This window comes from Lonchura striata, chromosome 8 (genome assembly GCF_046129695.1).
Source record: "Lonchura striata isolate bLonStr1 chromosome 8, bLonStr1.mat, whole genome shotgun sequence".
In the NCBI taxonomy this organism is placed as follows: Eukaryota; Metazoa; Chordata; class Aves; order Passeriformes; family Estrildidae; genus Lonchura; species Lonchura striata.
Window position 1 is genome coordinate 20,607,286 of NC_134610.1, and position 576,716 is coordinate 21,184,001.

General features: G+C 38.7%; 6 protein-coding genes and 8 long non-coding RNA genes across 31 annotated transcripts; 9 read left to right on the forward strand and 5 right to left on the reverse strand.

Moving 5' to 3' along the window:
- Positions 1-492: 492 nt before the first annotated feature.
- Positions 493-17,740, reverse strand: LOC110482906 (uncharacterized). Its single transcript, XR_002467478.2, has 3 exons — positions 17,631-17,740; positions 17,065-17,136; positions 493-536 (listed from the first exon to the last, which is right to left on the reverse strand). It is a non-coding gene; the product is annotated as an uncharacterized LOC110482906 (long non-coding RNA).
- Positions 1,091-41,609, forward strand: ITGA6 (integrin subunit alpha 6). Of its 4 annotated transcripts, none has more exons than XM_077785049.1 (26): positions 1,091-1,346; positions 18,675-18,802; positions 19,331-19,410; positions 21,141-21,396; positions 22,854-22,985; positions 24,220-24,336; positions 25,328-25,538; positions 25,959-26,152; positions 26,285-26,373; positions 27,178-27,305; positions 28,238-28,333; positions 28,793-28,854; positions 30,099-30,256; positions 31,155-31,304; positions 32,021-32,136; positions 33,017-33,206; positions 33,293-33,376; positions 33,579-33,658; positions 33,814-33,891; positions 33,993-34,095; positions 35,062-35,235; positions 36,219-36,317; positions 36,695-36,805; positions 36,887-36,985; positions 37,308-37,433; positions 40,587-41,609. In XM_077785049.1, exons 1-26 carry the CDS (start codon positions 1,186-1,188, stop codon positions 40,743-40,745), a joined length of 3,381 nt encoding a protein of 1,126 aa, XP_077641175.1. In that variant the 5' UTR covers positions 1,091-1,185; the 3' UTR covers positions 40,746-41,609. The 4 variants fall into 4 exon arrangements, with proteins under 4 accessions (XP_077641175.1, XP_021408158.1, XP_021408155.1 ...); XM_021552483.3 differs by lacking the exon at positions 24,220-24,336 and adding an exon at positions 38,872-39,001 and having other exon boundaries at positions 40,587-40,695; XM_021552480.3 differs by lacking the exon at positions 24,220-24,336.
- LOC110482905 (uncharacterized) lies at positions 31,030-49,360 on the reverse strand. 2 transcript variants are annotated; one of them, XR_004148552.2, is made up of 4 exons: positions 49,223-49,360; positions 41,730-41,909; positions 40,556-40,638; positions 31,030-31,284 (listed from the first exon to the last, which is right to left on the reverse strand). It is a non-coding gene; the product is annotated as an uncharacterized LOC110482905 (long non-coding RNA). The 2 variants fall into 2 exon arrangements; XR_002467477.2 differs by lacking the exon at positions 31,030-31,284 and having other exon boundaries at positions 39,235-40,638.
- A 73-nt stretch (positions 49,361-49,433) lies between these two features.
- PDK1 (pyruvate dehydrogenase kinase 1) lies at positions 49,434-62,387 on the forward strand. The gene is made up of 11 exons (XM_021552470.2): positions 49,434-49,638; positions 52,768-52,909; positions 54,353-54,424; positions 54,952-55,136; positions 55,423-55,512; positions 55,803-55,880; positions 56,480-56,556; positions 57,235-57,333; positions 58,255-58,365; positions 59,548-59,661; positions 59,789-62,387. Exons 1-11 carry the CDS (start codon positions 49,521-49,523, stop codon positions 59,927-59,929), a joined length of 1,227 nt encoding a protein of 408 aa, XP_021408145.2. The 5' UTR covers positions 49,434-49,520; the 3' UTR covers positions 59,930-62,387.
- A 648-nt stretch (positions 62,388-63,035) lies between these two features.
- LOC110482898 (neurabin-1) lies at positions 63,036-100,003 on the reverse strand. Of its 7 annotated transcripts, none has more exons than XM_021552467.3 (19): positions 99,985-100,003; positions 97,143-99,002; positions 88,767-88,899; positions 88,255-88,375; positions 87,660-87,764; positions 87,362-87,482; positions 86,795-86,941; positions 85,013-85,066; positions 83,003-83,232; positions 81,246-81,342; positions 80,979-81,165; positions 80,016-80,167; positions 78,881-79,214; positions 76,948-77,032; positions 76,294-76,365; positions 75,626-75,821; positions 71,166-71,282; positions 65,672-65,860; positions 63,036-64,433 (listed from the first exon to the last, which is right to left on the reverse strand). In XM_021552467.3, the coding sequence occupies exons 2-19, from the start codon at positions 98,751-98,753 to the stop codon at positions 64,266-64,268; spliced, it is 4,119 nt and encodes a 1,372-aa protein (XP_021408142.2). In that variant the 5' UTR covers positions 98,754-99,002; positions 99,985-100,003; the 3' UTR covers positions 63,036-64,265. The 7 variants fall into 7 exon arrangements, with proteins under 7 accessions (XP_021408142.2, XP_021408141.2, XP_021408140.2 ...); XM_021552466.3 differs by lacking the exon at positions 99,985-100,003 and adding an exon at positions 99,769-99,878; XM_021552465.3 differs by lacking the exon at positions 99,985-100,003 and adding an exon at positions 99,747-99,878.
- Positions 100,004-167,378: 67,375 nt separating this feature from the next.
- On the forward strand, positions 167,379-311,548 carry RAPGEF4 (Rap guanine nucleotide exchange factor 4). Of its 4 annotated transcripts, XM_021552514.3 has the most exons (31): positions 167,379-167,529; positions 178,845-178,987; positions 180,081-180,169; positions 189,396-189,542; positions 234,384-234,456; positions 235,489-235,553; positions 257,683-257,736; positions 258,027-258,133; positions 259,770-259,891; positions 261,309-261,492; positions 266,318-266,402; positions 270,226-270,286; positions 271,024-271,100; positions 272,216-272,362; positions 272,851-272,966; positions 276,033-276,121; positions 277,162-277,240; positions 281,603-281,753; positions 282,957-283,045; positions 283,472-283,502; positions 283,737-283,815; positions 284,997-285,143; positions 286,303-286,400; positions 290,376-290,501; positions 290,957-291,135; positions 296,826-296,916; positions 299,142-299,192; positions 299,789-299,876; positions 300,207-300,271; positions 308,722-308,776; positions 310,284-311,548. In XM_021552514.3, exons 1-31 carry the CDS (start codon positions 167,465-167,467, stop codon positions 310,409-310,411), a joined length of 3,081 nt encoding a protein of 1,026 aa, XP_021408189.1. In that variant the 5' UTR covers positions 167,379-167,464; the 3' UTR covers positions 310,412-311,548. The 4 variants fall into 4 exon arrangements, with proteins under 4 accessions (XP_021408189.1, XP_021408190.1, XP_077641179.1 ...); XM_021552515.3 differs by lacking the exon at positions 257,683-257,736 and having other exon boundaries at positions 167,380-167,529; XM_077785053.1 differs by lacking the exons at positions 234,384-234,456; positions 235,489-235,553; positions 257,683-257,736 and having other exon boundaries at positions 167,381-167,529.
- Positions 189,549-196,382, forward strand: LOC144246700 (uncharacterized). Its single transcript, XR_013340375.1, has 2 exons — positions 189,549-192,040; positions 194,343-196,382. It is a non-coding gene; the product is annotated as an uncharacterized LOC144246700 (long non-coding RNA).
- Positions 209,236-219,035, forward strand: LOC116183858 (uncharacterized). Its single transcript, XR_004148551.2, has 2 exons — positions 209,236-216,976; positions 218,636-219,035. It is a non-coding gene; the product is annotated as an uncharacterized LOC116183858 (long non-coding RNA).
- A 10,930-nt stretch (positions 311,549-322,478) lies between the features above and the next one.
- Positions 322,479-412,718, forward strand: MAP3K20 (mitogen-activated protein kinase kinase kinase 20). Of its 2 annotated transcripts, XM_031505411.2 has the most exons (19): positions 330,403-330,591; positions 352,557-352,644; positions 356,818-356,919; positions 357,682-357,747; positions 358,696-358,724; positions 358,842-358,979; positions 364,835-364,921; positions 368,402-368,476; positions 373,759-373,865; positions 379,896-380,031; positions 390,675-390,719; positions 391,618-391,648; positions 391,769-391,908; positions 393,079-393,141; positions 394,147-394,239; positions 404,760-404,876; positions 406,412-406,486; positions 407,521-407,671; positions 411,939-412,718. In XM_031505411.2, exons 1-19 carry the CDS (start codon positions 330,433-330,435, stop codon positions 412,604-412,606), a joined length of 2,370 nt encoding a protein of 789 aa, XP_031361271.1. In that variant the 5' UTR covers positions 330,403-330,432; the 3' UTR covers positions 412,607-412,718. The 2 variants fall into 2 exon arrangements, with proteins under 2 accessions (XP_021408164.1, XP_031361271.1); XM_021552489.3 differs by lacking the exons at positions 390,675-390,719; positions 391,618-391,648; positions 391,769-391,908; ... (4 more) ...; positions 407,521-407,671; positions 411,939-412,718 and adding exons at positions 322,479-322,618; positions 384,211-389,207 and having other exon boundaries at positions 330,402-330,591.
- A 10,541-nt stretch (positions 412,719-423,259) lies between these two features.
- On the forward strand, positions 423,260-432,283 carry CDCA7 (cell division cycle associated 7). 2 transcript variants are annotated; one of them, XM_021552378.3, is made up of 10 exons: positions 423,260-423,295; positions 424,706-424,831; positions 425,208-425,318; positions 426,712-426,963; positions 427,345-427,422; positions 428,101-428,292; positions 428,741-428,881; positions 429,314-429,463; positions 430,047-430,183; positions 430,488-432,283. In XM_021552378.3, exons 1-10 carry the CDS (start codon positions 423,275-423,277, stop codon positions 430,516-430,518), a joined length of 1,239 nt encoding a protein of 412 aa, XP_021408053.1. In that variant the 5' UTR covers positions 423,260-423,274; the 3' UTR covers positions 430,519-432,283. The 2 variants fall into 2 exon arrangements, with proteins under 2 accessions (XP_021408053.1, XP_077640950.1); XM_077784824.1 differs by having other exon boundaries at positions 428,104-428,292.
- A 9,651-nt stretch (positions 432,284-441,934) lies between these two features.
- LOC110482888 (uncharacterized) lies at positions 441,935-445,775 on the forward strand. The gene is made up of 3 exons (XR_002467476.2): positions 441,935-441,947; positions 442,319-442,414; positions 445,674-445,775. It is a non-coding gene; the product is annotated as an uncharacterized LOC110482888 (long non-coding RNA).
- Positions 445,776-453,639: 7,864 nt separating this feature from the next.
- LOC110482887 (uncharacterized) lies at positions 453,640-474,119 on the forward strand. Of its 3 annotated transcripts, XR_002467473.3 has the most exons (7): positions 453,640-453,877; positions 456,304-456,368; positions 459,418-459,541; positions 464,184-464,265; positions 464,376-464,497; positions 470,613-470,705; positions 471,281-474,119. It is a non-coding gene; the product is annotated as an uncharacterized LOC110482887 (long non-coding RNA). The 3 variants fall into 3 exon arrangements; XR_002467474.3 differs by lacking the exon at positions 464,184-464,265 and having other exon boundaries at positions 453,653-453,877; XR_002467475.3 differs by lacking the exons at positions 464,184-464,265; positions 464,376-464,497 and having other exon boundaries at positions 453,658-453,877.
- A 56,863-nt stretch (positions 474,120-530,982) lies between these two features.
- Positions 530,983-534,788, reverse strand: LOC110482877 (uncharacterized). The gene is made up of 3 exons (XR_002467472.1): positions 534,778-534,788; positions 532,198-532,290; positions 530,983-531,021 (listed from the first exon to the last, which is right to left on the reverse strand). It is a non-coding gene; the product is annotated as an uncharacterized LOC110482877 (long non-coding RNA).
- A 1,820-nt stretch (positions 534,789-536,608) lies between these two features.
- Positions 536,609-563,279, reverse strand: LOC144246650 (uncharacterized). The gene is made up of 3 exons (XR_013340316.1): positions 563,199-563,279; positions 562,368-562,492; positions 536,609-536,638 (listed from the first exon to the last, which is right to left on the reverse strand). It is a non-coding gene; the product is annotated as an uncharacterized LOC144246650 (long non-coding RNA).
- Between the last annotated feature and the right edge of the window lie 13,437 nt (positions 563,280-576,716).

Here is a 576,716-nt window from a genome sequence, read left to right on the forward strand (position 1 = left end):
AGACTTGTCTATACATGGAGGTATCCTAGAATAATTACTCTGGAAAAAGTACTTTGGATTAACTCTGTGGGAGTATTGTTTCAGAAGGAGTTATTTGGAGTATCAACAGATTTGAGTGCTCTGTCTCTATTGCCCTTTTCTCAGTTTCTCTGGAATCTTAGCTTCTTCTCTCTTTGTACTCTAGATACCAGTAGAAAAGAACAATTGAGTATTGTCATGCTGCTAAGAATTTGTGAGGTTTTAAAAACTTGCATCTGCTTTCCTAAACCAGAGCACTAAACCAAGATTCTGTTCAAAAACTAAAACCTCTCTGTTTCTCTGGAGTGGGTTAAGTTGATAAGGTATGCTGGCAAATAAGCTTTTGGAGTTATGGGTGAAAGCATGAGAAAATGACCTGGGATCCAAACCAACATACTGTTTTTGAACAATTAAAAGGTAGGAATAAAAAATTTTCAGATATGTTCAGAGACAGGAAATGCTGGAGGAGGAGATTCAGGTAGTCTTCAGTTTCTGTTTTCATGTGGTCTGTGAATAGTCTGGTAAAAGAGAGATTTTATTTTTTTCCCAGTCCTTTTTTTTTTTAGTTCTTCTCTTGCACGTATGAAGGAATTTGGGGAATACAGACTCAATACTGGGATCATACTGTCCATAGTTCTGTACCAACCTTAGCACATTTGGGCAATGTTATGCCCATGGTCGGTACCCGGACCGACCTGACGGCGCTGAGCAGCAGCCAGACCGGTATCAGCCCCCCAGGGGGGCATGGTTTGATGGCTCAAACACATCTCCCCCCGCCGTGGGAGCTCTCTGCCCTTTTCCCCAACGGTGCACGGGGGCTACGGCCCGCTCCTCACCTGCGGCCGTGACTCGCCCCTCGGTAAGGCTTTATTTCGTGTCGCGAAGCGCAAAGCCATCCGAGCCCGCGGCCGCGGCAGACGGTGAGCCCCCTGGGGGCCCCGGGAGGTGATGGGCGAGTCACGGGCGGGGCGACGCCCTCGGCTGCCCCTCCCAGGGGAAGGGGCCCGGCCCCGGGGACATTTTGTGCTGTGCCGGGGGCCGGGCAGCCGCGGAGGGCGGGGCGGGGCGGGGCGGGCCCCGCGCGGAGCCGGCGGGGCACAACGGGCGCGCTCGGCGCGGGGAGCGGCGACGGCGCTGGCGGCAGGTTCCCGTGCCGGGCAAGAGCAGATGGCGGCCCTGCTTCTCCTCTACCTGCCCCTCCTGCCGGGGCTGGCCGGCGCCTTCAACCTGGACACGGACAACGTGATCAGCTGGAGCGGGGAGACGGGCAGCCTCTTCGGCTTCTCCCTGGCCATGCACCGGCAGCTGCAGCCGCAGGAGAAACGGCTGTAAGTGCACCTCGCCCCGCCCGGCCCCGTCCCGGGCCGCCTGCGGGGACCCTCCTACCTTCCACCGCCGGGAAACTTCCCCTGGCGGCGGGCCGGGGTCGCCAGCCCCCGCGAGGTGTCCGGCCGGCGGCGGGAGCGGGGCCGGGCCGCCGGCGGCCCTCCGAGGGATGGGCAGCACCTGCCGCGGGGCGCTGCGGAGCCGGGGCAGCGCCGAGCGGCGGGGACGTGCGGCGGGGCGAGGGGCCGGCCCCGCGCCCGGGGACCTGCGCGGAGCCGAGGCTGGAAAGGGGAAGCGAGCGGCAGCCGCCGCTGGGAGCCCTTCCCGCCGCGGCGCTCTCCTGCGCGGGCCGCGCCGGTCTGCGCCGCCGGAGCCTCCCCAGCGCTCGGGTCTGTGCTCCGCGGCATACCCGGCCTCAGGTAACTCCGGGTCTGCTGTTCGACACAGACCCTGCCCGGGAATGCAGATGAGAGGTGATACAAAGAAGTTAGGAAAAATAAGTCGGGGCTAGTGATGTATGCATGAAACTTCTTTTGGGAAATTACGAAGGCAAAATAAGGCTCCTGTGTACATCGTCAGCATCCTTGCTGCTTTGTGTCCATAGCGGAGCAGTGGTGGACCCCACCCTATCCAGTAGTGCTGGATAGCGTGTGAGTGTAAAGTATTATTGTTAAATAAATGCCTCCTCCTCAAATATTTAGTTTTAATTCAAGGCCAGATACATTCATTATCCATATAGAGTTTACGAAATGAGGAAGCTGGAAAGATATAATATTCTTCATAAAGTTAGGTGGTAAATTGAAAAATCCTGTGGGCTCATTTTGCTCACACTTGCGCTCCTGTGTGATTTCATAAAAATTACAGTGTGTAGAGGAGTATAAGTCACATACACGCATGTTTCATCTTCCACCTAGCAGATAAAATGACCCATAGTATCCTGAGGAATGAAATGCAAATCTATGAGCTCCTTTCCAGAGGCCTTTATCTTAATTCTTGACAGGATTACGCTTGCATAAGTCTACTTTTAGAGTAGACTCTTTTAGTACGACCAAGAAAGCAATGCCTGAAGCTTGTTAGTCTCCTGTTGTATTGTCGGTCCTGGCAGAATGAGTGTGTAGGAATATGCAGACAGCCAATTACTGAGAAGAAAAAAGCAGCAGAAACACAAGGACAGTCACAGTATTCAAGCTGGTATGTACTATTTGGCTGAAATGCTTCAGAGATTATTGGCATGAAAGTTCTGTATTGTATGTCTAGTAAGTGCTTCCTCAGGCAGTCAAAGAGCAGAGCCAGATGCTATCTGCCTTGACATGGCTTTCTGAATCCAGGCTTTCATGAGAAGCAAGGATCTCTATTAGAGACAAAACCAGGCTAGACAAACTGCGTTTTATGGTGACATGTGCTTCTGAGTATGAGGTGTCTTGGCCATTTTTCAAATCCATGAGTTTTAGCATAAATAATTGGAAAGCTACCCTGGGTAGCTGCTGGGTAGTATGCTTGGAATGAAACCTTTTATGTCAAACAGGCATGTTGTAGTCACTTTGAACATAATTTTTGTGTCTGTAAGAGTTGTAGTATGTGGCTTTATGAGAACAAGACATTAAATATGCTGAACTGTAGCTGTCTTAGGGACTGAGCTGTGTTTAGCTCACTTTGAGTTCTGCCTTCTGAAGAAGGAGGTTTGGTGGGGAGTGTTAAAGAGAAGCCTTCCATGTTAGGCTGCATTTTTATATCAGATAAAAATGAACTAGGATGAGCTAATACCAAAGGATTTGTGTGGTCTTTTCCATGGATTGATGGATTCTTCATAGCTGGAACAAATGGTATCTGCTGTCTGGATACTTGGGGAAGGTAGAAAGTTATGGGAACAGGAGGTCACACTGAGGTCTACTGCTGAGAAACAGTTATTTCTAATGCCTTCATGCTGCCTGTTACTTAACAGCAGGACTCAGGGGTGCAATACCTCTGCATTCCCAGGTGCGTTTGGGTCTGTCTTACCTATGCTGCAAAAGTGAATTTATATACAGCTATCTCTTAGTCAGATAGAAGTATCTGTTTTACCCTTTCTTCTTGAATAGATGCTAATTTCAAAATACAGTTACATTTAGAGTGTGAATACTGTTAAGTAGTTGCCAAAAATACAAAAACTCCCAATTCATACTGAAGCATAATTAAGAGTGATACTTGGAATCTCATCTGGCAGGGACCCTTATTTCAAAGAAACCTGTCAGTTTGAGCACCTTTCTGTCCCTCAAGTTTTACAAAATTAGGTTGTCATTAAGCATGTGCAGGATTAGTCCATCTTTGGAAAAACAAGAAAATGAGAGAAAGTAAAATACACTGATTGTATTCAGGGGCTAATGGCTTGGTAAAACAAATTAAATTATGTGTAATTTTCCTCTTACCTCACTTACGCATTTGTTAAGTGAAATGGTTCCCTCTTCCTCACACAGGAGTGTTCAGTGTGATTTAATCATTGCAATAATCCTCTGTAAAGATGCGGGTGGAGAATGTCTGGGAGGTGTGACAAAGGTACAGCTGAAATAGCCTTTGATTAAACATGGTATTTGCTTTTGACCATCTTTTTTGCTTAGTCACAGAATGTTATGGATTTCATATTAGCTTTGAATGGCAAATTAGTTTATTAGTGTTAGCTACAAATGCCATGTTTTCTAATTGCTTAACTTTCACCATTATGAAGAGATGACTGTTCAATTGCTTTGACATTAGTTGTAAACGGTGCTGAGTATAAAGCTATGGACTAATAACAAGATTTTGATTTTAAGTATCTTCAAATTAGAAGAGTTAGAAAGTTTGTCAGGTGGAGAGGAGAAAATCTTTTATGGTAACTGAAAGTGGATTGCTAATGGTATGTGGGTGTGAAAGACAGCTGAATGCAAACTTTATGTGCGTTGCGGAACATTAATGTTGGGGGTACCAAGGCAATCTCCCTGGATTTTTGTGTTTGGTTCTGGCTCATTGTCAAGCACAGTGAATGAAGCAGCAGAAAAGGCTGATGGAGCTCTAAAGGATCTGGGTTTGTTGCCCTGCGTAAGTTTGTTCTGTTTTTAATCTATAAATATGATGAAAGGTAGTTCTGGTTCTGCAGGGGAATGGTGGCACAACAGCAGCACATTTCATCTGCAGACTGGAAGAAGGTTTGTAGCTTAGAGGGGTCTGTGACTGGGGGCAGAGCTATAGGAGAAACATGTAAAATGTATGTGGTTCTGTGATGAAAATGTGAGTGCATCCAGCATCTCTAGATGGGGACTACACTGATCATGCATTTATTTGCTACTCTATGTTATATTACTGTTAGAATAAAAATACAATTACTAGCTACTCACTATATATATAATTTTATAGAATATATAGAGATACGGTCTGTATGTATGCATATTCTATATGTCGAGCAAATCCATTCCAGTTTGGCTGTAATTCACAATGATTTAAGCATCTTGAATTAAAACACAAGCATCAAGAATATCTAAATTTGTATATTATTTTCATTGAGTCCTAGAATCACTTGGGTTGGAAAAGATCCTTAAGGTCAGTCCAAGTGTAAATCTTAACACCTGCTAGCCAGTTTTTTTTTTTTTGTTTAGAATGATAGAATCACAAATTGTCCTGACTTGCAAGGGACCCACAAAGATCTACTAGCAAGTAATTTTGATATTATTTTCAGTAGAAGTAGGGAGCTGAATTCAGGTAAGTTTCTTGTTATTGTGTGAGGCAAAAAGGGTACTGTAGTTACTAACATTTGGGATTCTTCCATCAGCTGAAAAGCTGTAGTGAAAGCTGTGGATAGGCACTTTATGTCAAGACTGCACTGTCCATTACCAGCCATAAAATCCTAAAAATTGCAGTGTCTTACTGAAAATTTTACTTGGTACTGGTTTTGCTGATGCTGCACGTCTCTACTGTGAGCTTTTATATCAATACATAACAAAGTTGCCTTAGGTCAGCAGATCTGCTGGCATTGCTGTACTGCTGCAGTGCAGCCCCAGTGGCATTTAGCCAGTACTTTTGGGTTCTCTGGGGGCTTGGGCTCAGAGATGCTTTGCTTCAGCAACAAAGAGCTGGATTATGCTGGTCTGCAGTGGAAGATGGCAATTTCTACTTGCAGAGGTGGTGTAGTGTAATTCAGACTTTGGGTGAACTGAATTAATGCATGTTTACACCTTCAGGTTTAAAAGCTGTAATAGTGATGGTCCTTAGTTAGTGCTTCTGTCAATTAAAACATTGACAAATATTTTTTCTTAGGCTGTGATTTTACTGTGTCACTGATCCTTGTATTTTCTTCTCTTGAGTGTCTTTGCGATTTTGTCTATGCAAACTATTCTTAGATAACCTGCTTAGTATACTTACTTGCTTTCTTAGTGATAGGAGGCAGTTTGTAGAGGAGTTTGTGTTTAAGATAAATGGCCTGTGGCAAAGGTCAGGATCAAATGAAGTTGGAAAGGAGGAGTAGTTGAAGAGTTTTCTTGTAGTGGTAAGGGACAGATATTCAAGGAAGATCCATTGTGCTAATACCATGGGTGAAAAAAGTGAGGTGAATTTATGTTGTATAAGGGATCTGTAGTTGTTACAGGAGGAGCAAACTGCAGAAGTCTAGCTTTTTTCCCAGTACTGATTTTGAGTTATGTTCTTGGTTATCGGTGGCAGAAGCCAGACAGGTAGGTTGGCTTCTCATAAATGCTTTCATAAGGCCTAACAAGCAAAGAAGAGTGATTACTGATCTAATTTACTGCTGTATGATTTCTCCACCAAATAAATGAAATTAGCATATTGGGTTGCCTGGCATCTTACAGCAGTAAATTGTTCATCAGTCAGCATGGGCCATTCTTTTTTCCTCTGTTAAATTCCACCTGCATGTGCCAGAGCAATTCTTAAGTTTTGTAAGGAATGCATTCTGGTAAATTCTCATTGGAGATAGCACATTCATTTTAAAAGAACTTCATTTAAAATCAGCTATTGTTTAAATGTTTCAGAACTAGCCTGGGTCTAGATGAGTCATTCTGGCCATAACTGTAAAAATGCCATGTTCTGAGGACATAATCTGTGGAAAGGACAAGACTGAGGTAAGGCTATTGGGCAAATGCCATTTTAAGAGCAAGTAAGTAAAAATCCATATTATTGTATGAGCAGATGGTGGTCTGTACTGTGAAACATTAGCTGGAAAATGAGCACCTTATCATGGTATTTAGCAAGGGTAGGTAACAGCACATGAATATTTGAGAAACTATGCAGAATAGTCTGGAAAACATGGAATAATTGCTTTATTAGCACTAAATAGTTTTGATTGCAATATACATAAGCAAGTTACTGCTTTGGAAGTAATGGGAGAAGAATGTAGCTTAGAAAACAGACATAGACGTGGAAAAAAGGTTTAACTTCAATTTTTAAAGGAATCATTCTGTATGTTAAAAATAAATGAATTATACCATAGGTTAATAAAGCTCCTTTTGCAGCTGTAGTATCAAACATACTGTATTCTTCTTAAAATGTACTTCCCTTGGATTTAATGTATTTTGAGTATCACATTTTCTAAGATTATTTTGAGAATTCCACAGCAGTTTCTTTAGAAAAGTGCAGTTGTTTTGGTTTAGCTTAAAGAACAGGCTGTGTGTATTCTGCTGTGAAGTACCTGAGACAGATTTTTGTACCAAAATACCAGTGAAAGGCAAAAGGTACCGCTTCTTGCATTGTGATTTTTGGAACATTTACTAGTATGCATTGATCATTTTTAGATCTGCTGGAGCAGTGGCTGTTTTTCTTTTTTTCTCTTACAGAACTGCATCTAAAAAAATGTAATTTCCTAATGTAGATTTCCTTCAAGTAGTTGAACTAATGTGTGTGAGGATGATTAGACTGTGTTAGGAAGGGAGAAGGTCTGCTGAATCAAGGGAAAAAGGAGGGATTTATGGGATGGGCCCTGTCAAGATGCCATCTGCAGCATAAAAATGTACTCTAGTCCCTCCAGGGTAACATGGAGAGATCATGCACTGGATTTCACTGCCAGCTAGTGAGTTTCTAGGCTACTCTTAAGCTGTATTCCTTGCATTTGTTTTCTATTTTCAAGATGTTTGGAGATCATCTAAGAAATAGAGAACAGCAGATTGGAATTATGAGTATTGTTGAGTTTGGTGATAGCTAGTGTCGATAGGAACGGCAGAGTTTTCTTAGACTGAATGTTGCTTCCTTTTTAGTGAAGATGACAGTTTTTTGGAAATGGAGCTGTATGTTTAGTCTCTGCATGTTGCATCTGTCATTGTCACCTTCCTCAAAAGTAGGTCTATAAAATATATCTTTAAAAAAAAAGAATTGCAAATATGCTGGAGACAACTTCACTCCTGTATTGCCCGGGGTTGTTTGCTCAGCAGCACATGCATGGGTCAAAGGTCTGAAGGAAATGCATGTTTATCCTGGAAGTGGTCAAAAGTGGCAACCAGCTGTTGTAGATAGCAAGGACACCATCATGTAAGGCTGAATTTTTTGTGTCCTTTACTTAATGCTCTTTTCACAGTACTCTGCTAAGGGAATTATAAAGATTTGTTAGCCTTGCACTTTGTCGTCAGTGCAGCTGAAGCTGCATAATGGTTTAGCCTGCTGGCTCTTAGATGTTAGTGATGTCTAGCAGAGTGTATGAAAAGCTGTTTTAATTATCCATGTTTGCGTAGTGTGAAAAACCTTCAAGTGAAAACCATGTTTTCTTGGCCAAAGATGCAAAAATAAATTTAGCATATTTTTTTTCTTACACAGCCAACTCTTGTAACTGCTACTACAAATATGGTGTCATTTTGCAAGTCCCTGTAATCTTTTTATCCACTCACTTTATTTTTCTGCTAGATAAATGTGTGATAATTATGTGGTGTGGTCCCTGAATATTGCTGAAGATGTAAGTTTATTCTCTTGCCAGCCAAGCTGTGTTCCTGCGTATAGTGGAAGAAAACTGTTGTCAGATGAGATGTAGTCCTAGAAATAGCTACAATACTGTTTGCACAACTTGCAGCTTACAGGAACATAGGGTGTTAAAAATACATGAAAAAAACGAATTCTAGATTCTGCTCAAGTGAGAATGTAGAGAGTGGCAAAAAAAAATGTATGTATGAGGGGATGTGTGTAAAATTAGGTATGTGTGCATGTGGAGGAGTAGCAATACATAGAGTTAGAGGATGCAGTGCGTTTCTTGGCATAGTCTCAAACATAAGTTTTTTTGCAAAAAATCTTGTTCTTAAGTTTTTAAAGCTGGTTGAAGTTCTCAGTTTGAACATTTCTATTCACAGTAGAATATAATGGTTTCTTCTTCCACAGATGTGTATAAAGAGCAGTTTCTTGTTAATGTATCATTTAGTTCTGTTGATCTGTTTGATCAGTGTTTGAATATTTGCATGGACTATAAAAAAGGGCTCTTTGAGCATCCCAGCTGCACAGGCATTTCTAGGACCTGTTTCTCCTAGGAAAATACCTTATTGGAGTGATGTTCTTTCAAGTGACTTGAGTGCCTGTGTTTTCAGCTAATTTCAAGGCGTGGGGCCACAGTGCGTCATGTACCCAGATACATCTGCTTTTGTCATTAATTTCATGTCTTGAAGAAAAGTCTTACACAAACTGTGGATCCGATTATAAGCATTTAGCCCAGGGCTATGATGGCTTTAAGACTGAAGGAATACTTAGAACTGTGCTTTAAGCATGCACGTGCCTTTGGGCTGTTGAAGGCTGTTCATGTACTTATTCTCTGAAGCTCTTATTAGGGATTATGTATCAGGAAGGTCCACGCTTTTTCTGCACGTGCAGAGTTCTTTCTAGCCCATTCCCACAGGGTACTCTGCTGCAGTCCACAGGCTTAGTTTGACAGCTGGGCAGGGCACAGTTCAGCTCAGAGGTTCCAGTGTTGGTCTGGTGTGGGTGAGCTTCCTTCCCCCTGGGGTACTGCTTGGTTTATTTTAACTAAATGTGATGAACTTCTGTTCAGGCCTTGAATCAGGCAGAATTTATGTGGTTGTGTATCTAGTGTAGGAGGTTTCTACCTGTCTTGGTATTCCCCCTGCAATTCAGAGGGCGATGGTGGTAAGTCTGGAAAAGAAGGAGTAGGGGGAGGGTCTCAATATTGGATGTATGAGTGAAGGAGCAGTGGCTTGGGTTAGCATGGGGAGCAGTTGCTCTTCAAATTCTGCAGAACTGTATTAGTTGCTGTAGTGTGTTATATTGCCCATTGATTCTACAGTAAAATGTCCATCCCTCTTCCTGTACTTCTTTCATGCCTTTAAATAGTTTAATTATGGTGATAAATGAAACTGATGTACTTCATTCTGAGCAGGAAATAGAGGAATGACATTTCAACCCAAATATTTGTTTTGTTCTGAGTTAGATCTGCTATAATTTTTTAAATGGTTTTCAGCACATTGAATGAACAGTATATGCCTGTTAAGGTTGTTACCTCTCAAACAAGTACTGCCTTCAAGTACTGACTGGGTGCACTGCTGTCAGATTTCTTCCCCCACCCTCCAAAAAAAGTAAGTAAGCAACTGTTTCAGTGTTTTTATTGCTTTCTTGTTCGTTTCCTAATGTACCTAATATAGTGGTACTACTTTAATTTTTCATGAACTTTTTATAGAGATGCCACGTGTCATGGGGATACAAGGGCAAGTCCTGCAAATGTGAAGAGCTTTAAGTGAATTCTGGGGTTTCCTATGGCATGAATGGCTAGCAGCCCAAGTGCGGGAGACAGGAATTCCTAATTTGTTATGCACTTGTTTACTGAAGCCTGTCGAGTGAGCCATGTCCACAAGACACTGATGACAGCACAGGCTTGGTACAGCAGCTGCTGCTGCAGGGCCCGTTCTGCTGCAGAGCCGGGGCGGCACTGGGCAAGGCCATGGCCACAGAGGGCCCTGCCATAGGGGCTCTTGGCAGCAGAGCAGGACTGCAGCAGTGGGACAGCAGGGATGGGCACTTTACTCTCTCTGTGCTTGTAGGTACGTGGGGACTGCTGGGTCACCCTGGCTGCTTTGCTGCAGCTGGCCTTGCTTGCTTGTGCTGCAGTTGGCACCTGCAGTTCAGTGCATCTGCAGTGGAGAGTAGCTGGGTTGTGCCCAGCTGGCTGTGGTGGGACTACTGTAGTTCAGTCCTTCCAGAGCAGACAAAGTGACTGTGGGCAGGGGCTGAGCCAGAAACAGCTCCCAGGTTAGTTCTTGGATATGTTGCTCTTGTCACTTTTGAGTTAAACTTCATGTTGTTTTAAGAGGATTTCATGCAATACCAGGCACTGCCATGTTAGAAAACCTGCGTGAAAATCCCTTTAACATTACTTCTCCTGTAGGTTTATCATAAATTAATTATAAAGCTGTCTGATATGTATTTTACAGTACCAGTTTGTAGTCAGGTCTGTTCCTGGCACGAGTGTTCTTCCTTTTAGATCTGAAAAATGTATAGATTGTAAGCGAGAAATTAAACCTGTAAGTAGTATACAGGTTGCATTTGCTATTTGACAGTATGAAAACTATGAGGTATCTGCTGATTAAAGCCAGAGAGTGGTGTCTGAAATGGAAAGCTGGACTTTGAAACACAAACTTGGAGCAGACTGTACCATTTCTTCTAAGAAAAATGCTTTGTACCAATGGAAATGAGATCTGTGAAACCCGTTTCAAATCCAGACAGGCTGGGCTCTGGACTGTGATGGGAAAGTGTTTATTTTTCCATGTGACTTTCAGAAAGTCAATAATAAGTGGCCTTTCCAGAACAGCAGGTATCTTTGTAGTAGCTTGCCCTAATCCTTGTGCAGCTTTTGGCTTCTTTTTCTAGCTTCCATCCTAATCTGTTTCCTAAAAAAGGCTGAAGAAATAAAATGAAAATTGCAATCTTTCAAGTGCCGAGCCTCCAGGCAAAAGAGATTAATGATGTGCTTGGCCACAGCTTTGCACTGTTAGTTCCAAAATGTAGCTGTGGAGTAGCAGATCAGGAGAATGTTCAGTCACTTAAAATAGCTGTTAATGACATACTGACCATGATGGGTGTCTCTGTGGAAAGCATCACAGACAAGCTCCCTGCTGACGCAGTTACTGATTGTATTTTGCTGGGGAAGGTTTTTTGGAGGCACGCATGGTTCAGCTCCAGTTCCCATTAGCAGCCCAAGTGTGTGAAGGGATAATTTCTCTGTGCTAATTAGTCCGTGTTGCTCTTGTCCTGTGACTTGTTTCTGTTGTGGAATGGCAAATCCAAGCATGAAGCAGGAGTGGTGCCACCAGTATTCACACACACAGTGTCTGTCCCACTGACCAACTTCAGTTATGTTGAAATATTATGATGGTTAAATGCATCCATCTTCTGTGTTTGTTAGTTTAAATAACAGACACCAAATCAGTGCGGAGGAGTGAAAATACAGCTCAGGTCGAGGGCTGTAGATGGCCCACATTGTGATCTGGAGTCTGCCTGGAGAGACGTTTGAAAGATGACTTGTGACTGGTGATTTTGTAGTAAAATTTAAACTGTTAGAGCTGGTGGCTCTGTTTTCTTAATTTTGCTTAATCTAATTAAACTATTTTCCAAGAGGGCTCTGGAACTGGGAGAGAGAAAGGATGTAGGAGTCTTAACTGTCCAGTCAAGGGTGAGCCATTTCATGGCATTTGGCTTTGTCACTTGCCGAATTTACCCCCCTTGTGGAGTCTTTCTGAAAGCATAATGAAGTGCTAAGTCTGCAGTGGCAGCATTGTTGCCTGAGAACAGCATTATTCAGTTTGAAACTTGTGCTCAATGGAGCCTGCAAAACTGGAAATTAGTTAGACCAGTGACTACTTTATTTCACCTATGCGTGGAAGTGGTTAATGGTTTCTTACCCAGGAAACACTTTTGTGTTTTCTGCTCCAGTCTATTAAGGCTCAGAGCAGGCACTAGAGATGTGTTTGCTTTCACTTTTAAAGAAAGACTGGCAAAAGTTGCGGTGCCTTGTTTGGGTAGAAGGATACCATGGAAAAGGAAAGAATTTAAGGAATTAAGAAAACTTTGGGAGATAGCAGAGTATCTGAGTTTGGTGCAAACTGTGGTATTTTTTGAATTTGTTGAAATCAAAATGTAATTTACTCACTGGAAGCCTCTTACTTTGATGAACAGGATAGTTGCTCTAAAAAACACTGAAGATCTTCTCCCTCCTTTTGCTTGATTTCTTTTGAGAGTTTTTTCCATATAGAACTGTAATGAACTGGTGATAATTTTTCTCCTCTGAAGCATGTTGCGAAAATCATCTGTTACCCTTGGACAGTTCCAGGCTGTAAGTGAAGAAAAGAATTTCGCTGTGGAGAGAGGGAATACTTCCAGGAGCTTGGAGGATTTCTGGATTTCTTTTGATATGGTTTTTGTATCTTAACTTTGACTTTCCTTTTGGAAGCAATCAAGATTGTTTCATGAGCAGTATTGGAGGGCCTTCAGATAGTTGTGAGTAGAGACCACTCCTAGTTCTCACTGTTGTTTTCATTAGCTGAGTAGGAGCCACAACTACCTACTAAACATTTCAAGAATTGCCAATTAAAGGAGGGAGGGTTTTAAAATCTGCACTCTACTGCTTAATATTCTGTAGTATGTGTTGAAATGGAAAGCTCGTGTATCTTACTTTGGATTTTAATTACTCTTTTGGGCCATATCTGATAAAATAAAGTTACACCCTTTCTTCTCGGTGTTCACCAAACTGCTCTTGCTGAATACTGGTTGTTACAAGCATAAAGTAGTGAAGAAAATGCAAAGCTCAGTATGCCGTGGCGCCTGTAGGGGCAAGTGTGGAAATCGGCTGGAGTCTTGTGGTTTGTGTTGCTGTGGCATTGGGGGTGGGAATGGCAGGTGAGGCGTAGGCCACCTGCTCTTGTTCTTCTGCCTGATAACCAGAAATGTTTTGTGCTAACCAAGCACACTTCCTATCAAGATGTATTCTGCAAATATGCCCACAAAGAATGGAAGATTTGACTGCAGTCCCACCCACAGCACTTAGCACAGTGACAGTGAATAAGATATAAAAGTACCCCACTTCTGCATCCAGCAGGGGATGAGAATTTGAGTGAAATTTCAGAGACAGACAGGTTTGTCCTTCTGCGCCAGTAGGGACAGTCTTTGTTAAGCCTTGAGTCTTCAGTTGTGCCAAGTGTTGACCTGGAACATAAAGCTTGTGATTGCAATGGCACTGTTGGTGCTGTATGTAGCTACTCTGCATTCTCACCCTCAGTCCAGAGGAATGTTTTACTTTGCATTTAGTAAATCATGCTATTCCAGAATCTGACTGGCTCTTCTAAATGCAGCTAGACCTACAGTTCATAGGCTGTTTGTGCATGTGGAGTCAGACCTGTAGTTACATTTTGCAATGCTGGTCAACAGCAGTTGACAAACCACCACAGCCTGGTGCCTACCTGAATGTGGGCAGTGAGTTCTCACCTTCTTCTGCTTCTTGGAGATATGTGTGTTTATGAAGCATGTTTTCTACACACACTTATCCAAAAGTCTGCTCCAGATGTAGATAAGGTCGGTAAGATGTCTTGATACCTTCTCTGAGACTTGATAGTGCTTGTCATAAATGGTGAAATGGAGCTTTTCTTGCCTCAGCTGTTGTGTTCGGGTGTCACACCACAGTGAGGCAGGGCGGGTGTAGCTGTGCCATAGGGGGTTCCTGGGAGGGATGTGGTGCTCTGCTGGTCCCTGCCCTGAGAGCACGGGCTGGCTCTCGCTGTTGTGCTCCAGCTGCACCTCGCACACAGGGACAGCGGGGTCACTGCTGTCTGTGCGGGCAGGCAGCACCCCCTGAGCCTGTGTCTCAGGAAGGTCGGTTAAAACAACATTTCACACCAATCCTGGAGCTCTAATCTTAGGGGATTATTTTACATTTGGCTATGAATCTGGGACTGTCAGGGAGTAAATCTGTTCCTGTAAGTCATCAGATGCTCGTAATTGACAGTGGGACTTCAGTTATTATCACATCTCTTCAAGAAGTAATTAAGAGAAATCAATAATTAAAATAATTCTAATCAATAGAGCAACCAGACTGATTAATTTGGTTAAAAATCAGAATTTCACTTGGAAATTGGAAACCACATGTTCTAATTGTACCTAGAGCTAAAAAATATAGTTTTATGCCAAGGTATGAGAGAATTCAGATGTTTTTTCCCCAACACTGTCACTTGATAGATGCTTATTTTAAATTAAATTACATGAATGATTTATTATGTTAAATTTCTGTAGTTTAACACCTGTGCAGTGTGATTGGCTCAGGGAAAACCCAGTTAGGTTATAGTATGTATTGAAGCAAGATGTGTGGGGAAGATCAGGATTCAAATTAACAGAATAATCTGTTTCTGTAATTTACATGAGGAATAACAATTGTCTGCTTTTCTCTGATGTTGGACTAATGGTAAACATTAGATACTAATTCATCATAAGGCAAATAAATAATAAAGCTAAGTCTCTGATAGGAGCTGATGCACAGAGATGTTTATGATCAGTATACAGTATGGCTCAGCTTCTGTTTTCTGCAGAGTAACAAGGCAAACCTACCATGGGGATAGGAAAATCAGTAAAATTGTGTGTTGGAGTGTCTTGGGTTTTCATCTCCCACTTTGCATTCCTGACGTTGGGGTGTTGTTATCTGAATATGCATTTTGGAACATGATTTTGGACATTCAAACCTAATTGAAAGTAATTACAGTAGACCATGTCCACAGACCTTCAGGGAGAAGTCCCAGTGAATAAAATTAATAACACTGTGGGTGTGGGTGAAGAGAAATTAAGAATTTATTTTTGTCACTCTTCATTTACAGAGGAGTTCCTAGGTTTTAAGTGTCTGTGTTTTATCTACAATATAAGGAAATGGTGATGGCTGGAAGAGCATTCTCTCACTCTGCCCCTACCTCTGACCTGCAGAAATAGGTTTTGCTTGCCAATGAGAAAGCTACAATGGAACATGCCTAGCTGCAGAAAATGCTAACCTCGTTTTGGCACAATGAGCTCAAACTTGATTAAATTTCTTTTATTAAATCACAGCTGAGTAAGTAGCCACAGAGTAATGACTGGAATATGTCCTCTATCTGGAAGGACTCTGTTGAGCATGTAGCACAGCTCAGTATATGAGCTGATTCATTTGTATTACTGCAGTCATGCTGAAATTCACACTGATGCATGGTTCATGTCATACTTTGTAGTTCTGTACACACTTTTTATTTTTAAATTAAGTAATATGGCTTTTATAATAGAACTTTGATTTTTCAAATGTACCTTTTAAATGGTAGGCAAGCTGAACAGCAGGTCTGCTGATCAGAAGTGACAGTGTGTTTGCAAGGAATTTCTTGTTTTGCTTGATATATTCAGTCAAAGATTTAGATGCATGTGACTTTCCTACATAGATTCCTTTTCATGTTGATAATCTTCATAACTATTATAATCATCACCTTCAGTAACCTCTTGCAGAACCCAGAGGTGTAGGTTTAGTCGTGTCTGCTCTATTCTTTAGGCTAAAAAAGTAGTGAATAAGTATAAAGGAGTTGTGCCACTTTTTAATGGATCTTTGGTTGCTACTTGAAAATGCATTTCAGGATTTACTGTAGTGTTGTACTTGAACTGATCTAATCCTTTGTGAGCACTTACTCATGGTCTGTGCTTCTCTTGGTCTCTGGTGTTGGACTTACAGTGAAGTACCTAAGAAAATTCAAGTTTTTGTATTTGAAGAGCTTTGAAGATTAGTGACAGGATTCCTGATAACAGTTCTTTGAAATCTGGAAGGTTTTAAATAAGTCTGTTTTGAAATTCTTTGTTTACCCTGGAAAATAACGTAGGCAATATTTTGGGCGAGGGGGAGGGGTATGGGCATTGGGAAGAATCGAAGGTTGCCTGTTTCCTGTGAGATCACATTGGATAGAAGCCTTCCATTTTTTAGGAAGGCTGAGCAATTTTATTTTTCATCTGTTGGCCTCAGCGGTGTCTGAGATGCTGTGGAATGTTTGCAGCGTTTTATGGCAGGTGGCACATCTTCTCTGTATTCTCTTGGCTATGCTGTTTATTCCCCCAGTGCTTCAGGATGTCCTTTCCTGCCATCAGCATCATGGTGTGCTGTAAAACCTCATTCAGCTAGAGAGAGGGACATAGTCTCACTATCCTATAGAAGGAACAGAGTTCATTTTTTGACCCAGCACTTCCACTGTCAGTACTATGAAGGTGGAAGAATTTAAACAAATTAGGTATTTAAATTTGAAAAGCTTTTAGTTTTGTTCACAATGTTGAAACAGAAAGTTTTTAATTTCTGTAAGTGAAGTTCAGTACATAATTTCTACCCCCACGAAGATTTGAGTGAGAAAGTAGAAGTAATAAAAATTTCTTTATGTTAGGAAATAAGAACCTCTGCTTTATTAAAGTTATGGTTGTTAATGTTAAAAAAAGTCATCTCTTTCCCTGGGCAATAACAGAACTGAGGATTCCTATTCTGCCATAAGGAATATCTCAGAAACAGATGCTTTGCAGAAGAATTACTCTTCAGAGATTACAGGTAAATGTACCATTGCCAAAATTAGAAAATTCAGTTACTGATGGTCTTTCTAAAATCATAGTAGTTTACAACTCTTGTGATGACTGCTATGTTTCTGAAAAAATGTTTGAAAAAGATGACAGATGTACATACATAGAAAAGCAGAAAACCTTCTAAACCAAACCTCACCCACATGGTATGTCCTGCACATGGTCCAAAGGCAAATACTTTACCTGAAGGTTTCAGCATTCAGGGGACTTGCCTTCATGAAGTGGATAAATTATGGATTGTGGGAGAATTTAGTCCTGTAGAAGTAGTGAAAATTTGGTTGTTTCACAATACAGATAAAATTTTGTGTTTTAAAAAAGCATGTTTTCTGATAACACATTGATTTAATTTTGTTTCATTTATTACTTTAGGGACACTGAATAAACATTTTCTTAATAAGAAAAGTTATACATTCTCTTAACTGATTCAATCTTTACTGTTAGACATGAAGAAAAGTGAGTCTTGGTTTTAGTAAAAATAGCATTCTGAGGGACAGCAGTGTGCTTTGACCCACTGTCACAACAAAGCAAAACTAGTGTTGGATATTAAGGAAGGTTTGAGTCCTCTTTGAGCCTTATGGATCCAGCTGTAGTCCCAGTTTTGGGATCTTGCTGTCCTCGGTGCCGTAATATCAGGGATATATTTTTGTGTTTTATGCCCCTAGGGTCAGGAAGCACAGTCTGGTTCAGCATTCACCCACCCACCCACCCATCCATCCATCCATCCATCACACCTGCTGTGTTGCACTTACCCACACGCTGTTCTCTAGTTCTCAGTGTTCCAGCTGAGCGTGATGTTTCTGCCACAAACTACTGCACACTGGTTGTTACTAATTTCAGTCAGCTGCCTGAGAGGCGGCTGTGCTTCTGTGTGTGAGACACTACAAAGAGACGGACAGCGTAAGATTTTTTTTTTTTTCACCTTATTTTGCAAGTAAATATGTGGTTTTGAGATAATACTCATGATGTGCAGTCTATACAGAAGGAAGTTTGCTTTACTCAGTGCTTAAAATAAGAACCTTTGTATTTGGCTACCAGAACAGTGTTTAAGGAGAGCTTGTTAGGATAGCTGTTTGATAGGATAAATATATCCTTTGTGGGAATGGCCTGTTCTTGATGACTGGTTTGTTGGAGAAAACCATTTTCAGCTTAAAAATGAAGTACCTGCCAAAGGAGTGGAGAGGGGGAGTTCATGTTTGCTCAGAGCTTGGAGCAGTTCAGTGAACACTTCCTTGGTCCTGGATCTTCGAGCAAGATCTAGGACCTTGCTTTGGTCAGAGATACTAAAGTGCCTTTAAATTCAGGCAAACAGTGGCATAGGACTGATGTAAAACTAGAAGACAGCCTGAGAACAATTGTATTTACTGTTGTGGGGGTTTCTGGTCATCTTAGTGACTTTTTCCACCTTTATCAATGATTTCTAGTTAGGCAAAAAATACCCTACTTGATGCCCTGATAAAAGGATGATTTTCCCAATACTGCCAGACATCTACTTTTTATCAACCACTTTCAGTGAATATTACAACAACAATAACAGGAATAACAATGCAGGTACTGGCTTGCAGGTCTAATAATTGTAAATCTGCATTACTGCTATGCAGCTTCTCTCATTCCCCTCCCCCCCATTTCTCTTTTAAATAAAAGAGCAGTGCTGTGGTGTAGCTTTTCATCCATCTTCAAATGTTGGCATATTAAAGCTCTATCAACATGGTGAAAATACTTCCTGATTCTGTTGCCTTTCTCTTTTCTAATATTCCTTCTCCATATTCCTTTAAATTATTTTGCTTTTCCTGCAGATTGCTGGTTGGAGCTCCTCGGGAAAAGGCCTTTCCAGCCCAACAAGCCAATAGAACAGGAGGGCTGTACAGCTGTGACATTGCATCTCCAAATACAAATTGCCTGCGTGTCAAATTTGATGAGGAGAGTAAGTTCTCCAGTGCTTTTGTTTTGAATTGAGACTGTTGCCTGATTCTTCTTGTTTGATGTCCTTTCCTGAGGCAGTGTGGCAGACAGTTTCTTCTAGGGGTTTATATATAACTACTTTTTGCATCATACTAAGTTGTAGCTTAATTTCTACGTTGCTACAAGATGATTAAATCTTGGTAGATTCTTACTGTTTTGTAAATTGATGTAACATGAAGTAATAGGCAGAAATTTAATAAAATGGATGCTGTTAGTGATAAAATGTACAGACACTGCCACCTGCAGACTGTCTGGTGTTCTGTATGAAGAGTCTTCCCTGACATGGGCTTCAAGAGAAAACAAACAAACAAAAAAAAAAATGACAAAGGAAAAAAAAACCTAAACAAAAACCCAAACAAAACACAAAAAAACCCCCACACCCAAAAAACCAACCAACCAACCAAAAAACCCACAAAACCCACAAAAATCCCAGAAAAAAGAAAATGTAGTAAACTGCTAATATTTGAAGCTGTTTTATGATACTTTGCAGCTGACCCAAAGATGGAGAGTAAAGAAGACCAATGGATGGGTGTAACTGTCCAGAGTCAGGGGCCAGGAGGAAATGTAGTGGTAAGTGCTGAAGGACTAACTTACAAAAACGTCTGAGGTCTACAGTACATGTTCTGAATGGTGTGTGTTTCTGTGCAGCTTGCCAAAAGGTAACTTGCCTAAGTTTACTCCTTTGATTTCTTGTAGGTAAGGCCTTAAATGTCTCCTTAGCAAAATAAGGCATTTGAGGTTGTAAGAGCTTTAAATTATTTTTCTATGAGTTAGCCTCTCTTTATAACCTTTTTAACAATCTGGATGTTTGTTGGATGGACACTTTTTTTGGTCATATACACATTTTTTATTTTAAATACCACTAGCTGCAGAATTAGGGAAGAACAGTGTATAAGGCTGTAAACGTAGCAGGTATCACCAGCCTGTTTTCCAAGATGATAAGCCTCACTTTAGCTTTTATCAGGGACTTCCACTGACTACGTCCTGTGAATTAATGTGATTAGTGCACTACAGTAAGACTACTTGTTATTCTTAATTTTATACGATACATTAATACTCTTTATTTTATATTAAACAGAAAAAGTTTTTGGGAGTTATGAGAGAAAGAGTTTAAAAAGTAACAGTCTCAGTTAAATAAAAACCTCTCATGGTGCTGCAGGATACCAGATACATCATAAAACAGGTGTGCAGTGAAACTTCCTCATCTAATTGGAGCTTAATGTCACTGCTTCCAAACCTGGGGGAAGATGATTTCAGGATGTGAATCTGGTTATTTAAGCATTTAGAGGCAGTAATAACTAGCTTTGGTCTACCTCAGAACCCAGAGTGGGAAGGAGCACATGGAAACAGTCCTGTTCACTGAATAATCAGTCATCAACTAATGCTATCTTGTCTTTTTGTGGTAAGTGGGGAATGTACTTAATAGATGAAGTGTGAGTAGCCTGGAGGTCACTGCATCAGGACAGTACTGCAGTGCTCTAATGTGGAGCAGATGGGTGTTTGCATAACATTTAGGCCTTGATAGGAGCCATAGAAAAGGTTTGTCAGCTGAGACAAACTTTGCTTGTGCTTTTCATGCAACCTGCTACATTTGAGTCTTCCAGAAACACTGCTGGCAAAGGCATTTGATAGTTGACATTTTTTTTACAATGGTTTGGTGGTTACACTGCTTAGCCAGTGGCTGTTCATCCCTTTGTGTTAAATATTTGATGAGAATTCTTTTCACAGGGGATAATCTAAAAGGATAAGGAACAGGATGTGTTTAGTGCTTCAGCTCTGCCCCAGTAACATTTACCCTGTAAGTGGAACATCCAAAAGAGGAAGTAGGAGCAACTTCTCCCCTCCACTGGAAAAGCTTTCAGCCTCTGCTTAGTGGCACTTTTCTGTAAGGGGTGGGTTCTGAATAGTCTTGGGTAGATGGTAGTTGAACCATCTTCTTGTGTTCTGCGTGGGTGTGTCAGTCCTTTGAGAGCTGTTGGGAAACAGCCACTTCTTTCTTTGAGAGAGAGAGGGTGGTTTTCTCCTTATTTCTTGAAAGAGATGGATTTAGTATCAGGAAAGGCCTTAGGGATTTAACCCTGTGGCCTTCCTTGACCATGACACGCTGCTCTGACTTACATCTGTAGGTGCCCAGTCTTTCCCCTGGGTTGCCTGTAGGAAACGTTGGATTCTGCACTTAGGCGTGTCTGCAGTGGCTTACAGCATTGGTAGCAGGAGGGGCTGCTAGATGAGCCCTGCCTTCTGTGGTGACCTGCGTACGACACACACAAACATCACACATTATTTCTTCTATCTTGCAGACGTGTGCACATCGCTATGAGAAAAGGCAGTATGTAAACACAGTGCAGGAGACCCGGGATATCATTGGAAGGTGCTATGTGCTGAGCCAGGACCTCACTATTAAGGATGATATGGATAATGGAGTATGGAGTTTCTGTGATGGTCGTTTAAGAGGCCATGAGAAGTTTGGTTCCTGTCAGCAAGGTGTTGCTGCTACTTTTACTAGAGACTATCATTATATTGTGTTTGGTGCCCCAGGCACTTACAACTGGAAAGGTATGACTTGGCTTCCTTCCTGCCTACCCTTCCCATTTCCTCTGAGATTGCTCTCAAAGGTTGCATCCAGGGTGTAATTTTTTTTTTTTAAGGGGAGAGGAGATAATAGGGATGTAATGATTTTACTCAGTTTTTACAAAATGCTATGCTCCTGTATCAACATTTACTGAAGTTTCTTTACATATCTTTGTATGTATTTATGAATAGATAATGGAACTTTGCACATACGTACAGCAAATTTTCCCCTTATTAGTTTAATCTTACGGTGGGACTGAGGGCTTACTTGGACACTTCCATACAGGAACAAACTGCTAAATTTGTATGAGTTACTTGACCAGCCCTTTTTTTGCATTTGAGCAAATGTTAGATAGCTGCTGAACTCTTTGTTTATTCTGCAGTATTCTCCCCTATATTCTTTGTGAAGTTTGTGGAATCCAGTAGTTTCCAAAATAAATACTGAAGGGTAGTAGGAAGATAACAGCAATACTACACATATTCATATCTAAATCCATACATGTCCATGTAAAATTTCATGGATAATCTAAGAGCCAAGCACTCTATGTCATTTAGGAGATTCTCTGAAACATAAGGGGAAAAAAACCTAAATGTTTTTTGTTAGTTTATATTCAGAAGCATCTAAATGGCTAGTTCAGTCTCTAGAAGTGATTTTTCCCATCACACTTCATTACATCAACAGCTGTAAATATTTTCCTCTTGAGAACATCTGATCCTCTAAGCATTGCATTTTTCCACCTCGTACACCTGTGCCTGGTGTATGAACCGTGCAAAATCAGTGTGTTAAGCTCTGGCACAAGGTGTACTTTAGTGAAAACTTAATCTTCCAACATATCTGTCAAGAAAATCTGACTGACCTGAAACAGCATATTGACTGCAGACACCATTTTACTTTAATTGCAGAGAAGTGCTAGTACAGTCCTAAGAGTACTCTTCTGTGTAATGGAAAAACATGTTTGTGCTTGCCAAAACCTTAATTATACCATTTGATAAAAGGGAAGCACACCTTTTTTTGAACAATAGTTTTTTTTCTTCTTAAATACTGTTTCTAAGTCTAATGCTGGTGTTTGTCATAATGAAATGTAGGTTTTTTTTTTTTTTAATTCCTGTGTACTTACCTCCTTTTTAAGAGAAGCTTTATAAGGCTAAGAAATACAGGATGAGGGTGGTTTATGACCAAACCAGTTCAATAGCTTTTTTTTTTTGAGAATTTCCTTAGTATTCCATGTTTTCCAGATCATTGTATGGCTTCTTTGTAGAGCAGCATGAACTTCTGGCACACAGAACAGAGGCAAAATGCTAACCCAGTGCACTATTCTGTATTTGTCCCATTTTAACAGAAGTCACTATGTCATTCATCATAATTAATATAAGTTGGGGACATTTATTTGTTATTTTTCTCACCATTCATTTGCTTTTATTTTATCATTTCACTTTTTCAGGGGTGGTTCGTGCAGAGCAAAAGAATCAGACATTTTATGATCTGGGTATCTTTGATGATGGGCCTTACGAAGTTGGTGATGAGAGCCGCCAGGATAAGAATCTAGTTCCTGTTCCAGCTAACAGTTACTTAGGTAGGATTAAGTACATGTGGTAAATCTCTTTAGGTCTCTTAAACGTTTGTGATCCCAGCCTGGTGTGATAATCTGAAATGGGAGCAGATGTTCCATTGTGGGCCTTGTAACATGTTAACTGTTTGGGATAATTGACAGCCTCCCTCCACATTTATGGGCCAGTTTTTAAGTGTAAGGTGATCCTGCTGAGGTACCTAGAAGAGCTGCTGTTGTAATGTGAGGTTCAAGAGCTGTGCTAAGGGCCTAGGGACTCTCCAGCAACCATTATAATCACTGTGATGGGTCAGTGCAATGAATGGGTCAGTAGTCCTTAGTTGCTCAGTCTCTGCTATGTAGTATCAGAAAGTTTATCAAAATTTCTGGATGTAACTGTTAAGGCTATGGATTTTCTCTCCTGATAGGTAAGTGCAATTCTTCTATTCTTCATGTTTTTAAAACTCCAGTGGCTTTTAACAGACCTTCTAAATGCCATAATATAAGTACTGTTTATATTTTACTTGTGTGTGTGTTGTAGGAGGTGAATCTCTTGCTCTTTGTGCAGTCAGGAAAGCAGGACTATGTCCTTAGGCCAGTGACCTTTCTGTAAACCAGGGAGATACACTGAAAAGGCTGTGCTGCATTTCTGGAAAGGCATTAAGTGTAAAGAATCCTTCTGTTCCAGTGCAGATTTCTGTGGTGTGTTGATCCACTGCTTTTGGCATGTGCAACAAATAGAGTTTTGGTAACCTGAGACTGGAATTTCTGTGTTAGTGATGGAAAGCTGAATAGATGGGAAGGACATTGCTAATGTAAAAAGTAAAAAAAAAAACAAGTCAAGAAGAGAGCAAACTTAGAGCTACATGTGTGTTAGAAGAAAGAGAACATAAACTTCAGTTTAATATCAGCAGTAATTACTGGGTGTAAAGGTAACTAGAAAAATCATCCTAAGAGCTTAGGTTAGACAAGCTGGTAGCATCTTCTGGTGGAATAAGAATTGCTAAGGTGAGGAGTGCTGTGGAGCCAATGCCTTTTGCTGTGAACAGTCATATGATCTTTTTCCAGTTGCTTAAGCAATGCATTTATCTCCTAAATGTAAATGCTGCATTAATTTGTAATAATCAGAACCACTTCCAGGCAAGCCAGCTCATCCCAGGCATTACTGTTCAGTCTGTTTAGACCATAAGCAAATGTGGTTATAGGCGCTTTGCTTAACTACTGTTTTTTTTTCTCTTCAATCTTTCACTCATATTTATAGGTCTTCTATTTTTGACAGCTGTATCTGATACTCATCCAGATCAGTTTGTGTACAAAACATTGCCTCCCAGCATACAGGTGGACAAGTCAGTGGATGTAATGATGAATAGCTACTTAGGTTTGTGACCACTTGAGGTGGCAGCATCTGGTCAGACATAATCTCCAGACCTTTGTCATGATCCTCTCCCCTCTATCCCTTCTCATATCAAATATAGTATAAGGAAAGCATGGAAAAAAAACAGGATTCAGATAAAGGGGAGACGGCAAAGTAACAAGACTTCAGAGAAATGCTGATTTGTCATGCATTTCTCCAAACCTTCTCATCCTTCCCCCAGCTGGGACTCCCTCAGTTTTTTCTGGAACTGTCTCATTGTGAATTGCTGTAATTGAGAATTTGCATAGTAGTGGTGAAGTGTTTCAGAGGGAGACTCCCATCTGGCTTGTATCGTGCAAAGTGGGCATTTTTGTACTTTGGCCTTTACTGGCTATACTAGTATATGCAGTATAGTCTTTAACTTTTTTTGTATTTTAAAATGTATTGTAAGACTAAATTAATTTGAACATATCATTTTTAGGGCTGCATTAACTTAAAATTCCCCATTTCACCATTACTATGTAAGCTGATTCTCAAATACTGCATACATCATTCATATGAGAATGCTTGTGCAGAACAATTTGCATGTTTGTGATAGAATGATACTTAAGAGGTTTTCTGATAATTTTGCCAGAGGTGAAGTACTCAAGCTATATTCAAGTGGTAAAGCTGTAATTGTGCCTAAGCTGTATGTATCCTGTGTGTGGTGTCCATGAAAAGCAGATTCAAGTGAGCAATGAAGTACTGTGTTTTGTGGGAAAATACTAACTGTAATGTAGGGAGGAGTGTTTGTGGGAATGTAAAAAAGTGTTGACTTGCAAATATGTGTCCACCAGTGCAAACAGAAATGGAGAATTCCCAGACATAGCACACTGTGTTTTAGATAAAACTTGTATTCCACATACCACTTTAATATAGCTGGGGAAATGTTTATTATTTCATATTAATTTAGTTAATATGAAATTATTTATAGTTAATTTAGTTAATTTATGCTGTATTTTTTTCTTTGTTCAAGGTTTCTCTTTGGACTCTGGTAAAGGAATTGTCTCCCAAGATGAGATGACTTTTGTGTCTGGTGCCCCAAGAGCAAACCACAGCGGAGCAGTTGTTTTACTAAAAAAAGAAAAAAATCAGAGAGCACTTTCCCTGGAGCACATGTTTGAAGGAGAAGGGCTGGCCTCCTCTTTCGGCTATGATGTTGCTGTTGTGGACCTCAACAGTGATGGGTATGGCTGTGGTTACCTCCTGCTGCCTGTATAATAAAGGATAGCGATCTTGTTTATTTCTGCTTTTGTTTTTCACATTAGAAATATAAGGAATGACAAAGCCCACCTTCCATGTTTTCCTGGAGGAAATGGTGAGCGTCTTGAAAATCAATCAGGATAGAGTCTACCATTCTAATAAAGAGTTTTATTTAAACAATTATTGTAAACAGAGAAACAAAAAACAAGTCTCATACCCAGGAAGAACATAGAAGGTCCTTGTATGTTATCAAGGGAATAAACCAACTTGCAGTGTCAGTGCAACCAGTTTAATGCACATTTTTGTTCAGCAGCTGGGCAGCTGATCTTGAGCTTACAGTCTGAGCAGTTATTTTTAGAGTTCTTCTCCAGAAGCATTGCCTTTTTTTTTCCTTTCATTCTAAGCTGGCAGGACATCGTTGTTGGGGCTCCGCAGTACTTTGACAGAAGTGGGGATATCGGGGGTGCCGTGTACATCTACATGAACCGCCAAGGCAAGTGGGCAGGGGTGAGGCCTCTGCGCTTAAATGGAACCACTGACTCCATGTTTGGACTTGCAGTAGAAAACGTTGGGGACATTAACCAGGACGGATATCCAGGTAAATGGAAAACAGTGACCATAAAAATGTGAGATTGTTTGGCCAATGCCAAACATGCAGCATCTTACCCTTTGATTGCATGCTGCAGAAAGAGCAAGAATGATTTTAGATGTTGTAACTTATTTTCACCAGATATTGCAGTAGGGGCTCCATATGATGGTTTTGGCAAAGTATACATTTATCATGGATCCAAGAATGGAATAAATACAAAACCAGCACAGGTAATGAAATAACCTTTATTATATAATTATTCTTGAACAAAATTAAAGGAATGATAGGGCTACTATCCATCTTCCTTTCCATTGCTATTATTGGGGTGTTGGGTAAGCAGGAGTGCAGGGCCCTTTGAAGATTGCACTGCTGACAGGAAAGATTAAGAGATTAAGAATTCTTGATATTAATATATATTTTTATTTCTGGGACCATCCATTGGCACCAGTAGTATATGAAGAAGGAAAAAGATGTATAGAGAAATTCTTTTTTTTTTTTTTTATCTGTTGATTTGAAAACAATTAATTTATTTGTTTCCTCTTTCATTACTATTGTTTCACTTCCTAAAAATGTTTGGTTGGTTTTTTATTCATTTGTTTTTTGTTTGTTTGGTTTTTTGTTGTGTTTTTTGTTTTGCTTTGAGGTCACTGTGTCCAATTTGCAGAGTGGGAATGGAACTTCATTATACTCTCTAGAATACTGCTTGAATACTTTATAGAATATGTCTTCCGTTTCAAGTGTTAATAGCCCATAAATACTGTAAATAAAGATGATGAACTAGGCTCTTGGCAGATCAGTAATTTCTGGTACTCACTGCTATTGCCAAGTAGCTTCTTGAAAGAAGAGCAAATCATCCTGGCACTTCATTATCCTTTAGCTGAACTGAACACAGAGGTCCTATTTCAGAGGTCCTTCTTCATTGCATCTCTTTCCCTCTTTTGTCTCTGCCTGTAAGACAGTTATGTTTACTTGTTACGTACTTTACCTTTATCACTTTTAAATGTCTGAATTCCCTCAATCTATTTGCTTTTTAGATTCTTGATGGTGAAAAAACAAACACCAATTTCTTTGGTTACTCTATTGCTGGAAATATGGACCTGGATAAAAATTCCTACCCTGATGTTGCTGTTGGTTCCCTGTCAGATTCTGTAAATGTGTACAGGTATTATATATGGAACCTTAATTAATTACACCAGGGCTTTGGGATAAACAGCTTTACTTTTCAGGCAGAACAGCCCTTCCTACAATTTATGCTCCCATCTCTAAGCTGTATAGAATCTGTGCACATAACTGTAATGTTTTTAAATACACTGGAACGGCGCCCAAGAACAGCAACTCACATGGCTTGTGGAAGAGAACAGAGTAGGTGGTAGAGAAGTTGGTCAGATTATTTAGCATTCTGCTTACTCAAAAGGAGCTTAAACTTTTGCTGATAAAGGCAGGACAAAATCTTCTACCAGGATGAGAACAAAAACCTCTTATTGTGACAAACAGTGAAAGGAGTGGCCCAGTTACATGGAGCAGGTGGCTTACCAGCTGTTTTAAACAACCTTTGGGTGCTTTAATGAGAACAGGATCACCTCATTCATTTGTTCATGTGAAATGTCTTCTCCCATCCAGAAAGAGAAAAGACAGGTTGTCAGGCAGAAGTATGGTTACAGGCTACATGCAGAAGAAGCAGGAAATAACATTTCCCACAGCCACCAGGCTCCATATTAAAGCTCTTATGAACATGAATCTGAACGAACTGTAATACCTATAGTTGTTCCCAGGGGCTGAATTACTACCGGTGGTAGAAACCACCACTGACTTTTCTGGTTTTTTAACTGTATAGAATGACAACAGCAACATCACATTACTGTAGCCCTCAGGATCTGTAATTGTCCTCAGTGACCTTTGCTTAGCTTTGAATAGTTTTCAGGTTTTTTTCTAACCAGTGTCAAAGCCAAACTCTCTGTTTTTTGGAGTGTCTTTGTTGCAAATCAGTGCTGGTGTGGAGGGAATCTGATATTCTCATTAATAATTTCATTAATATTAACAGAAATGGCTTATTTTTTTACATCTTTTTATTCCCTGTTTTTCCCCCAAATGAAGATCTCGGCCTGTGATAAGCATTAGAAGAAACATTACAGTACAGCCTGATAGAATTGATCTAAAGAAAAGAAACCCTGAGGACCATGGTGAAATCAGGTAAATGAAAAAAGAAATTAGAAATTATCAGCCTTGGTGTATTGAGCTTTCTACTGTCAAAATTCATTCAGTAATCATGTTTAAGTGAAGGGATATGAGAGCCATGCAGGTTAAGCAAATGTATCTGCATACGTTCATTTTGACTTCCTGAATTTCTTCAGGCTACTGTGCTAAAGACAAGGTATGGAATATGTTCTTCTCATAACGTTCATTTTTAAAAATGAATGTCACCTTGCCTCGTCAGACTTTTAACACAAGTGTCTTGGCTTGAACAGCTTTGTTTTGAGTAAAGACATAAGAGCAAATGCTTAATTGCTTATTAGCCATTTTTTCTTGCTTTATAATTCAGTCTAGTAAGCAGTAAATACCACAGTCATAATACTGATAAGTTAAAACTTTTCATTCTGTTGGAACATACCTTAATAAAAATTAATACTAATTTCATGTCACTTTTTACAGGATGGATGTGAAAGCATGTTTTAAATATACTGCAAACCCCAGAAATTTAAATCCAAGAATAAGTAAGTTCTGGAGATAAGTATTTTTGATCTGTTTGTCACATGGTTTTTTTTTTTTTTTTCTTTAGAGTTCATCACGGAAACATATTACTCAAATTATAGTGACTCATCTCAGACAGTGACTGACAAATTTAAAATGTGACTCAGTGCTAAGCTCAGCTGTTGCACAGTCTGTATTTAGAGTCATGCTGGTGTGTTAAGCTGTTCTGTGGATGACAGACTAAAGCTTTCTAAGTAATAAACTGCCAGTGAACAAATGGCTTCTACATAGATCCAAACCATTTTCCCTCTCTAGGTTAGTGCTGCTTTAGAGAATTCTAAACTTTTTTTAAGGGCCATTTTAATACATCCTTAGTGAGCATTATTTCTATTTGGAGGTTTACCGTATTAACCTATCCTGTATTCATGAAAATGGTTTTGTGGAAATCATTGACTGAAATAAAAAAAATCTACATTAATAGAAGACTGTGCCATAAAGATGTAAGGCACTTGTTGCTACCTCTTGGAGAACTGTGTAGGATTTTGAGAGGAAATTAGAAGAACTTTAAGCCTAGTGACCTTTTTTCTCATGTATTGTCTTGAGTTTCTCAGTTACTTTTAAAATCCAAAGGCTGTGCCCGAATGAGTGCTGGTCCTTTAGCAGGTGAAGTGCTTGCAGCTCTCAGTGCCTTGGCACACTCGGTGCTGTTTCCATCTGTGCAGCACTGAATTAGCTCAGTGAAGCAATCATTACACGATGCACCAAGTTCAGATCTAGGAAAGCATGCCTCAGCACACAGCTGGACAGCTCTAGTCACACTTCTGTGTTGAAATTACCAGTGTATCTTGAGCTCAGAATCCTGCTGGCTCTCAGGTGCTGTTGGGGACCCTGCAGGAGTCCCCTGCAGCACAGTTGGGGTATTCACAGTGGGTAGCTCAGCCCTCTGCTGGCTCCGTACGGCAATCAGCTCCCCCAGCCAGCCCCACATGCCCAAGGGAACAGTTTATGAGGGGAATAACAGGATTTGGTCTAGAAATTTTCTTTAGATTTACATACAGGGTACCTGGCCCTCAACTTGTGGCAGGACAAAACTGACATGGAGAAAGTTGTTTTTTTAAATGACCGAATGCAGTTTGTGAAGCTCAGCACTGTCTGGAACAGTCTTCTAGAATAATGCTTAAGATCATATCTTGTGATATTAAATTTCTTTTTAAAATGGCAAGGATTCTTTTTTTTTTATAGTGACCTACTTTATTATTTCACGTAGAGATCAATTACACGTTTGAGGTGGAAAACGAGAGGCGGCAGCTGGGCCTGCCCTCCAGGGTGCGCTTCAGTGATCACCCGTCTGATCAGTTCACTGCAAGTACAACCCTCAGGGGACAGAACTCATGGGAGTGTGTGACTACAAAGCTTATACTGCAGGTAAGGGAGAGTATTTTATTTCCGTTTAATTTAGATCCACTTAAAACAAAAGAATGCTCTTTTTTGGCAGCCTCATGGAAGGAACCTTTGTATATAATTTTGTATATAATTTCAAAGTCATATGCAATATAAAACTTCAAAAATAGAAACCCACCATATTTTACTATTCTCTGCATACATGCTGCTTCCTCCTGTTGCCTTTCTTTCAAGGTATGGATAAAAACTAGCCACTGCAGCACACTCTGGTGGTCAATGGAGCTGAACTAATTTCGAACCACAGAGAGCAACTAAGTACCAAAAACAGAGAGTTGCTTCCAACAGAAATTATTGTTAGAGAATTTTATAGTGTTACTGTTCAGGAAGAGAATTTTAACCCATGGGTTTTGGCGTGGATGAATGGACAAGGCAAGAAAGGTTGATATGTGCTCTCTTGACTTGGCTGCTGTAGTGGCACCTAGAAGTGGTATTGCTCCAGAGGCTAAACACATTCCCTCTTCATGGCTCAGCAGGAATGAGTCAGCCTCCAAGGCTGATTTTGACCACAGCAGATTAAGAACTTAAATTTATGAATAGAATAGAATAATAGAATGATTTGGGTTGACACCTTTTACTAGACTATGTTACTCAAACCTGTCCCAGTGTGTTATTTTACTACAGCTGTGTGAATTTCACCTGCCTGAATTACTGTCTGTGATTCTTAGCAATTCTTAATGGCGAGAGAAATTGTCAGATTGGGAAACCAGAGGAAAAAAAAGGACAATAGCGCTGGGCTCTTTGTGTTCCTGCATGTTTAGAAAATTCTGAATTTATATACAGTATCAAAAGCTCATCTTCATGTTGTTTTTTTCTTCTCTGCATATACTGTATACTAATGATGCAATTTAAAATATTTTAACAGGAAAAAATTAAAGATAAGCTACGTCCCATTCCAATATCAGTCAGTGTTAAAATTGCTGGCCTGGAATCACCATCCAAGAGAAAAGAGAGCGCACTTCCAGATCTTATACCAATTCTAAATTCAAATGAATCTGAAACAGAGACCACAAAAGTAAGTCTTTGATACCATATATCCACAAAAATCTGTACTTCTACAAATAATTTAAAGACTGTAGAAAACTAAATTATGTCCAAAGGAAATAACTGGGGTGGCACTGGACATGTAACTATTGGATTATTATTTTATCTTTTCTTCTGAACTTGTTACAACATTTAGGAACTATGTACTGTGTTCTCCTGCAACAAAAGTGATGATATAGCTCCTTGGTTTCTTCCCTCTCCCCAACAAGTTAAGGAGGAAGTGTACTTTTGATTAAAAATAGAAATTCATTGGATCCTACTGGGAACATTTGTCCAACATAACCAGATAATGTACACTCTTAATTTGTCGACTGTTAGGATGCTGGAATGGCATTTGAGCAGTGACTGCAGCAGTGACATAGAAGGAAGGGAGTATCTCCATTAAAGATTGTCATTTCCTCAATGCTTATTGAAGAATCACACTTTAAGATGTATTTTCTCATAAGAAGTGGACCTCTCATTTAGAATTATCCAATTCTGTTTTTTAGTTCTAAACTACCAGCATCAAGGGCTGTATCTCACAAAGCAAAACTCAACAGGCAAGAATTAAGTCAGGTTAAAATCTGAGCTCTGTCCAGGAAAGTGCCTTGTGAGTTCCATGTAGATGCTTTACTCAGTGTGCTTCAGAAATCTGATTTTAAGCTACTGTTGTGTGTCAGGCGGCAAAATTGGTTTGGTTTTATTTAGGTGGAGTTCTTAAAAGAAGGATGTGGAGAAGACAATGAATGTCACAGCAATCTCAAGCTTCAGTACCGTTTTTGTACAAGAGAGGGAAATGAAGACAGGTTTACTTATTTACCACTGTAAGTCTCGATTAATATACTTCTAAAGTTCAAATTATTAACAAGTCCTTAAAAGAACTTTTAGGAGAGGATTTTGGGAAAGAGCAGTTTTTTTCTGTGTATGGCAGACACAGACCTTGGTAATAGTATTGATTTGTCAGGGTGAGGAATGGGGGCAGAGGGGTCAGAGCTTGAGAAGAAAAGTGGTTCAGAATTGAATGGATACTAAGTGGCTGCAATAGTGTAGGGGTGGGTAATTTCACACCTGGAGAAATTATATTCTAAACCACCCTTGCAGTAATTTATTGTATGACATTGTTAATTATTTTGCAGATGAAACTTGACTGTATGACAACTTGATAGAGTATGGTCTCATAGCCCAAGAGAAGTCATTACAGAGAAGTGCAGTGATGATTTAATTTTAACACATGCCCCAGCACTCTGCTGCAGCCCTCCTTCCTGGAGGGCCAGTGAAATTGGAGTGGGGGGTAAAACAGACACACAAACAAATGTTTATTTACTCCCAGCATTCAGACATTTTTAGCAGTGAGTGCCACACTTGGAAACCAAACCCACGTATACCTTACAAGATTAAAGCAGGTCAGTAGATGCATTTGGAGAAAATTCATCACTACATGAGTCAGATGGAAGTGCTGGTTCAGAAGTACTTTAAACTCCTGATTACTTGAGGGATTTATCATCCTCTTCTGTCCTCTTCACTACTGTCAGATGAAATACTGGTGTGGGGGGAAAAAACCTATGACTATGCATGTTCACAGTTTTACTATAATTCTCTCCGAATAAGAGGAAATTGTATGTGGATAAACAATCATAAGAAGCAAACTTGCATACACATTTGTTTTCCTAATGCACAGAAACCCTGTACATTCTGTTTCTGTAGTGAAAATGGCATGCCAGTGCTTGTTCTGAAAGACCAGAAAGATATTGCCGTGGAAATAACAGTGACAAACAATCCATCTGATATAAAAAATCCACAAAAAGATGGTGAAGATGCATATGAAGCTAAACTAATTGCAACTTTTCCAGACAGTCTGACATACTCTGCATTCAGAGAGATGAGGGGTTATCCTGTAAGTATTTTTAATAGAAAAAAATACTGAAAAATTTAAAATATTTCCAGCATATTTTTACTTGTAAATGTGTTCTGTTTAATCAGGAAAAACAGCTAACATGTGGTGCTAACCAAAATGGTTCTCAAGCAGAGTGTGAACTTGGAAATCCTTTCAAAAGAAATTCTAATGTAAGTTGCACTTACATTACTCTAGTTGTAAAATCTCATTCTGACTAACTGCAGTCATCCAAAGTTCCTACATGTCGCAACTGGAAGTTTGATTTGGATCTGTCTTTTTAACTCTAGAACTTAATACTGAAATTTTCTATAAAATTTCATATATCAATATATCTTATAAAGAGCTCATGTATTTATCTTCTTTCTTGTTTAGGTAACCTTTTATCTGATCTTAAGTACCACTAAGGTTAATGTTGATACAACAGACTTAGACATTAACCTGAAGCTGGAAACGTAAGTTTTCTTCATGTGCATGCACCTACACTTTGCTTTGATATACAGTTGTAAACATTTTGAATGGATTTGTTTGATTCACAGAAGTAATTTAACAGTAGAGAGAAACCCACTAAATTTGTAAAATAAACACCATTGTTTTCTTTTCATTGTAGAACAAGCACTCAAGTTAATTTGACTCCAATTACAGCCAGTGCTAAAGTGGTTCTTGAATTGCTTTTATCCCTCACTGGGTAGGTGTTGATAGCATGAACGATTGGGGGGATCTGGGGACAGTTGTGCTTCCGACTCTTCAAAATATGATTATTCTCCTTTCCCGCTCCCACCTGAACAGAGTTGCTAAGCCTTCTCAAGTATATTTTGGAGGCAACATCATTGGTGAAAGTGCAGTGAAGTCTGAAGATGATATTGGAAACCTCATAGAGTATGAATTCAGAGTGAGTAATTCAGGTTAATGCCAACAGCTGCTTTTAATCAAATGCACAGCTTCTTGCTTTATGCATATGAATACTTAGAAAAGTTGCTATAATGAAATTTGCTTTCTTTGTCCCAAAATCCTGACTTCCTGTTAAGAACATGCAGTCTGACCGTGGGTAAAGCTTCTTCAGCCCTTGATATTTTATGATTGTATTCTAAGGAAGTGGCCTGAGGCTGCCTGCGCAATTGTTTTTTTTGGAGCAGGTCATGCACATTCAGTTTTAGGGCATAAAAGTCCCTGCAGAGAGGGAACAAAGTTGAAGCAGAACCTGCCTGGAGCCTGTCCAGGCGTTGGCTGGTGCACACAGGCAGCAAAAACAGGCTGAGCACAGAGCCAGTGCAGGGAGGTGCTGTGAGAGCCCCTCTGAATGTGTGAGCTTATTCCACTGTCTTGGTCTTCTGCATAATACAGCAAGGAGGAGACTAAGAGAAATTAAAGTTCACCTCTGTCAATCCTTCTTTCTTTACCTGGTCCATATATTATAGCAGCAGCAGTTAAAATATCTGATTTAAAATGTGCTAGCATGATCAGTAACACTAATAAATAAAAAAAGAGGTTGGGAAAAAACTTTAAAACTTACAAGAGCAAGAGCTTGTTCTTTGTGTCAGAGTTCCTCAGAAACCTTGCCGTTTGCCTCAGTTATGCAACTGACTTGTTAACTCTAAATTTGAATTGTCGTTTCACATGAAGATTAATTTCTAAAAATCAACAACTAAAAGTTCATGTTAGGGAATTCTAATCCTTCTATGTATTTACTTGCTCTCCCAGTATGCTAGTTTTAGTATATGCTTTGTACTATTTTGACTGATCTGATCTAAATTTCCTGTTAGCTGCATGCTTAACGCTTGTCCAAGTCAATAATGTTTTCAGGAAGAAAATCCCTCTGAAAAGTATTTCACAGTTAAAATAAACATTCTTTAAACAGGTAACTAACTTGGGCAGACCACTGAAAACATTTGGCACTGCTTCCTTGGACATCCAGTGGCCCAAAGAAATTAGTAATGGCAAATGGCTGCTTTATTTGATGAAAATAGACTCCAAAGGCTTGGAAAAGGTCTACTGTCAACCTGAGAGTGAAATCAACAGTTTGCATGTTGCGGTATGTTACAGTCTTCTGCTGGTGAATTGGTACAACATGAAAGCACCCCACAGCAAATGAGAGTAAGGCGTGAGAGCTTGCCTCTAGGAGTTACTGTTTATCTTGAGCAGCTCACAAGCACAATCTGTGACCTGTGTATCAGTGAATAAGCCTATCAGGAGACCTCCTAACAGCCAATGAGGCTGATATGCTAAAGGGTAGATGCTATGTCACAATGACTGTTTTTGCAATGGGCACTGCTGTCATAGGCTCTTACACAGGATGAAACTGCTGACTGTTCTAACAAATTTTATCAGTATTATTGAAAACTGCTCAGTAATAAAAACATCTGAGTTCTTACTCAAAAAAACAAGAAATAACTAAATATTTTCCCAGCCTAGGGGCATTCCATGTTCTTTTTTGAAGACAAGGGGTTTGAACTTTAAATTTATTTATTTACAACAAATATAATAAAAAGCAATTTTCATAGCCCTGGATTGTTCCTATCTAGCAAAATCTTCTTCCTAAAACTTAAGCGTCATTTTTTAATTCTTCATATAACCTTGAGATTATACGGGAGGAGTTTTTATTTTCCAGCATTAAAACTGCATGCACATAAACCTGTTTTCTGTTTTTGTCAGATCATTGTATTAGTTAATATAACTTGCAGTGAGTGTAATTAATATACAGTTTAAAAAACCTGCACATTCTTACTATTTTAGCAGAGTATTGTTAATACCCTTTATCAAGAAATAAAAATGGAAATAGCATTGAAAGCTTTATAAAGCTAAAAACTCCCCTTGCCCTATTAGTCTGTTGGCCTTTCTTTCAGTAATCTGAAGTTTTATTCTTACCAGTAAATGTAGATAAGTAGACTGACAGAATGCTGTCAGTCATATTCTGATTTTGGAAGAAAACACTAAGCTCTAGTTTCTCTGCTTGATTGAATTAATAGATTCTTACGATAAACTGCTTTCTAGTTTTTTACTTTTTTTCCCTTGTAGGAATCCCATAACTCAAGAAGGAAGCGTGAAGTTGCAGAGAAACAAATTACAGACAGCCAGGCATTTTCTTTATTCTCAGAAAGAAAATATAAAACCTTGGTAAGGATATTGCAACAGCTGTATTTTTGTCAGATACCTCCCTCAGCACTCGAAAGAGGGCTCTTCTGACTTTGGCAGAGTGAAAGAAATTCTCTTTCCCTTTTTATCTTGCATCCAAATATTGATGCTTTTAAAATTTGAGCATTTAGATTATCTGCTCTGAGGAAGAACTAGGAAAGAATTATCTGCATAGTTACTTACCTTAAAATAATCAAGTAATAACATCTTCATTGTATTTTCCCTTTGCTGTTAGTACAGACAGATGATGGTCTTGCATATAGGTATGATGCATATAATCCAATATTTAATCTTGGGATGAGGTTTAAACAATCTGTGAAGATGTGATCTTATTTACATGTAGAAACCTGTAATTGCAGAGCTGTAATGTGAATGCACGCTGTGTGGATATAAAGTGTCCCCTGAAGGGTTTCGACAGCAAAGCATCTATTGTGCTGCGTTCCAGGCTGTGGAACAGCACCTTCTTAGAGGTAAGTCCTCTTACCTGCCCTTCTTAAAAGCTCAGTTCTTCCCTGTTCTGTGTCTAATATTCATGTTTTATTTTGGAACAGGAATACTCCAAAATGAATTACCTTGACATTCTTGTTAGGGCTTCTATCAGTGTTCCTGCTGCAGCTAAGAATGTTAAACTCACAAATGAAGTTGCTCAGGTAGGTTCGTAATATGCTAACCACATATTATGGTTATGGTTGTTCTACCTGATCTCCAAAGACCAGGAATGAAACAGATTTAAAACAAAACTAGCTAAAAGTTTAACTTTTTAACTGAGTTTTGAATTATTGATAATTTTTACCTTTTAATGGAGTTTAAAAAATTCATTACCATATCCAAATGATACCAGTGGGACCTTCAAAAGCATTTGGTAGAAGACATCTTGTTAGAGGAGAGGTAAGACTATATAAATTGCAGCTTTCTAATTTAACATGTACCTTCTAAAATACTCCTTCCACCTGCACGTTTTCTGTCCCGTAGGTGCGTGTTACTGTATTTCCTGCAAAACCAGTAGCCCTTTATACGGGAGTTCCGTGGTGGATCATTGCAGTGGCTATCCTTGCTGGAATACTCATGCTTGCACTGTTGGTATTCTTACTATGGAAGGTGAGCTTTTATTATTCTGGTTATTTTTTATTTTCTGTTCTGTAAATGACAAGATAGCAAACTAATGAAGTATTTGGAACTCAAAATAGGGCAAAATTGCACAAATCATACATTATCAGTTTCTCAGTTTTGCAACACTTGGAATGAAAATGGTTGTACGGGCAGATTTGTCACATAATATTTCTATTTTCACATCCTCAAAAAGAAGTATTTTGAGCTCCAGATGAAACTTGAGACAAATGTTCAGAGGCCATAGTTTGATACAGATGGATAGTACCATTGGGAGCCTCTACAGTTAGGGGTAAAACTTTATGTGAGCCATTTACAAATTCTTTAGTAGGGCACTGTTCTCATAACATCAGAAAGACCATTAAATTGATAGTAGATGAAAATAACCAAAAGCACAGTATTACTACATAGCCAAGTGTGCTGGTGAATTTCTTACTATTGTTTTTTTAAACCTTGACTAAATAAAGAGGTAGAACAAATGGTTAACTATTTGCAAAAGAAAAAAATCAAGTATCTTTTTTCTAATGACAGTTGTAAAAGTGCCAATTATTTGTGGTCCCAAGTATAACAGAGCAATCCTTTTATTCTTAGTTTTTATAGGTGTAGGCAGTTAATATTTGCTGTTATGGGATAGCAGAAGGTCATTAAGGAAGAGGAGGTGAAGAATATCCTGACACTTTTTTTTTTTCAGTGAAATTGCAGCAGTTAGCTTTGAGGAGTTACTTGCTGCAAGTTACTTCCCTTTGGACAGTTCTGATTTCCTTATTTTCTAAAAAATGCCCAGCTGCTCCTTTAAATACTCCTGATGAATGAATACTGGGTGGGCTTTTAGGTACTAACTACTAGTGGTTTACTGTGCATGAAAATAACGAACATTTTTGACAAGTACACACAGTGAAAAATGCTGTTTTTGATGACACAGACTGTGCTGTTCTATGAAGGACAAACACCGTACTGGAAAGACAGATACTGGTTTAAGACAAAAACTTGTATTGAATGGGTCAGACTGGTTTTGTTCTACACCCTGCAGTTTTGTCTGTCCTGTGCACTAGTCCACAAACAGGTTTCTGTATGGGTGGGCTTCTTTCTGCTCTTCACAGCCACCTTGACTTGCTCTGTACATACTTTATTGTAGCTTTTCTTAAAAAAACCCAGATTCTCTACAAATTTGTCAAAATGCCTCTGAAATTATATTCTCAGGTTACTCTGTTAATAACTCGGGTTATTTTATTCTGTTATTGTATAGACCAAGCTAGCCCAAGAAGTTCACATCTAGAAACAGCCGAGTTCTTGTGATGACTTTTTTCTTCTTGTTTCTTTGGCGTGTGAAGGGATAATGGGAAGACAGGTGACAGACTTAAGTCAGTTTTAATAGGTTTGACTTCTTCCAGTCCACAAAAAAATGACTAAATACCTTGCTTCCTTGTAGTGTGGTTTCTTCAAGAGAAATAAGAAAGATCATTACGATGCCACATATCACAAGGCTGAGATCCATGCTCAGCCATCTGATAAAGAGAGACTTACTTCTGATGCATAGTACTGATCTACTTCTGTAATTGGTAACTGATGATATTTTTTAATTGCTAGCTGTGGCACATGCTATGGTTGCAGTGGCTAACTGTGAAGCTTTTTCTGCATAAGTTCTATTAACTTTTGGATTTCAAGCTATCATACTTGCTTGCTCCTTTTGTTGATAGATTTCCAGCTTCTGGTGCATGTGAACACACAGAGGTTTATGCTGGTCTAAAATGCTTCTTATTTATTTTTTAAAAAACATGGTGAGCTGTTGCAGTAGGCTTCAGTATTTTTTTTTAATTTATGCTTTAACATTACAAATAAGTCTTTAAGCTTGCAAGATCGGAATCAACACTGTACAGTTAAGATGCAAAGATAAAACTACAGCAACAAAACATAAATTTGCTTTACTAACCTTTAGTGCATGCTGTACATGTTGCTTACATTGGAGAAGGGTTTTCATAACAAGTATTTATTGCAGGTCTCACATCTGTTTTAATTGAGTTCTAAGATGTACTTCTCTAGGAACACACTTTGCTGAAGTTACAAGATGCATGATGATTTATGCTTCCAGCAACCTTTATTCCACTTAAGATATTACATGCATGTACATTGTATCCATAAGTGTACTTGGGATGAGGGAGTGGGGAGGAATTCTTCATGAATTATTTCAAAACAGTGTTTAATGAAACTAGGAGATGGCCAATGAATTGGTCTTCACTCACTGTAATTTTTAAAAATTCTATCTTAAGTTCTAATATTAAAAACCCCCCAAACCATGGACCAAACAGAACCAAAAAATCCAGCACCCTAAATACTATGAAAAAAGCTTGCTCGCTTTAACATGTTCTTACCCCCAGCAGTATCTAATGACAGCTGGATAGCACAAGGTCTCTGAACCTGAATATTGATCCATAAGGATGGTCAATGATCCGTAAGGATGTAAAGCTGAGTGTGTACAAGTCATTATCTTTGTATATTGTGGCCATAGCTCCCTTTTGTTTTGGAAATCAGTTTTAGTCCATGCCTTGATATTCAAAATCAGTTTTTACAGTGGCTTTGAATAAAAAAACTGCAAAGCACAAATAAGCTGTTACAGGTTTCATCCAGGGCAACTTCCCATGGCAAGCAAGACTCATGTTTCTAAGACAGTGTATGTGTAGTTAGTTCAGGTGACTGAAGTGGAAATGGTGCTTTGAAAACCAAGGCCCTTGGGGTAACTTTTTTTTGAATGCTCTGGAAATCTTTCTGTAGGTTCTTAAGGGTAAATCATGTCATCATACAGGAAGACACTGAAGTTCATACCTACCTTTGATTCAGGAGAAGCACTTTCCTGTGCGTAGCAATAAATGTCCTCATTAGATGAATGAACAATATTGGAGGGAATCTTTTTAAGGTACTTCATTACCATGGATAGTCGGAGCATGCTCTTTAACTGCTGCTGAACAGCTAATTCAGGCCTCTTGGCTCACATTTTTACAGCTAAATATGCTACATTTTTGGCCTACGTATGTCTGTTTTCAGTTTTCCTACCCGTATATTTGTGTGAAGAAAGAATTTACTGCCTCTACAGTTGTAGTACTTTGGTAGCAACTTACACCTGAACTGTTCTTTTCTGTCTCTGCACAGTGCGGGTTCTTCCGGCGTTCCAGGTACGAAGACAGTGTTCCCCGCTATCACGCTGTAAGAATTCGAAAAGAGGAGCGACAGATCAAAGATGGGAAAAGCCAAGACCTTGAGACAAAACAGTGGTTCACCAAATGGAATGAAAATGAAAGTTATTCTTAGGCAAAAATGTTGTTTATCCACAAAGTTCAGATAGAGTTAGGTAAGGTTTTCATTCATGGAATCCTGATGAACTTAGACCTGTGAACACTATGGACATTCACTATTTGATTGTAGATATTACTACTTATATTGAGGCTTTTATTTGCACAGTTAAAGTGGCTTCAACAGACTTCATTTGCCTTATTTAATTTCCCCACTGCCTCTTCATCCCCTTTAAATCTAACCCACACTACAGATAATATGTTGATGTGGGTCTTTTCTGCAAAATTAGCAAAACCACTACAGCAGACCTTTTGATCCTCCTGTGATCCTGACTTTCTTCCTTGTTATTTAAGGCACGCTTGATTAAGGTCAAGATGAGTTCTCCACTGTTCCCTCAATGCACAGTGCATTATAAACACACAGTGGCCTTAGCATACTTTGTTCAAGTATAACTGAAGACCTGCAAGTCTGCTTTAGTCATAACCTTTGCCTGCTGCAGTAGTTAGGGCTTAACAAAAAGCATCATTTAAATTACATGTGCAATGGGTCATGTTGCTTGATTTTGGGTTCTTTTTTTTTAAGATCAGATTGTGTGATTCTTGCTCACAACAAATATACACAGGTTTTTTTTTTTAAGAGAGGCTTGAATATTAGATGTACTTTGTGTATATATATATATTAGTAATTTTTATATTTATTTTTATTATAAATCATTGTCTTTGACTAACTGGTAGGCTGAAGACTACTGAATTTTTAAATCCACTGTTCTGGTTTTTTTGTGTTTCTGTTTGAACTTCAAATAATGAGACCTGAGGCTTTCACTGCATTTTAATAAATCACTGAAGGTGCCAATGCTTTCTAAAATGTAAATATTTATGCAAATGATGTCTATGGGTGCTTTCTTTTCCTGATACTTGTAGCATGATTTGTATATTACTGTGGACTGTTTAACAATTTGGACACCAAAGTGAAGTAGTGTTTTAGATATCATTTTATACTCACGGCAAGAAAGTGAAAAGTCCTTTGGAAACCTCATTCCAGCTTCATCAGGACTTCCTGGTTGGCAAAAGGCCTTGACTACTGTAGCTGTTGTATAGCACTTGGAGGCTATAGATGCCTTATTTACCTTAACTGTCAGGATGTGAGCTGATCACGTTGAGACTACTGAATCATCTTCAATACCTGAATATTGATAGAAGTAGAACCATGATATTAGCAGTCTGGTTATGGTAACTAACTGAGAGAATGGTTTAAAGAGTTTACTTTTTTACCCATATTCTAAAACCTTGGTACTATTTAAGAACAAAGATTTAGCTCACAGTTATGTATTCCATGTGAAACAAAATTCTGCTCAGAAAGTATGCATGTTTAATTGCTTCTGCTATGAACTATGCAAAAACCTCTTGGTATTTTTTCCCCTCATAGGGTAAAATCCTGCTAGGAGGGCAGTTGTCAAATATCTTATTTTTACTGCTAATTTTGAATGTACCTTCTTGGAAGGTGTGGTCACCTAAAAAGTTACCTTTTAGTGTTAACTAAGATGAGTTTATTAAACTAGATAATCTCAGTATGTTATGACCCTGACTTTATGAATGCTTACATATTAATTCAGACGTTACCCAAGTTTTTAGCTGTTAGAATCCTAGTTTATTTGCTTAAAGGCTCAGCAGTATCAAAAGCCAGGCTTGTCAGGGGCTAAGAAGCTTGAGAAATACCCCTGAGTATAAAATCAGGTTTTGGCCCTCATCTAAGAACATGAATGTCTTAGCAGTGTTAAAGTTCTTGAAAAATAAGTCATTGATATATATTTTTATCTCAAACTTTTGTTATACCAGCTAAGAATGCTACATCATTCCATGATTAGAAATTACCTGTGGATATTTGTATAGAAGTGTGAAATAAATTTTTTTAAATTAAAGATGGTCTTGGTAATAGTGATTTTATCATACTTAACTGAGGTGGCCACAGTTCCCTAGAAAAACAGGCTCGAAGTGGCAGGCTTTGACAAGTTCTCCCTCAGCATTGGTGTAGCTCTTGCTGCCCTGCTCCATGCAGAGGGCAGATAAGGAGCAGCAGGAGATAAGGCACAATCTCAGGCTTGCAGGCTCTCTGCTGCTTGCTGCCCGTGCCAGCACTGGTAGGAGTCAGAGCACCACGTGCCAGCTCCCACTGGGACACGGCCCCCCCTCTCCTCGCTCCATGCTTGGCACTCGTGCTGCCCTGGAGCCCTTTCATGGAAACAACCTCCTAAAAAGCTTCCTAAATAGTGCCAGATGAGTATTTGAGTAAGTAGTGGAGATGGATACATGCCCCAAAATCGGTCAAGAACTTTGCATACCTATTTGTATTTAGCAGTGGAGATTTGATATAACACAACTGCAGGGTAGTTTCAAGTCCACCAAAAAAGCCCTGTGGAAAAGCCAAAATTATGCAGGGAAAAAATCCCACGAAACCCAACAGACAAAATGTGGTTCCACCTCTTTAAGATGTCAGCCCTCACTGGATGCTGAAAGGCCTTTTGATGCAAACAAAGCCCAAAGAAAAAGGTCAGCTGGATATATGCTAGGCCACTCTTTGTAGTTGAGGCCAAGAAGCTTCCAGAACTAGACCCAGAAAATGCCACTAGACTCTTGAGAGCATCTCAAAGATAAGAACTCAACCTGCTCTTATTAAGAAATTACTCTCCTTTACATGATGGCCACAAAGATTTGTCTACAAGAAGACAAAATATCAACTGGCAGAACAGTTAAATAGCTGATTATATGAAGCTTTTGAACAAATCTAATGTATTTGGCTTTATGTGTGTGCTCATATACACCATACACATAGTAGTACTAGATGTAGTCTATACAATATACACAGTGGTACAGCACTCTAATAGTGTATGTGTATAAAATGCACATGTACATGTATGCACATGTGTGATATATAAAACTTGCTGTTCACTATATATAGTGTGTGTTTTATATCTGTACAAAAATATACACTCTTTATTGTCCAAGGTACAGAAACAGAATGTTGGTAAACTGCAATACTTTCCCATACATTTAACTGCTGCAGCACAGAAGACACCTTATGAGAGAATATACCTTTCAATTTAAGGGACCACCACAGCTCAATTCCAGTAGCCACCTATACATAAAAGTTATATGTAGAAAAAGGCAACAGGGTGCTCAGTTGGACACAAATCAAAAATCAGCACAAGAGGTAAAAGGAAACTTCTGAAAGGGGCACTGAACCACCAGCACCCTTGTTGCAATGCTGATCATCATGGCTGCAGTGTGTCCAAACTCCACAGAGAGCTGCTCATGTTCAACAGCTGCAGTAACTTCTGCCAGCACAGAGAAAGTGTGGTGTCAGCAGCTGGTTTGCAGAGGCCAGGAGACCAAGCTGTGAGACCAAAACAACCAGGCAGTGCTCTGAGCAAGCAGCAGCCTGTGGATGTGCTTGGACGTGCTTCAGCTGCCTCACCAGACAGCACGGCTGTGCGGCACAAGACGAGTGTGAGTTGCTTCCCTACAGGGATTGTGTAACCAGTTGCTTTAGTTTTTTATCCCAGTCCTCAGGTACCTTTCAATGTCTATCTTTCCAGGCCTCAGAGTCATTATTCATACTACAAACCTTTTACAGGCTTATAAACCTTGCTGAGTCCTAACCTTGTGAACTTTGTAAAAACACTGCAAAACTCCTATCCCAAAAGATGGCTGCTGCAACAGGCCTTAAACCCCAGCCAAAGTGTGACATGGTAACTATGAAGGGGTTGGGGACCTACAGTTTGCATTTTTCATACTGCAAGAAAGACCCCTTTCTTCCTTTTCTAGCACTACAAAATGTTTGTTTGCAAGCAGCACCTTTTCAGGGCCGTACCTGCTTCAAATATCCCAGAAAACACAGAGAAGAGATTTTTGCAAGAGGACGTGTCCTTGCTGCTGCAGACCAAGATAAATCCCCCTCATCACTGATACACAATGGTAACTATGCATTCTATCCCTCAATCCCAGTGTTTTAGGGGAATAGGGAAGGAAGGGACAGAGGAGTTAAATACTTTTGCTAGGAACCTAGGAAATAATGCAACTGATAAGTGGATTAAAAGAAATGTTTGCAGGATACTGATTGGTTTCTTGAAGTGGAGGGGTCCAACAGAGTACCCCAGTACAGAGCCAAGAAGTGCATTACTGCCAGCCTGCTTACAAGGTACTGACCAATTCCAGCTTAGCAAGGAGGAACAACATGAAAACAGCCATTGTGGACCTGACACATATCCACCTGGATCAGCAGTCCCCCTCTAACAGCTGCTAAGAGTTGTCCACAAAATACTTTGCTGTACCTGCTAATGCTTCATTTCAGTAACTGTATAGCATATTTTTCCTGCTTCTAAAAGCCATCCATAGAATCCTAAGAGTATCTCACACTGGAAGAACCCCATAAGGATCAAAGCTCCTTACAAAAAAGAGATCAAAGTCACACAAACCAATGTAACCCTAAGGATTTGTCTGACAGAAACCTAAGAATGAAGGCAAACCTAAGAACAAACAATTTTAAGTACACAAACTGGCTAGATGGGCCAGGTGACTGTGCAGCCATTGCAGCCAAGTGTATAAACCACTGAAAGAAAACAGGGAAGGGGAAAGGGAAGGGGAAAGGGAAGGGGAAAGGGAAGGGGAAAGGGAAGGGGAAAGGGAAGGGGAAAGGTATTCTAAGGATACTCATACCTGGCAACTTAAGCTTTTTTCTTAATCTGAGGACCTTAAAGAAAAGGAAAAAACCACTAGTACATGCTGCACCCAAGAATTGATGATTTCCAGTAACAACAAACAAACTTTTTCTATGTAACACACTGCAATATTAGAACTTAAAAAATAAATTAAATTGAAATTCAACTATTTCCAGTTATTTTGAGGTCTGAATTGTTCTGTCTCATTTAAATTATTGATCTGGATGTATCAGAATTTCAACAACACCAAGAAGCATGAATAAGAGTAGTAAAAATGCAAAATAATGAACACATTTCTCCCTTATGGTTTACTCAAGAAATTGCAGAAATCACTACATTAGAGCTCTGGCCAGTGTCACACTGGATCACATCAGAGCAAGACCCTAGAAAATTGTCAATGAGAGAAACAGGTTTTAGGAGAGAAAGAGCATTCAAAATTTTCTCCAATATTCTAACAGAACATGTTTACATGGATCAGGATCTGATCAATTGTTTAAACAAGATAAGTAAAACACCACTAGGTAAACAGAGAGGTTCTTCTCAGAACACAGAATTTAAAGAATTCTCCACCATTCTTTTATCCACAGTTACTTCTGTGACTGCTCATCCTGCACAACTTTTTCCGAGAAAAGTGCTCTCTGTTTACATGACTATGTATGGTCTCTAGCTTACAATGAACAATGATTTATTTAACCTCTGGCAGCCTCTGCCACATCTTGTGGCTGGGGACTGCTGTCCAAAGATAACTTTAGGCAGAAGGCCAGTTTTTAAGGCATGTCTGTAAAGCTGAAACACAAAATAACAACACAGTAATATATGCATCTAGAAGATGAAGCCAATCCAGAGCCACCATAAGAAATTGCAACAGTTTACAAAGACCCCATGCACTGCTTGTAGCCACTGCTTTAAACTAGTGCTGGCTCACAGCAGAGAGGCCGTCATAACATGTTTTTGAGCACAGCGATTTTCAAGTACAAGTTCCAAACTATTACAAACTTGAGCAGCATGAGGTACTCCTTGGTGTTCCTGGAGTGGCCTACAAGCAGCAATAAGCAAAACCTGCCAACAAGGTGCATTTGTAAAAGTCTTGAAGAGACAGACAAGGTGTCTGTTTGCCCAATTAGCCACCACTCCCTGGCCAGAGCAGAACAAGCCATTCAGTTTGCAACATAAAGATTAAGGTATATTGGATTGCAAACCAGATGAAAAAAGCAGTCTGATCCTGCTTCTTTCTCACATACTATTGGTGCAGTTCAGGAAACTGCACCAGGACGCTGACTGAATCAAATGCTTTCTGTATTTCAATGCAACATTAACAAGAAATAGGGAGGAATCTAACAAAGCACTGAATGGATTAATGTGACTGCTGTACCAGAACTGCTCTAGTGGATGCCATAGGATATCCAACCTCATTATCAGGTCATACACAAGTCAAAGGTACAAGGTTTGTTTACAGGAAACCAATCAATATTGAAAAGCTGATTTAATAAATTTATGGGGTGAATAGTAATATCCACAATAGAAAAATCAAATGAATGCAGGGCATAATCCACTGTGGATATTGTTGTTTTCTCTTTTCAGGAATGGCACTGGGAATGATACCAGCACATCTCCACTGGAGATGAGGTTAGCCATCATAAGATTGCTTATCCTTCTCGCAGGAGCAACCATAACCAGCATGAACTGGCTGAAATCTGATTCACACATCAACAAGTTCCCACAGGCTGGAGACCTTCACTTCTTTATTTTAATCAATACGGTAACTATAGTACATTCCACACTATATATGTTTCTTCACTGTGGGTAAAATTTGCTGCTAACAGTAATTATAAGGGAAGGTCATGCGGGCACCTTGCTCACTGAAATGCAAAAGGTAAATTGGGATAATGCTTCTTACTGAACAGTATTTCAGTATGGTGTAGTGTGGAGAATAATTGATGCTGTTGAAGAGGCATTCCTGATACATATTATTAACATTTAACAAAACCGTAATAATTAGCTAACCAAAAGTTTCCCTCCAAATACAACTGGAACATAGCGTTAACCTGTTTAAAGGCAGAGAAGCAAGAGGTGACCACCCTGTCACTCTGTGGAGCACCTGAACTGACTTCAGACATGGGGGAATTGAGATGGTTCATTCCCTCCCACACCTCCTCAGGCCTGCTCTATGATTTCAGGTATTGCCTCCCCCAGAGGCCCTTTGAATTCTCCCACACCCCAGCAGGCTGTGATCAGCACCTCTCCAGGTCGGACACCACCTGGAGCCCATGAACTTTCATGCCTGCCATAGAGGAAAGACCATTCCCCTACAGGCCTCGAGGAGCCACTCTTGACTGCTGAGAAATGTAAATGGATTTGATGTATTCTACTGAACTCCAGAGGAACTTTCCATAGTAACTTTGTACACAGGTATAGATGTACACACCTCTGTCCCTGTGTGTGAATAATGGCCTAGGTAGTAATTAACAGAGTGAACCTTGCCTTCAAACTCTGCTAGGGCACGGGGTTAAACTATTATAAAATACTAAATTATTAATATTAAATTATGAAATTATTAATCAAATTATTAACGGTATGCTTACCAAAACAAAGGTAGAATGATTGAAAAATTCATATTATTTGAAAGTAGCTGTGCTTGCTTGGCAGAAGTAGCTAGAATTGTTATAGCAAGATGAGTTATATGGCTATATTGCAGAAGTCAAAGATGTATCACAGTGAAACCTGGAACTAACATTATTAATAGTTAGAGTAGACACAAGTGTAATTTAAATATTACTCAAAAGTTAATAGCTGAGCAACCACATTATAACATGGACTCCAGAACTGACTGAAACTATCACAGAAACAGACCTAAGAGGATGTGAAGATGACCACGTGGCAAAAACTTGGTGACAAAAGAGCAAAACAATGAAGGTCAAGAAGGGCCCAGACTCTAATATGGCTATTCATCCACACTATTGTGTGCAGAGTTTAGATTATAATAATTACCCAGGAATTTCTTTGTCTGGGGTTCCCTCTTTTGAGGCACCTAGCTCAAGCTACCAGGTATCAAAATTTACCTGTAGCAATAGACCTATCTGATGGAGATGAGAGCCTAGTGTCAAAGATAGTTATATACTGCAGTAAGTTTATCAGAAATGCTTATAATCACTATTAATGGCCTTTTTTAGTTAGTATTCTAGATATATCTACCACAGCACGACAATAAACTATTCAATACCCAGTCTGGTACCTCACATACTGAATTTTAACAGGCAGTAAAGTGATTCACTATGACACACAGTCCAAATGTTTTTCTACCAATACACACGCATATTGTGCCTATTGCTGACCGATCAGGAATGCATCTGTAAAGGCAGAAGCCCTATCCTTCCTCTGTGTTTTTTGTTTGATTGATTGTCTTTTTTCTAGCGACTGAAGGAAACCCGAGCCCCCCCGCGGCTGGGCAGACACAGGTGCGGCGGTGAGAAGCCACGCGGCTGTTCAAGCGCGGCCGATGCCCTCGGGAGGGGCTCTGCCCTCCCGCCGGCCCTATGGACAACGCCGGCGCTTCTGAGTTTCTACAGTTCCCGTTCCGCCTCCATCGCAGGGCGAGGGGGAGCCCCGGGTGCTCCGAGCCCGCACGGCCAGCCCCCGGGCAGCGCAATGCCGGGCGAGAGCCGCTGGCGCACGGACATCTCTCGGGTCCCGCCCCGCAGCCCTCACGGCTCCCCGCCGGGCCGGGCGCACCGCGGCCCTTGGCCGGGCTGGCGGCGGCACCGGCACCCGTACCGCCGCGTACCTGCGCCTAGCCGGGCTCCTCCACGAAGCGAGCGGCGCCTTCTCCCTTCGAGCCCCAAGGCGCGGGGGACAGCCGAGCGCCGGCCGCGGGCCCCGCCGGGCGGCTCCGAGCTCCCCCTCGCCGCCCTCTCGCCCGCCCCGCGCCGCTGCGGGGCCGGGCCGGGCGGAGACGCCCGCCCCCCTCGGGCACCGCCCCCGGCGGCGCGGCGGAGGCGGCCGCGGCCTGGGCAGGGGCCGGGGCAGCGGCGCGGCGGGAAATGGCGGCCGGGCCGGGCTGAGCGAGGGGCCGGAGCTGCGCCATGAGGCTGCTGCGCGCCCTTCTGCGCGGCGCTGCCGCGGGCAACATCCCGCAGCAGGTGGACTTCTACTCGCGCTTCTCCCCCTCGCCGCTCTCCATGAAGCAATTTCTGGACTTCGGTGAGTCCCCGGCGAGCCGCCCTCGACCGCTGCCCCTCCTCCCACAGGTGCCTGTGAGGAGCGGGACGGCCGCGACCCCTCACCCCGTCAGCCGCTTATCTGTTAATGCTGTGCTTTCTGGCAGAAAGGGGCTCTGCTTCCTTCTGGGACAAGGGAGCCCGGTTGCCTCATTCCCGGAGACCGCAACTATGGCAAGGTTGAAATTTAGCTGAAAACTCCGGTTTTTGGCACCACCAGGCTAGTCGGGTGTTTTCCTGCAGAGTCCGCAGTGTTGGGGAGAGGATGGGAACAGCTGTGACAACTGGTATTGTTAGAGCAGTGACTCAGACAGGTGAGACTGGTTAAGCCTTTTGCGAAGCAGCGTGCAGCCTTTTAAAGGCACCTTCCAAACACACGAAGCGTTTAGCCTCGGCTGGCACCGAGGGGCCGGAACAGTCATCACTGCTCAGTTACTTGGCCTGTGCCCTACAGAAACATCCTATCCAAATGCTGCTGTTTAGGTGTGTGAGAGAAGGAGCAGCATGTAGCACCGGGAGCCGTCCTGGAGGGTTTGGAATCTAGTCTTCAAAATGAGTAAATCAGTAACAGGATACTCAATCTTACACCCGGTGCCAAAACCACTCCGAATGCTTCCAGACTTGACTGTCAGCTTGGAAACAAAAGGGATCACAGGAATTGTTCTATTCTGCTTCAAAGCAAAGACCACATAGAGAAAGGTTGTGTAACTCACACTGAGGCACCTTTTCAAAGCCTGAGGTTGGAGCCATTCTATAGTACATTCTCTTTCTGTACCCAAGGCACTTTGGCATACATACATGTGTACGTGTTATATAGTTAACTAGTTAATAGCTTAGTGGCTTTTTATAGTTTTGCAAATAAAACCTAAGTGAGAATTAATCCTAGAACCCCAAACTTTATATAAGCAGGGAGATTTACAAAGATTTTCTCACAATTATCTGCTATCACTTCATCCATCTATTCAATGTTTCCCTTGTGGCAATGAAACGTATCTGACATTTAAAACTCCATATTCCTACAGGAACTCCACCATATGTTCTGTTGCTACTGTAATTTTAAACGAAGCTTGCAATTCAGAGTTTGTTTTGACCTGTATTATTTTACCACTACTGATAAAATGCTTACCATAAAATCAATGCTTATTTTCAAGGTATGCTTGTGTCAAAAGATAGACTACTTTTTTGCTCTTAGTACCTGAACATAAGGTAAAAATCTTGAAAACTTCTACAGTATTTTTTCCTCTCTTTTCCTTAAGGATATAATCTTTACAGAGAGAAAAAACTAATAACACAAATAAAAAAGACTGCAAGACAGAGACAATATTTCTCTATAAGAGATTGTGTAGCCATTATAATCTGATAGTGTTTTCATTAAGGATTTTTTTTTTTTTTTTGCTCCTTTTGCAAGAGTGAGAACAGTCAAAGAGGAAATAATAAAATCTGGTAAAGCTAACTTTAAAAAATGAAATATTCTGTAAGAAAATTTAGGTCTGGTCTTGGGTTATAAGACCACAGTATTTTCTGTAGGAGTTTTACCCATTCTTTGCCAAGATACAGACTGTTTCTGCACATGGGAAGAGTCATTTGCCTGTTTAATTTGCCTGCTCTATACTGCCTTCCATATTTCACCAAGATTACAAAGATAAGGCCTTCAGATACAAAAACTATTTTGTAAAATGAAATTTCTTAAGTATATGAGGCATTTAAAGATTATATTTACACTTTCATACCTCAAATCTGATTTGTTCTTGTAATTTTACCCAAAAAAAGGGAAAGACTAGTAACAGTCATGCCTGTGCAGTCTGACTAGGGAAAAGAATGAAAGGTTTCTAGGCAGAGGTCATATATAGACAGTGCATAATGCTGGTAAATGCCATTGTGGAGGAATTTCTTGTAAATTATTCACTTTTTTAGTAACTGACATTCTTTTATCAATGTAGTTTATTATGTGTCTGAGTCTGCATGCTTTAAAGTAAACTTCTCTATTTCAATGTGGTGAAGATTTTTCATGTTTAAGGCAGTCCAGACTTCCTTTTTTCTTTCCTCATCCCTTCCTTTAATCTTTTTTTCCAACTTCCCCTTGCCAAATGGAAGGAGTGAACTGAGCAGTAACACAGGAGTTAATTTGTAGGAGATACGTTTTGTGAAACATGAGACCTGAAGTATACACTTCACTGCAGCAGATGGGCAGGTTAGAAGTTCAGATGATGTTTATGTGACAGTCTTTAAGTCTAGAAAGAAGTCTGGCTGAGAATGAAGTACAGCATTTCTTAGTCTCTTCCCCACTCTGCACCCTCTTTTCTCACCTAGGAAAACAAGCTTTGTGGGAGTAAAAGCAGGTCTTGATTTTAATAAAGACATTTAAACATTTAATTGCCACCCCCACAGATGACACTTGTTCTTCCAAAAGGACCGGTCAGTTATGAAAAGAGGCAGTATTTCCACTTCTAGCTTTTAAAAATGTAAAAATTTAACTCTATTAGTATCCTAATGGCTAAGCAGAGTAGCTGTCCTGCTTTCATTTCTTTCTCACTATTCATGTGAATTCATTCACCTGACTTCTGTTCTTTTAAGACTGAATTTAAACTACAACAGATGCAGTTGAAAATGAGATCTCTATTTCTGAATTCATTTTCTCAAAGTATTTGAGAATGAGTTATGATAATTAACTAAGATCAGTGATGAAAAGCAGGGTGTATGGGACTACAATACATTCTCAAGCATCCTTCTCATAAATAGTTTCCTGTGCTGGTTTCACTTCTCTGATGTGCTCAGAATGACAGTGTTTGATCAGTGTTGGTTAGAGTTTGCTGCAAATAAAATGAACAATATACATGGATAGAAGCCATATTTAAATCTGAACAGTAAAGGTCTGTAACCGTTGCATTAGTTTCTGTTTATATATTGAAGATTCTCGTTACTGCAAGAGGAAGGTTTCAGTATGCAATAAATTTTGAAACACAAGTGGGCTGCTGCCATGAAAGAAACACCGGCTTACCAGCCTGGGAGAGTCCGCTTGGAATTCAAGGTATAGGCCTCTAATGCAAGCAACTAAGTTTGTGTAGTTCTCTACCATAGTATTGACTTCATTCTGATGTCATATTGGTCTTAGGATCTGAAAATGCTTGTGAGAAGACTTCATTTATGTTTCTGCGACAAGAGTTGCCTGTGAGATTGGCAAACATAATGAAGGAAATAAGCTTGCTTCCAGACAACCTTCTAAGAACACCTTCAGTTCAGCTGGTGCAGAGCTGGTAAGAACAGTGACATTCCATCCCTTGAAGGGTGACCTGCACATACACAGGTTGGAGGAAATCACTCTTCTACTGAAAGGACATTTTTAAGCTTGTTACATGAACATCACTTATTAATACCAGTGTGATCAGAAACTGAATTTACAGATATGGGGAAAAAAGCATCTAGGAGCAATTAGAGAACCCACAAAGAAATTTAAAAAATCATTAAGTATTGCACACACTCAATGTATGAGGAATCAAACTTTTTTTTTAAAACAAAAATCCACCAAAAGAGTGTTTAATAAGGAATTTACCTAACAGTGAAGAAGCTAGTTGAAGAAAATAACAGAAGCAAACTAAGGCACAAAATATTTGCAAAAGATAGGAGAAACCATTTACAAGACAAGTTATTGCAGACTGAGAGTAAAGGTACAGAAAATATGAAGAAAAAGCAATAGAAAGTTCCCAAAGCCAAAACATAAAACAACAGAGAGAACATGAAGGTATTAAAGTAAAAAAGACATTATTTGAAAAGTAAAGTTTGCTTCCAAGTAAGAAACATAGATATAAACTTTTTTAAGATGAAAGCAAAACAAAGAGATTATTTGGTAACTGCTAAAGGCACAAGGATTTCTGTAAAGGCTTTTAAAGTTAAGATATCTGCCAAAATCTGCCAGTAAGTGGGATTGACTAGATGACTGAATATGAAAAGAGCTATCAATGAGGATACCTTAATGAATTCTTACTGAAACACAAATGCTTACATTCTCATGATACTAGATGACACTGATCAAATAGGAAATTAATTCCATTTGGGCAAATGCAAAGTAGAGCACAGGGAAGAACCTCCTCTCCTGTGTGCTTGCTTTCTTACAATGGAAAAAGAAATGTTGATGCTATTGGGAATATTTTTCTGCATATGTCAGTTGATGGCAAGAAGGAAAATAGTATTAGGAACTAAATAACCAATGGGTAGGAATATAATTGTACCACTGTGTTAGCCCATTATTCTCCTGAATTACATGCAGCTCCATCCTGAACAGAAAAGACCAAGAGGGATAATCAGGGGGTTGGAACAATTCTACGTGAGGAGAAACCAAATGGAATTCTTCAGCTTGGAAAATATGTATCTAAGGAAAGGGATGGCAGAAATACTTAAATCACAAATGGAAAGATTTTTCTACTAACAGGAACACACAGGGGCTGCAAATAAGTGATCACCTACTCGGTTTAAAACACAAAGATGATATTTTATGCATTCTAATTAAATTGTGGAATTCATTGCTCTGGAAATTTTGGAAGAAAACTTTATAAATAGATTCAAAGGAATCTAACAAAATTCACAGAGAGACAGGTAGAATGATTTGGAAACACACAACATTGGAAGACCACAAAATGCTAACCAGAGAGATCTGGGGAGGCATATTAGATTGATCTTTATCCTGTTTATTTCATTGAAAGGTATGTCCAAAGTCTTCAGGAGATTCTTGACTTTAAGGACAAAAGCTCAGAAGATTCAGGGGCTATTCACAGGTAAGGCTTTGCTGTCATGTATATCTTGTTAATATTGTATTGAAGAACTGGCAAAAAAAAAAAACCAATATCTGAAAAAACATTTCCTATCTCAGATCTTAACAGAAGAATTGCAGCAATGTCATCCTGTCCCTAAAACAGGAGGTTACATTAAAATAGGAAGTTAAGCACTTAAGCATAATGTCATTCTGTAGAATGCTTTGGTCAGTGCTGGCTGACCAGAAGTGCCATTTGACAGGTACAGGTTGTTCTGCATGAAAACAGTTGGCACAGTTTTCTCTTTCTCTTGGCAGGTATCAAGATTATTTAATAAATAAATAGTAATTTTATAAACAGTCAAAATAGTGGACTACTGATTGTTTCAATGCTAGTCACCTGAAATGCACTGTAAAGACTAACCTGCCTTCTTACTGCAGCAGGCAGCCATGCTATTTTTGTATGTAAGTCTTCATTTTTGTAGACAGGCACTGTTTGCTGGAGGATTAAATTCCCTTGAAAGTGAAATAATAACAATGTATCCATTTTAGTTTTACAGATACTGTGATAAAAATCCGGAATCGCCACAATGATGTAATTCCCACCATGGCTCAAGGAGTAATCGAATACAAGGAAAGCTTTGGCATTGATCCAGTGACCTCACAGAACGTGCAGTATTTTTTAGACCGCTTCTACATGAGTCGCATTTCAATCAGAATGCTCCTTAATCAACACTGTACGTGTTGAAAGGAGGGAAATGATATCTGTACCATGTCAGTTGTATTTTTCTTTAAGTGCTTAATATGTCCTAAGGTGACACTTAGGAGAATACTATTTGTCTTGCCATTTATAACTCATTCTTAATACAATTCATAAAATATTTATTAATTGTAGGCTTTTCAGTATGGTGAGGACTGAAATGATGTATTTCCTATAAATTTTTTATTTAGCAAAATGGAAGACACAAAGTAAAATTTTTATAAAGTTACGCTGGATATTAAATGATGTTTTCTTTTTGGCAGCTTTACTGTTTGGTGGGAAAATTAATCCAGCTCATCCAAAACATATTGGAAGCATCGATCCTAACTGCAATGTTGTTGAAGTTATTAGAGGTAAACTCAGATGATAAGAATCTTGAAAACTTGCATGAGAGTATATACTAAGAGCAAATACACGTCCTGATAGGCATATATTGTTTTGTTCTTGACTACCAGAAGTGTAAGTTTTATTGACGTGAAATACATTTTTGTTTCTTTTTCCTATAAACATAGTTTTTCTGAAATGTACAAATCTCCCTGACAATGCGCAGTAGTTTCAAAATTTTTTTTTGCCAGATTCTGAAGGAGGAAAAGCAAAAAAAAGTGGGGGGGAGAAATGTAACTTCGTGTGTTTTTTATTATAGATGGCTATGAAAACGCCAAGAGACTTTGTGATTTATATTACATGAGCTCTCCAGAACTTATCCTTGAAGAGTTGAATTGTAAGTGAATATGGACAAGGCATGCTCTTGAACATCATGAAGGCTTCTTCTAAAGGAGCTGGTAGTGAAATGTTCTGCTTTTCACATAGTTCATGTGTTCTCTGTATCTACTGGGTTTTTTAAATCTGGTACAATGCTTTCCTCATTCCTACCTTTAACCAGAAAACTGACATGAGTAGAAGTATTTGATTCTACAGCTGTTGATATTATAAATTTTAGCAGGCTCCTTCCCTCACTAAGATTTCATGTTTCTTCACCTGACATTCTGCATCTCACCCTCTCTGCATTTTTTGCGACAATGTTAAAGATTTATGCAAGACTTTCTATTTCATCTTTGTGATATCTATGAGGTTATTTGAAAGCATGATATGCCCTAGACAGTGATCCCATACTGGGTTTTAAGATTAATTTCTAAAGCAGCAAGCAACATTTGAAAATCTTGATTATGACTTTTGATTAACATACAATTTTTCAAAAGATTTCTGTTCAAATTTTCCTTCTTTAAACTTAACAATAGAAATTCACATTTTTAATTACTGTGGGAATGAATAAAATACATCTTATTTGCTATTTAGTTATTCAGACTCTCTTCTCCCCAGCTAAATCACCAGGACAGCCTATGCAAGTGGTGTACGTGCCATCACATCTCTATCACATGGTTTTTGAACTTTTCAAGGTCTGTGCACTTAACCATTAATTACTCAATTCTTTCATACATCTTTGTTTTATGAGATTGTATTACTTTGACTTTTCAAACTGATTCTAGATCACAGCGTGTTTTTGCAAGTACAAACTTCTTGCCATTTGACTGCAGCAACACAGCTATCCTGTACTATTAGAGAAACAATAAATGCATAGAAAATGAACAGCTTTGGAAGATGTATCTCTTTAACCTAGCCACTGCATACCTTCTGAACATCTTAAACCTTAAAATGTATGATGAAAGTAATTAATAAAGCAAGTGAGAATAAGATATCCCATAAATTGTGTATTTTTAAATCTGGTAAAATACGTTAACACATCCTACAGAGCTTTTCTCCAGCAGTTTAGTCATAGACTTTTCTTGGACTTCGTGTCAGATTGTGTGTACTATGTGCATTATGAAGAATTCTGGAACACAAATGCTGTACATTAAACAATTTACATTTCCTTTAAAAAATTAAATATTTAAAGTCTCAGTATTCTAATAAACTAAATGTACTGATACTGAATAAACTAGGAATATTAAAAAAAAACATTCTGAACCAATATATATTTGTTCTGATTCTAAATATATTATAAAAATAACTACCAAATTATATTTTAAGTTAATATACAAAGTGAATAGGATTTAAGTTGTACTTGAAAATTACAGAATGCAATGAGAGCCACCATGGAACATCATGCTGATCAATGCCTTTATCCTGCAATTCATGTACACATCACCTTGGGAAATGAGGATTTAACTGTGAAGGTACTAATTTTTTTTTCTATTCTGAAAGTTATTTTCATTAGGCTTTTCTTTTCCTGTCATGAGCAGCATATTAGCAACTTGAGCTGGTGATCTGGTTCCATCAATAGATTGTACGTGATGACGTATGTAAGTAAAAAGCCCTTATGGGATTTCACATACTGCCTCATGAAGAGGCTGCAGTCACATTAAGGGCTCTGCAATAGCATCCTATACTTGCTTGTGTCTTGCCTAGCTTAGAAGCAACCATGACTAAAAATGAAGTAGCATCTTTATACAATTGTAACATCCACATCTTCTAAGTGACAATGACAGAGCTATACAGGTGTGAAACAACTGAAGGGAAATACATATTGTGTATTCCACACAAAACAAAGCTCCTGAAGTACAGTTTCCAGTTTCCTTTTTCTGTACAACATTCATGTTTGATTTCAACACAGCTGCAAGCACTGGATTTTTCATAGGTCTAACTAAACTGTAGTAAAACAACTCCTTTGACTTACTCCTTCAAGTAATAGGTTTTAGTAAATTATATTTAAATGACAGTATTCTTGAGAAATAAAGATAAAATACACAGAGAACCTAGAATTTGCTAAAAGGTATAGATAGTGACTTCAGACAAAAGTGTGTTATGAACAAGATAAAAGCAATGCAGAATTCAAGCAGAATTTCCTTTTCTCCAAGAGATTATAAATGCTTCTTATGGCAGTATTTTATTTAATGGTTTGGATAAAGGATGAAAGGGAAGGATTCATCTCTCTTTGGTCATTGCTGAAAGTGAGAATTAAAGAAAATCTGTAACTTAGCAGGGACAACTTCAAATAATACTTTACCATATCTTTCTCTGGCTTATTATTTGAGAGAAGATATATTTTATAAAAATGTATTCAGGGATATAAAGCTAAATGCTCCTTCTTGTTCCAGATGAGTGACCGTGGTGGGGGTGTTCCTATGAGGAAAATTGACAGACTGTTCAACTATATGTATTCAACAGCACCACGTCCTCGTGTTGAGACATCACGAGCTACACCTTTGGTATGCAAGACTTTTATACCATGGCATTGTGGATAGGTCTAATTGTCACAAAAAACATTTTGCTAAAGCTATGAAACACTGAGCTTATAGATATTACATTGGGTAATATTTGAATTTTACTTAATTCACACTTAAAGTATTTTTCAAAAAATACATGAAAAATGGCACAAAATACCAAAAATTATTTAAATTTGTTCGAGATTCTCTTTTTATCTACTAAATCTAATGATCAGCCACCTCAAGCAGAATACTTAGCTATGCTGCATATACTGCAGTGAGAGCAGGATTCAGAATTATTTTTGTAGCCACTGAATGAAAGGAGGAATAATTATAGCAGTGACTTTAGATCAAAGCCATAGTTCATTTGTATTATGTAGTCAATTGTACCAACCCCCAGCAAGGATGAAGGTACATAGATGTGACAGGGCATATGAAGAATCCACTTTGGTCTCATGTGAATGTAATAAATGCACAAGAAATAAACCCTAAGTGCTCAGAAATTAGAATCTCTGAACAGCTTTCCTGTATTTATTCTCTCACATTGCATCATTAAAAATACATGTAGTTCTGTATGTAGATAACTCTGCAACTTACTAAACATGAAATCTTTACAGAGGACTGCTGTGTACACTCGCTGAGAGATTACCTCTAAAATTTAAACAAAAATTAGTATTTAAACAAAGTATGTAGTAATTAAACAAAAAATCACGCTTAACACTTCAGGGCTCTGTCCTGCTACTAGAGCCAGGGCTTAGTAGAATTTCAGTATAAGCTGCAAAGTCATAGGTGTTGCGTATTGAACCTTTTTTGTATGTACTGATGATGACATGTATTTGACTTAAGAACTCTTGTGTACTTAAGAGTAGTAGCTCCATGAAGCATCATGCAAACACACAGCAGAGTTTTCTCTAATCTCTTCAAAAAGCTACCATAATCCAAGAAGTGTTATCTACCACCCCTGCCTAACAAAGGAATCAAAACAGTTTTCTCATAATCACAATCATTCATGCATTTTTCTGGTTTTGGGGTATGTAATAGCTTGGTGGAGGGCATAACAGTTACACCTGAGCTCCTGTTATTGTCAAACATCATGCTTAGTTTGTCTATTTTACCTATTAAGTTTAAACAGAAAATGCCACTGATAAATGCAATTAATGGAAGTATACTTTTTCTCCTGATCAGGCTGGATTTGGTTATGGCTTACCCATATCACGTCTGTATGCACAGTACTTCCAAGGAGACCTGAAACTGTATTCCTTAGAAGGCTATGGTACAGATGCAGTTATTTACATCAAGGTATGATGTAACACTCTGATTTTACATTTATCAGCAACTCTAATCTGAACTGCTAATGCAACTCCTTGTTCTGTTATGGTAACTTCAGTTAAAAAGAATCATCAGCTAGAGCCTTTTCTCCTTACAGGCCTTATCAACAGAATCAATTGAAAGACTCCCTGTATACAACAAAGCAGCCTGGAAACATTATAAAGCAAACCATGAAGCTGATGACTGGTGTGTGCCAAGCAGTGAGCCAAAGGACATGACCACTTTTCGGAGTATGTAGCTTTTTCCTCAGCAGCTCCTAAGAAGTAGGTTTGTCTGTAAAGGGAATTAGAAGATCTAATTTATGATGTTGAGCCACTTCTGATATGTGAAAGTAATTTTAAATGGTGTAATAGAAATTTGAGTGTAATGAGGCTTTTCTGAAATTAAAAAACCAACAGCCACCAAAACCCCCAAACATGCACTTATAAAAAAAAGGTCATATTTAATTTGTTCCACTTTCTATTTATGACTGCTTTCAGAGCTAAGTCAAAGGAACATATTTTGGTTTTTATAGGGATCAATTCAACAGCTAATCTGGTATTAATTAATCTGGTATTAATTTGTATTATTAAAAATAATTATATTAGAATAATTATTTAAAAAGTCATTGGAACATTCATTATACAATTCTACAGATTAATGAAAAATTTGTGTAAGAAATATTGAGCTCACTGCTATACCTTTGCAAGTGTATGGCACAGTTCTTTTATCTTAAGCATGCTGAAGCTTAATTTTGTAAAGTTAGATATGTTGCCTACATACACTGCCTACATCAGCTGTAGAAATCACAACTCTGTAAGGATAAAAATTTTTAAAAAGTGTTTTTTAACTGCTACTACTGATATGATGTATCTCAGGTACGTGGCATCAGTTCTATTTCTTTGGTTGTAATGTGAATATATAATAGATGTGAAAAATTTACCTTGCCCTGATCATTGTGAATTAAAAAACAGCATTGGCTTGTATACAGTAGAGAAATATTAGTCTTGCATTTGCCTGTATTTCTATAGGTTATATCAAAATGCAATATCAACATTCTAGCCTTTGTAAGATCTCAGACTTACAATAAATATAAATGGGAACTATTTTAATAAACAGATTCTTAAAATTTGTCTGTCATAGGGCATCTCTATTACTTTGACAGTATAAACTGCCTTCTCAGGAGTAAGTAAGAGTAAGTGGAATTAGCAGTTTTGAAAATACCTTTGCATTTGTGAGATGCTTCTAGCCTCGTTTTTGTAGTAACTGGAAGTCACACTATAACATAAACATGATAACCAGAATATGTAAAGACAAATCAGAACATACAGGGGAAGATAGAGAGGGGAATGAATCTTGCATTTCAGGTACAGAGTCCTAATAAAGAATTCAACTGTATGAGTTTTGTTCAAATCATACACATCTGTGTTGCACCTCGATCCCCGTCATTCCTGAGCATTTTTGGAGTGATGCAGTTAAAGCCATTGAGAACCAATCCTTTTCATAGTTAATTAAACTTCATGTAATTCTGTGGGTTTTGTTCTGCAGCAGAAATGCATAATCCATCTCAGAAACAAGAAGCCTAACTTTTGCTAGTTTATTATCTCTTTGCAGAGCAAAAGGTGAGATACCACAAGTGAAGGGGATAGTTGGATGTTGGAAATTGAAGTCATGCTACTCTAGTTGTAGCTGAGCCAGATTCAAGATTTATCACTTGCTACCTCGCTAGCCAAGTTCTGCAAAACAACAAAATGGTTTTATTACCCTGGTTAAGCTAATGTAGATAACTTTAACAGAAATGCATTACAGACTGGGCTTATACAGTTAAACTGACAGTCTGAGGGAGGATTATTGTATCTTAATTGCCACCAGATCAGTAAGGTTACCTATTCCACTCAAGCTTGTGGGCACCTTCAGGCCCCTAATTCTTCCTTACAAAGATGCGAGTTGATAACTGGCACACCTTTCAATCTACATGGCTACAAGTGAGGAGAACTGACAGCTGTTCTCTTCTTTGGCCCTGCAAGAGGATGTGAGGAATGCCATGTAGTGTAAAATGGGGCCTGTGCACATGTTGGAAGGGACACTTGCAGCTATTGCTTTTGCTAAACTAAAGCTGAAATTACAGCAAGGGCTTTTAAAAACTCAGGTCTGAAGCTGAGTATTCCAGCCTTTAAATATTTTAACTAACTCAATTGATTTTAGTAACACTGGACAAGTACAAGCAGTATTTCTGAAGAAAAGCTAACAGTTTGTTTTCTACAAAGTCTATTAAGTATTTTAGATATTACTGTAATAAAGGCTCTTTCATGTTCTCAGCTAACTATCAACTGAATTCTGATTACCAGAGCAACTTGCTGTATACTTATATTTGTAGTTATCTCTTTGACTGTCGCCCCAAATGATTGTGGTGAAAACACAAATGCACAGTGTTTTGATTTACAATATTTAATCATAATTAAAAATTTGATATTTGATAACTTTTGCTTTATAGAAGTGCAGAAGACAACTTCTGTGTTTAGTATTTTCATTACTACACTGAAGTCATTGTGAGCACACTGGTTAAGCTGAAGTGAATCACTACAAAATCAAAATGCTGAGATTAATAGTTTTGTATGCAAATTAGGTCAGTCTTGCACTGTAAAATTAATCTTGGTTTGTGTTAATTTTTGAAAGAATTGCTGCATTTATTCATTAAAACTATTGTAAAAATGAAACTTTGTTGGGTGACTGTGTAGCTTTGGTACTGAGCTGGCTCCGTGCATCCAGCTCAGTTCAACATCCACCAGGTGTTAAACGCTGTATGCTGCGATAATCGGTGTTCTCATGCTCAGTGCCAGGGGAGTTTATCATCCCTGCTATGGCCCCTCCTTACCTGTTACAGCTCTGCACACAGGGAAACCTCTGAAACCATCATTTCCACTAGCCTCTTTCAGAAGAAAACTATTCCCAGGGTGCAACAGTACACTTAAAGAAAAAAGGTAAAATGGGGTTTTAGCAATATTCTCTGTTCTAGCTGTGAAAATACTCAACTTTCTTGACTGAATTAATTACATGGGAGAACCTGAGCATTTCATGATTCCGTACTTCTAATTCCTTTCTCTTTCATCAGTAGGGCAGCATTCCGCTTTGGTTCAAGGTCTGTAAGTTTGGCATACAACTCAAAGCTACTGTAAACAAAATAAATTAGTTAAATCTTGACCAAAGAATGCATAAAAATGAAATATAATATCTTTTAAAAAGTATTTATTACCAAGATTTTCAAACTTTATTTTGGAAATGCCTAGTGTGCAGAAGCATTTCCACACAGTCATTTTACTGAAATTCTTAAGACATAAAAAAAAAAAAAAGTGAAACACCAACAGTGAAGTTCATTCATTTAATTAAAATGAAAAACAGTCCATAGATTTAAAGGAGAACTTGGTTCACATAAATGAACTATGTAAGTTTTGTTCTAGTCCATTCTATGGTGGAACTGGTATTTAATCTAATCTATGTTTCTGGAATAATCTAAATTAAGGAAGTGCTCTTGTAGTATCTCTAGAAAATAGTATGTAAATGTACAAAACACCAAGTCATGTTCTAAGCTATTTCAAGAATCAAATCCTCCTTTAAAGAGAAATAATCTGTAGTCTACAATTTAACATTTAAATACAAGGCAGAAACCCAGGGCGTCAGTGATGATTTTTCCTACAATTCTTCCCTCAGTATTTTAAGTCTGAAAAACAGTATTGTTTAGCAAATATATAAATTTGGTCCGCAGAAAATCTTGTTGCATGTAGAAAAGAGAAATACACATATTGCAAGTTGATCTTATTCATAGCATAAATCTATAAAACTATGTATTATTTAGGAAAAATAGTTTAAAAAGGATCTTATTTATACGCTTAAACCTTGTCCCAACACCATACGGGGAGTGTACAGAAAACTTAGCATTATGCTTAGGATATGTAGTTTGTGAAAAATGACTTAGTATTTCTTGTTATTTTCTCAGTAAATTGCAACACATAGAATTCAAAAACAATGTGCTACTAAAGTGAACTCTGAATGAAATTCCAGAAGTAAAAGAATTAAAATAATCCTAAATTCGAATACATGCTTTCTTTTTAAATTAATTTGACATTACCATTTCTTAAACTTAATTTTTACTATACATCTGTAGTGGCAACAGATAAACAGACTGTCACAGACTGAATTTGTTGGCAGGATTTTTCTATTGTCCCTCTATCACCTTCTGCTCTATCAAATGCTAGTTGACTAGTACTGGAATGATTTTTAAGACATTATTCTACTTTCCACAAACATCAATTTTGATGGAAAGGGCATATGACACCTTAGAAGCAGAAATGTTACTTAAGGCAGAAAGTTAAATTATTGTCCATTAGTACAGGCAGAGTCAACTAGAAATAAAAATAATGAAAATATTATTTCATTTTATTGGGCTGTAATGGGGAGGGACCAGAATTAAAAAGTAAAAAACCACCTACCACGTTGAACTGTTGCACTTTCCCTCTTCCCTCAATTGTACAATTATATACAAATCTGCTGAACTTCCTCAAGATTAGGTAAGTCTGCACTAAAATAGAATGGTAATTTTAGCAGCTTGATTCAAGAGTGGCCACAACTCTGCTAGTCTTGCGAACTTCTTTCTCCTTCTTTTGAACCTTTTCCTTCTGCTTTTCCAGTTTTTCCTGTGTTTTTCTAATATCCTTAATTTTTTTCTTTATTGTTGATCGGTCATTTTGACTGGAAACTCCTAAAGCCTTTGGAGGAGGAAAACAAAACAAAACCTCATCAGTAATTTTTTTCAACAGCACTGTTAACAGTGCTTGTGCATTAACAACAAAACAGTGTCACTCACTTTTTGACAAGATAATCTGTTTATTTGAAAGGTAAAAACTTAAGGCTGCAAAAACACTGCAAATAATCATCTAGGTAACAAGGTAGGTAAGAAAACCAAGGCCACCTCTTCAGTTTTGAAATAACGATTTCATGTTGCATTTTACAAACATATAAACCCATGAGAATTCTCAGAAAATAACATCATTGGTATTAGTCTCCAGATCTTTTTCTAGGTATTTTTATACACGAGGAATTTTTACTGAGTGAGAACTCTGAAGGATTTTGAAGTGCTCTGGAGCGGACGGTACACTTCCACTTGCGGACGGCAGGTGGCAGCACGGGACTCCGAGTGTGTGACCCGGGCACGCGGAGCTCTGGGCATCAGCGTCCCGGCTCCGCAGCTGGACACAGCAATCACAGGCCAGTCACTGCGATTCCCTCTGTGCCCACCAAGTTTTGTAAAATACAGGACATTTAGTGTTGCCTGTCTATTAAAATTAAGGCATATTTTTGAGACTGAAGTCAGAACAACTTCTTCCCCCCTAGGCTCCTCAAATTCTGCTACCGATCATTAATAATAATTTGCCTTATGCCAGAGTAGACCAATAAACCTCTTCTAGCTGCACATCTTGAGTGTCCCTAATGCAGTCTCGTAATCTAACAAGAAAGAAAAACTGCAGGAATTTACCAGAACTATAAGGGATACATATATACTGCAGCTTCCAGGTGTAAAATGGCAAGAAAAGGTTCAAAAGATTCAGAATATGTATTTTCAGCAGGCATAAAAAACTTGAAACATTTAAAATGTCACCAGATAGGGTTTTAGCCTTTCCATTTGAAGAGAAAATGTTGAAGAAACAGATTTCTAAAACTGGATCCTGCAATTCTATTCGAGCTGGCCAGAACTTGTTTTGATATGACTTTATGTTGAGATTGGTGACAGATGTATCAAGACTCTTTGGACAATTCAGTTTCCTTTTATTTCCTCAACATACAAACAGCAACTCAAAAGCAACTCAAAATAAAATAACACGAGCAAATAACTCTTATTCCTTAAAAAGCTACAGAACCAGCAAATTGGACTTTGTAGATTAAAAATATGTCTAAATAAGCAGTGAAACCTATACAGTTAAAAATCCATCCTGGGATGTGCACATACCTTCAACTTCTCACTGTCAAGCTGCATCAACTGCTGTCCATCTACATTCATAGCTGTGAACTCCGTAATATACTGCTCCATGTTCATTCCCATTAGCCAGTGGCATACTTGCTGGGTGGTCCATTCAGAAATAGGTCTACTGTGCCACTGATTTTGCTTTCCTGTTGTTGTAAATTCATCATCCAATGCCTAACCAATTGAGAAAAGTCACCATAAGCAATATTTTACTCAACTGTATGTTGAATTCCAGTTGTCAGTTTAGTTTGGTTAACAAAGTGCATTTTCACACATGCTCTACTCCAAAAGTAAAGTTCTTGAGATCGCTTTGCCTAATTTACTATAAACAAGACACTTCAACATTCATCACAAACTAAGTCAGAAACAGAGAACATAAATGGTAAATTGGACCTTTCCAAACAATGTACACACTGCCTCAATTAAGCTAGCTGGGTCTTAATGTTAAATGCTACCTTACACAGCATGAAGAATTATTAAGAACTCCATTATTATTGTTAAGTGATGGAAATCCAGAATAAAAGCAATTCTAGTAGTCAGTAAATCTGGTGAGTATTCTAGGTACAGGTTTATTACATTTTGTACATTTGTCAAGAGAAGACTGTTCTTTGAACTAATGCTATTATGTTGACATTTTATAAAGTCTGCCCAAATAGAAGATGACCATTTCAGAAACAGAGCAGCTTGTAGACTTCCACTGAAAATACACTTTGCCAGCTCACAGAGCTTTGAGGCACTCTGCTTCAATTTCATTTTGCTTCAGAGGGGAAAAGGTACTGCTGTTTGTCCTGAAGCACTATTACTTCATCACAGAAGAAAAACTACACAACAAAGCTCAGTATCTGTAGAGAAGAAATTCCAGTGTAGTATTTGAATCACTAACATCAGTTAACTGAAGTCTTATTAACTATCCACGATCATCTCTCACCAGCTCATGACTGAGTACAGGCTGCATTAGACTGCTCATCCAAGGTATTTGCAAACAGAAGAAAATATGCTCCCCTTTTCCAGCAAGTCATTCCCTTTTACAGGCATTTGTAAACAGAAAACACAGGAAAAAAAAGTTTTCTAGTTACAGATTTGAGAGATGACCCTGTTAAGTCGCAGGTGAACAACTACAGCTGCCAGCCAAAGGGATCTCACAAAATCCAGCTTATCTGATTGAATATTTATGAGAGTTGATTGATATAACAAAATGATTGTGGTGATTACAAGTCAAAGACAGTGAGACGTAGGCCTGTCATGTGATCTGATCATGCAACACAATGGATCTAAGCAAGCAATATGGGAGACATGTATGAGGGGACACACAAAATTTTCAAATTTCCAGTGTATTGAAGGACTACATGTAATTTGAAATGGTTTTGCTTTCCCTGGTCTGTGAAACAAGGGACAGTGACTATGTTAAGAGGCAATAAAAACAGAAATGAGTTTGTAGAGCCGGACAGCTTGTGCTGAGGTCTGAAAATCCACACTACAAGCATTTCAAAGGATTTTCATTTCCAAACAGCACTAGTCTGATCACAAAGACTCAATGGCTACTAGCAGCTAGAACGTAGCAGGACCACTGTTGGAGCACATCTGATTTGATTTCTGAGATAAACTGAAGTAAGGCAAGTGGGAACAATCAGAATATTTATTTCAAAAATGAACTCCTTATCCAAATCAAAATGCTTATGTAGATAGAACAAGTGCATCTGCCTTGCTGATGTGTGAAAGGAGAATAGCAATTTGCATAAAATAACAGCAAAGGGCTCTAGAAGAGGATTTGCTTGAAGTGCTGTATACAGCACCTCTATCAAGACAACTGGAGCACTGAGTCTTCTATCCAAGCCATCAAGCTTGAGATGCTTCATACAGAGAAGATTAGTTGCATAAATTACCAGGGGAATTTAAAAATGCATGTCCATTTAAAATAATTTTACATAACAGTACTCCCCAACCTGATAGTGCAATAATAAAAATATATTGGCAACTTTGTCTCATACTAACAAGTGTTCATGAATAGTACATAAAAAAGGGAAAACACTTTGCATTTTAAGTTGGACTTGTATCTCAGGTGTGGTCTGTCAGCCATAAGAAATACTAAAATATATTGCTGCCAAATATGTATTTTTTAATATATCTACGTATTTTTATCATTTTAAGTTGGGGTGTGTATCTGTATATCTCCTTTACATGAAAAAATGTGTAAAGTGTTTAATTCCAGTTGGAACTCACTCTAGATTTGCTGAATCTGTGCAAGCCATGGCAGAACTTCCCTTCTGTAATTTCAGAATGTAACTATATATTCTTGTCAAAAAAAGAATGAGACTCAGATTTTTTCATTTTGTCAGAGAATTGCTGTCCCCTGACAGAATCTTGAGGGCCCTCTAAACCAGTTTGTCCAAGCAGCACAGATTAGATATTTTAACATACTGCACTATGGAGGAGTCTCCAGGCTTAGCTATGAATTACAGCTTCAGCATCATTAATTGCTAACAAACTCCTTCTACTTCATATTGGTAAAACAGAACCCTAAAACCAGAAGTTGTAGCAACACCTGGAACCTGTGTTAAAACACAGACATCATCTCCTCACAGATATTTAATACTATAAAATTTGAATTTTTCACTACTACACTAGGGAAAGCACCTGTGACTATTTTTCAGAGTACAGGAAAGTGAAAACTGTAGAAGGGTAAGATGCAGAACACAAATTTTTGAGTAAGGATTATTGATCATTAAATAATACCTCTGCATCATTTTTGTTCTCAAATGTCCATTCAGAGGCAGAAGGAACATGCCAAGCTGTGTTTGTACACCTAAGTTAAGAGTCCCCAGAACAGTCAACACACACACAAGAAAGAGATCAGCTGCAAATTTAGAAAACAGAACTAAAACTACTTCTAGGTATGGAAGCATGAGAAAGTCATGTGCTCCTGCATAAAAATGCATGTGACTCAGAAATCCATAGAGATAAAAATACAAAGCCCAAGAAAACACCACTGCCATCATACCATTTAACATATTAAGAACATTAAAAGGATTACCCAGCTAGCTTGCTAACCATCTGTGAGTGAAGTGCCTCTACTGTAATTAGCTGGCTACTAACAACTGAACTCTCACCAGACAGCCATGTGCCCAAACTGCCTGTGAGCACCTGTCCAGCAGAGAGGCAGACTCCTCAGTGTCTACGAGCTAGGTCTCCAAGAGGTGTTTCTATCCAGTTTCCCAACAACTCCAGGATTTATAAGGCAGTGTGCAATAGCCCACTTCTCTGAGAGCTGGAGTTACACGGGCCAGGCTGGATCGATGGGCCAGACCAGGGGCATGAGGTTCAACATGACCAACTGCTGGGTCCTACAAACTGGCCACAACAGCCCCATGCAGTGCTACAGGCTGGGGACAGAGTGCTGGAAAGTGGCCAGTGGGAAAGGGCTTGGGGGTGATGGTAGACAGCAGCTGAACAAGAACCAGTGTGTGCCCAGGTGGCCAGGAAAGCCAGGGGCATCCCGGCCTGTATCAGAACAGTGTGACCAGCAGGACCAGGACAGTGATTGTCATGTACTCAGCACTGGTGAGGCCATACTTCAAGTGCTGTGTCCAGTTCTGGGCCCCTCCATTCAGAAAGGACACTGAGGTGCTGGAACAGGTCCAGAGAGGGGCAGTGAAGCTGGTGAAGGTTATGGAGCTCAAATCTCATGAGAGCAGCTGAGGGAGCTGGGGGTGTTTAGCCTGGAGATACTCAAGGGGACCTTATCACTCTCTACAACTCACTGGAAGGAGGGTGTAGCCATGTGGAGGGGGCAGCCTCTTCTCCCAGGTAACCAGTGACAAGAGGACACAGTCTTCACCAAGCCAGGTAAGATTCAGGTTGAAAATCAGGAAGACTATCTTCACAGAAAGGCTGATAAAACATTGGAATGGACTGCCCAGGGAGGTGGTGGAGTCCCTGGAGATGTTTAAGGAAAGACTGAACATGGCATTCAGTGCCATGGTCTAGTTGACAAGATGGTGTTCAAGTTCAGTCATAGGCTGGTCTTGATAATCTCAGAGTTTTCCAAACCCATCGATTCTGTGATTTGAAATACTCTACATTTCTGTAAGATTGATTACTTTTCCCTGACCTAGACTACAAACTTTGGAAAACTCCTAAGAATAGAACTACTTATTTTTCTTCCCATATACTGCTTTCCAGATGAGGAAACAGTTCAGAGTTTGTTCCTTGTTTTCCTCAGAGTAGACCCTTGATACACAATGTAATTACTGAAAAGATACAAACAGCTTTCACTGGTCATGCAAAACCAGGACAATAAGCAACATATGAACTAGACAGAACACTGGAGCTCATCCATAACAAAAAGAGGCTTAAATCATCACTTTACAAATGGACAATTAGTAACAAACTGATTTCATTTTAGCTTTAAAATCTGAAGTTTACTGAAAGTTTGTAATACTGATCAAAGAACAATATTCAAGAAGACATCTTCAATAAAGCCTTACAATTTATACTCCTTGAAAGTTTTAGAAATGCATATTCCATTAATGAAGCATTCCATTCAAAAAACTGCAGGGAGTATTTGGAAATATAGATAATTAACTGGAGTTCCTCTGGTTTTCATTAGATCCAAGACTATTATCTCCAAAAACACCTGCAAAACCTTAATCCACTACTACAACCTGTAAACTAGTTATATTATTTTTGACACCTCAGATGCTTATGTCAGTGAATTTATAAATTTGTTTGTAAGACTGCGCTGACTCTTTACATATTAGTAGGCTATTACAAGATTTTCACCAATGGCTGACTTAAGACAGCTAATAAAAATCCCATCACATTCATGAACCACCAGTCTGGCAAGCTCTCTAATTAATTTTACATAAGATAACGATGTTCTGTTTTTAATGAGTTTTCCTAAACTAAAGAATTTATTAAGATGTCTATCAGTAAAACACCAAATGAGACAATATCTCAGAATGCTACCAAAGAGTAGACTTTGGGCTTCAGCTGTAGCCAAAGGAGTTAGCTCTCCAGGGGAATGAACACACTTTCAGGTGTCTAATTTCTACCTATATATCAGAACCACCATGTTCTGACTGCTTTCATTTTTTCTTTTGTTTTATTGATATGAAATTTTTTTATAAAACAAAACTGCACAAGATGTGAAGTCAAGGTCAAAAATGTTGCAGTTTTCATTCACCCAGGAAGCTGCTTTAAATTAGTGGAACAGAACAGCGTTATATTTAAAACTAAAAACTTTGATTTGATCAGTCAGTTCATTCAGATTTTTTATGATGTAACTAGGATCAGAGCACACAGGCTGATGTGTCATCCACTAGTGCATGTCCTTAGTTCATTTAGATTCTTTACAGTGCTCTTCAACATTCAAATATGGAACAGACATCTAGTTTCACATTACACACATCTGTTTCTATTAAACATGCTGTAGTGTGAACAACAACATCAACAACACACATATACACACTTTGAAACTCACCTCATTTGAAGAGAAGGTTAAAGTGTGTGAACGACCTGACAGATTTGGTTCTGTCACTAACCCTGAAAGTTCACAACTTGGCTTGCTATGGTATGTATCATCTATGACAATTCTACTCTGCAAACAAGTGGAAATAATGTTTTATTAACTCACTTCTTGGAAAAGCAGGTCATTAGGTGACATTCTAGTAATTCTGATTTTTGGTTTAAAAAAATAGTATGACTCAGTTACCTTTAGAACACATATGAAATGTACTAACTATATCAAGCATCTGACTTGTTTTTGATAAACTTCTGAATTCAGAAACGCAGTAACAGATTTAAAGCAATATCCCCAATAAGAGCAACTGGTGCAGAGAATTGGTCATAACCAGAAATGGTGTTAGAATACACAAGTGCATCAGTCACTTTTTTAGCAGGCATACCACACTGTGGGAGAAGCAGTTTAAAATGCATTTATTTGACTTATTCATTAATTCATTAAAGTGAAACCTCCACAAACACTATGAATGTGTTTCAGAAGGTAGCACTCTGTTGATTCCCTTGATTTCCAACTCATACTGTGACCTTGAAAATGTTTTTCGGTAGTGAGTGAAAAATAATTTTGCCAAAACCATGCCTCGAAATTTTGCCTTTCTAAAAGTTTATGTCTCAGCACTACTCTTTGCTGCCTACAAACAGTACATAATTATTTACCAGTAATTTCTCTAATGTTCTCTAAGTCTCTACTCTAATTGCACTTTGTAAGGATGCCATACCACATCCCTATGTGTGTAAATAACCTGAAATCTTAAATTAAGTTGATCTCAAGGATATTTTTCTCCAGTTAGTTATGCTTGTATAAGAAAACTACATTTTTGCAGTTACTTTCATTTAGCACTTCTGTATGTGTGTTCTGATTTCAGTTTCACCTGAACTCTCAGTTTTCTGGAATATTCTATTTTTGTTTTTTAAGTGCACTCCCTTATATTCTAAATTATTGATACATATTTTCAGCCTTAAAAACACCTCACCAAAGCTCAAGAAAAAAGTCATCACCACCACAGCACAACAAACATAAAACCTCAAACCACAACTTGACTTTTCTGGCTACCTCTGTGTAGCACTTTTCTTGAATGAGAAATGGTGTTCTATTTATCATGTAGATTATTTTATCAATTACATTAAATGTTAGGGTCTTCTTCAGTCTTTCAGATGTAATAATTATTACCAGAAACAGCTGAATATTTTTTCCATCAACCTATTCTCAAATTACCTTCAACCCAAGGTGAAAATCTAAGAGCTTTTCTTTTAGCCACCCTCAGTTCACTCTTTCTACCCTTACAGAGAAAATCAGGAATAACTCAGACAAACAAAACGAGAAGATACAGTAATAAAAACACAGCCAAAAGTAATGCATCTGAGCACCAGTTGTAATGCTTCCTCCTCCCCCTCCTCCTAATCAGTTATAGAAATAATTTCCTTTTAAGCACTTAGAGCCAGTTGCAAAGATTTTTGATCTTGAATAGCATAGAATTTGGACAGAAGAGGTTTCACAGGTACTAGGATATAGTTTATACCACACTGTTCTTCCTTACACTGAAAATGAGACTGCATACATACTTACAGAAGCTAAGTAGTATTCTGGAAAAACAATGAGTATAAACACCCTGTATGTGTGTCTATTGTATCAGAAAATGGGACAGATTTACATTAAGGGACTAATTTAAGAACTGTCTGAAAGCACATAGGATTTTAGTTCCTGTGTTTCTTGTTTTCACAAGGATCAAGAAGTTGACTAACTACTTTGTCAAACAGTAGGTTTAAAACTAACTTCAGAACAATTTTAAGAAAATAAAAACATTTCAAGTGTAGTAACTTTCAGAGGCAAATTTTGCAAAACCAGAAACCAGGGAAAAACAAACCTAATTCTATTCCTTATATCATCAGTGCTAAAACACAACTACAAAAATTATACATGATGCATAGGACTCAGTTCCACAGAGATTTTTACATGACAAAGTTCCTATTTTAGGCTTTCTACTTTTACCTCTTGTTTGAGGAATGCTGTCACACGATCAATGGGATACTACAAACATAAAAAGAATACATTCTATTGCTATATATCTATTGCTTTATTTATAAATTTATATATATATTTATATATTTATAAATTTTGAGTTGATATCAACAAAAAGGAGAATTCTTCCCTTGAATTCTGGGAAGATGACTTTGTCCCTTGCTTTTATATTGTTTTAGTAACAAGACTCACTTCTGAGTGGTCAAGCATATTTCTTTGTCAGTTTTAATGTATTTTCACAGCAAAAAAAGCCAAAGCCTTGTTACTGTACAAATGTAATTATCAACCCTAAATTAAGATCTATAACAATTAATCATTCATTTGAAGCAGCAACCACTTCAGGTTACCATGTTTACAAAAGACTGCAAACATTGCAAAGTGAAAACAGTCTGACTTTGGAGAGGAAAAGTATGATTTTATGATTAATGAATATCTAAGAATCTGTTCTTCAATGGGATCAACTTTCTACCATTTCACAAAGCAGGAAAATAGCTGGAGACTTGCATAATCTTCCAGCTGCTGGTTTGCAACTGGAACTACGAAAGAGAGCACAAAACAACAATTACATACTGGAGCATGAGAAAGAAACAAAAAACCCCAAACCAGTAGGCAAGAAACCAGCTGGAAGGTTGAAGCAGTAATCATCTTGGGAAGTATAGTCCAGTAAGAAGAAAAGACTATTACTTCAGAACAATGTGGAAAGGAAGAGAGCATTCCAATCTGGTAACATCTGTACCTTTTTGATTGCCAAAAGTAGGTGTATATGGTAGGTATATGAAAACTTCAAGAGCTGCTTAAGCACATTATGGGTGCTTAGAGTAGAAATGCAGCAGTGGGACTTTTACTATGCTTACAAAACTTATTTAAATCAGATAGGAGCAATGAAAAGGGGACCAATGGGTTCCTCTGAATCCATGATTTTGAAAGACAAACCCACTGGTTGCTTATCTATAGAGTAAACACCTCTTCATAGCTTTGCTACAGCCTATTAGAAGACCAACTACAGCCTATCAAGAGACCAGCCTATTTAACCATGCATTCCTATTTAATCAAAAATTGTATCCAAGTATATGCATATATCTTCCAAATTCTTGGGTTATTTACAAAAATATCTTTTGGCCACTGCAGGCTCCAAGAAAAGCAACCAGTGCAGGAGCTGTAAATACACAAGACTGATGCACACTGGGCAGCATTTTGTGAGGTACTATTCTACTTCGGAGATTAAAAAATTCCTACTCTTATTAAGTTCCTGCATTATAATAAGGATTGTATGGTTCTAAAACCGCTTTCCATACTTTTTAAAAACTATGTATGCAGACAATTTACTACTATCACAGGGACTGTAGGTTTACACTAGTGAAACAAAATATTTTAAAAAGGTACTATAACAGCGTTTTAGTGCAATTGCCATCTGGAAACACGGAAAGCAAACTTGCAATCCGCAATCTCTGCAAAATATCAGTGACTTCATGAATTACAACCTGGCAAGTTTCTCTTCCATATATACAACTCATTCCTTTCTAACGCACAGAAGAAAAGCAAAACATGAAGGTGTATTTTAGCCACCTAAAGTGAAGAAAAAGTGTGAAACACAAGAATAAATCCCCTTACTCAAATGATTGCAATTCCCAATTTGACAAAATCCAAAGGAAATGAAAATATAGTCAGTAAAATTGCTGGGAACAGTGTTAAATTGAAAAAGGTTTTACCAAATATTCAGACAACACACACATTACACCTTTTAGTTTCTAAAGCTGTTTCTTTCAAATAGTTTAAAATCTTAAGAGGGTAACTATGGTTATAGATTGAACTGTGTAGCCTCACTCTTAATATCTGATGAAAAGGCTCTAAATTATTAGATTATTAGCTACTCAGAAACCTGGAAGAAAGTGTTCTATAGATGTGCTTCCTAGCTTTTAAGACTACATTTGTTAATGAAAACTAGGATACTATCTTCCTGCACCTGTCTGGTACTCCAACCCCACATTCCAGTACAGTAAGAGCTGGCTGGCCAACTGTTTGGACAGCTGACCTCTATTTATGCACAATTCCTCCGTGAACTAGTCTGGAAAACAGATTAGACTTTTAACACTATGCTTTCCTGAAACTAGCATTACTTTTAGCATTACCAACTAGTGAAAAAGCATGCCCTATGATTCTTCCTTAAATGCTACTTCAGCTTGAATAGCCTCTACTGATGCTTCAGCTGAAGAAGGGAACAGGAGCACTCACACAATTCCTGCTTGTAAGAGCTGTAGTATCTCAAACTTCTCCAGCAATGTTTGTAAGAGGTGATGTGGTCAAGGACTAAGTCATTAGGCTTCCACACACTAATCACTGATATTTTTACTTTATCAAGATGCAACACTTAAATATTCAAAGCATAAATTAGTAATCTTTACCTTGCTTCTGTTCTTGTCTTGACCATGCTCACAACCATCCTGCCCACTCTGAGTAACCTGCAGACTGCTACTTGAAACCTGAGGCTCTTTGTGGCTGTCTCCAAACCAAGAGAAAGGCATGCAAGTAGGAACAGGGGAATCTGAATCTGATGCAGATAGATTGTTGCCAGAGTCATCCAAAAGTTCTCGGGAGCCTCTGAGATAAGCAGATGAGATTCTGTTTAAAGAATGGCAAAAAACTGCATACCATTCCTCATATACACAACCACCGCGTAAAAACAAGAACTAATTCAAAACACACCACTTACTTTTACCAGTTTCACAGCACAACTGCTACTTGAAATGAAAACTGATACTTGTCTTTAAATATTCATGCAAAATAATGAGTTATATAATGTCGCATATTTTTGCAGTATTTCACACAATAATTTCAAAAAATTGCTAACTTAATTTACTCAACATTCATCTTCCTAAGCAAAATACAGTTTTAATGTTGTCTCCTATACCCTCTTCTGGGAGATTAGAAGCTCATCTCTGTATCATTAAATCTTCACAGAATTTTGCAACTGAATGTAACAGGATCAAACATTAATGACAATTTTAAAGAAATCCTTAAGTTACAAATTTTAGGAATGCAGCATGTATGTATAAACTAACAAAAGAACTACCTGCTATCCAGAGAACCTCTTAGATTTTCTTTTTCTTGCTTCTTACCCTTGCCCCCAGATTTCCGCAATCCACTGAAGTGAAAAAAACACAAATTGAATAAAGCACTTACATTTACATTTCTTTAAATCGGCAAGTTAGTTTTCACATTGACATCAACAGTTACATAAAGCCACATTTATACTGATACACAAAGCATAGTTTTGCAGATTATGCACGCAATTAAAGAAGTTCTGGCACTCATATTCTATTTAAGAAGCATGGCACTACCTTTTAAGAGCCACAGATAACCAAAATAAATACAGAAAATGTCTAAAGAAGCTTAGCATATAGTGGATACAACCAGGAGGAAAACCACAGTTTTATTGCTACATTAATGCTCCTAAGCAAAGCACAGCAACTTGAACAAAGTCACTAACTACATTAGCAGTGTGTGAAATCAGCTGATTTTTATCTTATACACTATGTTGCATTTATTGCACTACCAGCCTAAGTCTTTAATGTTAGCTGGCTTCAACAAGCTTTACCCCATCTTCAAAGGTGTTATGAAGTAGCATTACTGGACTCCTCTACACTGTTTTATTTAGAGAACATAATATTCTCAAAAATAACACAGAACAACACTTATTTCCAAAGGAACACATGTAAAATCTTACCCAAAATCTGGAAATCTCCTTTTGGACTTCCCTGATGGAATTCCTTCATTTGTTTCTGCTGTCTTGTCTTCATTTTTCCTTTCTTCTGTTTTTCATAGAGAGGTGAAAAATAAAAATGTTGTTGTAAAAATACCTGCAATTTTCAGCTACTAATGATGATGCTTGTGAGTCAGATACTAAGACCTGGGTGACAGTGTTAGAACTCCCATTCTCACACGCAGATAATAACTGAAAATACTACAGCCATATCAGCCAGCCTAAGTTATTTTCTGTGGCATCCTCCCCTCATTCTGTCTGTACCAGGCCATTGAAAAATGGCAACATAACAGTTGCTGACAACTACTCAAAAATATTCCTTTTGATAAAGAGTACTTCTATACTGTCTACAAAAAGGTAAAAATTACCACAGTATTTTGCTCTAATGAATGACAAAGAAAAGTTAGTTTATGGCAGGTTTAGAAAAAATAACTCTTTCTTTTGCAAAATGTCAACTTCAAAACATACAACCACCATATATAACCATATATATGTATGAGATATAGCATTTAGTATTTCTCTATTACTATCGAAGTATTAGAGATGCTCCTCTAATATTATTTTTGGCTCAGTAGCTAATCCAGGCCAGTGGCTGCAAACATGGGCTACGAGCTGCCAGCTCCACAAGGTGTGCCTAACCAACATGATGGTCAGCACCTGGAGAGCAGACAGCTCCTGACAAGCTGAATGGCTTACTGAAAATGGCATACAAACTGTGACTATTCTGAAGAAACAACTGGGACTTTGAAGCTCCTCCAAGATTCTTATTTTCAAAACTGGAATACAACCTCTTAGGATGCAATTTTTTGCCAAAATCCTGTTTAGTACACAAAACTGAGATCAACTACCCATCACTCCATCAGCAAATAACCATTATATATTTCAGGAAGGATTAACTCAAAGCTTACATACCCGACAGTCAGGATAGTCAAGAGCTTACCCCCTTTTTTTTGCATATGTAATCAGTAGTTTCCGATGAACATTAGAACTTTAGCTCATTAGTTAAGCACTCTTTCTAAATATATAACATCCAATAAATTATAACTACAGTTAAACTGGTAATTTTTCCTATCAACTTGAATACAAAACTAGAAGAATTACTTTTAATACTGACATTTGTTTCCACCTCTGTTTCCAGACGTAGTATTATAAGGAAGGAGGTAATTTCTTAAACACAGCACAGTAGGTTAAAATACAGACTGATACATGAATGGATGAAATATACAGAAAAAAATTTACAATGCTTCTGTCATCACAAAAAAAAAACTATAGAAAAGAAAGCAAAATCACAGATATATTAGGTATGTGTCTTAATAAGTGGGGCTTTTTTTAAGACTATTTTTGTTTGAGACTTTATAGAAACACAGAAAATAAGGACAGTATAAAACAAATCCTGTTTCAGGGTATTAAAACAATGGTTTTGCCTGAGCTGTAGGGCAAAGACAGCAAGTCATCTGTCTTTATACATTTGTACTAGCTGATTACAGAAAATACCAAACATTTAAAAGATTATATTAGATCCCTTTTTCAATTATTCATAAGAAAAATGCCAACTATTCCTTTCAAATAATGACTAGTAGTGACTAGGCTGATTACAATATCTTTAACCATCTTCTAGTGACAAATATCCTAAGAGGGCAGGATGAGTAATGCAGTAATTTCCACAATACTCAGAATCTGTATCTTGTTTAAACACTCGCATAATGTCTGGAAGCACAAAGCCAACAATGAATTTTTCTAGGAATCAGGAAATCCATCAGACTTACTCTTGAATACAATCACACTTATGAGGCTTAATGTTTTGCAATAATGTATTAGAACCTTTCCTGATTACATCAAAAAGATGTACAACTTCAACCCCAAAGAATTAAAATAATAATAAACCCTTCAGCCTTACCCTTGGCTTCTTTCCCTTTCCCTTTTGCTTCTCTTTGCTTAACATTCTTGAGATACCCTTGAGGGGAATTTGGAGTCATCCCTTCAGGAGGAGGTGAATGAGTGGTGGTTGTGCTATTTTCGTTGTTTGGTTTGTGTACTGGAGAAGAGTGTGTGGAAGCAGAAGGACTTGACTCTAGAGGACTTTCTGTGCTTTCTCTTTTCTCAGGCTTTTCACTCTTTCGATCTGTGTCATCCAGGCATGGGAGAGGTAATTTTTCACTTGTTTCTAAGGTCTTAGTTAGGTACATAGTGGAAGATTCTCTGTTGAGAACACTGTCTTCTGAATCCTCATCCTTAAATAAATTTAAAAGTTATTTTATGATAAACATGACATATACTCATTTATTATCTGTTCTTTTACCAGGGTGGAAGGATGTGCTAAGCAAATTTCCTTAGTTCAGGAAAATTTCTGAACTTACATACTTGTGGATACCATCTGAACCACATGAATCTGATTTAAAGGCTGTTAGCCACCTCTATACACATCTTTCTGCACATCCCAAGTAATATTTTCCTAGCCAAATCAGAAATATTCTGGTACACTTTAGCCATTCCAATTCAATGTGGCGAGTTTGCAGTCTCACTGAATTAGTTCAGTGTCCTCCTTCCATGACAGGCTCTCTCATATATTGACTATACCTCAATTCTTCACTTGTTTTCCAAGAGAACATTCTACTGGTACACTTCTTGTGAATTCAATTGATGACTTATGGAATAATGAAGCATTTCAGAACTCTTTAGTTTGAAGAAATTTGGTAACTAACTTGTTCCAGATGAAGCCATAACAAGATAAATCAGTATATTTCACAACATATCACTGCATCAAAATCTTTCAGCAAGCAGAAGTAGCACAGAACAAGCTCACATAGTTATTTGCTAACTTTAAATTAACTGTGCCACAAAAACACACTGGAGTTCACATGTATGTTATGAACCCTAAAAGGTTTTTTATTTGATGCAGCATAAAACGACGTTGCTTTGGCACAGCCTGAATGAAGCATGGAGAACACTTACAATTGCAAATAAAGACAAAACCCAACATATGCTCAGTATCCAGAGTGCATGATTATCAATGTCAGTACCAGTGTCAGTACCTGTAGATTTGCAATCTGTTGTCCACACCCAAGAGATTCTTTCAGCTTTGATCGAGACGGTGGCTGGCGTTTTACTTTCAAAGCAAGCTGAGCTTTTGCTTTGTGGGCACTGGTGTCTAATCTGGGAGTATCCCCAACAAAAGCATCAAAATCTGCAACAAACACATTAAAAAAGTAAACAAAAAACCCAGCAAAAACTGGTACACAAGTTTACCAACCCACTGTCTAGAAAAATATTCAGAATATAAGTCAGAATTATTCTACCTGTTAACCATTACAGTATGAAAATACTTTTTATATTATACTGCACTATTTTATATATTGCATTAGCAATTTCTATTTAATTTGAAATATACTTCTACTCAACTCCTTCAATTAAAAAATAATAAAATCCAACAGAATATAATTGTCTTATGGATTGAGAACTGAATTCTGTTCTAAAATTGATGAAAATTTGTGCCCCAGATGTGCTTTCCTAACATCATTCTGTAGGATAGAAAGCCTTTACAAAATAAGAATTTACCAAGTATTTTAAAAATGTCATTCTCATTTGAACCTCCATCTGATATTTTGTAACATTCTGTACATAAAATTATGAGACAAAAAAATCATAGCAAGTTTACAGCAAATTACAGCTTGAAACATATGGGATTTCAACTGACATATCTCAGTGTTTTAGTCCCACTATTAATTTCATTAACAGAGAATCTGAAGAACAGTTAAAATAGTTGTGGGAAAGAGGAGATGGATGGAGAGACAACACTTAAGAAATAAATTACAACTATACTGAAAATGCTGGGGGAACCTAAACTCAAGTATCCACATGGACTCAGCTAAAACATTCACTTAGTCAGTATGGAACAGCAAACACTTCACTTCTCTTAACAACAAAAAAACCCACTATATATACAACTCCTCCTAACTTTCCTTAAGTGCAAATAAAAAATACTACAATCTACTTACCAGAAATCAGCACGTCTAGAGAATTTATTCTTTCTTCTATTGACCTGGTTTCTTTTTCATTGTCTTCTTTTATCTTTGACTCATTAGATTGGCCTGGACTTTGACAGTCACCATCCAATAAACTGGCACCTTCAAACACATAAGGCATTTTCTCATATGCTTTTAATTTATTTTCAAGCTCTGAAATCTGCAATAATTAAAATTCAGAAATGAGATACAAATCTCCAAAAATGCAGACGTTTATTTCAAAATATAATAATGCTTTACTTTTTCCTGATAAATTTTCAGTTGTTCTGCATATTTCTGGTCTCTCTCTTCAAGTAGCTTTGAATGATCTTCTTCTTTCTTCATAAATTCTATTTCTCTGGTGAAAGAAACATATACATGTCTATGAAGTAGTAATATACAGAAATATAGAAAAATATGTTAAACAGAAATATGCACAATTGCATTTACTAAAAAGCATTCCATTAGTGAATGGTGACAAAAATCAATCTGCAAGGTGTAACTGATCCATTAATCTTATAGTGTCATAAAATGACATATTTATTGGTATGCTTCTACTGTCTTCAAAAGAAAATACAGATGACTTATTTACTCTGCGCAGAAAAGGATGCATGGCAATACTTTTTCTGCAAAGTTACAACTATCTCTCATTTTAAAAGTGGCGAGTTGCATATGCATAAGTCTGAAATACATGCACGACTCCAATCATTACATCTTACTTTCTTCCACAGAGATACATGCACACACAGAGTATGTTTTCCTTCCAAAAGCTATGGCAAAATTCTGTTGCAAAATAAACTGCATTTCAAGTTTCTACTTGGTTCATCCTACAGCAATTGCAATGGCTGGGTTTTTACAAAAAAGAAACAATGACTACAAGAAGGAAACAAAAATTAAAGCTGTTTTTGCCTGTGTCATATCAAATGATGTACAAAACCAGAAAATAAGCATAAAACATCTACAACAGATGCAGAAGCTTCAGGGACAATCAAACAAGGAATGGAAATTTGCTAAACAGCGAGGGAATGGGAAGTAGCATGTTAGCAGTCATCTTCACGTACTTGTGAACTTCCGTGCGGATAAGCTTGGGAGGAGAGGGGAAAGGAGACCTTTAAAAAGCTGATCAAACAGCACAAAAACGTACTGTGAGAAGTAACACTTCTGGATGTGGACTACAGAGCAAAAGATCATAATAAATTGCCTTTAAAAGTAAGTAGCAAGTAGAGAAATTTGGAACAAGAATATTATATGCTTACAGCAACTACCAAAAGCAACAGTTGTGCTCTGTATTATCAGGACACATCTACAAATATTTTGCAATTACCTCTTCTTTTGCTAAGAGGGAAGATCATAGAAACAATTAGACACTACCACAAAACAACAATGCTGGAGTCCCTCACATTTGTACCTAATAAATTTTATTATTTCTACGAAAAATCCCAAAACCTGTAACAGATTGAAGATACTGTTTTCATACTGCCATTTTAGTGGGCTAGCTACATATCCACAAACTTTAAATTTCTCTCAAAATTCTTTTTACTCCTCCTACAAGATATAACTAACTCAGACTAAATCACATGGATCTGGCTATTATGAAATATCTTTTGATGCCTACTCTATCTGGAGCACTGAAGTCAGCCAAGCTGAGGGTTTTTCAAAAACAGCAAAAGGTATTGCCTAACACCTAGTATCAAATTTCAAGTAGTCCTTCCAAAATGTATAGATGCATTACAGCTTTTAAACTAAGTTGGTTTTTTTACGTTTTCATTGAAGTATTAAAGAATTTTTCATTAGCTATAAATCAAAAGTAGCAGCAAGATTTTCAGCTAACCTTTCCAGAAGGTGGTGATGTAAGGTATGGAATAATTCAGCATTTAGAGCTCACTTCTTCCCTGCCCTCTAACAAATGAAAAGAAATTCATTCAATACCTATTTCCCTAGGTATTGCTAACAGCTTTCCCCAGGTTGCACGAAACATACAAGCAATAAATAGAGACCTGATATTTTGATGTACTTACTTTAGTTGGTAGTCTTTAAGCAATTTCTTGGCCTTGTTGTATTTCTTTTCAAGGGCATCACATTGTTCTTGAGTCTCTTTAAGACGCTCATTTACCGTTTTGCATAAATTTTGTGCCTCTAACCAGTAGGTCTCCAACTTCTTAATTTTCTCTTTGCTTTCATCCAAGTTTTGCTGTAGTTGGGCTCGATTAAATTTCCATTCACTTTTTTCTGCTTCAGCAACTTTTAACTGAAAAGATTAATATTAAACAAATTAATCTAATCTAAAAGATGAAATAAAAACCAGTGGCTGGTACTTGTTTAAGTAGAGAAGAACTAATAATAATTAAATACTTATCAGTAATACAAAAACAGGACACAACTTTTAAAGTAATCACACCAACTCTTCCAACCCTTGCTAATCTAACCAAGTTTAGAACTGAAACCCAAGAGTCTTTTACTGCTTTCTCATTGGTACTGCATCTTTCTAGACAGATCAAATGACCAAGATTTGTATTATTAGCTTGAATTATTTAAGATCTCACCAGATCTTAATATCTCTGGAGAGGCCTACTTTGAGTACCTTCAAAGGCAACTGCAGATAAAGAATCTTAACCTGTATAAGACAAGCTCCCTGTCCTACTACTTTGTTACCAACAGCTTTTTAAATAAAGATAGCATGACCAGTTGATCTTCCCTGGTAACTTTATATGAAAAAGAAAAGAAAAGGGTTTCCTTTTCTTGAGCTAATGTACAAAACCACCAAATACTCTCTCAGTAAAGGAAAGGGATGCTACTACCCCTTCAGCTTGATAGCAGCCACATTACACATGAGAATGTTAACATGTGAAGCTCTCCAGCCTTGGAGGAGTGAACAGGCAAGATACAGCTTAGTTTGTCCATGCCTCCTTCTTTGGGGACACCACTTCCACTGAGGAAATAAATCACTGCTTTTGAAGCCAGTTAAGATCACCTGCCAATGGAACAAGGATGTTGAAAGGACCGAGAATTTCTTGAATTTAAAAACGGGGTTGTAAGTTGTACCAACACCAACATTTTTAACAGCTTTTGTGCAATCCAGCTGGGCCACATAACTAAGAGTACTAGAAAGAGGAGGAGCACTGTCAGAAATCAAAAAGGGAACTGTCATAAGTAGTTTTGTCTGTGTTGCCTCAACAATTGCAGAGTGCACAAAATGCCCCAACAGATACTGCTACTGAGAATTATTGCAAACTGCAGCACTATGCCCTCTTCACTTGCTACCTGTTCCCAGCAATGTGCTGCAACTTGTCCTAGGATATGCATTTCTGAGCAAGGCAACACAGAAGGTCAATGGAATAAAAGAAGCTGCTCGCTCACACTTATTTTCAGAAAAAAGCCCATGTATAAATCAGCATCAGTGGAAAAAGCAGCAAAAAAGAACAAGAAACCCTTTCTCAGAATAAGCAGAGGCATTGAATCAATCTTCAGCAAAAAACAAAACTACTGAAAAACCTCTCTTCCCAGACCAGGTCAGAAATTTGAGGAGGGAAAGAGTGTAACAGAAATAACTTTCTGGTAACAGAAAGACAGCCACAAACCATTGTCTGGCCAAATCTATTCTCCACTGGTAATATTCTCATATTTGTTTATGAGCTGTTTCATACAGCTCTCCACAATATTCAACTATTCTCAGCAGAAATACAGAAGCATTCATTTTAAAGTTTAGACTTGGGGTTTTTTTTAGTTGTTTTATGTGACTTTTGGGACTTTGTTTGGTTGATTTCTTTTTTTTAATTTTATTTTTAATTTGAGCACAGATCTTCAACGCATTCAGAAATGGCTGTCTAGCATAGAGTAGAGAGCACCTGAGGCATAAACTGATTGCTGCCTTCTGCATTCAGCCTATTCCTGGTAAAATCAGTAGCCATAAAAAACAAACAAACAAACAAAAAAACCCCACAAAACCACAACCCCCAAAAAAAAACCCCAAAACAAACCACCCAACACCAAAACCACCCCAATAATAATAATCATATTTGAAACCTTACTTTCTCCTTCAGTTGATTCACTTCAGCTGTTGTTACTGCATGCTTTAATTGTAGCTGGAACAGATGAGAAAAACTTTATGAGGACACACAAAATTACATTTGACAATGCAATTTCTCCATGATTCCTTTTCTACCCAAACCATTGTTAGTGTGCTATAAAGTCAACATAATTATTGGTCAATTACAGGAGAAGTAATCCTGAGCTTTTATTTGAAAAAAAATTTAAATTACTCAAACCTCAAGCAAATTCCACAGCACATAACCACCCTAAAAACCTCCCATTGTTGTCTATACATTAAGATGAAAAGATTATGATAAAGTTTCAATGTGCCAGGGTAATGAAAAGGCAGAAATGCACTTATGATGACAAGTGGGACACAGAATAAAGGAAAGACTTAACAGTACTAAATATTTTTACAATCAGCACTTAAAAATAAATGTGCTGGCTTTGTTTAAAAATTAAGCCATGTATTAAGCCACAAATCTTCACAGGATTATTAGAAATCAAAAAGACTACACTTAAGCCAAATGTAAAGATTTTTTAAAACAAGTATTAATCGTTCCTTGTATCTCCCTTTCCATCTGTAACCCTGAGGAGATTTTCTTTTTTTTTTTGTCAAGGCACATTGCACTAATCCCAAATTAAAACTGGTGAATCCATGACATTCTTCATTTAGATTTTGTTAGTAACAGCAGAGTAATGATTCTGCATGAGATTATAATTGTATCCCAAGTAAATACAGCGCTTAAGAAGCTTCAGCTTGCTCCAATGTTTCCAAACCTAGAAAAATTGTGAATGTTTTCTAGAGATCAGCAGCCTGCAATTTCTACTTCCTCAATGACACTGGCAACAATATCAAGAGAACAAACTTCCGAGACCTGCAAAACACCAATCCTTCACAAAAATAAGCCGATGTAGCAGCAAATAGCATCTGACAAAACAGTTTCTTTGCAGTATATTTTTCTCCTCCCAGAGTGAAATTGACAGGCATTTAAACCTACCAGAGAAGCCTGGACTCCCCTAAATGCCAAAGTCTGTACCATTTAAGTCCCTGACTAAATCCCACAGCCCTGAATAAAGCAAATATGCTCCTTTATAAAAACCTTGGGAAAAGAGAACCCTACTATTTCCAAGTATGTTAAGTTGTGATTCAGAGCCTGGAATGCTCTATTGTGTTTACAAATCCATTCCTTCCAAAAAACACACCATAAAAATACTCTCCAAGCCAAAAATATGCCTATCTACAGAATCAAGTGCTTTTATGTACACAGATTTCTCAGAAGATTGCAGGGACTAAACCAAGAAATTAGATATATATTTCTTGTCTTCCTGAAAAATATTTCACAACAACACCAGAGTCCATTCAAAACAGGCACATTTGCACAACTCCCATGCTCTCTGCAGCTAAAGCCATTCTACTGGGCAGCAAACACAAGCCAATGGGCCACAGGAGAACTAAGAGAAGCATCATATCTAACACAATACTCAGACAACAAGGACAGAGTTCTGGCTGGGTTCTACTGCCTGTTTCCAAGGGCTTTGAAAATTTAATTTAAATCAAAAGATTGTTTAACGAAAATATGCATAGGGAAACTGGATATAAAAAAATTACAGAAGACCTACATTCCAATGGACATTTACCAGAATATTTATTGGTGACACTGGGAAAAAACAAACCCAAAGTAACGAGAGGAAACATGAAGGAGATTATATCCAAATCCTACAAGGTTCAGATGTTTCCCAGTGTATCGCAAAGAATATTTAAGAAACTGCTACAACACCTCTTTAAATTTAAGAAGAGACTGTGCTGAATCCATATCCAGTAGTAAACCAATATCTTCATTTTCAGGAAGATCAAAAACTTCTACAGATTTTCCATGTAAATGTGACTCATATGTATCCTCCTCATCATCATCATAGTCATCATCCTGACAAAATGAGAAAATCATGACATTTTGTAACACACACACAAACACACATTTTTGCATTAAGGTAGTAGCAATAACTAAAGCATAAAATCAAAGAATCCAACCAGCTGCATAATTTTTCTTGACTAGTTGCTATTCTTTTTTAATTTCTTATACCTACAGTAAGTGTTAAAGATGACTTGCAAACACTTTCAGCAAAAAGAGAGCTAAGAAAGACATGCATGAAACTATCACATCCAGCTGACAGTTAAAGAGTATTTTGAATTAGTGATAAAGCAATAATCATGTGCCTTGACAACAGCAGGGTATGAAGTGCTTATTTTCCTGCTCTTAACAAGTTGCCTGTGTTATACTTTTTTTGCTTCAGTTTGATTATATCCCACCATTTAACCCATTAGCAAAGCACGAACAATGTTTTACCTGCTCTGTATCATCATGAACATAGTGCTGCTCGTACAGACATCTCTCTTGCTCTAAGGTCTCACTAATGAGACGGGCTACTTCGCTCTCAGCCCCCGGCTTCTCTCTCCCAATCAGGAACCTACAGGAAAAAAACCAAATTATCCTGCAGCAAAAAACCTTAAGACATGCGTAAGAAATGAGTTTGCTACAATGCTGGCTTCCACAACATCTTTGTGAAATTTTCACACTGTGGTTTTGTATTCTCCAGGAATGAAAAATGAAAAAGAAACTATTATTTCAGAGAAAACATACGTACCTCACAGTGCCTTTGGTGTTCTTCAGTACAGTGGCTGCAAAGAACTGAGTAACTCCCACTAGACTTATGCCATCAACCTCAACAATCTGATCGTTTACTTGAATTCTGCAAAATAAATAAATGCTCAGCAATCAGTTAAGCAATAGTATTTTGGCTTGAAACATTTTTGACATGACAAGTATCACTTAAAACTCACTATCATTTACAATAATAAATTCTGACTCATTGCTTAAAAATAGTCTCCTCATCCTCTGTTACTATGCAAATCATCAATTCAAATTTACACAGTATTTGACTTAATGTTTTTACGTTATTTACACAGTGACTGGTGTTCTGGAGTGTCAACAAGATTTTGTGGTACTTCTACACATAAGCTCATTTTGGACATTTCTCATATATGCAGCAGATCTACAGTTACTTAGCAAAAATGTCCTATAATAAAAAACTCATTTTTTAAAATTTAACATAAAGCAGGAATGTAGTAATCACTCAGCACTTTTGTACTTTTATTCACAGTATTCAGCAGATCTAATGAAATCAACAAGGTTCAGTTAGAAATTTGTAAAAAGCATAATCAATTCAACAAAAAACTCACCGTCCATCCCTCTGAGCGGCTCCCCCATCTGTTATTGTTTTTACAAAAATACCTAGTTTTTCCAGTCCCTGATCAGCACCAACTCCCATTCCAATGATACTGATGCCCAGACCCCTGTCACCTAAGGGATTCAAAAATCTAAAATTAGCTGCATGACACATGATGTAACAGTTAGCAGTACTGAGTTGTTTCAAAGCATTCCAAGTCTTTCTACACAAAAGATAACAGAAATTCAAATTTTAAAAAGAGAAAAAAACAGAACATATTTTATATGTAGATACTACTTAAAGCCTTTTTGCCCTGTAGCCTTCCTAACTTCAATTCAGAATGACAATCTGCACTTAGTAGAGATCTGCCCAGTTAACACTCACTAAATTCAACAGAATTAGCCACGAATCTAACCCTAGACATACATTCAAAAATTCAAGACCTAAATTCGGGGAATATACAGTTATGGTTTTATCTTTTGTTCCCATAGTATCTCTTGTAAACATTCAAGATTTGTTTTGTACCTTTTTCAATTTCCACAGGAAACACTTCCATTTTTTCCACCCTTTTCTCGAGTTCATACTCAGCTGAGGCTGCCACAGGGTCAACTTCTTCATTACGTCTATCATAGTCTTCATTTGAGTAAGTACTGAAAACCTAAAAAATGTAACAGAAAACTTTTTAAAATGTCTTCTCACCTCCTTTCAAACATCATATAATTGAAAGACAATCTGTAAGGAAATTATTATGGTATTTTCAGAGATCTCATTTTCTAAACAACCATCAATTTAATAAATACTGCTGCTGTCACACAGTTTCCAGCTTGCACAGAAGGAACATTTTAAGTTTCAAACAATTACTTTAACAGATTTTATCTTGCAAATGCACTAACTAGTTAAAAGAAATCAGTCAGCTCCATTTTGATATCGTGTGACTTTTTTTATTAGGACTACATTCCATCAAATCCTTCCTCTCTTCTTCCCTCCCCCCACACCATCTGCCAATTGCAGTGTTTCAAACAGATGTAGTTTTCTGATTCTTCAAGGGAATCACGCAGTTTCCCAGGAAAAGGAAATGCCTTGCTACATACATTACTATTTTTAGTATTCACTCCAGCTGAGTTTCTGAATTGTTAAAAATAAAATATAAACAAACAACAAAAATTAAGACAGAGATCTAGAAACTAAGAATAAACTATATGTAACAGGGTTAATCTTACATACCAGCATGTTCATTAATTGTATTTAAATTAAGAAGTTCAGAAAAAACCAGGGAAAATATCGCTCCATTTGTCTTAAAAAAATAAGGTTTATCTGATAAATGTTTTGCAGGCACTGAGTGTTTTATCCAACAAAAAAACACCCATTGCAGCTGCAGCAGCCATCTCCCTAATCAAGAACATGCAACACTGACATGAAGTTCATTCACACTGTCTTACTATATTTTTGCAACTGTTGTATTTTCTGCTGAGACTACTTAAACAGGTAACTGCAATCATGGAAACACCACAGCATTAACTGTAATTAACATTTTCCTTGTGAATTTACATTCACTAGTATATAGCTTTAGCTCTGCAGAGCAGTAGATTCAGACACCGAAAAATGGTCATTGAAACAGAATATTGAAAGACAACCAATATAATTCAGTATTTCCCATGAGGAGCCTACTGCATCACCTTCAGACTACAACTAGAGATCAGTTTCACAAACTCTTCCCAAGCCCTCCAAAACACCTACTCCAGAAATGCAGCACGGCCATATAGTCAGCCCAGTAAGCAAGCAAGATTAGATCCTTTGCTGAAAGGGAAGAAGAAATCCACTCTCAGAAATCTTATGTCTTCCACAATGAAAGAACCCTCCTTAGCAGCTGTTATTCCTACATCTTACATAAAGTTTAAAGTGACTGTCATACAGATAACCAGTAGGCAACAACAGGACACAGAAGGACAACAAGGGTCACACTTACAGTATGTCTTCCATGAAATTTATAGAAAAAAATCTACAAAACAGACAAAGAAAACCATTTAAATGGTCTTATTCTACCACTATCAGAAAAAAGGTGGCCAAGTTCTTTAAATTAATCACCCTCCTCAGCCCCCAAATCACTAAATTGGATATGCAGCAGAAGCATTCAATGAAGCATTATTCACCCTTTGGAACAAGACCGGCCTAGTTTGTGTATTTTTCATCCCAACAGAAAAAGCAGCATCTCCAAAAACATAGTCAAATGATAAGATTAATTTTAAACTAATAATAAAAAGGAAGTTCATGTGTGAACAAATGATAACTTGTTAGTGAGAATATTTGAGCTCTTGAGGACAAATCAAATACTAAAGCATGAAAAAAAAGTATAAATGCATATCCATACAATCTAGTATTAACAATATGTTAATACAATATTTAACAAAATGTTAAAAAGATACCTTAACTACCAAATGGTTGAATGAGCAAAATGTGGAGAATGGCAGTAGTTCATTTTGGAGATGGTGACAACTGTATTTTCTTAGTTCTTTACTACTCAGTGGTCTAACAGAGCAGAAGATTCTGCAAATAGTTACTTTCCACTGAAGAATGACATTACCACAGGGATGACCAGTTCCAATTTAAAGTGCTAGAATATTGGGGAAGCAAAGTTGCACTGTAACAATGGCATTGTGTACGCTGCAAGGCCTGAGCCAGCATTAACATATCTATGGAACGTCTAAAAAATATTTATTATTTTTCCAGCTTAAAAGTAACAGAACTGTATTTGAGAGTCTCATGGAATTTGCTCATTTTTATACAAAATTGATCACAGAAATTGTTCATCTACCAGGTGTAGATAACAGAATTTAAAACTAGTGGTGGCTTAAGTTCCAGTGATGTTTATAATTGCTATTAATAAAACAATGGCATAAACATATCTATGCAAAGAATCCTAATATTTATGCATACTAGCTTTCTAAGAAAAGCCTCTTTGAAACTAATTCTGCATAATTCACTAAGAGAAAGAATTCATACTTTTGTCTTGAAGTGACAGTTGACAACTGTATGAGAACATCTGGGTAATGTTCTAAAAACCATAACCTCACAATTAAAAGATAGTCCCATTTCAAAATAGTAAGAACAACACACCCCTCTCCAAACTTCAGAAAAATAATTATTAGGAAAAACATAAATTTACAAAGAAAGAAGGAAAGTAAAACTTATAACCAGAAGCCAAGCACTGCAAAAACAGAAAGAAAAGCAAAAGCACACTACAAAAACTATGACTGAAGAGTCAAGGGTAGAATACAGAATTTTTTATTGTGTACATGTGGAATCATAGTGTTTATCTTTTATGAGAGAGAAAAAAACGTTGATATTAATACAGAAAACACAGAAGTGGTCAGCAAGCTGTTCTTGCCAAGTAGCAAAAGTAACATTTAAACGTGGATAATAAATAATGTAAGTTCACAGTTTAGAAGACTGATGAGAAAGCTAAACATGTTCATCCCTGCACTATGTCTGGCAGGGTTTAGTCACTGAATCAAATGTATTACAGACAAAAGAATTCTAATCTTACTATTCAGAAACCACTGCTAGCTAGAGATTTTAAAATTATTAGTACCACAACTGGTATTTTTAAAAGATATGCTTTAGCAAACACAAGTTATTGGTTCAACACAGGGGAAACAGACAAATTTTATCGTGGAAACCATGTGAATTTCACAACCCGTTTAGCATAGCTTGTTATATATCCAGGAGATTACCCAATCTACTATTGTAAAATTTACATATCAAACATTTACTAAAAATCAAACCAGAAGATGTATGATTAAAGAAAAAAAGCCAGACAGCTTGAGTTGAAAGAGTTTTTTTCCAGACAGCTGAACAATCATCATAGCATCAAAAAACAAGGACCACAAAGGCACCAGAAAGATTTGTCACAGGAACTTTTTAACACAGGTAAACCTATAAGCAGAATTAACTGCATTTAGGCTTAATGAACTTTTAACTTAAGAGAAAATTTACTTATATGAAAACTAAACTTTCAATAAATGCTTAAGGATTATATTTTCTCAAAAAAACCCCAAAACAACAAAAAATTTCAAATGTGTGTGAAAATATATGCATTCTTCCTCCAGTTATTATCCATGTTTTTAAATCTTTCATACTGGTTAAGTAAGTTGCAGGAATGCCATACTCTCAGATACACACAGAACAAAACAGAATTATTTTTTGTGAAAAGTCACTGAAAAGCACCGTGGAGAGACAAAGATGAAAATATGAAGTTATTTTGACATTACGTTACAAATGTCATAATGTTCATAAACAGAGCTTCGAAACAATTAAAATCTATGACTTTAAACAAGCAAACTGTCATTGGAAAAGATCCCAAAATAAAATGGGAAAACACATTATTTCTGCCAAGAAAAAAAAAATTAATTTCCACATATAAGTCAATTCTATTTAAATCTACTCTTAAATCAAATCTCTATTTTTCTTCATCAACCCTCACCCACATCACATACTTGCTTCTTAATGTCACAGAAGTACTTTACTGATGTGCTTGAGCAATGGCTGAAAATTGACCAGCCATCAATTCTCTAATTATTGAAGAAACTCCAGGGTTTGGGTATCTTCAACCAGCCAGTGTATTTTGTGCCCCTTTTTGTGTATGGCATCGTAAGTACACAAGTGAACGGTTCAAAAATCAGAGGCTGCATGAAGCTGAAGCACTACACTACAACAGTGTGTTAAAAGTGTGTTAAAACACTGGAGTCCACACACTGAACTAGAAAATTTGTGCATCTCCTAAAAGCATTTGCAGGTATGCTGTCAAAATCTAATTCAAGGGTTATCTTCATTTAGCTCTTCAATAACTTCCACACCAAGCAGTTTTGTACTAAAAACGTTGAAGAATAGGAAAGGCTGAACACCACCATTTGTGCCCAGCTATACATAAAACAACTTTACTGTGATGTGCAAGACAAATGGCAAAACTCGAAGGATTCCCATATTCTCTCAGAAGCAGCTTAAACTAGACTGCTTAGGACAACACACAAACTATGAAACTGCTTTCAGTTTCCTTATGAGACAAATTTATGCTCAGCTGTGACAAATATAAAAGTAATGCCTTTATGAAGGTTTGGGGTTTGCCTTGTTTACTTTTTTAAACTGTTTTCTTGACTAAACCAGCTCAAAATACATTACTATTCACAAAATGCTGGGAACAGACACTCCCATGCAACATAAACTAGATAACACTGATAAGTAAACTGAAGCAAATAGCAGCAGCAGCTGCATTATCTTTTCAGCTTACCTGAGCTACAGAATTATTAAGGATCATAAATCATTGCAGAAATTAGTCACTGTGCTATTAAAGGCTTGGAGGACAAAGTTTGACACAGTCAGAGGTGAAAACATCTCAAGAAATCAATTTGAAAACAAGCATTTGTTTTCCAAACAAAGTTTCAAAATTACGAACGTCAAACAGCACTCAGTCATTACATTTATTTAATTAAGCCTTTCAAGGTAATCTCATAACAGACAGCTAGTTAATGCCTTCATTACAAAGGCAAAATGAAATAGAAAGGGATGGCAGAAGAATTACCTGATGTTATTTGCATTGTGTGTAATGCTGATTGTTTACACAGTTTACTCAGAAAACTTTAAGACAAAGGCAAATTCAGTTCCATTGCAAATACCTTGGACTGCTGAGTGTGCTTTCCATTCCTTACTGGATTCATAGGTGGCAATAAGAGACTAAAAGTTGCTCATGTACCATAACACAAACCCAGGCTCTGAAGTTCTGCTTAATAACTGTACTCTGTCATTCTCTAAACTACTCCAGGAAAACAAGAACCGAGATAAAATGTTCCCCAGGGTCTGGAAAGATCAAAGAGCAGCAGGACTTAAGAGAGTCTGGTCACCACAGCAAGTAAAAAATCCCATATGTCGTTTATCAGTAGCTTCTATGGAATTTAAACATTTCTTTTAAAGTCTGTGCTTGCTTTCACAGGCACAGGGCAACACAAAAACAGAGTATTTGTGCAATTATGTTCCATCTTTCCTGAAATTACCAGATCAAATTATGTTCTCAAGCCCTGCTACAGATGTCAACAATTATGGACCTCCATCACAGGTCAGATGCAGTGCTAACAGTTTTAGCTACCTTATACACCCCGTGGGAGCTCCCCAGTCTCCTTTTACTCAAAGACCCTGCCAATATTACAACTGACTAGAAGCTTTGAAACAGAAATATTAATCCAGTTCTCTTTGTTGCATTAGATTAAATGCTATTTTTAAGGTGCCTTAAGTTCTATCCATTACTGACACACATATCCAACCCCCCTTTTGCATATTTCAAATACAACGGTCAAAGCTCCATCACTGCAGAATGCTGAAGATCTGAGAATGTCTTTTTTCTGAACATTTTGAGTTCTTCAACTCTACCAGATACATGCTAAACAGCAACTGCAAAAGACACAGATGGTTTCTTTGTCATCACTAGAGATGCAGAATGAAGGCAGCAAGAATGCAAGGGCAGCCTGGCCTCTCTCAGGAGCATCTGTGAGGAGAAGAATCACAGACCTTCTCTAGTGGCTATGAATGTCTGAAAAATGGCACTCCCATTTTAGTAAAACTTATTAATCTAAATAAAGCTGAAAAAAAGAAGCTACTAGGATACATTTCTCACTATAGCACTGCTCCAAGCTGTGGGTAGGGACTAGGAATAATCTTTTAGCTACCACTGAGATTTTTTTCTCTTCCAATTTAAGATGAACCAGAATCTATGAAGAAAAATGGAGAGATTTCCTTCTGTGACATAAAACTGGGATTTTCTAAAAGGTTATTGAGATATCTAAAATACACAACTAAAGAAAGTTCTGGGTAGGCATAAAAAAGCTGAAATTCTTTATTTTACAGAGTACAAACCCCCAAAACCATATAACCAGGACTTATTCCCACTAAGTAGCATAGAAAACATGAAGCAAAAAGGCAGACATGGGAACAGAAATCATTGCTAAGGGAAAAGGAACAAAGAGGGAAAACCTATTGAAAATGGCATGCAGAAAGTGGTCTCTATACCCAATGTAAGAAAGATGCAGTCAAGTTTCACTGAAAGGGGATAAAGGAAGGCAAGTATGACTAGCTTCAATTTAAGGGCCTTAAAACGTATCTCAATAGCCCTATTGCTATTAAGTACAGTTTGTTCTACCAATCCAAGTGGGGAATTATGGCAAGAACTATGTTATTTTTCATAGGAAACCACTAACAGTTGTTTCTAATGAAACAGTTGTTTCATTCATCTCTCAGATAGTGTAAATGATAATCTGAGACAGATTGCTTCCTGTGGCTTTCAGGGAAGCAGCTAAAATTGAACAGTGCTTGTTACCAAAACCTGAGTTTCTGTCTACATGAGAGCTTCCATCATAGTTGGTACTGAGATTTCTACTAGGGTTCAACTATGTCTGGCATAGACACAGCAAAGAAGGCAAAAGTCTGTTAATGGCCACTGCTTCAGTAGGGTATCAGCAATGATCAGTAAAACCCTGCCTACAGCAGGAAGTCACTTAACACATTTATAGTAGACTCTACATGGCACTTTGTTCAGATACTGACTGCACAAATGCATGTAGAAATGGACTGATGCCCCTCTGGCTCTCTCCCAGCCCTAACCAGACTCATTATGCAGTTTTCAATAGCAGCACTCTCCCCTTCAGTGCTCCAGGTCACCACTAAAGCAACATCAACTAGAAGAAAGCCATATAAAGTCAGCTTGTCTATGGAGAGACTATAAAAAACCCACATGCAACAAAACTCACATTTTGCCAAATTTTTTTGCCACAATCAAAACATCTTCTGGGGTACAGTGCTGGTCTGTGCTAGCAAACTGGGAAATAACAGCTCTCTGCTGTGGGAAGTTCAAGAGTCAACAGAATTTTTCCATCCCTGTGATCAGTAAAATGAGTCCTGACTCTCTACAAACAAAGTGTAAAAGCTGTTTATTAAAAATTATTTCTTTCAGTCATGTGAGAGTAGAAGAGAAGCATGCTGAGGAAAGTCTGTACCATCTCCCATTCCATCCTTGTCCATATCTCCCAATTTTCCTTCCAAAGTTTAACAAAGACTAGAATAATTCAAGTCTGCAAGAGACTATGGGTAAACAGTTTGAATTGTGGAGCAACTTATTTTGTGGGTATTTTTGGTGGGGAAAGATCAGACACATAAATCTTTTTAATTTGTTAAAGTTAGAAGTTACACTCCTCCTCATTAGCCAGTCTGTCCTCTAACTTTCACTTCTGCAACTTTGTAACTCCAAAATAATCATGTTAACACTCCTAAGGCTTGTTCAGCTATCAATATTAGAACCAAATGACATATATATGGGTATTATTGGAGAGAATTCTAGAATCTTAAAACACAAGAACCAGTCATTTGGTATTTTCTTATAGTTAATTCCGTAAACAAGCCTGAAGTTGAAAGTTTCAAAGTATGAAAGTTTTCTATGGGGGCTTGTTGATTTATCCGGATTTTTTAAAAAACTTTTGTGCCAAAAGGAAAACTGAAAATAATCATTCCTAATGCAATGCCTCAGTTAAAAAAAAAAAATTAAAAGTATTAAAGGTCAATGTGTTTTTATCTGCTCCGAAAATATATCTGCTGCTGAAAAAGTATAGTAAGTAAAATTTCATGTGCTTCACTACATTATCTTATGAAGCAGCTACAATTAAGAAATCACTTGTGGCTAATAATTAATTTTCTGAAGTGGCAACTTCTCTCATACTTAGTGTTGAATAAAAGTCATAAACACACACTTATTAAATGCTTTTTAGAACTTAGAAAAACAAAAAAACCCTCAAAATTTATTTCCTGAGTATTTTTGAATGCAAAACAATTAAAAAAAAAAAAAAAAGAAAACTCAAATGTACTTACTTTGATAGGAGCTGTTGAGAACTTGACTTTTCGGTCTGGCGCTGGATCTTCCTCTTCAGAAAGTCCAGGAAACTCCTCGTATTCGCTGTCATACATATAATCCTCCTCTCCCTCCAAAATTTCTTTGCCTTCAGGCTCTTGGTTTTCTGCCTCTGGGTCCCTGTCATCATCAAAAGCTGCATTCTCTATTCCAAAATCACTTAAGTCCTCACTTTGCTTTTCTAACGCTTGCTCCTCTTCTTCAGTATCCTCTTCCTGCTCTAGAACATCCTGCACCTGTGTAACTCCACTATCTCTTACAGACATCCCATCTCTTTCTTCTTCCCAACTGGTCTTGCTGCCATCCATAAACTCTTCTACCACTTCCAAACCATAGTCGCTTCTCTTCCCTTCCTGTACATCACATATGAGCTCCTGATTCTCTTGATAAACGTGATCTTTCTCCAAGCCTTTTTTTTCATGCCCTGAGGTTTCATCTTGTGCAACCAGCTCTGTGCAAGTCACCTCTGTGGGAGAAAACGAGGAGCAAACACTATCTGGTATCTGCTGAGCCTCCTGAGCAGGCACACTGTCCATATTCCATTGGCTTCTCTCAAGTACCAGTTGCTCTCTTTTGTCTTTTCCAAGTGCCTTGCTTGGCTCATCTCTGCAGATCTCAGGCACTTTGGGGAATGCACCTTTCTCCAGACACCTTTCAGCAATAGCAGATGAATTCAAAGTGTGCTGGCCTCTCAAAGGGTCCTGATTTGGAGAACTATAATTTTTGGAAGTTTCTTTGGATTCTTCAGTATCACTGTCACCCAGAAAGCTTTCCAGTCTCCTAGAAATGGGCCCTGCATTCAGGAAGGAACATTTGGAACCACTATTAGCATGTTGCTGCTTCAACTCCTCATTACTTTGATTTTCAACTTTCCCTGGTGCTCCTGGAGGACTTGCTTCTGTATTAAAACTGAAGTGGTCCACCACATTGCTGCAATCAGAAGCTGAACCATGTCTCCTCTTATCTTCACTTCTTTCACATTTGCTAGGGGAATATCTGTCCACCGAGCTCCGCTGTTTTATATTTCTCTCGAAGAGCTTCCTGGTCTCTGAAAATTTTTCTGCCAGGGCTACTTTGTCCAAGTCTGCCTCATCGCTGCTACGGATGACTTTATCAGCAGCGGAAGACACAGACAATGAATCCACAGGACTGCCACTGGAGCTGGTAGTTGTATTAAGAAGATTATTTTTTTGGAGAATGAGAAAAGATGGACTACCCGGAGACGATCCATACTCAGCTGCTGTGGCCCGGCTGATCAGTTTAGTCTCAGCAGGTGGACTGCTTTCACAAGAGGTTGCGGAAGAAGAGCTTCCCATTTGCAGAAACATATTTTTGATCTTGTGTACTCTGTTGCCATAAGTAGCAGCTCTGCCTCGACTGTGTGGGTCACTTCCCCCTCCATTGGAAGAGGTGCTCAGCTTCTGATGCAAGCCTGTTTTGTTGGAAGCGTTATCAGGATTGTTTACACCATCAAAAGAACATTTGATAGCATGGAAATCAGATTTGTAAGCATTTCGGTGTGGAGAAGCACTTCTTAAAGTCCTTTCTCCCTTGCCTTCGGTTTTCATCATTGTTGAAGAGAAAGCTCCCTCCACTCCTTACGAAGAATGGGAAGAACGATTCCCTAGCACAAAGCTTCCAGCCACTAGGCAGTGTAGATCCCACAGAAGATCCCAAAAGCAGCCTTTCACTTAGTCAGCCTCCCTGCTCGTACTGAAATGGAACGCAGGGGACTCTACGTGGAGAGAAAGAAATCAAAGCTCGTGAATGGCCACATCGGGAGTTATCCCCAGCGCGGATCTCGGTATCCGGAAAGCCATCTGCAGAGACACAGAGAGTTTCCATTAACGCGGGGCCTCGCCGGCGTGTGACACGAATCCGAAACTCGGGGTGGGAATCGCAGCCCAAGATCTCTCTGCGGGATAAAGCCCATTGTGTCGGCCGGGACGCGCGGACCCAGCTGCTCCTTGAGCACCGACCTGACGGCTCTGGCGGGGGATGCGGCGGCGGGCGGCCGGCCCGCCACCTCCGGCTGCCGCCCCTCCGCCAAGGGCCGTCCCGGGCCGGGCCGGGCCAGGCCAGGCCGGGTCGGGCGGGGGGGAGGGCAGCGCCAGCCCTTCCTGCCGCCCGGGGGAGGCCGGGCCCGGCCGGACCGCGCGCCCGCAGCGCGGCGGGGCAGGACGGAGCGGCCCTGGCTCCCCGCGCCGCCCGGAACGGGGGAAGCCGCAAGGTTCGGCCCCAAGTTGGGGCTTCCCCGCGGGGGCGCTTCTGCGCCGCGGGGCCTGCGGGGCGCGCAGCGGAGCCGCCCCGGTACCTCGCCCCAAACTTTCCGAGCCAGCCTACCTGGGGGCGGGGGTCCTGCTGCCTCCTTCCCCTCAGCGTTCCCAGCCGCCCAGCGGCCGCACACACCACGCCATCATTATCCGCCGCCACAGCCGCCCGCCTTTCCCCTCTCTCTCTCCCTCCCTCCCACCCCCCCGCCCTGCCGCCGCCGCCGCCGCCCCGCGCTCCTCACTCCACCTTCTCCCGCCCCCGCGGCGCGCTCGGAACCGCCGCCTGCCCACCCGCGCCGCTCCCCGGCCTCACGCTGCTCCGCGCCCTCCGCGCTGTGTCTCGGGCCCGCCCGCGCGCGCTCCCTGCCTCGCTCGCACACAAAGAGAGGGAGCGGCGGGCGCGCCCCTGCTCCTCTCTCAGCGCCACGGAAGAGACGGGCTGGGGGCGGCGGGCGCGACCGGCCCGAGGGAAGCGCCTCCTGCGCCGGGATATACCACGCCATAGTGGGATACGGGTTTCGGGTGATACCATGTCGGCGAGGCGAGCCGGCGCGGGGCAACGTCGGTGGGCGCGGAGCGCTCGCCGGGGCCTCCGCCGGGGGAGCTGCACACGGCGTAGCGAGGGACGCTGGAGAAACGCGAGCTGCTGTGGTGCTGCGCGCTACTTTCAAAGCCCGGGCGGCCAGCGCGGCGCGGGGAGCGCCAGCCCCGGTTCACCGCAAAGCAGCGCGGTTCCCGGGAGGGAAAAGTGGCGACAGCTGCCGCGACCGAGGCTCGGACAGATGAAGTAACAACAGTATCAAACATTCCTTTTTTCCCCCACTTCCTTTCAAAAATCAAGTTTGGTTTTAGCCTCTCCCGAGCAGGTAGGTGTCAGAGCACAGGAGGATCCACAGCCGAGGCGGCGCGGGGAGCCGCGGTGCCGTGCGCGGTCCTGGACACCGTGACATGTCCGCGCAGAAACGGGGCTGAGCCCGCTGGAATCCTCGCACGCTCCCCGGGCGGGAAGTCACTGCCGCTCCCCAGGACTGGGAAAATCCTGCTCGTCAGCGGTAGCCCTTGGCAGTAATAACAGCAGTTTAGAAAGCAGTATTCCATACATTCAGTTGTCTCGTTTGTTAGTCCAAATAAAAGCGCTGGCTTTAACCTACTGATCAGTCAAAGACAGAATTTGGGCGACTGTTTAATTTCGATTGCAGTTCCTTTCATATGCATAAAGCTCCCACAAAATTATTAGAAGAGCACAGAAGAGTACTGGTAGTTACCAATTACCTGGCAACTCTTGTTGGCACCTGGCAGCAAATTGTGTAACAGTTATTTAGAAGTCTAAATACTTAGCTCCTTGGGAAAAAAAAAAAAGCTTCACTGGTTTATTACTCAAGTCTATGATGAAATTTATGCATTCTCCCAGACATTCCAATTGACTCTGGCTTAACGTGGAGTCACAAGCTCATCTATGTTACGATATTTCACAGCTTGATCTAAAATCTGTGAATCAGTTTCAAATTAGCCTTAATCATGATTTTACAATAAAATAAAATCTTATTATTGATATAACAGTCTTTCTACAACACAGGCAACATTGTTCAGACGTTTTGTGTTTTCAAACATTGCAGAGGCAATGGAATTTCACCAAGGTCTGCCATTAGAGTCTTACATACACTTGGTAATATAATTCAAACATTTTGAATAAAATTTTAATACAGATAGTTTCACCGCAAGAGCAACAAATGTTTCATATTTTGAATATGTAGGCCTTATCAAGAACATGTAGAGGTGATCTCCCGCACACTATGGAGGTGGTCCTTCATATTGCATTTGTAGTTTGGGTTGAAATTGCAGGGCTTAGCCACCATCTTCCAATAAATAGTCTCCAAGAAGCTACTAAACAAATGTTTTTTTAACAAACCAAAGGTATGTACCAGGTTGCTCAGCAGTTTTAAGCACTGTGGGCAGAGAACATGCTGCATTCTGAGCAGGAAACCTGGCAGTATACAGGAGACTGTTCAAAGAAAAAACTGCAAGAGTTCAGGAACAACATAAAAACAAAGCCCAAAGCAGCTCTAAACCATACTCAGGAAAGCCTGTGGCCTTTGTACTGGGTGCTGGCTTAAAGAGGTTGGAGCAGGAAGATACTCTTGTGTTTTGAATTCTCCCATAAATCAGAAAGCAGGAATTGTAATTAGAGACCCTGAAAACAGATTTAATTGCATCAAAGAACTCCTATTTCTTTACAATTTCCATCCTAAATAGGAAAGCATACAGGTTATTTTGCCTAGCTCTTCTGCTTAAGGACAATATTTACCTAAGTCAGTTTTCTGGGTTTTCAAGATGAGTGCAATGTGAATGTGAAAGAAATAATAGATTTGTTTACTGAAATAATTATTAAATGATGGGAAGGATTCAAGATGAAGACCTTTGGATTTTAAGCAATAAGTCTGGGGAGGTGACGTAGTATATGATTTCATCACAGTGAATAACTGCAGTGAATAACTGCACAGTGAGTAAAACCTGGGAAGAGTATCTTACACATTCAGTCTGTGGTGCTTTCCTTGAAAGATGATGAAACAATGGTGAGTAAGCAAATGGTTTGCACTGAGCTGGATTAAATTTAATAAATCAGATTTTCTTTGCTGCTTGTTCACACTCTCATAGATCCTCTCTGCAGAAAGGTGAATTTAATAATTAGTTCTATTACATCCTCCTACAGCCCACCCAAGATGCTGTTCCCCAGAAATGCTCTGAATTAATACCATGACCACATCTTCTGGCCACAGAACCACGAATGTTGAATGAAGGTTGGTGGAACATGAGTGAAACCTGCATTGAGCGCAGCCGGCCTGCCAGCACATGTTACTAATGGTCTTTGCAAAATGAGTAAAACTCCCTATGTTACAGCTCCAAGAAATGTTGAAGATAAACATAGAAGAATTTCTTAAGTCTCAAGAATCTCCTGAGCCTCAAAATAAAATATTGGCAGTTGAATTTCAAAGTTGCGTTTAAAAAAAGAAAGACAGTTATTTATTGCCAGGAAGACTGAATAGAAGGAGAGTTTCCTCCCCTTTCAAGTCCCATTTCTGAAGTGTCCAAACCATCAGACTCACTTGCTACATTGTCAAATTCGTGAGTGAAATAGAACAAGGGAGGAAAGAAATGAGCGCTGTAGAATTGTCTGAAATGGTGGTTCAAGACCATGCTGGGTTTTTCAAAAAACAGATGTCAGCTTGACAAGGAGGCAAGAGTCTCGATAACAGCACCCTACTGAAAACTGTTGGAAAACAAAACTCTGTGAGTGCACTTTTCAGCTTCATAACCGCAGTACTGTTGGCATAGCTTTTACAAAATTTACAGGACTTTAAGACATAAAGTTTGTGGTTATTGTTGATTTAACTGATTTCCAGTGCAAGAAACATACTATTGTACAGTCTCTGTTTGCATCTGAGTGTTTCCTACTCTGCAAGGACTTGTGAAAATGGGCCAACTGGTTCAACCAGATTTGACACAGGCTGAGAGTTTTCAACAATAGTTATGTTCCTACCAGTTTCTTAAACATAGGGAGCCGGGGGAGAGAGGAGAAAGAAAGACCTTGCAAGATCAATCAAAGGAAAGGCTACAGCAAGAGATCACCCCTTATAAGCCTCCAGATAATCCTGTATAAGCCACACAAGACTGAAACCTGATGAATATATTAGTCGCAAGAAAAGCCTGATTTTGAAGTTGCAACTTTCTTAAAGCCAAAGTCAGAGACAAACATTGGGAGGTTCACTGGATACTTTAATTACTAGAGTTCACAGCACAATTTTTAGTCTGAGACTCTAGTTTCTGTCTGACCAAGCAGTTCTATACAAAACCCTGAGTGTTTGTTATACCTCTCTATGTATGCATAACATACCTAAAGTATTTTTCAGATAAGAGATGACATTACTTTGAAACTGAGCCCAAATAAGAATGAGAGAGTATTCTTAATATTCAGATTCCCTAGTATTTCTTAAATCATAGCTATATCTGCGCAAAGAAAGAAGTATACAGAGCCTAGAGTTTAGACTGCCATCTAAAGATAAACCAATGCAGTTTAAAAGCAAAATAGAAGCATTCTGTGTATCTTTCATACTGAAGTATTAGTTATATTAGAAAAAGCAAAAAGGAGAATCATGATCTTACACATAGATTAGCTCTTTCCTTCAATTATTAATACTTTCAAATAAATAAGGCGGTATTTTGAGATTCTGTCAGTCCAAATATTGCTCGACACCATCTAGATTTAGAATATACACAGGAAAAAAAGTAATAAAACATTAAGAGAAAAAAAATTTATGAAAAAAATTGAGCTTCAAAAATTCAGTTATTTTTATATAGGTGTGAATTATAATCATATCAAATAAAGTGAAAACAAAATAATGATATAAAATAGAACATAGAATTTAGATATAGGGTATAAATTACACCACAAAGAGAAAATAATTTGTAGCCAAATTTAGAGCTTATTTTGATATTTCCAAATCAAAACATTCAGTTTTTATTTTGAAAATAAATTCCTCATTTAAAAAAAATTACAGGACAAATTACATATAAAGTGAAACATTTATACTAAAGAAAATATTTTGCATTAACAGGAACTGATTTCATTTTTCATTTAAATGGAAAATATTGCATTTCATTTAAACTGAATGTCACCCCCCTTGTTTTTAATTTAGGTTTTGAATTCAATAATACATTGTTCAGATGTACCAAGAAATAGCAAACTTATGACTGAAGTATTTCCTATCTGTAAGGCCTAGGGCAAGTGGGAAAAAGAAATTTGAATTACTCCAATCCAAGCAAACAAGTAATCTATCAGAAGCAATCACCAAACTTCATGCTATTCTAAGATGATTAAAAGAAGAGTACTTGATGAATAGAAAGCTTTAATTGCATCTGCACTGGAGAAAGACCTGACAACCACCAGCTCAAAAATCTGATCTAATCTGAAAATTGCTATCAGACATTTGCCTGGTCACTTCTAAAATGGTTTTAAAAACCTCATTAGCAACTGGTAGTTTGTCACTGTTTCGGCACCTATTACTAAGGTATTCACTTTGACAGAATATTGATGCAATTAGACAGATCCAAGATGCATATCAGTACTCTCTGGGAAGATAAACAAAGTGTTTATTCTTTTCATTAGTAGGCTGAAGTGTCTTTTTTCACAGGGGTTGGAACCAGACTGGCTGATTTCCTAGGTGTCACAGCCAGAGCTATTTCAGAATTTGGTTCCTAGGTTTTCTGACTGCAAAGCTTGTTTTGTATTTCTGATTTTTGGAACAGAAGGATGAAAAGCCATTCACAGTGGCTTTTAATGCAGCAAATACCACTGAGAGATAAATAGTAAAATAAGGGACTTTTAAACATCTTCTTGATATATACTTGCCTCCAAGCCAGCACTAAGGCACAGGTTTACCGTGACTGATACCATCTAAAATGTTGAGCTGGCAAGTCCATAGCCTTCCACCAATGCTTGGAGGGCCGGTCTCAAATGTCACAGCATGGGAAGCAAAACTGGGTAATTCTCAAGTACAGCTATGCTGAATCATAGGAAACGAAAGAGAACTTCACTTTCATTATAGACTTTCTCTACATTGATGTTTAAACCTCTAATAGCAGAGTTACAGGCTGAGCCTGGAAAGCTGTACTTTAGTATGGTCACAACAACTGCAGTTTAGGTTACAAAAAAGCTGATTACAGCAACTGGATTTAAACATGAAAATAAAACCACAGAGCTGCTCACATGGATGTCTTATGGGACGAGTAGATGAATACAGAAAAACATCACAAGACATAACAGGAAGGACAGTAGAATCAACAGAGTATTTGCCTTAAGGCACAGTTTAGCTCAGATACATTTATTGTCCCTATAGCTCTAGGTGGAGATCATAGCCCTGTGGTAATGCGTTCTGGTAGTGTAAATTATGCTATATTTGTAATCCTTCCAAAGACTGGTGTCCTAATGAGACTTTGGAAGACTTAGGTGTATGGAGATTTAGACTGTCAGCAGGAACCCAAGTCCTTGCATGTGCTAACATGTCCTATTTGCAGGTCACACAATGACCTAATGTGCCTTTGGAAGACCTATTTTGAAAGCATGGATGTGCACTGGATGATTTTGGCTGTGAACCTGTCCACAGAGTCATTCCCCAGTGCTTGGGCTGACATTCCAAGCCACTGAGCATTTTTAAGTAGCTGGCTATTTTTTAACATCAGTAATAGCCAGAAAATATTTCTTGCTCCCTAGCTCCTATGCTCAGAATTACTTCTGAGATGGAGACTAGGCAACATTCCACTCTGTAGTAACAAATGATCAATAACTTTTCTATTTGTGCTTTAATTGTTTGACTCGTACTGTTATTTTTCAGCATCTGTTTTCCAACCCAAACGACTCCCTAGTACAGGCTGAAGTAGGAATTTTAAACCTGAGCAGTTAATCTCTGTGTCATTTCACTCTTGTTGATTTGATAGTTTTGTCTCTGCTGTGAAAGTTTTGCACACATGGTGTAACTACCCAGATTTTCTGGGAAAATACTAGAACCAGTTCCATAAACATAGCAAAACCCTTGGAAATTATTCCAGAAATAGTATCTTTCAGGCATGTATGAAAAGGCATGTGATGTGGAAAAGAAGTTGAGTTGAAAAAATGGCAATATGCCATGCTCTACTAATAAGTTGATTTACCTAACATTCAATTCACATTAGACTTCACAGATGTTCAAAATATGACCAAGTTAACTCAGTTAACTCTACTGGAATCAGACTCTGCATATTTGGCCTCACTATGCAGTACTGCTTCTCTGTGTGCCACAAAGCCTTAGTTCACTTTCACAAACCGAGGCAGAAGTGTTGAGCTGGTTATGCTTGGTGTAGGTTCCTTCACACTTATTTCAGGCGGTGGAAATGAGCACAGCTCTGCCAACACTGGAACCATACTCACAGACACTATTACTGTGAAATTTGACTCTTTCTGGGTATAGGGGAATTTAGAAAAAGTACAGGATAGGAGCGCAATAGTAAAATGTTATCTTTAAACTTGTTTGAGTGCCAGTGTGGTTATATTTGAAGATTTTGTTAGATGTCACAAGGTGAGAGCTACATAGCTTGTTCATCACTCTCCTTAGCTTATTCCTAGCTAACAAAAGCTTGTAGTCATAACAAGTTGTTATTGTGCTCGTTCATAAAGTTCTTTTTGTACTTAAATACATGCACATAAAAAAGAAAGGAATTCTTTGAGCCATCTTCTCTTTATAAATAAGATACTGTGACTTGAAGCTCCTTTAAATCAGTGCAAAAATACATATTCATCCATTTGTCATTATGAAGCTCATGTGGAAAAACCTGTAATCAGTCACAGCCATGGCCTTTTCTAAATTTTCTGCACCCTGTAATCTGTCCACTAACCGCACCTCTCTGTGGGTTGTTTCTCAAGCCCTGAGCTAGGCACCAGGAAACAATCAAAAATATTTTTGTCCTTACTTCAAAATTAATTGAATTAAAGGTACAAAATGAGAAACTTTCATGGTCAACACTTTCAATTTAGAATTAGATGAAAATTTTGAAATTTTGATGATTAACTGTTAAAATAAAAGTTTTAAAGGAAAACAATTATCATTGAATAAAAAAAACCACCATATTTCATGCCAGTCATTTCTATCCATTATTTTTCTGCCTAGGGAAAAACCAGTTTTAGAAAATAATCTTGCAAAGGAAAGCACTTAGAATAGATTTAAAGTCAGTAGGTATATCTGGCTTGTCTTTGTTGGACTTATGGACTGTAGAGGAGATCCAGAGTTTTTGTAGGTAGTAAATCTGAAAATCTGTTCAAACCTCTGTTTTATCTAACAGGTGCAGCCATCAATGCCTCATCACATCTCAATAAAAACCATTATTCTATAAAACATACTTAAATTGAATGTATAAATTTCTGATATACCCCAAAGTTCCACTGTTCATCTTCACCAAAGACTGTATTTTATCTTGCTCTAGAGGCTTCTTTCTGTTTTGCCGTCATTTTTTTAGCCTATCTAGACAACAGTGTGAGGTCACCATTGTATCATCTGTTAAACCTGTTTGGGTTAGTGAGTCTGCAACTCACTTCAGCTCAAATATTATTAGAACATGGTCAAAAATGAGGGTAAGTCAGGCCAAGTCATAGGACAGGTTCTGTGATCTATTAGTATCAGATTTACTGTTACAGATAATACAACTATTATTCTCTCCTAGTTTTTTTATAGAAGTCCTTAGAAGTCATTCCAAGCTAATCTTAAAATATTTGCATATGAATATCTGAATTTACACTAAAGTCAGCATATCTACGTGGCATGAAATCATTTCCCTTATAGTACTGGAACAAATGTGGGGAAAATGCCTGTAATCTGAAGACAAAAGTTAAAAGAAAATATTAGATTTTAATATTCTGTTTGACATTGTCTAAGGCCTTGCATATAAGGCCACAATCTCAATGAGACCATGAGGAAGGAAAGGCACGACTTAGTTGTGTTTTGTGAAGAAGGCTCCAGTGTTTCAGGGCATACAGATTCAGAGCATGCTTGTTTGGTTTGATGTTAACTGAAACAAACCAAATGTTGATAGTGAACTTCTGTTTTACTTACCCACCAGTGAACTTCCATACCAGAAGCAATTGTTTACATGCGTATGTTGCAGAAGAAGAAATACCCCGAGTGAAGGTTTCTTTATCCCAATTTGAGTGCAACAAGGTGATTAACACCTTGTTCTACAGAGAAATAAAAAAAGCTTTTGAAGTAAAACCCTTATATTTTTGGACAATTTTAAAAGAAAAAAGAGCTGTAGCTTTTGTTTCTTGTTTGTTTAGGTTTTTTGATTGTTTTGCGTTTCTTTGCATTGTTCTTTGTATGGCATATTTTTAAATCAGTAAAACATGGAGAAATAATGAGTAGCACTGGATACAGCATGTGTTCAATTTCTTATGAAGTTTTTTGAAGTGAACACTTTTACAGTCTTTGTTGATAAATATGTGATCTGCTTATTTCCAAGAAATCCTGAGCTTTATTTACTTCCGTATTTTTGCTATACAATTGCATTTAGTTCGGCATCTCTCATACAAACCATATTCTCTTAACTAAAAAAAACCCAACAAAACATAGTAAGTTTTTATCTGACTGTTGGAAAAGGTACTTCCAAGCTTGTCTTCAGAAAGGAAAGGAAATCTAAATATTGCTAGATGTTTGCATAGATATGAGTTAGATCCTCAGAATTTTTTTAGCCTGTGTTTTCTTAAATATTATAATTTTGTCCCAATATCAAACCCTAAAGAATGCCAGTACTCACTGACTCCAATTGGACATCAAGCCACTGACCACAACTGTTTGAGTGTGGTCCAATTCCTTATCCACTGAGTACTCCACCCATCAAATTCACACCTCTACAGTTTAGAGACAAGGATGTAGTGCAGGGCAGTGTCAAGTGCTTTTTGGTAGGTAGATGATGTCAGTCTTTCTTTCCTCATCTACCACTGCTGTAAATCCATCATAGAAGGTCATCACATTAGTCAGTTATGACTTGCCTTTAGTGAAGCTTCCTTATTTTCCATGTGCTTTTCACGTATTTTCTCAGGGGTGGAAATTGACCTCTCCACCCTGTCCCTGAACATTTTTTTCCTTTAAGCAGGTTTTGCATTTGAATTGAGTAGGTTGCACATCAACAGATATAGCCTCATTTAAAGACCTGAAAATTTCCAGACTCTAGTAAGTAATCTGTTAATTCCTTTTCAAACAAATCCTATTAGTTCACTTCAAAATACATTCATCCTCTTAAACTACAGTAATGTTGTTCTGCTGTGAAGGCCACTATGAACTGATACCATTTCTGGGAGGCTGGGATGTTCAACCAGCAGGAAATTAATGAAATCAAGGGGGAAAAGAAGCTGATTTTGTGCCAGTGCTTGGAATATCAGTTCTGCCAATTGACTGTCATCCACTACTAACAGATGTGCTATAAAAGCAGATGAAATTTATTGTTAGCATATTGCTTGGCAGCCAGAGCCAATTACAGAATGGAGAATTGAACCTTTATAACACAAGAATTTGCATATGGACATTACGTGTACTTACATATAGTGATAAGTATTTTCAAATTGGTTAAAGGAAGGCCTGAATAAACTCAGATAATGTTAGTATGCATTAGCATAGCTCCTTATTTCGCATATAATACAGAATATTTTCACCATTATATTTTAGTCTGATGCTTTATTTTTGCTGACCATATTTCTTACTCTTCATAAATGTTTTTCAAGATAGAATACACTTGGATTCCTCACAATAAAAATGTATAATGATTTCCAGGAAGAGAAAAACCTTTTTTTTAACAGAACATGAGTTAAAAAAGCAGAGCTTGGTTTAGTTATATCACATTGAAACATTTACATTTAAAATAAATTCTAATTCATACAGTGGCATCTTAAAATATTTTACTGTAAGTCTTGAAATAAATGTTTCAAAACTAATTTATATACTACATATATTCATACCTGTACACAAACACATTTCATTTTAAGTTAATCACATTACTGGCAATATTTAAAAGCATTAAATGCGGGTTTACTAAAGGCAGGAGCTATTAGAACATTTTCTCTTAAGTCAGATATTGAAAACTTTCACATAGATGCAGCATGTAGAAATACCCTCACTTTCTATCAAGCAAATAAATAAGTATTTCTATACAAATTTAATCTGCTTTGTTTACGAATATGTAGAGATAACTCCTTCCTTTCCTTTGGGAAATCCTTCCTTCTCAAATTACATTACATTAAACATACTTCATTGCTATGTCAGAAAATTACAGTTATACAATGTAACATGGGCTAAATCTTGGAATATTTTTACACCAAAAGTCTCACTAACATACACTGGACATTTACCTGGGGTAAATAAAACCCCAAAAAAACTCCAAAACCCACCCTTTAGATTTTTTACTTATTTGGTTTTGGAACAACCCAAACAACTGTATGTACTCTAAAGTTTTGCTCTGTTCTTTCCTCAAATGTTGAATATTTCTCTTCTGTAAAATATATACCCAAGCTGAAGAACATAAGGTCTGCTTTGGCTGTTTTATTGCATTCCTGTCATGCAAGACATTCATGTGTCTGATTTACCTAAGCTGTGAAGCAAAGCCAGTGCTGCTGCAGTACACTCTTTTTACAAACAAGTCTAAGATAATCTAAACTCATTGCTGAAACTCACTGATCAGGTCTGCTCATCTTACATTCCAAGCACTGCCAAATCCTCATCCACAGCTTCAACAAATTCAGTTTTCCCCATTCTGTATGTTCAGACAGCTGCAGCAATGGTCAGTCTCCCAATCTGTGGCTTTCAGATATCTTTTATCCTAGACCCCCTAGAATTATAGTCTTCCACTGAAGACTGTGATTGGCTGGATTCTTGTCTCCATAACATAATTTATTAATTTTCAAGGAAGCACATTTATACACTCATATGCTAAAGAGGTAAAGCTTATTATCTGCTTTCAATTAATAAAACATATTTGTTCAATATTTGCTCAATATTTCCACAGTTTGCTCAATAAATGAGAGCTTCACTGCAAATTTTTTAAATAATAGAAAAAGTAGAAGGAAAATATTTATTAGATAGTCTCTGCCTATAGACAGACAAATTTTCAACAAGAAGGAATTTTTAAACAAAGATTTATATTATTTATTAACTCTAAAACTGGGCATAGAGTGGTAAAAGAGGCGAGGATTGGACATGAACAAAAAAGGCCTTTATTTTCACAGCAAAAATTATGGACAGCTTTCAGTTTTCACTTCAAACCTCCTATGTTCATAAGTTTGTTTGGGTTTTTTTTTGGTAAATGATGAAAATTCAGTTTTCCAAAGGTAAGATAGAAATTTAAGAAAAAAACTCCAAAACAACCAACCAATTTATGAGAGTAATCTGTCATTGAAGAACCACTTTGATAGCAAATATTTGACCAGCCTGAACAAGGACCCTGCTTTTCTAGTGAAACTATTTCAATTTTCAACACATTTTGCTGCTCCTTTCCACTTTCCCCAGTGGTGGACACAAGAATCATGGATTCCCACTCAAGTCTGGGTGCCTTGCTGTACCATTCCCCAAGGTGTAGAGTCTCTGGGGCTCTTTGAGTAGCTAGATTGAACATTTTGAACATTGAATAATTTCATTGAAATGGTTGCTATTTGGTTTTTCATTTTTAAGAAAGAAGAATTGTGATTTTGCTCCCTAACCAGTATTGTAGCAGTAAAATAATACATTTCACAAAATACTCCAGAAAGAGCTAGTTCACTAAACAGAGCACTGTAAGATTATTTAATCTAGGATAACATCATTCTTTTATTGTCTATGATTATCTCTTGAAAAATATTACTTATCTTTCTTCTCTGCTGTCTTTGCAAAGTACTCCCTCCCATGAGAAAATATAATTTCACAAGTGCTCACTGACTTAGCAAGACATATCTTGGGTTATAAGGGAATTGCAGGTGCAACTAATGGTCTATTCTCGATGTTTTGTGCTGTTTGGCATGACAAGTACTGGGAAGATCAGTCATGCTGTGAAGCCTGGATGTAGTAGGCAGACTTGTATGTGTTCATGCCATAAATTGGATACAAAATGGAAGCAAATAAAAAACAAGGAAAATGGGTGGATAGAGCAAACTAAGGCAAACATATTACTCACTTAGAATTATTACCGTTGGTGGCTTATTTTCTGCTTCCTGCTTCATTCATGTTGACTTTTAGGGTGTAAATGGGAATAATTTTGGTCCAATTTAGGAAGGTTTTATTTAGCTTCTTTTCTGGCTTCTCTGTGTGTGGAAATGAACTAGAGTGTGAATTGCTGCACTTCTTTTTTATTTTGGAAAACAAAATCCACACAATTCTTGGAAACTGAAGAGTGAATGGGAGGTATTCCATATGTTCCATTAATCAGATTGCCAGTAGTAGATTCTGCTTTGAAAAGGCTGCTTAAAAAACCACACGAAATCTTACAACCAAGCTAATTCTAATTCCTACTTTTGTTACTAAGTGACAAAGGAGAATGAACTCTGTTCAGAAATATTATTTGAAAGCCTATTTCCTTATTAAATGGCAAACAAGCTTTCAAAGTGAAAGGTGAATGGACTTTGTTGGTAGGAAGGCCTAGTGAGTACTTGAGGAAGGAAGGGTTTTCAAGAGCATCATAATGCCTGAAGTCATAATTCCTGAATCCAGGAAGCTGGATTTGTTGACCAAAATGTTCAAAATGGTTCTCACAAAGACTTACACCCTTAGGGATGACTTAAGTTATCCCAGTTCTTGTGAGAAAGTAAAATTGATGCTATTAATCAAGCAGTAATTTGCACAATAAGTGTGCTTATATATATATATATATGAAAAAATATATTTTCTAAGTGTTGTTGGACCAGCAATAATTTGTGTGGGTTTTTTCCACTGGTAAGTCATGCATAACATGCCAAAAACAAGGTGGGTTGTATAAAATCCACACACCCCAAACCAAAGTGATTTTTATAGCATGCTGCTTATGGCATAGAGGAAATCACTTATTTGTATTAGTAACTAAAATAAAATTTAAGTTGTCTACAATTTAATATATATTTAGTCAGGCTTTTATGGGTAACAATGTGGGTATTCAAAGCACATAGACTAAAAGTATGCATGCCCAATTATTTAAGAACTAACTTTGCTCTGAATCGAATTTTCCAAACATATTAGCTAGACATCAAATTGTATAATTTACTTCTATGTCACAAAGGTTTGTAATGAAAAGGAAAGGAGGAATAAAAGAAGCACAAAACATAAAAGAATGAGTCAAAATCGGATCTTGTCCTGAAAAATATCCAGAGTGTAATAATTGGTTCTAGCATAAACTGAGATTAGAATCTCTCCCAGATTGTGCAAGAAATTGGCCCAGGAGATGAGAAATATGATTCTAACTGATTCCATGGCCATATGATAACTCTGTTGAGCTGCACAAGAAGCTTACTATGTATTATGTAATTCATAGCTATACAAAACTTTTTAGTACAGCTGATACTTCATAAGGGAGATTGAATTAAATTAAATATCTTTATTTCTTTTTTAATTCAATTAAATACCTGGGTAGAAGGGAACCAGCACAATCTCTTTTCCAAACAGCTCTGAGATGCTGAATAATGCTGATGGGATGCAAGGAAACTGAGCTGGAAGGATAGATATATGCATTCTTTTTTTAGAATGCGAAGAGTAAACAAGTTAGGACTTTAATTTCATATCATCTTAGGTCAATGGGTTAATTATTTTGAGACACACATTGGCACTGAAAAATACACAGTGCCTGTCTGAGCTGGGTAGCAGAAGGAATGAGACTTATTAACATGTAAATAGATTTATCTGAGCACTAAAATGAATATGCTAAATAAATAGCTGTGTCAAAGAAACTTATTGTAACAAGTGGACTCAGAAGACAAAGGATCACCTAATTAAGATGTTGAGAGTCAGCTTTCAAACACAATTAGAGATTATGGGAAGTAAATGGTGGGACATCAGTAATTTATGTAAGAGAAAAGAACAGCAATAATTGCAGATGTCAAAAAAAGGCTCTAGTTAGGCAAGAAAGACACATGCAGGAAGAGCTCAAACTAAAAATGTGTTCAAGATTGGCAACAAAATGGGAATGTGGAAATTTAGAATATATTTTCAGTTATTTCATCACAGAAGTCTGCACACTGGCTGCACCAGCTAAATTTTCTGGCATCTGCACAAATACTGCTGTTATCATGTCCTTGAGGAAGGAAGTGGAAAGAAGAGCTTGTAAAGAGACAGATATCTGAAAAACCCATGCTTGCTGGTATTTTGAGGAAAGGAGAGCATGTACACCCTGTAACCATGGGTCAGTTACCCTCAGTGGTTTCCTTTCTACAAAGAAGTAGCAGATAGAGCTGCAGGAAGCTTGACAGGGCAGTAGAGTCCTCTGAGACCAATGGAAGCACCCAGATTTCTGCCATGCCAAGAGCCAGGTGTGACAGCCCAGGCTGCCTCTGCCAGCAGGTGATTCACCATGGTGAGGGTGAAGGCACTGGTAAATTTGCAGTTGAACACTTTTCCATCATAGAAAAGCCATCTAGAGGTCTAATATCAGGCAGATTAAAGTAAAGGCATGCTAAAATAATAGTCTTTATTTCCTATGGCATATTTTTCCCCTTTAAGAAATATACATCAGAGACCTAAGAACATAAGTGGCATGGACCTATAAATATAAATAGTATAAGCAACAAGGTAAAGAAAGTAAATCTGAGGAGCTTCAAAGCTAGGCTTACAGTAGAAAAAAAAAAGAAGGAAGCATGTCCGATGAAGAAAGATGAGGCAGTTATTCCAGAAATGGAAAAATGCCAAGCTGAGAGTTGCCACAACAGGCATTGGAAGTCTTCAAATGAAAAGCTCTGGGAAGCATGGCAATTACTGTGCTTTGGTTCATCTCCCATGCTGCACATTTTAGAAAGCTAAATGCCTATCACGTGTTTCTTGAATAGCACTCCTCATCACAGAGTTCCAGAACTGTTTCTAACAAGAAAACTCAGAAATAGGCTCATAGGCTTATTAAATCATCAATTTTGCTTGATAAAAAAAAAAAAAAATCAAAAACAAAGCAAACAAAAAACTCATCAGAAAACTATGTTCATGACATCAGGTCATTTTATTTTAGTTCAAAAAATACTGCATAAGCTCTTAGAAATCAAAATATAAAGTCCTTGGAAACAAACCTAATTTCAGTTTTGTGAAGGTCAATATTTTATGAAGTAGAATTTTAAATACATTTGGGGCATTTAAGTTTTCTCCTTCATGTCTTTTGTATTTAATTTTAAATAACATACTGATAGTAAAGTTAATAGTTAAGGACTTATCCATTAATGTTAGAAGTATAATGGTACTGGGTCAAAACAGTTCCACAGATGGCAATCTATATGGTAGACTTTAATACTCAATTAGAACATATTATCAAGAGAGCTCCCAGGAAATTGCTCAGAAAATAGAACAGTGATTTTCTTCAGTTTTTGACTTATCATATAGTACTCAATTATATTTTATAGTTAGACAATTAGAATAGGAAAGCTTTAGTCTTCCAAAATTATCTTTGTTCTTTGAAAGATGTTGTTTTGCCAATAGAAGATGATCAGAATGCTTCTGTAAAGAATGAGAAGATGAATTAACACATTTTGATAATTTGTTATATAACATAATGATTTAAATGTTTTCTTTCTTGAACAATGAAGAAAATAAACTCTTATTTACTCTAGTGATGATTAATAGAAGACTTCAAAAATATTTCTCATAGATGAGTGATGAAGATGAAACAGTTTACAAAACAGTTTAAGAGGTGAGTGTGATAGGGTAGCAGGACTGCCATATGAGGTCTAGCTCTTTCCCTAGAAATCACATCCAAATGGAGGACTAGCCCAGACTACATTTTTAAACTGCTCATAGACATTCTTCAGATTTCCACCATTTCATACTAGTCCCTTACTAAGTAAACACACAAACCTAAGAACTGATTCTTTGTGCTGCATCATTTACCTACTGATCCATAGGAGAAATTGAAGGCCCTAGATATTTCAGAATCAGTCATCTTCCATTATTAAATCTTTCTGATATTCTTTGATGTCTTCCTGGATTTGCCTATCCTAAATAATGGTGACTTTCCTCATATTCCTCTTTACCAGATCATGAATCCACACAAAATACCAGTTGTAATGTAGTTGTCTGGAATATACATTTGATCTGCTCATTATGTCACTAAAAGATTCATAAATAGAGAAGAAATCAGTTCCTGACCTGTATTGGGTCAACAGACTACTGTTTTTATGCAATGAGCTAACTTCTACATAACTTTTGCTTTTATAGCCAGATGGAAAAAGAAGAACTGATGGAATTTGTGGCAGGAAGAATGCTAACCAGGCATTCATTTTGTTACAGATGTCAAAGAGGTCCTTCTAGGTTTTTTTCAGATTAATATTTTTAGTGTTTACAGATGTCAAACACAGAGATGTTTCTAGGTTATGTTCAGTTTAAAAACTGCAGTGATTGATTTAAAGTACTGTCATACTTACAACTAAAAGCTATTTGATCTGTGTCAAAGAAAAATGCCATTGTTTGGCTTTCCATTTAAAGAAAGATTTAATTATGCTTCAAGGTTCAGAATATTTTAGATACAGCAAACAATTCTGATTGTACTGCAGCTGTTAAGCAGCTTGCATATCTAGTATAGCTGAACATGGAGGGATTGTCTATATCATCAGTACTGGGGAGAGGCAAACTTTCTAAATGGGTCAGCCTTGCTTTCAGTCCATAGTCCTACAATGACTGGGACATATGGATCATATTGGTCTGCTCTAGGGATCCTAAAGAATCCCGTAATATCTTGCATAGCTGCTTTGAGATGGCTTTGTGGACACTGCTAGGAAAACTCTCAGGATGCCTGCTGGGTAACATTGTCATTCAGAGACTTTCCTGGACATAACCACTGAATTTGAGACCCCTCAGGTGACTGCTGAGATACTGGCTCCTTATCTCAGCAGCATTCCAAACCAGTGGGATTGATGTATGCTTGGCTATATCTGCTGCATGCCACTGGGTAAGAAGCATAGGCATAAGGTAATAGTACACCTTTTTAAGCAAAGAAAACATTATCTTCAGATCAGTAGTCATCAGTCCTGCTATACATAGTCACTTGAAAACTGACAAGAACAGAGAAAATCTTTTCCCCCAATTTGTATTACTCACTGTCTATTTTGTGAAGCAGTTGATACAGGAAAATAAAACTTGATTATTTAAATGCACTGATAACCATCTTTTTCCTTTGTAGCATGACATAAAATATGGCAAGGAGATATGTTGATTCTTGCAGGAATCAGAAGTAATTTTAGAAAATAGTCAGAATTAAATTATCACAGTTCCTGAGGCATACACACAGTACCAGTAGTTGCGTGGCTCGCTTCATGTCACACCCTAGAACTGCACTGAGACATTTACTTTAAATGTCAATGAGGTTCTGAAAACAATCTAAGTTGATTGCTGAAAATTAGCTAAACTTTCTTTATTCTTGTGGTTTACAGTTCTAGAAATGAAATCAGAAATGTTTTATGTTGTAACTGGTTGAGCAAACTAGAGGTTGATGTGGTTTTGTGGTTTCCTTAGTTGTACCAGGAACTAACCAAAATACCCACTGGTCTTCTTGCCATGCCATTCTCTGTATTTCTGCACATTACAATATGGAAAGGGAACCTCTAAAACACTCAGAGTTGCTTTTTGTTTGTTAGTTTCTAATTTCATTGCATTTTGCTTCACTTTTACAGTGGACTTCAAGTTTGCACTGTATGGATAATTTAAATGTCATTATTGAGTCATAATCAAACATGCATCATAGAACTATAAGATATTAAATATTAATCTCAGAGCACAGTTTAACAAGACAAAAGCATTAGTTCTCAAACCCTTACCTCTTAACCTTATGGTATCTTGTTTTGAATTTAATGGCACCTTCCTCATACAAGTAGAACATTTGAAATAGAAGAAAGAAAAAAAAATTAAATTTTGCTCCTGCAAATAATTTTGGTAGAAAAGATATTTCCAGTCACAAGTATTAAAATAACCAAGTAAATTGTAGGTGAATTGAAAATTGTTTCATGTTCAAAATACTCTTGGTTAATGAGAGGTTAGTCTTAGAAAGCATTGCTGAAGTCTTGCCCTGTCTAATTCCTCCCCAGGCCTTTGCTGTTAGTGATGCGATAATAGGCTAATGTGAACTGTTGGTCTGAACTAATGTGGTTCCTTGAGAGAGGAAAGAGAACTTCAATGTTAAGCTGAAAGAAATAAAAGAATCAAGAAGGAGAGTGTGAAGAAAATGCAACTCATACCTCCTGACTTTGGAAACAAAATCTGGGATACTTCAGAAAGACACAAAATTATGTGAATCAGTCCATTATTAAGAGGACTTCAGAAAAGGATTTAGTTAAAAGATAAAAAAAGAAGCAAAGATAACATATCTATGAAGAGCCTGGATTAGACATAATAAAATCTTCTAGGATTATGAATTTAGTTTAGGATGACACTGGTACTTTCCTTAAGGGTCAGAATTTCATATTAGATACATATAAAATTTCTTACAATGTCAAGTTATGCTAAAATAAAGAACCAATCAAAATGCTTGCTATGCCACCCATGGACATTTGTCAGGGCTAGAAGAGCATCTCCTATTCATGTGAAAGATCTTGTTTTTAAAGTTCTTGTTTAATACTTTTTAAATACTGTAGCAGGTATTCTTTTCCAGATACAGTGGGACATTTGATCTTAGTTCACTTTAAATTTTGTAGCAGAAATGTTCTCTTATCCCAGTACTGTTTCCTAAGCGATCAGCATTCACACCTGCCTCTTCCCATTGCCCACACAGTCCTGCCTGATGATTCGACTTTTTCATTGTCTCTTGCTCCTCTCCGCCACCAAAAGAAGTGGTGGAAAGGTATTGTTGCTTTCTGATATGACATTGGCCAGAGATACACCTGGATTGAAGTGCCTTTATCAGGACATTAAGAAGATTGTAGCTCATCAGCATTGCTCCTGCACTGAGGTCCTGTGGCTCAGGAGGGGTCTCTTCCTGGACAAAGATGAAACCTGCCATCCCTTCCCTAAAATGGTAACTTTTTGAATTAGGAAGGTTTGGTGAGTTGACACCACTCCCACGATTAACATGCCACTTACATGAAAAAGAAAACACCTGCACCCCAAATATTCTAGTCAGTGCATAATAGCTGAGGCAGAGCACTGGTGCACACTTCTGAAGAACAGATAATTTGCACCTCATCGGTCTGGACGAGAAGCTGCACAAAACAGCACTGACTCTTCTGCACAGACCCCAGTGTGGTGGGCTGTCCTGGCTTTTTTGCCTGTATACAATACAAACTATGTTTTCAAGGATTAGGATTTTTTTTTTCCTCCTCAGGAGGTTTCTGTGTCCTTTTCAAAGAAGGTAACAAACAACAGCATTTATGCAGCTAAAATTCTCTTCATTGCTGTATAAAATTTATTTTTCTTCCTTATGTGGAATTTCTGATGCTGTAATATCTCCCTCTAACCTGAGTTAATTTATATTTAAAGTTTTGGGTTGGCTTTTCAACCTTCTAAAATATTCATTAATGGCTTTATTTAGTTTTTCAAATTATGTTAATAAACCAGGACAGTTTATTTGTATTTGTTAGCATAAAATCTTTAGCAAACAAACAACAAATTAAATTTGATTAATAAATAAATAGCATCTTTTATGAAGTTAATCTGACTTCAAACGTTTCTTTGTCACTGAGCAAAATTTGATTAACTCAAACAGTAAACATTTTCCACTAATCTTTTTTTATATATATACAACTTTAAAACTAGCTCCTTTGCAACTTAATAAAGTTAATAAACTTTTCTTTGTAAAATTAACAATTTTATTTTCTATTTTTAAGCCTTTCATTTGCTTTCCTCCACCCTGAAAATCTACAGAGTCTTGATTTTTAATGTTTGCCCTTTCATCCACTTAAACAATTTTTAAAAAACTTGTTTCAGCTCCACCTCTGTTTTCACCTCCTTTCAGTAATGCCTGAGTTCTTGTAATTGTGTGTTTCCATCCCAGGTGCACCTCCATGTGCCAAGCCTGGCTCAGACGTGTGGTTAATTGGCTGTGCAGGTGTATCGATGTGGAGTCACCCACTGTTCCAAATCAACAAGCTTTGTAGAATGGTCAAATGAATCAGTCCAAAGGGAAAATATATTTTAGAAGGGAAAATATAGTTGAGAAGTGACCATTATAGAAGTATATCAGGATTGTAAAGCTGAATTATTGCCACTTTTGAGTTACTGTGTGAACAGAGAGTTTTGTGATCTGACTCCTGGTCCTCAAGTGATAAAGCACCCTGTAGCATTTTTTGGAATAAATTTAATTTCATTCCAGGCATGAATGTTTCAGCCAACTGTATGGCAGATGTTTCAGACTGGCCACTATGAAACTGAACAACTGTAACTAAAATTTCTTTTTCCACATGAGCAAGAATTTAAAAAAGAAAGGTACTTTCAACTCTGGAAAGTAAGGCCAGGGGAAAACCGGGTACTGTTTTTTCTATCTTATTTGTGTATTCCTTGCTCATGTCTTAATTCGTAAAGATAAAAAAAAAAAACCAACTTCTTTGTTTCAAGGTAAACAAAACTGGGAAGCTCTGTCTCTGTTTGGTATGGGGTTGTTTTTGGTGGGTTTTTCTTGGGTTTTTGTTTGTTTGTTTGTTTTGGTTTTGTTTTGATTTTTTTTCCTGTTGTAAAACAAGTAGAAAAGGAGCAGAAGCAGAATTGGGTCAGGATGATATAACCAAATCAGAAGTCTCAATTATTGCTTTGCTTTGCATGGGTCTATTGTATGCTACACATGGATTGAAGCAAAGAATCTTCTTTGTCTTTCTCAGACATGCCAATACATGTTAGGACAGTTGTAGAGTACATACTGCATAAGGGTAAACAGCAAACAAAAAGTGGGTAGACTTGCTTGTTTGGTATGTGTGAGTACAGCATAAACACCCCAGCACTCACATTAGACACGTTTTCTCTCTGCTCATTTGCATTTGTTTTCAGCTAGAGCACTCTGTGCAAATGTGGCTAAAAACACTAGAATTAAAAAAACCCAAACAGTTTTATTCAAATACCATGTCTATATACAAGCACCTAAGAAGGCATCTAGCATATAATGAATTGCTGTTTCCTATAATTATTCCTGTAGGCCAATTTATTTGCTGGAATTCAAAGACTAGTAAAATATTAAAATACTTACAGAATTGTGGAACCATTCCTCCACTGCTGACACCCTTTTATGACTCTTAAACACCTGTCTTTTGTTTGAACATATATGGAAAAGATTGCTTATAATGAGAACATATGAAGGGGTTTGGACTTGCTCCACACTGAACGAAACAGAATGCAAGAATTTCAGAAATGGTTCTGAGGTGGAGAGGCACCTCTTCAACCAATACTGCACTGAGCCAGGCCTGTTTGTGCACTCCAGCTGCCACTCAACAGGAGCACTGTGGCTTGCTTGGAAGCCCTTGAGTGTGCAGCAGCATAGCCATGACCCAGAGTGGTTTGTATTTATTTACATATATTTTGTGATTATGATGATGATTGTAAAATGAAGGTGCTCTAGCCTATGGACTTCTATAGCACACTTTATACAACTAAAAATCTTTATTCAGTCTGGTCATTGTCCATTTATATTTTCTGTCTTGAGGGACTTTATTTTAAATATTATTACAACTACACTCACTTTGGACAATAATTGCCATGGGAATATATTTTATACAGAACAGAAAATACACCTTTGCCTAAGCTTTCCTCTCTAGTACAAGGCCTACCCCTCATTTAGCCTTGGTTTGAATAAATGTGATGTCATTGTTTAAGAGACAACACTTTTCACAAGACAGAACTGGTCATGATGCTTATTGACAGAAAAAGAAGTAGTAGCTAATGTTATCCTAATTATTTAAAATTCTTTTGAGTTGTCTTAAAATAAACTTAAGTAAGTAGTTTCATCTGGCTTTGGATCATGTTATAAACATTTAACTTACACACACATTCAACATATAGACATTTAAATTACACACACAGGCAGGAGTTCCCCATGTATGCTGAAGTCTGTTGGCGCTTTTTCCTTGTTGCTCAAGAAAGTAGTATAATTGTGAGGATTTTTTCCCCCTCATAGTTAGAAGGAACACATTAACTGCTGGATTGTAAATTATCTCCTTTTGGCCTTTGTCTGCAACAATACCTCTAATTTTAATGGATGTTCTACCATTACATTGCAATAATTGGAGAATGACATATATTAATGGGTGAATGATGTCCAGCCACCAACTCCATTACTGTACTGCTGTCATGTCCTCTGCTGGAGTTAAAAGATTAACCCAACACCTGCGTCACTAGGGAAAAAAAAAAAAAAAGAAGATAAGTATTCACATTAAATAAACAAGGGAGGAAATTGCTCCGCCCATTGTCCTGTAATCTACATACTATAGTAATCACTGTCAATGCAGTTTTCAATTTCAGTGTTTTATATATAAAAACTTAATACAGAAAATCTGTTTTTATGGCTGATATATTCTGATTTTGCAGGTTTGTTTCTTCTGAAATCTTTAACTATTTTTTTTTTCTTACTTCCATGTGTTATACAGTTCTACATAAGTAAGTTTTGACAGAATTAAAAACTTGGTTTTTAACATGTTAGGTTAAACAGAGTTCCTTAAGCAGACTTTCTCAAAATTAAAGGTTCTAGCCAATCTATATCTTCAGAGTGAAAAAATAAATATTATCATAATATTTAGGTCTAACTCAAATGCTAACACCTGATGCTACAGGAAGGCCACACAACTACAAAGGCACTTTCTGTTTGGCAAGTGAGATATACAGTGGGTTTCCTTCACCCTGAAGCTCTGCTATCCATAGAAACACTCAGCCAGGATTGCTCTATACCTAGTAAGAAAAGACCTTAACCTAGAGGGCTTGGCTGGAACAGTGTAGGCATTGATCTAGAGATTCATCTCAGCTCCCTTGTACTGTGGTCCTGTGAGATAATGTGGATGTTGGCAGAATTGTTCTGGGAGTTTGGACCATTCCCCTCCCCCCCCTTTTTTTTTTTTTTCTGATGTTCTAGGATGCTAAACATGATGTTGAGACAATGTTTATTGACAGAAAAAGCAAGTAATAATATGAAGGATTAGTCGGCAAGAATCTTGTGATGGGGGAAATTACAGCTTCTAGAATTTAAGCTCATACATGGAGACCTGGTATTGCAGAATGAAGATTGATAACATTGACACCTTATTTACATCCATGCATACACTTTAAATTGGTGAGTTTCGATGGAAAGGCAGAACAGATTTGGTAGAAGAGTAGAAGAGACCTGGGCAGAGAAAGGCAATAAACAGAACGAATCAGTGTGTGCTTCATAATGAAAAGAGTTGTCTATTTGTAAAAAACAACATCCTTTCAACACTTCCTCTTCAGGTTTTGTCAAATAACATAATGTTTTCAGAAAAGGTTACAAACGTCTTTCATAATATCAATATAACAAGCATAGATTTTCATTGGTGTTTTTGATTTAAAGCAACTTGAATAACAAAGTAGAACAACAAAAGGACAAACATTATATGGTCTACAACAGCTCAAATGATAATTTTAGCATGTAAAGAGAGCATAAAGGTACTGGAAAGGGAAAAAAAGATGAAGGGACAGAATGGCTTTCCCCTCTTCCCTCTCCTCTGTCCTGCTCTGGGCCCTAGCATCAGCAATACACCTGCTGTTGGTCATTATCAGGCTTTTCCAGATGCTCAGGATTTCCCCAATACTCTTCCTTCATTCGCTTTGCAATCAAAAGACTAGAAACTGGCTATACTGGAGGTTGTACAGATAAGTACTTTTCAAGTAAAAAATTACAAGAGTGACTTAAGGGCTGAAAAACAATAGCAAAGCTTTAATGGAGTTCTCTTTATTTAGCTCTTAAAAGATGAGGCAAATAGCTCATTTGATCACAGTCTATTGGAAAAATTACAGAATACACATAAATTTTAGAAAATGGATATTCAGCCAACTGCTGCAATACGAAATAAGAAATTGTAGCTAGGGCAGAAATTAAAGGTAAACTTTTAATGGGTACAGTGATTAACGAGCTGGTAACCAAAGTCTGTGGCTACCAGTATTTCCAGTGATCATTTACTATTAGAAATTATCAAATCAGGAATGGATATTTCAGGAAAGGCACACTCTGATGCAAGCACAACTGTTGAAACTGTTTAATTCCTGTTGAAACAGGAATTAAACCACTCTAGTCTTCTGTTCCCTGACATTGAGACTAGATGAGGACATTTGTCCCTACATCTTTAATGATGCCCAACATTTCAGGTAAAATAAGCCACAGAGCTTCCTAAAAAGGCATGTGAGAATCATGAGACATACCTTCTCATCATGAGATGAGATGAGATGATGAGATGAGATGAGATGAGATGAGATGAGATGAGATGAGATGATGAGATGAGATGAGATATACCTGGAATTTGATGAAATTTCAGACATTCTCTGTCATGTGGTGGGTCCAAGCACAGGATAGGACATGTTAACAGTCTTGTTGAGTGACCCAGAATACTTTCAAATTCCTGTAACATAACCAAGATGCCCTTGCTATAGGGCTGAGGGACTGGTTTTTATAATGTGATTGATGCATATCATGCTTTGGAAGGCTGTGGCTTCCTCAGGAACTTGGGGTACAGCAGGGCATAAGCAACATGCTCTGAGTTACCATCTGCTTGCCTTTGAGGTGGGTAGAAGGTGCAACTTGCATTGATTTCACTGATGAAGTGTGCATGGGGAACTCCTGCCTGTAGTTATGAGTGTAAGGATTCAGGATTCCTTTCTTAATTCCATCCTTGATTTATTGCAGCAGACAGATAATTATATGTGCTTTGAAGAGGCATTCTGAGATTAGTCCTATAAATAGTTACTGTGTGAAAAGTTTTCTATTATTGTCTATCAGTAGTATTTATGTGTCTGTAAGTGATTCTGTTCTAGTCTAGAATTTAAGTGAAGCTGCTTCAATGGCTGATGCACGTTTTGGAAGCTGAAGAGCAACAGTATCTCAAAACTGCATAAAGAGTTGGACTGAGAGTTTTTGTAAGTGAAGCATATTTTGCCTGGAAAGATGTTGAAGCAGTCTTGTTCCAGTAAAGACTTGATGTTGGGAGACTCAAAGCACTCAAAAAGAAGCAAGCATTTTATGAAATTATTAAAAGCAAACTCCATTGTCAATATACAGTTTATAATTTCCCTGTTATTGATTAATTTTTCTTATACATCTTCTTTACCCAAATCACCTACTAGCTTTTCTGACTCAGTTGTGGTTTTTTTCCCCCAGTTTTGCTGTTTCCAGTGTAATTCCCAAGTTTTTTTGTAGTAGACTCCAGAGAGACAAAAGTAACTCATGAAAGTAGGAGCATAAAATCCAAACTGTTCCACTACCCACCATATGAAAGGTAAGAAATAAGGAGCAAGGACCGATGTAGCAGCTTTTAACAGTAAGGTCGAGCTCTTTGTTAGTGACCAACCTGTTGTAGGACAGTAATAGAAGATTAGATAATGTGATATCTCTCTTGTATGTTATCTTTGTCTTGTGTGTTACTCAGAGGAGATAATGATAGTAGATGTAGCAGGACATATTTCCTGGCATAAGCTTAGAGCCAGTGAGCCCAGAGAGTCCCAAATGGAAAAGAAAGGGATGATTTGTACTGAATGTCCTTTCAAGGCTTTCAATGTCCTTTCAATGTCCTTTCAATTTTATTGGCTTTTTATGTATGAGCTCCAAAGTTATGTTTTTATGGTATCTAACTTAAATTATATGTAACTAATATAAAGAAGCATGCTATTCTTAGAGAACAGAACAGACCTGGAGTTACAGATTTAAATAACAGGAAGAGAAGTGGGGTGTATATATTTTGATTTAGCTGCATTTGACAAGGGTTTGAAAAACTCTTGTTCTTGGAAACAATGAGATACAAACCTGTTTGCATAGTTGATCTCTGGCCAGAAAGGATTCCTGACAGGTAAAATATTAACCCATAAGGAATGCAGTTTCTTAGGGCAATGAGCTATTGGCTTCAAACCAACTTTAATGCAGAGCTAAGGTGACCATTTAAAAAACATATATGCATTCAGAGGTCTGCATGGCTGCCAGACCAGAATAGGATTACCCTTTCTCTTAGCTATAGCTTACCTGTTTGTAATTGGCCTGGTTCTCTAGTGCTGAAAAGTAATTTCTGGCTATATAGTGGACAAAAATCTATTACTTTGGTTGTGTCATTGCTGCAGGCAAGTGTTTATATTATGAGAACTATAATAGCAGCTGGGAGCTATATTAGTAATTCTAATGTTTCAGGATAGAGAGAGAGAGCTCAAGGAATGTTTCTTCCCCAGAGACTCCTAAGCAAGGTCAAATTTACACAGGATCCATGTCATAGAAGACATGAAAAAGAAACATGAAAAGCTCTGAGCCTGTTGAAGGGGACAGGTAAAAAGTCCGAAGCCCCATTCCTTTGCAGCATGATGTGCTAGTTCTGCTAGTAAATGCCATGTTCAAGATACACCACTGAACCCACCAGGTAGCTGCTGCTCCAGGAAATGCTTTTTAGGCCCCAGGAGGCATCTATGCTAAAATGGCAGAATACCAGTGGAACAACTCATTCTTTCTGTCCACTCAGAAAAGGCTAAGCCTCTAAAGCACAATCTAGACCACAGTGTTCATTCTAAATTATTCCCTTTTTTTTTTTTTTTTTTTTTTTTGTTTGTTTGTTTTTTTGTTTACAAAGTGCAAAGTATGACTTTCTGTCCATGGGCTCTGATTGGACTCTGATGTGCTCTGCAGGTGTTCAATGTACAGCTGGAGGAGGCCTGAACATGTTGGAACTCACACCTGTGGGATAATTAAAAAAAAACCCAACTGTGTTCTGTGCAGAGTGAGTTTCTTTCTCTAAGTACTATTCACTTCCCAATGATTTGGTGGCACTCTGGAGATACCAATTGTAGGACTGATGTGCTCCTTTTTTTGGTGGGTTTCAATCTACTCATAGGTTCTTGTAGATTCCTTACAATTAGAATCTTTTTGACTAGGAAGTTTAGGAGAAGGAAGATGGGAAGAGGTAAGCATTACATCCCAAATACCACTCACTTGTGACAGTGAAATGGAAATTTACTCATGGAGGGTATATGACCTTAAAAGAAATAAGAAGGGTCTTATTAATAGCAATGTTAAAACTATCATAACTAGGAAGCTGGGTTAATCTACTTAGAAGAAAAAGGTGTCTCCATTTGCTTTGCTTTTATTTTCCATTTTTCACAGGGTCATTCCAATATTAATTCACATTGGGTGAGTTCCTAGTCACAGCAGAAAGAGCAAGAAAGCACTTCCTCTAGAATTTCTTCTCACATTAAATGTTTGACTACAGCTTCAGAGAGGGACTGTTATGGACAGTGTCCAGGAAGTGTCTCAGCTCTCATTAAACACAGATCATTAAACATACTGCACAATGAGTCATTGTGGCTGTCACATATAGTTAGGCCATGGTGCTGCTGTTGCCACTATGCAAAAGGCAGGATGTTAAGCTTTAGTATAATTACAGTTTTGTCCACAAAAAGGTGCAGAAATTTAACCAAAGCAACAACTTTGCTTTCCCTAACTCTTCCTTTCATATCATACCTATTAATATTGACCCATGGAGGGATTTCACTCCTCAGTAAATCTCACTGGCTTATAGACAGAGTTGACTGTAAAACTGAATTTGTGGGCCCATAGTTCACGTTGCTTTCAATGACAGGAAACAAAAACATATAAGGGACTAATTATTTGAAACACTAAGCATTTCTGACAAGGCTCTTTGAGTAGAAAATAGAAACCCGATACTCTTGCAGAACCAAACTGAGCAAACAATCCTTTAAGAAGAGGAAAAAGGAGAGAAAATACAGCCCTAGAGGGGATTTGTAAATGCCTTCATAACAGGAGGCACTACTGAACTCCTATAATGGCATCTATAGTGTACCACCGTAAGGTCACCTTTCTTATAGAGGTGTATGGAAAACAGCACATCAAACTGCACCCTCTGCAGTCAGTGATTACATTGCTGCTAAGTCCATGAGCACAGTGGGTCCAAATGTGGTGGAGATCACTGCTACTATTTTTAGTCTGTATTTCAATAGCTTCAGATGTCTTAAGCAGGTCTTGCCCCTCATCCCTCTCACAGGGGATGTACTGTCAACTACTGTGTGTTTGCAGCTGGGATGCAGCCTAATTCCAGCCTAATTCCAGCCTTCCAATGTGCTTCTGGTAACACAAGGGCAGAACATGCTTGAATGGACAATCTCCTTCCTTTAAAAAAAAAAAAACCAAAACAACCTAACCGAAAACAGAAAACAACCTCACTGATTCCATGTTCTGCTTTTATGTAAGAAAACCCTCAGAGCAGACTAGAAAACCCACCCCCAAAAAAGCAAACAACAACCCTTCATTCAAAACCACAGTTCAGGTGACAAGGTGATAGATAACCTAACCAATTGGATTTTGACTTGCTGAGATCTATGTAATAACTCAGATCTTGTAACTGGGAGCACTAAATATATGTGAAATAAAATTAAAAAAAAAAAAATCTAAATTTTGAAGAGAATCTGCCACCCCCAAATTTAAGGAAATTGTATCCTGTTGTTTTATCTCCATTATGACAGCAGATAAAGAGATAATTTTATTTATGATCCAAATAGAAATATATTTTGGCATCTGTTCTACGCCAATAGTTGCTCTTGCTATGAACATGCTTACATTTTATTGCATTGGGCTATTTGCCACTTTATGTAAGCTACACCAGCTGCTCTTGCTCTTGCATGACAGATTACTGTATGCAGCACTCTGGTTTTTCCTAAAGCAGATAACGCTTTAGGATTGTAAAATCCGGATAACTAAGTCTCTAGGAAGTGATTGTAAGTTATATTAAAACTGTGATAACTGAGAATCAAAACAGTCCTGAAGAACTGTACTAAAAAGCTGCTACTTCAAGGGAAAATTGTGGCTATGGATAGCTGGCTCTTTTACTAATGTATATTCTTACATTCTTTACTTGCTATATTTTTTCTACTACTTGCTGTTTTTGCTTAAAGTTGGCTCACAATGAAGAAAAATATTAATAATAACCTTATACACTGAGAAAATGTCTATTTTAATTTTTATGGCAATTAAATACACTGAAATCGGTTTAGATCTACAGCAAGCAAAGCCTTGAAATTCTCTTTGTTGCATTTCTGTGACAGGTTTCATGCTCTGTTTTCCTGGCAACCTTCTGCCTGGGAAAGCAGCATTATGCAAATAAAAACTCAAATGGCAACCACAGAAGGAAAATATAACACAATTTTTCTTGACATCTTGGTAATATAGGTAAGATCATGCCATCACAAAACTAAATCAAGTTTTGTTTTTTTTTTCCCTCAGGTGTAAACTCTGCCTCAGCTACATTTTAAAACCAGTTTTTTCTATTATTTGGGTGCAACATGGCTGCAAAATCATATTAATTCCAAATTTAGAAATTACATACTTAAGCAGCAGTTGAACTTTGCTGGTTTAGATAGGTGTTGGTGATTAAAGTGCCCATAAGTATAAGGTTGTGTGGGCACTGCTGCTGCAATAAAAAGTCTAAGTATAATTGGTCTGAGGGTGTGGAGAGAGGCAGCAGGGGATGCTGGTAGGAACAGTAAAAGCTCAACAGGGTTACGGAAACCTGCCAGATCTCCATCCTCACTGCAGGGAGCTCCTGATGCTGCCAGGCAGTAAGGAAAACAGATGGCTGTTGCCTTTAAAGCCAGTAACATTAATTTCTGTGCCTGTTGTGTATTTTTGCTCCTTCTCCTCGATTTCCCAACTCCTGCAGTAGCTCCTGTAGCAGCCAGGCATTGGCAGACACGTTGGAAGGCAGCCACGCATGCGAGTGAGTTTCAGCTGAAGATGATGGCTGCTTTGTTTTGGTTTTCCTTTTCCCCAAGCTGCTTCCACAATTTGGCAAAGGAGGGTCAGGATTAGAAATAGCGGGGTTGGAGAACATGCCAGAAGCTATTAGAGGCAAGGAAGCAGAGCTATAGTAAATGTGGAGATGGAGCAGTGCCAGTAGGAGTGTGGGCATGGGGGTTTGGATGCAATTAGCACAGCCGGACAAACATACCCTAACATGGACACTTCACAGCCACATGCTGAATAATCCTCTGTTTTGTGCTTATTTTCAGTGGGGTATAGCTAAAACCTGTAGCTCGGGCCTTGTTTTTTTCCTCAAAAACAGCAATAATATGGACCCGATAAGACTAGCTGCTAGAAGTGATTTCACAGAATGCTCTAAACCAAGTGTCTATATCTAAAAGAGAAAAGCATGAGATGGAAAAAATTAACATTTAAGTTGGTTTGCACTGTATTTCACCTATTTTGAATGACTGAAAGAATTTGAGGTTTTTTCCTTAGCTTTCTGAAACTTCTAATGCATTTGTGTGCTGTTGTGAAGACTAACAAAGCACCAGTTTGAAGGAAGACAGAAACGTATAGGATGCTGAATTTAATTTTAGAATATCATTAAGAGAGCTCAAAGAAAGACACAGGCTTGAGCTGAGTTAGGAATTCAATGAAATATATGCATCGGTTGACATGCAGAGTAATGATGGCATATGACTGACTTGTCACCTACCTTAGGGGAAAGATTCTGCCCTTGTGCAGGTTTCTGACTGTTGATCTGAACCAATGAATGTTTTATGCTTTAAACAGATGTTTTTGATTTAGGCCAATGAAAGCCAATGGAAGCTTTTTCTAGTCTCTGATGAAAGAGTGCCAGCCCCATCAAACAAGCAGATTTGGTGCTTGGCATCTGAATCGAGTAGCAAAACCGGATAATTTCCTCTTGCAAAAGCTGTGTGCCATCATTATTCTATGATACTCTAAAAATTTCATAATTAGTACTGACTTGTTATTTTTGCCATCTCCTGCATTTAATCATTTAGCCATTATTTCTGTCTACCAAGAAAGACACTAAAGCCACTTATTCAAAAGGCCTGTCTGGCTTGTCCAAAATAGAACACAATTCCCAAACCAGCAAAATATGATGCATACAGCTGCCCCAGCTATGTAATTGTAGCAAATATTTCTAGAAGCACAGCCACAAAACAAACTCAATAGAGGCATCTAAGTACTTGACAGGCTTGTATTTACAATTTATATTCTTCCACATTTTTCTGTGGTGGCATAGGTTATCACCATTCTTGTCTTTGGTTTATGAGCTTCATATGGGAAAGCAAAATATAGTGTAGAATAATCATAGTGCATTAAATAAAAAAAATAGAAAAAATAATTAATAAGTCTGATGGAAATGGTACTTATGACTCAATGGTAAGGTACCTAAGAGCTATAGATTGGTACCTTTTATTAATGCTGTATAACCCGCTCTGTCAAACTACCAATAAGTATATACAAATAGATGGTTAAAACAGCTGTAGATACTCATATAGTCTACACAAAACTGAAATAATCATTTGGCAAAAAACCATAACATTTCTCAAAAAAGGCTGTAGTATAGGTATAGATCATTAATTTATCACTTCCAGTTAGGGATGATCTGTGATCAAAGCATTATATTATTTCTTTGCTTTTAGTCACAAGTAACCCTGTCCCCTTTGTAGTCTTTGAATCTGCAAGTAGCTGAAGAATCTGGTGCAGACTGCAGAACATGAATGAACATTTGAAAATGAGTGGCAAGAATTTTCTTGGCTCATTAATAATAACACGTTATGGAATTGGAAAGAAGATAGATATTGCTTTATTACCTTCTGTTCTCAGCAGTCTTAGAATTTTACTTTGAATGTGCTGTATATACAGGCTTTATTCCCCTGCAAAGAGAAATGACATTTTCTCCAAGCCCTTAACTCACAAGTTGGCACAGTGGTATGTGTAATAAGAGATACTGGACCTCTGGAAGTGTATCTAGTTCCCTGTTGTGATGCTGCTGTTTATTGCATCTCTCCAAGCATGCATTTTTGGAAACGCACTCATGAGTTTAGTTCCCATTTTGTGCAAGGCTGTTGAAACATGCAATTTCAACCTTGTTTATGACTATTATTACTATTACTATTACTACTACTATTACTATTACTATTACTATCATTATCACTATTACTATTGTTACTGTTACTGTTATTATTACTATTTATTACTATGCTCTTGCAGTACTTGGCACTGTTTTGTCGCAAGCATTGTCTGTGGGACTACTCTTTTAACTGTCTTGACTGTCTAAGTGGAATATTAATTAAATAATTAATTGAGGGTCATAAATTCTGTTGAGAAGTGCTGTGTAAATACCCTTACACAAAGGGCAAAGCAATATCAGCTGGATGGAGAGGTAGGCATAAGAAATTTGGAAATTCTGAAATGGGGTGAAAAGTTTTTTCTTTCCCATAGTGCTTAGAGAGTGCCTAGAGAGTGTAAAATGCCCAAGTCATGTATCTTTAATCCAGTACCTGAGGAAGATGCAAACCTCACAGTGGAGGGCTTAAAGGTTTGAGGGAAATGATTTTTACCAGTCTGAAAGTGTGGAATAAATTACTTGACTCCATCCTAAAGAGGAGGGTGAGGGGATCTTCGTGTTTTCTCACTGGTTTGACTCTGGGATGGGAAAATTTTCTCACAGCTGGGGGATTTAGTAATCTTCTGGCTGCAGGCTTTGAACTGAAAATACACCCTACTATCAGAGCTAGCCCTAATATGGGATTATGATGATAACTGCATGGTTTAATAAAATATTGTAGTTGGGATTTGAGCAGGAGCTGTTTAGATCACGTCAGCATAAGCAGTGGCCATAAAAACAGGACATATAAACTCTCAGTCCTGCTTACAGCAGAAGGCAACAGGTCAGTAAACAGACAGTGCTTCTAACAGATGCTCATGTTATAAGACTTAAGGTTGTAAGATGTTTAAAACCAGGTTTTTACAAAAGCTAACATAGAATCTTTGAATTTATACAGGCTGCATGACATGTATTAATGCTGCGCTTCATGTAGGCACCAAGATCTAAATCAAGTTCAGGGAAAGGAAGAAAGAAACCAAATCAAGTAACTGTTCAAGTTCACAGTGTGTGTGAAGGTGGAAAGCCTGTGTGAACATACTTCTAGGGGCAGTGAGTGAAATCCTGCACTGATGATTTCAGGTAAAGAGAAGTCCTAAAACCCCAGTAAATCTGCAGAGGTTTTTTCTCTTCATTTCCTGTTCAGAGCTAGAAGTGGAGGAGAGAAATGTATCACATGTGGTTTACCCCAGTTGACCATATTGTGGTGTCTGAGTTCTCAGAGAGCCCTAAAATCTTTCTGTCAAACTATGACATTTTCAGTGAGAAATGGGTTCATACAATGTAAATGGACTGCCTTCATCACCTGAGCCTCCTTACTGAATTGCTGCTTGCTTCTCACTTTGACTCAGCTACCCAGCGGTCCCCTGCTCCTGGGGTCAGCTGGAATGTTTTCAAAACAAGGGGCTAAACTCCAAGAATGTACCAAAAGCTGCCCAGCCACCAAATGCTCCTGAACTAATTTCAAACATTACTTGTGAATGATTCTTCTTACAGCTACAATGGGAAGCTTAGTGTCCTGCAAACACCTCTCTCTTAAGGTTTAATGCATATTGGAAAAACAGAGTCAGACAGATACCAGCAGCTCATCCTTGCTGCCTACATCTACAATGGGTAGCATGGTTATTCCAACCCATGAAGTGGACACATAAAGTGCCCACAAAGATTATACACTCTCAAAATTTTTTTGTTTCATAACAAAAAGATGAATTGCTGTTACAGAACAGAGCTTACATTGAATTTATCTATCTTGTTACCTAATATTTAAGCATTGTTTGAATTGGTCCTGCAGTGGAGTTACAGAAATACTACTAAGTAGTGAAGCTCTGCATGAGTTGTCTATTTTAGCAGGGTTCAGAGTTTCAATAAAATCAAGTAACTGATAGATGGCTCACACTCCAGGTTGGCCTTAGGGCCAGCTGCCACTCTGCATACATGAATGCACATGAGTCATCTCAATGCCTCAGGGAGGAGGTGGCCCCATGGGTTAGGGTAACATGACAGCTTGTTGGAAAATTAGAGCAGAGAGAGGTGCCCTGCAGAAGTTATAAACAGAACAGGTGGCAGAAAGTAAGGGGTAATCACACATTTTAAATTAAAAAGGAAAAAAATCTCTGGAGGCTGTATGGCCCCAAAATCTTCAGCTAGGTCTAGGAGGGCTCCTGTGAGAATCAATGCTTCAGTCACCTAGCAGGCATACTTTGGCAGGCTGCTCTGCCCCCCAAAAACCTGTTCTCTTAGTATTCTATACAGGATTTATATGCTTCACTGAAAGTCCACCTGCTGCATGTGTATGTCAACAACCAGCTCCTGAACAGCCATTGCAGGGCAATGGGGTTTTGGTGCTGTTTTGGTTTTGGGGTAGACTTTTGGGATATATGCTGCAATTCCTTGGCTCATACAAGGTGCAATGAGAAACAGTTGAGAAACTATCTGAATAGTCTTGCTGCTTCTAGTAATAAAGAGTTAAGTAATGCAGATCCTCAACTGCATGATGCACTACTCTCAGATCTTTCCAATACTGATTTTCAAACTTTTGTTAGTAGAAGTCCAAACTGGCCTGGTGAAAAAGATTCATGCCCTATGCTGTCAGTGTAGCAATGATGCTGAGAGCACAGGGAAGTCTAGAAAACAATCAGATTTTTATTTCTTAATAGCTAATCATTTGTATAAGGAAAAATAATGGAAATATGTGAATGCAAAAAAACTTGTTTTCTAGTATTTTAAGAATCTCTTCAGGTCTCATCAACAGGGTGTCAGTGTGGTAAGATTCCATTATTTCAGAGAAGATTATATCCTTGCATGCAATAAATATAGCTTCTAAATAAAAAGGCAAACAAAGGAATTTGTCAAAAGCCTTGATTTCACTTATAGTGCTTCCTCTTTCCTTGCTTCTAGTTTGCCATTGCTTCAGGTCTGGGTAGTGATGGTCTGTGTAAATGACTGATGTGAACAGTTTTAAGAATCTTCTTTGTACATTTCCATTTTTCTAATTTTTTTCACCACTGTTTTATCCTTCCCACTTGCTGTTTGGTGACTGACCATTCACCTTTTGAAATATTGCTGGCATTCTTATTCTCCTATTCACTCTCTGCTTCTGAGCACCCAGGCCCTGAAAGTCGAAAAGCCAAGTCTGTGTGGCAGGTGGGCAAGTGCTTCTTGTGCAAATATATTAATTTGCATTTGAATGTTCCATTTGCATACAAATGCTTTCATTCAGAGGAATAAAAAGATTCTTTCTATGTACACCATTTGTGCAAAGAAAAATTGGATTAATGAAATTACTGAGAAAAGTAGGGGAGATATCAAGTCTCAATTCATTTTCACTTCAGTATTATGTTTACAATTTGATAATATATATCTGAGAAGAACCAAAATTCAATTTTCAAGTACTGTTGATTTTTAAACTTTTTACTGCATGAGATTTTTGTTGGCTTTCCATGGTGTGCATACAGAGCCAGATAGCGTAGACCTAAAGTGGTCTCAATTCTAACTGGGACTTCTTCTAACTAGAGATGAAGAACGTCAAATATGTTTCTCCTTAGAATTGCTGGTATTGAGCAAAAACTCTGAAAGTCTTTTAAATTTTTTAGATCTATAGTAGATACATTAGTACTTGAGTCTGTGGCTTTTTAATACCCTTTACCTGAGGTCATCGCTAGCATAGGCACACCTGCTTCTTAACTTGGCTTACAATTCTGTACATAGACCACTTTTCTATCAGGAATTACCAGTTAAATGAAAAGTGTGTAAAAAAACCTAAATAGGACTATGTATGCAAATTATTTGAGTGGTGCCAACAGCAAAGAAACAGTCATCATAAGAGAGAAGGTCAGCCAATGCTTGAAAACAGACTACTGGCAACAATTCTAAAAATTATTTTTACTTTTTGACTTGCATTTTACGTGGGATGGGAGGAACTGTTGGACGAGCACACTTGTTTAAATTTTGAAATGTTCCTTTATGTATTAGATGCTGAACTGACCAAAAATGTCTTTTAAAATTTTTCTAAATATGACAGCTACTAGTCTTTGTGACAAGAAAACCCAGAGCCTGGAATCTTCCACCAGAAACTTTTCTCTGGACACTGAAATACTTATTTTTACATTCTTGTAGTCATGGCTCTACTCAGATGAAAATGATCTGAAGAAAATTTTGAGGTAAGAAGAGGTGGTTATAGTGTTTCTTAAGACATTGCATCCCAAAACCTTGATTTTGTTCCAATTGTTTAGGAGATTAAATAGGTTAATGGAAAGGATATGCAACTCTGTAGTGTTTGCTTATTTCTGTCATGCATCACCTAAGACATTCAATTACAGTCCTAGGTGCACAGCCAAAGATCAGGTTCTGATCTTTGAAGATGCAGATACTGCAAGATACTGAAGATGCAGATACTGCAAGGCTTATTACTTGTCTTCCTGTGTTTTGCAGTGTGTAATGATGTGGTCTGGAAACTACTAGTTCAGTGCTTGTGGTGGCTTTAGAGTAGGTAGTGCAGTACAGTAAGAGTGACCAAAGCTGTGAAACAGTTTCTTCTTTTACATTTATACTTTGTAACTCAGCTTGGTAGAAATCTGTATCTGAATCTTAGAAGCCCCAATTAAGGGAGATTATCACCCAGAAACCGACCATCAGGACAGTGACTACAGGGGAGGTATTTGGCAGAGGTGATGTTGGCTTGCAGTCTACTGCTACTTGTGGTGAAGAGAGTGCCAACAGCTAATCAGGTGGGGAGTGATGTGGTGAAACTGTCCTAGAATCCAGTTAACTTAAAAAATTTTCTAAAGTTAATATTTGCAGTGGCCTAAAGTAGAAGCAGGCATGGAAAAAGTTAGTTTCTTCTTGTGCCTTGCACCTTCTCAAAGGCGCCTCATAGCAGCGTAGAGGAGCTCTAACACTTTTATAAATTCAACACATTAACCAGATCATTTATAGTCATTACAGTCAATATGTGTTTCAAAAATCAAGGAAAGAATAGGATGGGGTTATTCCTGGCCAGTGTTTGGAAAGATAAAAAAGAAATAACAGGAAGATGTTTCACAGCTTTTTCAGAACCACAACTCAAAGGAATCATTATAAAGTGAAGAAGTAAAGGCTGGTGTCGCCGCCTTGCACAGAAGGATCTAAAAACTTTTTGTATTTTCTATCTCTGATTTCATTACTCCTAATAACTCTTTTCCTGATGGAAGGTAAAGAGGCACCTGAAATATAGATTTGAGTCCTTTTAGTTAAACCTTTATCTCTTTGTCATAGTGGGTTTTTTCTTCTGTAGTTTCATTCATCTGCTCTACTGGAACTTTCAGTCGCACAGCATTAAAATATGGCTGTTCTAAGCTAATATGCATTAACTTTTTAAAACCTGTTTTATACATAACCTATTGTATTAATATAAAACGTTAAGGCCATTTTTTCGTTTCCTGGGAATGGCCCATTACATTGTGAGCAATCTACTCTTGCTTTTTTAGAAAAGACTTTGAACTCAATACAAAAGGAAAATATAATCATGTACAACTATAAAGACTGCTTTTTTCCCTTTTGTGCAGAGTAACAGAGGTGGATGAGTAGCATGGTAATGAAGAGATGGACCGTCTTTATTAGCAGGCTCGGTGAAAGGGTTCTTTTCAGAACTTCAACTTTTCTTATCTGCTTAGTTTTCATGACGTCTATTCGGACTCTTTCCTTTCTTGACTTCCTTTTAAATATGTCTAACAGACTAGCAAAGCCAAGCCAGTTCATCCTTCTTTCCAAAGAAGGCTAGATACAAAGTCTGGTGGTTTAGATGCTTCCATTAAAGTTTTTCGTATATTTAGAGAAATATTGCTGTTTGCATTGCTTAAGAAATAATCATGTGTATTGATGTCTCACAGTCATTCTTTATTTCTCTAAAAACAAACACAACAAACCCTTGCAATGATGTTTTTATACTGTAGTTAAAAGAGACTAATGATATAGGAAGCTTCTTTGAGTAGCAAAATAGAACTAGAAATACCACTTAACCCTCTGTCCTAGAAATTGGTTAATATAGTAGATTTTTAGAGGGCTATTTGATGATCTCTCGCCCACTTCTACAATGTTCTCCACAACTCCTTTTGATATTTCTCTGCTCCTCCTCTATGCTCCCTATTTTTCTGCTGTTCCTCCCACTCTTTCTGCTTCAGTGTTCTTTGTTATACACACAGTTCACTTTTAATCTTGCTCAGTTAAGGAATTCTGCTACATTGAAAGGTGATTGCCATGTGATTGCAAAAAATTTAATCTGGGTGGTACGACAGAGGAAAACTATGTTCCCTTCTGCCATTCTGGTGCAGAGGAAGTATCCCATCACTGTGTTGAGCTCTTGTCTCTTGTGTTGAGCCTCAAGAATAGCAACCAAGGAACAGGAAGCATTATTTTTTATCTGAAGCTGGAAAACTGAAACCTTAGTTTGTTGACTAGTATTTGCCTGTTATAGTATTACAAAGAATATTACAATCCTCTGTGAAGAACATTTATTGTCGCATTACTTAGAGTAATATATCAGTCCAATAGTGTTGCTGTTTAGCCTGTGTGTCTTCAGTGCACTAAGCTGTTAACAGATCTTGGTTTTGAAAGGATGTGGCTTTTATACAAAGATTGCATAGCAAAATCAAAGTATAAATAAGAAATTATGAATTGTGTAGACTGAAGGTAGACTGAAGTGTAGACTGAACAAATAATGTTACAGCAAAGTTGACTCTGGCTAGATCTCTTGTTATGAGCAGCTCAGAATAATAAATATGATTAGTTTGTTCAATAGATGATGTATTCCAATGATACCAAGTGCCCGCTTTGTGAAAGGAAGGCACTTATATTAAGTATACAGAAAGAGTTTGAAAAAGTAATTTAAGGCCCTTGTTGTAACAGGTGAACAAAGTAAAAATTTGAAATTTGTAGACCTGTGAATCAGTAAGATACATGTTTATATGAGTCATCTAGAAAGTGCTTTGAGAAGGACAAGATGATCTCCAGAGGCCATTCCAATTTCAATGATTCTGTGGTTCTGTGAACCATGATTTTGTTTTGCATATATACTAAATCAGTGGTCATACAGAATTTATATTTCACAATTTACAGGCATATACCCAGATCAAACAACCTAAGAGTTTATATGTGTGTATGTATGTATTTCACCAATAGCATAACTATTCCAGGGAATTACATCCCTAAAACTGACATGAATTGCACAAAGTGGTTTACACAGATATATATGGATTGTTTTATATGCAAATGGAAATCTTACATCATCACTGACAGTAATTCTGATTTTAGCTTTTCATCAGAAGATTATTTAAGAGCTGTTTGTTGTTATTTAAATTCATTGGCTAGAGGTGGATTAAACTAGATAAAAGAAAGACAATTAAAACAGTTGTAGTTTCATTTTTTAGTTTTAACCCAGAATGGTTACTATAATCTGCTCTTTGTAGCATGGACTTGAGAAAATGTTTTCAGGATGAAAAATATTTATCAAAAAGAATTGATAATGATAAAGCAGATATTTTTGCCAGCTCTGTAAATGTTTTAGGTGATTTTTACTGTTTAAAATTATTTTTAGATATGAGCACCATTTGTAGTTAAAATAGCATTTTCTTCTAAGAAATTTAGATTTTTAAATTGTAAACTAAATTTTCCTGGAAATATACCACGTGTTGAATTTAGGGAAGTGTTGATTTTTTATTTTGACATTTAAATACAGAATATGTAAGTAAAAACACTTTCTGTCTCTTGGGAAACAGTCTCTTTCTGCTGTACGTGACTGCTTAGAAACGTAGAAACAGTTTTATAGCTAATGATAGTTAAGAAATAACAAGATGTATCTTGTACACAAGAAGCATATATGCTCACAACAGTGTAACAAGTCCTGATGTGGTTGCTTTGAACTGCTTACAAAATGCATAAAATAATTTTTTCCTTGGCTGCAAGTTATCACTCTATCATTCTTTCTTATGCTTTGTAACTATATTACTGTATTGAAGGGATTCCATTTTTAGTAGAAGCTATTGCCCAGTATGAGGCTCTTCAGGTGACTGTGAAAACTCTTCAGACCATATCCTTATACTGATAGTATGATTTTCATGTAATTTCAAAACAAATATATAGATTTAAATGGGGATTTTTAATAAATTCCCAATTATTAGCCTCTTATTGAGAATCAGGTGTGTTGCTGAAGAGTTGTCTGGAAGGTAAAGCAAAATCTTTTAAATGTTCAGCACGGAATGCCTGTTGTCCTTACACAGAATCCCTATGTCCTTTGTCATTGGCTGCAACCCATGCCAAAAAGGTATCCATATCAATATTTCATTTGGTAGGAGAAAGGCATAAAGACAATTTGCATAAACTCTCCAAATGCTGTGCTTTCTTTTCCAAGGGTTTAAGGATATGCAATATACCTCAGCCTTACTATATTTATTACATCTCTTCTAGGGCAAGTGGTACAAATCACTCTGTAAAAAAATGAATTTAGAACCTGAGTTGAGCAAGAAGTGTTGCAACCACTGGAGTATTGCTATAGCATAAAGTATAAGAAAACAGCCTTGTTTTAGTCAGTTGATCTGGCAAACTGGGCCTGCACTATCTCAATGTGCAGTACAAACACATACATTAATCTATTATGCCCATTTAAAAGCATGAGTTCTGTCAGTTCAAAGGAACTTCAGTAAGAGCTCTTGAGGTCAAGGCAGCCCATTGGGACAACATGGTTAAGGCATACCATTTCTGCAGCATGCAGCCAACTTCAAATCCATCTGCCTTCTGCTCCTTACACTAAGTGCTGATGACACAATTAAGAAAATCCCCACACACTTTGTACAAGTCTAAACGAGACTGGTGACAGGTAGGTGGAATATTAGAAGGTAAGCTGCCTGAAAAGAAAGTGTATGGGCACATTCTTTTTGCTCAGAGAAATGTCTGTGCTTCTGAGAACATGCACATCATACCCACTACAAAACATTTAGCCAGCCACATACTCTGTAACACTGGGATCTCCCTGCTAGCAACTGTGGAGCTACAATAGGATATGATCCTCTACAAAACTACTTTAGTTGTCATATAATTGTATCATCATACAATATGTCAATATTTACTCATCATGCAATAGTGTCATGCACATCCAGTTACTTACCAGGAAAACCTCATCTCCCTCGTGAAACACAGTATGTGCAGACTTTCTGACATAAACCAGACTCTGGACTATGAGGTAAAAGGGCTCCTGTGATGGTACATTTCCACTGGTGAACATATCTCAAGCACTGCTTGGATGCTGTGCAGATGAATGGGCTTGCTCAGCAAACCTGTTCCAATAAACTGCTTATGTATGTGCAAAGAACTCAGATTTTACTTCCCTCTGAAATACTACATTTAAATTTTAAAAGTGTTACAAAAAAGCTGGATAAAATAACAAAAAAGATCAAATGTGAAGCAAAATGTTTAGATTTCCAAATAAGAGGAGCCGAAAATCTATGACTGTAGCTTTATAAAGATCAGCAAACAGGTATTGTAGAGGTATAAAAAATAAGATGATTTACTACTTTCAATTGCTACTTCTTCCAATTTAAGTTTGGAGAAGAGATGAAAGAGAAGCACTACAGATTTAGAACCTAATTTTGAAGCTGATGAATTCTATTTTAGATGCAACACATAAATAAACTGAATCATTCACTTGTACAAGACACCTGCAAAACCAATAGATTATCATGACAAAGCAGAGGATATTGAGAACAGCTACAAATATTTTGGACAAGATAAAAATAAATGGTATATTAACTGACTGGACCAGAAAAATATCTAGAATCAGGTACTTTATTATAATCATCAATAGGGTTTATTTGCATTTTTTAAATGAAATACTTAATATTTACTGCTGTCAGCAGCTGAATGATGAGTTGGACAAAGCAATCATTTGATTAAAAATGAAAAATGTAATGTTTCTGTTTCAGAAGAACTAGGCTAATTCTTGTATGCTATTTTGTTGTTTTCCTTAGAGATTATTGACACTGATTATTCATTATGGTAAATTTCTTTTTGCTTATTGCTTAATGTTAAATAACTTAGAAGGAAATGCACAATCAGTGCATTTCTCTCACTACATATGAGCTATCTCAGATGCAGAGATGAAAATGGTTACTACCCAGACTTCAGTTGGCTTCATGAAACAGTGGTACATTGCATGCCCTTCTAGCAATTCTCAAGGAAGATGTCCTGCACTGGAGGGACTGTTCAATCCTTGTGGCTGGCATGAGAGGGGGCAGAGATTAATTAGACTAAACACCACAAGTAGTTGAACTGGTACATTCATCCATAATACCTCATTGCTTTTTGTGGTCGAGAAAAACAGCAAGACTTTTCTGATAGTAAATAGTTTCATTTTCTTTATCTCAGTTACAGTGGTAAGTATAGAAATATGGAAATAAGGTTAAGTTTGGCTCAGCTTCTGAAATATCAAATTTGAACTCATGCTTTAAAGTACAGATGCAGTGCTACTCTGAAATATGCTGCTACAACTGTATTTCTAGAATGAAGGAAAAAAGCATTATAGAATGTAGTGAAAGATTAAGCTGCTGGCTGAAGGGTGACAGGCTGCTGTAGCAGCATTTTTTTTTTGTGCTAAGCTTTTGCTTGTTCTTGTTAAATAGTCTGCTCAAAGTCTTTTACATAAATTCAAAAATATTTAATTTGAAATATAGGCTTAGGTAAGCCATGGATTAATCACTATAATGGTATGATTTGCAACTCATTTGGATTTTCACTTTTAGCTGAATGTAATACTATTTTATGATACTCAGTCATATGTAAGAGATTAATTTATAGCTACTTGCTTGCACACAATAAATAAACCAGTGCCTTATTTTTATGGAAAATTTGTGCAAACTTTGTATAATGTTAAAAAAAATTCTCTTCTCAACACAAACTATCCCAATTTCCCCATTAAAACCAGGAACTCAACAATAAGAATCAACACACCAGTAAATAAAAACAGTACCACTACCTTCCAGTTATATTCGTATCTGGTTTGGTATGCATATATGATGTTGCACATTTAGCTCAATAGTCAGCAATGAGAATAGGATTTCTGTCCCTCCAGAATTCTGGGGAATCTAAAATTTCAAGCTAAGCTTAGAGTCACATTAACTTTTGTCCAACAATTAGAATGGGAAAGAATACTGCACAAGCATCATGGCTAAAAAAATAAGGTGCCATTATATGTATATAATGTAATACCACACAGAAAACATATTTTGCTAGTTATTTTCTCAGCTTTAGTACACATGTTAATTAAGATCTGATCAGTATTAACATTTTGATGCTGTATCTGCTTGTATGTAAGTGGTGTTTTGTGAGTAGGAAGCAAAGTTAAAATGGTGTAGTTAGTATTTAGAGTTTCTGCTTTCCTTTATACACCCACACTACTGGAAATGTTCCACAACTTTAAAAGCAAATCTGAGGTCAAGAAAAAGTCAGTTTTATTGTTATGTTCTGGTTCTAACAGTTCTATATTATCACTGTTTGACTTAAAATTATATTTTGGCAGAAAGGGAGTACTGTTCTTGAATTTTTTTAGTTGTTATTTTTTTATCAATCAAGCTTATTGAGAGGACATGAGGGAAAAGCCTAGATGAATGGATCTAATAAAAAGAATAGGGAAAGCAAAAGGAAATTGCTATGGGCTATACTGACAGCATGAAACTCCTAGTGGCCCTCAATCTGTGCACATATTGTAATTAAGTGAAACACTAGAAAATCAGTAGGAAATAATACGTATAACACATTAAACAATAAATTTAATCACTGATCCAATTTTAAATGGCCAAATTATTTATTTAATGATAGAAGGTTTTGCTTGTTTCTTAAAATAATATGTAACTACTTCATATAAATATAGTCTGAGAGAGAAATTTCAGTAGTGTGACCTGTTGCTTCTCCAAGGCAAATCCAAAAGATCCATTTGAAAACTTTGCATTTGAGTGGTTAAATGAAATGCAGTTATCAGAGACTGAAGCTTCAGCTGTGTAAGAATTTGTACTGAAAAGAAAATAGAAACCAAATGTGAACAGAACCAGAACCTGTCAATTCAGACACCATACACTCAGGAAATTCCACCATTTCTGAGGAAGGCTCATGTCTTAGCATGCTATCACTCCTTCCAACAAATCTTGGACCCATAGATCTGGTAGGAATTTCCAGAAGTCACCTATCCTATCCTCCTGCAGTGTAATGGGATCACTGACAGTTCTATAATTCCTGATTTTTTCATTCATTATTTATTTTTTTATTCTTTCATTCTTTATTTCTTCATTACCTTATTTCTTCCTAAAATAATTTCTAATAGACAACCTGCAATTTCGTCAGGCAAGCTATTCCAGTCTTCCAGTATGTTTGTTGTTAGATTTCTCCCCACACTTCCCAATGGCTAATTTTAATTTTTTTCTGGTTTATTAGTTCTTGCCCTGTACAAAATAGAGACAGAGAATACATTTATATTATTCCTTTACAGTGTCCTTTTATATCCTTTAGACTGTCACCATGTTGTCTCTAGTTCTGTCACACAGAAACCAATTTGAAATACCCAAAATCGGACATGGTGCTGTAGTTGTGGCCTAAGAAATGCATAGCACAGCAGAGGGATTATTTCTTGTGCCCTGCATGTTATTATCCTATTCATGCATTTCAAGATCATGTTGCTTGTTTGCTTTTTTGGCTTGTTGGAAGCCTTCCTTTCTTGTTTTGCTAAAGTGTGCTCAGATGTAGAAAGATCTGCTTTCTAATGTGTGCTGGATGTTGTACATTCCCAGGACAAGTGTCAGTTATTTTTAAAATATGTCAAAACCAAATTCTGACTCTAATTTTAACCTTCTACATGCTTATTGTGAGCAGCACCACATGACTTGCCAGAGATTCCAGCTGCTTTTTTTTTTTTTTTGGTCATTTTCCAAGCAATGCAATCACACAGAATATTGTGATCTGGCAGACAGAACCTGAATGCTAAAGTGTAGAACAAATTGTACTATACTTAAATTATTGTAAAGAATAACTGTGTGCAGACATATATTTTCATGCTTTCATATAGGCTTCTGCACACACAAACACATTTTGTTGTATTCCATACTATGGGATAAGAAAAGTAGAATAAAGGCAAAAGTGCATGGGTTGCTACTGTGCTTGGGCTCCATTTTCAATTTGTTTTGGTGGAAACTGCTTAGTGCCTTTTATTTTAAGCAGGAAGTCAACACTACATATTTTTGTTCAGTCAGAAATAAATCTGAATTTTAATTTTTTTGAAATCTAACCCCACAGTTGGATGGATCTAGGAAATTCTTGACTAAATGTCATTTGGATGTGGTTCCATCCACGATTTTTAGAATGTTTTTATATCCTTGCCCTTTAAAGTTTTCCTTCACCTGTATTTCAGGAGGAAAAGTATTTCTTAGTCTAAAAAATTGTTATTGAATTTCAAATTATAAAGTCATGGTTATATAAAACTAAACTGTGACATTCTGTTAGGTTGTCAATACATTTAAATGTATTATTTCATCTGACTAAAATGCGGTAGAGGTGGCTCAAAGGTTGGTTCAGTCTCAAAGAGAATTGCATCACAGGCAGTTGAGTCTTACACAGCTCTTCTTCAAGTAGATGGAAAAAATTCTCTGTATCCACACAGAGAATCCTTAATTTCTGGCCTACATACATAGACTTTAGTATCTATGTGGGCCTTTTGAAATCAACTGGACTCCAGCAGAAGGTGAAGATTGTCATAGCAGGGATTTACCTATATTATATATATAGGTATTATAAAACTCTCTCTCACTCTCTCTCTAAAGGCTAGCCTTCACTAGGTGCTACAAAAGCAGATATTATATCTTAAAGATTTTCCTAATAATCTTTATATGCAAACTTTCTGATTGATGAAAACTCACTTGAGATGAACTAATCACCTGGTACTTTGCAATGTCAAACATTTTTAACATTTGATGCATTTTCAAGTATTTCTGGAAGCACAGACAGAATGGAGTATCTGTGATTTTGGCATTTAGTAGTAGTGATCTATAGTAGTAGTGATCTATATGATGGCAGTGTATTACTTTAAAAAAGTCTGGATAACTGCTTTTAAAAGTGTTCTTTGAGGAAGGAATGCAAAGACAGCTTCAAGAGGGCTTAGAAATCTGTTTGGCTTGTCTGCTGAGAGACTTGGCTGCCCATCAGTCTCTTTTATACTTTTGGGTCTGAGTAATGTATTTGCTTCTAATAATGTAAAAACAACTCCTTTTATATATTTCCATGAGATCAGTACAGATTCATTCTTATAGTTCATTGAAGTTTGTTTGACAGTCTGTTGAAAATATAATTGCTGAACCATCACTGCCTGTCCATTATGAGTAAATTCCTCTTACCTTTTGAACAACATGACTCATTTTGAAGGAAACAAAAGCTATTCATTATTGTTATTGCTTCTTGGCCTAAGTGGTTGCCCTGAGTTTGAGATCCTGCGAACTCTTTCTGTTGGAAAAGAAGCTCATGATAAGAGCAGAGGATCTCTGTACAGAGCTGCATTGAAAAATGTTTGAAGGTCTCATTTTGTGCATATAGGAGGATCTAAAGAACAACAGCAAGCAAATTCTTCTGCCTGTACCATCACCTGGTTTTAGCAAAAAATGTATGGAAATTTTACTAGAGCTATTCCAGGCTATATTTAATATTTTTTTTACCTTTTTTCCCCCCTACGTCTTGTGTTTTTTTTTGTTTCTCCTTTATATAAAGGTAGATAGGTATTTCCCCAAATCACCTCTGCCCAGTACATTTCAAATCATTGCAGTCTCACATGGACCTTTGGAGTGAGTACAGGTGTTTGCACTGTGAAGAAAAGGCATTTGTTTTAAAAACCTAACTAAACTTAAATCATGCAAATACTATCCTGTATCAGCTTGGAAGAAAAGAGCATATTACCTAGACTACCAGCTCAGATTAAATATTATGAAAATTAATCTCTTTTCCTTCTATTTTAGATGTTCTGTCTTCTCCATCTGTCCAGACCAGCAACCTTGCTATCATATCAGATTCTTTTTTTTCTGTTGCCGGGTTATGGATTTGTCTGGAAAGTCTATGCCTCTTTTCTGTGCACTGACCACCTTATCTGTATTACCTTTGCAGGGTGTACTTTTGAAAGCATATTGGTTCTGAACTCCAAAAAAAGGTAAGTATGGAAAGGAGGGAAATTATGCTGCCATGAGATTGCTTCTTCAGGCAATATGAGGTATATAATGCTTCAACTGAATTAATGAGCTCTGTATTTCACACTGCATCATATTGCATGATGAGGGAGTTCATATCAGGTCAAGAATTAGAACTGAAACCCTGGAAACCTGAAAGAGTTTGTGCAGATTTGATCCATCAAGCTCTCTCTTTATGTCTAATCTGGCAGAATCATCCAGGTACCCTGTGAATAAGCTTAATTATTTCATTGTCATACAGCTGGCTGAAGAATATATGCACAAAGTGGTAAAATTTTAGTTTTGGTTTCCTGTGATATGAAACTGCCTTCTGTAATTTGAGTCTCTTGAGAACTAATCTCCATACAGCTTTCTCCTATTCTCTGTATCACCTTTCACAGTTTCTTCCCTCCAGTTTTTCACTTGCACCACAACTCACCCTTTCCTTTCCTTCTGTCCCTACCTACCTCCTCTTAAGCTTTAGTCACTGTCATCATCTTCAACTCCATCACAATTCTCTCTCATTCTTTTATTCTTGCCCTATATCACACAATTTCTACAAGCATATCTGTGCTTTTATTCTCTGCCCCACTTGCTAAGTGCAAGATTTCACTTACCAGGAGGCAAAAAGGTGGTCTAAGGATGGCCAAGTTTGGATACCCTTGCTTGTATTCCCCAGTGGCTGGAAGACTAGGACTCAATGGTGGGGATCACAAGGCAGAGGAATACAGAGTATTCCTATTCCAAAATGAGACAGTTTGGCCAGACAGTGGCGGTTTCCTCTCTTGTTTCAGGCCATGACTCAGTCTAAGCCAGAAGTGCAGAATATGTGATAGAAATTGCAAATTGGATGGCTAGAGGCCAGTTAAATCTGTAACTTTGCCCGTAGGACTGCCCCACCTACCTAAGGCAGATGACATATTCTTTGCAATTACTTCCTGTATTTTTTATGACAATAATCAGCCAGAATCTAAAAAAAAAAAAAAAAAAAAAGCTTTTCTAAACAGCCACTAAACCACAACTTTCTGGAACCGTTTGGGTCCTGCTGGACAGCTGTAGTTGCTACTTTTCAGACAGAAAAAACCCTAATATCTTTGAAAAAATGGATGTTGAAACCCATATATAATGTTCTTGATCATTCTATTTTTCCCTTATATTCCCAACACAGAACCCTATCATTCTAGCAGAAGTACATCACATTGTCAGTGGAAATTTCACCCAAGGAATGATTTCATAATAGTGGGTTTTGCAAGGCACATTTGTAGCAAACAAATGCCAACCATTCCTCTTCTCCACTGCAGGGTAATTGTGTTACAGTGAAAGGCTTTTAACTATGAATCTGTCTGAATTGCTCAACCCCCCAGGAGACATTCCTGGAACATGAATTTCAGTCTGGCATGCTGAACGCACTGTTCCTGCAGCTGCTGCTACCACTGACCAGATACTGTTTAGAGGGGGAGCACTGTAAGACAGTGGTGGCAAGGAAATCCTGAGAGAGTGTGGAAGAGAATAGTGCTGCTTCAGAGCAGGAATAGCGTTGACTAAAAGGTTCAGTGTAGATTTTAGAAGTGTTATGCACAAAACACCCATCTGAGTAATACAAATCACTGACTGTCATTCTGCTCTGATCATAGCCTTTTAACTGCTTCAGTATTTGGTTAATCTCAGAAAAAAAAATTAAAATCTAATGTGCTTTATAATTTTTCTGGTTATTTTCAACCAGAAAATCAATAAATTCTGTCATGTATTGCACTACTTAAAGTGATGAACAACCGTGCATCAAGGATTGCCCTTTATCAACAGTGCCTGGTACATGTATTTGTTTAATAAACATAAGCATAGAAAGGTGCTAATTATGGAGTACCTGTCATAATTTTGATTTATACTTATGAAAGCATATAGTTGGCACTAAGCTCCTGGAACCTTACCTTTTGACACCCTACCCAAAAGAAATGAAGAAGTCCTGTTGCAGTTCTAATTTTCCTTTGTAAAACAATACAGAAACACACATCAAATAATATTATCCTAAATTGTTGAATACATAAGGAAAGGACACAAAACTTAGAGAGTCCTTCTATGGCTACTGTCTTTTATTAGATTTTTATCTGATGTCAAATACTATACTTCTTTTGTGTTCCCAAACTGAATTTACTCTTCAGAAAGTTCAAATTAGCATTTTTAAATGCTCTCAGTGCAATTTAAGAGGCCCTGTGCTGCTCAGCAGCCTCTTCTCTCTTCCCTGGGCTGACCACTTTCTGAGCAAGGGAAGAGTCCTTCCAAGATCTAGTCCCAGCACACAGTGCTTCAGGTAGTAAAATACATGAAAGCGAGAACAGTGTTTTAGTTTCTCATTGTATCATCTGTGTACTATGTGTACCAAACAAACATGTACCAGCATGTTTGTGTGATTAATATTTTTTTCTTTTTTTTTCCTGTTCAGGAAGAAGTAGGTGCAAATCTAAACAAAGCAATGGGAGACAGGATACTCACAATGGAGTGACTCATTTCTATTTGGCCAGTGGAGTGAGATGAAAAACAAAAGATTTCTGAAGCCTTATGACACGCACAACCACTATCCTCCTTCTCTAAAGGCACTTCCAGGAACAGTAACGCATGAGAAAACCTCTAAAACTGTTTAACAGCATCTTTCACATGATCAACTCAAAGTGCACTCAGGGCTGAATATTGTTCTGATAAGCAAACCGTTCTAATGCACAGGATTTCAGAATTGTGCTGGAAGATAAATGGATGGGCAGGGGTAGTTTCAGGACACTCACCCACTTTGCAAGGTCACGAAGTCCCAGAGATGTAATGGTTCAGCCATGCTCATAGGAACATAGATGCCCCAACAACCTGAAAGAGAGAAAATGGGGAAAGTGACTGGTTCAAACTGGAAGTTTTGTAGCAACAGTATTTGAAATGCAGGATAATGGAACAGGCTATAGGGCCAGGGAAATGGGAAATACTCAGAATGAAGGAAACTCATGACACATGAGAGGAATAAATTCTTTATAGCTATCTGGAATCAAATGAGCTCTCTTCAGCTTTGAGTGGGCTGTTACAAATGTAGTGGGCTTTGTTTTGGTGCTGTAACTCAAGAAGGACTTCAATCCCATATTTGTAAAGAGCTATAAATATCTTTAAATAGATATGTAGTCTATTGAGGCTTTAATTTTGTCATTTCCTCTGAGAACAAAAATCATACTTTATTTGTTTTTGATTCTATAGGATTCTTCAAGAACATAGGATAAATCCTTTGAAGAGCTGCCTTTGTCCATTCAGATTTGGACTCTTTGGGATCTGTATGGTAATAAACAGCTGTCATTACTGGACATGATCCCAAGGCGTGCATTGTAACTACATTCTCAGGCAGCTCAGCAGCGGGAGACCTAAGCAGTGTTTCTCACCGGATCTCCACTCCCCATGAACAGAAATCCCTTAGCTTGAGAGTCAAAAAGTACCATTAAGTGGTCCAAACAGGTCTCAAATCCAGATGATGGGGATTCAGATCATGTGAAATTTTGCAGTCTATACTTGCCAAGTACATATACATACAAGCTGTGTGTTTTCAGATCTCACGTGGTAAAAATTCCAGAATGAGACAAAAAAGTTCTGCTTAGGGCTTAACATCTAGAAGAAGATATTTCACTTCAAAAAATAGATCTTTTAAAAGAAATAGGATCTTATGAAACTCATTAATTGGTCTGACAGAGAACAAAATCTGAAAAATAATTTCCTACATCTCCATTGCTCTCTTTCAAAAGGGCTTGGGATATCATGTATCCATTTTCTGGGCTGCATCAGGAAACCTGCCAGGCCTAACCTAACTTGTGTTTTCTACTTTCAAACCTGGTAAAAGTGATACCCCTTTTCTCAAGTTTGTTGAATGACACAAAGAACATTTTGGCTCATGGGATTATTTCTAACCTAAATGTGACTCTTGGTTGATGTAGAAGAAAGAGAACTTTTATTGGCCCAAAAAGAAGCCTCCAAAAAGCTGCTGGTCTGCAACCAAAGAGGAGGATGACAGGCTGAGGAGAACACTAGGCTTGTAATTCTTTTATTTCTCACTTGTGCTGTTTACAATTCTGAGAGTTCCTTGTCTTGTTGACAAGTCTCTTACCAAGCTCACCCAAGAAGCAGCCTATTTAGTTTGCTTTTGTTGAAGTTCTTTTTGCCTATAATAGCACCATTTAGGGGGATGTTAGCTCATAAAGGTAGATATTGTCTCCTTAGAAACCTTCATGTTAAGTACCTGTCTTACACAGGTACAATGACAAGAATAAAAAGAGCACAGAAAGGAGTTGTCCTCTCCCAAATACAAAAGAAATCCTGTAAGTGGGAAATCTCAGAGTGATGTGATGTAATGTGTGTAGCCCATACAAATATGATTAATACATAAAAAGGGCAGGGCCTGTGTAAGGTTGACTACTGTGCCTGAGTAACATGCATTCTCTAACAGAAAACAGGATAGCTAGATACAACTGGGGATCTCAGCAAACGAATCAAAATCCATGAAGGCTTTAGAGCCATCAAACTAAAGCTGTGAGATGGCTCACAGGACCCCGGATAGCTCAGGTATCTCATTCTGTTCATAGCTCAGGTATCTCATTCTGTTGTTCAGACTCTTAAAGAAATGTTTAAAACAATTACTATGGTTGGCTAAAATTGAATTTTTTAACATAAAAATTTATTTATTTTCAGTGAAAATCAAGATGATGCCTTTTTAATGTCTGTTTCAAAATACGAAAACATGGCTAAAACAGATATTTTTAATTTATATTTTTAAAAAAGGGGTTTATTTTTAATCTTAAACTGTGGTAAAAATTGTTATAAAAATCCAAACTCCACAACTGCTCCAAGAAATAACTGTAACAGCAAATAAAGGATTTAATTAAACATTATTTGAATGTATCTATCATTCTGTATCTTGATGATCTGAGAAAAGAGATATAGTATTCTTGTTCCATATTAAGGTGCTGAAGGCAGAGGCATTGTCTTTGCTTCCAAAGTGCCCAGCATATTTTAATAAGATGGTATAACATAGCCATGTGGGCAGGCATAATTTTTTTTCAATTGAAAATTTCATCTGTTTCCATTTAAAAAAGATGAAAAATGTCTACCAGAGTTCCTCAATAATTAAGCAGTAACTGTACATTGCACATTTTCATAAACGAAAATATGCATTTTTCCACATTAGAACTGATTTGATGTAACATCTGTGGAAAGCAAAATACATTTCTTTTGTAGTTTTAAGGATCCCCTGGCCTTTTTAGATTTAAAGTACTGTTATGAAAAGCACGTAACAGGTACAACCTTGCAGAATTCCAATAATGGCATTATGAAGTTCTTTAACTTGAACTATTCAAGTATTCCAAGGCAGCAATTCAAAAAGATGATCACTTAATTTCTGCTTAAAATTATGAACTTAGAACTACATTTGAGGTGCAGCCCTCGTCTTTTTCAGTGGATTTGTAAGCTTAACAGTACTCCTTAAAGCCACTGATGATTAGTAGCTTGTAAAGTATTTTTCACTGCTTTTTTTTTGCTTAGCTGTCTGAAGACAGAAGCTGAAATATTGGTGCAGGTTCTAGAAACTTATAAATTAAATGAGGAATGACTCATGGGATAATTAGCATGGCATTCTCATGGAACATGTATTATCAACTGTCCAGATCTCTTCATAGTTGAGAGGTGTAGAAAATTCAACTTCTCAGTAAATGCCTATACAGCTCATTGATATAAACCAGGACAAATACTATCCTGTCTCTGAGAAAAGTTGTATCCTGTATAATACTGAATATTCTACTAAAATTTCTAGATCAGGACAGATTTGAACAGTAGCTCTGCTACCTTCCTTCATCTAGTGGAACCCAGAGAAACAGGAGAAGAAACAGGATGGAGAAACAGCAGGACAAACATTTTGCATAACATGCTGTCTTTAGGTAACAGACCATGACCACAGGACCTCACAGTGCCAGTGCTACTATATTGGAAAGAAGTTTTTCTGACCTGATCCAGATGATGGTTTATGGTGTTAGGCACAGATATCCAAGTCTGTATTACTGAGATGGTAACACTGCCATTGCCTACGATCGGGTCCTTCTAAGTAAAAAGCCAATTTCAGTTTAAAAAAAAAGTAATTGAATAAATATTTCTTTAATTAATTAATTATCTTCTCTTCATAATCATGTGGAACTATTTGGTGGTTTTGGAAAGGTTGTGCCTGGATTCAGCATAATCAAACTGTTCCACTGATATTTGTGGTGACGATGATTCAGTTTCATATTGGCTTTTTAAATTTTGATATATAACATGTTGCAGATTAGTGAAATAAGGCTTCCAAGTAAATACAGACATTTCAGTTGGAGGCTGGGGGGAGGAAGACATTTGGTAAATCTTGCTTCCGAGTCATGAACAACCTAAGTTGTTTCTGCATTGCCTAGTTACCATTTCTGTTTAGTTGGCAATGGTGTTCACTGAAAATATTTTAGTTTCTGCTCCTGACAGCTACAAACGCGCGATCATGTGTAATCTTATAAACTCATATACTGTTAAGTGGATGCCCGATACACCTCCTCAAATGTGAGCAGTGGATAGCATTGCCAAGTTACAAAGTCAATATTGAATAGCACAGTCATGCTAAGCTAATTTACAAAAAGTTTTCACTGGCTGGTCCATTTCTTCAGCTGTTAATAGTCTAGCCTGACATATGTAGAACAAAGTTCAAGAGCAAACATGAACAATTTGCTAGACTAGTTGGCAGAAGCCAGACTGCACCAATGGCCTCAGGAGACTGATGCTGACTTTATGCCAATTTCAAATCTCTGCTCACTCTCCCAGTTTACCAAAAAAGCTACTTTTCCTTTCAGCCACACTGCTAAGGGCAACATGCAGAAGCCTGGTATCTGACTAATGCTCACCAAGTGTTACAAGGCTGGAGTGGAGGGAAATATGCAACCTTGTGACCCTGACTCAGAATAGCCAAACTCCATCTGCTCTGAAACTTTAAATGGTAAGAAAGCCTCCTTTTCTTACTGGACATATTTGGAGGTAAGGACTGGCAATGACTACTGCTGCGTTCATTTTAAGCCGCCAAATCTTCATGCAAAAAATTGGAAAAAAAATTAAATTCTTAACTTTTCTGGGAAAAGTTAATCTTAAGAGTTAAAGAAGAGTTAATCTTCAGAGTTGAAACTTAAGTGAAGTGTTGGATTTAAATGCAGTTAGGAGACAAAAAGTAACAAAAGACTTGGTTATATTGTGAGGTGATGCAACTTCACAGTTCAGATAGCTGCAAGAACACAACCTGTAAAAGGAGCAAATGGATCTATTTACAACATACAGGCAAAAATGTATAAACATGAGTGATGTAATGACATATCACACATGCATATTAGGACTAAAATATCTTGGGAATTTGAAAAGTTCTCAGGAAGCATTTCACAACTCAAGAAACTGCATCCAGTACAATGAAATCCTGTAAGATACTATTTCAAAAAGTTAAAACAGACTAATCATAGTGTCTAAAATTAGTTGTAGCTTATCTTGAAAGGATCATATGATCACATTTTTTATCTGCAAATGGTGAGAACTACTTAAATATATACAGTTGGTGAACTTGTGTCTGAGACAAACATATACAAATTATAATAACATTCTCTTACTTTCTTGGAGCATGAATCATCTTTCATAAAGCTTTCCATGGTAAAATTGTGTTCTTTTTAGTCATTATAAATTAAATATTTTTCCTTTTTTTTTTTTTTTTTTTTTACACAGGATTTTATCCAGAAAAAGCTCAGAAACTGGAAGCACAAAATCTCACAAAACCAGAGAAGAATGAACAGGTACTATAGCTTAAAAAATATTGAGCATATTAATCACGGCCTGATAGAATCTTTCACAGCAAAATTTGTTATGATCCATATGCTGGTATTTGTTGCAAGGAATCCTTATAACAAATATATTAAAAAACATCAATGAAAAATACCACCAATTCCTCTTTAAAAAAACTGATTAATTCCAAGCAATTGTCAGTACTCCTGAAGCCATGTGTTTATACCCACACTGGAGTATGCCTGAAATCTCACTGACATTTCCCCCCCAAAATAGCAATATAATGCTTCTTTCACATCCTGAATAACTGGTTTAAAAAAGAAAAATAAATTGCATAGGAAATACTACTAACAATTAATTATGATTCTGCAGTTTAAGATTGGTTCAATTATTTTGTCATTTCTTAGTCTGACAGTTGTCAACTTTGTGCATCTTGTTGACCTCTTTTAATCTACCACCAGGGATACTCTAATCATTGTATACTCTCTTCACAGGATGAGTGCCTTTGGATACTGTTAGAGATCATTATTTTTCTACAGTGAGGGATTATTTATTTATTAAATGAAATAACTTCAATTCCTACAATGCTTACAAATCACTGATAAATAGATTTACTGTCTGTAGTACCTTTCACATTTGCCCTAATAAAGTGGACAATAATATCAGAGACTTCTCGTTGTTACTTTTTAAACCCTCACTTTTATAGTGATACAACAATAAAATCTTGAAAATAAATTAAGAAAAAATAGGAATAACACCCCATATCACATAAAGACTTCAGAATATACACATTTGACCACCTCTATACTACTGAAATTGAAGGAATTCTCGAATTATCTAATGCTGCAAATGTGTTAATATCTTCAGAAAAGAATGCAAAATGTTAATTACTCTTTGCCAGCATTTAAAAATAATTTGTATATCCTCTTTGACAACAGCTGGAATGATAAGCAAAGTAAGAACATTTGGCTTAGAATAATCTAGGAATATACTTCCATTGCCCCATACATTGCCACAGGCATTTATTTCCTCACATTTATTTCTTCAGCTATATGGTTCGAGATTTTTTTCTTGTTTCTATATTATTTGCAAAAGTGAAATCTTTTTCTGAAAGACTTTTTAATCCTGCTTTTGGAGGCAGGAAATAAGGTTGCCTTTTTTTTAATATGCTTTTATTTTTATGACAATTTAGTCAGAACATTTCAAGTGACAACCAAAGGCCCAGTTACCTCCCGCAGGCTCTTGTCCAGCAGCCTGTGAGCTGATAGCTGGATCTGCTTTCAAACAAGTCTGATTTAGATTTATCTAACTTCACCAGTCTAAGAAGATTTTCTGTTTTATCAGGAATTGAACAAGCCCAGTTTCATAAATGAATAGAGTTATTTTTAGAGGATTTCTGGAATTTTCAACCTAAGCTTTTCTACACATTTCTCAGTCAGGTGGTCTTTTCATTTCTAGTTTGATAAATACCTGTGCAGTTCACTTATAGGTATTTAGTCCTCTGTCTACTGTCTGGAAAGTTAAATTTAATTATGATCATAGAGAGAAGAATTAAAGCATGGATAATGCACACTGAGAAATGGAATTCACATTGCAAATTATTTTTATGGCAATGTTGGAGAAGGCAGCAGGCATTCACTTTGCACTGACAGAAGGAGAAAACAGCTCTGTTTCTTGCAATGGAATATTAAACAGCAAAACCATAATGAATAATAATAATGATCTTTCCACAAAGGGTGACATTGCTGAAATGGTCACTTGGTCACACATCCAAATTAATTCACATCCAGCTCCTTTTTTATTTAATTTATGAGAAATCTAAAAAGCTGTTGTTAAGATTACATATACAAATACTACTTTTTGCACCCTGAGGAGATCAGTGATTTTGGTTAAAACTAGAATTAGGAAAACAAAAATGCCAAGACCATAAGGCAGTAGTCTAAATTAAGGGACAGTAACAATTTAAAGGAAGCAGAATGAAAGTGTTATCAGAAGAGATAGAAATCTCATAAGCTTCTTACACTACAAATGCTGATACGTGAAGTACAAACCCATTACTTTTAAATTACTTTTATACAGTGTCTTATATTTGAGGTGCCTATTATGGCATAAATATTCTTCCGACAGAAAACGAGCATAATCTTAATAAATTGTGCTTTTGAAATAGTTGAACGTGTAAAGTATATTAGAGCACAATATTAGTTCATCTGATTTCATGTCCTAGCAGTTGCAAGTGCAAAAGCATCACACAACAGTGTGATTTATACCAAGCACATTAATACTCTTGGAATGCTTGTTAATAGTAACAAAATTCTGACAATTTTTGTACATACGAAGCAAATATTTGTCTATCTTGTACCCAGAAGCCTTTAAGGTGACAAGCTGAAGATTTTATTCACTTCCTCCAAAACCCCATGCAGGATAGTGATTAATAATGTTGTCTTTATCATCTAAGTTTATGGTTGACAGGATCAACAGGGACATTTCTGCATAACTTTCATTGGTGTAACATGTATATTCCACTCCTACTCTAATCTCACTCAACTTAATGGCAAAACTTCTGCATACCTTAGGGTTTTTCTTGGGCTTTTTGAACCATATGGAAGCAGAGCTGCTAGCTTGTTATGGATGCCCTGTCAGACTGCTGCTGCACACTTGCTTCCTAGAAGAATCTGTATAAAACAGAAGCTTTCAAGGTTTTCTCATTCCAGTGCCCCATCTATCTGTTAGCTTTAAATATCTTATGGATAAACTTACATGGTCAAAATAAGAGACTGGGCACCTTTGTCATCTGGGAATAAATAATGGGCTTGTAACAGAAGCAGCTCAAGGAAGGAAGACTGCCTGTTGGAGTGCCCTGTAATTCTGAGACTATTGCATTGGTAAAGCACATACTCAGTAGTAGTGGATACTTCTTACTAAATATTGCTGCTAAATATAGCTGTATTAAGTCTTCCAGACTCACCAGCGAGCAAATGTAAGAGCCTTACCTTATAAGTAATTAAAGTTACTACTGTAAAGCCACCACTCCACTGTTGTCTAAGTCTGGAATTTATATGCTCAAGACCTTAATACTAAAACTCAAGTCCCCAAAATAAATGTGTATCACAAACATCAGCATAGGTGCACTTCATCACTGGGGATATTACTGTGACACCACATATTTCCTTTGTAAAGAACAATACCAATAAGCTAATGTCTGAAAATGATTTGGAAGGAAGTGAGTATAGCACTGCAGCATTTTTATATTAGTTTGGTCTTGCACAATGCTGTCCCTCCTTTCCTTCCTGCCCAATACTATTTTAGCAATATTCAAGGTTTTTAAAAGAGGCCAGAAAACAAGAGCCAGGACTTGATTTCCATACTAGTCACAAATGGCAGCTGTAGGGCAAACACAAAATGTTGCGATTACAATCAGTGCCTTTTTTCCTATTGAAAAGATTCTTTCCGTATTCACATAGAATAAACTCAAAGGAAAAGCACAAAAAAGGCATTTTCTCTTCATAGTATTTCTTTGGCATGGATAAGAAGTATATAAAGTACAGCAGATGTGCCTATGCCGTACAATGGAAATGGAGTCTTTTATAACATCTGTTTAAATATTTTTATTTCAGTACATATATTTCTGTAATTGGACAGTGGCATGCCATCCTCATAGTTTTCTTCCCCAGAACTATGTTAGTTTCAAATATCTAAATGTTTTACAAGTTTATAATAAGATGACATAATAGTTCTTGGCTTAGTGAAGGCAAAACAAAAAATGCCTTAAAGAATTAAATTTGTACAATTTGCACATTTCCCTGGTTTATCTGCTAGCAAATATTAACGGAAGCATTTTTGGTGAATTTGTGTACTATCCTCTGAATAGAAGTATTCTGTAACATCATCTCTTCCAGCGAGAAGAAAGACTAGTCCCTCTGCCAAAGTGAAATGAGATTGGTTAGTCACAGTCAATGTGTGCTTATGCAGTCTACACCACTCAAAACCTCAAAACCTTAACTGAAAACCTAAAATTTTCTATGCAAGTAAAACTCAAAAAGATCAACAATATAAGTGGATCAGTGCTTTGCTTTTTTTTGAGTTTTTCTGAAATAATTCAGAAAGACCTGTAGTATCTTTATCCCCGATCCACATTGATTTCACCCCAGGAAACCTACTAGGTTGTGTAAAAGGTGTAAACATAGCAAAACTCTTCAAACCTTTTAAATGCATTGTTTAAAAACTTTTTTGGCAAAGGTGTGCTAACAAGTGCAGCTATTTTGAGGGACTAAACTAGTAAGGAGAGCAAACATAGGTATTTCTAATAGAACTCCTCTTTCCAGAGGTCTGCTAAGGAGGAAAAGGAGAAGAATGGGTGCATGTGCTTCTAAAAAATATCTGGGAGTGACAACATTTTCTGATGAGTACATGGCTCATAGGCTGACCAATTTTAGCCCTCGTGATAGGGCTCTATCACAAAATCATCCCTTGGGATTGTGACAATGTGAAGGCTGTTGGATATTCTGAATATCCAGTGAGGGCTGTAAGCATGCCAAGAAGGTCTTCTGAGGGCAATATTGCTGGGTTGTGCTGAAAACTAGCTCATCCCCATCCCACAGGAAAGTAAAATGATCACAGGCAATCCTGGAGTGAACTGTCCCCAGAGATCCTTTTCCATTCCAGCCCTCCGAGGCACCCACTAGGTTGCTGGAGGAATTATTCATATGCAGTAGGGAAAGCTGGCCAGTATTTTTGTCATATATGATGTATATCTGAACAATAATAGAAGTGTGTAGTCTAAAAGCTAGTAAAACCCAGTAGATTGGACTTAGAGGCTAGAGTTAAAGATGAAGGCAGCCTCCTCTCAGATATGTCCAGACACAGAACAAGAGACAACAGGCACAAACTGAAGTTGCAGGGAATTCCACTTGAACTTGAAAAAAACTAACTATAAAAGTGATTGAATAATGTAACAGGTTACATCGACTAGAAGTAGAACAAGAGCACAAAAATCAAAATGTCAAAAATGTTAATATGCACTTTTTGAATAAGGAAACGCCACAATGAAACCCTGCCTTGTCAGAAGCAAGCTGTGGCTATTTGAGGATCATAAAAACTTTTGGCAATGTTCACTTTTCTTTTTCTTTTCAGGAACACTTCCAAGTACGAGATAGTTGATGAGCCATTACATCAATGAGGAGGTACTTCCTTGCTGCATTTCTTGGCTGCTCCTAGAAGCCCAGCTTCTTCTGCTTAATGTCTAAAGAGGTCTTTCTCCCCTGTTACTTTCCTGGCGATAACTTCACTTTATTTATCTGCATCAGATTTTCTTAGTAAGATTCTTCTCCACAGTCCTCAAGAAATTCAGATCCTCTAAAAATTTGAAGTGTGTTGCTGTTAGGCAGCTAAACATTGCTACTCTCAGGGGGAAAGGTAGCATCTGAAATCTGGAGTCTTTCTTTCATCAGGAAAATCAGATAACACCAAAGAAAATAGAGCATTTATGTAAAAAATTGCCGTATGTTGTCCAGTCTCTGCATAAAGCTTTTAGATTTGTGTAACTTTTTTCTAGAACCAATATAAGTCATATGTGAAAAAAAACCCCATGCTTCAAACTAGGGAATTATTTGGCTTATGCTACTGTGATGTCATTAACATATTTTTAATCCATACAGGTTTTCTCCTGTTGTTTTTACATGCATGAAGTAGCACCTCACAACTGCTATTCAACTATGTGGCTGCTGTAGCTGGGTTTCCTGTTACACAACTCAACACAATCTTGTTTGAAACCAACAAATGCCACCTGTCTGTACCAACCAGGATGCAGCCCATAGTCAAGGCAGCTTCTTTTCCCACTTGCTAATTGGCTCAGCCTTTTTTTCTCTGCCAGAATACATTATTAGACGTGCCTGTGCTTTATTCAGGTCGTTCTTGGTGTGAATTAACTGCAAGTATAAGCCTGCAAGCAAATTCATTGTAGGTGTATTTTCAAAGCTGTGAAAAGAAGACTATAAGCATTACATATAACCTGAGGTGTACTGTGTAATTTATGCCATATAAATAAATTATTAAATTTGTCTTTCTTTTTTCATTTGCCAAATTTCATAATTTGATTTTTATGGGCATGTGTTGGTGCCCCTATCAGGCTCTTAGAAAAATTAAATCTGTAATCCTGTGAACCAAATGTTGCAGAAAGAATGAACTCATTTACTGTATTGTGATGAATAGAATAGCCGCATTGAATGTATATGAAGCTGCACAATTAATTACTACATAAATGTCTTGTCAAGTGCACATGTGTGTCATGTATGATCTTTACCTCTAGCAGACCATATTGTATTGTCCAAGTAAATATAAAGCTCAGAGTGCTTTCATTATAGTGCTTCTGTGATGCCAACTACAGTCCTGTTCTTAGAGTAGTGAAGAACACTTATACAAAAAGGAAATCTCAGACTTATTATATGTCCTGGAATTTCATTGCATGTATTTCTGAAATTATCACTTGCACTAAATAATTTTTGAATTTTATCTGAATTACATGCATAGTAGTGTATCTTCTTTACTGAAAGAATTTACAGAAAATAACTATTTCGTTTCTTTAATCACTGCAGATCATGAGTCCTTATTTCATATAAAGTCTAATTAAATTACATGTCCCAATTATATAGGACTAATTCACTGAGCTTTTTAGGAGTGCTTAATTTGTGATATGAATAATGTTTTACAGCTCTCAATTTTGCAAACAAGGAATCAGTGTGACAGCTAAGGCATTGGAAGCTAGAGAAGGAAGGCTATAGAAAACACCTTTCACCCACATGACAGGAATTTTATTTGCCTGGAATCAAAGTACCATGTTACTTTTGCCCTTGAAAACCTCAGATTATAAGGGGAGGTGTGGTAATCACATAAATAAAAGTGTCTACTACTGAAAGGTTGTTTTATGAATTATCACAAAGGAGTTCTGAGAGAGTGCAGTCAAATGATTTTATGCCCCATATCTCATGAATAATACACATACACAAATAAATAGAAGAATCACAGCATTATATCAGAGTCTTGACATTGCATCAGAATTTTGTTTTTTAAGTGTCTATGCATCAATACAAAAACAAATTGAGAAAAAAAAATAGCTACATTTGACTTCTGGAACTGATTGCTAGGAGCAATGGGGAACACACCAGGAAGAGTAAATTTTCCATAGTGATCAAGCAATGTTAAAATTAGATTTGGGTTTGAAATTAATTTGAATTTAGACTGAAAAGATCAATGTAATGAAAATAAGGGTCCTAAGGAAGGCTACCTTATACACATCACAAATTTTCTTGCTGAGGTATCATCTGTGAGGACATAGAAACCATAAGGTTATTTAATTGAGTACTTTGCTCCTAGAAATTCACAGGCTTTCCCTCAGACTTCACACAGCAAAATGATGAAAACTAGGTATTTTATAATAATAAATAATAATAGTCTAATGGTTTCAATATCATCTGTACCAAATTTAGGGGCAGATCATGAACTGCTGCACTTCCTGTCCAATTTATCTATCTGTACCTAGCAGAGAGAGCTGACACCAAGTTGTGAAGATAAAACTTGGCCTGAACAGTTAAAATATGCTCATCTGGCTCTGCAGGTAAGCAAAACCACATTTTCTTTCAGCCTTTGATGAAAATCTATGAAATACAGCTAAGCTTGCAGGGAAGGATAAAGAAACTAGACACATAGACAAGAAAAACTTTCATATGCCTTTGTACTTTTGGTTAAAGAATGACTGAATAATTACAATCTAATCATTAATTCCATTAGCCATGATAAGTATGTTCCAGAGAAAGTGAGACATTTGAGCTGTCAATACAGTGTGAACAAGGCACACTGGAGTTTCCAGGTGCATGCTTTGTGTTCTAAATGAACACTTGTAGGGTCAGGCTCAGAGGCAGCACAGCTGCTTTCAGGCAGTGAGGAGCTGAAATAACCTGTCAGGCTCTTGTGGGTGTGTGGAGAGCCAGCCTAGCACTTCATGAATCCTATTCCTATGACTGGGCACAAAGCCAGACCCTCTTCATCACGTCTGTGATTCAGCCCCTGCTGATCAGTTTGATTTGAGTCTGTTAAGAAGCACTGATGTGTCAGCCCTGTACTCCCAGAGCAAGGAGCAGGCTGAATGGGTCTAGTGTGGCACCAAGTTCTACTGTCTCCCAAATATTGTACTGAAAAGGGTCATAGTGCAGTCTGAGTCCCAGCCTGCCTTGTATCTTAGGCAACTGCAAAGTACTTCCCTGATATTTACCATCTTGAAATTCCTTTTGTTGCCCTGGGTTCTGCATACAAAATTTTGTTTTAACACAGTATGCTGATGTGTCCATAAATCTAAGCAATGATACATTAACATTTATTAAATGCATTAAAGCATTGCATCTTCAAAGAATTCTTGTGAATAAGTTAGAACTCATTTATTTCAATAGACCTTCCTGTGAACTAACTGGGGAGTTATCCTGAGTAAGTGAGGAGAACAGGAACAAGAACAAGACAGAACACAGAACGATGCAGGAAGGAAAGGAAGTCCTTACTTGTGAAGCTCTTTGGCTAGGTCATTGTATGCTGGATTTTTTGATTACCACTGAAGAGGATAATTATTATGTTGCTCTACAGCTCTACAGGACAGTTTTGTTGCATTGGTTTAAAGTATGTGTATCACCACAACTTTTGCAGCCCTTACAGCATACAAATCCCAAAAGAACTCGCATGTAGGTTTCTGTGTGTTTATTCCACTACAGGCCGATCACTCCTTTGAAGTCCATAGGTGTTGTGTGTGTACAACTGAACCCGTTTTGGTGCCTACAACCCTAACCACACTGCATGTGGCACTGCTGTATTCTAAACAAGGATCACAGTCCTGTCAGTCTCCATCTTTCTCCCAAGACTTCTGTGTGATACATGAATTTGAACTATTGCTTGAGGTAGAATTTATGGGCTCATTCTGGACTTATACTATTTAAATTGGCTTCCATATAGTAATACAAAACATGCTTAAAATCAGCTTCAGTGAAATTATTTCTGCAGTTACTCGAAACTCCTTTAAGTTTTTGGTATAATTAGTCAACAAAGAGTTTTCCACAGTAGCTCTCCTTTGTACTCCACTACCATGTAACCGTAATAAACCTAATAAGTAATTTTTTTTGAGCTCTAACAACTATGATTTAGCCTTTGATTAATATTTCTCACATCAAATTTCTAATTGAAGAGAATTTATTTTTTTCTGGAAAACTTTTGTAAGATCTCATTGGCTGTATTTGAGTAAAAGTGCAGGAACGAGTATTTGTACCAGACAGAAAAAGCAAAGAAATAGTCAAAGTACAAAATTCAACATGATTTGCTTTATGTCCCATAATGCAAACAACAGTTTGGACCCTACACATTTGAACACTTATTCTTACAGGCAGGGGATAACTTGAAGGCTGGCTAATTTCTTGTTTTCTGTGGTTTAAGGGCTTCTTAAGAGCATGGCCCTGTAACTCCTTCCTAAACTGTGGAAACTTAAAAGGCCAGCTGATCCTTCACATACCTCAGCAATACCTGGCAATTCTCCATTTCTCAGCAGCAATCTCCTTTGAAAGCAGCTGCCATTTTAATTTTTGGCTGCATAATCACATCTCAGATTCTAAAAAATCCCATTAGCCTTCTGTTCAATAAGGGGAAATCAAATCTCAAATATGTATTTTAATAATTTTTTTTTCATACAAGTGTATAGCTTAGAAATGTAATGAGGAATGGGCACTGTGAGGCAGCAGGAGGAGGTACAGGGTGTGTAATGAAGTGTGCTTTAGCATGTTCTTTCTAGTATATGTTCTCACAAGCAAGTGAGCACTTGACCCCATTAACATAAGGCCAGTACTCTAAAATTATGTTTCCTAGGCTTGTTATGGTCTAATTTCTTAAGAGTCACAGGATAATCTGTATTCTATTTGACTTGTTACGTGACATATATAATGGCTATTTATATATGACTTTTCACCTCAAGAGAACATGAACTGTCCTGGGGTCAGGGATTTCTGATTTCAATAGTGAGGAGCTCATGACATTTCTGTGCAGTTTGGAGACTCTTTGGTTGGCACAGGCTGATTGATACCTGAACTACTCAAATTCCTTGCTGTCTAACTTTCTCTGAGAAGTTTCACTAGTGTCTTAATTAGAAAGATACATAACTACCCATAATACAAATACCAGCGTTAACTTTGGCTGTCTTGCTCTAATTGTTCTCTAACTGGGACACGTCTGAATGAAGTATGGATGCAGGCAAGGTTCCTGGCTCACTCTGGACATGTCTAACTGACACAATCCACGACGAGTTAAAGCCTCTTTTAATGGTCACTCCACAAAAAGGTATCCATCTTTGAGTGGAGTCTGCCCACAGCCAAGCACGTGAGCAACACCCCCTTTTTGCCGACGCGCACGGCATTCCCTGGGACCCGAAGTGCTGCTAACAGAGGGCTGTCCCGGCGCGGGCCCGGGGCACGGCGCCGGGCTGCGGGAGCGGCGCTGCCGCGGCTCCGCCCGGGCCCCCGGCCCGCGCCGGCCGCTCCCGCGGGCGGCGCCGCTCGGCCGCCCTCTGGCGGCCGGGCCGGGCGCGGCTCTGCTGAGTGCTTTCTCATGAAGTACAGAATCAGCGAGTTTCATCGATTCATCTGGCACGGACATACTGCGTTATAAATCATTAATTTGATTCAGAATTTAAAGCTCCTTACCTTTCAAGCTCTGGTTCCACTGGCTCTCAAACACTTGCATATTGACAAATGAATAGCACTGATTTTCCTTGAGTAGATTGATTGCTTAGATGCAAAAAATTATCTTTTTTTTTTTTTTTTCCCCCATGGACGATAGCAAAGGAAGAGCTGCAGCTTTGATCTCACTGACTGGAAGCCTCTTCTATTCCTCTGGCATACAGTTTTGGTTTTTTTTTTTTTTGAGGCAAAATAAAAGAATTGCCTTTTGTGGCATTCTCCTCTGCTATGCCAATTTCTTAGCTGTACCCATTTAGCAAAAGAGATCTTTAGATACATTTTCTTAGATTTTTTTCATCGTACTGTTCAGTATCCTGATGTTAAAAGTAATTTCTTTTAAAATGCTAAAGAAACTGTGGCAGTAAGGCAACCAACTAAAAGGCAGATGTGATATGAAGTAGCACATGTATTTAAAAAAATCACTTGGTACAACCAAAGAAATTACAACAGAGGGTAGAGAACACAGCCCATGGAGAAGTCTGAAAGGCACTGGCATATGATCACCATTTGAACTAATTATTTGTCCCCACACTGTAGTGCAGAGAGGAGTTACAGCTTCCTACCCTCCTCAAAAGGTACTCAAGGCAATTTGACTGTAGAGTGGAAGCTCATGGTCATAAACTGATTACTTGGTAGATACTATATAGAACCTGAAACAATTTATAGAACATATTTCATAGAAAATATTTAATGTAGAATTTGCAAAGCAGGGAGAACTACTGTTCTGCATTCCTTCCTTTCCTCATCAGTTTTAAAATAATGTATACATGAGTATCATTAAAAGCCTTGCACTTTGAAGGCCACACTAACGCAACAGAAGGGTGTGGGTGTGTTTCACTGTGCATTAGACTCACCCTTCTCATGCTACCTGTCGGGTTCCTTTCAAGGGCTACTGTTCACAGGCTACACTGCCCAGCTCATTTTTCACGGAGAGACTTTAGCACACAGTTTCATGGGAGATGACAGGATGAACAGCGGACTGAAGGAAGGGTCCAGGAAAAATCCTGAAATGTGGAGCGCACCTTCCTTTCACTCACCCACAGTGCGTTTGTTGCTGAGGGCGGGGGGACGGGACAGACACGCAGCGCTCGGGAGCGCCGGTAAAATACTCCGGAGCTGCTGATTTCAATTAAGCCTCCAATCCAAACCAAGGCAAGGTGAAGCGAGGGGCGGGATCACTAAGCCGGGCCCAGGTGCGGTTCCTCCCGCCCCCGGCCGCTCCGCGCTGAGGCGGGGCCGTGCAGCCGGCGGCCGCGGGTCGCGCCCGGCCGCGGGCGGGCCGTGAGGGCGGCGGGCCGTGAGGGCGGCGGGCCGTGAGGGCGGCGGGGCTGGGCGAGCCCATCGCGCCGTGCGCGCGGGGAGGCGGGCGGCGGGCACGGACGGACCGACCGACCGGCGCGCGGGCGGGGGGAGCCGCCGCCAGCCGGGTGCGCGGCAACCTGATCCCGGCCCAACATGGTCGCCGCTCACGCCTCCCATTCCTCGTCCTCCGGCGAGTGGATCGCGTGCCTGGATAAAAGGTATCGGCATCCTGCCAGGAGCGGCTGCGGAGGGATGCGTGTGTATGTATGTGTGTGTGTCTGCGCTGACACCCCTCTCCCCTCTCTCCGTCAGATCCTGCCTTACATAAGGAGCGTGCAGGTGGGAAGCAAAACGCCTGGGGGAAGCCAGGGCGGCAGGCGAGGAGGAGGGCTGGAAATACTCCGGGCAGCGGAGGGGACAGGCAGTCCCCATCGGGATTGCTGCTCCCCGCTGGGAAGATGCTGCACGGGGTGGGGGAGAGGGCCTGGGGCTGCCAGCCGGGCACGCTCCGTATCGGCCATGGCAGACCCACTGCGTTCTGCCCCGTCCGCCCTCACCTGCCCTCACAGCGCACCTGCCGCTGCCTCGGCTCGGCTCGGCACACCGCCCCCGCCTCCCGCGGCCGCACCGCCCCCGCCCAGCGCCGAGGCAGGGCGGGCGGCGAAGGTCGAGTCCCTTCGTCCCCGCTGCGGCGCCCCGGGCCCGCGGGTGTGCGGCGGCATCGCGTGGGTGGGAGGCACGGCTGGCTGACGTGTGCTCAGAGGTGGTGTGCGCGCTGCCAGAGATACGGGAAAATTATTATTATTATTGAAAAAACAACGTTAAAATTCTCCGCAGTGCTTTCTCTGTGCTGCAGCCCAAAGTCTCGAAATGTCGAGTCGCGTGGCGGGTGGTTTGAACGCCCTTTGCTGTATGCATACCTTTGATTCTTGGATTAGTTCGGAAGTCATTTAATATCTGAACACTCACTGTGTCTCCTGTGGTCTAGGAATTTAGTTTACAAAAATGTAGACCACAGACACCCTATGCAGCTCAAAAGAAAGCTATCAGAGAGAATTCCCTCATGCGGTGTATGGCAGTTATCTGAGCATCCTGAGCCAGCTTTTGACAGATGGTGTAACTTGGGGCTGTGCTGTGGAGAGAACCATTTGTGCACACAGAGGGGACCTTCCCCTTCTCGTAGTTTCTCCCCTTTTCAGGTAATTCTTAGTCTTGTAGGACTGCACTTACTAGGTTTTCATTAGCAGGCTAGGTAGCAAACCGTAAGTTAATGAAACTTTTGGGCTAGACGCTCTAGACACCTACCACAGACACTGGTCCTTCTCTGTATCATGACACTTAAGACTAATCACTTAGAGATCAAATAATGTGTATAAATGTTGAAAGCACTTGTAAATACAAACAGAACTGCTAATGGTAATCTAGCCGTCTAAGAATCGAAGTGAGGCCTCTCTGTAAAGTGACATTGAGTGGATGTGAAGGAGAACGTGAGTCCCAGTACTTTTAGTTTGGTGATCCTGTCATTTCTGTTTTCCTCTATGCTGTGAGATCCAAATTGTGACCTAAAATTCAGGGCTTAATGAAGTCCATAACCTTGGGGAGTAGATTATGTATTTAGGAAACATATGTGTGACATTTAATTTAGAAATCTCTCTGTCATAATTAAGAAGCTGACTTTCTGTCATAATTAAGAAGCTGACCCTTTCTGTGGCACAAATTTCATTAGAGCTATTAAGGTGAAACTTTCTTTTTGTTATTTGGAGTAAGCTAGTAGCACCAATTTGTTGAGTGGAAAGAATCAGTTCCAAGTGCTCTTAAGAATAATGCCTTACCCTTTCCCAGAAGGCAGTCTATATGTAAGACAAACCCATAACAAGAAAAATTGTAGGTTTTTTTCCTGGTCTCTGCTGTGCTCTGCTTTGTGATCATAGGAAGTACACTTAGGCATTTTATTCTGGTTTTCCACCTAAAAATGTAGATAAAGTGTTTTTACTTAACTTACTTGTATTTCTAAAGCATATTTATTTTCTATAGATAATCTTACCTGTGTAGTAATTTGAATTACTATCTACGTCAATGTATTTTATAACCTTTTCAAAATTGTATAGAAGTTTCTATCCCAAGTGTGAATTCTGTGAATAGGGATCACTAATGATCCCTATTCACAGAATTCTCTATAGAGTACCACGTGTTTTTACTAAATAATAAATGAAGTTTTAGTATGTTTAAGTCAATGAATGTATTTCCAGGAGGAAAACAGTTCTAAAACTGGTATGCTTTAGAATATTAAGTGACCCTCAACAAAGACAATTAAAATAACATGTAATATGGGTTGTGCAATATAATTATGTGGGAGAAAAAAATTCAAAATGGAAATAGCAAAATACATCATGTATAGAAATTATGTATTTTGTATTTGTTCTTTAGGTTTTTCCCCAAATCATGTATCAAAGTGGAACTAATAACATTTAAAATTAGAGCACATACAAAAATTAAGAACTGCCAAAATATTACAGGAGAAATGTTATTACTGTGTAGGGTACTGGTGGGCTGTGGGCTACCAGTAGTTTGTCCATGTGTAGTTGTGCAGCTTCCATGTGTAGTTACTGGCCACAGAAGTCAAAGATGCACACTTAAAAATCAAGTACATTGGACAGTTTTTATATTAAAGTTACAAGTGTAAAGGTAAGGAAAATTTCAGAACATTATGCTCTATCAAGAATATTTTATTTTTGCAGAGGTGAGAGAGGATCAGCAGTGAGCAACTGTACATCCAGGTACTACCTGGAGATGTAAATAATTTTTCTCTTGAGGAAACCAGTCCTTTTACATTTGAAGTAATAGTTGCCTTACCACTTATTTCTTAGGGAGCAGAAGTATCCCTCTAATCTTAGTACTTTTGTGTATGTCTGCTCTGCACATAATTTAAAAAAGGGTCACTGATTTATGCATATGTGTACAGTTAACTTAGGAAGAATGTTTTCTCTATTCTTGTGTGTTCTTTCACACCAAACACCATCTGACCCAGGAAATTTCCATGTTGATGATATCTTTACTGAATGGTAGATAAAGTATTTTTTGGCTGGTTATGGCATCTGATGTTTTTCTCTTAATTAAATGTAACCTTCAGTGCCAAAACAGGCTGGAGGAGTGGATCACAGGGCAAAGCATATAACTTCACTGGCCTGTTGTGCTAAGAATGTTATGGTCTTTTCCTAATGACTTATAAATTATTTAAGTAGGAATGGGCTTTTCAAGGACATACGATACATACTGAACCTTTATAACCTTGTCATCCTTGTTAGTCTTGTAGCATTTGTGTTTGAAAAACGCAAAATAATGCATACTGGGTAGTATCTCAGACCTGTTCCTCCCACAGATTTGAATGTAAATTCGGATTGAAGCTACATAACAGCAACATATTTGAATCAGGATTTGGTTTTTTAGTTCAGTGTAACGTGTTTGAGATGCAAGCTTTGCTTAGTAGTAAACAAGGGATCCCTTGTGAGCATACAGATAGGCTAGAATGAAGAATTTATATTCTGAGAGAATTGTTGTAGAATAAATAGAGAAAATGCTTGTCATCCTCTATAACCTTTAATTATGTCAAAGATAGTGGGATATAGATTTATAATCAGGTAGTATTAGGAATACAATTGCATTATGGTGCTATTTTATTTTAATATATATTTTTGTGTAATTGGTAAAACTTACACTGTCTTCTATATAAATTCCTCCCTTGCTTTTTATTTGTAACAAATCCATAGGAATATCACTATTTCCATGTAATTTGCATCTGAGCAAAATCATGGCTATACACTGCAGTTCCGGTTGGCTTGTGTGCTTTGTGTTTTCTCTCTGTGTGGTGTGTGACTAAGCTGGTATATGCTTGGATCAAGTCAGTGTGGGGGTATAGCAGCAGAAGGCACTGCAGTGGATGTGGAAACTCAGAGCTGTATAGACATAGCCTAAGTGCTTTCTAGCGCTCATGTGAGGGTGCAGTCTTCTGAGAGTGATGAATAACAAATTTATCTTTCCACATCATGCACCTCATTTTCTAGTTCAGTGCAAAGGTGCAGTCTTCTGAATAATAAAAAACCCTTTACGTGCTTTCTTAGAAAAACCAAAATAATTGTTTGTAGGTCTGTGCATTTTATCAAACATGTGAATTCAGATTAAATCCTAGTGAGAGCTGGAGTTGTATTTTAAATGAGCTGTTTTATTCTGTGCTCTCTGGGTTTCACATTTGCAGTATTGGCTTCCATTTGTTACATGTGATTGCAGTAAGTTACACTCTTGTGCCATGGACAGGTATTAAGAGGAGGAGAAAGTTAATGTGTGTAAACATTGTCATAGCCCACCAGAGCAAGGCACTATGTGCACATGCTTGTTAGGACATGATACTTTAAAATTTAGTTGGTAGTCTTGTGAAGTGGCTGCACAATTGGTATACTACATGTGCAACTGTAGGTTTTCTCTTTCACCAAATGATACTGGAAACATGTCTGAACTCTTGTTGCCTGAGTTCTTTCTGACATGTTGTTAGGATTTGATCTCCAAAATCCTATACTCTGAGCAGATTAATTTTCTTTTATAACAAAACTCCATGTTCTAGCAAAGGAATGAAAAAAACCAACAAACCAGCTGATTGAAACTGTGCCCTCAAAGTCAGGTGTTCACCAGCTATTTTCCAAAAACAAGTACTTTTCTATCTACCATGGCATCTGTTTTTGTCTGCATCTTGCAATTTGCTACATTTAACAAAGCTTATCATTCTAATGATACTTCCTTTGTGCTGTATTTTCTGCACAGTATTTGGCGTGATCAGTTACTATTTCTTCTGCTTTATCAGTATCCGTGAATGTTTCCTGAGCTGACTTTCCCTTTCGTCTTTGAATTCGTCAGTTGTCAAAATGCATGCAAGTGTAAATCTGTAAAACTTATTTCATTGTTGCTGTAAACTTTAAATTTTCACTAGCTGTTACAATGCAGATCCTAAATTAGGAAAGGTGCATTTGGCATGGTGTTATTGGTGAATAGTGGTGGCCAGAGTTTGAATTGAGGGATATTATCACATGCATATTGTTCAATTACAGATTTCATTTGCAGTGTATCTCAGAGTCTGTCTTCATATTAAAGTGCTTTTAATGTTTATTATGTAGCTACAGTGCTGGTTAATGCAATTACATCTGGATTTACTCCTGTCAAATGGCTTTTTAAGTGTCCTGAGCTCCAGTTTAATGTTTATGAAATTTGGAGGTTTAATTCAATAAGATTTAGTCACATCTTGATTACAAAGCATCAGTAATATATAAAGAGTCTCACAAATGAAAGAACATAATTCTGCATTTTGATTTCTCTTGAATTATTCTGTCTTTCTAGAAGCAAACAAAGGTGGAAAAGAGTCTATTTCCTCCTAGATATATATTGTTCAGTGGTGTATTTTTAACTTAAGTCTTTATGAATATAACCAGTTAATAAATACATCTTTTGCCATTCACTCTAGATACAGATCTAAAAATTGATCTTTTGGAGGGATGCATAATAAATACATCAGGATATGTAAAGAAATGAGCACACTTGGTTGCTCTGTTTAACTCTCCAATAATTTTTCAGTGTATTGATCAAGCTTATTTAATTGAGTAATATGATAATGAGATAGGTAAAAGAGAGTCCCCTATATTTGCCTTCCTTTTGTCCTCACTAAAAAAGATGGAACTCATCTAACTGCAGCTGGCAGCCAGTCGGTCTCCATTTAACTGGCTGGCCATTTGGTACTTGTGTAGATCAGGATTATCTACAATATTCCTTGTAATTTATGTTGCAGGACCTGAGAGATTATCACAGGGATTCTGAGTGTAGGTGACAGTAGTAATTAGCTGAAAACTAAGCATGAGCAATTTTACTTGTGTTGCCTTTTTTTTTAAATCTAAACTTCGGAATGATTTAGATGTTTAAGAGTCTTAGAAAACGGTGTTTAAATAAAATTCTATTTCCTGTTTGTCAGAGGAAAAGAGAGTTGGAATCCCAAAGTCTCTTAAAATGACATTCAAGAGAAAAGAATAGTAATTTGATTATTGTTTAAAAACCTCAAGATGAGGCTTTTCCCGTGACAAGGGAAAGAGGATCTGAAATCTGAGTGTTGAAAACAGATTTAGTAATACCATTGTAAAAAGTGAAAAGTGCTCTTGGTGGGAGTTAATTATCTTCTGTTGCCATTGAAGTAAACCCTTATCTGGAAACTACTTCAGATTAAAAGAACTTAATTTATTGTTAGATTTGAGTGCCTTACTCAATACATTAATGCTAAAATGCTTTGACAGATCACTGATAATGCACTCTTAAACTTTCCTTTCTCAAAGAGAAATGAAAAGTCAAAGAGCCTTACAGCATTGTGTGGAGGACGGAGTTGCAGTATTGTTCTGCTCACATGAAGGAAAGATGGTTTGTTGGTACTGGTATTTTTCTGCATTCTGCAGCATTTTTCTACATGTCAGGAAAGGACAGAAGAAAGTACAGGGAGCACAGATAAATGATCTGGTTTTAATTGGCATTCTTTGGTGCTGTCTACTTGCTCATGTTTCACAGCTGAATATATTTTTTAAAGTACTGTTAAATTCACTAAATGGTCCATGGTGAGGGTTACTGGTACTTTCCACCCATAGAATTTGCCTTTGCATCTTTGCATTGATGCTTTGGTTTTAACCCAGCAATGAATTAGTTTTAGTTGTTTGTTCTAGTGTTTTAACTGTTTTCTACAGTCTCAACAGAAAGAAGAAATAGATCCATCTGCTCATCTTTTGTGGGCAGTTCATTGCTGTCGGAATTGAAATACTGCTGTTTTAAAAAGTTAAAAAGATTAAGGGAAGGGAATTCAATGCTTTCTTTCAATTAGAGCATGATTCAGGTTTTTGAACATGTTTTATAGAAATAATCATTTTCAAATTCTAGAGGCGTCTTATCAAAGAAGGTAAAACCACATATATTCTGTTTTCTCAAATGTCAAACCCACTATCAGAAAGAACCTAAAGAAAAGGACATATGGTAACAGAAAGTAATAGGTTATAGTTGGATTAAGTTTACAAAAGCAAATCAAAAAACTCCAACTTGTTTATTCCTTCTAGGTTAAAAAGTCTTTCATAACATCCCACATAAACATGCAAATAAGTTAATAATCTTAAAAATACTTAATCTGAGAAATACTTAATCAAAATAGGTTCTTTTATAAAGCTATATATATTGCATGTGAACAGAAATACTTTGCCCGGGTTATGTATGTGAAGAATTGTAAGAGTTGTCCTCTGTCTGTATTTGAATTTTGAGCTTGAGTAGTTTACATTTAAAAATCCAAGAGAGAATTATAGAATGGCTTGGGTTGGAGGGGACCTTATATTGTCTCATTCCAACCCCTCTTGCCATGGGCAAGGACAGCTTCCACTAGACTAGGTTGCTCAGGGTCCTAGCCAGCCTGGCCTTGAACACTGCCAGGGATGGAGCATCTGTGGTGTCTCTGGGCAAACTGTTCCTGTGCTTCACCACCCTCAGAATTTAAAATGTATTCCTAAACTCTAAATTTCAACCTACCCTCTTGCAGTTTAAAACCATTGCCCCTTGACCTGTCACTAAATGTCTTGTCCTTCTCCAGCTTTCTTGTAGGCCCCATTAGGTACTGGAAGGTGTTCTAAAATCTCCTTGGAGCCTTCTCTTTTCTCTCAGCCTGTGTTCATAGGAGAGGAAGTCCAGCCCTCTTGTCACCTTCATGCTCCTCCTCTGGACTTGCTCCAGCAGGTTCATGTTCTTAATATGTTGGGGGCTCCAGAGCTGAATGCAGGGCTCCATGTGGGGTCTCATGAGAGCAGAGTAGGAGGGGAGAATTATCTCTCTGGACCTGCTGGCCATGCTGCTTCTGATCCTGCCCAGGATGTGGCTGGCTTTCAGGGCTGCCAGCACTGCCAGCTCAACAGCCTTACGAGGATAGACTTTGGGCAGATTTTCTTTATAATTGCCTTTCATAGGTAGTCAAGCAGACATTGTCAAAAGATTGTTTTGTGTATATAAAATATGCTCCTGAAATCTTCACATCCAAGTAAGGAGGGGTAAAATAATCTTTAAAAAATGCCTTATTGACATAATTGAATAGAAATGTGTAACTAACATTGATGCTATCACTTGTATATGTATGCTGTGATGTTGTATTGAAGAAGGGGAAGATAAATGATGTCTTGTGTGAAAACATTACTAATCACTTACTATGCTCTGAAGAGGCAAATTAGTAATATAAATTAGAAGGCATTTTGGGGTCAAACAAAGCAGAAAGGCTTGTAGGGTAGTGAAAATAAATTACTCTTGCATTTCATGCCTTCCTAATAAATTATTTGGTAGCCCTGCTTTGCTACTCTTGAAGTGCCCCCTTGGCTTTGGCTACAGTGAAATGAGATGTCAGCACAGTTTGACTTAAAATTTATTTTAAATTGAGTGGGGTGGTCTAGGGAAGAAGTGCTTCACTTGCCTTAAAATGTTTTTATCCAGCTCATACATCTACCAAATGAGAGCTGGAGGATTCTCATTGGTTTAATATATTTGTTCATTCTTTTAGATTAACCTATGGTCCTAATTCCATACATTGGTCTTGAGATTTCAGAAATGGATACAGGACAGAAGCTTTAGCAGAAAAACAAGTGGTAGCTGAAGACTCATTGAAATATGAGTCATGAATATGAGATTGTAACTCTGCAGCATCAGCAGTGAAGGGATACTTCAGTACCATCAGCATCAATGTACCAGAACAGAACAGAAATAAATCTGCACCAGCAGTAGTTTAGCAGAGGAGGGCTAAGCTCAGTGAGACTGAGCAACAGTGGTGATCACAGAGAGCTGTGTTTAGGTACTCTGATGAGGTATCTGGAAAAGTCTTTCCATGGGCTTTTGGAGCCATATTGGGAGTGTAGGGATATTCTTTGGGATTGATTTTTGCAGCATATCTTTGTGTTCTGAGGAATGATTCCTTTTTTGATTAATACCATTGTCTTTTTTAAGTGTGACTACAGTGACAATAAAGCTTGAATATTTCTCCATCTGCCACCAGTAGTACTTTTCTATTAATAGACTGACTCATTAATGGTCTAAGGACTATATTATAGCATTAGCTGTCTAAAAACTATGCTTTACAAAAAAAACCAAGTTTACAGTAAGATAGCTGTGATGAAGAAATAAATTTTGGTGTCCTGTCTTGTTTATGTTCCAGGTTAGGGAGCTTGTACTTAGGAAACAGAAAACAAAATTTGGCATCATAAATGGTTTAACATTAAGTTAATGATAATGAATGTCAAGTTAATTATAATTGCAAGCTACCATGACAATTTTATTAAAATATGCTTTGTAGAAAGTGGTCAAACTTTGCCCGAGTTTTGCAGGCCTGTGGAAAACCAGTTAATTGATGCCATGGTACATTTTTCTCAGTAACTAATACTTGGATTTTGGAACCAGATTAATTGCTATAGATTATAAACACTTAGTAGAAATGAGTTTGAGTGCTACTAATACCACTGTTACACTGCACTCTGAAATTTTACACGGGCAAAATTTCATGTGCTCCCCTAAGGGTAAGGGCCACCTCAGCTTGGGAAACCTGTTGTTAATTCTGTACTCCTTTAACACTGAGGACATTTCCCAGGAACTCTGAAAAAAAAATGTTAAGGCATCTTGTTGTCAAACAAGTTGAATCCTTGTTAATTTTTATGAATAAAAATTAATGATCTTAACCAGATGGCTAAATCTTGAATTGGATGATTTTCTGAAAATGATCTCGTCTTTTTGAATTGTTAGTTTTTGCTGTTATTTTTGAGAGTCTGTAAATTAAGGTAGTTAGTGTTTCAAGAGTAGTGTCGTTTGGGTAGGGATCTTGTATAAGTAGATTGTAAATCTGTTTGCAAGCTGCACCTCCTAATCTTCTTAAAAGGATTTTGACAAGAGAGTTAATGCTTATTAGTACTTGTCAGCTAGTGCACAATCAAGAAAAAAAGAAATGGGTGAAAATCTTGCATGAAATATTTCAAAAGAGAGTTATTGTAGTTGATTGTAGTTTGAAGTGGTAAGAGGATGTCACTGTGATGTAGAAGCAAGTGCATACACCAGAGAATTATTATTCTCATCTGTAGTTAATAAGGGTAAATTGGAGTATAAACGAGAATAGAGATTTAATCCCTCCTAGACATAATTTAATAAGAAAGATGAGATATTGTGATTCAATGCAAGTAGGATCTGGGTTTCTTCACTGAGACAAAGATTTTGATTCCTTGAATTCTTTGATTTCAAAGAGAAATCTTTAAAAAAATCTTCTTTGAAGGAGTGCTTGCACCGTTAGTATAACAATAAGGTGAATAAAAATATGTATTTGTGAACTTAGTCTTCTTTCATTATAGCTGCCTGACTTCTGTTCATTATAAGCTCATCCAGTGTCAAAAAGGACATTTTTGTCAGTAAAATTAACTAGCAACATTTGAGTGAGTGATAAGTCTAATGATTACAAGCAGTTATCTCTCTTTCTGTTATGCCTTTATACAAGAATAATTTAATCTGATCCAGCATGATGTCCTAGGAAAATTCTGTTTCTTTCTGTCCTTAGTGGTTTGCCTTTAGTCTCTTATAATTTCTTTTTCTAATGCTGTCAGCTAGTGTTTGGCTTACCTGCTGATTTATAATATTTGATAATCACATTTAAAGGGTGATGCAGAGCTAAATCACTTTATTTTCATAAATGTATGGAAATATGCTGGGAAATATGCTGAACTGCTGGTCTACACACTACTTTGTTGTAGAGAGTTCTGCAATTGTATTTTTCTTGAAATCTTAGTTTTTTCAAAAGGTGTTACTGTAAAAGATTTTAAATATTTTAAATATTGGAATTAAAACTTGTGACTGTTACCGATAAAAAATAAAGATCCTTGCTTGCATATTTAATTTGTCCAACACTAAGAGACAGAAACTGTGGAAGAGAATATACATATTCAAGTTTTCCTTCTTCCTTGAAAGTGAGAAGAGGAAAGTCAGTTTATAGTCAGTAAAATGCAGAAGAGAAGCTTGGATGTAGGAGTTACTGTTGGTATGTAATGCTTTCCATTTAGCTAGATAGAGAACATCTGTTTTGGGCACTGATTCCACAGACATCTTGTGTTTGGACATCTGTTTGTTAATGCTTTCTTACAAAGCTAAAACTACATATCATTCAAAGATCTTTAGGATAAGTGCTGTATCATCATGTATAGTTGTACAGTGATGCTGCATTGAGACCTTGGTGCTAAGTGGGCTTCTGGACACTGCCTGTGTTGAAATGATAAGAATCATGCTCAAGTTGATAAAGGGCAGTTGTTAGGATGTCTTGGAAGGACTTAATTATGTAGTTGTAAAATGCATTTTAATTTATATTATGGTGTGATATTTAATGCAAACATTTTTAAGTTTGGTGCATGCAGGTGGGGATGTTTCTATGATTAAGCCCTTGTCTTTTGTTTTCTTTTATTTTCTTTTTTTGCAGGCCTTTAGAACGTTCTAGTGAAGATGTAGATATAATATTCACACGACTGAAAGAAGTGAAAGCTTTTGAGAAATTTCATCCAAACCTTCTCCAGCAGATATGTCTCTGTGGATATTATGAAAATCTGGAAAAAGGAATCACATGTAAGACAGCTTCATATGATTATGTATTTTATGTAGATAAACTTGGGGGTTAGACTGTGATTGTCTTTAGGAGACTGATGAGAGCAGAATCAGTGGAATGTTTACAGTCACAGTCATGGGGCAAAGCAGGACTAAAGTACTGCTTGCTCTACAAATGCAGTGTGTAGTGAATCTATGGTAGCAAGGCATACAGTGGGATGTAAGACTCTGCCACTGTTCTGTCGAAAGATTACAAGCCAGTCATTGGACTTAAGCCTCATTCTTCCCCTATAAATGTATTATTGATCGCTTTTGCCAGTGCTTTGTGCAGTTGGGGGCAAAGGTGTGTCAGCAAGGCACATCACTGATAGTGTGTGGTTTCCAGGCACCTGGCTAGCACAAGCCAGACCTGCAGAGCTGCAAACTGCTGCAGGGTGCAACAGCTCTGTGGCTGCGCTGGCATGGCAGCCTATGGGCCAGATGTAGGTGCTCACTTGTGCTTGGTCTATGAAGCTAAGATGGGAATAAGTGGTAGTCCTGTGAGGGGAATGCATACCAGGGGAATAGCTGATGCAAACCTGTGGTATTAGTAAAGTCTCAGAAACACCTCAGATAAATCTGACATGCACCACTGGGGTTTGCTTAGAGTAACAGGGATTTTGATGCTCTGTAATCACACAGTTGGAATGCCTGGACATCAAAGTCTTGCAGTTGCTGTTCAGCTGGAACTCTTACTGAATTCATTGGTAGCTGTGTCTGCATTAGAAGATTGTGAATTTCAAAGGGACATTGTTCAGAAAAGGTTTTTCCTTGTTTGTTTTGTTTCTTTGGTTTGTTAATTAACTAAGAGAACAGTAGAACTAACTGGGGAGAAGAGTGAAGCACTTCTATGTGCTTTCATTGTTTCCATAGTGTATTGACTAGTTTACTAAAATATGTACTTTCTTTCTAGTGTTACTGGAAGTATTACTGTAATAGTAAATAAGTAATCTCATATGGCAAATGGTATGGTGACAGCAGTAACTGCAGTATTGCAGTAATATGTGAGAAGATGTTTATTACTGTTGCTAAACTTAAAGTGATAACTTTTATTTACAAGATTTCATCTTTCCAGTATTCCGACAGGGTGATATTGGGACAAATTGGTATGCTGTCCTGACAGGATCACTGGATGTGAAGGTGTCTGATACAAGCAACCACCAGGTAAGATAGATTTTTCATTGCGACCATCCAGTCAGTAGTACAAAGGAAGAATATAATTTATGGTGAGGTAGATAATGACACATTCTATACAGATATTTTGTAATATCTGTCTGTATATGTTTCTCTGTGTTTCTTTTAGTCTTAGTTATCCTTAGTCTAAGGAAGGCAAATCATACCATTGATTTCAAGAAACTGAAATGTAATACTCTGGAAATGGTTCACATTTTAATGTGAAACAAGATTCCTCTGTCTTTTCTTGTAGTGCTATTGAAGTTGTGCTAAAGATTGGAGAGTTGTTAATTCATTCCCTAGAAATATTTTAATTCAGTTCTTCTTCAGAAAGTTCAAAACGAACCCACTGACAGTGCAGTCTAATAACAGCATAATGCAGTCTCCACTGCAGAAATGGGGAAGTGGCAGACTATTGGATCTGCTGCCATGTTGGACAAGAAGCCTAGAGGTAATACTTATTCAGTGTTAAGAAACAGAAGAACAAGTAAGATTCTCTCCAAATTTAAAGTGGTTTCTCAGTATCTTGGTGCTCCTGGATTTATAAAATTTAGAGTAAATAAAAATCCAAAGGGAAGAGATACTTCTCGTAGAGTCTTTCATCAATGTTGTCTTGTGTCATGTACTTGCTGCTGTGAGTTTAGTCTTCTGGGAAGGCATCCTGTCCCTTCTCTGCTCCCATGTTTGAGATCAGTGATTGTCCCATGATGTAGCTCGGCATGGGGTTGTACCTGTGATAAGGGGCTTGTTGTGCCTTCACATGAGTAGTATAGCTACCCTGGACTACTACCCATTTTCCCCATCTGGATTGAATATTGCATGTGTAGCAGGGGGATGGTGATGGTGTATTCTTTGCCCAAAGTTTGATTGAAGAAGGTTTTTTGCTCATAGCAGAAATTTGATTTTTTTCACTTTGTTGAGCATTGCATCACCATTGAAATTGGGTCAGAATGCAAGTCAAGGCAGAGTAATGAATCTTTCTATTTCCTGCAGTAGAATGGTAGATGCAAAAGGAACTTTTTGTATTATTTTTAGCAACCTCTTCACTGAACTAAGTAGAGATTGATTGAGAGTATAATTATCTTAATTTGAGCAATTCTTGGCATAGCCTAGCTGTCATTGGTATTGTCACAATTTGGAACAGTACTGGACTCATATGAGACCCTTTTCTGTGCAAGTCTAAAGCAATCAGGATTTTCCGGTGTTTGCCAAAAGATGGCACTACACTGTTGAGAAGAATCAATGTTCTTTACTTAGAAAGTAATACATCTGCACAATCTGGATGTTAAATTAAGAATCTCTTTGGAGTGTTGATTTGTTCCATTAGATGGAGTAGGGAACACTTCAGTTTCTTAATGAAAATAATGTAAATATTTTTTCCTACTTGTTCAGGTTAACTCAATTTTCCTGCTAGTAGGAAGCTGTTGAACTACAATTCATGTAATTCTAGTTCCAGAAATTATATTCCGTAGCTATTCCTTACCTCACCTTTCCTTCTCACATGAACAACAAACTGAATTCTTATCACTGCCTAGTTGCCCTAGAATACAGCCTCACTGCCAAAAACATGGCAACCCATGCATTTACCATTCCTGTCTGAATAATTTTGATGTTTGGTGACTCCTAAATTTGAGTCCAACATTTTCGCTGGTTTTGTTCCAGTTTGGGGTTTATACCATAGCCCTCCTTGTTCATTCTTGGTCTCCTTCTCATTCTCCTGCCTGTAGCTCCTGCATGTGGTTCCTGTACAGTCTTGCCTATACTTTCTTGTTGGCTCAGTACTGGTCTTGAATTTGAAGTACTTGCTAGCACTCCCTGCCTACTGTGCTCACTAGGAACCCAGATGATGGAGGCAATAAGGTGTTGTATTGCTGGCAGGGCAGCCCTGGCGCGCTCAGTTGACAGCATTGTGCTCCCAGCTGGGAATGGATGACCAGTGCTTAAGTAGTAGGGCTACTTGGAGCACATTTTCCAATCACATCACCCAGGGGTGAAGGGTTCCTTTGCCAAATTGTAATAATGACTAATTGCTCTGCTATTACTATACCATAAATGGCACTAATGCTAATGAGAAACTTCCAGCAGAGCAGGATAGATACAGGTGTTTACCTGAGTGTAGAAGTTTGTAAAGGTACAGAATTATTCCATCTTTCCTAGCAGGAGAGAAGCTAACTTGGTATTTAGCTTCCTATTGGTTAAAATGTCTTCAGGCATGACTAATAAATTTGGACACTGTTTAATACTTCAGATAAACAGGAGGTTGTATTAGATGATATCCTGAGTTTTCTTGCAGCTTGAATTATCCTATGATAATATGATGACGCCTACAGTTTTAATGTAAATACAGAAAATAAGTTCTCTTGTTTAAAAATGAGTCTCATTTTGCTAGATGTTTATCTGTGTACATGTGCTACCTCTGTACAGTCACCTTTGGTGATTGGTAGCTTTCTCCCATTAGAAGTGCAGCAAGTTACGTGGACTTGGTCCCTACTAAAAATGTCTCAATAGCCTTTGTTCTTGCACAAGCATGTAGGAACATGTCTTGCACTAAAAATTAAATCTTAACGTACTAATGGATCAAGACTTCAGTGTAGCTAGTGAGATATTAATTCACACATATTTTTGCTGCACAGCAGTTTACTAATCTAGATGCCAGTGATTTCTCTCAGAAATATTAGTAATACTGATTAGGACCAAGTTGAGAATTCATAGAAACAGAAATATTGATATTAGCTATTATTTGAAATTACAATAAAAGGAACTGCTACGTCTATTGCTTTAAGGGCTTTAATAGGGACAGACACAGCTAATTAGGATCTCATAAAGCCTTGTTTTCGTACTGGTTTGGAAAAACCCTTTCTGCTTTTAAAGCTGTGTTTTGTCACGAGAGGGCAGTGGTAGAACACAAAGCAAACCCGAGTGTGTGCAGAGTTCGGTGCTGGAATGGACACGTTGTAGATCCTATTCGGCTATTTACTGTACACACCTGTTTTAACGAGTTTGGCCAGAGAAAATTTTGCTTTTACTGTTAGTTTTGTTCCACCGGGCTGGTAAAATGTGCTGGTAATTTCATCTGCCATTGGAATGGCTACAGAAATTTGACAGGATTACTCATCCAGTACATCCTGAGTGGAGTCTGCTGTCTGTGAAAACTATTAATGGATTTTTCTGGACATTCAACAATCAAGAAGAGATCGAAGAGGACTTTTTCCAAGGTGAAAACGTCTCACTGTGAATTCCAGAGGTAACTGTAATGAACTGTTTTGATCTTGCCTCAACTTGTTTGTAACAAATACCCTGATAAATACAGTACTTAAAAGTCATAGAAAAATATAGTAAAGGTACCTTCAAAATAAACAGAAAATGCAGCCTCTGTAGAATGTATCAGAAAGAGGTCTTTGCCCTCAGTCATGATCAGATTCTGAATTTCATTTTTATTTGGCACTGTTGCCTATCCAATGTGGAGATACCTAGTAATAGAAGGTTTTTCAGAGGTATTCCTGGTTTGGTGTTTTTTAAAAAATATTGCTGATACATTTCCTTGTGTGTATTTAATTTTTGAACTCTGTTTTGAAGCAGAACAGTCTAAGGATGACTGTTGGCAATGTCTCAGAATAAAGCTGGGAATAAATGCATTATGACAAAGCATCAGGGTTACAATATTGTTAGATTCTGCAATACTGATTTTTTTTGAATTTGAGCCTTTTACCCCAAAGATTTTTCTGATAAACTAAGAAGGAATGAAGAGAAAAAAGACAAAGACCAAATAGCAATTTGATCTTCTGGTTTGTTTTTTTTTTCTGTATTTTGCCAGCTGACTTATAGTACGTGCTGGGGCCTGTTGCCAGCTTATCTTGCCTATGTTTTGAGTTTTTTTGGCAGGTCAGTTTTTAAAAATAGACCAAATTGAACATAGGCTATTGACTTAAAAAACAATTAGCCTGTTTTAGAAAAGCTATAAAGAAGGACCTGTGAGTGCTTGGATGGTACAGCAGCATCAGCTGTAAGAAGATGCAGAGGGCTGGGGATGAAAAGCCAAATAAGTTAGTGGGGTTGCTGAGAAGAATGTCTCTGAAGAAAGAGGTTCAGATGTTCATGTAAGAAATGGGAGAATTTCACAGCTCTTTGAAACTGAGGACAAAGGAGGTGTATGATAAGATGAAGTGTTAGCAAGGAAAGGGATTTAAACAGGGTAGTCCTTGCAATACTTCTTTCAGCATGTAAATGCCATTATATATTTTAGAGGTAACCTGTATGAAGTTGTGACATAGGTTTGTACTGTAGTTAGTTGTATAAATATGCCTAAGCTAGTTTTAAATTATTTAGGTTGAGCATGAGAACTGCTGTACCCATTGTAACACAGAGATTGACTGAACTAATGTACTAAGCTGAGAAGCAGAGTGTGCTGGCTCATGCTGAGCTCCAGTGTTATGGTTGTTCTAATTTTTGTTTTGAACTTTGCTTATTGAAAGTTAAAATAGAAAAATAATTTAACTTCTCTCTGTCAGGTGATGTAGGAAAACATCCAAGACATTGCAGGTAGCTTTTAGAAGATCAGATAGAAAGGTATGGAAATAATGAATGTGCTATTACAGTATAGTTAATCTGACCCATACATATTTTAATTAGGTACTAAAAGAGAAGCTGCTCAGTTTTTGTAGAAGCATAATGCTTCTTTAAGCAAATAACCTTGTCTTGTGTAAAGAGGGTGGTCTGACATGTTTGCAAACTACAGTTTTAGTGTGTTCAGAAGGTATTTCTATGTAATTGTTAGAAATAATTTGATAAGGATTTCTTGTCTGAATGGCTGAAACACTCAAGTGAAAGTAATGGAATAGAAAAATCACTTCATCATTTACTTTCATGTATATCCTTGGTTTCTCTTTGTTATAAAAGGAAATTTTTGCTGAGGACAAACTGAACTGTGTTAAAGTAATAATAAGCAAACTTCTCAAAATGCCAGCTTTTGCAAAACTACAGTTAAATGTAGAGATGATGTCCTAGAGAGAGACAGATAGACAGGTGACATAGAGATGCAAGGTGTAGGAAAATGATGAAGTCAAAAACAATTTAGCTACATCAGCTCACTTATAAACTCAAAATGTTGAACAAACTAAAATTTCAAAGGAACATCCCCCAATCCCTTTGAACCTCGCACTAGTAATGTTTTTCCCTGTTTTCTTAATTTCTCTTTCTGGCACCATGATTTTATTTACACACAGTACAAAAATTCTGTTTGCTATCTTGAGAAACAGAAGGGGTCACAAGTCAAGAAGGAGGGATACGGGATGATCCTTGAGATGGTGGGGAAGGGGGAAGGGAATAAAGCAGAGCCTTGTTTCTGAATCTCATCCGTTCCATAAAATGGTCTTGTAAATTCAGTAATGTTTTGGATTGATGGGGGGGGGGGGGGGGTGGGTGGTGAGGGAAAGGCTTAAGAATGCTTTCCCTGCATGTATCTCACATGGCAGTAAGAGTCAGTGAAACTGAATACACAAACAACCTCTGATTTGAATGCTACTGTTTTGTAGTGTGTACAGAGGACAGCTAGCAATGGAAGCAATGTCATCTTTCTAAGTCTCTAATACTGCCTTTTAAATAGCTGTGTGAATGTTAGCTGGTTACCTAGAACACCCTGCTGCTTCTGGGATTGCAGAGGGGAACAGCAGAGTTTTGAGCTGCCAGCAATCCTCCTGAAGTCTTCACTGAACAGCAGGAGATTCTTGAGTGTAAGGTTAACAGGCATAATAGGAAACACACCTGATTCCCCAGGAGGCTGGAGATGTATAAACAAGGGGTAGCAAGAAAATGGGGCTCTGAAGCCTCGAAGAAGGCATATAGGTCTGCACCCCAGCTGGCTGTGAAACTGCATCTCTGTGGAAAACTGTGATGGCAGGGGAAAAAAATCTGAAAGAACTTGATGTGATGCATTAGGTTTTGGCTTTTATATTTTTTCAGATTCTGTACTATTTTAGTGTGTAGTTCTAAGCTTCATATTAAGGGATGGTAAACTCTCTTCATAGAGTAGCTAGAAAAAAAAAATTCTTCTCTAGCTTGGGACCAAGGACAACTGAATCCAAATTTCAGGCCCAAGAGCATGAACAATGTGGACTGAAGAGAGGGAAACAAGAAGGATGAGATTTCATAACTTAAAGCTATAATTGGACAAGTAACTCCAATATGCTGATGTGTGAGAACTCTGGGCTTGGTTTGGGGTCTTGTGTGGTGGTAAAGTCTTTCTTCTAACTCGTGCTTCTAAAGAAAAACTCTGCAGCCTCTTGTTGTTTGGTTTTAAGGCAGTTTATTGCGAGTTATCTAAAAGATTTTTCTCTTGGGCTGCATCTGTTTGGTCAGTGGCCTAGGCAGAGACACACACACACCCTGAAATCCTCTGTCTTTTTCTTTTTTCTCCCCGCTTAGGGCTGTTGCTATCTTTTATATAATATATTGCGTATTATATGTTTATAATTTTCCCTCAGTACTTACTTCCTATATTACAAAGTGCTTTTCTACTCTAAACCAATCTGTGAGTGCCAACATCTCCAAGAACATGGAGGCAAGGAAGAAGAAGGAGGAAGAACAGGATTAGCCCACTTTCCTCTATCTTAGAACTTCTGACCCCCATGTATAAAGTAAAAACCACCTGTACATGTATTAAAAACCCCTGTACAATACTAAAAAAATTTCCCCTCTGTTTTGTAACTACTTTTACTATACTATCTAACCCTTTGTGACTGCTTGTTCTACCTCCAAAGTTGGTAACTCATTTAATGGCTCAAACTCAAAATCACAGCTATTTCCAGCTGCCTGCCAGGTTCTAAAATGCTTTTGACTAAGGCTTGGAACCTCTAAAAATGTCTGAGAGACATTTTGAGTTCCGACATCAATGGACCAGAACTTTAAAAAGTGAGAGACCTCATGACCAGATGTCCATTTTATGACCATTTTTGTTCATTTTGGGAGTAGCCCTGAGCTCTTGTACTGCCCAAGGTGTATCCATTGAGGCCTTCTAATAAATACCTACTTAATCCTTTAACTCCATCTAGCCTCTGTTCTATGTCAGCCTTAACATGGCATCAGATGGAAACCTGGACTTTTCTTTAATGAATGTTGATAGAACCATTCCAGCCTCTTGACCTAACACCCCACAGTGTTAATTTATTTCTTAAGCTTAACAACTGCCTCAAATTATCTTATAAAGTAATTTCTTAACCAACAATTATCCTGTTTTCTTCTCATGTCCGTTCTGTCATTAAAGATTATTCTTTGGGTTGTAAACAGTTAGAGAATGTGAAATGTTTAAAGTTAGTTTTATTTTTTGAAGGGAGAGGAATGAGTGAGAAGTTACAAGATGTAAACAATACTTATGATCTACCTACAGGAAGAGTTTCTTTTATGCCAGGCTGTTTGGTTGTCCTGTTCTGAACAGAGCTCTTTTATCTGAACTTTCTGAATAGGATTGAGAATAATGTATTGTATATCTGGAGATCAAATTTTGTATGAGCAGTAGGCACATTTTCTTTGTAGCTCCTTTGAATGCCATTGTGAGTATCATAGCACGCATAGAGTGTTTCAGCTCTGGAATGCAAGCTTGGGAAGGCAGAATTCAGTGTATAAACTGTATTATAGTCAGTTTATAGAGGCTTTTATTTAGGTGTCTAGGTGCTCATTCCCAAATATTCTTTCTTTTAAAGAAAATCTGTTCTTACTTTCCTTTCTTGAAAATTTATTTCTGACAGTTGGTAAATTTTTCCTAGATCTTCTCTGAGACATGACTGATTTTGTTTTCCTGAACACACAATGTTATATGGTAGTATCTGTGTAAGAGCAATTTGCTATGGTTCAGGACTGTTGTAGGCTTTTGTCTTTGTATTGCAATTAAAAAGCTACTAACCTTATCTTAATAACATTTGCCTATTGTGACTTATTAGATGAAAGGAAAGCAGTGCAATTCTAAAAACAGAAAATGATGCTGAAACATGCTCTTGCATCTCTCCTGGATTATTAGTGACAAGGATAACAAATGTTTCTGCTTCGATTTTTGTAGATGTTGTAAGAATCCTACATTTAAGAATTAAACTGTACTTCTCATGTTATATCAAGTAAAATTAGCATGTGTTTTTTATATGTGTAGTTGTAATTGTCTGTGTGCATATGCAATATGTTTTCCTTTGTTAAGTACAGTTTGTCTGATTTTAATTTTTATGCTGTTGCTAATTTTTAAATCACTTAACAGAACATCAGATAAGACCCATCTCAGGAAAAAGATGTGAGTGTTCAGCTTCAAGCCTGTGATGAGGAACAAAGCAACTTTTGAGCTGGAAATTGAACATGTATCTAAATATCTTGATTCAAGCAAGTTGTTTAATGGCTACTTGCTTTCTCTGCAGTAGCTCATAATTTCTATTGGAGCTACTACAGAGGAGTTCCTGGCCAAGGGAGGTTCATTTAGACATAATTTAGAATGGTACCTGCTCATATAGACTCCTTTGAAGTGGACTTTGTTGCTTGTTTGGGATGTTCTTCTTGCTCTGTACATGTATCCATTTCTTTCGGGTTGTTTGAACTTTAATAGTTTACTTGAAATCCCTGATTTATATGAAAATAATTATTTTTTGGTCTGGTAGTTAATTCACAAACATCCATTAGCAATTGAAAGACTTACTGCCATTTTCAACAGAAAGGCTGAGAGTTGGTTCAACAGTACAAGCACATTGCTTGTATAATGGAGAAATGCAACATAAATACAAGAGGATATTATGATTGAAAGTTACATTTACATAACAGGTGAATTTTCTTTCTGATGAGGATAGCATGTCTAGGACAGAAGTTTATTTTCCAAGATTGTGTTTCCGATTCTACTTATATTCTACTTATCTTCTCATCACCTCTGGCATTTCTAAAGATCTCATCATCACAGCAGTGTTTAGAGATAGATTAACAGAGATCGTAAGTTTTTATAAAGATGAAAGTGATTCTTGTGTTCTCAAATTTGCTTTCAGAAATGTCTATTTCAACTGATGAATATAGAAAACATTTGTTTCCATGTTAAAGCTTCCCATGTTGTTTACCAGCATATTGATTTTTTTGTTGTTGACAATTTCCTTTTTAAGCAGATTGCTGAAGAATCTCAAGGTAGTGCTATTAAAAATAAGACAGAAAAACTCTCAAAACATGCTGAAATATTTAATGTGTCTTTTTTTTTTTTTAATCAAAGGATGCTGTGACAATATGCACTCTTGGAATAGGAACTGCTTTTGGAGAGTCCATTCTGGATAACACTCCTCGCCATGCTACCATTGTTACCAGGGAACACAGTGAGCTCCTTCGAATTGAGCAGAAAGACTTCAAAGCACTTTGGGAGGTAAGTTCAGATTCATTTGCACTTAATGCCTTGACCTCAAAAGTGTTTGTAACGTAGTATTGTTGCATCGCACGTCAGATGAATCCTTGTTGCTGCTGGTGTGTGCAGTCCCAGGACCAGAATCAGCTAGGAGCGTGGCAATTTAAAAAAAAAAAAAAAAAAAAAGGATTGGAATTACTAAAGGGCTAGAAATGGAAAGCTTCAGTGTAGATAAAAGAAGGCACATGAGGGCACAAGAAAAAACATAAACAGCACAGCTCTACATAGCTCCTTTAGAAGACCCCCAGATGGGACAAACACAGCCTTATATAAACATTATCTGAGGACGGGGAACCAAGGAACAGAGAGAAACAGAAACAATACCTTATATGGAACACAAGATTAACTAATCAGAGGGCAGTGTTCAGAAGATAACCTTATAAGGAATAACTTAATCTTCATAATGTTCCCATCATGCTTTTCTTCTCCTTCGCTTCTTGCTGTAACCTAACTAGAGATTTCTCATCTTAGCTTCTCAGTGTCCAGTGTCTAATGTTGTTACTTGCTGCATGGGGTTGGCCAATAGCCCGTCCTCTCCGGGACAGAGCACCACATAGTATGAAGACCATTTATATCATAAGCAAAGTATAATTATTTTAAATTAGCTTGGGAAAAAAGGGAAGGTTTTTACTTCTCTTTAGTGCTTCATATCATGTGTGATTACATACTTCTGTATTTCTTTCTTGTGGGCCTCTTGTAATGAAATAACTTAGGTTGTAGAATTTTTGGTAGAATTTATTTATATACAGCAGGTGTTGCTCTCTTAGCCTTAAATTTGCTTTTATTGCCAGCTTTTTTGAGGAGAGTCTATTCTTATTATACTCTGAAATTTTAAATTATTCTCATTTACGCCTGTCTCATCACCAGCTGTAAGGGGTTTAGAATTTGCAGATGGATCAAGATCACTTAAAAATTGACTTACTGATTACATGTGAATTCCCTTAAAACTTTACTTTGTGGAGAACATACTGCTGAGGTTCTTCATTCTGTAGTCTGTCTACTTTGGTACCCATGCAGAGAAGACTTCATTAACATGTTGCTGCAGAAAGTTACTGAACTTGAATCCATTTGCATTTTTGCAAGCATTACATCTGGTTTGAAAAGTGATGTGGGAACTGGAAGGCCTACACTGCTGCCAATTTGTACTTCCAGCTTGATTGAAATGGTGACTGTACAAGTGTAGGTGTTGTGCAGAGCTACCAGATGGTGTGACAGTATCCTAAAGTTGCAGGTCTAGGGACACTAATTACATTTAAGAAATAGGTGCTGGTTCTAGCATTTTAGTTAATCTTCTAACTGTGGATAGATGGATTTTTTTTTCTTTCTGTTTTCCTGCAAAAGAGCAGTATTTTATTCCAAATAATTGTCCTAAAGCAGTTCTAAAGTCAGTATTAGAAAGAAGGTCAAATCCCCAACTATCTACCATTGGTGGAGGAATTGACACTTTCATCACCTGCCGAACAATATGTTACCTTGAGCATAGTTAATGGTGCAGCATTGCCAAGACATGAAAGACCACTGTGTGAGTGAGACATGTTTGCCATTGAATGCTCTGACAATATCAGATCTCATTCTTTGAATTGCATAGTCAGGATTTGTACTGTTTTTTGGCAGGTTCTACAGCTAAATGAAAATGTTTTGGCAAATTCTACAGCTACTGAAGTTTTGCAGCAAATTTGAAGAAGGCAATATTTTTTTGCAGCTCAGATTTTTTTTGCTACAGCAGCTGCATTGTAGTTTTAGGCCTTGGCATGAAAAGATTAAATATGCCAGCGGTCTCATCTGTTTTAACTTATGCAGCATTTGCCAGTAGTCACAGATTTGATAATGTAGATAGTGCTTTACAAGATCATGATCAGGGGAATAAATCCAATTTTAGGTTTCTCTGGTAACATTTTTGTTATAATTTACTTTTGATTGGTATAAGCACAGTTATTTCTCCCATGCATATGAATTTCCCGCTAAGCATTCAGAGACTGTTGTTCTCTTATCAGGATCTCTTTTAAAAATTTTTGAATCTTATATTTAAAGTTGTTCTAAAAAAATTGAAACATAATTTGCTCCTCAATCACTAATACAGTTTTGTTTCTAGACTTTTGATGATTTTGCTGAGTTTTTTGATGATAGATGCTTTTGTGGAAGATGATATGTCTTAGAACTACTGGAGTGATCATAGACACCTTTAGCACACCCCTTGTGTGTTGCAGCTTTTATGAATTTTATGACTGTTTATGAAATTGGGCAGTAGAACATGTTACAAATGCTGCAGTTGTCAGTCACAGAGCACCGTTTAGATTGTGGTGCTTCTTTGCGTTTTGTCCCATTTTACTTCTCATATATTTTGATGTGTTTTCTTCCAAGGATGCTATCCCTGTGCTCTCAGTGAGTGGAAAATTATTCAATGAAATACAGCTTTGCTGGTTGGTCTCAGATATAATAAAGTTGTTCATTTTTTCAAGGTAATATTTATTTCCTTGCAGCCTGCTAATCCCAGAGTCTGCATAAACTGCAGCTAGCATGTGATAAAGAGAGAATGTTTAAAATAGATGGAAAATTATGCAATAAAAATTTCCCAAAATATATTAGCAGTAGCACCAGTACTATATTGTTATTAATATTATTGTTACCTGATGAAAAGTAAATACTTTTCTAAAGGGAGACTTTTTGTGTTTTGGATGCTGCATTATTCTTTCTGCCTTATCCTAAGGCTCATATATCTTTGCTGTGACAAAGTCTGTATGATGAAACTGTTATTGTTACATGTCATTCAGTCTTTAATTAAAGAAAAGTTAAGAAAACCCCCACAAATTCAAGAGTGGATCAATGATATTTAATACATATGGTACCATAAAAAATGGGGAAAGGCAACAATGTCAGTTCATTATAGTCCAGATATTGTAAAAGCTAAAATCTACTGTGGGCAAATTTCAACTGTCCACATAATGAGAATTTAATTCATGAAAGAAGTAGTTTATCTAGGAAACAAACTTGAATAATTCCAAAATAAGATAATATTGTAGTATAAGAGCAACCTAAATAAATTGAAGGGTTAGTATTCTTAAAATGGTTACCAATACTATGTATGAAGAATTTTTGTTACTAATAATAGAAGTGCAAAAATACAATATATGTTATTTTTTAATTTGTTTGTTTTTCCCCAAGAAATTCATTTATTTGGGGGGAAATTTACTTTATTTCCTTGGTTTTAGGAAAAAATCAAAACTGTTAACCAAATAACAGAGTTATTCCTACAGAGGAAAGAAAATCCAATATTGCAATTTTAAATATTTTTTTTCTTATTTTTAGATTGTAAATGTAATCTTGGAAAATGAAACAACAGAAATAGATTCAGTATCAGCTTTAATTTACTGTACAACTAAGCTGAAATGCTAGGAGTAAAAGCTATGAACTGTCCTTCTTAACACTAAAAATTTGTTAATACTGAAGCATACTGATGAAGTTCATATTTGCAACAAATATTTTTATACCTCAAATCTATGCAGTTCTTTGAAAGAAAATTACGTATCCATTATGCTGCTTATGAAACTTTTAGTATATATTCTGAAACTAGATTTTGAGAGAAATATTATCTATTTTAATTATTTCTGCGTTTAGAATTAATTTTAAGAATCTCTGAAACTTAATATTGTGAATTTCCAGACTTCTCTGAGTTTTGTTTAAATTGAAAAGTAACTTATCCTATATTAGCTGTATTGCTCTAAGAAGCAATTGTATTGGTATAATGATTCCCAGATTAGAGATGTTTTATTGATATACTTAATGCACAATATACAGCAAAGGTATTAATTTGTATGTGTACTATTGTAATTGGGTCTATACCTGAAAGAAAGAAAAGATAGCTACTACTAAACTGACTTTTTTTTTTTTTTTAATCAGTATTAGTCTGCCAGTTTTTTAGATTTAAATATTCTTTGAGGAAAAGATAGGATATTATTTTTCAAAAATACAGTAAAATGCCTTCTGTAATAGATGCAGCCCCATATTCAGTCAGCCCTTTAAGTACAGAAAGATTTCCTGTGACCTTCATTTCTATCAGTTGAGGGATGCTGGTCAAAACAAATGACACTGTCCTGATAACAACAATTACCAGTTAAAATGGGTCAGTCTTTTCTCTAATGGCTGTGTCTGTTGAAGTAGCATCCTGTTGGGGAACATCTGTTGATCTCTGTTTACTCATCCTTGGAGACTGGTTGTCTATCAGTGCTGTTACAGTGGATTCAAGATGATGAAATCTCACATTTTGTTCTCACACAGCTGAACACTATTCCCTGATGAAGAACTAGTAGGTTATGGGAATCACTGGTGATATTTGTTTGTGCACTGATTGTTCCTGGCTTTGGTGTCTGAAGAGCACTAACAGACATGAAAAATAGTAGCTCGTTACTGTTACAACACTTTAGACTTCCAAGATCCTCTATAAATCTGTAGGAAAAAATATTGTTTGTGTTGATGAGTGCTTGCTTTCCTTCCTCAGCATGGATATGTGATTGTGGTGCTAGCTACCTTGCCCAAAAAAACTATTTCAGAGCACAAAGGAAAATACATCCAAAAATAAACATGAAAGCAGGAGATTACACATGGGGAGCTCTGGTCACGCACATCCTGTTGAGCACTACTTTGCTCCACCCCTAATAACTGGATTCTTTTAAATAGAGTAAGAGGGAAATGAATGCATTTGGGCAGTGTGATCATTACAGAAGTTCTTCATAGTTCATCTTTGGGCTTTGTTCTTTCATGCAGTTGCAAACTGATTCAAACCCAGACAGGAAGGGAGTGAATCTGCTGAGAGATGACTTATTTTTAGAGGTCTTTCGTACTGCGGTGTATTACTCAGCCTTCCTTGGATAACATACAAATAACCAATTTCCTTTTGTGTGGAATAAGACTGTGTTAGAAGTTACTGAACATGCCTTGAGAAACACTTGAGTAAATGAAGAACAGCTATTACTTCAGTATGCAGTGACTTTGGAGAGAGGGAGACTTGGCCCCTATAAGGTCAGAATAATTTTTTTTTCTTAATTCCTGTTCAGCAGCACTTGCACATCTTGTAAACTGATAAACTGTAGTGTAACTTGCTTCCTGCTTTTGCCCATCTGCTGCTAATTCAGTAGCCCTCAGCAGACTGAACTGCTCTGTAATGATAGCTTTGGGAGAAGCAGCTTTCTTACTTCCTTTGTTTTCTGAGCACTGAGAGTGCTACGTTTTAATGAACTAGCTTAAAGCCACATCTGTCAGAACAGAAGTTTTACACGCCATTTCATTGGAATGCCATGTTGGAAGTACTTGTATGAGAGGGGGTGCTCTAGCCCTATTCTGTGGGGTTTCTGAATAATGCTTAAGTTCATCAGAATTGGGACCACAGCTCTCTGTATATTTGTATGGAATATCAATTTGTCACTTGAAGGGTATATCTAATTGCACCTCTCATATCAAGGTATAATACCATTTTATGCTTCATTTTATGTCCTGGGATTATAGCAGTAGGAATTATGAAGGCACATAAAAATACATTAATGAAAATAAATATGGAAGGGTTTTAATTTGCTTTTATCCATTTGGTCATATACTAAGTGCATTGTTCATCAAAAGATGGTACTGCATCTTGTGTGGTGTTTTGCAGTGTAATTCAGTAGGCAGCATTTCAGAGAGGTAGCCTTTTCCTTACCTTGGGCTATTGGAAAATACATGTTGCATTGTTCAATGGGAATGTTCTTGCTTCTTTCTCTGGTAGGTTCCTGAACACTTCAATGTGTTTAAGGCATATTAGGAATCTCACGTAAATGTCAGTACTTTCTAATATACCTTTTTACCAATGAGTATTCCATACCAGAAATTCTTTCCAGTTCATTTGAGTGAGAGATTAAATTTGATTTGAGAAATGAAATATTGGAAGGGGGAAATCAAAGAAAAAATCAGATTAATGTCCAGCCCCTAAACTATCACCTTGATTTATGGTGTACCACTCTGCCCGTTTATTGCCCAGTAATCAATTGCAGAAGTCTCTGCCCTGATTTACTGATTTCCCATAGGCAAACATAGTAGAGGTATAAAACTATAGTTAATAAAATACAGAATATTTCGCTTTGCAGGATGGGTGATCATGTGATTTAAAATAGTGAAGTGCTTGGAGACACACAAAAGTATAAAAAGGTGGTCATGGAACACTCGGCTCTCTTTACCCGCTTCATGTCACTCTTTCCATTGACTTGCTCAAATGATTCCTTGGTGATTTGTCTCTCTAATGGGATTTTATTTGTGAAATGTAAAAGTTATCAAATTATGGTAGGTTGCATTTTCAATGTACCTGGAATACTGTGTTCACCAACCTCCCAAATAGCCATCTTGTCAGAATAAGGAAGAATTATTCCATGTTACCAGATGCAGAACACAACACAGAAGAGAGATGTGGAAGTGATGCCTGGAGAGGCTCCCTAGAGCAGAGGCTAGACATAGTTAAAGGTAGGTATTTATTGAAAGGCCTTCAAAGGATACACCTTGGGCAGTGCAGGAGTCTCACAGAGGCTGTACCCGAGATGGACAACTATCACAGATTTTTTTAACAGATATAAATTTGGTCTATTTGCATATCAGAGGTTAATCGTCCAATTACAGCTTCAGGTAATGGAGTCACATTCCTCCAGTTTGCCCCCTACTTCACTGTTGTTTACATTTTAGGTACCTGAGAAAGTGCGTTTCAGGTCTAGAGAGAAATTGTTTTGTCTGAATAAAATGAGAGAACAGTAGCTGATAGTCTGTGGAGTTTTAGAGTTATACACTAAAGCAGTACTGATCTGAAAAATATAAAACCTAAAACTTAAGGCATCAGAAGAACTCAAGTGTGTGGAATCTGTTGCCTTATGTTGTCTGCAAATCTCAATTGATAACAAATACAAATTTTTATGCAAAAACGGAGCTAGTGTGAGAGACACTGAAAAATGAAGTGATGGTAGGCAAGATTTTTTTTTCCTATAGGATCACATGGAAGGAGGAAAAATATAAAAAAAATTGTGCCCAGTTTTAGAATATGACAGTAAATATAGAATTGGCTAGATGTGAGCATAGCTGTGAAAATAGCTAACATCCCACCTTCATATGTTGTGTTAATACTGAGAAAGCATACAAGTGAGTAGCAGGGAAAGATTCCAGAATTGTTATTATACCAAGAAAAAGTGCCAGATAGTGCTTCCAGTTTTGCTGGCGTGAACATATTTCAACACATACAACACGACTAATGCAGCACAACTAATTTAATACACGAGAACCTACATGGGAGCAGATTTTTGGCCTTTAGAACTACTGTTTGGTTTTGATTAAATTCATAATATGGTTTTAGTTGAATATTGAAAAATAACATGCTTATTGGAAAGGTCTTGATACTTCCACATGTCTCTCTGCAATAAACTTTCTTTGTGCGTGTTCTTGTGTGTCATCCCTACAACTGATTTGTATCTTAGTCTTATGAGATCTCTGGATCTATTTCAAAGGCAGCATTTTGTGACTCTATCTCTGATCACTGTGCAGAGGTGGAATAGGACTGTGTAGATCTGGCTTCTCCTGAGCCATCCTCCCATGTCATTTCTCTGAAGTGCTGTTCTGTATCACTGTAATAATGACCATCTGCTTGAACCCCCTGTTGAATCCTGTTATACCAAATACTGTGCAAAAATATGTTGTCATTCTATCTACAGTCAATATAAATGCTTTTCTGTTCATTAGCACTTCAAAAGGTCTTAAATAATATTGCAGGAAACTTGACTTATTAGAGGTTGTTTCTTGGATAGAAAATAATTGAAACATCCAGAAAGCATGTCAGTCTCCCTGTTAAGTAATGGCTTTATTGGTTTTATCATATTTTATCATGGTTAGAGATAAAGTTGAAAAATATGAATTCATCTGATTTCCAAGAAAAGAAATATTTAAATTACAGAACATCTGACAAACTGAAATGCATACACTTAAAGTCTGCAGGTGTTTTTCAGACTGCAATTTTTCTTGGAAGCTTTACTGCCAAACTTGCACTTTCTATAACCAGCTTTTTTATTAGCAAAGAAAATTATTTTCATCCTCAGCAGATTGTATTATTAAATGTGGTATCTCTAAGCATGTTGTGCTAAGTAGCAAAAACATATATTGCAAAACACAACTGGGGGGCTATGAATAATACTTCAGGAAATATACTTCTGGTCTTTCATTAGTTCATTTTTATTAAGTAAAAATGTCTTTCAGAAGAATCATAATATTTGAAGTTTATAAAATAGATTCTGGATTTTTTCCCAGACATACTTTTTACTATCAAAGATATGTCTCATTCTCCTCTGTCACAGAGAGAAAAAAAAGCTAAACATAATTATGTTTTTTCAGATATGTGTGCATATATAATCTGCTGTGTATCTAATATGTATTGTGCCTGTATATGCTACAAGGCAAATTTAGATTTGCTGTGTCAAACTTCTGTCAGACTGCCTGGAGCTTTGGTTCTAGCTGTTTGTGGTTGGCAGTGTCTTTTCCTGCCTTGAAGTGGATACCAAAGTGATCAGCTGCCTAGGGCTTTGCTTACACTTCCCAGCTTCTGGATTTAACACAGACCATCCTGGGGTTGCATTTGAATGGGTTATTTTAGAGATGGGTCCTTTCTGATCTTCTGGTTGGTGTTAGCATCTCAGTCCTTTGTCTCTTTTCAAATGACTTGTACTTTTTCCTTCCTTACACAGAAGTTTATCTATCATTCCTGTTTGTCTGCAGGTTATTGAGGAAAATGGCAAATCCTTAGAAGCTTGAGTTTTTTGTTGCTTTACGGCAATTGATACAAGTGATAAGTTCCTCCAAGGCATTACTATAGAGAATGTGTGCTTGCATTCTGCATTTCAGTGGGTGCTTTCTGTTTTGTACTATATTATAACTGAGGCAAATTATCTGATACAATTTCTTGGATCAATGGGTATGTTTTAATATTTACATTTTAAATCTGGCAGTATTAAAAAAATTTAGAGATCTTTGACAATGAGTTTTGTGGCAGTGGATGATCTTAAACAGACTAACACAGGCTGAAAGCAAGGTTATTGTATCTTAGTATGTAGTGTTCCTTTTTATTCCCACAGTCTTATGTAGTTATAAAATATTTCATAAAAATAAATTTTATATGTTCACTTTCATGTATCAAGAATAATGAAACATACAGGTCCTACTTAGTGGAATGTAAATTCTTCTATTTTTAGTAAGTCCTCCCTTAAATGGGTATTCAGCAACTTAAAACAAGCTTTTCATCCATAGTGGAAACACTACCATATTGAAGTCAATGAGCGTTGTGATATTTCAGCCCAGGTAATTACTAATTGCTTTTTTCTCCTTCTATTATATGCAGCATGGGCTGATGGCTGTAGGGTTCAATTTTCTTTAGCCTTATCCCTTCTGTAACAGTTTCTACCTACTGACACAGCTGATACAATGGGAGAGCAAGAGGCTGGAATCCCTCAAATGATTTTGTGGCTAAGGGGTACTTAACACAATGGTCCGCCCAGTACTGAGGGAAGTCATATCAAAGCCTTACGAACTCTCGGCATCCCTGAGGTATGCTTAAAAAGGAAGATAGAGAAAACTGAGACCTAAATATGGAATATCTCTCCTGTGGCAGAGAATAAGAATTACAGGGCTCAGCCTGTCATCTTGGCTTATTATGGCCAATCCCACATATCAAGAAAAGAAAGAGATTTAAAAAACTCCAAATAGTCCATGTGATTGCTCTTGAATCAATCCTCATTTCAATCTGAGCAGTAAAACTCCAGCAGTTACAGTTCTCAGGGTTAGTGGGTATTGCTCAAATTCCATTAGTTCAGTGAGCTACAAAATTCCTAGAAATCTGTTCACCAGGAATGTGAAAGGACCTACTGTCCCTCAGAAATGTTTACATCTCAAAGAGATTTATGGAACCAAATCTGCTTATGGGTAAATATTTTTCTTCTGGTGAATGGTTGTTATTGAAGAAAATCAGACAAGATGTGGTGCCTTTTAAGACACATGTTCCATGTATTTTTTAACTATGCCATGAATTCGATGTTCACAAAATTTGGTGTTTCATGTAGTATTTCTATTACATGCTATTGTTGAAATCAGTGGTTTAGCAGAATATATGGATTCATACCATCAGTCCAGTGTAGTGCTTAAGACTCCATTTCTTTATCCTTTATCCCATGCCTGATTAGATATGACCATTAGTGTGTATTTCCTCTGAACTCTGCTTAAAATACTTTCTTGGTTAAATCCCAAGTGAAAAAGTTGAAAGAAAGCTGAAACTCATATATAACAGTTTACACACTAAGTATCTTCTAAATGAACTTTACTGCTGTTAATTTCAAGTTACACTGATAAAGTACTCTTCTCTTTCTAGAGGCTGTACATAGCTTTAAGCCAGGCTTATATAACAATTGTTTGAGGGTGATAAATAAGAAGTATTTAAACTGAAACCTTGCTATCCTGCATCTAGTACTTAACTGATATAGTTCAACTTGCTGACATTTTAACCTCTGACCACTTCCAAAGTAATTTCTATTTAATTTTGCATACCATCACTCTCTTGTCCTTTGAAAAATATATTTTCTGATTACCAGTGCTGCACACCCTTTTCTTGAAGTATTAACCAAAATAGACAAACTCTATTCTGTTAATTTCCACAGAACCCTATACACATATTCCTGAGTGCAGGTTAGTGGAATCAGATACAGGGTTTTTTTAGTGCAATAAAAATATGCATTACAATATGATTCTTGTGTGACCTAATCTTTCAGAAACTGAGTCCTTCAAAGAAGTCATGCTGTTTTGAAAGGACTTGTTGTAAAGGACCTTGTTTGAGTAACTTAGTCTTTTATACTTAATTCTCTCTGGGGATAATTCTGGAGACTCTCAGTACAATTAAGGAAAGATTAAAAGCTCAGTGCAGACTTCTCTTTTCTTCCTTTCTGCCAATACCCTTCAAGCCTGTATCCTCACTGAAAGCATGAAACACTTTTCAAATGCCTTTTTTCTTTCTACTGTCATTTCTGGTATTTGTCTCTTCCACAGATTTAGTAATATGCCCTCTCTTTCTCCATTTGTAACTTCTGTTCCTGCTAGCATTTAATGGAAGCTTGTTGATCTCTGCTTAAGGGTTTATTGGGTGTTCCACCTTAGGTTTATCTGTGACATTTGGATCTTACTAGATAACCAGCAATCATGAAGCAGTAAGGAAATAATTCTTGCACTGTTGAAGGTGATGATAACTATGCTATTACTTAGTATTTCTTAGCACATTTGCTCTGCAGAGCTAAAGGAGTGAAATGTAGTAGAAGTGTAGACAATTAAGCAGACGTGTGAATACACTGATGCAGCAGCAGAGTTAATTCCCATTTTGCATGATGTACTGTCAAGGAAGAACTACACTTCAATCTGAGCCTGTAATAGCTGGGGCATTTACTTATGCTGTTGCTGTGGTATGGTTTAAAGATTATATGCTTTGATATTATAATAGAAATTCACACCAAAACTTTGCTTTTTTTTTTTCTGTCTGATGTATTTACATACATCTGCCGCATGGAGTTGCCTTATAGAGGCAACTGACCTCATGCAAAAGATACTTGATGTAATTTTATTCCAAGAGACAGACTTTTCCTATTTTAACAGGAGAATGTGGTTTTTTCAGCCTTTTAAACTTTCTCAATATTCAACTTCAGGACTGATACATGCTACCAAGCAGCTCATTAAGTGTTAATACTTGAGTGAATTCCTGTCAACTTTGCACACTAAAGTTATGGGAAGGTGTGAGGCAAAGGAAGTACTTCAAATGCTTCCAGCCCCAGCAACGGTAGGAATACATATTTTCCTAACGCAAGAATTCTCTAAGACATTGATTTTACATGGATATCCATACTGTATAATATAATTTCAAAATGGTAGGTGATTTTGCTTAACTGGACAAAGTCTTTGGATAAGAATTGAGTTAATTTGTATTGAATAAAATGTAATAAATGGTTGTCATATCCTGGAGGAGACCATGAGTTGTATTTTCCCTTTGTATTTAACAAAATAATTCATACTACTAGTATGAAGTTTCTGCTGTAGGGAGAAGGGGAGGTACTTTGTATTTGCCTGCTCCCTTGCGATAGAACAATGGCAAAGCTCACCCTCTGTGGTAGTAATAATGTAAATACAATGTCAAATATGTAGAAAGAGATACATACTTGTCTGTAATTGACTGTTTATTCTTTCTCGTCCCCAGCTAAAGCAAAGTGTCAGCATGTTTCTTCTGTCTTCACTAATTAACATTTTGTTGATTTTCCTTTTAAGTATACCTTTATTGCTAAAACACTTATTTCAGTCTACCTATGCATATCATTATCTGATAATGCTGTTGCCACTTATATAGATGAAAATTATTATTCTGATGTGCTGAAGAATACAGAAGGAAACAAACAACTCTTTCTTTGAAAGCTGTTGAAGTAATAATGAATGCTCTCTTTATATTAGATGTATTCATTTTAAATTAACATTTTTGAATGGCCAGTTTATTATGAGTAGAATTTGCTAGAATAGGTGCCTTTGTGACTGAAACATACCTAATCTACTGTTTATTATCAGTTTTATATGCTAGCATTTGATAATTGTTGAGAAAAAAGTATTTTTTCATTGCATTAAGAAAAACCATCATTAGGTAAGCTTACATAGATATCTGTACAGAGGTAGAAATTATGACAGTGGAAGGGCATACTGTTGTATACTCCAAATATGATCAGTATTATTGCTTCCCAGACTTTACTCAGTCTCTAGCTCTATGAAAGTTATGTCTCCATTGAATTTTTCCAAATGTATCTTTTCCTCAGCATTTCCTAGAGACTTAAATATTACATTTATTTTTTGTCCATTTTTTATCTTCTCCAATGTTTTCATGTTATTAAGTTGTTTGTTCTCTCTTTGAGAAGATGAATAAAAAAAAGAAGAAATCCTGAACCCAGCCCTTTAGCACTTCCTTAGATGCCACCTTTTTATGTGTTGCCATGTTTCATTATCTTTTGTTTGCAGTCATTTGGCTAATTGTTAATTTTCATGACAGTGCTTCTACCCAAGACATTTTCAGTTTTTTTAAAATGAGCTATGACTATTAAATATTTTACTGATATCCAAATATTTGACAGCTACTGCATTTATTTCTTCCTCTACTTCAGTGATTAAAAGAAAAGAAATCAACAGCAACCCACATAACCAAATTTAAAGCCTTCAACTTTGATTATGTCAATTTTGCTGCTCTACAGATTTGTTTCTGTTAACTATAAGTGAGGGCTGTCTGATCTAAGTGTAGTGATACTTACTGCTTTAGTCTTGAAGAATGATTTCCAAGCATTTTTGAGGTTTTGTTAATTTTCAGGAACCTTATTACATGGTGCTAGATAGAGCCTGGTTTGAAGTAAAGTGGTTAGTGGCATCCATGTGCGTTGGATGGAAAAGAATGGAAATTTACTGCAGTTCTGGTATTATAAAGGTTTGCACAATCAGTTGGGAAAATTCACTCTCAAATGAAAGAAAGAAAAGTGTATTAAAAAATAAGGTATTGGCAAGAATATATAATTCCATTTATTTTTCTATCTTACCTGTTTACATTCCTCTTGTGAGTTATTCCTAGTTGTCCCAGAACAGAACACATCCAGCATAAACTGGTGCAACCTGCATTATGTTCTCTGGCACATCTGCTAACATTTAAATTCATGAAAATTAAGGTTTTTATTGGCACTGCCTCACAGTGACCTCTTAGCATGATCTCTGTTCTGCCACATTTGTCCCTCTATAAATGTGTGCATCATTAAATAAATAAAACCCAAAAATTCTGAATGATCTCTTGTCTCAGGGAACACTGTTGATGACTGTATTCTGATAAAGTCTTAATTTCTACGTGTTGCAGATGTGTTCTGGTGTTTGTGGAATATCCCTTTGTGCCCATGTTGTAAGAAAGCATGAGGAGGAAGGAGTGACCCTGAACTCACCTCCAGCTTCACCTTTTTGCTTCATGTCACATCTTGTTTTCCAGTCAAAAATTGGCTGGCTCAGTAGTAATTAATCAAGTGCAGGAAGATAAAGCAGAAGTATAGTAATTATACACTGTGTTCTACAGAAGCTGCAACATTAAAAGCATGCAATTTCAGCAACTACTAGAAATTATTTCCATTCTCCTTCTGTTCAGCATTTGTGTAAATACTGAGGTGAAAGTACACTAAGCAACTTCATTTTGTCTTCAAATGAGATTTCTCATCAAATGTTGGATCATTAATCCTGTGCGTCTCCCTGAGACATGGTGAAGCAAATAAGTCAAATAAGTTGCATTTTGACCTCTGATATATTTTAAATGAGGTCTGGTGTGTCTTACAGTGGCCTTTACACATGGGCTTTCTGAAGCTAAACGTCTTTTTGTGAGGCTATCTAATTGGGCAGATACCCCATTATCAAATGAGGAAGCTCATTCATCTGACTGGATTTGAAGGCTATAAATTATAGCTAATTTTATCTCTCTTGGTTATTAAATACACATTTAATGATAGATTCAGCATGCTGGAGATTCTTTAAGGGAAAGTAAGGAATAAAGCACTTATGGTATTGTCGTGCAGTAACATAATTTGTAACTGTCACCCTTTATTTTGTCTTCAACTTTGATATGAAGTGGGAAAAGGACATTTCACAGTACTGAGACGGAAATGCAAGCAGGCATAGATGACCACTTTGAAAAAGTGAGAAACTGTAATACTGTTCTAAGGAAAAACATAAAGAAGGGTAAGATATAGGCTTATGCTTGCTGTATACTCAGCTTTTTCCAGTGGTTCTTAGAACAGTTGTGTTTGGCAAGTGGGTTCTATAGCTTGTGGGGGAGCATTTATTAATCTCAGTTTTGTTCTTCAGCCTTGCTGCTTACATAGCCCATGTTGTGGCCTGTGAAGTTTGCAGCTGGAAGACTACCCTGAATTTTAGAGATCTCTATTTCAAATCCCAGCTCAACTTTAACTGTGAAAAAGGGTCCCTTTATTTCTTGCAGAGAGAGCCTTGAGATGTACATTGGATATCTAAAGTGTCGGCACCAATTTATTTTCCCTAAGCATAATTAGGTCTTCCACTCACTAAAACTGTAGTCTATGCTAAACATTTTGCTGGCAGGGCTGTGCATAAAATGTCATAGTGTTAGGTTGGGAAAATGGGGGTTTTGCGTAGTAGACTTAGCCTAATGAAGAACCGATACAAGGAATAGTTGCAAAAGAGGTTTTGCTGGCAGAAATCCCATTATCCCTGGGATAATTTGCTGACTGAGATGTAAATGTAGGGCAAGCTCTGAGCTGGCCTTTGGAAACTTGTACATACCCTTATTTTTTTTTTTTTCTATGTCACGACAGTGGGAGGAGTGAGTTGTCAGCGATTAGACAGACTACAAATTAATTTCTGTGCTCTTCTCTGTGGAAAGCCTAAATCCACAGTTGTGCAGTTGTTGTGATTTCTAGCTGCAGAAAGACGAGTCATATAAACCTGTCTCATGAAAGTCATCTTATTGCAATTTTGATCAAGACATTTAGTTTGACCCTCTTGCCTTTTTTTCCCCCTATGCAAAGTAAGAATACAGTATACATTTGTTTTTTGAAAGTGTTTTGATGATTGTTGAATAGTTGAATAAGCCTTTAACATCTAGATGGATCATATGCAACACTGGAGCACAAAGGTGAATCTCTTCAGCTGGAGAGATTTCCCTTTATCAAGCTTTCTTGGGACCTTAGTGCAAGCAGCTATGTGCCTTTTCTGTGATGGGTCTCCAACTGTGGGTTAAAAATTCTGGGGATTGTCTTAGGGTTTTTCTGTGTATAGTTTTTACTATTTTAGGTATCTCTATATAAATCTTTAATAATATTGTTGATCACTTTAAGTCCAAAATTCTTCCTGCTTGTCTCAATCTAATATTTGACATTTTAAACAAAGCAGTTACTTGCATAAATAAGCATTCTGGTCTCTTATTTATGGTTGTGACAGCCTGAATTTTTTACGTGCTTGTGTGTTTGCTTGAAATTGATGTGGGCTTTGAATCAATAGTAAGTAATTTAAAAGTCTGCTTTGCAAATATTTTTTTTTGTGAACAGCACCCTCTTCACAAAACAGTGTTTTGTTCATTCCTTCCCCTCCCACTTCCCCTCCTCATTAGCTATCTTATCTTCCCTTTTAGTAGGGTTTTAATGTGTTTTTTTTTCAGTAGAGGAGTAATGTTTAATTAAAAGTTACTTGCATGTTTTCAATTATAGATGATAATTTGTTTGATTTTACACTCTCAATTGCCTTGAGTAATTTCCTGTAGAAATACATATAATCCCATTTGCATGTTTGGAGTATTAGTGTGTTGTTTGCATAGCTTGTGTGTAACACTTAAGGAAACCACTGGAGCCTAGAAAGAACAGATGATGCTTTTTAGCAACAAACAGTGATCCAATGGATATTCTTTCTTCTCCTTGCTGAATAGTTATGGAAACAACTTTTTTCACAGAACTGGAAGTTAGGTTGTCAAACCAATATGATTTAGTAAAAAATTGGGAGTTAGGCAGGTGGGCCAGCAGTAATGTTACATTCATAAACACTTGACATATGTCAGTGCTGACTGGTGTTAATTCCTAACTTCATGGCCTCATATAGTATAGCAGAGAAAATACATATTAACACATCCCAATATGTTGATATATGTCAGACTCTCATTACAGATAAATTTGTAGCTTTTAGCTGTTGAAGATAAGGTAGCAGGAGGCTTACATGTTATTGCACCATGTGTTCAGTCCAAGTGGAACATAATGTATTGCTCTGCTCTCCTTAGTTCAGAAGACATGAACTCAAAACAGGGAGAGGTGAAGAGAAGGACTGCAGTGATAGATAAGGGAGATGGACTGTCTGTTTTATATGATAAAAGTGCCTATCTGGGTTAGTCTTGTTTGTGTAAAAGCTGATCTGGAATTTGGCTGGTGCTTGTAAGTGCACAAGACCACCATTCAGAGGATGTAAACTGTTAAAGCATGGTGCTGCTCTGGAACAGATGGGTACTAAGCAGCTTGAGTGTTTTAAGTGTACATCAGAAATTTCTTTCTAACCATCAGAATGATGAGGTTCCAAAAAAATTTCTGATAGGTAGTTTATAAATGATAATGTTTGAAGTGGAGTTGATTTTTTAGAGTGACTCTATGTATATCTGCAGTAGTAGCTGCAATATTGTTTGTACACCAGATTTAAATTTCAGTATTTTCACTAAATACCTTTCTCCTAGTACAGCAGAGACATACGTGAAACCATGGGATCCAAATTTTGTTTCAGTTCTTAGTGAAAAAGTGTCCTTGCATCTGATACTGCCTTCAGAATTGACAGCACTTTCCACTTTTGTTTGCAACATCCATGTCATACCCTGTTTTGTTGATAGAATCCTGTCAGGAAGGTCAACATCGTTCTGTCCTCTCTGATGCAGTGAATGTTGGTCTTTTGTGCTTAAATGCACCAGTCAAATTCCAGATCAGCTTTTACACCAACAAGACTAACCCAGATATGCACTTTCTGCTTTGGTATGTAGCATGTTTCTCCACAGAAAGGGGGGAACACTCCTCGCTGGAATAGAACTGTTTTTTTAGGTTCATGTCTTGACATGACAATTGGAAATTTTAATTCCCAGGGAGGACAGGCAAATGTAGATTTGCTGCTCTTTGGATGAGCACAGTCCGGAGGAGGAGGAGGAGTTAAAGTAAGAAGTATAGCACCAATCTCCATCTTTCTTGAAACAGAGACTTTCAGTTCTTTGAGTGTGTGGTGGTGGGCACCTCTCACACAGAGACTTCTCAAATTCAACACCAGAAGATGCTTACTCAGCAATTGCAAATTGCTCTCTGAAGGCCAGAAGGGCATGGGATTGAAGGTACATCAGCACTTCATTGAAATGGCCAGGTGCTGTCAGCTCAGTGTTGGGGATGCCTTGAAGCTCTTTTCACATACCTTCCCTCAGGAGATTGTCACTTTTTCTGGATGCCCTTCATTTTATTCCTTATCAACAGCACACAAAAAGAGGAGGAAAGCTGGGGAGGCTTGGAGGAGTCTCATGCAGTCCCACACCAAGATCTAAAACTGCCTTTGAACAAATTCTCTGCTAATGATTGTGCTTAAGTCTTTGTTACATTATGTCCCTGAGGTTGTGGGGCCCTTTGTGCTCCTGAGGAAGGTATAAAAATCAGTATATGTAAAATCCAGGAAGAACTTTGAAATGAATGTAACCACATTAAACTTCCATATTAGAACAAAAATAGTCCTTTGTTTCAGCATTTTTTATAAATTAATGAGTTAATTCAGTTTCACTTTCCTTCCTGGTTAGGGTAAGACAGTCCATATACTGTTTTTTAAAAATGAATGCTAATAATAGACATGGAATAGGTCTTTATGAGTAGCTAGAATTTTTCTGCTGTTCAGATATTGCTAGTGTTCAGGTTGCACATATTTCTTGTTTAATATTCAGGTATTGCATTTGGTTCTTGAAACCAGAGAGAAATACTTCTATGATCAGGAGTACCAGCTAGGAACAGCAGTAATGTGAGTCATTTTGACAGTGAGCAGACTTGTCAGAATGTTCACATTTTCAAGACTAGATGGTCAAAGATATCCATTTATTTCCTAAATATTTTTCAAAATCCTAATGAAGATTTAAACAGCTGTGCCTCCCAGTGTCTTGAATTGAAAAGATAATTAATTAACAATTTTATTTTACTGCTAAAATAGTAGGTGTTTACTGAAAAGTGAAAATAGTAAAAAAGATTCAGTCATGTTGTTTGTAATACTTTTAATAGTTGAATTTGCCAATCTCATAGTGTAAAATATGGCAATCCTAAGGCAAAAAGAGAATTTGTAATGAATGAATACACTGTAAGGTACTGAAATAATTTTTAATTTATTCAGTTTATATATTAAGTACCTTTAACATATAAGGCACTTACTTTTTTTCCCCTCATAAACCCTGTTTGCGTGAATTAATTTCACATTGTCCACTTCTTTGGGATAAACTAGAGCTTCACTGTGTGTAAGACACCTTTATGTTACAAAGTGAAGATCCCCTGGTTTTGGCTGAAATGTTGCTGCATTACAACAGTCTCTTGCTTAGGGCCCTCTGCATAGTAGAATATTCATTTAACATAATAAATCACTAAAAGACTATAGCAACTTACTGGACCCATTCTTCTGTATCTCTGACTACTGTTCTTGCCAAAAGTGTTAAAAAAGGCTCAGTGGATGAAGGAATCTATTTGTGTGAGACTACCTGCTTTGCAATGGTTTCACAAAGAAAAAAAAAAAATTGTGCTACGTTCACTGGCTCTTTAATTTGGATTGCCAATGGTAATGCAGAGTCTACGCTGAAGAGAGGTAGGATAGAGAAGCAGAAACATTAGTGCTAATCTGCTGCAGAAGGACAAGATAAATCAGCACAGCTCTCATACATCACTGAGAGAAGCTGATTGCAACTTGACCATGTGCCTAAGTGGTCACATCAGCAACAAGAACGGAGCATGGATAAAAAACCTAAAATGTATCCTTAGGGCTACTTGCTGTGCACGACCTATAATAATACATCAATGTAAGTTTAAGGGTTTTTTGTTTGTTTCTTTCTGTTGCAATTCTTGTTGTTTACAAGAGTATATTTTTATTTTGCATAGATTTAGGGAAAATGTAATGGAGTGTAATACTAAGCAGATAATACTTGGATACTGTGTATGTCTGTGAATAGTAATAGGCTTATTGCTGTGCGTCTCAACATAGTTCTTTCCTTGAAGATGTTTTAATATTTAATCCTGTAAGTCACATTTTGGGAATTGAGTAAGGTTTTGAATGAGATGATAGTGAGATCTCCCTTTATAATTTCTATCATCTTGTGTTCAAAGTGATCTTAAAAAAATTTATTTTTACTGTGAGAATTTTTGCTTTCCATAATTTTTTTCTGTTAAGAAAAGTGCTCATAAAGACTGATCTATCTGGACCTTTTTATTCATTAATTTAGTGCAGATAGTAATTTTCCTACATTTTAAAAAATTTGTGCAATTGTTTAATTTACTGTCATTTAGGCATCTGCAAAAAGGGAAGGCAGGGATTAGATGAGAACTGAATAAGCATTGATTGCTAGTCTGAAAATTAAATTTTGAAAGTTTTTGCAGTAAATCTGATTTCAGTCCATTTTTACTAAATTCGATTATCATATTTAAATTGAGGTTACTGTACAGAAAACAAATGTGTGAAACTGTCCTGGAGAGTACACATTTCCTATTGTATCTGACTTTAAAGATGCTGATTGCATCTACCCAGGAATATCCTAATTGTAAAATTCAGAAAACATGTTTACATAATGCATGGGAAAATAAAAAGGAAAGATGGAATTTTACTGTTCAGATGTTAAGGTGATGCTTTACTTTAAGAGAAAAAAAAAGTGTAGTAAAAGCAAAAAACTACTGATGTGAAATCTCAGGCTGTCTCTTATGGCTTTAGGCAAAAAGGCAGGGAAACCCAAAACAGGTCTTGCTGTGCAGTCTGAAAGCAAGGGAAATTTGGAAGCATTTATGAAAACACACTAATATTTCTGTATTTATTTACTTGTTTCTAGGGAGAGAAGGTGGCTTTAAACAAACAAATTTATAAAATATGTAAAAGGAGGTGTGATGGGCACTTCAGTGATAGGACCTTGAGAAAGTAGATATAAAGATACAGAGCAACATCTATTTATTTTAGAGCGTTGTAACTGTGGCCAAATATAGTACTAGCAGAAAGCTTAGAAACAGCCCATATGAGTGTGTCTACAAATGATTTATTTTTGTGGCAATTAAAAATGTAGGGATAGTTGTGTCTGTTATCTCCTTCACAGACCTCAAATATTCAGAGTATGGGCCAGTTTCAGATTTTGCAACACAGGTACTTTTTTTTTTTTTAGGTCCTAACCAAAACAAAAGGTTTACTTGTTAGTAGTTGCAACTTTCCTACAGGACTGATGGGTGGAAATAGAGAAGAGAGAAGGTAAAGCTGTATTGCAAAAAGGGTGCTTATTCTTCCCAGCAGAATAAATAAGCAACCTAGCCAAGTGGCAGATGAAACATGAACCACGTAGAGAGTTTATTTTTGTACAAATGTGCATATGGATGATCACACAGGCCCTCAGTTGTACTTAATTCCTGAAGCAGAGATGTCATTGGGAACTAACAACTTTAGCAGTCTGACTTAGAAAATAATAAACTCAAATAGAGAGGAAAGCTGTACAGCAACAGGAAGAAAAGAGGAATGGTGATTTCTTTGATCTTGTTATGTCTGTTCTAATGTACCCAATGTGGTCTTAAGTTGTCAGCTCCATGGCAAAGATTCCTATGTTTTGTTCTTTGAAATACTCTCTTTACACATGCGACAGAGTAATATAATCAGTCTGGCTCCTCTTAATGGAGCTGGACTTTGGTGAAATAAAAACATCCTTTTTTTTCTGTCATCTGTGTTCATTGGAACAGCAGAAGATTATTTGCATTTACAAAGATAATGAAACAAGTAGCTTCCCTTGTTTTAAAGTTATTCTGAGGAGTTAGAAGTCCTATATCTGCTAAGATTCTCTATAGTTGTGTTGATGTGGTCTTAAAACAAACATTTGCTTCAGTGTGTTTCTGTGAAATTTCATAATGCTGTCACGCTTAAATTAGATGCTAAATTAATTGCAGTGCATATGACAAAACTGGAATTAGGTAACTGCTTTTTTAAAATTTCCTTTTTAGTTGAAGAAATAAAAGTCTATTGTGGGCTGAATATGGTTGTGATGAACTTTCCATTTGACAAGACAAGGCTCACCCTCCTTCTCCAGAGTGAAATTCTGTGTTTGTCAGTCTGTTACCTTGTTTTACTGTTACTTGTAAAGCTCTTTCGCTAGACTCCAACATGGTATTCATTTTCACCTTCAGTTTTAGTCAATAAATTTATGCTAAGTAGCTTCTTGTGCTTTAAAATGTGCTAATGGACATTAATGCCTGCACTTTCAGAGCTGCAGGGGGCTCCTGATGCCAATTTCAGCATACTGAATTTGCTTCTACTTATGATATTTAGGAAAACAACATAAAAATGTTCTTGTTACGTTTGAGTTCAGTGGAAAATGTCCTGCCAACCAAACTTGCCAAGGCAGGGCCTGAAACCTTAAAGCAGCATGAGTCCTATGGTGACATGACACAAGCAACAGGCTGTCCTGGGAAACATACAGTCATAGGAGCTCAAACTGTGTTGGTTGAATATAATTTCTTGGTTTTCTGTCTACAGAGCAGTACATCTTCCACTTGAAGCTGAAAGTCTGACCCCTGTTATCTCTATTGGTGGCTATATTGCCCCAAGGAAACTGTTGCCCCAAGAAGAGGTCTTTCAAGTTCCATGATGGGAGATAGAGTCAACTTCTGTATTGGTGCAATGAGTATATTGTGTCCCCATCCCAAAGCTTATGAAATCTGCTGGCCAGGAAAAGGAATGACATGGCTTTCCATCTTCCTGCTCCTCCTAGTCCTTTTTGGGTTTAGGCACTTCTGATAAAAAAAGAGGCACAATTTTGCAAGTATCCCAAGAGACCTAAGAACTGTTGGTCTTTCAAGCATGCATAAAAAGCTTCCATCTCACTATATAAGTGCAGGCCTAAGAGCTCATTGATTTGTTCCACAAGTTCAATAATCACTAATCCATCTACGGAATGGCGTCTGGAATGCTCACAACCAACTTCTGGCAAAAAATGTTAGCTCACAAGCTACAGTGTATAAAGTAGCCCTGTTCAACAGCATCAGGTGCTGCCAGAAGTATGGTTAGAAGATTTTGATAAGTGACTTTGACCTCAGACAGTGTAGCATATGATGCATTTGTAACTGTCTCAACAAAGTGATCTCTCATCCAAATGTCAGTGTCTTCTAGGGAAATAGGGAATCTCTTAAAGGGGGAAAAAATTTATCTGTAAATTGACTCTAAAAGAAATAGTACCAATTACAGATTTTATGAAAAACAAACTGTACCTTGATAGTGTCCTCTTTGAAATTTTGGAACCTCTGTTGAAAGCCATAAACAAATTATAAGGTACTGAGAAAGATCATATTTGAAAGGAGTTTTCTTGGTATCTCTCCTTCTCATTTTCAGATAGACTTTCCAGCCTTTCTAAATGTTGTCTGTGAAGTGGATATTGTCCAGAGCATAGTGAATTGCATGGTATCAGACTACTGGGGCACACACTGCAGTGATTTCAAACAGGTAGCTTCAGGGGACAACCACTCACCTGATCTTTCAGTCTTTTAAAAGAAAGACGTATAATAATGAAGGTGTGTTCAAAAATGGGATCATTCAGACTGATGCCTAAAACTCTGCTATTCAGTGAAAATCATAGACTCCCAATTAGGTTGTCAGTATTTTGTGAAGTTTTTTGAAGCTTTTAACAGTTTTTATTGCCTCTTTGATTATCCTGGAAAGTAAATAGTTACATGTTGGATAACCATATGGATGATGTGTTGGTGTATTTAAAGAAGATTGCTCAGATGGCTCAGAGCCCATAGTGGCAGTGCCAGGATTTTTATGCACTAAAAATCTAAACAAATAACTACAAGATGGAGGGAGCAATCACTGAAAGGAAAAGTGAGCAATAAAATGTAGAATTCAACTTTACCATCAGGGACAGATATTAAAGCCATGGGAGAAGTTGTAATGTGACTTCTCATACTACATTTGGGCTGTGTCCCAATTAGCTTTCCAGCTTCAGCGGGGAAAGTAGTTTGAGGTGGTTGTTCCTTGTTCCCAGTCTACAGTACTGGGCTGCCAGTGATCTTTTTAAAAGTTCAGGTTTCTACCTCAGTTTTTACACTTCCTCAGTGACTCCAGTTGAACTTCTAGCAGAAGGGGTGGAGAATCAGGTTGCACTTTTCACCACAAGCCATACAAACTCCATTTCTCAGCATACCAATGTACCATAACAACTTCTTATAATAACAAGGCCATTGAATAACCTGGCATGATTTTCCTTGGACAGATGATGAGTGGTGGGAGGAAGGAAGGAAGCAGAAAGGAAGGCGAGGGATAATAGAAGGAAAATTCTCGAGGGACTGAGTAATTTCTTCAGGGAGACACTTCCCATATTTTTTATTCAGTGCCTGAATGCTGCTCATGCAATATATACAAATATTCTCAGTCTCTTCAAGTGAAAAAGGACCCTGTAATCCAAGTCCACTCACTGAACTATAAATGTAACCTCACTGAGAGAAAGAAATGGTTTAAAAGACTCATATTTTAGTCAGGTTTTATCAAGAACTGTAAAGCACATAATTCTCATAACAGGAAAGCTTCAGTTGTTTTAAACCCTGGCAATTTTTTATTTGAGAAATACCCAGGCAACAAGCCTTCTCTCAAATGAGATAGAGTGGACTGTTTTATATCAGGAACTGTATTTCCTACTTTTCTTTGTCTGCCAAAAATTCTCTTGCCAGAAACTCTGTCATTTCAATTTTTATCTGTTGTTGAGGGGAAGTTAGTTAACCATCACAGTATCACCACCATCACTACAAAAAATATCAGCAGATAGTGAAAGGCTATGGAAAACTGATAATGCTTAATTTTCCCTGGGCCATGACAAGTGATGATAAAATTGCCAGCTCCATTTTACAGTGGAGAGGATTGTGGTATGGATATGCCTTAAAGTAATCTGTGGACAATTCTGAAACAACAAGGTAGCAAATATGTCAGGTCCATGCTTGTTACTACTTTTGCTATGTTGGTATATAATTAATAAAATGTTACAGCCACTACCATGTTCTGGTAGTGGATCTGTGTCATCGAAGGAACACACAAACACTGGTTAGACTTTCAATGTCTTTAAAAAATTAAATGTACTAATGGAAATTTTCACCATTTGGCTGCTGGAGTCAGAGTTTTGTCCTTTTCAATTAGATTATATGCACAGACCAGACAGACCTCATTGGGACAGCCCTTGCATGCATTTGATGGAGAATTTGACCAGAAATGTTTGACATCCAAACAAGCTGAAAGCTTAAACACACATTAGACAAAATTTTTTATACTACGTGATGAGAGTATTGCTGATTTTTAATTTATTAGTAAGGTGTTAGTAGAGAGTATTTCAATACAGGTGTGGAGCTGAGATTGCTGAGATTTCATATGTGGTGCTCAGAATCAGAAATGTCTGTTTCATGTGTTGCTAGTTATGTCAAGAATTACTTCTGTAGTGCATGGCATTATTCCAGATTGTATCTCAATAAAGTGGATTATTCTTCAGTGCAAGGCTTTTCTAGGGAAGAGTATATCCAGGGTCCAGATTTGAAGGCTCTGTTTCAAGTTTTACAGAGTGCACTTGAGAAGAGTGGTCAGTTCTTTTTTTGCTCAAACCCTGTAATGTGTTTGCTGTCTGTGCCAAGAGGCAGTCAGCAAATGTTTGCAAAGGGAGTTTGTTGGTGTGGATAAAAAAAAGTAACTGAAGTGAGACTATGGCAGAGAATAAAATAACAAATGATGTATCACTGCTTTTTTTTTTTTTTAACTTCAAATTAAGATCTGTAGTGTGCTAATAACTTCATGGCAGTGGTGACTAAAATGATTATTATCCTTGTTGTACATGCCTTATAACCAATCTTTAAAGTCCTAGCACCTAGCCAAAAGTTCTGTTACATTTTTACAACAATGATGATCGCAGTGGTAGTGGAGTGAGGTGTTGTAAAACAAGGCACTTGAGCAGGGGTGAAGAACAGACTTCCTGAAAGAACTGAAATGCTGTAAGAATAACAGGAAGCTGTTGATGCAATATAGCTCTTGCTTCAATAGAGAGCTAGTGATCAGAAATTCAAGCACATTTGTATTCTTCATTATCTGAGAATAGTTGTTCCCATTGAACTCAGTCTTGATGGCACTGGTCCTGCTTTTCAGATCAATATGCTCTCCCTAATTCACTATGTTTTTATTCATATATATATGTGAAATCCTCCAAATAATGTAAGCACAAAAATTTGGTGTAGAAAGAATTTTATTAAAAACTAGATGTTAGTGTTTCAAAGGAGACTAGAGGATCTCCTGGGATTACTGAGTAGATGGGAGGAGTTGATTGCCTCAGGCATAACCCAGGGCCATTAATTACAGCTAGTCATTAATTCTCCCGTAACGCCCTGTGCTGATGCCACTGTTCCTGTTACGGCACAGAAATAGAAAGCTGTCTGATCTGTGGACTTTGATGACTTATGTTATTCTTATAATGATTACTTATATTTCTAAATGCTTATCACTGAAGTGTTCATTAGAGTTCAGCTTGTAAGCTTCATGTCTTTCTAGAGAGTTATTGTTTTGCTTGTTACTCACAGGAAGCCTTTAAAGAGCTCTTGAAAACACTATAGCCATTATAAGGTATGTTCTGTATATTGAATCCTGGGAAACTAAAATTTATATAGATACTCCCTAAAGAAAATCAGTATACCTATTTTCATATGTAGAGAAAATGAAAATTGAATATATGGTTCCCTTACTCTGTGGTTGCCATATAAGGCAAAGTGAAGTCTAAATTCTAAGGACCTGTCGTGTTTTGACACGGAAAAAGAATTTTCTCAGAAGGAAGAGGTCAATTTTGGATGTTGACCAATTGAAGGTGGACATGCCTCTGAGAACACAAAAAACTAAAGCTCCAGGTTTTGGGTTGGTTTTGAAAGCAAAAATTTTAAATTAGTTTATTTCAACTCCTGAAGAAATGCTAATAAAGGACAGAATAGTTATAAACCATTTAGAAAAAATAGAAACCAACTATATAATATAAACCAACTATATAGTATAAACCAATTTCTGTCATACGCCGTTTACATGCATGCTCATGTACTCAGCACTGCACAATGAAAGCATTGCTGGACTGATTGTAGAGTGCAGGAAGAAAAAGTTCAGGGGCAAGAGACAGCCCCCAGCACCCAGCTTAGGAGATCATGTGAACACACATGACTCTAAGCAGCACAGAGTTTCAGTAGCAAACAGCAGCTGTGAGAATTTCCAGATTGCTAGACTTGTATGTCTGTTTAAATTATCTTATGCTTTTCTCTAGAAAAAAGTTACTCATCTGACCTTTACATAGAGTCCTTCTTTGTCAGGGATCTCAAAGTATTTTACAGATGCAGAGGTTTAGAACTGACATGCACATGTCAGAGAAAAAATGAACAGACTGACTGCACCATGGTTGTACAGAAGTTTGGCAGTGCAGAAATATGACTACTGATGGGCTTCACTGCTGCTTTCCCTGAAAGGCCATACAGCAGCACTGCGTAGCACCCCAGTCGGGAAGCGTGAGATGCTTTACTCAGCTGAAAATACAGGTGAGTTGACAACACTCCTAGCCTGTATGAGAACACTGCTAAATTACTTAGAGAAGGAGCAGCAGGTGAACTCTGTAATTGGCACTTGTGGTGTAGACATGGATTTGTATTACTGAAATGTGAAATTCCAGCACTACATTGTTTACAAGAAATAGGGTATAATGTTATTTGAGGGTTGATTTAGGATAAATAACCACTTCCTAAGGTGTGTTTGTTCTCCTTATTTACCCAGATGGACCTTGCTTACTTTATGAATTCAGTATTGATCACAGGAATGTTGGGGCATATTAAAGCGAAAGAGAATATAATGTCTTTGGGCCTACTAAAATGTTTGAAGTTTATAGAATATATTTGTAGGAGAAGTTGTACTTGCAGTTCCTTAATGGCAATATGGTAGAAGATCAGTATATGGATTTTTCCCTCTACTTGTATGTTAAATCTTATTGACCCTTGTGTCTATTTCATATCCATAAATGGGAGTAGAGCCAATGTTCTTTCTTTTTAAAAAGAGTAGCTAGAATTCTTTTCTGTTCAATTATGTTTGATAATTCTAAGATTTCAGGATGGGTATTTTAAAAATGCTTTATGTTGTTCCTTTTCCTTCTCCGAATTTGCTGTTACAGTATGACTTGCCACTGTGCAGGAGGAGGTAGTAGCTCTCTTTGTTGTGCTGATCTTCCCCCTTTCCTTTGGCTCAAAATGAATTCTATACAGGGCTTTCAGAGAAAAAGAGGGGTGGGAGGGAAGAGGGGAAAGAGGAAGAGGACAGGAGAGACAAAGTGAGAATGGGAGGAAACCTTTGCCCTCTGGCGTCATTATGAGGTCAATATGCATCCATTGCCCATATGAAAAACCCTGTAATAGAAATTAGACCATTTTAGGGTATAATGAGGATTTCCTCTTCTGTAGCTGGGACTTGGCTAATAAAGTCTTAATTTTATTCTTCTGTGATCCAGTAATTTTTAAATACTGAACATGTTAAATGATAATTGATTCAGCAAATGAGTCCCTCAGAGATTTGTGTTTACCAGATGAATCAGAGGAACTGACTGATCTTCTGATCCTGTTGTTTGCTGAAGTTATGGGTGAGGCTGTATCAAGTACCCCCCTGCAGGCCTCTACAGAGAGTTGTTCTCAGTGACAGTGCATGCACAGTACTGAAGAATTCAGGTAGAGTTAGGGGTTTATGTCTTTATCTCAGAAACCTGGAAGTAGTTTCCTCTGTTAAGATTCTTTTTTCTTGACAGATCTCCTGTCTGTTAGCTCCAGTCATCTGTGGGGTCTGGAGTATTCCAGCCTTCTATTACAAAGGTTATTCTATAGATAGGAGTGTCTGAAATTGAAAGTAATGGAGCTCTGTGAACACATAGCAGAGCTGTGTGTGTTGTACACAAATGAAGGTCTGAACTACCAGTACATACAGAGACAAATGGAAACCATTGGGCTAAACCCATCCAAAGATTGTAGTGACTTCCTGCTCCCCGTCTCAAATATTTCAGAGAGGTACAAGCACTTCTTACATGCTGTTCTCAAAGAGACATCACAGCAGCTTGATGGTGACTTACTGCTATTTGAATTTATCTGGTTTGAGTTTCCTTTTTCTTTGAAAGGACTTAAACTTTTTTTAAACTTCCTTCCTGATGTTTGTCTTTTTTCCAGATTCCAAAATTAGATCAAGTCACATTTCCTCATGGAACTTCGGCTTCAAGGAGGCATTGAGCTATTGCAGCCCCTAGTCTGAAGGTTCCTGCTCCAGTGGATGACCTGCGCTGTCATGCACAATATCCAAAAACAATTGGACAATGACAAACTTAAAAAGTTAATGCATGTCCTGCTTATTGTCCCATCCTCCTTAGCTTGTGCTTTCTGACACTTGCTTGATGTTGCTGAGTCCTTTTTGTTGAAAATGCTGTTTAGTCCATGATTTGCCTGCTCCATTCTCATTTGACCTGTTAACTGCTAAAGAAAAATAGTTATTTTAAGAATTGGCTTGTCAAAGAGCTCTTCAAAGACCTCTGAAGATTAATATTTGATTAAAATGTGACTGCAGCATTAAAAAGGGTGCCCTGTGTCTTTTTACAAATGAATAGCTGGCAAACTTGTGTACTGTCTAGTTTTTAATTGGCAAATTTCTCAGCTAGTGCTTCAGGGGGAGTTATAGGGGAGGACAAGGAGTTAGATGATTTTTAGATACATTCATTACCACTTTTATCCTTAGAGAAGATGACTAAATCCCTACATGAATCCGCAGATTCAGTTTAAAGTTCTTTTCTGGAAATAAATAAGAGGATGTGCTCTACATCATGGAAGAAAACCCCAGGTCCTCACTTGGGCAACCTCATATCAAAACCAGGAGGTTGGATTTATGGTCATTCAGTAGTGGCTGTACCTGTGACCTGTGCAGCTGCTGCACTGTTCTTTTTGCCTGCCTCTGTTTATTTGCTGCATTTTTTTTTTACTTCCAGTGAATGGCTGCTGATAAAATCTGCTCTCAGAAAGATCTTGAGAGTCAATGCCTGTCCATTTTTATACTCTGATGGATCAGAAAGACAACCAAATACATAAATATTATTATATACTCTACAGGATACTCTAGGACAGTCTATATGGAGACGGAAAATAATGGGTAGACTCAGTGTACAGTTACCTGGATACTGTAGCGCTCTTAGGAACACTTATCAGTCTGCTGCAGAAAGTACCATGGAGTAGGGTATCAGGAAACCGAAAGAAGCACAGCTTAGATCTGTTTAATTTTACTTTGGAGTTTGAAAGTCTTGATAATGCTTTGTAAAAAAAAAAAGAGTCTGTTCCATTGGTGTGTATGAGTTTGGTATTGCTGCCTTTGCCTCTGTAAGTAGTGTAACTCAATGTTACAGCTCATGAGAATTAAGATAATTTAGAAGAGGGCTCCAGAAACAGCCTTTGACTGTGTCTCTTGTGTCAGTGTGGGGCTCCTGCAAAGGTCTTCCACTAATTTTCTTGTCTCAGTAGTTGTATGCTGACTTTTATTAGAAAAAGAACAGCAGAAAATATTGTAAAATGAAAGAATAAAGACCAAAGGGCTGTTATTTCCCAAGGACTCGCTTCCAAACTAGGAAACTTGGTAGAAGTGAGATATCTGGGTGACCTCTTGTACCTGGATTCTCCCAGCTGTATAGATAGGAAGAGCAGTATGGGTGGCAACTAACTGCAGTCAGTGTTCTTGGTTTTTTTGATGTGCTCCATGATCTGGAAGACGGACAACTGGGTATTATTCTGGATATTCATCTTCATACAGTTAGAAACAATCAGACATTGAGACAGTGCATGAAAATTCAGGGCAGACAGCAGTCAACTGTCATTTGATCTTTTGTTTCAGTGGAAAAATTATTTTTAATTAGAAGAAAGATCACACACATAGGTCTTGAGTCATCTTCATGCTATATTTTTCTTTTCTGGCTGATGTTAATTAAACTAGTTCAATGAGGTACTCTGAAATGCAGTATGGAGTATGGAGTAGAGTGTATGCAATATGTACACACATATGCATCTTTGTTTCCATTGAAAGGCTGGTAAATTTTTTTTCTAAGATGTAAAACCAGCTTTATGTAACAATGGAAAGCAAGACCAAGTGCTGTGTTGCTTTTTAGAGGTTTGTAGTATGCTTTGGTTACTTTTATAAATGTCTAACTGTTCTACTGCAGGAAAGTATAGATAGTTTCTCATGTTACAGGACAGAGGCAAATTTTGTCTCAACACTTGCCTTTTTCCTTTCTGGCTGTTCTTTCTTGAATGTGTGGCAGTTTCTAAAAGACTCAAATCTGTTCACTGATCCCTGTTCACAGTAAAGCCCTCTTCCCAATCTTTGCAGACCTGGCCAAGAAGATGACATGTTGGGCACAGGATTCGGGGCCAGTGGCTGGCAGCGCATAGGCCACTGCTGTGTGGAATGCTTTGTATTGTGGAACCACGGCCAATAGCTATGGGCTGCATGGGATGGTGTGAAGGGCTTGGATATAAGCAGCATTTGTGCTGGTTCTTCAGAAAGGGAATTCTAAGAAAAGAGGTCTGAACAGACCTAAACAGACTAACATCATGTGTTGCCACTCGATGTCATCAGTGTCTGCTACAAAGTTGTAAAGCTGGGAATGTAGGTAATTAGCTGTTGATGAAAATTGACTACAAGGGGGAGGAAAAAGGGTCTAAGAGGGTGGTATTGAATAACTACATCCATTACTGACTTGAATTCCTTGAGAAGTACATTAGGTAGAGTTGTACCTAATGAAAGCTTAGCATATGAGATGTTTGTTGAAGTAGGAATTACTATGTTAGGGGGAAAAAAAGTTTTAAAATGTTTTGCTACAACTTTTATTTATAATTTCAAGGTTAGTAAAAGGTGAAACTGCAATGACTTCTATTGCTAACATGAAAGTCTCAGTGGGTTCATTCTTCTACTCTCTTAGGACTTCCTGATTTTAAGTAGTAGCTTTGGTTTTACTAATATTGGGGATTTCTGTCACGTCTTAAAAAGACACAGAATGGGGGGACTTGGTTCTTCAGTGATTTCCAAGATAGATTTTGAAAAACACATGACAAAAGTGTTTTGAATCTGGCCAGTTCTTACTGTTGCATAGCACTGCCCTTTGGGCTAGTTGTCATCATCTTTGTAGGGCTGATTCTCCTGGAAGTTTATAGGGTTGGTCATATGGCCTGGTAATGAGACATATGCAATAGTACCTCTTTAACATTAACAGCTGGTGCTCAGTGTCAGTTGTATGTATAATGTACCCTTGTAATTTAAATTGTAATGTTGTGGAACAGTAGCAATAGCTCAGTAAGAATGTCTTTTTTTTTTTTAAAATGCACATGATAGATTAAATTATTGGTCTAACCAAAGTGTTATTGCTTACTACTCTGGTTATGTTGTGCTGGATTTGGACAGAATGGAGACCTGTGATGAATAGACAGTTCCTGTGATGCTGCGGACAAGAAATTTTTTAGTTATAATGCAATTATAATTAAAATTCCTCCCACTCTTTCTTTGGTTCTTTCCCATATAGCCAGGAGAGCCTAGTCTGTCTCTAGTTACCTTCGCACCCATGTTCCTGTTTTTGTGCCAGCTTGCTCACCCTTAGCCATACTCCTGTCCTTGGGAGACAGTGCTGGCTTGCCAGACTGGAGTTGCTCTGAACAGCTCAGCATAATGGTTGAAGTTTTGGCTGCTGTTTCAGAAGCTGCCACTGACATTAAATGAAACAGAACTTGCCCAGCACTTACTACTTTGGAAAAGCCATCCTCTTTGGAAAAAGCATTTTAACTCTGAATAAAACATTGGGTTGGCTTTTAGCTCATGAATAGCACTTTATTCCACTTGAATAAATATCAGTACTGACAAGTAACCACATCATGCCCTGACCTTATGTAAGTGCATGGCAACATTCCAAGTTAATTTTGGCTATTATTTCCACAAGCATGTTGGACAGGCTTTTGTAGGCATTTGATTCCTATTTAGGCAGTGCTTTAGCAGATGGGCTGTAAAACAACCTGACAATTATCAAGGTTCCATGGACTGATTAGTTCTGGCTTCAGACACTGACAATATCTCAGATACTTCCTTCCCAGGCTCCTCCTGAAGGCTTTGCATCTTTAAGGAGCCTGTGACAGATGAGTGTTAACAAATGACTGAAGAGCTAGAATTTTATGAAAAGGTTTTGAAAGCAACACTGCTTTATTAACAGGAAAAGTTCAAGCAATTAAAAATCACTGGAAGACAAATACCTTCCGATCTCACTTTTGTTCTTCAGAGTCCATGAGGAAGGTTTGTCTACCAGTGTGTAATCAGCAAACAAGTTTTCTTCTTGCCTCACTGGGCCTATGTTCGACCAGTCTGCTTTCTGCTTGGACAACTGAATGAAATACCTTGGACAACTAAGTGAAATACCTTAGACAACTACATGAAGCTTCTAATGCTACTGTCAGATCACTCCTGACACTGTCCCAGTTGGCGTTTGCTTGCCCTTGCCATGTGCTGTCATTGCAAATGTGAACTTCACCATCATGGTTCTACTTTTTAAGACTGTTGAAATAGGAGATCATCTTCATTTAATCACCCTCTTACTGGAGTTGCGATATTGATAAAGATAGATCTTAACCTCACATGGTAGCCCCAAATTGTCATATGCTTCTAGCGGAATTCTTAAGAGGCATAGCACTTTAGGTAACTGCTTCTGAATGCTTAATATCTTTAAATTATGTTCCTGGGTTCACTGAACACCTTTGCAGTGTAGTTTCTGCAATGCCTAAGTTATTGCTCTAAATGCAGCATGGTTAAGTCATTCTGGTGCTTTGGGAAATTTTGTAACTTCAGCTTGCTTACTGGTTAAATAGGGAAGGTTATTTTGTTGCAGATGCTTTGTGTAGGCTATCACCCAAAATATTAATGTATGGAAACATAGATTCTTACCATATTTATCTTGACATTTTTTATTCAATGTGGGGAAAAGCAGATTGAGATTCGTATTAATGTTTGACAGAATGCCCTCTGTCAGTGCTCTGTTGCTATACAGCAGTCAAATCCCACATACTTTACTATGCTCTGCCAGGAAGTTTACTAACCTTTCATATACTTAATAGGTGTTACAGCTGGTGCTGCCGAGTTGTTTTCCATACAGGAGGATTCTCAGCTATTTTTTTATGCTGCCTTTGCAAGACTTGCACCGGTTCTTTCTACAGTGCCAGATGTTGTCCATAAAGTAGGAAATTGTATACTCTTGCTTATTGAGTAGAGAAAAGAATCTACTTTCAAGACCTAGCAGGGAGAGGTTGCTAGAAATGCCAAGTTTAAAGAGAGAGATCAAGTATAGGAGATGAGAAGGCAAGACAAAACTCACTTGAATGTGAAAATGAATGCAAAATCTCAATGGAAACACATTTGATGTACTGACATTAAAGTGACTGTTCTGAGTATATAATCATTGTGGATATATGCAGGGGGTTTTGTATTGTACAATAATCAAATGAGTAGTTCTTTGTACACTGATGGAGATCTCAGGAGAGCTCTAATGATCTACATTTAAAGAGATACCAGCCCAGTTATGGACTGTGGTATTTGTCTGTTCCTGAAGGAATGTAGTGTCAGAATAATACTATATGTATGTGATCCTTAATCTATGTATCTTGAAACATTTTACAAATAATAAGCACTTAATTCAGTAGCATTCTGCTGGGCTGTGTTCACAAGCATGGTGATGCACTAAATACAGAGATCAAGTTGAAGGGCCCCTTGTGAATAACCCTAGTACCCACCTGGCCATGCCTGGACTGCAGGTTTTTTTTATTTACCCTATTGTTTTTTCCTGTCAGCTGAGAAGCAGCTGTTTAGCCACTATGCTGCTTAATAACCAAGTTTCTTGTGCTGCTCATCAGGCTGTTCCAGTGTCTGCACACTGAACTCTGTCACCTGTCCATGCAGGAAGAGAGTATGGCCTGGGATGTGTGGCAAGTGGCCACCACAAAAATGACCTCTGGATGCCATAGCTGCAGAGGTTAGACCATTCTTCTGCAAAGCATGAGAAGAGAATGGTAAAGGAAGACATCAAACATACTAATTCTCATTAGTAAGCAAAGCCTAACATGTGCCACTGAGAATTACAGTTCTAAGGGGATACATCTTTTATCTTTCAGATATTTCTAAAACATACTGATAAATTCAGAGTTGATTTGGGTCAAGCTCTTAATAGCATTTTCTGCTATAGACAGAACCACTTTAGGAGTTCTTTGTATGCATGCATGCCACTGTTCTTTTTACTGTTTAGGGGCTATAGTAAGACCACTAGATAAAACAGCTCTGTGAAAGTTAGAGAAAAGGCAATGAAATTGTCCACTGGGACTGCTGCTCCAGCAAAAAGTGTCAGTTGAGTACAAAGTCTTGTCACTTTTGGCTTTCATCTTCTGGTAGCTTCAAACAGCTTTACTGGCCACCATCATTCTTCTGCTACTAGTATACTCTGAAAACATCTCCTGAATTACATTTCTATTGCTGTAGCTAGCCTGATATATGAGCATTATTTGAGTTTTACACCTCATGAAAAAAAGTAACACCGACCTGAAATTGGAGTAACGCATTGGTGCATCACATCAGACCCTTAGTTTCTGTTTTGAGGCAAAGCAAATCAGCAGGTCTATGTTTGCAGTATTGGTCTTGCTTGGCATCTTGGTTACATCTGCTCTTTTTTGCTGACTTCTTTATAATAAAGACACCTTTAAACACTTGCAGCAATTTTGCTTGTTTAAGAGCCCAGCTTTTATCCATGCTATTGTTGACAAATAATTCCCTGTCAAGTATTCAGGCGCTTTTTCTTCTTGTCTGGATTTTCTCACTCTTTCTGTTTGTAGGAAGGATTCTATCTGAAGCTAGCACTGCTGACACTTGCTGGGCAGTGAAGTCATCTAGTAGATCTGCAGGCCTGTTCACGCTGCTTTTTCTGATCATGTCAAATCTGTGATAGCTGTCAAGTTTACTAAACTTACAGGATGCCAGTGATGTGAATTTTTGATTTATGATTTTGCCATGAGAAAACACCACTAGGTGTTTTCCTAGACAATATATAATTCCTATTTACTAGAGTTTTTGTTTGCTTCTTTTTGAGCCTGTGGTTTCCTGAAATTTAGAGGTGAAAACAATTTCTGAAATTGCTATGTGATGATTTTACTGTAGCACAGAGGATGCGGTGGGGGCCTTTGAAAGTCCTGTGTGTATCTGTGTTCCTTTTGGGTATGGCACTGAAACAGAGCCTGGAAATAGAAGAGGGCCAGGACACATTTGCCTCCAATACCCCTTCCCAAGGATGAAATTTCCCGCTGCAGAAATTACAAGAAATCTCCTGAAGGCTATAGTGTAGTCAGACATCACATTTCCCAGTTTGTACTGGTTTTGTTTCAAGTGTCAGTTATTGTGAGTGAGTGGCATACTTGGGAATACGGCGGTGATCTCATGAGATTTAGTCTTCAATCCTAGCTAGTGGACAATGGGTGTTTTTTATCTGAACATGAATGATCATTAGTCCTATTGGAACAGATCAGTGAATGCAAAGCAGCACTGTTAATGGATGTCAGCTGGGCATCCATCCCAACACAGGTAAATAGAATGAACTTTAACTCCTTAGGAGATAATGCAAAGGATAATCTTGTACAACACACAGAGATAACAGTGCCTATTTTATCCAAAAGATACCAAGATTTTCCCAAAAGTTTGAAGTTTTTAAACTGAAGAGATGGTATAATGCTAAAATTACACTTTGTGTTGTTCCCTAAACAAGGAAATAGCAGTATATGGAGAAATACTTGTAAATTGGAAACTAACCAGTTAAATATGTGTACAGTTTTTTTGTTGTATGGCACTGAATTCTTCTCAGGAAAAATTCTTCTCAAAGGAAAAAAAGATCAGGCAAACAGCAATTAACATGTGAAAAATAGTTATATTAAATGGAAAAAAATTCTTGCTTTATTTTCTGTGATTGTTTTTTATTACAATATGATTTACAAAACTTGTCTCTAATGTAGTTCTAAAGTTTTAAGATACCAGAAGAATTACATGAAGTGGATTTACATTTAAAGGCAGCTTTTTCTCTCTGTTAATAAAACCTTCCTTAAAGTCAGTTCTATAGTTACGCTTGTGGCTTTGTGGTTAATGCCTTGTTCTCATATGCAAGTCAGTTGATTCCTCTGGTGCCTCATAATACTCAGGAACCATGGACTCTTGCAGTGTGTGACTCATGTTATCGCTTATTTTATTGTATATTCTATATAAAGATTTTCTTTGAATGGTAAGTGGATACACAGGATCAAAGTGACAGTAACAAGCTTTGTCTGTCTTGCTTCATAACAGAGAAAGAGCCCTACAAAAATAGATGGAAGTGTAGGATGTTGTAAATTAGGTAGCCCTCCAATTAAGACATCTTCTAGCTCTAGTATTACCAGTGACATCATCTTGTCTTTTAGAGGGACTGAAAATCTCATCCCAGTCCTGTCCCACTTGCTTCAAAAATCATTCTTCTTGCTGTCAGAAAAAGGATGAAGTATATCAGATTACTTCTCAATAAACCTGCTCTTCTGTCAGGAGTGCACAAGAATGCTTGTGTGTATTTTCCACCACTGCAACAGCAGGTGATGGCAGTGCATTCCAAGCTAGAGCTGCCTGGTTTAGGTGCTCAGCACCTTCAATTCCAGTGCCCACAAAAGCCTTGAAAGTCACAGCTTTAGGACATCTGTGCATGTTAATGAAAACACTTAGAGGAATTGTTAATTATAAGAATTGAAATTGCAAAATAAACTTGGAATATAAATATAATCACAGACAACAAAAAGTTTTTCTGTGAGTGGAAGGATTAAAAAACTTACTTACTTAATTTTTTTTTTTGCTCTTTTCTGCTAACTATACCATAAGCTTCCGCAATGTATCTCTTTGATGGAAGACAATGTATGTGGTGTTTGGAATTGTACCTGTGAGGATTAGCCAGCTGGCTGTTACCCAATGAATTGGGATGTCCAAGAGTGCTGTCCTCTTAACTTTTCCTTTAGTAGTGACACTTTGATTGCAACCTCTCTCCTATTACTAATTTCTGTTTAGCTTCTAGGACCCTATTTGAACCTATCTCAAATTTCCTCTTGTTTAATTTTTCTCTTTTGGTCATGTGTTCCGCCTTAAAATCTCCTTAGTATTTTTTTCACTTAGGAAATTGTACAGTGCATCTTCATTACTGTGCCCCACTGCATATCTCAAATGCTGCTCTAATCTTGATGATGAATAGCATGACATATTGTAGGTTGGTAGGATGAAAATTGATAATGAGGAATGAAAATCAAGTTTACCATTTTTTTGTGGTTATATATTGTACTGTGAAGGAAACACCACTTCAGAAAATGAAATAAATAGAAAACAGAAGCAGATAATACAACTATTTAATAAAATATTTAAATAATTTTATTTACTTAATAATTAAAATATTTAAATATTTAATAAAATATTTACAATACCTTTTAATACAAAATTACTCCCCACACAAAAGTGTCAGCTAGTAAAACCAGGCTATATCCTTGATGCCCAATTTAGCTGGAAAAAATCCAGAATTTGAGTAATTTTTAACAAGGTTCTGTTCTGTCACTGCGTTGTTCAGCATATTCCAGCTTAGGTGTGATTTGATACTTCTCTCCTACATGTAATAAAATGGAAAAAGAAGAAAGGAGAGCACATCTTTATTTTATGATCTTATCTTGAGTTTTAAGCAGTGTCAGTGACATCATAATTTGATTTTAAAGATACCACAGTGAAAAAGTAAATATGGAAATGTATAAAGCTCTTTTTCAGTCCTTTCAAAAACTTGGTGTTAAAGGCAGTTAAGTATTTTTTCCTGTAAATAGATTTACAGGAAATGTTTCCACAATTGAAGTAAAATAACACACATAAATCAGATGGACTCTTTGTTTTTAATTTGGCTTTTTTGTCCTCTTCTAAGTGTATGCAATCTTTCCCACCCCTCCTAGCCAAGTCCTGTCACCACCCAAGTGCATTTCCTGAGTGGATTTCTCTAGGAGACAGAATTGGAGAGCTGTATGATGGCATTTCTATATTTAAATTAGATGGAGCAGAATAGGCTGTGTAATTTTCTTAATCAGTACTCATGCTCTAGTTTCCTTGGATGAGATTTTTTGTGGTGCAGTCTTATCTTTGGCTTTCTATCTGGTAGCCAAGTCTGCTATTTGGCATGATTTCAGAGAGTTGGGTGCATTTTTTTTCTTGATGAAATATCAAGGGGATTCTGTGATAAAGCAAATTCTGCACACAGAGCATTTCAAGCATAACAAATTGATTTAGGTGGGAATGTGACAGGAAAATGCAGCTCTCCAAAATAAAGAGATGGAGTAATATAAAGTGTAGTTGATTAGAGCTGTGCAGGAACATTGTGAAGATGGTAAATAGGTAAATAAATAGAAAATATGCAGATTCATCTGCTGTTACATTAACTGTACCTATTCTGAGATCAGGATTCAGCAATTTTGGAACAGACATTTCCTGTATTTATTTTATCTAAACATTACTTAATAGTGCTTCACTCCTGCTATTTCAGACCTTGTTTATCACATTTTAATGACTTGTTAGACTGACATATACAAAACAATCTGTTTCTGTTCATTGAGTTGTGGTGAAATATTCACATGGCTTGTTTTCTATTTTTCCACAAAATAAAATACATTTTTGCTGTTGTAGCATTATATTTTCCTAACATGTCTTTATACTTTCCTTCAGAAATACCTCAGTTCTTTTCTCTTACCTATGCTGTTGATGGCAGCAAATGTTTATATTCCATTAATGACAAAGGCAGACATTTAGCAATGGTCAGGATACTTGTTGTTCTAGATTGAAGCACCAGCTTCAAGGAATGATTTTTTATCTAGTATTAAACAGCCATGGGTCAGGACTTTATGTGATATGCAGTTAAGTTACATTGACCAGAAATGTATAGAAACGTGTGGAAATTCTGACTGAGCTTGCTTGGAAGAAATGCACTTGGAAATTTGTCAACATACTAAAAAGACAGTATCTGAAGTCAGAATTAGGCCGAGTATACTGGTTTTAAAACATACTATTGGGCAAAAGCAAGGGTGCTGTTTGTTTTCCCCTTTGCAGCAAGATTGGGATGAAAAACAACTATCAGTGTGATAATCAGTCTGGGGTGGGTTTTTTTGTGAAAATCTGTAAGAACATTTGGCACTTTTTGTTGGCTAACAAACAAAAAGATCACAGGCAGATGACCTAAGGTTTTATCCACCAGTTCAGTGAAGACCAAAGTAAGAGATCTAAAGACAAAAGTCTGGATTTTGAGACAGCAACCTCCATTTGATTTGATGAGTGAAAAGAGGGTCCAGAAATCTTCATGAGCTCTTTCTTTCAGGGGCTTCTCTCCTTATTGTTCTGGAGAAAAGAGGAGAAACGGTGCACCACGGGAGTGGCACGCCCTTGTGAGTAATGCTCGTGAGGGACATGGTTCACTGCCAACTTAGAGGAAGAACAGAGTTGTACTGAGAGCATCAGTGATCAATTATTTATTGTCAAAAGAAAACAGAGAAGTTGGCTCACACTGTCAAGCTACAGCATATATTTCCCAAGAGAAACCATTGCAGAAGTATTGACAGCTAGTACAGGAGTATTGCAGAACTCAGGCAATAGTCACAATAAGAGCAGCTGATTAAATAATTACACAAGGTTTTGCAAAATATGTGGAAAGGTCACCTTGATGTTTGGCTTAGGACTTCTATATCTGAAATTAATTATTCTGTGTTACTCCCAAATTTGCAAGTTAGGCAGGCTTTCCTTTGTCACCTTCTCTGTTGCAAGTTAGGGGTAGGCAGAAAAGGAGGCAGTAAAAATGGTAAAAAATGACACTGTGATTGAGATTGTGAGTAAGGGTGAAAACAAAGGAAAAAGAAAGATTATGTACTGAACCAAACACATTTTGAGGTCTGCAAAGCCGTCCCCCGTGTTATGAGACACTTAATTTCTAGTATCTGGCCACAGATTCCTAGGGTCTGTAGATTCACCGTGGCACAGGGAAGCATCAGAAGCCTGAGTTCCTTGTGCTACAAACCACCACTGCCTGGGTCCCTACTGCACAGCCCTTACTGACCAGCTGCAGAACTGCTCCCCTTGGGAGAACATTTGGTGTTCAAACCTTTATAACCAGGAGGTCTTCCCTTCATTAGTCCTGTGTCTTTCCTGTTAGAGTACCTGGGGTTTTGGTACACAGGGAACATGTACCTCATCTATATTCTTTACATGTACTTGGCTTTTTCTGGAATGTTTGTAGACAGGTATTAGCACTTTACTATTAGCAGCAGAAGAGAAGGAACTAACCACAAAAACCAAAGACATATTTTATATATCTTGTGTATGCTAGAAGCGTTTTTCAGGAATTTAGAGATAGCTTGCATCAGAATTAGAGTAATTGCCTTTCTAAATATTAGCATATAAAAATATACGTAATTGTGTTCACAGAATTGAAGAAAACCTATTGTACTTGTGAGACAAACTGCAGCTACCTACAAATAAAGCTTTAATTTGAGCATGCAAAGAAACACACTGAGAAACCTGACAGTGAGTGGCCTTAGAAACCATTCCCTCACAGCACCTTCCCAGTAGGGCAAGTGTGTGATTCTGTTTCTTCCTTTTCTCCTCTCCCCAACTGTTTCTTGTCAGCAATCTTCTTTGCTTTAGGCCTTAGCAGTGTCTGAAAAGGTCAAAATGTGTTAATTTTCCCCACTGCATGGCTATAAGGCAGTCAGCAACTGGAAAAAAATACTGTCTTTATTACTCACACTGTCAGATTAGATGTAGGAATTGTCTGTTATTTAAGCTGTTGCATGATAGAGTTTATAAATTGGTAGAAATTTGAAGACAAAGTGAATAGGTCATTGAATGTAGCTTTAAAAACTGCTGTCATGTTGGATTTATAAAACTTGAAGAATTCTGGTAATAAACAAGCGTATGATGATTTGATAATTGTTCCTGTCTTTCATAAGGAAAACATTTCCAGACTTCATACTACTTGTAGAGTATATTTTCAAAAGCCTCTTGTAAATATCTGTCTGTTAATCTTCAGGATGATTTTAAATGCCACCTATGAATATAATTTAACTTACTGAATTTTATTTTCATTTACAGACAGTACAGTAACAGGATAGGTCTCATTATCTCAGCTTTCACTGATCCCATGCCTGGAACGTTATTATTCCATCTGATACTGGCAAATCTTTGTGCAATTACTTAGGTCTGTCTTTGCATGCTTAGTTTTCCCAGCAAACAGTGTTTCCCTGACTCCTTGAAATAAGTTTCCCTTGACATTTAATTTGGCTGATGAGGTGACACAAGTTTAGGCATAAATTATACCTTTTATGTCAGCCCACACCCACTGAGATATCCTCATGAGAGACCATGTGTAGGCTGTTGTATCAGCCCTCCCTCCAGAGATACCCAGATATAGAAGAAAGTTTTGTTCATGCGGAGGTGCCCTGGAGGAGTATGAACAACTGAGCTTTCTGAGGGCATGCCTTGAATTTTTTCCTTTCTGGTAATGCTGCTTGAAGTCCTTCACAGGCAGCACTGCTCAGAGGGTTTGCTGTGTCAGACTCGTAAGTGGGCTGATCCCAGGGCGGGGCGGGACCCTCATGCAGAAGGTGACAGAGTGGAGATCCTTGGGAGTGATACCAAAATCCTACATTATGGATCAGGAGTCTGTGCTTTTGTTCCTGGTGAACTTTGGTGTCCTGAATAGGATTACATGCCTCCTCTAAAGTTACATATCTAATTCTGCTTACTCTACCTGTAGGCTTTTTCTGAAGATGGGCCCTGATGTCTTTTGGAAATTGTATGCTGTGTTCTATGTTTTTTCTCATGAGAAGAATAATCCAGAAAAATATTAGAGAATTAATCAGAAAAAAAAATGCCATGCTGTGTATGATGGCTATGGACATGGTGTAGGAAATAAAAGAAAAAATTACTCTCTTCCCACAGTTTAAGTTCCTTATAGGAGTGGCTTAAATGTGGACTCGTATTTCTGGGAAAAATGCTTTTTTGGGAAAAACAGAACAAAGAAATTAATATCAGCTAAATGATGATGAAGAAGAAGAGAAGAACATCCTATACGATTTGTTTTTATCTTGTCCCAAATTAAGCATTCCAATTTTCCATCTAAAAGTCACATTTCAAGAACAAACTCAGTAGAAGGTGGAACAAAACATTTACCCACTATTTGAATAAAATGTTATTTCAAACCCTTGGGACACATTTGGTTTTGTTATTTTTTTCATTTGGCTAACAGAAATTACTTTTTCTCTTGGTTTGTATGTGTGATTTACTGGTTGAACTGAGAAAAATAATTATTTCTTATGTTATTCCTCTGAGTTCAGGCATGGGACTAGATGCAGAATATGGGAACTGAGTGGTTTGAGAAAGAAAACAGGAGAGTTTTATCCTCAAATGAAATAGCATTTGTTTTGTGTGACTGACCAGGGATATGGCATAGATTTGCTTTTACTAGTATTCAGCTGGATTATGGGTGAGATTTAAATAATATGTTACTAAGCTTTAGAATGTAATAGCTTGTCTAAAAATAGGATTGGATTATTAAGATTAATGTAATCTTTGTAGCTTTTGTTATTATTTAGAATGCAAGACATTCTGTCTTTAGTGCTAGAATTGATGATATTTCCATTTCCAAGAAAAATAAGTGCATGAAGGATAATTCAAGCATTGTTAAAACTTAACAGGCAACATTTTAAAAGTGAATACATCCAAGCAACTCCACAGAGCAAAGGTTAAAACTTTAAAATTAAAATTGTACTATTGCACTAAAATTGCACTGTCTCAATTATTATGTGTGCTTAGTTGAAACCTGCATGGATTTCAGCTGGTTGATTGCTCATGTTGAGCTCACTGCACACCCAAAGGACTGCATGAGGAATTTTACTTACGCTGAACATCAGAATCCCTATTGCACCAGTGTGTTTTCTGACAGTTCCATAAAGGAATCGTAATTGTTTATCCTTAATCATGACAGTAACGTAGTGTGATTTGAAGTAAAAATGTGTTTCTTATTCATTGGATGATTTGTATTTGATAAAAGAACAATTTTTCCCTTTGGTGTTATTTTTGTAGCTTCTTTGAGTTTCTTAAGCCTTAGACAGAGCTTTGAATCTTACTGATCATGTAATCAGCATTCACTGAAGAAAAATACCAGTCGCTGACATCAGTTACAATTGCATAGCTTATAGCGGTACAAAGGATGTTATTTTTACAGTTACAAATTTTCATCTGCTAATGAAAGTTTTTGTATGAGGATATGCATAATATGTGTGAGGTCTGTGTTTCATAGCTTTGTAGTTTCTGAATACTAAACTTAGTGTCTTGGGTTTAAATGTTTAGTTTTCCCACTACACCTTGTATATTTCAAATCGGACACTAAAACTGTTGTAGTACATGATTTTTATGAATCCTTAGCTTGTCTCCATTCCTATAATGAAGTAGCTTTCTAGCTTGGATTCTGATAAGTAGTGTAATTTCAAATGAACTTTAAAACAGTCTTCATGGGAAATCACACAGCTAAGTAAAACATTGATTTATTAGAAACCTTAAAGTCATGCTTTGGGGAAGATGAAAGAGGAAATTGGTTTAGCACAACTTTAAAATTACAGCAGTGTGTACTCCAGTCAAGAAAGCAGACCTCGTAGTGTTAAGAGTAAAGACGTGTTTGATTGTCTCATAGCTCATATGTGTGTGAGAAGCACAAGGCAGGAGACACAAGAATAAATAGAATACATTTCCTTGATTGGCTTTATACACCTGTACCTGACTGAATGTGCCATCGCTGTCTTTCAGAAATATCGACAGTATATGTCTGGACTTCTCACTCCTCCTTATGGTGTTATGGAAACTGGCTCCAACAATGACAGTAAGTATGAGAGATTAGGTATGAGGTGGTGGGCAAGCAAATGAGAAAAGGAAAGAAAAGGGAAGATGGAGATTTTCCATGTTCGGGTATTGAAATTTAAAAATTTAATTCCAATTGGTATTACAACTGCATTAATACTGCATGTAGTAGAAGACACTTTAGAACTTGCCCAACTGCCTTCCCAGCTTTGTACAAGTGTACACAGAGCTGTACCAAAATCTGCACTGTGACCCAGGCCTGTTGATTAAAACATACTGGATGATGTCGTGTAGCATTTTACCACTTGTGTTACATGAACCATGGAACATGGCCATGACTCCTGCTGGTAAAACAAATATAACAAACTGTTTCAATTTTTTTAGTTAGGATGGGCTACACAACTTGCTGGAGGATCTCGGTTAGTGCTTGAGCTTGCAGTAACCATGCTGCTCTCTAATCTTTGTTACATAGCTAAATAATTTTGGGTATGTCTCTGCCTCATGAGAGCTTGTCAAGCTGTGGGATAGTGCTGTAGGCATAAATCCAAGGGCAGCCTTACGTAAATCAAAGCACTTGTATTTATTTGCCAGGGATTTTCATGATGCCAGGCAGTACTGTGTCTGATGGCTAGCAATTGGATCTGCAAATTTTGTCTCCTATGTTTTCTTTGAAAGATAATAGTATAGAATAGCGTAGCAATGCTGATTAGTGCAAGCTCAATGTCACATTTGACTGTCAGGTACTGAGACACTGAGATAATGTTAAATGAAAAATTATAAGTAACTCCTGTATACATGCTTCAGATGTTAAATTTTGAAAAAGAACTGTGCTTAACAAGCTGTTTAAAATACTGACTGAAGTTAACTTTTTGTTCTTTTTGTGTTCACTGTAGGAAACTTTTTTCTGAATAAATGTTTTGCTCTTTAAAAATTGCAGATTAATGTGTATGTTATCAAAGTATTGAACCCTCAATTCGCTGTTCTACTAACAAATATTTTCACTGTCACTCAAAGAATGTACAGTATGTATTTATTTTCTGTATTCTTTTTTTAGGAATGCCAGATAAAGACAGTATGTCAAACAGTGCTCTTTGCCAAGTTTCTAAAAATTGTAATAAGGTAAATCCCACAGTTTTGCCTTTTTTTTTTTTTTTTTTTTTTTTTTCCTAGAGGAGGTGGAATTTGGTTATGAAAAATGTAAAAGTATTCAGCATTCTGTTGGAAATAACTGAGTGCAAATGCAAGCATGTGGTTGATGCATTTGAGTACAGTATACAAATTATAAGAATACCTTAGATATTGTATCATTTAACTGAAGAAAGCAGCTGGTTTAGAATTATTACAAAGTGTACTGCTACCAAAGTTTATGTTTCAGTCTGCTTTCTTAGTCTTTGTTGGAAAAGTGCTGAGGATAAGGAAGAAAAGCAGCACTATGACAAGACCAGTGGATACCAGTGGATCATAAAATTCATTATTAAATCCCATTTTAAGGCTTACCTGAGTCTGAACTGATGCATAGGCATTGTTCTGGCCCTTTGCTCAGGGTGAATTTTCTCCTGTGTTCAGAGAGCAGCTTTACATCCCAGCTCTCCTTTGTAAAATAGTTCTGTGCCTTCAGCCTCTCCAGATGAGGATGCACATGAAAGAACTCATGAATATTTCTGTGCCAGTTTCAGTAGTAGGATAGAGTATATATATAGAATAATAGTGGGAAGAAATAGTTTCAGGCATTGCTGTAAAGATTGATAACTTCTAGAATTTCTGTATGGCAGGAGTAGAAAAGTTACAGTAATAAACAGATGCTCGGATGCTTTCCTTCTAGACATGGGAGTTTAATTGGATGCATTTGTGTGATGTCTTTAAAAGGTTACAGGTATTTTTATTGCACAAAAAGCATTTCTTGACAGCAGATGAAGACAAGGAATATTTTAGTGTGTTTACTTAATGCAAAAATAACTATTTCCACCTCTCCCTGTCTGTCTGTCTTGCTTCCTCAAGAGTACTGACCTTTTTTAATTGTCACATTTAGCTTTTTTTTAAGGTATACATGTAACAGTATGCAGTTCCTTTTCCTAGAGCCTTATTCACTAGCTATACTACTTCTGGACATAACCTTATCCTGTAGGAACATAAATATTTTTCCATGCACTGAGTAATTGTTCTTAGATACTTATCACCTTGAATTCTGTAAGAATTTTATGTAACAGTTATGAATTATGTCTAAGTGCTTCTTTAGGTTATTGGCATTTCAGTGGTACACTTGGAGTTAAGTCAGGGGTCTTTCTGGATTTCTCAAGGAAAACACCAGGTGCAAAATTCAAACTATATTTTTGTGTTTTTTGAAGCAGATAGAAGTAACAGGTAAAGGTAAAAAGGTAAAAATATATGTCTCCCCTAGAAGATAAAATCCCCCCAGTTATGGGATGGGAAGTGATGCTCAGCTAAGGGTGGTAAACACTCTCAGGTACAGAGTATTTTAGAAACTGAGCAAAATTTAATGATTAATACCTTTGCCAATAGCTGTGCTTTTCTAGCACAACAGGACTCTTTCTGCACAAAATAATTTCTTGGGTAGGAGACAGAACTTGACTAGGGCAGGCTCAAACTGCTCAGTGACTTTTACAAGAACAAAGTCCTTTGCAAACCGTATTATCTTCCTTTCCAAGCCATGTATAAAACAGACATCCTTCTCCCTCCCACGCTGTACACGTTTCTGTGGAGAGAAGCAGAGTGAGTAAAAAAGTGACAAATACTTGTCACCTTGTTTCATCGTGGAGGCGCTCAGACAGTCCCATAGCAAATGTGGCGGAAGAAGCTACACAGCATAGAAATGGTCCATGAATTCTAGTTCTTTGTTTTCTCCATATGACCACAGCCCTCTTTAATTATGTTCAGTGAAAGGTAAATGCAGCAGAGGTAAATACACGAGTATTTTGTTTACTGCATGCAAACCTCATTCCTGCAGTATTAAACTGTGCAACTGTTACAGTGCTTACACAAAATGTCTCTTGCCCTTCATGCCCTGCAGTCTGGTGAACCATCAGGGAGTTACTGGAATTCCAGGGCCAAATTCCCAGAGTTATTGCCAGCTTTTCAAAACCAAAAATCAAGATATCAGAAAGCAGTGCTGTATTTCTAGATGTTACATACTTGCCTATTTTTAGGATGATGCATGACTCCCAAAATGACTAGTGCATCAAGGAAGGGCATTCATCCAAGGAAAGAGAAATGTTTTCAGGACATCTTTAGACTGCTTTAGATGGCCAGAATGATACCTATGAGGCAGGCACTAAATACAGCTCAGGGAGGCCTGCAGACTCCTCTGTAGTGTCCAGAAAAAGACTGAGGAACCTTCTGACATCCAGAGAAAGTTCCTCAAAATCTTTCATATGGCAAGAAGGCTTTACACTCTCAGACAGAAAAAGATAACATCTTCAGTACTTCTGATCATGATGCATTTATTTCAAAGTCTGTATGTTTTGTTTTCATTTTCCATGGAAGTTTATAACTGTAAATAATTTGCTTCAGATCAAATATAATGTATTCCACTCTGGAAATATGAAATGCATGTTTTTCTTTTTTAGCCTGTGGTGAGTCTTTTACAAGTACTCTAATAGATGTTTTTCCATAATTGCTAATTATTTGAGTTTCATCTTCATAGCTTAATTTTTATCTCCTGTCACATCTATTAGTTTTTGATGAGTAACATAAGATTTTTCTTTTAATACATGCTTTGGAATTTTCTAACCATATGGGGATGTTTGGTTTTTCTAGTTCATTAAAATCTACAAAAAATTTTATATTAGGAGAAAGCAACAAAGAGATTCTTTTTACCAAATGTGAATTCATTTGCATTTGAGGTTACATTATTGCACATCATTTAATGCAATATAGCAGTTAAATTGAGCATAAAATACTGAGAGGGAGTATATTACTGTCCCCAGTTATATTTTGGGGAATGGAAACAAAGTAGATTTTATGCTGTCTTACATAAGGGAAAATGACAGAACGTCAATCTTTTTAACTGGGACAGAGCAATATCTGTACACTGGGCTCTCTCACTCTAATTTTTGAAAATTCCCATGGGGTAGAGTTGCATATGTGAGATGAATGTAACCCTAAAGACAAAATTACAAAATCAATAATAATTTCAAATACATTTTTGGAAAAGATACAGAAGAGTACTTAGAACACAGGGGAGGCCGGGTTCCAGCATGCAGACAGAATACTTAGTGATCCTGGTTCCATATATTACCAGCAGAGCTGGCAGCAGGGTTGCATGATACTTCCCACTACAGGACTCTCTTCTTACAATTTGGCCACTTTTTCACTGTTAATGCTGAATTCACCATGCTGAGAGTATGCTTCTGGCTGATTTTTAAATTGAAATGGATCAAACCTGTCTGACATTGAGCTGGAGGAAAATACATAGCACATACTAAATAGCTTTTTCCAGTTATCCACTGGGAATCCTGTCCTTTGGACTAGAAGCTTGATTTTTGGGGCTTGTTGGTGCAGTAAGGAGTACCACTGGTGAGCCCCTAGAAAATAACCGTATTGTTAAACATTGAAAAATGTCAGCTGAAACTGGCTCACCAGAGGCTTGGGGCAGTCTCACTGCAAATTTGTGCACTCAGGCTGTGGGCATTTTATGTGCAGAATTGCAGCACTGTGTTTGCTGCTGGGTTGCTTGAGCTTTCCTGTCTCAGTGCTTAACCGTGTAGGGTTTCTCTCAAGGGCTTCTTTTAGTTGCTAGAGTGGTATTTTGACTGTTACAAAGTGAGACACTGATTGAAAGCCAGAGTTGTCTCCCCTGTTCTTTTAGACCTTTTACTGGTACCCAAGTAGGAACAAGAAATAGCCCATTGGCCATGGAGATCTAAGATAGTTTGAAAGAAGAGGGTACTGGAGGAATGAGTTGTGGAGACAAAGGAATTAATATGGGTAAGAACAGAGGACACAGCCTCATTGAGAGCATGAATCTCCACTCTCTTGTGGACTGCAGTGCTGAATGGTTTTTGCTATCAGCAAATGTCTTAAACTCCTTTGCAAATTGTGGATGCCTGAAAACATAGAAATTATACACAGAAAGAAGAGAAATGTATGATTTGTAAGTTATTTATTCAAGTAGTAGATAGTAAAAAAATTGCTAATGATTGAAGATGAAGGTTTATATTCTTTTCCATAATGGAATCTTCATAATGCAGTTTGCTGAAAGAACCCCCATATCCTTAATATGCCACACTAAATTTTGCTTGAAAGGAAGGCTAAAAAATTAAGTGCTCAAAAGCAGAGTATTTCAAAAACGGGCTGACTGAGCAGTGCTAATGAAGTCCTCTTATCTGTGTTTGTTATGGTACAGACTTTGATTACCTGCTCAGATGCCTTTTGTTGTGACATACTACATTAAAACAACGCCTTACCTCAAAAACCATGCTACCTTTCTTTTTGCACAGCTTCACCTCAGTGACTGTTTAAAACATACATAAGTTTGCTCCTTCTTCATTGAGACCATACATCCTTTAAGGAGGAAAATGCTTTTCATCTCCTTTGTACTGAGGAATCCATGCTGAACACAGAAGACAAAAGCAGATTAAGTTGTGTAAATTCATACAGTAATTCATACTATTGGATGAAGAATATGTATTCTTTTCTGAAATCTTTTATGCTGTATTTCCTTTATGTTCCCCATATTGTCTTCAGGTTTTTATTGTGATACAGAGTTGCAGGAGCTCCCCCTTGTGCACGAAGTAATATTCAAAAAACACATGGACTGAGTTTGTGAAGCTTACAGGTTGAAAAATCCCCTTTATGTTTTTCATTAAATGTCTCAAAATTCTCTAGACTAGAAGTCTATATTTGAAGTGATTTATTTTAGGGTATTTTGTATGCCATAGCTCCTATAGATTGTGCTGCAATATTTCTGTGAAAGTCACCTTTTCATATGTCTTCTTTCCTGGCTAATATTATGTGGTAAAATATAGATTCCTTTCCTTTACTGAATTTTCAATAAGATGTAGATACTATGTGGATTTTTATGTATTTAAATAATTGGGGTGATTGTGAAAACAGTATTTTTCTTTTTAGTAGCTCTTAATGCATTTAATGTGCAGTTATGTCATAAAGATCTTAGAATTGATAGAGAAGGACATAATCAAGAGTTAATCCTCAAAGTATTGCAATTTCAACATTGCCTAGAAATAAATACAATCACTTTACTTCTGATTTCCCTACATTTCGGTTTACTTTTCCTGGATGACCATTGTCACAGGGAAAGCCTATTAAGATATCCAGTGTATTGTCAAATGTGGACTTTGCTAGAGCATTAGCAGAATTGTAAAGGATATGTTTCACATGCTCTGATGTAATAGTGAGCCAAAAAAAAAACCAAAAAAAAAACCCCGAACTGAGAGTTCAGGATAGTTCTACCAAAGTGCAATTGCAAAATGTTTGTTTGAAAGCTGTACCATCTCCAATATACACGTGAAAACTGTGTTAAAGGGTGACTTATTTTCTGTGTGGAGGGTTTATGTAGCTGCCCAGTGATACGTGTGCATTAATTTCTATTCTCACTGGCCTGTTCTCTTATACAATATTTGCATAGGATTAAAAAATAATTCCCTTTTGTTTTCTGTTTTTGAAATGATTCCATGAAAGCACTACATGCAAATATTTATAAATAATGTCTTTGTGCAGTCCTAACTGTACCCATTAATTTTCGGGACTACTCTGATATTTTGGCACCAGTTTCACATATATGAAACTAATTTGCCTAGAGGTTTATTCAAGTTCTTCATTTTGCTGTAGATGAACTTGCTTAAGGTTCAATTATTATCACAGCCTGTAACAATTTGGCTAGTGCAGAGGCTGTGGATATAGTCCCTGGCAATGAGTCACACGATGACAGCTTATGGCAGGGAAATACAAAGACAGGAGTATGAGATGAGTAGGAGTCTGTGAAAAATACGCTTTTCGTATGTTAGTAAGGAACTTCAAAATGAAAAATGTGAAGGTCTTGATGTGTCAGCAGAGCTCTTTAATGTAAACAAAATTGTTAGTAAGTCTGATGACTTTCCTAAGTAGACTTTCCATAAACTAAATTGTTGCAGAATTGCCATGGAAGGTTAGGTATCTCCAGTTTCAGCCAAGTAGACAATATAGAGCTGCAGATTTCCCTTCTGAATGTCTTTGTGAATAGCAATACCTCAGAGGAAAGCTTTTAACACCCTATCTTCTTTTACACTAATCAGTTCCCTGATAACCTATGAAATTATCTATGATTCATGATTTTGTTGTGTACCCTGAATTCTGGAGGTCTTAATGGCAGTTTCTGCTGGAAATGGTTTCTTCTGCTGTGCCTAATCATAAGACTGAGCAGAGCAATACAGAACTAGCCAGAATAGCCCCAGGATGAAACCTGGAGATGTGGGGAGTGGTTCTCATTTGATCTAGTACTGTACAGGAACAAGTAGCATGGCACTGTGGAGAAAGAGAATCCTTAGTCCAATGTGTACATGTCAAGATAACTTAATTCTCTTCAGTACATAATTAATTTTAAGGATTCCTGAAGCTCTTTCATGAATTTGGATGAAATAATTACAGTCTTTCTGTCTGTTTCTTTCACTGAGGAGTTTTCATTTTGGTGATTCTATCAATAAATAGAGCTACCTATAATGATAGTGAGAGTGGTAAGAGATGGAGGCAAGACTTCTCTTGGTGGATGAATTAAACTTTTTGGAAACAAGGGCAGAATTTCTCAAGCTAGAGGACCTAAAGGAATACTCTATTTTAAATTTTATCCTTGTTTTCTAAGAGCAGTAATGTGAGACTACTAAATATATGTAGTTGTGTTTCAGTCTTAAAATGTAAAAAATTGCCACATTTATTTCTTGGAAGAAGATGAATAATGGGGAAAAATAGTCACTTGTGTCAAATATCATAGTACAGTTGAGTTGTCAGCACCTAAAGAGGAAGCCTCCCTTTTCTGTAAAACATTGCAGAAGCAGCTACTGCCCTTGGCTCAGAAATGGAGCACTGAGCTTGGAAAAGGGTCTGCATTTGTATCCTGCCTTGAGAGCTGCAATGACTTTCTGAGTCAGTGAAACTACCTGCAAGATCCAAGTCAGGGTAGTGTGGGTTTTATCCTAAAGGAGGAGTGAAAAGCTGAAAAATGAGTGGTATGGGAAGGAAAGAGACTTCTGTTACCAGCAGAATAATCTGTGTACTCAAGTCAGTGCTAGAGCTAACCTGTATGAGTTTTTATTTTCATGACTTTTAGATCTGAATATTAATGTATATGATCTCCACAGTATTTTTTGAATGAAGAGTCCCCTTAAAATGTATTCATTGTTATTTTGATGCTCTCCACTTATGTTGCCATTCATTTTTATTCTTATTTTTATTCAGAATTTATTACAGTTTGTGTGCATTCTAAAGCTTTGAAATTCTTGTTTGTTTTGGGTGCTTTGATGCAAAGCAGGGATGGAGTCCTCTGCTATAAAGAGCTTTCAGTCAGAGAAAAAAACAGAGTGACTATCAGACAGAAATATGCTGGTTTACTTTGAACATCATAAGGCATGAGATTCATGGTTGTTCATGTTTCTAATGAATTTTCTTATAGGAGTTTATTGTGATCAATCCTTGGTGTGATAATCCTAAATCATGCTGAAAGTGGAAGGGAGAAGTTCAGAAATCAATAGAAATATGCAAAACTAAGTGATATATATTTCTTTGTTAAAATTGTATTTTGGAGGGGATCTGACTTGTGCTGCTGACCTCTTTCAGGGTATCAGTGTAATCAAGTACTAACCCATCTGAATAACCTCACAAAAGGGTGGTGGAGGTGCTTGGGGTAGCACAGGGAAGGCATTTTGGCTAAAGAGACATTTTTCCTTTCAGACTTCTCTTGCCTTAGCTGAATGAGTGTTGCTATTGCAGTTTACATAAATAACCTAAATAATGGAAAAAATTACATAAATTCCTAGAAAATACTAAAATTTGTAAATTATTGTGGATTAGGTGTGGGACCATCTTTCCACAGGAATATCACTCTGAGTTCCACTTGTCTGAGAACACAGCCTACTACCTTCTCTGCCAGTGCTGGCAAGGGCAGTCTGAGAATATGTATTGTGGAGTCACATTTGATGACTCTTGCTTCTTGACCGTATTTTCTTTGAGATTCTTTCCCAACCCCTAAAAAACATGCACATATGCTCCATTTATCTCTTGCAGTTGAAAGGCAGGAAGAGTGGGTAATTATACTGAGAAAAAAGATAGTCCCTTTCAAGGTTCATATCTTCAGACAAGTCAAGCGTATACAAGTAACACATTTGGCACTTATATTTGAAACAGCAAAAGGAATTTTTTTGAATCTTGTAATTATTTTCTCAAGTTTGGCAGAAAAATTGGATCAGGGATCTTAAAATCAGATTCTTTCTAGTCACTCATATTGTCTCTCACAAAGCATTTTGACTGCCTGTCCTGCATTGCATGCTGGAAATTGGTATTCCACAAAGTCAATTATAGTTCTGAGCCGGTAAGAAGTAATCAATGTGTCTGATCTGATCATTTAGCAGCATCTTTTTTTCTTGTGCAGGGATGACAAAAATTTGAGAGGTTAATAAATAGTGGGAAAAAGCTGTCCAATGATTTTGTTCTTTCTCTTGTGTTAGCTAGTCAAGAGCAGAAGCCTGTTGTGCTGGCTGCACACAAATAGCACCACAAGTGTCCAGTCTGTGGGGCTCATTGAGAGCCATTCCAAGTCAGAATTGCAGAGGTAAAAATGTCAGATCTCTATGGCAGAGCTGAAAATGTAATTGGGGCTCTTAGCACCTGTGATGGTTAAGGAGAAAGTGCTGTTGAGGTATTTATGATTTATGACTTTCATTACTTATTCTCTTTGTGAATTTCCTTCTGAAAAAAGGCTTGGCACAAGACTCTGAACGTGTTTGATCTTTGTGTACTTCATCATCAGTGATTCAGCTGTCTTAAAATTAAAGATAGCAGTTAGTGAGAAAATACAAATACATGTCGCTGAGTTGAATAGTAAAAAAAAAAAAATTGAAATTAAAAGAATACTTAATTTAGGCTCCAAAATAAAATTTTAAAAAACCCGGTTTATTTCCAATACAGATTGATACTGCTTTTATTAGGATTACTCAGACACACTTGTTTTCATCTTAGTAAATGAAATTATTTATAACCAATTTGTTTAATAACCACAAAGATGAACTGGATGGAGGAAAAGCCAGTACCTTAGCAGGAGAATTATGATTATGTCTCCATAAACCTCCAGTACTGCTCTGTAAATCCTCTTTCTTTATAGTAACTGACTTCAAGAATCTGAGGAGCCTAAAGGAACACCTTCTCTTCTCTTGTGCCATTCTTTCCTTGTAGCCTTTTGCAGAATGGCTCAGGTGGTTACTTTTCTCCCAAATTATTTTCTGACCCAGCTCACCCTGAAGTCTCCTGGGCAGTGACTCCAGAAGCAGAAGTAGGAGAGTGGCTGTGCACCCGGGAGATGTTGGGATCATCGGCTCCCAGAGCAAGCACATTTGGGCCCAGGAGTAGCCATGGCTCTGTGGCTGCCCTTCCACAACAGCTTCCAGTGTCCTGCACCAGGGTTGCAGGGCTTTTCTTCTTCTGTGTACCCTCTCCTATGTCACTTCTGTCAGTGCCCGGCTGTGTGTGCCCTCTCTTCTAGCTAGCCTCTTGTAAGGGAGTAGAACTGTCAGAAGAACATAAACCTTTTTTCTAGACTTAACTTTCTTCAGTTTTGGATGAAAATGAGCTTCCTGGCCAGGGCCAGTACAAACTACAGGATAGGGCCTGGGTGTGGGATTCAAGAAGGCAGTGGTCCTATTTGAGACTGCTGTGATCTGTCTGCAGCTGTAAATGTCTGATCTCAGCACAAGGCTCTGCTGAGTCTGACAGCTGTGGACTGACACTCTCTCCTGCCCCAGAGCCAGCATTTCTGCCTGCATCAGCTGAGCAGGAAGCAGAGGGAGAATTGGCAGGGAATTGCTTTGTCAGGCCAGCTTGCAGCTCTCTTGCATTTCACTGCTAAATTACAAAGGAATCTCTGTGATTTCAGTCTCCTGTATATAAATATAGATTTATATAATGTATTCCTGTTACTTTTGTAGTATATAGAGACAGGCATATATTTGTTCCCCTCTCCCTACATCCTCTATAGTTGTCTTAATTGTGTTTAGAGCTAGTCTAGATTAGGGATTTTTAACTAGTAGTCTGCAGGCTGCTATTCCAAATGACACTGAGAAGCAAACCTGAGAAGTGCCTATTGTCACTGGCTGAACAAGGTTCCTTATTTTGACTGAGAAAACTGTAGGGATCCACAAGATAAAGGATCCTTTCCCTTTTGTTTCCCCTGATTCAGTTCAGATTCTGCTCAGTGTCAGCATTAGCTGCTGTGCATTCCAGGATGATGTTGGAAAACCTGTGTTGACAAAACTGTAACAGTAAGGTTTCTGACGTTCCTTGTGCTGTAAATATATGGCCACTGCCACAGCAGTCCTGGGCCTGTGTTATAGAATGTCTCTCCTGTCATCCTGGTATACTTCAAACTGGGGGAGAGGAGACCAGGGGCTACCTTGTTAGAACTCCTGAATGCTACTTACTCTGTTCAGTTACTTCAGTGTTCCAGTCAGTGTTCTTGAAATGCTGTCTTTTTTGTTTTGTGCTTTTCTGCTGTGTGTTTCAAGGTAGAGAACCTGAATTTCTGCCTGAAAAGTGACTTTGTGACAGTACAGGTGCTGGACAATCTGCGATAATACTGGCCTTCAATATAACAGAAGTTCCTCAGGGCAGGATGCTTTTTCCTTTCCCCAAGACAGTCTCCTATCCAACTGTTATAGAGAAGGTGAAGATTTCTACATTATTACAGAAATCCCAGAGTTTTTTAAACACAAGTTAGCTGGGAATACTCTGTCTACATTCAGTATTTCTAGGCAAACTGATTTGGATTACAGTAAGTAAATTTCTCTAGAACAGCATTTTCACACCAGATTTTAATTTTCATTATTTGCTTAATGTGGTGCAACAGTTTTTATCCTTTACACAACCCACTAAGAGTCACTGAAAGTCAATTAAACCAAATAAGATTTGAGATTATGTTTAGAAAGGGGCTGAGTGGTTGACAGATGGCAGGGACAGAATTTCAGCTGGACAAAACAATACTTTTATCAATAATATGGAAATCAATACCAACATTGAAGAGAAATGGGAAAAAGAGGATAAATTACAAAATACATATAATAGGTGTTCTTTTTTTTTTTCATAAGGATGGGGCGGTTCTGTGATATCCCTAAAAGCCAGACATCACAGAATTTACACAGCTTGGGCTACATACTGAGAGAGGTAAAAAGAGGTCATCTCTTTCAGAAACATGCTGTGGTGAATTGGTATGTAAAGAGATGTTAGCTGGGGAAAATGTCAGGTGGAGTAATTTTGCCTCTCCTTACCCATCTTGGTTTAATTACTGCAGTGTTCTGTGTGCATTTGTAGAGCCAGTTTTTTTCTCAAGTTGCAATAAAGATTCATTTAGCAACAGAAGCATCTCAGAGTATGTTTAGAAATGTCTGTCTCTCAGCAAGTAGTTAATGAGGGAAAATGAGCTAAATTCAAAATAAGAAAAATGTGAACAGGCCTGCTTTATATAGTAGCAAGTTAGGCAGCAGCAAATTGTAGAAAGTTAGAAAGAGAGAAGAAGCAAATTTGGAAATATGAAATATTTATTATTGTCCTATTGAAATATTATTTTGTTGTAATTGTCAGAAATGAAAAGTATTATTCTTCTGCTATTTAATCAGAGAATATCTACTGTTCGCACAGATGCACATTCAGTCAATATCGCTATTTTATTTACTGATTATTCCCAATGCACTATGGAATTAATATGAAAAACAACATATTGATCTGTCTTGTTCAAATCAATAATTTGATTCCAAATGCCTTTGTATGTTTTTAATCAATGCCATTAGTGACACTCTAAAGAGCACCGAATGAACTGATTAACTAATACAGGAATTATGGCTTCTTTTCATGCTAGTTAAATGTGTAAAACCACAATTGGATTTGACCATAAAATGAAAAAAAAGCCCTTATCCTACACAGCCTGAGAAACTTGGATTAGATAGGGTATGTAGCATGGTTCAACACATCAACACCCACCACTTTGACAAGCTTTTGTAGACATCAAGGGAAATAGAAGTTTTAAGGAAGATAAGAAGGTTGTTTTGTGGATGTTTGTCAAGAGCAGAATGCATATCTTTTCCACTGATACACAAATATGTAAATTAAACCAGTGCTTGATGGGTTTTTTTAATGTTTATGACAGAAGACTTTAAACCATTGAAGTAGAGAAGTACCTGGCTGAAAAAAGAGTGTTTGTGCTCTTTGTAAAATGTGTTCTGATTAAGCCATCAATTTTGGATTTCTTTCCTCTGTTTATTTTCATATTCAGCAGAAACAACCATTTACCTTTTTAGGAAATATATTCCATGTTGATGGAAAACATCAATATAGATTAATAAAAATCTCCTGAGATGTAGGATACCAGAAGGTGTTGCACTGGATATTGTTAGATTATTCCTTCTCAGTTTTATTTTTAGCAAAAAATGATCTCTGAAAAAGATGGCAGGAAGAAGAAAAAGGAGTCGATAGGGAAGCTGGACTCTGAGGCTCATGTGCTGCACTCCTTCAATGTTTCATCATTTCATGTACTTTGACACAATGCATGGTCCTGAACCTGGAGAATAAGGAACATGAAGTCACCAGAAGAAGCATAAAACGGGGTTAAATTAACTTCGCTTGCCCTCTTGTCAGAGGCTTTACCTTGTTGCTGACCTCCCCAGGGAATTGAGGAGGTAGCCTTCAATGTCCTCTAGCCCTCTCTCACTTTGATGACTCTTTCTTTCTGTGTTCAAAATAATTTTAAAGTTCCCAGCATGAATTTGTAGACACTAGACTTCCAAGATTCCAGTTGCAGCATTCAGCAGTGTTTTCAGTTGCTTACTCTCATCATTTGTTGAAGTTGCGAGTGAACATTGTTGTTCCTGTTTTACCATGGAGAGATTGAGTCACTCAGCGGTGAAATGGTTAGTGGGAATCACACAATACATAAACTGCTGTCACCCAGGAGCCAGTGGTCCTCTTGCCTCACTTGGGTAGTGTTTTGACTACAGTGAAGTCAAGAATTTTGGTCTAATTTTAACAGGTTCACAGTTTCACACATAATTCACACCTCCATGCAGGTTTTGGCACCCTTATGTTTCACATGAAATCACTTAATCTAAAATTTCACTACCTCGTCCTCAGAAGGCAGTTCTGGCATCTGGATGTAATTGAAACCTAGGAGAGCCCATCCAATCCTGTTTTCTAGACAGAGTACCTTCTGGGACTCTTGAAGATAGGAGATGTTTGCCAAAGTCAAAAAGGTATCTAGAAGGAAGTGGGTTAAATCCTCCAGAAGCTCACTAATTTTCAACATCCCTTCAGCTGTCTTTTGAATAGATGCTGTGTGTCTAGAGCATGCATGAGAGACAGGCCTTAAAAACTGGCAAACTTGCTACCTAATATTTATTGTACTTTTAAAGTCTTTGTCATTATAGCTTGCTTCTAATGAAGTAAGTAATTTCAGGTAAGCATACTTTTAAAGCCATGGATACTAAGAAACCAGTAGTTTGCATGAGAGACAAAAAAAAAATGTTTTATTATTTTGTAGGTTAAAGAAATGCAGAGCAGAGAAAACCTGACAGCACTGGTTGGAACCTCGTTATGATAACTGTAGTCACACCTCTATCAGAATATTGGGAATGCTCACAGCAGAGTTAGCATTTTCTGACATTTTATTCAATGCGGGCAGTGCAGTTATAGCAGCTGTTTCATTGTAGCAGGGAAGTAGAAAAATGACGAGAAAATAAGACATCATTAGCCGTGTTCTGGGGGGCTTTGTGCACTGGTCATAGTCTGTTTCAATATTCTTTTTCCCTTTGACATTCACCGTGAAGTGTCATTTTTGGTAATGGCGGAATAATTTTGTGTTAAAAGGAGGGACATTTATAATTTATCAAGGAAACATTGTAGAAGTGTTAATAATGTGAATTCAATTTAACTTCCTAAAATAAATTTGCTATGCTGAATATTTGAGAATTTAAAGAACACATTTTCCTGTTTATGCATTAAAAAATGTAGACTACTAAAGAAAAGCAATTTTAGAATGTATTTTAAAATACAGCATAGTCTTCACATTGTATTACATTTAAAAATACAGATTTTAAACCAGTTATCATTACTATGACTATTTTGATAGTAGCCCATTTACTGAGAGTATTCAAAGCATTTTACAAAGGTAGAAATTATTAGTATTCCTCTCTCCAGAAAGAGGAAAATCAAACACACTGTGATTAATTAATTTATATAAGGTCATACAGTCAAAAAAAACAGAATAAAACTGGGCTGTCTTTAACCAGTGGCCCTGACAATTTCTACTAGGCTATTTTGCTTGGTTTAGATAGTTTGTAGTTAGATTATGGGTGTTTAGATTACAGGTGCTATAGCTTTATGAAACTCAGAAGATTTTTTAGAATTTGATAATTTTCTTCCCTAATCTTGCAAACATCCTGTGACTGTGTGCTTATCTATTCATACCTTGCCATTCTTCCTATTTTGCTGTTCACAGATGTTTGTTAAGAAATTAGAATAGTTGTCTTCTGTGAGTGTGGGTGGCTTCAAGATCCTTTGGTAGTACAATTTGAGACTGTCTAGACTGGTCCTTTTCAAACAAGTGATCTTCTTGAGTAATTTGTCCTTTGTTAGTTGCCAAGTATTTGTTAATTGTTAAGTCCCCTACCTAAGACTTGGCATGAGGTTAATCATTGTCAGTTTTGGACTTTTCCAATTACAAGATGTGAGCTGGTACTTTGCTTTTTGGCTGCCAATGCTGTCTTCTGGAGCACAAGCTGGTTCTCTCAGCTATTGTATATGTTTGTTAACCAGCCCAGAGAATGAATTGTTTACAGCATGATAGGAGTGATTATTGCATTTCTGTTTCCTTTTTTGTTTTGTTTTGTTTTGTTTTCTGAGGGGGTGTGCTGAATCTCCCTGTATGGGCCATTCATCTAAGAGTTGGACTTGATGATCCTTGTGGGTCCCTTCCAACTCAGAATATTCTATGATTGGTTCTGTGACTAAATAAGGTAATCTGGGTGGGACCCAGAGCTCAGTGCTGGTACCATGTCCCAGCCATCGAAAGTCCCCAGAGCAGGGAGTGTGCCAAGGTTTCTTATGCACCATGCACCCTCAGGGGTTAGAGGTCATCACATAGATTATTTTCTGATTACAAGCATTGGTCAGTACAGCAGCATAATCTCCATAGGGCTACTCCAGAGATCTGGTATAGGTTAGTATAGTCACAGAGCACAGAATATGCTGTGTTGGAAGGGATGGTCTCACAAGGATAATAAAGTCCAGCTCCTAAGTGAATGGCCCATATGGAGATTGGCCTGCAACTTTGATGTTATTAGCACCATGCTCTGACCAACTGAGCTCATCTCAGGGGAACTCCTGCAATATCGATTAAATTTTCCTTCAAATTTTGACAAAAATGTGTTCCAAAGGACCTTTTTATGATGAGATCTTTGGTCAGCTGTTTCTCTCATATTCAGCAATCTGCATTCAATAAGGGTATTGTTTTCCCTGTAGTATCCTAGCAGAGGTTGGTGCAGTCTTCATTGACACTCTTTCACTTCAGCTGGAAATAGGACCAAGGGAGTTAATTTCAAGATACTCTATCCAAGACTGCTTTCCAGCTGAACATGCACTCCAAAAGCTGTGATACTGTATGCTCCAAAAGCTGTGATACTGTATGCTCTGCTGTTACATAGTTATTCTGTAGTGCTGGAAGTAATGGCCTGTATTTGAAAAAAAAGTCACCTCTGCACTATCTTTGGAACTCTTATCTCTGCCTTTGGTCTGAAGTAGCACAAATAGATGACATTACAAAAAGTTTGAGGAAGAATGGTGGGAGTGGAATGGTGAGAGTTGTGTGGGAGGACAGTGGGGAGGGACTCTGCCTAGTTGTCAGCTAGCTGTATCCTACTGGCTGGCTATAATTTTGCCAGTATTGTGGGAATGGGTTTTTTTGTTTATTTTATTTCTTCCCATGTGAACCAGATAGGGCACTAGAAGTCTTTTGGGAGATGTATACAAAGATATTCAAAAATGTCAGTCAAAAATGTAAGTTGTCAGTAGGCATCAGGAGTCATTTGGAACCAGTAAGAGCTAAAGATGCTCTGCTCCCTGAAATACACTTAGGAGAATCAGTTGTTGAGGGCCTGGCTCAAAATTCATTGAATCAGTTAGGGAGTTCCTAGTGATTTCAGTGGGATTTGGATTAGACCATAAATGACCAATAGTGGTAAATACTGAGGATGCAAAACAAGCAGACCTCTCTTAGTGATGTGGTGTTGTGGTGTTGCTGCTGACACCTTTCAACACATGTGTGGCTTTTGTCCTTTGTTTGTTCTGGATCCCCTTGACAGCCAGCAGGAAAACAGAAGTCACTTGCAATTCTTTTCAGTTCCCCAGCTGAAATAAAGGGATCAACAGTAGTGCACAGGTTTATCTGATCGCCCTGGTAACATGCTGTGGTTAACTCCAATCAATACTGAAACTTGTTCTCTGTTCAGATACGAGCTACACTGAGGTCATGTGAAAAAAAAAAATATTCATTGGCTTTTACTTCATTTCACCTTAGTTCTTTGCAATACACATATCCTAGGTTTGCATTTGAGAATAGTAAATTAAGTTCCCTTCATCACTTGATTTTATAGATCCAAATTGCTGTAGATCTAAAGCATTCATTCATATGTAAAGGCTCAGAAACATCCCTTTACAGCTATTTAACAAGGGGAATAGAAAAATCTATTTTTGTAAGACATGTTCTTGGATTTTATTAGGCAGATTCAAATAAGTTGACAAATACAGATCTCATGGTAGGTCACTATTATTGTTGTTCATTTTATTATTTATTTGTCTGCATATTGCTCAGTGATGTAAGAAACATTAAAATAAAGACAGGCCTTGCCCTGCAGTTTGAAATCTAAGGCCTATTTCTCCACAGATTAAATGTGTGCATAAAATTATACACATGAATAGTCCTATTTAAATCTGTGGTATTGCTCTCATGCATAAATATTTGAATCTTGAAAGGAATGGAGGCTAAAATTATTACTTTCTCTGCTTCACCCCAATTTAAATAGGGAGTTTTGTGATTGGCTTTGTGAAGGGCTTGTTTGAATGGCTCAAATGTGAATCCATAAATGTACAGATAGGGAGTTTGTCAATGTTAATGCTAAAAGCCTTTTTAGCACAGTTTCTCATAACAATTTTCTGCTTTCCCCTACCAAAACCAGCAGCTTTCCCTTCTCCACCCTCCAGACCATATGATCTCCTGCTCTACAGGGAAGATCAGCAGGTCACAGCAAACTGTGTGTTCTTTCTCTCTCGCTGAAGAAAAACTAAGAGCAGTTACACTGGTCACTCCTGTGGTCAGGAGATGAATAATGGTTTGTAAAGTATTGTAATTGGCTTGCTTATGTGAGCTCTTTGCCTGATAAATTTTCCCTTATTCAGAAGTCCTGAAAAATGGGATCATCAAGGACCTCTGTTCCACATGTATGTACTTTAGTTTCATTAATTCTTCAAAGATACCAGGATGTGTTAAGAAGTTAAGAATTAAACACTCCTCATTCTCTGCTGTTTTACAGGGAGGGCTACTTTTTTTTAAAGTGCTTTCTAAGCAATCCTTAATGAAAGATCCAGGATTGTAAAGATCCACAGAACAATTCTAGGTCTTCAGCCAAACTGTGACTGTCCCTTATAGAATGCAATTTTTTTCTGATGGAAAGTTGTTGCTGGAACCCTGTATCTCCTATTAACTAACTGATGTTACATTTCTCTGCCTTTGAAATATATCTTCCCTTTCTATATCAAACTCAGTCCAAGCCCTGTGTTTCCATTTATTGCATATCAGCTAATTATTAGTGCAGCCAGAGCTCACTGCAGCAGCTTTGTAAGGCTGTAACTCTGGGGACTCTTTGCTGGGCATGTCTTTGGACGATGGTGGCATTGTCCCTCAGGAGGAATGACTGTCTTGGGCTCACTGCCCCGGGAGCTCTATTACTGATTGCCACTTTAAGCACCACCACAGGGCTGAGCTCATTTTAAACTTATAAAGGTGTCCTCAAAAATTGCTCAGTACCATGTAGTGAGGTTAAAACTACATCAGGAAAGCATTGAGTCCATCCCCAAGCCACATGCACACTGCAGCTGTGTCACGTCTGACATTTTCCTTGTGTAGACCTCTCTGGCAGTCTGCCAGCACTCACTGTCCGCACTGTGAGGAAAGCTTCAGTGATGTCTAAACTGAATCTTTCTTAGAGCAATTTAAATTATTTCCTGCTCTCTGCATGATGGACTGGGCCACTTCTTTCTCCTTTTCAAAGGCTTTTTAAATCTGAAGATTTTTTTATCACACCTCTGCTGGGATTTTTCCTTAGCTCAACAACTTTGATTATTTATGTTGTGCTTTCTGATTATTCTTGTTGCTTTCCTGTAAATTCTGTCCAGCTGGTTTAGATGCTTTTGGAGTAGTGGGCAAATGAGACACAGTGCTTTATATTAGGTCTTACCTAGGCTAACTAAAGCAGAACACCATTATGCATCTAATATATTACTACATTCCAGCAGAGTATTTGCTGCTTTCACACATGTTATTCAGTTGTGTTTAATATTTAACTATTTAAAACATTATAAACCTTTTTTAGTTTTCTGTGGTACTGCACTAAGACACTTGTTCCCTATCCTGTTTTTATTTAGCTGATTCTGCCTACTTCAGAAATATAGTCATCATTCTGTGTTGCATAAAAGTATCATTTGTAGATCAATGTTACAACTGTTTCATATTGTAAACTTATTCTGCAATTTATGTGCAATGCCTCCCATCCTGAAGTCTCCTGCAGTATCAATAAAGGTATATTCTGCTTCATCTCATGTTAATATTTAATATTAGCAGATGTGGTATATTCTTGAATGCTGTTTTGAACAGACCTCTGGTATGACTGCCAGTTTGACTTTGCTTCACTGGTAATTACTTTCAAAATGCACTTTTCCAACTGACTTTGCACCTATTTTGTAGGAATTTAATCTGCCTGTTGCAGAAGAGAAAATGTGATGAGAAAGTGCTAAAACCTTACTAAAGGGTTGAGAATCTAGTGTTTTTTGTCTAATCTATCAGTGTTGCTACTCGATAATGAAGTTAGATCACTGTGGCATGAGCTGCTGGTTAATATACGTCACATATGACTCATCTCCCTGTTCTTTTCCAGGTGCTTAACAAATGGACTTTTTCTAGGAAGACTTTAGGCTGACATCTGTATTTTTTCAGCTTCTCCTTTTTCATATTTCTGTCTTCAGCTGCCTTCCTTAGACACCCAGAGTGGCTTCTGATTGTTCCAAGGTGGACTCAGCCCTCTTGAAGTTTCTTCATGCTTTTCAAGTTTCCTGCATGAAATTCTACAAAGCCAATCTGAAAACAGCTTATTTTTGGTTTTGGGTTTTTTTCAAGGTTGAGATTTTACTCCTGTCACTCTACTCTATACTACTAGGATATTAACCATCACTCTGCAACTGATCTTTCCAATGAACATTGATTGAAAATAAATCAAAAGTATCTGGCCTTCCTGAACTATCTGTAAATAGATTCCCTTCTGTTAAACAGTAGCTCAACACTATTTCCTTTCTTTGTTTTACTACTAATGTACTTATGGAATATTTATCTACCTTTTGACATTTCTTGGCAAGTCTTTGTCATTTTATACCTTTGCTTTTCTAATTCTGTTTTTTGTTATTCAATTTATACTTGCTTTCTCTAGACCCCCTACTTTCTCCTTTCTGTGTATTTCCTTCTTGTATGTCAGTGAAGAGCTTTCTTTAGCTGAGTTTTTACTTCACCTTTTTAGTTAAGTTCTGGTATATATTGTATGTCTGATTAATACGGTTTCTTTATGTAACTGCCGCTCCCATTAACTTCTTTTGCCTCACACTTGTTCCCCCATAACCCACTCCAGGAATATAGCTATCAGTATTCTGTTTTTATGGGAGATTTTCTTCCTAGTCCATTGTGTCTGCTTTGATGCTCTTTCTTCCTTCTGTAAAGTTCTAACACTGGATCATTTTACGATCACCTTCACCCAAGTTATGTTCTGTCTTTGCAGTTGATCCTTCTGTACTGGTCAGGATGTAGGTGAACAAGCCTTCCTGCTGCCTTCTGGAGATTCTTGTGCTGTGTTGAATCAGATTTCTTCCAAATGCTGTCTTATATTCTGCTTTAATTAGAATCCACGTTCAGTTTTTCACCTATTACTTTATGCATTTTTGTTAAAACTTAATTGACACTGCAAAGAACAAAAATGTGCATTTATTTTTGCTAGTCTGTTGATCTAAAAATCTCCTCTATTTTTTGTCTTACATGTTTTATCTCTCCTCTAAGTATATTCCTAACTAGAATTAAAATCTGGAAGCTAGATTGAGGATATTATACCCATTTGAGATTGTTATTCAATGTTTCTGTTTTCATTAGAGGCATCTTTGAAAAGATTTTTGCTATTCTTTGCCTATGTTAGCTGCAAATATAGACTAGAGCAGATTCCACACAGTTCCAGAAACCAAGAAATATTGAGGGATGTGCTACTGCTCTTCTGTCTGGATAGAAATATTTGGAACTTAAATGAGTTTATGAAAAATTGTTGACTTATTTAAAAGAGAAAAATCAGGAATCCCATTTTAATGGTATTGATAGGCCTTTTCAGAGACTTCTGGTAAGGTATGACTAGAAACAAGAACTTTGTATTGGTTTCCATACACAGGCCTCTGTGTTAAGATTATTGATTTCTGTCATATGCTTCCCTCATTTTCCCACTATAGTTTCCTGGTGCATTTTTAGCTCTTAGCTGTGTTTGATAACCACAAGCACTTTGTCACATCATTAAAATCCCGTGGGAGCTAATGGACAGATGCCCAGTGTAAGGAAACCGGTACCTCAAGGCAGAAGTACACGGCGCGTGTTTCACCGTACTTCTGCCCCGGCGGCCTTGGCTTTGCCGTAGAGGTGTGAGGGGACTGTGGCTGCCAAGGTGCAGAGTCTTGCCCTTGTGGGAGAGCTGTGCTCAGCCTGCTCTGCTCAGCCTGCTCTGCTGTCGGCCAGCCCTGAGCGGCAGCCAAAATCAGCCCTTGTGTCGAGTCTCCTGACATCGCACACTCCAAGTGAATTTGGTCCATGCTGTTAACTACCAGGCCCAATAAGCCAAAGGTCTTCCCATCATTCTGAGGTGGCTGCTGAAGTTCAGTCTTGTTCTCCTTTGTCTCCATTGGTGCTGTCCTTTAACCTTCACTTTCCTTTTCCCTCTGTGTTGTGCCATGTGCTCCCTGTCTCCCTCTTTCACCTATTTGTTATGTGCCTGTTTTCCCATTTCTCTCATCCCCTTCTCTCCTTCTCCCCTGTAGAGCCCCGATGGTCTTTCCTTTCACTCTTCCCTTTTTAGAACCAAGCCACTTGCTTTGTTCTTTCCTTTTTTCTTCACCAGCCCCAGTCCTTGCCTGGGTCCCTGCGAGTGGCCTGGGTGCCTCTGCATTTCAGAGAGTGACTATGAAAGGATTGCCAGCTCAGCCTAGTGATAATTTATAAAACACAGAGGAAGAAGAGCTCTGTCTCCATTCCTGTTACTTGTGCTATGCTGTAAGGGAGAAAAGGGCTGAATAGAAAAAGGTGCTGAAGAAAGAGAGAATTTCTGTGGTGGGGGGCTGAATGGCAAAGCAGATGCGTATGGGGGAACGCTGTTGTGCGGGGGGAAGAGGTAACTATGCCTGTGTGTTCTCAGATCTGGTGTGACATTCAGCCATTGCCCATTTCATTAGTACTTTACAAAGTTTAGCACAGATTTGTTATTTATCTTCATATATCATGTCACTGTTTTAATTTGCTGAGCCTCAACAACCAGGTTTACCTTTAGGATGCACTCAGAAGCTTTTTATATATTCCTATCTCCTGGGTAGAGTTTGGACATTCATATTATTATTTGTTATTACAGCTTTTTTGTTCATTCTTTTTACTTTAGTCTTTATTTTTCTGGTCAACCTTAAAAAAATTATTTAATTTCATTTTATTTTTCAGACACCTCTTATTGATCCTCACATCCCACATCATCCTACTAAAACCATTACGCAGGTAATAGAACACAAGTGTGCTGTACAGCCAGGCCATTAGACAAGTGGAAATAACTATCACGGCAGTGTGATATGAATCAGCTGGTGATGCTTTCTGTTAGATGTGAGAAATATGTGAAATTTAAAAGTCCCAGATATATACTACATTGCTCTTCAAAAGTAAGCCTCTGTGAAAGAGGACTTTTAATTCAGGAAAGAGCATTTGTGTTTTGTTTTGCAGAAAGCAGTACAGAGATTCCAGAAAGTTTAAAAACTGTCTCTTGGTCTTTCTTTTTCTCCATGATCACCAAGGTTCCTTCAGAAAAGATCCTTAGAGCTGGAAAGATTTTGCGAAATACAATTCTGTCCCGAGCTCCTCACATGATAAGAGATCGTAAATACCATCTGAAGACTTACAGGTGTGTGAGCTGATTGTATAGAGGTCTCTGAATTTTTATGCCTGCCATTCTCTGATTTGTCATGTATGCCTTACCATACTTGCAGGTCTCAAAAGGTCTGAAATTATTCTGTGATGTTATTTGAGTTGGATGTTATGCAGTCTTTAATGGGCCTGGTAAATCCTTTCTGAAGTAATTTGACTGGAAATTGAGTCCATGATTGTGAACAGAGCATTCACATACAAACACTCTTCCAAAGCATAGTTAATAGAATAGTTATCTGGAATATTCTGTGTAGTACCAAGTTAAAATGAAGATTCTGTTCTGTCTGTATATCAGTAAGAGATAATAGAAAAGTTAATTAATATATTATGTTCCTTTACTGATTGCTACAGCAGTCTTGCTCACTGTGGCGTTCTGAAAATTCACCTGGTGGGAAACATTCCTGATGCAGATTTGCTGCTCTATTTAATTTTTTTTTTCAGTGTATTGTCAGGCTCTCTAATCTTCCTGCTGGTGGCAGCACAGTCTTGCTGAAGTGGGATAACAATGCCAATTGTTAGACTAGAATTCTGCAGACTAGAATTGTAGACTAGAAATCTGCCTGCAAAGTGCCAGGATCTACCTATTATTGGCTTAAGAAACAATCAGTTTGTTTTAGTGCCTAATGTTTAAATCAAATATCTAATACATTATTCAGAGTGTTTTTAAGTAAAAAATATTTTTAAATCTCTGACTTTGTCTTTTTCTAAATAGTAAATCAATATTTTGCTGATTGTCATTTGAAATAAATGCATTGATCTTCCATATTTCAGCCCAAAATATTTAATATACAAAGGTATTTGGCATTTTTGAGTTGATTCAAGAATATGTCACAATATGACATTGCTGATTGGTCTAGAAGAACAGAAGAGCATATATGATAAATAGAGAGCGGTGCTGGTCCAAACAGCTGCACCATTTTCTCTTACACAGAACTGGGAAAACTCTTACTGTTCTGCTGAGCTAGGGAGTGTAACAATAAAGAATTTTACTAAGTGACCATGTAGCTTTTTGCTTTTTTAACCCTTATAGGGTGTTCTCCAGAACTTGTTGTTGTCTGCCTCTGGGTCAGTCAGGAGGTGCAAGGTTGCCCAGAGCTTGCATGAGAGAGCCTTAGGAGCACTGTACCAAAAACAGTGTCTCCATCTACAGTGTGACAGAAGTTTGGTTACAAATGCAGGAACACACTCATAGCACTCACTCTTCCTGTGGAGGCTGCATTGGCATAAGTCTTAGAGTATTAATTTTTTGTTTTCATGCAAGATTCTGAAAAGTATGAGGCTTTTGGTATCCCATGGTATACAGATGTTTCTTTTTAAAAATGGGTTGGAGGTTGTTGCACTGGTGCTATAGGTTTTGTACCAGGTGTCACAGGCTTGATTAGATCCTCTGAACTCTGCATTTCCCAAAACACTTGTTTTGCTAAGGTGATCCTCTCAAAACTGGACACCTTCACTAGTATTTCAAGCTTGTGCATGGGTGACATGGGGTTTTCTGCAGGGAGATTTAACTAAGTCTATGGAGACTTTAAGATATCACTGTTGTTGGCAGTCATTGTGTGCAGTCTCTGTCTTGGCTAGCTTCCTTTTCATTCCAATCTGTGTCTGTCCTTCAGGCAATGCTGTGTGGGGACAGAACTAGTTGACTGGATGATGCAACAAAGTCCTTGTGTCCATTTACGAACCCAGGCTGTTGGCATGTGGCAAGTACTGCTGGAAGAAGGTGTTCTTAACCATGGTAAGATAAAGAAAATCAGTATCTTGACTAAAATATGGGCAGTGTGTGACATCAACACCTCTGTAGTTCTTTCTCATGAAAAAGAAAGGGATCATGAGCCTAAAAGAAATGCCACAGAGCAGCCTGTTCATTCATAAGTGCAAGAGCAACACATAGGCAAGATTATTTGAATCTGGCTGCCAGTGTGCTTTTTTAGTTTACGACCATATTGCATCATAAATGAATAATTTATAATGATAGCTCTAATTATACTTAGGAGTACACTGGCTTGTGCTTATATAGTTAGAACTGGGTAGCACTCAGGCCAAAAGCAAGGGAGGTATTACCATACATAAAACCTTCATCAAAGATTTGCAATATTTAGAAGTGAATGTGGATATTTGTGTTTGCTCAGATCCATCATTTTGGAATGATTTCCATTGGTTTTGGAGGGGTTCCCAAATTCAGCACACCAGATATTCCAGTGCAGAAATCTGGTGTTTTATATTAGCTTTCTGATTGCATTTTATATTGACTTTCAGTTTCCACTTGGCAGGATTTAGTTGGTAACAGGATATTACCGCCCTCAAAAGGGTAGGTTTTTAAAGCAATATTCATACTTGAAGCTTTGCACGTACATTTTTATTAAATGTAGAAGAGCAGCTCTATTACAGTAAACTTTCATTTATTGTCTGTTGTGCTTCCCATATGCCAGGGAGAAATTTCCATACTGGGAAGGCAGATTGTTTCTACTGCTGCCTTACCCTAAGGGCTCTAACTTGAATTCCTACCATATATTCTCTTGAACTCTCCAGGGCAAGCTATTGCAAACTGCATCACAGTATCCAACTCAACACATCACTCTGACTTGCTTGGAAGACCAAGGGTTTGTTCTTTGCAATATCATAGTGTTACTTTAGAGGTCTTTTGGCAGTTCTTCCATTAAGTTATTCTACCTGGACACAGGTCAATGAACTTGGCCCTGGGGTTATACCTTGATGACATACATTTCTGCTATATCACAAGGAGTTTAGTTGGTTTTGCTACCTTTTTTCAGGCTATATAAACATGTAGAGCAAAGTGTTTGTGCTAGAGAGTATCTCTTAGAAATTAATAGTATAACCATTTTCCCCAGTGTAGTTTGTTTGATTAATTGAAATAGTTTGAAACAATAAGAAAACAGAACTAATAAAAAACATATACGTGTTATACACACTCACAACACACTTATATGGAAACCTTTTGGAAAGTATTTGTAGTACACAATTTAAAAGTGTAACCTTTCATGATACATAACATAAGAAATCGTTTCATGCTCTTACAGTTTTTCTGTAGCTTTCTTTCCCTTCTTAAATAATCTATCTGTAACAAACATGATTTCTACAAAGTTTGCTTCGTTGAGGAGCATTCAGTATTTGATGTGTTATGTTGTTTTCAGTGGACCAGGAACACCATTTTCAAGACAAATACTTATTTTATCGATTTTTGGATGATGAGCGTGAAGATGCCCCTTTGCCAACTGAGGAGGAGAAAAAGGAGTGTGATGAGGAGCTACAGGATACTATGCTGCTTCTCTCTCAGATTGGGCCAGATGCTCATATGAGGATGATTCTCAGGAAACCGTAAGCAGAATAATGAGTTAATATTATGGGTCTTCCTTGTCACATGGAAACAAGAGAAACCTATGTTGATTATTAGCCTTTTTTTCAGCCAGCTTTACAGTGACTTCAAAGCCAGTATAAACTCTGTTTGACCCTCCATTGAAGGCAAGCATTAAGCAGGTAGAGTTTAGTGGCCATGGCAGACATATTTTACTGCTAATTAAACACACTGAGAATAAGGAATAAGTTAAACTCACTTTCACTGAAGATTTACTTATAAGGGACCATTCAAGACAGGCAAGTACACAGGGCTGGATCCTGCTACCTCGAGGCCATTGGCAAAGTTTGTCTTTGCTATGTGAGAGGAGTGGGCCCTGCCTACAGTGTGAGAACATTTTTCATAGCAAAAGATTTTTGAATCACCTAACCCAGTACTTCTTCCTTTTCTGTTTCCATCTGTATACTTTCCAGGCTCCATTCCTGTTTAGATCACAAGCTCATTTCAACAGCACTTTACCAAAACTTGCTAAAAGCATTGAATTTCCAAAAGTGCCATCAAACACTTGTGCTTATAAAAGCATTAAACACTGCCATGCAGCAATAGTTTTGAAGTATGCATTGTATTTCTTATCCTTAGTAGAGATCTGGTCAACACAAGCAAAGGAGCACTTGCTCCCTGTCATACAAAATACATGGACAAGCCAGACTGAGAGTAAGGTGTTTCCATACACCCTTAGGGAGTCATGGAACTGAGATCTTGTTTCCTCACAGACATGTCCTGTGCCTTTTCCACTGAGGAGCAAAAGTGAGCTTTTGTACCTCTGAGCAGACACCAGTCATTGGAGACTGAGGAATGCTGTTTGTGCTGGGACCCTGCTTCTCTGCACTTTCTCCTTTGCCTCAGGCCAGCTGAGCAGGTCATCTCTTGGAGAATTTGCCTTTAGGTTATCATGGGTTTTGGCTGCCTACTATATTTGCTTTCTGTCATGACTTCCAGAGCAGTAAGTTTACACTAGCAGGATAAATACTGACTATCATCTGGACTTCTTAGAGAGAGCTGAAAGGCTGGAAGGATGCTGTGGAAAGTACTGCTCTTCCCTCTGTATCGTTACTTGCACAGCATCACCTGAAAGAATACTAACACAAGATTTTTCATGGAATATAGTGAGGAGAAAGAGGTTTGCTCAAGACTCATAATCATCTGACATCTTTCCCTATCCCTGAAAGTGCTTATTTTTGCAGCCCTTTGCTCACTGAAGTAACCTTGTACTGCCAAGTACCATATTAACTACTGTTCTAGTATTCAGTTTACATATGTAATGATTTTGTTAGTTGAAAATCCTCCCTGGACTGAGCTGTAGCAAAGCTGTTAAAATCCTTATGAAAGCTCAGAGTCCTGCTAGTTTTGACTAGACACTGTTACAGCTGCCAAAAGTTTAAAAGAATTGTCAAGGTTTCAGAGATGCTGACTTTAGCTGACCTGAGCAGGACCCACAATTTTCAAACCAACACAGCTGTATTTTATAACAGTAACCATTTCCAGAGAGGTTGCAGAACTCGGATAATTACCCTGAAAGAAATAAGACAATATTCTTTGATGAGAAGATTACTTTGAGAATTTGATTGTATAATGAAGCTGTTGCTTTGAAAGGTACTTTCTATTGTTCGAAATCTGAAAATCTCTAACAAAAAATGTCACTTGTTTTGACAGCCAACTTAAAAAATTCTCTGTTTATTACATTAACTGCAGCATTTTAACTGTCAAACTATGAAAGAATGTTCTATAGTTTAAAAAACAGAATAGAGCTCAGGGAAATTTTTGGCACACTCGTGTTGCTATTGTGTTTTTTTTTCCTTTGGAAACACATATACTGAATGTGAAAATAGCTTTTTGTGAAGCAGCAAACACAGCTCTCTGCTCCTTATAATGGCTGGAGCACAGGTGCAGACCTTGCTCAAGTCCCTGTAAAAATTACTGTAGAATTAATACAGCTCCTCCTTAAGTGTTTCTCCACTTCAGTATGAAAATATGTCCTGATGGTAAACCCTAATTTAATAGGATCCTATAATACAGAGCTAAACACAATAATAACAGGAGTTTTTAAAGGAAGAATTGTATTCATCCAACAACAGTATTTAGCTCAGATAATGTTATGGATTACATTCTTTTTTTAATGCCCTAGCCTGAAGTAAGTTAGCAGTGTGACTGAAATAATAAATCTTTGTTATATATTCTTGGTGGCTTCACTTAGCACATTTTTTTCTCAGTAGAGAGCATTTGACACTTAATCACAATGTTATGGGGTCTCTGATCTTTTCTCTTGTTCTTATTATCTGAGAATTTTCTGGTTAGTTGTACAATAAAAATAATCAATGATACTGCTTGGACATATATGGCTTATCAATGGCAAAGTACTATGTTATTGTCAACATCCTAGTCACAGAGAAACTTGATGTCTCTGACCTTGGTAAATTCTCCAAGCACTGAACAGTTTTTATTGATCACTTAATATCACCTGAGTTCCGTCCATTAATGTGTACCCTCATTCCCTACCTATTTCATTTATTATCCGCTCTATAACCAGCTATTGCTGGTAGAATGTGTCCCCTGCAGAAACTAGGTCTTTACACAGCAGGATCCTACAAATCAACATCAGTGGGTCACCACACAGGTTTTAAAGACACAGTGATGCCTAATATCTCTCCATGTGACATCTGCAGGAGCAGAAGTAAAGACTAGGTACAGATATCTGCTACAGATTTCAGTCCTTCCAACGTGCTAAAAGAAGCAAATGGACATGCTGAAGAAAGAGTGTCCCTTTGTTTTTATGATAGAGATCTGATACAGTAAGACATCATCTTTTTATATTTGATTCAATGTAGAAATATTTTGTTACACCATATTTTCCAAGACATACTAATTTTCAAGCATGTAATAAAATTCAAGTTCTACGTTCCTATTATTTGTTAAAATCCTTACTTTTTGTTTGCTAGCTAGTACTGTCTTAGTTTTATGCTGTACTTAATTAAGCTGCCCTGCATAAATTACTAGGAGTCTCACCCTTATAATTTCAAACCAGATTCAGAAACAGAGTATTTTGAGTCACTAGAGGGCACAGCAGCACCAAACCAATTTCTGGTTTTTCCTTAACAGTTTATTTGATTCTATGTGAGGAAAGAGTAATTGGTTTTCAGTCTAAATGTGTCTTTAATCTGGGCAATAATAAATGCATGTCATTGGTAAGTGAAAAACAGAAGAAAAATAAAGCTTGCTTAGCAGAGATGTCAGTTGTCCTTATGTTTTCTGTGACTTCTTCAGCGCTTCTTTCATCCAAAAGAAGTCTCCATCCATCTACTTTTGTAAAAAGATGCAGTGTAACTCCAGAGTAACAGAGCTGGGTACTCCCTGTGTCTCACACAAGATGTAGACAGACTGTTGGATCAGGAGGTGACTAGGCAGAAAATCTGTAGAGTGCAGTATTTCTTCATATGGCTTTCCTGATCCTCTAGGTGCTAGCCTCCTATAATACATTTTAGGAGAAAACTTTTATCAGAAAGGCTCACTGTAGATTTTCTTTTAGGGCTGTCCAAGGATTCTATTGTGCTGTTAATTCTTTTGACACCACACATTGCAGACAGCAGGGTTTAGAACTGTGCTTGTTGTAATAATGGAGCATGTAAACCTTCTCATTTGGAACTCCTGCCCCCAGACTGGACTTCCCTGTATCCCATTTCCTCACATCTTAAATTCATCCTCTCCCTTATGTGTTCGTTGTTCTTTTCTTTTGTTCTTGGCCCATTGAATTAATTACTTATAATCTGCTTTTCACAAATCTAAACCATATTGTTTGGAAGGACTTAGTCCTATGAAAGTAGCTTGAAATAATGCTTTAAAGGAAGTTTTTTTCCTGTGTGTGTCCGTCTGTCACTCCAATGTGCTGTTTGAAATTATATGACAGGAGAATTTGTTCTTTTAGAAAATAATGTTGTATTAGATAGTGTAACTGAAGAGAATCTTGTGAGTGGGAAAAAGATTGGGAGTTACTCTCAAGCTCCCACAACTCCTCTTGTGTGCTGTTTAGTAGATCCTCCAAAGCATCTCTGACACACTGTAGTCCCCACAGTAATTGTATACTTCTTTAGCAATCAGAAAATTTTGGGTAGGTTACAGAAATGCAATTATTTCAGCCAGTGTGAGCCTCTTTACTACTTTTTGTGCTAGAGAAGACTTATTCCTTCATCAATGCATGCTTTTTGGTAATGGCAGCTTCTTGTATTTTTCAGTGAGAGAAGCTTAAACTACTGAATGGTTCTTATTTACCTTTGTGACTAAACAGCAGCACACGTTACATTAACTGCAGAGCAGTCGTTAGCTGTTCTCCGAGATGCACTGCAGCATCTCCAATTTGTTCAGCAGAAGTTCACATACTCCTTTACAAACCACTACACTGTGTTTGCTACAACTAATTAGTACTGCATGTGAAAAATAGTGCATGCCCTATGCTCAGGAAAGGAAAGGAACAAATCTTTCTGTACCATTTCTGATTTATGTGACCATTTTATACATATATAGACCACTTGATTTAATCAGAAAAGCTGCCTAATCAGGATCTCTCTAAGGTGGTTGCCATGGCTGCTGCTCAGTGTCATTCAGGTAGCATTCACAGAGCTTCCATCCTTTGTGTGTTTCAGTCCTCCAGCCAGAAACATCATTCAGTCCCTGTTTAGTGAGGATGTACACTTCACTAGAGAGTTCAGCAGCATTTTGTGTTGTTCTGTCCTTCTCTGAAGTATTTATTTTGGACATTTATTGCATTTAGTTATCCCTTTTATCTTCTCTCTATAGCCCTGGCCAGAGAACTGTAGATGACTTAGAATTTATATATGAAGAACTTCTCCACATTAAGGCCTTATCTCACCTTTCTACTACAGTAAGTAATTTTAAAAATTATAAGTCATTACCAAAAGGGAGGCTAAATTTTTACTTCTGTTTTTTATTAACTTTTTATTGAAGCTGGAGAGCCTGTAACCATTTTCATTTATACTTTCCATGCAAAGAATTTATTCCATCTGTGAGAATCACCCAAGCACTGTGCAGGTGTAGGTTGTCTATTTCATATCAGATATAATTCTCTTCAAGTATTTCTGCACAGCCCTGGTCTCCCTCACTTGGCATGGGTGCCACTGTCTGGGTTTCTATCCATGTGTAAATGAAGGAACTGGTACTACTGAATTTTGCAGAATTGATTCCTCTAAGGAGTCTTGGCTTGAACCAGTCAGGAGGAGGAATATCACTGTGGAGAAAGGTGCACTGTGCAGTGCTTGCTGGTTGGAGCTTGGTCATTGAGTGAAAGAAAGCTCATCAGACACTTTCTCCCTGAAGTGGTCAAGAACAGCAGAGAGAACCAAGATAAATGGAATAGACAGGAGAGTGCATCTGTTTAAAGTCTCAGCATACACTGTGCAGACAACTGAAACAAGCTAAATAGCACTTTACTGGTAACAATAAGATGTGGACGCTTTCAAAAAAAGGAAACTAGTCAGAAAATAGATCCATATATGACAATACCTTCTTCAGAATCTCTTGTTATTTTCAGTCGTTCTCATTTAGCCTGGACAGATGCAGCTAATTATGAAGCTGCTTTACAGAAAGATAGTACTCCATGCAAACATATAAAAACCTGAACTATGTTTTTCAAAAGAAAGTAGGCATTCGGAGTTGGTATCCAAGTTACATTGGTGTTAAGGAAACTTCCCAGTTTGGCAGTCACACTCCCAACACCAGAGACTGTCACTGCTGGGGCTGGAGCCCCTTCACAGGGGGTAGCTCCAGTGACCTGGTGGGTCCTGCTGGACTCCTGCACATCCCCACTCACACAGCCAGAACAGGTTTCCTCACTGCTTCCACCCCAGGTTTCCCATAGCACAGCCTTGTATGTCTTGCTCCATAAAGCAATTAACTCAACAGTGTAGTGACACAGAAACAATTCGAGCTGGTGCTTCCAAGGAGGGACCCCCAGTAAAGGAACCCCTGGACTTTTATCCTCACACCATCTAAGCATTCACAAGTCTCACCCTTCTTCCCATGTACCATGCTCCTGCTGGGTCTCCCAGTGTCCTTTCACCTGGCTGGTGCCACTTGTGCAGTTTGCTATGACAAAGGTTGGCAGTCCATGGCCTCTTGTGTCTTTGGGCTCCCACACATCTCAGTCTGCAGACAAACTGCAGCTTGCAAACCAAGGTACCTGCAGAGTTACCTGCACTAGATATATTCCTCAACGTGGGAACAGGCATCCAAAAGCCTTAAAAATTCCTGGAATGTAGAGAAAAGAGTAATTAAAGAAAGACTACTGTAAGATCCAGAAATGACCCTTAAATGTTAAACAAAAGAAACTACTCAGTATAGATATTAAGATGGAGTGGAGAAAATTCTCGATACTGCGGACATAACCCAGAACAAAAAATTTGAAACACAAAACATTTTCATCTCAGAAGAAAATCAGACTTGAGGTCAGATACCACAGCAAGTACCATATGGAATGAATATGGCAAGTGATATAAGCTGCAAAAAATACTTGGCAATTTGAAGTTTACATTATTCCATCTTTTTAGTAAGCTGGAAATGCTAGCTTGTTATGTGCATCATGAACTAAAGCAGAAGACAGAAAATAAGAGCAACTTAGAAGAAATCTTCAGAGGAACAACAGACAGTATTGCTTCTATGAACCAGAAGATTAATGACCAATCAACTTGAAAGGAAATGGAATGTTAAATATATTTTAAGTAAGGCATAATTCCTAAAGTAATAAGTTTTCTTGGTATGCCACAAGCAGTAGAAAATAAAATTGATAAAGCTCAAGTCTCATGGTGGTGAACTGCTAGAGAAGCCTGTGAAGTTAATGTAAGAATGAAGAGCAATTACATAACACAGTGTTAAAAACAAGTCAGACCTTGGGCTTCATCAAGTGGATTCATTCACAGCAAAGGCCAATGACTGAATCAACTGAGAAGATGTCTGAGGACATAAATGGATAGGAATGATCTCTACTATGTGCAGAACAGTGCTAATGGGATTGTATTTCCTGGTCTTATGAAAATATCATTGCCTTTGAGCAGAAGTTATAAAGGAGTTCGGTGAGCTAAGTGTTACAGAAATCACAGGCCTCTGAGTGTGTTCATTGGTCAGTGTACTTGAAGAAACCTATCCAAGCACCTCTATTCAGCTCTCTTTTTCTCCAGGCTTCAAAAAGGGAGTGCTTTCCCCTGATTGTCAGGAAGGAGTTCTAGGAGAGGTGGCTGATGTGGTATGTTTGTACTTGGTGCCTGAGCATCAAGGTTGGGTGGGTGCCTTTAAGTACATCAGTGCCCAGTTTTTTCCACTCATCTTAGGAGATGCAGCCATCAGATTCTCATTTGGCTTGTGTCCAGAATTTGAGAATTCCTTCTCAGGTGTTTCTGCATGGTCTAAATTTTTTTTTTTAATTTAAACAAATGAGACAGTGGTGTGAAAATACTACTAGTAAATAGATGTTGGAGCCAGCTTTTGATCTGTATTTAGCATAGTTAAGTTACATGGTAGTACCTCTGAAAAATGTCTTGTTACCAGCTGACATTCTCCAAATAAATGAAGCCTGCTGCTTGGAAATAGGCCTCTAAGTTCTTGGAGACTTGTTGGTTGCATGAAGAGAAACATAAAACACAGAAGAAGTCAGGATCATACAAGATTCCCAGTGCTGTTGCTATTTTGTGGCAGTAACACAGTGTTAACAGTGACCAAAAGCAGTTGTAAGCAGTGTCTCACTAGAGACAACTGCCCAGTCAGTCAGAGCTAATCACACCAAGGGCAAAACAAACCCAGCAAGGAGCTGGCTGACACCAAGGACAGCGTCACATTCTCCAGTTCCTGGAAGAGGTACTCAGTTGGATGCTTTGCCTGGGAAGCTGTCAGGCAGAGAGGGAACTCAGCAAGTCCAGATGGCTGTGCTTCACAGCTTGACACAGTGCAAGCACAGACTTACGTCAGTCTGAACCAGATTCCTCAGGAGAGAACAGGAATAATTACTCCATGGAGTAATTGACAATCCCTAGCTGTCTTCTGTAACAGATTAACTATTACCATTTGAAACTTCATGTCTTGTTAATTGTTGATGATCATTTCACATGTGTGTGTACACACATCTCCACATGCATGGAGACCCATATCTTAAAGATGCCCATATCTGATGTTGCCCTGATTTTTAAAAGTGTTTTCTTTTATAGTTCTTTTGAAAATCTTAAAGTTCTCATAAAACTTCAGCCTTCTGATCTGTTTACATATTTCTAGTGGAATTCTCATGCACTGTTCATTTAAATAATGATTGTTTTGCATTCTTCTTTGTGGGAGGAGAGAATTAATGGACTGTTGGTTTGACCAGTGTGGCTGGAGAGCTGGTAATTCCATCCTCCAATCCATGGTCACCTCTGGAATTCTGTAAATATCAGATCCTCAAATAAAACGCTGTCTTTTTGGCCTTTGAACTTGCCATGTGTTTGTGTACTTCCTTCATGTCCAGTAGCGACAGTCTGAGCCATGTGGAGCCAGGAAATGTAGCTCTGTCAAGCCAATCAATAGGAATTAGGAGATCAAGTGAAGCAGACCAATAACTGATCAATGATGCAGAGGGAAGGAGAGCACAATGGGGCTATATTATGTGACCTCATCACCAGGAGGAATGAGACACATATAATAACTATAATTTCTCTTTCTATTTTAAGGTAAAACGAGAATTAGCAGGTGTCCTCATTTTTGAGTCACATCCCAAAGCAGGAACAGTCTGTAAGTAAATGGAGTCCTGTCAGATCTCTTTCTTACCTCTGCTATGAATATTTAAATTCCTAATGTTTAAATGACAAGAGCAAAACTTGGATGCATTCTTCAAACTTGATGGTCTCTTCTTGTTTAAAACCTAGGGTAATAAGTGTTAGCTTAGTCTGTTGCCAAATGCGGGGACAATACCAAAATTAATTCTGTATCTGTGGTTGAGTGTATGTATCACAATTTGGATGTGTTTTTATCTTGAATTTTTAGTTCAACCAGTGTCTATTTAAAATGTATTTTAATATAATCCTGTATTTAAAAAAAAAAATCTTCCTTCACAAAATAAAGGATTTTAAATGGTAGATTACTCAGACATGTATACTGAGACATTTTAGCAAATGAATAGTAAATTCACAGTCACTAGAGAACTGGGTTAGAACATGGTGCTGCTAGTGGGATCCAACCTGTGTGCTAATAAGTAATTGATAACCTGACATATTGATAAAGTAGTTGTTGGAACTGTCATAGAAAAGAAAAGCAACTTTCACATCACTGTAATGAAATAACTACTATATGGTTATGAATTGCTTTTCTAAATTCTGAAAGCAATTGCTTTTAAAATCATAATATGCCCTTTTATAAGGTAGGCATTTTTATGACTGTAGAGTTACCTTGAATTTTATTGGGTGAAGAATCTGGCCCATTTATATTTTGACTAACTATATTCTAATAATAAAATCTTTTCTCTCTTGTAGTATTTAATCAGGGAGAAGAAGGTACTTCTTGGTACATTATCCTAAAGGGATCAGTAAACGTAGTCATTTATGGCAAGGTACTTTTTTCAGAAGCTATTTTATATGATTGTTATTGTTGAAAATATAAGAGTAAACTTTGAAGGAATACAGTTTAATTTAGAGCAAAATTGTTTTGTCTGACAAAGCAAATAGCTTGTTATTTTATTAAGAAATGATCCAATGGTTTCACTGATTATACTTCCAATAGATTGCTCTATAATTTTGGGATATATTACACAGTTTCTGACTATAATCCGTCAGAGTTCTATCAGTATCTTTAGGACAAAGTAATTTGCTGAAATTTGGTGGATTGCCAGGCTTCTCTCCCATGGGGGTTTTGCCCCATCCTTTTACTACCATGTTGTCATGCATTTGGATGACTAACTGTTGTCATGCATGTCTGACAAAAGTACTGCTTTGTGACTGGTGGTTCTCAGGGTGTATGAAGTTCTTCCAAATTTATGCTAGCTATTAATTTTAGTTAAGCCATAGACCAAAAAGCATCTTAATTAAATTTCCTGTTTATGAGAGAGATTTTTCAAGGCAAAAGAAGATCTTGGTACACAGAAATCCCTTGAGTCTTTAAAAACCCTACTTCTCACTGATTTCTCATTCAGTGACTGAGAATCCTCCATTTGAAAACAAAGCATTTCACCAAAACCTAACACAAGGCCCCTAGTGCTAAGTCTGTTCCTAAGTAACACATATTTAGCCATGTTTTTTACATCACTGGGTGGGCCAGATCCTCTCTTACTGTGAATTGGAGGAAAAGGAGCACTGCAGCTCCTTTGTACAACAGCTGGAGATGTGTTGTGCTGTGTTACTTCTGCAAACTTGATTGTATTTTTTAGGACGTCTATACGTAAAAAACAAAATAGTTGACAACCTCCTGTCTTCAGCAGGCTGAGAAGAGTCCTTCAAGCTGAATGCAATTTCAGAGAACAAGTTTATTCTTTTCTGTTCTTGCCTCTCTTTAGTAATAGTAATAACCAGCTATCAAGTATTGTTTTCTAGTCATTATTTTGTCTGTTGATTTCCTGCCAAATAGATTTATTTTGGTGTTTGATTGTGAAGTCCAGTGTTTGTACAAGGACTTTCAATAGAATCCAGAGTAATGATGGGTTTTTGCATGTAAATGTTTTGCTCTCTGCAGGGTGTGGTATGTACTCTACATGAAGGAGATGATTTTGGCAAGTTAGCACTTGTGAATGATGCTCCCAGAGCAGCATCCATTGTTCTGCGGGAGGACAACTGCCACTTCTTGAGAGTAGATAAGGAAGACTTCAACAGGATCCTTAGGGTAAGAGTGGGAAGGGCTGCCCTCAGTGGGATATCAGAACTTGTAAATTTTTCTAGAGCCTGTAATTTCTATGAATATATTAATATTAATAAATTTGTTTGTAGTATGCCTAATTGTGGAACAGAGATGTGACATTCTGGAAGGTCACATAAAGAGATTACATTATATACAGCAAGCTGTGGAGAGACTGCTTTTCAGCAAACTTTTTTTTTAATTTGACATCTCCATAAAATGGAGATTTTTAATATAGTTCTTGCTCTAGTATCTCCCACAATTCTCTGCTTCTTGCCTTGGTGCCAGTGCTTCCTTTTTGATTTTGCCCGTGAGGAAAACAGAATAAAGACAGATAAATACAGAGGGAAAGAACCAACACCAGTATTTTGTGTTTGAAAGTCATGCAGTGCGGGTCTCCACAATGCAGTTTGTTAGAGTAACTAATAAGGCAAATCAAGTGCAGTCACATTTATTGAAAGTAACTTGTCTTGCAGGATGTGGAAGCAAATACAGTAAGACTCAAAGAACATGACCAAGATGTCTTGGTGTTGGAGAAGATCCCAGCAGGAAACAGAATTTCTAATCAAGGAAATTCACAGCCACAGCACAAGTATGTTTTCATTCACATGTGCAAATGTCAGACAACTATTAACCTTTTAAAATGGTACTATTATCCAAACAATAGCATACTGCCTTTCAGTGGAAGACTACAGTACAGATAAAGGTTTTCTTTTTTTAGTCATCAGCACATGCCCCATACTCAATAATATATCCATTTATAGCAGCACACCAGCTTTATGTCTTTACACAATAATTCCCTGAAGATCTCAGTGTAAATACTTACCTCAATAAATAGCTTCCAAATAGACTAAGCATGGAGATTGATGAAGTTCTATTAATCTGAGTTACTGTGTAAAAGATGTGAGGAAAATACATTGTTTTATTCTTAAGTTCAGATATTTTTATTTTAAATTTTGTGCTCTAGATGCTAAGAAGAGTTTGCTATGCACAATTTATATACAATACAAAAATCTCATGCAATGAAAGTTGCAGAGCTTATCTTACAGAATAGTTTAGCACTGTAATAACAATATTAACTATATTTTCCTTTCTTACTGAAAGGGACAAAGTACAATTCTGTTTGGATACTACTGTGATAAGAGTAGAGTGAGGCTATTATCATTCTGAACTTTGGTAAAACCCCTAAAGGCTTTGTAAATGTGTTATTTGCAAATGGATACACAGTTTTCTTCAGAAGCATTCAAACAATTTCAACAAGTTTTGAATCCTTTACCCCAAACCTCACTTTCTCTAAAAAAAGAGCCAATTTATTGTACAATACTTTGGGTACAGTTTTTATCTCATCTGGATTTTCATATACTTATTTTATCTGCAAGACTGAATACAAAGATTTATAAAGATCTGTGAAGATTGCATAAGCCATTCCTTGCATTTTATATACACATTTCACATTTTTCAGGAACTTCTATTTCATTTTTCACTTGATCTCTTAAAACATCTAGAAAAACAATCTATGCTACCAGGTAACCAACCATGTACTCTTACAGAAACTTTTCTTTGCCCAAATGAGGAGAACTTGAGTGTAGCCAGTGGATGTGCATCAGCAACCGCAACGCACAGCAACTTGGCCATAGGTTTAAATCCATTCTCTTGGGTCTGAGACATTTTTCATGCTTCCAAAAGTGAAAGTTCATTTGAACATTTTGAAACACTGCCTTCCTTGCAAACTCTTTGCACCAGTGTTACTTGTATTATTTAATATTTTCCTTTTCAGAATTTGATAAAAATAGCCAGAGATATTTATGGTAAATGATTAAGTTAGGCCTTACATACCAGGAATATTTTCAGGTAAAGTTCAGAATTTCATTTTTGCAAATATTTTACTCCTTTGGTCAGGTTTTGGGTACTATAAATGTGCCAGCAAGGGAGCTTTTGCTGATAACTATGACCAGTAGACATAAGTTACTCAAAAGAGGAAGTTACCCCGAAGGTTCACTGTCTGCTTTTCACCAGTTGGATTACGTCATTAATATTATGTTGGCAGTGTCTTTATGTTTAAAGTCTTCAAAGTGAGTTCACTAGGTTAGATGACGACATTTCTTTTCTTAGGAAATATATTAAGTGGCTACATTCATGTTTCAGAAACCAAACCAAAATTACCAATGTTTCTTGATTTCCAGAATGTGCTAGTTGAGTATTCAGAACTTTTGAAAATTACTGCCCAAAAGAGAAGCATATCAGGCACCTCATCTCAGGAAAGAACTAATTTTCTCACCTTAGCCTTGAGGGAAACTTAATTTTGGGAGCAGATCCTTTTGGTTACAGTCTGGATTCCAGTGCCTCCTCTATGGAGGAGACAGAGCTCCTACACAGCTTCCTGAGCTGTGCTTTCAAGCAGTGACAGTTTCGCTTGGGAGGACTGGCTCTGAAGTTATCACTCCCAAGATCTAACTCTTTATGGGTGATCACATCATGCAGGATGAATTCAGCAGCCCTGCGAGTCACTTCACTGTTCATTTTCACTTTCATATTCAGAGTACAGCAACCTGTGATTTCTCTGCTTCACTCACTTAGATACTTGGTTAGTATCTCTGTGAGAATGTGCACTGGCTTAACAAGTGTTTGTGTTCTTGGGACATCAATACAGTTCTTCCAAAGAGGTTGGCAGGTAAAAGAACTGCGACGGTCAGTGCTCAAAGTGAGGAGGAGCTCCCAGGAGCTCAGCTCCACCACTTATTTCTCAGCAGGAGCAGAGTATCTTCACTTCTCAGGGTTTTTTCCTTTCTTTTTTTTCTTTTATTTTTTTAAAGTTTCTCACTTTATCAGTTGAATTCTCCCCTCCCCCCCCCCAAAAAAAAAAAAAAAAAAAGGGAGAAAGAAAAAAAGATGCAAAGATTGAAGGAATGGAGGATGGAGGGAAATATAAAAAAACCTGATCTGTGAGAAAAGAGAAAAAAAAAAGATGACAGGACAAGTTTTCCAGTATCATGTGATATTCTGCTGGTACTTAAAATTTTGCCAGTGTTTTTGCATGAAGCAGAAAAACCTAGCTGTTGCACCAGTTCTCTCACCTCACTAAACTAATTCTAGGAAATGGTACAATCCTCAGTTTATTGACTTGAAACACTTACTTCAGCTATGCAAGGTGTTGCACAAATTTGAAGATACATTGTGCTATTTCATTATCTGCCCCCACCTTCTCAGACCAACCTGTGTCAGTGATGCTGAAGGAAATTGTTTCCTAGCCGTGACACTGATCCTCACTGGTTCTTATTTCAGGCTCATAGTGAGCCTGTTAAGAGCTTTTAATGACTGCAAGTTGCTGTTGTATTTCTGCTTGTACTTCTCCGAGTTTGGACGGTTGCAGCTCTGGTGATTGTGGTGTGATTGTGGTAGTGTTACACTGAAGTACTTGTGTGGGGAGGGGGCTGTTTCTCATCCCTGGGCAGGGTGGAGAATGTTACTGCTCCCAGGTTTACATGGGGGAAGCCAGCCAAGATTGCGAGTGGTTTTGTCCTAAGCACACAGAGATTCTGGTCTGAGCAGGTGTTTGGCACACAGCAGCACAGCAGTCCTGGTCTTCTTACTGGTACACAATTATTCTTGATTAGCTCTTTTAGCTATGAGATGCTGACTGCTCCTTTCCCTCCCTCAGGTATATTGTGATGTCAGGAACCCCAGAGAAGATTTTAGAGCACTTTCTAGAAACTATGCGCCTCGAAGCAACTTTAAATGAAGCAACAGGTATCTGCACAGCAGAAGCTGTTTTATTATTACCCCATAAGATGGATTTGCTGTGGGAGCACTGCTTTGAAAAGCCCCCTTTGAAAAAAAACAGAAAACTTCTGGTTTTTCCCAGAACTGTCTGCTGCTCTGAAATAGCCCCAAGAGAATTAAGGAAATCCAGAATTAAAAAGAGCAATCCATTTTTCCAAGCCTGCTCTATTGTATTTATACTTTAAGGTCATAGTAGAACAGCAAAATCCTCCCAGCAGTTATGACTTTAATTTGTTATTGACCTCATAACCTGTATAGTGATCCATAAATGATGGAATTAGTGAAAAATTACAGAAATCCTTTTGAAGTGTATGCTTTCACTACATTAAAGACAGAAATAAAAAAGATCATTTTCATAGATACCTGTTTACTAGAATTGCAAGCAGAATATTTTTCTTCAGGCTTGCAACTATGTAATCACAAGTTTGCCGTCCACAGTAAACATGTATTATATATTTTTCAAAATAAACCCAGAAATTTGACTATCCATTTACCTCTTTTAGGCATTCTACCCACTGCTAGGAAATCAGCAAAGAATGAAATTATTTGCCTTCTGTGTAGGATATACTAAGTGTGCTGCCTGGTATTGTAACTCCTAAAGCCAAATGTTACAGCTCTTTTTAGGTACCCAGGTGTGCAACGCCTAATTCTTCCTTGCATAGAACTCCACACTTGTAGAGAAGTATATCCAAATATTGTACTTCAGCACAGATTCAGGGCTTTTTGCTGTGCCAGATTTCTCTTTGACACTGGCAGATGCCTGTTAACAATAAAATTAATGCAATGAAATTAATGCAGACAATACTAAAAGATTAATATTTTAGCTTATATTTGTTCATTACCCTTTCTGTACCTAATGCCTACAATGAAAGTGCAAAAAGACCTCTTTATTATCTGCAGAGAGCTAATAAGATAGTTCAGGTGAAAAAAAACTCATCCTTGACACCCCTAAGCTGTCTGCAGAGGCTTAATTGACTGCTTTCTTTCTTTTTTTTTTTTTTCCACAGATTCTGTTTTAAATGATTTTATTATGATGCACTGTGTTTTTATGCCAAATAGTCAGCTCTGCCCAGCCTTGATGGCGCAATATCCTTTTGTAAGAGAAAAGTTAAATCTCTTTAGCCATTATACCTATTAGTTATGGAAGTGAAACTTCCCTCTCTCAAGAAGTACATCATGTTCCATGGAGGGTGTGCCTTGTGAATGGATTATCAGTGTCTCACTAGCAGCTGTCCATAGCTCTACAACTCTGAAATGAAGTTGTATAACCCATGATGAGATACAGTACAGACCATGAAAACTCTGTATTTCCTGTGCTGATTACTGTTCCAAGGGAAATAAATGTACTGTCCCTCCACCAAATAAGTGAAATTACATAAAAGTTTGGGTTACTCTTCCTGTATCCTTCCTGTCTTTCTTGGCCTTTGCTGAACTACAGCATCTACATTTTAATAGGAATAGTCATGTCTTATTGATTTCAGTGGTCCACTTTACAGACTACATGCTGCAAACTGCCTCTAGCAAGAGGCTGCCTGACTTACAGACAAATAGGTAAGTAGTTTCTAGGCACTGTCATAATTATTATGAAAAACTAGTAATAATCTGTAATAATAGTCTATAGGAAATGCAAACAAACTGCAAGAAACTTCAATTGGATGCGAATACAAGGAGATGAAATCTTAATAGTGGATAACATTGAGAGATGGGGGTGATTCTTGTACTCTCTGCATGTTTCACAGGAGTCTGTGAAATGTCCATCTTTCAATTACTGGCAGATTATTTCGTTTGAGGAGCTGCTGGACATAGAGAGTTTTCCTTGTGCACAGTGACTTGAAGCTATCAAGTGACTGGGAACATTAAATAAACATATAATGTTTTTTGTTTTATAGAATTCTGACAGGGGTATAATAACTTCAGCTCCCTATTTATTTGTTTCAAATTGCAATGGTGTGAAAGTGCTTTCCTTCAAGCTCAGTGGGGCGAGTGACATCTGGGAAAGCTCACCTCCTGAAACCACAAAATAGAGCATTGTGTCCTTGTCTGGCATGCTTGAGAATCCATTTGTGTTACTCTTAGCGAGGAGAGTAATTGTTTTGAAAATGTTTGGACCCATGAAACTGGTCTGTAGAGGATTGTTCACACACCTGAAACAAACACATTTTCCAAAATCACATTGTTTTGGATATCGAAAGGATTATGAAATGCTGTTGCTGACAGCATTGAGAGGGGAAGAAAGGGCAGCACTTTTAATGTTTGGGGTTTTTTTTCCTGATTCACTTAGCTCATATTATTCAGTCAGTCCATTTGAGACTTCATTTGAGGCTTCTCTATCCTCAGTTATACTTGAATACTTCTATCCAACAACTAGAAAAATCAGACCCATAAGCAAGATGTAGCTCATTCTTTACAGGGGAAAAGCTTTTCTGGTAAGCAAAGTTAAGGATAATCACACTTAAGGATAAATATTCACTTGTGAGGAAATCTGTTCTGGAGAGGATGGAGACCATTGTCTTCAGTGGGTCATGGTAAGCATCATGTTAATTCTTTTCAGAGAGGAGCTGGAAGTAACTGGTATCCTACTGCTTTAGTGTTAGTTTTCCTGGAGCTGAATTATTATTTCTTTGGTCCATTCTGAATATGGAAAAGCTAACTGTGCTTTGTTGATTGTACTGTTGAAATTTATTGTTAGAGTTGAAAGATTCCTAACAAAGCTCATCTTTTTGGAGCAAAATCACGCTACAAAAGTGTTCGCCAGTGCTGTGAGACTAAGGAGAGATTAGTTATGCTTAATGAGGAAATTAAAACAGAAAAAGCAGAAAAATTGATTCAGTCAGTGACTTTTTGCTTCAGCTCCCAATTTTGAATCAAAACAAGTCTATTTTCCTGCACCCACTTAGGATAATATTTTAGCTCTCAGCATGCAAATATGAGTAGAGCTAGACCACTGAAGTGCTTTCAAGCATAGTACAGGGTATAAATTTTTTGGGTTTTCACTTCTTTTACAGCAGACATTTGCAAGTTATTTTAATCCTAAAAGGAATGGACAGGTGCACCATTTTGTCCAAGTAACATTATTGCTTGTTGTGGACTTCATGGTTATTCTGTGCTTTCCTTCAGCACACCAAGTCTTTTCCAGTCATTAAAGAATACGGATTCTGCAATATGAAAAAAATAAAAACCTTCAGTTTTATAGGGAAGCAAAGCATGCTCCCCTGTCCTGGATCAGGATATAAGTCCTGTGTGTTGAACCAAAGCCCTTTTTTCCCTCTTCTTCACAGAATAGAAATGGACAAACTCTCAGAGCTACAGCTTGTCAGAGGCAGGCAGGACAAGGCCTAAAAGAGCACCTGAAGTAGAGCATCAACTCCAAAAGTGCACCTGGGTTAGTGCAAGTGTGTAAGCATGTGTGCAGGCGTGCACCTTTAAAGGACCAGTCTAAATACTTAAAAAGTATAAACTCCTCTTTTGCGCTCTGTGTTCTTCAGCACATTTCTCCTTTACCATTATGCCACCAAAAAAATTTGCATTCTGTTGTAGCAATAATCTTGCACAGCTCTTGATATAACTGCATCTTTCTATACAGGGAAGAACAGCCTTCAGAATTGCTTCAATTTCTTAGCACATGCTAGGGAAAATTAGAAATATATATATATATATTGAGCTCTAACCATACTGGTGTTGATAAATATTTTGCAATTATCTGACACTAGTTGCAAGTATATATCACAGTTTATTTCTGATTGCAGTCTGTAGTGAAGTTTGTCCTGAAGATCACATAAAAATGTGAGAACACTTCATTGAATATCCAATGTAAATGAGCAGTAAAAATACAGAAAAATTGCCAGTGCCTGTGTTGAGTCAGTTAATAAGAAAGTAAAACTACATTAAATAATTATAGTGTTTGAAAGGTAAATATGGCATGAGAAAAATGACTCAATAGACTATTAAACTTGCTCCCCAAGACACTGGAAGACAAAACTTACAACTAATTATTTACTTCTTATGACTTTATGACTTACTTTCTGCCTTAATTGTATATGTCATGTTCAGTTCTCTACTAATTTTAAACCTTTCCAAATGAAATTAAAATGCAGATTTCTGAAAGTTTGTCAGTGAAATGAGCACCCCAGTAACCCTGGTACAGGATCATTTCACAGTGCGATTTAATAGGTACTTTTCCCCACTGCATTTTATTAATAGTATTGTTAGAGAGATTTTTTCTAAATTAGAAGCTTAGGATAAATATCTTATATAATTTGTATTCCTCATTAATATTTTTATTTTATAATTAGTATTTTATAATATTTTGGTACATCAGCTGAAAGTGGATCTTGAAAGGATGCAGGGGTGCTGGACATGGCTATGAGGAAGAGTGTCAGTATTTTAATGTTACATGTTACTATGGAATTGGGAATAGCATTACTCATGGCAGTCCAGAATCAGAATTCCAGTAATTGGGAAGGAAAATTGAAGAGTTTACTGGACTTATTTGGCGCTTACTTTCCACTCAGCTGTCAGCTTATTTGAACAGTTGAAATATATATTGCTAACATTTTCTCAGTGAGAAACAGACACACAAATTGTTGTATCCTGTTTATTCTGGAGATACTTCATTATCACGCATGTTAAAGGCGCAAATTTATCTCAATTTATTACCCATTGTGCCTTTACTTTTTTCCTTGTTTTTTTTTATTTTTTCCTTGCACTAAATGTTACTTTTGGCCTTTAAGCTATTTGTCTATTTTTGTAATGTTTGTCTTTAAAAAGATCGATAAAGCGTTTCCATTTTTTTCCTATTGTTCATCACAAAATAACTTTCACAAAGTATTGTGCCCAAAATACACTTTATTTGACATAGTGTAAATGTCTGATTTCCTCATAACAATGAGGCTACTACAAAATTTATTATTTTACCCTGTGTTTTTATAGTCAGTTTAGGCTGTAAATGTCAAAGTCCCCCTCACTTAATGGGACTGAGGTTCATTTTGAGTTACAATAACTTGTAAAAAAAAAAAAAAAAATAACACTGGTAGTTCATTCCTCACAAATAGAAAATTTAAATTGTTAATAAATACAAAGTGACATTTTTCTTTTTCTTCAACTGTTTCCAAAGAGGAACAAGGAGAAATATCCTTCTTCAGTCTCCATGGTTAATCCTCTTTGTTGTTCAAAGTGTCCTTTCCATTCTGTTCCCCTACAGCAGCCATCTCTGTGGTGTAATTGTGATCCTTCCTGTGCTCTTCAGAAAATTTATTGTCATTATACTTTTTAGTATGAACATGAAAATTTTGCAAATTGTTATGCCAGTGGATGTCAGAATTTAAAAATGTATATTGGAAAGTTATGTTTGAGCACCCTGAAAGTGGTTTGTTGGAAGTCAGGTGTTCATGAATTCATACTGGGTTTGATATTTTCAATCACTGAATGTTTTCCTTGACACTGGGGCACCTATCATGCCCAGCCTTCTCAGGGTACAGAGCAGGAGAAAATGGATTATGCCCTCAACAATAAAAGGCGAGTCATTCGACTGGTTCTGCAGTGGGCTGCTTTATATGGAGATTTACTGCAAGAAGATGAAGCAGCAATGGCCTTTTTGGAGGTATAAAGGAATCATTGTATCACTGAAGTGAAAGAGATCATTTCAAAGTGCAAAGTTTATTTCAGTTTATAATGTTTTGTCAGGTTTGGCTGCAGACAGTAAAGGCACCACAACAGTGTTTGAACCATTGCCAACCTCTGGACCTCTGAAGATAGTGTTGCAGATCCCTTTCAAAGCACTGTATGGGTATCTTGTGTTATAGCAGTAGCTGAATTTGCTTTTTCTAGTATTTTCTTTTGAATAGTTCAGGGGCTCTACAGGTTGAACTGCAGGGCTGTTTATGCCTGCCTGAGGTGTACAAGGAAAGAGCTGGAGGGCTGCCACGCTACAGAACCAAAATTCCTTTCCATTTGAATGAAAGCTGTACTGCAGCTGTTGGAACTTAAGATTTTACTTCAGAACCCTTGTAAATTCTTTGTGGTAGCTGCCATATCCTTGGATTTCTAAGATAAGGATGTACTGCGAATGTCATGTTAAATGATTGGGATTGCCATTCTTATATATGGTGTTTATGGAACAGAATCCTGTATGTTACTGGATGAATGAAAGTTCTTGTCCTAAAGAGCTTAAAACTGAATCTAAGATTTAGCAGAGGGGAATAGAGAGGGGGTTTAAGAGTGGTAGACACCCCACACACCCACATGGGAAAGCTTTTCAAGCTTTGAAGATGACATAGTCTTTTGTTAGTCCAGAAGTTAAATTTAACAATCACTAGTTGCAAGCACCGAGATCCTTCTTTGGGATGGTTTTATGTAGATATAACAGAGGTTTGAGGAGGCTTTAAGAGTGAGTGGTACTGTAGTGGATTAGAGCAGCTGTCAGTCAGTGACCCAGGAGCAAATCAAGCACTGAAGACTACAACACCAATGAACTAAAAAACCTATCATGCTAGATTATTTGTGGATTTTTCAGTCTTTATCATTGCCATTGTGAAAATGCAGGTTTTACACAGGCAGCCAGTGGTTACAGAGTGAGCTAAGGAGTCTCATCAGGCTCCCCTTCTGCATGTATAACTCTTGTTTTAAATCAGCTGGAGATAAACAAGTAGAAGTAATAGAGGGTTGGGCCCAGCATGTGTTTCTCTGTGCAGATTATCATTCTTTATAATCATTAAGCTATCAGATGTCATCTCATAATCCTCTCTCCTGAGTACTGCTCATTTACCCCTATAGTTATTTAAAGACCATTCTGTATCATTTACAGGAATTTTATGTATCTGTATCAGATGATACTAGAATGATTGCAGCACTAAAGGAGCAACTTCCAGAGCTAGAGAAAATTGTAAAGCAAATGTAAGCATAGTTTTTGCTTCTTTCTTTCCCCTGCCCTTTTTCTCAGTAAATTGATGAAGAAAATTTATTGGTTATATCTATTAAAAAGCCATTTTGTAAATGACACTCAGTTATATGAAATTGAAAGTTTGCACGCAGGCATATTTGAAATAATGTCTATGGCCCTCTTTTCCACATCATTCTTACAAACACCATACCGTCACTGACAGATTGACAGAAGCTTATTTCATGCTTACATGAACTTTGTATAATATTTTTTCTGCCTTGGTCATAGATTAACTGTGGTATCATCTAGTCTTTTCATATATAAATAAGATTATATTGATATACTAGTTTGACAAGTGGTCCATGTTCTATAGGTGATTTTGTACACAAAATCTTCCAGGCAATATTTCATTGTATACTCTATGCTTTACCTTTTTATAGTTCTGAAGAACCTAAAGCACCACAAAAGAAGGTAAGAAAATTTGTTTCATTTTCTCAAGTAAAATCTTAAGCACGGAAAATTCGTAAGAATCTTCTCTTTCTTAATCGTGGATATATTAAAAAAACACATTGAGAAATAGCTTTTAACGTTGTCAGATTTCACATTGCTACTCTTTTTCCTGCCATTGAGAAGAGATGTAATGTAGTTCATGTGTACCACATGTTTATTCTTTCATTAATGTGAATCTCCATGATTCTTTTTCAGCACAAAGTTCTTCTGCAGCTGTTCAACACAAGTGATGATAGAGCACAGAAACGCCAGCCTATCAGGGGCAGTGATGAAGGTGAGTTTCTTCTCTCCTAAGTTCTCTTGAGCCACTAACATCTATAGAAATTTGTCTGTCTCAAAAAAAACATCTAAAAATAAATGAAAGTACCTACCTAGAATTTTGAAGACTGGCCTGAAACAAACTCTCTTTGCTTTTGCTAGCCCACTATTCTTTGTTGTTGATTTGAAGTGCTCCTGGTCTTTTCCCTTAGTTACTTGTTTTATCAAACACTGCTTCCTCAGAGGAAGATGTAAAAGCCTTTAAATAAGGAATGACCAAAGCAGGGAAGAACCAGCAAGACACTGTGCTGCAGGTAATGTCAGTGCAATGAAGAGTGGAAGCTGGAGGTCATGTTTGAGCCTCTGTCTCACCTATGTAGTTTGAACTAACATGTACAGCTGTTCTTTGCAAGGTAGGAGTGGAGCAGATAATCATGCCATGGACTACGGATCTAGAACTGACAATCTAGGCACACAGTGTAAAAACCAAAATCTGCTGGTTTGCTCTATTGCTGTTGTTTGATTCTCTGAAGAGATTAAGGTAAAATTTATATCAGTGTTACATCAGTAATTTTCAGATGACTGATAAGGTACTCTTAATGGTTTCTTTGTGGAACTTTTGTCACCTAAAACAGCTGCTTCTTCAACACATTTGATATTAAAGGATAGCTCATAATAATGAGCAGCAGTAAAAACAAGGTAACAAAATTCATGGTGATGTAGCTGAGAAAGCTGGTGGCATAAATCAGACCATTAGAAGAACCATGTTAGAAGCTGGAACTAACTACATATGAAGAGCAGACATCCTGCCAGTCATGCAGCTTCTGTTGTCCATAGCGGTGTTTCTAAGCCTACAAAGAGGGGAACAGTTCCTGCTGCTAGGGCAATACTACCTCTTATGTCTGTCCAGACAGGCAGTAACTGCTCTTTTCATATGGCTGCACCTTTCTCATTCATAGGACAGGCACTGTCCTGAACACTAAAAACCCAAAATCCAGAACTCTGGGAAATCAGAAGTTTCAGAACTTGAAATTGTAGAGCATGTGAGGAATGGAAGAAACAATACATCACTATATAGTGATTTATTGTTTCTTTGTTTCATTTTGTGAGGCATGGTTACTGAAGTAATAGTAATTTATATGGTAAATGAGTGTTTTTTACACGTGGAATAAACTGTGCAATGTTTTTTTTCTTTAGTTCTGTTTAAGGTATACTGCATAGACCAAACCTACACCACTATCCGTGTGCCAGTGTCTTCTTCTGTGAAGGAAGTGATCAGTGCAGTAGCAGACAAGCTGGGCTCTGGAGAAGGCCTCATCATAGTAAAGATGAGTTCAGGAGGAGGTACTGTACTTACATCATCTTAAACACTCCTCAGTTATGGTGAAGCAGAATTTTTGGAGGGATTGAAAGACCAGTTCAGACAAGGTGCATGTTCAGCTCTCACAAGTCCTAATGAGAGGCAAGTCCTTCCTCTACTGCAGGCACAGACTGCAGCTCACATGGGAGACAGGACCAGTGGAGAATCTTGTCTATCTGCATGTTACAGAGCACAGCTAACCCAATGTTCCTTCACTGTTAGACTTGTAAGAGCCTTTTAACAACAGAAATAGGAGGCAGGCACGGATAAATTTAACCTAGACTCGGGAATCAGTAATGTCAGAAAACACTGCAGTGACAACATTCTGGCAGTGGTCACTACCATTTTGGCTGCTTTGTCCATGCAAACCATTGAAGAGCAACTTAGTGCCAAACACACAGACCTAGTGTTTGCAGAGGGTCAGGGATCAGGCCCCCCTCTAGGCTGTGTAAATGTGAGCGTCACTGGAGGGTGAATTCTGCTGGAGAATTGGTATTGCTCAAGTGTTTTGGTTGAGTATGACTGTGTGGAGACACACAGAGGTAATGAGAGCTGCATTGGAAGGAATTTTTGCAAACAGTGGAGCCTGCCAAAAATGGTTCACTTCCTGAGAACTGACACCAGGCAGCTTTACTTTTTGCAGTTGAAGCAATTTTTTGTCAGATTTGCTGACCACCAATATCTCCTGGAAGAGACTATTTTCTAAGTTACTTCATTATCTTTTCTTTACCTGTGATGTGATGCTCTTTTAGAAATGTTGTAATGCATTTCCATCACTTTCTTGAGCAGTTACTGCTCTCAGAACAATTTCTTTTAAGAACAGCTCTCCAAATGCTTACAGCTCAGCAATGAATGAATGGACTCCCTAATTATGTTTAATTTTTGCAGGTAGTTTCTATTGATAGCAGCACAGGCTTCTTGACCTGTCTGTACAGTTTGGGACTGGGATTCTGGTTCTTTAGGAGACTGGTTTGAGCTGAGGTTATCACATTTCTTCAGTAAAGAGGATCTTGCTGTCTTCTATTCTGTATCCTGGACATTGGGTTACTGGGCAAAATTTGTTCCCAGAAGGGTGATCTGTGCAGCTGGTAGATCAATCCTGCTGTAAATTGTAATAAATAATAATTTGTTTCATTTTTACAGAAAAGGTTGTGCTCAAGCCTCACGATGTTTCAGTGTTCACCACTCTCAGCGTTAATGGCCGGTTGTTCGCCTGCCCACGGGATCAGTTTGATTCTTTGGTATGTATGTGTGCAGTGCTCAGGAACCTCAGGGCTTTGCTTTATTTGAACACCTGGCCCTTTTTGCACTATCCACACTTCAGATAAAAAATAGTGGAAACATTCACAACAAACGGCTTGTCACACTGCAATAGGATGGGCCCTGAAAATAAAACAATCTGATGTTCTAAATCCTTAAAGTATACCAGAAATCCATCATCTGCTCCACATAACAGAACTTCATCCCAGTACTCTCTCTGTCACACTGAGCATTCAGGAAGAGCTGAGTATTGTCACCAAGACATGCAGTAATTCTTCATTACAGAATTATCTCCTCAAAGTCATAGAGATATATTTTCTAAGATAAATGTTATCAATTAAAGCATTCTTGAGATTTGATTCCAGTGGTAAATTCTCTAGTTGTTTTTGTTTTTAATTCTCATCCCCACAAAATACTGTGTCAAAATCAGAGATAATTCTAAGTAGAATCACAGAAAATATTCCTGGTAGAAAGTCTGTTTTTTTCTTAGGTAGAATTGCTTATAAGTACTTACAGTTTATACAGTCATTCTAGCTATCTCCATGGGGTCTGCTTTTATAGAGTTTGATTTGACTGTACTTTTTGTTCCTTTTATTTCATTAAAAACAAATGTCATTGCCAAGTCATGTCAGCATGAACTCTATTACTCCTAGCCTTGTTTCAGCCTCCTGTATGCTTTTAACAAGCCACTTAGTATGTATGCCTGATTTCTTTTATGGATATGGTAAAATCTATTCTTTGCTGCTGCTTTCAATTTAGTAACCAGGGAATGCACATCCAGCATATGTAGTTCCATGCAGAGATACCTCTTGTTCAGCTTATTAAATTCTGGTGTTCCCTTAAGGTTAATTAATCCTGCCAAGTAGATACCCTCATGGGGCATGCTACTGTAAAGCAGGGGTGTTGCATCAGTAAAAGTGTGCTGGGTACTTATTTATGGCTCTGCATTGTCTATGTACACATAGCTTTCGCAGCAAATTGTCCTGGCTTTCTGTACCTTTTTCCTGTGCTATTTACCATGCATCAAATACTCAAAGTGCTGCAGGGAGCTCTAAGATACAGGGCTGCAATGTGCTACTTTTCATCAACTAGACTGAATTCAGTAAGAATTACGGAAGTACATTCAGCACCTTAAAAATGGTCCTCAGTACTGCATAGCAAATTACAACCCTTTATCAGCTGCATTTTTACAAAGAGGTAAATGTTACAGCCTTAGCTGCCTCCCAGTTTAATCCTTTCACATTCCCGTTTATGGCTGCTTGTTGTTCATGAACATTTATCCACATTACATTTGGCAATTCCCATGTGAAAATTGTTCTGAGTAGATGGAATTTTTCAAATATGCTGTGAGTTTGCATCTAAGTGCTTCTTTCCTAGCCTTGGAAAATATGTGTTTGTTATGGTAACAGTTATGTCATGTTCATCTCCAAATGGGGGAGAAAGACATCTTTCAGTCTGTAGGCAGTTCTCTTTCCACAGATTTCCACAAGTTAGAATTTTCTACACAAAGTTGCTGTACTTTTATTTCATATGTTGTGATAAACTAAAGAAATTTTGTGTTTGTGAAAATCCCAATTTAAAGCAATTTGCAATTTTTTGTAATACTAATGGCTGCTCTGGATATTTTAGACAATACTTTTCTGCTACTTTTTAAAATTCTAGATGAAGCTTTTAAGGTGATAGTGTTTGTGATTTAGTTAAGTATTTTGCGTTATTTTTTATGACAATGATAATTGAAAGTTTTCCCTAGAGTACAAAGCAAGAATTCACACAGCAGTAAAAGCCCTACAACTATGTGTTACTAAGAAAGCGATTTGATGTATTAATCCAGTCTGACTTATTTCTGTTGCTACTATATTACTCTTATATAAAATAGAATTCATTGAGTAGGCTCATTTCTTATATTGCAGCATCTAAATATGGTCTGTTGATCAGGCAGACTGCGCTGAGTTTGTACTGGGAGAGCAGCCTCTTGGCAGTGTCCGCCATTCCGTGTTTAGCAAAGGGAGTGAGGAGCTGCGGAGCTCAGCTGTGTATGAGCCCGGGGCTGTGCGAGGCCGGGGCCCTGTGCGAGCGGGACCCTGTGCGAGGCCGGGGCCCTGTGCGAGAGCGGGGCCCTGTGCGAGAGCGGGGCCCTGTGCGAGGCCGGGGCCCTGTGCGAGCGGGGGGGCCCTGTGCGAGCCCGGGGCCCTGTGCGAGCGGGACCCTGCCCTGTGCGAGAGCGGGGGGGCCCTGTGCGAGCCCGGGGCCCTGTGCGAGAGCGGGGCCCTGTGCGAGCGGGACCCTGCCCTGTGCGAGAGCGGGGCCCTGTGCGAGAGCGGGGCCCTGTGCGAGAGCGGGGCCCTGTGCGAGCGGGGGGGCCCTGTGCGAGCCCGGGGCCCTGTGCGAGCCCTGTGCGAGCCCGGGGCGCTGTGCGAGCGGGGGGGCCCTGTGCGAGCCCGGCCCTGTGCGAGCCCGGGGCCCTGTGCGAGCCCTGTGCGAGCCCGGGGCGCTGTGCGAGCGGGGGGGCCCTGTGCGAGCCCGGCGCTGTGCGAGCCCGGGGCCCTGTGCGAGCGGGGGGGCCCTGTGCGAGCGAGCCCGGGGCCCTGTGCGAGCGGGGCCCTGTGCGAGCGGGGGGGCCCTGTGCGAGCCCGGCGCTGTGCGAGCCCGGGGCCCTGTGCGAGCGGGGGGGCCCTGTGCGAGCCCGGGGCGCTGTGCGAGCGGGGGGGCCCTGTGCGAGCCCGGGGCGCTGTGCGAGCGGGGGGGCCCTGTGCGAGCCCGGCGCTGTGCGAGCCCGGGGCCCTGTGCGAGCGGGGGGGCCCTGTGCGAGCGAGGCCGGGGCCCTGTGCGAGCGGGGGGGCCCTGTGCGAGCCCGGGGCCCTGTGCGAGCGGGGGGGCCCTGTGCGAGCGGGACCCTGCCCTGTGCGAGAGCGGGGCCCTGTGCGAGCCCGGCGCTGTGCGAGCCCGGGGCCCTGTGCGAGCGGGGGGGCCCTGTGCGAGCCCGGGGCCCTGTGCGAGCGAGCCCGGGGCCCTGTGCGAGCTCTGCCGCCCTCTCCCGGGAGCAGCGCCGCTGACCGCGCGTTCGCGGCCGGCGCTGCGGCTCTTGCACCCGCCAGTTTGCCAGCGGGTTGGCTGGCAGTATTTTAGCAGCGCTGGCTCAAACACTTCACCCTAGTATGTACAACAGACTACTTAAACTATGACTTGATCTCAAGCCATGTTTTAAATCTCTGTTTAATACTTCACCTGTGTGCAAAATCATAGATCGTGTGTCGTTTATTGGGCGGCATGGAGGTGCCTTTCAGAAATGTTCTGTACTTAGTTCTTTCTCATAAGACTGTGTTTATATCATTTTAATCGGCCTAGCCAGGAATTTGCAATCAGAAATTGTGCATCAAATTTGTGTACTGTTGACAAGAAAGTATGAGGTTTATTTTAGAAATTATCAGAAGATCTTGCAATCACTGCAGATTTCTCAAGCATGCTAGATGTAGAAATTCTAATCATTAGAATCAGAAATATGTAAAAGTATTTGGCTTGTCCTTAGTGGCCTAGTTATTTGTGTATGTGAAAAAGGAAACAAAAGTTTTTTGGAAAGACCTATGCTTCTAAACAAGCACACATGCTTTAGTTAGCATAACATGTATTATAGATTCAAAATTTAGAACAGTGTTAAAAATAACACACTGAGTACAGTCTGGTTTATTTTCTTACATTGTCTCTGAAGAGCTTTCAGAATTTTCCTGACTATCCTGTGCATACTGGATACTGGTTTTGCACTGGGCTTCTCATTTCCTAATACCTGCCTGTGTTTAAAAGCAAATCTCAGTTTTACTGCAATTTCAGTTTTACTATTAGAAACACGATTAGGAAAGTGGTCACACTGAAAAAAAAAGTTAGAAATATTATGAAATTAAAGCACCAACCATATGATTTAGAATATCTAAAATATTTTTATAATATTTTCTTGTTTGTAGGCACCATTGCCAGAACAAGAAGGACCATCTACTGGTACAGTAGGAACATTTGAACTGATGAGTTCCAAAGACTTAGCACATCAGATGACAATTTACGACTGGGAGCTCTTCAACTGTGTGCATGAGGTATGAGGCTCTATCTGTTCAGCAGTATTAAAAAGTGTTTAACTGTACATTGTAGCTTTGTGCATTATTTCTGAGACCTTCTCTAAGCTTGATTTTCAAAAATTCTACAATAAAGCCATCTGCAAGTTTTGACAGTATAAGGCATTCTTAATTTTATAGACAAAATACAAAAATAAAGTTAGACTTCTTCTGGACATATGCTGCTTGTTGAATTACTTTTGTTTGTTTTAGGTATTAAGTTGTTTGTATATAATCTGTAGTTACACTTCTACTATGCCTGCCTTAGCTATTGTATACTGAATTTGTAACTTGAATCCTTGTCATCTGTGCAGCTATAAATGTAAGCTAAACTGCAGAGCAAGTTTCAAGCTAGATACTTGCCTGGTCAGTCTTAGTCTCTTTCCTTGAAGAAACGTAACTTCAAAAATAATTCCAAACTGTTTTCTCATTCCTAGCTGGAATTGATCTATCACACTTTTGGAAGGCACAATTTTAAAAAGACCACGGCAAATCTTGACTTGTTTTTAAGAAGATTCAATGAAATTCAGTTCTGGGTGGTCACTGAGATTTGTCTTTGCTCTCAACTCAGCAAGCGTGTTCAGCTGTTAAAGAAATACATTAAGATAGCAGCCCAGTAAGTATACAATCATATGGGAGCTGGAAGTGAGGTTCACTATAGTCAATGTGTTTTTATTTTCTCTTTTCAGACAGCCACACAGAGTAGAGATTAAAACATTCTGCATTTGTTAATTCTGTCTGTTTTCTTATAGGGCTGTATAAAACCTTGTTCTTCTTTTACATGTTCTTCTTTCTTGTGCTGCTCTCCATTGCTCCTTGATCTGTGATCTCTTAGGACCATGGTTGCACATCAAATTTGTGAGAAAATATATTTCAGTTTATTAGGAGACTCCTTCATTTACCCTTCCATACATTAGCAAATATTAGTATGTGAATTAGTAAATATTAACAAAATTGAGCCTAATTCTCCTGAGAACAGAAATGTTTCTGGTTCTGCTCAGGAGAACCATTCTCAGAATTGCCCTGAGTGGGAAAATAAGAGGGGAGAGTAAAGAGATGTAGCATGGAGATGATGACACTCATGTTACTTTCATTCAGTTTGGGATTTGCAGCAAGTTTGCTGATGATACGAAATGTAGGGTCTTGCACCTGTGGAAAAGTAGCCCCAAGCAGCAGCACAGGTTGGGAGCTGACCTACTAAGGGATAGCTCTGCAGAGAGGGACTGGAACAGTTGGTACATCACAAGGTCACCATGACCCAGAAGTAGGCCTGGGGGCCAGGAGGGCCAGTGTGATCTTGGGTGCATTAGGAAGAGTGTGGCTAGCAAGTCAAGGGAGGTGTTCTTCCCTCTCTATTCAGCTCTGGTGAGGCCACATCTAGAATACTGTGCCCAGTTCTGGGCTCATCAGCACATAAGCGACAAGGAGAGGGTCCAGTGGAGGCCATGGAGATTATATGGGGTCTGTAGCATCTCTCACATAGGAGGAGAGCCTGCAAGAGCAGGGCCTATTTAGTCTAGAGAAAAGTAGACTGAGAGGAGATCTCATCCATACATTCAAATATTTTGAAGGGGGGGTGCCAAGAGAATAGTTTCAGACCCTTTTCAGTGACTGACTGAAAAGGGAGCAGTGACTAACTTCAGAGAGAACAGGGGTATATCTATGCCCTGCATAGGTACAGATTTTTGTTATACTCACCCTCCCTTTCCAGTTCATGGTGTATTTGTTGCATTTTTTGATGTCCAAAAAACAGTTTGCTGAGGTCTGTAGTGTTTCTCTACAGCTCTGGGCATTGTAGCTAGAAGCCTTTAGGCAGTTCTACCAAGAGAGATGCTTTTACTTGCAGTTAAACCAAGGTTTTAACTTTTTTGCATCATTACATGGAGTTGTGCAAAGGAAGAGATTACTATTGCTGCTGTGATGCTGCCCTCCTCCCAGTTAGTAATTGCACATAGCTGAAGTCTGTGTTCACATCAAAACTGGGGATCAGTGTGGCTCCTTCCTCCAGGACACCCTGCTCTGCAAGTACCAGCTTCCTTCTGGGTCTGCTTTGGGCCCTGCAGTTGGATTATGGTCAAAGCTGAAGATTTAAAAAATCTGGTGGTGGGCATAAAGGATCAGATTTATATTTAGAACAGAGGGCAGAATTTACCTCTTTAGTTTCTAAAAATACACGCACCGCATGTTCCATTATCTCACTGCACAGCACAGGAGTGGGAAGCGGCTGGCGGGCTGTGCCCAGGAGAGGGCAGTGGCACCCACACAGATGTCGGGGTCTTTCCTAATCTCAGGCACGAAAAGAGAAAATGTTGAAATGTGGTCATTAAGATACAATAGTAATTTCCATAAACACTTGAAATCAAGTATCCTAAAAATTACAGTTAAATATCTCCTTAATAAACTGCCCTAGTTTGCGGGTTCCTCCGAGTCATGGGTTTAATCTTGTGCTATTTACAACAGCCTGACAACCTCCTGTTTACTTCCATGTTTCTGGTATCACTACAATGCTAAAAATAAATAGCTAAAAGCAGTCTGCTCTGCTGGGTCCTCTTTGTCTCCTAAAAGCAGAGAAATCCAAAGCACAAGATTTTCCTCTGTACAAACCAAGAGGGCAGGTTTAACTCCAGCTGCTGGAAAGGCTCTGGAGAGTTTTGCCAGGCTGCTGCCCTCTGTGCAGTGCTGCCATGGTAACAGCTGCTACACATGCACTAAAACAAACACAAAGTGCACCAAAGTTAGAGAGGAGAAAAAGCCCAGACCTTGAAGCAATATCTTTGAGGAAGTTTTGCCTGTGAAGATCCTTGAGACCTAATGAGAACTTTACCCTACCTAGAAGTACTAGACTCATTAGAAAAGTGTTCAGGGAGAACAGCTTAGTGCTGCACTATTAATCTTAGGCATGACTGGTGGTAACGAGATGCCTTGCACGTACTCATTTTCAAAGCTAACTGCTACTGAGAAGCTTTTTTCAGTTCTGTGGCTTGAGGTGCAGATATCATTGCAGAAGGCACATCATTTTGTGTCTGCCACCCCATGCACCCTTGATGTGTGCTCCCAGTCTGTGCAGGCAAGCGCAAGGCCAAGTGCTGGCTCCAAGTGCTGTGCACATGTGCTTTCAGTTCCAGGAGCCAATGTCGCTTTAGCATCTGCTGGAAAAGGATGTAGGGGTTACCAGGTTCATCTCTTTTCTCCAGCTATTGTAGGAATGAACTTTCAAACGAAGGAAGAAGTGAACTATATTTCAAAGAGTGAGTTCTTACCATATTAATTGTATAAGAAAGTCCTTCTGGGATGTCCTTGCACATACTCTTATGGAGATCTGCAAATGCAGTTTGTGTGTATTTTCTCTTTGTGGAGATATTCACAGACTGTTTAGAAGCCTTCTTGTGTATTGATGTACTCAGATACTTTCATTCAAATTTTGAAAATCATTCTTTTTGTACATATGCATATGTTATAAGCCCAAGGAGCCTGTAAGAAATTTCTAAAATGTGTGTTTACAGAGAAAATGCCAAGATGAATATGCTTCTGTAAGTACAAAGAGACTTTAATCATGAACATATTTGTTTTGGAGACCAGAGAGTGTGTGTGTGTGTTTACTATTCATCCTAACAGGAAGGTTTTTCTGGTGCAGTCCATTCTGTGGGGCAGAGGGACCTCAGCTCTGAGGTGGTGCATTGTGGTTCTTCCAAGGATCCACTTTTTGACATTTTACATGGATTTTATATGCACTAGAGCCATACAGCTCTGTTTCTAGTGCCTTACAGGGGTCCTTTATCTGGAACTGAGCTATTTATAGTAGTCCCTGTAGAATTTACTGAATATCTGGGGTAGAACATCATGTGTCTATATGGATTTTAACTGGGACTTTGTCAAATTGTATTCCTTACCAGGGTATTTGGGAAAACATTTCCTTTTTAATATGAAGGTAGATTCAAATTAAATATTGCAGATACAGTTGCAGCTGCCTACTTTGTTTGAGCACTAGTTCTGTGTGTTACTAATTATTTTACCCTGCCATAATTTATTCCTAATCCTGTCATGGGCTGTGGACAGTTATCCCTTTATGGATTTACTTGTGCCTAGGGAAGAGGTTATCATGGACAGTCTATGCTTTCTGCTTTTCATCTTTATCTCCCCTCAGATCCACTAACTAGGCACTCCCTGACCTGGACTAGTAGAGTAAGTTGATGTAGCTTTAGCATTTCAGTTTATCCTTTCTACCCTTGCTCACTGTCACTAATCTAATGTGGGAGAATTTGTATGAGCAGCTCTGCCAGAAGATCTGAGAGGGCAGCAATTTCCCAACAGACCAACCAGCATATGGGAGAGATCATTTATTCACATGCTCAGTGTTCACACAGTGCAGACACAAGTGAGGCCAAGATCTCAAGGATTCACTCACTCAATACAAAGTCTGGTAAAATGGAAGTACAGAAAGAATAGAATGGTATGGATGATGAGTGATGGAGAATAGGATGATGTGACAATTACGGAGTCAGAGAGTAGGATGAGATGATTGCACTAATTTTGTCTGAAGCTAAGGATACCTCAGAGGAGCTAAGAGCTTCAATGATTAATTAAAAATATGAGAATCATAGATTGAATCTTGTTAAAGTTTTCTTGGTAAGTCATGGAATCATAGAATAGTTTGGGTTGGAAAGGACCGTAAAGATCATCAAGTTCCAGCCCCCTTGCCATGGGCAGGAACACCTTCCACTAGACCAGGTTGCTTAAAGCCCCATCCAACCTGGTTTTGATCCCTTCCAGGAACAGGGCATCCACAGCTTCTCTAGGCAGGCTGTTCAGTGTCTCACCACATCAGTGCCCTCCTTTGCACTCACTCCAGCAGATCCATGTCCTTCATATGTTGGAGTCTCAGAGCTGGAAACAGCTCTGCAAGTGGGGCCTTTAACAGGGCCTCAGAAGAACAGTAGGGGAGAGCTACCCTCCTTGGCCTGCTGGCCGCGATGCTTTTGCTGCAGCCCAGGACATTGTTGGCTTTTGGGGCTGCAAGCACATACTATCAGCTCATGTAAGATTCTTGTACTTCTCCCCAGGGCAGCTCTCACTCCATTCTTCACCCAGCTCGTGTTTGTGCTTGGGATTTCCCCAACTTAGGTACAAGACCTTGCACTTGGCCTTGTTGAATTTCATGAGGTTCACACAGTCCCACCTCTCAAGCCTGTCAAAGTCTCTCTGGGTGGTATCCCTTCTGTACAGCATGTCAACTGCACCACACAGCTTGGTGTCACCAGCAAACCTGCTGAGGGTGCACACGATGCCACTGACACTGATAGAGATATTAAACCCCAACAGTCTCAATACCAACCCCTAAGGAAAGCTACTGACAGCTGAAGAAACAGAAACTGAGGTACTGAAATTGGATGTTGGCATATCAGTTGAGAAAAATAAGAGATTACTTGCAAAAACCCAGTGAGATGCAGTTTTGTGGGTTTTTTTTCTAATAAGCTTTGTTCTATCTCTTTCCTTCCTATTGAGTCAGTGAGCCACTGAGGCAGACCCAGCTGAGCAGTTGTGTTGACTATGCCAGTCAGATTGACTATACCCATCAGATTGTATCTGTTCCTTCATATGACATGTTGGATCTTCATAGCACTCAATTACATGTTCCAGTTTTTCCTGACTGATAGCAAAATCCTTCTTTGCATTAGAGATGGAGTATGACCTGGAGCTCCTTTTGCCCAGGACCTCTTTAATGATGCTGGTAACAAATGGCTGGTCTTTTCCTGAAACATACTAGAAGTCACAGAATCTGTAAGTAAGAGAAATCCTACACTGCAGAAGAGGTCACTGGCATGGGGCATCTCTAGACAGATGGTCTTCTCCCTTTAAAAAGAGTGGCCCTGTAAACTGCAATGAAGATTGCCTAAGGAGAGCTTCAAGCATTCATTAGCTGTTCAGGAGCTGTCAGCAAGTTTGCAGCAAACGAAGTTATAAACAGTTGTTTACACTGTTTCTGGTATCCCTTGGGACTGAATTGAGCCCAGTTTCAGTACTGTGTTTCTGGGTGGAGAATTGCTTCAAAGACTAGAAGTCCTTGCGGAAGCTGGCACCCAGTGAAGCAGAAGAAGGGAGGTCATTTTAGGAGGGAAGGGAAAGAAGCCTCCAGAGTGTGGTGAAGTGCTAACACATTGGTGCAGAGGTGTCTGCAAGCATGCTGGCCAGGACTGCCTACATTCAGTCACTCCTAAGCTAGATGCCTGGGTTCAGCTCTCCTAAGGTTGTCATAAGTACTGCTCTGACTGATATATGCAACTTAAAATCTGTCCCTTTGTGTTTCAGCTGTAAAGAATACAAAAATCTGAATTCCTTTTTCGCTATTATTATGGGACTGAGTAATGTTGCTGTGAGCCGTCTCTCATTAACGTGGGAGGTAAGTCTTTGCTAAAATCCTGTTCCAGGATTTTATAAGCTTGATGGGGACTTGTGCTTAGCAAAAACATGAATTGGGCCTTTATTATTGATAAAACTAGATCTACTAATTCAGCTCCTAACCATAAGCCTTAGCTAAGGCTGACAATATTTATTGGTAAGGCAGTATAGTATACCCATGGACGTGCTGAATAGTCACAGCAGTTAACAAGAGTGGCAACAGTGGCTCCTGTTGCTGAGCTAAACTGCCCAACAGGATGAGCAAGCTAGCCAGCTAACTTCTTAGATCAGCCCATCCTCTGTGTGCCTTCACTTTACTGGTGTTTCAATGAGGTCACTCCACTGATAATTCTCTAAAATACATCCTCTGTTTATACATATTATTTTCTGATCTCCACAGGGACTCTGTTGCCCTGTTAAAATGTGGGTTTCTCCTAACCAGTTCTGGTTTTCTCTCTGACATGCATTTCCATGCTTACTGGCAGTTTGGTCTTCATTCTCAGTGCTTCCACCTTTTTCTGTGGCTTTGCTCTTTCATATGAGTGTGTAAAAAGGGTGCAGTGTCCAGCACAGTGTAACCACTGAGAATATACTTGTTATCAAAAGCAGTACAGATTTAAATGTGCATGCATTTTGTTCATTAGAAATTCAAAATAATTAGCATGACTGAGGTTATTGATGCAACTGAGAGCAAAATTTGAATACTGTTAAAAATGTGCTCTGACACAGGACATCAGACTAACATGTCTGAGAGTATACCAGTCCTGTTTTCAAAAGTACTTGTATCATATAAAATCAGTGCTACAGGCAAAGCTTTTCAGTTTCTCAAAACAATAACCCTTTATTTGTGGCTACTGAGAGGAGTTGGGAGAGCTGAGACAGTATAGGACTAGAGAAGAAGGAATTGAATGTATATACTACATACAGCAATCTGAAATGGGCACCAGGTCTGAGCTGGTAGCAGGGCAGATCATATGTACATGTGGAGAATTAACTTGAGATCATGGAAATGTTATCACATTCTGGTTCTTTAGAGCAGCTGGTTTAACGAGAATTTCTGCAATTTGATTTTTAGCCAGATATATACAGAAAATACTTAAAGACAAACATACCAAGACCTGATTTTTTTCCTATATTATCATGCATTTACATTAGTTGCATGCAGAAATTAGATATTTGCAGGTGCAAATGTCCAATTATACCACTTACTTCACAAATACCTAATCTGCATGCATATGCAAACTAGGCACACAGTTGTTGACACACATCATTAAAAATTAGGCCCTTGCTGTGGCACAGTGTAAATAGCTTGCTAGGGTACACACTTCAAATGTAGAAAGTATTGCAAAAATAATTTTTGTACTATGAAGTCTCTATTAATTTTTAATGTTATCCACTGCTAATAGTAGTCTGAAAAATTCAGCAAATACAGAGGAATTTCTTACTAAAAATAACTGACATGTTCTGATTGTACATAAAAATTCACAGTGCTCTCTGAAACTAATTTATAACATATCTTATAGTCTTTAAAGTAAAGTTATTTAATGTGCGTAACATACTATGCATGAGGGGGAAAAAAAAAATTTAGTAAAGCCCATCTCATCTCACTCATTGCATGATCATCTGACCATTATTCATTTGTGTAGGTACTGTGGACTGAAAAAATATTTATTAATTTGTACCCCAGAAAGTGATGGAGGACATTTGCTGCTGAGCATGTCAAAAATTTTACTAATAAATGCATCAGCATGAGCAAAAAAACCTCCTGGAAACGCCCAGGCCTGGATATGAATGTTTGCAAGGGCAGTTCATCATAGGTATGAATAATTAAGCTGATCTGCCCCTACGCAAGCTGTGTGTAAATTATATTTTCAGATAGGCTATAATCAGGGATGTCCTGAAAGCATCCACATGAATTTCCATTACATTCTGAATTCAGTGATTGCTATGTGAGCCAAACAAAAATCTGAATCTAAACATCCCAAAGGACTAAATTCAAGTCGGGGTTTAAATTAGGATCCAGGTTTCATGGCTGGTCCCGTCTCTATTTTTAATCTGGTTGCTAGGAAACATGTTGTATTTTAGATTAGCACATTGTTAGAAATATCTGGCAAAAAAAGAGCACTTTCCTGACTTAGGGCGTTGTAGAAGGAACTAGCATTTACAGTAAAATTACCGCACTGATCAGATTTAATTAAGGTTTGCTATTTTTGTTTTTATTAACAGAAACTCCCAAGCAAGTTCAAGAAGATCTATGCAGAGTTTGAAAGCTTAATGGTGAATAGCAATAGATCCCTTATTCTATGCACAGTCTGAGATAATTCAGTTTCTGATTTGAATTCCTTGATTCAGAACATTTTATATGTCCTTGTTTGACTTTAAGAAGTTTATGATCCCATTTTAGAGCTGCTAAAACAAGTATGTATGACTAATAAATTATACTCTTAGGAACCTACTCTGAGAGAACTTACGTACCACTCACAGTTAATCTGGGAACTCAGAAAAGCTTCATCACTTGTTTTCCAATAGTACATATGGGAAATTCTATTTTTCAACCTGGATTTTTCCAGGCAATACTGGATCTGCAGGAGGGAGGAAGAAATATGTGGTTTCTTTTATGAAGAATGTTTTTGTAATCATGTCTAACCTAATTATTTGGCATGAAAAAATGTTTGTGTTTAGTGGCTGCATTCTCATTGTGTAACCAGTCCAGGAGAATGATAAAAGGTGTCTGAATTTGCAGATGCACTTTTAAAGTCACAGGAAAAAATAATGTTTTTAATAAATGCCATGGCGTCTAAATGAATGCATATAGTGTCTTGATACATATAATAATACATATTAGTAATTATTTGATTTATCTTTTTTGTAAGGATCCATCAAGAAACCATAGGGCCTACAGACTAACTGTAGCTAAATTGGACCCTCCAATAATTCCTTTCATGCCACTGCTTATAAAAGGTAAGCTTGGATGTTACCAGAATTATTAACTTGAAAGCTATTTGTCAAATATCTGAAGGATAAGAGTAGCAGCAAGAAAAAGCAAAAATCAATCTCAGTGTGAGGTATGATCTTTTTCCATTATGAAAAGCGTGACACAGAGACAAGACAACTGCTTTTGTACATCTGAATATCATACCTCAATTTTATTAGTCTTAGAAATGCTGCAAATTAAAATCTAAATATTTTACTTTTACAGATGCTACAATTTTTATAAGGGTAGATCATTCTGCTGTTTTGTACGGCCATTATTCTGAAATGGGCTTTTATGTGTTTTTTATTTCTATACAGATATGACGTTTACTCATGAGGGAAACAAGACATTCACTGACAATCTAGTAAACTTCGAAAAAATGGTATGTATGGCATATTTGAAAGGAAACTTAAAAATGCTTCCCTATTCACCTGTTCAAGAGTGAACTTCTCAACAGTGACTTTCAGGGCTAGAGAGAATGAAGGCAGAACCAAGACCTGGCAAAAATAGCCTGCATTGTACACAGAGCCTGAGGCCTCTGGTTTTCTGGAAAACCTCACAGAGGTGGAGAATAAACTGCCCACTCAGCCTTGCACAGCCAAAATGCTTCCTAGGAGAGGGAGTATCAGGGACAGGAAGCAGAGCTGTTAGAGACACTTTTTAACAGTTTGGGACCAACTTGTGATTTTAACTGCTGTTCCTTCAAACAGACCAGAACTGCCTCAGGCTGGAATAGTTCTGCATCGCTCCTTGGAGAATGAAAAAAACATTGAAAAGAACTTGCACAGCATATATTTTCTTCTTTCCGTTCACAAATGAAAAGAGGTCTGTGGCTTGATTGCTTTCCTACTGGAAGGGAAAATCAATGGTAAAAGGCTAGAGTATGCTCAAATTTGATATAAGTCCTGCACCTAAGCTGTTATAGTTTCAAACACCATTGTCAAAAACTTCAGACAGACAACTTTCCATGGCAGAAGTCTCAGCTGAAATGGGAGTTTCTCAGCAGTGAGAAGACATTTTCTTGGTTGCTAAGGTCATGATTCTCATTAGTGTGGTTAATGACACCTGTATCTGAGAACCTGCATTAGGCAAACCCAGCTATGGCATCTGCATAGGAAAACCAAACCTGACTTACTGCTCTGGCAGTCAAATCACAGAATAACTAAGGTTGGAGAAGATCTCCAAGATCCCTGAATCCAACTCTTAGCCCAGCACCACTGGATTCCCCCGTAAACCTTGTCTCCAAGTGCCACATCCACGTGCTTTTTTGAACACTGCCAGTCATGGTGACTCCACTGCTTTCCTGGGCAGTCTATTCCAATGCCTGACCACCCTTAAAGTGAAGAAACTTTTTCTCACATCCAATCTAAACCTCCCCTGGCACAACTTGAGGATGTTTCCTCTCAGCCATTCAGCAGCCATGCTAGAGCATATTTCCTCTGGCACCTACATGTGCTTGTTTTTAGTAGTACAGTAATCAGAACCACTCCATTCCACTGGAGTTACATAACTCCAGTTGTTTCCACTGCACTGTGGAGGCATTTATCTGACCCTCTGAGCACTGATAACTGCAGAGGGGGAAAAAGAAGTACTTTAAGCTCTTTAAAAAACTTCACAGAAAAGTGATCATCACTCTGAGTGAATTATCTTAGATTTTAATCTGTAGCTTCAGGACATCCTCTGTTCTTGGGTGAAAATATCCCTTTACTAAGATGAGACATTTTGTAAGTAAATGGCAGTGCTAATGCCTGAGTAAGGGCCTGACCTCATTTTGCAATAATGGCATTCTGTAATTGCATATGCAGACTGTGTTGCCATCTCCTTCCAAAGGCCTTGAGCCTTCTACCTGCAGAAAAGGACTTCTTTTCTGCATTGCCTGTTATAGTTAGGTGTAGATATAACAGTAGAGATAGTGAATACTTGGAGGAACACAAAGACTTGAATGGAAAACTTCTAAATGGAGTGGATGGCAGTTGCATTGCTATAGCCATGGTTCTGTGGCTAGCTCCAGCATCTCCACCTCACTTGGCTTGTTTACACCTTCTGAGCCAGAAGAGCTGGTACATCCACTGGCCTCAGAGCTCCTGCTTCAAGTTCTTTATGCCTCATTTTGTGTGAAAGCCATTACAGAAGGGAGGAGCTCTTCTGTAAGCACTTCCCGTAGACAGAAGTTCGACACAGGCTTGTTATTTAAGAATAGTTCTGCACCACTCTGTACCACATTTAGGCACTCCCAAGGCCAAGAGTGAATTTTATAGCAGCTTAAACTGATCTGTATCTAAATTGCTGCAGTTCTGCCCTCTTTACCATAGTCTGCTCATTGTCTTATCTTCAAAAGAATGTTACCCCTAGAAAAAGAGTTTGCTAGTAGCACCCAAAAGTTTTAAATAATACTTTATGCTGCAAGAATATAGTACCAGTAATCTAAGTTTTGATAATTTTCTTTAGGAGAGGAATGTGAGGATCAGATAGTGCATTTTTGATGCTGCATATTTGTTACGGATTCAGTATTATGTCTCATGTTCCTTAACTCACCAGAAAGGGAAACATTCTCCTTTTTTAGTATTCTAAGCTTTTCTTCGGTTGGTACTCTACCTAAAAGTTCACTCTGCTTTTCCCCCAGGCCTTACTGCAAGTATATCTTTCATATCTTTATTGTTCTTCACTAGCTCTTTTGCATGCTTCTATGGTGCTTTTACTGCCTTTCTCAACCTGTAGCTGTTCAGAGAAACCTGTATTCAAATTCCACCCACATAATTCATTCAAATCCTACTGTGGACCTGGCAGTCTTTAGCTTTTTGCATGTGTCATCAGGTCAAGCAAAGAAGAAAAGCCTACTGTTAAACCTCAGTCACTGCCGCCTACTTGTGTTAAGCTTAAAACTGTCATATCCACACATAATTTCCAGATATTAAACTGTGAAGACAAGACCACTCAGCCAGATAACTCTCTGGTAAATTCTCCTCTCTTTTAAATAAGTATAAGCCCAAGGTGTTTTTGCAATGTTACTTTGCCGTTTTCAGGAGAAAAGTAGAAACCAGATTTTCTCACAGACATCGTGTCTTGCCATTTGTTGCTTCTGTCTGTTTATTGTGCTGCACAATGTTCTGTCATAAGCAGATGGATATTCCTTAGAGTATTGCTGGGAGCCACTCTTACTGACGTTTCTGAAACACCTTGGTTCTTTGGAAGATTGTTTTCTTTTATGTTTGCTGAAGTTTATGAATAAAAATATCTGGGTAGTTGCCACTGGTGGTGCCATTTGCCCCTGGAGGAGGTGGGTCCCTCCTACTCCCATGAAAGCACAGTGATGAAACTGAGAACAGCCTCTGGCACTGCATCTGCATTCTCACCACAGAGCTCTGATCCCGACAGCTGATGTGCTGCTGACAACTTTATTCCTGTAACTGGCAGCCAAAAGTAGAAGTTTGATCTAGTGGCATCTCTTCAGCTGAAACAACTTCCTTTAAATCTTTTCTGTTTTGTGATGTTTCTGTTATTATTTATATTAAATGATGCATCTTAAAACACAGAGAAGCTGTCAGGCAGTGTCTGAGCCAGGAACTCCCTGAGTGCCAGAAGCAGCAAGGCCTGGTTTCCCAAATATTTGTGTTTCATTGCTGCTTGAGCTCTCCTCAGATCTCTCCTCGTGGCTGGGGCATGTGTTGTTTCTTCATGGCTGGGGAATTCTGTGTGAATAGGCTTTTGTCATAACATAGGAACTTGCACTACAGCCTTTTTCCTGAAGGAGACAGGAGGACACTTACACAATCTTTCTCTTGTCCACAGCCATCTGTTTTAACACAAAATTGGTAGGAGCTTTCTTGTGTTTGAAAACTCTGGGTTCTTTTTTCAAATTGAACAAAATTATCTAGAGAAGAAGGGAAAAACAGACAGATGGTGTTTAGCCACATTAGCCTAGTCTTTTTTAGCAACTCAAGCTAACAAAGAACAAGATTGAGTCAATTTTTTCCTGCTATGCTTTCCTGTATATCAATCTTTCCAGTGGTGGACTGACAGAACAGTGGTATTGGCAGTAGTAAGGGGACATCACTCTGCAGAGCATTGCTGAGCTTTACCTGTTGCAGCATTTGTGACTGCCTGCTCTTTCTTCCCCTTTCCCATCCACCGATCCCCACAGATGCCTTATCTGGAGGAGGCCGTGAGCAGTGGGAGGACAGGGACACCTATCCAGGGAAGAGAGTAATCACGTGTGGCAAAGCCACAGCTATGGGTAAAGAGGGAGGTTTGTAAACAGACCCATTTTGTTTGTACAAGATGAGAGTAAAGAGTCCTGAACATGTCAGAAATAGGTATGCTCTTTGTATTTGCACTGTGTTTGTGCTCTTTACTCATGCCATTGCACAAAGCCTTAAAATCCAGCCTGTAAAATATTATTTATGCATTTGTCAATAAGGCAAAATTACTAAATTACTGGTCTTTGTAGTGTAAGTCTTTGGTAAAAGTCTTTGTCTTCAATAGCAAACAAGCCATGGTTTAAGAGAAGTATTGGATGTCTTTTGCTTACCTCACTGCAAGAAGCTGATGGGGAGTAATTGCAAGCTGTTTCCACCATAGTGTTGCTCAGATGTACATTCTAGTTAGGCATATATGACATGACACCAAACCACCTACATCTCTTCTCCCCTGGTGACTTGACAGTACATGTTAGTTGTAAATGTGCCTTCAGAAGACTCATCTATGTAATAACTGAAGACGTATTTATTACAGAGGAGCAAAACTTCTAAAGCTTTTTAAATACTGTAGTTTTAGTTTGGAAAGTGGAGAAGATTTTGAGAGCTGCAAGTATGTGAAAGATAAAAGGTGGCAGAAGGCAGCAAACACAATTAGTTTGTGATCTAGAATGACCCTCTTCTCAGGTGAAGGCAAGCACCCAAATAGCACCAGTAGTAATAGTTCCTGTAAACTCTGTATGATTTAGCAGATACAGGATGACCTACAACCTGCAGCACATGGCAATATACACCATTTAAGTGACACTGCTTTTATAGCTATGTATTTATAAATGCTTTCCTAGAATTAGGTCTTGGCAGGGAAAGAAGAGAGAGGAAAGTGAGGAAAGTACTGAGCATGACTCCCCTTACGGACAGGCAGTATTTCATACTCTTGACCACTTACTGATTTTTTTTCCCAAATCTCAGCTGCCTAACAAGACTCTGACTGTCAGTGCAGAATTTTGTATTCATAGACAAAGGGAAGATGCAATTAATTGGGAACTTTATGAGTGCCATTTCTCAAATCTTTGTTCAGAGAGCCTGAACAAAGGTTACTTTCTGTGGCACCTTCTCCATCTGATATTACCCAGCATTATGTCAGGAATAACACCTGTAGAGGGTGCAGAAGTCAGAAAAAAGCTCTGAAAGTGCTGGCCTGCCATGGCAGCACAAGATAGTGCCATGGTGCTGACCACTGATGCTTCTTTTTGTCAAGCTTCTTCACCCTTCAGGTGCGAAAAGAGGATTAGAGAATGTGTGCATATTTGGTTTCAGGTTTTGTGGAGATGAACAAAAGAGAATTCACACTCTTATCCATATGCAAGAAAAGGGACAAACATTCTTTAATTTTTGGAACATAAAGATTATGCAAAAAGTGTGTGACTAAAGCCCTTAGTAGTTTTCAATAGCATATATGAATATTTATAATATTTAGCAACCTGGGTTTGGAATGGATTAGAAGATAATGTGCTGGCCTGCTGCCACAATTCCAGACTGTAAAACTTGAAAGGGTATTGTTGTGTATACACAGCATGCTGGTAGTAGCCATTACTTGATATATTATGCAGTTGGTTCTACTTCAGAAAGATCCAAATTTAGGTTTGTATGGGTTTTTGATAGTGGTCTTGCTTAGCATTTAAACAGAGGTTCATCTTTGCAGGCATTGACTAGAGGTAGTCCTCTATTTGAAGAAAAGCTGTACGGAGCAGGCAATTGAACTTCCATCTGAACTTTTTTTCTGTCCAAATTTCTAGTTTTCTTGCATCAAAAGAAAACAATCTAACTTACCTACAAGATTTGAGAAGGGAAATTTCACTTTTGTTTCATAATCTGTTTTTCTGTTCACTTTGTACCTTACAAAGAGTAACTGTTAGGAGCTTAGACAGTAGAACAGCACTTGGAAAAAAAGTAATGTGAAAAGAGCTCTTCAAAGATACATAATGCTTCAGAATCTCCCCATTGGCTTATGGTGCCTTAACATCCACTTCCTAATTAGTTTCTATTTCATCATTGCCAGGATAATTCTGAATGCACAGATAGAATCACATCATCCTCAGGAAAAGGAAAAGGCGAAGGAGCCCTTTAAAATGAAGTCTTTCAGCCAACTGAAGGAAGCCAGGCAGTTCAGCCTTTACCTAGAAGTCAGACAAGTCTGTTGCCACTTCCATTTTTCCTTGCCTAGAAGAGGCCACATAACAGCAAATTTGAAAGTAGTAAAAACTTTTTAAAAAACCTTCACTACATGCCCCATAATTTTTCTTTCAGTACAGTACTGCATTACAGTACTTATTCTGGATGTTTTGCTTTTTTTGAGAACAGAGTACTCACAAGAGAAAAAAGATTAAAATTATTCCAAAGAACACTTTTTTTGATAAATCCGTTTTCACATATGAAGCTAAATAATAATAGCTCCAGAGATTATTATGATTTGAGGCTTTGAAACCTAAACAGTTACAGGTTCAAAAAATTAGGGTGTGTATTAACAATTCATTTAGAAAGCACATCAAGCAAAACTAGCTATCTTCCTAAAAATGAAGTGTTCTTAGCAAAGCTTCCTTCAAAGCTAGACAGTTTTGAAACCTCATTGTGTTGGCTGGGGCAGTTCAGCTTTATGATCTCTCCTTGAAACAGTTACTGTAGATGAGTATCTTTTGAACTGGTATAAATCAAAGTAGCAGCATCACGTAACAGAGACAAATATGAAGCCATAGAGTCATGCTTATATGCTTGTCTTTTTTTGACTTACATTTGACTGGGTTAGACTGAAAAACTGACACTGTTACATGCAGCATGTTCTGTCTCAGCCCAGTTACCATGAGTAAGAGGTTCCATTGAAGTCAGTGGAGTTTATTCACATGCTTAATGCTAAGCACCTGTGAGAATGTTTGCAAGGTAAGTACCTTAGAGACTCTGCATAGTAATAGTGGCTTGAAGAGGTATGAAAATTACCTTAGGATAAAATTTACTCTTACTTGAATTACAAATGTAGATACATATAACTTTAGGAATAACATAAGCAGATCCATATCCAGATTCCCTAGAGCTTTTGGAAAAGTGTTTTTTAGAAATAACATATTTTAGATCAGTTTCATTTGATAATATAAGGTGTAATCCACAAGCATTTAGGACTTACTTTATCAATAGCGTTTCTTATGCTGACCAACCAACTTATTTTCGTATGCTTGATAGTACATTAAAATGTCTGAGATTATCCATTGTGTGTGTAAGGAATGTCTTACATTGGTGCTTCCCACTTCTGGAATGACAGATTTCACAAGCTTATTTCATTTGCAATATTTTCATTTAAGATTATAATTGTGATTTCATTTAGGATTACAAATGAATTTAGAGGAGCATATGCCCCAGGCTTTCTCGTTCACTTGTAAGCAACATATAATTCCATTTTGTGAGAATTGATGACTAACTAGCTTGTTAATCTCACATAAAATTTTGATAATGTATGAAGCAGCCTGGTGAGAGTGCACTGCATTAGAAGATGTAGCTTTGTTGGAACATCGACATTGGAGTCTGATGGGGAATCGCATTTCCTTCCTCTGCTTTTTTTTAACCTAAGCAAAAGAAACTGAAACAAATGTTGTCCTTATAACATGGATTGATTCAAACTATCTTGCTAACTGCTGAAGTTTCAGTTTATCTGACATTATGTAGAACAACTAATTCTGCCCCATACTAGTGGATGTATTATTTCTGTAGTGCTAATCACAGAAACCAGTTAAAATTCTACAGTCCAGAACTAATGTTTTGCTATATGACTAACCTTAATTTCTTTTCTTAAAAACTATTGTAAAATAAAATCTCATTTATCACAGCAAGTGTATTGATTGAAACTGAATTGAATGAAATTATGTCTTTTTTGCTGAAGGGGAAGCACAGCAAGGACTAAAGTGACTTCTGCTTTTTTTTTTTTTTTTGTGAATTGTCAGTAGAAGGGTCCACAAAAAGTGAATCCACTTTTCAGATTGAGTTAGATACACTTGTGCAAAGTAACACTGTGTAACAGGTCTATTTATGAAACTTGGCTGCAGGCCACTGTACTGACAGTGGCCTTCTCACCTGGGAGCCAAGCATTGTGCCAGTGGGATCACCCTTGTGTGCTTATTTACACTGTCGTCTTCCAGGAGGACTGCATTTTAAACTCAAGTTTGTATAAAAGGTGAAAGCTCTTTAATTGATGAATATATTCTAGAAATGGCCTTGCTGTTAGGAGCTGATAGTCTTTAAATTAATATGTATATACTCCATGGTATTCCTTTTACTTTTTAATATGGTAAGATGTTATCAAAGAAATGCACATTGAAGGGGCTGATTTTCATTCTTACTTAGGGCCTTTTACAGCATTCAAGCAAGGGAAAGGGTTCTCTGAGCACATGTAAATTATACTCATGCTTATTTAAAGCCTGTGTAAATGCAAATCACACCCTATACATTAAAGTAGCAGCATTAAAATTATATTTTCATTCATATGACTGCTTTTATTGGCATGTGTCTTCACACTGAGGCACAGTTAGGTGCTTCGTTTGAATGATGATGAAATACAGTGCTTGTTCTCTGATTGCATCCCATCTTTTCCTTCCAGCGCATGATTGCCAACACTGTCAGGACAGTGAAATTCTGCCGAAGCCAATCTTTCAGTAAGTGTATTACAACATCTGTACTGTCGGCATTATCATCAGTAGCTACAGTAATTACAACTAATTCTGTGTGTACCAGAACTGAAGAGCCTGCTTTGCAGTGATTCTTCCATGTTTGGATCCTGTGATGTTTCACAGGGTGAAATATCCTTCAGGAAGCTCTAATAAACCCCTTCTCCTCTACCTCTTTTCCATGCATGTAAAAGAGCTAAATATCTGTGAGGTCTCTACCCATCTGTCAGATTAGAGCCAGTTGAAATTAGACACTGGATTCAGAAGTAGTTGAAATAAGTCTAGCAGGCAGCAGAACACGAATACTTGCTTGGATAAATGCTGTTTTAATATGAAACCAGTCTGGAGACATGGCCTTTACAAATGACATAACTGCATAAGGCGGTGAATTTAAAACCTGTCTGTCAGTATAATTACTAGAACTTTCTTGAGGCCAAGTAAGATGACAGAGCTGTATGGTCAAATAGGCTTCTCTGTGGGTCTTACCCCTCAAGCTGCACAGTCAGTCTCAGTCACATGGGCATTTCCTCAGCACTTCATCCATTTTGACTCACAGTACCCTTCCTCTTTCTCAAACAATAGAATAAATAATATAAAACTATATTTTTATAAAATAGTTTATTTCTATATGAATCAAAGCTTAACTGTAGAAATTTCTGTAGAACAGTAGAAATTAAGAAAGATTTTTTTTTCATCCATAATCCAGATTTTTCTGGCTTTGTGTCTTTAATTTTGTATTAAGCATGGGTGAGACCTCCACATACTTAGAAATGGAAGCAGATTATAATGAAATGTCTGTATATACATCTGCTGGATCTAAATTCCATGGTTTTTGTGTGTGTGTATGTGTAATGTAATGTAGATGCCTCAGTATAATTCTTTAGTTGAATTTAAGTTACCTAACATATTACATTACACTATAAGCTGTTTTCTCTGGGGCTGAAGGTATTTAGAATTTAATTTAGTAGTACTCCATAACTGCTGCTGGAGTAGGTATAATGTGGTTAAGTAATGTAAACAGGTAGTAAATTCTGAGGCTTGAATGGGCAGTCACTAAGCACTACATTGTTACAAATATTTAATACTGAGCTAGAAATGAGAATATTGTATGAAAAGAGGCTTAAATCAATTACATAATTTTGAATCTGTGAAAGTTGCTGGTTCAAAAGCAAATGGGCAGCTTTAAATTGTACTTGTTAGCTGTATAATGTATAACTAATGACTGATAAGGTGATGTGTAAAACTGTAACCAAGGGCCATCAATTTTAGTAAATGTAGCCAAGTATGTCCAAAAGAAAAGTTAATTTGTGGGGGTAGTAACCAGAAAGACCATCAGATACGGAGAAAAGATTTCAAAGGGAGCAATTTCTAAATATTTCCTTTTTAACTCACCAGGATCTAGTCTTTCCTGTGACAGCTTGTAAGGAGTTGTGCATTTTGTTCAGGCATTTGTCCATTTATGTGTATCAATCCTACATCATTTCTCTTTCACCAGATCCTGATGCAGCGCTAACTAATAAAAACCATCAGGATGTTCGGAGCTACGTGCGGCAATTAAATGTGATTGACAACCAGAGAACTTTATCACAGATGTCTCACCGACTGGAACCGCGCCGAGCATAAACATTTGAAGCAATGATGAGAAACGATCTTTTATCCTCTCAAGGTCACTTGTTAAGAACTTCACTTTCTCTGCTACTGCACTGCCACTACAAAAATAAGCAAAAACATACCATAAGGTCTTAGGCAACGCACAATGTACCAGCCTGCTGGAGAACTTTGGCTGAGGAAGAATTTATGCACTGTAGGTGTATGGGTGGCCATGTTGTGACCTGTTAATTCATCTTGAAGTGTGGTAAGTGATATCTCATATGGATTAAAAAAAAAGGCAAAAGATAGAATAGTTAGTGAGAAATGCACAAAAACTTATAACAGTTCTAAGGTAGGTAGTGAGTCCTTCTCCCTAATTAAGAATCTGTATTTTATGATTTATGCTTCAGGTCAGGACCAAAACTGATCATCAGTTTAGCTTGCTCAGCTACTGTTGACCTCAATAGAAGATAGATGTAAGGACCTGATGAAATAATGTAGGTTCAAGAGTGGTCCAAGGTATAGTTCCATTCAGAGAAGACTTGCAAATATTTCCATTTTAAATACAACAAATACTAAGAACAATTCCTAGTCTTAATCATACTGTCTAGTATTACAAGCAGTGTGGCCATTTCAGAAAACTGACAGGACTGAAAATATTTTGAATTATAAATAGATTAATCAGTGTTTACATTTTACTTCCTTCTTTTTAAACTACCAATCAAGTTTTTACAAAATTCAGTTAAAAAGTAAGGTCATCAAAACCAATAGCATTAAAAGTAGCAAAGGACTGGTTCAAAAAGAGCACAATATGCACAAATGGATTTCAAGAGAATATTTTCCTGGACATTAAAAACTTAAACTTCAGCTAGAATTAATCGTGGCTGGTTAACACACTTTCTGGTCTTACACATTTACAAATATCTTAATTTTCAGTCAATTGTTTGCACTTTCAGTAGACTGTAAATAAATGTCTATTCATTTTGTTCTATAATATTTATTTATGTAATAGTTATTGTGCCAAAATAATTCTGGTTTATTTATTTTGTTTAGCATGTTATGAGAGTACAGCTTTTGTCTTCACACTCTGTGCATTTACATGTAGAAGTTGTGTGATCTATCTTTTCTGTAAATAACATGCAGTACCTTATTAAATGTAATTGCTGGAAAGGTTTAGTCACTGGCCTTATTTGCACTTTCAGCTTCATCCCTGCATAAATACCAATGCTACTAATTGGCTGATACATCAAACTTGGCTTGTCATTTGCTGGGCCTCAAACCCACAGCTGGCCTTCATGCACTGAGAGATGGACAATGAGATTAAAGCCAACCAGATCCATCCCTGCCACGGGGGATGACAGGCAGTGATGCAACACCATGGTCTCAGTAGCTCATCTGTTTCTCAGGAGAAAACATTTAAATTGGAAGGGTTTAAACAAAGAAGGGATATATTCTTTATTTTAGCTGTTGTTTTTGTTTTTTTTTTTTTTCATGTGAGCACTACAAGTTACCTTATCTTGGGCAGGATTTTACCTCAGACCTTGGCTAGTAAGGCACTTGAGAGACCTCTGGGTTCGATGACCACGGGGAGGTCTCTCAGGGCCTGCAGCCATGAGGAGAGAGGTGCTCTGGCATGTGCTCTTTCCCCTCCTGAATGCTCCTGGGGATGGCTGTACTACTGCTGGGCAAGCCCAGATGGCAGCCAAGTGCATGCCAAGGGAATGACGATGTTCAAATGGCAAAAGTCTTTCCTATTGCATTCACGCTGGTTCTGCACTGTGAAGCTGGATGCCATAAAACTGATTAAGCCTGAAATTAGAAGTTGCAACTATTATCTCATAATTAGGCTTCAGAGATGACCTCATTGATATAGTCTACATTTTGCTTTAGACGCAGAGCAAATTATTTTTGGCATTGAGCAGGACCGTGTGAAATCAGTATACAAATACAGATTTTTTTTATCTATAAAAGTAATTACATTCTTTTAGTAAAAATATAAATTCTGCAAAAGCTGAGAGACACTGGGGAAATGCTGACACAGAACCACAATCTGCTTGGTACCTGCATTCTGCAAAGGAAAGAATTACATGCTTAAGAAATATTCTGCAGCATGATGAAATAATTTATCTTAACTTTGCTGTCTGACTAGAAGTTCGAGATGATTCAGAGGAAAGGCAGCTAATATATAGAGACAAATTTGTGTCATGGTATTTCAAGTGAGAAATATTTATTTCCATTTGTGCTATTCAATGAATATACTTCATATGGCTTTTTCAGATACAGAATCTTCCCAGAAGCAAAGTATGCAGTAGAATAAACTACAGGGACACAATTACTTCAACAGGCATTTTTATCTTTGCAATCAGTTGGTAACATTTCTGAGTTCACGATTTTATTTATTCCAGGTTTGTTCCTATTGTTTGGACTTTCATTTATTTCTGTGTTAGCTGGTTTATAAAGCTGCCAAGTTTTGGCTTGGCTCTGTGTATAGACCAATTCTTCATCCGTTTAGTATGTTTTAGTCCTTTGGTTTATTCTTTTTTTCTTTAGAACTTCTAACTGTTTTACTTATTTGTTGCCAACAGTCTCTATCATGTAGTTGTGTCCCAGTGATACAAAGAGAGGTTTTATGGCACCTCCATATCAAAAACTGAATGCAGTTTACCTACTCAATGAAACAGGTATTTGACATTTTAAAATTTCCCAATAAAGGGTGCTGTATAAATAAAAAGTGTTGCTATCTCTGTATTTAACTCATTCAAGTGGCTCAGGTAGTTGCTATGTTTCTAATCACTGTCTAAATACCTAGAGATTAGATAAATAAAACTACCTTCTGGTTCTACGATCTGTGCTACGCTTCCCCCCTGTGTTGACTTTACAACAGGAGGGCAGCTGTCAATATATTGCTTTAGCTGTAGGAAGTCTAAGTGACTGTTGTACTAGAGTGGAGAATGAATAGGAACTCAAGAAACACTGGAATGTCAGAACATCCATCCTGACTTCACCTTGTGCTCGCAGCTGCGCGTCACAACTTGTTCCTGCTTCATTGCGGGCACCGCCTTGCTGCTGACTCTCAGACGGGTCTGCAGGCCTGGCTGCAGGGACTGGGCAGTCCCCAGCACCTCTCTGCTCATGGTCCATCCTGCTTTAGGTGCAGCGCTTGGCCTGGTTTTGGCCCATGCCAGCTACCCCTGCAGGACAGTGTCCAGCCATTACTTACGGGGGATCATTCCAGGGGAGACTACAGAGCTGTCTGTCCTGTCCTCTCCCACCCCCACGGTCCTCCAGTGGGACCCAAGGTGCTCTGTACCTCCATCACACCCACTTGCATAAACAGCATTAAACACTACAGCACAGCACCCTCCTCACTGCAACACTGCAGGCTGAACAAACATAAACCTGTTCTAAATCCTAATCAGGATGATTATGTCTGAGGGTCACAGGCCATACAGTGCTGGTATGGCTGGTCCCTGCTGCTTGGCCTCAGGGCCCAGAGCTCCTGGTCCTGTTTTATTTACTGGCAGAGTCATAAATGTAGTATGAGTTTTCAGGTGAGATATAACCAGGAGGCAGTGTCCATAATAAATATCCACTGCTGGGGACCACTGAGCTAGGGTGGTGACACCTTGGGCATTTTGGAAAATGTTCTGCATTACAGGGTTCCACCACTAGCCTTTTTTTGGTCAGGCAGCAGTAGAGTACACAAACACCACTGTTCAGAGCTACAGACCCTAAAGAGTCACAGGGTACAGCTCTCCCTACCCTGGCACATTTCACTTTTGTTCATTTGTTAGGATTTCTTCTTTTTCTCAATGACCAGGCAGGCCCAGTGCTGACAAAGGCAGGGAAGAAAGGTTAAAGGCAGGGAAGAAAGGTTAAACCCAGGGAAGCTTGAATCCTGCACACCAGGAGGCTACAGCTGTTTGGTAAAGGCAGGATTCAAAATATTTTCCATGGACATCTTGTTCAAACCCAGTCAGCCACAAAGATATAATAGTGGCAGATAAAAGAATTCAAATGTATTTGCAGGACTCTGTAGATGGTGGGTTTGGGTTCTTTCTTCCTAGGTAAAATATCATGAGGGCACACAGTCTCTTCAGGCCAGGTACAAAAAGAGACAGAAACAAAATGCTTCTTTTCATAGACATTGGCAAAGCAGCCTTTTAAGTACAAGAAGTTTAAATATAATTTAGAAATCTCACAAAATAAGTTAGAGAGAAATCAAAAGATTTAACCTTCAGGGGTACAAAAAGAGATAATGAATTTTGCTTGGGAAAAAAATTAACAAAATTATAAATCTAAATTGTTAACACAGCTTCTTAGTAAGGTCAACTGCATAATATAGAGCACCTTAACCTCTTCCAGCAATTTTTAAACACCATGCAGTTTAAATAGACTACTTCTGAATTCAGCAGTATTTCTTTTGGGAGCTCTGAATGCAAATCAAGAGGTAATAGTAGAAGGAAATTAAAAGATGTGCTATTCTCATTTCATTTTTTTGTACTGATAATAAGGAAAGCAGCATAGAGTGATATGGCAAAGTGAACCTCTAACTTCAATAGCTTTTCTTTCACTGTTAATCTGAAATGCATTACACTCTGCCTTTTCAAATAATCATAATGTTCTTTACTGTAGCCTGCATTAAAGTTTAGCAGGCATAAGCAGCAGCAGTCACCAGAGGTCAAGGTATTAGCAATCAAAGAAAATAATGACCAGATTAAAAAGTTATCATTAAAATTGTGAAACCAGAAACTTCTTTAGCAGCTTATCTTTGGAGCCCTGCATCCAGAGCAGTAGCTGTGCCCATGGAACCCCTGGCACCCCCTAGATGTCTCCCCATTGCAGTGTGGTGGAGCTGGGCAGCCCTGGGCTGGAGAGGAGCCTCACCTTTCTGCCTCCTCTCTTGGAAAGGTGCAGCACTGCCTCCAACCAATTCCCACAGGACAGGGAGCTCTCTGATGTGGCTGGTGGCTAAAAGCTGACGTCAAGCTTGTCGCTGTGGTCAGCGTTAGAGGAGCTCGCAGGGTACGGCGCTGCATGCTGGTACCTCGTGCTGTCCAACAGCACGGAGAGACTGCCTCCCACCCCACCCGCCCTGGGCACTGCTTTAGCAATTGCAGCCCTCAGACATCTTCTGACTAAGGCAGCAACTTGCAAATCCACAAAGGAGCCTAATCCAACCACGGTCTTGGGGGTTTATGACTCGAGTGATGAGGGGACTGCTGTAGAAGGGGAAATTCTTAAAAGGGAAAAAAAGAGTATGTACAGCTACAAAATCTATCACATCTAACTGCTAAAGGGTATTTCACAAAGGGTTGCTTTTTAATAGGCCTGGCACTCAAATATAATTTCTGAATTCAAAATAAACCGAGAAACTGACATGGTAATGCATAAAGAATGAATAATTACTGATGCAAATTGGAATATTTTTCTTGGAAACTCCATGTAATAAAAATGTGACACATGGAGGTACTGGTAAGAGCTTGACCTTATTTCCTGGCCCTAATCCATTTGGGTCAGAGTGACAAAAAGCAAACCCTTTCTCACATGGTAGGGGTCAGCCAGTTGTGTTTAATTTTTTTCCTCTTTTTGCTTTCAAATGCAAATAAAGCACATTACCAATGAAAATAATGATTGTAAATTAATACCTCAATTAAAGGAAATTTACATAAAGATACATAGGATAATGGTAGCAGTAGCTATTCCAACATCCTAACAGACAATAATCCATTTCTTTATCAACTTCTGTCAATAATCATAAGCTTTCTGCTCTCCATGGTTTCCTCATTATAACACCACCTCTTGTGTTTTTAAATAGTTCTTTCTTCAGATGCTGTCCGAGCCAGCAAGTGAACCTGCTATCTGTATTTGCCGACTCTTTGTGTTTTTTCACAGGTGTACATTATTTCTGCACAGGACTACTGTCGGCAGCATTGTGGATGTTCTCAGATAACAGAGAGACAGTTTTGCCTTGGGTTTTCTTTAGATGTCCTCATTCTCTGTAGGACTGACCCTTGAGGGCTGCAGTACTGGCAGGTTGCTGTCTAGTGTCTGTTTGAAATACAACATTTCCTTCCATTTGTAATTCCTGCCCTAGTGTTTCTCCTGTTCCTCTTGTCTGGCATGTAACTCCTTTGTGGTGCTCCTGATCAGTTAGCACTGTTGCCAGAAACTAGTTATAGGTTTACAGGGATTTTTGTTTCCTTCCTGTCATAACTAGAAACTGTTAATAACTGTGCTTGTGTTTTGGGGGAGTTAATTACCTCTAATTGGAATCAAAGGAAAGGGGACAGAGATGATACAGCTAAACAGATTTGTCTACAGTAATGGTTTTTCTGAGGCAGTCTAATATTATGGACATTTTCTAGTCTTATTTAATCTCTAAATACAAAGAGAAAAAAATTAGATCTCTAATAGACAGATTTGTTTCTAATTAATGTCCAGTGGATTAAGTAAGTAGCAAAAAATGTAAGCTAGTGTATACTACAGTACATCATTAAAAGGAGTTAATATTTTCTTTGTAATTCAAACCAATTCTCTGCCAATGGTGGCCAAAATTTTCATTATTCCAGTACCTGCTTTTACTTTAGAAGAAAGGTAAATGACATAAATGACATAAATATTAATAATTGTTTTTAATAAAGAAAATACTATAGTATACTTTAAATCATTTGTTGAAGGTTCTATGTTGTAATTTTCCTTTGGTGGTCCTCAGAGGTGGTGGAATTGTGCCTGCCTCTCCCGAACTCTCTGTGACTGAGCAATCTATTTGGAAAAAATTTCAGAGAAATGAAGGGACTGTTACTTCAGTGGAGCTTGGAAAACACAAATGGGCACAGCTACAATGAATTCAGTACAGCTCTGAAACAAAGAAAACAGTGGTAAGCTGTATTACATTTTAGAGAAAAAATCTGCCAAAATTAGAACAACAAATTAAGTCCATTGGACCAGAAAATTTAATGTAAGAAGGAGTATGAGCTATATATATTTACAATTAAAAGGATGTAATGAAATGGCAGCTGAGCAGAGTACTAGTGAGTGGATTACAGCTGAGTATAATGATCGGCTAAAAATTGTGGTGCCAGAAAAAGATAAGAAAACCATTCTTGCAAAACAATCAAGCATTGGATTTCTTGTTAATATTTTGCTATCTCATGTCTATCTCATTACTAATTATATTGACATTTTTGTAGCAGTTACATGTTCTTTTTACACTGAACACATGCCTGATCAAAAGACACTGCACAAGCTGTAACCTGCCAGTTCTGAAAACCATTTTGCACAAAGCAGGTACTTGATCCACACCCATTGCACACAGGCATATTCTGCCACATGTCTGTATTTAATCATTCTGGTCTATGTTAAATAATTTTGTGCTTAATACTTTTACAATTAATTGATATTTAATAGTATATTTATAATTTCATGTTAAATATACCATATAGGCACTTTCATAAAACCGTTATTTAAAAATAAAAAAAAAATTAAAAACCCAACAGGTAAGAAAACAACAACAAAGATGAATCTCATAGATGGCTGATAGTTAGTACAAGCTCTTTCTTAATTTCCCATGAAGGACTAGAAGCCATTTCCCACAGGACACCAAAGACTGGGCTGCTGAAGCAAACAGGAATCACGGTCTCAGATGTGCAAGCGTGGGGACTGCATGTAGCATCATGCTGGTGTTTGTGGGTGTACACTCACCACCTCATGTACACCAGGAATGGCAAGATCACCTCTGAGCCAATTCCAAAGACAATTCCTTAGATTTTCCACTTGCTGTCACCCAGAAAGAGAAAAGGCAGCTTATTTTGGCTAGTACTTGCCATGCAAGTTGTCTTTTGGCATGCAAGTTGTCTTTTAGTCATGAAACTAATCCTGCTAGTTATGTTTTGGGGTGTAACTGCAGAGGTGTGTGATTGCAGCATGTGTAGACATACCTGCACGTATTTCATTCTGGAAAGCAAGCAAAAATAATGTAGAGAGGGCTTTCAGGTGAGCCGTTTTTCACCTCTTCAGATTACAAAACTGATGGAACAAATGGCATAAACCTAATGACACCATGTAGTTACAGCTAACATTGATCAAACTAGCTAGATTAACACTAGCATACAGCAGTGCTACATGTCCTACAGCAGTGTGTACAACCTTCACATTATATCCCGGGCATGACTTCCACCATGTTTTCTGGCCAATTTTTTAATCTAGAAATGGAAGCAAGCCATAGAAACCAAAGAAGCAGCCGTGCTTCAAAGAAACTTCTGTGTTAAGCCTGAGATGAACTCTGGGCCAGTCTTGAAGGAGAATTGAAAAATACAGAGCAGGTGTCCACTTCCAAATTATCTGTGTCTAGAGTTTCACATACAGTTTAAGCTGGCATAAACATTGCTAAAAAAGCACTTCCAGGCTCCAACCACTCTCAGCTGCTTTTATCAGCCCTTGCTCCTTTCCTGCCTTTGTGCTGGCACAAGTCTTTGTGCAATTGCCTGATGATCTGCATTCTGCTCTGAGTGAAAACTCATTTATTTTCTCTGCAGTAGCTTCTCCTGCACAGCCCAATTCCCTGTGCAGCCATGCAAACACCATGCTGGCAGAAGGTGAGGTGGGCAGTGTAGCAGCAGGAACAGGGCTCAACAGGCAGGGCAGGGCTGTGCCTTGTGCTTTTGGCAGGCAGGATGATTTAAACCACCTGGACATATGCATGACACTGTATTTTCCATGTTGCAACTTGGTGAGACGTCACTACACAACCTGTAATGAGATGTAAAGAGACAATTCATATGAATCTTTTCAACTATAAACTTGAGTTAAAAGTTGCTAGAACCGCCTTTATCCTCTGCCAATTTTTGTGGCTTTACAATAACTTTTGTTAGCTTATAAATATTTTCTTTTTCTGCCTGTCCTACATCAATGGAAGAAGACTGTGATTAGGATTGAGCTCTCCAGTGGTAACTTTTGAGTTTCTCTCTTTGAGTTTGCTGCCTCAGAAAGGAGGGAAAATGTGTTGGCTCACTGTTCTATACAGTAAGCCAGTGCACTTAAGAAATTGCCATTACACTGGTTTCTGATCTTTTCTAGCTATTTTAAATTTAATTTTCTTGATAATGGAAAAACAACTTGAAAATATACAGTCGCACTATCCAGAGGCAAGAAAGAGTACAAGCCCCAAAATGCATTCTAAAAACCTTGTTGTAATAATTTATATGTGTATATAGCTTCACAGCAGTGTAGAACTGGGCTTGGACAATCCTTGTGCTGATTTCTTCACTTTCTCCTACTTGTCATCTACTAGAGCAGGTGCAATTAGAGATTTAAACAAGTGGTGTGTTAACATTGTCTGATGCAAACTCTGCACCCCTACTCTTGAAGTAGGAAATCTTAACCACCCACTCATTTCTCATGTGCTACCAGAATAGTTTATTTAGGCCCTGCAACCAGGTCCTAAAATCAGATATGGTAAATCCCTGCTCTACAGATACACAGCCATGGAAAAAATGCCCAGACAAAGCACAGTAGGCAAGAGACCTCTGAGTACATGTACTCAAGGAAAATGCCTATGAAACGGGTAATTTAACATTCAAAGATATTTTAAATCGTTTGAGTAATTGGCAATTGCCTCTGACAGGAAGGACAAACACTTTAGTTAAAGCGTTTAAGAGACTAAGTATGTGGCACTTCTCCTCCTTCACAGCTTAGTTTCATGTGACTTGTGTTTGATGTTTGTGTGTTCCTTTAAAATGTGGCACCTTTGACTGGAGGCTTCTCCAGGCTCACTACACATCAGTTCATAAGAAAGCACAAGCACTCCCAGATCAGACAAGAAGTGCCTGAAAATGCAGTATCCAGGGGAAGCCAAAGCATGCTGACCTCCTTCACTGCTTGTCCTGGCAATATTGAACCTACCTAGTGGGCAAAAGGGGGTCACCAGTGCCTGCTTTTTGACTTTCTTACTGTCTTCACATGCTTTCTGCACTGAGTGCTTAAGATCCTGCTGAACTTTACTCCTATTTTTATAGTTCAGTGAGATGTTTTATTTTAAGCACAGAAAGTATTAGTACTTCTAATGGGTATTGGTATTTAATGGATATCGGAGGCTTTCCCTCATGTTGTATTAGTTGTGCCAAACTAATACAACAGGGGAAAAGCCTCTGATATCCATTAAATAATCACGTTTCATTAATCAGTAAAGTGTTTTTCCATTATTCACCTTGATACCATACATCTTTGAGATGTACAGTTAATGGATATGGCTCAGTGGGATGCTGCACAGATCTTTGTGAATCACTGCACTACACAACTGGTTTTATTTGGCAGATCTGCACATGCATGTAACAACAGTCAAATATGAGAGAGTGCAAGGAGCTGCAGTTCTCCAAAGAATATAAAATCTCAATGTACAGTCAGCAGTAGATGACCTGGAGAGTGCAGAGTAAAGCAGCACTTTACTGTGTCTTGCACGATAAATTGTATCATACAGAAAATGTGCTGTCACAGCCACACGATCGTGCTTACATCCATAGCAAAATTGTTTGCTCCCCAAGTGTTTTGAGTCTCTTTAAGTGTGACACCAGTAAGCTGTCTTATTGAAACAGTAATAAGATGATTCTATTGGCAAAAAGTTTTCTTCAACAGCAGAATATCTCAAAGCCATTAAGATGTTTGGATAAGAAGTGGTCTGTATGGCTGTTTCATTTCTGACCTGGGTAGCAAGGGAATATGTATGAATGATGGGAGGGGTGGGGGCAGGGGGTTACAACTGCCAGTCAAGTTCTCCTCTTCTTCCATATTCTTGAAAGGACGTCTGGCTGCAGGAGCAAACCTGCTCCCTTCCTATTCCTTGAGACCTCCAAAACCTCACCTACAGCATCATGGCAATCCCAAGTGATACCCAGGACTTAAATATGCTGCATGTTGAGAAAACACCATCCCAGCCCTCATGGCACAAGAAAATGAAGCAGGGTGGTTTTTTTTGGTTGTTTTTTTTTTTTTTTTTTTTGTTTGTTTGTTTTTTTTTTTTGTTACCTGCATCTAGTCATTTTGGTAAAAATTTAGCCATACTACCTATCACAGATGCAGGAACCCTGGAAGGAAGAAGCTTGTGCTTCCAAAACTGTGGCTATGGCAGTGCATCCCCATGCCTGGATTCCCTTGACCTGCAGTGGCTGTACTACACTTGTCCAGTGGAAACACTCAAGAGACCAGCCCTGCTCAAGAGGGTATTTCCAAGTTTGGCACAGCTGACCAACAAGCAAACAGCCACTCTGCCAGAGGCTGACCTCCCCGGGCAGTCCAAGCCAGGAGGGACAACCCTGTCCTGGGGTACATCAGGCACAGCATCACCAGCCAGGCAAGGGATGTGATTGTTCCGCTCTGCTCTGAACTTGTGCGGCCTCACTTTGAGTGCTGGGGGCAGTTTTGGGAACCACAATATGAGAAAGATATAAAGCTTGTAGAGAGTGTCCAAAGGAAGCCAACAGCGATGATGAAGGAAGGGCCTTGAGGGGAAGCTGTGTGAGGAGAGGCTGAAGGGTCTGCTCATCCTGCAGAGACTGAGGAGAGGCTTCATTGAAGATACAACTTCCTCATGAGGGGAATCAGAGGAGCAGACATGTGGCAAGGGAATGGCCTGAAGTTGTGTCAGGGAAGATTTAGATTGGATATTATTGAAAGATTCTTCACACAGTGTGGGGTTGGGCACTGGAACAGGGAAGTGGTCACAGCACCAAGCCTGACAAAGGACAACAACCGTTTGGACACCACTCTCAGGCACATGGTGTGGTTCCTGGAGATGTCCTGTCCAAGGCGAGGGGTTGATGTCATGGTCTTTGCGGATCCCTTCCAACTTAGCATGGTCAGCGGCTCTGGGGTTCCGAGAAGCCACGCTCCGTGCCGCTGGCTCACGCCGCCGCAGCACAGCGCTCACGGTGTGGGTGCGCCGGCCGCGGGGCCCAGGGCGGGGGCCGCGCTCGCCGCCGCCCCCTGCAGGCAGGGCGCCCCCTGCAGGCAGGGCGCCGCGCCCCCTGAGCCGGCGGCGGCCGCGCCTCCCCGCGGGGCCCGGCGCGGAGCGCGGGGTGGCGCCGCTGCGAGGCGGTGCGGGGGCGGCGGCGGCTCCGGCTCCCGGCGCCAACCGGAAGCGCGGGGGACGGAGCGGGAGACGCGGTCGCGCCGGTTGTAGCCTACCTCGCCGGCTCCGGGATCGGCGCCGCTCGGGTCCCGCCAGCCCGGAGCCCCTCGGGAAAGGTGAGGACGGCGAAGCGCCCCCCGCGGAGGCAGCGCTTGGGCTGGCGGCGCGGTGGGTGCGCATTCGGCTGGGCGGAGGGAGGCGGCGGGCCGGGCCCTGGGTGTCCCCTCCGGGTTTGACGTTCCCCGTGCTGAAGCAACTTCAGAAGCCCTGTGAAGGCAGGCGGCCGGCCGGGCACACGGCCTGACCTTGCGTCGCCTCGGTCCCGCCGCGCCGGCCAAACGCCGCCGTGGTCGGCGGCGCCCACGCTTGGCCGCGCCGTGGGACGGGGGTCGGGAGAGCAGCCGTGCCCCGCCGGGAGGGCAGCGCAGGGCAGCGCAGGGCAGGGCAGCGCAGGGCAGCGCAGCGCAGGGCAGCGCAGGGCAGCGCAGGGCAGCGCAGGGCAGCGCAGCGCAGGGCAGCGCAGCGCAGGGCAGCGCAGGGCAGCGCAGCGCAGGGCAGCGCAGCGCAGGGCAGCGCAGCGCAGGGCAGCGCAGCGCAGGGCAGCGCAGCGCAGGGCAGAGCGGTGTCCCCCGAGCGACGCCCCGGCTGACGGCCAGAGGCGCTGCCGGCGGCGGCCGTCCGTGGGCGGGCAGCGGCGTCCGGCTGTGGCCGCTGCCTTAGCACCCTGCGCTCCTTGGAGTGCCTTTCACATGCAGCGCACCTGCTGCATTTTGCTGTTGTTTTGGGCTTGAAATCCGTCGGATTGGGATTTGAGATGTGACTTTCATTCCCTCTGTTTTTTCCCCTTTTTTTAAAGTAAGCTGGCGTTCTTTGGTTTTGCTGTGTTTGCTTAAGTTAGCTCGTTTCCAGCAGTATGATCTTTTATTAAGCGCGCGTGTGTGAGCTATCTATCACCCTGTATCCAGCATGCTCTGCTGGGAGTTTTGGCGACAGAGCCTTCGGGAAAGCCATGAATCATTACTTTTTCTAAGTTCCAGAAGCAGAAATAATTTGAAAGCACTGGATTAACTGGGTCACTACCCGAAAACATCATAACTTTCTGCAGGAGGCATGTGGTTAGATGTTTTCAGGACTTTGTCCTGGAATTGTAAGTCCTGTGAAACCTATTTATTTTATCTATCCATAATGTGCTCTGCATACCGGTGGCACTGTGTTAATAATGTTAACCCTGGAGAACCTGGCTCACTGTGAGGGGAAAACAGAAACATGGACTAAACCGAGGCCCAGGTCCTGCAGTCTGGCCTGTGCCAGGACTAAGCTATGCTGTAGGCCTGGATGCAGGCTTAGCTGCCTTGTCTTTCTTGCGAGTATACTATTGGCAGGCATCATTTACAGGTGAAGTGACCAGTTTAGGGTTTTCTGAGATAAAATGTTTTTTAATTAATGTGAAATCTTTAAAGTCTTCAGTCTCTGCCATTGACACAATTTGGCTTTAAAATTATTCTTTTCCTCAACTGTACTCAAATTGTTTAGCTGGAGTTGAGCTCTTTTTCTGTAGCAATGGTTATATAAATTAAAATAAAATTAGAAATGTTATTAATGGAAGTTATGCAGAATTCTTAGGTTGTGACAAAGTACAGGCTCAAATGTTATTGAGTCTGTAACTAAGGTAGGCAGAGCTACGCCTCCAGTCTCACTATCTGCGGGACTGCTACTCAGCCTGATTAAGGAAGTTTAGGAGTTGTAGGGGTTGTTGGCTTTATTTTAAGTCATTGGGAGATTAGAGGATTAGGATATATTTAATTTGGATTTGTGCTTGGAGTTTGTTTTCATCTTATCGATCAACAGTTCATGATATGATTAAGGGAGTTTTTTAATTTATAATTTTTTTTCTGCAGTATCTTTTGCAGCTCTATGTCACTAACTCATTTTCTGTTTTCTGTTTGGTCAAGACAGTGGTTAATCATGTTTTGGTGTTTAAGGGTGGGTTTTTAATTGGAAATTTTTTTTTTTTTTTTAATATATATATTTTTAAACTCTGTATAAATATACTGCTGAAAAATCCAGGTTGGTATGCTCAAGGACTGCAGGCCTTGTTGGATACAAAGGATGATTTGGGACTAAAAATGGATGGTCAAAGATCCTGAAAGCAAATGGGCTGTTTTGCCAAATAAGGAAACTTGGCACATTCAGCTGTGTATTTTAAGATAGCACAAGTGTGGTGTGCTACTACTTTATTGGCAATATGTTGGCAGTGTGCCTTCCTGCAAGAAGCACTGAATCCTACTTTGTGGAACCACACAGTAAAGTGAGGGGCAGGGAGTTGCATGTTTGTTTCCCGTAATAAATTACAAAGGCTGTTCCTGCAGTAATTGAATACTTGAGTAGCGTCAGGTGCACGTGCAAGATGAGAGATGCAATTTTCGGTTTCGCAGCCACGCACTAAACAAAATATGAGTTGCAGTTACTGTGCAGTCTGTAAATTATTTCCTCCCTTCTGTCTTTATGTCCCTCAGTGGAAGCTCTCTGTACTCTGGGAGCAGTAGCTGAATGACAAACAGAAGGGACTTCTGTTTTCTATGTGGAATAAAGCAGAGTGTTGTGCATGGCAGCACTTCCCCTACATTGCAGTTTGTAGGGAGCTGGGATGTGTTGAGTTCTTCCAGTGTTGCTGTGCTAAGATGCAGGGCAGCCTGCAGCAGTGTCCTGCTTGCCTGGGGGATTCCCTCGCCTTGGGAGCCTCTAGAGGAAACCGCAGACGTGGGACCTTTGCAGGGCCAGGACCTTCACATGGCTTAATCCCCTTAAGTGCTGTAATCGCAAGAAGCCAGTGATGGTGGATGGTTTCCTACACCTGCATCACTGATGTGCTGAACTGAGCTTGTGGTGACATAATGTGACTTCACTTGCTGCAGAGTGACTCTGTGTAATAGTCCTGACATGTTGTATACTATTGTTAAATTATAATTTCAAATGTGAAACACTGTCAAATGCAATTCAGATCTCTTACTTTTTGGTATGAAATGAGCAGCTTCCAACAGCATACTCAAATATAAATTACTATGTAGAAAACAAAGAGCCAGAAGAAGATACAGATGTTGCTGCAAGATTACAAGCTCATGCTAACTATTAGAAATAAAACAGGAAAAGGAAAAAAATTCTTTTACCCCCAGGAATATCCCATAGGAATAACTGAAATAACCAGCAGTTTAATTATTTCCTGAAATACCTGTCATTCACTATTTCCGATTTGTCATGTTTTCATTTAACTGAGAGCAAGAAACAGTCAATGCAGCGTTTCCCTGCTACACAGTGATGGTACTTCAACACCTGAAATCGTGAGTGGTGAAGGAGGGTGCGGGTGCCAACCCCCCCTGAGCTGTGTGCAGGGGAGTTGCTGTAAGGTCCAGGCCTGGAGGGGGTGTTACAGCGGGCTGCTCTCCTGTCTGCAGAAGTGTAAGATGCAAAGAAGTGCCACACACTGTTGGAATGCTGTGCTTGGTTCAGATGCAAGTGGAAGACTATAGTTTAATGAAATGCGTGATGTTTTGTTTTTTTTCTCTTAACTAGTGTTACAAACTCAGATTGTTAAATATTTTTAAAACAGGATGACAAGTTAATAAGTGTGTGTGGATTTGTCACTTGCAATTTTTAATCTAAACAGTTGTTTTCTCAAACATAACACAGACTGATCTTTCTAATTGAGGATCACCTATCTTGAATTCAAAAACATGGAGTAATGTTTAAACAGGTCTGTTGTTTCATCTAGTAAAAGAAAACTAATGCAGGCTGGTTTTAATTACAGATCTCTTACTAAAGAGTGTCTCTTCTAAATCTCCTCTGCTTTCTCTGGAAAAAAAAAACATCTGGAACAACCAACATCCAGCATCTGGATGCCAACCAATGAATAATTCTTTAAATAACATTAACTTATTGTATGCCATGTAGCATCTCTACAACTACCTAAAAAGAGGTTGTGGTCAGGCAGGGATGAACCCCTTCTCGCTGACAAACAGTGACAGGACTAGAGGACATGGTCTTAAGATGTATCAGGGGATGTTTAGGCTGGACATGAGGAGAAATTTCTTCACAGAAAGGGTGATTAAACATTGGAATGGACTGCCCAGGGAAGTGGTGGAGTCACTGTCCCTGGAGGTGTTCAAGGAAAGACTGGATGTGGCACTCAGTGCCATGGTCTAGTTGACAAGGTAGCATTTGGTCATAGATTGGACTCAGTATCTCAGAGGTCTTGCCACCTGATTCCTTGTGTGATCCTGTGATCTGCAGCTGGTTGCCTGCTGTAGGTAAATTTGAAACTGAGGTGTTTAAAGAATGAACGGTAGCTTCTGCAAGTGCTTGTGTGCCAGACACTGCATTGTGATTCTATGAAAATTGAGATAAAGTTTGAAGCAGTAAGGAGGACCTATCAGAAAAGTACTCATTTGTATTTGTGAAGTGTCTGGTGTGCATGCTATTCTCTGCTAGTGTAATTTTCAGAAATCAAATAATTTACTAGTTTGGATGGTTAATTTGGTGGCTCTGGGTGAACAGTAATGTTAAATAATTTGACAGCTCTTCAAAGCTATTGAATTCAGATAGTGAATGCCAGAAATTTCCTTCCTGGGATATGTTTTTCTTTTCACATGGTTTCCTTTTCCTTCTGCCATCCCAAATGCAATGATCTGTTTTCAGCTATTCCCACCTTCCTGTTAAATTTATGGTCTAGTTGGTGCGTATGCTTTTGCCTGTGAGTAACATCACTCCTAGCCAATTCTGTTGTCAGTAAGGAAATAATTCACTCGAGTGTGATTACCTGTGTGCATAAATATGTGCAGGGCTGTGGCCTTAAATTGTGAGGTTTTTGAGTTAGGAAGTCAGTCTGTTTTATTTGTCTGTAAAGTGTCCCATATGCTTAAGACACCATGTGCAGAGCATGAACTTGGAGTAACTGCTGGAGTAAACAATGCAAATGAACATTTGTTTCTGAAGATCTGCTAATTAAGCAGCAATGGCAAGGAGCAAAACATTAAAACATCTCTTGGTTTGTAGGATTGACCAATTTCCTTTGAGCTTTCTCTAAGAAAATGTGTGCAGGCTGTGCAAAAGATGACTATGGGATGCAGGAAGTTACAACAGCAACAAGGTTAAAACAAGAACAGAAGGTCAGCAGGACAGTTCAGGCACTTGTATTAGGAAAGAGGCTGAAGAGCATTGGAAGAATGGACTTTATTTCATATCCTAGTGGTAACTCCTGCTCTGACTTGCAGCTCTGGGAAGAGAGCATTCATGTTCCCTCTTCGGGAGCCCTGCGTGCTGGCTGTCAGTGAAAGGCTTGAAGTCTGCTCCTTGCTAAAAACCTTTCAGTATACATAGTAAAGTTGTCATCGTCTGGTCAGTGTTTTTATTTTTCCTTATGGGTGGTCAAGAGGTATTAAATGAAGCAGGCAGTTTCAGAGAAGGCTCTGTAACGTGTGTAGAAAAGTGTTGATATCATAATCTCTCATTTGGAGAATAGCGGCAGTCAAATAGTGCCAGAAATTCCTGATCAAATGATATCTCAAAATTTTATCTTAGTTTTACAATCAGGAGAGACAGGGGGCAAATAATGCCTTTGTGTATGTCACAGAAGGGACTGGCATAAAGAGATTCTGGCAGTCAGCACTACACAGGTGTGTTTCGGACAACACATAACATGTCTTTTATCTCAAAAATCCCTATGGAATGGAAGTTCCCCAAAGACGTAGTCTATTTTGGTACTGTAATTTACCAGTGAAATTGGATGTGTAGTTTTCACCATCAACCCAAAATCTCTGGCTCTTTTTTTGCTTGTTTTATTAAAACTAATCTCTCATTTTATGCTGATAGGTTTGCTGTCATTAATTACAAGTATAGTAACGTTTTCTGGTAATTAAAACTACTTTGTCTAGGCTGGTGCATCTGAAGTGAACCTGCAGCAGACTTGCAGGTGGTTCTGGAGTATGCTGTGTCCTGCAGTCCCACTGAAGACCTGAGCTTTCTGATTTTGTATCATTAAAAAAAGAAACCTAAAATTAGTCATTGTTCATGCATTTAGGTGATAATGTTTCTTGAAATTCGCTACAGCCATAAGCTTTATCACCGTGAAATCTCGGGGAAGGACGTTCTGTTCCCCTGTCAGCAGATTTGGGATCATCTCTTGAAACTGCCGACACCAGTCTTGGCACAGGCTGCAGAATTTCACATATTGTAACCCAGATGAATTACCCTGTACTTGCGCTTTGTTACAACGTGCAAACAGAACTGAGTCACTCGGGAAGAGAGATTTACCACGGCCACGTTTTTCCACATCCTTGCATCAAGCTCTCGGACCTCGCCCGGAGCGCCGTTGGGGCGCGGTGTGTGCCCGGGTGCCGCTGCCCGCCCGGGTGCGGTGAGCCCGTGAGCCCGGGTGCGGTGAGCCCGTGAGCCCGGGTGCGGTGTGGCTGTGAGCCCGGGTGCGGTGTGCCCGTCAGCCCGGGTGCCGTGTGGCTGTGAGCCCGGGTGCGGTGTGGCCGTGAGCCCGGGTGCGGTGAGCCTGTGAGCCCGGGTGCGGTGAGCCCGGGTGCGGTGAGCCCGTGAGCCCGGGTGCGGTGAGCCCGTGAGCCCGGGTGCGGTGAGCCCGGGTGCGGTGTGGCCGTGAGCCCGGGTGCGGTGTGCCCGTGAGCCCGGGTGCGGTGAGCCCGGGTGCGGTGTGGCCGTGAGCCCGGGTGCGGTGTGCCCGTGAGCCCGGGTGCGGTGAGCCCGGGTGCGGTGTGGCCGTGAGCCCGGGTGCGGTGAGCCCGGGTGCGGTGAGCCCGGGTGCGGTGTGCCCGTGAGCCCGGGTGCGGTGAGCCCGGGTGCGGTGTGGCCGTGAGCCCGGGTGCGGTGTGCCCGTGAGCCCGGGTGCGGTGTGGCCGTGAGCCCGGGTGCGGTGAGCCCGGGTGCGGTGTGGCCGTGAGCCCGGGTGCGGTGTGGCCGTGAGCCCGGGTGCGGTGAGCCCGGGTGCGGTGTGCCCGTGAGCCCGGGTGCGGTGTGGCCGTGAGCCCGGGTGCGGTGTGCCCGTGAGCCCGGGTGCGGTGTGGCCGTGAGCCCGGGTGCGGTGTGGCCGTGAGCCCGGGTGCGGTGAGCCCGGGTGCGGTGTGCCCGTGAGCCCGGGTGCGGTGTGGCCGTGAGCCCAGGTGCGGTGTGCCGGTGAGCCCGGGTGCGGTGTGCCGGTGAGCCCGGGTGCGGTGAGCCCGTGAGCCCGGGTGCGGTGTGGCCGTGAGCCCGGGTGCGGTGAGCCCGTGAGCCCGGGTGCGGTGTGCCGGTGAGCCCGGGTGCGGTGTGCCCGTGAGCCCGGGTGCGGTGTGCCCGTGAGCCCGGGTGCGGTGTGGCCGTGAGCCCAGGTGCCGTGTGGCTGTGAGCCCGGGTGCGGTGTGCCGGTGAGCCCGGGTGCGGTGAGCCCGTGAGCCCGGGTGCGGTGAGCCCGTGAGCCCGGGTGCGGTGTGCCCGGGTGCGGTGAGCCCGGGTGCGGTGTGCCCCGTGCCCCGCGCGGGGCCGACAGGCCGGCGTGCCCGGCGTGCCTGAGCGGGCGGCAGCCCGGGCGACTGCGGCTGCCGGGCTGTCCACGGGGAAGGCAGCCACGGGCCTGCCTTCTGCAGAGCTGCTTCCAAGGTGTTCCGGAAACGCCAGGCTTGCTCTGAGGAATACTCTTAGTTGTTTCTGTCCCCCAACTCCTCCTAATAGATTATGCAAACTGTAGCACACCCTGTGAAATGCGCGTTCTCAGGCTCTTTTCTTCCTGTGGCCTGTGGATTTTACTGTAGTGTGCTTGTGATTATGATTTTGTGGTGACTGAGCATGGGTAAGAAAGTCCATAAATCTTTGGAGCATGTGCATTAATAAAAACTTTTCTCTTCACAGGTTTTGCTGTGGTATATTTTGTCATTATGAGATGTCGTCTACCAGTGCTTCATTTGTGCAAATTAAATTTGATGACTTGCAGTTTTTTGAGAACTGCGGTGGAGGAAGTTTTGGGAGTGTCTACCGAGCCCGATGGATTTCTCAGGACAAGGAGGTGGCAGTAAAGAAGCTGCTCAAAATAGAAAAAGAGGTAAAAGTTTACTTTTCATTCATTGTCTGCTGTGGTAACCACAGAAATTATTTTCTAGTGTTTTCTATCCTCTAGGTAATGCAGGCAAACTGCCTTGGGATTTTTGTTTGTTTAATTACAAAACTCCATAAGCGGCGATGTTACAGTATAGACATAACTAGCAGTCCTAGAGGAGGGGGCTAATTCAAAGCACTGTTGTTTAACCCTTCATTGTTGTTGCCCACTTTTCTTGTTTTGCAGTTCTCCTCTACCTGAGGAGAGCTTGCTGTGCCTGTGGAGCTACTAATTTCCCCTTGATACCACCAGCATGTTGCTGATAGGAAGAGGTAGCGTCCCTGTCATTACCTGATTCCATTTTGTCCTCTTGATGTCTGCTCTGTGGTTCACATCTCTATGTTCACTACAGGCTTAGAGTTGTCTCTTCCCTGCCTGATGAAGATTTTGATCTAGGGCTCCACTAGCTCCTAGTTAGTCATAGCCACATAGTCATAGCTTGTTTTGCAACAAGGTAGTTTTAACCCTAACTGTTCTGCCAGTCACCTTCCCTTGGGGTGTCTTGTGACCTGGAAAGGCAGATGGGTCCTTGGCAGTCCTGGGGAAAAAGGCAGAATTAGCTAAGTGCACCTTTAGCAGCTAAGGTTGGTTTGTTGTTTGGTTTTTTTCCGAAGCTTTTTAAATTTGCCTAAAAGTCCTTTTGACCCCTCAGCTTCGTATAGTTTCAGCAGAGATGTGGTGTATGTGGTCCTCACAGAGCTCCAGTCTGCCTGCTGGTCAGCACCACCGATGGAGCAGTGAGCACAGCCCAGTGTAGTGATGGACAGCAGAGTTAGTGGACTGTTGTTCCATCATGACTGTATGTAATGTCTGTACAGTCTCCTCAGACTATTGTAGGAAGACAGTTACAAGCTGGAGGACAGCAGAGCAGTGCTAGGCATAATAGACTTAGTAAATAATCAGACACTAAAGTAAATCCACTGAGGCAGCAGCCGAGCTGCCATGATTGTGTCATGCTTAGTGATGTAATAAGCATGTTTGATCATGATTAAGCGTGTTGCTCGTTAAAATAATGTAAAAGGATCTCAAGATTTTTCTAGGACAATGGAAGATTTATACATTCTGTCCAGTGTCAGTTTGTGCTGTTCTCTTTTATTTCTACTAATCGTTAATATCAAAAGATACATGAAAAGTAAAATTTGTGCGATGCAGTATCAGTAGTGTGCTCCTTAAAAATAACCTGGCTGGCAGGTCTCAGTCAGGGTTAGTGAAATACCTTTGTTGTACATGTGTGTTTCTGAAGGAGTTACACCTGTATGTGTGCTAGACCTGTTGTTATGTACTTAAAGCATTTTTTGAAAGTAAATTTAAAACCAATATTAATATGTCTTGGGATGGCATAAAACTTAATGGAATGGGAAAGGATGGAAGAAGGAAAATCCTGTGTATTGCTTGACACAGTTGGATCATTCAACAAAAATAATTTTTTTAAGACAGTGCAACACAAGCTTAAGCTTGGAGTAGCAAGGAACACAGGCTTTACAGTAGGAAAAGGAAACCATATGCCAGAAAGAGCTTATAATAATGTAAGGGTTTATTTAGGGATTAATGAAGACTTGCAACTCAGTAAGAGTCCATATCATGGTGCAGTTAGGCAAATTAGGTTAATTGCTTGGTATATGCAAATCAGGATCAAGTAATTTGTAACAACCAGGTGTGCTTTATCTTGATATATAGCACTGGGAAAATTGTTGTTAGGCATATGTGGTTCTGTTCTGTTTAAAAGAGTGTCAATGAGCTGTAAAAGCAGCCCAAGGGAATCTGCAAAACACAGAGCGGAAAGTTAGTAAGAATGGGGGTGTCAAGAGGAGGTGATGAATATCATCCATCAGGATGAGTTGACAGAAGTGCCTTCCATCATGAATTTGTTTATTTTTCTTCGGACTGGTTATAATTTGCAACTTAAACTAGACAAGACAGGTTATGGGAACAGCTTGGTATGGGCACTTTCTCTTGAAAGTTTTCTGGAAAAGCAGCGGAGAGGCAAGTGGTGATGCCTTAAATAAGTCTGACAAGCTTTGGCAGAACTTTTCTGTCAACAGCCTTAGAGAATTTAAAAGTAAGAGCCTACATACAAAAATTGCATTTTCATATGGAGAAAATGATGGGATAGTTTCATCTAGTGCAAAAAGTTATTGCAAGAACTAGTGCTTCAAATCTGTAGCCAGAAAAATTAGAATGGAAAGAAAAGCACAAATTATCAGGAGTGAGGATGAGTAACACTTGGCACAGACTACAAATGAAAGGAGTGAAGATGGAGTATCCTTTTCATCTGTCTTCTCACTGAGATCTCTTTTTAGACAATTGTTTTTGTCCAATTGTTGAGCTCAACACAGGAGCATTTTGCTGAAGTATAGTAGCCTGTGCTGCACCAGAGGCCAACTTGGTGGCCAAAAGGTCTTCTGACCCTAATGGCTCTCACATGTATACATATGTAGCATCTTCATCTGAAGTGATGACAATAATGAATGTCTGTGACTGAACTGCACTGAAGTCATGGTGAATTAATGACTCTTCTGATATCAATACAAAAATAACTTGCTGTAACTCTTGTGTGTCTGTTTAGTAGGTACTTGGATGCACTTAGTCCAGAAAACTAATTATTCTGTGCATTTGGACAGTGCTCTCAGGCACTCTTGGGGATGGTCCTGTGTGGGGCTGAGAGTTGGATTTGATGAACTTTGTGGGTCCCTTCCAGCTTGGGATAATCTGAGATTCTACTCTTTCTAGTTTATTTGGAAGGAAGTGTCCTTTTATCTCCATGACTGCATGTCTTATAGTTCTGTTAACTGCTGCCAATAATCCATAACAACTGATTAGAGGGAAAACATAGGAGGGTTGTGAAAAGCTTGCTCAGAGGCATTTCATGCTAGCCAAGTCCAAGGGAGCAAGCCAAGTCAATAGAGCTGTAGTATCATTCTGCAAATATGTTGTATCTATGTGTAATTTTATTAAACAAGCCAATCACAACCAGCAAATATTGTGAAGGTTTTATATTAGCCAAGGGGTTAACAAGTTCTAACATGTGAAACAAAGCAATTTGTGTTCCAGCATAGCATACTAGAATATGTGCTTATAAAAACTTACAAATACTTGGAAGAGTGTTGCTTAGACAGATTGCTTTGAAACTCTTTGAAATCTGAGAAATACCTCTGCAAGGCATTAACTTTTTTTTAAGACAGGCAATAAAATGCAGCTTTGTGGGAAGAGATGCAGCTTTGTGTGTGTATGTGAAAAGATACACGTAAACAGGTCTGCTAGGAAGAAAATATATATGCTACAAGGTCTTGGTTAGAATATCAGATGTGAAACTGGACAGGAATTGTGCTGATTAAGTAAAACATAGGAACATGGCCTGAGTGATTAAATAGCAGCAAAACAAAGATTAAGATGCCACATCTAGTACGACCACTATAGTGGTTTTAGGTTTAAAGTAGGAAACAGGAGTTCCTAGTGAATTGTTTTATAGAAAATGAAGCTGTCGGCATGATATTTATGATGCATTTGGCAGAGTGTAGGATCCTGTAGCAGGATCAGTCCTTTTGCCCTGAGTGATAATTGTGTCCACTCAGTGAAGAAAATTGCACATCTACTACTCTGGAAGTTATTTGGCATTTTTGTGAGGGATTTATATGAGTTATTAGATAAACCCGTAATTTGGCTCCCACTGAAATGAATGGGAGAGACTGGAACCAGGGGCCTTATTCTGCAAATTGCTAGCCGTTCTTTTGACTCCGTTATCGGAGCAGATAACTGCTGGATGAAGTGTTACAGATGTTGTTTTATGCCTTGCCACGATTGCTTTTCACTGAAGAGCACTCACTTCCTTTGATTGCCCATTTCTGAAGTTTACCTGTTATTTGTCATTGCTTTTGAGGGCTGTGCTATTGGTGGCAGCTTGTTGGCAGCTGGTGTATGGAGTGTGGTTCCTCACCAGGTGGTTTGTTACTGCTGGAATTTCATGTGAAATTTGAATTTCATTTTAATACCACAGGTCTTTGAAAGTACTCTGTGGTCCATAAGCTGTCTTCATTCTATTAGTGGGCAGTGGTATTGCTTCAGCCATTGCAATCAGGGTACTTGGGTACAAGATTACTTGATTTCATACAGTACATGTGTTACTGGACTCCTTCAGAATGCTGGCAGTGGTCTGTGCAAACTGCAGGAGAGTGGTGCGGAAAAAATCCAGTAAAATGTAATTGTAATCTTACTGGGAAATACTTAAATATTTCTGGTGAACTAACAGAACTAACTTGTGGATAGAAGTTAAATTGAGTAGCACTAACTATGCATGCTTTGTTCAGTCGTGTCTGTAGTGCACTTGAGTTTATGAGACTCGAAAATAAAGACATGCTTTCTCTGGTTTTGATGCTGTACTGCCTGGAGTCTGACTACCATGGAAGTTAATTTTATATTGTCGGGGTTTCTTGTATGTAATACATGTGTTGTAAGCTTTAGGGGATATTTTAATGCTTCATAAAAATTTTCATATGGCGTATAATGCAGCTTGTTCACTTTTTTGATTTTTATGATCCACTTCTGGAAAGGACTGTCCAGAAGGCATAGATTGGGCTTGTACCTTCTGAAGGGGATGAGTTAAGTATAATCACATGGATGTCATTGGACTTACCTCATTCACGTTTGTAGTGCTAAAAGAGAGCATGTGATAATTTTTATGTGGGTCATGAGAGTAAGGACTGGCAATGGTTTGCAACAGTAACAAGAGAAAAACAAGAGAGTAAAAGCAAAGCAAAACAAACTGAAATTGATACTTTAGCCCTGACAGGACTAAAAATAGTAGATGATCTTTTTCTTTGTAGTTTGTAGCTGGTATGGGTGCTGTGGTGCCAGCCTAAAATGACTCTCCCACTGGGTCCTGGCTGTAATGAAGGGCAATTTCTATGCTCTATTAATATTTTATTAGCTCTTTCTAGGAGCTTCTACTCCCTTACCTCTCTCAGGTCTGAGTCAGTAAGTATTGATAGTGATGAACACTGAGTGTGTGCTGTATGAAGTTACGAAGGGTGTGGGAATCAAATATATGAACTTTCCAGGGATATCTCCACCTATACTTAAAAATTACAAAGTTCACAGTAAGTGACCTCATGGGAACCCATCCAGCCCCATATTCATTCAAAGAACAGAATCAGAGAATCAACTAGATTGGATGAGACCTTGTAAATCATCAAGTCCAACCTGTGACCTAACACTACTTTGTTAACTAGACCGTGGCATTGACTGCCACATCTGGTGTTTCCTGAAATATCTCCAAGGGTGGTGACTCCACCACTTCCATGGGCAGCCCATTACAATGCTCAGTCACCCTTTCTGTGAAAAACTTCTTCCTGGTGTCCAGCTTAAACTTTCCCTGCTGCAGTTTAAGTCTCTGTCCTATTGCTAATTGCTGGGAGAAGAGACTGACCCCCACCTGGCTACAACCTCCTTTCAGGTTTACTGCTATGTGGTGTTTGCTGATAAAAGGAGATTAAACTGTATTTATTATACCAGAGGAGTGTCTTAAAATGTCTTAGTTTCTGTTTTACAGAGTGGTTATTTTGCAAGGTTTTCTGTTAGGGGTTTTTATATATTTTGGTAAAGGAATTGGCTTAGAGCACTCCTCTTGGTGCTGACTAGGGTATTCTCAAAAGGTATCAAGAGTATACTTAGAACCCCTTATAGACTGGAAGTTGTCAAAATTACTTCAGATGCTCCAGCTGTTGTATATTCTGTATCTTGCAGAATAAATAATTTTGGATAGGACAGACTTCTGCAATGAATCTGACTTATTCTTTATTTGCCCTATTCTTGGCTTTCATTCAAGGGGTAATTTTCTGGAGGACTTTATTTTCTAAATGAGTGTTCTATTTCCAGGAGTCAAGAAAGTCACTGCATGAATTTTTCTTAGTGGATGCTTTTGTAAGACTATGTTGTGTCATGGCATATGTGTTGTAACCAAAATACTGTCCAAACCCCATATTTGGGAGACACCAGTATAATGAAAGATGCCAGAATACAAAATTAAAATTACAAAAAAAAATTATTCTTGCCTAGAGCAGGCTTTAGTTTCATTTTGTCTGTTTTAAGAAACTTCATTCCTGTGTCTCTTCCTCCTAAAACAATCACAGAAACACAGGAATCCAGACATAGAAAAGAATTTGTCTGTATTTTGTTATACTTTATTGTAGTGGATTTTTTAAACTCATGTATTTAAACATTTTTATATCAAGTTTTTCATTAAATGAGTAACAGCTTGAGAGTTACCTCATATAAATAGTGAGTATTTGTAGTACAAGTTGTGTGGTTTACTGGGTTTTTTTTGACCAGCTCAATTTGAGATTCTTACACTGGCTTGTATGTATACTTTTAAATCAAGGCAACTTTGGGGTTAATTTGATACAGACATCAGCTTCAGTGAAACTGGTGTGTCAGGGCCCACATTGGCAGTATGTGGCTTCAAAACGTATTTTGAATCAGTTGAGACATAATAACTGTCTGTGGTGTAAACCACTAGATTTTGTACTAAAATTGTGAAGGGACAAGTGCGCATGTCCTCTGGACTGGTGGCCAGTGTTGAACTGTTGCAACATAAACAAATTTGATTAACAGATAAATTATTAAGCTAAGATGCACATGATATGTCTGTTGCTTCCTTTTGCTTGTCTTTTGAATTGCCTTAAACTTTGTAAGTGAGAAGTGAAACTACCTTCCATGTTCTGCTCATTAGTTTGGTTGAGTCACAGGAAATTACTGTGTGCCTGATCCCTGGGTTAGAAATATCTCTAGGATATCTCTTGGACCCTTTTATCTCAGTTATCTTCAATCTTCAATTTCAGTGGTTTGCTTGTTTTCATTTGGGTTTTTTTTCAGAAGATGCAGCATCTGCAAGTGAACAAGTTTTTGTGCTGGTTTCCTACAAATTATGAATAAATGTTGTTTAGAATAGGGAGAAAATGTCTGATTGTTTAGGAAACAGTCTTTGCTGTCCACAACATGTAGCCTGTTAGGATATTCTTAAATATTCTTTACTTTCCAAATTTGTTTATTTCCATTGCATATTGTCTTAAAAATTTTTCTATCGGTTTTAAGTTTTTGTTTGACAGTGGGCTGCTCTCATTTCCAGTAGGTTCTTAGTTGCAATTAAGGGCATTTTTCCTAGGGTGATTTAGTTTGTTTGCTTGTTTCTTTATGTTGGTTTTTTTTTGTGGTTGGTTTTTTTTTTTTTGCTGTTTGGTTTTTTATTTTCATTTTTAATATTTCTCTAGATATGTTTCTTCTGTTTCAGTCTTCTTTTTACATGCACTCTGTTGTTACTTACAATTTGGAGGAGAGGTTGTGGTGCTTAGTTTTTTATGCCAGCAACCCTTGACATCAAATGGCAGCTCTTTTGTTTCCCCTCCCACGACATTTTCTGACCCTGAACTTCTGCTGAAGTGATTAACTGCAAAATTGTATTCTTGAATATTTAAGCTGTCCTGAAGCTTTGCTGTGGAGATCTCACGGATACAGAAGAAATCCTTTTTTCTCAGAGTGCTGTTTTAGGCTGTTGCAGGCTCAAGCAATTGAGGATTGGTTTAAGATAGACTTATGTAGACATTTATTTAACTATATGGTTTTCTTAAAACAGTGTTACAAGTAGAAAATCACAATGACAAGTGAGTGGTAACTTGAGAGATGATAAGTGATTGCATGTTTGAGTCTTACGTGATTTCAGGGACAGCTAACAATTAAAATGTCTGTGACCCACATGTAAATTTGTTGGTGTTGCAATTCCTGGTGATGCTGTTTAAATAACTTGCACTGACTGCAGCATATGGAGTGACAAATTGTTTCTGATGATCCCAGAGTACTCTTGAGGTGAGTGGAAATATTGTTTGAATCTGACACAGTTTCTAGGTTGTTGCACGCCTGTGTGATGGGTCAGATGAAGTCAGAGACCTGTGCTGGAGTTGATGTGATCTGAGTCTGGGACCAGTAGGCCATTTTCCACAGGAGTATTCAAGGCTGAGCATAGGGGCTGCAGTCTCTGGCTGGGTCCCCAAACTACCCACCACACACATGGTGGCAATGGAATTTTGAACAAGGTGTTTTGGGCAGAGGGCAATAAAATTCCCTATAGAACTAGATAGGCCCTACTTTACTTCCTTTTTTTTTGTTTTTTAGTCCTTAATTTTAAACTGGCTGCGTGCAGGTTGCATAAGGGTCTGGGGCACAAGTTTTCACTGAAAACAGAGTTGAAGAAAAGAGAAAATATAACCTAACTTGGATGCAAGCATCAAAATCAGTCTTTTTTAATGTAATGACACAACTAAGACTATAAAAGTTATTTCATATTTACCTATTTCCACTTACTAAGGTGGTGATAGAGAAAGTTTCCTTTTTAAGAGTATAATATAAACAGTCATGGTGAAACATTCAGATATGTTTATGTTAGCTGGAGGCTGCAGAGGAGCCCAGAGAACAGCTTCAACATTAACTCTTACTTCTATACTCAGTTAATTGCACTCACACACCAGGGAGATGAAGCCAACAAGGTCACAGAGCTGTACTTCTGATCCAACTGCCTCCAAACTGCCCTGTTTGTCTTTTTAAAAGTTTCATCTGTTGCAATTCAGCCAGTGGGGAAAAATCCTAGTTTAATAAACTAAACATGTTTGTTTATTAGATTAATGTTTAGACAATCTGCATTCTGCATAATTTAAATTTAAGAAAGTCAGCTCCACAGGGAAACTGGGTGTCTTGCACACAGGAGGGGCCCCTTATGGGTGTACGTCCTTGGCAAAATAGGGCCTGGCCCTTGGATGTCATTGAAGGGGAACAGTGCCACACACCTACCCACTTATCTTCTGCCTCTGGTTGCTTTTTTTTTTTTTCTACTCCAAAACTCCTGAAAATTGAGGTTCCTAGTGGCTAAATGGTGAAGGCGAGGGAGAAAAAAATTGTGTTATGATAGACATGACTGACCAAATAGCTGTAGGCACCTGATTTTTGTGTATTGGGTACCTGACTTACCAGTAGCCACATCAAAAATAAGTATGGCTTGTAAAATCCCTTGAGCTGTTGTAGGAGAAGTGAGGAAGCTCTTGGTAGACACCAGAAGATGAGATGCATTTGCTTGTACCAAGTTGCTCTTGGACGGTGGGATAACCAAGACAGGCATGCAGACTGGGCGGGTGGCAGTCTTTCAGTGAAAGCTGAGGCGCTGTGCAAATTATTATCTGGCAGAAGCAGAATAGGAGAGATGAATGAGTAGGTTGTTCTGGAAACTTGTTAAAATCAACTAGTTGCACCCTCAAGTAGATGAGTAACATTTACTGAGAGGTTATCTTTTCATCTTGGAAGAATTGTACAGCTGAAAAAGTGTCATGCAAAAGTGTTATGTGAAATAGAGGGGGGAAAATGTGCAGAAATCACTTCTTGTCTAATCTTGTAACAACTTTAATTTTAGTAATGTTAGATGCATTTGAGGCAAACCTTTGGAATATGAAGGCTTATAAGTGGTGATTGGTGGGTTTCCATTTTGTGAACTGTGTACTTTTAGTCTCCTAAGCCAAGGCAAAGGCTTTTTGACTTCTCTGTGATATGTCTTGTATGCTGAGGGTGCTGTGTGTGATGTAAGTATGGAACAACAGATGGCTACAATTTGGAGATGTTGAATTCCTCTTTCTTTTGGATGTTGCCTTGCTATTACCCCTGTAAGAGTTTGCGAGAGCTCTAAAGGCAAATGCAAGGTCCAGATCCCACTCAAAAGTCCGCACGTGTTGGAGTTCTGCTCTTAACTTTCGGGTTCTCGGTTGTTTTTGTATTTGCGTTTTATTGTAAAGTCATCTCTCAAAGCCAGTATCTTATCTGTCCTGTGCAAAGTGCAGAAGTTGGCAGTAATGTGGTTTCTGGCACTGTGTTCTCAGTGGTTTACTCTGTTCCCATTGCAGACCGATATTCCCTGTAAGTGCTATAATTCTGGAAGGAGTCCAGCAATTTTTCGCTGACTGGGAATAAAGCTCATTCCTAGGATCAACAAGATCCTGTTTTTACTTAATAAATTTGAAACCTGCAGTAAGAAATTTCCTGCCTTTTCATTCATATGATTCTGCACTATACTGTGAGAAGCAGGATATTCAGTGCCTGTTACAGCTGTTAGTGAGATGAATGTGAAGTAACAGCACTAACAGGGTGCCTGACTCAAGAAATTCAGGGTGACTGACACTTGATTCTGCAGCAACATTGGCATCAGCTGTTAGCTCTGGTGACATGGTCATTGCCTTGAAATTGTGACCTGAGTTTCCTTTTTGAGAAATGAAGAACCTGCAAACCCACTTCAAAGACCAGGGCAGCTGCTTTGTTTGTCTTTTAAAAATCTGTATTTCTGCCTTTTTGCTTGGTCAATGTTTAGAGCCATGTAAAAAGTAAATGTGACATGGGGAATGAGATCCTGCAGCTAGAGCTCCGTTATAATTACATATTCAACCACAGCTGCACAAAGGAAAATGAGAGTCCCTTTTCCTTTATGTACCGTATTTCAGCTTTCCCTTAGGTTTAAATTGGCGTTTTGGGCTATACTCGCTTGAGCCACTGAAGAGCTTATCAGAAAAGGAAGGAAACAGGGGGAGGGAAAGAAAGATAGATTTCCAAATGACAAGCGTTTGAATAGTCAGAGTTCAATCCCTAAAACAAAAAGTGGAATCTTTTTTTTTCTAAATAATGTGCTTTACAGTCTCACCTCTCATCTTGAGAAACATAAAAGAGCAAGTAAAAGAGATGACCCAAATGACAGAGTCCTTTGAAAGGAGAAATTCAGCTGTTTTGAACACTTACAATCAAAGGAAGTGGTTTCCCTAATTACATGAACTATGTGAAAGCTCTCAGAATAGCTCTTCCACCCCAGGATTCCTTGCACTTTAGAAGTTTGCATAAAAGCTCACATGGAGAATCAGATGCAAAGTGTTTGATTCAAATTTTATTAGGCAGAAGTGAGCATACATTCCTATCTCTAGGTTTGACAGCTGCTTGGGTTTGGACCACAAGCCTGGGTTTGATGGATTTCAGTCCTATACTTAAATCTTTCACTCTTCAGGTTCTCTGGTGAGACACCCCTATCGAGAAAAGTAGAATTGAAAAAAATGGAGAAAGGATAGAGGGATTTCTTTGTGAGCTTTCAGTTTAGGATTCTTCACCCTGATTAGGCTGTTCATTGTTATGAAAACCCCTCCATGTACACAGCTTTTATGAGGAATTTTGATTCCTCACATTTTAAAGAAATTTAAAGGTGTATCTTAAAATATACATTTGGAAGAATTGCAATCTGAATTCTAAAACTTTAGTATTATTCTAGTACCACCATTTACTTAAATCCATCAAAATTCTGAATTCAGTAGAGACTTTGAACAAAAAAGCAATATATTCAAAAGACTATTACACTTTGTGGTTTCTTTTTGTACGTACACCATAATAAAGGTATGTTAGTCTAAACTAAACAGTGAGGACACAAGAAAAGATGCAGGACTCTTCTAAAGGCTTAAGATCTCTGCTGCCATCCCTGAGGCTACAATATGGACTAATTAATGGTTTAAATATATAAAAATATTTGCAAGGTTTGCAGTAATACGCAAGACCATCACCCTTGCTTTGCTCAAAATAGTGTATTCTCCCCTGAGAGCTAACTACAGTAATTATATCCAGATTTGGTAAAGACAGAGATAATTGATAAAATGGACCTTGAGGAGAGATCTAAAAACTCTTCAAAGTGCAACAATTCAAACTCAAAAAGGAAGAAAGGCAGGAGGATTATGACAGCCTTCTGCATGTATGGAATCAGCCAAACCTTCTTTGTAGTAACACAATATGCCAATTGCAAGATACCACTAACTTTTTTTCCTGCCAGCTCTGGTGGGTTTTTTCTCACTCTCTTCCCAGGCAAAAGGAAGGACTTTACCTGGAATAAGGGAATTGTCTCCTAGAAGTAAACACCCTCAGGAGGCCAGTGGTGTTGCAAGTAAAGTGTACAGCACAGTAGCAGCACATGTAGAAAGGGAAGGCAAATGTCGCATAGCCATATAGCTGTGACAGGGTGGAAAAGAGTTCTTACTGTGTCTTCTAGAGTGGTGTCTCAGGCAGCAAGGCTTTACTAGAGGATGATTTTGCTTGGTTGAAGGAGAATGCTTGAAGTCATTCCAGCCTTGCTTGACTGGAAGGCATGAAAAATTCTATCTGCTTGTGTCTGATTCTTGATAAGAGTCAGTTTCTTAGGCAAGGGTTTTGGTATGTCTGGCACTGGAAAATGGGAAGCTGTGATGCTGTTATTCTTCCACACCAAAGGATCTGTTGCAGATTTAAATGTACTTTGTGCCACCAAAACATCATGGAGCTCCTGGGCCTTGAATCCAGCTTGTGAGCTCAGTTCATTGCACTGAACTTTGCTAATCTAATCCTTGTCATGCTTGGAGCATAAATCAGTTAGTAGTTACACAAAGACCTACAGGCATTGCTGGAATAGGAAGAGATGCAAGTTCACTCTGCTGCTCTCAGATTCCGATTGGAATTGTCATTAGCAGTATCATGATGCCTTCTTTCCAGCTCTTTAGGTACAGCCCAGGAGAGAGGTTTTGTTGGACTCTGAACATGATCCTGGTCCTGAAAGTTCCTGTGGTCCCATATATATACAGTTCCAGGTTCCTCTTCATTTATTGCACGTCCTCGGCAAGCACAGCGGTTGAGGAAGTAGTGCAGGTCAGTGGTTTTGTAACCACAGAATAGATGATCTTAATTTTGTAACTGGCCTTTCAAATGTTATTAATTTCCCATTAAGTATGTGTGATGTTCCTCTTGTATCAGTAAGTGCAGACCTGGGTGGTGGTTACAGTACCTCTGGACGTTCTTCCATGGCTTTGGGGAAAGAACTGGTTAGAGATATTGTTTCAATGGAGAAGGGCAATGAGAAATGAGACTTTTGACTTAATTTGATATCCTGTAGTAGCACAAGAACCCCTGTGAGTTCAGTGCTCCCTTGTAGGTCTGCAGGACTCAAAGCAACTGCCTTTGTAGGTCAGTCTGTAGTCTCTTCTAGATAGGTTCTCCTGGATTTCCACTTTTTGCAGAGTTCAGAGATACTGGTATTCAAGTTATTAACTTTTAAAAAATGTATTTTGAGGCTGCACATTTGTATTCCTATATAACAAGGATTAGAAATAAAATTGTTGTTATTGCCATATCTGTGTAAGCTGAGAGCTATAAAGCTGCCTAGATAAGATAGGGAGTTCCGTGTACAAGAAATTCATCACAGAAAAGTAAGGGAAAAGCTGAAGTTACATGTCAGAAATATATAGTAGAATAATACTAAAAAATGTGGCTGTATGACACTAAGAGCATTTTTTAAAATATTGCTGTTTTTTCACCAACGTTTTTATCTTGGCCATTGTTTTACTTGAAATTTTTTAGTTCTAATGGAAAAAAGATTGAGCTACCATAAAGGCAGCATGAAGAATCCCAAGAAGAAATAAAGACTGGGCCCATGTTTCATAAAGATGAAAGCTTAAAATTTGATGAATTTTATATATAATTTTATCTAGGTTTTTGGTTTTTTGTTTTTTGGGTTTTTTTTTTACCATTCCTGTCCAATAGAAGTAGCATTTGAACCAAGTTTCTAAGTAAAATACAATTTTTGGTCTTAAGCAAAGAGTGATTTTCCTGAAAAGCAGGTGGAATTTACCATGATTCATGCTGGATATTTTGGACAGTTTCACATAAAACTGTGATGTGTGTCATTCAGATAATGGTGACAGCTCATTTTCCTGAAAACCTCAGATTTGTGAGGTTGTGCTTTGGGGTAGGTGAAAGTCACAGAAAAATACCTCTCATCCACGGAGAACTCTCATTCACTTCAGCAGAGTGCCAACATCTGTAGTTGGCAACTACTTTGCTTTCTTTTTATGGCTGCTGATCACAGCTGTAAAGTTTCTGTTTTGAAAGCTTTTTTAAGTTAGGTGGACTCCAGGTAGGGAACTATTCATACCTTTTCTGCAGGGGCAGCTCAGTTTTGAGTGACAGCTGGGGAGAGAGAGCCTTGTGTAGAGCTCTAGCAGCCCATGTGGAAAACAAAACCTTGTGATGTGCTGTTTACATATAACAGGTAACACATTTACAAGTTAAGTGGTTTTTTTTCATAAGGATGAGCTCAAGCTGCCTGGTTGAGTTACATTTTCTGGAATTATGACATTCACTAGGATTCCAATACAAGGGATTCCCATCAAGTGTTATCCCTGTCATTAGCTATCGGAGGTTTGATTTATCCATTCTAAGACAGGCTTTAAGTGAGTGTTCATCAAGAGCATGATGGGTTTTTTTCCCCATGGTTAAATTACAGTTTTCATTATTAAGATGAAAAAATACTTCATTGTAAAGATTGTAGCTGCTTTACAGGAGTGGATCGGGATGCATAAGTACAGCTGTTGCTGTCTCTGTTGCAGTCTATGCTAATTGTTCATCAAAAGCCACTGTACAATGAGATTTTATTTGTTCTAGGTTGTCTTATCAAGATTCCTTACAAATACCTTACAGAGCTCAGAAAAATCACTGCTCTAGTTTTATATGTATGGCCATAGCTCCTGGAGAATGGATTCGTTTTGCCCATCACTTTCATACCAAAATGCCTTTCCAACAAGGTGCTCGTGAAACTTACAGTGACTTTCGTCTCAAAAATAATTTCCTTGGATATTTTTCCATTTGTTGGGTCTGGAATGATCCCTGTGTTGTATATTAGCCATGCTATCTTCTCACCTGGGGAGTATGCCTGGAGTCAAAGTTTCAAGTTTTGTTACTGTGTTGAATTTTAGGAACGTTGAGGGTTTTGTTAGTGCTCTCCATACTCAAAGCCAGTTTGTCTTCAAAGTGATTGTGAGTAACTTGGAAAATTTCCCAACATTGAAAAGAGAAATGATGATTGCTGAAAATAAAGAGCTCTATGGGAGCTCAGGTATTTCAGCCCTGCTGTTTAGTCCACTCATCTCTTGTTTCTACTCAGTTGCTGGTGTTTGCAGCTGGAGGCAGCTCAGTACTCCAAATCTACCCAAATTAAAAATTACAAATATTGTGAACATTGCTCATTTCTAAACTCTTACACCAATACAAATACACAGTTTATGCATGCTTAGAATGGTTTTGCTTTATGTGAGTAACAGTGGTGAAATCCAAACTAAACTTGTTCTTGACAGAATGCTCATACAATCTCCTGTTGTATGCTGCAAAATGTAACAGTCCTGTGGTTGTATTTCTACTTGAAATCTGTCTGAAAAATGAGTTATTTTTTTCCATAACCTTTGTGGTTTTTGTTTGTTTGCATTTTTTTGTAACTGGCCGTGTAAATGTAACATAGAATTTTTTCTTACTAAACATTCTGTAAGGATTTTCTGCACAAAGTGCCTCTGCTTAGTTTTGTCAATCTGTTAGCAGCCTCTTCTCTCACAGATAGCAGGTTTTTAACAGTTCTCATGAGGAAAACACCATGATCCTGCAATTTCTTCGTTAGTGCTGTGTGGGCTCCATGTGGCCCATGTACTGATGGTGGTCAGAGGGAGGATTGAGCCAATTAGCTTGTTCTCATTCCCTCTTACTGCACAAGACAGACGGTCTGCTGCTGTATCACAAGGAGAAAGCTACTGTGATTTGAGAGGGACTAGCCTGCTTATCATGGGCTGAGCAAGCCTTTGCAGTGTTTCAACAGTGTTTCAACAGTGTTTCAACATTCCAAATTTGCCAGCTAGTGCTTTGAATCCCCTAGCCTTCAAATTATGCATAATATACCAAGTCCTGTGCAAAGGTTGCTATAAAGAACTATAGTAGAGTATAAAACTCTGTTTTCTTTTCAAATGGTCAATATCCAATACATTTTACTGATAACAAATCCTATGGTGTTGGAGAATGCAAATTCATTATTTTAAAGGAAATTTCATAAGATGGGGTGAGCCTAGAACAGAATACAATAAATTTATGTCCATATTCCTTATCTGTGGTACATTATGATAGTTTAACAGACATGAGCTGTCTTGGTAATGGGCTTTTTATTTCTTCAAGATTGTAACTTTAGAATCAATACAAGGTATTTAAAGTGTGTGGTTCTATCACAGTATCTCCAAAAATGAGATTTTTTTTTTTTGTGATATACACCAGTGGATTTAAAATAATAGTAAAATTATTATACAGCAATAAGAATTTATTAATTTCCTGTACATTTCTACTTTTAGTCTCTAGGATTTTTAACAGTGTAGGACATAATTTTGGATGCAGATTTGATGCTTTCAAAGATTTGCTCAATCAAAATGCTTCAAAGTACAAATTTTTTACATCATTGTAGATGTACTTATGAGAATTTAATTCTGTTATTTACAGAAATGCTGGTGACATCAATGTGAGAATGTAATTTAACTCTTTTCTCTGTGGTTTAAGAAATAGGATACTGTTTCCTAATAGAGCCTGAATATAGAGGCTGTGTTGTAAGTGCTGACAGTTTTAATATGTAAATGGCCTACAGAAACCAGCTTTTTTCTGGGATAAGTCATCATCTAAATGAATACTAGAAAAAAGCCCAAGCTCATACAGCTTTAAGTGCCATGCCAACCATAGTTTTAAAACTATGATTGCCTATGGGAAGAGATGGTACCACATGTATGCTGGGAGTGTGCCCATTGAAGCACTTGGTAACTGCTTATTTGCAGGTAAAAAGTCTCATTGAGGATTCTTTGGCTTTGCCATGTTCATGTGGTTTTCCTTTTGCATTGTTAGTATTAAAGACAGTTTAATAGTTTAACAGAAACTCTCTGAACTTAAGTGTGTCTAAATATCTGCTTAATAAACATGGCAAACAGTTCTCTGGAAAACTAAATAGCCAGACTTTTGCACAATGTAATCATATATATTATAGGGCAGTTAAGGAAGTTGTGCTAATCAGATTAAATAGCTAACCATGTGTAACTGTAATTTTGCATGGAGTGAAGGTGCCACTTGCTGTGTGGTTACCTGATTTACTAATAGGGTTGGCTGCTGGCTGATGCAATTGTCTCACAAGGGGCTGCAGCTACTTCCTGTGTTAATCCTAAACCAGTGTGCTCAGACCAGGGTGGAAGGATACTTATTCTTTCCAGTCAGCTGTTCCAAAGGCATCTGGAAGAAGTGATGGTTGAATTGCTTTGGGCTCAGTTTGTCTGGACCCATGCAAAAAAAAGCCTTTTGATACTGAAAAACTCTGTGAACAGATGTCCTTTTACAGTTCCCAGCTGTGCTGCTGGAACAGACTGCCCAAAGCCTTGATCACTTCTCTTGACTACAAGTGTGTATGTAACAAATTTCTAATATATTTCCAAGGAGAACCAGAGTAACTAAAATATGCTGAATTGTTTGGTCTTTGCTAACTTTAACTGCCTTGGGATAGGGAGCTCTAACAAGAGCAGCTGCAGCTGCTATGAGTAGCTGGCAAGCAACAACACAGCTGTATGCAAAGTGCCTCCATCCACGTCCTTACTGTCTTTGCGGCTGCAATTATAGATGTGACGATATGGCCCTGTCTGATTCCCTAATAATGCCAGCTCAGCATCAGGTGGCCACTGCCCACATCTGCAGTCAGCACCAGCCTTGAAGACCTCATCAGAGCTGAACTGCAGTTGCTGCTTTTGCTGCATTGGTACAAGGCAGAGCAAAATCAAATGAGGGCTTGGATCATCCTGGTGAGCTTAGGCTTGTGCTGTTCATAACGAGACCACGCTATCCAGGTAGATTGCTTTGTCCCCTCGCCTGCTGCTGGCTGTGCTTAGAATTTGTGCTTGTGATTTCTGTCCAGCTATTGCTGAACACAGACAAGACCTGGAGGAAGACCTCGTTTTTTTTCCTGCTGAAACACCTGAAGATATGGTTATTCATGCATGGTTGTCTGTACTACAAGGTTAAGAGCAGTACTAGCAGTCTACAAGCAACTCTAGGGTGATGTCAGTCTTAGATGATGTAACTGTCATTTTCACATATGTCAGTAAGTAGAGATTAAACAGACATAAAACCAAATTACCTGTTAAACACTGTGATCCATACCATGGTTCACAGGACACAATTACACTGTTTGTACACTTAGGGGTTGCCTGAATTCCAAACTCCTACACTGTCATTGTTTTATGAATTGGCATGATTTACAGTAGGCCAGTAAGTGAGAATTAAATAAAAAAGTTTTCAATGTAATTTGTTCTGACCTTGGATTTTGTGGTATTTGAATTATGTAAGCAGTGGATTAGGTTTGTTTAGAAATCTGAATCCTTTGCCTTCAAGAAGTTGTGTGCAGTCTGTAATCCCTTCGGCAGGACTCAAGAGAGGGACATAATTTTATCCATACCTGTAATGTAAGTGCAATGTGAACAATTTTAGCATAGTTTGATGGTCAATAACAGGCTGTTAATAAGCTTATCAGGGCACTAAGCATAATATTCAACTCTGTTGCTGTTACCTTGTGTGTCTACGTCTCTATGTTATGTCCAGAGAGTTTGTATTTATGTGTTTGGATGTCTTTTCAGCTGAATTCCAGTTCTGCTTCAATCCAACCTTAAAAGAAAATAAAAATCTGTCTTTTGCACAAAAAACTGATGTAATCAAGTAGTTGAATACTTGTTGCTTGTCATTGCTATTTAGGAAGTAAATTGGTGCTCATTTAGCGTGCATAAGATAAATAGCAGCTTTACTGAGGGAAGACTGTCATGCAAAGCCAGCAAGAGCTGACTTGTAGACATGTAGATGCATGACAGAATTTTCTTCCGAGGATTTAAGAATTTTGGATTAAAGTACAGTTTTGATGCTCAAAGGTGATTCTAAATATTCTTGTTAGTGTCTAAGAGACCTTTGAAATACCAGTCTTTAACCACCACTTTGTAATTTGCTATCTGAAAGTAATTTTCATTGAAATACAGCACCTTCTTGTCAAAGATAGTACAAAAGCTTCAAAGATATGGACTGGCTTGCATGTGGTTCTCACTGTAAAGAATAAGAGTCTTTAAATTGGCTAATATAGTTCACAGCAACAGAAAAGAACAAAACATGAAAGGAATAGTCTAGAATCGCTAGTGCTAACAACAGCATAGTGATTAAAAGTATTTAGAGAGGTATAATGGCCCTTAGGAAAAGCTGGAAATTTTTTTAACCTACATTTCTTCATTGTCGTATCTGTGGGCAATTAGAAGATTCTTCTCTGGATTTCTTAGATGGAAGCTTGCTTTGGTATCTGTTAAATCCCAGATTAGAGTATGAACATCATTGTGAAGGTGATGGTATTAGCTGTGGTTAACACAGCATTTTTTCGTAGTTCTGTAATGTGATCTTAGTGAATATAACATAAATATGATAATCTTAAAAACATTACTTTTGCATTTCCAAGTGATAAAAGCACTGTGTGTCTCTGGCAGTGAAGTACTCACTTCTTGGCCTGATACTCATATTTTGATTACAGTCCCTGTCATGGTAGCACTGGTGATTGGTCGGTCTGGGGTTTGCTGCAGTGCAGCCTCTCCTGTTGTTGTAGCCCCTCCACTGACTGATGGGCTTTCACTGCATCCAGCGGCATCTTGTGTGAGAAGGAGAACAGTTCTGCACATAGTTGTGGTGGGATAGGGAGCTGTGGAACTTGGATTTGTTAATCAGGGGGCATTTTTAATCATTCTCCAAAAAGATTAATCAAGTATTTGTTTTATAGCCAGGACCTAAATATATTATGCTATGGGAAAATTAAATGTGAGACCCATCCATTTAATTCTAATGACTTGTTGAAGTACTTGTGTTGTAAACACCACATCAGATGGCGTGCTCATAGCTTTGAAGACATGTTGAAGACATGGTATGTTTTATGTATTTCACAAGATGATGGTTTTATTCCGTACCTCTGACCACGGTGTTAATGAAAAGGTGGTTATGATAGTTTGTGTCACTGTGTTACTCCTGTCTCATATCAGAATATTCAGATAGGCAGTCAAGCAGAGTGAGGTCCGGTAATCTGGGAGTAATGCTGGAAGGGATTAAGAATTGAATGCCCAATTGTATATTTCCTAAGGAATATACAAACATAATACAAAAGTTTCTGAGATGGAGATTTTTAACAACTCAGTGGTCACCTGCATCCTCCAGCCTAGGGAAGGAGGTTGGAGGTACATCTCATGCTTCTGCTGCTGCAAGAGTTCCTTGTCTTGGGAGGATGGTGAAGCTGCAATTGTAGGGCAGAGCTCCTTCTGCTGCCAGATCTCTTGACTCGTTGAGTCTTGGGTGTTGCTGTTTACCTGCAAGTGAATCTTCCCACATTTGCTTAGGTAGCTGCCATTTAAATTATTTTGTGGCCTTATAGATTCACTGAAAGCAGGAAGGCTATAGTAGTTTTTATGTGGAAACCCACAGTACATCAGCTACTGCTGTTCTAATAAATTTACTGCTATTCTAATAAATGTACAGCTATAGCAAACCAGTACTTCTTTGGCCTACGTTTTATAGGTGGTACCATGATACATGTGCTTATGTGCATAATTACAGATTAAGGCATTAGATGACTCAATTTTTTGCTGTTGTTGTTGCTTAAAGACTTTTTTGTGTAAGTTCAACACAGTTTTGAAGACCTTTAGCTAATGCTCATGCATTTACACATGTTCAATTAAATCTTAACTATAGCTTTGAACTTAACTTAGGTTACACTAACTTTCATGCTGCTTAGCCTGCTCAGCAAGAAAAACAGTATTACTGACAAGTGAGTAATCTTTTTTCACAATACCAGAAAATTAACTTTTAAGATGTATGCTGTTTTCAGCAAATCATACTACAGACTGACTCACCTACAAGTCCACAAAATAATTTAATTGTTTGTTATCTGAGAACATGTGTGAAAACTTACCTGTGGGCAAACAGCAACACTCCCACTGCAAATCATGAGATCTGTGAAGGGATCTGTCAGATACTTTTGGTAAGTTCTGAGGAGTTAACTGTGATCTCGTTTTTGTTAGATGCTCTTGCCTGGTACAGAGTTAACATAATCTTGAAGTGTTAAAGCATTACTGTGGAGAAAAATATAAAGTAGTACATATCTGTATTTGCATAATATGTGTATTTGTATAAAAACGTGTGTCTAAAATCTGTTAAATATTTGTTTTGATACACTACAGAGATTAAACTGTTGAGACACCTTCCAGGAAATACCTGACCTTTTTTCTCAAAAACTACAGGGCTTATATGTCTTAATTTCTGTGGATACAGTCTCCTTGCAGTCTCTTGCCCTAACCCAGCCGCATTGTTCAAGTTGAATTTGAAGATTTTGTATACTTATTTGGAATTGCCAAACATCTGTAATCTGCTTTGAGGAACATTTTCAACTGCACTGCTGGGTATTTGGCAATCTCCAGCATGCTTGCTCTGTGTATTTAATCAGACTCCACAGCGCATGCCTGGAAATTCCACATTTCCAGTAAACATTGGATGGAGCTGTGTGTGCATGGTATGCTGTAACAGCCTGGAGTGCTGGACTTGCTGAACCCATGGTACTTTGTGCATAAACACAAATTCTGGATAGGACTGCTGCTGCTCTGCCAAAAATCCCAGGTCCTTTTTGGAATAAAGTTTTCCAAGATCTTCAGTTTTTCCAAACACTTGGCTTCCTAGATCAGTGCCTTGGCCATGAAAGAATAGTCTGAAATTTATTTTTCCCATCCCCTCAAACATACAAAGTATTCATCTGCCAAACTCTCTCACTAGGTTTTCAAATGCCAAGCATTTATGAACAGTCTTTCCTAGATATATGTGTGCTTATATATATATATAAAATATACTGTGTGTATGCCCAGCGGGGTATGAAATAAGCTATCATAGTAAATGACCCATTCTGAATTGTCTAACTTGTTTATTTATTTGTTTGTTTTCAACAGGCAGAAATACTCAGTGTGCTCAGTCACAAAAACATCATTCAGTTCTATGGAGCTGTCATTGAACCTCCAAATTATGGCATTGTTACAGGTAAGGATTTTTGTCTGACCTTTTGCTGGACTCTGTAAAACTACAATGTTAAAAGGTTATATCCAATGTTACCCAATTACAGTGTTTTGCTAATTGTTCTGGTCTTCATTAAATGTTAAGAGTGCTTGACACTACCTGCATCAATATAATTGGGAGTGCTGGAGGTGGGAACCAGGCTGGGGGTGTAGCTGGAGGCAGCACAGAGGCAGGGGAGGCCTAGGATGTTCTTAGTGCACAAATGCAGGACTCCTTTAAACAGTACCTTTCACTGAGTTCTCTTACCCTGTTTGGAGAATTGCTTTTCCATTTTAATTGGTGTGTTACAAAAGTAGAGGTTTTCATGGTACAAAATTCTGGCTGGTTCTGTGAGGAAGGTTGCCTGGGTGTCTGCTCAGAGCAAAGCTGCCCCATGAGTTCTGCCTGTATTGAAAGTAGGAGAATTTGCATTGTGAGGTTCACGATGGGAAGAGCTTGAAATAGAGTCGAGGGTTAAAATAAGGCATTGTAAGACAACTCCCTTTATACATTGGAAACTAGGTTTTGTTTGTTTTGATATTCCTAGAATTATGCGGAAGTTACTTTTTTGTGGTATTGTCAGGGTATTTTGTTGGTGGGGTTTTTATTCTGTCACCATTTTAAACTTCCTCCTGCTCTTATCCTGGGAGATGGTCCAGATATAGAATTTTCTTCCTTTCCTGTATGGGACAAACTACATAAGATAGGAGTAGAAAGTAAACCCAAAGCAAAGAAATTTCCCAACTGCTCAAACAAGTGTTTGGAGGGATAAAACCCATGAAAGTGTGGATTAGGATGCATGTTTCGGCATCTCTGTAACTTTCAAAGTTCAATGTGAAGAGTAGTCTTTTGCATGTGGCACAATATAACACCAATTTTAGTCCACAAATAATGCTGGTCAGGTTTTTGTTGGTTGGTGGTCAGAACTTGTGAAAAATTCAGTTATTTCTACCTGCCTCTCAGACTTCTGGTTGTCACAGCAGATGTCAGTGTAATTTGAAATGCACTTTTCAGGGCATAGGGAGTTTTGCTTACTCCAGGAATATCAGCCTACTGGAGGTCATGGTGTTGCAGACATCATTCCAGAGGTGCATGGTGTGACCACAGTCTACACCACTTAGAAATGCACTGATGATGGCATATAGACAGGAATTTTAATTCCTTCTGGAAGTAATAAAATTAATAGAAAGCTGATAAATCAAGTGATGTAATTGTACTATCCTTTTTAATATAAGTGTACACCAACAAGCAGAGTAGCAAAAGAGAGGTATAATCAATGACCTGGGTTGATGTCTAGATCAGAAGACCTCAGCTTGATCTCACAAAAGGTCAGTGTTTGAAGGACATATGTCCTGTTTACCAGTCACAGGACAAACAGCAGCTGAAGTAATTCACTGTGCTGTTGAGAATGGGAACTCTTTAACTGCCTGTGAGAAAGAGAGTATGGTGTATAGTTCAACAGCTTTATTCCACAGGGAACTCTGATCACACCTGGCTAAAGAAGAAAGAAGTTTGGGGGTTTTTTAGTGAACTATGTTGATTCTCTATGCAACTTCTAAGGAGACTGGAGTCCTGTGGACTGGAATGGAGGCAAGGCTTCATTTCCCCACACCATTTTCAAATGAGTGAATAGCTCCTGATTAAAAAAAAAGTTAATTGAGCTTCAAATGTCTTTTAGAGGAGTTTTCACTTTGTGATCTTCTGAATGGCCTTCAGCATTGCAGACAATCCTGTTTAGTCAGAGATTTGTTTCCTGAGAGAGAAAATCCCAAATAAGAAGAAATCTTGAGAAATTAATGTTTCTTCATAGTGATGGAGACCAGAGCATTCAGCCAACTACTGGCACATATTGAGCATTAGCTACATGTGATGTCTTAGTGGGATTGTTAAAGAGTTCTCTGAGAAAGGCTACAGCTGGAGTTAAATAAATGTTTTCCTCCGAGGATGTATGTCAGTGTTCCAGCTCATCCTGCTGCCTGGTGAGCTGCTGTCATGGATCCCATCATTCTAGATGTTGCTGGCCATCTCTGTCAACAGCAATCTCAATATGTAGCTTTCAGATATGGCTTTTGGCCACATCTGCCACATCCCAAAAGGGTTCTCAGAGCTTGTGCCCTCAATGCACAGAACCATATGTATGCCACAGCATCACAGGGTGGGTTCAGTAAGGCAGTCAGAGCTTTTCTTTCTAAAGCAAATATTTCTTTTCCATTATTGACAAAACATTGTCCTTGCAATATGATTTCCAAATCCACAAGCTCCTAGTAAATATCTGTGGCACAATAAGTATATGGAAGATATACTAACAGTGGCGCTTTGTTGATTGAAGCTTACTTACCTCTGTTCACACAAAGTGGCAAAGGGCTGGAGGAGCTGAGTTGCCCCCTGACCCTGATGGATCAAATTATGCATTGTAAAGGCATGCAAAGCATGCAGCCAACCTGTTCCTGAAGAATCCATTTATAAGACGGATGATGACATCGTGGGTAAAAAAAGCTTCTGTTTTAATTGTGGAAATGTGCAGGTCAGCAGCTTACTCCTCGCTTGGTGACATCAGAAGCAACACGTCTGTTATTTCACTGAGAGGTTGTGCAGCAGTGATCCAAAACTAGCTTGCCACTTGAGTGTTTACTTTCAAAGGACTTGCTATTTTCTCCCTCTTTCATTTAGCACTGGAGTCTTCCCATCTGACCTGCCACGTTCTAGGCTGCAGATTCAGTTTGGTCTCAGTTTCCTTCCCCATGCAGTGATCTCCCTGTGTTTTTGATTTCTGTGGTTAGGAACAATGGAAATTTTTGTATGCATTTGCACCATCACATATCAATTATTGATTAATATTATTATTAACAAAATTAAGATACATTTGATGTAGTCTTAAAGGCAACGATTTTGTGGCTGCTTTGAAATAGTATGAAGATTTTGAGAGTCTTCTAGATAGGTATACATTCTGCCTGAGAAGCATATTGAATAGCCTTGAGAGAGAGAAAAAAAGCTTAAGTTGCTCCTTGTATCCCCCTGGTCTTTTTGCTACTTGGGCTGCACTGGGTGACATCTGCCTGCCTTGTCATTGTAAACATTGATAAAAGAAAATGCTGAATAAGCTGTTTCATCTTATGAACCTCCAGTTGTGTTTTGGTGAAACATGAATGGATTCTAAATAAAATAAAACTTATTTCTATTAATATTTCATATTAATAAATACTGAGCAGAAGAGCTACAGGCTTTATACTGCTGTAAATGACCTGCAGCACAAGAAAATCTGTCCTGCTTATCTCAGGGTTAGACTTCTAGTTTCATCCTTCCGTTTTTTCATGAACAAATAATTTGATCTGCTGTTCTGTTTCTCCATGTGGAAATAGGAAACTTGCAAACTATTTCTTTGTAACAGAACATTATATATTTAGCATGTGGCTTTACTTTAAAAAAAAATAAAATTAAAAATTACATTTTGTTATGGGGTATAATTTATATACAGTACTGCTTACCAGTGGGGAGTATTCTCTGATTTTGGAAACAATAAGGTGAATCTGATACCACCAAACTCATCTGTTAATTGTTCTTCTGATCAAGAGTGGCTAATTCACTGTTTAAAAAAGTAAAGTGGTACTGTAGAGATTTGAGTTGTCTCCAGTTTCACACCTAAATATGTGTAGGGCTAACTAGCTTGTTATTCCTGCTTTAAGCCTCACAACTCTAACAGTCAGACTGGATTCCATCTGCCACAGTTCCTCAAATGCCCTTGTTTGTACCCACAGAATCCTGCTGTGGGATTCTGTAGGTATAGTTATGGGGAATAAGGAGAAGCATCTGCTTGTCCTGAACAAGGAGTATACACAACCTTTTACTCTGGAATTTGAACTGCTTTGCCTGATCTTTATTGATGCAAGATCTTTCAATACCTTTTATTTTAATGCCTCTTTTTCTATATGATTACACTTTTTTGTTTGTTTTTTCATTTTTTGTTAATAGTACCTTATATCTGCATTGGGATAATCAGATAAACTCTCCTACTATACTGGTAATAATATTAGGCTGTTGAACCCAAATTCTTTGTCATTAAGCCAGAAGACTGCTTTCTGGACCTGAAGAGTTTCTATTATGTCTTTCAAGTTAGGTGCAGTGTTTTTAAATGTCTTGTTTGTTGTTGTTTTTTAACAGAGTATGCTTCTGCTGGCTCACTGTTTGATTACATTAATAGTAACAAAAGTGAAGAGATGGATATGGATCATATCATGACCTGGGCCACTGACATAGCTAAAGGTAAGCAACAAGTGTGGCATATACTGCCATACACAGCCAGCAAATATACAGCTTCCTTAGTCAGGAAAGCCTTCCTAGTCTTCCTTATTGAGATGCTAACAAAACAAATCAAACATATATAAATAAAAAAAACCAAAACCAATTCACTGTTCTTTTTAATATGTTCCTTGTTTATTATGAATCCAAAAATATTCTGGAGTGAAAATGGCTTCTGTGAGCCAGTTCTGGTGTGCCCCTAAGTCCCAAGAGGATAATTTTGCTGATGTAGTGTAATTGTGAGGTAGAGTGCATAATTGCCTTTACATTTGATTTGATTTAGGATATTTAAGGAAGCTAAGGACTTACTCTCAGCAAACATACTGAAACTCTTCATATGATAATGTAGAATAAGCTGTTCCATCCTTTGTGTTCTCTGTGACTGAGCACAGAAGAATTAGTGTAAACTAATGAAAGAAAAGTAAATTCATATCTGGCTTAATCGTGTAGACACCTCCTTAACTATATAGTTAGAGAAAATAACTACGTATGATGTTAACCATTATATATCCAAATAGATGCTCTAAGAGATATGTGAGCTTTGGTTAGTGCTTTTTATTCAAAGTAGATTATGGGAAGCTTTGGTTCTCCTTCAGCACATCAAGATGGCACACAGGTATGGCAACTTGTACTGAGTGCAATTTGTGGGAACCAGGAATCATGACTGCAGAAATGTGATGGCCTTGCTTAGCCTGTCTAACTAGATTGTTCCTTTGTTTTGTGTAGGAATGCACTATTTACACATGGAAGCTCCAGTCAAAGTTATCCACAGGGACCTGAAGTCCAGGAATGGTAAAGTAGCAAAACTCTGAAATGCTCTGCATTTACTGTTACCTGTTAATGTGGCATTTAAATCTGTTCCTGAGCTTTGTGAATAAGCAGAACTAATTCCTGCCTTAGTTGTCATCAAAGTTGCACTTGTTGAAGCACAGAAAAGCTTGTTCCCTCCTCCCCATCCTGAGCCTGTCTGATGTTTATTACAGACTGGGCATCATCTAGAGTGCTGTGGAGGGCTCTTTCAACTTGTGTCTTGCTGACCATGATTGGCCAGCAGCTGATGGAGCTTTCAGACACTGCCTGGGCACTCCTCACATCTTTTTTCTATATGGAAAGGTTGAGTACCAGGAAAGGCTGGCAGACACCAGACACAACAGACTGGATAAGGCCTGTTATTTCTTATCAGAAAATCTTGTCTTTACTGTGGCTTTTTTTGAGGTTTGACAGATATTCAGGCCTTTGAGTAATACACATTCACTGTGGAGTCTGTACTTAGCAGTTGACAGTTGTTTCTCAAATTTGCTGAACATTTCCTTTTAATGAAACTTCTACTACTAGTGGTGGGATAGAAGAAGCACAGATTGTAATAATGCACAGATTTTAATGATGCATAGTAGTCAAGAAACATGTAGGTCTCACTTTGGTTGTAAATTTTCCCCTTTTATTAATGACTCTTCCAGAGAGCTTCTTGTTAAATCTAACTGTACTGGGGAGAAAGAATTTCATCTGTGTTGCTGTCTTTTAACTCAGTAAGGCCTGAAACGTTTTGCATTTGTTCAGAGGCTTGCAGGTATTCAGCAGATGTTCTGTCAGCTTCTCAGTGAAGCCAGGACAGGTGTGCACATTCAGATGCTGGCTTACCTTAGGGTCATTTGCCTTATTGAAAAATGCAGTATTTTGCTGTAAAAATTTATTAGGCTTGCTTTTTGCATTCTTGTAACCTTTTGTTTTTTTCATTTTCAGTTGTTATAGCTGCTGATGGTGTGTTAAAGGTATGAACACTTTAATTATTTGTAGAGAGATGCTGCTGCATGACTGAATGTTTCCATGTCTGATGAATGAGGTCGATACTCATAATACCAGTTTAATATTTTATTTATTTTTGCCAGATCTGTGATTTTGGTGCCTCAAGATTCCACTCCCATACAACACACATGTCATTAGTGGGCACTTTCCCATGGATGGCCCCAGAAGTTATTCAGAGTCTTCCAGTGTCTGAAACATGTGACACGTACTCGTACGGAGTGGTGAGTGCCTCCTCTCACTATGCATTGTGGCAGTTTGTCAGCGAGACAGAATTCACATGCTGCAGCTATAGCAATTCTCAAAAAGAACAACAAAATATGCCTCACTTCCTTCTAAGACTGACCCATCATTTATAACTCCATGCTTGAAAATGATAGGAAGAACATAGTATCTTGCCTGTTTAGTAGCATCTGATTAGATTAGCAACATGCCAGTGTAGGAAGTGCATGTTTTGCCACAGTTATTCAGCATATGTCCAAAGGCTTTCAGAAGCTACTGAAAGCATCATGAATCTCTGCTTGTGTTTTTTTTTAGTGGAGCTGGTCTTGTAATAGGGGGGTAACATTAGCATTCCACTTTCCCCAAAATAGAGTGTCACTGATTTTTATTGAAAAGCAACTGCTCTATGCTCAATTGTTTAAAAGACATTGCTATCACTATCTGTGAGAACAGACCCTATCTGAAAATACAGAAGCCCAGCACTGCTTTGCTGAAGGGTAAGGAATCAGGTATAGTTCATAAGAATGTCAGGTTTTCCGATTCAGTAATGTGAATTACTTTACTCTGTCCACAGTTAAACTCTAATTTAGTTTTGCTCTGCAATACAGAGTAGGCTAGAAATAGCCCTACTGGTCACATCAATTGTGTGCCTAACCCCATAGCCTTTCTCTGGTAGAGGACAGTAAAGAGTATTTGGGCGGAAAGGAAAGGAAGTGGGGCTGTAGTTTCCATGCATATTGGTGCATTAGCCATTTTTCTGTTTGGATTCAACTGTGAGTGGCAGAATGAGAAATTCTTCACTACCTGCCAAGTATTGTCTCTTTGAGGAATGGGAAGAGATAGATGTGAGGGAGTCACTGTGGTTTTAAGCTAGCACCTATGGCTATACATAGCTAATCTGATGTCTCAAAACTTTTCGCTAAACAGTTGTTTATAGTGAGAAAAATTTTTGAGGCATGATGTGACATCACTTATCCGTGAAAGTTTGTGAGGAGCCTATATTTTCAGATTGAAAATCCTTGCTTGCTGAACTGAACTAGGTCACAAAGAGTAAGAGAACATAAGCTAACAAATGTAAATATTAATGTAAACTGGTACTGGAAGCAATCACATATTGTCCACTGAAGGGAAATGTTCCAGTTTCAAAACAGAACAACAATGTTAGAGGAAAAATTCCAAGCATGGTATTATAGTTCAAACTGCTCACATAGTCATCCTGGTTTAGATTTACTTTAGGTAATGTTTTCAAAGTGAGAGAAGGTAAGAAATTGTTTAATATCTTATCATGTCAAGTATTAACAATGCCTTGGGAACAGTATGTTGTGCAAAGTTTATTTTACCTCAGGTATAAGTCAGGTTCCTTTGACAGTTCTGTGCTTGGAGCTAGACCTGAACTATTCTTATGAAAACAGTTCAGTCTTACCAGAGTATTTTAACATTGTTATGGGTGTGTCGTGCTACTTTAGAATGACTAGTAATGACCCACAGTTTTTTAATATATTATTTTTAAATTAATGTGTTCTACTGTGGGTAGAAGCTTATGGATTCATAAAGCACTTAGGAGTAATTAATTATTTTTTTATAACTCTAGTCTTGGAACATCATCATTTTTACAGGAGATAGGTAGAAATGAAGAATGGCAGTGGCCCAAGTTCTCTGTTTCTGAAATAACTGATATTAGGGGGTTATAGCAGCAAGAAATGGCCTGTATATAATATTGAAAGTTGGAATCTCCCTATAGTAAGTGTTATAACTACCAGAAAATTAACTAGGGATCTGAAAACAAGAAATCTGAGAAAGGGTATTTTTGTCTCTTTAAGTTATCATCTATAAAAACAAAATGTAAAGAATCCTTTTTGAAGCATAACACTTGCCAGCAGCTTTTGTGCTAGAGAGACAAATCTGCTTTACTTCAGTTAAAGTCCTCTTAACAAAGAACAGAATCCTTTCAAATGTAAACTAGTAAGATACTAGGAATAGATATTTCATTTGCGATATTTGTCATCTTTCCCATGGTTTTCTTTAATTTCCTTTCTTCTATTTTTTATCTGACAGTCTTTTATTTCTACAAGCCCATCTGTGATTTTAAATACTCTGCTTAAGCTGTGCGAGAGCATTTTTCCATGAAATGGTGAAGTCTTTCTGCCGCCTCATAGGTCTGAGCTGCTTTTTAGATGAAATGAATTTTCCTTTTTGTGAAAAGTTGTATACATGTTTATAGCTAATATTTAGATTAACTTGTCTTGCTCTTCATGGATGGTTAAACAAGCCTATGTATTCTCTGAGATACATAGTCAATAATTTATAATACTGTCATGAAAATTTAGCTAAAGCTAAATTTTCCAGGAGAATTTATTACCACACAAAGACAGATCTTACACTTTCCTTCAACCATGCTGTAGTTATCTCTTCTGATCTATTTCCAAGTCTGTACTCTAAACTGAAACCAAGTGTTACCAGTGATCAACCCTGAAACTGACTTGTATGTTACTGTGTGTTGCTCAAAAATATCAAAAACTATTCCTTGCCATCTCTGTCATTCCTTGCTATCTCTGCCAGATAAGAAAGTGTATGTGGAATGACAGTGTCACTCTAAAAGCTGTTTGAAATCATGAAGACATATGCTCAGAATATATTATCCTGGCAGAACTGTTTGTAGTGCACCACAATGTGTGTTTGTGTATCAGTATAAATGTATTTAATTTAAAGCTTATCAATGTAGTTTGATTATTTTATCACTTACAAGAACAAATAAGTAAAACTATTAATTGCCTATTGGTGGCCTAGAGACTGCCATTAAATGTAGCAGCTGTTCAAACACTGCTTTAGTTATGAGAACATATGTTATTTATAGAGGGAATGTTGGCCAGCTCCAGGGGTTATCCCTTACTCTTTTTGCAAAGAATGATGCGATCTTTAACTGCAGTTGGATCAATGCAGAGAGGACAGACCTAATTTTCATGCCTAAGGGCAGTACCCCTGTGGGTGCAGTGCTAATGCTTATGCTGTACCTCTGCTAACTGTGGCTCCTGACCATTGTCTGTGAACACTTTCCTACCAGACAAAGTGTATTTTTATTCAATGAAGGTGTTCACAGTGTTTTGTTTTCATCAGATTACTTACTTGGATGTTCCCCTATCCATAAGGCACTTTGAATCTTTGTTGGCTTTGCACCAGTGTGAGGACAGGGGATGGGGTAGAGGTGTTGTGGGTTTAGTTTTTCCTTTGGGTTGTTGTCACATAACTCAGAGGATAGGAATTGAAACCCCCAGTTGAGCAGAAGTAATGTGTGAGCTTTTTCTGAAGACCACATATTTCTTATTGTCAGGTTTGTGTATAGGGTGAACATTCATATACTTATCTCTCCTTTCTGTTCCTCTGTATACAAAGATGAGTCCAGCATCTTCAGAGGCTGCAGCTTACTGCAATATATTAGATGGCCTTGCTTTGGTTTTCATTATTGTTTCTAGCCTGGCTGTTTCTCTGTGAGCACCTGCTGTCCATCATCACAGTGAAGTGATATGATTGGGAAAGCAGGTGATCCTCATCATCACAGGTGGGAGGGGAAGTGAACCATGTCAATCTCAATTAGATTATACATGAGAAAGGAAAGATAATTTAATTTCCATATAAAGTGAGCTGGGGAGTCAGTTCTGAAAATGAACAGAGTGTACCTCACAATAAAGAGGCTGGGGTGAGTTTGGCTGAGGTCCTTATCTGCTGCTGAATCACCCTGGGGAGAGGAAGAAGCAAATGAGAATACAGATGGTACCCATTTGCTGCTTTTTAAAAGACTGATGCAGTCATTCACCTTAGTTGATGATTCAGGGCAGCTAGTCCATGAGAAGGGTGAACACAGAGACACGTCACTGTTGGAAGGAAAGGCTTTTTCTGTACATTTGGCCTGAATATGAAAATTGCACTGTTAAAATATTTTTAAACCTGTGTAAGTAAATACAAAGGTTTCCAACATCTCACTTTCGTCTCTTTTACTTTCATTTATTAGTAAAATGAAGGCATAAAGAAAAATCCTTCATATTGTATCAAATTGCTGTTTTTCTCTTCAACTATGTGCAGTCTTGGAAGAGCTTTTAGCTAGCACTGTTGGTTTAGGGAGGCAGCGATCTTTTCAGGCAGTGGAAATAAACACTAAAGGTGTCATGATAAAGGAATTCAGTGCAAAATGTTCTGCACAACCATATGTGCATGAATGAAACAAAACAGCTCTTAAAATTTACGGTCTTCTGAAAGAAAGATAGCACAACAGCAGTTTTCCAGCTCAAGGCTCTTGAAGGCATTTAACATGTATTTCATTATGTTCTTGGAAGGTTATTTAGATACTGCTCTATCTGATGTGCAAACTTGAGCTCTTTCCTCTGTAGTTTCATGGTACAGTCCCAACAGATGAGACTGTTCTGCAAGGCTGCTCAATCACATGTTTGATTTGGTCCAGGAACCTTTGTTTTAAACTGACTGTTTTATACACTGCTTTTTTTGTCTGAAATACATGGGGCTGGTAAATTTTTTCCTTATCTCACAATTAAATTTACTTCTTTAATTTACAATTAAACTTACCAGTAGAGGGGTGATAATTTGAGTTAAAATTGAGGTGCCTTTTTTTACTTCTGAAGGGATTGAACTGAGGCTAACAGGATAATTGAATATGTCTGTGATAGTTCTCACCCTATATTTCTTATTCTCAGAAAAACTGTTCTTCTATTTCCAGGATAACCTTACCTTTACTAATCAGTCTTCTGACTCAAGCAGAATTATTCAAATAGGTCTATTGTTGGAGTTCACTTGATTAAAGGCCCAACTCTGCTTCAATGCATATTTTTTTGCTTGGCCTCCATCTGTCAATATTGTTGCATTTGCTTTTTCATTCATAGCTGTCCACAATTCATTCAAAATGATACAGCTGGAATAAACCTGGGCACTAACCCAGCCAGTGAGAGACTTGTATAAGAGCTCTTAATGCATTTTGGCAAATCCTGCATTAAAGATGCTTTGTTGTTGCTTTTGTTATACTTGATATATGAGCAGAGAAAAAAGTTTGTAGATATTTGCAACAAGATGTGTATATGAAAGTTCTGCTTTAAAAAAAAAGGGACATATACAAGTGGAGGTATAAAGTGCTATTAATTTGGTTGAATTCCAATATGTTGTCCCAATGGTAGAAAAACAAGTTGGATTCATTGACTTGAAGCCTTTTTGATGATGCCAAACTCTTTTCTGCAGAGTAACTTAGATTCTTGAGTACTGTGTTACCAAAAGGCTAAAAGCATGCAAAATTAGGAAATCTTTCTCTATCTAAGGACAGTACGTCCATGGAAACTCAAGGAGAAGAGAGTAATTTTTTATATGATGTATATTGCTTAGTTTAATATGATCACATACTTGGAGATAAACAATTACAGTTTTTATTGCAAAATTATATTTTTATAGGCATATCAAAGGAGCTAAATATGTTTTGGATCATATTCACTGGTTGCAATGGCATAGAAATATTTTTAAATTAAAAAATGCTGCAAAGCAAAGCTATGTCTAGTTGGAGCTGAGAAGGAGAGGAAGAGCATTGTCTTCCCAAGTCCCAGTTGCCAAATGTGAACTTTATAGTGTACAAAGATAGTAAAAAAGCAACCCAGTTTTTCATCTTGGCTTTTCTGTAGAGGAAAAAGCAGAAACATTCAATTTAATTTTGTGAGAGGATCTTGCACACAAACACTGGTCCAAGTTCCTGCAAATGAAAACTGGTTGCCTGGTAATTGGATACAGAATAGTGCTGTATCAAGGTTTAATAATGTATTTAAAATACAAAGTACAGAAATAAAAATTCTTTTCTTTTTTTCTCTTCCAGGTTCTCTGGGAGATGCTAACAAGGGAGGTCCCCTTTAAAGGCTTGGAAGGATTACAAGTAGCTTGGCTTGTAGTGGAAAAAAACGAGGTAAGACTACGTTTCTACATTCAGGTACATAGATCAGAAAACAGTATTGGGGTTTTGCAAAAGACTTTTTCATCTTCTTCAAATTGAAAGTAAGTTCACGCGTATGGAAAGATTAGCAGTAGGAGCTAACACAAAGGGTCAAAGTGATGTTATTCCTCATGAATGGACCCTTTACATCTAATTGTTGCAGCTTCACGTCGTGATGCTGTAGATCAAAAATTGTACAAGTACTGTACTAGTTTCTCAGTCTCAATTGTAAAACCTAGGGGTTTGTTCTTAGTGATGAAAGAAGCCATTGCGTCCAAGGTAGGGGAACAGTTTAACTCCATCTCCTGCGTTTAGGACATCTTTTTACTGGCCGGGAGTTGATATATCTGTAAGAGACCTTCAGCTACTTCAACTTAACTCTCCCAGCAGGAGTCACTATAGTACAAGAAACTGCCGCTTAGATGAAAATTTCAAAAATAAAAGAAGAAAAAATAGTTTTAAAAAAAGAGAGAAATTACAGTTTTGCCACCTACGTTCAACACTACATTGAAGATGAGCTCCTCACTGGTATCGGCAAGGCTGTGGCATAGCTGCAAGCCTCCTCATGCAGAGTCTTTCCATTTCAAAAGCACTTCAGTGGTGTAAACACCGTTTGTACAGTGTCCCCAGCCTCGCTTTTCTTCTTCTCACAAATTGAGGCTTTCAGTTAGTTGGACATGTGAGCGTATATCTGAACACATAGTCCCTTGATATCAAAGACAGTAACTACATTTAAAAAACATTTAAAGTTGTGACTGTACCACACACAGACAAGCATGGAAATCCTCCACAAAGATGAAACCTCCTCTATCTAGACACAGCGGAAGCTTGGGAAACATTACAATGGCGAGGCACCGGCTGTACAATACAGATTTCTATTATTCTACATAAACTGTTTCTCAAAATGCTTCAGAGTTAAACAGAGGAGTTAGGTTTCCTCCTCTTAGTTTAATGGTTTTTGTTGGTGTTTTTTTCCCCTCTCTCTTTTTTTCTTTTTTTTTTGAGGACTGGATTAATTCCAGTGAGTGACACTGTGATATACCAATTAGTTGGAAATGCTATACTAACAGCGTGAAGATTGTGAATGTGGTCTTCTGCTGCATTTATCAGAGCAGGGGGCACAAAGACACTCTTTCTCCTAGTTCAGGAAAAGCCTCACACATCATTTGGAAGGAGGGACCGTAAAGCCTTCTTATCAACAGTGTTTGGTTCTTGTGCTTACCACATGTGGTTTTATGTAAGGGGTACAGAGTCGCATTGGGAATGTTGTAAAGAGATGCAGTCACATGCTGAAACATGCCCGAGAGTACACATTTCTCTACAGTTTCCCAGAGCAAGGAATTGTCTAAAATACAGTATGGCTGAATACAGCTAAGGGGTGGCATTCTCAGAGCCAGCTCTTTGTCCTCAGGTACCACTAGCCTGTTGCTACCACTTTGCTTAGAGGGTTGTGAGGGAGCTTAGAGGGCACTGCATACTTCTAATTTTTTCTGGCCATGACATGGGCAACATGTCCAGCATAAGCCTTGTAAAAGTCAGTTTGTACTACTTTTCTTTGTTTTCTGTGTCCCAAAACAAGTGTAAGGGTCAGGTTCTGCTCTCAGTTCAGTCTGTTGACATCAGTGAGATTGCATGGTTCCAGTCCACAGCAGGATTGGATCACTGTTGAGCCACTCCTCCATTTTTTGGATTGCAAGTCTTTTGTTAAAATCAGTGAGGGATTGAGGCCAAAGCATAATTGCATAAGGTGAAAAATTCCCTTTGTAAAGCCTAAGGCCAGCAAATGGAGTAGATTCTAATGTGTCTGTATGGATCTCCTTTGACACTATGCATCATTTCACAGTGTTATTTTTATTCTGGTAGAGACTTTTTTAAGCCTTTTTTTTAAGAAAAGCAAAGCATGAGAGTTCAGGTTATGCTAGACATGATCTCATAATAAATTGCCACTGAGAAACGTGTTCTTTATTATAGGATGACATTTAGATCCTGCTACCTCTATATTTCATAATATATAGGTGGCATTCTTCACAAGTGAGACAAGTGGTGATTGCTACTGATTGTCCACCTCCTGGAACACTGAGAGTTACAGACAAGACTGTAGCAAAACTAGCCAGTGTATTTTTAGGCCAGTGACTTAGTGATCAGGCACTAGGGCAATTTATTCATGCATTGTACAAATTTCTGTGTATTTCTTCCATAGAAACCCTTGAACATTAAGTTATGACATTAATAATCAGACTTCTGCAGTGCGCTGCCTCTGTGTCTCATATTTCCAGTTCTTACAATGTTCAAATGCTTTTGGAACAGAATTTAACTCTTACTTTTGGCTGCTGTGTCTTGTAAGGTTTTGCAGTAATGTAGTGGTACACAGTGACATAACTTACTCTGCTTTGCTTCTGAAATGGCAATAGTAGGGCAGATGAACAGGTCTTTCTGAGAGGATAGTCTGAACAGGAATGTAATACCTGGTTCTTGCCTCTTAGAGGACAAGAACCCTTTTTCCAGCTTGACCCCTATTACATTTGGACTCACTTTCACTGAAAAACTGGTTTTCTATCTAACTATAAAAAATTTATTTATATAATCTGAAATATCTGAAGTCAGTTAATAGCTTTAGTGAAAGCAGAGGATCTTCAGTGTGTAATGTTTGGAAGCATGTGCAGTCAGCTGGAGAGGCTTCAGTATCCGTGTATATGAGAAAGGATTTGCTTTTGGCTTTCCAGTCTGGAAACAAGCAGGCTGTTAATGTAAATATCTTCTAATTTAAAGCTCTCAGCAAATGAAACCAAACTAGCTGCAAACTAATTCTCTGTAGTCAGTGGTCCTGGCTAAAGCCAGCAACTCCTTGTCTTCAGTCATTAGGAAATATTTATGAGTTCACTGTGCTCTGTGAGTGCTTTCTGAGATCTGCATGTCCTCGTTAATCCTTCTGACCACAGGCTCATGAAACATCTCTTGTGTCATGTAGAGCTTCACTTAACTCTTTTTAACTCACTTAATGTAATCTATATTTCAGCTATTTGTGTGTCAAAAGTGATTATAGTATTGTACAGCTAGATCATTTATGTGGGAGAAAGGAATTGAGGCAGGCTGTACATTATGCCTATCTGACAAGCATCTTAAAATACTATGCAGTAACCTCCACATATCATTATGTTTTAGTATTAAAAGCTATTTGTCTTGGTTTTGCGTCTTCTCTCTGAGCTTTCTTAAGGAACCCCATTTGTGCATTTGACATGTTACTTTCTTATAGGTCTATTAAAAATTATTTGTTCTTCTTGCTAGTGTTAGAAATTTTGATTTTTCTTTCTAGTATGTCTCCACATTTTTATATTGTTTTTAAAAGTGAGAGTGTGCTTTAGATCTTTGAAGTCTATTGGTCTCATAGGAAATTGCTTAGTAGCAGCTTAAAGGGAAATGCTTCCAGTAACTGGTACATTTTCTTTCCATTAGAGATTAACCATTCCAAGCAGTTGTCCCAGAAGTTTTGCAGAACTGATGCACCAATGTTGGGATGCTGATTCAAAGGTAATTAAATGTGTGTTTGATTTCTGCACCACCACTCCAGCCTTATTTTGCAAAGTGCATTAGCATTTCTTTAGGGGACAAGTCTGAGCTGACACCATTGACTCATTTCTTGAGAAAGATAGGCAGGACTGTCTTTTTATTTTAGTGTATTTATATATTTATACATAAATAACTCTGTCTCTCCTTTTTAATCGAGAGTTACTATGCTGCTAACTTTGTAACTACTGAAGACAATGACAGGGAATACAGTAAGATGGCAAAAATGTAGCCATTTTGGAGCAAGTGGAAAAATCGTGGGTTTTATATTTTCTTTCAAAGATTAATACTTAACCCTTTTTGGATGTATGTGAGCCTCATGTTATGAAATACAAATTTCAAGGTCCAATTCTGTGCCCTGCTTGTGTTGAAAACTCAACTATAAGTCAAGAATAAATTAATCCATAAAACATGGGTAGTAACAACGGCAACACATTCTAAATTAACATTAAACCTTTCCTAATCTGTTCCCTTAGGGCTTGAATGGTAAGCTTTTTAATGACTGTATTGTAATAATATTATAATAGCAGTGCTATTTAACCATAAAAACAGAATAAAAAGTTAAGAGCTGCACCATTGTCACTATTAATCTGCTGTTACAAGGAAGGGATGGAATAAGTATTTAGACAGTAAAAGCTTTTGTAGATTATGAGAGTTACCTTCTTAAAATTGACTTTGTGACCATCCTATTGTACATAAAACTGGCTGAAAAGATCCTGTTGGCATACTTGCTTTAGTACCAAGGATTAAGACTATTTCCTTTGCCTGTGAAAACATTTGAGACATTGAAGAATAGTTAAGCAAAGGAAATTGTGCTCTTTTTCTCAAGTCAAGGCACTAGGAAGAGCTTAATTTCTTTAAACTCAGGAGAAAGTTAGCTACTACTTCACAGAGACCAAGTTTAATTCCAAGATAAATGAGAGCATATAGGTGCTCCAAACTAAAATTTATCACCAAAGAGTAGCCACAGAAGAATAATATGAGGGAGGAAATACGCATTCTTGGTCTCTCTTTTAAAAGCAAAGGGTTGTTTTCCTACAGAATGGATCTGGAAGACCGAGATCCATCAACATGTGATTTCCACATGAACAGACATATAATTGCCATTCTGTTAATAATTCCTTGTATCCTCCCCAGAGAAGAGAGGGGAGAAAAATGCTTCATGTTTTTGAATCTACAAGTAGGCTGTTTCAGTTCTAGGTCAATAATTACTGAAGAAGACTTTGAGTGCCAACTGCTTATCTTTACTAACTGCTCCTAAGTGCCAGCATCATTACTGAAGGTCTCAGAATAAGGATTACTGGAGCTTCTTTTCTGTAATTGTAGCACATACCAGATCAGCTCACTCTCTGCCTTGTTCAAGCCGCATCCATAAGTGTCCAAAATCCTGTTGCTGTTTCTTAAGGAGAGAGAGGGATTTGCATGTTGTAAAAGAATGATGCTTAACCATCAGGCTGAGTTCTGTCTGATAAATTTATCTGGGTGTGGGCTGGTTATTGAGGACATTGTTCCCAGAGGTATCTCTGATGCATGCAAACTGTGAATCTCGTGTGAGATGGGGTTTTTCTGACTGTCTGCTCTCTGCTAGTTTTTTTCATGCAGCTCTTCTTCTGTTAGGCAATTACAGCATTGTTCACATGACTGAAATGGAGTAATCTGTGGTCACAATTTGGACATGTGACTGACTTATTCAGTCACGTGCTGGGAAAGGTTCACTACTTACAGCTCTCAAAATGCTTTGATAAAGGGCTGTGTGGCCTGCATGAGCCAAAAGATGGAGCACGCTCCTCTGAAATGCTGCTCTCTGTAACGTTCCTTTTTGCCAGGATTAGCTTTAGAAAATCAGATCGTTGATGCATGAACAAGTTACTGAAGGTCAAGCAGGGGTGAGCTTGAGTATGTCAGCTGCTCAAAAGCACTTGTTAAGGTGCATACTTCTAACCCACAGAAAGCATGAGGTAACTTTTGGTGCCTTACCCCTGAGAAATGAGGGATATGCATTTATGGTGGGGCTAAGGAATACACTTGGAGAGCTGCTGCAGAGCAGCTGGAGTGTCAGACAGCGCTCACACCATAATTTCTTCATGGGAACAGACAGAGTTATTAATGTTGCTTTTAATTCTTAAGAATTTCTTCACACATGGAGAAAAATATCTGTAGTACTCCATGTGGTACTTGGAATGGTAGTCTTTATGCAGTTTAAACTGCTGGTTAAAACAAACAGTTCATACCTTAAAATTTCTACCAAACAAGTTGCTTTTGCTTGGGTATTAGATACTTGTAGAAATAAGGTTGCTTATCGCTGATGTCTTTGTTTACTGGGGTTACTTGCTTCTGAGTTGTAGGTGAATAATTCTTTCTCATTTCATCTGTTCCTTCAGTTTCTCTCTACATCAAAGATGTTTATAAATTACAGAGTATTTTAATGGAAATCAGAAATTTGGGAACAGAGAAGAAACAAAAAATGAAAGACATGGATTAAATATCATGGCTTTATGGAGACCTATTCAGTAAGAAATACTGAGTGGAAGGAAACAATGGAAACCTTAGACAGAATTATTTCTAGAGGGGCATATATTTTAAAGATTTCAGTATGAGACATCACAGATATAAAGGGAAACAGTTTTCAAAGGCGACTCATGCCTTGATATTTTAAGAATCCCTTATAAGGGCTTTCTAGAAAGTGCTAAGCATTTATCAACTGAAAATAAGTTTTTTTTTTTTTTTTGTTTGGTTTTTTTTTTTTTTTTGGAAGTTTCTCAGCTCAGGTTCCCAGTTTCCCAAATCACTTCTTGCCAGTTTTAGCCAAGGTACCACTCTGCATTTAGGGTGCATTTATTAAATCTGAAATTATCCTTTCTAGGGGCAAGAAATCAGCAAAACCCATGTGACAGTGTAGGCTTGTGTCTTCCTGTCAGGTTTGTCTCCATGCAAAGCTGCTACCTGTAAATCTGGCAGCTGCAGAGCTGGCAGGGTAACTGCAGGCTGTTTACAGAATTTGCACAGCCAGAGATGTACAGTACTTTGACAGTACTGTGTGTCTCTGCATTTGTTCCAGCTCCAGTTGCACCAACTCTGCAGCCCCTTTGCCTGTAGTTCAGGACCGTGATTATTGCTGCTTCTCCCAAAGCAGTTGGTTGATCCTTTTGCCTGCCCTTAGTAAAAGCTGTGTTCTCTGTCATTGTCTCCACTCTGGTTACTCCAGGCAAGCCTGATAGTAAAGTTGACTGTGCTCACTTAATGTCAGCCTTGCCCTATACTTCCCAGGATACGCTGAGAAAAACGAAACAAGCAAAACTCATATGTTTTGTGAATTATCCTGGATAGTCCATAAAATATTGTAGATAATGCAGCATGGGAATGTTTGCCCTTGGTGTCTTCCTGAAAATAGAATTTGTTTTGTATAGGCACATTATGTACCTGCCAGTCTGTTGGACAATGCGTAGCAGTTGCAGTACCCCGGTACATTTCAGGGAACCATTATCTCCTGTCTGGCAGCTTCCTCACCATTTGGGAGGCCCTTGAATCCCTTCAACAGTTCACATCCACTGGAGTGGTTACAAGAGATGCAGCTGTAGCAACAAAAAGGGTGTGAAGGCTGGTCAAAGGTTCTTCTGCCCCAAAACTGCACTGGAGTTGTTGTTGGTGGTGGTACCACAAATGGATTTTGTGCTCTGTGCCCCCAGTGCAGCCCACTCCTGACCGGTTTGGGCTCTTGCCAGGGTGTGCTCAGAGGATCTGCTCAGCTGTGGCAAGTCCAGCACCATCATGCACATGAAGGGGAGGCCAGCTGCCTCCCCAGCCCCCTGTAAAGGCAGGGTGACCCTGCTGGGTTCCCATGCAGGGGACTGTGTCACCAGTGTAAGCAATGTGCTGCTTAACCAGTACCTGTTGCTGTGAAACTCTGCATGCCCAGTTTGCTGCTCTCTGCATGCTGGGCTGGGGAACAAATTGCATAAGCACTTGTAGCTGGGGCAAGCTTGTCTGTGGCAAAGAAAATCTGTGTAGCTCACCGAACTGCCCATTGCCTGAAATCATGGAGGTGGACCAAAAAATGACAGACAAAGCCTCTCGTTACAGCCGAATAGTGCAGCATTACAGTATAAGAGAGCTTGTCTCTTTTTTTGTTATGCATTTGACACTTTTTCATGCTGTTTGACATTTAAAATAAAGAAATTGTCTGTCTTTTATAATGTGGAAATCACTTGAATCTTCCTAAGAGAGACACCTCAGCATTGTTCCTAATTGTTTTTGTGCTCCCAAATTAAAATGCACGTTTTAATTGCGGCATCTGTAATTTTAGCAGAAATGGTATAATTAAAGGCACAGTAGAGAGAGAATGTGCATCATCCCCTTATTATGTATCTACATTTTGTTTCAACCTTTTGTCTCAACCTTGTCTGGGGTCTGTCAAACAGACTAACAGAGTCAGTGCTCTTTCAAGAAACACATTTAACTGGCTTTTTCAGTTTTCAGTTATTATCCCACTTCATAGCTTGTCCTTTGGACCAAGGGAAAAATGGAAGAAAGAAAAAAAAAAAAAAAAAGAGAAGTTTTAACTGGTCTTTCTGGCTTGTGAGCACAGTGGGTCTTGGATGGAGAGCCCTGGAACAGAAAGCTCAGTAAATGAGCCCAGGACAGAAGAGCACAGAGTCCACTACCATGAGCTTAGCTGCCAGGCAAGACATCCTTCCCTAACCTCAAACTTCACTTCTTCCCTGACTGCTCCTGAAGTAGCCAAGTCAGAGTTTTTCTGAAAGTATCTCCTCTGCAAAAGGGGAACTGCAGCCAGAAACCTGTTTTTGATAGGCAGCTAAATGGCTTGTTCACACACCAAAGAGTTTGTGTTAATACCTGTAAAAGGCCATCTGTATAATTACTAGTTGCTGATGGTCCAGCCTTCTCTATTTGGAAGCATTTTCCCTCTTAGCTTGAGAAAAATTATTCTCTCAAATTAAGAATCTAGACGGTTGATGATTCTAATGTTTAATACTGTTTTACTAGTAGACAAGGGAGACTAAGCTAAGGCTTCAGTCTTACTAGCCTGTGTGACTTGAGTCCTGTGTGACTCCTTTAATGGAAGAACAAAATTAAACCATTTACAGTCCTCTTGTAGGATGCTGTGGTCAGAAAGAAGTGTGGCAATTCCTGTTAACTGTGGGGTTTCAGTTGAAAAATTCCTGCAGATAGTTTTAGTAGTTTTATATGAATGCAAATGCTCTGGTTTGTTTTCCTTTTTTCTTCAGAAAAGACCATCTTTCAAGCAGATTATTTCAATCCTGGAATCTATGTCAAATGACAGCAACCTTCCAGACCAGTGTAACTCATTCCTGCATAACAAGGCAGAGTGGAGGTAAGTTTTCTTCCTCCCAAGATGATATGATGTGGTTTTACATTGAAATGGTATGAGTGGTTTTTTTCAGAAAGACATCATACTCCAGTGATGTACTGGTAGAAAATATGTGTGCTTGAAGTATTTTTAGAACATAACTTACCTTGTTGTTTTTCAGGAATGCCCAGAATGTTGCGAAACTTGTATTAGGAGCCAATGCACTTAGCTGTACCCTATATTTATTATTACAGTGGTTTAGGCATCATGATATTTATGGTTTTGTGATTCACATCTTAAGACCAATTATAATGTTTCAGTCAATAGTGTGGGGGCAAAAGAATTCAGATAACATGCAGGTTTGATGGCATTTTCATAGAAAGTCTATCAGTGATGTTAATATTAAAACCAAAAAAAGGGGCCTAAAAACCCCACCTTCCAAGTCAAGCCTCTATTTGTCCTCTCTTTTATGCATTCTACCATTTCTTATGTGTTCTCTCCTTTGTGTCAGCTGTGTGTTCACACATCCAGCATATGCCCATGCCGATCCTGTTTCTACATAGTGTTCCAGCATTGCTTGAGCATATGATTTTAGCTATTGCTGATTGTCATTGTTATTCATAAGTGATTATAAATGGAGATGAGATTTGAGATCATTTTATTACATTACAGTTTTGCAGTAAAACTTCCAGCCTCCTTTTTGGAATGTGCCAAAACTTCAAAAACCTGTCCCTGAATCATATTTGTGGGTTAGAAAACTTGCTGCTTCCCAGTACAGCCGTCTGTTTGAGATGGAATATTGAAAGCAGATCTGCACAGGGAGATGATTTTTGCAGATGATCGTGCCTCAGTCTATATTAAGAAGCGTTGGCTCTGTGCCAAATAAGCGGGGAGCACAAATACCGAAAGATTCTCTGCATCGGAGAAACCGGGACGGGGTGGAGGATGGGGAGGAGAACGTGGAAGTGGGGCTTGTTTCAAGCCCGGCAGTCCCGCGTTTCTTCCGCTGCCTTCCAAGGAAAGGCAAGACGTAGATTTTTAATGGGGCGATGGAAAAACTGAGCTGTCGCTGGGACGCCCCCGGTCACACGGCGGGGTATAAATAGCCCGGGCCGGGCCCGCCCCGCCTGGGCCGCGCCGGCAGCGGGGGCTGCGCGCCATCTGCTGGCGGCAGCGCCGCACTGCGGCCCCGCCCCGCAGCCCCCGGGCCCGCCCTGCCCCGGCGCTGCTGCTCTGCTCCTGCTCTGCTCTGCTCTTGCTGCGCTCCTGCTCTGCTCTGCTCCGCTCCTGCTCCTGCTCTGCTCTTGCTCCTGCTCCTGCTCCTGCTCCTGCTCCTGCTCTGCTCCTGCTCCTGCTCCTGCTCCTGCTCCGCTCCTGCTCCTGCTCCTGCTCCCGCTCCCGCTCCTGCTCTGCTCCTGCTCCTGCTCCTGCTCCTGCTCCTGCTCCTGCTCCTGCTCCGCTCCTGCTCCTGCTCCTGCTCTGCTCCTGCTCCTGCTCCTGCTCCTGCTCCTGCTCCTGCTCTGCTCCTGCTCCTGCTCCTGCTCCTGCTCCTGCTCCTGCTCCGCTCCTGCTCCTGCTCCTGCTCCTGCTCCTGCCCCTGCTCCTGCTCCTGCCCCTGCTCCTGCTCTGCTCTGCTCTTGCTCTGCTCCTGCTCCTGCTCTGCTCTTGCTCCTGCTCCGCTCCTGCTCCTGCTCCTGCTCCTGCTCCTGCTCCTGCTCCTGCTCCGCTCCTGCTCCGGCTCCTGCTCCTGCTCCTGCTCCTGCTCCTGCTCCTGCTCCTGCTCCTGCTCCGCTCCTGCTCCTGCTCCTGCTCCTGCTCCTGCTCCTGCTCCTGCTCCTGCTCCTGCTCCGCTCCTGCTCCTGCTCCGCTCCTGCTCCTGCTGCTGGGGCACCGCTGCGCCCGAAGCCAGCTGAGCGCTCGGGGCAGTATTTAAAGTACCCCAATTTCATGGCACCTTTGTTTATGCAGACTCTAAGTATCGTATGGTGCGTTCAACAGAAGACAGAACAAGGAGGGCTGGAAAAAGAAGTACTATCCTAGTGAGGGGTTTCTTATAATAAAAATCTTTATTTAAAAGATGAGCAGGTACTCACTTGCCTTTAGGAAAAGTGAATAACTACTTAAATCTTGCCAATATAGCAAAATAAAAGCTGTGCTAGCTGACATTTGGTAACAAACATTGTTTCACTTAATCAGTTTATTTCTTGAAGTGTGACTCAAGTGGCCCAAGTATTTCTTGCAAAGTTTGTTTTGATACACCTAAATTTTTCAGATGAGGAATGCCTGAAAAGATGTTAATGAAAAGCCATATAGCAACAAAAAGCTCTGTGGTACTATCAAGTAATGAAAAAACTTCTTACCATGGAGACTTGTGTTAAAAATAAATGTGCCATTTTTTTTCTGAAAGAATAAATTACTTAGAGACAAGGAAATATGGGAGAGAAAATAAAAATTCATGATGGGACATGATTTGCCTGAAAGCAAAGATGATTTTTGAATTGAGCTGAAATGAAAACACAACATTCAGAAAGAGCACAAATCATGTGAGCACTTGTTTGGGAAGCTGGAGGAGTGCTCTCCTACCCAAATTCTGGTAACAGCTTCCTGCCCTGGTGTGAAAGCCATTCTGTATCAAAGCTTTCATGAACGTTTAGCCAAATAAACAGAAGGTATGCCAAAAATTTTCCACCTGAAGTAGATGAAAGATGCATAAAGTGATCCCAAAGGATAAACTAAAAGTGACTTAAGTTTATTACTAAAAAGAACTGCACGTTAATTTAATGTATTTTAACTTCTGCGATGAAAAATCTTTGCTTTTACTGATTTTTTTTTTTTTTCATGGTTTTTTTATCCCATAGTGATTTGCAAAGAGATAGTGAAACCAGTAGTAGGGAAAGTATGAGATGTATTACCACAAAATAGGGAATTTTAATGAAACCTGGATATCAGAGCCCTGGAGAAGGGTGAGCTTGGGAAAAGCAAAAATTATGCTTGTTCCTTTGAGGGACCTCTAAATTAACAATCTAGATACTGCACTTTCACAAGGATACTGCACTTATCAAAGCAAATCAAAGCTCAGACAAGCTGGATTGTGTTTTTCCCCACTCTTAAAAAAAGGCAAGCTGAGGTTCTTTTTCTATAGACATGCCAAGATTGTAGCTGTAACAGCAAGTATCACTGACTGGCTGGCATGAAAACTGAGAGTGAGCTGAGTCTATACCTGACTGCTGGAATTGATAAAACAAATGATGCTTTGACTTATCTATATAATGCAGTCTTATTTGCACATTTTCTGGTCTTCATTTTTATATTAATATAACATTTTGATCTGCTCATTCTGTATTTCCTTAAAATAATTCAGTGTCTTTTTTCCTAATGTTCCACACATGTTCAACACATTTTTATTTTTATTATAATAAAACAGGGGCATTGTCTTATGCCTGAGATGCATAGGTCTGCCCTATGTTTAAGTTCATATTCTGTGATCTTTTTGTAGCCCTTTCTCAAGTCACTTGTATTACAGTCAGAAAAAATTACTGTAGAAGTAATGGTGTTCCAATTCAGTGAGAGATCACATTTGTCTGCATTTAATCATATATACTAACTGCATCTCTCCTTCCATCCTCTCCCTACGACTGGCTGCTCCAATGCTTAAAATAGTTTATTAGTGGTATTAGTAGCAATTCAAGGCATATAAAGAAATGTCAATAATTGTTTTTCATCTGTGAATGTTTATCATTATAGTTTCTAGTAATGTATTAGTGTTTGTTCTTCAGTGTCATGGAATTAAACTATTCTAGAAAAACCAGTAAACTCACGCTGCAGTACTACAGAAGCAAACAAATCCACATGTCCTATCATGTATAATGTTTCAAGCTGCTTCATTTATGGAGTAAGACTCATTAACTGGGCAATGTACAGTAGCTTTCTCTTTAATTACACAGTTCCATTATGCAGTGGAATTATTTTTCAGAATGTAACTGTTTTTTGCAGACTAACCTTTTATTTTAAGAGAAGTTTCTGTCTAATGAAGAGAGATAATTACAGTACAAAACAGACTTTTGACATAGAGAAAACTATTGTTACCAGGACTCCCCTAGCGCATAATATTATTTTAAAAGAGAATGTAATTTACATATTTAAAAAATTATAGAGTTGTGTGTAAGTAGCAGCGATGATGAGAGACAAACTAAGAAAAGCAGTGCTTGCAACTGCCCTCAAATTGCTCTGTAGTTTCTACAGTAAATAGCATAGTATGTGTTGTACCTGACAGAAAGGGTTTATGGGTGTCTGGTGATGAGTCACGTTCTGACCTTCGATCCAGTGCCTTGTTTGTTCCCTTGTTGTCTCTTTATTATGATGTGAGACCACTTTTTACCCAACATAAAGGATCAGTCTTAATTTATGCATGCCAATATGATATAGACTTTTTCTTGAAATTTGAAACATAATTACGAGGGGTATTTGTTCTGACCACCACATAAAACAGCTCACTCAGCAGGAGTCAAGTGTGATAAATGCCTTTGCCCCCAGGTGGCTGATTTCTGCAGTAGAATTAAGCATGGTGGTAAAGTTTGCTGTAGGATTTGCTGGTTATTTGAGTTTTGAATACTTTCACTGTACTTTCTAAGTACATCTCTGACAGATATGTCTTCTCAAAATAGGAAATCCATAACATTTGGAATATTTATATTATTTTATTTGCTTAAATAGATTATTTGGGTATGCTATTTTCCCACATTGAGAGGTTGAACTCTTTTAGTGGAAAAGAGTTTAATCATTCCATGCCAGGACAGGAGATTTGCAGAAACAAGTAATTCTCTTTCTCCACCCCAAATAGAAATGACAGCTAGCTCTGTTAGTCCTTCTACTTTCTTTTTGAAAACATCAGAAGGAGCATATTTTGTTCACAGCATGTTAACACAAGGAAAATAATGTGGAAGTTTGAGCAGAATATTTAACCTTGCAGAGTGCAAATAGCTATCTTTGGAGCTCTCTTTAGGATCTCTTGTCTTCTTAAGAGTTCAGTTTTTCAAGGAGGAAAACAAAACACTGTGATTGACTCTTCCCACAGGAAGGCAGGCAGTGCACAGTCTCCCAAACAGGCACAGAAATGTTAAATGCAAGTACAACCTCTGATACTAATAGGAGATTTTTCTTTTTTTTACCCCACAAGCAAAATATATTGCTGAATTTGGTGACAGAATTGTTGTTCACCTTCTGTGTATTTGTGTAGTGCAAAACTTGTTTAAGTCTTTTCCAAGAACAGTTCAGTTTGTGTGTTTAAAATTCACTGTCCATCAGACAGTATGTCAAAAGAAACAACTCGGTTAAGGGAGGTATGTGCAGTGAAACAAAATAAAGATGGTATCTGCAACTTTCTTAGAGTACTGCCTTAATTTCCTGCCCTTTCTACTTTTCATAACTTTGCAAGTATGGTGAGAAATGGAGAAAAGTCAACCAAATCCTTCTCACAACCGTTCCAAACTTGAGAAGCTTGTATTTGTAACCATTTGCAGGATTGGCTCACATTACAATTTGTATTTTTGCTCTTGTATCTTCACCTAAAGAAACAAGAAGGTAAGTGGGGAAAATATTTCCCCACAAAACGCTTCTGTGCATTTTGAGTGTAAGTCCAAGTAGTATTTATAGTCAAGTTATAAACCCAGACAAATGGGCTTCTTGCACTGCCAGTATTGTGTTGCTAATGCTTGTCCTATTACCAGTTCTTAATGCAGCTTCTTTATGGGTAAGATCATGTTTCTTGATGTTGGGGGGGAAAGAAGGCATTTTCATTTAAAAAATGTTTTTGTTATATGGTATTTTACTCTTTTAAATGTTATTTTCTTCAACTGAAGGTATTATGGTCTGAACTATAAACATTACCATTTTTTCCTAAAGCTGTGAAAGACTTTGCATTTGGTAATTAAATGAACTGCTTGAGTTAGTATTGTACTTTTCAGCCTTTCACATTTAATTAACATTCAGGTGGGAATTATGAACAATTTATATCTGTCAGGAAAAGACAAGACGTAACAAATTGTCTCCGTGCAGATGTGAAATTGAAGCAACCTTAGAGAGACTAAAGAAACTGGAGCGTGATCTGAGCTTTAAAGAGCAGGAACTAAAGGAACGGGAGAGACGTTTGAAGATGTGGGAGCAGAAGTTAACTGAACAATCAAATACTCCTGTAAGTAGACAATAATTCAACCTTTTATCTTGTGTCAGAAGTATTTTGGAGCTTTGTCTGTGTAAATCTCAAGACATTGAGGAAGTAGTGCTCCTGTTTTTAGTTGTTCATCTGGGCCAATTTTATTGCATCACTCTAGATAACAATATTTTTTTTAATTTCACCTACTACATATTACTGATAGTTCATATTGTGACATGGGCATTTCAAGTAGTATCTCATTGATTTATTATGAGTTCTCAGCTTTCAAAGTTGTTTATATTCAATAAATTCTTTTTTTCAAAAAGCTGTAGACTTTATAAGATGCAGGATTTGGTCTTAAATGTAAGAATCATTTGCATCTTCAGAAAGCATGTTGTGAAACTTATGGAGATTTTTTTTTTATTCTGTTCTTTTTCTCTGAAAATAAGCAAATTCCTATTTTCAGAAAAGTGGGTCAAAATTTGAAGCATTAACTTAAGGTTTTGTTCATAATTATAGTTGAGATAACTTTGACTGGCCAGTTACCAGCTGGTAGAGATCCCACATTTCTATTTGTAAACAGAAAAGAAAAACCTTCCTTGCATTATCCTGAATTTCTTAATGAAATACTATGCAATTCAACCACTGATTGGCAGAGGGAGGACCACAGGGTTAGTGCATGGTGAGACAAATTACAACAGAGTTGTTAAAAAAATACTGTGAAACCTACTTGTTTTTAAAGCAGTAGCTACGACAAATACCAAATTGAGATTGCAGTAGCGTATGATTTTTGTTATGCACAATTTTATCCTACTTATAACCTTGATTCCATCCAGACCTATTTACATATGACTTGTTTTTAAGGCATAGCTTATTGCTGTTCTTTGAATGAAGTTGCATTTATGTTCCAACTGCAAACAAGCAGTAATGAAATCACGGCGGATAACGTTTTCCTATGTGTAGATTCTGTATGTTTTCAGTAGGTATCTGTATGCCTGCTTTAACACTTGCCATATTCCAGTAACTGAGCTGTGGGCCATCCTCTACCCTGAGCACAGCATGAGACACAGCCTTAATGAGCAAACCTTTTCACCAGCAAGGGCCTAGGGTTTTTTTATGCTGTACTTGCTTATGACTTGTACTTTTCACTTAGAGCTGGCATTGCTGCAAGAATAAAGCATTGTGCTAGGGCCTATTGTGCTAAGCATGAACTGTCTTTCTGCATAGCATTAACCCTACTGTCCTATTGCATTTAAGTGCAATTTCTTCTAACAGAGAAATATATGTTTGTTTTTTCCATGCATCTTAAGTGAATTGTTGCACAGAACATATTTTTTAAAAAGCCCTTTTACTGGAAAAAATTTGACATATTGTCAAAAAAAAGGGCTTATTCAATTAGGATTGTTTTTTTTTCATAGCACTGGTTACACATACAACTAAATTGTAAATTCATAGCTGTAAATCATTTGCAAAATACCTTTGGGCATTCTGTTTGCAAGGTGTAATCCTCGGGAGTCAAGCGTCTGTCTCCCTCCATTAGTTCAGGCAGTGTCTGGTCAGAAGCATCAAACTAGAGGGTTACAACAGGGAGCTGCAGTGCTTGACTTTAAACTACCTTGACTATAAAAGCAGGAATAAAGATATGGCAACCAGAACTGTTACGCATCTTAGAGTTCCCACTAGGCATAAACCTGGTTTTTAGCCAAAACTAGGCCTTGTTGTGTCTCAGCTGGTACTCTTGTCCCTGCTCTGTGTTCTGCAGTCACCTTTTCACTTTGCTCTGCAGCAATGACCAGAGGCCAGCAGTGGTGTGCAGGAGTAGAAACTTAAACCAAATGACAGGAGAACATCAAAGCTGTCTCTGCCACTTGATTTTCTAGTGCTGTAGGATTGGTAGAAGCTTCATCATGCATGGAAGGTAACTATGAGTGGCAGGCTGCTCCTGTTCCAAAGAGTAAAGTATAGCTTTGCACACTTCAGCATAAGGGAAGGATGAGGCCAATATTTAGAAATGCTTCTGTGCATTTCTCCCTGCTCTTGTTTTGACCCTATTTCTGCTACATCTTACAGAACAGGTGCCTTTGAGTCTGCAAATTCCTTTGTGCAGATCTCTAAAAGCCTCTAGCACAAGGGAATCTGGAGCATTTTGGTGGAGTAAAATATATCCATAGCTGCCATGGAATGGGAGACTTCTCTTGAAAGAAGATTTGACTTTGATGGTAGTGTATGTAGCTAAGATGAACATCTTATTTAGAGGAAGACAGTGAGCAAGACATGAAATCCATGTGTCATGTATGATGGCCTGTACCTGCAGGTGCTCATTTAACCATGGAGTTTAGAGAGACTGGTGGATCCCAGCCATTTCTAAGGGTCTCTTCTGATAGTCATCATATGCAGTGTGTCACTAAAGGCATGTCCTGTCCCAAAAAACTCTTTGAATTCTCCAGATAACGAGATGGCAAAATATGGAGGAAGTAAAGTGATTATAACTTGCAAAATGAGCCATTCACAGCTTACACACTCTCAGACATTGTACAGTCAATGACCCAGAAAGGTGTTTCAGTGGAAAGCTGATTTGCAGCTTTGTTGATTTTTGTAGGGAATTCTTCCCATATGTCAGGGATGCTCTTCTGTGGATCTAAAGTGGCTATAACTACATGACAGTGGAGTGTATGTGGTAGGTCTCATTTTTGAAAGATTCCTTCTTTTTGTTGGGAAGAGCTTTTGCTGATCCTTGATCCAACTAGCACACTGTTGATGGTGTAACTGGAGGTTTTTGTACAGCCACGTGTATAGAAGCTTAGCTGTAGGTTCTTTCATCACGTAGCAATAGGATGCATGAAGAGTATTTAGGGCACCCCCATCATCTCAACTTCTTCATTTTATTTTTGTTTCTTAAATGCTGATCACTAACTTTACTTAAACACAATGCAAATAGTAAGTCTATGTAAGTAGGGAAAGCTCAAGTGGAACAGAAGACAGATGCTGTCTTTTTTAATGATAGAAAATTAGTCAATATAAGTGGTTTTACCAAGAAATGGGTGGTCTTTGAGCAACCCTGGCTGTGAAGCCTCTTGTGTTACATAACAGGGCATCACCATAATCACCCCTGTAACTTGTTTTGATCAACTGCCACTGACTCTTCAGTCAGTTTTCTGATTAGGTAAAAATATATGAAAATCCATGAATTTTGGGTAGGTAGTTTTACAAATGCTTTGGAAAGAAAGGCTAGTGAAGATGTTTACACACAGCTCCTTTGCTGTTGTTTTAGTAGTGTCTCAGTTTGACACCCCAAGACAAGTAGGTAGTTTAATTTAGGGTGAAACGCCTGCGGTTTTATTCCCTGTGAAGCACAGGCAAATATGTCACAGAGGTTACTAACCTGGCCACTCTGAAGAGGCATTAATAATTTTCCTGAGGAGGGCATATTTCATTTGTTACTACAAACAGACTGGGTCAGCAGAATTCCATTAAGTGTAGGTGAAGATTAGCAGAAATGTAAGATGATGTACAAGCAATTGACAGATGTCTCTTGATACCACTAAAGAAAAAAAAAAAAAGCTGAAGAAGCTGACAAGCTGACCAAAACCACCCCTGTTCCCCTGCCTGCTAGTCCCTGTGATGGCTTCTGAAGGTGTGGTGCTGGTGCAGGCTGGAGGCCAGTTCTCCTGTCCTTTGCATTGGTGAGAGACTCATTTCTGATTATGGCTGTTGCTGGGTGACCCTTTCTCTCCTTTTGAGCATACACTCAAAAAGCTGCTGCTTTCATTTCTGATATTTAGGGGCTGCTGCTTCTGCATCAAACTGCAGAGCTTGTTTGGGTTCTCTGGTCTTAACCTGATTTATTCTTCAATCCTGAAAGGTTGAATTAAGCAACTCCAATTGCTTTGGAACCAGTCCACCTGGTTGGGAAATGTCATATTCTGTTTTGTGCTGTACAAAATGAAGGATTGAAGAGTTTGAACCTTCTTTTGTCGTGAAAGCTCTGTTGCCTGTGGTTCATCCCATGCCACTCAGTGATTTTGCACTTTGATTTAAGAACAATGACCCCAGAAGGATGCTATCTGTTTTAAATGAATTCTTACTTGATCTCCTTGTTTAGATTCACTAATCGTATGCTTTCTGTTGATTGCTGACTAATCTGGTGGTGTCTTTTTCCTTGATTTTTAAATTGGTTCTAACTTTCACTTTTGCTCTGTCCTTTCCTCCTTTAAATAGTTTTACTTACCTCTTGCTGCAAGAATGTCTCAGGAGTCTTACTTTGAATCTAAAACAGAGGAGTCAAACAGTGCAGAGATGTCATGTCAGATCACAGCAACGAGTAACGGGGAGGTAGCTGGCATGAACCAAAGTCTGAAGGCCTTGATGATGACGGGCTTTGGGGATATCTTCTCTCTGAACAAAGCAGGATCTGTCCTGCATTCTGGAATGCAGATAAACATGCAAGCCAAAAAGAATTCTTCTAAAACCACCTCTATGAGAAAAGGGAAGAAAATCAACATGGCTTTGGGTTTCAGTGAATTCGACTGGTCAGATGATGATGATGATGATGATGATGATGATTTTGATGACACAGATGATAGCAGCGAATGAAATAAGTTGTAGAGTTAATCCTGAAATCATTTTAGCAAAGCAAAACAATAAAGTTGTAGAACAAGAATCCTGTCAGTTTGGTCTGTTTAAATCCTGTAAAAGAACTAAAAACAAACAAACAACAATGAAAAATATATTTACAAGGCTGAGCATATTTGTATGTAGAAAGATATGTTGTTTTTGTTACGATTGTGCTGACTTATTTCTGCTTTGATGAAATTTGGAGCCAAACTTTCCAAACTAATTGAGATTATTATTACTTTATGATTATATATATAATTCCTAGTGCCTGATTACGGAAACTATGGCTTGATAAATTTAAGATCTGGAAACACTGGGAGAAACTTCAATGCCATTAATGCCATTGATGTACTTCAAATTTTTCTTTTGTGTTTTTTGTCATTTCCCTTACCCCTTTAATTGTCAGTCATATGCATATGCTTGTACTTCCAGATTTGCTATTTTCTACATCCATTCTTTCTTACTGTTGTAGTGAAGGTGTTTGCTGTGTTTCTTAATTTAAAGCCTTTTTCAAGGCAGCATTGTGGGAAGTCACAAATAGGTTTCTAGGAACAGAGAAGCTTGGTGGGGAAGAGAGGGGTTAGTTAAATATATAGTTTAAAAATTGAATAGCAGCAGAACCCAGATAATCCCTATTAGTAGATGATTTCTATAAATGTTCTTTTTTTCCCCCCCTCACGTGTATGTGCATGTGTATATAATTCACTCTAGCAAAGTAAACTGCAATCAGACCTCTGCATCTATTATCAGATATTGTGATCTAGAAGCTAATTTTCAGTTATGTTGATGTAAATCCATGAGGCCTCATTAACTTTGATGGACTTATTCTTGTACCTGAGAGCAAAAATCAGTGTTTGCAAATTTTGATTCTGTTGTATCTGCTAAACGGCATGTGCCATCCTTGGGAGAGGACAAAGAGAAAGCCACTGTGACATTTCAGCTTGGGCCCTACTACTGTGGCTTGTGTAAAATTCTCCATAGTAGAATCTGGCAGTAATGTCAGGAATATTTACTAGACTCTGCATTATTGTTTTTTGCAGCTACATTACTTTTAAAGTATTGTCACTGCTGTTACAGCTTACCATAAAACTCAGTGTGTAACAATCTGCTGCAATAATTGCCTGCCAGGCACTTATGTTGAGAGCAGTGAGGAAGTTTCTCCTGATGACCCCTTTAGTGGTGATGCAGAAGGAGGGAGGGAAACCAGTGTGAACACAGATGCAGGTTAGAAAGGAAGATGTTGTAAAATATTTGCCAAGGAAGAAGGGCAGCATTTCAAAAGAAAAATGTTACTGTGTAGTGTAGCAGTAGTTGGAATAAGCCATCAAAATTCCATTTTCAATTACTGGAAGGGTTTCTTTTATAAAACTTCTGGTTTTGAGTGGTTTCTTTAATTATAGGCTTGCCGGTTACGTGGCTCTAACCTATATATTATGGTGTTTTGTGGATAGCTTAGAAAAAAAGGGATACATTAGATAACAGCAGGCCTCAAATCATTACCTGCTCACTCAACAAAACAGTTCTTTGAAGGAGTTTTTCTAGAGTCGGCACCTCTTTGGGTTGTGAGAAAGAATTGTTTTATCCTTAAGCATCAGCACTGGTCAGTCACCTGCGAGGCACAAGTGCTGCACTCAGGCCACCTGCTCCAATCAGTTTTCACGGGATCGTAGTTCCTGCAGGAAGTCATTTAACCCTCTTCCAAACACTCCCAAATCTATTGACTTAAATTTATCCCTCTTGTATTCCAAAGCTTTTCTCATGATGAAATTATCATTTAAATGATGCAGTAAATGTTCAAAGTATCCCAAGGAGAAACTCCTTTGGCTCAGGTGGGGATGGCTTCTTAGGTTCATCAAAGCAACCTGATTTTAGGGAGAAAAAGAGACTCGGAAGGGCAAATGATGAAATGGAAATAAGAACAAATAGCCTTTTCCAGTGTAGATTTGTACTATTTTTGTAAGTCTATGTCTGCTAACACCCACAGCAATGATACTATTTTTGTAACTGCCACTTTGCACTCGGCAAAATTTGATGGATTTGTGTAATATAATATGTGCACTTTAGGTCTTAAGTGTGTATCATTGTGCATAAATTACTGTACCACATAAGCAGTGTAGGGATGTACAATTGAAAACAAAATTTGGTTCAGTACATTTCTAATTCAAAAACCCCAAAAATCTGTTCCTAGCGTTAATATTTTGCACTTTTTTGCTGTTTGAAAATCTCGGAGCACTTAATGCACATTTATGTTTGTGTGGGTTGTAAGTGAATTTTTAATTAATATTTACAGAAATAAAAATAGTTTTAAAGTAGTATGACATTGATTTTCATAGTTGCAATGTCACAAGGTTTAAGTCTGTCTTCAAGCTTTTGTGTTTACCCAGGTGTGTCACTTATATCAGCAAATACCATCAGAATGTGGTAACATGCTTGTGGTAATTTCTACCTACTTGTTTCAGTATTTTTTAATGAAGCAAGATGGATTTTTTTTTTCCCTTCACCTTTTTTCCCCATGTTGTTTCTCAAAGAAAATTAAACTATCTTAAGGAAAAATTTAAGTTCTTCTGAAACTTCCCATGCATTCAAAGTAGCAAAGGTGACCTCTGAATTGTAGATGAGGTGATAACGTGACAAACTCTTCTGATGCAGTTGAGATAGTATTATACTTAGGATATTGGCTGTGCTTACTACAAAAGCAGTGGTATTAATTGCATTTTTACTTTCCCATGATGAATTTCACACCAGGTGTCTCCAGTCTACAAGCCAGTTATCATATGTGAGAATCAAGTTGTGTTGTTTCTGCCTCTGAAATGCTTCTCACTAGCTAAAGGCTTTGAAAATGGCTCTGGTGGGCAGGTATGGTGGTTGGAGCGGGGCAGAGTATTTCATCTTCCACACCTGATTTTGCTCTGCAGTGTATCTGAGTCCATCTTCTACCTGTCTCATCACCAGGTTATACAAATTTCCACAATAGTCCAGAGCCACATTGTGTGTCAGCTAATGAAAGCATTAACCAAACCCAGAAAGCATTTGTCTGGCTGCTCTGGGCCAAAGCCAGAACAAACCACCAAAAACCTTCCTGTGCCTTGTACACCTCTCAGCTCACTAGGCCCTGCCAGGCCTTTTGGGTTCCCAGTTTCCTCTGTCTTCCATAAAGCCTGACGTTTTTTGCAGTAAAATAGTATTGTTGCATTTGATGGAGGGGAGAGGTAAGAACCAGGCCTGAACTTGGCTGTACTGCAAACATTAACTTAGGTGGGTAAGTGGCCTCAGAGAAGAATGGGGAGGATTGACTTTTGGCTTGCTTAATGGTCAGCTGGGACCAAGACAGGATGTCCAACTCCCAACTCCATTTCTTTTCCTTAGCAGTGGTGAAAAAATATGGAAGTGGGACTTGATGAAGGAAAACTTTTGATTTAGTTGTTTTTGAGACGGTAACATCACTAATTTCTTGGAGTAGCAAGTGCCTTAGGGTACGGTGTGGGTGCGCTGCATTGCCAGCCATTGTGTGCTCCCTGACATGGAGCTTGTCCCCTCTGGACGGGAAGGGCTTTCTGGAGGTGAGGTGTGGCGTGGCCTCTTGTCACACAGTCATGTTCATGGCTTGGTGTTTGCTTATCATTCCAGAGGTTTTCTTAGATGTTGATTCCCTTTCCTTCTGGGTTTTAAAGGGTTTATTCTGAGTTAAATATCTGATGCAGTAATGATGGGTATTGCTCTCAGCAGTAGCAATAGATCTGTAGTGTGCATATAGTTTTTAAGTATTGAGCTGTGTTATTATGTGTCTTTAGTGCTGTACTTCCTTTATCTGTAATCAGGCAGCTTTTACAGGTTTTTAATAAGACCTCTGACTTGACAGAGGTTTTAACTACAGTCCTAGGTAGAATGTTCAGGTAGAAAAAGTAAGTTCATTTAGTAATTTTCACAGCCCTTAAAATGCACTGGTAGGAATCTGGAGGAGAGACCTTTCCCCTTTCCCCCAGGCTTCAACTTAGTGTACACTGTAAAATCTGCACAGAGAATTCTGATGTGTGAAGATTTAATTTTAAAACTGTAGAACCAATGAGTTTCTGTTAACATTTTATATTGTGTGCTAAATGCTCATATGCCTTTTAAAGTCAGATATAGTCCACTGCATTTCTTGCTTTTGCACTACTGGAGAAGTTTTGTACTGAATAGTAGGAGTCAATGCTACTTACACTTCAGGTTTGAACTGATGGAATTCGAATAGCAAATATTTTCACAGTGTTAGAAAACTTAATTTTCCCTTCTGAAAAAGCAAAGCTGAGTTCAATGCCTATGCCAAGACTCTTGTGCTGTAAACTGAATATATCATTTGTGTGGAACATGCAATGTTACACTTCTGTGTGGAAAAATCTTGCAGTGTCAGTTATCCTCTTTATTGCACTTGACATACCATGTCTTGTTTTATTCACACTGTGGATTTGATTTTCCAGTGTAAAACCAAAGCAAACAAATGAAATCATACAATGTATTCAATTTTCTCAATTGGTGTCATAAACTTTCTTTTGGTGTGAAATTTTCCCTTGCTTCTCTTTTGTTCCAAACTTCTATTTTGCAATAAACATTTTGACAGTAAATTTTATGCATTTGTGTCACTGTGTAAAACACTGGTATTCCAAGAGTTTCCTTATTGTCTGCTGGTTTAAGTCACTTTTCTGTATTACTAACTATGTGACATTTCTCCTTTATTCTCCTATTAAGAAAAAAAAACAGAGAAATAATACAGAACTATTCTGCTACTGGTTATATTTAAACATGAAGAAATCAGAAAAAACCCACTGTACATCTAAAAATGCATTATTGGGCTTCTGCAGTAAATTTTTCAGTTATATCAGGATCCTGCTGCAGCACCAGCCAGTTTGATTATAAGTACCTACAAAAGGTACTTATACTCACGGCCTCATGAGGGTGTTCACAATTGCCACTTGCCCTTCCTTTCCTTAAGTGTGGCCCCCAGCACTACTTTTGCCCCACAGCATTCTGCCCAGGCTGCAGGTCACTTATTGTGCAGCTGGAGGTGCCAGGGCGAGGGCCTGCCATGGGGACATGCTTGGGTTGTGGGTGGGGTCTGGGATACCTGGGGGTGGCAGGGCTCTCTGAAGGAGGTGACCAAGCCATGGGGGCTCGTGGGTAACTGAGCTGAGTCTCTCATAAATCACTGTTATCAACATCAAAAGAGTTTGCACCTACATCATGATCTTGAGCTTTTAGGAGAGACACTGACTGTCCAAATACAGATCTGCAACAATGAACGCTAACTCTTTAAGCTGGATAAAAATGCCAAGAAGGTGACACTTTGGATACCATATACTTGAACGAGTAGAATGGCAATCACTATTACAGTGACACCTTCTCTGTCAGTTTTCAAATCATCCTAGAATTTTGTTTAATGCAGCCATTCCTCCATGGTTTCCTAGTGCTTCAAGAGCTAACACCATCTTGCATGCAACAAAGTGTAGGAGGAAGCTGGGAAGTGCTGCACTCCTCCAGCCTTATAGGAGTAGTTACAAAGCAGTGGCAGCAACCAAGAGAGACTTGTCTGTACATGGGTGGGAAGACAATCTGCAGTGGCCAGACTCCAAAATCTGTTTTTGCTACTGTCCAGTGAAAGTTTTCCTTCCTTTTGTAGAAAATACCCATCATCTGGGAGGGAGTCATAATCCCAGCATTATTTTCATTGCAGACCAAACCCATAGCAAAAGCCTTCCTGTAATGTTAGAACCAAGAGGAGAGGCAGACAGAGTCCCTTGCCATCAGATGGTTTACTTTTGCTTCCTTAGTTGATTTTGTTGGAGATCTGCTGGTAATTTTATCTGCAGAGAGGGACAGGATCAATTTAACACTGCCAACACGCTCACGCTGTTGGAGCCAGCCCACAATCAGTGTGAATGCAGTGGTTTAGTACATCAGTATGAGTTGCAGCCTCAGTCCTGCTCTTTGCAGGGAAAAAGGAACAGAATAGGATCAGCCACCAGAGTAAAATTTGGGTGGAGGGGAGAAAAATGATCAGATGGTTTTCTTTTCAATTCATATCTCTCACACAGTTGCTGCCCTCCTTTGATATTTGTGCATGGACCGAGGAAGATGTGGTGAGTATTTTGTGTTAATGTGGCCAGGGTGATGATGCTGGAGCTCTCTGACAAATGACAGCGGGCGCGGTGGGAGGGAAGGCCGGAGCAGAACATCTAGGTGAGAATTTACTGCTGTTTGTTTGGTGAAACTTGTGTCCCAGAATGGCTTGGAAATGACCAGGAGTAATTTAAGGGTTTGAGTTACCTTAATAAAACAGCCACATTCTCCAGTGTCCAGAAAATAGTGGGAGCTGGGAAATTATAGCAGCCAGGAGGACATTCCTGAGTCCTTGTTTAAGGAATGTGGAAGTGCCCAGTGACCCAACCCTGGACAGGACAAAATGAGTTCAAAGTTTTTATCCCACTGTGTGCCACCTGGATGGCAATTAACTGAAAAAAAGTTTAGGGCTTTTTAGGGGGTGAGTACTTTATACCTTTTATTCAGTTAAAAGGTGAAACAAGACACATTGGTGATTTATCTCTGACATAGTGATGTGTCAAAATTATTTTAATGCCCTATCAAGCAGTCCTTTTGTGTCTTATGCATCATGGGGTTGTTTGGCTGACATTTACCAAAGAACTGTCTGTAAAGCCATAAAAAAACCATATGCAAAAACCATAAAAGCTCTGGCTCCTTCACTTCAGCCCTTTTAGTACATGACATTTCTCAGCTTCTGCTTTGGTCATTTCAGTTCTTCATTACAATAAACTGAGAAAGGTGGCTGCAAAATGGAAAGCAGTTTGGAAAAGCTAAATAGAAGAAATCACTTGCATTGGTGAATCCTGAGTCCTTTATCCCAAAGTGAGAAATATTATAAATTTTGTTTTAAAAAGGATGATTACTTGTGAACTCCAAATAACTGTAATACAATATTTTGATAATTTGAACTTCAAGATTGATTCCTCTTTTTTGCAGTTTTTCTGGATACAACAACTTACTAGAAAAGGTAAAAGCTATTAATATGTCCTTCCATGCTCACATTTATGAACTAATAGACATTTGTTCATTTTCCCTCTCTCCAACAAAGGTCCATGTGGATTTCTGAGTAACCTCTTTTTATCTTAAGGTGATACTTCTGGTGAAATGAGTGTCTATGCTAGCTTGTTTAAGGAGCATCATATCACTGGGAAGCAATTGCTTCTTCTAGAAGAAGAGGATTTAAAGGACATGGGAATTGTTTCCAGAGGACACATCATTCATTTAAAGGTATTATCAGCATATATTGAATGTTGCAGTAGGTTATAGTATGAGTATTATAGAGTCTATGGAGTTTCAGTAGTTAGCAACAAAAAAAGTTGCAAAGCTAAATAGAGAACATATTTGGTACCTAAAATAAACAGAATTATAGCTTCATATGGATCTAGAACTCAAAGCAACCTGAGTATTTTATGAGGCATGAAAATGTGCTGTGCTCTTTATACTCCTCTGTAGCTCTTATTTTTCTTATGAGCTGGATGGCAGTACTGCTGCAGCTTCACCTGGGAGGGCCATTCTCCCAGCAGAAAAGCTTGGGAATCTTCAGAGAGAACTCTCTTTAGCTGAAGGAGAAACAGATGTGAAACAGTTATTTGAACTGAAATCTCAGCTTCTCAACTTCTACATCTCATTTATAGCATAAAGCATATTTAGACTAACAAAATTCAGTTCAACGACTTTAAAAATGATTGGCAGATAGGTTTCTTTGCTCTTAGAACTTTGCTTTTAAACAGTGTTTTAAATTACTAATGTTTGTAATAAGTTAAGAAAATCACGGTCTGGAAAATGTGATCATGACAACAGTAATGGTATTAGTACTGTAGCCACAGGAGAGAGTTTCCTGGCAGTCAGCTTTGGAAAATGGATTCTATAAAAGCAGCATCTATAATTCTGTTGCTTCTCAATCATTTTAGATCCCAATTTGCTAGTAAAGAGATACTTGTATTGTAATTGCTAGTCCTGCAAATTTAGCTTTGTAAATCACACGGATTTATTCCCCTTTTGCTCATCAGCCATTTTTTCCATGCCCACACACCATTACTGATATATTTAATTTACATTTCCTACAGGGAAAATTATTGAAACTTAATAAAGTCATTAATGTCCAAAATGAAAGATCTCAGCTTCCTGGGTTGATTTGAGCATAAATAAAAACAACAAAACCCAGCCCCCTGAACATCTCTTTTTCTGATTAAGCAGATCTGATTCTGAACGCAAACCAGGGCCAATCTACCACAACAGTTTCCAGAACAGGGCTATATTTTAAACTCTTCTCACATGCCCTAATGTATCCACAGTGGAAAACAGGGGGCATGTGGGGTTGTGCTGTTTTTCATGCTGGTATTTGCAGGATGAGATACTAAATAACTCCCATCTGGTTTTGTTGATTTTTTTTTCTAGACTGCTATCGAGAAGTTAACCCATGACTACCTAAATCTATTTCATTTTCCACCATTAATTAAGGCAAGTCTCACTGTTGATATAAGACATGCTTCTCGTGCTGGTGTGAATATTTCACTGTTCCCATGTCTCAACTTTCCCCCATTCAGGAGAGGGCAAGGTTGCATTTCCTACAGAGGGTTGTAACTAATGTGGAGAGTCAATAGCAGCAATGGGTCACATCAGAACAAATAATAGGATAATAGAAATTGTTTTCAAGGAAGTTCTAAGTTTGTATCATGGAGCTGGTAGAATTAAATTAAATGACAACTGGTTGCAATCTGCTTGCTGTCATTAATCAGAAACTACTTTGAAGAGCCATTCCTCCAAACTGCTGCCACCAACTGGTCACCACTGAAGAACAGCAGACCTCTGGCCCAGAATAAGCCCATCATTCCCTAGTGTGCTAATGTTATAGGAGAGAAGGATGATAGTGTCTTGCCACCCTTACGTTAACCAATTAGTTTTCTGATAATCAGTAATAAGACCCATGCAAAAGGAAGAGAGTGTTTGGGAACTTTGGTGTTGCTAGAGCAGATATTTGCCTTATTTAATTCAGTAAGCTAACCAAGGAATTCTAGACCCCAAATCCTGAAGTAGCTTTTTTAGTCATAATTTATTGCACGGTGATAGAGTAAAATCCACGTAAAGCAAATTTGCATATAGCAAAACTCTGTTCCCTGGAGGGGAAAATGAAAATCAGAGCATTGCATCTTTGCTTAGCTGTGCCAGCTGCAATTCCAATGGCAGAAGCTGTCACAATGCTCGCAGGGACACTGCACTGTGCCAGAGCAGCTCAGCCTGGAGCAGAAAGTGTGCAGCATCTCCCAGTTGCCATCCACTACCAGCCCTAAACCCATACAGAAGCCTTTGCCCCTCTTGGAGTGTGATGTCTCCTTTCTGCTGCCTGCCAGACTTGTAACACCTGAAAGGCAAATCCTTTCTGCCACCAAAGGCTGTGCTCCTGTCTCCCAGCAGGTTGTGGTAGATGTGAATTCTCACCTTTGCCTGTTTTTTTTTTTTTGGCAGGATTCTGCAGGTGGAGCTGAAGAAAGCATAGAGAAAATAGTGAATCTTGAACTTGTTTTTGGTTATCACTTGAAGCCGGGAAATGGTCCAAAGGTAAGCTAGGGGTGCTAGATCAGTTGGTTTGGTTAAGAGTCTGTACCCAGAGGGTCTGGTATCTTCTGGACACAAAAGATAAATTTGCATGAGAATTCTCTTATTTTGGACAGTGCTGACTGAATGTCAAGGTGGTAAATGGGGCTGCATCAGTGATGAGGAACTGTCCCCCAGTACAGGCAAGGAAGAAAAGAGTGGTACAGAAAGTTTTGGCTGAAAGCTGTTTTTTAAATTGTAATTTTTGTAAATTGGGATTTCATTTTGTTCCTTTTATCCCAATGAGTATGAAATAGTAATCCATTTATTCAAAAAGCCCACTGACAGTTGAGCAGTGGCATATGCCTGATGTTGGTGGGCAGACTTCCTTTTGTCTCAGCAGAAAGGAGATACTGTTTTATGCAACCAAGAGGAGTTTGGAAAATACAAGGCATGCATGGCTGCTGGCTGGGCAGGACTGGTCCTGGTGGAGACTCTGTGACCTCATGGCACTGGGGAAGGAGGGAGGGGTAGTTGCAGCACATTGCACAAAACTGCTGTGCTCCAGCAATTGCCAGTGTGCCACATCCTAATAAGTCCTCAGCTCCAAGCTGAGCTGGTTCAAGGATCTCTGGTTACACCCTATGTAACTGGAGTGTTGATGACTCCAGATGTTCCAGCAAAGGACTTCTACCACATTGTTTTTTCTCAAGAGTGAGGTTTGTCCCATGCTTTTTGCTTGCTTTGTCCAGCTTGCCATGGACTCTGAATTCAAGGGTTTTACAATTAATCATCTATGTGGAAATGGTATGCAAAGCATTTCTGAGCTAGAGTCAGCGGTTGTGACAGCAGGATTTGTTTCCTTTTGTATTTGATAAATCTGCATTGTGTGTCCACCTTAAATTTGTGGGAGGCTGACTTTCATCTTGTGTTAATCTGGCTGCTTTGCTTTTAGGGCATATTGTTTGCAGAAGTCTCTTGATTTCTGTACTTGGTGGGGCTTGCAGAGAAAGCATTTAGGTTTGAACTTAGTAGGAATTTGTACTCATACTGAAATAATTTCATCAATTTAAAAAAGCTTTTTATCTGGAGATTTCCTTTTTTAGTTTGTTTATTGTATCCTGAGTACTTCTTTTCCCTATAAAAATCTTTATTTCTATGTGAATTACTTCGACTGTCTCAGTGTTCTTGAATGCATGTTGCTTATGCAGCTGTACAGCTGCTTTTTTGTAGGTGTGCTTTTTTCTCTCCCAAGTGCAACTAACTCTTGAAGGAACTAAAAGTCCATGAAAAAACTCGTATCTCCCTTCCATTTCCAATATGGGTTGTGAGCCATAGTGCAGGGAGTTGGGCAACCACCCGCAGGAAGCAGCAAATAGACCTCAGAGCACTGGAGAGAAATTAATGTTGTACTAATGTTTCCTTAAGTTTGAAGATGAGTAGATGTTTTAGCCATGACAGCAAAATGTGCAAATGAGACTGTATCAAAATCTATGGGACAGAAGCTGAATTGTTATGAGAGGGCAGAGTTAGTTCAATGGGCCTGTGTGGTGTTGACATAACCTCTCCAGGCTTCTGACAACTTTTTTATTTGGTCTTGCCTTCCCTGTGAGCTCCTAACTGGTCCTGTCTGCTCTGTGTGCTGTTGGGCCCTTTTCTAAGAAAGCCATTCCCTCTGAAGCTGTAGTTGCATGCCAGGCATGCCTTCCCTGTCAGCTGCCCTGCTGCAGCACCCCATGTACTTAGTGATGCCATTCCAGGGACTGCACAATTTGTCACCTGAATATGTCTGGTCTCGAAACATCTGTCTGAGATCTGCACATTAACTTGTACCTGCCTTTAAAAATGTTGCAGCAGAGCCAGTTTGAAAAAGTGAGCTGGAAGGAGCAGATTGTTTGAGTTTTTGGGCAAGGTGCTAGGGCCAACATGGGCAAGTAATTTGCATTAAACATAACATTGACAGACTGGTGTGGTACAAACTGTATAGGAAATTTGGCTGGCTTGCTTCTTTGAAAACCCCTGCATACAATCTTCTGGCTCCCCTAGAGGCTGTTTTGAGCCAGCTACGGCTGCCATCTAGATTTGTTCCAAAATGAACTGGGAAAAGGGTGAAAACCAGGACTGGAGGGTTTCAACTTCTTTTATTGTCCCATTTTTGTAAAAGAGTGGTGCCTATTCCTGTAAAACTGGGTCAGCAGAAGCACTTGGGATCATACCTTCCACCATCTTTATAGCTAAAAAGCTGGCCTACATCAGTTTAAAAATAAATTTCTCAAAGGAATTTTACCCTAATCAGTCCCTATAACCAGCTGCCTAACTAAGAAGCATTTCTCCTGTTTTAATAATGAGGAAAAAGAGGCAATAAGCTCAAATCTGGGTTACACATTGAGGGTGTGTGTTCCCTGGGTGATGTGTTGGCTGCTAGACTTGTGTACAGTGAGAGAGGTTATTAGGCTCAGTTGGGAGGTGGTGCAGTGCAGCAGGAAGGGCTCTGTCAGGAGAACAGGTCATGCTGGCAGGTTTTACACCAGGCTGGCTCTATGCTGGTCTCTGAGCCAACTTCCCTTTACTTACTGGTGCAGTTGCAGCTGGAACCAAGCCATCCATGTCACTGGAGGTGGCTCTGCCCAAGCATGGGCCAGGATGGACACACAGGACAAAAGCCTCCTGGTCCAAACAAAAGCTGTGGAGTGCATCATGTCATACAGCAATAACACCACACAGAAAAGTGCTGAAGAAGCTGGTCCGGGACTCAGAAACCATTTCAGGGGTGCCAGTTAATTTGGATGTGTTTGGCTGGTAAAAGTACAGCACCATCACAGCACAATGTGAAGATAGCTCCTCAGGGCACAGTTGTTCTCTCCTGGGCAGCACAGCCAGCACACCTTTCTTCATCCGCAGGCAGAGGGCCTTAGGAATGACAGTGCCTTTTAGCAAGGATCCTGCTGGATATGCTTCAGCACAGCATTTGAATGTTCAGCCTTTTCTGTATGCTGAATGAAACACTGACTTCCCAGTAAACAGCTTTACCAGCCCCATATTTTTTATCTAATTTAAACTGCATCTTGTAGTGGGATTATGTTGGTTTCCACCAGCTGACAGATGCAGTCATTTCATTACAGATTCCTTCCTTTTTTAGCTGCATCTTTGGAGATGATAAAAGCTCAGTTGACCTTTGTGCTCTCTGAATGCATCAGGAGTGAGCACTGCAAAGCTAACCTGGTTTTTAGAGGTTTCTTTTCCAACTCTTGTAGTTCAAGTTATGTGGTTACTTCCATTCACTGCCTTTTCATGATCTTTCTGTACACAGTTCCCAATGAGCTGAAAGGTGATAGGTTTAGATTTTTTCCCCCCACAAATAAAAAAAAAAAAAACCACAAAAAAAAACCCCAAAACGGGACCACCAATTAAGTCCAAGATGGAGAGCAAAACAACAAACCCTGGCAGTTCTGGCTTGAGCTGATTTGCAGGACTGCAGGGGGAATTTTCAATGGTTTTCTCATTCTAGATGGCTCATTAAAATTTCCCAATCAGGGAAAGGTGCCTGAGCTATGTCGGCTCCACACTGATGAATGACCAAACCACTTGAGAAGGATGCCTTACAGTCTTTTTTGCCTTCTATTGATGCATTCTTTAGTTTTGGTCCTCAAAAGGGCAGATTTCACTGTGCCATTTAATGTTTTCATTTTTTACCGAGAGTGGCACAATTTGACCTATATCCAAACACAAAGCCTTGAAGTTGGCTCACCATTTCGCCTGATTTTCCCCCACTTACCTCTCCCTCCATTTGACAAGGTAAGGAGCAGAGCCTCTTCAAAGCCATCTGCTAACTGTGTGAACTATTTTCTAGCCTTGAATATCCAAACTGAGATATATTTTAATGCTATTATTTAAATGTGTAGTGGCAAAGGTAATATACTATTAAGGCTACTTTAAAGTGACATTGTGACCAACTCTTCAGATGGTGAAGCCCAGGCCAGCAAAATGCAGGAAGTACAAGAAAAATCAGTACTGAAATAGTTGTAACTGGAATGCAGTTTCACAAGTGCTTGAGACCATTTCTGCTGCTTGTTCCTCCCCACCCTCCCACTATATCAATGCTCATAAATTCTTTCTTTATTTTCTTAAAAATAAAACAAGAGCTAAAGTATAACATTTGAAATTTCAGTTCTACAGTTTTTCAGTCATTTATATTCTCCATGCTCTGTAGGTATTTTAACCACTTCAATAAGTAAAAATGGAGGAGGAATTGGTTTTGTCTAACCCTTCCTCTGCAAAATAATCACAGGTACCTTGACTTTCTAACACGGGGTTATTTGTCCTTGTCTCAAAACTTCATCTTCTAAATCCTCCCTCGTTAATTCCATGTCAGCACAATGCTTTCAGTACTAAAGACTAATAGTTTATGCAAGAATCAGAGTAGCTGTGTTCATGTGCTATTTTCATAGATTTGTTCCTATTGTAACAAGTAGTCAGTGAAGGGACACAAAAAAATACCTAAGCTGTAAAATAAAACCACAGCCACATTAAAATACTGCCACCACCATTAAGAACAGAATAATATAGTCTGCTAAAAAGGTGGATCAGTGCAGGTGATCCTGGTATTTTCTTCCAAAGACTCTTTTCAGGGTGATGTATTGTTTTTGCATGAGGTGGAGCTGGTATAACTCCATCATCTCCACTGGGATTGCTCCAGCTGTAGCATCCATGTGTAACAGAAGTCAAACTCAAGCCAAGACCTTTAAAAATCCTTGTGTAGGCAGTGCTAGACCAGGGATTCCTATTAGAAATTTTCCCATAGCCCTGAAGAGACATAGACCTTTCAGGTAGGTATTTTGTTCACTTGACTTTCTAGACTTTTTAATATAAAGATTTATTTTTATATCTTGGCCACTGAATTAACTTGCTGCTTCCCACACAGTATGCTTCGTGCACAGCCTTGTGCAGATAGGTCTGCAGAAGCACAGACAGGTTCCCAATGACCTATAGGCTTGGCCAGAAAAAAAATGTGCTATCCAGACAAAAGCCTGGAAGAGAAGCCTTTGTTCCCAGCAGAACAGTGGCCCTGCCATGCCTTTCCCAAGCTCCTGAGCACCCTTGTTCTCTCAGCCGATGTCCTGCAGAGCTGCAAGTCCCAGAGTGTGAGCAGTCACTCCACGTGCTGCAGTGGGGACATGGTGTCTGCATGGCTCCAGCACATTGTCCCCACAAGTGGTCCACAGGAAATGGTGCCACTGGAGGACAGTGCAGGAGGGCACCCATGCAACCCTCAGGCAAGGGACTAATTTTTCATGCTTCCACCTTTGCCATCCTGCTGTTGCAAGCAGGCTGCTCATGTCGTGCCTTCTGCAAGCCCCTGTTCTTGGGGCACACACAGCAGTGCCTGGTATTTACCATTATGTGCCACTCTTGTGCACACAGCTCCACAGCACTGGATGTTAAAGAAGGGTACTGCCAGGGGACAGATATTTTTGGTAGTGCTTGCTGCTCTGTGTAACTGCTAAGGGGCCTCATGCTTCTCCAGGCAAAGCTGCAGCCAGTCAGTGCCTGTTGCCTTGCAGAGGAGTGAGGGCTCCAGCTTGGAGGAGGCACCCAGGCAACTGATAACATAAATATATCTTCCTCTTGCTTTGTTTTTGTACATTTTTAAGACCATCTCTCTCGCAAGGCCTCCCCTCCGCCCCTCTTTTTTTCCTGCCTGCACAGCTGAAACAAAACCAGCGGTGGAGCCACCTTCTCTTGCTGGAGCCTGGCTGGCAGCAGCCTGCCCTGACCTGAGACACCAGCCATTGTTAAGGGTATAACACATTTACATATTTTGCAATAAAACATCAGTTATTTGCATTACTGTGTCAAGTTTTATTTGATTCTTTCACCTAAAAATGACTCATTTTCCTTTCTTGTATTTTAAAAACCAACTACTCTAAGCTTGTTTGAGAATAATCAAAAATTGCCCATTTAGCTAGAAGTCATTTTCTTTTCAAAAGGCAAATGTTATTTAATCTTTCAGCTGTTCATTGTGCCATCATAAATACTTTCTTTTCAGCACAGTTGTGGGGACTGAAATGAGCCCACTAATTGCCTCCCATTTCGACTGACATGTGGTGGTTTAGTGGAAAGAGAACACAGCGGGGAGAAGGAAATAGGAGGCTGAGAAAATGAGAGCTAATTATTTTCACTGCCTCATGTCAGGCTCTGTGTCAGCCTTGTTTTTACAAACTGGAAGGTTTAGCACTAAATAAAACAAACTGGCGTCATGTTTTTATATACTGGCAGTGTCATGGAAGCAGCTGCACATCTCAAAGACAATATAATGCCTGCATTCGCATGGACACCATCTGACAGCCACTGTGAGCCACTGCTAATGAGGATATCACAGTGGTGCCAAGTGAAAGGTGCTGAATTATGTATGATTCTTCATCAGTGCAGCAATAGTCCTGTACATCATTATGAGACATTGTTTTGCTGAAGAGATTAAAACATTCTTAGTTCCAGACCCTGCAACCTATACATGCTACAAGAGGTTATTAATGGAATTTTTAGGGAGAGTTTCTTGTGGATTTCTTTTTGGTTAAAAATATCTCATGGGACAAAGCTGTGGTGGGTCATGACACTATACATATAAAGAAGAGAAGCAAATTAACCATAATTGTGTTATCTTCCTTTAAATCCAGTATAATAAAATATAGTGTAGCAGGGTGATACATAATGATAAATAACCCAAGTGCTGTCACTAGATGTTCAACTCTAATGCCTTTAAAACAGCAGGTTTCAGCAGCTGAGATAGATAATAGCTAAGAATGTAAAGGAGCTTCTGGGGACCTAAATCATCAACATGCTACTACTTTTAGTAGCACCATGGCCAACATTTTTTTTTCTTATTTGTTTCATCTTGTGCTACATCTTACTTTTCTTCTAATATCCAGTTATCTGCTACAATGCCATTTCCGTTTTTATTTCAATCTTTAAAAAACCAAAAAAGTTTATTGAAACCACTGATATTAAAATGAATCCTTGATTTAGGTCCCCTTGAAAAATGAAGTGCCTCCCTAGCAAAGGTTTTCAGCTGTTGTTGCAGGATATATGTTTGCTGTTTAGAGCCTGTGCCTGATCTTTTTCATTTCCCTTTCAGGTTTTTTTTTGCAGACATAAACGCATATGGGGTTAAAGGAGTATTGTCACCACAGTAAGCTGGAGACTTAATTTTTAAAGTGTTCTTACTTTCTGTTTCAAAGCTCAGAAGCAGCAGCTCAAATACATGTGTGATTTGCTTTTCTTTTAGACAGTAATTTTCAGAGCCTGTTGATTTATTGGCTTTGTCAAAATGTTATTTGGAAATGTTTTCATATAAAGTTTTGTAGGTTCTGCCTTTCAGTTCTGAAACAAGATAATTTTTGAAAACAAAAAGCTGAAATGTTATATTTAGATCAAAATCAAGCAGGTAGATACAGGGAGGTATTTTAATTCTTGAATGACAAGATATCCAGGGAAGTCTCTTTGAAGGACTTGTGTAAGCATATCTATAAAGGAGACACTTTGAACAAGCCATTTCTAAATTATTTTCCCACATAAGCCTGATACTAAATGTAGTTTTGATCTAAGAAGTCATATGGCTATAGTTCATCAAAGAATTGAAATTCATATGCTTGGTTTTTCTAGACAAATTTTTGCTTAAATGGATGATAATCTCCTCTTATAAGAACCTGGAACTCCATTGGAAAACAGGGAAATTTGTCCCTTTCTTTCTGCAGCAAACAAATATTGCATTATTTACTGTGTGGTTGAACAGATTGGTTACTAGGTTTGTAAGATAAGTAACCACCTACTTATCTTTGCTAAGTGCCTTGATTCTAAAGTTCCTTCCTTCCTCCCTTCCTCCCTTCCTCCCTTCCTTCCTTCCTTCCTTCCTTCCTCCCTCCCTCCCTCCCTCTGTTTTTTTTTAATTTCATTTTTTCTCCCAATGTCCCCTTGTCTCGCACTCTCCTTATCTGCCTTCTCTCTCTCTCATTCTCTTTCCCCTTCACAGTAATGATTTTCTAATAACACAAAATGAAAGCCTTTCCAAATAAAATGAGACATGTATTATTGAGGGAGCAGAGCGGGTATCCTACTATGGCTCTTGGTATCTGCACAGTGTTGCTGGAGAGGGCTCCAAAGAGGACCAAAGGTTTGGGGACTGGATTTGAGGGACAGAAGAGTGTGTGTTTCTCAGAAGATGCAGTTCAGAGCTGGGGAAGGCAGTGTTTGTGCAGCCATCCATCCCTGCATGGGGCAGTTTGATCCATGACCGCATGGAGCGGGATCCTGCCCATGCAGGGGATCTGGCAAGGGGATGGGCAGACCTTGGGTGTACATAGCTTTTCTCTAGAGCTGGATGGTTGATTTATTTTGTTTATTAAAATGAGATCATATTTGTCAGATCTAGTGTGCAGGGATATGTGAGTAAATGTGAGTGCACAGCACAAAATCCTGGGTCAGGAGGGCATGGGAGCCCTGCCACAAGGTGCAGCTCTAGCTCTCAAGTGCTTGGCACTGGTATTACTCAGAGGTGGCAGGAGATGTGCTGAACTAACTGGAAGATAGTACTTTGTGTTGATTTTTTTCTTCTTTTCTTGGCTCAGGTGTTTTTGAAAAACTTACAAATGTCATCAAGCATCTTGCCTCTAACCTCAGGCTTGATTTGCACTACTATGAATGTCTGCAAAAAAGTCTGAAAACAAGAATGTTGGGCAGGGAGAGGAGCAGAGTTCGAGAGATGAGGAGGAGTCAGAGAGAACTCGCTTTGCTGTTGCTGTTCTGTTTCAAAGCACGTGCCCTCCTCATGTCAGAGCCGTGCACAGTGCTGAACCTGCCTGGGGCAGGACAGGCATTACCCTCGGTCAGCTCACAAATGGAAAATCAGGACAGAAAAGAGACACGCAGAGATGCAGTCTGTGATTAGGAAATAGAGGCACAGGGTGACTTCAGCACCTGAGCAGGTTGCACAGGAAGCCAGTAGCAGAATGGGAAACTGAACTTGGTGCCTCTGAGTCTTGGTTGGTGCCCTGACCACTGAACTGCAGTTCCCATCACTCAAACTTGCACCAGGGCAGTGGAAAAGCCAACTCAAATGGCCTCTCTGCTCATAAAATGTGGACGCTTTCAGAGCAGACACACATAGCCAAATGCTGTCATAAACGTATTTTCTTGTTGCAGTTCAGAAACTATTATATTTCAGTTTTCTTTTAATTGGGAATTGCCAATTCATTGTGTGATGGAAAGCTTTGAGCCTTCTGAGGGTTGAGCTCATACATTACACTTATGAGAGACGCATGTACAAGCACCACAGATAAGGGATACTTTTTAGGCTGCTGTACATTGGTCTGTGCAAATAACTGCTTACACAAGCCTGTGGCCCTAGGTGTCCATCTGTGTCCCCACTGAAAGTTTTGGCATTTTCTGAGCAAAACCAAGGTGAAGACTGCTTCCTGCAAACACTGAGCCCACACCTGCCTTACAGGTGGCATGTGGCAGACACAGACCCCTGAACCCCTGCCATGTCTGTAGGAGCTTCTCTCTTTGTGAAGGGAAGATTCCCTCCTTCCTGTATGGAGGTGGAGACACTGCTTCAGTGGCAGAGTGGTCCTTCAGGGACCTTCAGGGATTTTTGGAGGAGCTCAGTGCACAGCACAGTATCTCATCCCCAAAGCACCTGCCAGTCACACCAGCAAATGTTGGCTGGTTTGCATCATGGACAGGCAGTCTCTGGTCCCCAGTGGGAGCCTCCCTGGCCACAGACACAAACCCCAGCTCCAGCACTCATTCCATGTGGGATGTCCTGCAGGATGCTGCCAGTTGTCACTGTTTAGTTCAGGGGATTGTTTAAAGATACCTTTTATTGCTATGGTTTATTAGACTCACTGGGATTATTTTCTTAGCTGAGCTTCTTTATAAGTAATAATGCCAGTTGGAGGCAAGCAGAAGTTGAGGATGCTCAGTGCCTCGCTGGGCTCTTGGTATCTGAAATAACTGAGCTGTAACAACAAGCTCATCCTTTTGCCCATTATTTGAGCAATTGTCTTGACGGTATTGCACAGGCTTTGGTTGTTTATTCCTGGGTTCACCGGGATGATATCCTTGTGCCTGGCTGCCAGCTCTGACCGTGGCTCCCATCACTGCACTGTCCCTCCACTGCCCTGGAGTGTGCAGAGCCCCCAAGCCACATGCTCCAGCAGGCTGTCTGTCCAGCTGAGGCCATTCAGGGACACCATACCTCAGAGGACATCCAGACCTGTCAAGGTGGCAGCTGCCTTGCAGGGTGAGCTGAGGGAAGAGGGAACAAGAAGACTGAGAGTTTTAAATTATCAACACTGTACTGCAAACATGTCTAAAATACGTATATGTCCCTTAACTTTCTTGCTGGGTTATTTTTTCCCTTCATACATTGAGGATTAGATTTCAGGTTGTTTTGGCTTTCAGTTTTGTTTCATTTTGGGTTTTGTTGTTGGGTTTTCTTTTCCTATTTGTATTCTAACAATCCAGCATTCTTTTTTTATTATTCATAGGATTGTAAATGGAAAATGTACATGGAGATGGACGGGGATGAAATTGCAATAACCTACATAAAAGATGTGACATTCAACACTAACCTACCTGATGTAGAGATTTTAAAGATGACAAAGGTATTTACAGCCTTAAAGCTTTCACGAATTCACAGATCTCAAACAAAGACATTAAAATACCACAGCAGTCGACTTTTATGCTTGCAGAAGTTCAATCTCTTGACACCTTTTAAATAAAATGCACATTTTAAATAGAATTGTATCATAATAGGAGTTAGGTATTTTGGTTCTCCTTTAAGCTGACAATAATGTTTACAGTAGATAAATAAAAGAAGGAACTAATTTATATTTTCTTGTTTTAATTCCACGTTATATCCTCTGAATTTATTACCTCTTTTAATGAAAAGAATGTTCCAAAAATTCTTTACTTTTCAAGAGAAGAAACCAATTTAAATGTTCCAGAAACCTCATGCAATTTGTCTGGGGGGTTTTATCATGTTTTTTTCTCTCTTTCTTCTTTTTTTTTTTTTTTTATGGTTTTAGAACTTTTATCTGGTTCTAAAACTCTCTCTTTCATGCACCAGTGGATTGCAAAGACTGAAACCCACCACAGACAGTACAGCACTGAACATCTGCAATTCATTGTCACTGAGCATTTTACCCTGTGTCAGAACCTGCCTGTAAATATTTACCAGTAAACATTTAGACTGCTTTCTCCTAAGGGACAGAAGTTTTGTTGATGCAGAGGGCATTTTGGTAGCTATTATTTTAATGATTTGTTTTTATTAATATGCTCCACTTGATAATAGCTAACAAATTTCTAACTGAAAAAACATACAGCTTGATTGCCAATTAGAATGCTGCTCTAATGTGCACTGGTAAAAACACCCAAACTCTTGAGTGTTTTTAACTGTGAATTTTTGTGGCAAAATTGGGGGGAAACTTTTATTCATTTTTTGTAAAGGAAAAAATGAAAAGCAGATTATCAACAGTCAGAATTTTAAGGAAAATGTGATATAGGTGTATTTGCCAAAAAGGATTCCAATATTTAATTCATGCTAATACTATTTTTATGATTAGTGATTTCAGGAACAACACTTGTGATTTTTTTTTTTTGTTATTATTATTAATGTTGTTATTACTATCATTAGTTTTCTGTCTAATTTTAATCTTAGACATTACAATTTTTCATTTAAAAAAGGTGTGAAGTTTAATAAACTAACAACTAGATACAGTAACATTAACTTTTCACATACTTCAACATTTTTATATTTGTCAAGAAATCTCTTTGAGAGTCTCTAGATATTTGTTCTTGCTTTGAGAATCTCTAGATATTTGTTCTCGCTTTCCTCTGTAAATCCAACAGAAGCAAAAGTGTACACACACAAAATGGAAAAAGGTTCTTGCCCCCCTGAAAAAATTCCATGTTTTCTCACTTCTGTGTGTTATGTATGGAAATCTCTTCTTGGTTTCCTTTTGTAAACCAGGAAGTAAATATTTCAAAAATACATTGCTTTGTCTCACAGAAAAGTATTGATGTTAATAATATAGGAATGAATGAAAAGAGGCAAATGTTGTAAATCCCTTTTGAGTGATTTAGAAGCAAGTCAGGAGATGAAGAGCACCTTATAAAACTCCCACCATGTTTTTTCTAGCCACCGTTTGTAATGGAGAAATGGATTGTGGGCATAGAAGAACACCAGTCTGTAGAATGTGTTGTTACATATGAGGTAAGCTCTAAGAAACAAATAAACTAGTTGATCCAAGACAAAACCTCCACAGGACGTGTGGAAATAACATCCTCTGGCTTTGTTATATCCTATAATCAAGTTCTCAGCAGCCTGTAATTAGTTGTGAAATATAAAGTTCAGAGCAAAAGCTGAATGAAGTTGACAGAGACAGTGGCCTCAGACTGCTGCCTGGGATGGCTCTTCTTCCCAAGGATGAAACCTCCTTTTGCTTGAAGTGTAATGGTCAGTGTTGTTTGCATTATTTAAAGAGGCTGGTTTTTCTCTTTCCAATGATGTACTAATTAGGAGAGCAGAGAAGCAAGAGAAGAGAAAAAAAAGAGAAATCAATAATAAGATAAAATAAAACCCAGAATACAATTCGCTGTGTAAAAATTTGTAATAGCTTTTTAAAAATGTTTGCAGTTACTTACAGTACTGATTTTATAAAGACTAACTGTATGTCAGAAGAAGGTTAATAAATGAGATTCCAGCTCTGTCCAGATCAAGCATTCAGGCAGTGATGGAGTGATGGGGAAATCCTGGACCTTGCTTGCCTTTCTCAGAAGTGAAGAAGTAGTTTTCTTTTAGGCTGAAGCTTCTCACAGGAGTCATAGGTCCTTAACAGCAAACTGAAGAATACTCCAGGAAAATTTTGTTGGGGGTCGCCCTGCAAAAACACCTGCTTAGTCCTATGTCTTTTAGCAGAAAGCAGTGCATATTTGATGCTCATTAATAGAACTAGTAAAATGTATTTTTGTGTTTTAGAGGAAGGCCTTCAGATCTTTCCTCTGCAGGGTACAAGAATTGAAGCAGTTATTCACTACCACATTTTTAGCATAATCACAAGTACCAGCCAAAATTATCTAGAGTCTAAAAATATTTGAGAACTAGCTAAGTGGTTTTTCAAAACAGGCTCTATATTGAAACAACTGCTGCTGCCCAGGCACTAGTGGAAGTTCCCTCACCAGGGAGCTTCGTGTGTTGTGTGTTGTTTGTTGTTACATCCTCACACTTGTTGTGTCCTTCCTGGGCAGAGTGATGTTAGAGCTCCCAAAAGCACAAGGCACATCCAAGCGATCTGCTGGAGCAAGTTGAAAGCGCAGGATGAGGTTGAGGCAGTGCAGCTCTTGATACAGACCTCGCTCCCCAATTCGGAGGGGAATTCACGGAGCAGATCTGACTCAGGTAAGTCAACACATGTGAACTTTATTGCTGACATGGGCAGGGCATATATGGGGACAACAGCAAAAAGTCACTGCACATCAACCACCCAGCTTGGTGTCACCTGCAGGTGTGCTGAGGGTGCACTCGATTCTTCTGTATGTCAGTGATGAAGACAAGAAATAACACTGGTCCAATATGGACCCCACTTGTCACTGATGTACACCAGGACTCTGAGCTGTTGACCTCTGGATGCAGCCATTCAACCAATTCCTTATCCTAACAGTCCACCCATCAAATCCATCTCTGTCCAATTTAGAGAGAAGGATGCTGGGGGGGATCATGTCAAAAGCTTTACAGAAGTCCAGATAATGACATCTGTAGCTCTTCCCTTGTCCCCTGATGTTAAGATCAGGAAGAATTTTGCCCCCCCACTCCTCATCCTGCGGTCCATTGACTTGATAGGTGTGGGAAGAGAGGCTGACATTGAAGATTGAGATGAAGTCTTCTCCCCATCTGTTGTAACCAGTTTTCCAGTGCTGTTTATCAGGGGGGCACACCTTCTTTGAACTTCTTATTTTGTTAACATAGCCAAAACCCTTCTTGTTATTTTTTACATCCCTTGCCAGGCTCAGTTTCATCTTTGTTTTGCCCTTCCTCACTCCATCCCTGTACAACAGAACTTCATGTCTATACTCTTCCCAGGCTACCTGTCCTTGTGGAGTGGAAGCACGTTCCACTTCCCGTGCATGTGCTTCTTTCCTCTTACTTTTACCAGCACTTCCCTACTCAGACACATCTGTTTCTCGCCTTCTTTGCCCAATTTCCTGCTCCTGGAGAGCTCTTGCACTCTATGGAAGACTTCCTTAAAGATCTGTCAGCTCTATTCCACTCCCTTGTCCCCAAGGGATCCTTTTAACTATGTCCTTGAGGAGCTGGAAGTCTGTTTTCCTAAAATTCATGAGCCTAACTACCTGACCCATATCCCTTAGGACTGCAAACTACAAAAAAATGCATGATCATTGCAGTGCACGCTGCCTCCAGTCTTGATGTCCCTGATTAACTTGCTTACATTGGTGGCCATCAGATCCATTTTTCCCCCAGGTAGAGCTGCCTGTTCCCTGTCTCTGAAGGGTAAGGGGGATGCCTCTATGGTCCTATAGGAAGCAGGCTGGAGGAGTCCATGGTGATAAGCTCACACTCAGCTGGAGTGCTGTGGCCAGCTCTTCCCTCCCACCCTTGGCCACCCAGCACACAGCTTTGCACAGATGTGCTTGGATAAAGGGCACCTCCTGTTAGAGATGTCTGGGTGCTCTTGCAGGGGGACACACATACTGAGGCTGTAGCCTCAGAAACGATGTGTGGGGTGGCAAGAGGTTCCCTGTGGATGATACACTGTTCTGACAAGTACAGTACTGCCAGCCTGGCAGACACAAGTGCTCCTGACATCCTGCTCTTCTCTCAGGAATTGTGGAAATCTTCCCACAGCATTCTTCTTCCACAGCTCAGCTTGCCCATTTGAGCCAGCCCTGGCTCATCATTGACTTCTGGAATGGTGTTTGTTATGGCTTCTGGGGCTTGATTTGTTCAGTGAGATACGTTTAATAATGCAGTGAGCTCTACAATGCAGTTTTCATTTCCTAATAAATTTATGCTGCTGACAGATTCGCACTCATCTCATTTGACTCTAGCACAGTTCTGCCTTTAAGATCTGTTGTTTTTTGTAAAGATGTTTGTTAGCCAAGCTGTTTTTCTCTTTGAGTTTACAGTAGGGCTGCAGAAATGTTTGGGTTGGGACACCTGAGGGGCAGTACAAGAGCTGGAACAAGATACCAGTGAGGAGAGGAGGAATTTCTCAATTTTGAACATTACTGGCAACTGTAGAAGAATGTCCCTGTGAATTGAGAGGTGCTGGGTTTGGACTACAGACACATCAAACATGGATGTGCTTATTCCTAAGCATTTGTGATCCATTTGCAACACAATTACATTTTATAATGCAAATGAAACCTAGAGCTTGTCCTAAAAGATACATCTTTACTCCAGATGAGCTTTCCAGATGGAGGTTACCCTGGTTTTGGGGTGATGAGCCCTGCAGCCATGCCAAGTGTGGTGTGTATCTTCACAGATTGGCTCAGCCGCTGTAAACCGAAATGGTTGCTTTTTTTTCAGTGAGTGGTGGGAGAGCTTGTCTGTCCCTTTGGCACACTGGAGGAGTTACATGGAAGCACTAATGTTTTGTCAGCAGCCAATTGAATAGGCACTGTTCAAAGGAGGTGGGTTACCAGCCAGCATGAAAGCTGTGCCTCAGCTCTAGCAAACCTTCTGGCCTGCCTTCTTTACCAGACCACCTATCCCAGGTTTAAAAGACCACCAAATCCAAGCACAAAGGTAAGGGTAATACCTGTCTAATAGGCTAAAATAACTACCTCTGTGGGCTACCACACAGAGCACATAACTCAGTGTACAGAGTTGGTGGCTCAGAGACCGTGTGAGGGAGAAGCCCCCCAGACCATGAGAGGCATGAGAAGCCCCCATCTTTTCCCAGCCCCACAGGGCACATCCTTGCTGGAAGATCCTTGCTGGGCAGCTGGATCCTGGGCTGGCAACTGCTGTTGTCTGTGAGCAAGGACTGAAGAGCTGAAGGGAACCTCTTGTTCAGGGAGATCAGCACTTGTCCCATAGCACATGTGATGGCCACCTGAGTGTTGATAACAAATGAAAACCCAAACTTGAGTCCTGAGCCTGCTGTTTCCAGGTTTATGAGGTCTGTGATTTACATCCACAGCCTTGGTCAGAGGGCACAGGGGAATGGCAAGTGTCTACCAAGTACATTTTGGCATGCATGTTTCTTTTGAAACCATGACTTTCAAGGAAGTTAAGAAGCAGAGGAGGCAATTCCCATTTGTCTTTCTGTGAAAGAAGGTTCACCTCTAAGTGCAGGTGGAGCTATCTGCTGTGTCAGTGTCATACACACTATGACAGGGAAGAGAGTTTCCTTTTGACATACTTGACAATAAGTTGAAGTGATTTAAATCTCTTTGGATTCAAACAAAGTCTGGGGAAAAGAGGAGTGGAAGAGATCATCCATTACATTTTAACAGGTGAAATCCTAATGAGGACAGAGCTGCTATCCAGCTCCCACAAAACTCCCCATGGTCAATGAAGTGTTCCAGCGAGAGGCAGAGAGGGTTATGCTTTCTTGTTGGAATCATATTAGCAATCCTTAAGGACAAATAATTCAAATCTCTCTAGAACAAAATTATTTTAGCTGCTCCCCATGAGTCTTTGGCCAGAGCTGTAGCCTCAGATAAGAGGAATTCCTGTTCTCTGCTCTACCCACAAAGTAGAAAACCAGGCAGCCTTTGCAGTTCAAATGGAAAATTTACAGCTATTGTATTTGCTAGAGGCTTTCATGGAAACCACAGGACTGACTTTCAAAACCACTTCAGTGTGATCTCTGAAAGCGACAACTTTTGTTACGACCCCAGGGCTGTGACAGTAGGTGTAGAGGGAACTGTAATACCCTGAGTTGCTCACAGTTAAGCACTGTCTCAGCCAGCCTGGCTGAAGCCTAATGCCTCACTGGCTTTTCCACATACAGAGTCAGTTTTCTGCATGAAGCTGGATGCAAAGTAGATTGAGTCCTGAATTTGTAGTAGCAACAACAACTGAAGTAGCTCTGGTTATAAAAACTGTGTAGCAGTTTGAGAAGAAATTGGAGCCAGAGGAGGTGAATGTGGCTGGCTCTGCACTGCTTCCTCTCCGTGCTGGGCTGCGAACAGCATGACTGTGCCAGATGGGAGAGGTGCAGCTGGAAGGCAATGTTGCAGCAGTACTTGGTACCTTGGGGTGACCTCTTTGTCAGCTCCAGAGGTCTCCAGGCTCTTTGCAATGCAAGCTGTGGAGAAATCTGCTGAGGTTGCTAAGAGCATCACAGGGCATGTTTAAAATCAGGTTGGGTTCAAATGACCAGAAGGCACTTGGGTTGGGAACCACCTGAGCAGCCAAGTGGATGGCTCAGTAACTGTCTTCTAGTCTAAGCTCCATAATCTGCAGTAGCATCAGAAATATTTGTATCACTTGCTATTTTAGAAACCCAACATTATGTTCAAGCATAACATTGAACATACTCAAATTTAGGACTATTTGCTGCAAGGCTAGGAGGGGAAGGGTGGTTTGAGGTTCTTCCAAGAGAAACCCTGGTACCTAACCTCACGCCTTCGGTAAACCTGGGAGCGGTTTTCCATCGATGCCCAGGTAGCTGACTCTGTTTGCGTTCCTTTGGCAGGCACTGACAGTCAGTGGATGCAGACGCTGCGCATGCAGCAGCTAGCAAAAGCCATTTCTCTGCAGCACGGCCACCCGCACAGCCCCGCCGCGGTCACGCAGTACCTGCCCTACCTGCGCAGCCAGGACTCCTACGCCGCTGCCGTCAGGAGGACTCGCGCTCCCGTCGCTCAGCAGCTCACCTCCATCAGCTACTCGAGGAACCCCTCTCCCCTGTCACACAGTTTGATGAGGAACATTTCGAGCCTGCACTTGAACTCAAAAGGCAGCAGCGCCTCCAGCACAGCCTCGGACACCCCTTCGGAGCGGGACAGGAGTGCGGGCCCGGGCGGGAACGCCTCGCAGGGCGCCGCGTCCCGCAGCTCGTCGGGCGGGCGGCGCAGCGGCCGCGGCTCCCCGGCGCCCCCGCGGCACCCGGGCAGGCCCGGCAGGACTCCGCCCGCGGCCGCCCAGCACCGCCGCTACCCCCGCGGCCCTCCGCAGCCCTCCGCCATCCCCGGCATGCCCCCACAGGGCGACAGCGAGCCCAGGAGGGGCGAAGGGGACAGCAGAGCCAGCGAGGGCGGGTGGATAAAGGTGCAGCACGCGAGGAAAGCCCACAGGCAGGCCGCCGGCAAGCCGGGAAAGGAGAGAGCCAGGGGGAGCTGGCGGGGCCGGAGGATGTTCTGAGAGGAACTTGGCCCTTTATTTGACTGAACGTCCAGCCTGGAGAAGATATGCCTACTCCTATTTAATTTGCTGCACTGAAGCTGGTACCCACCTGGCTGGGGCCTGCCAGCGGACAGGGAGAGCTGCCACCTTCTTCCCGTCACTATCAGCACCAAGGGATTTCCTTTGGTTTTCTCCCCTCTGTTTGGCTCCTCGTGTTCTCAGCTGACTGGATATCCACTCATTTGCTTAATATTTCAAAAATAAAATCCATGAGGCATGGCCAGGTGCCACAATGAAAGGCTCTCCGTTTCATCCTTGGGAGAGTTGTGCTGTGACCTCTCTCCTCACCTCACTTTGCTTCTAGATGCTGAGTCCAGCTCTAAGCAGCATCTTCTCACCCCTTCTCTAGTCTGCTTCTGCCAGGGCTATAGGAAGAGGTATGTATTTCAGCATAGTCTGAAAAAAGGGACCACAAGGACATTTTTCTTCAGGTCCACTTTAGTAGCTTCACTTCTCCACTTTCAGCTTGCCATTCCTTCTCAGGATTTTCTTACTTTGTTCCTTATTAAAAGCTCCAACCTTAGCTACCCAACACCACTGAGCACACTCTGTCACGTATACAGTTGTCTTAATCAGAAGGAGAATCAAAAACTAGGCTTTATTCTTTTTGGGGAAAAAAATTAAAATAGAGTGAGAAGAAGGCATTGTCTTTATCATAGTTACAACTAACCCCACTGAGGTCTATGATAATATTTATTCCTGTGCAGCTGGTATTTTTTAATTGAATTTTTAAATGTGGCCAGACTCTGTCACTTTTGTCTTTCAGTATTCAGGCAGTAAAGACAAGGTCAGCAAAGTTTCTGATTAATGTGGTCTTTAGCTCTGTGGAGAACAAAGACACAGCTTATACTCAGTTGGCGTCAGAAAGTTTCTTCGTGGCCTTTTCACTCCAAGTTGATTTCACACAATTAAAAAGGAAAAAAAAAATTTTAGGTTTCACAAGATGCAAGAGAGAAAAAAAGGAAGAAATAGATAAAGGAAGCTGAATGGTACCCTCTGAAAGCCAAGGAGCTGTAAATTAGAGATGCCTTTGAACAGGGTGCTGTACAGCACCCATCCCTTGCTGGCACACCAGGTGAGTGATGCTGGCAGAGCTGCTGGCACACTGCCCACTCAGGGTGAGGGGTATCACCAAAGCCCTGTCCCTGTGCATTCTAAAGGACATGTAAAGTCCCTGCTCTACACAAAGGCCACTCCTGTGGGCACATGCAGCTCTCCTTCCTTTGATTGCCACCAGCCCCAGTGAGGGCTGAGCCCTGGGGTGAGTTTCCAATACCTACCAGAGTGAACTGGTACTCACATTTCATGAATTCAGGACAGGATCCACCAAAACCAATGGAGCAAGACACATATGACACCAGGTGTCAGGAATTGCATCTCTGTCACTCAGGTGCCTTTTCCTCTGACAACAGTTAAAAGCAGAAGAAATAGAAGCCTTACTTTGAAGTGAATTCAGATGCATATGATGCCCTTTGGTAACAAAGTTTGCCATTTTCTTGTGGCTTCAAACTGGCTGAAAGCTAGTGAGTAATCCAGCTTCTAGCCCTGGTTTACTGAGCCTGACAACTAATTTGGGAGACACGGACAATCTAGCACTGGATGTTTATCTGTCACAAGCAGGGGACCGGGATTTTGTCTAGTTTGGGGATCCTTCCTTGACATTTCTTGCCATGACCAAAATGGGCTGGACGATACCAACTAACAGTAACTGAGAGTAGTTGCTAGAAATGTGCTTGTGTTACTAAAATTTGGATATGCATCTCAGGAATCACAGCTGGGCCTGCACAAATCTTAAAAAAGAAATTGCAAGAGTTTGGAAAGGCACCTTTCTCTTCTAGGGTGATCAGGATGGCAGTGTAGTTGTACAAGCATGAGATAGTGTGGGCTGGTGGTGGCAATTCAAGATTTATCAGCTGCCTGTGGTTGTTCATCAAGATGTCCAGCAGGATTCCTCTGCTGTTTGTAAGCTATTTAATGCCATGCCTAATTTTAATCTGCAATGTACTGTTTGTCCACATCTGTTGTATTAAAGTATTCATTAGCATTTAAAGAAGGAGCGGATGGTATTGATCATGCCCATTAAAATTAAACAATCATGCATTAGTGACTGATTAGAAATCCTTTTGCTGTACCAGAATTGCTGGTTCAAGCAACAGTGAGTGAACTTGTAAAAAAAAAATTTAGCAAGATTTCATTTTCTGTCTTGTTTTTTATCACTTTTAATGTGGATACTCCCTATCTTGATGATAATTCACTATAAATAAAAATGTGCTTACATTTTCACACATAGCCCCACTACTTTACAAATCTGAGCCTTTTTTTTTTTTCATACAGCTAGAAGACCATGCACAGCAATGTGTAAAATCAGACTGTCTTGGGCAATTACACCTCAGGAAATGCTCTTTGGAAAGGAGCCATGTTATGTTCACTTAGGGTTTTCTTACAAGTCTGTTAAAGATAGGCATATTGAAGTACCAGTATGTCTAGATGTGCATACCAGGAGCTGGACACACTATCCTGCATCCACACACATATCCTTGGCAGTGCTGCAGCTGCTATACCCTTCCTCCATGGCTGACTCTGCAAGTGGCACAAAATACCACTGCTGTAGAGCTGTCCCTTTGTTTCTTGGCTTTTCTTTCTCTTTGGCTTCATATCTCCATGCTTGAATGTTGATATTTTCTTAATCCCCAAAAGGTACCTGCATTTTCCTCTTCCAGGGTTTAAAATACTCTGACCTGTAAGAAGCGAGCCTACTGGCATGGGAATGGATGATGAAAAATAGCAAAGAGCTTGTGAAGGCAAATTCAGACCTGGTCATCCAAAGTGAGTGAATATTTGCATCCAATTGAGAGAATATTTACAAAATCAGATTTTTTTTTTTTTTTTTTTTTTTTTTTTTTTTTATGTGAGACTTGCTGCCAGAGCTTACACAGAGTATTTCTGTTCATTCAGCAGCATTTTACTCTGGATCTTGTGGGAATCACAAGAGCTGCCCCACTCTCTCTGGATGCCAGACATCAGCAGGAAAGTTTCAGGGTGAACAGCAGCATCTCTCCCCAGCAATTGGTTCTTGACCCTGTGGGTGGGTTGTGAGGGAGGAAGCAGTGCTCAGTTCAGACAGGAAGAGCAGGTCAACCTCAGCATCATGGTCCTTGGTTTCTGAAATTTTACAGGCTTTACCCTCACAGCTGATGTCTTCATAGCATGAGCAAAAAGACTTATTTATTTTTCTGCCAAAAAGATATGTGGCTCTGTTTTTTCCAATGTGGTTTTTTTTTGTTGGTTTTTTTTTTTTTTTGGTTGTTGGGTTTTTTTTTTGTCTTTCCCATATACCTAAGGATGTCTTTAAAAAATAGGAAAGAACAACAGGAGGATGGAGAGCAGTCACCACTGAGGGGTAGTAATCATTCTTCTTCAGCTCAGTGGCCCAGAGCTGGGTCTGACCCTGTTGTATATTGGCTTCTTAAGAACACAGGTTTCCCCAGCAGCACTGGGGTACCTGCCACTGCCATCAGGACTGGCTGTAAGAGAAGAGTGTCCTGGAGACCTGCTCCATAGAGGGAGTGACAGCCAGACCAGCACTTTGTGTGGCACTGCATTCTCCAGGCACTTGTTCCCTGCGTCTTGCAGGTCAGAGACGTGCTGCTGTGCTGTGAACCAGCTGGCAACTCAAGCACCTGTGAGACCCACAGGGCAGCATGTGAGTGTGAGACTTTCTCAAGCAAAAACACTGCCCAGGCCTGCAAACACAGGCTGCTTTTGTTTGCATGCAGCCAGGGCAAGTCCTCGTTCAGCTGGAAGGGGACAGTGCCCATTTGTGCCTCCTCCAGCTGTTCTGTGACTGAGCTAATGCCCCAGGAGAACCTGCTTTCTTGCTGTGAAATGGGAAAGGGTGATTTTGGACATGGTTTGCTTTTTAAAGAAAAAACTGCCTACTGCAGTTTTGCTCCATCTTATCTGCTCCCACAGATTTTTTTTTTTCTAGCAGTTGGCCATGTATGACAGCATGCAGACCAGAATTTGGCAACTTGCTGAGCTGATTTATGGAGCAGAGGTTACCTCACTGAGAACAACAGCCCCCAGCCATGGCACCCCTCACCTCTGTCCTGCTCTCTAGCTCAGCTGATGCTGCTCAGGATCACACCCCTTGTATTTTAAGACTTTCTGTAATTTGCAGACTTGCTGCCAAGAACATTGGACGGTACATCATATATATGCAATTGATTTTTTTGATTGTGCTAGAGAATGCACTTTGACATAGTAATAATAATAATTATTATTATTATTACTTTAGCCTAGGAAAGATGGGCAGTGACTTATAGAACTGTGGAAAAACCCCAAACTGAGAGACCTCCTGGCATCTCATGTCACTAAATGGAATCAAATAGCTGTGCTACCTCTGAAAATTACGTCTGACAGAATTATTTTCTGTATATGTGTGCACCATAGAAGGGTTTTTACATAATATTCTTATCTAATGAATTGCCACGCTTAGCAGTTCAAGCCAGTGTGTTGCAAAAATTTAGAGGTTAGAGAGGAGAAGTCTATTAAGGCAATAACACTAATAAGGGTCTGCCAAGATCACGTTTGAGTGAATGTAAATACAGGGCATTTGAGACTAACAACTCAGAGGACAGAGGAATGGCGCCGGCAGGCAGCGTCCTCCTGGGACAAAGGCGAGCTGGGGCTGCAGCGTGCGGCCCTTCCCTGCGCCTCCCGCGCTCCCCGCAGCCCTGCAGGGCCGGAGCCTCCTCCCGGTCATCCCCAGGACACCTCCAGGACACATCCAGGACACCTCCAGGACACTTTCCGGACACCTCCAGGACACCGCCCGGACACCGCCCGGCGCCCTTTGGCAGGAGCTGCCGGAGGGAGACGCGGACACTGCGCAGTGCAGGATGCAGTGGTTTGGTGTACCTGGGGCTCAGCACATAGATTCCTTTCCCTGCCTTAGCAAGCAAGGTGTGGGCTCCCTGCAGCAAAGAGGGCATTTCCCTCATGCTGTGGAAAAATCCCCAGGGCTTGAAAACTTGAGATGTACCCTGGGGAGTTCTGTCAGGCACTAGCGAGCCCTGTGAGAGGCTTTCTACCTGTCCCACTCGCTCCTGAGAGAGCTGCTTGGGGACAGAGATCCCTGGGGAGGAGGTTATGCCACCACCTCTCCCCTCTCATCCTCTCCCATCAGCCACATCTTGCTGAAGGCTGGTGGAGGCAACGCAAATCAACACTTGCAAAAAGGCAGTGGCAAAGCTTATATAAAAGGAAAAAAACAGACTACAGTAAGTATTTTGGTTACTTCTTGATAGCCTTCTGTTTCCCACAGCTATACATTTACAGAATATTTTGTAAGTGATTTCTTTATGATGTGACTAAATGTAATTTGTGTTTTCAAAGGAAAATAAAAGTCAAAGACCAACAATGAAAGGGCTGGGATCTTGCACTTTTGAAAGTGGCTACTGCATATCAAAACCAGCTACTTTCATCAACATTTTTTGCTATGCATTTTGTGGAATGGCTGCAGGGTAATCAAATGAGCATTGTAATTACATTCCCATAATGTGCATCATAATGCTCTGGGCTCCAAATGATCTGCTATGACTTACCTTTGGAATAACCATTAATGTTTCTATCAAAAATGACCACATTTCAACCATTCTCTTAGTGCACTGATAAATGTAGTATCAGCTGTACTTTTTCTGACACTGACTAGTATTATTCCTTTGGTTTTCCTTTTCTTATTCTTTCAGTTTTGTGGTCTTGCCAGTTTGTGTCAAAGAAACACAAAGATATCAGATAGGATTGGACATGACCACCTTCAATTCAACATGCAGGATGCATTGGCACCCCACCTTTACTAACAAGAAAATCACAGCAAAGCACAAGGCGATACAAACCTGTTAAATAAAAAGGAGAAAATCTATTTTTCCTTGGAGAGAAAAAAAAAGGAAGAAGATACTAATTGCATTGTGGAGGTATTTTATGGAGCTAGTAGAGATGGTCTTACTGGAAAGTGATTGTACATGTTAAATATTTAAACATATTTATTTCACAAAATTTGATTTTGCCTATCAGAGCATAGTGTTGAAGTATTTACATTAAAAGGTATTCCGTAAAATTCATGTCCAGCAAACATGTAGAGATCTAGCTGTAATTAAATCCCCAAAAGTGGCTATCCTCCTGCTTCTGTGTAAGAACAAGTGTGTCCTTTCTGGATGGCAATCAATAGCAGGTTACCTGATTATACACCTTATTATGTCTTGTAAAGTAGTGTGAGCCACTGGAGGGTGACATGGGAACAAATAGATATGCTTGATCAGATCTTTTCAAGAAACACACCTTACAGTAAAGAGAAAAACAATTAGTGTGTGTTATAGGTTACTGATTTACAATTTACATCATAAATCAATGTCTGATTATTTCAATGCAAAATGTTTTTTAGCATCATTTTATTGCACTAATGGTATCAATAACACACTATAATTTTCTCAGATGAAGAGGTGATTGGACAGCTCTTACAGAAATTTTTAATTACTGTCATTAGTGGCTGCAATATTTTTTTTTCTATGGACCTAAGATATGTTACTGCATTGTTCTGCGGGTACTCTGTGGTCATGAGAATCCAAACTCTCCTTTTCCTCTTAAATGCTTGCATCTATAGACATGTGTCACTGTGCAAGTCTCATCACAATCAATACTAGCATAACACAAACATTAACTAATGCATTCTCACGTTAGGCAGGTGTGGTAGTGCATCCTGCCCTTGGGCCATAGTGTGATTTCAGAAATACTCATTAAGCCTTGGCCTTGACAAACACCACCTGGGCTAAGCTCTTCTTGAGCTCATCAGAAACACTGCCTGCTCCCAGGAGCTTATGCTTTCTAGTGAGGCTGTTTTTTAATGAACAGCCTTGAAAACTGACTATTCTTGCCTGAATAAAAACCCAAGTGGAACAAGATTTTTGTTACCACACTTTTAAAGAAAATTGCCAACCCAAATTGTGACCAGGATGGAAAATTACTATGACTAAAGGCAGCTCTTTTGTGACCCTCTAAAGAGCAGTCTAAGTGAGACCCTTTGAGCCCTCCTGGACTGCAGCAGGCTTGACCAGCACCTCCCCCTGCGTGGGACCTCTCAGAGCCAGCCAACTCATGTTTGCCAGGCTTGGGGGACCACCACTGATGGCCAGCAATGCAGCCTGGGCTGCCCTCACTCCTCAATACTCAACCCTTTGCCCATTGAGAAGACACAGAGGGAAAGATGAAAAAGGCATCTGATGTGAGTACTTTGCTGAATTCAAAGGGAATTTTTCAAATGTATATACCTTGTATGTAGTCTTTTGGGTCTGTGTGTATGTTATAGCAAATGTACTATGAATTTTTCTCTTCTAGATTCTTAAGTACTTTTGATTTTTAAATAAGTTAGATCTACTAGTGAGTTAGTGTTGTGCCACAGTAAATTTGTTAAATTGTTTATATTAAGCTGTCAATTAAGTGCTGTTAAGTTTAAGTGCCACTAAAATTTTAGGCCTAAACCATTTTTCAAGTGTGGGGCTATGTTTGGCAAGGAAGTCCATTCTGAACCTTGTGACTCAATGGGAGGGTGTCCCTTATTCTTTTTTATCCTTACTCTTTCTCAGCTTTACCCTTTTTCCATGTAGATAATTTTTGGTTGATTTTAGTTTTAGATTGATTTTAGACTTCAGTATAATTTTTCTCTGTGTGCTTTAACCATCTACTAAGTAGTAGAGTGAACCTTGACAATTAACTTTGTCATGTTTTCACTTTTATAGTAAACATATTTTGCTGATACCTTTGCATAAAGAGTGTTGAGTGTAGTTAAGATAGGAAATGTGTAGGAGAGCTAGGGACAGGGCGGGCAGCAGGAGTCCTGCCTCCAGAGAGAAAAGCCGTGTTACAGTGCTGAAATCCACAGGGTGACACAGAGGACAGCACTTGTCCTTCATCCCAGCAGACCAAAGGTCACATCTATTGTTTCTGACAATGGAGCTATTGTTGGAGGTCCATGTTCTTGCTGCTGCTTGAAGATCTTAAAATGTAAACAACTTTCTTCCCCCAGATAAGCGTAGAAAGTGTTGCACGCTCAATCTACTGCATGTCCCCCCATGATTCTAGCCTATTCCCTTAGCAGGTTTTCAAGTGCTGCTACCATGTAGTGACAGCTCATTTCAAAGACAAGAGACTGTAACAGATTATTTTCTTGAAAACACCTGATAAAATACTCCAGATGATCTTTGCTGACATGTGAACTCTGAGGGAAGAGCTTGCTGGTAGCACTGGACAGGCTATGCAGGACCCTGACTGGGGGACTGAAAAGGCAGGGATGTTTTCCTCCACTCACATTATCCTAATTTAAGTGTGGCTGAAAATTCAATGTTCACCTGAGTTCAGCTTTGCATGTCTTCAGCTACTGTTAATAGCTTAACATCTGTAGGACAGTGGTGCTGCCTATGTCTTGACAAACACAGAAAAACTCTTTCCATCATGGTAAAGCCAGTTGGTAAGTTTGTTGTGTCCATCTACCGAGGGCACCTGGGCCCTGCAGGGCAGAGCAGGAGCACGCAAGCCGTAAAGATGAAAATGGGAAATCACAGTGTCACATGTCACAACAACTATCTCCTGAGTTACAGACCTTCATTTTCTGGCACCCTTGCTGTGTGCTGTAGGAAGGGAAGCCTCTGCCCTTCACATACATGTCATTTCTATTTTCCCTGTCCTGAGCTCTTCTCCCCCATCATCTGTAAAATATATGAGTTGATATACACAATTTTCAATACAAGAATTATTTTTCACATATTAAAAAAAAAACCTGACAATACAGTTCACAAAGTGTCCTCTCTGGATCCTGTCTGAATTGACTACATATGTAGTTTGAAGATTTGAAGAATGCTGTTTGCATTAAGCATTAAATGGACAAGTAACTGCAGTGTGAAGTTTTGCTTTAGCTAGTGCCATCAGCAATTCATAACATTTCATATGACGCTCTTGAAAGCTGGGAAGGTTGGCTACTTCTCTAGTAAAATTCTGATAATTGTGATTCAAGATGTTAAGGGCTTTTACTGTTCATAAACTGAATCTCTTTTTCTATGTAAGTAAACTAGTATTTGTAGATTTCTTTTTCTGAAGGAAGTAAAAGTATGTCAAAATTCAAAAAACATCCCCCTCTTCTCAACTGAGCTGTCTTGTCTGGAAGCCATGTGAGTGGCAATCCTCCACGAATGTGGATTTAGAGGAACGGAGCATGGTGTGGTCTCTGGAGAACTGCTTTAGTTCATCTGCTTTTGTGTGTGCTGAGAAGCCAGCAGTGCAGGTAAGTGTGTAATTATGGGCTTATTTAAAATGGAGATTCTTTTACACGACAGATTGCAGCATGCGCAGGAAGAATAATGCCCACAGAAAGTAGAACAGCTCCGTGAGGGCTCTTGTACCCTATTGTGCTGTAGGCTATTTACAGGCTTTGGCTCAGAAATGATTCCTGGTTTGCCTTACACGGGCACAGGTTTGCACGCCACACGGCCTCCTCCCTCCCGCTGATTGCAGTGGGGACTCGCCTGTGTCAGGGAGGCACCTGGAAATGCCGAGCAGCAACAGTTGCACTGGTATTGAGCCCTGCTCAAACCACAGCATAAACAGAGGATTATAGCAAACACCGGGCCACAAATCCCATACAGCTTCTTCAGCTCCTGTTACTATTGCTGCCAAATATCACATAGCAGTTATTTCGCTGTTTAATGGCTGTACTTGATTTAATGTGCTATTATACCTGTTACCAAAAATGGTTTAAAATGACTGATCTATTTTCTACTGGCCTGTCTTCAAATGGTATTGTGATTGCAGAGGGCAAGGCAGCCAACTTCTTTTTAAAATTCTGTTGAACTGCTGTTACCCGAGGAGCAGAGGCGTCACCCAGAGTCTCACTCCTAACGCTGATCTGTGGGGCGCTGGTGAGTGACCCTCCATTCCCCCTGGGACTCAGGGCAGTGAGCGCTGCGGGCGGTGTTCTGACACACTGCGCTTGTACCACGCTGCTTGGCAGGCGGTGCTGGGCGCGGGCACTGCTGGGGCAGCCAGCACACAGACCCTCGGCTTTATTTCCTGGAGAAACCCCAGTGCCCTTGAAAACTGGCAGGTTTAGGGAACTTATTTCAGAGCGAAGCCAACTTAGGTTTGGCATATAAAATTATTTAAAACAAAACAAAAAAAACGAGCTAGGAGGCTTCCCAGCCGGTTCCGGCTAGGCACGAGTGGGGGCAGCCCCACCCCCCTTCTGTAGCCGAGTCCCGCCACGTTCCGCCCGGGAGCTTTTCGCGCCACAGGACCAGGCCCTTGCAGCTCCACAAAGCCTACACCGCGAATAGAAAAAAAAACAAAACAAGGGGACCTCCGCACTGGCCCCTTCGGGGATATCCCGAGAGACCTGATAAGCTCCTTAGCAGAGGGGGGAGGGCCAGGGGAGCCCGCCGGGTGCCTGACCCCGCGGAGGTGTGCGCTGCATCTGCCAGGACGCGGGCGGCAACGCGGGAAAGGCGCCGCCGGCCCCGCCCCCCGCGGTCCAGCCGCTTTGGCGCGAACCTTCAGTTCCAGCGCTCGCCCGCCGCCGCCAGCATGGCCCCGCCGCGCCCGCAGGTGAGCGCTGCCCGCCGCCGCTGCAGAGAGGGGGGAGACTGTGGCGCTTGCCGCCGCTCCCGTAGTCTTGCGAACCTGGGCAAGCCGGACTAAGCTGCGCTGCGAAAGGGGTGCTGGTGGCGTCGGGTGGGGGGAGGGTCTTTAGTTTGGGCACCCCAGGGAGAACGACATCGGGGCAGCCCCACCACTCAGACCGGCAGCTCCGGTTCTCCTGCCCCACCGTGGTGCTCGGGCGCCCCGTACATGGCGGTGCCCTTGCCCGCCTAACTGGGTTGGGAATTCGGCTCGGGAGCCCGTCGCTCCCGCCTCGCCGGGGGCGCGGGGCCGGTGGTGGGGCGGTGTTGTGGGGAGCGGCCCTGCGCCGCAGGGACTGGACGGGACGGGCGGGAAGGAGCGCAGGGTCGGCCCGGCCGCGTGTGTGCGGGGCGGCTCCATTTTCGCGGGAGGCGGGGAGAGCCCCTGGCGGGGACGGGCGGGTCTGCGAGCCCTGGCCAGCCCGGGTCCCTGGGGCCGGGCCGCTCCACGCCTGAGGCCTCCCGGAGCGGGCCGGCCCGGCGCGGTGCCCCCGGCTGCGCGCACCCCCAGCCGCGGCGGCCGGCACCCGGAGCCGCCCTTTCGTGCCTGGGGCACCGCGCCGCAGTTCGGTGCCGGCGCAGCTGTGAAGCGAAAAGCCGCAGGCAGAGCGGCGCTGAGGAGAGGGCTCCAGGCGGGCTCCAGGTTGGCCCGGGCAGCTGCTGCCTGAAGCCCCTGGGCCCGGGAAGCGCCAGCGCTCATCACCGAGGCAGCACCTCAGTGTGGGGTCTGCCCCACGGCCTCGATGCCAGCCTCGGGGGATAAAACGGGTCACTGCCAGTAGAAACATTTCCTGGGAAAGGAAAACCTGAAGCCCTTTAAAAAAAATCTTCTAAATCGGTGGCAAAATGAACAAAATAGCAAGCTGCTTTGTCTAGAACGGTTGTTTCAAATCTGTGGGTAGGATTCTTTGGCCCTTCCTTATGAGGTGCAGAGTATGTAGTGTTTGCCTCGAACTGCAAGTAATAAGTGAATCAAAGTAGATTTCTAGGTACTTTTTGTGTACTTGCACTTTTTTCCGTGACTGGCTATGATGACTGGGGAATGACATGATTTATATGCTTATTTCCACTTGCCTGTTTATATAAACTAATTATTCTTAAATCCTGAATGAAACTCATCTATAACAACGATCAGAACTGTATCAGAGTAAAAACTATTGTTATTCCTAACTTTGAGATTTATTTTAAAGCTGATGTTTGTTTTCTGACTTGCATTCAAGATTGCTAAACATCCTAAAATGTTCAAACTTCCTAAGCTTCAGTCAAAAGACATTCTTAAAAGCTACTATGCTGCAGTAGATCTCTTTTTAATGGTGTTGCTGTTGTCCTTTTGTAGCGCCGAGGTTGTTCAGGAAGGAGAAGCTTCAGAACCTTTCGAAATACAAAACTGATTCCCATGGAAACATCCTCATCCTCTGATGACAGTTGTGATAGTTTTGGTTCTGATAATTTTGCAAACACAGTAAGTACAGTACAAGAAAAATAAGATCATATATGCAGTACTAGTAAAGATTGCAAAAATGTAAAGCTAACAATGTAAAGCTACTTGCTCTGCTTATGTTTTTGTATAGTAGTTATAAACCTGTGCTACATCCTGTAACTTCATTTCACTCTTTATTTATGCTTCTAAGTGGTAATTGTTGGAAACAGATTAACTATCAATTCTAGCCTTTGATATGTCACCTAATCTAACGTGCCTGGTAATTTACAGCTGTGGTTCTGAAACCCCTTCTGAGATGCCTTAACTGTTTTTTTTATTAAAAAGATATTTGCTTGTACTGCACATATATATGTTAAAAAATTTCTGTACAACTTAAAGGATATTTTATTTTTTGTAGAAATGCAAATTTAGGTCAGATATTAAAGAAGAACTGGCAAAAATTTTTCATGAAGCCTCTGATGATGAATCTTTCTGTGGCTTTTCAGAAAATGAGGTTCAAGATGCATTGGTAAGACAGTTGATTTTTGTTTGCTATTTTGTATTTAAATTCTTACACATTCTTAATTGGAAAATAAGCCAACTTCAGCTTGAAGTTCAGTATTTCAGAAGGAAGCATCATTTCATTTAGTAAACACTCCAAGTAGCCAAAGTCTAGTTTTCTTTTTGTCTCTCTGAAAAGCACTCAAGATACAGAACTTTTAAAGTCTGCCATATGTATTTTGAAATATACATCTTAAAACTGTCCTTGCTGGATGTTACTCTATTGGAGCCTGACATTTCTGGTTTCCTCAATATGAAATGCGAAGCTAGCCCATGGACTCCAGCAAGCCTTGGAAAAATTCCTGTGTGTCTTGACATGCAGACTTCCACTCTGGCAGGGTAACAGGGAATGCTGTGCATCTTTCAACAGTAGAGAGATAGCCATAGGTGGTGAAATCTGCCTCCCTGCCTTTCCTTGACATCAGTTTTATTGTTCAAAAAGATCAATAGTTGATATTCTTCAGAAGAGAAACTGAAGTAGTACGTTTGGCAAAATCAGGTTTGTCATAACTTCAGGGCAGATGAGAAATGCTGAGAAATTACTAGAAAAATGTCTAATTGGAAGAAATCACATCTGAGTTATAACACAGCATAAAAAGAGTAAGTAGGAGACAAAGCTAGAATATATATGTAGAAAAAAAGTCAGTAACTAGCCATAATGTATAACCAGAATAACATACCTGCTTAGTAAAAACCCAGTGTAAATAAAAATGGCTATTTGATATCCACTCTTACTGCTGACCAAAGTAAGACTGTCTTGTTGTGTCTAAAAAGAAAAATCAAAGCCTATTGCATAATGAGCTTTTAACTAAATAATTTATGTCCTCACTGAATCGTTCATGGGAAGTTTGTAAGCAAGACATCAGAATTCAAAGATCAGAAAATACTGGGATTTTATTCATAATTATTTCATTGGTTGGCTCTAGAAGGAAGTTTCCTTTTTTATCATTGATTCTGTGAGATGACTGTACTTGACAGTTTACAAAATTGAGTTTGACCTTGTGCAGACAACTGCATAGTGACATTTTTTGCAACCAAATGCTATATGTAGCAAAATTGAGTCCTTTAAAGGCAGTTCTCTTTCTCATACTGTACACAGAAACTGCTGCAACTGCTGCAAATACTACACTCCCTTTTCTGGTGTGTTTGGCACAACCACGTGAGTCTCCTTGAGAGATTTTTTTTCCCTGTGTCCCCTCTCCTTTTCTCCTGCTCCAAAGTACACTAGAACACTAGGACTGGCTGTCTGGATTTCAGCAAGGTAGCCTCTTAAACTACTCCTAGACAAAGCATTGTCCACTGTATTTAACTGCAGAGCAACTCTCCTAGATTTACATGCTACCATTTTGGTTTGTTAACAGAAATTGGAATCAGATTCAGATGAGAATGATGCAAGTGCTGAAAGTGAGATCAATCAGAGAGGGAAGAAGTGCCCTGTTCCTCTGAAAGTAGCCATGAAGTTCCCACCTCGAAGATCGGAGAGGAGGAAGGGTGGCATGGAACCTGTCCCTGAAACACCGATGCCCACTCTAGATTCAGATTCTGACACTGAAGAAAATGGTGCTGTGTTTTTAGAAAGAAGAGCTTTAAACATAAAGGAAAACAAAGCAATGGCAAGTACTCTATGTCTTCCTGTGAACTGGCTCTTTTTCCCCCCTCCCTTTCAACTCTTGGGGGACCTCTGTTTAAATTCACTGTAAAGGGAATTATGTGAATGTATTAAGACAAATTTGCATTCCTAAAATTTAAATCTGGTACTTCGTATTTGCTGGCATATGAAAATCCATAGGCTGCAAGCCTAACGACATAATAAGTTTTGAGCATTTCCAAATTACTTACAGTCACTAAAACATAAATAAGACATAAACGTAAAGAGTTGAAGAATGACTGCGTTTCCTATAAGTAATTGTACTTTTAGCCAATTGCCCTAGTAGTATGTAATAGCACATAAATACCCTTTTAAAGCTCTGCTTCATTTTTCTCTCTCTTGTTAGCTTGCAAAACTAATGGCTGAGTTGCAAAATGTTTCTGGTATCTTTGGTGGGAGAAAATCGTTGCCAGCTGTCAGTCATGTGAGTATAAACTTAATAGATTTGCATTCAGATTTCTAAGAGTCAAATTCTGACATTACAAAGCAGGATTCTCAATGTAAAAACTTAATAAACTGTGCAAATCAAAGTCCAGTTAGAATTTTATTGCTTCTTAAAATGGGTATCCTCATTGTGTAATGCTCTTTTGATTTGCCATGGTACAAAGCAGAACAAATTAATTTATAAAGGTTAAGTGTCTCCACAGGCCAATAAAACCAAACAAGGTGCTGTGTAAATATGTGTTTATACAAAGGCTGGAGACAAGGGAGGGCAGCTCAGACCTGAATATTCTGTGAGTTTGGAGCCTTGAAAAACACCTGGCATTTAGCCTGACTTTTAAGAAGGTTGGGCTGTGAATCAGCAGTGTAATGAATTTCATTGTTGATGTGTTTGTAATTTGGGTGAAGATTAGAACGAGGCTGAAAGTCGCAGCTCCTCACAGACAACGGGTTTTGCTGCTTTTGTCTGTTTCTCTGTGACTAGCAGAATGCCTAACGTGAAATGGCTTAGGATCTTCTTACCTTTTGGTTTTCAGACTGGGACAGGGTAGACATGTCTTTGGAAAAGACGAGAGGAAGGCATTTTTAGGGGAGGAGCTCAGTATAGGGTCAGGAGCTATCTGTGTTTTCACCTGTTTCATTAGGGGCTTTTAAACATTAGCAGGGACCAAAGCGACTTCCAAGGCGTTCGTTGCCCAAATGTGCCTTAAGGAGGAACCCAGACCGGAGTTCTCGGCCTCACACCAGGTCCAGGTCCTTGATTGAAGGTCCTCCCACTCTTGTACCAGAAGAAGAAGAAGATGACCGGTACATCTTAGTGAGAAGAAGAAAGATGTCTGATGAATACCTGGAGGTATGATGATCTAGTTCTTTTGTTGTGGGTTGTGAGGGTGGTTTTGTAAGAAGGTTTCCCTTCAAGAAAATAGTGATCTCTAGAGAGCTGATGAGGTTTATCAGTATGCCATAGCCTTAGAAGAATTAAAAGAAAAAAAAAAGACAATTAAAAAAAAGGGCATTTTGTATGTGCTCTCCATTTTCCCTTCCTGGTCCTTGAAAAACCACTTCCTCTTGCACCTCCAGTAGGAGTGAAGCAAGATCAGTAGCATCACTGCACCCTGAAGGGGACAGATCAAGTAAAGATGCTAAAGCTGCATCCATATCATACATCTGTAGAAAGTTCTGTTACATCTTGCTTAAATATATGATGGGTGTTTGAGACTTGAGCATTACTGTGAAGATCCTCGCTTTTGTAGAGTTTTTGCCCAAACTAATATTGCAAGTATTGTGTCTTTGCTATTCAGCATGAAGCCCGTACTCCCAGGAGGGGTCACCGTGGTGCCATGGCTTTTCCACACGTTGTGCGCCCAGTTGAGGACATAACTGCAGAAGAGCTGGATAATATCTGTGGATCTGCAAGAGAAAAAGTATATAACAGGGCCATGGTAAGAATATTCCAGCTTTGTGAAATGTGTACTTTGTGAAGTCATATTTTTTGTTATTCTGTGTTTGTGTTTTAGCATCAATAGGGTACACTCCCTCCCACTGAGAGAGGATGTGATTTTTGGGAGAAATATGTCTGAGATCTTGAAGTGTCCCTTCTTACTTTTGCCTGAATTTGTAGAATGGCCTTTACCAAGCCAATTAGCTTGCTTTTGCTCTGGAACAACTGTAATACCTAAGTGATAGCACCCAGGGGAAGTGATTACCACACACTGAAGATGCAGTATTAAAACAGTCTTGGTTCAAACTTGCAAGGTGGCTTTCTGTTTCAGGATAAGCACTGCTAGCTGCCAAAGAGATTTTGTTCAATGATTTTTTCCCCCCTATCTAAAATGCCATCTTAAATGTCTTATTTGGGTTTTTTTGTGTTCTAGGGATCCACCTGTCATCAGTGTCGCCAAAAAACCATAGACACCAAGACAAATTGTCGTAACCCTGACTGCATTGGAGTGCGGGGCCAGTTCTGTGGGCCGTGCCTCCGCAACAGATACGGGGAGGATGTCAGAGCAGCACTGCTGGACCCGGTAGGACAATGCTCAGTGGTGCTTTTTTGTGCTTCACTTGCACAGCCAGGGGTATTGCTCATTGGCAGCAGTGGTTTTATAACTGCTTACAGTGCTGTAGTATGTCATGAACTCGTGGCTTGGTTCACCCTGAATCACAGAACTGTGTTGTGTAGAACCTGTTGTATTTACTACTTCTGTAGTTTTAATTGCAGGAGTAAAGTATGAGAACAGAGCAGCAACCAAAATATTCTTATATTTGAGCATCGAAATAGCATCCTCTTTATTATTACCTCTGCATTAGTGCTTAATGCCCTAGGGAAAGGAACTGTATTGTGGACAAAGTGCTGCTGCTGTGGCCTGTGATGTAGGAGTTAAAACAGAGTGAAATGCTGTCTGTGGTTATGTACAAGGCAGGCAGTGGAGAGCTTAATCCCCTACAGACTGAGGAATTTATCTTGTACTGGTTTAGACAACTTTATGCAGTCCTGATGTTCACTGCAGAACTCGCTGTGTAGCAGGGCACTCTCCTAAGTTGTGAGTGAGTTACATCTGGCGTAGCATCTCAGCTAAAAGGGCTTCTTGTTGTCTCTCTTCTGTGTAGACATGGAGGTGCCCCCCATGTCGTGGAATCTGCAACTGTAGCTTCTGCAGACAACGAGATGGCCGATGTGCCACAGGTGTCCTGGTCTATCTGGCCAAGTACCATGGCTTTGACAATGTCCATGCCTACTTAAAAAGGTGAGTGTGCCATTGTGTCAGTGATGTGGTTGCATGAAGTGGGATAAGCATCTCAGAATTGGGAGGGCAAAGATGTCCACATTGTAGTTTGTCAGGTAAATCTCAAGATTACTCTGTGTTGCCTCCAGAATCAGAGATTTTGCCCTGTGATTTTTCTGATACACTGGTTCTTACCTGAAACAAGTGATGTATCCACTCTGCCTTTTAGCTCTCAACCTCTGTGTATTGTCAGGGCTTGGTCCAAAGTTTTCAGTGTTTTCAATGTTGTGCTACAAGCTGACTCATGTTTTTACTTGCCTTTCAGTTTGAAGCAAGAACTTGGAATGGAAGACTGAAGCTGTGACTGCCTTAAATTACATATTCTTTCACCAACATAATATTATTGCCTGCAGTGAATTGTTTAATCAAATGAGATTGCAAAGAGCCTTCTCTGCTTCCCTTTCCTTTTGGGTAAAAAAAGGATAAAACCCTTTCATTTATTTCAGTATAAACCATACTTAGGAAAGCTGTTTAATGCAGGTCTTCACCCACAGGCCATTGTTTTCTCTTTAGACAACTTTGCAAATCAGATGGTATCAGCTTTTTTTCACTAGAATAACTTCTTTTTTTTCCTTCCTCAAAGGAGATGTGGCTTTAAGCCACCAGTTTCATTCAGGCAGCAATCTATGCTGCAGGTTTACTTGTGCTCCAAAATTGGTTACAAAAAGATAGAGATGTTCTGAAAACTTGGGGTGGTTTTTTCCACAGAACAAAGCAGCCAAGTTCTGCAATACAGGCACTTCATGATCAAATGGAATTGTAGAAGTCTTTGAAACAACAACATGTTCTTAATTTCAAAAGGAAGCCCTGTAAATCACAGCTGAGCAGTCTCCAAGCACTAATATTTGGTTTTATAGAGTACTAAAAGTTCACACTGGCTATTTCAAGGGAGATTCTCTGAAGTAAAAACTGCAGTAGACACTGTTTGACATGGCACTTTGTGTTGTTGCTCAGATGAGAGAAGGCCACTGCTGGTAGCTTCTACAGCACTAGCATTGCCTACTGGTGACAGTGGTGGGAATGAACTGGTATATGTTGTGTAGTGACCACTGTCTAAAACAGAATATTCCATATGTTAAATTACTGTTTTGGTGGACTCTCTTTTCCCTGTTTCTGCTGCAGCTGCAGAACTGCTTTTCAGAGTCAGCAGTGGTCCTGGGGAAGAGGGATATCTCCAGACCACGGCTTGGTCAAGTAGAGGGGTGGCAGGTCATGTAGCTGTTGGCCATCTTTAAGTGGATGAAAGGTTGTTTAGTTTGGTTATCAGGAAAACAGACAATGAATGTTTCTGTATTTAGCTCTTTGTGATTGTGGAATATTTGTGAAATATAAGTACAGCAGAAACGGAGCTGAAGATTTCTGATATGCTGAGCACATAAGGGGTCTCCTGTACTCTGTTGTAAAAAAAAAGGTGCCATGCAAGTTGCATTCAGAGAACCATAAAGTGTGTAAATGTGCTTAGTTTTGTTATGGAAACTACTGTGCAGGCTTTGTATAAGGTTTAGAATCTAATGCTATAAATAATGTACAGGTGAATAGTAGAAGAATCACCATGGGTTTACACTTCTGTGACTGTGCAGTATTTGCACTGTGTGTATACAAAATTATCCATAGTTCATACCTTTCTGGGAATTGCATCAGTGTGTGTGGGAGGGGAGGAGAGAGGAATTTAGAAACAACAGATATTTATGTCTCAGACTTGCAGTTCTGTTTCATAAATCATCTCTCCTATTGAAAATCTTCTGTCCCCTCTTAGTCTGTTTTTATAGTGTGAATAGCTGTGCAATCTGAGGTGTGGAGAGTGCTTTTCCCTCTAGGAACATTTTGTGAAGAAGGAACTCATTTTAGAAATACGTGTTCTGACAGATAAAAGTGGTTGTTTTTTTTTTTTCCCTCCTAATTGCTTGGCTTGCCTTCTGATTGCTAGAGTGTGAAAGTACTGTGCTAAAAGCAGACCCTTGTGTTATATTACAGAGACTGCTGTATTTAGATTTACTCAGATCTACACTGTTCTGTACAAAAATTTTTATTTTGAAAATAAAAATTTTCAGTTTTAGAATATTTTTGTCTCTGAACTGGTTTTAAAAAGCCTGTTAGAGCTGTACTTCTAATTTATCACTTTGAGGTGAACTTAGACTGTGAAGTAAAGGACTTGGTTGTTCCCATAATACCTGGGGGATCAGTGGGACTCGGACATCTTATCATCTCTGGCCCTGTGTTCCAGAATCAGGCTTGCTCTGATACTCGTGCTGCTTGGAGTGAATTGTTCAGCACATGGTGACTTAGTGATGATGGTCAAAATACAGAGTGCTTAGTTCAGGCTTAATACATGCTCTAGGCAGATGTACTGTGTGTTTTACCCTTCTGTTTTTTGTCTATTTTTTAAACCAGATGTCTATATTCTGAGTTGATAAGGATGAGGATCAAATTTTGGACACGAGTTGAAGAGTAATGTGTCTGCCATTTAAATATATTTATTTATTCTTTTTCAAACAAGCTCTTAAGCAGCCTCTCAGGAGCTCTTTCCTGGAGCAGAGAATTACCTGAGGGGCCTTGATTGTATGCTTATAGTGAAGACACTTGTGCTGCTTTTGTGCCATGCATCTAGAGACAGGAATTGCATGAGGCTGTGGCAGAAGGTTACACAAAAAGCTGTAACCTGTAGTGAGAGGAAATGGGAAAGAAATGATCCAGCAGAGTGACTGAACTGTCCCAGATACTCTTTACTGGTAAAATCCTCACCTTGTTACTTTCACCAAAAAGCTGTGTTCAAGATGTGCCTTTCATCACACTGCTCGTGATATGAGAACAGTCACGTTTATGAATTGTGTAGGATGTTTGTTTAATGTGATGATTTTGATGTGTCTCAATACACCACTTTCCACAAGCCCCTCTACCACAGTTACTTAAGTGCTGTTGATGTGGATCTGAAAAATAGTTTTAATGAGCTCATGATTTATAAGTGCAGTGAATGAGCAGCAATTTAGGAAACTTGAGAGGAAAAGGTCCTGTCAGCTTTAAAAAACAAAGATGCATGGAAATAGAGAGTATCACTGTGTAAGGAAGAACAAAAGAATGAAGCTCATGTGTGAGGTAGAATGACTACTGATTTATAATTGAAAAAGCCTGCATAAGTTGACATTTCCTCACTACTCAGCTTTAGAGCCAGGTGATCTTGTGCATGGGTCTGAAAAATACTTTTTTAACTGGATAAAATAATTTATAATTAATATATATAATTTACTCATTAAATTGGTCATAACTTCCTTAATATCAGATTTTCTTAGGCTGGTATATACTAATATATATGTTGTTTACTTTTCCCTCCATACCACTTGCTTTTTAATTAAGCCAAACATTGAAGGATGAAGTCTCTTCAAATCCTGAGGAAAAAAAATGTTCATGTTCTGTAACAAACTTTTTTTCATTATATGTAAGTCAAGAAATCAGCATGGCAATATTGCTTCACAGCCTGAAGCATAGAGTAAACATTGCAGAGCAGCACACTTGGCTGTTTAACCAGTTACATTAGTGTAGGGAACTGCAATGGAATTTTAACTTTGGAAACTACCCCTCTTCCTTCCTAGCCTCATATGCTGATATACCTTTATTTTGTCTGCCAGCAACCTAAAAAATTTATTTTGAACTGAAGAGCACAGAGATGGCAACATACGAAAGGATCATCATGATCATTTGCTTAGGCAGGCAAATGAAAAGAGCAAAATGGTGGCATCTAGTTAAAGAAAGATTTGAAATGTTTCAGGGTGACAGAACTCAGCTGTCTTTGAAACCATCTGTAATAGAGTGTGTATCTGAAACTTGGCAAGAGTCACCCACTGACCTCTGCTGGCATAATCCAGTTTGTTCTCTTTGGCCTTTTTGTGAGTGTAGCTATTGCATAACTAATGGTGTGAGCTAGTGGGGATATTTTGGAAATGCTGCCTACTGTTCTTTTATGTTCTTTGCCTCTAAAGCAAATGAGTAAAAAGATAAAACTCAAATAGAGCCTGGCCACTCTATGGGATCCTAAACACCAGCACCCAGATAATGCTGGGTTTCATGGTAGATAACACATGGGTGCATAGGCTGCAAATGCCAGAGAGAGGACAGCACTACACTTGCATGACTGGGTCTTACTATTCTTCTGAAGAATAAGCCTGGGTCTCCTAAAAACCCTGTGAGCCCTTTGGACCTTGGAAACAGTAGGGGAATTTCATGTTTGAACTCAAAAATGTAATGATCAGTGCTAGAGGTGGGAGTCCTGAAAATGGAAGATGAGAGGGGAACTGGGAATCCTGTTGTGACTGATACTTACAAGGAGTTGTGGATATTGAATCTGTATGAAAATACGTCTAGAGCATAGAGACAGTCATATTAAAATAGCTCTTGTTGCTGTTTGGTACAAGCTTTCTTCCAGCTAGAATTGGTCTAGCTCTTGTTGTAAGGATGGCAGAAAATTCTGTTATGTGAAAAAAATAAACCAGAAGTCACGGTATGGTCAGGATGGGGTAAGTAGGCATTGCATCTGACTTTGTTATTAGTATTTTAGTAGTTTTTGTACTGATTCCTTGGACTAGAAAAAAAATCAGTTGAAGTAGTTCGAGTTGTGTTGAAACCTACTGGTACAGGCTTTCCCTCCTTGGAATATGTCTACAGGCAAAACATACCTACTCCTGAAAGCAGATATAAAATATTACTGAAATTACAGATTTGTGTTTGGACTCAAACTAGCTTTATATCCTTTCCTGTATCTAAATGTAACTGTGGGCACAGAGAACAAAATTATGTGCTAGGTTGTGTCAGGAGGTGTAAGTAACAGAAGCCTAAGGCAACCATCCTCATTCTCTTTTAGTCATATACACATCCAGAACTCCTTTTGGCCTTCCCTTACCTCTTTTTAGCTTGAATATCCATGTTCAAATGGTTTGTTTGTGCATTGCTATATAAGCTTCACAACTGACTGACACTAGGACTGAGGGTGAGAGATCTCCCACAAATAATAATTGTTATTGTTCATGTTTTCAGAGAATTAGCACTTATATCGCCTCTCTGGATATCCAAACAAACTCCTGTTTGATAGTAAAGAAAGACTGGAAAGACTATAATGAATATTTAAACATTTTGGACTTGAGAAAAATTTAGATGGTTTCTGCTTCATTATCTAGCTGAAGTAAAATAAGTTCAGTGTCCACCGTTTTGTTTAACACTTGGAAGTTCACCATTTTTAGATGTGCCCTAAAGTTCCAGATATAGAGGCTTAGCAATGTTCCTACTCAAATGTCAATGAACACAGGCACTCTTATCTTACATTATCCTCTTCTTATATAACTTATTAGCAGAATTTAGCAGTAGGAAAGACTCTATTTCGAAGTGCTTTTGTGCTTTTTTTTTTTTTTTTTTTGTTGCTGTTGGGTGTGTTGGGGGGTTGGTTTTGGGTATTTCTTTAATTCTTTTTGAGGCTAGTTGTAATGTGAATACAAGTGATAACAGTGAATCATCAGGAAAAAAAAATCCTTTGGAAATAAGCCAGAGTCAAATTCTTTTCTCGTGCTCTGTTCAATCTGCTTCCTCTTTAAAAGAAAACTTTCACATTAGCAGAAAAATAACTGCTTAGCCAGAGTTCTTTTTGTGTCCCTTTCAGCAGGGAGAAGGGAATGAGTGTGCTGAGCTCAATGCCCATGCTGGCTTCCTCCTGCCGTGGAGAGTTAACACTCTAAAGCTTTTTCTTCCCCCTTTATTTCTCTTTCTATTTAATTCTTATGAAAAAGTTGTGATGTTACAATTTTAGTATTGGAAACCAAGCACAGAGTTTTGTTGTGAGGAACTGAAATGCTTTGATGTAATCCTGTTTTTTTTCTGGGAGAAGTAACTTCTAGTTTTTAAATGGTTGGTGTGGCTAGAAAACAGAACTGGTATTACAAAGCTCTGAAAAGCACCTCCAGTAAATAAAAATATACTTGTGTATATGATATCTATGTGCCCATTACAGAATACAGATACAGTGTTCTGTCAAAACCTGCTGGTTTGATCTCAAGTCACTTTTCCTGTAGTTGCAAGACCAGAACTCCATTCACTAACATAGCTAAAGCCTGCTTTGGAAAAAAATTAACACTTGAATGTTCTTAATGTGAGTACAATTAATTTTAATCAAGACATGCAGACTTACAGCAGGGAAGAATGCTTTTTTTTTTCTGTTTACCTACTAAGCACAGGCTGAAGACACACACCCTTTCTCCTTGCAAACAGAATTAGTTTATTTCTTTGACATACTTAGTAGTAAGTATATTATGCACTATTTCTTTGACATACTGTCGTGGTTTGACACGGAAAAAGAATTTTCTTGGAAGGAAGAGGTCAATATGGATATTGACCAATTGAAGGTGGACATGCCTCTGAGAACACAGAGGGGTTGAAAGCAGAATTCCCAGGGGAACTCGCTCTCTCTGGTTCCAGTCAGCGTGCAGTGCAGCCTCTCCCCTGCCCGGCCGTGGCTGGGTGGAGAGGGGAAGGCCCATGGCCTGACTGAGGTGGGCCCAGGGGTGGAGGGACTGGAACCCCCTGCAGGTGGAAGGGTGGAGAAATCTGGGATGTCTCTGTTTCCCCCCCAGAGTCGAGAGAGAGAGAGAGAGGGAGACAGCAGCAGTTTTTATCAGCAGTTCACCGTGGGGAAGGAGAAGAGCAGGGGGCCACAAGGTGCCCAGCTGCCTGTGGGAGCTGGAGTCTGGGCATCGAGCCATCCTTGGGAGTCAGGACTTTTAACCCTTCCTGAGAAATGAAAGCTTTGTGAAATTTTTCTCCTCCCCGGTTTGAAAGAGAGGAAGAGAGACAGCTTGGACCCTGGGATGTTAGAAGGAGAAATTCTAGGTGGGAGGAGATGGAGTGGCTTTTGGCTGGACTTTTTCTTGGTAGCCACAGACTGAACTGATCTCCTCCAAGAGAGACTGTGTTTTAGGAGGATGCTGATGAGCCAAAGAGACCTGCTTCAGCTGGGAAAAGACAGAAGTGGAGCGAACAGAGAAAAGTTAGGGGGTTTGTGGTGGTGCCCCTGTCTTCAGAGAAGAAGAAAAGAAGATCTCTGTTCTTGGACCCTCGGCCCCAGGGGAAAATGGGGGGGGACTGTGGTCTCAAAAATGAGAAACTGAACTGTTGTTTTTTCCCCTCTTGGCAGAGCATCCTTGAAAGGAAAAATCCTAAAAGCAGTCTGTCCATCCATGCATTGGTGGTGAGAGCACTGTGCATGGAAAGGAGAAGGGTCACCATGGCAAACTTTTTCCAGGTGGTGCCATGTGTGACATGGAAGCACAGAATGTGGCAGCTATGTTTCTTGGGGGGGTCTGTGCCACGGGAGGGACTCCTCTCTCCCTCGATGGACTGAGTATCGATTGTCTGGAGGGTGGAAACCTGACTGGGGTCCAGATTGTGTCTTGATGTGGTTTGTTGGAGTTGGGTGGTGGGAGGAGGAATGCTTTGGAAGGTTTTTGTTTTGAATTTTGTGTGTGTTTTTTTTTTTTCTTCCTTTTTCCTTTTATAGTAGTATAGTAGTAGTAGCTTAATAAAGTTTTTTTCTTGTTATTAAGCTTGGGCCTGCTTTGCTCTGTTCTCGATTGCATTTCACTGCATTCAATTGAGAGATTGCATTTTCATGGGGGCACTGGCATTGTGCCAGTGTCAAACCATGACACATACTCACTAGTAAGTATATTTTACATTATATCTGTGCACAGGAGTTGAGATTATATTGTAGTCTCTTACGTACCATTGGTTTATTCCCATCTGTTTTTCCAGTTTCTAAAACCTTATGTCTAGCTTTTGATTTCTATTTTTCTTTCCAGTTCTGAAGAAAAGTGATGAATGAGATGAACAGTTTGGCTGATGTCAGGCTTAACTAACTTGCTAATTAAGCCTGACTGCTGAAAGGTAGCTTCTATTTTTCCCTGGACAGATACCACATTATACTTTTTACATATTGGGACCCACAACCATTGTTGGTGAGAATGAGGTTCCTTTACATCTGTCACAAGAGGAACCTGGGTGTAAGGAGCCTTGTGAGAGCAAATGCTAAGTGTCCTGAAGTAGAAATATTGTTAAACAAAGCAGCAGCTAAGGTGGATCTAAGTCCTGAGGCCCTGTGTAGAATGAATTGCCTGTGGTTTACTTGGAGGTAATGTCTGCGTGCTGGTGAGAGCCAGAGAGGCTGTTCTGGAGATGCATGGTTCCAGCTTGGTAACTGCACTTTGCTCAGCCCAGGGAAATCTACTGGAGGCCATGTCCCAGTGTGGAGACCGAGTGTGGGAGACTGAGCTAACAATATCCAGACTTTCCAGGTTTCCTTAAACTAAACAGTCAAGGGAGAAAATGCAATTCAAAAATGCCCATTAAATAGGAGAAAATCCTTTCAGGTATATGAATTGCCCTTAGTGACCCTAGGTTTACTCACAACCCTTTTACTTTTGCCGTAAATGAATGTCTTGTTTTAAAAGAAAATCTCATAGCACAGACCAGCAGTGCTATTTATTGAGGTAGATAAATTTGCTTTAAAATTATTTAAGTAGTGCTTTAGCTAGGGAATTAGATTTATCTAATATGGTACAGTATAGCTGGAGGTGCAGAAGACATTCTTACACGACAAAAATGCAGAGGGTTTCCTCCTGGTCCTGAGCTCCTCTGATGCATGCCTTTTGTTGCAGTTCATTGCTTGGTTACAGTTTCATGTGCTAAAGTCTGCAATTGCTGAGAAAAAGGAATAAATTATGCTGGAAAGTAAATATAATTTACGGCCTCGGTTTGAACTATAGGTTCATGTTCAGCATACTGTATATTTCTTCATTTTTCTTGAACCTGTTAGAAGAATGTTCCATCTGAGCAGTTGCTCTAAAAGCAAATGAAACATAAAGCATCTATGTTTGTTCATGTGCTAGTTCTCTGAGATAAAGTGCTTTGTTGTATCCTAATAATAAATCCTAATTTATTTTTTTTTTTTTTATATCACAGCCTTATACATCAGAGACTCCAGACTAGAGCAGGCTGCTTTCTTGAGGGCTAAGAGAGACATTCACATTGGGGCACTCCTTCTTAAACTCCAGACAAACCCTTTATCTTCACTAACGTGCATTCTTTTACTTTTTTCAAAAGATACTCCAAATTCTGTTTTGCCATCTGCTCTATGGCAATTGAGGCTTCAGAGGATTGGCTATTTATTACTTAATAGCCATGGATAGAAATACAGTAAATTCTTTACAAAATAAAAATCAATACTCACTGACATACTGCATATTGAGGAAAATAATTGTTTATGGCACACAGCTTAAGCTGTTCTGGTAATCACGTTGAAAAATACAATATTTATTCATTAGATCAAATTTAATGAGGCCTCCTGGCAGTAATTATAAAAATTACTGTAGCAGTAAATTACTAATGAGTTGTGATGTGCTTCCTACCTGTGAGGAAGGACTGGGGGTTGAAAGAATTGATATCCAGACAACACTGGGGAGGGTGAGATCTTGAGGCTAGGAGTCAAGCTCACAGCAGCGCAGAAGTTGTTCACTGCACTGGAATGGTTAAACTAGAAACAAAATAAGAGGGGAAAAAATAGCTGAGAGACGAATAATGAGTTTCACTTTAAATTGTAGCTCTATGTTTGTTTCCAAACCAACACCTATAGGCAAGGGAACAATGTTATCAATGGGAGGAACTGACTTTCCTACATCTTGCTACAAACGCAGCTGAAGTGACCTAATTTACTGGCTGGGAACAGCTTCTTGCTTTTCAGTTGTTATAAAGTTCCATGCAAAACACAGCAACGAGGACAATGTTTTCATAGTGTCCTTAAATCTTCAGAAGAGTCACCTAAGATGTGGAGCTAAGACAAAGGTTTAAATCCCCCACCAGCTTGCTTTCAGGCAGGGGAGTTTGACCCGGATTTCTTTCTTCTGAGACAAAGCTTTAAGAAATGCAGAGGCTTTTGGTAGCAAATGGTACACAGTATAAATAACACCAGGGCATAAAGGTGTAAAAATGGTGCCACTTCTATCAAAGTCCAGGTTGCTGCTAAGCACGGGGTGTTGCTGCAATAGCAGAGACTGGCTAGAGAAAGGGGTTCTGCTGCATGCCAAAATGAATGCAAAAATGAACTGGCATATAATTATATTTCTAGCTGTAGCTTTTAAAGGTGCTGTAAATGTGACAGGTCGTCTTTGGTATCGTAAAGCCCAATTAAATTGGCTAGCTTTTAGCAAATTTTTTAGCAAAAATCTTTTATAAAAGATTTTTTAAAAATCTTTTGCTTCAAAAGATTTATTCTGGTTGAAACATCTACCCAAAATCAAATGGAAAACGGCCATGCGTTTTTCTCTCTCATGGCACAGAACTGCTCTTAAAGACATTGTTGAGGCTTTAAAAGGACTGGGGAAATCTAGCATGACTTATTTACTCCTTATGTTGGTGTGTTGTACTAAAAGGAGCCACTAGGCATGGATACTTCCACACACCCTTACACATTGTGAAGTCAAAATGGGAGAGAAGTGTGTCCACTCACCCTGTAGTCATCTTCCAAAACCCTTGAAAGAAGCAGAAATGCAGGTTCCTTGGACATAGAGATGCAGAGATGCTGGCTTTTTTTTTTTTTTTTTTTTGTGTGGAGGTAGGGGTTTCTTAAGCTGAAAGAGCCCCTAAGAGTCAAGCATTACAGTACTGAGCCCAAGACCCTTTGTAGCTTTAGCCTCCCACCTAAAAGATTGTATACACTGAAAATACATACAAAGCCTTGGGCAAGCTTGGAAATGAACAGCAACCTGTCAGCATACAGCAGGATTATTTTTGTATACTTTCAAGACAAGGGTACTTCTTTTTCCCCTCTCTAAAAAGCAGTGATTTGCAGTGGTTTGGCTGATTCACATTACCTGGCTTCTTGTTATTGACATAAGGCAAGAAGAGCTTTTGCCATGATGCAATTAGAAAAAGACAACATCTCTCAGCCACTCAGAAATTAACCTTATTTAACTTCATTGTCACTAAATCCACAGACTAACTCTGTTTATGCTGTTATGTCACACTGCAGAGAAAAAACATCTGTTTTTGGCTGTGAAGATGGTATCTCTGCTGCTCGAGTGCTGAGTTATTTTCCTAGTGTTGCCACGCATTTCCTCGGTGACCTTAGCAAATCCAGTCTTCCCCTGTTTCTCTTTTTAAAGCATAGAAATCCTCTCCAGGCTTTCCCTTGCAGTCTGATCCAGTCTGGAAAAGAAAATAAAGTGGTTTTTTTTTATTATTGGCTAAACTGAATTTGGCAATGGACAGATGTTCACTTTGCATACAGCTGTGCTGGCTGAAGATATATTTTTTCTGCCTTTCTGGAGGCTAAATTAACACTGATAGAAAATTCTGTGGTCATCAGATAGAAAACACTTTAGAAATAGGAATTATTGTGGGTTGGATTTTGAGAATTGCTGTCAGCCACAGCTGAAATCAGTGGAAGCTGTGGGCTGAAAAATCCTGAACTACAATAGTTTACATGAATGTAGAAATAGTTAATGGCTAACACAGGATTTTGGATCAATCTCCAGTAAAAGCTCTTGGGTAAATACAAAAGGTAGATGTGGTGGAATGCTCCTGTTTGGTCTTTTTTTTTTTTTTTCCCTGTGTTGTTTTTTGATGTTTCATTTTTTTTAACTGCAGAATGCAGGTCTGAGGACATACTGCACAGAAGGCTACAAGCTTTCATTATAGGGTGTCTGACTATTTTCTAATGATGCAAAATAGGTTTTCAGTTAGTATTGTGAATTCTTAGGGCAAAATGAGAGCAATTTACCTAATATTTCTTGTTCTACACCTATGAAATTAATTTACTTTATGTGGAGGAAGGGGGGACACTGTGGAACTAAATCAAAAACTAAATAATAATGATGAAGCTTTTAAAAGAGAATGTCTCACAATCTGACATAAGTAGTAAGATTGTAGCTGTGCACTATTACTATAATTAAATTACATTATGCTATTGCATTAAACTAATCTGTCAGTAATACTGTAGTTAGCAGCAAGATTTTGTCACATAAACATTACGTGCCTTTAAACTTCTGCATTTTGTCTTGCTAAATGCAGGGAAAATACAGAAATTGGAGGAGCAGAATACAACATGAAAAGCTATAGCGCTGGAAAAAGGCCAGCTGGTTCAACATGCCAGTCCTTTTAAAGCAGGTAAGTAGCGTGTTAGAATACATTTACCAAAAGGGTGGAACATGAGATGCATGCATGAGGTGCCTGCTATTACTTTGAAAATGTTAGGTACTGATCTAAAAATTATCTTTCTAGCCTTTTCCCAAACAACAGGACGTATAAGGCTAAATCCGAAGCTGCTGAGAGTAAACTGTTAAGAAAAACATGCAAATAATAACTGAAATTAAGCTGCAGTCTTTTATCTGAACAGAGGCAGAAAAAGAAGGGGGCTACGGATCACTGAGACTATGATCAGTGAAACAGCAGCTGATCAGAGAGGTGCAGTCTTTAGAACAATGTTAGCTTTTGCAGACCTAGGAAGCATAATATTTTTCAAACTGAAGACTTCATTCCCATCGTAACAGATCAAACCATCTTTCAGAACATCAGATCCTGTCCTCTCTGCCTGGTAAGCTGTTGTACATTTATTTTGGTGCTAGTTCTTTTCCAAACGAGTTGCTGGTGATTTCATCCACATCCTCTTGACAGCTATCCCTTTCTCACCTTTGCAAAATACAGACTGTGTTAATTGTTCCTTTTTGTTATCATGCACAATTACTTGGATTTTAGCAAAAATTATCACGGAAAATGACAAGCAGATTTCTGCCCCTTTGCTTAACTCTCCCATAGATAGCATACAGATACACACTATAAATTTACTGTATGCCAAACTGCTGTAACAAGGACTACAGCATTTGCTGTCCTTCCTGTATTTGCCTCTGCCTTAAATTGTTCACTGAACCATCCCAGTCTGCACTCCCTGTGATCTAATTGTGCCAGCAATACGCTGGGATGGACATGCTGTTTGTTAAGGATTCAGATGAATACAGGGGTTCTCTTCCAGCTCCTGGGGGTAGGAACAGGATGAAAACATTGTGAGACTTTATTAAGTCTTAGAAGACTGCCATCCCTTGCCTCTGGCAGCTTCAGGGGTGGGAGTTAGTCTTTATAGGGAGTTTATCATCTGTAATACATATTTATGCTGTGTCCATCCTGCATAAGAATGCCCTCAGTAAAACTTAGGCTAGGCTGCAATAATATTTTACACTTCTTTGTTGCCTTTCATCTGAACATTTCATTGTGCCTTTAAAAGCTTTCATTAGCTAAAATTCACAACCCTGTTGTGCAGTAACTGTAGATTAACACCTCCACCACATGCAAAATACAGTTCACAGAAGCAAGGACTGGAGTAAGTGGTTTTAAAAAGCTGGAAAGAATGGGGGTGTGTGGGGAAATGGAATTGATTATTTCCGTATCTATGTGCTAGCTCTGTGTTTTCTATCTAAACATCTTAGACTTGGATTGATGTTCTGACTTTGTTCTGCTGCATTTTTAAATGCTGATGTGTGGCAAATTTAGCATTGTTTCAAAATTCTGAAGATATTCATTTGCAGGTTCATTTATTATCCACTGGAAATCTATCTTTTGATAACTGGATGCAGATGTAGCCATGAGAGTGATATAATTGCCTGTGGAGCTAGGTATGCATTTTAAGTATTGCTAAGCTACAGGGTCTAGTTTCCCTGGGATATGTATGACTCTAAATGCCAGTTACACACATTCTAGAGAAGAGAATATGCCCCTAAAGCTACAATGTCCTTCGTACATAGCCTCCAATCCTCTACAAAGCTTACATTTCACAGGATTCAACATTATTGGTTCTTTTGGGATCAATGAGAAACTCACCACCCATCTCCAGTATCTCTGAATTACAGAGCAGAACCAGATCAAACACAGAAGAGTTCCCTCATTTATCCTGCCTCTGTAATACATCAGAGTGTGTGCTGCATTCATTTTGTGTAGGCGGGCTGGTGTCTAATGTACTCTGTGAACATATTTATAAAGGATTAACCTGTGCCTGGTGTTCCTAAAAACTGATTTATTTAAAATACATATTTTATTCTACTTGTCTCAACCATACAAATCATTCCTGTTTAGCTTTGATGTTAGTCATTTTTGCTGTAGTGTAATGCACTGCACATTATCAGTAGTCCTGCTATGTATGACAGGCTTTCTTCCCCTAGCCAATACTTCTCAGTGCATTGTATCACCTGCGTCTGAAAATTTTAACCTGCAGTGACAGCGTTCACTAATAGAATGTACTGCTTAGCAAACGCAGGAACACTGAGGGTTTGAATAGGGTGCTGTTGCTTTCAAAGTGTTTAGAAGCAAACTGGTTGTAGAAGGTCAGGAATCACAGGTGCTGGGAAAGACCTGGATGCACTTTGTGTGCACAAACGCTCTGACCTGTCACCTTCATGCTAAGAAGGAGCCAGTAAAGCTCCTGGACTGCAAACAGTTGCAGCCCTACCTCTCACCAGCCCCAAGTTAAGAATGTATATTTAAAAGTATTTACTTTGATGCAGGCAATATTTAGAAATGTGTTTTGTATAGGAAAAGGATTAAAAGGAAATACTAATGAATAGCTTGGCAACAGGGAATTCTTGCCTTCACCTGCAGTACATAAAGATAACTCCAAAATGTGAAGGTCAGTTTGAGAAGTTGCTGACTAGGAACTTGGGATAAAACTGAAGAAGGGCAAACTTCTGATGAAGGATTAAGGGTAATTTATTGAAGTTATCCACCATAGGAAAATGACCAAAGCAAACACTAGAAAACCTGTTTCTTCAGATGTTTGACAGCCAGACTTAAGGTTTCTTCTCACCTTGATCTTCAACCAAGAATTCAGGGCTTGGTTTGGTTTTGGTGTTTTGGTTTTTATTTTGTATCAGCCTATACTGGGATAGCAACTGTGTGAGAAAGCTTACAGAGTTTTCAGGATCTTCTGAAAGGAACAGTGGTACTTTGATTATACTTTTGTTGCTCATTTGATTGCCATTGAATTCAAAAAGTGCACGCCACTATAAATTCTGTTCTTGATACCACAGTTTTTGTATATTATTTGTATTATTTGTTGTACCATCAGTCTATCTTATCTGGATATAAGAAAACACTAAAATCAGTATGTGCAGCATGGGGAGGAAGATTCTTCTCAGCAGCCCATCAGTCAGTTTTTCTAGTTCATTTTCTTCCCCATTGTTCAAATACTAACTCAGAAGCTTGCAAATGTTTCCGTTTCTTGCCAAGACAGTGGTTCTTTTGCCCTGGCACACATTAATGTTTTTTTCCCTTTTCTTGTGTTTTGAGTGCAGCTGAACAACAAATTTCTCTCTGTTTAACAAGCAACTTCCTCATATTAAAAGTTTTTTCCAAACTGAACTATTTTTTTTTTTAATTTCAGCACAGTTCTGCGTTTGTATTTGTTAATTAAATACTGACAAGGGAAAAACAGCAAGTGCAGCAATATTGTGTGTTTTTGGGCTTTCAGAACAGCCCCTCTGGGACCTGAGACTGTCTGTCTCATGGAGCCACGGCAACAGCCATTCTTTGAGAGGTAAGCCAGTAAGACAGCAAGCTGGTATTCGTGGAACAAGAGTGGCTCCTTCAAAAGAAATCTAACCTCTTTTCTGCCATTCCATGTGCTTTAGACTCAGAAATTTTCATGCAAACTACACCCATTTTACACCCCTCCCTGAAATGAAGATAGTTTTGTTTTACAGCAGCAAAATAATTTGCTGCCTATTTTCTCACCAATGTAAGAGACTTCCTTTAAGTGGAAGTTGGCTCAAGGGAGGCCAAAGGAGAACATGGATAGATAGATGGATATGTGTGTACATGCATCTGGAGTTCTTTTGTTCTCTCCCTGCTAGCTTTGACTGTTAAAACAGCCATTTCAGTAATTTCTTGGCTGGCTTTGCAGGGAATAAAATCTTGGTCTTTGCTGCTCCTGGAAGAGAGGTTGTCATAATGTTGCTCCCCCACTTGACTGACAGACACCTTTGCGAACACACAGCATGTTTCATCTCAAAGCACTCGATGAATATCCTTAACCCCCCCTCTGGACCAGCCCACCTCTACTTGCAATGCTTCTTGTCTTTTCTCACAGGATTGCAATCCTTGCCTTTTGTTCCTCCTTCTCAGGAGTTAATACCTCCCCACCTTACAAGTCAGCAGCAGATTCTGTCAGTTTAAAACCCTAAATAACAAACCCTCCTACCCTGAAGGCCTTTTCCTTTCAAGCCTGTATTTTTCTAGCCTGTGAGGGAGTCAGTGCCATAACCCTGATTTTTCATGGAATAGTTTCTAAGCCTGTATCTGTGTATCAAGAATATCTTCCAAAGAAGGAATGAACATCCCCTCTTCTGGCAGCTCCTGTATTTTGTGCCTTCCTGCCCTCCCTCCCCACCATCCTCTGCTCCTTATATGCCCCTTCACGTCATCCCCTCTACATGTGATGTCTCTTTTCAAATCCTCATTCACTGCTGCTCTTACCTCAGCCTGCTCCAGCTGTTGCCTGTGTTAAACAATTTTTGCCTCTTATAAAGTGTCCCACTGTTGGTCTTTTGCAGATTTCCAGAAAGCTGGGTGACCTGTGACACTAGTTTCCAATCTTTCCTCCACACTCTGTTTCCCTATCTGTTGAATTCCTGCGGCCTGAAAAAGAAAGCAGAAGCTTGTTTCTTTTCTTTTTACCCCATTTAAGATCTCTGGCATCACCCCCTTTCTAGCTGAGGGGTTTTTCAGCAGTCTGTGGTATTGCTTCTTGTTTCCTAAAATGCTGCTGTTAAGAAATACTAGACACATCTGCCCTGGGGATAGTTGAGTGTATCTAAGCCAGAGATGGGAGACTGCTGGCTTAGAGGCAAGAGGTGACACCTCCACAGAAATATGAAATAGGTGACATACAGGGCCAGCTTATAAAGGGAAGCATTAACAGAATTCGTGTTCATTTCAAAGACACAGAAAATGATCCTGAAGATACACTGAAGATCTGAGATTGCTAGGTGATCTGACGATCTGTCATTTTATCACTTGTGTCTGCTGTTTCTGACATGTTTGCTGAGCCAAACATGCTTAAACTGTGCACGTATTCTGATTTTTCCCTTTACCTCCTCACTCTGTCCCACCTTACTTTAAAATGTCAGCTGCTTAGAAATCAAAAGAGTTTTTTCAAATATCTCAGATGGTGGCATGTCAGGTATATATAAGAGACAGAGGGGTTTGAAACAGGAGGATAAAACCATCATGACGACTAAGGCCTCTGCATGCTTTGCAGCATGCACGACAGGGAGGATGTCCTCCTCTGGAAGAAGCTTACAGCTCCTGCTACTGACAATTACTATGGGGTTTTAGACATGACAGTGATTCAAGGTTTGCTTTCAGTCTCTGTTGGTTTTTCTTTCACCTCCCCAAACCCAAGGGACTGACAGCCAGGCTCAGCTGACCACTCCACCAGTCCTGTCTGTGTGTAACCTCTCTGGTATGTCTTTCACCTGCTCTGCAGTCCCTCCCCGCACACGCTGTGTTCCAGCAGGGAGGCTGTCTTGGAGCCCAGCTGCATAACACTGCTTCACAGAAATGATTTTGCTCCCTGGTGACTCACTGCATTTTGCACCTGATGGTAAAAGATAATCTGTCACCTTAAATCCTACTAGTTCTGCAAGATAGCTTTTATATAATCAGTGGGTACTTTTACCCTCTTTTGTCCAAACATGAATATAAGGTCCAGCTTGAATCCCCCATATATTTTTTTAAAGAAAGCAGCTGTGTTGTCCTTCAGGAAAACAGCTTGTAATTTAGCATTACTGTGTTATATCCCCTAGGCAACGCTTTCTGTCTTCAGGACATATATTTATCACAGACATCACAGTATCTCTATGGTGGTTTACTTTTCCATCAAGCAAAGCTAAAAGAGCATTTAATTCCGTAAAGCTCTGATTGATCTCCACCACAATGTACCTCTGGTGCTTTTCTCAATGTCTCCTCTGCTGAACAAGATTTCTTCTTCCACTTTTGATCTCTCAGAAGTCTGAACTGATCTCAGAAGTGTGGGCTTGCTTTGCCTTCTAGCGCTACCCGTCTTTGAGCTTGGCAGAGCTTTCCTGTCCTTTGGTCAGCTCTGGAGTCCTGGTTAGCTCCATCAGCCGGTGGCTCTTCGCCTCACTCAGGAGGCTACCTGTGGAGAATTGAATATATGTAAGCAAGTAAATAATCTGCCAGCCTTGGATGGCTTTCACTTTTTGTTTTCAGTTTCATTTTTGGTATTATAAAACACTCATAGAGAGTAGATAGATGGACACTTCCTAAGGTGTTAAATTAAGATGAACAGAAACATCACGGTCCCACTACTTGCTCTGAAACTTTTCTCTGTTCTTAACAGACGCTACCTTGTTAATTGCTCCTTCATCTGGTGATCATTTCACCCTTGAGCTCAGAACAGCGCCCTTTTATTGTTAAAAATTCTGATCCCAAAAACCACTAGAAACTAAGCTTCGTCTTCTGCATAGCAGATATTGAGTGCTAAAGCATTTGTCAAATATATTTGATCAGTGCACACAACCTGAGAAAAAGCAATCAAGCAAGGAAGTGGGGAATGCAAATTTTAGAGAAATCTTTCAAAGTCTGCAGTAATTGGCAAGGTAAATGCAAGGCTCTTTCTGCTTTTCATAACACTGGTAATATCAGTTTATGATAAAAACCTATTCTGAGTTACACAAGAAGGTAAGATATTTGCCCAAAAAATTCTTGCATTTCAATTATATTTTTTTATAATGGACATGAAGTGCCATTCATGCTGAATGACTGTTGGCATTTGACTTACCACAGAGCAACTGTATGTTGATGGATAAGCCAGTCTCATCCAAGTGTCAGGAAGATTATAAAAAAAAAGAGCTGTCTGTAGTTGCTCCATCTCTGAGGAGATTGCCAACTCACTCTAACAAAAGAAAACATTAGTGTGCTATTTGCGTCCCACAAAGAGACTGTGATAAGATGACATGATAAATGATAGAGGGCTTTTTTTTTTTCCCCAGGAAAAACACATAAGGTAGCTAAATTGTCAAGTGTAAAGAATATTTTGGCTCTTGCCACTGGGGTGAGTAATTTATTTTTTAAAAAGGGGAAACAGTCAGAAAAACAAGAGTGTAGGTTCTGGGTGTTCACTCTAATTGCATTAAGTAATTATATGATATAGTAATTCATATACATACACGTGGAAGCACCCACCTACGCATATGTACAGAGAGAAAATGATAAAGGGCCAAATTACTAACTTGCTTTCTGATATCCCACAGAAAATTGAACATGCAATCAAGCTACCATTCTGCTGGCTTGCTTGCACTAATGGCTATTTGAGTGCCCATGTTTTGTTACTCGGAATTAAAGATCAAAAAGAAGGTAATTTTAGGTGGCAAAAAAGGACGTCTCTAAAAAAACTAGCTCTATGAATTAGACTTTCAGTACCTACTTTTGGAGTGCTATGCATTAACTACAGCTCTGCATGGACTTAGCACAATTGTCTGTGTAATTTGCTAGCAATGCCTAAGAAGCTATTGGTTGCCCAGTTATGTGATTGAACATATATTACATGTTAGTGCAGCAGGTACATTGCTGTTTGAGATTGCTAGATATTATGAAAATTTGGCCTTCTATGATGAAGAACATTACATGTTGCTCTTCGGCACTTTGTTGGTGCTGAGAGACATATTATTACCAAAAATTGCTGAAGATGTGTGATGAGTTACCTACGTCCTTTTCACCTCACTTCACTGCACTCACCAGATGCACAGTGAGGCCAGGACTTGGGTGCTGCTGATGCTGCACCTTCACCTGCAGTTAACAGCCATCTCCTAATGACAGTCAAATGCTGCATCCTGATGGCTTTGAAGATGTTGATCATTTAACACAATCTGAACCATGTGCCTTTTCCAGCAGGGATCTATACAAAACAGTGTTAATTTTTTGCATCAGAAGGTCTCTTGAGGCATCCAACAGCTGCCTCCTTTCTCTCCTATAGATAGCCTAAAACACCAGTGAACATATACCATAACTAGCAACCAGATCTCTTTGCAGTTATAACAGAAGAGACAAATTTCTGCAATGGCAGAAGAGAAGAATGTACCAACCTTACTTCCATGTCTGCACTGAAATGGGAATCAGACCATAATAGGAGGTTTTGCATTTTGCTTCCTAGTATGCAGAGAGAGGATTTCAGTATCCTGAGCTGTTTAATGATATTTTTTTCTACACAAATTAAAACAATTTGATATATGGAGATGAGTTACGTGTTTGGAGTAGGCAGCTTATGAAAGCCCAGTTTAAAAATAAATGAAATGAGAAATAATTTCCCCAAGTATCACTTACACTGTTCCTGGCATTTACACTGATGCTATTTAAAGCCATGCATCCCCTAAGATTAGTAAAACAAATCTTACATCTTCAGACCTAAGTTAAGTTCTTGGAGAGAATTCCTTACCTTATCTATGAGCAGATCCAGTCTTTCATATTCTGGAAAACAAATCAGTTTGTGTGAGTATCATTCTGCTGGTATTTGAGTACAATATCTGATTTTCCTTTCCTCTGAAAGATTTTTTTCTTTATATTGTCTAGCTCTGACTTCATCCTCAAGAGATACCATGTTGCATGAGGCAACTGTCTTTTGTACCTACAATTACATACATGTAAAGGAAATTATAAAAACCGCATAAATGTAAAGGAAATTATAAACTTTGTGTATCTTAAGTTTATGCGATGAAAGCATTTCTGTGCCTTCATGTCATAGTGTGAAGGATATGGAGGATTTACCCTGTGAAATGGAGAAGAAGAGGAAAACCTGTGCACATCCATGCTGTTAGGAAGAAAAGCAAATTCTGCCTTATAGTTTGGAAATAAGGACATATTGCAACCTGACAAAGGATCCTAAATGGCACAATGCTATTAATATATTGTAACATTCCAGCAAGATCTTTTTTTTTTTGTGGTGCAAAATAATGCATGTATTTATGTCTCACGTATACTAGAGATCCCTCACTGTAAATTTCAGATTTATTCCGTGCAAAAAAACAGGTATTAAAATATCTAATTCTATTGAAATCGGTGTCTGTAGGGGGAAGAAAACCCCAGATAAACCCATAGACATAGGCATAAAACTCGTGACAAATTTGAAGCCTGCTCTGTGTTTTGACTGACCTTGTCTTCCACAGCTTGGGAGACTCCTTCTGCAGTCACTCCTTAGTGACTGAGTATTTGAATTGCAGCTCTAATGGCATATGGAGCATGTTGTCTGCAAGTATTACAAAAGCAATATCCACATTGGGGTGCAGGCCATAACGTATGGCACTTCAGGGAGGTAGTAGTATTTTATCCATATTTTTATGGTAGCCTTCATAATCCAGGTTTGAAGAGACTGCAAACCCTGAAGCAAGCACTGACTTCCTATCAAACTGTCAAAAAAATAATAAAAACCTTGTCACTAAGACACTGCTGGCAATCCTCACTACACAGAATATGGAACCTGCTTAGGCATAAATGAAATAGTTCTATTATGGAGCCTTGTTGAGAACAAGACTTTTATATCACTATTATATCAGTGGAAATTAATCTAATTTGTTCCCCATTTTAATTAGCCCCTTTATGTCACACCCAAGTTCCAATGCTTGCAAGAAAAAAAAAAGAGGAATTTTAAAATAATCAGATTATCCTTCTGAAAGAAAACAGCGGGAAGATAATTTTAATTTAAAAATAAAGAGACAGGAATATTTTTAAAAGAAAAATGTTATTTTTTCCAAATTATGAAGTGCTGCTCTCTGGTGTAACATTATTATTCTGCGTAGCAACTTATTAAATGAAGCAATTTATGGTAGCATCTCTGAAAGATGCCATCCTTTATTGAAATGAAAGTAATAGCATAAGGACTGTAAAATAAAAAGAATATCTTCTTTTAGACCATTACAAAAATACATGTATTGTCTATTTGAAAATCAATATAGTATCATAAAATAAAATGGAGCTGTAGTATCATTATCATCATTTTTTCTATTTCAAATGGTTTGCTGGGAGCCAAATTGTGTCTTTTATGGAAAAAGAATGACAAATGGTTTAATTTAATATCACATGCATGTGTATATATGAGCTGAAATTCTGCTACAACTCAAAGCTGTTAGGCAAATATTTTAGTATCACCACAAGTTTAAAAACAACAGACATGTGGGAGTGCATCCATTTATTTACACTTGTACTGACTTAAAATTCAAAATGCTATTTGAAGCTTTTAAAGTACTGCTGTGGGATGTTAAATTACTGCTGAATTCTTACTGTTCTGAGATACCTTTCAACCTGCCAAGATGCATGATGATGATAATAATAATAATAACAGCAGTAGTGTGGGGATCTTTAAAATAATGTGGGGCTTATTTCTGGAAGATAAATACCATTTTCACTAACCCCTGTTTTATGATTCAGCATTTTTAATACAATAAAGTAAAATAATGAGAGTAAAACAACAACAGGTTTGTGTGGGCTGGGAAAGGGAAAACGGGCACGTGCATTGTCAGAATTTCTGCAGAAATTGTAGGGGGAAAGAAAACCTCATGTAAGTGGCGCTTCCCTCTCTCTTCCCCACGGGGAAAATTCCTCCTCTTGTTTTTAGTGCTCGCTACATTTCCTTCTTTTATTCCTTTTTCTGATTTCGTCCTTTTGTTCCCCTTGTCTCCTCGGATGCCTCTCCTCCTGCCGCAGCGGGAGCTCCTGGCAGCGGGGCCGGCGCGGGGCGCCGCAGGTGAGGGGGCGGCGGGGGAGCCTCGGCGGGGCCGGGCCGGGCCGAGCCGGGCCGTGCGGGCCGGCCGCCCTCCTGCCGCCCTCCTGCCAGGGACTGCGTGGGGAGGGAGCCCCCGCCCGTGGCGCCGGGAGCTCTCTACACCTGCCTTGCTCAGGGCTGCGGGGGAGGAGGAGGTGAGATAGCAAATGTGTTCTCAGGTGAGCACGGGGCTGTGAACCACCCGTCTCTGCCGCGCGTGGGCTGGGAAGGAGCTTTTTGCTACCTGCTCCCATCACCCTCTGACAAATGCCGGCTTCAGTGAGGAGCCCTCCGCCCGCCAGGCATGGCCACTGCCATGATAATCACCAAATGCCCCACAGATGAGGGAGAGACTTTTCCGCCTCTCTCTTGCTGAAATAGTTTGTCGCACCTGGACCATTGGCCATTGTCACGGCTCGGCCGCAGCAGCGCGGGCACGGCGCTACAAGAAATCTTTGCATTGCTATTGGGATCAGAGGTCACCGCTGCAGGGGACCAGGGCTGGTTTATTAAACAGACAAGTCTGTTTAAGGTGTAATTCCTCAGGAAGAGCAGTGTGCTTGTGGCCATTTAAACGAGTTAACGGAGCGTGCCCGTTCAAGTCCGTCTGTGCTTTTCCCCAGGCACAAACCCCAGCTCGACGGGCGGGCGCCCAGGGTTGCTGTCGGCCGAGTCGCTCAGCCCCGCAGGTCCGTGACCTCTGGCTCCTGCCCATGTCACATCCCCGTCCTCCGGGTGGAAACTGCGGAAGAAAGTGCAGGATACGCCTCGGTTTCGCTGACACCGCTCCAGCCGCGCTGGCTCCCGCACTGGTAATGGCCGGGCTCATACAGACGCCCGGGCGGGAGGCTCCGGGGCGGGGGCGGGTTACGGACTCTCCCTGCCGGTGCCTGGGCGTCGGCAGCGGGTGCTGGGAGTGCGGCCCTGCGTGGGGAGTCCCGTATGCCCGCACTCCGGCGTCCACACGAGCATCTGCGAGGGGGAAACGTCCCGTGGAGACCGGGGCCGCCGTGCCAGCCCCGCAGCGCTGCCCAGGGTCAGACGCGCTCCCCGCGGCTCTCCCCGGCCGGGTCCCCCGAGCCACCCGCGCCTCGGCGCGGCCCGCGGGGCAGCGGGCGGCAGGGGGCGCTCTGGCTCCGGGAACGCGCTGCCGCGGCCCGGCCCGGCCCGGCCGCCCCGCGGGCCGCGCCGGGGCAGGGCCGGGCCGGGCACGGGCGGCTGCCCCGGGCGCCCGGCAGGTGCCGCGGGGCCGGGCTGGCGCACGGCTGCGAGCAGGTGACGACCTCCCCGGCACAGCCGCCGGCCCGGGGGGACGGCCCGGGAGGTGCAGCCCGGCCCTGCCCGGCACCCGAGCGCAGCTGGGCGGGCGCGGGAAGGCGGCGCCGCGCGGGGGGAGCGGCCGGGCCGCCGGGGCCGCGGCCGCCGGCAGAAGTTGGTGCCGACCGCGCTGCGGCCGTGGTTGCGGCCGCGGGTTTCTTTGTGCGCCCGTCAGCACTTTGGGTGACATTCCCTTCGCCGCGCGGGTGGCTGGCGATTTCTCCCTTTTTTATTGCTGGAAGAGGTTATTCTATTCAAGAGAAAATGAAAAAAAGCCTCGTAATTTTCACGATGTTCTTTAGAATATAGTACCGAAAAAGCAATTTGTGTGATTTTTTGTTTGTTTTTGTTTTGTAATTGCTGAGTTTTTAGCATTCAGGTGGATGCTCTTTCTTTAGTACAGATTTATGTTCTAAAGAGATACTAGATTTCTTTGACCATATCTGTGATCATAGCCTACAACTACTACCTATACACACCTGTGTTTGTAAGTATCTTTTAAGACTCAGTAAGAAAAATTGTTTTCATTAAAAGCCTTCCAAAACAAAAATTAAAAAGGACAGATGAAAATATGATAACCTTGCAGCTGAGCCATGCTTCCCTCTAATGTATGTCCAAATATTTTCGACCAAACCCATAGGAATATAAATTTGTGTAGTGAACCTCACTAACTTACCTCAGCTGAAGACCTAATTCCAGTGAGCTGCATGCTCAGAATATGTAAAAGATACTCCAGAGACATAAAACCACATGGTTGTGCATCTCAAGATAAACCAAACTAAGCTAGATGAAACCAAAATAAATTCTTGTTCTGTACTACAGTAATTACCTGTAGTGACTGCAAATTCTTCATTTCCCATGCACACAGACAGGTACTTAGCTAGAAACTGTGTGTGACGCTTTCAAATTGAAAGTAGTTTCTTGTTTGATTTTTTTTTTTTTCTTTTTTGGTGACAGATGTGTGGTCACATACATGAACAAATCTTTAAGAAATTAATTCTGCTTTGCTGTTGCATATCCTGTAAAGGCTTTTAGTGACTTCACTGTTTCAAGTGGCTTTAAAATGAGAAGTTTAATACTCACATTTTTAAAGTTTTATTTCTGTGGTGGCTTGCTTGCCTGGTCAAATTTATCCAGTGCAGCATGATGATCATGTTACAGGTAGTGGCTTATCAGTTATTTTAATGGGAGGTTTCCTAAATCCACTCTGGAATGAGATGTATTTTAGGGAAAGGAACAGGTTCCCCACACTCAAAACCAATCGCCTCGCTGACTTCCTTCCCTGATTTTCTTCAGTAATTTCTCTAATGTGTCCAACCACTTTACTACAAAATAAATATTCAGAGATAAGGAGGGAGAGGGGGGAGAAGGGAGGAAAAAATAGGCCTCCCAGTGAGCTATTGATTTGAAATTTCAAACATTTTATTGATACAAGAAAAACCCAGACATAAGGAAGCAGTTTGATATTGCACAATATTTGAAAAAAAATGTGTGCATCTGTTTAGCACAATACACTGCATAATGACAGCAATCTTCCCTGTTTGTATCTATTCATCTGATTATACAGCATAACAATTCTTTTTGCTACACATTTATTTACTAAAGGATTTTTTTTAATGGATAATAAATTAGTAAATCAGATATCGTGCTTGGGAAAATATGTTAGTTGACTCCCTACATGCAAGATAGATGCAATTCATATTTTATGTGCTATTCAGTACATACAGAGATGAAGTTATGTGCTTCCCTTGTGGCAAAGACAAAGGAAGTTTTAAATCACTATTTAGTACTCTTTCATCTAGGCACATGTTATTTTGAAATGCTTCAGTTTTTAACACCGCAGTGCAGCACTGATGTAATGAAGAGCTTTGACTTACTTGAAGTATAACCCAGTGGCCTTCTTTTGATGCCTTTTCCACAGCTATTTCTGCTGCAGCTTCCTGTCCTTGACCCAGCGATACATTGTGAAGTTCTCCTGAGTCAATGGTAAATTTAAACTTGTTCCCTAAACAGAACAATATACTGTACTACTTTGAGCCAAATAATGAAGTGTTCAAACAAGCATGTGTTCTACACATAGTGTTAAAATTGCACCACATCACATGAGTCACCAGAGGGAAAAAAACCCCTCAAAAATGTAGTTTCAATCAATCAGCTGAGCTAGGATATTGTGCTGCTTTCTGGCTAGGTATTCTGTATTAGTAAAATGCTTCTGTGTCTGAAAAGCATCCCAGAGTGAAACAATTGATTCCTGCTGATGGCTTCCCTACATATTGCCTGTATGAATATTTCAATGCTTACTGAAGTGGATATGTTAGAAATTTATCTAAAGAAAAAAATATAAATTAATGTCTCACTGAAGGTGACATTACACACAGGCAATGAAAGGGGTTTAACAGAAGTCTTTATGCTGGCATTAGGAAGTAGTTGGTTCAGAGGAGGGTTAGCAAATTTTCAGTAGGGGCAAATCTGTTGCTCAAGTATAGTGTGTTATATATATATATATATATATATATATATATAATGTATATATATACATATATATGTATATGTATATATGCAAGGTTGATGACTTGTGCAAACACAGAAGAACAAGCAGCTACCTCTGATTTCAGAAAGCAGCAAGTGTTCCCCAGGCAGCTGCCTGAGCCAAGCACTGAAACTTTTCCTCAGACACTGAGTGCTGGGTGTGTAATGCCATCGGTGTGTTAACATGGGACAGCACTCAGCAGTCATGGAAAGGTCTGGTTTATTTCTCTGGTTGTGGTAGAATTTCTAGGATCAGTAGTATTGCTAACTTAACTGGCAGAAAGTTCTTTTATTTCATGGTGTTATGTTTTCTCATTATTTTTAGTAATAGTATTTAGTCCAGACTGATCTAATAGTTCAGAATCTATAAAGGGACCAGTCACTACTGGGGAATAGCCCTGCCTTCTTTGGAAGTTTTTGTGAACACTGGACACATTTAGTTCCAATTTACATTTGGGCTAAGTTCCCATAAATTAAGAATTACAGTTGACAGAACCTCATGAAAAACATCAAGGTCTAAGACCTGTCGGTGGGGCATAATATTTTCTCATGTCTTCTATTTGGTAGAGATCCAAATGCAGCACACATTGGGGTCACTCACAGTACAAAATCTGCCCTTCAAAGGGCTGAGACTGGTGATGCAAACTGACAGCACAAGTCATCCTGGACATTCTGCTACCTTACATTTGAGGAGAGAACTTCTCACTTTTCATGCCTTCAGAAATTTCTCCTTTCTGGACATTTCAAATCCATTTATGTTGCTTGTTCTATCCAGGAACCTTCAGTATCTCTCTTCAAGTAATGTAATTTATTTAACATTGTCCACAATTGAAAAAATAACATGTAGAGCCAGTACATTTGAGCACAAGCATGTGGATTTTTAAAATCAATGTAACTGAAGTTTTTTTTATTTTTAAAAATAAATATAATATAAATTAAAAAATATTAAAATGTAGGGTCATTATTGTAGACACACTTAACCCTCATTTCTCTTCATGGAGGTTTAAGGAGAAAGTCAGATAATTATTGAAATACTGATCTAAGTTCAGAGTGTTCACATGAGTTTGTTATTCGGTAACTAAGAGCTTTAGAACAGAACAGCTGTGACATTAATAGAATTTATTTGTAATATTTATCAGTGTTTATTTTCTCAAAGCTTTGGGGTTTATTTGTGTCCAGTTTCCTCATTTAAAACATTTAACAATCTTTTCAAACTATGCGATAACAGCGTTTGAATATTGTAAGCTTAAATCATACACATCTAGAAACATTCCTTAGAGTATATGAATATGTTCACAGATGATGATTAAGTGTGTCAGTTTATAAGACCAACTAAGTCGTCAACAAAGTATGGACAAAATTCTAAACATAAATACATTTTTTTCTGAAATTTCTGCCTTAACAAATTAATGTGGACTTTTGTGTGTAAGACTTTTAGTGTGTCAGCAAGGCTAGAAACACTGAATTGTTCTGGGAAAGAGTACAATACAACATTCCAAGGTCAGGTGAACTCAGATTTCTCTAGAAGAGGAACAATTTCTATTAAGAAATTGCCAGATCAAAGTTATATGGTGAAATGCTTAAAATTTTAAAAGTCTGTAAGAACCAGACCTAAATTTTCCACTGTTGAGAAAAACAACGAGAGCTCCACACCATTATTTATTGTGTTCTACAAGGATGTGCTGGGTTCTGTTACTTGGCATTTAATCCAGAGGTGCATTCAGCTATGTATTAGTAGTGAGCACTGAGCCATTAGAGCAGCAAAAGATAGGACAGAAATAAACTGTTGGCTGCAATTGTCCCTTTGAAAAAGAACAGGAATTTTGAGAGGGGAGAGAAGGAGATTCCTTGGCCTCGGTGGAGTTTATTATTCTCTGGAAACAGGTAAACCAACCCTGGCTCAGGAAGATACTTTAGAATAGGAAGTGTTTTGCCTTTGAAATGTACCAGATTACATGTCATTTCAAATAGTGTTCGTGGCAAAGATACCCCTGGGACCACCTTACAAGAGCTTTATTTCTTGCTTGCAAATTAGTCAATTCAAAACACTTCTCCTCTCATCTCTGCCTTCAGCTCTTAATACCACACACGCCATTCGTAAAATAGCGGAGAAGAATGAAAAGACCCTGAATACAATGGTACAATTAAAAAAATAAAACAAAAGACTGTAAAAGCAAGAACAAGATGGGTTTCAACAGACAAGGGAAAAAATGAAATTTTGGTGCATTTTTGGAGGCATTTCAATAAACCCCTTTTCTTCAGTTTCAGCAGGGGCTCATTGAAACAGCTATGTTTTCCAGTGCAGGCAGACAGCCAATAGCATCTAAATTATTTTTAAGAAAGCACTTACAGCACTAAGCACTCACTACTACTAAATACATCTTAGAGGAGAAGGGTGGAGTTAGAAGAAAGGTCAACAAATGTATCAAGTTCTTTGTGTAATGCCTCACTGACATTTTCCAACTCCCTCAGCTGGCTTTTATTTTTTTTATTTTTTATTTTTCAGAATCCTGGTAAAATGCAGTAAAGGATTTAAGGTTATCGTCTGTCTCTCTCTAACTTCTGACATCTCTTTATAACAAGAAAGAGTCACAGCAAACTGTAACAGGAGGGCAACACAATGAATTCTGGTAAGGCAGGAAAGGGGGGAGGTTCAACTTTGCTGCCCCTTTGCCCCTATTTCTTCCTCACAGAACAGAAGTGCCATCTGTTACTAGTCCTAACATGCATACATTTGATTTCCATTCAGTAACAACTATCAGAGGAAAAAGATTATCAAGTGATCTAAAGCACTATCAGCATTAGCAGATCTTCCCATCCAGTGTTTTGTTTGTACCTCCAAAGATCTAGCAGATGAAATGGTTATGGGCAAGTGTCTTATTTGCCTAGAATTATTTTGTTTTCTTGTAAAGGACCATATGGTCAAGGTGTGGATTATGACCAGACTGGGGATATTTAGGTGCTTAGTTCAGAAAGAGATTTAGGAAAATCATACAAGAGAGTGATGTTTATATTCTCCAATCCAAACTCACTACAGTCTTTATTATTTGGTGTTGTCATACATCGTCATAATAATGGAAAATCAAATCATAGCATGTTGTGTGAGGGTAGACAGTATTAAAGTATAAGACTGTTTTAAAGCAATCTGTAAAAATGTTTCTTAGGCTTCAGTCAAATTTGTCACATTCACAAATAAAAATCCCAACACCATCAAAAACCTTCCAGCCCAGCACACGCAGTTTAAGATTGCGCTAGTTTTGACTGGGGTAGATTTTCTGGGTTAATTTTCTTCATAGCAGCTGGTATGGGGCTGTGTTCTGGATTTGTGCTGGAAAGAGTGTTGATAATTCAGAGATGTTTTAGTTATTGCTGAGCAGTGCTCACACAAGAGTCAAGGCCTTTTCTGCTCCTCACACTGTTCCAACCGTGATGAGGCTGAGGGTGCACAAAAAGTTGAGAAGACAACAGCTGGGGCAGTTGACCCCAAGTGACCAGAGGAGATATTCCCTGCCACATGGCATCATGCTCTCTGTATAAACTAGAGATGGAAGTCAGCTGGGGACTGCAGCTCAAGGACTGACTGGGCATTGTTTTGGTGATGGTGAGCAATTGTTTTTCATTAGCATCACTTTTTCTTGGGTATAATTTCTCTCTTTTTTGGTATTATTATGGATCCCAAAGCTATGCCCAGTTTTGCCTGATATCTTATTGTTGAAAGAAATGGGGTGCAGCAGCAGATCGCTGCGAAGGAAGGGTGTCTACAGTGTGCTGTTTGCAAAGCAGGGCAACGATTAAACAATTGGTGCAGTGGGATTTCTCTGTTAGAGCCCTTCAGGTATTTCACTGCTCTTTCCTCTTGCTGTCTATACTTGATTATTTTAGCAGTCTCTCATTTCTTCAACTTCACATTTTTCCCCCTTTGCTCTTGCTGCCTGTACACCTTGTTACTTAAAACACTTCTATGACCACAAATTGGCTGCACTGTCAGATGCCAGCATTCTTCTGGAAGGCTGGGGAATGACCTCAAATGTGGGAGATGCATGGCCAATGCTGTTATAATGTAAATAAACATGTAAAATGGTTCAAGAGGAAAAAGCCAAGAAAATTATTAGCAAGTAGCTTGTGCTTTAGACTAGCTTAATTTGCTCAAGTCAAATCTGAAGCTGATCTGTCTGGCAAACCTACTGATGCCTACATTGTCAAAATACATGAGACAACATTTCATTTCTCCAAATTTCCATTAATTTCATTGCCTTATTTTCTTTCTTTTCCTCCTACATGGGGATGACATTTTTGAAGTGTACTTTTAAGAGCATAATTTGATCAAATGATCCAAGGGAACTCCCTATAGATATCCATGATTTAAAGCTAAATGTGCTCTAAAGGTTAGCATGCCTGACAATGGCAATTGGTTTAACACCAGTTAATTTTTAAATAATAATAGAGTGTGTTTTTTCTGAGCAGAACTGTAACTTGCTTACACAACTCAGAGAGAAAGGCAGGGCCCTGCCATGCATGGTGGTGAGCATTCTGAGCATCCCAGCCTTGACCAGAGCAGGTCTTTGTCACCTTGCTGAAGTCAGTCATTGCACATGTCCTTGTGCAAGATGCTTGTAGCTGACTTCCAGATAACCTTGAGGATACTGGGCAAAAATTCACTGGTTGGCTGATTTATGTTTCAGTATAGTAGATATTCAGTGCTCTGAAAACAAGTAGGGTCAGCATCTGAATCTGAATTTGTCTTCTCTTTCTCTTCTCCACTTGGAATTTTATTTTCCAGCTCAGAACACATGCACTAGAAACCAAAGAAATCTCTTCTATCAGGTTAATATTTTCATCCTAGTCCCTGTTCATATCCATGTAGGCTTTGGGCTCCTCTGCTCTGTACCCATTTGACACTCTTTTCAAAGGGAAGAAGGAAACTCTTGGTATGGGTGCAAAGCTTGTAAAAGATCTGTGCCGAATAAGAGCGAGAACGCAGCTGCACAAGACTCAGCATACTTCTCACAGACAAAATGCAGTGAAGGAAAAGATGACACTTTAAGCTAAATGAGAGATCATTATACAACACTCTTTCCATTCAGCTCATTCTAGGGGGAATATATACATGTGGCAGCAGCACTCGGAACATGAAGACCTAATTTGGAAGTTGATGCATTTCCCAGTGTTTGAGATGAAGATGGAAAGTAGAGAGTGAGAAAATTGGCTGTCCCTACAGAGGTGCCCCCCAGCCACAATAATATTTGTGAAACCATTGTACTTTTCTATCCTTAACAAGAAAGAAGCCTAGACTGGTTCAGAGCAAATGCAGTTTGTAGGAAGCATTTCAGACTGATGTTCTTCCCTGATGAGGGAGTTTTCCAGGGGCCTAGCAGAGCCAGCTGGCAGCATGAACAGCTCAAGCTACAGCAAGGAGACCAAATCAGAACTACACAAACTTGTCCACATTCCCTTGTGCTGTGCTGAGTTGGAAAGGCATGCAAGGGAAACCTGAAAACCTGAAGGCAAAGGACTGCTCTGTGGGCTGCTTGGGCACACATACAGGTGTACATACACAGAGTGGTAAATGGGAGCTCGTGCAGGGTTTGTGCTGTACTGGGAGAGCTAACTGGGCTGTGAAAATAAGCTTTACCCTTTCAAACAGACCAAGGTAAATGACAGTTGAGAGTGTTGCACAGGCAGTTGGGTTCTTTACACTCAGCCTCATGTTCTCAGAGGGTTTTGCTCACTGCACTGCCTTGTGAAATCAGCAGTAAAAGCCTGTGACCAGAGGGAAAGTGGTAAGCCAGTGGTAGCACTAGATTAAAACAGCAGCTTGCGAACAAACTAACCTCTTCCTGAGTGGTAACCTTGAGTGAGAGCTAATTCAGCAGACTGATTTTATTCAGCTTGTCCATGAGAAAATAGAGCACAGCAGCATTGACTGCAACTGGCCAAAAGTACTTGTGAGCTTCAGGGATCTTTATAGTGCTTGTTTCAGCTTCCAGTTTCTTAAAGATGTTGGTGATGTTATGATGTGCTATTACACTCTAAGGTTTCTGTTTGGCAAAAATGTACTGTTAAACTAAAACAAATCTAGTAAAGAGTACCTCACAGCTGGACAATTGCTATCACAGCCAAACCAAGTTAAAATCTATCCAGGCCCAGAAAAAGCCAGAGCATTGCCGAGTCCCTACACTGTCACCTCAATACAAATACTGTTGCTTTTTACCAATAATGGTAAAATCATATTTATTGGGCTATAAAGTCACTTTGAATAGTCTGTGAAATGCAGAGCAAGGATTTGCAAATCCTGCTATGACTGCAGAGTCATGACTGAGCAGCAAATCTTGGAAACATTCACACTTCCCTAACTTCTCTTGAATTAGAGTAATTCAAAGTCTGATTGACTTGTAATTCTTCATTGCCATCAGGAGGCCAGCTAACAAAAAGTATTTGATTTTCATTGCCAATATAATTTTCCCAATCAGCAGGAATACTGTGATTATTAAAGTGAGAGCTATAGTTTGTAGTGCTAAGTTAAAAATTCTTGTAGCTGCAGGAGACCATAGTGTAACCTGATAAAGGTTTAGGATAATTAAGAAACATACTTGAATCTAAGACACATCAGACATACAGACACACAGACAGGCACTTGCAAGCAGGTTTTACATGAGGTAGTTCAAAACAATTTCTGAAGTTGGATCTCTACACAAACACAACTAGATCTCATATATATGATTTGAGATTTATTAGAAACAGAATGAAAGATGTCATAGTCACACCTATTTACCTTTTGAGCTAAGTAATCAGCTGAAGACTGGAAACTAATATCTTCACATCTGCATTAAATATTTCAATGCTATTTGTCAGCATTCTTCTGAAAAGACTCAATATTCCATTTTCTTTGGCAGACTGTGTTCACAGATATACACCTTTAGTAACAGAAGCACTTGTTATACATTTCCAAAATTATCCTGATCAGTTTCCTACAAACAAGAACTTTTCCATCAATTTGATACATGACTGTGTATTTTACATATATGCAGTTTTCGTGTACAAAATAAGAAGCTTTAAAATACCTCCCATACAATTGTACATAAATGGTACATTTATTTTGAAAATGTGAGTTTTCGATGGCAAAAAAAATACTCTGTTGATCTATCTTTTCTTTTATGTTTTAAAAGAACTCGGAGTTTTAGCTGTACTTGTAACTATATATATATATTTTAATGTTACAAGAACAGATATTAATGTCTAGGTGATCTTTTAAATGTGATTACTCTCCAAAAGAGGACATACAGACCTTGTCATCTGGAGATGAGGGAGTCACAGCCTTCTGGGGATCCTCTGCCAATGTTTCACCACCCTCATGGTAAATGATTTTCCCTAATCCCTGGTCAGAATTTCTCTTGGTCTGACTTCTGCAGGTTGCCTCTTTTCTGTCCATGTGCACATCTAAGCCTGTCTCTGTCTTCTTTGTAGCCTCTTGTGAAGTATTTGCAGACAGCAGTAGATCACCCTGCTCTCTTGGCCTTTTCAAAACTGAAGAACCACCGTGCCCTCAGCCTCTCCTTCACAGGTTTCCTGCTATAGCTTCCACTGGAGTAACTTAATATCTTTCTTGTACTGTAGGAGATGCAGTAATTAAATTTCAATTTTTCATTTATAGCATCTATTTTCTGTTCATACACTTACTGATAGGGTAACACTCTTAACATCTTCTACAGCTGTACCTTCTTTTTGAGTTTTGTCCTGTTTGGTGTAGTTGGATGGGCTTCTACTTCAGCTGTCAATTTTGTTCTCTGAAATCCAAATTTCTCCTTGCACTGCCAGTTCTTTAGTTAAATCCCTTGCCACTAACTAGTCAACACATGTTTCAGCATATTACAGGCTGTCCAGGTAAAAACATCCCCCCCATCCCCCCCAACCCTTTATTTCTTTCTGTCTTCTCTTTTCTATTTGCAAAATCTTATTCTACTTCCTGGATATCTCTGCATGAAGATGGAACCCAAGGGTGTGGTTCCCTCCAACACACTGCCCGCAGACCAGTGAAGTTTAGGACAGAGAACACCTAGATGAAAGGATCCAGGATTTTAGAATGATAAGAGTAGGAAAGCTCCTCTGAGTTTGACTGTAAAATTTCTGACAGCACTTGGCTCTGCTGCTATATGGAGTGCTTCTGAGTTTCACCTGCAAGGCACTCAGAACAGAGCATGTTCAGGACTTAGCAGGAATTATTTTCCCTTTTGAAGGATCAAGCTCTTGAAGAACCCCCACTGTTAGAAATATGACCTCTCCAGGTACTTAAAATAACTTAATTAGCATTATAAACATTAGAAAGAACAAGATGATTCTAGCAAAGGTAATAGAGCTGTAATTGCAGGTGTTACAGAATTTAGTACAAAAGATGGGTGTTCCCAATATTTGTTATATAGTGTTTTAAAACGCTATATAAAGAAGGGAAGCAAGTAAGCTATAAGGTAGTGGGTTTTTTCCCCTCCATGTTTTTGTGAACTAAGATTAGAGGGAACACATAACAAACATCTTGCTATTAAATTTGCCCATGACAAATAGTGCAGCTGCATGTAGTGTGCAGGAACATCTGTAGAATCATGACACATGCAGAATTCCCCCTCACTGAGAGCGTGACACTATACTGAAAACAATCCAGTTGTTGAAGCAATATAAATATATTTTCTATAATCTTTCTCCACCTTCTCCTCCCCCTTGTCTTTTGAATCATGTTAACTACAGGATTCTGTCACTTCTTCCCAGCATCAGTAAAAAAGTATAAAAGTGACAAAGCATTTCAGAATTATGCTCTTCTTTCATTAGCAGCTAGGATGCAGACATTTCATATCTGAAGAAATAAAAAAATGAAAGAAAACCAGTGGCAGAAATGCACTAGAAAGACACCAGAGCTTACTCCAAATGGAACTTGACATGGTTTGAAGATGCAATTTAACTCTTGAGAAATCAAAGGGTGATTTTCTGTGTCAGCATCTCATGTGGTTGTTCAGTTCAAAGTGAGCTGTCAGATTGCTGCCAGTCTTTACTTCACCTATGTAAGTGATGGCACAAAGTACTGTGATACATGATATCACAAAGTGCTATAGAAAAATATGTCTCAAATCTACAGATTTTCAAAGTAAGGGGAATCTCCTTTCCTAGAATTTTGTAAGTTCCCACAGTTTATTGTCCAAATGCAGGGACAGTAGAACTTGGTAGATGACTCTTTATGCTCCACATGGTCAGAAAGAAGGACTGTGTCTTTTTCAAAATCCTTGAAGGCTTTTCCCAAAAATTATTTTAACAAAATATTTGCTTCCTTCTTCTAAATATTCTATTGTTTGCTTTCTGAAATAGTTGTTTGGCAATCTTTAGATTTTAGAAGTAAGAAATTTTATAATTGCAGTGCAAACACTGACTTTTGTAATGTCTGAGGTTGTCTAAATTTAGCCTGTGTGATGATAACACCATGAGAAGGCAAACGCATGCTATAAACACCTGGATCATCATTGACTTTGAAACATCATTTCTTTGAAACATCTTACTTTCAGTCACTAGGACAGCTCAGAACTGATAACTATGCAAAGCTCCAAGATAATTTCCAAATTTTTTATGCAGACTGCAAAGCAAGCATGAAGCTACAAGAGCCAGTTGTCTTGGTTATAATTTTCACCTCCTTGCCCACTAAATTCCTGCAACCCAACTGCAAAAACACTACCCTTATGACATATTCCCATAAGGATTTTATAGATAGGATACATTTTTAGTTTACTTGCTGATACTCTTCAGTCAAGTCCTTTGAACTCTTGTTTCATGCATCGCCTGAAAAAACCTTGTTTTCCTATTTCAGAGAAACATACTGTCCATAAATGGGAAGGTTTTTAAAACACTCTGATGACTGGAAAGATACACAAGTATAACTGATATCCCCTGATGACATTTGCTTACTTGTAAGGGTATATTTATCTCTTAATTAAATTAGATATGAGTCTGTTTAATAATACAATGACTTTTGACATCCATTTCCTGGTTTGTGTGTCCAGTGACTGCTTTCACAAGATACACAGTCATGTGCATGAGCACAGCAAAAAGGAGCAGCGTGCATCCTGCAGGTCTGGAAAATACTTTTCAGTATCCACAACTTTCTCATGGAGAGGTGCACATCCAGTAGCCAGATGTCACTGCAGTCAGCTGTGGCCACTCCAAGCTGGAAATGAGTGTCTGAGCATCCTGCTCACTAATTCACTGCAGTACCTGTGTTCTAGCTGTTCTCTTGTGTCAGTGCTTCAGCAGCTCCTTGTAGTCCTGGGCTCCAGTTAATAATATAAACAGTGACACAATTTTCAACAAGTTAGCAGCATAAGGAGTTGTGGAAAAATGTACCAGGGAAAGCTTCTTTTATATGATATGTAAAATGGAGCACTAGAATTCCCCTCTTGCAGACTTTAAATAAATTAAAGAGTTTTGTGGTAATTAAAAAAAAAATATTTTCCTCAGGATGGAAATGCAGTGATTCTTGGAGGGAAAACATGCACATGGATATATTTACCATGGATAAATGAATTGAAAAATAAAGATTATGAAATAAATATAGTTAGTTTGGTTTAGACCAAAAGGAGCCAAATTCAGCCTCAAAATGATTAATATTATAGCTGATCTGATTCTTTAAGTTGTTTTTCTTTGCTTGTACTTTTGCTGCTTTGTCTTGTTTACAGCTTCTCAGCCAGAAGAATAAATATCCCATACCAAATTATTGTCAGAAGCCAAAAAAAGTATCCATAATCCAACCTAATGCACTGTCAACTTTAAAGTAATTTTTCTGCTTTATGAGTTCTGGCTGAAGTGGTAAGTTTGCAAATCCACAAATTAAACCATAGGAAATAAAGTAGATGCATACATTCATTTAAATATTCTGTTTTCCTACTTCATTGTAAGCATAGATTTTATTAATTAAAACTTCAGTCACTAGGAAGAAAAGAAGGAAACAAAATTATGGATTGTATTCTTTACAACGGTACACATCTGTGTTATGACTCCAGAGCCATCTCTTGGGCTACAGAGAAGTTTTTCAAGATTTATAATAGGAGAAATTAATTTAGACTGTGTATTCCTGTGAGCACTGTGAGGAGCACATGTGTATGTTTGTGAATTAGGCTGAGCCTATTGAGGCCTGCAAAAGGCACTCTGTGCTGTGAGGTCTCCTGCATTTGCAGGTGCTCTGGGGCTCTGCAGGTGTGCATACACTCATGAAATGTCCTCAGTTTCCAAACTGACCTCACACATCTCGAATAACAGTGAAGCTGATTCAAGTTTTTTAGCTGTAAGAGGCACCTTAGAGAGCAGGTGTGGAAGCCTTCCTTGGAGAATCACTGAAAATCTGGTAAAACCTGTGTCCCCGAGTGCAGGAACAGCAGCCTGGCAGCAAGTGTGAGCACAGCCTTGTTTGTGCTCTTCTGCACACTGAGGGTAAATCATGCAGAATTCCGTGTCCCAGGACTCAGTTTATCACCACAGAAGGAATAGAGCCCCAGTGTGTGTTCCAGCTCAGAGCTGCCACCAGCAGCTACTGAATAGCACCACGTTCTGAATCTCAACACACCATGAAAATCCTCCTTTAATCAAATGCTCCCGGGGGAGCAAGAAATTCAAGATGCACTTCCAGGCTGGGCTAGTGCACACCATCAGGTCAATACTGGGCACAAAGAGCTTTCTGCTTGTCAGTGCAGTGGAGGGGGGGTCAGGGGACACTCGTAGGAAGCCAAACCAACAGGCAGCACATGAGGTAACATGACAACATGAGGGCAGCAAGAAAGAAGAGGCAGAGGTACAGGACTGAGTGAAGCACTGTGGTGACTGGATTAGAAAGCATTTTGCTTCTCAGCTTGAGCTGTTTAATTAAGGAATTTCATAGTAATTTTGACTAAGCTTAACAAGTAACAAATTCAGTGCTCTGGCTCAGTAAATTCTTTCTTGCAGTCTAAAAAAGCTGCAGATCTCAGAGCTGAAGGAATTCAGTGCCTTAACAGCACTTTCTCTCCAGCCTGCACTGTAGGCAAGTGCTGTCCTGTGGCAACCTTTTTGGGGTCAAGTGATTTAGAGAGCTTAGACAAGGCTGGGGTTCAGGATCCCTATATTCAGAGGATGTGAGGAAATATTTTCTGACATTTGCTAGAGGGGCAGGGGAGGGAAGGGAGGACTCAGCTCTAGGAAAGATAGTAGGTACAGCTAAACTAGAAGGAGGGGAAGGACTCAAGAATATAATGAGGAGGTGGGGGAAATGACACTGGAATAAAAGGGTGAGGATATGAGATACACACTCATCCTGGCCTTCCTCTGTTCAAAGCACTCCCTCCAAGGGTGGGTATGAGACTTGAATAGAGGGGATGGATGTCAAAATATTTCCATAAGGAATATAGTGCAATAAATCAGAGAAAAAGGGCAGAATGGAGGCAAGGAGCAAATGGTAGGAGAATTATTTTAGTTCTAAGTGAATGATTATGTCTCTTGAGTGATTACACATCAGGATGGTGGTGTGTTGGGGAAGATTGTTCAGCTAGATAGGAAGGAGTACTCAAATTGCAGTCATTGAACTGTAGTTCATGCAAGGGTGCAAATAAGATAAGAAAAATAGACAAGTAAAAATCCAGCTGGAGTCAAAGTGTTTTGGGCACTGCAAACCTTGTGAGTTAATGTAACTATCATAGAGGTGCAGGAAGCTACTTTGAATACTTCTAGAACATAATCAGAGAGAGACCTGATGAAGAAAATAACAGACTATTAAAAATACTCTGAACATAACTTGCAAGTACTGGGTTAACTACAAGATTAATAATTTCTTCCAAGTTTCTGCCAGAACAGGACCACCAGGAAGAAATACCTGCAGTATGACACACACCTATAGAGTCATCCCAGTACAGGGCTGGTGAAAAACAAGAGATACAATGCCAGTATACAGTATCCCATTCATTATACTACAATGAATGGAAAGAAGGAAAGACCTTGAGCAGAGTTGTTATGGTTACTGGGGCATTAACACCTTGGGCAATATCAGGCATTCAGAAGAAAGAGAGTTGCCATGTTTCCTTCATAACTCTGCATCAGTTTTACTCTCACTAGCACTTGTCCCTTTTTGATTCAAATAGATAATTTATATATTGAAACAGATGTGACTCTTGCCTAGTTTTTCCCCAGTGCTGAGGCTTGATCTTATGGCAATGATGACTGTAAACATAAGACCAAGGACTTTTAATGTGGCCATATTATTGCCAGGCACTGCTGTCACTTTTCTATTTAGCAACTGTTGTAGCATCCACCACTCACTGACTGGATCAAGACCTTTTGTTACCTGGAATAATAAAGGTTAAGTTTTAAATTTCTACTTACAGAAGCTGGTATGTCTCAGAATTTGCTCATTTGTCTTTTCGTAAAAAAAAAAAAAAAAGCAGCATCACTGGGAAAAATGTATTTTTCCTCACTTCACCCAAAATTCAAGAGATAAAAAACGATGGGGATTCCTGCTCTGAACCCAACAGTCCTTCTTTGGCCTCCAGTAGGTTACTGGGAACTTAGTAGTGGGGAAGTTCTGAACTCATCTTTGCTCCTTATGGAGCAAAGTCAGCAAGTACTGTGGGAACCATTGCCAGTTATTCTTTCAGATGTTTAAAATTACAGTTATATTGCTTTATTTATATACTTGTGCTTTATCTCCAGGTGTTTTATGAGAAATTGGAGCTGCATATCACAGTACCTTTTTTCCATGAGTTAAGGGAGACTGTTCTAACACTTCCAGCTTCTGCTGTCCAGGTATCTTCTGCTGAAGTAATCCTTTGTTATCATGGAGGGTCAGTCACACATTGCTGGTCAGATTATGTGCTGCCTGTTATGTCCACAAGTACATGGGAATATAGCAAGGAAAAGAGAATAACAAAGATTTAGTGGTTTGCTGTCCCTGACAGTCAGTGTATTAAGCTGGAAGAAACTGCAAGACCCCCAAGTTATTTTCCTCAGCAGTCCAGCGTTCAGGGAGACCCAGAGCATAGGGACAGTTGCTGCCACTGCACACCATTCCCCCCTTCCCCAGACTGGCTTTCTGGCCAAAGTTAATGATTCATAAGATTCTGCACTGATTTCACTGTGAGCTTCCACATTTGCATAAGTAAAAGCTTCTGCAGCTTCTGTAGGGAGATTCTTAGTGAAATTGCAGCACAAAACATTGATATTATGTAATTATGGTAGTTCATCTTAACTTAAATGAAATTGTTACTTTAAACTTGCTCTAAGTGGCTCACAATGTAATTTTTGTATGGCACACCTACAAAACAAATGAGTTAATCACAATATGTGTCATTTTTAATTTTTCTCTTTCATTTTTCTTTCAGTCATTCTCTCTTTGTAATTAGCATGAAGACTACCCTTCAGTCAAAACTAGCCACCTGGAAAGTTTCAGCTTGTAATATGCAGCTTTTTTTGTGAATTATGAATGTGCAAAAAAGAGACCTTTCTCCTTACACCCACTTTCCTTGCATAATTCAAATATGAATGAATGAATTTTATTCAGCCTTGCCAAAAAAAAAAAATATATATTTCAGCTGATAACAAGCATGAAAAGTTTCAGATGAAAGGGATTTTTTTGAAAAAAGAAGAATATTCTGAGCATGGGAGAATAGCAGGTTAAGACAGAAGTCTCAGCACAGCCTTAACTATAACAATTGCTATCAAGCAAATACCATATCCAAGCACTAAATCTTGCTTTGTGCTGCCCTGGTGCACAGTAGCAGGGACAGAGTAGAATAATAAAAGCTGGTCCCTTATGCAAACAGCAAGGCACAGCACTTGAAAGAATACAAGAAGAAGGTGAGCCTGCCTACTGCTCTGGCTGGCTAACCATGTTCCCGAGGTCTGTGGGTTAGTTGTCACCTCTAGCTCCCGTCAGATAGCAAAAAGTACTTCAAACACTATCAAAGGGAATGTTTTGGTCCGTTCCAGAAGAACATTTTACTAATTCCTGGCCTCCAAATGTGGTATTCTATTAAATAAAGTATTTGAAGGAATTTGTATAAGCAACATCACGGTTTAATGGGTCAAAAAGGGAATTGAATCAGTGCCAGGCATTTTTGTGATTAACCATGTATTTTAAAAATATATATCTGTGAAGAAGGTATTATCTGTGCAAAGCAGAATGAGATTTGGGCTCATGCCAGTACCTTTCGAAAATAAACTATCACAGTGGAGAAATGTTACCATCTGGAACATTTCTGCATCATATTTTCTCTTGTTCCTAATAATGCTTTGGTGATAAGTCCAGCTCTCCTTTTCTTCTGAGAAAACAGCATTAGAACTCCCATTCATTTACTATGTGTTTGTTAAAAAATGCCCATTACAGTGGCTAAACAGCAGTGAATACTAAAGTATTACCTTGCAGATTCACAGATCCACATTGATTAGGGGATCGACAGACAGGATTTGCAAATGGCAAGCCTGGGCATAAAAATCTCCTTCCAGTCTGACATGAGTCGACTGTTGCAAGTTGAGCTTGGCAGCAAGTGACCAAAATTGAGTTGTCAGCATCCTCTTGCATAGTGGAAGAAGCTGTTGCTTTCTGGTGCAGATGCAAGAGTTTCTGTGGGAAAACAGAACATAATCATGGTTCTGAATGTCTCTGTGGATTGGTAATGTCTCTAATACATAGATCACTTGTGCAAATTCAGTCCCAGCTGGATGGGAAATTATTGAAAATAGTTGTTGTTTGATTGATATAAAATGAGTTGTCAGCTTGATTCAATGCCTTCAGGGCAGATGTCCACAGCATAATTGGCACCTGTCAGAAGCAAAGAATTCCTTGGTACAGAGTAACAGCTACTCATGCAACCACCCAGAACAGTCTTTGCATGCCAGGGCTCGGAGAAGAAGGCAGAAAAAAAATAAATAACTGCTGGGCAGGATCTTTTATGCCATAAAGCCAATAAGATATTTGATGTGACACTTGGTGCAAGCTTTTCCCTGGGATCCAGCTTTTCTGCTGTTTGGTCAACACTTTCCCTAAGAATTAGAAGAAAAGTCACATATTTGGTTACTTGCTATTACTGTCATGGTAAAGGTGGGTTTATAAAGACCAGTTAACAAAGAAATGTTTACATGTTTGCTTATTATAAAACATTCTGTGAATAATTTTATTTTTATATTTCTTGAGAAATTCTCCTCACAACAATACAACTAGAGAAATAAGAGAGTGTCCTCTCGGCAAAAAAATATGGCAAAGAAAGAGCCAGGACTGACAGTATAGCAGTGTGAGTATTAAACTGTTTGCTAATAGTAAACAGTGACCTATTGTTTACCACAGAGGAGATTAAAATGGATTTTTTCCTATAAGTCACTAAATAGCTGTCATATGGTTATTAATGCCTTTGACCAAGTGTGGTACAGCTAACAACAGGAATGAATTCTATTTCCCATCACCAATCTGTCGAGCTGGCCACCTTCTTCATGGGGCTGGTGCTTTGGGAGGTACTAGCTGAAGGACTTTCCATTAAAACTCATTTTACTGTCTTTATCTAGTGCATGACTCAACTTTCCTTCTTTCCTTTCATCTCTGTTTCCTCCTTTAGATTATTTTTCATTATGCCTCCCCCCCAGCATACCCACACTTTGCCTTTCATCTCTCTATGTATGCTATTCCAGCACTTGTCAGGCCCAGCAGGAGGCACATGGGAGAACCAAACAATATGATATGTTAGGTGGAAGGAAATATTAGAACAATCATTTATTGTCACACTTTAAAGAGGTCTGCTATGTTATTTATTTTATTATTGTGTATTAGGTACATGGTTTAGTTTTACAGGCATTATTAATCACTAGAATACATTACACTTTCAGCCAGGATGCTAACATTTTAAATACATTCATCTTGCTTCTTTAAACAGTAACAATGGGTCTTCTGCACTGCTCTCCCTCCCCTTTAGTCAATAAATCCTTTCTATTGATTCAGGAAATAACTCTTAAATCTTGTTTTATATTTTAAGTTCCACTAGCTACACTCAGCCATATAATTTTGCTCAATAACAAATGGATCTTCTATTTTTGTTGTTTACTATATGTTTGGTTATCAAACTCAGCTTGAAAGTATTGGGTAGAAAAGGACAAAACCTGTAGTGGCAGTGAGCCACCATGAGAGATTTCCTAAATGAATGTTACAATAAAATAAAGTATCTGTAAAAAGTGTATGTGTGTGTGTATAAAAAGCAGTCTCATCAGTAGATGAATGATAAATGAAAAAATCCATCAGTGAGTATGGATTCCCTTGAGCCAGCCTGGATCAACAGACAATATGGATTTTTGATAATTGATGGCTTTGCCATTATTTATTCTCTCCTGAAATACCCATTGCAAATCTCAGAAAGATAATTAGAGAATTATCATATTGCTTAACTAAATAGTGCAAATTATATTAGATTCTATGTATCCAAATCCTGGGCAGAATCATTAGTGTTGTTTAATTGTTACAAATATAGTCATCGCATTTTAATAAATTGCCTTCATTGTCAATATCCACAATTGACTTCTTCCCTTAATGTTGGTGGATAAGTTAGTTACCAGGTAATCTTACAGTTAAGATATACCACAATGAAGCAAAAATGTAAGAAAATGCAAAGGTCAAAACCATGTTTCTATTATGAAAAAAATGAATGGTAATGACATAATTTTTTCAGCTCATCAGGTTCTTTGCTAAGTGCCTCTGTTATTGCCAGATCAGTAGTGTATAACAAAGAAGTGCTTTCTGTAGGCTGCTTCATTAGCCTGCCCTGTAGGACCTCACCTCAGACCTTTCACTAATCTGTTGGCCAGCTCAATAGCCTTGTTAGTTCTATTCACTTCTTCCTGGCAGCGGATTTTCTCAGCTGTAGCTCTCTCAAAAGCAGTGGTTAAGGCAGCCAGGATTGTGTCTAGTTCCTTCTAATAAAAACAGTAACAAACAACTTCGGACATTGTAAGAACACATAAAAATATTTCTGCTATCCCATTTTATATTGCTGAAAGTTAAATTAACAGTGCAGGAAAGGTGTAAACATTAACTGCGCTCAGAATTTTGTTTAGGTTGTGTTTCAAAGGTGAATTCAGGAAAACCTGGGGAAAAGTGGGCCTGGTCTTCTGATTTCCCCAATTTCTTCAGAACAGCCTTCAAAATGAAATAACAATCTTATATCAGTAAAAAAAGAATATCCCTTTCTCCCCAAGGATTCTGAAATGAATCTAAATATATTTCTAATTACAGCTGTGTATCTTCTATAGCAGATCCCAAACTTGAAAAGACAGCTATTTAGAAACTAAAGAAAACAGAAGGGTTTAAAGATGATAGACAAAATACTTGAAAATGCACAAGTCAGTGCCCTTTGCTGACTTTTTCAGTTAGATTATGCTTCCCAGTGCACATACTGTTTCTGAAAAGAGCCTGAAATCCCCAGCCACCTTAGATTTGGGAGCAAGCAGCTCAGTGTCTGGTACATCAAAACATTTGAGCACACAAACAGTCCCACTAGGTCAAAGCCTTGGTTATTCCCAGAGGGAGGAGTGGAAGATAATTCAGCACGGATGGCTGAACATGAAGACAAGGCAAGAGCGACGTGCAACTCCAGAGAGTCACGGGCAGAGCACCCAGATGACTCTGAGTGCAGAGAATGAACTGGCTGGGGAGCTGATAAAGGAAAGGTCAGAAGGGTGCTGTCCAGAACTGGTGTCACTGGGTGCCCGTGGACAGAGCCAGTGGCTGAGGCTGGGGCCATCTGGGCAGCCAGAGAAATGGTTCTCTCCAGAAGCAAATGGATTCCCTTCAGCTTGGCAAATATGTGTCCATGCAGCTCTTCTGAATGCCGTAGTATTCCCCAGGGAAAGTCAGAGCTGAGCAGGCTCCTGGCAGAGGGCTGTAGTTTATCCCAGCTGTGCTGCTGACAAGCTCTGTGCGCCTTGGGGAGAGCCAAAGGGCGCCCCAGGAATCTCCCTAGGGAAATGCTGAATGGGTGCCTCAAGTCTTCCCACCTTGAGGACACCATGAAGTGAAACCTGTGTGTAAAATAGGACATTAAAAGGAGCTGTGTGTTGGGACAGATGGCTATTTTATTAGAAGGCTTGGAAAAATTTGGAATAAATTACAGCACAAGCATTTCTAAATGGGGCCCAAAGATACCATTTAAAGAAGGCCCAGCAGTTTTGCAGCACCCACACAGCCCAGAGGCTCAGGAGCAGGCAGAGTGGGGACAGGTTATCCCTGCTGCTGTGTGAGGGGAGCACGGGCAGCATCTGTGCTCAAAACGTGTCCTGCTGGCCAGGCCATGCTGACTGAATCCTGCCTCTCCTTCCTGCACAGAGAAGGTACAGGCACCGACTGACAACTGGCCATGCATGAAGAAAAGCACCTGCTGTGGTTCCAAGGCACGTTATGAGGCTGCAGAGGCTGGGGATGTGATCCCATCATTTACCTGAAACTTAAAAATGTTAGTGAGTGATGAATTATACAGACAAATACCTTTGCCAGTATTACAATAAATCACATGGGAAATACCTCTGACAGAGGAAGGTATTACTAGTAATTGAATTTTAGAGGCTTTAAAATGACCAAAAAAAGTCTTTTTCTGATACATCTAGTTATCCTGATTCTAAAGTTCATGTCTTTGATCCAGTCAGGATTCCAGCTTTCCCCAAGATTTCTGCCTTCCACTGCAATGCACTCCTACAAATTTTGTTGCTTGATATGTATATATATTGCCTCAACAGAAATTAAGGTTGTCAGATGGATAGCAATAGGTCTGTCTTCAAGTGAGATCAAGGACTAGCACTTAGGCACTGAAGCTAAGGGACTGCAGAGAAAAAAAAGGTGGAAAAGCTACCTGCTGTTCTGAGCATGGATGCTGCAATGCTCATGGTGGAGAGCAGAACTTCCTTAAAGATTTTTCAGAGATTGTTCAGGAAGGATTTTTTACTGCAGTTTTGGCTCTACTGAGCCAGACTGAAACACATTGTGTGCTTCTCTGCCCTCAGACCGCTTAGTGTTTGGCAAACATTCCTCTAAAAGAAAAAAAAAATTAAAAGGAAGTATTGGAAGCAAAAATGTAAGTCAAAGATAAGAGACATAAAAGAACACATTTGTGTATATATATGTTTCTGTGTGTGTGTGAATATGTATGTATATATTTATGGTTGAACAATAGAAGAACAATTCCAGTTCATGAAGGTCAAACCCAGAACTTGTGAAAGGTGCCAGAGGCAGAGAAAGTGCTGGCAGGAGCCATATGGAGAACTGGAAGTTGCCAACTCCTCCATGTATTTTTTTTTTAAGGTTTTATTATATGAAACACCGTGTGCCAGGAAAAGTATATAGCAGCTTACTGTTGGGTACCATGTCTTCCCTCTCATCCTTTTCTACCCCATTTGCAATACCCCTTCTCAGTACTTTGACTCAGCTGGCAAGATATCTGTGATTTGGAACTGATTGGGGCAAGGACAGAGAGGCCAAACTGCAGGTGAATAGTGGAGCTGCACAGAATGACTTCCTATTCAAATGGAAGCCCAGAACAATCAGACCCTTAATGTGTTACAATTCATTTGACTATACACGTTTTTGACTTTCTGTAAATAATGTGCTAAATGGATAAAAGAATATACCATTTTTCCTTCTTTCCTCTGAGTTACTGATAACAAGACAAGTTCCTTCCCTTACAGTTTGTGCATATAAATGTGATTAATGTGAAAAAAAAAGTGCCAAAATCTCTTTATCTTTCTCTCTCTCTCTTTTTTTTTTTTTTTTTTTTTTTTTAAAGCATTGCCCTTTTCAAAACAAGGGGAAATTCAGTATAGTTTCAGTGCCACAGTGATCAAACAGTGTCACATCACTATGGCAATTGCTGCCCAGGCCAGGAATACAGATCAGCTTTAATTGTGCAACGCCTTATTGCTGGTGCATGTCAATCAGAACCTATGAATTGAGAAAAATTTGCTCTGTTCATTCTGTTAAATGATGTATCCAATTAAACCTGTTAGAATTCATGATCTTCAGTCAAGGTTAAATGAAAGTAGTTACTCCTGTCAGCTAGGTGATTAAATGCTGCCTACATCAGGCACATTTATGTGCAAAATTAAAATTTTGGTATAAAGCATGAATCTTTATGCATGCCAGTTAATTATCTTGCGGCTCCTCCATTTATTAAATGCCCACTGCATTTCTTCTTAATCATCAGCTTCCTTTCAAAACTTATTTCAGACACTACATTATACCAAATTTCAATGTTTAAAATGAAACCCTTTCTCAATGAAAACTTCCTCTTTTCAAGGGTTTGGCCGTTGCTATGTTACTAAAGATGGCCATTAACAGTTTTTGAATCATTATGCAGAAGGCCTATTCGTGTTGTTTTGCTCGATTCTGAGAGAGCGTTATAGGAATCCCTCGAGTTGCTGCCGTGGGGCAGTTCCTCCTCCCCACAACGATCTGAGCTCTGCTGCACATCGGCCAACTTCGGCGCTGCCGCGGCCGTGCCGCCTCTGCCAGCCCGCACAGGACGGGCAGGGCGGCGGGCAGCGCGGCGCCGGGGCCGTGCCCGCCGGGCTCCCGCTCACTGCAAAACCAACCCCCGGGGCCGGGGCCGTGCCCGCCGGGCTCCCGCTCACTGCAAAACTAACCCCCGGGGCCGGGGCCGGGGCCGGGGCCGTGCCCGCCGGGCTCCCGCTCACTGCATAACTAACCCCCGGGGCCGTGCCCGCCGGGCTCCCGCTCACTGCATAACTAACCCCCGGGGCCGGGGCCGTGCCCGCCGGGCTCCCGCTCACTGCAAAACCCCCGGGGCCGTGCCCGCCGGGCTCCCGCTCACTGCAAAACCCCCGGGGCCGGGGCCGTGCCCGCCGGGCTCCCGCTCACTGCATAACTAACCCCCGGGGCCGTGCCCGCCGGGCTCCGCTGGCCGCAGCAGCGCGGGGCTGTGCTGGGGCCAGCAGCCCCGGCTGCCCCCGCGGGCTCTGCAAACACCGCGGCTCCAGGCGGGGCATCGCTGGGGCCCTGCGCCGAGGCTCAGCGGGTTGGCCCCTTCCCCTGCCAGCCTCAGAATTCCCTTTGGCTTGGCAATCTGATGCGTCCTGTTTGCCCCAGGCAGCTCCCATATTGCAATATCATATTTTAATTAGAAGAAAAAATTATGTGTTGCATGCTTGAATTAAATTAAATTGCATATTTATATTTATAAGACACAGTATTGGCAGGATTTAAATGCTATATGAATTGAAGAACCAGAATACAGGTGTATTATAGTGATTTGTAGCTGAAACATTTGCTAGAAATGCACACAAAGCAGAGCAGTACCAAATGCTAATTTAATACCCTAAGACAACACTGTGCTCTTGCAAGCACAATTCCCCATATTCCATGTTAGCATTTATCCCCTTTGATTATGAAAAGGTATTAAGAACCTTTGTTACAAACAAGCAACATAAAAAATATGTCATACCACTTCACAACTACTAATGAATAATATAATTTAAAACAGACTGGGAAATAAACTAGTGTAACACATTCTACCCTACTAGTACTATAAATATTCGCAAGGTTGTTATTAAAGATAAATGCACACAGTAATTTTCTACTTGTAGGTTTTACAGGTATAATTTTGAATCATACAATATTTTTTAAAACACATCACAAGGATGGAAACCAACAAAAAGACTGACTGGCAGCAATTCCTTGTGATCAATAGCTGACGTCTCCATCTATCTTTGAGGGCCCACGTAAATGATATCGTGGCAGTATGAACCTTCAAGAGGAGCGATGTGATTAACTTGTTCAGGGTCACAATGGTGAGCGTGTGATCATAAGAATTTTACACCTGTGGCATTGCTATTTTGTGGCCACATTTACAGGATACGTTCTGCAGGTGCCAGCAGCTGCCCTGAGGTGCTGCCAGGGGGAAGGACAGCTGTGGACAGGCCAGCCTCAGCTCCACATTCCTGAAGGGCAGCTCGTTTTGTCTTCACTGAGATCCAAAGCTGAGAACACTGTTTCACAGCAGGTGAGGTAGGAATGCCACGCACAGATCCCTGCCCAGCCTGAGCCTTCCTGAGAAACCCTGGCGCAGTTGCAGCTGTGGCTGCCCCAACCTGCCCTTCCCAGACCTCCATGGCCTCCACTCCAGATCTTGGAAAGCAGACAAAAACACCCCTCCTCTGCTGCTCCCCTAGAGCTACAAATAATGGACTTCTCTTTCCTGGCAGGTGCAGAGGAAACTACAGATATTTTTTCCTGTTTTGTTCAGCAAATACAAGCCGTAAGTTAAAGCCCAGTATCTTTAGATACCTCAACAAAAGAGAAAGAAAAAGGGAATCCACACTTAAAGAGAAAGCCCCTTCGTGGGCTCCGACAGGAGATGGCAACACGCCAGACAAGGGAGCTGGAGAATAAGCTCTTTGCAGGGTTCTGGGATGTCTATTGCTGAACTGCTTCAACTCTGTTGAACTATCTAGAACTCATATTTAATTCTTCTTCTTCTTTCTCTTCATGTTCTTACTTTCACCCCAGTCCTCCAAAACCAGATATCATAAGCTATGAACCCCAGGCGCAATGTGCCTTAATGTTACTCCATGAAACAATACTGGCAGGACAAATTATTGCTGCTCAAAACAATTTCCATGTCCTAAAATTGTGATTGTTAGGTTAGCATCCCATTGAGATGAGAAAAGGAAAGAGCTGCACTTTCAGGTTGTGCCTAAAATTTTAAGGCAAGCTGCACCGATTTATCCTTGGCATACTGTTTTATACCCATAAGTAAAAAAAACTTCTCTTTAGTGACAGATTAAATTGTGCAGAAATGGACTGACACTGAGAAGGCAACCCTGCAGTCTGCTTAAACAGGCTGAGTCACACATCAAAGGCTTGGCCACAAAATATAAGTGTGTACACACACACTCTTGGTTTATTTGATTTCTTAAGTGACTGCATATTTAAGAGACATATAAAAATAAAAAAAAATTGGCATGTAATTATATCTTTTTAATAGATAGATTTGCAAAGAATTTGTGGTTTAGATTAAATTGATTTTTGGGAAACTTGCTTAGAAAGTAATTAAATTTATTTTATCCATTAATTCACTCTCTCTTTTTTTTTGTTTTGCATTGTGCTTCAGGAACAAAACTAAAAACTATGGAATGGAAGGATTTTTTTTTAAACTGAATATTATAAATGAATAGAGCAAGAGATGTTAATGTTTGTCATTTTCCTTATCTGTACACATGAATATGTTATATGCTCATTTCCATTGCAAATGGAGCAACAGAATGATCATTGCAAACTGAAATATACTGTACATTTCATTTCTTCATTTCTTTGAAAATACCACTGATAAAAATAATCAATTGCTAGTATTCCTGTTCTAAAGCTCTGCATCTCAATGAAAATTAAAGGAATTAATGGTGTCCATCTGGAATAAAGCATGCAGTGTGTTCTGGAGGGTCATTAGTATTCACTGCTGAAACAAAGTCAGCCTATGGGGCCCTGAACCATGACTGGGCAATTGTGCAAGGCACTGTACAAACATGTAGTCATCCTGTTTCTTGCACACCTCTCCTGCACCTTGTTCACAATTAATGAAACAAAAAGATGTATCATAGTTACATTAGTGAGGAAATACTAATGTGAGTATTAGAAAAGAACCTTTTGAGATAAAAGACAAGCTTATCACAATAATAAACCTGAATAAAATGTTTGTGGTAGAATTAAAGTCACAATTAAGAGGATTCTATCCATCTGAGCAGTGAGTTTCTGGAGTAGCTTTCCTGTAGGAGCCATGGGGCACAAGAAACCTTCCAAGGGTTAAGAAAAAAATCACTCCCTGATTTTTTTAGTTTTCCACTACTCTGTGTTTACTGTGCAAAGTACAGTAATGTTTCCTTCTCATTTGGTCCTAGAGATTAAAAAAGTACAGTGAGAGGTAGTGCCTAGCCCAAAGTATTTTCAAAATCATCACAGACAACAGAACCAAAGGAAGAAGAATCTGTAAGTTGATCTTCAACTCTGACAGTTGAAGATACAGTGAAAAAAGCCTGCTAAGGCAGGCAGGAGGACTGGTACTTCTCACCAGAGGTAACTCATAGTGATGAGGCTCTCTGGGACAGAAAACAAAAAAAATATGCAGAGCAAATAGGCAGGAATAAAACCATAGGATGAATATAGGACAGGAATGTAAACTGCACCCTGCTGAACCAAGTGGGACTGACATCCACATACTGCTAATGGGACACCGGGTCACATCCTGAAAACCCTTACTTATGCAAGTAATCCCACTAAAATCAATGGGAACCATGACTGTAATGACTGCTTCCATGTCTCCACTAGGGATTGCAAGGTCAGGTCCATTTTCTGTGCAATATTGGATGAATGCTAGAAAATCAATATCTCTATTGAGACTTCTTCTTTTGGAGTAAAAATAAACCTGGACCATTTTGAGTTCAAATGTTCATTGTTCCTGGGTGTTTTTATAAATTCCTTTTGAAAGCAAAATGGGCAAATCAAAATGGAGTGAAATGCTCATCTTTCTGGTGTGTTTTACAGCTTGTTGTTATACCTAGCTTTGTGATGCCATGAAGGTTAAAGGCAACTTCATAGTTTCTTTGCATTTAATCTTTATCTGATAAAAAGAGATGTTTTAGCAATTCCCTGTATTCAAATGAGTCAGGGCTGAGGGATAAGCGGGTAGAAAGAGAATGTCAGAGTCTATTATTTTAGGAATTTTGTTATTAGATGGAGAACTTTTTGGTCTTTTTTCCATAGAAAATTCAAAGGAAGGGATTTTTTAGTAAGAAGATTTTGGTGCAGTCATAGAAATATAAGTCACTATTATAAAGTATTACTTTGGTAGCATGGGAAAAAGCCCTACTCAATTCTGTTCACATTACAGGTTATTATTATACTTCAATCACTATGGAGCACCTTCAACTATCATTTTGTTGAAAATGCCTAAACCTAGCTAGGGGTATTTATTCTTAGTTTTCTACTAAACTACAATTTAACCCATGTGTAATTGTGTCCAAATTTAATTTTCATACTGAAATATGTTAAATTTCTGTGTTTGATTCCCTTATACTTCAATTGTGGTGTGTCAAAAGGAAATTAATCCAAGGCATACAAAGGCATTATTTTAAGGATTTTGTAATAGAGTTATGTTTTTCTGCAAGCTCTTGATAGTTTCAATGAAATCAAATGAATGACATCAAGATGGATGTCATTATGTTGGAGATGTGATCAGCTTCATGCCTGGCATGAACAGTGGTTTACAAAAGAAGTAATTCCACAGAAAAAACCAGCTAATTCCTAATAGATTAGAAGTGTAATATGCACCAATTAAGAGACTAACAAATAGGAATTGGTGTGCTTTCTCTCAGAGACAGTTCCTTGAAATTTTGAGAAAACACATCGCAAATCCATTCTGCACCTTGTGCATTTGGTTGACCCTAATCAAATATTTTTCCCAATAAATTTCATTCAACAACAATTAATGGAAGGATCAGTTCTCTTTCAATACAGATTACTGGGAATTATGGATGTAAATGAAATAAAAATGCTTTGATGCCCAGGTTTCAGCTAAGGTGATTGTATTTTTTCTGGGACCAATACAAAAGTATGGACTTATCCTAGGATTCCAGCTCAGCTGGATTTACTGGCGTGCTGGGGAGCAAATCCAAGAATGTGTTCATAGTGCTCAGTCCCTTTTACCCACCTCTGCAGGACTTGTTTCCCACCCACTGTGTGACACATTAGCCATAACTTCTTCCCCTCTTGCACCACTGCACACGGGACTGTGGTTTGGCACTGTACTGCTAACAACATTATTGACAAAGCAATGCTCCTAAAGTATAACAACAAGCTCTTGTAGCACTTATTTACAGAATAACGTGCACTTTTCAGATATTCCATACTTCTATTGGTTTTGGAGCTGCATTGCTCACACAACATATTTAACTAGCACTAGCAGCCTTAGAGTACGAAAACCATGTAATTGAAAATCCAGGAGAACAATTGGCACCACTACAACCCTGCACAAGCACAGCACAACACTACAGCAAGTAGTACCTGTGTCTTCATGGCGTGCCCTGCTTTACTTCACTATCTGATTTTTATGTTATTATTGCAAATGAAATTAACCCAAACCTCAAAGCAATGGACAACACTTTCCAGTCTGTTTTTTTAGCTAACTGTGCTGCCTACAGGATAAGATTAAAAATATTCCAGTTCTTGGAAAAGTATAAAAATTAGGCATCAAAACAGGTCAGATACTTACATATATCTTTTTGATGTGCTCATGTGATAGGAGAGCAGATTGATAAAGGACAGAAGAAATGCTAAATATGCACCATGACAAACAGTGAAAAATTAAGTATTGTAACTAACATTAATTACACTCTAGTAAGATGAATAGGCTGCTCATCATTAATGAGAATGTACACCTTTGTCTAAGTTTCACATCTACCTGTGATAAATGTGCTAACGGCGATAGAATACATCATAGTAACATTTGAATTAACAGCACACTAATAGATTGACATACAAGTATGAATAAAGCACTTAATCATAAACATTATACCACACCCAACAGCAAATTTTCTTTTTTGCATATATATCAAGTGAAATGTATAAACATTTTTTTCAGTTTATGGTTATTAGATTATCACCTAATGGTATTGCCTCACACTATCCTAATATTCGTAATCCAGATTATTAGATACTTACGTGGTGGCTTTTGGGAGACATTCAGGCAGTTTAATTAAACAGTAAGGGGAATTTCTGAACAGAAAGGGTGGGGCTTGATCTCAGGACAAACTATCCACTGACTCTTGCCCATGTGGCAGGGATGGAATATTCAAACAATCTTCATGATGGGTAGACTCCAATGCTTATGAAAGGATTACTTTATTGACTTTTAATGACAACTGAAGCAGGTCTGCTAGCCTACAGTTCTTATCTATATCTTCAGTAGCCTTGTCTCCTGTGTTTCCTGGTTTTTCTGGCTGGGAGGCAGAGGGATGATGGAGCCAGGCATGCAGCAGGAACGGCCAACACCGCCTGCTGTGCCTGCAGAACCCAGAGCTGCAGGCAGCTGGGGCCACCCCAATTTGGAGGAGCTGGGATGTGCAGATGCCGTGCCATGCCTCCGCAGCAGCCCTAAGGGGAAGGTCCCCCAGGTGACAATGCCAGACCACTGTCCCTGTTCACCCATTGCCCTCTGAACGGCTCCTGAGGCACCTGGGCCTGGAAGCCCGTCCTGTTTCTCTGGGAGGGGCACCTGGCAGCGTGGCTACGTGACCTAACGCCACCGCTGCGAAAACCCAGGGAAATGGCCCTGCTCTGCTGCAGGACCCAGCTGGGGCTAAGCAGGCACTCAGCTGAGGAGCTGGACAAGGAAGCTGGAAGTGCAGCTTGGTTATGCTGCTCCAGCATCTCCCTTCTCCCTGGCACAAGGACTGAGGTGCCCCGAGTGAGGATGGCGGGTGCTTGGCACAGAGCCAGAGCGCACAGGTGACAGCTGGCACAGGGATCCTTCCTTGCTCAGGGTCAAGGCCCCAAGCACAGCTGGGGAGGGAGAGGGCTGGATTTTGCTGCCCAGCCTCTCTCATGCACGGCTCCTTAAGTCTTCACTTCAATGAAGAGCTTGTCAGGCAGAGATGAGAGAGCAGAGGGAAGAAGAACAGGAGGAATCTTCTGGCTCAGTAGCAGCAAGTAGGGCTCTGCTACAAGTAAGACTAACAAATGGTGTAAAGACCAACTGTAATTCACAGAACAAACACTGTGAATTAGTTAAACGTTACAAGAGGGAATTGCTTTAGCCTAATAGTTTCCTGAAGATCATTCAAACAGCGCAAGCTCATCAGTGTATTTTTTATGCAATTAAGCAGATGGTTTAAAATACTTTAATTACTGCCAGGGCTCACCTAGGCTGCACAGTAGATGACACTGGACTTGTGTACTGCCTGATAGAAAATGCTGAGAGGTATTATACAAGCAGTGCCTGAATACTCGAGCTCAATGAATCCATCTGCATGGACTGCAAAAAGCCTCTGCAGGTCAAAAACCTATGGACACAAGTGAAAACTCGTGTTTGCTGTCATTTTGTAAGGCATACTGTGCCAAGACAGCTTGTACTGGTGATCTGCTGGGGAAAGCAAAGCAGCATTCCAGGAGGAAGGAAGTCCCCACATGAGGATCAAGGCACACACACGTGGTCAGAGCACTTAAGTCTAGCTTTTCCCTTCTGTCTAAACTGACAGGTCTCTCCAGGAGAACTGGAAGTCTTGAAAACTAGTGTAGGGATTTCAAACTGTTTGCATGTTTTATACTGTTCTACTGCCACACCAGCACGCAAGCCAGCTAGACAATACAGTATGACTGCACTGATAGCTGCCATACTCACATTGAAAGCATATATTTTCTTCTTTGTTACACTAAATGGTACATTAACTTGCTTTCCTTTGCATTCCAGCTGGCAACTTATTGATTAGGGGAACACTTCTGGGCTTCTCCCTCCTATGTAATAATCTTCATAATTTCACATTTCTAAATGCTAAAAGCACACTAATGCAAGTGGGAAGAGTTTCCTCTGCTATTTCATATACTTAAGGAGAAGATGTTATTGATTCATATGCTTTACTCTAGAAGTGCTTTGCAAGGGCAGTAAGTATTATTATTTTCATTTTAGCAAGAAGGAAAATGGCACACAGATTGCCCAAGGTCACCCTGCAGATCAGTTAGAGAACCAGGATTAAATTCAGACCTTTTGGGTCTCTGTGCAGAGACTCTTCTGCTGAGCTATTTTTGGAAGCCTCCATATGAAGCATGGCCATGATACACAACCCATTTTCACAATCTAAAAGTAATTTATGACATTCAAAATATTTTTCCCTAATATTTTTTAATAGCTATAACTATGAAGTGAGTTATTTGCAATAGCAGAAGAGGAGCTGAAAGAAGCAAAAACTTAAAATTTTGAGCTAAAGAAATTTACATCGGTTTAACTCCTACCTCCTGGACTCTAATGATGTTAACTCAAGCACTGTGTGCAGCAGCCACTGAAATTTTCTTGAACAAATTTTGAGTTGAACTCTGGGTCATGGAGACAATCTTCTTTTACAATAACTGCAGAAATGTATTCCTTATCAAAATTAATGCAGTTTTGCAGAAATCCATCAACCTAAGGGAAAAAAAAAAGGAAATGATGTGTGGAGATAGTAATCAGGTAACAAAATTTGAAGCTTATGGAAATTTCAATATGGTTCAAAAAATACCAGCTTGATAAATTGTGAGTCAGTACCAGAAATGGTAAAAAATTATTCTGAACTGTTTTTCATATGTATTTTGATTAGTTTGGATACTTCTCTTGACACTGAATCTGCTCTTCTTTCCACACCCTCCCTTTACTGAAGCTTATTGTTATCTGCAAATACAAGTCTTTCTTTACTAATAAATTTTCTCCCACTCTTTTTCCCTATCTCCTTACATAAACACAGTATCCTAGGGTTTAACTAGTAAAATCTAAAAATTATATTAGTGGTGGGAAAGTTAAATAAGTGACCTTACACACAAAGAAAGCAAAATATAGTCACATATTTTGTTATTTTAAATTCTTGTTACAAATAAAAAAAAACTGTGCGTTTGTTCTGTGATCTCAGCAAGACTGAGTAATCTAGCAATTTGCTAACAACATCCTCAACACAGAAAAGATAACAGAAAATTTTCACTCTACATGTAAATGATGCAAATATTGTACATCTCAATAATGTATTTTGCAATCACTGTTTTAAATATCCTGGAGATATTCTGGTTGTTCCAGGATATGAGAAACCATTAATCTCTGGACACAAACAGTAATTGGACTAATGGCTGATTTACTAACATGAACTCCACTTAAAACTTGCAGTTTTAAGTTATTTTTTGTTATTCACCAGGGACTGTTACTTTTCAGAAATCAATCAGTAAGAAATCAAAATGAGAAAACTATTTTTAATACATTACTTTGCAGAAGCATAACTTTTCAATGTTTAATCATAATGAGATTGGTGGGTCCAGTGAGTCAATCATTAACCTAATTTTAAGCAACAACTTGATTTCTCATACTTTCCTCACTGATCAATAGATCAATCAGTCTTTAAAGTAGTGGCAAGAATAATCCCTAGGATAGAACGATTGCTAAACTATTTATGAGCAATAACTTGGGATAAACTAAAACTCCATCTATGCAGTAGTCAAGATACCATATTCATACACAGGGTTTTCTGACTTGCTTTGTATTCTTCCCTGGGACTTCTGCAGAAAAATACATGTGCAACACTGCACTGACACTACCTGAAAGCATACAGGAAGATAGCTGAAACTCCATACTCCTTTTGGGCATTCAGGAATTTCATGATCAGCTATGACTATAGATTATTATACTTTTTAATTTGTTATTTTGTGTGGCTATCAGCAATTTTCTGGTCACTCCTTTTAATTGAAGAGTGAGGTTATATTCTCAAATATACAGATAGGGACATCTGGACATTTTGAAACCTAAACATGTTGCCCCACACCCTTGTCTCAAACACTTCCAGAGCAGTAAGGACCAATATCATAAGCCTTTGATTTTCTATTGCCCCAAGGAAGACAGGGAAATCTGTGAAGTGTATATTAGTATTCACCTCAGAACTGTCTAATACATTTTTATAATTCCTCTGTCCTTTACACCACCATCAAATGAAAGAGGCAGAACTGGTATGTTTATATCCTAAATCAGAACAAAATCAGAAATTTTGCAGTCTAGTATAACGGGAAATGTGTCTTTTTCCTGATGTGTTTTGAACTCTTTCTACTTTTCAATCATTTAAGTTTGGATAACATGGAGTGCAGAACTGGAGAAAAGAGCAGAGACTGGAGGCTGGAACACAGCCCTGACACTGAGAGTCTGCTGTGCTGTGATTGCAGTATTGCTGCTGGGAGCTGTCACAACAGCACTCACGGAAACGGGAGCTTCACCCACCCAAAGGCATCCAGTGCCTCATCCTGCCTTGCTCTCAGCCAAACCCATTGGTAGGGCTGGTGCAGTTACACTGCTCCTGGCAATTCAAAAAGAAATCCACAGTATTTTATCTCCCATGAAAGCTTTTGACAATGTTTGCACGTTCCCTTTCAGGGATGTGGGGCACAAAGAGAATGTTTTATCTTCTAGGAAATTTAGTATCTATATGTTAAAGATCTATTTAGCATTAATGAAAAAAATATTTTTCTCTCCATAACTAGCAGCCATTGATATATAGCAACTAAAGGCTTTGAAACCTTATTCTCTATTCCATATCTCATCACAGCTATTAAAGAAAAACTGAGAATTGGAACCTTATGCTGAATAGGTTTCCATCTACCCATGCCATCTTACCAAGCAAGACTTCAACTTCAAAATGTGCTGGTGCTTAACTGAGCCTCAGAACTTGCAAAAGCTGCAAGGAAGTCTGTGTTGAAATCGAATCTTTGGTGCCTGACACTATCAGGTACATGAAATTCATCAGGATGATAAGTGTTCCTGCATGCCGTATCAATAGCCATCTTTCTTACGTGATACAAAATTAATCCTTCACTTGAAGCAACTTTCTCTTGGTCACTATATCTTATTTCTTGGTGACAAATGGACAGGATGTACTACAGAGGAATTCAGCACAAAGGAGATGAAACAACGTAAACAGACATGCTGTAAACCTCCCACTGCTTACCTCTTCAGCATTTCAGCACTGCTGTCACCAGCTGCTCAGATGAATGATATGAGTTAGTATTTCCCAATCCTCAAAAAAAGCAAACAGGAGCTTTTCCCCCCTTTCACATGTGGGTATTCTTTGGAATTGGAGGCCTCCAAGCTATGGCAAGAGCAGGGTACACTGTTGGGTAGGCACTGGCTCCTCTGTGAACGCCTACTTAAGGTACATTAGAGCGAGTAAGGCTGAGCACGGGTTCTCAGCCTGTGGTTGCCTGACACAGCCCAGTCCAAACAAGCCTGATAATGACAGCTCTCTAAAGAGCTGTCACAGCATCACATTAATAGTACACATTAGACTGAATTTCTGAAGCTTCTTTGGAAAAAGATTTTCTCTGGCACCCATCTGAGGAATCTGTTTTTTTGACATACATCTTGGAGCCTTTATACTTCCTAAAACATACTGACATTTAAGAACTGTATTCTTTGGCAATATTTAAATATGTCACATTTTGCAGATATAAGATGGTAAAGGTGCTTGCAATTCACTTGGGAACAATTTTTGAATTTGACAAAATCCTGCTATTTCTGTGATCTTTGATAATTTCTTGAAATAGCACTAGAAAACCTATGTCTAGCAATAAAACCTCATTTCGTTGGACTGTTCAAATAAATCACATTTCTTAAAGGTGCTCACAACATTTTTTTCGATTACCTTCTCCCCATATATATTTGAGATTTTCCAGCCTCAGATTTTCCCCCACAGAGACAGAAACAAGGCTCCACAGTGCTGCGTCACACTGGCAATAACTTGAGTAGGTTCAGGAAAGTTCACAAGTCCATCAGGTTTACCTAAAAAGCTGACAAGATTACAAAGCTCTGTGGTAAGAAGTATAGATCTAGAACTTCCAAGTGAGACAAAAAATATCTGATCATTCTACCATGGAGCAAGAAAGAGAGACACATTACTATATTGAAAGTATTTTAAGCAGCATCTTCTGGATTAAGAATGCAGTCAGGTTTAGCAAGGTCATCTTTAGACTATTGTTACTGTTTCTAACTTTTACCTGACAAGTAACAACCTGGAAAATATCACACTTCCATTTTCAGACCCATTGCAGTCATGCCACATGGCAAAAAAACAGAAACAAATGGATGCAGAGCCCAGTGAAACCAACATATTTACAACCTAGTCCAGCTAAGGAAACGCCTCGATTTCAAACTCATTTACACAGGTGCTAATGACAGCCTATTTAATGCTTGATTTAAATGTCTTATTAAATCTTATTTATTAAAGACTTATTAAATATACTGTACTTCTAGCTCTGAAAGATACCTTTTCTATATGAAAGATTTTTGAGTAGTCTATGCAGTTAAATAAAAAAGTAATTTTGACATCTTAAATTTTAAGTTTTATTTATGTGTATCTGTAAATGAACAGGTTACTTGTTAATGCAATAATGTGAGTAGTATGTGAAATCTTTAACATACTGGCTTCTCTAATATTTTGCATTTCTTACTTCCATGAACACCTGATGAATATGCAGCCCGAAAGGACAGAGCAGTGTTATGAGAATGGCTGTCAATACTGGCATCAGGATTGCTAACAAATGCCTGGCATTTCAATCACAGGCAAGGCATGCACTGGGCAGAATAAACCAATGGGAATTGATTCCCAACAGGACACTGTGCCAAATCACTTGAATTTCTGCCCAGTGGCAATTGTGCAATAGCTGGAAGTTTGGATGCACATCCCTCATTGTGACTATGGTCATACTAAAAAGGGTGAATTAAATCAATACAAAGCTGCTTTCAGCTGGATGTGAGGGCCACAGGAATGTGTTCCAGTTCAAAGCAGGGGAGCAGACAGTAACACTTGTTACTAAACAGTGGCTGGCAAACGCAGCACAAAGAATAGACCTGAGGCAGCAGTCTCCATGTTGATGGGAGGAAATTGTTCATGTATTGCTAAGTGAGGAAATCAAGAATGTACCATTTTCAGGATTCCTTGTCTTTTTTGGCAGCAAAGGTAGAACTGGGAGAAGGGTGTGAGGGGACACGGCACCACGGGTGCAGAGAAGCCATATGCTCTGCTTTACCTTTAATGTAAAGGGAGTAGACACTGAGGGTGTAGAATCTTCTGTAAATCAGTCCAAAGAAACAGGCTTTGTCAGTATTATGTCACTTTAAAATTGCTTACCAGGAGCTTTATTTATTTGGAGTACAAAGCTGAGGCCCCGTCCCTGACCTCATACCTCTGATACAGGGGTAGAGTTGCTGTTGTGACCTGATAGAAGTATCAGTCATGGAAGAAGAGAGAAGATTATCTTTTTCCAAAGTGCAGCCATACAAAATAAATATATATCCACAGGTATTAATACAGCAGAAATTCCTGATAAAATGTGCCTACTCCATATATCACCTGAAGCCTGTAGCCAGGCTGGCTTTGAATTTGTAGTTACTTACTTTTACACCTGTTCTGAGTATTCATCATCTCCCAGAGAACAGCCATGAACAAAGGAGATGAAAGCACTGGTCCTGAAACTCCCCTCTCAGATGGACACATCTTGAGCTGTACCAGCGTTAATGAATAAATCACCACCTATATATGAGTATGTGTAGATGTAAATATTATTATGTAGGTTTATATATGCTCCAGTCTATTTATATTTCTGTCACACAAGACATCAGCTCATTCCCATTTTATGTGGATGTTTGCGCTGAGTTTGGCTGGGGCAGAGTTAATTTTCTTACTAACAGCTGGTACAGCAGTGTGTTTTGGATTTACTATAGAATTCTTGTTGACAACACACTGATGTTTTGGTTGCTAAGTAATGCTTCCCCTAAGTCAAGGACTTTTTGGTGTCTCGTGCTCTGCCAGAGAGGAGCTGCACAAGGAGCTGGGGGAGCACAGCCAGGGCAGGTGACCTGAACAGCTCAAAGGGATATTCTATGGCACAGAATGTTACAGACAGTGCATAAACAGGGGGAGTGGGATGTGAGGGCCTGATCACTGCTGGAAATGGGCTGGGTCTGGGCAGGGGAGCCAGTGTATTGGGCATCACTTGCATTTCTTGGGGTTTTTCCTCTGTCCTTTTCTCTTTTATTATTATATTTTAAACTATTTAAATTGTTAAACTATTCTTATATCAACCCACAAGTTTTACCTTTTATTCTGATTCCCCTCCCCTTCTGCCACGGGGAGGCAGGAGGGGAGGGAAGGGGATGAGCGAGTGGCTGCATAAAATTTAATTGTGGACCTGAATTAAACCATGACAATGTAGATAGGTGTAAGTTCTGTTCTTCGTTGTTATCTGTGATGACTTTTCTTTTACCAAGCTTTTCTGTGTACTATCTTGTATTGTCAATCTGTGCCTTGGTGTCTTTGTTTCTCAGATGAAGTTCTCTCTCTCAAACAGCAAGCTTAGACCTCAGCTCTTCCACTTAAATTATGGAAGAAAATTGGTAATTAAGTTTTAACAAGATTTAAATTATATTAAAACCAGACAGTTAAAAGGAGACACTGCCTTGGGCTTTGTTGTAAATTTGTATAATTATTTTTAGTTCTCTGGAGGATGCATGATTATGTTTCTGTATTTATAAAAATACTGCCCTGGAGGTATGAAAATGAATTTTATAGTCCAGTGATTTGCATATTAATGTCAGTCTTATGGTGTAAAATGTATTTTTTAGCAAATAAATGTCCATGACAATTATCAAAATTTCCAAAGAATTTTATAATATATTTGACCTCGATTAATTTTTTTTTTAAGTAAGGACAAAAGAAGAAAGCCAATACAGCACAATGATAAAGATATAGGAGAGGAATGAACGAGATGGATTAAACAAAACACGAATGGATTTTAAACTATGGATTATAATAGATTTGATAACTAAGCATTAAGTCCTAACTCACATTCTGATCCAAATCTCTTTAAAGACTCTTGGTCTGTATATTTTCTGACAATAGAGTTCTGTATGTTTGCTTTCCTACAGAAATATAATCACTGGCAAAATCATTCTCTAGATCAAGTGTCCTTATATATTTTTCAGAATGAGAAAAAAAGAAACAGAGACAAGATATATTAGTTGCTACAGTCCAAATTCATAACAAGGAGCTGCTACTGTAATGTTCAAAGCTTGTATCACCAGTAGAGCAGAAGCTATGGCTTTATGGTGGAAGATCATGGAAGTAAAGCTATCTCTTCCATGCTGCTATGTACAGGAAACTGTAGTTAGGTTAAGGTTTCTTTGCTCATCTTTAAATCTGGCTTGCAAAATCCTGATAAATTCACAATTGCTCTAATTCTTTATTTGTCTTGCATTTCATAATTTTTAAGAAACATTTTGAAAGACAGAAATCCTGGGCCTGAAGTGCCAAGTAAAGCTATAGGCTTTTGGAACTTGTCTAGACAATACAGGATAACAGTAACAATATTGCACTACTGCAGAATCCAGCCTTGTTACATATATGTAGACAAAATTCTTACCAGCATTCAGTCAAAAGACAATGAACTCAATGGGAGATTTCTTTGTGCATGGATGGAAAAATTACCATCATAGTTAATAATAATCCATTTTGTTATCAAGATAAATCCATTGGCCTTGCAGTTTATCTCCCCATGGAACTAATGTATTGTCAGCTGAAATAATGTGTTATTATCACTACAATAATTATCATTGTAATAATCTTAAACAATTATTTGGATTAGAAACCTGTCATATTGTCCAAGTTTATAAGGAGAGCTAAATACAAGTTTTGTGATTTTTCCTCACAAAGAGTAGAGATGCTTGTGTGACAAAAACTATAAGAGAAGTGCCATCTTAATATCTAATAGTAGCAGATAAGGTATATTTTACAAAAATGATCAAATGCCAGTCAACTGCTGGCTCAGGGAAACACTTGTTAGGCCATAAATTAGCTGATTGCATGTTCAGAACTACGATTTCCATAAAATCTCATTCAAGGAGATATTAATGATCATTACTTAAATGTGACAAAATGTTGTCAAAGAGGGAACATACACCTGACATTCTCCACCAGCTCCTTGCAAACATGACTCCTGGTATACAAACATTTCCCCCATGTACATTAACCAGAATATTTAGAGGTAAAGCAAAAATACTTTAAAAATAAAAATAATAAAGTAAAACCAGTCAAGACTGAGCAAAATGTTTCTGTGATACTCCAATGTTGATGGCTAATCATGTATATAATCTTGGGGGTGAAACAAGGTAGTCTGAAGAAGCAAGCACAGAAAATTCTTGGGTTTTTTCTTTTTTTTTTTTTTTTTTAATCAAGAAATCTTTGGTAGGTTACTGAGATCTTTTGCACTTGGAATTTTGTACCCACAACTGCAGAAATTACAGATGTGATTTTACAGAACTTGTCCTTGCAAAGTGCTAATCTTTGGCTTTGAGATGAATGGCAGGCAGGGGTGGAAAATCCCCAGTGCCTTGGAGCACCGAAGATGAAGAGAGCAATTGAAGTAGTGGCAATGGATGAGACATGAGCACACAATCTCTATCCCATCCTGTATGGAGTCTGCCAGGCAAGGCTCCTCTTCAATAATCCCTTGGCAAAGTTCTAAGAGTATGGACCTCTCTATATATGAGACTGGAATATTTTTGACTCAGGATCACATGCCACAAAACCATATTTATTATATTGTAGTCATAATTTATAATATTTGACTATGGACAGAAAAGTATGCTTATTGTTAGTAAAATATAATTATTTTTTATATGCAGTACAAACCATTCATAAATAAAAAGTAAAATTTGAGGGTAGGAGCTATTTATCTTTAAGGGTTTCCCAAAGATACGATGAAGCTTATATATGCACAATTATAAACAGTACTGCATTTGACAAACAAGAGATATTTAAAAGAGCTACCATAGAGATGTAGCTCTGGATTTTAAAATATTATCTTCCAGTTTTTCTGTTTTCCCATGGTTGGCTTAGGGTTAAAAATCAATTTAGAGGAAATACTTTTACACATACACAATCTACTTCATCAACAAGATAAAGTTTTGTAGGCAAATGTTCAGAATTGCTATCTGTTCCAGTAATTTTCTTTTTAATTGATGTTGATAGTTAGGGATCAATTACTCTTTGGCCTAAGTCTGTGTGTGTGGCAGGTGAAAGATAAACAAAGAAAGGATGAAGAGATGGCCAAAAGAGCCTTTCTTGCCTTCAGTCAATTTGCAGGCAAAGTCAATCACAACTGCAGTGCTCTGGGCCAGCCCATCCTGTCCCTTTAGGATGCAATAGTCCCAAAAAAAAGGCAAAGGGGCCATCCCTGTCTGTGCCATTGTCATGGATGAGCTTAGTTCATTAAAAGAGTAGCATCTGAGTGGATCTGACAGTAGCCCAAGAAGAGGAAAAATCCTAAATATTTGAATTTGTTGAGCAAATATAATTCTGGCTATCCTCTGTTCCAGGTTGCTTGGATTGTGAACTGTTCAGTTGTAGGAAGAGTGAAGGCTAAACTGCTGCTAGGGTTATCTTTGGTCTGCACAAAACCAGCACCACAGAGAGGCACTGGAAATCAGACAGCAGTGTGTAGCTGTGTAGCTCATAGCTCATGGAATACTATAGAAAGCTGATTTATTACCAACACCGTGTTCCAGGAGTTTGCAGCCCTGTTTCATACTTTGAATATCTCATTATACAGAATCTGCACCTCTGGACTCTTCCTTTTCTGGGTGGTGTCACTTTGAAGTAATACATTACCAGTTTCCATCAGCTGGTGATGCATTACATCAGAAGAACAGCTGGCTCAGTCTCTCAATCCTTAGAGTCCAGCAATTGCTGACTGTCATGATCTATTACATGAACTCTTCAGTCTATCACTGTAATACATCAAAACAAGGCACTGGTCTGAAGGTGTATTACTCAAAGAAAGGCAAAGCTGAGTGAACCTGTCCAGGAGAGGGGTTCTGGTTTAATTATGGAACAGAAGTTACAGTACACTGCTCAGAGAAGGTTTGTTAGCTTCAAATTTTTGGTGCATTGGTAAAACACATTTTTCATTAATATAATTTGTGCTACAGGAGAAGGTCACATTTCTACTCAGTTTGGAGATAATCTCAACAGAGTTCTGTCAAAACACTGCAGTGTGCTCTGTATAAGAGAGGCTGCATATATAAGGGAGTCATGCAGGATTAGAGTTCAGCTGTAAGCACCAAATCCTATTATTTTCATTTCTTGATGGATATCATCTCACCACTAGGTTCTTGCTGCTCCTTCATTCGGTGGCACTCTCAGCAGGTTCCAGGTGATGCTGTGAGTCTGCAGAAAAGCAGCAGCAGAGAATGGGACCTGAGGCATTGTCAGGGACAGAGCTGGAGCTGAAAAAATTTAAAAAAAAATCAAAACAGAAAGTCAGACAGTCATCTGCAAATAAATATAAAAGATTATTTAATTCAAACCTTTTCATGAGAGTTTAATTGACTGTGGCTACTTACATCAGATTTTACCTTGATGGATGAGCAAGAATCTCCCCCATTGATTGGGACTGCAAACTTGACTTAGGAATATCTTGGGCTGTTAAACTGAACAAAAACCTGGTTCTTCCTCTTGGGTCAGGAAGGGTGGCTACATTTCTCTCTTCATTTAACCATGGCTTCTATTCTGCCCAAAAACCAGGAAATGGTCCCAAAATGTTCCCTCTGGATTGGGTTCACACAGAGAGGTGGAGTATGAATTGCATTTTTCACCTGCAAACCCATGGATGACAGACAGGATATGAAGGACAACCAGTTAGAACTAAGGCAGTGAAAAGTTCACTTGCCTGTAATAGACAAGTATTATTTCCCAGTAATTTTTCAAAGACTCCTGCCTAACCATTTTTCTACCTATCTCAAGGTCCAGCTTCTTTATGAAGGGCTCAAGATATCTCCTTCAGTGTATGTCACTGACTTCACATTGCAGTTTTATCAGTGTTGCTGCAATACTAACCTCCATGGTCCCTTCTCCTGCCTGTCATGCTGCTATATGCTCAGTAATGCCCTGAGAATTGAATACTTTCCTGATGAAAATTCCTGCAACCTCTGTTATACTTCATTGCTCTAGCATAGAATATTTTAGTTGGAAAACACTTAGAACAATCATCTAGGAGATCTAAATACAGAAAAAGCTTTTCTGAGTGAGAGTTGCTGCACCTGAACGCACATTATTAGCAGAATAACCCCCCCAAAATTTAACTTCGTGGTGAATTAGGAAACTGCGGGCCATACATTTTTCTGTTCATGTTTCTGTTCAGTAGATGTAGCAGATATCTAATGTTCTTACGAGGAAATTGAGAAAATTGGGTGATCTGAGATGGGGACAATGGACAGCTGTTTTTTTAGATAGCATAGTATATTATAAGAATCATGAATCAAAGACATACCTGAAAATGAACATTTCACCAATATGTTACATTCATCAGAACAATTTTAGTTCCTTGTTAATGTTTACAAGATCTAAACAGTCCTTTATTTACAAAAGAGATGGTTCACACTGATATGTGTGATATGGGCCCCTGAATAAAACATGCAGCCACAACAGATTAAAAATGTGATCAGTAATGAGAATACACAGGGCTGTTACACTGACTTTTGTAAACCTTGAAAAGGATTCAGCATGCCATAGGTTTAGTTGTGAATGTGGCTGATGTGTCCTTTGCTGCAGTATCTTGCTGTATTACTGTTGTGGGAGGATGAGAACAATAAGGACAATAGAGACACAGGATGACACATAAACACCTGTAACAAAATAGCAGGAAGGAGAGGAATTGATTAATGGATGATATCCCATAAGGATGTCTTGATGAGGGGACAGGTGAGACAGCTGCTGAGATAAAGAGTACCTCAGTAAAGAAAACTTTCACCAGCTTTCTGGTTTTTAAAATATCTAAATCTTGTAGATTTCACCTTTTCAGTAAAATGTGAAAAAGCCGATCCATGGCTGTCTGAGGCATGTGCCCTCTTTGTCCCATGATGTGGGAGCTACTGTGACCTCCCAAGTTTTCCTTACTGACACAGGGAATCCATCTGTTCCAGATAAGAACATGGACATTGCCACAGGAACATAGCAAAAGAAGTACACTATAAGAATCAGAAATGCTGTGCTGTCACCCATTTTCCAGTGTCACTTACTGAAAGCAAGGTAATCAGAAAATATGAATAAAGTACTGTCTAAATACATCTTTCAAAGAAAATGAGCAGATTAAGAATTTATCCTCTGCTAGCACTTGGAGTATGTATCTTTCTTCAGTGGGCACATTCGGTGTACCTGAGCTGGTATATACTGAGCTGTGCAACTACTTGTGATTTATTTACCGGACGGGCTGGATTCTGCAGAACTAAAGTAGTCTATGGTGACCTAATCTAGTTGAAGACATTCCTGCTTGTTGTAGGGGAGCTGCACTAGATGATCTTCAAAGATCTCTTCAACTCAAACTGTTCTGCCATGCTGTGACTCAGGCCCACGGATACCAGGCCACACATTGGTGGAAGCCTCACATGGAGCTACAGAGGAAAGCTGGATGGAAACAGCCTTTGGTCGCTGACCCTGCCCAGTCCTTGAGCTCTACCCTACAAATTCTGAAGGGAATGACACGTGCAAAACAACAGCTGATGAAAAGTATATCACACAGATAGGAAAGCAAAGTATCTATGTTGGGCCACTTCAGCTTTCCTTAGACAAGACACAAAGGGACAGGAGAGGTTTTGGAAGAATAAATTCATTGCTCTACTTCTCTCTCTGGTGGATACTAGCAAGATAAGACCTGGGTGGGTGTTTGTTGTCATCTATGGAAAAAATAATGTTTCACTAAATTCTTATGTTTATACTCAACAGCATTTTGAACCCCAAAAAAGTGTACCAGCCAGTCTAAACCCCGTGGAAGACTTTACATAAATTATACAAGAAGTTCCTGTATTCTGTTACGTTAGCCAAAGCTAAGTGACCACTTAATGACCTCAAGAGACTTGACAAAATAATTTTTTTCTTATAATCTTCTGCCTGTTTATTCCAATTGTCTTATGTGACTTCAGGGTACATGTGGTTACTTTCCTAAACTGGTACCTAATACTGCAAGTTTTTTAGAATATAGAAATTTTCTGTATCCAAACACCATGTCCCTACCAACACAGGGATAAAAACGGTGCTGATTGTATGCACCTGTTCACCCATAATATATAAATAAATCCATTCCAGTAAGCTGAATGAACCCATTTCTCAGCCCAGGGCACACCCACACTACAGGTAATTTTTAAGATGCACACAGAGATCAAAGAATCAAAACCCAAAAATGCTCATGCCACTGAAATTTGTTCTGACTTTTATTAGCCAGTGAATTCAAGACAAAAATAAACAAATAAAGATTGACTACCTTTTGTACCTTCCTTCTTCAAGGAACTCAGAGTAAGAAACCCTACAGAGAAGATCAGTATTTTTTAATGTCATCTAGGAATCTACTTGAAGTTAGTGTAGCACTTGATTCTGGCACTCTCTGCAATATCAGTGCTTCATTGTCAATTAGTACTTGGACCAGCAGAGTTGCTAAGCTGTTCTGCTTCTATGAAAATAATTTCTTGTGCTGACTACACTTATTCCTTTCCTCTTCATTTCTATATTATAAATCATCTTAAGCTTGTCAGGGGTATTATTAATCACTTATTGTTACCTTTTTCAATATAACTTGAAGACCAACATTCCCCAGCCACAAGTGTCAACATCTTAAGTACTGTTCAGATATTTGAACATAATATACTGTTTCTAAGTCTTCCGTTGTATTACTAGTAGGATAATTATTATAGCAAATGATAAAATACTGCAAAATTGTTTTCTCCCCCCCTTAATAACATAAATAAAAGAAGCAATTAATTTCCTACAATAAAAACAGGCAATACAATAACGTACAAATGTGGAGTTTCTTCATTATTGCATCAAATTGCAAAACGGAAACATATAATTTCAAAAGGCTCATAAGCAAAAATGGAAACACAGCTGATGTTGCGTCAGCATGTAGCACAAAACTGTGAAGCTTGCACAGCTCACAGCTAGTCTCCTCAAATAGAGCAGTTAACATTTCTAAATGAAATACATAACACAGAGAAGCTTCTCCCTTTTTTTTGAGCCTATACTTCAGAATTTAAGGCAATTTTGCAGAACATTACTCTCCATCCAATACTGTAACCTTATAGCATCACCAGTTATTTTAAAACCTGTCTATCACACAGACCTACATCTATAGCTTTATTGACACATCTTGTGACAGATGGCAATAATGTTTTCAAATGGAATCAATGTACTTCTAAACTGATACACCTTCCTCTACACCCCATATATTTATCAGATGTGTTTTTATACCTCTTTCTGTGGTGGTATTTTGGTTTGTTTGGTTTTAGGTTGCTGAGAAAAGGTAATACATTTTCTTTGACATCTTGTGCAATTTTACAAGTATTCAGGGCACATTCCCTGCTTTGCATGGAAAATGTATTTGCACAGTTGTCAGAATGATGGACAAGGGGAGAATGATAGGAAGGAGCACTGATCTTTGCTTGTTATTACATACAATAGCCCAGTAGGAATCATGATGTGTTGGTGAGACAAACTGTGTCCCATTCTGGAACATATTAAGTTTGTCTCCAGGACACACATGACTTCACTAGGGTGTCTAACCTCATTCATAATAGATGCTAATCTTTTCAGGGCTGACTGATGACAGCACTTCCTGCCCTTCACGGAATTAGAGCTGGGTTTTATCAAAGGACTCAAACTGCCTGCTAATTAGACTAATTCCCTTCATCATGAATTATTTATTTCCATTGGTAACCGACCACTGTGACATTAATGGGTTCTGCTCAACTTAGTTTCATACTAATATACACTATAAGTTAAATGTTTAAAAACTCCTGATACTTCACTCCAGGTCAAGTGTATCTTCACGTAACTCTTGATGTTTTCAATAAAGTTTTGATAATTAAAGACAGAATAAAGTGCTCATTGCTAAGGAAAAGAAAAAAGAAAAAGAAAATAAAGCATAATTTAAAAATTATGAAATCAAGTTGCTGGTTTGTTGGTTTTTTCCACCAAAATGTGAAGCAATATAGACATATTTAAGATTGATAATAGAAGTCCTCTACTGCACTAAGAGGGTCTCAAGGCAATTTACCGAACCAGATCCATATCCTCAGCCAGAACATGTAGTGCCTCTGCATTCAAAATTCTCACTCAGTTGAAGGAGTTTTTGTGTTTAATATCAAAAATGTGTTCTGTACTTAGGTAGCAAATGTCAAATATACAAGCACAAAGAAGAATACCTAGCAGACACCAGCACTGCTGGGTGGAGAAGACCAAAGGTAGAGTGTGGCCAGCACTGGGATGAAACTGGCCAAAACATAAAGCACCGTTCTGGGATGTCTTAGCAGCAGGATCTGGGTCCAGAGGCCATCTATGCAGTGTGTACAAGGTCTCAGCAGGAGAACTGATGGCTGGTTTTGGCATCACTGTTCACAAGTTACATTGACAACAGAGAAAATCTATGGAAGTGCAACAAAAAATTAAAGCAATTTAGAAAACATGACCAATGGGGAATGATTGGTAATAATGTTTAAAAAAGAATATTATGACATCTTCACTTATGCAGAAAGATGTTATAGTTAGACTGGTGATCAGTTTCCTACATGTCTACAACAAGCAGAACAAGAGAGAACCATTTCAGCCTGAAGCCATGAAGAAAAATTGAGAAAAAATTTCCTAGCTGTAAGGACAGAAAAGCACATGTCTAACCAGATAAAAAGGTTGTACAATTCTCAGCACTAAAGGGATTATAGTTTAGGCTAGTTAGGCAGATAATTGTTGCAGAGGTTTAGGTATATGTGAACTGATAAAATTATTTTCTGAGATACAAAAATAATTGAGTTCAATTACTGGAATATCATTTTACCTTATAAAATACTTGTGGATTTTGCCATTACTAAAGAAAAAAAATTCTACTTAAAAGGTGTGATTATTTCTCAATGATAAGAATGTCTCTTTCAGAAGCATTATATGCAGAATAACGTTTCAGATTTCTAGAACTTAACTGTTAGTCTTTTCCACTGGCAACACAGACAGTAAATGTATTCAATTCAATTTAATTAATGGAATTTTTGTGAGTCATACCCAGGATAGTATAGTTCAGGCTGTATGTTTTACAATGGATTTGTTTCCTATTGTGGTAGATTGACCCTGGCTGGATGCCAGGCACCCACCAAGCTACTCTATCTCTCCTCTCCTCTCCTCAGCATGACAGGCAGGGACAAAATAAGATGGAAGAGAGCTCATGGGTCAGGATAAAGGCAGTTTAGTAAAACAAAAGTAAAGCACGTGGGGAAGCAAATTAAAACAAAAGGTTTATTCTCTACTTCCCATCAGCAGACAATGTCCATCCATTTCCCAGAAAGAAGGGCTTCAGTATGTGTAGCACTTGCCCTGGAATACAAACCTCATAATAACAAATGCTCACCTCTTCCCCACCCTAAGTCCCTCCTTAGCTGTTATATCTGAGCAGACATCACACACTATGGAATATCCCTTTGGTCAGTTTGGTCAGCTGTCCTGGCTAAAGCCCCTCCCAAGGCCTTGCCCACACCCAGCTTCCTGGGTGAGGAGGGAACACTGGAGAGACAGCTCTGATGCTCTGTATGCACTGCTCAGCAGCAGCCAAAACAGCTGTGTGTTACCAACACCTCTGCAGACACAAAAATGAACTCCAGCTCAGCCCGACCCAACACACCTATTTACCTGCTCAGGGATGCCATCTTTGAATTGCTTCTCTTTCAGTAAAATTGAAAGACTTTTCACATGTTGCAGAGCTGGGCTCAAAGCTCCAAGATATTTTATACAAACTCATTACTAACTGGTGCATATTCTCACTCAGTTCACAAAATGGTTTGATTACTCTGTCTGTGAAAAATGAGGAAGATGTATACAGCACATCAGAAGAATGAATAAGAGGCTTGTTTGGGGTAATATTTGTAATGATAAGGTGAGTTTAAAATAATAAACAGCAGAAGACAGCTAGACACTTTATATCCCTTAGCCTAATAAAGACTTGGACTACAGTATATTTGATAAATAGTCTTTCACTTGATAGCCATAAAAGAACACATATCTCTCTAACCCACAGTGATAACACTACCTAGGTGTTGGAAGCCAGATAGAAATGAACAGAGATGAGATTCAATAAGCTCATGTACATTTCTATCACAGTGTGAGATACTTTGGCTGTGAAAATAAAGGTGTTATTTTTCCACTGTTGAAATAATACAGAATCAATAAGAGGCAACTGTGAGCCTCAATAGCATCAAGGGGTTTCTGTTGACATTCACAAACCAAATGAGCAGAACTCTGCTGGATTGAGATGTCACCAGAAACCCCAAGATGGCATTACAGCCTTGTTTTTCTAAGTTGTGTTTTTTTGCAATAAACATCCAACTGCCTTTTCATTTTAATTGAAAAGTCACTTTTTACAACTTTTTCTGCTTTTCCTGTTCATCTTTTTTTTTTTTTTTTTCAGGTTATCTGCTCTGCTCTACCTGCCTTCCTCCTTTCCTCTCACCTCACTCTCCTACCTCCTGCTTCAACCAACATCTTCTTGTTTTTCTCTTTTTTTTTTTCTAATTTACTTTCTTTCTTTCCTGGTTCTTTGAATTCCCAAATCAATATATATCTGGAATGAGTGACTTTGCTCAGTGTGTTACCAGCACTCCCTAATGTCCTTGTGTAAGTGCACACCCTTCCTTCTGCACTGTGGCCAGACTATCTTTTTAAGCCAAACAAAATGTCACTCATAGTGCTCATTATTTGTATTGAACAAGAGTGTCCTAGTAGTTTCTAATGCAGCAATATAAAATAGATTTTGTTTGAGAGCTAATAATACCTGGCACTCAAACAGAGACTTCCATCCAGTGATCTCAAAGCATTTCACAGGCATTAATGAATTACATCTCACAACTGTGCTCTGACAAACAGGTTATTCCCATCTCACGAGTGGAGATAACTGAGGAGGAAAGAGACAGGTAATCTGTTATTACAAGGTCTCTCAGGGCCCAGTTCTTCACTGTTGTATTTAAAGGGTTTCTGTCACTGGCTTCAAGCCAGCTCTGAGTAAATAACATTAAAGAGCCCTCAGATGTTCCAAGCATTAGTCCTTTAATACGAGATCCCTTCACTTTATATAGCAGAGTATGTTCTCCTTGCAAACTGGGATATAGACACCTTTGGGGACATTTTATTTTATAATATCAATTCGTAAGTTACTAGAGAGAAGAACATTGTGTACTAAATGGTTCTACAGCCATAAATTAAACCCAGTAACCCACCTTCTGATTCTTTACAAGCCCTTTTAAAGAAGGAGGATTCTTTAAAGGGAGTTTTGTTTTTTTTAACAGGACATAAAAGTGTATTCTTTTGTAAAAAATTAAAGTGTGACCAGAAACATTTTTCAGCAACATAAAAACCAGATAAGAGCACAAAATAAGAGGAGAGTGAGCAGAGAGCTCTCACAAAATGCATGTCAAAGAACTTGGATAGACTGATATCTACAATTTATTTGTTAGGAAAACTTCTCTCCTCTTTGGAGTAGATGAGGGATTTATAACACCGGCCTAACTACAACATCCAGCTGCTGCTTTTGAAATAAAATAACAGGTCTGTGATTTGTTCCTAGCCTCCTACGTGCATAAAAGGCATCCCTGTAAATTCTGTCGGTGGTGGGTTCTCTGCAGAACATTGGTTTGAAATCATTCTACACGGCAAAATGAACAATTAGACAGCAACTACAAAGCCAGCATCATTTTGGCTCCACATCTGCACATCACTCATCAGAATAGAGCCCATGTTTCACTGAACTTGTGAACTTCATATATACAAACTTGTTGTAGAACAGTATGAGACACCTGGGATGGCAAAGGACTCAGGATCGTTCAGAACACTGCCAGTCACAGCCAAGATTTGAAGTTATCAACAAGAATTTTCAGAGTTCCTTCATGTGTGGTTGTATGAAAAATAGAATCAAATGACCAAAAACTTCACAGAGAACTTTCAATTACTATAGTGGTCATTTATTAGAACAGCATTTAAGTTCACCATAAGTCCAGTGCCAATTACACATATTACTTTATCTTGGTAATTTACAAGGGCTATAACTTTGACAAAATTTTTTGGTTTTTTGGTGACAAGTGATTTGTGCTCAGCTAAAGTTATATCCTTGGTAGTCCCAGAGGAAAGGTGATGGTTAGGCACATAATGGGCACTTTGAACAAATGTCCATGGGTAAATTTAGCAAACAGAAATGAAACCTGTTTTTTCAGTTCCTATAACTTTCCAATTCCAGGAAGCTTAAGCTAAGAGGTATCTGTTTTGTTTCATAACATCCAATTATGTAACAACCACTATTTCTAGAGATACTGTCCTGTGAAAATTACTCTTTCAGTACATGAAGGAACCAAATAACAAAACCCAAACAGTAAAACTTTGCTGTTTATGCATGAGAAGATTTTGAACCACTCAGTGAGTCATTTTATGAAGCAATTAACTTTCCTTTTTATGCAGACATTTTTTCTTCGTCTGCCACCTTTTTAATCGTCCTTTGCATAAATTGTAAAATAATTTCTCTTTCCCTCAGAAACAACAGCTGCATTGTGAACTCCTGAATTGGCATGTCTTTGGAATATATTATAATAATTCAGAAACTGCTGCCATTTCTGTCAAGCTTTCATTCATACAAAGGTTCAAACGTCCCATCCTCCCTCCCCCTTTTCATTGCTCTTGCTGATCTCAGATTGTCCACTCACTTCCCTTGCTCTCCCAACTCCCTCTCCCGCCTCCAGTCTCAGCCCTTGCTCTCTAAAGCTCGACACAAATCTCCTTCCCTTGCCACTCCCTAGAACTGGCTCTCTGTAGCCTTCTCGAATTAGACACAAATGACTTGTCTTGACTTCCAAAGCCCTTTGTGGCCTCTCTGCTCACCACTGACCCTCTCATGTTCAATATCAAAGGTCAGCACTTGCTTCCAATTAGTCTATGAGCCAAGGTACCTTCCTCTGACTGCAATCCTTTCAACACAAGCCCAGCCATGCTCTTTCCTCTGTTGCCCCTCACTTGTGGGGAAGGAAATGTCTATCAGTATCTGCAAAGCTTTCACATTCTGCCTTTTTAAATCCCCCCTCAGATCTTCACTCTGCCTTCAGAAACCGCAGCAAGAGCCTGACTGTTCACGTGTCAGAGAACACTCAGCAACACAACAGGAGCTTCCTCACTGCTGTCACTGTTCTACAGGGAAATGCAGCTTGTGTGTGCCCTATTTTGCAACTCAGTGGAGGAGCTGTGGCTGATAACTTGAGCTTTGGGTCCTAAAAACCACTAAAAATAATGAGCAAGAGAAAGCACAATAGGGAAAACACAGATTATTGGTTTCTAGGGCCCAGATGCAGGCATTGCAAAGCTCACATCACCTGAAAGTTGTTACTGAATGAGAAGTCCTGGTCCATCACCTCCATCTTCAGGGTAAGCCTTTCTCACTTCAGAGTGGCAGTCTGACCCAGTTATACACAGCTAATGGTTCCAACCTATATAAAGTTTGTAGAATTCCACAGATTTGGTAAAAATTTGTTTTCTTCATAAATTCAGACTCTTGCCCAAATACTAAGGATTTTTACATGAGCAAAAATGTCACCAGTGTATAGTATCTTGAGTAAATTCACTCACCTTGCCTCAGCATTTCTCTTGTAAATGGTTTTTTTGGCAACAGTTTTCCCAAAATTTTAGACTGAAGTGTGCACATAGGAAAAAAATCATTCAGATAAAGGTTATAAGTAACTGAAATTCTATTAGGTATCTGAAATTCATTCATATGAATAACTGAAAACAGGCTATACAATGGCAAGCTTGCCTTAAACTGATAGATGATGCTCCCAGATCCATTATTATAAACACAGTGGTTTATTATGGAGATAATTGTAGGTTGTTCAAGTGGAGGATGGAGATGTGTGTGTGTGGGAAGTAACAGAATGGAGGTAACTAAATGAGTGGAGTGTAGGTGAATAGCTGAATGGCTTAACTGTTAATTTCCTCGGGGTTTTTTTACAATTTACATTAGTATGCAGAGAAGTGGGATCTAACTCAAAGAACTTTTCTGAGCATGGAAAAAAATCACACATAATGTATACATAACCATGTGAAATACAGAAGCTTGGAACTGCATATGTAATTTCCTTGAAAGTTGTAGCTTGTTGTCAGAAAGGCCCTGCTGGGTTTCATAACTTGGAAAAGTAGCTTTCATGAAGTATGTCATTCTTCAAGAAACGAGCAACACTGCCATTTTGCTTCATACCACTGACAATATTTAGCTCTGTCATTTAAATATAACTGCTCTTTTTTTACATTAATGCTACTAATAAATGTAGATTGCAAGGACTAATTATCTTATAGTTATAAAGTGGTAGTTTATTTAAAAAAGAAAGCTCACACTTACTGCATATTCTAGATTTTTTAAAAAATTACCATTGTAATGGTAGCTTAGTTGTGGCAATTGTTCAAGGTTTTTGTGGTTTAGTATTTTTAATACTCCAGTGTAATCTACTCCAGTCATCCTTGACAGAGAATAAAGATGGGTTTTCAAGGATCACAGCTTTCAAGCTATGTGGAAATGCCCATTTTCCATCTTGAAAGCAATCACATACACAGATGAAGACAATGATACATTGACTGGTGTTTAGAAACTGAATCTAGAAGAAAGTGCATGTTTTTGTTAAAACCCCCTTTTTCTTTTTCCCATGGCTAAATTCACTGTACCCAGGAATAGTGCTAGTAAAATAGCTATCTTTAATGGGCATTTCATCCCTCTGGCAATCATAGCTGCAGCCTTTAGCACAGACATGAAGCCATCACTTAAAAACAGCTTGTCATTTTGCAGTGAACATAAAATTTATACTACAAAGTCAGAGGAAAAGAAAAAAAACCAAAACCCCTAACACTTTTTTCATTAATGTACGTCAGTGCATATATATTTATTTTTAAACAGATATAAAATGTGAAGAATTTTTGTTCCAGAATTTACATTCTCTTCTGCATGGTGAAATTCAATCCATGCCTGCCTGAATGTTGGTCAGTCAAATGTAGTCAGTCTTCACAGGCTGTGGAAACACAGCCTTCACCTCCTAGTTCAAACAACCATTTCTGGTGCACTGCAAGCAAGAATTAGTTCTCATGACATCTCAGGAAATGACACTCTCCAGATCAGTTAAATCTGATGCTCATTTTGGTGCAGAGGTCAGAGATCTAATGAGATAAGGCAGAAGAATGTTCTACAGCAGGAGCCAGAGGCCCCAAACGTCTTTTTCCCCTTGTCATGCAATACTCTCCAGAATACTCCTTTCTCTGCTTCTCCCTGAGCTTATGAGGAAGGAGGCTGGTACTGGCATTGGGATAAATTAGTTCTAACAGAAGAAGAGACAGAAAATTCTGCTAATACCTATGTGTGTTCTATGTTCCACTGAAAAACTGAACTGGCTTTAGTTATGAAGATACAATTTTTTTTTTTTTTTTACTTATTCAGAATATGTTTTGAAGCTTTTCTCTAGCCATGGAAGCAGAAAAGTTATTACATAGGAAAAAACAAGCTAAAAAATAACAAAAAGGAAGAACAAAAGGAAATAAACAAAGGAAGGAAAAGAAAAAAACAGAAGAGAAATTAGAAAAAGCAAAATTTCCCAAGCAATTCCTAGATTTCAAGAATTAAGGCTTTAAGAAGAACCTAGATGACAGCTATCACAAATCTCAGTATCACAAAATCCAATCAAGGTGTAAGACTTCCCACACTGGGTGTGTTCAAACGGCAGCTTTGGATCACTTTGTTCCTACACTGTGCATATTGTGTAATTTTTGCCTTACACTCTATTCTTAGTTTGGCACCTTTCTGAAGGACTAAGCAAAAATAAAATTCAACAAACCTAAGAGAAGTCATCTTAACCTGGGAATACATTTAACAAATTGTTTTTCATTGCTGATCTGCATTCATTTAACAAATAGGTTTTCATTGCTGATCTGCATTATATTTAGTAGCAGTCTATGTAACTATTCATAGTAGCAAACTGTGCAGCTTTTGGTTGCAGCTCTTAGTAAGAGTCTGAAATAACACAAAATAATACTGGTGTTCAAATAACACAATACTGGAGAATGGGAAAAGCATATTGACATGTGAAAGAATTAACATAAGGTGAATCATGTAACTCTACCTTGTCAAGACAACATCCAAGGCTCCAAGACACTACATAGATCAGTCAATAGTTGTGCAGTTCACCAGGACTGGTTATTTCTTCTACTTTAAAACTCACACAATCAGGAGATTCTTTTGGCTGTGTTATGGGTTTCTTCCCAACCATTATTCAAAAGACCTGTCAGAAGATTACCTTGATTTCACACATTTTTATCTGAAGGAAAACCACATTTTCTCAGTCAACACAATTTAGAAATGAAACTGTAAGGGTTTCTATTTAAAACAAAAATTAAATTGAGTTATATTTTTAAAATTCAGCTAAAAAAGCTGAAATAGCAGTATTGTGTTTTGCTCAACAAAAATTTTCCTTCAGCCTGAGAGTTTAATAAAATCATAGATGTAAAAGTATGTGTGTGCATGTGTAAGTATCTGTCTGGCTTTATATAAAATCAGTTACTCCTTTGTCAAAAGGTCTTTCAAAGTAAGTCCTTCCTAAAGACTACCAAAGAACAGGAACCCATACTTTTAAAAAGAGAACAATGAAAGAAAAGTAGGATGGGACAATGTGCTAAAAATTAGCACACACACTCCACCAGAAATTTGCTTTTTGGGCTTTTTTTTTGCTGCTTTCTAATATGACTGTTAAGAAGTTATGCTGACAGGCCCTTTTTAAATCAAGATAATTTCTGCAAGTCTTACTGCATCTGGTACTATTGTGTATTGTCAGTTCAATTATTTGAAGTCAAAATTCAGCCATATTTATGACGTTATCAGTCTGGTTTGTGTTCATCATGAGATACTGGGGCAATTTTATTCATCTGAGACTAAGATCTAGTCATCAATGCTTCATGACTCTGCTATACAGACCAATCCATGATGCACCCAAGCATGTACACAGCTGGATACAAATATACATAATGCACAGAGTAAGGAGAAACAATAGAAAGGGACAGATCTAAATATTAATGCATATTACATAGATCTAAAATGAAAAAAAGCCAAGACATTGTAAAAGGCAATTCAAAATTATGTTATAGAGAGTATTCTCAAAGTTATTATAGTGGTTTGGTGCTCATTTAAAATCTATTTTCAGGTTTGTCAGTTCCTCCTGGTTACCACCTTGTGCCTAGGTAATTCCAGCTGCCTCTCTGCTGGAAGCTGGATATCATTGCATTCAGAATTATAATCATCTGGTCAGTGCCCACTTCCTCAAAAAATAGGAGCTGCTCATTATTTCTCTTTCCTTCAGTTCAAAATAGTGCTGGTCCTAACTTTAAGTACAAATAGGTGTAGTCTACCTTCCATTTTAGTCATGATTCTGTCTTACTTTGTGGCATAAACAGATCTGCTTTTCTTCTTGGATCTTCAGACTAAGGGGGAGAGGCTTTCTGAAGAAAAAAGAAATCTCATCTCTAGCCCTGTGTGAGTCACTTCAGAGAATCAGAAAGCAGCTTCAACACCAGACTTAAATTCTTTGAGCAGTAAATACCTTATTTTGTCCCTCAGGCATCACTGTGTAAATTCTTTAACGTTCAGTCATATGAAACTAACCCGTTGGAAAGTGCTGGATCACACTTAGAACTGGGTCAAGTACAGATTACAGAAACAGAGAAGGGGATCAAATGCCACTCAGCTGGTGAAGCTTTATGGAATCCTACAAGAGATCAGAACTCAAATGTTTTGCTTCCTCTATTTCAGGAAATCTAAATAAATAACAAGAGAAGCTCACTGAACTTTCTTTAACATTTGGAAAGAGGCATGGCTCCTGAATGCCATTGAAGAATTCCTGTAAGAAGGTCAGTGCTTGGAGAATCTGATGGTGAACAGGAGAGAAAAGATTACAGAGTTAGCCAAAACTATCCATCATCTGAATAAAGGAAAAGCAGCAGGTATTGATCAGTTCTCTGGAGAAATGTTGAAAGGGGGTGGAAGGTCAAAACATGGAAGTTACACTATCTTGGAAAGGAATGAAATCAAGATCAAATGACAAAAGCAGGACAATAGATTCTCACTCTACAATATACACAGCATGCATATTGTAACACAGCTGAAATGAAATTTCACAAAGTGCACAAACACACAAATGCACCATGGAAATATATTGTATATCAAAAAGATGAGACATATAAATGCCAAAATATGAAGGAGAACAAGGGAGAGGAAAAATAGGGAAAATCTTACACAGCCTTAAGTGCAAAAACCTGAGACATTTGCTGCAGATCTGCAATTTCTACTAGTTATTGAACAGAATTTGTCAGACAGCAAAACCTGAATATACAAAATATATTTGAAGCAGATGAGAATTGAAGAAAGAATTGATGAAAGACAAAGAAACACACTCCTTAAGGCACACATGCTTCTCATTTTACTTTGCAAGAGCTTTTCCCCCATTTGTGAACTGCTGGCAAGTAACTTTTCCTTGGTACCTGAGCTGAAGCTGCTGAGGCTGTGAAGGTTTGGTTCTCGCTACCTCTGTTCATCCCAGCACAACACAGGGAAGTGTATCAGACATTGGCTGTTAGTCAAGTGTGCTCTATCCTGAATGCTACTGCCACAAATTCTGCACTACCTGGTTCAAGTGGGTGCCTGACACTATGACATATTGCAAATCAAGGAATTAATCTGAAAAAAAAAAAGCCCAACTGCAGAGCAGAGATAATAAAAAAATGTTTGAGAAATGGCTTAAAGCAGGCTGGAAAACTTGAGGAAGTATTTTGAAAAAATTGTAGAGCATGGGATTATGCTTAAAACCACATGAAACAGGCTATGCTTACATTCTTTTTTAATTAATCAGGATCTTAAAGACCATATGTTACTCAAAAACATTAAAAATTTTATAAGAAATTACTTCTAGGAACATACAGGAAATTCTATGCCTCCAATGTTAACTCATCTGAATTTTATTTCCTTCTATTTTTAAAGGAAAACAAACCATGAAGAATCCCATTTATTCCCATGACTAATGACATTACAAACAACAAGTTTGTCCAGTCATCTGTATTTTAATTTAAGCCAACAGCATAGGTGAATAAGTATCTGGTAGAGATTCTAGGTTACTCTATATGTTAAATTACTGTTTTACAACTAAACACCTGCTGAGAGAAGTGAAACAAATAGGCGAAGCATCTTTCACGGAACACTCTCTTCAGCATCATCTCATAGTGGCTCTCACAATGACTCTAATTGGCAAAATAAATCTGATGAGTGAAAACAGAGCTACCTCAAGCCAAGGTAACATTTTTTTTCCCTTAAGTCTCCAGAAAAAAACCTGTGAAGTTTTGCTCCATGCTAAAATCTAAGGAAGGGCATTCTCACAGGCCCAAAACATTTACACAAACACTGTGCAAATGTGTGCAGTGTTTGAGTTGCTTTCAGCAGCACAGGACCATAAATGAGATTTCATGCCCGTTCAGAATACTCTAGATTGATTTTTCTCCTTTATGCTGCCTTTATACTTATATAACTCAGTCTGATTCAGTGCATTTACAGTAACAAGCTAGAACTAGTAGCATGTATCTACCCACTTCATAGAAGAGTATTTTTATTACTGCCCGTAATACAGACTCAGAAGTGATTGTGTTCAATTCTCTCTACTTCATCCAAGTGTCAAATCTGTATTTTTAATTTTGCCAAATTATATCCTACAGCTTTCAGAAGTATGCTAGGAGTATGCTTGGGCCTGTTACTTTGGAAGCAACTTTGCAGATATGCTGGAACTCAGAGATGAGAATTAAGATAACTAAAATATTTTTCCAGCATATTTGGAAAGCATAACAATAGATACAGAGAACAGCACTCAACTTAGGTAGCTTTCTGGCATCACTTACACAAAGTTTAATTAAAGTTTCCAAAACCATCTAACCTCTTCCTTTGCCCTGCAGAAAGGTGCCTTGCTCAGGTCTACAGAGCCTTTTGCCATTAGCTTCACTATTCTGGTGAGCTACTGCAGAAAGTCACGGGCTAAATTGACTTACACAAACACACACCTTTTCTTTTTACCCCACTTGAAGCTAAGGGAGCTACTCTTAAGTACTCTTCAAAATCAGTAAGAACATGATTTTACCATTCTGCCCTTCAAGCTTACTCTTCAGAACTAAAAAGAGACTGAAACACTGTGACTGGAAGTGGAGTTTCTCTACCTTACTCTTGTACAAGGTTTAAAAGGATGATTTTTACAAATCATTCTATAACCAGATTCTGCACATAAAAAAATAAATCAATATTTTTCCTCACTAACAAGGATAATTTACCAAAACACTGTGTTTATTACAATTCATTCAGCTGTGTTTCTGCCTGGTGAAGCTATTTGTCAATTTTAAAATGGAAAAAAAGGAAAAAGCTTTCATCATTCCCACTTATTGTCCTTTCTCACCTTTAACTGTTGACAAGTTCTGTCAATGAAAAAATTGCCAGCCATTCTCTCTCAAATCTGCCTTGCTAATCCCTTCTAATTCTATGCCAGCAGAAAGAATGATACTCTCTACTTTGCCTTGAGTAAGCTGCAAATATCACCAGAAAGTACAAATATTCTCATCTACAATATATAAGATCGTTACATAGAACTGTCAGCCTACTCTACAAATTCTGGGATGTTAATTAGTGGGGAAGAAAACCTTGCAAAGGTTTTAGCACTTCTGACTTTGGAATCTCACAGCACTCTACAGAATTAAGTAAATTCTGCCTTATAAGAGCCTTCCAAATTAAATTCTTAGGTGAAAGAAAAAAATCACAGAAGGGCAGAATCCCCACCCCTCCCTCACCCCAACCCCAAAGCTAAGGGCCATATTATGAATATGTTCTTGCTTCTGGTAGAAATTCTTTGCATATTTAAATAAATTGGACTGTTTCAGAAAATAGCTGCATACCAATGGAGGAGAAGCTGTTCACAGTGCAACTGCAATGACAGCCAAAATTTCAAGTTATTTCCCCTGAAAAGTCAGTGAGAAAGATTTTGGGTAGCCTGGAGTCAGAAGATCAGCACTCCTTTTTTCCCCCAGTCAAAAAACTGCTGGAAGCAACCTGAAAGATAATATAGTCCAGGCACTTTACAAAACTAGGTTTTATGCAAGACACATTGATTAATTTTCCAGTGACGTTTTCCCAACGTCCCCAGATAGCCTGAGATATTGTGAAGCTTCTTTCAGAATCATATTTTCTTAGTAATTCCCAGAATAAACTTTTGCTGGAAAGTTTATTAGCTTCCTTTTCTGCTCTCCCTCCTGTCCTTTTACTTGTGTTTTTAAACTGCAAGCTTTCTAAAACAGCAACTGCTTCTAAATATGATTGCATATTAACTTACAGAACATTCCCTCTTGAAGTTTTCAGATGATATTATAAAGCAAATTAGCCTAGAGAGCTTCATTTTTAGTTTTCAGCTCTAGTCAAACTTTCAGGTTTTAATCCTATTGAAAACAATCACCCATGGTCTCAGCTTGCATTGTAACAATATTCCAACCATGAAATATTACTGCTTTCCTGCCATATTTTAACATTATTGCATTCCTTCTCATACGATACTGTCAAATAATACTGCAAGACTTGGTTTTATCTGACCAAAATGTTCAAGAAAATGAAGAAGGGCTCTTCTTCTTCACTTTTATTTATTTATTTATTGTTAACAGGTGCTTTTGATTCACTAAAAGCTTTCCATCCTCTCATCTTCTAACCATTTTCCTCATCTTTAAGCGTGTTCTCACCTAGAACAGGCTCTTTCAATGTTCTTTCTCTACTTCAATCAGAGTGATGGTGGTACTGACTTGGAGTTACTCACCTTCTTTGGCTTGGATGACAGTTAATTTTGTGCTTTTACCCAGAATTTCACCACAGGCACCTCATTTTCTCAATTCATCTTCTGTGAATTTCTTTTTTCAGTGGTCATCTCTAGTGGATTTTACCTCAAATGTGAATGTAAACAATGACCCCTGAAACAGTGAAAGCACGAAAGGGGGTGAGCATGTACAATAGTGAAAAAACATTAATTCTGTTTCTTTTATGACATCTTTAGCACTTACATCTGAAATGTAAAAGGTCTGGTTATCAACCACAGGACACAGCTGGAGAGAAAACATCTCCCTCTGCAATGATAGCCTGACATTTGCTTCAGGGTCAGAAAGGGATCCAAAGGTTGCTTTTTTTTAACATATCCTTTCAATATTTTATTTTTCACTCAGAAATATGAGAACATAAACTAGAAAACATCTTTGTTTCCCAGCAAAGTTTTTCTGGACATAACATTTATTTTTTTTCACCAGAAAATACTACTGCATTTGTTTTACTCTGTATTTTTTTATTCTTTTGTGTGACCTTTTGCAAAAGCATTTCCTTCCTTCTTGTCAAGTGCACTTCATTTCTGACATTTTTAGACTCAAAATTCCTTCTGACAGAAGAATACACTTCTTTATTGAAGATGGTGCAGATTTGAGTTAGAATGAGAGAAAAGAAAAAGGGACGAGGTAGCAAAAAGAGAGAAAGTCAAGAAACTGAATGAAAATTTTAAAATCAGGACTGTTTTCTAAAATAAAAATGTACACTAAAATTTCCATATGTGTTTTACTAGAAATTACTAATTTTAAAAGCCCTATAAAAGTTTTAAATGTTTAGTGGGATGGAAATACTCTTCTGTCAGAAATAGCATTGCAGATCAATCCTTATAACAAATTACAAGAATTCACTTCCAAAATGTCACATTTACTTTTTCAGTCCTTTTTCCAGGTTTACTCTTGCCCCCTCCTATGACTTCTTTTCATGCACTTGACCCTTCTTTTCATAAATAACCTTATGTTTACCTTCTCTATAAGCTTTTAGTAAATGTCTTCCTATATAACACATCTCCATGCTTTGGTTCCATCACCTCTCATATTTCCTTATTTTCTTTGTTTTCCCCTTCTTCTGTCTCTTCTATTCCCTGGTTCCCTCAACTTGACACCCATTCTTCACTCGAGTCTCCTCTATCTGTGCTCTCAATAAAAAATGCTGGTATCTGTTCCTATTGGGACTGGCTTTCTTCTGCTACCTGCAATCCTCCTCCAAATACCTTGGGGGAGGAGGGGAAAGGGAAAGGCAGAATTTCTCTCTGTGTATGCAACTCAGTGATCTCTGCCTGCTCTTTTTCAGATTGGAACTTGCCCAACGTGGCAGGCAGCGAGCAAAGCACGGAGCTGTGTGGAACAAGCACTGCTGGCCAGCCCTGGTGTCCCACACCGGCTGCATGTGGGGTCCCCAAAGCATAAACTACTCACATTGTTGCATTTTCCTGTTCAGAAATCAGGACAGAGCCTCCAACAGCCATGAACCTAACTGGGATGATGGGATAGTGTTGTTTCCAGACAGAAATACTTTGCAAAACTCTGTTCTCCATCCATGTCCAGGTGACAAGATCCACCTTCTCCCCTTCTCACATAGGGTTCCCTTGCAGCAAACCTGAGGTTATACCAACTGATTAGCTAAAAAGTTAATTTCCAAGACCAGGAATAGACTTTTCTGAAGTACTAAAGGGAACAAAATGATGCCTTTCATTTCTATGTTCAGCATGAATGGGAAAGCAGAATAAAATAAGATGTGAGTCTTCCTTTTTCATGTTTTTTATCCCTGTGGAGAGTTTCCATTTTACATTTTATTTCAAGTGGTAAGAGAGTCAATCTTGATATGAATGATATCAGGGTGGTGACATGGGACCCATCTCAGTCAATGTCTTGAGGTACAGTACAAATAATAAGTAATAATCTTGGCATTATCCAAATTTCTATGAGAATTTTTGCAAATAGTATCACGGAGATTAAATGCTACTTCTAATTTTTTAATCAGTTTCTCACAGACAGCAATGCACAGGTGCCTTGACCTTAAACTTAGGTAATTATTATAATTAAAGAGCTAATACTCCATTCACAAATGTCTGCTGCACTATCTCTATTGTCTAAACCCCATTATTGTGCATGTAGTTCCTTTTCTGTTCCCGGTTTCTTTGGAATTCTTCCAAGATTTACTCAGTTATTGTTTAAAGCCTTTCTCAGTATGTTAGTCTGATGGTGTTTTGTGCTCTGCATCCTATGACTTATGACTGGATCATTCCAGTTTTGGAGATATATTTTCTATATCCATTCAAAAACATTACCCATCCTATATTCAGTAAATATACTACTCCTCTAATCAATAATTTCTGCCAACTCCCCAAATAAATCAATACTTCCTTTATTATGTTGGGTAAATTAGACAAATGAATGTTTTGTAAAACTTGCAGCCCTTTTGTGTTCCCTTGAGTCCCAGTCTGTCTCACTCCTTGCCTTTTTTATTTCCTTTTTCAGTGAGCACTACCCATATACCTCAGCTGTATTTACAGAATTATTTGGTCTAATTCTGTCACCAGAATGAAATCTATGCAAATGAAAGACTTTCTTAGTGTGCCTGTCAAACCATATTCTTTCCCAACCACAAATTTCTGCTCAAATTATTTTTTAAATAGTTTTAGCTGTGGGATTGGAAGGAGGTACACACATAGAAGAGAAATATTTAATTTCAACTTCAGACATTCTAGAGAAGGCAAATGTATTGATTAAAAGAAAGCAGTACCTCTCTCCTGCTTTACCCTACAGCCCATCTTGAATAGAAGAAACGTTGGTTCAATTCTTTTTTTTTTTTTTTTTTTTTTTTTTTGCCTGAGGGGTTTTGAACCACATCTCCTGAAAAAATATAAAATATTTAACTACCATTTTACAGACGTTTCAAATTCTAGGATAAAGACTCTCAATCTCTCCTGCTGGTGCTATTCCACTTGGTTTAATACACTTAAATATTCTGAGGCACAGTGAAAATTACTCAGTAACATGAGGTTTGTGGTGCTCCTGTGGAAAATGGGGCCTCAGGGTTCAAGTCCTTGCTTCAATTAATATCTAAATATTTTTAAACAATGCAGAATTTTAACAGGGAAAAAAAAAAAAACAAACAAAAACTAAGGAATTTAGACCAAAGTGTGACACACTACAATCTTCAATACATTCTCCTGAATGAGGAGAGAGTATCGAGCCCAGGCCTTCAACAGATGAAGAGCAAAACAGAAAAGAAGGATTCACAGATTTTGTGAAACTAGTGTGGACAACTGTATTTCACAGTAAAGATATGTTCAACCACTGTATAGTGATTTTGCTGATAGTTCTGGCACAATAGAAGATGTACTTTAGTTTAAAAAAGCTTGCAGAAATGCTAATCAAACCCTATACTTAATTTTTGGTAATCATAACAATAGTAAAATATATGTCCTTACAAAAGAAGCTTGGGGAAAGGAAGGAAGTATTTGCCAAATGATGTCCTCAAAGGTTAGAATTTGCTAGTTTTCATTATCATGGAAAATAGGTACCAAAGTGGTGATGGCAGGTAGAACAAGAAGCAAACAGAAAAGGGGTTGAGTTATAAATATACAACCACCAAATTATGCTTTTGAAAAATAAGTATTACTGCTCAAAAAGCGTGTTGCTGTTCTGTACAGCAGGTGAAGGATAGATACCTACTTTGGACATAACCTGAAGCTCCATTTCCTGTGCAGTATAGATCTTAAGGTGGAAACACAATGATATTTTTATAGAACCTATATATGAACAATTTGAAAAATGCCATTTTATATAATTTCTATGGCAAGAAGAAAACATGCTGGGGTCTGCTTTTGCTTCACAGAAGCTTAAGGACTTGCTTCAGACAGGCACTTCACAATGAACCTAATTTAAAACAAAAACCCAGTTCAAAAAGACACACATTTATAAAGCCTGCCAAGGAACACTCAAATTATGTGTACTACTCACTGAGAGAAATAGTGTAAGCAACATCAAGTTTATCTGTTAAAATTTTTACTGTCATGTTACTGAACCTTCCTCTTGCAAAACTTGAGCTTCTTTTTTCAGAAGAAATCCTGCATATTTTCTGAAATTATGTATTCTTTTATTCATAAAGTGTTCATTAATTAAAGCAAGGCAATATTGTCAGCAGAGATGCATCTGTTACTCTTAGGAGTGTCCAGGACAAATTCTGTTTTGGTGACGTCTGTTTTACTATTGTCCTAACGGAGCAAATGGCTAAAGACAGAGCTCTTTCTGATGTACACATGTTATATATGCAATTAAGTCTTGCTATAGTAAAGAATCACTGTCAGCAGAGATTATTTTAATGGATGTACAGTATTACTTTAAACTAAGTCTTCACCATCTGTTCATCTTAATTACAAATGCAAAACCAACATATCTTACATTAGCATCAGAAAATGGGGAAATATCAGTGACTGAAATGTCCATATATACTCTTTGTGCAATACTGCATGCATCTGTGCCATTTTTCTTCTCCTCTTCCAAGCAACACAAATTGGGAAGAGGGGGAGGAAAGAAGGGGCTAGAATTATTCCTCACAGATAATTTTCTGGCATGGCTGAATATTTTTCTGGCAAACAAGGATTCATTATGCAACATTTTAATATATTATGCTTTAGAATGGTTTCCAAAAGTATGTACTTGCATTTGTACCTCATCCTAGCTCTTTCTGGCTGCCAGATTATAAGGGAAAATGAAAGAAAGAGCCAACAAATGGTAATGCCATCTAATAAATCACAAAAATTGAGGTAAAAGAATATGCAAGGAATATTCTGATTTATGCCAAACTGAGAGATAATATGGAAGTAAAATTTTTAAAATAAAGTGCTCTATTTCTGATATCATTTTACTTTGTATGGATAAGATAGACTTATAGCAAACAATAAAAAGAGAGTACAGCCTGTCTATAATCTGCTGCAATTTGGTAGCTTGCTAGTAGATATTGGGTCCCACAACTGTGCATCACTTTGGAAGCAGAATTACAGCAGTTAGGATTCAGTTATGTTTACTGATTTGAAAGTACTTTGTCATCCCTTGTTGACTTAGTTTATCTGGAAATCTGTTGTACTTTATGGGACAAAACCATGCATTCTGACAAGATTTTGATCTAGACTGAAGGAAAACTCAGGGAAAAATTATAATAGTATCTTGCAAGATACTATAATGTGCTAAAAAACTTTAAAAAATAAAATATTGTTTAAAAACCCAACAAAACACCCCAGGAAAGATTCCATCACCCTCTAATTTTCCATCTAGTTCTCCTGAAATGTGGCAGTCAACTTTTAACATCTTGCAACCAATATATGTCCAAATCCACAAAACTTGATTTTGGCATGTCTATCCTGAGATAATCCATGGACATAAATATATGAGAAACATAAGTGATGATACTATTCTCTACTTTATGCTTAGGAAAATATGCATAGAGAAATCTAATTCCAAACTGGAGAAACTGGATTAGAAGAAAACCTTTTTTTGTGGAGTCATATCACTAAGTGATAAGCACTTCAAAGAGATGGTTGGGATTATGTCAGTAAGCAGGATAACCAAACTCAAACAGAGGTATAGGATGCAGGACTAGTTGATATATAGACTCTGTATCAGTTTCAACTATCTAAAACTACAGTATTAAAAAAAAAACCTATGCAAGTATCTAAGAAATATTATAGTGGAAATAGACTTGGAGAGATATTTCCCAATAATTTTTTACTTTAAAAGTTGTCAGGAAAACACCATAAATCATTAATGCTGGTAATTTGTTCCGGGGAAATGTGTATGGCCTTACATTAAGCCATCTTACATAACAATACCAAATATGAAAATCAAAACTGCTCTGTAATAAACAGCATTTTTACTGATTGCACATGATTATGTTAAGCAGCTTCTTCTAACAGTGTCACAGAGGTGATTTAATAGCTCCTATAACTAATCTTCCCAGATGACCTCTCCCCTCTGCTGATGAAGCCTATTCAAAACCTACTGCCCTTTGCTCATTTTGCCATCTTTTATTTCCGAACTGTTTTGATCATAAATACTTCAGGCAAAATTCTTCTTTCCTCTGAACAAATTTTCTTTGGACATCTCAGCTCACAGAAGTGAGTGATGTAAAAGAAAACATGTCCTTATTGTTCTCATTATTACTATTATTTCCCTGAAACCACCATATCAATGAGTATAAGAAATCACTCATCAGGTATGCAACATCTGTAAAGAGTACTGCAGTTTCCAGTCTCTTTCTACCAGCACGGATCAAGTCATGACTCTGAGAAGGAAATTCACACAGCTCCTTTTTAACAAATAATTGAAAAGAAAACGTATCTCCTAGAAACACCAAACGGGAAAAAGAATGTCTTAAAATGTTGCCATCAAATTCAAATAACGTAGAGAAAACTTCTTACCTAAAACTGAATATGCATGCACTGAAAGTACATAGAATGAACAGTTAACTTCAAAAACCAAAAAAAAAAAAAAAAAACAAAAAAAACCCAAAAAAAAAAAAGAAAAGAAAAGAAAAAGCAAGTCATGTCGTTTTAGCTGGAAGAGGATAAAATTCGAAGTTGCTGCCAAGGTCACGGCAGGGGAGGAGGAGGAGCGGCGTGCGGCGGCCCGGGCGCCCCGGCGGCGGCAGAGTCCCTAGGGGGCACTGCGCAATTGAGAGTGGCGGAGCCGCCGCCCGAAAACCGGAGCGAGCGGTTTGTGCTCACAGCACCTTCCTGGGTACACTGGAAACCCCTACTATTTGTCCTGACAGAATAACGAACTATTTTCCACTGTAAATGTTTTCCTCTAGGATCATTACATATTCTAGTAAAACGCGGGAATTGCAGAATGTATGGAAGGCAACCAGACAGAATGGAAGAAGAGCAGTAAAATACTGCTTGGGGAAGGGGGCAGGTAGAAAGAAGATTAAATAAGTGTTCAAGTCGTCTTGATTATAAAGGTAAAGTAAAAGTCAAATTTATACATATATATTATATATAATTACTTTTACATAATAAAAAGAGAGCTACTACTGAGTTTATAAAACTAACTAAATCCTTGATACAATGAGATTTTTCTGATTCAGCTTCAGGATTGAATGATTTTTCATACAATAGGATAAACAAGTAAAATCTGTGGTTTTGTTTCTGCAAGAAAATGCAATACTTACAGTGTCTGCCTTATGAAATTATCAAATGAAGAAGCACCCCTATTCTTGAGCTTTAAACTCAGAGCTAGTGACCAGAGCAAGCTCGAAGAATGCTGAGGGTACCTGCAGGACTGCCAGCCAATAAAGCTGAGATTTCACAGTTTGAATTAAGTAGGTGCCAGGACACGGCCACCTTGTCAGTGAGCAGTTTAACTGGGTGCCTCTATACTGGTGTGTATATCTGCAAGGGGGGGGATGATATTACATTTTTTAACTTGAGAATGTAGGAATCATGGGAGTTGTGTCCATCCATATCAAATAGCACTATACACAGGAAAGGCAAAAATATGGACCTTTCTTATGAAATTCCCAGCTGCTTTTCCTGATCCCAAGTTAGAACTAATAAATAACATCAACACTTTTTTTTTACACTAAACCCCTATTTTGGAAAAAGAAGGCGGGCAAGGAAATGACTGCTATTAGACAATTTTATGTTACCTTTGCCACTTGTTTGTTGTCATTGAGGACTTATGCCCTTCTCTAATAGTTTTAGCCACAATTTTCCAATTCAGTCCTCTAAGCATGAGGTTCCACACAAAATGCTATCTTGCCATGATTGTTATATTAAAACCACTTCTGGAAACTCCATGTAAACCACCAGCTTTGCATTATCTTGTATTTAAAGCCTGCTGGAAAAATCAGAGTTGCAACTTTATGATAAATTATATTCTTGAAAAAGAAGAATTTTACTTATGAGCAAAAGTTACCCAGTTTCAAGCTTTCCCAAAGAAGGGGCAGAGGAACTAGTTTTGAGATAATCAAAATATTTTGAAAATTTCAAAATAGTATCATGCCAAGAAGTTGAGTGATTACCAGCTTTAGAGAAAAGAGTCCAGAATCCTTGGAGGCTTATTTTATGTCTTTTAAAATTTCTTCAAAACCATCACAAGACATTTTAGTTGCCATTAGTCTGGGGTTCTAAGCCAAAATTTGCTTTATTGTTACCTATCAATGTAGTTGTAAGGGATTCAATAAAAACACCACGAGTATACTTGTTTCTAAAATTAAAGTAAAAAATAGACAAATATATCAAGATCAGTCTTCAATAAGCATTACCTTCAGCCTGGTGCTGTGAAAGAGACTGTCACCCATAAGACACATAGGAGCAAACTTTGTAATTACAAAATTTTGCTGATGAAAAAGCAGAAAATCTTTCTCTGCAGATTTTATTTCTGCTATTCCAGACTCCATTTCATAGCACTCTTTCATCATTGACTACATTTTATTGTGCACTGTGAATATAAAATACTTATTTTATTTCTATAACTCTAGGCATATTCCTAGTAAAAGAACCATCTTTGAAGCCTTTCTATTAATGTAAAAATAACAATTTAGACATTAATATGACTATAGTTTTGCTGAACACATATTTTGAGAAATATTGCAATATTGTAATATTTTTTACTTTGTCAGTCAAAATGGGGTAATTTTCACATTATTTTCTCTGAATTTCCAATATATTAAATAATGTCAGTTTCTTCTTACTACATCATACTTGGAGGAAATTTCTCTGTAATGCAGGTCCCAAGGATTTGAAGAATTTTATTTTGATGACGATGATGAGTTAATTAGAAGCCACATTACCCTAGAACAAAAGCTAGTCACTAGTAACCTTGAAACACTATTTCATGGAACCGTGTAAACAAGGAGCTGACAACTTTTACAAGGCAATTGGTAAGATTATATGTTTCTTTCCTAAATTACAGATAAACTGTGATAGCAGGAACACAGTAGGAGCCAGGAGCCAGGAACAGGCATTTAGGTTTCACCTAGCCTCTTGTCTGGTACCCTATCACCTGTCTGTGAGGTGGTGGCTTCCCAGCTTGTGCTGAGTCTTACAGGGCTAAGAACTGGGATCTTCTGCCTCTCACAGTGTTTCTCTCACACCACAGCCTTCACACCCTGCCTGGGCTGCACGTCATTTGTCATGGATCCCTCTGTTGGAATCTGGCGTAATAACTGAATGATGATCTGAATTTGGGATAGGTGCCCAAACAACATAAACATGGAAGTTAAATTAGCATTCCTTACAAAGGTTGAGAAAAATAAAAAAGGGCAGATGAGAAACCATGCGCACATATGGTGACCAGCCTTCTTCATTTGTCTTCTGACATTGCTTACTGGTGGAATGTACTCACAAGAGCAGCCTATGTATGAAACCAGACAATCCACAGAGAAGTATTCCAGGGTCAAAATTTGAAGGCTCAGCAGTGATAGGAAGAAGAATCATAGAATCACTAAGGCTGGAAAAGACCATCAAATCCAACTACTAACATAGAAAGAAACCTTAAAATCAGCGGTTGAATCCCACCGCTGACACATAATCTGACTCGGGTCATTCCTTGTGAAAAGCGAACACTCTTCCTTGCTGGCATTTGGAAGTCAGCAATGCTTTACAAACTGTCGCAATGTAACAAACACCACAGCAATCCAAAATCCATACCCTGACCTTTCTGGAGGCTTGATAAAATTCCACTGAGCTGTGAAAGACTGCCAAACAGTATAGACTTTGGTACTACTTCCAACTCCAATTAAGAAAGCATTGCCACAAGAAATCTCAAGAATTCAGCTGATAATTATAAAAATAGGACTAAGAGTACTTATTTTTGCATGATAGCAGGCATTCTTAAGATATTTGAACTATCAAAAGCAATGGACTAGAATATAGTAGTAAAATTTTCACAAACTAATCCAAGCTGATCCAACTGATCCTTATCCAAACTTCTGTTATTCCCAGAGCAGCCAGGGGGAACAAAATGAACAGTTTTGACTGGGGAACAAAATGAACAGTTTTGACTGAGTCCTGCTCTGCATTTTGTATTAATTCACCTTCTCTAAATGTAGGGGTTTTCATTCAGTCATACATCATGCTTGTCTGTTGAATCAAAGTTGGCAATTTTCACTAGCCAGTTGCAAACAAATTGAGAGGTTGAAAGGTGTTAAATTCAGAGGTGTTAAGTTGATCCAGGTTTCATAACAATCCCATATCCCACAAGGCCATGTCAAAACCCCACAAAAAAACATTTATAGCTATAAAAAAATAAGTTGCCCTTATGTGAGTTACTGAAATGTGAATAAAGTAACAAGTTCTAGCTGTGATTCAGGAGGTTCTCTTCTGTTAACAGAGAGGCAGCACAACAAACTAAAGCTATCTTAGGCTGGATGACATCTGGCTCCAGGCTCAGTGCAGTTTCTACATGCACTGCTTCCTGTCACAGTAATTAAGTGCATTTTTCTTGATTAACAAAAATCCAAACAAGATAAAGAGCTAATTTGCTTTCTGCTTAGGGTCCCAGTGGATGAAGCCTTTATGTATTTCTTGGGGGTTCTTCATAATATAGCACTGAGATAAATCCAAAGACTTTCCTGAGAATACTATAAATGGGTAATTTTTGGATGCACCAAGATTTTTGTAATAAGACACTTTATTTAAATTTATACTAAAGTAATTTTAAGCTTGAGGAGATGAAAGGAAGAAGCCAGTGTGAACAGAAATATTTTCTTATTTTACCTTGCAATGAAATGGGAGAGGTGCAGATTTTGAGTGTGCAAGTGTGCCAGCAATTCAAAGCTGATACCAATTTAAATTTGTATGACAAACAGAGGGTGAAGCAACAAATACAGAATAAATCTAACCAAGGCCATTTTACTGTTAAAACTATGTGGAATGCAATAAGTGAGCACTCGGCAAAAGCAATGGGTATTTTTTTCTGTGAAATGGACATGGAAATCCTTGCTTGTATGAACTATCCTAAGTTAAATGACATAAAGACTGCCTAACAAATTTTGTGGAAAAAAATTAATAAATCATTAAAATAATTACACTGAACTGGTGCAGAATTTAGCATCTCAGCATGAAAATAAAGTTTCTATGGGAATGGAAAGTCAAACCACTTTATCAAGTACTTGTCAGATTTAGAAACATGGAACGTATGCTGCAGAAATTCTTCCAAAAGAAGTTTTAGCAAATTTACATTTAAACTCTATTCTCTCTACCCAACTACACTTTTAATTTTCTTTTCAAAACCCTCTGAATTCTAACTGCATAATAGCAACTGCTCCTATATGAGATGACCCCTTGGAATACATTTAGCAGTTGATGCTGATGCACCACACGATCCCTTTGCAAAATATGGGGCTAGTTTAACAGCATTAAATAAATCTCTTTTCTAAAGCTCTGTGTACGTTTCTAACATGTAGAGCTTTTTTGTGTTGTTGTAGTTTGGGTTTTTTAGTATTGTCTATTTCCTATCTACATGAAATGGAGAACATTTGAAGCCACTGTAACATTGTAATAAGGAGTTTTATCATACCTGGATGGCTCAAACCACAGTCTCCCTCAGGGCTCTACAGAGCATTTGACATGGCCAGTAGCAGGCCAGTGGGTCATGCTGAGAAGGAACCAACAATTTACAGTGAGTGAAGATAACCTGGAAGTATTACAAGTAAAAATGGTTACAGTTAATATTAAAAGTGTGATAAATGCCTGGGGTACTCAGCATATATCCCTAAACCTTGGAGGTTATTTTCAATACTCCTGCAGGTCACCTTTAAATGAATTTGCACATCAGTGATTAACTCTGCTAGAGCACATGTTATATATATCAAAAGTTAAGAAACCTACATGTGCTGTGTGGCAGCCTTAGACAACAGGTTCATTGCAGCATGAAGCTCATTGTAGTGCTCTTATAATTCTGTTAAAATTCTGGTCAGCTTCTCCCAATCAGATACTGGCAAATAATAAGGTTCTCCAACACCATGGGCAAAGTGGCAGTAAATTAGTGGCTTATGGATAAATATGTGCTCATCAACACCCTGGTGCTAACAATATAGAGATATAAACAAGTATTCACCCAGCATATTAACCCTTCATCACAATTGTCTCTTTTTGTGTATGCACTTATGAAGTCTGGGAACAATCCTGTTAACTATAGAGCTAGTAGATAGTAATTTAATTTATTTTCTTTCAGACTCTTGCAGTATGCCATTTTTAGAAGTTCTGGCTGCTAGATCTACTGGACTGGGCCTTGTCTCTGTAGACAGCTGAACAGGCTATCAAATGCAATGCAGATTTTGTTGATAGATTTTCATTTCAGCTCCTTTTCAGGAGGAAAACAAATTCACCCCAAAATTATGGGACTGTTTTTCCTGGGCACTTTATGCTATCATTTTACTCTTCTCTCCTTGGAGTACACTCTACTTCTGTGTATCCTTCATTGATTATGAATTGTCCTGGTCTTTACCATGGCATGCAACCATAAGGTGGTAGCATATGAACAGAAAAAAGATAAATAATCTCATTACAAATAAGAAACTTCAATAGCTATGCTTCTTCAAGTAAAACAGAAGACAGCATTCTTCTTATGACTCTAGTGATTTTGGTTTTATCCTCTTTTCTATTATATCAAAATTATGTTCATTCAGACCAGGAACAGAGTAAAAAAACACTCTAAACCAAACAATTTATCTGTAAAACATATAGTTTCAGTATAATAACATCCCTTTAATTTTCCTAGTATTTAGAGTATAATATGTTATGAAACAGGGCAGATACATGTCTCAGCTCAAGCTGAGAATCATACCTGAAAGTACCTTCTGTAGCATGGATGAACATTTTGTTAAAATGTTTAGCATTTTTTCCTCCATATGTTTAACTAAGTAGATACAGGATGATTTCATGGAGCCATAAAAGGACCAGGAAAATAAGAAGTTAGACATCACTGGGGTGGTGAAACAGCTCCCTACAAAAACATTTTCATTCAAACACCTTTTTTCCTTATAGATGATAATGTCAATCCCTCATAAGGAACAAATGTTTCAGTCAGTGATATGCATTCTTGGGCCACCAAAAGATGAATATTTACTTTCCATAGCACCTGTGTTTAATGGACAATTAATGTCCTGTTGCAAATAATTAGGTTGTTTGTTTGCCTTGGAAGCAGAAAATCCTTCCCATTCTCCCTTCTTTTTATGACTTTCATCTTTGTTATAATTCCCTTTTGCTTGCTTCTGGCTTTCTCTTTAGGATAGTCTGACTGTATCCTCCTGGAGTCCCAGCTTCTGTTTGAAAATTTTTTTCCTGGATTGCCTCTTTTGCTCTGTGTTATTCCTAACTTCATTCCTAGTGTAGATTTTCCTGATGCACTGAGCACCAAAGGATTATGGAAAGCACATCAGACTTGAGGCTAAGACACTTGCCATTGTTTCAGATGTGGTTTTCAACTCAAACTTTTAGTATACCCTTCATTATCTATCTCTTTGATACTCAACTCCATTCTGCCATTGGTTGTTATCAGTCAACAAATGTTGACATTCTTAAAGGCAGTGAAAATGTTCCTCTTCACTTCAGGATTTCAGCCAGAGTGCCAGTTCCAGCATGGTTTCCTCAAGAATGTTGCATTCATTTTTAGGAATTGGTGGATTAGAGTCTCTTTGGTGCAAAGTGTTAATACAAATGCATTCACTGGGGCTTCTACAGCATGAAATCACCCTGACACTTAAGACTAAATTCAACAAGAATGTTAATAAGTATTTGGTGTGTAGATGACTCATGTAACCATACGTCCCCTACTGTCTTCATATTTATGTACAAATTAATTCAATATAATTTATCTGTTTTTATGTCTAGCAGTTATAATTATTGGGAAATTTTATTTGGAAATTTTCCATGATTGAAGTATTTCTTGTTAAAATGCTCCTTTTTGCAGTGACTTTTTGATCCAGATGTAGTATGAGATTCAAAAAACTGCTCTCTCCTTGCTTCTAAACAGATGTTAAATAAGCAGCCCTCAGGAACTATGGGTAAAATTACTACCTCAATCCAAAGATTAATATTTCCAAACACACTGAAAAAAGGAAACCATCTTTAAATCCTAGAGATATCATACAAAGATCAGACACTGTTGAAGAACAGAAAAACAAATTATGCTCTCAGCAGCATGGTTGTTTCAGCAATACCTCTTACAACCAGAAAGATTTTTACTATGCCTTTTGAACATTGATTTCCCTCACCAGCACTCTTTCAGGCTTCCCAAATTGCTGCTGTCTCCCACGCACCTGCTGATGGTCTCACACTACTGCTCACTTGTTGCCAGCTTGATCCACAGTACTAAAAATGTTCTCACCCATATAGAAAGTGACAGCTGAATTTGTTAAAAGCTAACCCAGATAATAAGGCTAAACAAAAAGAAACCTATCTTAGAAAAAAAAAAAAAAATGTTAGGTTCACTGAGTTGCCAAATCTTATGGTACATTTTTGATAATGTATTGAGGAAATGTATGTTCAGAATTGTTGGATGTTCTTTGCTTTCCCTTACTTTTTTATCCTCACTTTCTGCCTGCATGCAGAAGGCAGTACAGGAACTGTGATGAGAGTGCTTTTCCAAAAAAGATCTTGCCAAAAGCAGCTGGTAGTTTTAACCCAGAGCCCAAATTTTGTCTTTTGCTATGTCAGACCTCATGTATTGGAGGTCTCCTTCCTAGACTACAGCAGAGTGGAGTGATACCATGTTAGCTTTACACCTGAGCTGCCTTCAGTAAGAAAACAACCTGACGATGTGGGAACCAGATCTCTGCAGACGTATTTATCTGGCTTTTTCAAGTGTGCAGGGACCACAGATCTGCCACATCTAGGTTGTTTCTGGTACTTGAATCAACTTGTTCAAGGCTCACACCTCAGGGCACAGTAGTTTGCTGAATAGACAGGCTTATAATAATGACATTTGGGTGAACTACTGTTTGCAGGAACTGTTCACATTCAGTTTCAGAGCAGTCTGGAACATAAACCTGTTTTCTTAGTCATGTGGCAGCTTGTCACAGGTGCCAAAATTTTGAGCTTTCAAAAAATTTTTGTTGTAACATGTCAGTATTTTGCCCTCCACATCACTGCAAAGTCATCAATCATATTCATACTCTTGACTGGACTAAATGCATTACTCCAACATTTTGAAAACTTGGTCTTACCCGCTCATTCCTGGTACTCTTCCCTCCAAGAAGTGCCTTGGAACAGCACAAGAAGCAAGACATATGAGTTCTACTAGTAGATCTAGCAAATGTATTTAATAAATACTAGACTTCCAGATAGAATCTTTATGCAACAGAAACCTAGGAATAAGATAATGGCTGTTATGCAATGCATTACAGTTTTAAAAATAATAATTACAAATGCCAGCAACTTTTTCAGGCGTTTCAGAACTATTTGTAATCAACCAAATCCAGTGCAATTGTATATGACAGTCTAGATATCTTATGGCTAAGCTCCTCATTGACTGAGAATGCTGCACTCTCTTTCTGGTGGCCAGTGGACTACTATGAGAAAATGGTGTTACAGAATTTAGATGTTCAGGCATAACAGTTATTCTGAGTATTGTCATAGCCTGTACATGTATATGTAGGGAACTGTCCACTGAGTTAGACTAGCAGTGTTAAAAAAACAAGTGTTCAATAAAGCATACAAGAATCTATAATATTTAGTAAAGAGGAAGAGCAATTTATAAATACAAGAACTACCTAGAAAGACCTAGATATTACCTAGAATATACACATCAAATCTCTAAAATCTAGTTTAATCTAGTCTCTGTGGGTAGAAAGTTCTGGGCAACTTCTGATGCAGACACATTGCATCTCATATGAGTGAGATGATAGATTTCACTACACTGTAACTGCAGCTCTTGTATTGCAAAAGGATATTTATGGTCCTGCTCTCTATGGTGGTTAGAGCATCCATCTCTGGGGAGCAGTCAGTAAACAGAGAAAATTCCCTGAGATTAAAAAATAGTGTGTGTATAGGAAAGGATAATTATTTCTTTTAAAATATATCCACATAGATATTTTAATAACACTTAAACTCAGAAATTGAAAGCACAAGTCAAAAAGGTTTTCACAGCCAAAGCACACAGTGTTAAATATCTTATTCACTGCCTGTCTCACTCGATGGAGATCATAATTACTACCAAGTTAGTATGAAGCCTGCCAAATGTGCCTGACTTCAGGGCAGTGTGCTCCTTTGCAGCCATTTTTTTTCAGAATGACTAATTATCTGCGTATGATTAATCAAATTGGGATAGTTCAGAGTATGAATGTTGTTTCTAAAAATAAAAATATGTTAGATAGCACCTTAGTGGAGTATCAAGCAAAAAGGAACTATAGAGTTGTTAAATTTCTTAAGGAGAGTGACATATTGATCCCCTATCTTGGATTGATTCAACTATAATTCTATTATTAACATTTTTATGGTATTTTTAACAGTCACATAAAAACAAAAGAATTCAAAAAAATTACCCAAGGATGGTTTTTTTTTCCTTGGTGTGGCTTAGATAGGACTGAGCCACAATAGGCAAAACACAGAATCCTTAATTTTAAGAGTGTTCATTCCTGTGTGAAAGAAAAATATAATACCTGTAAATCAGAAAGCTTAAAAAACACAGCTAAACAGAAATTTCTGACTCATATGCTTTTTTAGAAATTACACTTTGGATCAGTCAACATTTTCAAATAAAATCATATCATAGAACATTCATAATTAACCTAATTACAAAATATACTAATATAGGCTACATCAGAACAGTGATTCTTAACAGTTAGAAAATGCAGCATGATAAGCTAATTGAGATGTGCTCCACAATTCTATTTATTAAAAAAAAATTGTTGACAAGTTCAAATACAATACAGAGAATACCTCAGAAACCGAAAAGATAGTTTCAATAAATGAATAAACGCTTAAACACTTATTTAAAAATCTCTATCTTTTCAGGTATTAAAAACTACACAAATAAAAGCTGCTTCTCAGGAAATAACTCTATTCAGGTATTTAAAACTACACAAATAAAAGTTGCTGCCTAGGAAATAACTCAATATAAGGCAAAAAAACACGCTAAACATATTTCTGAGTGACCAGTGGAATATAAGCATAAAAGGAGACTAACAGTGCAAAATGGTAGCCAGGCACAAGGCCAGCCATTGGAGATAAAAGGACTCCTTCCTTTCCAGTTAATCAGATCTCTGAATTTCAGCTGAAGTTAACAGGTGAAAAGAAGTGAACTTGAGCTTCTTGTTCAAGGTGATGAATGAATGGTTGAAACACCAACTAAACCTGCCCACTTAAACATTGTTCCCACAGTCAAGACACCACTTTCTCAGCTCCTGCAGCCAACACTGCAAGACTAAGAGCTACCTTGTAGGAAAACTGTGCAAGTCATGACTTATAAAGTGCCATGCTTTAGTATTAAGACTATAATCTCATTTTGATATTTTGCTACTCATTTTGATCTCAAAACCCACATGATTTAATTTAGCAAGATATGTTACAACTGTCTGGATGTATAAAGTTTGCTTCTATAATTACCTTTGATTACACACACATGAGAAGCCATACTGTGCCAGAGAAAGGATTCAATCAAACTTTTCTGACTGGGTTGTGCTTTATCTACACACATAAGGTAGCACCCTTCCAGTTATAAACTCTGGTCTCCCCTTGATTGCATGAAAACCTGTATTCATTAAATCCTTTGGAAAGGAGTTGCAAAGTTCCTTTATCCACCGCATTTAAAACAAGTTCCTCTTGTTTTAAACTTCTCTCTCCCATTCCTTTCACATGTTCTTGCACTCTAAGAGACAGCAGTGAGTCTGCATGTACCGTCTTGCTAGCAGCTGTAGTTTTGTAACTCTCTGATACAGCTGCTCCCATTGCCTCCTTTCAATACTATTAGGCCTCCCAGCTTCTGCACAGAAGCTGTTGGTTAAGTCATCTTTGCTGCCCTTCTGTGGACTTTTTCCAGTTCTAAAACTTCATTTTTGAAATGACGTGTCTAGAACTACACCTGATTTTCAATGTCCTGGTTCATAATGGCTTTATACAGTGGGATAAGTATGCTTTTCGTTTGTTCTCTGTTCTCTAATAACTTCTAACTATTGATTTTTTTTTTAACTACTGCCAAGCACTGAGATGATCTTTTCATGGAGCTATTTATCAGAGCCCACACAACTCACTTTTAAGTGGTAATCATCAGTTCAGGCCCATCATCTTCTGGATGAAAAAGGCTTTTCTCCCCAGTGTACATGTACTTTACATTTATATACTCTCAATTTCATCTGGGTAATTTTATTACCCAATCACTTTAGCAATTTTTCACAACTGATCCTCATTATTACTGCCTGGAAGAACATCACACTGTCACCAAATGTCTCATGTATTTTTAAATAGCATAGATCTCCCTTTTGGTACTTTTAATCCTTCCTCAGACCTATGCTGATGTCTCCTTCTCTCCTTAAAAAAAAAAAAAAAAATCAGCACAAAAATGCATAACCATTTTGACATTTTATGTGCTGGTCATCATCTGTTTGTGCTAAAGTGATCAAAAAATGTCTAAGGAAAATTCTGATCCCTGAAACTGCTTAGCCCTTGAATTATTTTGGCTACTTTGATTAGAGTTTTATTTTTATTCTTTAGTTTAACTTAGTTTAGACACAGCTTTGGTTTTCTGAATGATCTTTCCTACTTCTAATAGCTTTTTTTCCATTGCTGATTAGCCATGCCAGGTTCTTTCCACCCTTTATGAAGTCTTTCCAAAGGATGGGGAATGCTCTGCTGCTGTGTGCCTAACTTCAGAGATCTTACTGCCTGGAAGAATTTAATTCTTTTAGTGGCCCATCTCAGCTTCTTTTTAGTGGGCTTCCCTGTTTTTCCAGAGTTGTTCTTTTTGAAGTTAAGAATACTTGTGGTGGATTTTTTGGCCTTTGTTGCTCCTGTGGGGGGACTGACTTGAAGTACATTACAGTCACTGTCACAGAGCAGCGGTTCCATTGTGAGATTCCGAACCAGCTCCTGCACATCACTCAGGACACAAATAAGCTGTCACTCACTGAGGTCTGGTTGTTTGTGGAGCTGATCTCAGGCCCCCTCTCTGCTTTGCTGATCCATCAGCTCCGTCACAGGTGCATGGCTCTCTCAGAGGATTTCACGTGGGTCTGTCAGAAATGGGATTAAAGGAACTGAATTGTTTGCTTTAATAGTCTATGCATTTAATAAATACAGCACAGGCACAAGCTTTCAGAAAAGTGTGACTGTTGAAATAATTGTTACATGCACATCCTAACAAACACATTTTTCCAGTCTTTGGAATTCGAACCCTAACCACCTTAAAAATGGAAACCCCTGATCCTGAGCACAGGTACAGGCAGTGGTAACCAAGGTTTGGCACAAGGCAAGAAAAAAATGTTATGCAACTGCCACAAACAGCTCATGTGATCTGGAAGACAAAACACAGCCAACATATCCTCCCCAAAACTCCAAATAAAGAATTTACCAATCAATTTTAACACAAAATGAAGTTAATTCTTTAAAATAAAAGGACCCCTCATGCAGGGTTTTTGCTCCCATCTCTTCATCTTTCATGAAAGACAGAGCTCTGAAGTTCACCAGATGCTTCCATCTATCTCTGTTTTGTGTGTGGCTAGTTTCCAGGCCCTGCCAAGAACAGTAGCACCATAAATCCTTAAGACACAAAACAAATAATTTTGCTGGTGGGTGAAGGTTTGGAGACCTCTGTGTACTCTTTCACTGTACTCCTTAGAGACTCAAAGGAATGTTGAGGAAACCCAGAGTGTCTTACACATAATTATTGTTTTACAATACAGCACTTATTTGCTTATGTGTCTAACTGAAGGTTTCCCTACCTACTCTGTCCCCTCAGCACCTTTTATCTGGTACTTATAAGTGTTTAGTTCCGTGTTTGCTCAGTACAAGACAGAGCACCATCTGTCTGATCTGCACAACAGTAACAAAATCTTAGGATGTTCATTCTCCTTAAATTAAGAGCTTGAGTGTTACTGTGAGCAAAAACATTTTGTTAGAATAAGGCATTTGGTGTACCTACCCAACAATGCTGATTTACTGAAAAACTTCCAGCAGTGGGATTCATGCATGTGACACACTGACAATTGTGGATTTCTTTTAACGTCAGTTTCTGTCTGTCATACCTATGTAGTTACAAAATAACAAAGGGATAATAAAGTGCAATTGTATATTCACAGTTTGAGATTTCTATTGACAGATCTTCATACTGAATGCTTCTACAAGAAAGTGTGATTATATAGCTCTCTGTTAAAAGAGCTGAAAATCTCTCCTTTGTTACAACTCCCTTACACACCATTACTATCATTTGGTATATTTTAAGGGATATGTCAAAGTTGACAGGTCCAAATTTGGCCTCCTCTCACCAAATTATATTTGCAGATTTGGAATATCTTCCATATAGGAAAATATTCCAGTAGTCACCTCCAAGACAAGGGCTAACTCTGTCTAACTGCAGGTCAGCCAATAAGCCAGCAAAAAAAATGCACAAAATGCAGGTATATGCAGGTATATGTTCTACACTATCCTTCCTCTTCTGGCCTATGTATCAAGCTGATACTGGGCTGAAAAATCACTCTGCTTATTCATTTACCTATGAGATAGATGGTTTTATTAGTTCAGCTTTTTGTCTCTAACTTTCCACAGTACCCTTGAAAGCTCTATTTTATTACCACCATCACATGAGTGTTCTACCAGAGCTTTACTTACAACTTTTAGAGTAATGTTCTGGCTTCTCTTCTCATGTTGTGTGAGATTAACAATGACAGATAGTTAACTTCTTGGATCATTGTTTTCTAGGCTTCAAATTAGCTCAATAAAATTTTCTCAATATATGAGAAAGCTGGTTGGTTCTCTTTATCTGAATGAATCCTGAAGAAAAAGAAAAATCAGATGTATATTTAATACATATATATTTAAATTGTGTCTGTTGAATTTGGCTTCACTGAGAATCCAAAAGGATTCCAGGAATTAATATTTGTGTCAGTAAAAAATTACTTAGAGATATTAAAAATTTTACTGCAATAGCATAGGACTGCAAATCTGGCTGTTGGATTGTAATTGACAAGAGAAAAATCTGTAAATCCCTTACCTATTTTAGGAAAAAAAAAAAAAAAAAAGAGAATGTAAATTCATATAGTTGGAATGCTTGTCTTCTCCTCCTCATTTTAACAATCCAGTAGAAATACAAAAAATATTAATTTCAATGCACATGCCTAACATAGGCCATTAGACTATAATCTCTCCTGGTCTAGATTTATTAGACAGCTGTATACAGAATACTAACATTTGGATCCAAGCATCCTAAAATATTTACTCTAAACTCATAGCCCCTCTTAGCTACTTTTCCTGCAGACACATACGCATATTTTAAAGTGAAATAACTGCAAAGGGCAAAGAGCAATTTCCTTAATCCATCTCCTATCTCCCCCATGCTTTTGGAAATCTAACAGAGTACACAATGGTGATTTGGAGTTCCTGGACATAATATGCTTCAAAGCCTTTCAAGCAAAAAGGCAACAAGTCCAGAAGCAAGCATTAATAGACTGTTGGGCTTCTGGGGAAAAAGGAACAGCAACATCTCTTTTTGCCCTTTCATTCAGCCAGCTCCAAAATATTGGCCATAACCAAAACTATAGCAAAACAATAACAACAAAACACTATACTGCAGTAAGCAAATAGAGCATGTATTCCCTCTAAACCAGACTGGAAATACATTGCTTGATTTGACAACAGACGGTTATAGAAAATCAGGAGCAACGCTGGAAAACGTATTTCCCATCCCGAGGCTCTGCATCCATTGCATGCTTCTTTTGCTCACCATGCAGTAATTTTGTATCTTGGTTGCACTAGTTATTACGTAGCACTCCTTTGAAACTTTCAGCACATCAGGGAGGCTTTCTAAAGCAAAGCTTTATGTAGAACTTATATGTTAATTTTTTTTCCCTAAACTGCAGGAATAAGTCAACATTAACCCATTTTTTTTTGTACTTTTAATGCCCCAATGTCCAAGTTAAATTCTCTTCAGGTTTTCTTTTTTGTCTCTAACAACTATATTTTGTAGTGCCAAATGAAACTGCAAAATAAGGTGGAACTCTTAGAAACCCACATTTCCCTCTGAGCCCATATGTTTAGGTCTGTGCATTTAAACTCCAATAATAGCTTTTTTTCTCAGATGTGCTGGTCCCTATTTGGGCATACAAGAATGCATAAGCATCTCTGTAAGTGACCAGAGAACATTCCTCTAGAAGATTTTACTTGTTTACTTTGGCAGGTATGGAAACATTTCATTTGTACCCTTGTGGAGATTCTCCTTTTGTACATAGGTCTTCCTTTTTCAAAAGACAAGTATGAGCCACCTTCACATCTTTGTTACTCTGTCCACATCAGGTGGGAACTCTCCAAGGACCATGAAGAAAGATCATAATGGAAATATCCACATGTAGCAACGTGGAAGCAATAGAAACCTTACAAGATTCTAAGGTTGTATTACTTTTTCCACACGTTCCTTTTATGCTGAAATTTCCCAGTGAAGTTTCCTTGTAAAAGAATCTCCACTGGCAGATAGCAGGTGAGGAACTGGACACCTCAGAGGTGGTTCACAAGTTAAAGCTCCCACAATCTACCTCCAACTTTAAAGGAATCAATGGCTTTTATGGTGGCCTTCTTAAAATTTCTTCTTCCACTCTGAAGTCCAGGGCAAAGACACATATCCCGTGACTTCCTTTCTCTGAAATATCAGATATTCAGTCTTTCCGTGAATGCTGCAGACTAATTCAAAGTTGGGTTCTTACAGCACTAAACATCCAAAACAAATAACAAAAGTGGAGGCAAACACTACAATATGGTCATCTTAAATAAATAGCATCAATTGAAAAATATTAAAACTTCTACTAATCTCTATAGTCAAGGCATTGCTGGATTAGAGAATGAAAGTAAATGGAAGAACAGGGATTAGTAGAAGGAATAAAAATATTATCAATTAAATTAATTACCTTTAACAGATCAAAGGAGCATAATTTCTCTGTTTTCTCTTCCAAGTGCTTTTGAAAACACAGCCAACAAAGTAGATGCTGTTATAGTAAATATCAAAGCCATGCCTCAGGCCTAGAAGTATCCAAGCAGGTATTTCACTTTAAGTCCTCACAAGAGACAACCCATGGGATCTACCTGACCCAAACTTCTCCAATACCAACTGCTTCAGGGCCTAAATGTTTTTGGGTTTTTTAGTATTAATTTGAATTGCTTCTCCTCTTCTAGATCAAGACAAACAAAAAAATTGACTCAAATCATATGTGATAATACTCATTATAGTCATCCATAATATTATCTCATGATTAATAATCAGAAGAGGTTATCACAGACAAAACTTAAAATACCTCTACAGATTTTAGTATATTTTTGCTTTCCATTGTTTCAAACCTTGGAAAAATCAAATATACCTTTTGTGTGTTTGGCACAACCTCCCTTTATTGCCTTGCCTTTACATGCATTTAAAGAAGAGATGCCACTACAATGCCAAAAAGGAAATCTTCTTTTCTGTTTTTCACAGTGCTGAACTGTGTAGTACAAGAAGTGGGAAAATAAGTGTCACCATTAGATGTGCAAGCAAAGTTGTTGAAAATCTCACTCCAGTTAGAAAACATCCTGTAACTTTTTGCCTTTTCTGCCACATTTGCTCTGCAGGTGCTGAAGGTTCTCCAAATCTCATAAAGTTAAATGAGGTCTTCAAATAATTTCTCACTGATAACAAGGAGGATGTCAAGCCATGACTTGAAGATTCTGGGAGTTACCTATTTCTTTGCCATTGACACTTACTCTCTTTGCACACTACCTTTTCACTTATTTTTGGTTAATCCTTTTTTGCTTCAGCAAATCCTGTCCAGGAAACTCTGCAATTAATTTTACCTAGCTCAACCAGGCAGTACTGAAGGATGTACAGAAATAATAGCTATTATTTTTGAGTTTGCCTTTAGCATAAAGGCAGCAAAAATAAATCTGTATATCACAGGATCTCCTGTTCATGTCCAACAATACAAAATTGAATAACCAGTGTGCCAAAATCCCTGTAATTGCAATTATCTCTCTCTTCCTCTTGAAATGTAGGTTATAAAACTAATAGTTTATACTAGAAAAATAGTCATTTAACTTTTCACATTTATGACAATGAGTGATAGCTATACTGCATTAAATAAGTGTTTTGTTCTTCTAGAAAACTTGTCTAGATTTGATCAAGAATAGATAAAAAGGATGTCAAAAATTCTATCAGAATTGACAGGATTCCTATTGAAGAGGTACCATTCATCATTGATTGCGCTTATTAAGGCTGTGCATGAGTTTTAGGGATTCTAATACTTTCTTTGTTCCACAGTTCTACTCAAAAGAGACTTCACTAATTCTACTACAGCAGTGATGCAAAAAACAGCCATGTGAAAGAACCAGACCCATTCAAGCACAAGGACTGTTACAGCTACGGACAGTGAAGCACAGGAGACATTGTGTAGTAACTGCAAGGGACGTGGACCATTGCATATTTCCCTGATAGTCTGATAACCCTGGCAGACAGGACAGCCTATTTCCCAGCTTCAGCCTTTCTCACCAATGCCAGTGGTTTCCCTTTCTCCAGAAAGAGAGCTACAAAATATTGCAAACAAGCTATCTTAGCAATAAGAATGAAGACAACCTATTTGCAAAGACAATCTGTAGAAATACCTCTACACTAGCAGAAAAAGAAATACTACATTAAACTGTTAGGAGAGTTCACACACTAATATCAATCACTGTACTTGTGTGCTTTTAATATACTAAGTTAATCTGATGAAGAGTCACTTAACAGGCAAAGTAAAAAAGTGGAAATAAACAGCACTCAAAAATACATGGACTTGAAACTGATCTTAATTTTTTGGTAACACAGGATTATTAACACTGCAAAACTAAAATGCAAACAGGTATTTCAACAGGATTAGATTTTATAGCATTTGTAACCCAGTGTAGGAGAATAGTGCATTCTCCTGTCACTGAAAAGGTAGTGAAATGCAATATTAGAATTATTGTGGTATCTATATGCACATTTCTAATATGAATGATGTGTCATAAACATAACTCATTCTATTACTGCATGATTATGTTGAAATACTATAACATGGTCATAAATGAAGAGAAATTATGTTGAATTGCTTGTTCTATTGAAATAGTATTCAAGATGATCAGAATTAAACTAGGGACACTTAGTAAATACTTAGTAAATGCAGCAATAGTTTTATTCTTTGAAAAGTGTCAATTGTATGTGAAAATGAAACTGCAGATGCACTTCAATATTTATCACGCCAGGTATTTCATTCACATTGTAGAAAATAGCCATATCAATGGCAGAAATGAGGTATGAAGTTAGCTTGTGTAGTGGATAAGCTGGCAGGAAAAGAAAAAAATTGCAGTCTATAAATCCCCAATTGAAAAATACAATATAGGGCTTCATAATGCCTTATCATTGAGATGAAACTATGAACTGGAGGAGCCAGACAGAAAAATGAATATGTTTATTGGCCTCTTTGTATTGGAAAACACCCTACATAATTCAGACACGTTACAGTTTTCTGGCTGTTTATATAAAACATGTTGAGGTAAACTGTGAGTGAAATAGTTGTGGATAAGTAAGCAGAATTATCTCAAGATTAAAACAGATTCTGAAAGACAGAGTCAATTAGTTCATTTCTTGTTCTTGCCAGTAGCAGATAGTTATTTCTTGGGCAAGTCATTTAACTCTGTTTTATCTCCTTGATCTCTATGGCAGATATGCTGTTATTAGGTCCCTTACTGGGATTTTATGTGGTTTAATAGTCTTAACATTGAGGTCTTTAGGTGTAGAGTTCTGTATAAACAAAATAACTACTTCATTTTTACTGATGGCAGCACCTTTGAGCTTGAGCTGCAAGTCACTTCCATTTACAAATCATTTTTCTTTATAGATTTGGATTGGTAAATGGCCTGGCTTAAAAATGGCTACATTGTTGGGTTTTTTTCCCCTGAATGCATGCAACATTGCATCTGTTTTTATTAATCTAATTGTCAAAGGAAGAAAAATTAGGACAAAAGTAATGTGCTATAGAGTATGCTTATAACATACAATCGAGTGGGATGCAGAGATTACAGAATTAACACTACCTAAGCTCATTACAGATCTAGGACAACCCAGGTAAGCCAGTATAGTTATCCAGCCTCCACAGTGTTGCTCTGAAGACTCACTGGGTTCTCTAAGCATTCACTGTTTCATACCAGATCTGCTGGTACTACCTTGAGAATCAAACTACTTATCATGGATTGGACTTGCCCAATGCAAATTAGTCTGGAAAATACTAGAAGCAAACATTTAAATAACCAGTCCACTTTGAAAGTGAAAGAAATTGGTCGCAAATTTTCTCTACCAAAAGCTACAAAGTATAGATACTCACTTTCCAGATGAGACAACACAGGGGAAAAAAAAAAAAAGACAATTTGCCAGAGGCCCTCCACCATGATCCTCTTTACACACATTAGAGAGGAAAATTATCTTCTCAGATGATGAAGAAATCAGTCTGATATCACCAAAATGATAGTATCTGAAAGATGCTTTAAACTATCAAATTATTAAACTAAAGAAAGTGAAAGGTGCTAAAATACGACAATATCTCATGTGCAAACTGAAGTAGAGCAGCATCAGAAGAAAAATTTCATCAATCTTATAAAGGCACTATAGTAAATGTTTTTATTAAGAATTAAAAATTTGTAGTTATTTAATATGAGTGTCATGAATTAAGGTCAAGAGTCAGCTGGATCTTTCGGAACAGAGCATTCATTCATTACAAGTGTATCCTATTCATCAAGAAAAGAGACCAAAGTAATGTTACAGCCTGATTTTCCATGCCAAAGAACTTCGCCCTCATCACACCCTGCAACACTGTTGCACTCCTTCAACAGGGCTGCCAGGTCCCGCAACAAGGCTGTGCCCAAGAGCTGCTCTAGTGCCAATGAAGGGAAAAAGAAGGTGAGCTGGAGAACTCATGTAATGTTTGAAAATAATTAATTCTTACTTTCCCCCTTCTCTACAGAACATAAGAATGTGCTGTTGAGAGGCCTGCAAGGCCATTACCAAATACAGCATTAGTAAACATGGGCTTACACTGTAAACTGCAAAATTTTTCAGAAACAAGTATTTGAGCTCCACCTTTTTCAAGGAAAGCTATTTATTAGGAAAGAATAAAATGAAAGAATGAAAGAAACAGCAAGAGAAGAAAACCCTGAGAAATAATAATTAGAGTAGAATCAAAATGAGAGACAAGATGGATAAAGGGTGACATACAGTCGTGGACAAGTATTTTGTTTTATAAAAACCAAGCATCCAATGGGAATTAATCCTTGTTAAAAATACAAGTTAGTCTGCTTCTAGTGTAAACCCTTTGGTAGTAAAGCTGACAAGGCAACACTGCTCCTAAGCACTGAAGTTTATCACTTGGCCTTAGTTGTAAGACATGGATCTAGATTGCAGCCTAACACCATCATGTGTCCACAGGTGAGAGCAGCAGTACCTGGATGTGTACTGAAAGAGGAGAGAAAGAGGTGGAGATGGTAGGGGCCTCTCTCTAGCCTGCCTTGAGGCTACACCAGCAGTTTTCTCTTTACAGGCATAAATTTAGCAGCACAGTACAGATGCTCAGCCTCTAAAGCTTACAACCATTTAAGGGTATCAGACCTCATGGAAATCACCACATGTATGTGCAGTGGCACACATCTTTGCATCACACACCCTGGTATTTGTAGCATCTGTCATCTAACTCATTTGCTCCTGGACTTGTACACAGAATTTTGGTCCATGGCCCCAAGTGGTGGGAATTACAGCTTTCTCTGGCAGTGTCATAGCCTCTCAGTGGAAGAAAAGTTGCCTTGGGAATAATACAAGAAGGACACATGGTAAATCAATGGCAATGGCTGTAACCAGGCCACACTGGACAGCATCCTGTGGACAGCATTTGGGATTGCTGTGCAAATAATCTGTCAGGTGATTCCTGCTCACCTCTAGGCCAAGTCTGGTGAGTCAACTTATGCCTGGGGACAGCCCTGGTCAAGAAAAACAGAGTGGAGCAGGATGTGGGAACACAAACACTGCATGTGTGGGCAGCTTGCCCATACTCTTCCCCCTTCTGCTTGTCACATGCAGCCCTTCAAAGAATGGATGTTTCCCGGTTGCTTTTTCCCCTGGGCATGGAAGAAAGGAGGCAGCCATCCTCCAATGCTGACTGAGTCTGATCCTTGTTGTAGCTCGCTATTACACTGCCCAGAGGCAGAGAGCTTTTCCACAAAAACACACTTTGCTGTGTTCAGACTGGCAAGGACAAAGCAGGTGGACGAGACTGCTGTTTCTGCCAGTCAGCTAAACAGATACAAGGAACAAGGGTAGATATTTCTTGCTTAAAGGGGTTGACAGGAAAGGTTTGGAGAGTGAAGAGAAATCCAGAAGCACAAATCTAAGTCACAGGATCCCTTAGAGGTACTGACTTTCCTGGTGCAGGAACAGACCTCCACTTGCAGATGTAAACTGTGCTGAGGCTATTGCAGATTAATGTTGGGATGACTAAAGGACCCCTGTCACCTGGTAAAAGTTATTCCCCCTGCAACCTCTGAATGTTAAACGGTTTCTTGTGATCTTACAGGGGGATCCTACGCCATGTTTTACATTTATGCAAACCTGAACTCACGGACTTGAGGATAGTCAATATCTGACAAAAATGCAAAACATCATTGGGACCTTTGTGTGTGTTGTGGTTGTCAGAGTACTTGTCAAAACAGATCCTGCCAAAATCCTCCTGATAGCAGGCTAGAGGAGCCCTTAGGTAGGGACTCTGCAGCAATGCCAGGGTAGGGCAGCTTAATTTGTATTTGGTGCCCTCCAAGCACCACTGGAAGGCACGGTAAAAATTGCACTGAAGTTCAAATACTAAATAATTTCCACTAACAAACACAAATGCAAAAAAATCTACATGTATTTTGAAAAACGTAAACCTAAATTCTAAGAAAAATCAGGCATAGTGAGAAGAAGCAACATGGAAAGTAATTGCAACAGAAAGGCCCCACAGTGGAGACAAAAAACACAGGTTTAGATTTGAGTATACACTGCAATTTGGAAATGTTACTTTAGAGCTAGAACATCACTTCTCTGAAGCTTCATCTCATCATTCTTCTTCCCCAAAACAAGGGCTCTGCTTGGATTTCATCTTTCATTGGAGTGAATTTAGTTTGGTAGCGCATGGTAGAAATCAGCAAGGAAACACTAAAGAGAAAAAGGCACCCCAGCTACAAGTACTCTGGTAACAATTTGAAATGTAAACATCTTCATATTCTACCAAAGTATTTGGGGTGGAATTGCCGTGTTGCCTTTTTTTTTTTAATCAAAGTAAAAAATCTTGCAAGACTTTTGAAATGGCTTCTTCAGTCAGAAAATAATTTTTCACCAAAAGCTATTTTAGTAAATCTTGTCCTTAGCAGCTGACATATCTGGATACAAAATTAAATAGGGCTCTGAGACCTGAGATTCTCAACAGGTGTGAGATTTTACATAGATGTTGTTGAACGGTTTTAATTTTATTGGTTCACTGGTCACTTTGCTTTCTCATTTTAAAAGCAACAGCCATAATTTTACTAACAGTGAAAAAACTGCCAATAGCACTGAGCAGAATTTGAGAAAGGAGAATACAGATTAAATACCAGAGAAGAGATGCATCAGACTATGCAGTGTCATCTTAAATAAAACAGTGAAAGTTACGGTTCTCTTATTTGAAACTAGAAGCAGTAGAACAACAGCGTAACAGAGTCATCAGGAATAGCTCTTCTCTAATTAGGATTTTCTCTGAGATCAGATGCATTAAAGCAGGGCAGCTTAATATATGAAAGCACCAGTCACAGTCTCAGTCAGTCTGCAGAAATCATATGAACTTTTGGCTCATTGGCAGCACTGGAGGGGCTCACACAGTGCATGACACTGATTTATCTGTAGAAGGAAAATTAAGTACAGCCAGGTGATGCATTATGCCTTTCACTTGAAAAAAAAAAAATCACAAATTATTTTCATTTGCTGCGCAAATGTTTTCATATCAGCTGAGTAAAATAATATTTACTAAAGTACAGCATTTATATGAGTCTCCATGTGTTCACTGCAATTTGGGCTTGGCTTTCTGACACTTTTAGCAAGATGTTAAGCTTATTTCAACTGCAAGAAATGCAAATTTTCCCTTTTCCTCCTCCAGTTTGGATTTTAGAGACATATAAATAACTTTGAGAGTTTGGGCATAGTGCTCATTTTTCATTGCTTACTTTATTTTATGAACATGAGTGGTACAGCCAAAATAATGAAAACCAATCATATTACCTTATAAATTATAGTATTTTAAAAATAAAATTATTAAGAAAATGTAACAAAATAAGGAGTGGTAAAAGATAAGCAATCTACTGTAAATATTTTGGCCACTGTGCTCTAAACTGTATTTAAATCTAAACATGATTTCAGAATGATAATTTTCGTATCACTAAATCCTAAGTTTCTAGCCATTCTGAGGTGAAAGATGAGGAGAGGATACACAGTTGCTCTGAGAAACGTGGCTTAGAGACTTTGGTACAGGGCTTGGATTGTTCCATGATTTGTGCCCTTTTCTTTCATCATTTTCCCTGGCGTGTAAGAAGCTGGCAAAGCTTAGGCCAAATTTTGTCTTTAATGTGCAATTGCCCACGTGACTTTAGAGGAGATATGATTAGTCTAGAATTTTATAGAGAAATGAAACTACAGCTTTGAAAATGGGAACAATAACTTAAAAGCACAGCTGAACCACATGCTGAGATACTTAACTGATGCATGGAAAGTCATAATAACAGCAATGAAAGATCTCCAGTACAGATATATTTCTGGGAGTGGTACTTACATTAAATTAACTGCTGTGGAAAGTTTTGCTTCAAAATGTGGAAAAAATCTGGTCCACACCACTTAGAAGGGATTGCTATAACTCCTTAAGAGGTATAGCAGATAAGACAGATGAGAACCACCTCAATTGCATCCTGGCATGACATTTCCTAATGGTATATAAAAGTCTACTGACATTAGGCAATGAACTTCAATATAAGGCCTCAGGAGAAAACGTTCCAACCCACATTATGAAGCAGCAACAGAACAAGGAACTTCAGTGCCCTGGGAACGCTGCTGCTCTCCAGAAGGAAGGCATGGCAAGAACAGTGAGCTCTGCTCCACCTTTATTGAGCAGCCTGGAACCCTGGGACTGTACTGTGGCCACTAATGTCTGCTACTGGTCACTGCTGTCACTACCCACGTTCACTAGATTGACTTGCACAAGTTTCACCAGCTGTGCATTTAGTGCCATAGGACTGTACATCCTTTTACAAAGCTGAAGCCTAATTCTGCTTGCTCTGTAGGAATGTAATCAGACCAATTTACTCATGTAAAAGTGTCTTTTTCTTTGCAGAAGTCCTGGAACAGAATTCCTCACACAGCACAAAGAGCCTTTAGGTTCTCCTATAGAATTTTAATAACTGCATCAAACAGTTTCCTTTCCCTTTTTGAGGAATGGAAAAATGCAAAATGTCCAAATCCCAAAATGTGCCCCATTAAGCATGAAGAAGAGAAAGTTTTAATTGCATTTACTATCATCCATCTTTCTACCTCCGAAGTAATAATTTACTTTTTTAGCTCCACTCACCAGCCTCAGAGGCTGTATTAATAACACTGAAGTTGCTAATAAATACCTACTGTCTTCCCTGAGAAGAAGTGCATACTATTAAGCTCAGCCTCACACAGCAGTCACTACTGTGTGTAAGTGTAAAGATGCATGTAGGTACAGGTGGATGTGCCATTCATGTGTTAGTATTCTAATTTATAGGAAGAAATTTACACAATAAAATCATCCCCAGTTAATTGCACTTTGAAATTTATCACAAAGCTGCAATGAAATATCCAGAGTTCTGCCAGCAATGCAATAATAATCACATATTTGCAAGGCTGCCACAAAACAACACAATTCATACTTGTCCAGAATGTTCAATATTACAACAAAAAGCACAAACTGTAGTTCAAAAATGTCTTCACTATGAATGCATTGGATCATTTACCTTAACAATGAGAACATGCTCTCATTATTATGTTCAACTTGATTAGTGTATAGTCTAACATTTAAAAGTGCACTTCAGATGAAAGAAGGTATGAATGCACGATTGGTCCTAATAAATTGAGCAACACCATAATGAACTGCGAGAGATCTATAAGAAACCGATAGACACAGGACAGAGACACTCATAACTAGGAAAGAAACTGCAAGAACAGAGGCAAGACAGAGCACTCTCTCCTATGAAACAAAGAAATAGACCCCATCAGCCCACCTCAAATTTGCAAAGGTTAAACAAGAATAGATGGCATCCCTTTTAGCATTAACAGTGATAATAAAACTAGCAAGAGTAGATTTAGTATTGATGCTTTGCAGCAGTATCTGCTGGTTACTACAAAGAGAGCCAGCATCTCCTTCAAAAATTGGGTATAGAAGCATGATTTCCTTCATGCTTGAATGGTCCACTGGACAGGATGCAGGATTAAGCTCAAGGAAATAAGAGTATAGCTTTGGGTAAATTGTGCCATGTCTCAGTCTTTCTGCCTGTAACTTGTTATTATTCAAGAACCTCAATTGAAAGCACTTAGATATTTATGGTACTGTAAAATCTTCACCTCTGACACTGTTACAAAGAAAGGGAAACAGAGAAGAGAATATTTAATTAATGGGAGAAGCCAACATTTGCAAATGTAACCCAAACAAGGAGGAAATACATTTGCTTGGACAAGGAACAACAACTTTCCCTCTGGAGGAAAAATGAATAGACACCACAAACTGTCTGGTTGTTCACATAGTATGTCATGGACATGTAAAGCTGGAGAATAGACTATGTTGCTACCTTTGTGTGTTGAGGAACCAGCACATCCATTCTTTTTGTATTCTGTGGGAACCCAGGACAGTATTCCAAGCAGTTAATGTAGTTTCCTATATGAGCAATCTCCTTATGCCTGAGGGGTAACCCTTTTGTCTAATCTCCTTTGAAGTGGACTAAGTTAGACTGCAGCAAGGCATTTAATGGGGGGGCGGGGGGGGGGAATAGAAGAGGGAAAGTCCATTGTGAAGGGCAGTGTGGAAGAGTTATTTCAGTTTAAACAATCTCCTTGGTGACAAAAACTTCCTCTACCAGGTGAAAACACCAGTGCTGGTGGAGCCAGATGAAAATGCTTATACACAGCACAGAGTAAAGTGCAGTTCTTTCCGAGGATGTTAGATTAGATACAGCAAGCAGTTATGGTGTAGTGCCTCAGCCCTCCCAAAACCCTTGCACTGTATTATTCTGCTTCTTCAGTATTGTCGTATTGCTTTCAGTACCTGGGCTAATCTGACCCACTTACAGCATGTCACATTTGAAAAAATAGGGTAAAATCATCGTTCATCAGCCTGATAACAAAATCTATTCTTTATATACTGCCCATGTGTTTCTGGCTGAATATACCTGCAAAATGCCTAAATAGCTGAAAACAACCCTACTTAACAGATTTTTTTTTTTTTTTTTAATGGTTGAAAGTAAGCAAAAAGTCACAAACAAAATCTTATCATAGCATCCTTTTCTGACGCTTTATAAATGTGTGTGGCTTTCTATATTGAAAAGAGGAATGCAAAAGCCCTCTCAGGCACATGTTGATTCTTAGGACATCCTGTGCAGGACCAGGGGTTGGACTGGATGATTCTGATGGGTCCCTTCCAAATCAGCAAATACCGATTCTATGAATAATTCTATGAATATGGTACAGATCTAAAGAGATGAGGCAAAGTACACTGCAGCAAATTTGACATATGATATTGAAGAAATTGTTCAATGCTTCAATATTCTTTTCTAGAAAACAAGACTGGTGATGTATTTGTTAATGATAAAGTAAAACAGCAGGTTCTAAGGGTTCTGTGCTATTTCTTCTTCCCAAATTATGATAATACGTTGGATAGGTAATCAGTTCCTCTGAGACAAAAACCCCACAATCAAACCAAACAAGTGGGGATGCAGGTATTCTTTCTGCCACACAATTGATGGAGTTTGGGTTGAGTCAATCTTCTGTTTTGTTATGCACAACTAGAGCTTCACATTTCCTTGTGGGCCTACATTTTTGCATAATTGTTGGATAGAGGCAAACTCAGGTGGTCAAGTAACCATGACTGCAGCATGTAACTACACCTCTGTGCCCACTACAGCGCCGTGGCTCTTGGGAATCTTTCAGCTACCATGCGCTGGGGTCTATGACTGCAGCTACATTGTGTCTGCTCTTACCAAGCCCAGTTTTTATGACTCACAGAAACTCAAATACGTGTATGAATTATTGGCTTTTCAATTGACAGTGAGGGAGCAAAAAATCATCTACAAAATAAAAGCGTAGCTACTTACATTATAGTCTCACACATTTTACCATGTGTTTACTGTCAGAATGCGTTGTACTTAACATCTGAATTCCTGCCAGACTGCTGAAAGACAGAATATGATCTATTTTAAGATTTTTTTTTTTTTGGTGAAGTTACAACTGCTAGTCTGTAAATACTGTGTGCAATAATAGAAGCATTAATTTGACATAGCAACATGTTTCAAAAACATTTTTAGTTTCCTTACATTTTTCATTCTCTTTGCAATTCCAATCAAAATGCATGATGATCATTGATGCCTGGAGTTGCTACACCATATTTTAAGATACAAAAATTATAGGAAATACTTAGTTCACTGCTGTTGTTCAAATAGAGCTTTGTTGTCTAGTAACTTTAGATTTACCTATATAGTTCCTCCTAAAATCAAACACAAACCTGAAATCTCTACACACACCATGCCAAAGGGCACTAAAGAAAATCAGAGCAAGGGAGCACAGTGGAAACCTGATAAACTTTTCCAGCTAGTCACAGGCTTAGCTCTCTATAAGGCGAACAAAAGTAAATGAAAGAGCTCTAGATTCAAGCCACAGTAGAATTTTTTTTTTCCCCTAAGTTTCATGGTACAATTTCTTCACCCCCCAGGTTTTACACAGCATGTTTATACTTTTAAAACTTCAAAATTATCCATATACTGCAGGGCATTTAAATAGTGTGCACAAGGCATACTTCCACCCTATTTCTTGGTTTGTATCTCCTGGATTCAAATTCTTTAAATGACAACATCAAAATCATTACATTCTACTGTCTTTCACGGCTATTGCAGTTTTCTCATATTCCCCTGTCTGTTTTAGAGCACACTGTGAGACAGCTTTGGATTATGTAATGAACATCTTTAAACCAAAAAAAAACCATTCAAAAAGGACTCTATCTTCATTGTCTGTACTAGGGCACCAATTGTACATCCATCCCATTTAAAAACAATGAACATTATTAATTTTTATTGGTTTTCATAGAGCTGTATATGGAAGATTCATTTTCTGCCTTGATTCCTTTAAACTTGCATGTGCTAAAGGAGAATACATGTACTTTTCCAGAATGGCAAAACACAGCCATGAGAAATCTTAGTCTCCAGTCAGCCCTATTCAAATCTTTTTTTTTTTTCCCCTTCACTGAGCTTTGCATAAAGCTAACCCAAACCCACATGGATTTCTATAATATCCAAAAAGAATGACAATGACTGATGTGATGTAGGTGGAAACTGCCTGAAGAAACCTAAATTGTAACAGGAAAAAAAAATTGACATTTTAGATTCTAAATGTTACACAGTTTTTATAAAGCCTCAGTCAATTTATTTTATTTATTCTAATGAAGAGCATTACAACTGCTTTACTGCACTGAAGCAAGCATCGATCACACCATTAATCACACCTTGTGAATAGTCACAAATCAAGTTCTAACAGCAAGCACTGAATCAGGAGCAATGAAGCATAAACTCCTTCACAATTTATGATCTCTCCAATTGCATCTTTTCAACCATTAAATTGCAAGATACCATAAATTTTTATCTTCTTCACTTCAGTCACATTATTGATTCTGCCTTGTGAAATATAGAATAGCTGTAAATCTAGGCTATTGAATTAAATTTAAAGTCTTGACTTCAGAAAAGAAACCCAACACACTGCCATGGCTGTTAATTTACACTGAGGAACAAATGATAGAAACATTAAAATTTAAATGGACAACAGGGATTTCAAAGAGCCACAGTTCTGTCAATCCTAGTCCTTGTCAACCTTGAGGGTTTTTCTTTCAGCCAAATTTTAGATCACAAAGTGCAATAAAATAAAAGCTCCAGGTAGATGCAGAACAGATAATTCTTGCAAACAAGTAAATGATTAAGAGGGTAAATCAAAGCTACTGGATAAATGTTTAGGTTTTTATAACTTCACTGAATTCAGCACAATCTACCTAATTACAAGGCTATAATACAAATAAAATTGGCACACTGGTACATTTTTACTTCACTAGTGGAAAGATCAGATCCCTTAATATGCCAGCAAGAGTCTTTCTCGAACATCATAGGCAGGTTCTTCCAATAGCCGTACATCCATCAGAAATTAATAGGACGGCCCAAAGTGGAAACCTTTATTAATTAGTGGGAACCATACACACAGAGAGAAATAGAAGCTCCTAAGGGACTGGAAGGATATAAAAGTAGAGTTGGAAAATATGTTTTGGAAGAAAACATAAGATGTCACCTAAATTTCCAGGGTACTAGTGGAGACAGAGGATTTTCATGAAGTTGTTGTGGCCTTGGCCACAACAACTGTTGCTCTACATGCCCCAGTCTTCTGGATGCCTCTCCCAGACCCTCAGGTCCCTGCTGCTCCAGGCAACTGGGTTGGTCCCGACCAGGCCCATTGCCTTCAAGGTGAAGGCTTTATGCCAGCATGACAAATCTCTATTCCACCATTTCCATCCCCAGCAAAGAGCCCCTGTATGACAGTGAACATGCTCCTCTTACTATCCTCCAAGTTGCTCCTGCACGGACCACAAAGTTGTCCCCATCACAGGCTCAGAAATGCAATAAATTATACAGTTTACAGGATTCAGAGGCACATTCAGGCTTCTGAGCTTCTAAGGAGCCAAAAACCACCTGACAACCTAAACCATGAAATTATGTGTTAGCTTTTCTGATTATTTTAGGAGGAAATACTTGTATACTGGAATGAGCCCTCTAGCATGACAGAGCTCTATAGAGACAGCTCTGCCATTTGGAAGGGTGAATGCTACAGGATCATTTAAATGTTCTTTCTCCAGGTAACAAGTATTTGTTTGAAGGTGTGAGAAGGAAGACTGTTGAGCAAGGAAATGGACAGATCCATTGTGTAACAAGAAAATGACCACACTGTGCAGCAGCAGCAGGTGCCAAGTGATTACTACAGTGTTTCCAGTAAAGGCTGTAATTAGGCCTTTTATGGCTATGACCAGAATCAGCAGTCTGTAAAGAGCAGCGAACTGCTCTCTTCCAGAAAACACAGGATTTCCCAAAGTTTTCCTAGGTGTTCAGAAGGATTCAGCCTTGCAGAAAACTGTTTAGAGAAAGATGCCTGCAGCATGGTCATATGCTGTCCCATCCGATAGTAATAAGCAACAAAAGCAAATATTTTTTTTATATATAGTTGTTTTCTAAATAGGTACAAGATGCTTAAGAAAGGTGTTTCTATTGTGACCTATTAATCATCATTTGGTAAGCAATAAATTAATTAGCAAAATTCTTTTGAGAAACTGAATATCTTGGCACAGCAATATTTTAGTCAGAATTAGGGATGATCTCTAGCATACTGCAAGACAATCCTAACAGATTAAAACATAATTTTTAAGAACTGATGTGTCATGGTTTGACACAGAAAAAGAATCTTTTCGGAAGGAAGAGGTCAGTACAGCAATAGTAATATTTCAAGAAGGGAAAACAACACTGAATATGAACCAGAAAAATGAATGAGAATGAAGATATAACTTATACCAGGTCATGTAATAACCATCTGTTGTATTTCTTGTTCATCAGAGAGTCAGTTTTCACCATCCATTTCCGTCTTTGGTTATCAAATCTATTTCCATCTCTGCAGATCTTCCAGGACAGACTCTTCAGACTAACATGAAAAAAACAGAGGAAATTTTTTTTCTTTCCCAGAGGAAGTATCTTGGCTCAAATTAATTTGTGGATTAAGTACTGGCTACAGATGGCAGCAGAATCTTAGAAAGTAAATGTATAAAGAGACATGGGCAACAGAAATGAGATGGGATTGATGTTTGCTCTAAATAAAAGTCTATATAAGCTAAATCTGAGGTTGATGAATGGTTTCTGCATATATGACATTTTAGTGACTGCTGAATGTAGTGATTCTTGGCAGAGTGGTGATGATGAAGTGATGCTGGGAGCCAGAGACAGTGCTGGAAAGCCAGAAATTATGGGATCTGCTCAGCTCTGTAGTTTTGGCTGAATATACCAGCAAGCACATGAGTCACACCCTTCACTTTGCAATTTTTGTCTGGTTGATTGATATAAGAAGACCAAGGGATCTACCTGAAGATAGATCTCAAACTCAGATATTAAAAGATCCACCATGAATGTTCACTTCTTTATTATACAATGTTCACTGTCTTTGTTCTGGATTGCTTTGAATATATATTTTGTTATTCAGTAAATGTTTTTGGGCTCAAAACAAATAGCCTTTCTCCATCATGACTAAGAGAAGATGACATTTAGATATTATTAATTAGATAGCCTTAGACTGAATGTGTACATTGCAGGAACATTTTACTTCTTAGCAGGCGTATTTCAGAGAGTGCTAAGAAAATTTAGTATATTCTGTCATGGCTTTTTGGGGAATACATACTATCTCAAAACATTGATTATTGGGTTCAGTTATTGCAGTTCTGAAAGATGTCAACACTGCAGAGTCAACTCTACTAGCTAAATACAGATCTAGTCAGTGTAAAGGAGAAAGCATGCAAAAGCAGGTGTAAAAACCCCAGTCAGCTGACTGTGCAGTAAAAATTTGTAAATGTGAGCATTGAACTGGATACTGAGCAAAAGATGGAAAGAACAAACCTACTGCAATCTTACTCTGTAGCATTTGTCATATAAGGCATATGAATGCCTGTACTTCACTGTACAAGTAAATTAATAAATAACACAATCCATTTAAGATGCAATAACTCTCATTTACAACTTAGATTTTCTCCATAGATAACAACAATTGCTGTCTGATTATAATTTGAGATAATATTTTATTGTGCTTCCCATTTCTCTACATTTGCTTGCCTACCTAGACTTCAACAACTGAGTAGAGATAAAGCACCATTTGTCTAGGGCAGAATTGCCAATTGAAACAAAGAATTTTGATATAGGGCATGTGAGAAGGGCAAGAAAACACTTCTGTCACAGAAAGATGCCCTCAAGCCTGGACCATGTTTGTAAACCACCTGCCTCACACCCCCAGCACACAATAAGGCTTCAGGCTCTATTTAGATTTAGCCACCAGTGAACTTCTCCATGTGCTAGAATTAGACAGTAGACTAGCAGTAGCTGCAGAACAACATTCTCTGTTATCCTCTACTATTATGGTCAATTTAAAACTGATTCAGAATTCTATTGCACCACTTTCAAATCAAAGCTAACTAAATAAGCTTGAAATCAAACCTTAAAATACCTACTTAAGTTTCAGAAGTTGCATTTCTCTGTAACAACCTGCATACTGTTGCAAACACACAAGTCTGCAAAAAAGGAAAAAAGTGTACACGTGGTTTAACCTAGCCAGCAGCCAAACCCCACACATTCACTTGCACGACAGCAGGATTGGAGAGACAATCAGAGGGGTAAAAGATAGAGAACTCACGGGTAGAGATACACACAGTTCAATAGGGAAAGCAAACCTATGCACACAAGCAAAGCAAAACATGGTATTAATTCACTGCTTCCCATGAGCAGGCAGGTGTTCAGCCACCTCCAGGAGAGCAGGACCCCACCACATGTAACATCAGGAAGACAAATGCCATCATTCCCAATGTCCCCAATTCCTTCTTGTTCCCTCCACTTTATATACTGAGAATGATGCTGTATAGTTTAGAACATCCCTTGGTATTGGTTAGTTGGTGTCCCTGCCCTGGCTGTGTCTTCTCCCAGCCTCCCACAAACCCCAAACATCCTCAGCACTGGGGCAGTACAAAAGCAGAAAATGCCTTGGCTCTGTCTAAATTCTACTCAGCAATAACAAAAACATCACTATAGTATCAACTCTGTGTTTAGCACAACCCCAAAACAGAACCATGTACCAGCTACTGTGATGAAAATTAACTCTACCCCAGCTGAAACCAGCACAGTACTTGATTAAGAATGTGTATGAGCAGATGTTTACCACACCATGATTTTTATGATTTCATACATGAAATGTGCCTTACTGCCAAATACTGCTTTTCTCTCTAACAGCATGACAGGCAGATACCATGTTTGCCATGGCACTGTACATTTAGTTTCTTGGGAGCAAACTTGCATCACTGTATAATTAGACAGTCATATTTAAATGCACCTGCTGTGTCAATGACTTTTCTCCGTGTCTTGACATGTCAAATCTGAAATTAGCCTGTACTTTCTAGAAATGTCTTTAGTAAAGGATGAGGAGATAATTTTCCATAGGGTTAAATCCTGTGGGTGTTGGCACCTGAAACAGTGAACTTGTTCTCAGATGCACTGACCCACCTATACAGGCTTTATAGCCTCCAGTGGGACATGCATTCTTTTCTATACCAGCTCAACTTTAATGACCACAGGACAAAAACAGTGTTGAGTTCATACTGTCACAGCAAACACTGCAAATCCTCCACATGCAAGCATGCTCCCTTTACCTATCTGTTCTCTCATCCCTAACAAGCATGTTTGAAAACCAGACTGGACAGTAGGAGCAGAATGGAAATTCTGTTCTTACTGTTACCCATACTGTCCCATTTTGAGAAACAAGTGCAATGGTTTTAAAGTTGCACTATCAAAACAGAGGGAACATACATGTCAGAAAGTATGATCAGATGTGTTCTTCACAACTATCAGTCCAGATTAGGTTCAACACAGAAGAGCAAAACTTTAAAAATACTGCCAACATAATTTTTGTCCTAATAACAAAAGTAGTAATGACAAACAGTGGGAATTTATATTGATGCTGTCATCAATAACTCTGCTGGCAGAACCTCACCCAGCACATTTACTTACTTCACCTTTTGGTTTAACATATTTAACTACATATGGCATTCCTGAATTACATGAAGCTGAAAGTGCTGAGTGCTCCTAATTCCCACTGACTTCCTAGTGAAATGGAAATGATGCCTAGCACCTTGCAGGGTGAGAATGCAGCATTTTCCTATGTATACTTCTGTTCTTACCTTCCCTGTAGCAGAATCTTAAATGTGTATTCCAGATGGCTTTTGTTTCAAGCACCATTCCCCTCAAGCCCAACTGCTTATAAACGCCCTATAGATTACAATCTGGAGGCTGGGAATTTCTGCTTCAGTCTACAGCAAGGAAATATGTAGGCACTTTAATTTGCATACTGGTAGTTGAAATTTTATAACATAGACCTACTTAAGGTTGCACTATACTGAATAGAATTTGCAGATATTAGAAGTCACTGATTCAACTCAGTGTATTTATTACTAATTAGATTTCTTAAATTTCCCAGCAGTAACTATTTCACTAGCAAGGAAATAAACACACCAGAAAGATATAAGGCAATTTTCATGTCCTATCCGCTGCAAGAACTAGTCTAAAAATCAAGTACAAATGAAACCACCTGACTGCATTGGCTCACTTTCAACACGCCAGTCTCCCTGACTTTGCCAAAGAAATGTTCCAAGTCTCACACTGAGAATGACAGAATATATGACTCCAGTGGCCCATAAAAAGAAGCAGAGAAAATGTAAAGCTGGCAGACAATGTCATCTACTGGCAACAACTGTATGACTTTATAAATCTTTTCTGTTGTTTCTGCTCCAAAGGTGCAGCTTCAAGACCAGAAATATTTCTAACTGTACACATGCATTACAGTTAAAATATACTCTCATATATTTTATTTTACTAATGAAAATAAATGAACAGCTAATTTCACACCTGACATACAGGTATGACTCAACAGAAATCAATGAAACTGCATCATTTGAGGCAATAATAAATTTGACCCAGAGTTCTTATTTAATTTTAACTTATCAAGAGAATCCCAGAGCTAAAATTAGCTTACAGTAGAAGTCACATGGTAACATGAATAAATCTCTTCCCACTAGCTCTGTGAAGATGCCTCTGGCTGTGAACTACAGCCATCTGTGGGCAATAATCCTGTCTATCTACTAAATACCAGGCAAAGTCATAAATTATGTGAGACTGCACCGTACATTAGACTAAAGGAACAATGGCAGATGGCAGAAAGCCCATGAGGTCACTGCAGGGGTGAACAGAAGTGTGCAAAATGTAGCAAAGGAACGGCTGGGAAATGTAGGTACATAGTCTTCAAAATATTTGGCAAAGAATAAACAAACTATAAGCAAACTGTGAAATACAGGGTAAAGAATCATCCTGTCTGTGCTGCCATTTCGCAGCAATGGAAATGCATCCTTACCTTTACACTCTGACTAGGACAACTATTAAGTCTTGACCACTTAGAAGTGGAAAGGCATGAAGTCTGAAAAAGGTTTTGGAGAGAAATTACATTCAGGAATTATACAATGCTTCATGTATTTTTTCTACCTGAAAATTGAAAGCAGCACAAAATGAAGCAGGACAATGATGTAGATGGAAAATGCCTCTAAGAATAGCTATAAAATTCACCTGATTTTTGGAAGAGGTACTCTTTTGTGGTTTTCCTCCCAGGCACCACAGCCATCAAACTGTAATATGTAAAAATCAGATTCTGAAACTATTAGAAAGCCAGACAACAGCTAATTAAACTGACAAAGAACTTTAGATATTGAAATCTGGCTTCCTACCTTAAGTCTGTCTGTGGCTTTAAAATGGAAAATACCTTAGCATATGAAATTAAACATTTCTTTTGTGGCAAGCTAGCCTGATGCTTTGATTATTCTGGTAATTTTACTTACAAACTCCATCCTGAGTCATATGCATTCACATAGGCAGTGTCACCTCTGGATACTGCAGATAAATATGCTGCTCAAAAAGGGCTATTTCAATCCCTGGAGGTCTTGCTGAAACACTTCCATTACTTGGTGCAGACAGAACTTCACCAAAAAAAGCAAGAACCCATTGTCATGGCCACCTGCATGTTACTAAGTAGTTGCAATGTTTGAACAGGATGTTCAATGTTTGAACAGGATTCATAGTGTCCAACTGAAACCAATTTCATTTTTCCTACAAAACACTACAACGTTATCAACTGAACAATTATGCTCTATATATCTTGCAAAATATGCATTAATGAAAGTGTTTTGATAATTTCTTAGGTCTACTATGAGATCAAGGAAATGGGCCACTTCTCATTTTAAGTGGTCTTTCTTCTGCTTCTATCCCTTCTGCTTCTTTTACTTTTAAATTTCTCTCTGCCTATAAAGATTTTCTTTGCTAGTCTTTTGTTAGAGAAATTTTTTTCCCCCACTTAAGAACATGCAGACAAGTAGAGCTTAAAAACATTATTTTGAAAGTGATAAAACCCCTTTAAATTTTGTTCGCTCAATATTAACTTCCAATCACTTGGTTTATAACATATTGTTTCATTTACTGATTCTCAAAGAACAATGGTACATGCGCCAATGGAAATTTAATCTTCATGATGCCTTCAGGATTTTCTATGACTATTATAGTCAATACTGGCTGATTTTGTACAACACTGACTTCACACATGCCTCCATACAAAACAGTTCTATTTACACTTATTACATTAATTCAAAGACACTAGAGACTTCATAGACACTGTCTGATGTGTAAATGCCAAGATACTTCAGCATTAATATGTTTATCCCATGGATTCATCAAGCTCTGAGTTGATATTTATAAAAATTTGACAGTATTGTTCATACAACAGTGTTAAATACAAGATATTTTTTGCAGGATTGGGGGTTCATATACACTAAAGGCTTGCATAACTTCTGAAAATTCAGTGTCTTCTTTCCAACAGCACTTTAAAAAGCATTGTGAGATATCTGATAAAAATCAGATAAAATCTGATAAAAATGTCTTAAAATCCTTCTGGAAGATGGTAATACCAACACTGAAGATTGAAGAATGTGCTATTATTATTCTCCAAAAAAAGAAATAATACACTGGAGTTTTCAGCCTTTAAACAGTAAACAAAATGCACTGGAACATTCAAGCCAATTTCACTGGTTGGGAGAGTAATCACCACCCAGAAAATTAGGACAACATTTTCTGACTGAAACACAAATTAACTGCACCACATTACAGAACTGAGCAATTACACTTTAGATCACACTTTACAAAATCTGAGACATTCAATAAAGGACAGGTGATGGTTTAAGGCAGTTCCGAATCTCCTCCTAGGGCACAGGGATCACGTGGTATTTTTAAGTCATCTGGAGACAGTAAAGAGAAATGTCGTATCCATCTGCCCCCTATTCACACCAGCCAGCAGGCAGAAACCAGTCCAAAGTACACACTGATATATATTAAAAGACATGGTCATGGCTGCTGCTGTGTCCTCCTACTTCTGAGGGAAAAAAGGAGGCAAAAATTTTCCAAGCAAAGCTTTGGAAACTCCCAGAGTTGAGACTTTTACGTTGAACAATGCATTAAGAATATCTGGGAGGGAAAATCCTGTGCTGGCAGATAGGAAGACTGGATGATCTACAATGGTCTGTTCCATTTTTAAATTCTATCATCAGATTTGTCCTCAAGTACAAACCCTCTAGGAGTTTCTTGGGGGCGGTGCATCCCTCCACAACCCCTACTGCGGGCTCTGGCTTAAAAGCCACAATAGAGTCCTTAGAATCTAACAACAAGAGCTATTCTAGGCGCTGGTTAGGAAAATGGGATTTAAAGGAAGTTTCTACTATTGTGCAAAATTAGGGCAAAAAATCTCCTTTCAGATAAGCAACAAAGTATATCAATTCCAACAGTTTGCTCTCCTGCTGTTGTATCCATCATAAAGAAAGAAGTCTTTCTGTGGTGAATAAAGGTGATCGTCTAATCAATTAAGATTTCATAGAAAATACGGAACAATTCATCTGTCTGCCCCACCCTCTTCCCAGGTTGAAACAGGACCTTTCCACTTTACTCTGCATGTCACTTTTGTTAAAATGACAGGCACCTCACAGAAAACACCAAACATACATGTAGAGAGAAGAATTCCCATTTTGAGATCCACCATACAAGTGATGGTTTTTGAGCTATGAATTTGAATGCTCTGTATTGGACAATTGCTTATATAGCATGGTATGTATCATTTTTGTATGTGTGGTTATTAATGTATTACAGTCTGATAAAGATTACACTTACTTTGATTACATCAATATTGTTAAAGGTGTTTCTGAAACTGACATAAAGTGTACACTGCACAGAAGTAATACTAATACAGAAGTAATAGTAGCAATTCACTGACCTCATTATTGTCCATGACAGTTCACTGATTCAGGTGAATACAGTCAATATCTCCACTAAGCACAATTTATTTTGGGTCATCATGGATTGTGGCAGACTTAGGTTTTTTTACACTTGTTGAAAACAGTTTTTTTTGCACTATGTTGAAAACTTTCAGCTGAACTTTGGAAGTTCATTTCCTTTAGCAACAGCTATATAATATACTAGTCATTCATTTATCCTATTTTACTTGAAGATATCTTAGAGACTCCCAAATCCCCCAGTGAAGGATGAAGAAATACCAAATGTTCACCCTGGAATGTATTCAGAGTTTTAAGGCTAATGTAGCTTCAAAATGACATTAACTTCAAGTTGCTGTAGTTCTTATGCTGCAGCTTTAGCCTCTAATAACAAGGACAATGCCAGAGCATAGCTACATTTTCTTTTTATCTGGCTATAAGTTGGAAATAAGTTCCTGACTTCTGACCATTTCATATGCAGAAAATCTAAGCAGAAAAAGAAGCAATTAAAAATATAGAAGGTTAGCACTGAAATTGTAATACCTGAAATATATTCTAATAGAATTTCTGTGTTGCTAGTATTGATTTAAAAGAGCTTAGCATAACAAACAAAGGAGAAAAAATAATAAGAATGAAAAATTAAACAAAGCGTTGACTGCTGCCTATATGAAATGCAGAGAAAATGCATAGAGACAAAGAAGGAAAATATAGCCTCAAAAAATAAATTAGAAGACATTAAAATATCGATAACATTACACCTTATCTAATCTACAAAAAAATTCCCAAAACCCAAACCCAACAACAACCAAAAATCCCAACCAAAAGAATTTGCAAAATGTACCAATTTTACTCAACTTACCTGGAGTTCACATCTGCGATTCGTAGAACGTCTTGTTCTAACCCTTATGCTGCATATGCTTTTGAAGAATTGAACTTAAACACACATTTTGTTTTAGGAAAATATTTCCCTTTAAAAGCCCAAGCAAACAAAGGAGGTACTTATGGAGTGTATTTGAAAAAAGAATTTCTTTTACCTGTCTTTTTCCCATTTCAGCATTTTGGGCATATGGTGTGATTCTTGAGGATGGTCCTGCACAGGGCCAGGAGCTGGACTCAATGATCCTTGTGGGTCTCTTCCAACTCAAGAGATTCTGTGATTCTGTGAAAGATAGTGTCACAGATGGCAGTGCTTCTAGTTGTAAGAAATTAGACTCACAAGCTTTTAAAATTAAAGATAAACAATAACTTGACACAAGACTATATTTTACAAACATCCCTAAGAAACCTGGTGTAAGAAATCACCAGATATATGTAAACAATTTCCCACCCCAACTAACTATTCTCGAATATTTAAGAGAAGGACTAAGACAAATAAGAATTATCTTCTTGGGAAAGTTTAAATTAGGCTACTTCAGATAGAGCTGATAATATAGAAGTGGAAATCCTCAAATGATCACTTTATTTCTCTAGACAGGGTTGGGCTAGCATTATATGACATTTTCAGATGTTTCTAACTTGTATTATCATGAAGTGTGCAGTCCTGTCAAAGCAGTTTTTGCCCAATCCTGCACTTTGCAGCAATGTTCTTTTTATCCAAGAGATGAGCTAGAAGAGAATCTAGATGTTTTAAGCACACAGAAAGACAGAACTAAACTACCCTAATACTTATATCTTCCTGACATAAGACAGACATCTCTACTGCAATTTCAATAAAATATTATGATCTTAAAATATTGCACAGCCATGCACGCTAATAGGACTCAATGTAGTAAACACTATGCACCAGAGAGGTTCTGCAATCATACTGCGTGATCTGCTATAGCAGACCTGATGAATACCCTACGGAGATAAGCTTGGCTCCAGACCTCAGTTGATCCATAGAGCTCCTTCATCCTAGGCCAAATGAAAATCCACAGAAGCCACCATTAAATGCACCTCCATTTTTTTCCCCAGGAAGTACCTGCAAAATAAAATGTACCTTAGTGTTTCTATAACAGGAAGCATGAATAATCAAGACAGGATTGCAGAGAGAAGGGTAAGCTCTATGCCTAGTGAGGCACAGGCCTCATATGCCTTTCAGAGGTTGGAGGCATGAAACAGTGGTAATAAAGTAAAAAAGAGAAGAGGAAGCAGTCAATAGGTCAAGCAGTATGAAATCCCTACCATGCTGCAAATCTTCTTCTCTTTCCCCATCTGCTCTGTTAGTGGATTATCAGACACTAGGAGGTGTCTAGCACAGCCTTGTTCTGCAATTTGGCTTGGTATTTTGAGAATACACTTTTGAGAATGGTGTACCAAATGGATGATTAGCTGATCTACCTACTCATTTCTGGCTGCTGTTTTATTCACATTTGTAGCACTGGCTGTCTCTCAATACTTTTGACACTCTTCTTTGATTACTTCCCATCCCATTGAGAAGCTTGGGGAGCCAAGTCCAATTTGCCAAATACTTAGGATTCTCTAAAACTGATATAAAGTAATTAGAAACATTTGAGACTCTTCTAATTACCTTCATCATTGCAGTCACCGTGTGAAACAAAACAGTCATGTTGAGGAAGGCACAAAGGCATAACTAACCAGCACTGTAGAAAATGTTGAGCAGAAAGACCACTCACCAAATCACAGATGATTTACTATGTATTGATTTATAGCAATCATTACACAATACATGTAAATCGCATTAAAGTCTGTTTAGGGAGCTTAATGTGTTGAAAGATCTAAAGTGCTTTTATTTTACCAAAGAATGGACATTTGATGCCACTATTACTTGTTCTCAGGATAGGAAATTAATATGTCAAACCTTATTATGTGGATATTGTTATGAATTTCACTACATCTGTGAGAAAAGTAAGAGAAGGAAAAGTATCAGTCCAATATAATACTTGATTATACAGAAATTAAGTCAATTAATTGATGTGTACAGGGAGATGTCTTGCAACACACACTGTAAAAAAAAAAAAAAAGGCAGAAAAAAACATTAGCAACTAAAAGGAAACAGTTCTGTGATCACTGATTTTATTTTGTCAACAGCATTGTCCTTTGATCACCAAGCTACTGTCAGCCTCCTCCTAGTCCATCTGATCATGTAGATAAATCACTTGCATACATCTTCATATCCTCTTGTGCCTGACACTAGGCAGCATTAGTTACAAATACACTGCCAATTTAAAAAGAATGAAGAAATACAGAAAAAGAATTTTAAATTCTCACATAATTATTTCAAAAGCTTAATGTTTGACCACTCTTTTAATCAACAGGTACTTTATAAGCCTGGCCTGAATAATTCATTGACTAGACTAATGTGGCAAAAATCTACAAAGTATCACATCTTGGGACAAAACCCAATAACAATGTTAAATAGTGACGAGACCGTTGGATTTTGTTTCATTTTTTAGGTGTTTCAGCTCAAATTCAGAACATCTTAAGCCTGTGGTTAAGGTTCCAGTGAATTCAAAGAATTCACAGCACGCGCCTAAAGTTCAGTAAATTTTTCCACTTTTTTTTTTTTCAAATTTAGTCAGACTGTTCAAAAAACCAAACAACAGAAGTACAATGCTGTTAGATTTTAGCAATTTATTTCAAGAATACCGGGCCAAGTTGCTGCATAAGTTAAGACAATAGCACATGCATTTCTAAAATGAAATTTCCTAAACTGTTTTCATTACCTAGATTGAAGTACAATCACCCAAAGCAACATAAGTAGAGAAATTACTTTTTAATTTCTCCATGAAAACATTATTTTTAAATCACAGTTCTAATTAACAATATTCTATCAAGTCAATTTTAATGTAATGACAGAACATACTAGTGGCTTTGGTGATTTAGTGTGTGACCTGCTGAAAAGTCAAGTAAGAAAAATCCTGGGGTGATGAGGTCCATCACTTTGAAGAAAGTGATCTTCAGCCTCCTTTACAAAGACCATCTCTTTCAGTCCCACTAATGCTTTTTTCTTGGAATCTACAAGAGAAGCAAAAATATATTTGCTAATTTCCTTTGGGGTAATGGCTTGGATCTGTAGGCAAGAGTAAATAAGTAGGTCAACTCAAATAATTCCAACTGTTAAAGCAGAAATCAAATTTGGGTATTAAAACTGGAAAGCCTGGTGTTGGCATTGAAACGTTATTATGTAATATTAAATTTCAGTCTTGTGCAAATCAGATATTAATATAGACAGTGATTTACATATAGGAAGTATATATACACACCCCATCATATGCAACCTTTGTATGTATGTACAAACAGATATATATACATGCTACATTCTGTTTTAGAGAAAGAAGCAGAAAGGTCTACAATGACTTTTCTTACTGTTATGGCCAGTAAAGGCATTAGCCAGATGTTGAAACTCATAGGCATCAAACAGCAGTGATCATTATAGTCTTCAATCACCCCATTTAGAATTTACAATAAGCTAAGCAGAAAACCATTATTTCCACCTTCAATATAAAGTTTTCCTCTGGCTGAAAACAGAGTTCTGCAATGAACTGATGCACCATCTGTTCTAACTTCAGAACCCTTTTCCATGAAACTTCCAGAAAGGAGAACAAGCTATTGATGAGACCCTGTAATATAAGGACATCATTAGTGAGTGTCATAATAAGATTAAACTCCCTTGAGGCCACTCATCAAAACCTAGATTAAAAGAAAACCAAAAAAAAGAGAAAAAATTCTGACATTATAGTAACAAACCATAATATAAGACATAAAATTAAGAAACATTATGAATTAATCATACTTAGACAATTACAATCCATATGGCTAGTTAAACTCAATCTGCTACCTGTAGTGGCATAGTCTGGATGCTGTGTATTCAATGCCAGTGCATTTCTCCCAGGATGTAATTACTTAATTTTGTGAATGAGAAAATGATGTGTAAAAGCCAATGTTTCCATGGATTCAATGCCCCAAGTCAGATAAAATGTATGAATGCTTATCAAATCTCATTACACTTTTTTACCCTATTTCATCACACTCATAGTACCTTTAGGTATGTAAGAACAGTGAATCACCTTCACAATCACTACTAAGGTTAATACAAGAAACAAACTGTGTTCAAAGCCTAATTTCTGCAAACAGGATTCCTAGGATTTAGATGATAACAAATGGCAAAAGATTGATTCAAGCAGTAGTTCTTGAGGTTTTTTTAATCACTTGAAGCACACACATCTGTATTCCAAGAGCAACCACTTTCTCCTTATCATTCCACTTATATTCAGACAGGAGATTTCAATCTCTCACAGAACTTGGCATTGAGATTCTGGTTCACTTTCCTCTGTTGTCATATACAGCATGTCACATCTGGCACTATACAGTTCGAAGATATGGGAAGTTGCAACTCCTCAAAAAAAGCCAAAACTAAACCAACAAAACACCAAACCGAGCCAGCTCTAATATTTTAGTCCTCTGTAGACTCTGTAAGGAATTTTAAGCTAAATGCTTGGTCCTTCCTCATACCAAGCTCTGGAACCCAACTTGCACTTATATTGCTCCAATACAATATTTGGAATATTCTCCTAAAACAGTTAATATCCAGCATAAGCAAATCAGCTAGACGATATAACAATATACTTCATCACTTTGGTTGTTCTCTGAACAGACCTGAATTTTTAAAAACATGAACATTTTAATTAATGACAGATACACATTTTAAAAAGGGAGTTATTGCATGGAAAAAGAATAATAGATACCTCAGGACTATCTCAAGATTTATTCCATTCAGTTATTCAGATCAGGTTTCTAGAAGGAGGAAGGACAGTATTCTTGTATCATAGAATCACATGCCTACCAGAGTACTGATTCTGGGGGGAGGAGGAAATATAATCTTTCCTTTACCCCATTAAACCATTATTAAAAACAGGTGGGACTAATGGACAACCACAAAAAGGAAACATTTTATGAAATTGTGAGGATTTACATACTCATAGGTCCAGAAATTATCATTTGCACTTTCCTATTTAAGTATCCACAAAGTAATATCAAAATCCAACACAGGTCTATAAGCTCCAGGTTTACTTCAGTACTTTTGTTTCAAGAATAATAATCACAAGAGACATTTAATTGCTTTGAGACCCTGGCCACAGAAATCAAAATTACTTTGCATCTTTAAGTGAAAATACAAAAAAACATGTAATGACTGCTTGAAATAAACAGACATTTGTTAACCCCAGCATTTTATTACTCTGTATCTCAAGTCTGATGCAATCAGATACGAAGTTACATACAAAGCATTTCTGGTTCAGGATTCTTCTTTTGTTTCCGTTGGACAGGTACAAAGAAATGAAACATTTTCAATTTCCCAATCTCTGACTGGCAGGCCTTATTTAGAAAACATGTACTTTCTTTGAGCCCATAATTTCATTTATCTTCATTATTTCTGACATGGGGCACCTACTACACTGTGCAATTCCAGACAGATAATTTGGCTTCCTTCATAGTCAAATGATCAATCTATTTAAAAGTTACAGTGTGGTTTCATAAGCAAACTAATTCCAGAGGTGGCACAGAAGGCTTTAGAAAACAAATGGAGCTTTTCACTGTCAAAGAGCAAAGTCTGGGTCTTGGCAACTATGATCAGTAAATGCTTTTCTTGTCCAATAATATATATTTGATTAAAGAAACAAAAGGGCACTCTAGTCAGTCTCATGGAATTATTAATGCACATTTTGAATGGTTAAAATAATTCAGCTTTCAGCCACATGCTTTGTAATACCTTTTTAGGAGCACTATAGTCACCATGAAATCCTGTACTTGTCATGACTTATTGCTTAATTAAAATAATGTAATCAAAAACCTCACAGAACAAATGTTGACTGAAAAAAATATGCTAATCTTACACATATCTACTATTCACATATTACTTTCAGCAGAATAAGTTGACTAATGTGTTAATAAAATGAAACATACCCAACTATCTTGTCAAATGCTATTTTTATCTCAGCATTTACATACATTTGTCATGAAGAGGATACATTCTGAGTAAAAGGAATAAACACTGTTATGATTAAAAATGTCTGACACGATGTTCTCATCTGAGCATCAGGCAATGCCACATGCATAGGAAACTTGCACTCATGCAGTCATAAAGCCAATGGCTTTGTATCAAAATCAAACTTACAGAGAATAAGACAGCTTTATTTAGTAATAAGTAAGTTCTTATTTAGTATCAAAATGCATCTGGTTAGATTTGTTCTGATTTTGGCCCTGAGCACTCAGATTAAAAATGTGACACAAAACTTGACCCAAGTATAGCCTGGTAGGATTGAATACTGCATTTTACTGAGACCAGAAGAATTTTTGTACAGAAGGAAGAAACTGAGAAGAATCTTCTCAATGTCCACAGCTACTTCAGAACTTTAACAGCGCCAGAAAGCAAGGAAGAAGACCCACTACCCTCACACTTGAGAGACATCCTTGACTCTGCACCAAGAAGGACTTAAAGTATTGCACTTACAAAAACAGAGAGTAAAAAAAAATAGGGAAGAACAGGAAGACTAGTAAAGAGAGGGACTGGAGAAGAGGTGCCAGTTCTCCCTTTGGAAAAGGCCAGGTAAATCTATATAATTATGCACCCAATCCCTCTCAGAAAGGACAGTTCTTTTAGCAGCCTTCTCTCCTCTACTCTCTGAAGGTACTGGAAAGAGATAATCAAGACCTGAGCTTATACGGGAGTGTACACTAATGACTTGCCTGCTTTCTCTCTTAGTGCTGCTGGAATTCAAGTACAATGCTCAGAGTATTTTTCACATTCTTGCTCCTGAATATGCTGGGAATACTCTATAGTGAATTTCTAATGAATACTGCCCTGCCCCCCAAATTCTTTAGTATACTTTTCTAGCAGCAACATTACCAAAAAGTTTTATTTTTTCCTCCAGCACCTATGTAGATAAAATAAAATGTGAAGAGATAGATTAACTTTCTCATCAGTCTCCTTGAATTTGCAGCTCTTCTGATGTCAACACTATTTCACACAAAAGTCTGAAATCATTATTGTATAAGCTCTGCAGGGAGAAAAGGAAATATGAACATGTGAGACAGAGTTGTACTGGCACCATTCTCTTACTGTGATGTTGATTGTGAGAATTTTTGCCTAATCCATAGATCAGTCAACACATCAGTGGCTTACTGTCAGTGGCAAATTAATAACATATCTATAAGCAATAGCAATGTTTTATAACAGTCTTTGGACTTAGACATTTTCAGACTTAAAAATGCACGGGAAACAAGTTAATGCTAGCAATAAACAAGATAAGATTAAGAAAACCCTATTAGTAGTTCACACATCAATAAATATTTTCTTGCTCGAGATTAAAAAACCATAAATGTTTCAGAATTTGATAAGCACATAAGACTGACTTTATACCAAGTAATTTTCAAAAAAGAAGAGCTATATGGTTTCCTAGAACCATGATTTAATAAAATGAGAAAGGTATTGAAATGGTAGTTTAGCATATAAACACAGGAAAATTTGTGGTAAATCTCTCTTGGTATAGTCAGAATAAAACCTCTAATAAACCAGCAATGCTTTACTATTTTATACCATCTTTCATTATGTATTTCAGGTACTTTTAGGGGAAGAAAATACCCAGGTTTTTTAAGTTAAAAAATTTGTCTCTGCCACACAATCTCATATAGCTTAAATTCTTAATAATTTTAGTTCCCTTACAGTCTCCTGTAGCCTGTTTTGCAATGCAATATGCCATTATATCTTAAAGTCTCAATTATCTCAGATCTATCTACCAAACTGCCTTCATGTCAGTTTCTTGACCTTCATCTCTAGCCTTTACCTGTTTCTTATTTGGAATACCTTAAGGCCCAGCTCTATAATCCATTAAAAAAAAAACCAAAAAGGCAGAGGAGAAGAGAGGGTTTTGGTATCCACCAAAAAAAGTTTTGATATTTTCTGGAAGACATTTTTCCTTTTTATTTTTTCCCTTTTTTCCCCTGGATTTACTACTATAAAAACCTGCTATTTCTAATTCAGCAGTCTCCCTCAAAAATCAAAAAAAGGTTACTGTGCCATAGGATAACACAAAAATAAGCTTGAAAAATCACTTCATTGCTAATTTAACTTTATTCTTTGGCTAAACCCCATCCTGCAGTGTCTTAACTCAAAGTACCACAACAGAAAGTAAATCTACAGAGATGCAACTGAGTTCATAAAAGCATTCCTGTACTCCAGTTTGCCATAAACCTTTATAGATACTTCAAACTAGCAATAATAAAAGAGAAAAAGAGCCAGCCGCAGTGATGAGAGCCCAGAACAACAAGACAGACTTTTCTGTGGAGTATTTTAAACATAGTTCATTTGATTCACAAAGATTTCAGGAAACACTATTGGCACTTTTGTTGGTACACATGTTAGAAGGATAACCCTGTCAGTAGAAAAACTCCAATGCCACATCTCATCTTTTCTGATCAATGATAGACAAAGGGATATTTTTCCATTCACTGAGGTGAAAAGTGAGAAGTCCACCTTTCTAAAGAGGGCTCTGGTGTGTCTTTCAAGGGACTTATTTGCTTTGGAAACAGGCTATTCTAGAGAGATTGGAAAGTAGCCTGCCTTTATGAGGCTAACCCCCATAGATCCACACAGGCATAGAATCATAGAAACATTTCAGTTGGAAAAGACCCTTAATGGATATTACATACAGTTTATTGGAATATGCTAGACAAGCAGACCTGAGCACAGGAGAGCATACAAGAGGAGAGACTAAATGGCACAAGAGCAATATCTTGTACAAACAAAAATAATTCAGGTACCAAAAATACTGGTAAAATCAATCACTGCCCTGCCCTAGAGAGAACACTTTGTTTTAAAAATCATTAGAATTAAAATCAGAATGAATTATGCAAAGTGCATCACTAGCAAAAAGAGAAGTACAGTGTTATATAAAATTCTGCCTGCAGATTTTTCTTTACATAATTTGGGAATGTATACTCTTAATTTATACATGCACTGTTGCTGATGAGATTTTGTATGCTTTCTTACTATGAATTGGGAGTTGCATTTCTTCTGAATTTAAGACAATGCAATAATTGATTTCCCTGTTTTACTGATCTTGATGCAAGTCATGACAATATTAGAATTGCTTTGATAGGTGACAATTAACCTTGTTTTACTGTTTTCATTTCAAAAATTCTTGAACAAAATTAAACAATCATGTTGATGGTTGTTTATGGCTGTTATGTATTTTTCTTAGCAGAAGGGATTAACTGTTGTAAATTGTAAATTATGAAGTCTCACATCCATTTAATATAAATGCAAAGCAAATTTAAAAAGACAACATATAGTCACAGATAGAAGTTAGAGTGAATATTTATATGGTAGGTCTATCTTCTAGCACTTAGAAGTATACAGAGGCATAAGACTACTAAAAGAAGTGAGATTAAGACAGCAGTACCATGCTATTGTTCTGGGCTTCCCAGTATAAAAAAAGAGATGGAGTTATTGGATAGAGAAAATTCAGTGAAGTCACAATTTGTTATCCATCTGCTTGTTTCTGATGCTAATGAGACCTGGCCAGCTTACACCAGGTGTACTTCAGGGCTTTTTCTTGCTGTCGACTAAAGTTCTTCCTTCAGTTGATTTATAAAAGCCAAGGAATGTTCGTTAATGCCCACCTCTTGAAGATTTATATCTGTGAGTTATTCTGCCCAAATATTTTCTTCCTTTCTCCTGCTGACCACATCTGATCAACAAGATACTCAAGCATTTGCGGGGCCAATCTACTGACTCTAGAAGGTAAAAAACTATAACTGACTAAGTAAACTCAAGTGAGATCTGTTACATAAAACAATGTATGTAAAGAAAAAAAATACCTATTATGATCATCTTACCTTTTACTTTCACAAAAATTTTAAAGCATGGTATAACTTGGAAGCAGAGAACATCTCTTTCATGACTGTGAAATAGCAATATTTTTTCTCAGAGTGGTTTATGAACAAAAGTGCACTGCTACAGTCCAGTTATATTACTTCACTATCAAAGGATACCAAGCATGTGTTTCCTGAACACTGCTATCATAGGATTCACGTTACTTGTTACACTGAATAAATAAAATCAAGAGAAAACAAAACTTTAAATGGTCATACATATACAGCACATGGACTGTGTGCTTCTGTCTCACTTTTTTTGTTGCTTAGCTTGAGAAACAAAGCAAAAAAGGATAAAAGCTATCAAGATATGTCAACCTCTATGATGCAAAACTTTTTTTCTGTAAAAGCCTACTCTTTCCTATTGTTATTTCAGATGATGAATTTGGAGTAACAATTATGACTGACATTTTACCACTAGCAAACAGTAAAAAACACATAGTAGGAAGATTCTTTTCAGTTTCTTCTTTCTATATAAAAATTCTTCTGGTCTCAGTGAAATGCATTGTTCAACCCTACTGGGTTAGACTTGGTTCAAGCTTTGTGTCATATTTTTAATCTGACTGCTCAGGGGCAAATTTTCTTCAGAATTAGTCTAGTAAGACTGACTTCACACCAGTACAGTCAACATTCCTGAGATTTCCATAGAAAAATAATCTGATCAAATGAAAAATACTATGTCAGCCAAAATTGCATAATACATAATTTTTGTATCTACAACTTTCTGTACCTACCATGTCTGCAAGTTCCACCTGTAGGGGGGAAAAAAAGCCAGACCAGAAACTACTACTGAAAGACAGAGAAGCACTAGGGAAGAGTGAGCAGCTGACATCTTTGATCTTCTTGCTCATACACCCCAGCAGAAAACATGAAGGCTACCTGAGGAAAGCCTGACACACTCTGGTTATTTGAACCCAAAGAAAGCACAGCAGCTACTCACAGAGCAGGTTTCATTGCAAAATATATGGTTTCCTTAAAAAAAACCCAATAAATTACTTCAGTTGAATTTGGAAGACCTTCATTGATTTGGTTGGTTCTTGAGTTTTTTTGCCCTAAACTGTTATTTGCCAGAGTCAGGTATGTAAAACTGAACATAGACAATCAGAAGAGTGTAATTTTGATGGTAATGCTCCATGAGTAAATTCCATTATGCATATCTTTTCATTTGATGTTTCCATAATTCCATCCATAGTGCTACTTCCCCAACTCTCCAACCACAAAATCAACCTACCCTGAAAGAAGCATATGGCAGAACTACCTCAAAAAATAAAGTAGGAATTTCTTCTCTTTTCTTACCATATGTAAATGCTCTTGAAGAACACTTACCTATTCCTGTCTTTAAATTTTGCCTCACTAAATTTTTCTGGTCTCAATCAAGGCAGATTTCTTCACTTCCTACCCAGTGATATTTTTCACCTGCTTGAAGAAATCACTTCAATTTATCAATCTCTCATCTTTCATCTACCGTGCAGCAGGCACCAGTGCTTCTCCTTGCTTGTCCTAAATCTCCCAGGCTCATTAGTCCTCCTCTCTGCCCTTGATCTTCATCTTCTTCAACTTTGTGATTGTCTTGCATGTGCTTTCTGATATCTGTGATTTGTAAAAACCTTTTCCCTTAGCACTTCAGTACTTTTGCTTTCTTCTGTGACCATCTCTGCATGATCCTCTAACCCTGCAGTATTTCTTGTTATTGCTGTAAACTGCTCACCTTGTACTTTGCTTGCAGATCTCCCTCCATTGGCTACTGAGGAATCAGACTACTTCTTTTGTCCTTTCCTGATCAAGATGCTCTGTTTTTCCACCTTCCACTCCATGAGTCATCCTCCTTTTTTGTTCTTTTACACCTTTCCGACAGGTTGATCCCACAGCTTTACTAAGAGATATCAATTATCTCCCTCTTCCCATTTGGCGAAGTCTAAGTGACCAAATGCCCCTGCTTTTCTCATCCTTGCTGTTATCACGTGCAAGGAGGTTATTGTTCTTATATACAGAATTATATTTGGAGAGTGATAGCATTGCATTGAGCTGAAGAAACATGTTTCACAATTCCATGTTATATTTGTTCATGTTTTTAGGGTTGCAGTGCTTTAGAAACAGCTGCAGAATATGATTTTATTAGGTTGTTTGTACTGCCATCAAGAACAAGCCTTGCTGTAAGCTTTGAAGTTGGACATTTTTGCTTTACACACAGTCATGGTCAGCATAAGCACTATTGAGGTGACATTGCCCAGGCTGTATCTCAAGTAGTTTCAGCTCTTAACTCAGGACTAAAGTGATTAATCAATCTCCATGTCTCTCAATACCTTGACATCTTTCTTTAGAAAATAAGGGTTAACAATGGGATTTCTGAAAAACAAGCATTTATGCATATCAACCTGATGGGCTTCTAATTATTTTAATTTTTTAAAATTTTACAATAACGGGGGATATTTTATGGAACATAAACTCCCCTAACAAGATACAGAAAACATACAATAATTCAATATTTCTGGCTAAAATATTTTCAGCTAAGCTATGTGAAGACACAAACAATAACAAGGACAACCATTCTCAGACAACCTCTTCTACCACCAATTGATGCCAACAAGAGACTTTGCATTGACCTGGATCAGGTCCCAGTTAGTTGGAAACAGTATGTGCATGCTCCAGCACTCAGGTGCTGAAATGGTTTGTTAGCAGAGCACATGGTTTTGATTAGTGGCCTAATGAACTAATGCCTTAAATCAACAGGAAATGCAGCATCTGGTCAGCACTTCATTGCTTCCTTAATCCCTTACTATTGCCTCCAGCTCTCTTATGCTACCTCAGTGCACATGAATGTTAAGGAAGTAGTTCTTTTAAAGAGAAAAAGAGTAGATATTAATATATTAGTTACTACAAGCAAGACACAGGAAAAGAAGTATTGCTGGTTCCAATATTCTATTGATCAATTTTCTGACAACTGAGACAAAAATCTTAAGCCTTCTCTAGTTTTCACCATCCAGTATTTTCTACAGCATGTTTTTTTTAATAACTGACCAGAGTTAATGATGTAAAACATATTTATTAATTCATAAACATATTTGTATCTAGTAGATATTGAATTACTTTATACTGATATTAACATACTATATTATATTGAGATATTTCTGTCTGTGGCAAATACTTTTACTTGGTTTTTACAAAATCCCTGATCCTTACCCAAAATTCTCATTAACAAGGATTCCGTATTTCCACACAGCTTGTCAGTTTGATTATTTAAGTACTTATTCAGTGTACCAAAGACCCTAATCACCCCTTCAAAGCATGTAGTTCTATATAAGGCCTCCAATGTCTGAAATACATAAGGATCATCATCATCATAATAGCATGGCAGCTGTGCTTCCTATAAGCCAGAAAAGTTGATCCTGTACACAACAGACACACCTCAGCTACTGTGTGCCATCTGCCTAGTTAGCGGTTAGGCAGCCACAGCAGATAGAAACAGCTGCTCCTGACAATATGAAAAACATCAGTACTTCCTTAAAGGCTTTGGCAATGTGGATAAACAATTTCAGTGAAAAGAATATTTTAAATTGCTGCAAATTTTCGATGCAACTGCTATTATGCATCACACCACAACAAAGTGATTATGCTCAGTAGAATGGATTTTGTTCAGCAACTGTAAGAGCGTTGAAGGATTTTTTTGTTGTTTGTATTGATTTTGGCTTTGCTTTTTTTTCCTCAATTTTACAGAATACCAGTTTAAAAGGCTAAAAGACCATTCTGTCCTGGACAAGGTTTCAGAGCACACTAAAAAAATTTACTGCAATTTTTTTCTATTTCATTCTTTCAAGTAAAAGAATTTTTACTTCCACAAGTTCACTGTGGTCTTCATCTTGAACTATTTCTTTAGACCATTTATGTAAAGACTGGATTTGTGAGAAACCTAAATAGTGTGTATATTCTGCAAAAAAAATTATGACTTATAATAAAGCAAAATAATGATCTACTTACCATTGTGGGGATAGGAGGGTGTTTGGAAATGCAGAGAAACAATCCTTGATCTTGGCACCTACGCGTTGCTACAAGGTGGATTTTACAGTGACTAAGTGTTAAAATGCAAAAGATGCATAGAAAGATGACAGGCTATGGAGGATGGGTGAATACATGAGCACTACACAGACATACTTCATACCTACACAGTTTTTCTCTTCTCTTTTGTTACTCCTCATGAATAAACAGAAAAGCTCTAGGTGTCTGACTCTGGAATGAAGCAGCTTATTCAAACTGGGGGCTCTGTGCCCTCTTTGGAGGTCAGCTGGCTGAAGGCAGGAGGAGTGGAGAATAGAACAGCTCTCTCACACCTGCCTAACCATGCATAAGGGAGCAGACATTGCATGGTGCCTCTCATCACCTCCTTCCTGTCTGAGGGCTCACAGTCTGGATATGGAGTAGCAAATTACTATAAATAGGCACCAGCAGTGCAGAAGACAGGCATGGAAAGGGTTAGCAGTACAGACTGCACCACAGAAACTGATAGGGAAATAAAG

Excerpts from the sequence above, each read along its gene's own strand:
- ITGA6 (XM_077785049.1), top strand. The coding sequence starts at position 1,186 with ATGGCGGCCCTGCTTCTCCTCTACCTGCCCCTCCTGCCGGGGCTGGCC. Across the intron at positions 27,306-28,237 it reads GATTCTGTAAATGTGTACAG|ATCTCGGCCTGTGATAAGCA; the intron begins GTATTATATATG and ends CCCCAAATGAAG. Across the intron at positions 28,855-30,098 it reads AAATTTAAATCCAAGAATAA|AGATCAATTACACGTTTGAG; the intron begins GTAAGTTCTGGA and ends TATTTCACGTAG.
- PDK1 (XM_021552470.2), top strand. The coding sequence starts at position 49,521 with ATGAGGCTGCTGCGCGCCCTTCTGCGCGGCGCTGCCGCGGGCAACATC. Across the intron at positions 55,137-55,422 it reads AATGCTCCTTAATCAACACT|CTTTACTGTTTGGTGGGAAA; the intron begins GTACGTGTTGAA and ends TCTTTTTGGCAG. Across the intron at positions 58,366-59,547 it reads CATCACGAGCTACACCTTTG|GCTGGATTTGGTTATGGCTT; the intron begins GTATGCAAGACT and ends TCTCCTGATCAG.
- LOC110482898 (XM_021552467.3), bottom strand. The coding sequence starts at position 98,753 with ATGATGAAAACCGAAGGCAAGGGAGAAAGGACTTTAAGAAGTGCTTCT. Across the intron at positions 86,942-87,361 it reads TTCATGATGATACAGAGCAG|GATGATGACTATGATGATGA; the intron begins GTAAAACATTGT and ends TCATTTTGTCAG. Across the intron at positions 77,033-78,880 it reads GAAAGGGAAAGAAGCCAAGG|AAGAAAGGAAAAATGAAGAC; the intron begins GTAAGGCTGAAG and ends TATGAAAAACAG.
- RAPGEF4 (XM_021552514.3), top strand. The coding sequence starts at position 167,465 with ATGGTCGCCGCTCACGCCTCCCATTCCTCGTCCTCCGGCGAGTGGATC. Across the intron at positions 235,554-257,682 it reads TTTCTAAAAATTGTAATAAG|ACACCTCTTATTGATCCTCA; the intron begins GTAAATCCCACA and ends TTTATTTTTCAG. Across the intron at positions 281,754-282,956 it reads CAGCAATGGCCTTTTTGGAG|GAATTTTATGTATCTGTATC; the intron begins GTATAAAGGAAT and ends TATCATTTACAG.
- MAP3K20 (XM_031505411.2), top strand. The coding sequence starts at position 330,433 with ATGTCGTCTACCAGTGCTTCATTTGTGCAAATTAAATTTGATGACTTG. Across the intron at positions 358,725-358,841 it reads CTGCTGATGGTGTGTTAAAG|ATCTGTGATTTTGGTGCCTC; the intron begins GTATGAACACTT and ends TATTTTTGCCAG. Across the intron at positions 407,672-411,938 it reads ACGGAGCAGATCTGACTCAG|GCACTGACAGTCAGTGGATG; the intron begins GTAAGTCAACAC and ends TTCCTTTGGCAG.
- CDCA7 (XM_021552378.3), top strand. The coding sequence starts at position 423,275 with ATGGCCCCGCCGCGCCCGCAG. Across the intron at positions 428,882-429,313 it reads AAGTATATAACAGGGCCATG|GGATCCACCTGTCATCAGTG; the intron begins GTAAGAATATTC and ends TTTGTGTTCTAG. Across the intron at positions 430,184-430,487 it reads GTCCATGCCTACTTAAAAAG|TTTGAAGCAAGAACTTGGAA; the intron begins GTGAGTGTGCCA and ends CTTGCCTTTCAG.